The following is a 520411-nucleotide window of genomic DNA, read 5'->3' on the forward strand; positions in this document are numbered from 1 at the left end:
AAACAGACGGAGACAGAGACACTGTAAAAAGCAGTTTACATTTATTCACAGCATTGCAGACAGGCTTTGCAATCTGGATTTGCCACTTCAGTGTTGACTGTTTTCAGGCTATTATTTGGCTGACAGGTGAACCATCACCCCAGTCTCAAGTTATGTGAAATCTGCAGCAGGTTTTCTTTAAAGGGCCCCTCTGTCTTTGGCTGAATCCGTCCTTCCTTTAGTTCTGACCAGTCTGCTCAAATGGAGGGACTGTTGGGATCTTGGTCACCTCCCTGGTTACTCAGTTCTTCTGGATGGCCGACTGTAGGAACTGCCCTGGTGGTTCCAAAATTCTACAATTTCACATTTTTTAAGGCCACTGAATATGTTCATTTTGGCTTCAGGGAATGTTGATAAACACCACTGCCAGATGTATAGGTAATAAAAATACCTTCTGGATGCAGGTTTACAGTACTTCTGTGATGCATTAACACTCCTGTTACTGGTTTTCTTGGTTAGTTACTTGGCACAAATGTAAAAAAAAAGAAAAAAGAACTTATTTGATAAAACAATGTTACAAATGTGCTCAACATTTAACAGCTGAGGTGGGTCTGTGTCTGTAACCTGCCGCTAGGTGGCGACAGACTAAAAGCTTCATTCCTACCTGGAGACGTGGTTAATTGACTTTGTCCATCCCAGAGGAGGGAAACTATCCTCCTGCAGCTCCCAGCACCGACTGGTCCCCCGGTCATTAGCAGCGAGTCCATGTGGAGGAAACTACTATGAGAGAGTAGCTAGTATGCACCGACAATTAACGTAAATGGCGCTTGTCAAAAGGAAATTATATCAGCGTCTGCTGTTCTTTGTCGTTTTTCTTCCAATCTCAGGTAAGCAGCTTCTCCACTGATATTTAGTGAACGAGTGAAACTACTAACTAGCTGAGGTGGGAGCTTGCTCTCTCCTCCTAACGGGACTTAACGAAATAGCATTAAACACCACTCGACAAACATTTGGCCACACTTCACTTTCCAGCAAAGCCTCATTAACCTGTTTTAGTGTTTACATTTGCTAATTCGTTGACTTGAATATGCGCTATAAACATTAATAAGATTGACTGTGCGTCACTTTGAAACTTTTTTTTTTTTTTTACAGTGGTACTCGTCAGTCATAACGTTTGACATATATCCAGTTTATTAGGTACACCAAGCTAAAAGTACTGCAGTAGATCCAGTACTTGTGGAGGTGATATTGTACACCCTTACCAAAAATAAGTTAATTTTATTAGGGAAACTTAAATCGAGTTCAAGTATATATTTTATAAGTATATTTTATGTAGTATACTAATATCAATGTACTAGTATCCTATTTTAAGACCTCTTTGGGCTAAATTGGCCAACTTTTAGTTTATAAAAGTATAGTTTCAAGTATACCTTAATTATAAGAGAAATAAACCTTTAGTACACAAGGAGTTCATATCTAAATTTAATTTTGTACTGCAATTCTGTGTATGGAACTTATTGGTACTAATTATATGCTTCTAGCCTGCTTTTTAGTGTATGAAAATGTACTTTGAAGTACACTTCAGATAAACTTCTATACATACACTGTTAGTTTACTTGTCACATAACACTCATCCCCTTTTTAGGTTATAAAAGTACTTTAAGTATACTTGTTTAAGATTCTATAAGAGTAGTCAACTTTGAGCTCACAACTAATTTATCCCTAAGTTGGCCTTTGCAATGCAACTATAATATAACAAGTACTGACCTGGACAGCCCATTTATCAGTGATGACAGGATAAATAACAGAAACACCTCTCTGAATCCTGCAGTACAGTTCAGCAGCCTCTAAAATGATCACACAGCTGAATCAACAGCTCTGAAACAAACTGAAGGAGGATTTATTACAGGACCGTTGGATTAGACAGCAGTAGTTTTAGCTTGGTGTCCCCAGTAAGCTGATAACTGAGTGTATAGATAGGGTGAACAGGTTGCTGCTATAAGCAAATATTTTTCAGCAGTGGTTTCACTCATCACTTCACTTTAGGTACCAGTGACTGCTGTAACTTCTGCAGTAACTACGGTTGTTGTGCTCTTATCCACAGCTAAAGAGACCCTATTAATCATATTAAAAGTGCTGATATCTGAACATTGTATAGGTATATTTGATGTCTAGCGGGCCAAATGATGCTTGAACTTACTAATTAGAGCAGATTAAACAAATAAATTGACAGTATTTATATTGTACATTATTACAAAGTATTTAGCAACACTGTAAGCTGGTGATTTTCTAACCATATCCAATCACAGATTTCAGATCAGCAGTGTGCCAGTCCAACAACACAATTTACTGCTACAAAATCAATACATATACCAGAGCTGGTGATGGAGATACATCAGTTAAGACAGCTATATATTGTGGACAGGCTTTATGACTAGTCCCTTCTTATAATTTGGGAGAAATGATTTGTATATTGCTGTTATTGCTTCGAATTGGAAGTGAAAAGCCAGCAATCCTCTGTTGATATATTGAATTGTAGCCATTTAGGAATGATGCTGTGTCGCTTTTCAGTCCACAAAGATCACACCAAACATTTTGTAAAGTTAATGCTGAGAGTTTGGTAATAGGTTTCTGTGTAGGCTAAAAGGAAAAAATGGGATCAGCTGTTTCACCTTCAGCTGGTGACTTCATTAGCCTTTAACTGGATTAACACATATTGGAAAGACTTAAAGAAGATACAGGTTACTGTACATCACCGTGGCTCCCCTGTTGGCATGCCACTCAAATGTGATACCTAACCCAAGCATATTTTAATCTGTGTCACACTTTTATCTCTCTGTGAACACCAATAAAACCCGACTCAAGAATATTGAGCCTCTAGTAAATCAAATTGCTGACCGATTTAAAATTCACATTTGAAATCACTTTAACCCAGCAGGTTGCCTAATGTGTTAATGCTTTAAATTCTTGGCTCCTGACATTGCCTTTCTCCTCTGCCCCTGACAGCAGCACCCGTCCTGACAGCCGCTTTCATTTCTCATGTGCTTTTCTCAATCTTTTTTTCCCTCTTTCTGCAGGTATTTTATGCTTTAGCGAGCTATTTTTCATCAAGGAACCCCATGATGTCACTGTTATGCGGAAAGAAGCTGTTGTTTTGGACTGTCAGGCACATGGAGAAGCACCGATTGATGTCAGATGGCTCAAGAATGGAGTTAAAGTGGTGGAGAATGAACGGGTGTACCTGCTCTCCAATGGCTCCCTTTATATTTCAGAGGTGGAGAGCAGAAGAGGAGACAAATCAGATGAAGGGTTTTATCAGTGCCTTGCTCAGAACAAGTATGGAGCAATCCTGAGCCAGAAAGCCCGTCTTACAATCGCAAGTGAGTATGATGCTGGAATTACATTGGGAAGATTAACAGTGGGGAGATCATGTGATGTGATGGTCGAAGTCAGATGTATCATGTTCTTGTTGTTTGCTTCCATCGAATTGAAACAATCACTTAATGAGATTCAAAGATTCCAAATAGATTAACACATTATTGTTTATTTTATGTTTGACATATATTTGGATTTTTGATGCTCAGTGTTGCATTCAAGGTAATGTTGGTGATATCAGGAAGACTGACAAAGTCTTCAAAGAGTCCAAAAAAAATTGTTTGGAAGGGGAAAATGCTCATTGGTGTGAAGGAGCAGGAGATTTGAAAGGTCAGGAGTGGTCCAGGATACCGGCTCTCCAGTGCTAAAGAGCGGATGACCCCTATTCACAGGCCAGGGCTTTCAGGTTATTGCACACTGATCGCTTGAGGAATTGTTCTTTTGGAATGCTTTCTCTTCCAGTGCTGGGCAAGTTCACCTCGTATTTTAAGGGGGGAGCAGAGAAGCTTCAGGCAGTCGGTCTTTTGGGACCTTAGATCCCCTCCTCCCACCTACAGGCCATGCATCTTGTTGTGTCACTTTTGCATAATGTGTGTTAACCCTTTTACCCCTGCCTGCAACTCTTTCCCCCCTGTATCATATCATGAATTTTTAACATCCGATGCAGGACGCTGGAATTAAATGTTATATTACATTTAATGACATGGAAACAGCTGTTCCAGATGTCTTGGCCTGGGATTAATTCCATAGAAAATTGTTTAACTTTGAAGTCCATTCGTGCTCCAATGTGATGCTGATGTTCCAAAAATCCAAGTAGTGGTGAAAGTTAGTTATTTTTGAGTTCCTGATGATAAACTCTGATGTTTGCTGTTTTTAAACTTTAGAAATAATAAAAATGAACTTTGACTTTACAAAACTTTATGGACAAATGGACTGTCATTTGTCTGATTTACACAACAACTGTAGAGTTTCTCAAGCAAGTTTACATGAATTATTTGTAAGCTGCACTTTACTCAGTGCTCTGTGGTAGAGATCCCAGTTGTAACTCAGACATTTCTTTTAGGTAAAAAGTACATAGAGTTTTTTGACTTTGAGTTTGGAATTGAGTAGTTGAGACGTGATAAAGCCTGCCAGTGAGCTTCACTAGTTTGTTTTAAAATGGCACTTAGATCAGCTTGAGGCTCTATCTGGAAGCTCATAAAATTTGCACATACCTGAGAAATGCTCTGTTGAAGGACACAGAGACAACAGTGGGGGTTGTTGTGAGTGGTGTGCACACACACACATACGCACACACACACATGTGAATTGCCATTTCCCAGTACCATGGTCTTACCCTGAGTGTCTAAATGACCAAACTTTATTGCAGGCCTTACTAGGTCAGCAGGGGCTGGAGGCTTTGCACACAATTGTTTTCTGCCTCCCTACTCTGGCCAAAGAGTAAAAAGCTTTTCAGTCTGATCGTTTTTGTCCACATCCCCCCCACATGCTCACTAAAGAAAAGGGTTTCTTTGGAGGCAATTGTTTGTCCTGATATCAGTGAACAGAACTACTGGACCTGTTCCCCACAGCAAGACTAATTACATTAACTGTAAAAGTTAAAATAGGGGATTGATTCTAAGTTTACATTTTTATTGAAACGTCAGGGTGGCAAACCTCATTAAACAGCATGACTCTGATGTGTGACTTGCCTATTGCAGGGAAGTTTGCTCAGAGAGTTTAGCAGTGTATGGTCATTTGTCTTTTTGTGTTTTAACTGGAGAAAGACTGTCCATGAAATTGTGGTGGTTATTTGTATTTGTTTGTATTTGTTTGATCCAAGTGTTGCTGTGCCGTGAGAGCTTTTACATGTTAATTCATGAGTTACACAATGAATAGTGTAACATATAGGGAGCCTCAGTACGTCCTTTCTATAGATGTAGAGCAATGTCTCTATCTGTCTTGCTGTCATCTCCTTCTGCTCATTGTATAAGATGTGACTACTGGGGAGTGCATAAATGTTGAAGGTGTGGACCTGCTAATTCTTTGAGGAGTATGATAAAGATGGAGGATAATGTTCAAGATTGGGTTGCTAAAGCACAAAGGTGATTTGGCCTTGATGAAAAGAAGTGTGACACAGGAGCCTTATCATGTGACTTTGGTCAACAGATGTTAGATTGATGGGGATTTCAATAACTGACTCAGTTTTGGTGGTGTACAATGGGTACTGTCACATGGTGAACATTTCTGAGATGTGAAGTTGTATTTATGTATTGCAGTCCAGGTAGTGTCAGACGTTTTCATAGTTTGACAAAATCACAGACAGGTTACAATGGTAGTGCCTTGCTATATGGTACAGTGCAAGATGAAAACTAGATCATTTCGACCAAACAGGGACAATTCCTGGGACAGTTGAAACTGACTGAAGACATTTGTTAAACCAATGTTAGAAACTAAATGTTTGGGCCTGTGTTGGTTGATAGCCAACCACTGGTTTTCAGCCAACTGTGTTATATAACATTATGTGTCATGTTGTGTCATATTCCCACTGATGGAATGGGTTGCATTTTTGATTAGTGTACTGATATTTAACTTGGCATTATCTGCAATACACAAACATAATATTATTGTAAGGTTCAGGTTTATGTTGTTGCTGCTTGATGAATGAAATCAATGTAGTCAGGGGCTGGTTTTGTGGTAACTAATTTAGCAGATTTTTGCTGCTGATATCGAGTACTGATTCAATACAAGTGCTGTCTTTTTCACAAATACTAAATTCTTATGCGTTACTATGGGGAAATCAGTTGTTATGTAGATGCCTTGACACTAAAGTGAGGTTGTGACTCACAATGGCAGTGAATGTATCTGACAGCAATAATGGAAAATGAGGCAAAGATGATGACAACCCAAAACTATAAAAGGTTTTTGCTCCAACCTTAACTTTTAAGATAAGATAAGAAAACCTTTATTTGTCCTGCAGTGGGGAAACTGCGTTGTTGCAATAGTAAGTACAGTACACAGCAGAGTGCCAGAAGTAGCAAGATGTGAGATAAGTAAGAAATTCAAAATCTTAAAAAATACTAAGTGGAATAAAACTGTAAGTGTGTAGATATGTGCTTATGGGTATGTACAGTATATGGACATCTATGGATAAATAAATAAATACCAGATAAAGTGACTACAGTATATAGCATTGATGGTGATTCACCTTATAATACAGTATTGTACATGATTACAGGAGATGGATGACAAATGTACAGTTAGTAGTGATCATTGTAGAGTCTGACAGCAGCCATTGTAGAGTCTGACAGCAGCAGGAAGGAAAGACCTGCAGAATCTCCTTCACACAGTGAGGGTGGATCAGTCTGTCACTGAAGCTGCTCTCCGGGGCAGACAGGGCGTACTGCAGGGGTGAGACTCATGGTCCAGCATAGATGTTAGTTTAGCCAGGACCCTTCTGTCCCCCACCTCCCTCACTGTCCAGAGGACAGCCCAGGACAGAGTTGGACTTCTTGATGACTTTGTCCAGCTTCTTCCTTTCCCTCTCCCTCTTTTAACTGTGTGGAAACAATGCCTGCAAGACTGTAGCAGTTTATTGCAGAAGTATATTTTTTTATTATAATATTTTTTATTATAATAATTTTTATATTATAATATAAACCTTCCTACTATGTCTCAAATAAGTGCCAGTGCATTATAATGGCAATTAAAGCACAATTTTGCTGAGCTTGTTTCTTGGTCTTTGTATGACCAAGGGTCATACTCACAAATACAGATGTCACTGTGGAATATTTGAATCATAGTGGTTATCATTTATTTATTTCTGTTAAAAGCAGAGAGCAGAACACGCTTTAAGCCATGTACTGCATGGGTGTGTCCATTGGCAGCCAGGCCAGGACCACAGCCGTATAAAGTTGCTAAGGAATTCATCTGACTGTCATCAGCTTGGCACAATTAGAAACCCCAATAAGACCAAAGCAAACTTCGCCCATGGTGAGCAGTGATGGGACTGAATGAAATTCCCTTAAGTGAGACAACTCAGACCTGGGAATCTTGTTTTTCTCCTCCACTGGGCACAAAAGGTTACCATGGTTCCCCCTGAACGGCAGGCCCAGAGGTCAAAGGTTTCCTTAAATTGTTCAATAGATGGAGGTTGGCCAGATAGAGCACTGAACTTAAATCTGTCCTACAATAATGTTGCATGCTTTTATCTGATGTCTGATTTTTGTTCTCCCAAGTATGTTTCTTTTCTTTTTTAGGTGTTGTATTATAGCACAAATTGATTTGGCTATTCACTAAAATCTTATTTTCATTATGAGCAATGACACAGGGTAAAACTGTTGTTAACAGCAGAATGTAGGTATTTACACAGGATTCCTTAACTCCATTAGCTGATAAACAATGAAGCCACTGTCTATGCTGAGTGCAGGGCTGCTGTTGAATGATTGGAAAACTTTGAGGAAGAGATAAGGGATTGGAGGAGGGGATGAGTGCTCCTTCAAAACACCGCTCCCCCACCACCCGGACGGTGTTTTAAGAGGTCACGCTGCTCATGGGAATAGTTCTTTGTTTAGCCAGGACAGTGGTCACTTGACTATCCTGCAGCCTGTGTGGACCAGCAGCACATCTGCCAACCAGCTAGTGATTGATTTGTTGGGCTTTTCAGCTTCGCATTCTTCTCCTTCCTGCTTATCAGATGTCTTTTTTCCCCATAGCCTTTTTTTAATCTTCAGTGTTTAAAGTTGTAAAGGACCCATCACTCATTAAACAGCTGTTTTTTTCTGTAAGATTTGTAGTCATACTCAGTGTGAAATAATTTTGGTGCATCCATATAGTTAACACTCCATTTCATAGGAATAGGACCAATGAGAAAAGTACATGTAGAACATCTGAGGGTTGTCTCAGTGCAGGTTTTACATGGGCATCCTGATACTAAAGGTCATTAGTTTAGCATGCACCCTGCAGGGCCAGGAAGATGATCAATTTTAATGTCTCCCCTGAAAGATTGGACCCTGGGGGTTGGGTAGGTTGTGGGGGATTCATTGCCATTTATGTAGCTGAGTGTGAACACAAACTGCTTCTGTCATCCACAAATTTTGGTATTTTTGGTTAAGGTGAAGAGTTAAATGGACTTTAAAAGTTATTCACAGAAATTTTGATACCAAAAGCATCCATCACAGTCAAACACTTGATCATAAAAAGAAGTCAGCAGGTTTAACACTAATAGCTCACAAGATGCAGATAAAATATGTTACGCGGTGTTGTGTTGAGAAACTGACCACAGTAACCAGAGGAGGGCTGAACTAATTCCTGGTATTTGTAAGGGAACCTTTGTTTGGGCCTGACCTGTCCGCTGACCTTCAGTTTGTTGATTTGCTGGCATCGGCAGGCCCATCTGTTACAAGTTGAAGGGAGGCAAATACAGCTTTACTCTTCAGGTTAAGTTTTGACCATAGGGAGCACATACTCTAATAAATCACAGAGGCATATGGCCAGACTCATATCTGTATATTTTCACTGTTAAATTTGGACAACTCTGAACATTGCTCTGACTTTAAGCCTAGCATGCAGTTAGTTTTAATATTGGAATTCAATATAGCACATCATCTGTGCAATAAAAGTATGCTGATTGAGAGAGAAAGAAGAAGACTCCTGTGCTGAGGCAACTTTAAATTCATACAATTGTGATCAATTATATCTTTTGTGTAAACCAACTACTAGAAGCAACGCGACTATGCCATTGATCCAACATAAAAGGACAGGCTCCAAAACCAGATTTTAACATTGCAGCTAAAGAAGGATGTGGGTAGTTTGCAGTGCTGGTTTCAGGTGGTCAGGCAGGACTCTGTCTGAGTTTGGTGCTTGCCAGGATTTGTGGAGGTCAGAGGTGAGAGGTGACATTGCTGGGGAGGGCAGATGGTTGGAACTGTTTCTACATGCTTTTGGGGAACAGGCGGAGCTATCTGTTCTGTGTTTAATTTGGCCAAAATGCTATCGCAAACAAGACCAAGGATTTTATATTTATATGGTTTGCTTTAGTAAAGAAAATTATTTAATAACACTCATAGATGGCTGAAAGAGCACATTCATCTAATTAAACAATCACACAAGCTTGATGTGTTTGCCTTGATAATAGCATCTGCACATTAGATGCCCCTTGGCAAACATCATCACTCAAAGGAGAAGGTTAGCCTCTTATTTTAAGCTGAGCGCTCTCTGGCCAATGCTCCACAAACCCTATCAGTTATAGATTTTCAACTTGTTTAATGGTTTGTCGATAAGCAATCATTATCATGCTGTTTGTCAATCCAGCATCATGTCTCTGTGTGGAACAGCAAAGAAATGAGGCAGAGGATCAGCACAGCTCATTCTCATGCCCTACAGTCATATCACCTCAACACAGTAATGGCATTTTTTTTTTAAATTCTGCACTTAGGCGATGACAGTGAAGGTGGCAGAGGGTTGATGCCTCTTCCTACTTTACTTTTCATTAAATGTGTCGATGGTGAAAAGATCTGATTCTGAGCCATTTGTCTTGTGTTTTTAAGCACATAGTTGGCAACATCCATGCATTTAATGAGCAATCACAAAAGGATTCTAATTGCTTATCAAAGCAATGGCATGGCATTCGATTCATTCTTCTGTCAAGTCCCTCATATGTCAAGTCCCCCATGATGATACTATGATGTTATAAAATTAATATATTCTAATAAATAACACACTTACGTTATATCTTCAAGTTATATCCAATCCTAGTTAATATTCATACTTTTATCTCACTGACTGAATCCATCATCCCTTCCTTGGCCAAACAAGATGCTCCTTCCTGTACAAATGTCAGTTTGATTTAGAGGCATGTCTCTGTCAGTTGTGAAAAAACCTAATTCACTGAGTGTTTATTTTATTTTGGCAGTCGGAGCTCTATCACTGTTTAGTACCAGAATACTGGTCAGCACTACTTACAGTCATCCATTGTGGCCCCTCATAGGCATGGACTGTATGGTAGTGTAGGGATTTCCTGTGGACTTCTCTGGAAAGCAAAGGTTACTGTTGTATGATGTTGTGTGTCTCAGGGGCAATGTTCATATCCAAATTTTTGCAAATAATTTGGTACAATGTCTACCTACGATTGTGGGTTGCATGCTGCATTTTCAGAAGATTGTGGCAGAATAGAATTTTGCAGTTTCGGCAGTTTGTTGTTCACACGGAATACATGACATACATGGTTTTAACCTGATGCCTGGCTTCATGTCTCTTTCTTATTAGCTGAGTGCCGATGGCTTGTAGTAGAAGCCATGGGGTATCTGCATGGAGGTTAAAGAGCACCACTGTGTGTTTGTTTATCCATTTCTTAAGAGGTGATAGTTCCAGCCTGACAACAGGGAGCAGTTTTGCATCTTAAAAATAACTTTTGAGAAGTAATAGAATAGGTTGAATGGAGTAACACAGACTTTATCTTACTGGGCCTTACAGTTTATTAATTAGTCTTGCTTAACTGTGAATTATTTAAATTGATATTTAGGGCAATTGCATACTGTGATGCTTAGTGTTTTTGTTAATCTCAATATTTGCTCTCTATCAGAACAGCAGTACAATTGATTTTTTTAAACAATTTATTGACCTTAGGCCTCTGCTACTTTTTGAGCACAGAGGGGGATGGAACAGCAGTGGGTGACCTTAATGGCTTTTAGGATTTTTATGACACAGGAGGAACCACTGTCAGAGAGCATTTGTTAACAAACAGGGCTAAAACAACTTAAATCATTATAAAATGCATACACTTCTTTTGGCTGTTTGGTTCACAGTAAAGGGCCTTATTGTAATTCAGGTAGGGCCTCATTTGTTTGCTGCTCAGCTGGTCGCCGACATCAGCCCAGTTTCAGGGAAACCCTATCCCCGCAGGACATAGCTGTTCCACTCCAGTCTTCACTTGTAGGACTCAGCAGGTCTGTAGCTTCAGGTAACAGACATCTTTGTTTTCTGACATCCACTGGATTTGACTGAGGTGTCTGAAATACACAACTATATAACTAGATGTATGTTAGGAAAGGAGCGAAGTCATTCATCAATATCATCTGTAAAAAGATATGAACTGTAAGAATCCTCGTTTACATTTACATGCTAACTGGTGAGTTTATTTCTAACCCAGACTTTGTGGGCAGTTTTTGTCAAAACAAAGTTTGAGACAACAAATAAGGAAAAACAAAAAAAGAAATACAACACCGGCATAGCTACAGAACAAAAAAAAACACCTCAAGGGAAAGGAGTTTCTTTGAAATTATCTTAAAAAGAGTACACGTGACGGATGAAAACATGAATAGGTATGAAACATAATAAATTATATATGTTATATATAATTCACTGTACATCTGGGCCAGAACTCCCCTTATTGCCTTCTGACAAATGTTCAAGTTAGTAGTAGTTTTCTGAAGCAGTTAAGTGTTGCTAAGTTCAAATTAACCATTCATTACTTACTGAATGAGGTAATAACCCACGAGTCCCAAGATGTCAATCGTCTATTTACTGGAATTTAATGTGAGACAATATGTACTTTCCCATTCTGACACACTGTATCAAAAGGTTGAAGATTGTAGAAATGTTAAGAAACAACTTGGAAATTAATTTGGTATTTATTATTCAGACCAGAGAAATCACTGTTAAATCCAATCACTTTTTTACATGCAAAAAAACTCTTGTTTCTTGTGTATTGCTATAGGCATCTCCTCTTTTGCAATCCAGCCAACATCCATAGTGGTGACTGAAGGTTCAGTTGCCAGGTTTTACTGCAAAATCAGTGCTCTCCCTCCTCCCATCATCACTTGGGAGTTCAATCGGGTCACATTACCCCTCACCACTGAAAGGTATGCACTGTTGTTTTCAGTTTTACTTCATGGTACAGCAGTTGTTTAGGAATCTGCTCACAAAATCTGTAGCCACTCTTAGCCATGATCAGTTATTAGAAATATTTAATATGTAATTGCTCTGTATTGTAAAGGTGTATTGTATATAGACATGATACCTGTCTATATCTATCGATAGATCTATTGATAGACTTTATGAATCACTCAGGGGGATTAATATATTTGAATTCAACTAATCTTTTAGCAAAAGTAATCATTTCTGTGTTTATCTTTCATCTAGAATCACAGTCCTACCCAGTGGTGTTCTACAGATCCACGGGGTGCAGCGGGTAGATGCTGGAAATTACCGCTGCATCGCCACCAACATTGCCAGCCGCCGCCGTAGCATGGAGGCCACCCTCACTGTCACCCCAGGTATGGCACCCAGCTCTGTATATTGCAAATATATTGTTTAATCAGCATCAAACAGTTTAGTGGTGAAACAACAATCACAAAGGAGAAACAGTGTTTGCTGTAGATCTTTGTGCAAGAATACTGCAATATGATTGTTTGGTAACTGGTTTTGTATCTTTCAAGCACGTGTAGACTGCTCAGTATTTTGCTAAATTTATTACTACTATTTAATTGCAAAAGCACAGATTTTTTCACTTGAATCTACATCATATCACACTACATGCACTAAAGCTGTCTTCCTCCCCTTCTTCCTTGCTCTCTCTGCAGCTCTCAGTCCCCAACTTCCCCAGAGGCCGCGCATCATTGCTGGGCCGCAGAACATTTCAGTGTCCCTACACCAGAGTGCCATCCTGGAGTGCATGGCCACAGGCAATCCCAAACCCATCATCTCCTGGAGCCGAGCGGACAGCATGTCTATTGATGTTTATAACACCAAGGTGTTAGGAAATGGAAACCTCATTATCACAGACATTAAGCCCCAGCATGGAGGAGTTTATATGTGCAGAGCCACCACTCCTGGCACGCGAAACTATACTGTCGCCTCTGCCAATGTCACTGTGTTAGGTAAAATACAAATTAGTATGCAGTAGTTTGATTGTATATATTTGGATTTTGTATCAGTAATTAATAGTTCAAAACTTAACACCTATGTTCTTCTACTAAAGCACCACCCTCTTTTGTTGAGTGGCCAGAGAGCCTGACCCGTCCACGTGCTGGCACCGCCCGCTTTGTGTGCCAAGCTGAAGGAGTTCCAACGCCTCGAATCACTTGGCTCAAGAACGGAGAGAAAGTTCACTCTAATGGTCGTATCAAGATGTACAACAGGTATTTTTGTTTTCATGTAAATGATAATTCCTGTGATCCTGTTATTTTGTTTCCAGCACATCAGATGTATTGGCTTTATATCCACAGGAGCCCTAACTCCTTCAACCATTAAATATTTAACAGTACTTGTTGACTAATCCAGTACAATTTAAATAAATAATGTCCCTATGACAGAAAGGAAAACTGAATAATTTACAGCAGTGCAAAGTGGGTTTTAGTTGTTTTCACTATAATCAGCTCTTGCTCCTTATTCAACTGTCAGCACTTGTTAAAGATAAGTATAGAAGCTGTACACCTGCATCTGTGAATCTGGATTCTTTATCTGTATGTGTGTGTGTTGTGTGTGTCTTTCCCACAGCAAACTTGTTATTAACCAGATCATCCCAGAGGATGATGCCATCTATCAGTGCCAGGCAGAGAATGAGCAGGGATCGGTCCTCTCCATGGCAAGGCTCATTGTGGTGATGTCTGAGGACCGGCCGAGTGTGCCCAGAAATATCCGAGCTGACACAGTGTCCAGCTCCGCCATCCTTCTGGCTTGGGAGAGGCCATTGTATAACTCAGATAAAGTTATTGCTTACTCAGTGCACTACATGAAGGCTGAAGGTAAGTGGCATGTGAACAAACAAGCGTACAAGCAAGAAAATTTCGTCATTGGTCTTTTTGTCTCTCAGGAACAATGTTATCCTAATTACAAGGAAATGTTAATGTCATTAAGACATTTTATGTATAAGACCTTTGTAGCCTCAGGAAGTAGCAGTTTAGGAACTTAAATTGTACCTCTGTCCTTTAAACTTGTTTTGTGAATGCTACATTGGCAAAGGCACAGGCCAAAAAAGGAGCACTTACTCAAAATGAAGTAGAACAAAGGTTTTTTCTTGACAAACAGGAGTAGTCGTCTATACACCACAGTCCTGTGGAGTTTCAAGATATAGTGTCCCTTCCTTTTGGCTGATAAAAAACAGAATGCAGACAAAACTATTCGCAAACAGTCATTCACAATAGTGTAGTGTGGCAGTGGAAAAGCTTTCCTGGGAACTCTTGTTGTTGACAATAAGACACAACGTACCATTTGAGAAAAAAACCTCAGCTTGTTCATTCAAGCACAGCACTTAATTATAATGCCACTGACTTCTATTGTGGAGGTGACATGTACAGAATTCAACCAGAAGAAAAAAGGAACACCTGCTAGAATTTGTTGGGGATAAGCAGGTCAAAATAAAAAGAACAAGTTGAACGAATTCTCCCTGTTTTATTGTTGAATAACTGGCATCTCTCAAGGATTTAGTGCACTTGATTTAGATTCAGTGGCACAGTTGCCTTGGACCCGCTCACAGAGAATGACTGTTCATTGACATTGACTGAGTATCAGTATGCCCTGCACCTGAGGTTGTATACAGCGAGGCTTGGCATTAAATTGAGGCTCCAGTGAAAGGAGGAACTAATTATCCTGTGTGATGGAGTGCCTAAAAGTATGTATTCTGTGAGGACAGTGGGAGGGTGTGAATTGGACAGGAAAGCAGACTTTATTAAACTTTTCAGGGAGGCTTACTGAGTCATTCATAGTGTGTAGAATGCTTTTTTGTTTATTTCTTAGTGCCTTATTTACTGGGTCAGAAATCAGACCAGGTAGTTTTTTTCCACCATAAAAACATCTTTTGTATGACTTTTCTAGCCTGTGCTAATTAAAGAAGTATTACACTGGAAAAACTAGATAAATATTAGTTAGTAAAATGGTTGCAGGAACTTTAAATTGTAGCTGCATAATCATAGACACAAAATTTTATGTGACTCTTGGTGACTGAATAAAAATACCACCAGGTGAATTTGAACATAACAACAGTACTGTATATGTATTGTTCTATCATTTTTTTCTTATTCAATTATAAAAGTTCAAAAATAGATTCAAAAATAAAAAACCTTTGTTTTAGAGCATCAAAAGATTTAAGATTTAAAAGATTTAACATAATTTCTCTTTTTTGGACTGGGTTCTGGATAGGATTTTGTTCTCCTGCTTTCTATATTGTTATGTTGCAAAACCTGCAGTATTCTTCAAATATGTGCTAATTTGTCTCAGTTAATGTGTAAACTTGAAATATATGAAAAAATCCTTATTCCCGGACAGCACAGATTACTTTTTTAGGAAAAAAAAGCAGCTTTCATCTTGTACTGCTTTAGTACTGCTAACCTAATTTCCATTAGTATGAAATGATTATTTCATCACGCTTTGCAATGTTTTAGGATTAAACAATGAGGAATATCAAGTCGTCATTGGAAACGATACAACTCGCTACATTATTGATGACCTGGAGCCTGCTTGCAACTATACCTTTTATGTTGTTGCCTACATGCCCATGGGAGCCAGTCGTATGTCGGACCACGTGTTCCAGAGCACGCTCGAGGATGGTGAGGCATATACTGTACCATCTGATGATCATAAACAATAAATTCAATCCCACAGTCAATAAAAAAATCCAGAACATGCAAACAATGGTGTTATTATTACCCAATGGGACACAGAGAATGTTTATAAGTTTGTGTGTCCACAGTTCCCCTCCGTGCTCCTGAGCTCAGCCTCACCAGCCGCAGTCCCACAGACATCCAGGTGTCTTGGCAGCCTCTCCCAGACAAGCTGAGTCGTGGCCGAGTCTCAGCCTATCGTTTGTCCTATCGCACAAGTGATGAGACGGCAGTCTCTCAGATAGAGCTACCTGGAGAGAAGACCCAGTATCTCCTGGAAAACCTGCAGCCAGACACCATCTACCTTCTGCGTATTGCCGCTGCCACAAGTGTAGGGTGGGGTGAGCAGTCTGCATGGACATCTCATCGCACTCCAAAAGCATCCAGTGCTCGAGGTATGATATTAGAAAGTGTTTTGTCTTCCTAATGTTTGTGAAATAGCACCATGCAACCACAAAAATTGAGTCAGAATTTTGTGGTGTTTCAGTTTTGTGGTGTTTTTGTGGTGTTTCAAAACTTCCAAAGAAGTTATATTATTACAGATTTGAATTAAAGGACTGATAGAGAAGGTATTGTGTTTGTTCCCCTGTAACCTTTGCCCTACACTGTCAGTACTATTGGAAAGGCTTCAGTCACTTCAGTCATAAAGGGAGTGACTCAGGCCTCTGGGTGGGAAAGAGTATGTTTAGGGCTACATCAGTAGCTTTAAGGTGGGGGAGGGGAGGATTTGTTTTTCCTGCCCATCTCTTGTCTTGGGTACACCTCAATTTGTACATCACGTTTCCCTCACTTCTGTCTGTGTTTTTATAGAAATGAGCTGTTATTTCTTATGCCCCATTGTTTGTAATAATAATTGATTCTGTCATTTGTCCAAATCAGTAAAGAGGAGTAATCAAAATGAGGGAATTGGAAAATAAATTTAAACGTGAGTCCTCTTCTGGTAAACTTCACCCCCCTCATTACTTAAAAGAAAAATGTGTGGAATCGTTCAGTTGTTTTTTTTGTCAGCACAAGTCTGAAAAGTCTGTTTGTAAAGACTATATCCTTGTTTTCATCTTGCACTGTAATTCTATTTTCTATATAATGCATGTTTTTCTGAATCTTTACAGTTCCTCTGGCTCCTGAGCTGCGTTTGGAGCCTTTAAACTGCACCACTATTGTGGCACGCTGGCAGTTGGCAGCCAGAAACTCAGCTGGTGTGCAAGGCTACAGACTATTCTATCATGAGGAGAGCCAACCTGAGAGTGCCCCAGTTCGGCTGCGTGCGTTGGATAATACACACACCATTGGAGGCCTTGGTGAGCTTAGTTTCAGATCATCTTGATGTCTTAACATTTAATTAACTCGCTTTTGCTTTAAGGTACATGCTCTTGTCAAAACTGGCCTTGCATTAAGAAGGTGAAGAACAGTAGAATGACAGAAATTTTCGTTATCTATTTGCTTTATTGGTATGATTTAATGGCCTTACAAGCATAAGTGATTGCATTTAATATATTTTAAAGTTAATGACTATAGTGGGCCACTAAAAACGACTTGGTCCCATGTTGAAATCTATAAGGACGAGCAAAAGGAGAAAAATAAAAAATAAAAAATAACTTTTCAGGGTTACAAAATCTTTGTGGAAGTTTTTGATCAAGAACAGCAACTAGTGAAGCTGATCTATTAATTGGCTTAAGTCTTTTCCTGTGTCAGGCTGAGGTTCATCAGGCGTGGAACACACAGGCACTTCCATGACCTGCCAACCTCTGTGAGGGATTTTGGTGTGTGTCTTTTCAGCAGCTGCTGGATGGTGTTTGGGGTATATCAAAGATCTCATGGCCTTTAGGTCAGATTCATTTTGGCTTTTTTGTTTGAGAAAGGAAAGGGCTCAGGCCGATGCAAAGGACAACTGACCATCTGTGGCCAGAGGAGGTCAACCAGGTGGTCAGCAGCTGACTTGTAAATCATGAAGCTCTGTGCTGGAACGGGATCAGAAAGAAAGAGAGAAAGACGAGAAGCACTATAAATTACTATAAGTGTTAACTCTAACTTCTGCAGGCATTTAGGTAGATACTTGGTTCACTGCTTAGAACATGATTACTATTAATGCTAGTGCTGCATTACACCTATTATGAAATCTGCAACAACCTTTGCTGTTTCTACTGATAGTACTGACATGAATAATAATCCACACTAATAAATTTCATATTACAGTAAGTATTGAACTACTTTAGGTAAACAAAGTTATACCTGGAATGATGGTTTAATGATAACTTCAGATGGTGGTCAGAAAAATATTCCATTATAATTTGGTTTGTTGGTGATTTATGCATTTAAACATTTTCACATCATTTGATGTCAGAATGATTCTATTGGTGTGCATTTTTTATTGCTCTTTGTTGCTTAATCAGATGCTCTGTGTATTGAATAAATGTTGTGGGAGGGAGAAGAAGACAAATATTAAGCCAATCAGTAACAGCAACATCAAAAAGTTTTAGCTGAACAAAAATCTTAATCTTTTTGTTCCTGTTTTATAATGGAGCTTTGCAGGGCAATGTTTTGAAGAGAGGGAAGCTGTTTTGTGGAGGCTGATTTATTATGTGTTTTATGACTGCTTTGGGTAGTGTTGCTGGAGGAGCTTAGACATCAAAGACTTTCATTGTGTTTGGCTTTGAGAGCCACAAAGATAGTTTATTAGCCAAGACCTAAAGGAAATGCAGCCTCTCACCAACTGAGCTGTAGGCCAAACAATGAGCATGCCATAGTGAGCTCACTATCTTACAGTTCCGAGATTCCTTTGTCATGAATTAGCTAGTAGCACTGTGCACAAGGTGAGGTGTAAAGTGAAGCATCTGGCCTCCTGTGTGGCACCACATCCTGCTATGCTGTGAGGAATCTGACTAAATGGCTTTCAAGTGTTTTACCAATTGTCCCTTCCTTTTTCAGGACATTACTTTTTCTGTTATTACAGCTGCACCATTAAGCAAAAGCAATGCAAATCTTTTGATACTGCACAAGGCAGGTTTAAAACACATAAGGAAACGGGTGTCTTTGACGGTGTTCAATCAATTGAACTATTTATGTATGAATTTTGTGTCCTCTAAACTACCAAACAGAATTTTGATTTTTCTCTCTAGGTGATCGGTACGAATTAAATCTGATCGTACTGTAAATGACATTTCCTATAATCGCTGTGCTGTTGTACACAGCAGTCATTGCTTTTTATGCCAATGACATTGATTTTTGAACTCTCAGGTGTGGCAGTGCTGGATGCTGCTCTGCATACAGCTGCAGAAGGCTGTAAAATTATCACTTATGACAGTCCAGGTGAATGAAAGCACATCCTGAGAGACAGGAATGTGTTTGAGAGGCTCCAGTTGGGTATAAATGACACAGTGATGTGACCTTTCCTCACATGTGTATTCTCTCCATGGCCTATGAGAAGAATATGTAGTCACATTTGGGGTTTACATGCCTGTCATACCTGTTGGCACCAGGCAGCTCTGTATGCACAGCTGAAGATGAATCTCATAGCTGCAAGCTATTGTGCATCCTCTTCACTTCTTTATCCTAACACAAGGCAATGACTGTTTTTATAATGTAATTTTTGTACTTAATTTATATGTGTTGTGTGTTTTTTGTGTTAGTAAATCAGAAGAAGGGGGCAGGGGAGAGAGAGATGATGATGATAGATGTTGGTGTCAGGGTTCATGTGGGAGTTGACATTTATGGCCCCTGTTCAGTCCTGGGGGCCCTTTCGAAGGGCAGAACAAAACCTCAGGGGCCTATAGGATCTGCAGTTGTGGCTGTAAAAAAAAGGGGGGGGGGGGGGGGGGGACCAAAAATGGCTAAAATATGGCCTTTAATACAAACAGCATAATTTATGGGACTCAGGTCATGTGAGATTTATCTCAGTGGGAAGGACAGGAATGTGTCTTCACCCAAGGATATATTCTTAGAATTGCGGCAATCTAAGAATATAATGTGTAGTAAGGCAGCTACATTGATATTTTCTATCTCAAGCTGTGTACAGTGCTATATCAGTTTGTGTTGAAAAAATTAGTTAAATAAATCAATTAAAAGTAAAAGTAAGAGGGAAACAATTTTGATAGTCAATTAATAATTTCAGTCTTTCAATTCACAAAACTGTTTAATGTTCCCAGCTTCTTAAATGTGAGGATTTGCTGCTTCTCTGTATCTTCTATCACTGTAAATTTAATATTGTTTAGTTTGAAATATAATATATAATATTAATTTTAGCTCTAAGAAATTGTGATAGACAAAGATTTGATGATTGTGGATTAATGGGAAAAAAACAGTTAATACATACAGAAGAGCATAACTTGTTTTAGTGTCTAACAACTTTGTCAGTTGCCATGGAGAGTTATTGGGTGCCCGTTTAAGTAGGTGATGTCACAACATCGTAGTTGTTTCTCATTTTGCTGTTGTTGATGCATCAGTATACAAAAATTACTGAGTTTGATTACATTATGTTTTTGAGATCGTCAGGTTTCTCCTCCACTTTAGGTAAAACCCAAACCTATCTGCTGAGTTTTCTCTTATTGGGATGCAGTGCCACCACCTATTAATTGGCTTTTATTTTGACTTTTGTTGTTTCCTCTGCTTAACCCTCCCCCTTCAGAGAGGGCCCTATAAGCCCTCCGTTTTGCAGGATTTAGCTTGCCCAGATTCCATGTCAAAGGTCATGGCCCAGATGTCACAGCTTCCCCCCTCTCAGAGCTCCTCTCGCATAATTACGGCAGGCCCATTGTATTGTGGGGCTGGGTAGAGGTGCATACTACATTCCTGCTCCTCTTTAGAGGTGGCCTGAGGCTTAACAAACTGTGCAGAAACTCTAGATACTAAGGTGGATGTTGTAGAGAAATTATAAATGTTTATTTATGTATTGTATCAAGACAGAAATATAAAAAAAGGTTACCTCTTTTAATGCTGACCGTTCTCCAAACATGAATCTACTTTCCACAAAGATTTCATACAGAAACTGAGGATATTTTTTCAATGTTTTTCTTTTGTTCTTTATTGACCATCAAAGAGCTGTTTAGTTGTAGGTGGTGAGAATCCCTATGCAAAAAGAGGCTCATCTCATATTCCCATGACCCCAGATTCTTTCAAAGTTTTATCTTGGCCTGACCTGCTGGCCCTGGTCTGGCTCCAGTAAAACTCCTCAGGGAAGTATGGGGGTTCAAGGAGCTTGACTCCACCCCCTCCAAAACCTCTTCAAACTCTATGGGCACAAATTCAGCTCCTGTGGTCTCCCTCTTCTTTTGACCCTCAGACATCAATAAAATTTATGTAATTGTACTTGAGCTACAAATTTCTGTGTTTTTATTACCTTTATGTGTGCAAGAAGTTGCACATCTATAGTCCTGCATTTTGGCAATGAACAGATAATATTCACTGATTTGTAAGAAACACACTAATGGATGATGGTACCATTCTCAGATGTCTAACAGGGACTAACCTTCAGATCAGAAAATACATTATATGTTACATGTTAAAAATACATGCACAAAAATTATTTTAATCTGGGAAGTGTGGCTCTCACTAAAATGTGACCTAGCATTTGAGAAACACTAGAGTTGACTGATATGACTCACAATATCAATAGTGTGTGCAACATTTAAAAGGGACCCTGATCATTATTCTAGGGGTAAAAGGAACATTTGGTCAGATGGCTTTTGTTCAGGAAATGGTCTTCAGGGTCACTTAGGCCTGCAACTGCTGTTGGCGGTCAGTGATGCCTGTCCCAGGGGAGTTTGTCCGTAGATTTAACCCCCAGATTCTGCACCTCAATGGGAGTGGCCACTGACCACTGACCAGCAGGGGCTTCTTATTTGCAGTCCAAAAGGTTGGGATGACAAGGTGATGGATAGTGGACCTCTTCTGTTCTGCTGCCCAGAGTGCTGCAGAAACTGACCAAGTGAGCATCTGTCGTACTTCCTCACCTCTCGTTCCCACCACACCATCAAACCAGAAAATCTGAGTGACCCCACACCCACACAGTCATCTGGCACAGGGTTCGGCCTATGTTGAATTAATACATTGATTGCAGAGTGATGGTGAACATCACTATAAATGTTCCAGATCTGAGACTCCAGCTAGACTTGTGTGTTTTTCTGCAAGATGTGAGGGTGTTTTTCATGCCTAATGTGATTTATTTATACATTCATTTTCTTCAGACCCAAGGAAGAAGTACCACGTTAAACTTCTGGCTTATAATTTTGTTGGAGATGGCTACCAGGCAGACCAGACAGTCAGCACTCCTGGATGTGTTTGTATGTCGCACAATAATTAAAATATATTTTTTTTACCGTGCCTGTAGCTAATATTTACTATAAATCAAAGTGGGGAAAAGTAACATACATCTCAATGCATCTCTCAGCTGTTCGAGATCGTTTGGTGCCCCCGCCACCTCCTCCACACAATGTCTACGCCAAAACCAACAGTTCGACTGGCGTATTCCTGCACTGGGGCCGACCAGCCTTCACCTCCAGCCATGCAGTTAACTACACCGTTCGCTGCAACCCAGTAGGCCTGCAGAATGCCTCACTGGTGCTCTATCTTCAGACGTAAGAAGTTCTTCATAATACAACTTTTATTCAAAACAACCTTAATTTGTTATTGTGCCCACTTGAGGGCAGAGTACCACAACAGGGTGAACATGTCTGACAGCATGAGAGAATCACATCACCTGTACTAGCTGGAGAAAGTTTCCAGGTCACTGACCTAAAACCTAAACGTAAAAAGTGCATTTTAGCAGCATTCAGCATGTAACATCTCTAAAACTGCAACATCTATAAATGTCAGCAAATTGCACTGAAAAAAAAATGTTTTGAGTGAACTGGTCCTTTAAGCATGTGCTATATCTTTACTCCACAGGAGTGAGCAGAGCCTCCTGGTGCCGGATCTCGAACCTAATACCAAGTATGAATTTGCCATTCGACTTCACATTGATCAGCTGTCCAGCCCCTGGAGCCCTGTTATCTACCAGAGCACTTTTCCTGAATGTGAGCACAAAAACAGTGCAGTTATTGTATATACACTGTATGAAGTGTGCTGTCTTTTTGATTTGTATCCTGTTGTAGTGTTCATGATATTTTTGTTTGATCTTTTGTTTTTTTGTTTTTTTTTTTCATTCATCTACACAGCTCCCACGCTGCCCCCTTCCAACGTGAAAGTGACTCTGATTGAGGAGAACACAGCGCTAGTTTCATGGAAACCTCCAGATGACCCCAACGTAGCTGTGACACATTACACGATCCTGTATGCCTCCAGAAAGGCCTGGATTGCAGGGGAATGGCAAGTGCTGCAAAGAGAAGGTAATGAGTTAAAAGAGACACACAGAGAAGATGGGACACACAATGACTTTCTCCTGTCCCAGACAAATGGTCAATTGGAAATCAGTAACTCATTTCATCCTCTAGCCCGTGTCTCTGTTCATTGTGATCGCTGAATTGTGCCAGCTCACTGCTTCTGTATTGCATGGTTTAATGTGATTAAAACAAAGACTTTTGATTTACTGACATAAAGACCATTTTGGCCCATATCTATACTATATAGAAATATCTGTCCACATCTAGCCTAGTGACGCACACATGTAAATAAAATTATAATTTTGAAGATTCCCATCAAACTGCCACATTGCTGAATTCATTTTGTTCTCTCTTTCAAATGGTTATTAATCTGTGCATTTGTTCCAGTTGTAGACGAAAAAATGACGGATAATGCCCCTTTAAATTCTAATTCTCAGTGTGAATAAGAAAAAAGAGGCGTAGGTTTCTATAGTTAGCATGTTTTTTGTACTCTATTTCTGTTGAATTACATTTATTGATTGAGTTTCCATTATGGAAGAACTTGTACTTGTGTAATGTTTCACACTTTCTAGTTGCTCTATAGTTTCCTTAATGATAGTTAGACATAACTGCATCTATCAGCATCCATAAGAGTTGTTTTTGCATGAGATCTCTAATCACCTTGTTAAAATACCAGTAAATAAGGTTAAACAGATGAAACCAGTGCAGTTAAATATTAGAGTTAAATCTCATCACCAGGGAGCATCACCATGGCACTGCTGGAGAACTTGAAGCCTGGTCAGGTTTACTTGGTGAAAGTTTCTGCATCCAACAACATGGGTGATGGACCGTTTTCTCACATAGTGGAGTTGACAATACGAGCAGATCTCACCTCTGCTCACGATTCTGGCCTCTCCCGTGACTCCACACATGCCACAGGTCAGTTACACAAAAGACCTTTGAATTGCTTGTTAATCTTAAATAACATGGTCACAAGGTATACAATAATCTGATGGCCTTGCCTTTATGTTTCAAGCCTTTTCTGATGGCTTCTACCACTTAGACCAGAAGTCAATGACAGGGATCACTGTGGGAGTCTGCATCGCTCTCATCTGCATCATCATCTGCGCTTTCATCATTGTCTGCAGGGGCAAAAACAGGTGCTTAGTCAAAACACAGTGACGACAGCACTCATTGTTGTCCAGTATCCCCAGGTTCCTTGGCTATTCTCTGTCTACTGTGATAACGTTTGTAATAACGTAACAGTAATAATAGTGTTTGTTTCCTTCCAGGAAATTTTCAGCTGTTAAAACTGGCAGAGAAGGCGTGAACACAACTGTCTCAGCCACAGCACATCTGGGCTCTGAGAGAAGAGCTGAGAATGCTGATGTGACCGTACAAATGATGGGTCACAGCCATTTCATTGATGCCAAGGTACTTAAGAAAAATTGTAGAATTTAAATGCCAAACAAGTGACATAGCATGTAGCAAAGTAAAGCCACTGAAATTTGTATCATCTTCAATCATAATCATTTACAGTCAGGACCAGATATGACATGTATGTTTTCATAATTAAAAACATGTTTCTTTTCTAGGGTGGAACAAACCTCATCATCAATTCTCTCGGTCCTGTTCAGCCCAGCACTGAGAAGAAAAAGAATTGGTTTTCCTTCAACAATAATGGGAAAAAGGATGACAAACTAGTTCAGGTAAGGTTTAGAAAGTTGAGCCCTCCTTGAAGTTTATAGATGATTCAGTGTGTTGCTTAATCCTACGTTGAGGCCCAGGCTGCATATAAATGCGACTTTAACCATTTATGGCCTGAACTTGAACAGGACCATTTGTTTGTTGGATATCGTACCTAGACCTAAGCATTGCATGACTCAATTTGCTTCTACTCATTTGGTAGTTATAAATCCACTCTATCTAAGAACCTTGAAGGAAGTCAGGAGCACACAGAGGTTGTAAAAATCTAAATGCAGCTTCCAGGGCCAATAAGACTATAAGCCTTACAGTCTAACTGGAAGAACACTTTCTCTGTGCTGTAGAATATGAGACATGACACTTCGTCCTACCAGCCAGGCACCACAGTGCTGACATACAAGGAGGATTTCTCCATTTCTCCAGACCAACCCACCACCCTGCAGGCCCTGCTCAGGCGTGACACGGAGGGATCTTCTAACAGCGAGGAAAGCCACGCGACCAGTGACTCAGGTCGCTACTCTCACGATGAGATGGAGATGACCAACCTGTCATCCGGTCCCTGCAGCCGCCCACCATCTCTAACAGTGGACAGTGGGGGCTCCAGCTGCATCAGCCCAGCTGAAGAGTCGAGCAAGCTTTCAGAGGAAAGTCAGGCTGGTCTGAAGTTAGTGGAGTCCAAAGAGAACGGCTGCAGTCATCATGAAGCCCAGAGCAGTTCTCAGGCTGAACTTCCTCTCTAAGTCTGTGGGCATGTGTGTGTGTGCGCGCGCGCGCACTGTGTGTGTGTGTGTGTGTGCGTGCCTGTGTGTGTGTGTGGAGGCAGAGGTATACTTGCAAAAAACTCAGTACCGAAGTTGAACTCTTATATCACTGAGGGCACAGGAGAAGAAGGAGCAGTTGGACCTTCAGACACATACTCTTATTAACTCTCTGGTAGAGTGTTTGATGAAACAGATGAAAAACACCACTCTGCTAAATATGACACTAAAACAGATAAAAACAGGTAGCCTGTCTCTGTCCAAAAGAAAAAGAGAGAGAAAAGAAGATCTAGCAGAATCTCTAAAGCTCACAAATTATTGTGTTATGTCTTGTTTGAGCTATACAAAAAGCTGAAGTGTAAAAACAAGTCGTTTTACATCAGTTTTCTAGGCTATCTTAAGTTTCTCTTTTAAATGAACAAAGATGAGGGTGGTGGCAATATTCCCATCTGACTCTTGCCAGGAAAACAAATAAGAGTGTTTACCAAAATGTTAAACAAGCCAAGATACGGACACATTTGCTTAAAATTCATCCACATCAACCTGCTGAGGTTATTTTCTGTTGCAAGTACACTTCAGGCCTGAATGTCAGTGTGTGTGTGAGCCAACGAATGCCTTTTGCATTATAACATGTTGGCAGGGAGGGTCATTTGATTTCTCTTATTTTCTCTTTCTTTCAAGTCTTTTTTAAATTCTTCTTTATTTTATGTGTATGTTTTTGAAACAAAATCTCACCCACCATGAATGTTTAAAAAAGATTGTCAAAAATGTGAAAAAGTGATATTTCTGGAATTATTTAAGAGTTTATCACTGGAGCTAAAGAGAAGCGCAAGTCTTTTTTGCTTAGCTACCTCAGTTTACCTCTGGGTAAACTTTCCACTGTATATTTAATAACTACTTATACCTATGTTATGTGATGGGCTGCTTCAGCTCCGTTACAGTTGATACTTCCTGATGACTTTTTTTTTCTTATTGTCATCCTATTCTGTCTTTCTGTCTTGCTTCATTCTGATTTAGTGGATGGCAAGGGCACTGCAGCTTCCTCCTTTCACACCACCCGTTGTGTGGACTGAAGGATCTAAAACACACACACAGTTTATTTGTCTCCTCAGGTGTTGCTGAGGTACTGAGCCAGTATTAATAATATTTGTTCTTCATTTTGTCCATAATTAAGTAATGGTGCAAATGAAATAATGAATGTCTGCCTTGTTTTGTATGTCAGTGCGCAGCTGTCCTTGCTCTTCCTGTTTTATACTACCTCATTTAAGAATTTATTTGATTGTCTCATTCTTTTCCCAAACTCAGGGAACAAGGTTTAGTACATTTGAAAAGTCATGTAGTGTTACATGGTGAATGACAGGGTATCTTCTCAGTACTAAACTGTGGTAGAGTGTAATTGCCGACTAGAGTATGATATGAATGTATCTCTGACATTGTGTGCCAGTAGCTCAGGTGTTTGTGCTGCCCTCCCCACAGATGGAAACCCCTGTGTAGTTTCTCCTCAGGTCCAAAAATGTCCGCGTTTGCGGCACTTTTGTTTATTGACTTCTTCCTTTTTTATTTGTGCAAAGATTTCACACCAAAGTGCTTGCAGTTGCATGTCAGTAAAGAAAAGCTTCATAATTTGGCCTTAATATGGGAAGCATCCCTCAGATGCTGAAACCAAAGCTTAATCTTACTGAAGGAGAGGATGCAACACATGAAGGTGATTGTTGGAAAAGCAATGGAAGTGTTTAATCAGAGATGAAAGTGAAGAATTGAATGAACCAGAAAATGTTTTACTTCGGAAAAATCTATATTTTTGTTAGATGATACGTACTACTGAGTACACGTTGTAGTTACTTCCAAGTAGTGTTTGCTTTGCTGTAGAGTCTATAAAGATTAGCACTTGTCTGCCAAGTAGTTTTGTATTATCGGCCAATGTGCAGCGGTGACTGTGGCGCTATTACCCAAAGAGATGTTTGCTACCTGAGTTTATTTTAGTCCCTCAACTCAATCTCTGGCAGAAGGTTACTGAGGAATGTGAAATAATCAAAACACATTAGACCAAAGATGAAAAGCAACTAATGGAGATTAGTTGACATGCTGTTCCTCAAACAAAGCCTTGCACATTAGTGGCCTTGCCTGTGACAAAAAAAAACTATAGAGTGTTGCGGGTTCAAACTCTGAGGAAGTGCCAGCAGAATTTACAGGCACTTAAAGACGATGGAGTGACAATTACAAATCAGTTTTATGCACACGAACCAAATGATCCTGTCTTATCCTCTCCTGACTTCCTCAAAAAACTGTTGGAAACGCATTGTAGGTGAAAATACTAAGAGATAAATATATTATATTGAGTAGTAGTATGTGTTACAACAGTGCAGCCATGCGAATGTGCATCTGCTGATTTTTATTCCTGTGAACAGGTGACAAATGATTCACAAAATGATTTAAACCTTTGTATTTGATAGATTACAAACATGTGAAGGTATTTTTAAACAAGAAATATATTTTTTGCAATCATTTTATGAAAGGGCCTCACAAATGGAAATTATTATAGTTTTATTATTTTATGGCATGAGAGATTTCACAAAGGTCCGTGGATGTACATATGTGTTCATGTTGCTGTATTTTTAATCAGAGGATTGTACAGAGGATTCAATCATAGGACATTTGTGGGATTAAAAGTGACACAATCAGTTTAACTTTCTTTTTAAAAGCAAACAATATAAACCAAAGATTTTTCTGAAAGTCACCGTTGCATATTGGCAAGAGATCAGTTTAAAAGCTTTTTATCTTTATGTGAAATATTGTCTTTTTCATTGCCTTCATACCCCTTTTCTAACTGTATAAAGTGTTGTACTATGAAAAATCAGGATAAAACTTTACAGTTTCTTAATCATTTATTTGCCTAAAATTACCATTACCTATTTTTGATCTGTTGTCTTTCAAGATAAAATGGACAGAGTGGAGTCATGTTTATCCTGCTTTTGTAAAGTATAAGAAGGATGCACATTTCCATTTTAACTTGAACCCTGTATTCATATAGCGTATCTTGCATTATTGTAACAGATCAGAGCAACAGCATTAAGCATGTTGTACTAAACAGATATACAGATTCTGAATTGGGTCTTTTGTAGTTCATACAGATACATAAGTGCTACCTCAGGTTTTTTATATGTCATATTCTCATGATAGGAGTCGATCCAAACACTTGGGTTGTTATTGTCTGTGAGTAAGGTCCATATAGCAGAGCCAAGATGTTGTCCTGCTGTCTTTCATCTCACGAACAGTGTAGTGTTGGAATTGCATTCTGGTTTGTGCATGTTTGTTTAAAACACAAGAGTCTGGTCTACACATGAACTGACTCACGCTTTGTTCTTCCGTTTTCAGAAATGTTGTGCTTAAATAATGTGTGGTGGAGCACGGTGGGTCATTTACAGTCAAACTCAGGGCGACCCACTGCTGCTGCTCCTCACAGAGAAAAGCAGGTGTTATGTATGGAAAACTGAATGTACCTTTTTGTAATTATTATGTTTTCTGATATTATATGTTAATGTTTTGTTATATTTTGTCAGTTTGTCTTTGCAAAGTTAGTTGTAAGTTGGTTTTTGCCAAAAATGTTTAGTTAGGAGATTTTAGACAATGTTTAATTATGAAAAAGTCTGATTCTCTGTTTAAATAAAAGTACCACAATTACAAATGTCTGCAGTTGTTTTTACAAGGCATGTTGTTAAGTTGTTCTGGTTAAAACACAAAACATAGAAGTTATGGATAGATATAATATATATATATATATATATATTGTGCAAGCGCTTTTTATAGTGGCTGATCCTCACCAACCAGTCCAGCCACATATCTGGTGAATGCTTTCCATTCATCAGAACAAAAAATCAGTAGACACTGAAACAATAAACACGTGTTTTCTGATGAACACTTCGACATTTCAGCATCTGCATTTTACTCTGCATCGAGGCTGCTTTGTCACGCTTCCTTGTTTATGTTTTTCCTGCCACAACGTTTGTTTCCACACGGTTTGCGCCACCTTCCCCGAGCCTGTTTTGGCCATCGCGCTGACTTATGGGAAATGAAGTTTTACCAGTTGACGAGAAGATATTGCGCAGGGGCTGCAGCTCGGCAATTCCAAACTACATTTCCCGTTAGAGTTAGTTGACAGTGTTGTTAACAGATAACCTGGGCTTGGACATACTGCAATAACCGCGGAGCTGCCTGCAAACAGCTTTCCTGTTGGACATAATCACCGGTGAGTTAAGTCATTTTCCTTCATTTTTAGAAACCAGGGATGCTACATGGCTCACAGGGTACGGTGTCGGCACGGCACCAATGGTGTGCTGCGGGGCGACGTTAATATCCAGCCTGGTAACTTGGTTGACTAGCTGCGAAATAAACGCAAAATGTCGTGATTTGTCGCTAACAGGAGAAACAGTTGTCAGCCACGGATGTCACCTGTATGTCTGAGGCAGGTAAAGTGCTGTCTGTCGGACTGTCAGGCCGCAGGAGCTGGCATCATCTGTTGGCTGTCACTGTCACCGCTGGAGGGCGTCGTTGTAACTGTTAGTGTTTGTAAACATTTATTATTTACATGGCCAAGACGAGGTATCAGTCTCAATGATGAGCAGTTAGAGACCAGTAATGGGGCCGGGACTGTAGTTACATGGACTATATATCTTCTCAAGTGTTGACAGTGAAGGGTACTTAACATTTCTGCAGTAAGACTGCCAGGGATCATGTTGGCTGATGCTTGGGTCTTCATCGACAGAGTTAATAATCAGGTACAGCATTAGTTTCCTTGATGCAAATGTCAGCGTCATCAGGGATCAGTGATCATGGATTAAAAAATTCTGCCATGACAATATACTCAATATATCAATACCCATAATATCAAAAGCGTATGTCTGTTTTCATCACTGCTAATGCACTTTTATCAAAAATCCCCAACTGATCAGTATATTAAATTTTACATTCAGTTGTAATAGTGATGTATATTGTCATACTGAAAGTACAGTTTTTGAGAATTCTGTCCATTTGATACTACATCTAATCCACTACATTATATACCAAACATCAAAACGCTTGATCCTATTATTTGAAGCTTCAGCCCTATAATGTAATCAGGCTGCCTGTTTTATAATATGCACACATCTTTTTTTATACTATGCAAACACTTGGAAATTTAACTGGAATTATGTTATCGAATTTAATAGCTTGATACATTGATTTCCAGTAATAAAAGAATTATGTTTAAACCAATGATTAAACTGATGATCTGTTGTGTGTATAATGTACAGAACTGTATGCTTGTGCATTTTGGTCTTTAGGTTTTTCAGCACGATAAATCTCCATCACCAGTGTTTAATTTCTCTGTTAGAAATGTCGGAGACGTCCAGTGATGCAGAGTCATCCTGTGGCTGGACCATCATTGAGGTATAAAAATCATCTTTCCATTTTCTTAACCCTACATTTTTCAAGTTATCAGTCTTGCCATGAAGGTTTGTGTGTTTTTTCAGGTGACTGCAAGGAGAGAAGAGGTTGTTACTACTGAAAATGTTTTTAGATATTTCTAATTAGGATTTATGTCTGCATAGTTCAACATCACTTTTCAGAAAAAGAATAAACTGAAGCAACTTGTTTGCAAAAATACACTTGTGTTAGAAAAATCCAAGCTTGGTTTAGGAATAAGATTTGTTTTGCTGGAGTTGTGCAATTAGACTAGTTTTGCTTATACATTTTTATAGTTGCAAAATGTTTCTTTTTTTATGGAATTTAAAGATATTTTTAGCTGCATGTATTCGATGAGTTAATAAGTGACTGAGATTCCAGTTTAGACTGGCAGTGCATTTTGGATGTAAATAACTTTTACTAAGGTTTGATCACTTACCAACAGTGATTTTTTTTTTTTAACCATATACATGTGTGAAACCTACACACTGAAGGTCTTACATCATTCTGGCCAGTTTATGTTTGTTCGCTCACAATAGAGAATGTCTTTTTTTTTTCTGTGTTCAATGTAGTATTTATGTTAGAATAAGGGCATTGTAAATTGCTAACTGTGTTATGAGAATTGTCATTTTGTAGACAGATTTATGTAAAGGGTGTAACCAGGCATGTCATTGTTGAGGAAACCCAGGTTTTCTGTGCAAATCACCAAGACATGTAAATGTATGGATGTGAACTCTGTATGAACTCTGAAGTTAACCTATGTTTCAACTTTCCCCTGTTGTGTAAAGTGAGACGGTGCCTGGAACCCATGTAACCACCTCCAGATATAAATTAAAGTGTTCTGAGCGGGCTCGGGGCTGCAGCCGGAGATAAGCAACAAGTTTGCATCTCCTAACAGTCACGAGCTCAACCTAGAACAAAGAAAAGAAAGTCTCTGTTTAAATGTTTGATTAGAACCAACATTTATTGGTGTTTCCGCCCGGTTTCCAATACAGCATCAACGGTGAAGAGGAGGACGAGGACGCTGGAAAACTGCGCGCAGTCGGTCCCATAGGGGACCGAGGAAAATCCACCCTCGTGAATTCGACGGGAGGTCGGTGTCTACTCGCCTGAAAAGATCCTCTTCACTTCTGCTGCTTGACGGAGGCCGGACAAGAGACGTTTCTGCAGAAATAGGTGAGCTGCGTTGACTTCTATGTCTGGGACATAGCAGTGTCTGGGACACTAGAAAGCAGCTGCAGAGTTCGTCAGGGACGAAACCTATGTCAGGGACATAGCAGTGTCAGGGACACTAGAAAGCAGCTGTAAGTTCGTCAGGGACGAAACCTATGTCAGGGACATAGTAGTGTCAGGGACACTTGAAAAGTAAAAGCGCTATTCGTCAGGGACGAAAAGAAAGTATCAGGGATACTGAAACACGTGTGAGTGAATGAGAGCGTGTGAGTGAATGAGAGCGTGTGATTGATGGTAGTTGACGGACTATTGTCGGCTGAATAGAGCAGTGTCACTACCTATTAAAACTGTGTATTTTGTTGGGCACAAGTAAAAATTGAGAAGTTGAGTGTGGTGGACGGCTGTATCCGCAGGTAATTAGTACCTGTAGAAGCTTGATACAGTGGACGATCCCCGCGCTGTTGTGACTGATCGTTTGCTTGTGCCAAAGTTGCAACTATGGGAAAGGGGAACAGTAAACCCCAATTAATGGGGGATCCTAAATTTATGAACACTTATTCTCCCGGATCAGCGAGATATTTAGGAGAATGGAAGAAAAAGTATGAGTTTCCTGGAAAGTTGGAAACCTGCGCATGCGATAAATTGGTAACTCAGTTAAAAGCAGAAATGGCCATAGTAGAACCTAAGAAAATTGATAAATTTAAATTGCAGCTCATTGAGGCAGTAAAGTGGCAAGAGCAAGCTGAGAAGAGAAGGCAGAAGAGAAGAGATAAAAAGTCCCTCATAGCAGCCCTCCAAGAGGACCCAGCTGATTTTGTAGGGCGTCCACAAGCGTTAATTCAACAAGAAGAAGCAGCGGCTGCGGCTGCTACGGCTGCTGCAGCGGCTGCCGCACCTGTGACGGGGGCAGCGAGGACAGCTGCGGCCCCGCCTCCTACGGCTGGACTTGCTCTAATCAGTCCTAGCCACACTAGATCAGGAAATCTGTATGGTCCTTTAAGTGATGAGGTCCAAGGACTGGCAGAGGCTATGTCAAAATTAAGTCCGTTTAGGGACCTCCAGGGTGATGGGTCAAGGATGGGGCCCCGTCCTGATCCGCCGCCCTGGCCACCATTGACTGACCCAGCCAGCATCTTTCCAGCCATAGAGGTGCCTAACCCTCATTTTGGAGTAGGGAATGATAATAGGCCCCTTCTCCTGGTAAGGAGACCGTGGTCTTGTAAGGAGCTAGAGGATGCAGTAAAAGGGCTAGGGGACCCCTTCGCTAATGTTCGTCAATGGATTGTAAATCTGCAACAACTTAGACAAACTTACAATTTGGACGGGCAGGAGATTGACTCAGTGTGCAGGAAAGCTTTAGGACACAGATATGGAGGAGTGAGGGGAGGATATACAGGGCGGACTCCAGGGGGGGAGGTTTTGGCCCCCGGAGACCCAGTCTTAGACAACCAAGTTGCATTACTGACAGATAGAGTAAAAAATGCATTTGTTAAACCTCCTGATTACCAAGCTATTGCCCAATGTAAACAGAAAGAAGGTGAGGATGTGCAGGACTATAGAGGACGGCTAGAGGAAGTGTTTAAAGCAAACAGTGGTTTGGATCCCTCTGACACTGTCGCTTCCCCCTATCAGCAACAACTGAAACAGGCCTTGCTGAGTGGGTTTCTTCCGTCCATCACCCACCACATCCGAAAGCTAAATATTAATACACCCACAGATGGAGTGACTCGAATAATGAATTATGCACAGCATGCCCAAGACTTACAGAAACATAAATCAGAACAACAATCAAAAGCTGCAGTGTTTGCACTACTGGATGTCATGAGTGACAGGGGAGGAGGAGGTCCTTCACAGTACAGCAGGAGAGGATTCAGAGGAAGAGGCAGAGGTAGAGGGAGCTCAGGAAGAGGTTCTGGAAATAGGAAATGGAAGGATGATGTATGCTATAATTGCGGTAGACCAGGACACTTTGCCCGTGATTGTGATGAGCAGAACCAGAGCTCAGGGAGAGATGAAGGCAGACGATCAGAAGAGTATAGGAGACCAGGACCCTTTAACCCCCAAGCATGACTAGGCCCTATTGTAGATGAAATGCTGGACCTTGAAGAAATTGTAGACACTTATTATAATTCAGAAGGGAATAAGGTAATGCCCATTAGAATGCTAAAAATTAATGGAGTAAAAATAAAGTTTTTGTGTGACACAGGAGCAGACAGAACAGTCTTGAGGGATAAAGTTCCTGGCGTGACAAGAGGTGATAAAAATATTTTTGTAAAATCAGCAAATGGACAGGTCACCCCTTGCAGTTTCTCCCAAAGTTTTGTGATTGAGGATGAGGCATCTGGCTTTCAGGAAAAGGTAATGGCAGTTTTGTGTCCTAACTGTCCTGTGAATTTATTGGGCAGAGATCTGTTGAGCAAATTAAAAATATCTCTAGTACCTACTACAAACGGGATGGCAGCCATAGGCCCGGGGGAGGAGATCCCCTCTTATGTAGTGCTGAAACAAGGGGCGCCACATTACTGGTGGTCCCTAGATCTGCCCATGCCTGACCCTGGGCGCACAGGAGAGCAGCTCCTGCGCCTGCTGCCTGATCCTCAACCACCACACTCAGAAAGCCTCTCCCCAGAGCAGATGCATGTCACCCTCTATTATAAACACACCCCAGGTCCAGATTTTGACTATGTACGGAAGTTTGAGAAGTTAGGGCCACAGAGAATAACACTTAAGACCCTTTATACTGATAGGAAAGGAAAGGCAGTCTGCTCTGTTAGTCTTCCTCCAGAAGCTAAGCGCCTCTTGATGGGATGGACACCTAATCCTCACTTGTCAGTGTCTCAGACGAATGACATGCACTGGGAGGAGTTAAAGCAGTTTTTGAATAAAGCTGAGAGTATTTGTGATTGGCATGAAGACGAAGGAGGCTGGTTTAGTAATAGTGTGGGAAGCTGTTTTTACAAAAACTTAAATTGGGTTGTAACGGCCACTCCCCGTGCTCACATGGGGGAGGATGACCGAGAATGAGTGTTACTTCTGGAGGAGTTAGATCCGTGTTTGGCTGAGGTGCCTGACAGTTTCTGGTCTCGAAGCAAAACTGATGTAGGCCTAATGACTACAGCTCCAGAAGTTATTATTAAGGCCAAATCTGATTATAGACCTAGGATAAAGCAGTATCCCCTTAAACCAGACGCCCTTCAGGGAATCAGGCCTGTGGTACAAGAGATGCTTGATGCAGGGATCCTGGTGAGGGCACCAGAGGCTCAGTGTAACACCCCTATATTCCCAGTGAAAAAAGCTGATGGGAGGAGTTGGAGGATGATTCAAGACTTAAGGGAAGTAAATAAAGCAGTTGAAAGTAGGGCCCCGTGTGTCCCAGATCCTCACACTTTGCTGAACCATATAAAACCTGAAATGAAGTGGTTCACGGTTGTGGATCTTAGTAATGCTTTTTTCTCTATCCCAGTACATCCAGACTCACAGGGATGGTTTGGGTTCACCTTTGAGGGAAAGAAACTCACCTACACCAGGTTGCCACAGGGTTATGTTGATAGCCCCACTATATTTGTATCAGAATTGGAAAATTGCTTATCTACATTCCATGTGCCTTCACATAGCCGAATTTTGACCTATGTGGATGATATCTTAATTACATCAGACACTCAGCAGCATAACAAAGACACGACGATAGCACTGTTCAAACATTTAGAAAGAACAGGTAACAGAGCATCTCCAAAAAAGCTACAGTGGGCTACTTCTGAAGTTGTATTCCTGGGTCATAAACTAACACCAGAAGGCAGAGCCCTGACTGAATCCAGAAAAGCAGCGGCGCAGGGACAGTTTGGAAAATGTAACCTTTACCTCATGGACGAAGTGAAACAGCCTATAGATCATGAAGTACTTTCAGACATGCAGAAAAGAGCTCCACCGGCTGAACAGCAACTCTGGCTCAAAGGAGGAGCCATAATTGAGCAAGATCTTTTTAAGATTAAAGACAAACTTTGCCTACCTAGAAGTCTCTATCGTACGGCAGCTATTTTGACGCATGGGCCTTGCCATGTGTCAACAGGAGGGATGGTATATGCAGTGGAAAAGTATTTTCATGCACCAGGTTTTAATAACTACTCAAAAAATTTTTGTAAATCCTGTTTGACTTGCTGTAAGCATAACCCACAGGGAAATCTCAGACCAAAGAGAGGGAGATTCCCCAATCCGGACTATCCATTCCAAGTTATTCACATGGATTTCATAGAGTTGTCACAATGTCAGACATACAAGTATTGTCTTGTTCTGATAGATGCATACTCTAAGTGGGTTGAGATTGTGCCCAGCAAAAGTGCTGATGCACTAACAGTGGCCAAAGCACTGTGTAAAAGTATAATCCCGGATCATGGAATCCCACAGCGAGTCTACAGTGATAATGGTCCACATTTTGTAAATGAAGTAGTTACGCAGATGTCTAAACATCTGGGTTTTGAGTTGAAAAACCACTGTTCATACCATCCCCAAAGTGCAGGCCTGGTAGAAAGAACTAATGGCACTATAAAGATGAGACTGAGGAAAACTATGGAGCAAACGGGAAGGACATGGGTGGAATGTCTCCCCCTGGTGAAAATGTATATGAGGGTCACGCCAACAGACAGAGGCCTGACCCCATTTGAAATCCTTTATGGAAGATCTTTTACACTTCCCATTTGTGACAATGTGTGTGAAAAACCTCAAGGAGAAACTACTCTAGCTGAATGGATGAGCAAGATGTTGCAAACTAGAGAAGTCATGAGTGCAAATAATCTGCCAAGAGATGTTTTGTCTCCACAGGTGCAGAGAGTCAAACCTGGTGACCAAGTCCTGATAAAGGTCATCAAGAGGAAGACCTGGTCCACTCCCAAGTGGGAGGGGCCCTACACAGTGATCCTGACCACTCCCACTGCAGTGAAGATTCAGGAGAGACCTACGTGGATTCACCAGAGCCACTGCAAGATACTACAGCCACTAGGAGCCGAGTAAGGTGGAAGTCGGCCGGTATCAAAACCCTTGGCTGCTGAAGAGACCATCTGATCCTTACTCCCAGCTATGGCTCTCCATCGGCTGATTCTGTGTCTAGGGACACTAAGTATTGTCTGTTATGCAAGCACAGACTGTAAATATTTACAAGACTGTAAATACCACTTGCTCCCAACAAAGGGGTTTCCAATTTGGCATACAGCTACAAAAACTACGGATCAGGACCTACCAAGTATCCTCTTGCAGACATGCTACAGGTTGTGTAAATACTGATTATGTGTGAACTGTTTGTGCTCTGATAGAGGACCAGAGGTGGTCGCCCAGGAGCCTGGGGGCCGGTTGGGAATTTTTCCTTTACAGAAGGTTTTCGCCCAACCCCTCACAGAGCCTTGCTTCTCCAAATCTTGTTTAGTCATAATGACGAGTTTCCAGAAAATCCTACAAGGAAGATGGAAAACTCTGATACTATGGTGAAAATGACAAACAGGAGGGAAATGTTAGAATAAGGGCATTGTAAATTGCTAACTGTGTTATGAGAATTGTCATTTTGTAGACAGATTTATGTAAAGGGTGTAACCAGGCATGTCATTGTTGAGGAAACCCAGGTTTTCTGTGCAAATCACCAAGACATGTAAATGTATGGATGTGAACTCTGTATGAACTCTGAAGTTAACCTATGTTTCAACTTTCCCCTGTTGTGTAAAGTGAGACGGTGCCTGGAACCCATGTAACCACCTCCAGATATAAATTAAAGTGTTCTGAGCGGGCTCGGGGCTGCAGCCGGAGATAAGCAACAAGTTTGCATCTCCTAACAGTCACGAGCTCAACCTAGAACAAAGAAAAGAAAGTCTCTGTTTAAATGTTTGATTAGAACCAACAATTTATTTTTCTGTTTTGTAGCTGCACAGCATCTCTCACAGACGAGTCTTTTTTGTCCTTATTTGTCGAGATGTTAATCTGAACTGAACATCATGGAGAGTTTGTGATATTTGCTTATTGTGTGTATAGGGTTCAGATATTGAGACTTTAGGATCAGAGGCTCCAGTGGAATATGGAGCCGAGCTGTTAGAGCACCCTCCACTGGAGGAAGTAGAGCTGCAGAACAAGCAAGCCTCTGCATCTGGTGGTAAGAAACCTCAAATTATCAGTTAACAGTGGTGGGTTCATTATAACTTAATGATGGTAATTAATGTGATGTTATAAAATCAAATGGATTTAGGGAGAATTGACAAAACCAGGAGAGAATGGTTTTAGCTGGGATTTTTTCTACTTTTTAAAACATCTGGTATTTTACATTTGCACTGGATTTTAACATTTTACCCTGTTTTATTGTGTCCGTTGTGCTGTTTATGCTTTATTAATTAAATTGCAACTGTTGCAATTGTTTTGTAGCAAAAATACCCAGCATTTAGTGTTGTTGGTTTCATATTGATTATATTTCAGCTGGGCGTATTGAAGAGAAGGGTGCTGATTCACTTGATGACACACTGGGAGAACCAACTGTAGTTGAGACACTGTACGCCTCGAAGGTGAGAAGAGAAAATAACTTGCTGGGGCCTGTTGTGTGAACAGCCAGTTTGTTGCTGCTCTAAACTGTACCAAACATCTTCAATCGTCTGCAGGCCGGGGACAGTGCTGTAGGGAAAGATGTGAGCATGTTGTCCTCCAGTGATCACTCGGACATCGTTACTCTGGGAGACTTGAAGGACGACGAGCACCCAGAGGTCGGGCAGGAGGCAGCCGCCAGCGAGGAGTCCTACCTTGGCATGTCGTGCAGCAGCCAGTATGCTTTCACTCCTGCAGAGACTGGTATGACTGCAGAACCACACACACTGACATATTGACCTACACTGATGTTTACTTTAGCAGGCTGATTTTATCTCAACCCACAGTCAACACAGAGAAACTTGACACATGAACAAAAAAACTTTTCTTTCTCTGCCCTGTTTTCTGCCTTGCCAAAGCAGGGTTGATGTTGAGTCACTGGAAACTTCCACAGAGTCTGGTGAACTTAGGCTACCATCTGAGAAGTCAGCTCACTGGAGGCCGCTCTTTTCCAGGTGGCAGATGTGAAACTGGAGTGAATCTAATAGGGTGTTAAGCTTCTTCAGCAATGCAAAGAACTAATCCTAATTAGTTGCTGACGAACATGGCCACTGTTCAAACATTTGAGTCAACTGGGCTTGTTATAAAGCATGTTCAAAAACATTCATAATGCTGGGTCAAGAATTTGCAAGTGTTTCTCAGCTGAATCAGCTAGTTTTAGTAGTATTTGTCACCTGCATGATTAACTTCGCTGCATGTTTTCTGAGTTATTTTTGTGTGCACTGTTGAAAAACCCTAAATCTTGTTTACATCATCTAACCACTCTAACTATTTTGCTGTAGTTTTCCCAGTGCAGCAGCCTGCAGTGACAAACTCAAGCAGCAGTGAGGATGAGGCAGGAAGAAGCTCCAGTACTGTCATACGGAGACGAAGGTTGAGGAAGAATACCACAAGCGCCATGGCGGAGCCTGAGGAGGAGGAGGAGGCTCGGGAGTCTGGTCCGAGTGATGGAGAGGTGGAAGAGAAGGAAGTCAATCAAGAGAAGAAGCAGGAGGTTCAGGCTGACGTTACACCTGCTGCTGCTCCAGATTTCCCAACACAAGGCCAGAGCAGCAGCGTCCTCAACAGGTGTATCCTGCTCGCTCTCATCATAGCCATGAGCATGGGCTTTGGTCACTTCTATGGTAAGACATTTGCTGCAGAATAAGAGCAGTTTACTGATGTTATACTGAAAATACGGTATACGACAAAAACGACTACAGCCATATGCAGGCTCCTAAATGTCTCAAAATTCTACCATTTGACAGGAATTCTATTATGTTGAAATGAAGGATATTTGATTTTATGTCTAATTTAAAATAACATTGACTACATGGGAAAATATGGGCCATCAAAGTACAATTTGCAATTAGTCAATGCCAATACTATAAAATGAACTGATTGAAACTGTTTTGAAGGAGGTTTGAAATTTTTAAACAACTAAAAAACAAAAGGAACAGGTTCACTATAATGAGGGGTGCACTGATTTGTGTTGCAGATGGTTCTTAAATTTGAACTTTCATTCTATTTTAATAAATAAAACATTTCTGTCTTTCAAATTAAGTGACCTTATCTTTCGTGCGCTTTGGCTAAAAACAACCAAAATTCTACTGAATGGAAAGAATTTGCAATTACTTTACATTTTAGTGATAATTGTACAGTTACTTTACACTCTCCATATAGTACAATTGGATGTACATATTTCTCATTGCCATAGGATTTACAATATCTTTGTCCTGTTTGACTCAGCCTGGGTTGTTAAGATTTGATGTTGTTCTTGTTTCTGTCTGTAGTGCAGTGGCTTCCTGTTAGAGTTAACTGACACAGATTTTCGTAAGAGTTGGACTCGGTCTCTCATTGCAACATTAGAAACGTAGTTTGTGTGAGTATATGTGTTCCTCCCTGACCCGAGTTTCTTTTTGCATGGTTATAAACCTTAGGTACATTCCAGATTCAAGAAAGACGGAAAACTTCAGAGAAAATCAGAGTCAATGAGCTTGATGCCATGAGGGATCTACTTCAACTGCACGTTAGAGACCAGCCGATCAGGTGTCCGCACTAAGTTCGGATATGGTAATCCTGGGGGAGCCCGGGACCACCAGGTCGTCTAAGGAGGGGTGCACCCAGCCCAGGTCGGAAACGGAGCAGGTCAGAGCCCCCGTGCCGCTCAGTAGTGGGATCGCGCCTGTAAATAGACGCTGTAGTGCAGCCTGAGTGATACAGCAGGACCCGGTCTCTTTATACGGGTCAACAAACAACCGACACGACGCTCACGGTCAAACTTTATGTGGGGACACAATACAACAGCTTCACGTCTGTTGGTCCCACAGCGCCTCCACCTGGACCAGAGGAGCAATGACCATCAGTGACACCAGTCAATGCAACAGCACAGACTCAGTAAAGTCCCAGGGGTTTTCTCCACAGCACTGAGTGAACCTGGTCCAGAGGAGAACTGTTCATAATAACCCAACACTTTTCTCCCTACAGATTCTGGAAAATATCTGTATCCTGAACCTCCACCTATAGTCTCAGCCAGCAAAATCCAGCCTCATCCTCCACCTGCCCTTTCAGGCAAATAGCTGAAAAACATTCATCAGCTCCAGAAGTAGCCTCCACCTTCTGCTCCTGCCAGACATATTATGCCTCAGCCTCCACCTACAGCTCCCACCAGTCAGCAGTGATCCCAGCCTTCACCTGCTGCCTCTTCTAGCCACCTCCATCCCCAGGCACCACCTTCAGATTCCAGCTCCATCCACTGCCCTCAGGTAAAAATAAGCTTTGAGGTGATGGAGGATAAAAGTGTCTCAGCTGATACATTCAAGGCCCATTTCTGTTTTAATGTGCATCATATTCTTCTTCTCACAGGTATTTCCATGTGCTGCATGATGGACCAACACACATCCATCAGCATCAACCTGCATCATCTGGAAACTGGGACAGTGATGCTGAACTTCATCCATCACAAAGAGCTCTTCTTCCTCCCACTAGGCTTTGGACTCCAGATAGTAACCAGTGTGATGTAGAGTAGTAAGACATATTTGTAGTGTTTCACTGTCTGACCGTGCAGTTGGAGTTAATCTGATGTTTTAATGCATTGAAGAAATCAAGCCTGTCCAAGTGTTTAAATGAAAACCAGGATGTTCTACATCAGTGTGGAGGTGAACAGGAAACATGGGGACCATCAACAACTGGGCTCTAAAATGTCCACTATTTATTTGAATTGAGCTTTGCTGATGTCTGGTGTTTTAACACATATTGTTTGTGGTTTTCTCCAGGACCTGTTGGACTTCAAAGACTTCCAGATCTTCCAGGAGCTGATCAGGGCCCACAAGGGCAGTTTCTTCTAGAAGATCAGTACATCAGAGATGTTCATTCCTCCTCTCCATCCTCCATGTTCACCAACGACCGCTGCTCCTCTCCCAGACTGACAGCTCCTCTTCACATGGGCCCTTTCTCTCAGCTGCAGCCACACAGATATTTCCTTCTCTCCTCCAAACTAGAAGCTTCTTCATGCTGAGCTCTCGCCCCTAAAATACACCTGAGAAGTAGATTTGACAAAGCGAACATTGAAATGCACCAGTGAACCATGTGCTGCTTATTTATGGCAAACCTTGGAAAAATATATGAGAAAACATGGAACAGTTTAGAAAAAGTGAAATTTCCTGCATTAAGTTCATAGAATTATGAAACTGTCATGGTTTAACAACAGAGTTGTCAGATATAGTGCAGATTGTGTATCATTGCTTCTTATAGTTCTTCTCTTTGTGTTTTCTAAGAAGCAATAATGAAAATGTCCTGATTTAAGAAGATTCTTTCTTTTTGTCAGTGTATTTATCAGAGCATCCCCACAAAAAAGACGATTATTCAAGTGTACTTTGTTTGTACATGTCAGAGATAAACTAAACAAAATTATACTCAAGTATACTTGGCTTATACTGTCAGGTATACAGATAAAATTGAAATGCATTCAGCCTGTGCTTTTCCTTATATTCAGGTGTACTTGGCTTGTACAACAGTGTATCTGGACTATACTTGTACTTCATTTTTTGATATAGATATATCCTTAGTATAATGAAGTTTGAGTTTTGGAAGAAGCCATAATAAAAATGTCCTGACTTCAAAAGTCTTTGTGTTGTTGTGAGTGTATTTAACAGTGCAGCTCAGTTTGAGCCATAGTGGATGGAAACTTCTATTCAACATAACAGCAGGTTCAAAAACCCTAAAGCTGTGAGTTGGAGCAGCTGATCAGACTGAAGGAAACAGGAGTGAGAAGATGTTAGTGCAGCTTGGTGTGGACACAAACACAGTCCTGAGTCAAACACACACAGGAAATAAAGCAGAGGCTGAATCTGATCAACACCTAAGAAGGTCTGAATCCTGAAAATCTTCAAAGGGCTTTTTAAAGCTCATCAGTGTGATGCTGCAGTAACAGCTGTGACACCTGACACAGGTTGAACCCTGATGGATTTACATGACACTTCAGCTTCATCGCTGTTTCTCTATTTCTGTGAAAACCTTCAGAAACCAGCTGTTTGTTGGTGACACCGACCCACCTCCACCTGGACTAGAGGACCAGAGACCCTCGGTCACGCCTGATGACGTCACGTGCGTGACCCTCACAGCCGCTATGAATGAAGACAGCTCCCGCCGGGTGCGGTGGCGCGCGCCTGTAATCCAAGCTACGGGAGGCTGAGGCTGGAGGAGCAGGTCAGAGCCCCCGTGCCGCTCAGTATTGGGATCGCGCCTGTAAATAGACGCTGTAGTGCAGCCTGAGTGATACAGCGGGACCCGGTCTCTTTATACGGGTCAACAAACAACCGACACGACGCTCACGGTCAAACTTTATGTGGGGACACGATACAACAGCTTCATGTTTGTTGGTCCCACAGCGCCTCCACCTGGACCAGAGGAGCAATGACCATCAGTGACACCAGTCAATGCAACAGCACAGACTCAGAAAAGTCCCAGGGGTTTTCTCCACAGCACTGAGTGAACCTGGTCCAGAGGAGAACTGTTCATAATAACCCAACACTTTTCTCTTGGTTTTATTGTCCATAGAAATCAAATCTGTCCACAAAAGGCCAATTCTCTGCAAAAAAGTACTTTACACGAAAAAAAAAGATTCCTCTTCATCACTTCAGAATGAAGAAACGAGTCCACTGTCACAACAAACATCCATGTGTGTATGTAGACAAGCTGGATATCAGTGTGCAAGCAAAAAGACACATTAATATTTGTTTCTGATGGAGTCAGCACATCAATTTGCTCATGTTCTCTCACAAGAGACTTTATAGGGCAGTTTCATTATTTGTCCACACAGCCAGGTCTCCTGGACTAACACAGAGCATTTGATGTAGATGATGGTTTTAACTAGAGTGAAGCTTGAACTGCGATAAAACAGATCCGACTATAAACGAACTGCACACATGCAGCTTTTATGGAGCTGTGTTCTGCCTGTTTGATAAGATAATGACCAAACAGGCAAATTATTATTGCGACAAATGAAATTTCTATCTGATCATTCAGACAAACATGTTATTGATAATCATTTGTTCAGTTGCGTTTAGATCCGCACTGATGCAGCAGGTTGAAATGATTCATATGCGTCGCCTATAGGTGCTGTGCCACGTGCGTAAAATGCGCACGGCGCCTCTCTCAGTGCGGAGACGCACACACTGTATCAGTCCAGCTGCTGTGTGATGCTGCCAGAGTTTGGCAAACACAAAGGAAAGAAAACTTCATAGAAACAGTCGCAGGAAACAAACGGACAACGCTCAGTGTGTGAAAGACAGTGTCGCTAATTCTCATTAATGTCGTTGTTTTCTGACCAGTTATTTAAATGGACAGAGGCGGATCATTGTAGAGCAAAGCGGAAGAGCCTAAACTGAACATATATGACCTGTGCTGTGGGAGTTTTGGAGAAGTGTTGGTGTGTGTGTGTCCGCGCCTCCTTCACTTAAAGCCTCCAAATTGGCTTTTGCGCGCTCTGTGATGTTTATGGACCAGTGTCTGTGCTGGAAGAACATCTGGGGTCTTGTCTGCGGAAACAACCTTTAAAACCAATAAAGTCCAAACTTTGAATCCTGGACTAGTTTTCTCTTCGTGTCTGACACGGTGACGTTTGTTTGGTGAAAATAAACCTGAACGCTGGAAACTCTGACGCAGATACAGTGAAAATGGAAAATACCCGACGACCAGTCTGTAACAGATGAGCTGCAGTTTAGCTGCTCTATGAAAACACTGTCAAAACTCGTAGCCTGTGAATCCAGATGTTCACACGAAGACTGACACCAACTTTCTAGCAGAGAATATGACCGAGGACGCAGCCACATCTGTAATTTGAACCATTTCATTTCTTCTTTTCCAGCCGATCATTCAGACACATCAGGTGTATAATTGTCGCTGAGCCATGAAAACAGAATCCGCTGGTCCAGTATAATATGAGGAGGAAGTGTGAGTGAGGACCAGTCAGATCTGTAACTATATGGAGCTGATCTCAGCTCTGGGCTGACTGGATCCAACTTTAATCCCAGATGTGTCTGGAAACACACATGTGACAAAATGGAGGTCAAGGATTCCACGGTTGCTATGGTTTGGCTCCAGGTGCGTCATTTTGATAAGAACATCAGTTAAACAAAAACAAAAGCTCAGACGGTCAAGAAAAGTTTTCACCACTTTCACTCGACGATTTCTGCCAAACTCCCTCTTGTCCTGAGGACTTCTTCCGTCCTGACAAGGACTAAACCCTCCCAGAAAGTGACCAAAGCGACACAACTGACTTCCATCATGGAAAACGTGAGACTGAAGCCTTTGAAAGTCTGAGGTGTTTTCTGTGTTTTACCGTGGACACTGGGAGAACAGCCCCAGTGTTCACTGATATAAACAGGCGCAGAAACAGACTGACGAGCCAAACACGCATAAAAGCATGAACTCTGTTTTTAGATCTGTGATCAAATGGTTTCTGTCAGCAGCAGTCATACATAGTGTATAGACCTACAACATATTGGGATTGCAAGTGTGGTAATAAGTACAACAGTGAAGTACTTGAAGTTAGTAGTCTCTGTCATTCTCAGCAGGTATTTGAGATTAGATTTCCATACAGTATATGGCAACACAGTGGGAATAAGCAACACAACATAACAACAGGGGACATGATAAAGGTCCTAAGGTGGACCTGCTTTATTACCTGACCATGAGGACCAGTCCTGAGGAGGCTCCTGTGTCCACATCTCCTTTAAAAACCTGCAGTTTCAGTGTTTTCTGACATGTAGTCAAGTCTTACACTGATGAGTTAGTCAGGCTGCTGCTCTCCAAGAGGCCAGATAATATTTCAGCTTAGAAACACTGCAGGCTGCACTGATGACCATTTTCTCCTGTGAGATTTCAAACCATGATACTGAGGAAGACCTTCATCCTGTCGTGTTGCTGATGTCTCCCAGGTGCTGGACTCGCAGCCAAAGCATCAACGGGCTGCTGCTGCTGCCGCTGCTGTCGCTGCTGCTGCCACTGCTGCTGACGCTGCTGCTGCCGCTGCTGCTGCCTTCCGTTCCTGGAAGAGGAAGAGGACCTCAGGGGCCCATCCTTCCAAACCTTCTGCTTCACACCCAGAGGTGCTGGACTCGCAGCTAAAGCGTCAACGGGCTGCTGCTGCTGTCGCTGCTGCCGCCACTGCTACTGCCGCCGCTGCTGTTGGCGAGGCTGCTGCTGCCTTCCGTCCCCGGAAGAGGAAGAGGACCTCAGGGGCCCATCCTTCCAAACATTCTGCTTCACACCCAGAGGTGCTGGACTCGCAGCTAAAGCATCAACGGGCTGCTGTTGCTGTCGCTGCTGCCGCCACTGCTACTGCCGCCGCTGCTGTTGCCGCCGCTGCTGCTGCCTTCCGTCCCCGGAAGAGGAAGAGGACCTCAGGGGCCCGTCCTTCCAAACCTTCTGCTTCACACCCAGAGGTGCTGGACTCGCAGCTAAAGCATCTACGGGCTGCTGTTGCTGTCGCTGACGCCGCCGCTGCTACTGCCACCGCTGCTGTTGCGGCCGCTGCTGCTGCCTTCCGTCCCCGGAAGAGGAAGAGGACCTCAGGGGCCCGTCCTTCCAAACCTTCTGCTTCACACACAGAGTTTCCCACCCCTCAGCCCTCCCGCCCAGCTGCTGACATTCCTCAGTCCACCATCCCACCTGAGCTGCCACCGGTCTTCAACGTGGCCCCTGCTCCACTGCAGCACGACGGCCCTTTGAAGATCCACAACCGCTCAGTGGAAGAGTACCAGCAGCTCTACCATGAGGTGGTCGATGACCCGCTGAAGTAAGTTGGTGTTAAACATCACATCACGTTCTTACAAACACACCAAAATCTGTCTGGTTGTCCATGAAGAAGCATTTTTATCCGCTGGATCTTTCTGTCTCTTCTGCTCCTCACAGGTACAAGGACGGCCGTGTGGAGGTGGACGTGTCCTACGGGGTTGGAGTCTACCCTCCCCTTCATGATGCGGACACTATGGGAGACCCAAATCCCAGGAAGTCCCTGAGAAAAAGAGCAAAGAAACTGAAGTGAAGAAGTTTCTAACAGCTCAAACAGACTCTACCTGTAAATAATATTGGAGACTGAAGTCAATAGGTCACATGACTCAGCACAGACTTAGAGCAACAGACACCACTGCCAGATCACCCCCCACCTGTTCAAACCAGCTAAAGCTCCACATTCATCCTCCACCTAAAACCTCTGCCAGCCACTTTCTGCTGCCTCCAACATCCACCTGCAAACCAAACCTTCACCTTAAACCTCTGTCGACCTCCACCTACAGCCTCTGTCAGAAATCTGCATTTTCCTCCTCCACCTGCAGATACAGTCAGACACATGTAGTCTGACCAGCCACATGATGCTTCTGCCAGAAGTTGCTGCCTCCACCTGCACATTCTGGCAGATTCCCAAGCCTCCAACTACAACCTCTGCCAGTAACCTGCCATTTCCACCTCCACCTGCAGGTCCTGGCAAACTCAGTCTGACCATCCACCTGAAGCCTCTGCCAGAAACCTGTAGTAGCTGCCTCCACCTACAGATTCTGGCAGAGAGCTACTGCCTAAACCTCAACTTGTGTCTTCTGCCAGCAACATGCAGTTTGGACCTCCACCTGCATGTTCTGGCAAACTGAATCTGACCATCCACCTGACGCCTCTACCAGAAACCTGTAGTAGCTGCCTCCACCTACAGATTCTGGCAGAGAGCTACTGCCTAAACCTCAACTTATGTCTCCTGCAAGAAACATGCAGTTTGGACCTCCACCTGCATGTTCTGGCAAACTGAATCTGACCATCCACCTGAAGCCTCTACCAGAAACCTGTAGTAGCTGCCTCCACCTACAGATTCTGGCAGAGAGCTACTGCCTAAACCTCAACTTATGTCTCCTGCAAGAAACATGCAGTTTGGACCTCCACCTGCATGTTCTGGCAAACTGAATCTGACCATCCACCTGAAGCCTCTACCAGAAACCTGTAGTAGCTGCCTCCACCTACAGATTCTGGCAGAGAGCTACTGCCTAAACCTCAACTTATGCCTCCTGCAAGAAACATGCATTTTACATTCAAGGCCCATTTCTGTTTTAATGTGCATCATATTCTTCTTCTCACAGGTATTTCCATGTGCTCCACCTCCGGATTCTAACAAACTCTACTAAGCTGTGATTACACCTACATACACTGCCAGAAACTTGTAGTTGCTGCCTCCACCTACAGATTCTGGCAAATATCTGTATCCTGAACCTCCACCTATAGTCTCAGCCAGCAAAATCCAGCCTCATCCTCCACCTGCCCTTTCAGGCAAATAGCTGAAAAACATTCATCAGCTCCAGAAGTAGCCTCCACCTTCTGCTCCTGCCAGACATATTATGCCTCAGCCTCCACCTACAGCTCCCACCAGTCAGCAGTGATCCCAGCCTTCACCTGCTGCCTCTTCTAGCCACCTCCATCCCCAGGCACCACCTTCAGATTCCAGCTCCATCCACTGCCCTCAGATAAAAATAAGCTTTGAGGTGATGGAGGATAAAAGGGTCTCAGCTGATACATTCAAGGCCCATTTCTGTTTTAATGTCCATCATATTCTTCTTCTCACAGGTATTTCCATGTGCTGCATGATGGACCAACACACATCCATCAGCATCAACCTGCATCATCTGGAAACTGGGACAGTGATGCTGAACTTCATCCATCACAAAGAGCTCTTCTTCCTCCCACTAGGCTTTGGACTCCAGATAGTAACCAGTGTGATGTAGAGTAGTAAGACATATTTGTAGTGTTTCACTGTCTGACCGTGCAGTTGGAGTTAATCTGATGTTTTAATGCATTGAAGAAATCAAGCCTGTCCAAGTGTTTAAATGAAAACCAGGATGTTCTACATCAGTGTGGAGGTGAACAGGAAACATGGGGACCATCAACAACTGGGCTCTAAAAATGTCCACTATTTATTTGAATTGAGCTTTGCTGATGTCTGGTGTTTTAACACATATTGTTTGTGGTTTTCTCCAGGACCTGTTGGACTTCAAAGACTTCCAGATCTTCCAGGAGCTGATCAGGGCCCACAAGGGCAGTTTCTTCTAGAAGATCAGTACATCAGAGATGTTCATTCCTCCTCTCCATCCTCCATGTTCACCAACGACCGCTGCTCCTCTCCCAGACTGACAGCTCCTCTTCACATGGGCCCTTTCTCTCAGCTGCAGCCACACAGATATTTCCTTCTCTCCTCCAAACTAGAAGCTTCTTCATGCTGAGCTCTCGCCCCTAAAATACACCTGAGAAGTAGATTTGACAAAGCGAACATTGAAATGCACCAGTGAACCATGTGCTGCTTATTTATGGCAAACCTTGGAAAAATATATGAGAAAACATGGAACAGTTTAGAAAAAGTGAAATTTCCTGCATTAAGTTCATAGAATTATGAAACTGTCATGGTTTAACAACAGAGTTGTCAGATATAGTGCAGATTGTGTATCATTGCTTCTTATAGTTCTTCTCTTTGTGTTTTCTAAGAAGCAATAATGAAAATGTCCTGATTTAAGAAGATTCTTTCTTTTTGTCAGTGTATTTATCAGAGCATCCCCACAAAAAAGACGATTATTCAAGTGTACTTTGTTTGTACATGTCAGAGATAAACTAAACAAAATTATACTCAAGTATACTTGGCTTATACTGTCAGGTATACAGATAAAATTGAAATGCATTCAGCCTGTGCTTTTCCTTATATTCAGGTGTACTTGGCTTGTACAACAGTGTATCTGGACTATACTTGTACTTCATTTTTTGATATAGATATATCCTTAGTATAATGAAGTTTGAGTTTTGGAAGAAGCCATAATAAAAATGTCCTGACTTCAAAAGTCTTTGTGTTGTTGTGAGTGTATTTAACAGTGCAGCTCAGTTTGAGCCATAGTGGATGGAAACTTCTATTCAACATAACAGCAGGTTCAAAAACCCTAAAGCTGTGAGTTGGAGCAGCTGATCAGACTGAAGGAAACAGGAGTGAGAAGATGTTAGTGCAGCTTGGTGTGGACACAAACACAGTCCTGAGTCAAACACACACAGGAAATAAAGCAGAGGCTGAATCTGATCAACACCTAAGAAGGTCTGAATCCTGAAAAGCTTCAAAGGGCTTTTTAAAGCTCATCAGTGTGATGCTGCAGTAACAGCTGTGACACCTGACACAGGTTGAACCCTGATGGATTTACATGACACTTCAGCTTCATCGCTGTTTCTCTATTTCTGTGAAAACCTTCAGAAACCAGCTGTTTGTTGGTGACACCGACCCACCTCCACCTGGACTAGAGGACCAGAGACCCTCGGTCACGCCTGATGACGTCACGTGCGTGACCCTCACAGCCGCTATGAACGAAGACAGCTCCCGCCGGGTGCGGTGGCGCGCGCCTGTAATCCAAGCTACGGGAGGCTGAGGCTGGAGGATCGTTTGACCTTCAGATCAAAAAATACATTATATGTTATATGTACAAAAATTACATGTACAAAAATTATTTTAATCTGGAAAGTGTTGTGGCTCTCACTAAAATGTGACCTAGCATTTGAGAAACACTAGAGTTGACTGATATGACTCACAATATCAATAGTGTGTGCAACATTTAAAAGGGACCCTGATCATTATTCTAGGGGTAAAAGGAACATTTGGTCAGATGGCTTTTGTTCAGGAAATGGTCTTCAGGGTCACTTAGGCCTGCAACTGCTGTTGGCGGTCAGTGATGCCTGTCCCAGGGGAGTTTGTCCGTCGATTTAACCCCCAGATTCTGCACCTCAATGGGAGTGGCCACTGACCACTGACCAGCAGGGGCTTCTTATTTGCAGTCCAAAAGGTTGGGAAGACAAGGTGATGGATAGTGGACCTCTTCTGTTCTGCTGCCCAGAGTGCTGCAGAAACTGACCAAGTGAGCATCTGTCGTACTTCCTCACCTCTCGTTCCCACCACACCATCAAACCAGAAAATCTGAGTGACCCCACACCCACACAGTCATCTGGCACAGGGTTCGGCCTATGTTGAATTAATACATTGACTGCAGAGTGATGGTGAACATCACTATAAATGTTTCTTAAGTCTAGATCTGAGACTCCAGCTAGACTTGTGTGTTTTTCTGCAAGATGTGAGGGTGTTTTTCATGTGTTTCTAATGTGATTTATTTATACATTCATTTTCTTCAGACCCAAGGAAGAAGTACCACGTTAAACTTCTGGCTTATAATTTTGTTGGAGATGGCTACCAGGCAGACCAGACAGTCAGCACTCCTGGATGTGTTTGTATGTCGCACAATAATTAAAATATTTTTTTTTTACCGTGCCTGTAGCTAATATTTACTATAAATCAAAGTGGGGAAAAGTAACATACATCTCAATGCATCTCTCAGCTGTTCGAGATCGTTTGGTGCCCCCGCCACCTCCTCCACACAATGTCTACGCCAAAACCAACAGTTCGACTGGCGTATTCCTGCACTGGGGCCGACCAGCCTTCACCTCCAGCCATGCAGTTAACTACACCGTTCGCTGCAACCCAGTAGGCCTGCAGAATGCCTCACTGGTGCTCTATCTTCAGACGTAAGAAGTTCTTCATAATACAACTTTTATTCAAAACAGCCTTAATTTGTTATTGTGCCCACTTGAGGGCAGAGTACCACAACAGGGTGAACATGTCTGACATGTTATGGCCTTAGAAAGGTGCAATGATCACCTAGTGAACGAAGGTATTGGTTAGTCGACATATAAATTTAAGGAGACTGTTTCTTGCTTTCCTGTTTGGTTAAGTGAAATCAGATGTGTAAGATATGTAACTGAGTGTGACCTTCTGCTTGTTTGCTTCTTGATCATAGTATAGTCCTAATCATAACAGCATGTTATCATATTAACACTTATTTGATATTTTTGTTATTTAATATTTTTAGCAACACTTGATCAGTATAGCATGAGAGAATCACATCACCTGTACTAGCTGGAGAAAGTTTCCCGGTCACTGACCTAAAACCTAAACCTAAAAAGTGCATTTTAGCAGCATTCAGCATGTAACATCTCTAAAACTGCAACATCTATAAATGTCAGCAAACTGCACTGAAAAAAAATGTTTTGAGTGAACTGGTCCTTTAAGCATGTGCTATACCTTTACTCCACAGGAGTGAGCAGAGCCTCCTGGTGCAGGATCTAGAACCTAATACCTGTTACGGTTCTGCCAGGAGTTTCCCCTGGCAATCACCACAATCCGTCTCACCTGTTCCCTAGTCTCTCACCTGCACCTCGTCTGCACTCTCCCTCCAGTATATATGGACTTCCCTCACTCCTACTCTCTGTCTGATCTCAGTTACATTTCCATGGACGCATCATTACTGTTTTCCTGATTCCTGTGGCTTCTGTACCTACTTGAATAAAGATATTCATTATGTACCTCGTTCCTGTATCTGAGGGCGTTCGTAACAGAAGATCAGACCAACACCGAACAAACCGGAGGAGATCTCCGGACTCTGTCCCGAAGCCAGAATCTCCCTGGTCCTCTCCTCAGCCGTGTTCCCGGCCGTCGTCGCAGCCATCTCAGCCACAGCTCCGCCGGAGGGCCCCTCAGCCTCTAACCCCAGCTGAGGCACGTGCCATCTGGCAGGAACTTAAGGCAAGACCGTGGAGCCTGAAGGCGCCGTGTGGCGACACACCCGTCCTCCCTTCTTCCCGCTTTCTGGTGTATCCCGAGGAGCCGATGTATCCCGAGGAGCCGATGTATCCCGAGGAGCCGATGTATCCCGAGGAGCCGAGGTATCCCGCCTGACCGGTTTCTCGACCTTCTCGAGGGCCCTGAGTATCCCCAGGACTCGGAGTTTCCCGAGGACCCGGGATTTCAGCTGTATCACTCAGAGATAAGGGATCTCCTCTATTACTCTGACGGTGAGTGCCTTGATGATGAGGACTGGGACACCTTTTGGACAGACCTCCTCATCGGGAATTCCCATCTAAACCCCTACTGTGGTACCCGTTTGGCAAGGAGGTCTGGAGGTCAACCACGGAAAAGATCGTCATGCCTGTCTTCCTTGTCACGCCACTCTCCTTCGCCACAGCACTTGGTGTCCCCACAGCCACCTAACCTGCCGTCTCGACGACAGCGACGGAGTCGCCGCCTTCTGAGGGGACCAGCCCAAGAGTTCCCAGCGCCTCCGGAGTCCCCGAGGCCATCCCAGCATCAGCTTCCCGAGCCGCCTCGCCGATCGCCGCCTCCAGTGCCGCCTCCAGTGCCGCCTCGCCGATCACCGCCTCCAGTGCCGGTCCCCGAGCAGCCGATCCCCGAGCTGCTACCATGGCGCGAACCTCCGGATCCGCTCGAGTGTCCAGAGTTATTTCTGCCGGATTTTCCGGAGCTTCCACCACCACCAGCGGAGTTCCCCGAGCCGTCCACCATGGACTCACCCCTTCCCACTAATCTCCCGGACCCGCTCATTCCCTCAGTGCTCACGAAGCCTCCGCTGGCCCCAGAGCCGGAGCCAGAGCCTCCTCAGCGGCCCGAGCCAGAGAGTCTCCAGCTGTCCGCGCCAGGGATTCTCCAGTTTCTCCAGCAGTCCGCGCCAGGGATTCTCCAGCTTCTCCAGCAGTCCGCGCCAGAGCTCGAGCTTCTCCAGCAGTCCGCGTCAGAGATTCCCCAGCTTCGCCAGCAGTCCGCGCCAGAGACTCTCCCACTTTTCCAGCAATCCGCGCCAGAGACTCTCCAGCTTCTCCAGCAGTCCGCGCCAGAGCTCGAGCTTCTCCAGCAGTCCGCGTCAGAGATTCCCCAGCTTCTCCAGCAGCCCGCGCCAGAGATTCTCCCACTTTTCCAGCAGTCCGCGCCAGAGCTCGAGCTTCTCCAGCAGTCGATGCCAGAGTCTCTCCAGCAGCCAAAACCGCCGCCAGAGCCAGAGCTTCCTCAGCCGCCAGAGCCAGAGCTTCCTCAGCCGCCAGAGCCAGAGCTTCCTCAGCCGCCAGAGCCAGAGCTTCCTCAGCCGCCAGAGCCAGAGCTTCCTCAGCCGCCAGAGCCAGAGCTTCCTCAGCCGCCAGAGCCAGAGCTTCCTCAGCCGCCAGAGCCAGAGCTTCCTCAGCCGCCAGAGCCAGAGCTTCCTCAGCCGCCAGAGCCAGAGCTTCCTCAGCCGCCAGAGCCAGAGCTTCCTCAGCCGCCAGAGCCAGAGCTTCCTCAGCCGCCAGAGCCAGAGCTTCCTCAGCCGCCAGAGCCAGAGCTTCCTCAGCCGCCAGAGCCAGAGCTTCCTCAGCCGCCAGAGCCAGAGCTTCCTCAGCCGCCAGAGCCAGAGCTTCCTCAGCCGCCAGAGCCAGAGCTTCCTCAGCGCCAGAGCCAGAGCTTCCTCAGCCGCCAGAGCCAGAGCTTCCTCAGCCGCCAGAGCCAGAGCTTCCTCAGCCGCCAGAGCCAGAGCTTCCTCAGCCGCCAGAGCCAGAGCTTCCTCAGCCGCCAGAGCCAGAGCTTCCTCAGCCGCCAGAGCCAGAGCTTCCTCAGCCGCCAGAGCCAGAGCTTCCTCAGCCGCCAGAGCCAGAGCTTCCTCAGCCGCCAGAGCCAGAGCTTCCTCAGCCGCCAGAGCCAGAGCTTCCTCAGCCGCCAGAGCCAGAGCTTCCTCAGCCGCCAGAGCCAGAGCTTCCTCAGCCGCCAGAGCCAGAGCTTCCTCAGCCGCCAGAGCCAGAGCTTCCTCAGCCGCCAGAGCCAGAGCTTCCTCAGCCGCCAGAGCCAGAGCTTCCTCAGCCGCCAGAGCCAGAGCTTCCTCAGCCGCCAGAGCCAGAGCTTCCTCAGCCGCCAGAGCCAGAGCTTCCTCAGCCGCCAGAGCCAGAGCTTCCTCAGCCGCCAGAGCCAGAGCTTCCTCAGCCGCCAGAGCCAGAGCTTCCTCAGCCGCCAGAGCCAGAGCTTCCTCAGCCGCCAGAGCCAGAGCTTCCTCAGCCGCCAGAGCCAGAGCTTCCTCAGCCGCCAGAGCCAGAGCTTCCTCAGCCGCCAGAGCCAGAGCTTCCTCAGCCGCCAGAGCCAGAGCTTCCTCAGCCGCAGAGCCAGAGCTTCCTCAGCCGCCAGAGCCAGAGCTTCCTCAGCCGCCAGAGCCAGAGCTTCCTCAGCCGCCAGAGCCAGAGCTTCCTCAGCCGCCAGAGCCAGAGCTTCCTCAGCCGCCAGAGCCAGAGCTTCCTCAGCCGCCAGAGCCAGAGCTTCCTCAGCCGCCAGAGCCAGAGCTTCCTCAGCCGCCAGAGCCAGAGCTTCCTCAGCCGCCAGAGCCAGAGCTTCCTCAGCCGCCAGAGCCAGAGCTTCCTCAGCCGCCAGAGCCAGAGCTTCCTCAGCCGCCAGAGCCAGAGCTTCCTCAAGCCGCCAGAGCCAGAGCTTCCTCAGCCGCCAGAGCCAGAGCTTCCTCAGCCGCCAGAGCCAGAGCTTCCTCAGCCGCCAGAGCCAGAGCGCTCCTCAGCCGCCAGAGCCAGAGCTTTCCTCAGCCGCCAGAGCACAGAGCTTCCTCAGCCGCCAGAGCCAGAGCTTCCTCAAGCCGCCAGATCCAGAGCTCCTCAAGGCGCCCGAGCAGAGCTTCCTCAGCGCCAGACGCCAGAGCTTCCTCAGCCGCCAGAGCCAGAGCTCCTCAGCCGCAGAGCCAGAGCTTCCTCAGCCGCCAGAGCCAGAGCTTCCTCAGCCGCCAGCAGAGCAAGCAGCTTCCTCAGCCGCCAGAGCCAGAGTTCCTCAGCCGCACAGAGCCAGAGCTTCCTCAGACGCCAGAGCCCAGGAGCTTCCTCAGCCGCCAGAGCCAGAGCTTCCTCAGCCGCCAGAGCCAGAGCTTCCTCAGCCGCCAGAGCCAGAGCTTCCGCCAGAGCCAGAGCTTCCTCAGCCGCCAGAGCCAGAGCTTCCTCAGCCGCCAGAGCCAGAGCTTCCTCAGCCGCCAGAGCCAGAGCTTCCTCAGCCGCCAGAGCCAGAGCTTCCTCAGCCGCCAGAGCCAGAGCTTCCTCAGCCGCCAGAGCCAGAGCTTCCTCAGCCGCCAGAGCCAGAGCTTCCTCAGCCGCCAGAGCCAGAGCTTCCTCAGCCGCCAGAGCCAGAGCTTCCTCAGCCGCCAGAGCCAGAGCTTCCTCAGCCGCCAGAGCCAGAGCTTCCTCAGCCGCCAGAGCCAGAGCTTCCTCAGCCGCCAGAGCCAGAGCTTCCTCAGCCGCCAGAGCCAGAGCTTCCTCAGCCGCCAGAGCCAGAGCTTCCTCAGCCGCCAGAGCCAGAGCTTCCTCAGCCGCCAGAGCCAGAGCTTCCTCAGCCGCCAGAGCCAGAGCTTCCTCAGCCGCCAGAGCCAGAGCTTCCTCAGCGCCAGAGCCAGAGCTTCCTCAGCCGCCAGAGCCAGAGCTTCCTCAGCCGCCAGAGCCAGAGCTTCCTCAGCCGCCAGAGCCAGAGCTTCTCAGCCGCCAGAGCCAGAGCTTCCTCAGCCGCCAGAGCCAGAGCCAGAGCTTCCTCAGCCGCCAGAGCCAGAGCCAGAGCTTCCTCAGCCGCCAGAGCCAGAGCCAGAGCTTCCTCCTGCGGTCCGAGCCCGAGTCCCTCCAGCGTTCCCAGAGCCTCCCCCAGCGTTCCCAGAGCCTCCCCCAGCGTTCCCAGAGCCTCCCCCAGCGTTCCCAGAGCCTCCCCCAGCGTTCCCAGAGCCTCCCCCAGCGTTCCCAGAGCCTCCCCCAGCGTTCCCAGAGCCTCCCCCAGCGTTCCCAGAGCCTCCCCCAGCGTTCCCAGCCTCCCCCAGCGTTCCCAGAGCCTCCCCCAGCGTTCCCAGAGCCTCCCCCAGCGTTCCCAGAGCCTCCCCCAGCGTTCCCAGAGCCTCCCCCAGCGTTCCCAGAGCCTCCCCCAGCGTTCCCAGAGCCTCCCGAGTCGCCGCCGAGTCTCAGGTCGCCGCCCTGGAGGCAGAAACCTGAGATCCCCCAGTCACCGTTGCCACGACCGCCATCAGAGTTCCCCGAGCGGTCGCCGTTGCCGACAGTGCCCCCGGAGCCGCCGCCACCGCAGCTGCCACTGCTGCTGCCGCGGTCCCCTGAACCACCACCTCCGGAGCTGCAACTGCCTCTGCAGCCGATGCGGTCCGAGCCAGAGTCCCTCCTGCAGTCCGAGCCCGAGTTCCTTCAGCCGCCAGAGCCTCCAGCGTTCCCAGAGTCTTCTCCAGCATTCCCAGAGCCTCCCGAGTCGCCGCCGAGTCTCAGGTCGCCGCCCTGGAGGCAGAAACCTGAGATCCCCCAGTCACCGTTGCCACGACTGCTATCAGAGTTCCCCGAGCGGTCGCCGTTGCCGGCAGTGCCCCCGGAGCCGCCGCCACCGCAGCTACCACTGCTGCTGCCGCGGTCCCCTGAACCGCCGCCACCGCAGCTGCCACTGCCGCGGTCCCCTGAACCGCCGCCACCGCAGTTGCCACGGTCCCCAGAACCACCGCCACCGTGGCTGCTGCCTCGCCACAGTCTCCAGTCTCCTCTGTCCCCGGTTCCCGGTTCCCGGTCTCCTCTGTCCCCGGTCTCCTCTGTCCCCGGTTCCCGGTCTCCTCTGTCCCCGGTTCCCGGTCTCCTCTGTCCCCGGTTCCCGGTCTCCTCTGTCCCCGGTTCCCGGTCTCCTCTGTCCCCGGTTCCCGGTTCCCGGTCTCCCCAGTCCCCGGTTCCCGGTTCCCGGTCTCCCCAGTCCCCGGTTCCCGGTTCCCGGTCTCCCCAGTCCCCGGTTCCCGGTTCCCGGTCTCCCCAGTCCCGGTTCCCGGTCCCGGTCTCCCCAGTCCCCGGTTCCCGGTTCCCGGTCTCCCCAGTCCCCGGTTCCCGGTTCCCGGTCTCCCCAGTCCCCGGTTCCCGGTTCCCGGTCTCCCCAGTCCCCGGTTCCCGGTTCCCGGTCTCCCCAGTTCCCAGTCCCCGGTCTCCTCTGTCCCCAGTTCCCAGTCCCCTGTCTCCATGGTCCCCTGTCCTCAGGAGGGGGGTTCGGCCCCCAGGAGTTGGCCGTGGAGAGGGGGGTACTGTTACGGTTCTGCCAGGAGTTTCCCCTGGCAATCACCACAATCCGTCTCACCTGTTCCCTAGTCTCTAACCTGCACCTCGTCTGCACTCTCCCTCCAGTATATATGGACTTCCCTCACTCCTACTCTGTCTGATCTCAGTTACATTTCCATGGACGCATCATTCCTGTTTTCCTGATTCCTGTGGCTTCTGTACCTACTTGAATAAAGATATTCATTATGTACCTCGTTCCTGTATCTGAGGGCGTTCATAACAATACCAAGTATGAATTTGCCATTCGACTTCACATTGATCAGCTGTCCAGCCCCTGAAGCCCTGTTATCTACCAGAGCACTTTTCCTGAATGTGAGCACAAAAACAGTGCAGTTATATTGTATATACTGTATGAAGTGTGCTGTCTTTTTGATAGGAAAATATATATTATTTTTTCAGTTAATTTTACAGGTTAAAGTTGAAAAGACATTTGTATCCTGTTGTAGTGTTCATGATATTTTTGTTTGATCTTTTTTTTTTTTTTTTTTTTTTTTTTTTTCATTCATCTACACAGCTCCCACGCTGCCCCCTTCCAACGTGAAAGTGACTCTGATTGAGGAGAACACAGCGCTAGTTTCATGGAAACCTCCAGATGACCCCAACGTAGCTGTGACACATTACACGATCCTGTATGCCTCCAGAAAGGCCTGGATTGCAGGGGAATGGCAAGTGCTGCAAAGAGAAGGTAATGAGTTAAAAGAGACACACAGAGAAGATGGGACACACAATGCCTTTCTCCTGTCCCAGACAAATGGTCAATTGGAAATCAGTAACTCATTTCATCCTCTAGCCCATGTCTCTGTTCATTGTGATCGCTGAATTGTGCCAGCTCACTGCTTCTGTCTTGCATGTAGAAGAGCAGTTTGGAGGTTTAATGTGATTAAAACAAAGACTTTTGATTTACTGACATAAAGACCATTTTGGGCCATATCTATACTATATAGAAATATCTGTCCACATCTAGCCTAGTGACGCACATATGTAAATAGAATTATAATTTTGAAGATTCCCATCAAACTGCCACATTGCTGAATTCATTTTGTTCTCTCTTTCAAATGGTTATTAATCTGTGCATTTGTTCCAGTTGTAGATGAAAAAATGACGGATAATGCCCCTTTAAATTCTAATTCTGTGTGAATAAGAAAAAAGAAGCGTAGGTTTCTATAGTTAGCATGTTTTTTGTACTCTATTTCTGTTGAATTACATTTATTGATTGAGTTTCCATTATGGAAGAACTTGTACTTGTGTAATGTTTCACACTTTCTAGTTGCTCTATAGTTTCCTTAATGATGGTTAGACATAACTGCATCTATCAGCATCCATAAGAGTTGTTTTTGCATGAGATCTCTAATCACCTTGTTAAAATACCAGTAAATAAGGTTAAACAGATGAAACCAGTGCAGTTAAATCTCATCACCAGGGAGCATCACCATGGCACTGCTGGAGAACTTGAAGCCTGGTCAGGTTTACTTGGTGAAAGTTTCTGCATCCAACAGCATGGGTGATGGACCGTTTTCTCACATAGTGGAGTTGACAATACAAGCAGATCTCACCTCTGATCACGATTCTGGCCTCTCCCGTGACTCCACACATGCCACAGGTCAGGACCTTTGAATTGCTTGTTAACCTTAAATAACATGGTCACAAGGTATACAATAATCTGATGGCCTTGCCTTTATGTTTCAAGCCTTTTCTGATGGCTTCTACCACTTAGACCAGAAGTCAATGACAGGGATCACTGTGGGAGTCTGCATCGCTCTCATCTGCATCATCATCTGCGCTTTCATCATTGTCTGCAGGGGCAAAAACAGGTGCTTAGTCAAAACACAGTGACGACAGCACTCATTGTTGTCCAGTATCCCCAGGTTCCTTGGCTTCATAATTTGGCCTTAATATGGGAAGCATCCCTCAGATGCTGAAACCAAAGCTTAATCTTACTTGAAGGAGAGGATGCAACACATGAAGATGATTGTTGGAAAAGCAATGGAAGTGTTTAATCAGAGATGAAAGTGAAGAATTGAATGAACCAGAAAATGTTTTACTTCGGAAAAATCTATATTTTTGTTAGATGATACGTACTACTGAGTACACGTTGTAGTTACTTCCAAGTAGTGTTTGCTTTGCTGTAGAGTCTATAAAGATTAGCACTTGTCTGCCAAGTAGTTTTGTATTATCGGCCAATGTGCAGCGGTGACTGTGGCGCTATTACCCAAAGAGATGTTTGCTACCTGAGTTTATTTTAGTCCCTCAACTCAATCTCTGGCAGAAGGTTACTGAGGAATGTGAAATAATCAAAACACATTAGACCAAAGATGAAAAGCAACTAATGGAGATTAGTTGACATGCTGTTCCTCAAACAAAACCTTGCACATTAGTGGCCTTGCCTGTGACAAAAAAAAACTATAGAGTGTTGCGGGTTCAAACTCTGAGGAAGTGCCAGCAGAATTTACAGGCACTTAAAGACGATGGAGTGACAATTACAAATCAGTTTTATGCACACGAACCAAATGATCCTGTCTTATCCTCTCCTGACTTCCTCAAAAAACTGTTGGAAACGCATTGTAGGTGAAAATACTAAGAGATAAATATATTATATTGAGTAGTAGTATGTGTTACAACAGTGCAGCCATGCGAATGTGCATCTGCTGATTTTTATTCCTGTGAACAGGTGACAAATGATTCACAAAATGATTTAAACCTTTGTATTTGATAGATTACAAACATGTGAAGGTATTTTTAAACAAGAAATATATTTTTTGCAATCATTTTATGAAAGGGCCTCACAAATGGAAATTATTATAGTTTTATTATTTTATGGCATGAGAGATTTCACAAAGGTCCGTAGATGTACATATGTGTTCATGTTGCTGTATTTTTAGTCAGAGGACTGTGCAGAGGATTCAATCATAGGACATTTGTGGGATTAAAAGTGACACAATCAGTTTAAGTTTCTTTTTAAAAGCAAACAATATAAATCAAAGATTTTTCTGAAAGTCACCGTTGCATATTGGCAAGAGATCAGTTTAAAAGCTTTTTATCTTTATGTGAAATATTGTCTTTTTCATTGCCTTCATACCCCTTTTCTAACTGTATAAAGTGTTGTACTATGAAAAATCAGGATAAAACTTTAGTTTCTTAATCATTTATTTGCCTAAAATTACCGTTACCTATTTTTGATCTGTTGTCTTTCAAGATAAAATGGACAGAGTGGAGTCATGTTTATCCTGCTTTTGTAAAGTATAAGAAGGATGCACATTTCCATTTTAACTTGAACCCTGTATTCATATAGCGTATCTTGCATTATTGTAACAGATCAGAGCAACAGCATTAAGCATGTTGTACTAAACAGATTCTGAATTGGGTCTTTTGTAGTTCATACAGATACATAAGTGCTACCTCAGGTTTTTTATATGTCATATTCTCATGATAGGAGTCGATCCAAACACTTGGGTTGTTATTGTCTGTGAGTAAGGTCCATATAGCAGAGCCAAGATGTTGTCCTGCTGTCTTTCATCTCACGAACAGTGTAGTGTTGGAATTGCATTCTGGTTTGTGCATGTTTGTTTAAAACACAAGAGTCTGGTCTACACATGAACTGACTCACGCTTTGTTCTTCCGTTTTCAGAAATGTTGTGCTTAAATAATGTGTGGTGGAGCACGGTGGGTCATTTACAGTCAAACTCAGGGCGACCCACTGCTGCTGCTCCTCACAGAGAAAAGCAGGTGTTATGTATGGAAAACTGAATGTACCTTTTTGTAATTATGTTTTCTGATATTATATGTTAATGTTTTGTTATATTTTGTCAGTTTGTCTTTGCAAAGTTAGTTGTAAGTTGGTTTTTGCCAAAAATGTTTAGTTAGGAGATTTTAGACAATGTTTAATTATGAAAAAGTCTGATTCTCTGTTTAAATAAAAGTACCACAATTACAAATGTCTGCAGTTGTTTTTACAAGGCATGTTGTTAAGTTGTTCTGGTTAAAACACAAAACATAGAAGTTATGGATAGATATAAAATATATATATATATTCTAGCGTGTACTTATGTTCCACCACTGCTTCAATTTCAGGTTACAGTGCAATGTAGTTTTTGCTCTATATTTATTTAACCGCCGAAGTTCTCCACTGCCTCCGTTATAGTTTCTATAATTTACAAACAATAGCATAACCTTGGCAACAAGATCTTCTACTGGTAATATATGTTTTATAGGTTAACATCAGAAAATGAACTAAACTGAAATTATAGGTGAGTTTGGGTAGAACCAAGCACTATATGAGCTTAAAAATAGGAAACACCAAACGGTGATTACAGCATGTTCCAAAGTTAGTACTTAATAAGCACCCACTCTTTCTCTCAAGTGTTTCATGTGTCAAGCGTTACACGGAAAAAGAAATGCATAGCTGATGTCTACAGGTTTACATAATAAGCCATTGTGCAAGCGCTATTTATAGTGGCTGATCCTCACCAACCAGTCCAGCCACATATATGGTGAATGCTTTCCATTCATCAGAACAAAAAATCAGTAGACACTGAAACAATAAACACGTGTTTTCTGATGAACACTTCGACATTTCAGCATCAACTCATGCTGTTTAAAAGCTGCGGCACAGAACGAAACAATTTTTTGACTTTGTTTTTGTTGTATTTCTGTGCTTTTTACTCTGCATCGAGGCTGCTTTGTCACGCTTCCTTGTTTATGTTTTTCCTGCCACAACGTTTGTTTCCACACGGTTTGCGCCACCTTCCCCGAGCCTGTTTTGGCCATCGCGCTGACTTATGGGAAATGAAGTTTTACCAGTTGACGAGAAGATATTGCGCAGCGGCTGCAGCTCGGCAATTCCAAACTACATTTCCCGTTAGAGTTAGTTGACAGTGTTGTTAACAGATAACCTGGGCTTGGACATACTGCAATAACCGCGGAGCTGCCTGCAAACAGCTGTCCTGTTGGACATAAACACCGGTGAGTTAAGTCATTTTCCTTCATTTTTAGAAACCAGGGATGCTACATGGCTCACAGGGGACGGTGTCGGCACGGCACCAATGGTGTGCTGCGGGGCGACGTTAATATCCAGCCTGGTAACTTGGTTGACTAGCTGCGAAATAAACGCAAAATGTCGTGATTTGTCGCTAACAGGAGAAACAGTTGTCAGCCACGGATGTCACCTGTATGTCTGAGGCAGGTAAAGTGCTGTCTGTCGGACTGTCAGGCCGCAGGAGCTGGCATCATCTGTTGGCTGTCACTGTCACCGCTGGAGGGCGTCGTTGTAACTGTTAGTGTTTGTAAACATTTATTATTTACATGGCCAAGACGAGGTATCAGTCTCAATGATGAGCAGTTAGAGACCAGTAATGGGGCCGGGACTGTAGTTACATGGACTATATATCTTCTCAAGTGTTGACAGTGAAGGGTACTTAACATTTCTGCAGTAAGACTGCCAGGGATCATGTTGGCTGATGCTTGGGTCTTCATCGACAGAGTTAATAATCAGGTACAGCATTAGTTTCCTTGATGCAAATGTCAGCGTCATCAGGGATCAGTGATCATGGATTAAAAAATTCTGCCATGACAATATACTCAATATATCAATACCCATAATATCAAAAGCGTATGTCTGTTTTCATCACTGCTAATGCACTTTTATCAAAAATCCCCAACTGATCAGTATATTAAATTTTACATTCAGTTGTAATAGTGATGTATATTGTCATACTGAAAGTACAGTTTTTGAGAATTCTGTCCATTTGAGACTACATCTAATCCACTACATTATATACCAAACATCAAAACGCTTGATCCTATTATTTGAAGCTTCAGCCCTATAATGTAATCAGGCTGCCTGTTTTATAATATGCACACATCTTTTTTTATACTATGCAAACACTTGGAAATTTAACTGGAATTATGTTATCGAATTTAATAGCTTGATACATTGATTTCCAGTAATAAAAGAATTATGTTTAAACCAATGATTAAACTGATGATCTGTTGTGTATAATGTACAGAACTGTATGCTTGTGCATTTTGGTCTTTAGGTTTTTCAGCACGATAAATCTCCATCACCAGTGTTTAATTTCTCTGTTAGAAATGTCGGAGACGTCCAGTGATGCAGAGTCATCCTGTGGCTGGACCATCATTGAGGTATAAAAATCATCTTTCCATTTTCTTAACCCTACATTTTTCAAGTTATCAGTCTTGCCATGAAGGTTTGTGTGTTTTTTCAGGTGACTGCAAGGAGAGAAGAGGTTGTTACTACTGAAAATGTTTTTAGATATTTCTAATTAGGATTTATGTCTGCATAGTTCAACATCACTTTTCAGAAAAAGAATAAACTGAAGCAACTTGTTTGCAAAAATACACTTGTGTTAGAAAAATCCAAGCTTGGTTTAGGAATAAGATTTGTTTTGCTGGAGTTGTGCAATTAGACTAGTTTTGCTTATACATTTTTATAGTTGCAAAATGTTTCTTTTTTATGGAATTTAAAGATATTTTTAGCTGCATGTATTCGATGAGTTAATAAGTGACTGAGATTCCAGTTTAGACTGGCAGTGCATTTTGGATGTAAATAACTTTTACTAAGGTTTGATCACTTACCAACAGTGATTTTTTTTTTTTAACCATATACATGTGTGAAACCTACACACTGAAGGTCTTACATCATTCTGGCCAGTTTATGTTTGTTCGCTCACAATAGAGAATGTCTTTTTTTTTTTTCTGTGTTCAATGTAGTATTTATTTTTCTGTTTTGTAGCTGCACAGCATCTCTCACAGACGAGTCTTTTCTGTCCTTATTTGTCGAGATGTTAATCTGAACTGAACATCATGGGGAGTTTGTGATATTTGCTTATTGTGTGTATAGGGTTCAGATATTGAGACTTTAGGATCAGAGGCTCCAGTGGAATATGGAGCCGAGCTGTTAGAGCGCCCTCCACTGGAGGAAGTAGAGCTGCAGAACAAGCAAGCCTCTGCATCTGGTGGTAAGAAACATCAAATTATCAGTTAACAGTGGTGGGTTCATTATAACTTAATGATGGTAATTAATGTGATGTTATAAAATCAAATGGATTTAGGGAGAATTGACAAAACCAGGAGAGAATGGTTTTAGCTGGGATTTTTTCTACTTTTTAAAACATCTGGTATTTTACATTTGCACTGGATTTTAACATTTTACCCTGTTTTATTGTGTCCGTTGTGCTGTTTATGCTTTATTAATTAAATTGCAACTGTTGCAATTGTTTTGTAGCAAAAATACCCAGCATTTAGTGTTGTTGGTTTCATATTGATTATATTTCAGCTGGGCGTATTGAAGAGAAGGGTGCTGATTCACTTGATGACACACTGGGAGAACCAACTGTAGTTGAGACACTGTACGCCTCGAAGGTGAGAAGAGAAAATAACTTGCTGGGGCCTGTTGTGTGAACAGCCAGTTTGTTGCTGCTCTAAACTGTACCAAACATCTTCAATCGTCTGCAGGCCGGGGACAGTGCTGTAGGGAAAGATGTGAGCATGTTGTCCTCCAGTGATCACTCGGACATCGTTACTCTGGGAGACTTGAAGGACGACGAGCACCCAGAGGTCGGGCAGGAGGCAGCCGCCAGCGAGGAGTCCTACCTTGGCATGTCGTGCAGCAGCCAGTATGCTTTCACTCCTGCAGAGACTGGTATGACTGCAGAACCACACACACTGACATATTGACCTACACTGATGTTTACTTTAGCAGGCTGATTTTATCTCAACCCACAGTCAACACAGAGAAACTTGACACGTGAACAAAAAAACTTTTCTTTCTCTGCCCTGTTTTCTGCCTTGCCAAAGCAGGGTTGATGTTGAGTCACTGGAAACTTCCACAGAGTCTGGTGAACTTAGGCTACCATCTGAGAAGTCAGCTCACTGGAGGCCGCTCTTTTCCAGGTGGCAGATGTGAAACTGGAGTGAATCTAATAGGGTGTTAAGCTTCTTCAGCAATGCAAAGAACTAATCCTAATTAGTTGCTGACAAACATGGCCACTGTTCGAACATTTGAGTCAGCTGGGCTTGTTTTAAAGCATGTTCAAAAACATTCATAATGCTGGGTCAAGAATTTGAAAGTGTTTCTCAGCTGAATCAGCTAGTTTTAGTAGTATTTGTCACCTGCATGATTAATTTCGCTGCATGTTTTCTGAGTTATTTTTGTGTGCACTGTTGAAAAACCCTAAATCTTGTTTACATCATCTAACCACTCTAACTATTTTGATGTAGTTTTCCCAGTGCAGCAGCCTGCAGTGACAAACTCAAGCAGTAGTGAGGATGAGGCAGGAAGAAGCTCCAGTACTGTCATACGGAGACGAAGGTTGAGGAAGAATACCACAAGCGCCATGGCGGAGCCTGAGGAGGAGGAGGAGGCTCGGGAGTCTGGTCCGAGTGATGGAGAGGTGAAAGAGAAGGAAGAGAATCAAGAGAAGAAGCAGGAGGTTCAGGCTGACGTTACACCTGCTGCTGCTCCAGATTTCCCAACACAAGGCCAGAGCAGCAGCGTCCTCAACAGGTGTATCCTGCTCGCTCTCATCATAGCCATGAGCATGGGCTTTGGTCACTTCTATGGTAAGACATTTGCTGCAGAATAAGAGCAGTTTACTGATGTTATACTGAAAATACGGTATACAACAAAAACGACTACAGCCATATGCAGGCTCCTAAATGTCTCAAAATTCTACCATTTGACAGGAATTCTATTATGTTGAAATGAAGGATATTTGATTTTATGTCTAATTTAAAATAACATTGACTACATGGGAAAATATGGGCCATCAAAGTACAATTTGCAATTAGTCAATGCCAATACTATAAAATGAACCGATTGAAACTGTTTTGAAGGAGGTTTGAAATTTTTAAACAACTAAAAAACAAAAGGAACAGGTTCACTATAATGAGGGGTGCACTGATTTGTGTTGCAGATGGTTCTTAAATTTGAACTTTTATTCTATTTTAATAAATAAAACATTTCTGTCTTTCAAATTAAGTGACCTTATCTTTCGTGCGCTTTGGCTAAAAACAACCAAAATTCTACTAAATGGAAAGAATTTGCAATTACTTTACATTTTAGTGATAATTGTACAGTTACTTTACACTCTCCATATAGTACAATTGGATGTACATATTTCTCATTGCCATAGGATTTACAATATCTTTGTCCTGTTTGACTCAGCCTGGGTTGTTAAGATTTGATGTTGTTCTTGTTTCTGTCTGTAGTGCAGTGGCTTCCTGTTAGAGTTAACTGACACAGATTTTCGTAAGAGTTGGACTCGGTCTCTCATTGCAACATTAGAAACGTAGTTTGTGTGAGTATATGTGTTCCTCCCTGACCCGAGTTTCTTTTTGCATGGTTATAAACCTTAGGTACAATCCAGATTCAAGAAAGACAGAAAACTTCAGAGAAAATCAGAGTAATTGAGCTTGATGCCATGAGGGATCTACTTCAACTGCACGTTAGAGACCAGCCTCTTACAAAACAGGTCAGTGACAACACAGGTCACAATTTAAGCAGTAACAATTTAATTTTCAGCAGATCGATTGTGACAGTTATCCTGAACTGAGTTTGTACCTTGCTTTGACTGTCACACTTTAGTACTTATTTATTTTACTTTATTCTTTAATGCTTGTTCATCCAAAAAGACAACAGTGATCTTTGATTTCACTGCAGATCAGGACAAGTGTTTCATAGTTAAGCAGTGAATGTGAGTGTTAAAATAATTATTTTGTTTTGTTATTCACCTGTTCGCCAATCATGACCTATATAACCATGATCATAATGAACTTTAACCTGTTTTTTTTCTGTTCAGGTGAGAGACTTTGGCCTGGATGACCTGGATGAACAAAAGGTTGTTTCATTGCTCACAGGGGTGATTGAGAAAATAAAGGAGGAGAACCATGAGCTCAACATCAAACAGGCACAGATTGAGGTAACTCGGAAGTCCACGTACTGCTTTGTACCATAATATTACCAGCCATAAACTCTTTTCATGTTTATTCTTACATTTTATTTTGCAAATGCTCAGTGAACTTAACCCTGTAAAGCCCAAGCCATTAAATAATTGACAGAAAATTCAAATTCTTTGAAACTGGAGCCTTTATTGCTCATTCAGAACAAAAAAAAAAAAATGCAAATATTAATTTCTGTACATGAGTTTCAATTTGTATCATATGTGATACAATGCAATTTTTTAGTAATTTTGAGGGCTCAAAAACTCATGTATCATATATGATATATTTGGCGTTATAGGGTTAATGAACATTGTAATTGTCCTTGGTAATCATGACCCACATAAGGCAGAAAAAGCAATAACCTTCTCTTTTGCTCTTTTCCCATTAAGGTGCAGAGAGCTGACCTGGAAATGTTGCTGAAACAGAAAACTGAGGAGAGGGCCAACATCATGTCTCAGCAGCAGAAGCTGACTGCAGAAAACCAGCTGCTGAAAAGCTCTCTGGAACACGAAGAAAAGTCTTTGTCCACTTTACAGGAGGAGCTGAGGAACCTTCGCTCTAAGATTAGCGATCTGGAGGTGATGGGAGCTGGAGCCGACTCCCTGCTGTTAGAAAACCAAAGGCTAAAAGATCAGCTGGAGGAGGAGAGGCAGCTGATCAAAAGCTTCCAGAGCCAGAGGGAAGACTTGATGGCTGAAGCACAGACGGCGAAGAAGAAGCTCGACAAGGAGAGGAAGGCCACAGATGAACTGAGGAGAGAGCTGAATCGTCTGAGAAGTCGCATCCCTGGAGCTGGAAGAGAGGCTGGTTCAGAGGCAGCAGAGCTACAGTCACGTGTGACAGAGCTGGAAAAGAAACTGAACTTTGAGCAACAGCGCTCCGACCTGTGGGAGAGACTGTATGTGGAAACCAAAGAAACACGAGCCAAAGGAGACACTGAGTCCAAAGTTAAAAAACCAACAGAAGGTATGGCAGGAAAAGTAAAGGAGACATTTGATGCTGTGAAGAACTCCACCAAGGAGTTTGTCCACCACCACAAAGAACAGATTAAGAAGGCAAAGGAGGCTGTAAAAGAGAACCTGAGGAAGTTTTCAGATTCTGTCAAATCAACTTTCCGTCACTTCAAGGATTCAGCTTCGACTTTCATCAACAAGGCCAGAGGGTTTTATAGTAAGAGATTTGATGAGAAGAAAGTAAAAGGCTCATGGCAGCACAGAGCCTACAACTCTCATCACAGGCACTCGCACAGGTATGGCGACTCCTTCCAGAGCGACCACAACACCAGAAAATCAGGGGATAAAGTTCATGAAGATCGAGGTCAAAACAGCCACAAAGCCAATGTGAAAGGATGCTCTGGGGTTTTTGACTGTGCCTATCAGGAGTCGATGAGTCTCTTTAACAAAGCCATGGAACCGATTAGAGCGGATGAATTTTACCAGCTGTTACAGAGCTACCTGCAGCGGGAGGTCGACCATTTCCACCACTGGAAAGAGCTTGAGATGTTCATCAACAACTTCTTCCACAATGGAGTGTTCATCCATGACCAGATGCTGTTCACAGACTTTGTCAGTGGTGTGGAAGATTACCTGACAGACATGCACGAGTATCAAGACCTTGATGACAATGTGTTTGGGGATCTTGATGACTATGTCTACAGACACTTCTTTGGAGAGGCTTACATAAAAAGCTATGGCCCAAGGTACGTCTCCTAAATGATGCTCATGTTTCCCCTAAAGTCCTTTCCATAAGTCTGTGTAGGGACATTTTTACTAAGGAACTTAGATAAGAGTGTAGCCCATAACCTCTGAAAAATGTCCAAGAGCCTTCCTTGGAACCAAACATACCGGACGACTGTGTGGAATTGGTACAGTCAACTGATCAATTCCAATGATGTTCTACCATAGGCATTTAGAGAAATTGATGTTTTCCCTATTTTTCCATTGATCTGTATGACATTACATTTTATGAATAAGCTCATATGTCTAGAGTTACTGTTTGTGTCAGTGAATGTGAAATATTATGACAAGACAGCTGAGGCATCTCACTTTTGTTGCAAGCTTTTTACTAATACCTAAGTTAGAGTCGTCCAGACAATTATTAGAGCTTTTGTATCTGTCAAAGCGCACTTTGAAGGCAGACTGTGAACACGTTTTAATGTATGTATAATGTATGTTTTGTGATTGAATCACACAGTGGGCCATTTGAAAGACCTGACACAGATTCAAAGGAGTCGCGGTCAAAGCATCAACAGCGTAAGCAGCAGAGAGCCAGATCTCGACCACACAGTGAACGCAAATGGAGCAGATCAGGAAGAAACGCCGACAGACACATGGCTGACGTCAAAATAGAACTCGGTCCGATGCCGTTTGATCCCAAATACTGAAAATACGTCAACTGGTTTCATATATTCTAGTTCCTCATTCTATGCTGGGTTGTATTTAGATGCAGAATCGTATTTTTGTAAGTTTGCACAAGTAAGTAAGTAAGTAAGTTTGTTGAAGTTTGAATGCTACTGAATGTCCTTGCGCTGGTTTGCGTTTTGTGAAGTAATCATTATGCTTGAATGAAGATGTGGCATATCTGCACATTTGTAACATAAGAGATGAGTTCATTTAACATTTTACAAATGTTAAACTGAAACAGTAAATTATTGACCTGAAGAAGACTTCCTGCTGAAACACCACTGCTTCTCATCAACGACAGCACTTATGTTTGAAAATATTCAAATTAGTGAGCAGAAAATGCTAATTGCAAACCCAGCTAAAACATGAAAACAGATGACATGTTAGGATGTTCTGGTGTGTGGCCATGTAGTTGTTTTAATTTGCTGCTACAAAGAGGTTTGTATGATTTGGCTGTAATTTGCTTTCAGAGTTAAAATGCTGTTTTCTAACATTCCACTTCAAGTTTTAACTGGACCTGGCAGTTTTGTTTTTACTTTTACGAGCTGAAAAAAGAAGTTCACACCAAATTTAATGAATCTTTTACACAATGCACCTGTTTTATATTCTACACACATGATAACCCATGTTTAAAATCACTAGATTGGAGATTAAAATTCCAGTAGCAAATCATATGACACTGTCAATGATAAAACAAAAATTGCCATTGTTCCAGTGTTTGTCAGTGCCTTCCATAAATAAAGATGTTTCCGCCAACTCTTCCCTCAGGAAAATGAGTATGAAATATCTCTGCTGTCCTCACAAAGTTATTCCCTTGCAGAAACACGGAGATCTCCTACAACAGAAAAAATGTAGAAGCTAAGGAAATTGTCAAATTTCCACAAACATGCAGAAATATAATTTGTGAATATCTTACTTTTTCCAAAACATCAAAGAGAACCAGGTGGGTGGGCAGGGAGGATTTGTATGGAAACGAAGTCCTGAGCCAGACTAGAGGGTCACTGTAGAATCTGTCTGCTTCGTCAATGTCACCTCTGTCTCCGAGGTCTGGAGGACACTCGAGAAACCTCATCTTTAGCGGGCAGTGGACATGGCTGCAAGGACAGAGTACCATCAGCTGCTGTATGTAACCGATAATTTCTCAAATACAACATACAATACAAATAATGAAAAGTTACCCATGTCAACTTGATTTGCATTTTAAGGGAGGCTGCACCTAATGACATTTTTATAGCTGATGTCACATAAGTATTCACACAATAATAATAGAAGATGAAGACAAAAGATAGAGAATGTACAGTATTTAGTCCCAGTAATATGAGTGATCCTTTAATAACTTCTATAAAAAAGCAACAAAGCAGTAACCCCCTTTCAATATCAAAGTACTGCAGTTAAACATCTTAGAGATGGACAACATATTCATCTTTTGTATTTTGGCCATAAGCAGTAAACATCAGTGCACTGAACACTCATGGACAAACGTAAGACTGGGACAGACTGGTCCACACATTTTCAACAAAGATAAAACTCACAAATTAGATCTATCGTGCAGCACATTGCCATGAGGATAGTTGGTGTGGGGGTGGAGGATACAGAGGATAGGGTTAAATGGAGGCAGATGATTCGCTGTGGCGACCCCTGAGGGGAGCAGCCGAAAGGAAAAGAAAATGTGCAGCACATTGCCTGCAGACTGTGTGTACCTGTAGTAGGGTGTTGAGTGGCAGGGCATGAGGAAGAGCACATCTGGCTGTGGGTGGCTGGAGATGCTGCTGATGCCACAAAGTGTCTGAACATGGCTCATGACATCCAGAGTGCCTCGCTGGTGGATCAGGCCTGTGTACAGAGCTCCAGCTAAGTTGGTCACTATCAACAGGAATGCTGCAGCTCGACGCCACACTTTCAAATTAGCCAGCGATGTTCCTGTTACAGCCATGAAACACACACAAACCCAGGCATGATTATAACACATATCTGACTGCTATGCGGAAAACACAGTTCACATGTGGAATCAGGAACTTACCACAGAAGACCATACAGAAAGGCAGCACAGGATAGATGAATCTGAACTCCTTGTGAGGAAGCAAACTAAAGGAAAGACAAAGCATGTCAACATTGTCTGCTGAGCACAAAACACCATGACCACTCTGGACTAGTAACTGCTGACTTTAAGGTCCCTGTATGTGTAAACGGTTGCCTGTGTACATGTGTCAGGCCTGTCACAGGGTGCACCCTGCCTCTCTCTCACTGTCAGATGGGACCAGCCCCCTGTGCTGCTTAAAGCTGAGCTGTCTGTGTGAGGAAAGTCTCATTGGAAAGTCGGTCAAACTACTCTGATGAGACAGAAAACTGCAAAAAGATATGTGGAACAAAAATAATACTGATTCATCTTTTCAAATCCATGTAATTCTTATGCATTATCAAACATTTTACCTGTAAACTGTGATGGTCCAGATGACTGCTGCCAACAGGAGTTTGTGTCTTTTGAAGGTCAGGGTGCATCCATGAAGAAAGAAGGGAAGATGAGGACCGATCACGACGGCAAAGCCCTGACTGAAGTACCAGTGCCAGGGGTGGGACCCATAGAAGTCCGCCACACCGTGGAAGACGTTAAACTTCAGGAAATTGAACTGCACCATGGTCCACTGGAAAAGAGAGAATTGTTAACATGTGACTCAATGCGCAGTAGTTACTGGATGTGGTTTAGGTGTTTTACCTTTCCATAGAATAGACAGTCAATCACTGTTGAAATCACCACAGCCAAAGTCCTGGAAATGAGAGAAAACATGATTACACAACAGAAAGAAGAGTAAAAAACAACGTTTATGTGGACGTGAGATTAAAAGTACGAACCCAATAGGAATGTAGTCATGAGTGATGAGTCTCAGTTTGTTTTCTGCCTGCCAGAAATGATATGTCAGCAGAGGAAACCACACAATCAGGGCGGTCGGACGAACAACAACAGCCAAGGCAACCAGGGCCAAATATTTTTTGCTAGGGGGAGAAAAGACAACATGAAAATGTGCCTGCAAGGGATTTACTTTAAAGAGTAAAAAAAAAAAAAGACAAAGATGATCTGAGACCTGCAGTGTGATTTGGACCCAGGAAGGGGAAAGTAAAAAAGAGCCAGCGAGGTGATGGTGGTCTCCATGCTGTTGCTCAGAGTCCTGGTGCAGCAGTACCATGTGAACCACGAGCACAGGTGGCAAAAGAACTGCAGACCAGAAGAAGATGAATGAAAAGAAATGAGAAGTGCCTCCACAGATCTAACTCATGCACCCCCTGACGTTCCTCTGCGTATGTTTTTAATGGCACTGTAGCAGCAAAATCTGGATGTTTCAACCATTTCTTCAGTAATGTAGCTATTTAGCAATTTTAACTACTCCAACTATTTTTACTGTTTATGAGCTTTCCATGTACCTCGTGACAACAGTACACCCCTGACTGCTTTTGAATCATTGCTGTCTGTGACAAGAAGACTGAGACAGCTGCCTACACATGAGCCTGTTTTTAAGTAAACTGCAGTAAATGACATGTTACACGTGCAACGCTGTTACCGTCCATTTTGCAACATCATGACTTTCCAGCATTCGGATGAGGAAGAAGAATTTTACATCAGCAAACGCAGCCAGGAGCGCTTGAGTTATTCGTGGAAGCCATATCTGTGGAGCCAGGCAGACCAGGATCAATGAAACATCACAACCGCAGGAAATTCATTTGGTCAAAGACATGCAGATAAAAGCAGTGAAATATATGAATTTACCAGCAGGTGGACTGAGTCATAGTTTATGAAGTACAATATCTTGTATATCAATGCAAAGAAGAGTGGGTAGGAGAATCCTCTTATTCCTTCTTTCCACTCCCAGGTCAGATACCCATAGGTCACACTGTTAAGGCTGTAACGGCACAATAATAATAACACCAAGCTGCTGGTTTCAGCTTCAGAAATTCAAGAAAGTTTCTTATTCTTCCATATTATAAACTTAATTATAGCATTCTCAGCCTAAATAAATGCCCAGAGCCAAACACCAAAATTACTAACAAAACAGCATAATCACAGAACTGTGCCTATAAATAAAACATTGCAAGAAAAAACAACCAGCCAAAGGCAGCAAATAGTTTTGTGCTTCTGCACAGTCTCACATAGTGTAGGATCCATCAAAGCTGAAACTGCCTTTTCTTCATTAGTAAACCAGATTTTCGATGTGGAGGCAAAGCAGGAAATTTCTACATGGCTTGCAGGGCCCCCCAACGTTTTTCAGTGTACCAGTTGGTTTTTGACAACATCATCACAGTAGACCCGGGGAATTTGGAGCACTAGTGCACAATAACCACTTGCATTATAACATTATCATTCATTCATTTATTCATTATCTATACCCGCTTATTCCTATTTAGCGTCACAGGGATCTGCTGGAGCCCATCCTAGCCTCTCTGGGTGAAAGGCAGAGGTACACCCTCGACAGGTCACCAGTCCATCACAGGGTAAAACATTATCACTTAAACTAAATTAAATAACTTCCCTAAAGCCAATAGTTTTTGTGGGTTTCTAAAAAAAAACAAACAATGAAACTGCCATTTATAATCTTTGGTGTGCACTGGACTTGATGGGAACAGGGGCCCAACACCACTTTTCTGTACTGGGGTCCTCTGAGAATAAATCCAACCATGCAGATGCACCCTCATTGTCTGCTGTTATTAATATTAATAAAACACAACATCATATTCAAACACAACAATAATTTGTTCTTCCCAAAAAGGATATTTGAAGACCATATGATGGGAAACCTCCAGAGACTGCCAGTACTCATCAGGGACAAAGCTGGTCTGAACCAGAAAACAGTTGACCAGTCTGAACACCACAGAAAACAGAACCACCCTGGCTCTCAGCACACCTGCAAGGAATTCACTTCATTGTAGTGTTTTATTTTCATCACCACAGCACCCAGGGAAACAGCTGACAGGAGCTGCTCCTTTGGTCGCCGTCATCATAATGTGTGTCTAACCAGTGGTGAAGAAGTACTCAGATCCTTAACCTAAGCAATTATTATTATTATTATTATGGTATTATCACTACAATGTGCTCAAAGTACTTATTCTGCAGAAAATAATGCCTGTGAGTAAACTAAATTATTATATATTGTTGGGTGATTAATACTATTGATTAATCTGTATTTAATTGATCAGGACAGAGATAATATGAATCATGTTTACACTAGTTTCCAAACTTTGTTTTTGCTGCCAGAGAGTCCAGAAAAATAATCAAGGAGCTCTTGAAAATTAACTGGATTTATGAAAAGACAAAAGTTCTTCAGGCACTCTGAAATGGATAGGCCTAATTACAGAAATCATTATGATTATAGTTCATCATCTAATTTAATAAATGGCTGAGAGTTTGCATTTTAGGCTCATCACACTATAACTAGAGCTGGAGGGAAAGTGGCATGAAATTGAAATACTCAAAGTTTGACTTAAGTGTTGTGTTGAAGGAAATGTGTTTATTTAAAAAAAAAAAAAAACCCACCGCTGTTAAGGGGACACTCATCTTCCTTCGAGTACAGCTGGGATTTTCTTTTCCTCAGTTTCACATCGTCCACTTTGTGCCCAAACTTCAGGCGTGCTCGTAGGGTCTCCATCTGGACATGTTGTCTCTGGCCTGTCTGCTCCACCCGCTGCCAGCACAGCTCACCTGTCAGGCTGTCAGACAGGTGACAGGTAAATCAGTGAACTGACGTCATCTATTCACTGTTGATGAAACGGTGAAAGTGAACAACCTGCACCGCTTATTTAACCGACTGTGTTTAACTTTTATAATTCCAAATAAACTACAGGGAATTCATATGAACTTCTGGTAAAAACAGGACGAGCTGTGGTGTCCGGATTTAACCGCGCTTCCGCAATCGGACATACTTCCGGTGAAACATTATTTCAAGACTTCAAAATAAACGTTCGACACTATAAACTATTCTCAGAAATATTTATAAAATATATCAAAGTATGCAGCTCTCTATGACCATGGGGGAAATATAGGAAATGTAAAAAACGAAGGAAATATACGAAAACTGTTTTATTAGATTATATACGGGCTATAAATAAATCTGTACAGACATATTAAAACTTTATCTGAAATTTCCTTTTGATTTTGAAAAGAACAAAGAATTTGAGATAGTGCACTTTAATGGAGAAATAATTTTACGTAACACCTAAACCAAAGAGTAGGAGTGGACTTACCTATTGTCATGGAAAATATTAAAAAGACTGTGAATGTATGTATTGTGACTTTTAATCAAATATAAAAAATCAAAAATATGAGACAAAACGACTTATATTTACCAGCAATAATAATAATCAAATCACAATCACAATTTTGACTGTAACACGTTGACTGTAACCTGTTGGTGAATATTTTTAACGTAGTCCTCTATCACGTAGGGGGAACTGTATTGCCGCACCCTCCGCTAGGTGGCGACCTGTAGCTTGCTACTGCCAGAATTAACAGTAGAAGAAGAGTGCTACCTCGCTGTATATAAGTGTCCTCCTGGTGTCCGGAAGGTTTTAACTTGTGTTTTTCCCTCCTTGTATGTCTGTGTTTTCTGATTATATACACTTCGAACAAGCCACTGTCACGGTGAGTTATTGAGTTATAAACGCTACAGAGTATTGCTTCCAAACAAGGTACAATCTCATGTTAGGGGTTTATTTAGTCGAGCGTTTAGGAAACTGTACGTCTAGCAGACTGTGCTCATATATTCTGTCTGGACTTTTCAAAATAAAACTAAACAACTGAATTCTCAGTAAAAATAGTTGGAGAGCTTTTGTACAATGATTTATATAACTAATGAAAACATAATATTTTAGTGTTTAGTTTTTTATAATTACTATTTTTCTAACAGTCATACCAGGATCACACTGTGAGAGAGTAATATGTAACAATAGGAAATGTGCTTCGCATTGTTTTATTTTAAATATTTTGAAACGTAAGCAAAAATACTGCTTTGGATATGATTGCAAAACTGACATTGGACCAGCACTGCCAGAGTCACTAGCAGCATCCATGCAGCAAGTTAAAAATGTTGTAACCTTCAGCAAAACATGATAACAAATGATGAACTAAATGACAAGAAAAAAAGAGTTTGATTTTAAAGTGTTATGAATAACATCATGGTATTTTCTTTCAGGATCATCTTGTGTTGACAGGTTGGGATTCCTTATTACTAGAATTCATGCTTCGACGAAGAATACCTTTCACACAGATGGCTCTTGCCACAATGCTCGGAGTTGCTGGTGGTGTTTATATCTATAGACCCTATTTTGAGCAGGTGCCAAGAACTTCACAACAGAAAAAGCAGGATGATCCAAAGAAACCAAATGAAACAGAGTGAGCATAATTCATCACTCCCAGGAAATTCTTCAGACAAAAGCCAGAACTACATTAGAGGCTGCTGGATGTTCAGAGGTGGACACCAAACTACAGACAAGACCAGTATGGATACCTTTATTCTTTACTGGGTTTGAGTTTAAATGTACAGAATAAAATATTTTTAAAAAACGCAATTTCTGAATTGGCCTGTTTTAAAATTATGCATTTCCTGTATCATGAGTTTCAGTATACGTTAGACACATGAGCTGAAATAGCAAAATTTGTTTAGCTCTGAAAATATATAATAAATATGCATATAATAACACTGTATATGCATATATGTTATCAAACTGTCAAGACCCTGTACTGACCCCTAGAGACTGGGACACCTGGATGTATTTCAGACGAGGGGTCTTTTGCCAGATTCTCAAATCCTTTTCCCAACAGGGATTAACACTTATACAAAAGAAAAGGTCTCTGGTTCACTTAATCCTGAAAATAGTTTATTTTTTGCTTCAGACCCTGAAATTAATTTCTGTGAATTGTGATGCCATGCAGTAATTATGTTTTATTCAGTGCGACTTAAAGCCTTTTCAAATAGCACAGGTGAAAAAGTATTAATATCCTTTGCTGAAGTAAACAGACCAGTACAGGAATGTAGAAATACCCAAACCCAAAACAGTGCTTTACCTGTCATTACTATCACTGTTTACTATATTGGAATTCTTTATCTGACACGTTTAGGTGCAAAGCAACTAACTTTAATAAACAAAATGTTTCTAAGTGATCAAAAGTATAAGTAAGTTGTCATATAAAACAAGTGTATAGGTCTTATACATTGTTATATTACATTAATAGTGTGAGTATATTTTTCTGTTTTTGCTGCTATGGGTTTGCTGGGTTGTGAGAACTACTGTGGTAGGAAATAAAAAGGTTGCAGTACATGTAGATGGTTTATGTCTTTTTTGTGTGAAATATTGTTATACAATTATTCAAATGAAACATTTAGGTGTGAAAGTGTTAAAATGACCAAACTCCAAAGTAATACTAAAAGATTGATCAACTAATCAGATGTTATGGGTATCTGATTAGAGCAACAATTTATACTAGAATGTATATCAGCATATTTCATTTCACTGGTTTGATAAGTAAAATTTTAAAGCTCAAATCTGTCTTTCAACAAGGAGCCCATTGAACAGTTTTTATTTTTCTGTAGCCAAATTATTCCTGCTGTTCATTCTGGACTTCCTGGTGTGATTTCCAGATAAGTGACCAGTTTATCTGAAGCCAGTATAAGGCAAGAGGATATCTTACACTTTCAGTCTTTTTAGTACCAATTCTCCTATTGTGGTGCTTTTCATCTACTCCAGCTCAACAAGGAAACACGATTAAATTTCACTGAGAAAAAAGAAATAATCGGAAAAAACAACCAAATGCAGCCTTTGAATCACTGGTAGCTGCATGTCCCATGTAGTGTAATAAAGAGTACACACTTCTCTTTTTTAATGTAGTAGTCTAAAGGTATGAAGTAGTATGAAATAGAAATAGTTTACTTTAGTAAAAAAAAAAAAAAAAAAAAGAAGAAGTACCTCAAAGTACTTGGGTGTGCAGCGGCAGGGCTGCAGCAGGGGGCGAGGGTGCTTCTGCGCCGGGCGGTGAGGTTGTTCTCGGGGGAGGAGCTTCTCATCACCCACGGAAAGTAAAGTTGCTGCTCCCTACAGTTAGATGAAGCTCATCTTGTGTCAACTCATGGCCCAGAGGAGACGAGGAAAGTAAAGTCCTCATTTATTCGTCTTCATTAAAGTCCTCAGCGGTGTTTTGCAGCTACCTTTCTAAGCCCAAGCACACTGCGCAGCAGAAGCGCCCCGGGGGCCGGTGAGTAGCTTCTTGGTCTGTTTTCAGGAAATGTCAGTCGAAGAAACCAGCCTGTAGCATCTGTCAGGGCTTAGCTGCAAAAACCGTACTCCTCACTTTACTTCACCCCGAGCAGTGGCCGCTGGGAAACTGTTTTCCACCTGTCTTACCCTCCTCTCGGGCTCTACACGGTTCTTTGTGATTCGGGTGACTGCTATTTACCTCAACCTTAACGCATGTTTGCTCCAAAATGCACGATGCGATACAAGTTTAGCCTATTAAGTTAAAAAAAAAGTGGTTGTTTCTTGTCCGAGACGTCACCTGACCCCCGGTAGCAGCCCCATGAAGACCTGCTGAGGGTCATTAGAGTTTCTGCTTGTTCTAGTGAGTCGATGTTTGTTTGTGTCATCGTGGGAATAGGTTTCATTTGCCCACTGCGACCTCCTGCTGCTGCTGGGCTTCACTACAGACAGGCCCAGGGAGTCAACAGCTGTGGCAGGCTGAGGTTTTCTGGATGGTTGTGTTCATATCTGCTCATTTAAATTTATTACGAGGCTCACATCCTTATAGTGTCACCCAGAGTAGTAAACCGGTATGTGCCAATCCGGATGTTCCTAAGGAGCTGCCCAGGGTGGGTCTTCCCCTTCTCCCTGACAAAGTGATTAAAGCAGCTTTTTGTTTGCTGGTCTGCATGGGTGGTAGGACTGTGCACTGTATGTCTGGCTAACATTTTCTACCAGGTCCAGTCCCACTGCAGGGGCAACATGTCAACAGATATCAATCAAGGTACAGCTCATAGTTCCTCCACTTCTGCTTTATTTATAACAGGAAAAACTCACTGAGATTAAAAAACAAAATCTCTTTTTTTTTTAGAATCATTCTGGCCAAGATAGGTAACACCAGCAGCAGGGTACGGATACCGGATACCAGAATATGCCACAAAATTATAATTTAAACAACTGCACCGTTTTAAATAATAATTCCAGTACAAGTCCTTGCACATGTCATATTAGAAAAATGATACTCAAACTAGTCAAAGAGTCATCAACAATCATGAAAATTCATCAGACCAATCCTGCTGCTACTGATTCAGGCGGTCTCTCACGCTGTAACCCTGTGTCTCCATAGAATGCGTCTCCAAAATGAAATTTGTAGAACTGACGTTGTAAATAGTTAGTAATGAGTTTGTGATCGGTTATTTTAAACTGCACTATCTAACCACACTGTGTGTTTACTGAAATGATAAAGGCCTTAGACTCAAGATTTTAACTCACAACTCCTCTACACTGTGGGATTGGGTAACAGTACAGCTACTGAAGGCCCCAGGCATTTCAATTTATGTTCTTTAGTTGTGCATACAGTACTACCAAACTGGTTACGGTTAATTAGATTACGAGAAAATAGCTGCTTGTTTTTGTGTGTTGTATTTGAGGAGATACTGGCCTTAAGAATTGGTTAGATGTGACTCATCCAATAAGATTTTTCATAATATTTTTAAAAATTCACTCTTTTTCTTATAAGTACTAATTTTATCCAGTCACACCAGACCTAGTGTGTGATGGCTTTTACTTATTTCTAAATGTCAGGTCTTTGTTTGTACACAACACCAACAATCACACTGCTGGAACTGTGAGAGTTACAAGATTTAAAGAAGCTGAATGTGATGTGTGCGTACAAATAGTAGGAAGATGTGCTCAGTAAAGATGCTGGATTTCATATTGAATCAAATTCTTAACTCTCTAGTGTCTAATATAAGAGCTTTTGCAATAGGTGAGATACATCTGTCAATCCCACAGTGATATTTTAACTTCTTCATGCCACCCTGTCACAGTTTTTGGAAAATCATCCTTCCCCATAGCTGCTGTTTTTGTCCCAGATGAAAAAGCTTATTGTTATTGACACTCACAACTCCTCTACACAATGGGACCGTGGGATGTAAATGCTGATGTGAAGCCCCTTTCCACTGACGAGGACTACTAGTTTATGTGATGCCTCAGTTTTGTAATATGGCTATTTGTTGTCTGTTTACAGCCCACAGAAAAGATGAGACTGACCATTGTCTTTTTTTTCTTACCCACAAATTACTTTTAAGTTGCACAATTTCTAAAGTTATAATTCAAATATAAAAAATTTTACATGTTAAAATGCCAACAGGCAGACCACGTAGACACAGGAGTTAATTAATAGTGTAGAATTAGATTTTTAGGACTTGATATCTCAGAGGGGAGCTCTTTCCAACCTTTAGTGCTTTAGTGAAGTATCTCTTTTATCTCTCTGACAAAACCATCATCATTAGGTGTAATTTGGATAGCCTACATCCATTAGACGAGGCCAGGTAAAGCCATTGTTGTTTCTGAAAGGTTCCTGTTATGCAGTAGTGAGGACAAAATATCTTACTGAATGCTTACTGCACTTAGTGTTTTCTCGCCTGACGCAACATCACACTGTGACATCAGAGCCTGCTTCCTTTTCAACAGCTGTTATAGGACTGGGATGTACAATACAAGTAGGAAATGGTCTTACAATTTTAGATTTATCACGGCATTCTGTATTATTAAAGATTTACTCTATTTTCTTTGCAGCACTCAGTAGCAAAAGATAATATCGATTCTTGTTTTCAAACGGGGCTCAATAGGGACTTGATTGACCTGATAATAGTCTGCAAAAAATTGCTGACACAATCTTCTTCTCCGGCAGTGTGGTTTGCATGACTTTTACGTCTGTGACCTGTTTTTTCTGCAACAGAAATTATGTATTGACTCAAGGTTTGTGTCAGGGTGTTATTAAAGCATTAAAATGTGTCACATTATGACTTGTGAAAGCATAAAGGCATGTTTTTTCCCAGTGACCCACCATGCACTGGACTAGTCAACTTGAAAGTTATTAAGTCATAATTCTTAATGTAGCTTTAATTACACTTGATTGCCATTTTATTGGATACAAATAGTTGAAGCTAATGCATTCTTATGCAACTGTCTTTGACAACTCTGTAAAACAGTTTCAGCAAAAACTGATGATTACAACCTTTATGAAGGGAGGTTTGTGGCAGGACTCTTGTAAGAGACCACATTAGTATTGGTGAGGTGTGCCTACAAAACTTCAAGTTTTTGATCTTTAAGCTAATTGGCTGTCTTCCTCACATGTGACCTTAAAGAAATTCATGTTTGGGTGTGTGGAACATAGATTTCTTTCACCAGCATGAAACAAAATTGGTAAACCTGTTAAACCTTTTAATTGATTAATTAATAATTTAATTTAAAATCTTATTATGACTAAACCAGAATAAGGTAAATAGTATCAAACAGATGGAAAAGTCGAAGGCTTGTGATACAGTCTTCAAGAGGCTTACTCTTCCTCAGGTCCACAAGTTGAAATGTGCACTCATAGTTCATAGTTCTGGGGTTTAATAGTCTTTGGTTAGTGCTTGTAGCAGCCATTTCCATCAGAACACATTTGTCTCGGATCTTGATTTTGCATGGGACCCTAAGCTGCTTATGGCTCCATACGAAAGCTCACTTGGGGTAATAGCAAAGGAATGTAAGACTTGTCTGAATACTGTTGTAACCAATGATCATGTGATACCTCAGCTCTTCTCTGGACTGTTTTCACAATAATTAGTCAGCTATTACAAATCAGACTCTTACATCCAGTGTGTAACATAGTGTACCTCTGTTTCACATTTCACATAAGAAAATATGGAGCCTCCATCAACATTTTACTCCTTAAATAAATTCAATTCAGCCTTTATTCCAAAATGTATAATCAAGTTTGCTACTCTGTAAAGAGAAATGACAACTACTTTCAGACTGTATGGATGGTAAGACCATGAAAACCGGTTTTGTTCTCTGTTTTGTTGTATGTCAGTAACTGGAGAGAGACAGAGGAATTTAAATTCATCCTCTCACTGTGCTAACAAAATGAAACAGCTCTTAAGTTACTCACATCAACTTGCAGTGTCATCAACTGCACTGATCTATATCTGAAGGTCTTGCATAATGATCGGGATTTGTGATTTAAGAACTTAAAGAGAACGTTGCATTGCAGAAAAGTAAACGCTGAAAGGACAAATAATTAATGTCTTTTAATGTTTCTGGGTGAGAAGATTGTGAATAGTGGTTGAAATTAATGACTATTCTTATTATCAATTAATCTGGTAATTTTTTGATTAATCAGTGTTTATAAAACATTTGTAAAATTTTCAGAAAGTGTTTCTGAGCTGATGGTGTTTTGTTTTATTCCAAGAATCTCCAAATATTCGGTTCATGAATATTCATGTGACCAAGAAGAGCAGCTATTCTAATTTATTTATTTGGTATTTTAACTGTTTTTACTTATGGAATCATCTAAATGATTAGTTGCCACTTACTCTTTTGTCGATCAGCTCTAATTGCGAGCTCTTCCTGTGCTCTGTGTTATGGGCTTGATGTACCAATGTGATAGGCTCAGTGTAGCAGTGTGGTTATTTAAATCTTAACGCTGGCAGCTTAAGTATATAGTCTAAATTTTTGTCTTATAAATATACATCAGAATACTGATAAAGACAAACATGTTGTACTGTTTCTTTTAAAGCTGTTCTCCACTGACCTGCACCAGAGTGAGGACAAAACTTATGTCTAGTCAATAATGCAGTTTTATGTTAATTGTGTGCTGTTAAGTCAGCCAGTTGGACTGGAAAGACACAGCCCAAAGACACAGCCTAAATCCATGGAAGATTAGTGGCAAGTTCTCCAAGACACTTGGAACAGTCTCTCTGCCAGAGTGTGGTTTTTCTACTTAAAGCACTCTGTATAGTGTTAGTTGATAAATAAAAATCTGTCTGGGGCATTATTTTTGAAAACCGTCTCACTTCACTTTTACTGCCTAAAATGTTGTACAGTAAAATGTGCAGTAGTGTAACAGTACCCAGCTTTAACATGGCCAGAGGTGTCATGAACCAGAATGAAAACAGAAATTAGAGCCCCAGTAAATTTAGCACTGTCTGAAGTCTCTTCCTATTTACTGCACGATATGCTCTATCAAACCTAATTTTATGTAAGTGTCCAAATTTTGAAATGAATGAAATACAGAGTGCCTTCAAAACATGTCCACATTGGAATAGAAAAAATACTTAGCATAAAGCAGTTACACTATATCGTGGCAAGATTTCCCCAAACAACATGACAATGATTCCTAAGTGTTTAACTGTGTCTGTTATTTGGAGAATGAATTAGGGAGTGATGGTGGATATAGACTTGCTTGTGTGCTGGTAAATAGTGACTCTCTAGAAAACATTTATGTACCACACTAGTATTTTTTCCTCTTATACAGACAATCTAAAAGGGGTTGGGGTTGTTTCACATTTTTCTTGCTCTCAGGAATCACATGGATTTTATATTTTGTTGCCTAATCTTTGAGTGTGTAGATGATACCTAGACTAAGAATGTTGGTTTAGGTGCATTTTGTTGCCACCATTGACATGGTCCTCTGTAATTGCCTTATTTTTGTTCTCTTTAGGATTTAAAAAAATACCTCTGAGATGTATTGTTTTGCCAAATGAGTGTGATTGTTGCTTGACCGAGTGATTTTTGTTTGTGCATTGCAGAAATTAAGGACTCACTATGTCTGATGGGGACTATGATTATCTCATCAAATTCCTAGCCCTTGGTGACTCTGGCGTGGGAAAAACAAGCTTCCTATACCAATACACAGATGGCAAATTTAACTCCAAGTTCATCACTACAGTTGGGATCGACTTCAGAGAAAAAAGAGTGGTAAGCTCAATGAATTTCCAACCACTTAACACACTTCTGTCAAGGCAGAACCCGAGTTTCCTGGATTTCCTACAATCACTGCTTCAGTTAAAGCACACCGGGGGTTTTAGCCATCTCTTTTCACATGTAAGAATTACTCTTGCTACAAGCATTAATGGGTGCCTAATTAGGGGCTTAAATACATTCCTACACCATTAAGTAATATTCCTGTAACAAAAGACTACAAGATGAATGTTGCAACACAAATCTGAATAATGACTAGTGCTGGTGAGCAGTAGGCAGCACCCTCCTTAAGAATAAACACTTCATACCATTGGCAAACAGCTGGGTAGTGTTCATATTTATTCAGTGTTCACCCTTTGATATCTTGCCTTGTGCATGAATAACCATCTGACATTCAGTCAATTATATTAAAATACAGAATGTCTATCATCATCTTCATTATAATTAAAATAATCATAATCACTGTGTCTGAGTATACCTCTTTCTTTCACCCAAAGAGAGCTGGGATAGGCTCCAGTAGATCCCAGTGACCCTAGTTAGGAATAAGCGGGTATAGATGATGGATGGATGGATAATCACTATGTTTTATTATTATGTTCCATGAATTGTCATAAAAAAATAAAAATGCAGTGAGTGAGCACTGTATGAGGCAAAAATAAAAAATAAACGTTTTAAGCATTGTGATAAGCAAAGCTGTATTAGCTACAAAATGTTCACATGTAGAGTAGATTAAGCATTACAAATAGTTGTACTGGATAAAGCACAATATGTGATCATAGTATAAAAAAGAAGCACCACACTGTGCTATGACTGAGGTAATATCAAAAGTTTAATGATGGATTTACTAGTAATGGTATGGATTTGTGTGCTGTAGTAGCAGCATTATGGACCTGGGACGCTCTTAAAACTTCAAATTGTTTAATGCTGCTTTTAATTTACTTAATTACATACATAGCTGTCAGTGCTGGTTAAGGAAAGGTGTTTTATCTTGGACCATGAGAGGTGCTGCACTGTTAAAGAATTCAAAGGAAAAATACGAATTTAATCTGAAAGAATGAATTGTGCTGTACAATAAAATTAACTGGGCTCTTTTAAATGTTGCTTCAGTAACACAGACATGTCTCCATTTTTGGAAACAGCCATCATTAATGTTATCATAAATCACCAGATTTTTGCCACTAGTCTTTTATAACAAGTTCATTTTATGTGTGATTTAAATATGATTTCAATAACAAGCCATCTTGTTAAAACCTTGAAAACATAGAGTAGCTGGTTGAGTGTGGCCGAGTCATTCTTGTTTTGTATTTTCTGGTGGAGGACAATATGCTGCTACACTACACAAATATTTTCTTTTAAACCATCAGTAATAACAAGCTTTTGATTGTGATGAGGACAGGTTTTGTTTTATAGCATCCAGTTAATTTGGCCTCACATGTCTCTGTTTGACTCAGGTATACAACTCAACAGGTCCAGATGGATCTAGTAGAGGACAGAAGATCCACATGCAGCTGTGGGACACTGCAGGACAGGAGAGGTACAAGAAGTACTTCTACTTGCACTTACTCACCTTCCTCAGACCAAGACATGACTTAGATTTGAAAGATTAAAATCTTGGCCCTGTGATAGACTGGTGACCTATCCAGGGTGTACCCCTGCCTTTCACCCAAGGGGTGGGATAGGCTCCAGCTGATCCACGTGACCCTAATTAGGAATAAGCACGTATAGCTAATGTATGAATGATTATATATCTTCTGAAGTGTCAGGGTTTTTTTTTTTTCTGGATTATTTCAGATTTCGGAGTTTGACAACTGCATTCTTCAGAGATGCAATGGGTTTCCTTCTCCTGTTTGACCTCACAAACGAGCAAAGCTTCCTCAACGTTAGAAACTGGATGAGTATGTCTTCTGATATATCAAAGAAAATGTACATCTAAATGTTCATTAACACTGACTTTACATATAAGTATAAGTAATAATAATTTAGACATGTAGAAGCCTACTGGCAAAATATTGTGATTAAACATGTCATCTTCCAATTATGAAGAAGTCTTTTATTGTGGCCTGAGCTGCTGCTACAGCTACGTTCAAATTTCTTATTTCAAGTGAATATAATGTATTCATGATTGTACTGAATGCATATTTCAGGTCAGTTACAGATTCATGCATACTGTGAAAATCCAGACATTGTTCTGTGTGGCAACAAGTGTGACTTGGCAGAACAGAGAGCAATCAGTGAAGAACAGGCACGAGAGCTGGCCGAGAAGTACGGGTATGTCTCAGTTTTAATCCATTTGTACATGAACCTCTCCCTCGCACGTTTGTCAAGAAGGCAGTGGCTGCTTTGTTTGCCAAAGTCTTGTGTGGGAGAATGTCACACTAAACTGGTCCTCCTTGAAAAGCAAATATTTGTCCATGTGTATAATTTCCTGCTGTAGCTTTAGTAGACACACCTTTACGAAAAATACAGATATTGTAGTGAATACTAACTTTACAGCTTTCAAGAGAAGCATTAACCTCGGTGTAAACTGTTTAGTGTTGCACCATGAGTCTGTATGATAACCTGAACCCCGCATGAAGATTCTTATTTAATTTCATTTTGGGTATCAGAACTTTATCAACTGAAGTTTAGTTTGAATTTCAGTGTGTTGATACACACAGAACTCACATTTTCAGATTTATGTTTTTAAGTTTAAAGAGTTAAGATGACAATATGAAGAGAACATAACCAACGAGAAACCGATCCAGTTAGCAAGGCTTGTCTGAGTTTTCTCTGTGCCGTAGGGCTCCACTGTTGTACAGAAATGATTAAAAACATAAGAAGGAGCCACTCCATACATCTTCCCAGTGCTGTAAAAACTCCCCAGCACCAAAGATGTATTCATCCACAGCTGAAAGTAGTCCCCAGCAAAAGCACTCTTTATTACTGTTTGAGCAGTGTTTTCAAAAATGTCATAAATCCAATCTACTTTATATCAATGAGGGCATAGCAGAAACACCTCTCTGTATAATGCAGTACATTTTAAACCACACCACAAGCTACATCCTCTAAACACAGTCATGGATTTGAATCAACAGTTTCAGCAGAGGCTGAACATTATCACCTCTATGATGAGAAGATTTATTACAGGACTGGGGTTATATTTTTATCACCTTTTTAAAATGTATGCCTACTGTGGTAATAAATGGCTTTGAGGAAATACAGCCAGTATAACTCCAGCTTTCTCCTTTAGGTTCTTTTTATGTAGCTGGTAGTCTGTGATTCTTTATAACAGATACTTTCTTTCTTGCAGAGTACCATACTTTGAAACAAGTGCTGCAAATGGGCAGAATGTCAGCCAAGCTGTGGACGTCCTACTGGATCTTATCATGAAGAGGATGGAACGATGTGTTGACAAGTCCTGGATCCCCGATGGGACGGTCCGAGCTAATGGGCCTGTCAACCCAGAGAACTCGGAGACCTCAGACAGGAGCAAATGTGCATGTTAGAATGATGATCTATGATTTAGTTACAAAACCTGTGTCAATAAGAGTGGTCTGAAAATAGAAGGATGTCCAAGTTTGATGTTTCACAAAGTGAAACTGTATATTGTATTTTCTGTGTTAGATAGATCTTTGCCACAAAACCTATGCATATTTTTATTGACATGCTGTATCATTTGTCAGAACTTGTGTAAAAGTGCCTTTTGAATGTGGATGTTTTCGTTAAGATTAATATCACAGCTCTTTGGAAATAGTCCATTCTGGTTCGGAGTATGGGATATTTATTTTTTGCTTAAATGTCCAACTTTGCTCATCAGTTAAATATGCAGATCATGTTTTCAAGTATTAATTTTGTGTTTTTCATTGCAGTATAAGTGGGCTACCGTGCCAGATGTGCTATAAGTATACTGTTACTATCTGTTTTCTGTAAGGTTAGTCTAGGTTTACACTGCAAGTAACTCAAGAAGGATGTCACCAATATTTTTCTCTCCACAGCCACATGAATGTTGACTGTGGTACCAGCAAACACTGTTTGCTGATAGAGCGATATTGACTGGTTGTATGTCTGTACCTTAGGTAACCAGTTAAGTGCTACTGATGCTCTACTGAACATCCAGCTGCATATGGGAATATCAACACTGCCACAGCCAGAAAAATATAAATCACACTGAATATCACATGTAGGTTAGATAGATGATTAATACTCATGTATTTAATTTTTAAAAGCAATGTTTGTGTACGTTTGCCTACAAATGCAAAAATAAACTCACTTAATGTATTACAAAGCAATGTAAATGCAAAGTAGTCCATTTTATAGAAGCTTTTTGCATTTTTTTCTCTGGATAAAACATGTTACCAGTGTCTTTTAAACTAAAATACCACTTTTGGGTAAATTTGCCCTAAGCCTGTGCTTGAGATTTAAAGAATGATTAATGCTTCCACTACCTTCCAGTCACATGGAAACTCAAATATTGTCCATAATTACAAAAACTGAAGACCCATCTTCAGTCTAAGCTCAGATTTTGTCAACATTCATTTACAGCTAAGTCACCTGTATGTCTCATTTTTGTTATTATTCATTATTATAACATTGACTACAGTCTGAATTATACAAAATATAGTTATACCTGACCTTTGAGATGATCATAATTGATTTTCTATATTAGGGGTTTGGTTTTATTGTGTTTTATTGCAGAGGTATTGTATCTTTTAATGTCATTTGAAATTGTTTTCACTTTTAACACATGAAACTTTCATGAACAGTTTCTTTATGCCACACAGCAAATGCAATATTTTTAATATGTTTACATCATTATGTACTCATTAAATGTAACATTATCTGGGTGGCTTATTGCCTCAACTAAATTGATTTCTGATAGGAAACCTCTATTCCACCACAGTAAAAAGAGCTGCTGGGTGCCTGGTGGTTGCTCCATTTGTGTTGCCTAACACTCAGTACATTATTGGATAGAAAGTGTTTGCCTCAGGTATTGATATGACCATGTTAACTAGGCAATATATGGTAGATTGTTGAATGTATTACAGGCCTGTAATTTCGATCTGCATTACACTATTTTTTCCTCTGTAAGATTAAATGTGATGTATTAGTTAACACACAAGTATATTTACCCCTCCCTGTTCTAATCTACAGATTTGAAAATCAACAAATATTTAAATAAAAATATTTCATATTGTCAATTGTGCCAAAGTTTCATGTGTAAAATATGTCCAAAAATAAACAGTTTATTTACGTATTCCTTGAAGTAGTATCTTATTTTACAGTCAGTTGTGAGTTGGTATCAGGTAGTATTTAAATACAGTTACTTGTTATGTGTGCCATAATACTGAATATTTGTGTTTCACCTTTACCAGAGCCTAAATTTAAAAGGCACTGATTTATGCAATAATATGTAGTTACAAATTTTTACAGGTTAAATATTAGAATTTAAGGCAATGCCATGCATTACTTTGATATCTCTGTAGCAGGGGTGGCAATTAAGATCCTCAAGGGCCACTATCCTATTTGTTTTCCAATTATCCCTGTCCTACCCACTGCTACTTACCTGGACCAGGTTCAGTCAGTCAGAAGCTGGGGGATACTAATTCACTTTGTCTTTCCCCACTCTACCATCATTTGAGATGGTATCTTCCAGCTTCTGATTGACTGAAGACACCTGATCCAGGTAATCAGCAGTGAGTAGGCCAAAGATGGTAGGAAAAGTTGGAAAACAAGCAGAACATTCCACCAGTAGTGGAATGAAACTAGGGACATTTACTACAATACTGTGCTTAGGCAGAGTTTTAAGGTAATTGTACTCTACTGAATTTGCACATTCATAGTAATACAACAGATAGTCACCTAATAAAGTGATATATTTTTATAGATTAAAATTAGTCCCATCTCTACCAGCAACTAGATTAATGACAAAAATACTGATGCATTAGTAATTACAGTAATCTGAGCAACTCTTCCACCAGTGTCCCTCAGATGGATGGCTCACAGAACAGTATTGGCACTGTTAAAAAAACAGAATCCATTATGAATTCAGATGATATTACCGGTTTATTTATTTTATTTATTTATTATTAAGGATAACACCTTGAGATGAACCGTATCTTTTTTGAGGGGGTCCAAGACCATAGAAGTGACATAATACACAAGAACCACATATAGAAATGTTACATACAGTCACATACACAAAACATATACATCTTCCTTAACACATCCTTAATTTCCTGGGAACAGATGAAAGGGCAGCCTCATAGATTGAAGACAGGTTATGTCTGAGCCCTCCACCCCTGTTACGGCAGGGTTTTTCCACTTGAATATGTATGGCTTCTCTGACTCCTCTCTCAAACCAACTAGCTTCTCTGTCCAAAATATGTACATCATTGTCTTCAAATAAGTGTCCTGTTTCCTTTAATTAGAGGTGCACAGCTGATTGTGGTCCTGAGTAACTGCTCCTCCTGTGCTGGGCCATCCTCCTGTTAAGTGGTTGTTTGGTTTCTCCAAAGTAGAGTTCTGAGCACAATGCATAATATTCCCAGGAAATTAAGGAACACATCAAATGCCTGCCAGGGAGGACACGCTCTGCACCCAGTTGGTGAGTCAGAGAGGTCACATGAGTCTCACCTGTGCTCATTTCTATTGTTCACCTAACAAGCCTATTCTGGCCAGGTGTGATGTGAGGCCAACGCAGGAGTGTGGGTTTATCAGCTCTCACCCCATTTACATAGTTCACCTAATGAGTCTATTTGGGCTAGGGGTGGAATGAAACCAACCTGAAGGACAAATTTGAGATTCCATACCAGCTTTTCCTTAGGTTGATGAAGCTACTTGGATGAGTAGTGAAACGTTTTGTCCTAAAAACTAGAAGTCCAGTTGCCATGACTCAGTCTCTAGATAACTTCACCCTGGATGACTGAGAATCTTGACAGACACTCCTATCTCTAACTCTATTACTTTTCCTATTATATTGCTCCCAGTTGTATTGAGTTAATCTACAATATGTACATATTGTGTGAACTGTTGTGACAAGCACACTGAGAATCACTGTATAGAGTCAAATACCTTGTGTGTACGACATACACTACCAGTCAAAAGTTTGGACACACTTTACCATTGAATTGAATGAGAAAGTATGTCCAAACCTTTGACTGGTACTACACTTGGAAATAAACCTGATTCCAATGAGCAATGAACTTGATTGCAGCTGCGCTAAACCCCTGCAGGGGGCAGCACCTCCACTGCACAGCTCTAGTGACGGCAGTGTTTAGGCGGTGAAGAAGTTCTGGTAAACAAACAGTCTGCCCGGAGGAGGAGCGTTTTCTTAGGAAGGTAGCTGAGAATTTGATTTGTCTTCACGGCTTTTATAATCAATCACAGAAATATTTTATCCAGCTGCTAGTTTAAGTGGGAAGCCAGGGCTCACACCCAGTATCAAGACGATCCTGCAGCCTGAAGTTCACCAGTTAGATTTTTTTCTTGGTAAAACTTTAGCCTCAGTTTGAGCTAACGCTCGCTGACGTTAAGTGGTGTGGGCATTGTATTAATCTTCTCACCGGAAAGTGACTTGCTCATTGAAATGATGTGAGATGAAAAGACGCACACACGAGCTTCAGCTCTAAGGGCGTTTGGTAGCTGTAGAGTTAAAAAGCTTTTACTTGTCGTGTTGCTGCTACAGGCTAATTGTAGCTAACATTAGCATTGGTTCACTGACATAAGGGGAAACTAGCGTGAAGCTTCAGATTGATTTTCATAATTAACGCGTTGTTTTTCTTAACAGCATAGACCATTAATGACTGAGCATGGTTAGGTTATTACAGATAAGAGTTCTGCGTTAATTGTATCAAACCACAACCAGAACATTTATCTTTAAGGCAACAGACATTTTTTACGTTGTACAGCAGGCTAAAAGCTGATTAGTGATATAGTAGAGGAATGTAACGAAGTACTGTTATAAGTAGTTTACTTTATTATGCTCACTTTATGCTGTATTGTGCTTCCACCTCATTAAATATTACTTTGTTTAGTTAAGAAGTTACACATTACCTGACATATTTATTAAGTAAGATTTTTGCATAGAAAACACAGGAAGAGCTTTTGAAATCTGGTGCTCTGTTGAAGGTGATACTGTTAACTTAAACTGACAAAGACTTTTAAGGAAAAATGCATTTCATGATTTCAGCTTCTCAAATGCTCAATTTTTTTCCCCCTTTTCTGTTTCTGAATCCGTGGTTTGTACAGGCCCAGTTCCAAAAAAGTTGTGTAAAATCTACATAAAAAACAATGCAATGTTTTGCAAATCTCATAAACCCATATTTTATTTGCAATAGAACATAGAAAACATATCAAATGTTTCAACTGAGTGAGTTCACCATTTTAAGAAAAAAATTAGATAATTTTGAAATTGCTGGCAGCAACACGCCTCAAAAAGGTTGGGACAGCCCCATGTTTACCACGCTGTAGCATCCCTTCTTCTTTTAACAAGTCTGTAAACGTCTGGGAACTGAGCAAACCATTCGCTGGAGTTTTGGAAAAGGAGTGTTGACCCGTTCTTCCCTGATATAGTATTCTAGCTGCCCAACAGGCCTGGGTCTTCTGTGTGAACTGTCTTTTTCATGGAAGGCCTTGAATATTTCAACAGGACAATTCTAAACCACATACTGCATCTATGACAACAGTATGGCTTCGAGGTAGAAGAGTCCGGGTGCTGAACTGGCTTGCCTGCAGCACAGACCTTTCATTGAAAATATTTGGTGCATCTTCAGATAAAGAACAGCTGTTGGGCAGCTAGAATCCTATATCAGGCAAGAATGGGACAACATTCCTTCTCCAAAACTAAACTAAAATAAAATATGGATTTATGAGATTTGCAGATCACTGCATTCTGTTTTAATGTAGATTTTACACATCTCAAATTTCTTGGAACTGAGTTCTGGGCATTTCTTGCTAACCGTTTTTTTTACAAAACAATAATTGAGAACCCCACTAGGAGATGAATTTATAAAATAAAATAAAACTATGAATTATCTCTATCACAACAAATGGCAACAGTAAAAATTCTGCTTAAACATTAATATATGGGCAATGGAAAGGTAATATATATTTATACAGTAGTCATGGGCAGTTTTTCTGCTGAGTATTTATATTTATAATCCTTTTAAGTGTGCTTTGCTGATAATCGTTACATTAAGTAACATCACTTTCACTTGTAATGGAGTGTTTTTAAATGGGGATATTAGTTTTTTAACTTAAGTAAAACAGGGCTCCAAACTGCGACTAAAATGGTTGCATTTGCGACCATATATATTTATTTGCGAGTGAAATTTCTGCCAAGGTCGCCTTTGGCGACAATACAAATTTACTCGCTTCGATTGTAAAATTTGCATCCTACGTGCATGTTTTCTAACCAGTGGCCTGTCGCTTCATTTGTTTTGTTAACGTCATGAAATGAGATAGTTTGTGTAAAAGTTTCACTGAGTGAAAGCTTCAATCAACTAACACCGTGCCGAAAGACATTTCAAAATGGCCTGGATTCAGGAGTTTTCTTGGCTGAGGTATGATCATGAGACTAAAAATGTTTTGTGACTTTTGTTCAAGACGGGACGAAAAAGAATGGAAGGAGTTAACTGATTTTTTTGTTTGGAGCCCTGTAAAATATATGGGTACTTACACTTTTAAGTCTTCCAAAGTGATGTCATATTTTGGTTGTGAATATTAAATTTACAAAGTGAGTCTAGACAATAATGTTGACCAATCTGGGTAAAGTACATAGTGTTAATTACAATTTTAACAGATTGATCCAAATATTGTATAACAAATCATCACTTTGCAATAAAGGCTAGTTGTGCATTAGTCTGCTGAAAACTGCAGGTTTATATGCCTGCTATACACATGATCATCCCCACAGAGACACTTCTTGTCATTGAATAGCAGATAGCAGAATAATAATGCCTGTACCTATTTACTCTTGCAGGATGCCTTTTCATTTCTGCTGCCAGTGTGGCACAAAGCTACAGCCTGATTTCAAATTTTGCCCTTCATGTGGGGAGAAGCTTCCCTATCCTGTCGATGAAAGTGGGCCTATGAGCTCAGGCAGTTCTTTAAATCTCTCTCCGACCAAAAAGGAAGAAGCAACGACATCCACATTTAAAACAAGCCTTGCATCAAGCACAAGCAGTGAGTCCAGTCCACAGATAGTAGGGATATATACATTTGCCATATTTTTTAAGAGTTACTTGTGGATATCATATGTAAATTCTTTTTCTATAGCTCCTGCATGCATCACCTCAAGTCTAGTGCCAGCTCGTTCTGCGCTGCGAAAGACTCGTAACTCCCTTCGCCTGGACAAAGAAGTTAGTTTCAACATTAAAGATGTCACTTCACCCATAGTACCATCCACTAATCCTATCACAGACGACAAGATTGAAGGTAATGGTGTTGAAGCAGTTTGGTCTAAAGTATTGATTTTTGTTTTCTAAGATGTAAATGAGTTTGCGTGTTTTCCCTGTTCTTGTGCGTGTTTTCAGTGGCTACTCTGTTTTCCTCCCACAGTCCAAAATCATGTATGTCAGGCTGATTGGTGATGCTAAATTGCCCATAGGAGTCAGTGTGAGTGTGTGTCATTATATGTGTTTGTATATATGTGGCCCTGTGATGGACTTGTGACCTGTCCAGGGTGTACCCCTGCCTTTCATTCAAAGAGAGCTGGGATAGGTTCTAGCAGATTTTCGTGATCCTAATTAGGAAAAAGCTGTATAGATAATAGATAGATAACGTAAGAGAAGAACTGAGACATGCAGTAGCTTGGACAGACCAACAAAGTGCCTGTGTGCTATCTAAACCTGTACATATTAGAAGATAGCAAAACATCTAGCTCACCTACACTTTCTGGCCAAACATCACGTATACTGATGAGTTAAATAGCAGTTATATATATATATATATGAATATAGTGTAGTTTAGAAAAAAGTCAGATGATGCCTTGAATTCATGACAACAAGAATGCTTGTTTTGTTTTGACAGATAATGGCATTGGATTCCAAGTATCTCTACCAAAGCAGCACGCTGTCACTTTCAAACTGGATGCAGAGGTACAGCCATCTTTAAAAGCTTCCTATTCTCCAGCCACAAAATTCCCTCGGCTTGGTGAGTTGAGACGTTCATGCAGTGCCAAATGAAAGCTACAGCATCTTTCTTCTTGGCTGTCATATCATATAGTAACTGTTTTTGATCTATATTGATTGTGGCTGGATTGATAAATAGTCAAGGGAAAGGCCAAACTTACCAGACCTGCTATAAAGAAGGAAGATGTGGGAAAGAGGATGACTGATAAAGTCGGTGAGAAAACAGCGGGTTCAGCAGTAGATGGCTCTCCTGTGGCTGTCCTCACTCCAGTTTCCTCACCAATCTCCAAGTCTCCATTAAAAGGTGAGCTGATGTTATGCACATATTCCACCATGTGTGGGTGAAATTCACCAGGTTCCATTTCCCATAAGAGGTTATGTAGATTAATGTGTTTACACTTATATTGACACATTTATCACTTAAGTATATATCTTAAAGAGAATTATATACACCTGCTAATATACATGCCATAAAAGAAGTCAGAAATTTTATCCTTACAGCTCATAATGTGTGTATGAGGTTCAGCTGAAGATAAATTCTTAAATAAATCCTCACCTTTTCTTCCAGCACACAGAAATAATTGTTATGCAACCTTTCTAAATCAGTGATGTCTTATTGAGATATAGTTATTTACCACTTTGCTTTAAACTCCCACTATCTATGTTTACATAGTTTGCACACTGGAACTCTGATGGGACTCAGGATGTCAGTTCAAACCACAACAGTCAGATTGTATTTAATTTGACTTATTTTTCTATCCTAATTAATTGGAAATGTTTTTCTGAATCTACAGCGGCAGGGAAAAGCAAGGCCAAGAAGGCAAAGCATGTGCCTGCTGTGGTGCCGCTGCAGGAAGGTGAGGAGGTGACAGACACAACGGGCAAGAAGTGGAAACTGGTGAAACTGCTCAGTCAGGGCTTGACAGATGTCATCTACGAAGGTATTAAAACAAATTTGATTACAATGAATAACAAATGCAGTTTAGATTAAATGTACCCTTCAGTAATTAGACAGTGAATATTTGTCAAGCTTTTCGATGATCAGTTAAAAGAAAAACTGTTATGTAAACTCTAGCATTTGTAATATAGCAAAAGTAAATTAATGGTTTTAGTGGTAACTCTTCAAACACTTCTTAATTTGCAGAATTTAGGATAAGTTCTAGTTAACTTCAGTAAAGCAGTTTTTATACTAGCAGTACTCAAGTAGTACTCAAAGAGATGGCTAAGCTAGTTTGGTAAATAGAGCTACAGAGCTATCTCCTAAAAAATAAAAATTAGTAGAAAAAAAGCCTGTTATAATTAAAAAACGTTTGTTCTTTTCAGTTTTGCAAACAGCTTCTCGAGGCATTTCCAAGGAATCAGATCACATCCTCAAACTGGTCAGTGCTGCCTAACACTTAAATGTAATTACACTTCAAGGTTTTTTTTTTTTGAATAATCCATTTATAAGTGATGGATTATTATTACAGCAAGTCACTTCTGCAGTTTCCCTGAGTGAGGTCAATAAAGTTTATCTTACGTTTCCTCCTCTTAGGGAGCGAAAGATGGACGAATCTTCAATGAGCAGAACTTTTTGCAGAGAGCTGCTAAACCTGCATGTGGTGAGGGTTTAATGTGTTAAGCACCTCCAAGTCAATAGTCCTTTTAGTTCTCTGAAAACACATGTAATGTCACTGATTAAAGAGTGATGCAGCTATTCCTAGACTCTAAACTCCCCCTTCTCACAGAGATCACTTACATGTAGATGATTGGCTAATGATGATGTCACACTGCAGTAAAAGTTGAATATAGTTCAAATTTTTTCCGCATGACTTATTTTGGTGCAGACCCCTGTGGTGCCGGTCTCCCGCACTTATCCCTTTCAAATGAATGACTCTGTAAATGTCCGTGTGAACCTGGTCTAACAGCTATAGTTTGAAGTACAGCTAGACAGTAAAAAGGGCTCATATATGAAATAGTTACACAGTAATGTATAAAACGTAAAAAGTATTGTGTAAAAACATGTTATTGTTGTTTATTTTGTGTGTATGAGGAAAGCAGAACTTTGCAGACATTGCACTTATTGTCATCATCATCTTCATCGGTTGGCACAAGTTAAATCTTTAACCCCCTGCAGTTCTTATTTTTCAGCAGTGTAATTTATACATGCACCACACATAACTGTTCCAGTCTAGATAACTGTCCAGTTGTCTTTCTTCAGTGGACAAGTGGATTAAACAATCCAAGATGGATTTTCTGGGCATTCCTTCTTGTGCTGGCTTTGGTCTTCATGCAGATTCCTACAGGTGTGAAAAATGTCTAATCTGTTTAGTTTTGTATATGAGAGTGTTTTCTCACCATGGGCTTTTGATATATGTTGTTCTTTTCTCTAACAGGTTTCTAATTTTCCCCAACATGGGCCAGTCCCTCCGGTCAGTCATTGAGATAAAAAACGAGTTTCTGTCTGAGAAATCTGTTCTTCAGCTCACCTGCAGAATAGTGAGTGTCCTCACTTCATCTGTGAACTTGTTTTTTTGGGTGCTGGGTTGGTCCCTCAGAAATACATGATCCAGAACTGATTCCACCTTTCTTAATAAACTTTCTCCTCACAGTTAGATGTTCTGCAGTATATCCATTCAAACGAGTATGTCCATGCTGATATTAATACAGAAAACATCTACATCAAAGCAGGACAGAAATCCCAGGTGAGAGATATTCTGAAGTACATACCCTAAGTGACTGAAATTGTATTTTATGCTGACCAAACTTGGCATGTATGTGGTTAGGTATATCTTGTAGGATACTGTCATGCCTTCAGGTACTGTCCAGGAGGCCAGCACGTTGAGTACCGTGAAGCCAGCAGGACACCACACGAGGGCACCATAGAGTTCATCAGCCTGGATGCACATAAAGGAGCAGGTGTGTCACTTCTGTGGTTCACTGACTCCTCCCACAGTCATTTCATGATTATTTCATCATGTAAAACTGATTCTGTTTCTGTGTTATTGTAAACCAACACTGCCAGATCTATATTCTGCAGTCCTCCCACACGACATCTGTCTTCAGAGCTGTTAGGCTTCACATAATAAGACTGATTAGATTTTTTTCTTTTGAAGCTGACTGTCACTGTAAAAAAAAAAAAAAAAAAAAAAAGCAAGGTGAAATGTACATTTGATGACTGTTTTGTCGTGATTATGTACCTGGGTCAATCTGGGAAAGAAAGCAGATGTTGTCATCTGTGCGTGTGTGTGTTTTGTCCTTTCAGCTCCATCTCGACGCAGTGACTTGCAGTCTCTGGGTTACTGCATGCTGCGATGGCACACAGGGCAGCTGCCGTGGACTGACCTCACTCAGCCAGACCAAGTAGCCTCCCAGAAACAGAGGTGAGTAGTCCACACATCCTTTGAAACAGAGTAAAAACTACTGAATGAAGTCTTCTTTGCAGCTAACATTAACCAGGATTGTTGAATCCGTGTGAATTACTCAAAGAAGCTTTCTTTGTAGATACATTGAGGATGTTCCTGCACTGTTGAGTTACTGCTTTGGAAAGAACAGAGTTTCCAGTGAGTTCACATTTTTGTATATAACATATAACAAGTTTGTTACCTGCTGTCTCCTCATAGCATATTGTGTGTGTGTGTGTGTGTGTGTGTGTGTGCGTGTGTGTGTGTGTGTGTGTGTGCGCGCGCGTGCGTGTGTGTGTGTGTGTCGTAATGTAGGGGCGTTCCAAACATACCTGACTGCAGTGATGGCTCTGCAGTACTCAGAGCAGCCTGACTACTCAGCGCTGAAGGCTGGGCTCATTGCAGCTTTACTGCAGTTGGGGGGGACACTGGAGCAGCCTCTGGGCGTTTAGGTAAGGACACACAACTGCAACTCAGAAACAAGTATGTACACACCAGGCTATACCTGCTCAACAGCATGTTATGGGTTTTATAACACAGGGTTTTGACACTTTTAAGTATGAGAAAACTTAATTACTAAATATATTTCTTATTTTAAAATGGTCTTTCACTCTGAATAGGTAGTTGAGCTCAGTGCTGGCATCTAAAGCTTTTAAGCGGTGACACATTGGTTTGGTTAAAAATTATTTGAAAAGCAGAATTAGATATATTCTTTGATTTGTTTAATTTGATATTTACAGATGCACCTACTGCTGCAGCTCATTTTTAATACTGGTTTCGGTTACTGATAGATTGATGAACATAATAAAGTAATTGAAATTTTTGTGGGATCTACAAAATTCTGATGTCCAGGGACTTTTTGGTCTGTAGCTAATTGTAACAAGCTTTTCCTTTTTTTTTTTTTTAAAGAAATTATTGGTAGGAGAGGCTGAAAACAGTGATACTCAACAGTAGAGACAGTTAACCAAAATAACCTTATCACACAGATTAATCCAAGCATTGATACCAAAATCACTGTGCTTCGTCACACTCAACCTAGTCTGAAGTCTTTGATTCATTGTTAATTGGAGCATCCTTTGGAAATAATTTTCACTGCAATTAAAATATACATAAAATGTTTCCTTTTGTAACCCAGAAATGTGCAGAGGAGTTTGCACTCATTGTCAAACTGTAAGCAGTGTCTGCAGTCTACCTTTCAAACCATATGCTCTTCTCCCTTTTGGATTTTGGTAGTTGGAAATGAACTACAATAGGAACATGGAACCTAAAACACTGTTCTGGGTGATAATATTCAAATACCTTTGCTTTATGTTTTATTTTCAGATAAATTGAACAATAAGAAGACAACTGGAGGTTTTTATTTTCTAATGTGTTTTAGATGTGATGTTTTATTGCACATATGTGACAGTGCAGATGAATACATTTTCATTGGGGACAACATTTCAAGCACTCATTGTTAATTCTTAACAATGCAACATGAATGGGAGAGGAAAGTTCGCAGATGCACAGTTTTTGAGTGATATTGACACTGTTATTTAAATGAACCACAGTGTTTTAAATTTTTTTTTTTTTCTAGTTTTGGGTATTTTAACCAGCCACTTGTCACTATAACTGTTATTCTAACAAATTATTTTTAATGAAAGGGAAAAGTGGAATTTATAGTGCAAAGTGATTTTTACATCTTTTCACTTTTCACTTATTTTAAACTATTTAAACTCAATTCTTCAAATCAGTCAACACAGAGTTGTGTGTTAAAAACTTCATAACGCTTCTTTGTATATAGGCAGTTAATCAGCCTGAATAAAATGAGAACATCTCAGTGCTTTAGGTTCCTTTTAATACTGAGTTATTAAGAACCTGTATCAATTTTTGCTCATTCTCAAAAATAAATACTTCTTTAGGAAACAGTGACTTTGCACTCTTGTGATGTTTGCAGAGTATACCAGAGGCCTCATTGCAGCTCATATGTACACACGAATCAGTACAACAGACATGTTAATGTTAAAGAAACCTTTATAAAGTTTAAACATTTCTGAACATAAAACATTTTAACATTTCAAGACATATACAATTCTTTATATGAAACCGTAAATAACTCTTATTGTGCACTCTCTTAAAGGAATTCAGAAAATAAACACTAATCTTTTGCCTGATCGCTCCTGTTGTGGCATTTAAAACCTTACATTTGTCACTTGAGGCACTTTCTGAATGACAAGGCTTTTGTAAAACAATGTAAAGCACAATGCAACAAGATTATAGCGCCCCTGTGAGGCAGCTTTTGTACACAGCTACAAACCCAATGGCTTCCTTGCACTGGAGCCTAGCTTACACACTTAAAACAGTTTAGTTGCTTTTTATACAGACATGCTGGCAGTGTGAGGCAGCAACACATGCATGTTTAAATATAGTTTTACACTGCTGATTGTTTTCATGTTTGGACCAAAATGAGATTTGTAGAGAAGCTTCTATACTTCAAGTGTTTATACTCGATAAAAATCTTCAGACAAACATCACATGGTTATGAAGTCTTTCCTCTTATGATAACAGTGAAGGAGCTCTGGGACTGCACACTGATTTAACACTGACCCACAAATACAGATTTTTGTAATGCAACTTGGTAAGTGATTGTGTGAAGATTGAAGAACTGCATCAATTTGCACTTACAAAACAATTTCTAAATGATAAGATTACTTCAAAATGCACTGCAATAAAGCCAAAAACAATGCAGCTTTTAGCGGTTCCTGAAATGTTTACATTTTGGACACTGAGTTTTCACATGACAGGAACAGTTTATGAAGGTGTAAACTTTTGTGATGTCCCACTGTAACCCAGGCAACACGATAGTAGGTGTTGGGAAAGGAGGAGAGGGATTTTCAGTCATAACTGAGGAGCAAAAACCAGAGGTTTAACGTTCCTGGTAAGAACAAGGCAAATACGTGCGCAAGCTCCACTAGAACGGAAGAGCTTGTTTGTCTGAGCAGTAAGTGGAACATCCTCAAGGCGTTCAGTCGCACAAAGTAAGAGCGAGATGGCATGAGTAGATCAGAAGGGGGGAATGATTTTGCTATGGTTCCACTGTGTCATTAGAAAACAGCTGTGGCAAATGACTCGGACTGGAGGGATGTGCCTCTTGATCATCTGATGCGTCTTCTCCTGAAAGTTTGAAAACAGGGCAGATTAACAAACCTCTCATGCCTGCACAGCTTCCACCTCTGTTTACAAAGTCCTCTCACCATGTTCTCCGTCTCCCTTTTCCTCACTGGGCTCCTCCTTATCCCCAGGCATTTCCATCTGACCCAAATCTTGCACGTCCTCCACGCACGACTCCTTTTGAAAACAATATTTCTGGGTTGATATAAAAACAGCTGAAATCACCACGGCTTTAACAAGGGTTTGACAGACACACTGTTTACCTGTGATTCAGAGAAACGATCTTCATCGGAGTTCCTAAACCCTTCTGGAGCTTCCATAAGGAAGCCAAGACCATCTGCCACCTCCTCCTCGTCACTGCTGAGTGAGACAAAAAGTAAACTGTCAACAGGATACATGCAGGGTCACATGCACACACATTCATTAAAACCTATGAAAAGGCACTTTTATATTGGAAGACCATCCTATTTCACAAAGCATCATCTTGTTCCACCTCTCCAACTCTTCTTCACTACATTATGCTTATAAATATTCAAACGGAAGGTGCTGGTGTTATAGCTTCACCATTTCAACAAATGTCTATAAAACCATTTTTTACACATTCAGCCTAACACATGGAATCTTTGCAATTTCCACAAATATTCAATTATAAAATGTTTGCGATACTGTCCTTATTTGTACATGAAGTATTCTCACATAAACTAAACTAAATTTCCACAAGAATGTAAAATAGAGTTCTGCTGATTTTAAACCATGTTTAGCTGCACAGTCTGAGTTTGTAATGTGACCCACTGCTTGGTCATTATGTTGCACTCGTGATATCAGTTTTCATAATTAAGACTTTCGGACTAAACGGTCTTCACATCAACTTCCAGTTCTTAAAGTAAGAACCGAGCTGGGAAAATATGCTGCTCCCTCTGCCTGGAATAGTTTACAAATTAGTCTGAAATTAAAGGAGCTGGTCTCATCAAATACATTCAAAGAAAGATTGCATAACTTGTTAATTGGAAATTATGGCCGTAGATGTTTTTAAGTAAAGGATGCTTTTGGAACACTGCCATGTATGTTTTATTGTGATGTTTTAGTTACATGTTTTGCGCTGTTTTATTGTATGGATGAATGATTAAAATGTCATTTGTAACTGATCTCTGTAATGCTGCTCTGTTGGCCGGGACACTTTTGCAAAAGAGATTTTTTTATCTCAATGAGTTATTTCCTGGTTAAATAAGCTGGTTAAATTACAATAAAATAAATTAATTTTGACCGGACAACTTTTATCCATTCCAATGTTTGACATGGAACTAATAACTTACTTACTAAGATGGAAACATCAATTAATCTTATTGTTATTGTTTTGTTTTAACGAATGACAGTTGAAATGAACTTGAAATGAAATGAAATGCTTCATCATTTAGGACTGGAACACTGACCTTCCTCCAGAGTAGAAATTCTCTTCATTCTTTTGTTCCTCCTCTGTCGTTTCATCCTCTGTTTTGTTTTGGCCCTCTTCATGTTGCCCATCCTCCGTTTCTTTTTCACCATCCTCCTGCTGATCAGCTTCATCTTCTTCCTCATCTTCATCAAGGTCAGAGCAGTTGAGAAAGTCAAAACTTTCAAGAGCTGTCTCGACTTCTTGAGTGAAACTAGACGAAGTAGGAAAAGGAACCTATGGAAAAACAAATGCAAGTGTTAAAAATATCACTATAGAGACAGACTTCACAAAAACCTCTTACAAACCTATTTTTGAGCTCACCATCGGAGTGTCCTTTGGTTGTTTTAACTCCTGGACAGACTGGTGTGGAACACTGTGTTTATCTGATCCTTCTACCTGGTGTCTCCCTCCGGCTTCAGCGCTGCGCCCCGTTTCAGCTTCAGTCTGCTCGGCCTGCACTGATGAGTCCACACACGGATCAGCCTTTGCCTCCTCTGCTGAAACACACACTAGTGGGTTGCCACTTTTGGACACTGTCTCTCCCAGCGACACAGGAGGTACCGAGGTGACATCAGGGCATGAGCAACTCAGCTCTGCTGAGGTTTCAGAGAGGTCGGCTGATTTGACAGATGCTCTGTCAGTCACAGTACAGTCCGGGCTATTCTGCAGATGGCCGTTAGGCACCGCATCCGTCTGAGAGAAAACCTCCCCGGCTTCTGTCTCATCCTCCTCTTGGTTGGAAGAGAGCGAAGGTGTTGATGCGCTGGACTTGTGCGGAGTGAACGACAACTGACTGGTGAGAGTGGTTTGCAGCATGTTGGACGCCGTCAACCTCTGAGCGTGATGAGCCAGTGCCGGACTGGAGGAGTCATCGGAGGATTCAGAGGAGTTGGACCAGACTGTGCCATTCTCCATTTCTCCCTGTCGCTTCAGTAGAGACTAGAAAAGAACAAATACACTGATGAGAAGTGTCACCTATGACTATTATCATGTGCAGGATATGATCACAGGTTTTGTATTTAATTATTGTGTTTTACACACAAAGATTTGCCTAGTTTATACAATATTAATGAATATTCATTTTTTGCTTCTGCACACACGACAACATAATGTTAATATACTCACTTATAGCTTTGGTAACTTATTCATTATTAATCAATCAGTGGGTGTTAGTAATCCTACAAATTAAAATACATTAAAAAGTCTGTTTTACGGTATATAACCCAAATTAAAATTAACAAACCACTCAAACTAATACTGGCTTTTTTGGTATCAAAGCTTCTGATATTGATTTGTCAAATAACAACATAAAAATCAATATAATTTGATTTATTTTGTAAATCCAGCAACGCTGTGACAAAGATGTGATGCATTTGTGCTCAGAGGGAATATAAATAAGTATTACTGGACATGCCAACCTTTTATACACAACAACAGAAGCAAATTTTTCACTGTGTTATAAGTATGTTTGAGTACTCCTTTATGTAATTGTATGTCCTTATCTGTCCTTTAGTTAGGATTCAAATTAGACATGATCAGGCATTTTCTGTTAGCACCCTGGATTTGATTGGAAATGAATAATTAGTTATGCTTACAAAAATAAAATAATATTTCACTTCGGTCTATAGACTACAACTAGAGCTACATCCCAACACACCGACTGTACTGAGGTGAATCGGGGGGGTGTACGGCTGAATTCACAGTGTAAGGACGCCATCCTGTCTGTGACGACATCATGGAACGCCTCCACCAGTGAGCGGCTCTGTCTGGGCCCGCTGCGAGGCACGCTCTTCAGCAGGGTGAGGAGGAGAGGAGGGATATATTGGAGCACTACTCAACCACTATTAAACAGCTACAAGGACCACAGCTCTGTTCATACATACTGCTGCTGTCACACAGCCAACTTCTGCTGTCATTCATTCTCCTTGCATCGGGCACGCCACTCCCACAGCCACATGTCCTAACACACAGTCCTCTGTTAATATCCTCACACACATCAGTGCTACCGCTACAGACAAAGCAGTGGGGGAGCAGCTGAAATACAACAAGCCAACGAGATGACAGTAACAATGGTCATCAGTGAGAAAAATGGCAAATAAACAACATAAACATGTACTCAACAAAGCCCGTTACAAAGTCATTACACATACTGACCGCAGGAGCTGGTTTCACAAATAAATTTTAGACTGTAGTGTTTGGTCTAATGCAAGTTAGGCAGTTTTTGTAGAGTTCTTCCAGTAAAATGTAACTGCTGGAGTGAATGGAGCTGAGCTTATGTGGTTTGCAGAGTTAGTCGTGTTTTTAGAACAAAGTCTCAGTGTATTCACAATATAAAGCAAAAATATAACGAGTGATAGTTGGATATAAGTCATGCAGTAGAGTGTGTGTGAAATTGCTTAGATGTTTTAAAGTAACTCACATAAAACACCTGCTCCCGCATAGACGGCGTGTCCGGAGGACTCTGATTGGACAACAGTCGTTTAGAAACTGTACTGGTGCATGATGTCTGGTCATCCTTATCAAATGGACTAAAAGAGGAAAAAACAGGATGAAGAGTATGAGATAAGGCAAAAAGCCCATTGAACAGACAAGATCAAATTGTACAACTGCACGAAAGAAAGGTGCTGAGGCCAGGAGAGGTGTGTGGTGCGGCCGAAGTACCTCCAGGTGACCTCCAAGTTCAGCTTCACCGTCCCCAGGTCGTTGATATCCACAGCGAGTGTCTGTGGCAGTGGGCAGAAGAGGTCCAGCATTTCACAGGACACGCTGCCCACCACTACGTGATTGGCCAGGCTCTTCAGCTCTGTCACCTTGACAACCAAAACAGACAAAGAAGTGAGGATCGGCAGGAACCATGGGAATTCAACAAGGATGAAAATTAGCTGAAGCTTTTGAAAACATGGAGCATTTCTGATGAAAATGGAGCACGGAATAAAATGCCATTGTGTCCCACATGAACAATGAATTGATCCTATTAGAAAATATTCCCTGTGTCATAAACCATAATCAAATGATCATTTTCTGTATCTGGATAATAATAATGTGGCCTTAAAAATGTACATTTTGCATTTGAACAAATGGACTTGATGCAAGATGTTAGAGACCACACAATGTAGCACGCATACAAGCCTTATTCTTTAAAAGCTGATGTCAGTACCTTTATTGACAGCAGTTCTGTGATGAGAGGCAGGAAAATATACTCTTCGCTGTCCCATATCTGCTTGTTGCTTACTTCCACACGGCCCCGTAGCCTCCAGCGTTGCCGCCCATAACGCATTAGGACCTAATGGGCCCAAAAACAGCTCATGTGACAAATGAGCAGAGACTCAGTCAGAATCAGTCTGTTTGCTAGAATTTGCATTTCTTACCTCATACTGGTCACCAGCACACAGCCGTGCAAAGCCAGCAAGACCTGAAAGATCAGACATCCCCCGAAAAATGAGAACTGGGCTAAGAGAGGAAATAGGAAGTCACATGAGTGTAGAGAGTTACTCACCCTTCATCTTGATATGAAATTCTCCCATCTGGCTTTCCAATTCATTCTCCAGTGAGCACATGTGCTACAGACAAAGAGTAAAGGGTTTAAATAGTATACCAATACAATTAGATAATTCACTGATTTCTCATACAAGAAAAAAATTATTTATAAGAGCAACAATTTACAAAATGCAGTGTTTTTATCTTCTCAGACCTGACCCGTTGCTGCATTTCTTTTTTTCTTGCTTAAAAGATATTATACTGAATAGCTTCTGTTTCTGACAAGACACAGATCTAAAGACGTCACCTTGGACTGGGCAAATATAATGTTAATTTTACATATTAATTTATAAATGACTTGGTAATAAAAATTAGCATTAGCTGCATTCCAAATATAGTATCATTATTATATTACAACATCAATACTGTCTCGTGTCTGTGTTCAATAAAATACTAAAACAAGCAGAGCACAGAGGACCACACCCAGTGCACATGCTGACACAGTCAGTCAGACACGGTGACCCGACGTGACGCTGTCACTTGCCTCTGTACATTCCCTGTAGCCCTTGTTGGCTTCACTCAGACTCTCTCTGGCCTCCTTGCTGCCAGTGGCGGAGTTAAAGGCCGCCACCATCTTACTTGCTCCATCGCGCAATCGCCGCTGTATACAATAAGCATCATACAGCTCCTCAACCTGGAAAAACAAATACACTGGTCTAGACTAATGCATATGTTGTTACATTTCCACGGCAGAGAATGACAATGAATAAATTCACAAATTTGTTTTTTATTGTTCTTATTTTATTTCATTTTTTAAAAAAATCTGAATTTTATCTAACAACTAAAGAAGCATTGATTTTTTTTTTTTTTTTTGGCTATGTGGAATCAGTGGAACAAACTGTAAACAGGGCACTGGCACAAAATCAATGCCTTAAGTTGTTAGCACACACTTAGCAGTTTCCTCTTTACACATGCAACAGACAAAAAAAAATGCAAGATTTATTTGGAGTTTTTGTTATGTCCATCTATTAATTCCAATATTCATTCTTCTTTCAGCTCTGTGTTGATATCTACCAATTTTTGAGGACAATGACTGTTCACAAGCTAATCGCTGACTGTATGTATATGTTTTTATTCAGCTCTTTTACTAAAACAGCAACACTGGGAGCAAACAACAGTCCAGAACATCAAAACAATGAACTAAAAGGTGCTAAAGCTCAGCAGAGCTCAGGGTAACAGCAGAGTCTGCTGATGACTCAGTCACTATAGCAACTCATTTCACATCACACATGGTCAAATTCATTGGTAATATATAAACATATAAGAAAGAGCTGTTTTAAATAGAAAAAAAAACTATGAATCTATTAATTTCAGATATTTCATACACACCTTGCTAAGGTGGAATTCCAAACGACGCATGAACCTCTCGATGGCTTTCACTTGCTATGAGAAACAAACCATTATCTAATTAGACAAGCTAATTAGAAACTGCATTCAACCTGTCTACAGTTTCAATCTCTGTATACCAAAGCAGTAAACGAAACTCACCTTATCCAACTCATACAAAGACCCCTACAAATCAAAACAAAACAAAACACAAGAATCAAAACATTTAGCATCACAAAACATCAAATTAACATCCTGACTAAGGACTGTAGACGACAGCCTGGTACTGAATGATCCTCAATACTGGTGTGACTGGTTTGAGTGTGAGCTCTCACCAAACGACCGTTCCTCTTGTTTTCTCTTATCTGCTGACCCAGACTGTCCAGCTCTAGCTGGTGGACCTGCAGGTACGACCTAACAACAAAAGCCCGTCACTGTTACTTCTTGACTTTAAGACCCAAAATGAGTCGTCTACCTGCATTTACAGTGATATTCCTCCTGGCAGCCAGTCAGTGTAACTGATGCAAACAGAGGCTGAGAGATGTGTTTACTCACTGTAAGCCTCTGCGTAAGGCAGCGTACACTTCATCCAGCCGCTCGGGCTGTGGAGTTTTTGTGGGTGGCAGTTTGGTGGAGCCTGTGAACATCCTGCTTCCTTACAAGGCACGTTTCTCTTGGATCAAACAGTGCTGGGGCTGGCAGAGGGTGAGACAGAGATACAGCAGAGGATCATTTCTGATAAGGCCTTCATGGTCATTACATTAAAGTACTTTCAGAAGGGAAACAGAGAGTAGCGCTCACCTGCTGTATGGAGAGATACCGTCACTACTGTAGCATGCTTGAAGAGCTGAATGTGGCACTGTGGCTTTAACAAACCAAATGACATGTCCTGTAATTACACATAAATTAGACAGAGATGAAAATGTTCCGCTTCATGCCACACTGTACCTAATAGTCCATGTGACTATCAACAAGCTCGCTAAATACAAAAACTCAGTGGAAAGAACAATGGAGAAAAAAAAAAGAGGACAGAAACCAGTCTCACTTCCTCGGTCTGGCCACAGTACTCTGCTGAAAGTCTGAGACAGTGAGTGACATGCATACAGTGGCCACCACCGACAACAGGAGGGAGTACAGTCTGCTTCTCTTCCCCTTCCTTCCCTGTTTCTCTGCCCCCCTCCGCTTCCAACACCAGAGTACAGGAAGTCTCATGGCTGACTCTACACAGGAAATTCAGCTCAGAAGTTTGGCCTAAGAACATAAAACCATCCTTCCACTGTGTGTGAGAGTGTAAAAATGGACCCTTTCTCTGCTTGCAGCAAAGCTATTAAACAAGTAGATTAGTGTAATTCCACAGCACGGGGTAACTATAGGAGGAGATTGTTGTGCATGAGCTAATCTAGCGCAAAAAGAGGGTTACAGATTTCAACCAAAGTAAACGAGTCAAGCAAGAGTGAAATCTATATTACCACATGGGATCGGTGAATGAGGTGGTGACATCTGTTCTGTGTTGTCTTACACTCAACTCACAAACAGGAGAGGGATTAGTGTCTTATTATATATATATCTTATATATAGTTAGGATCAAGTATTCCACCTGTTGGAGTTGCTGAGATGGAAAACACACAGATTGTGGTTTTGATGACTAAATCCTTATTAGAAACAACACTGCTGACATGAGAATAAGCTGTATACGCCCTGCTGCTTTCTAGTTTCTCCTGCCACGCAGTGAGGACATGGGCTTGGGGCACACCAGGCCAGAGGTCCAGTTAAACCACTAATCTTATCTGCATACTGGGAGGATTAACTGGAGTTGGTCTGGGTTAGAAACTGGTTAAAAAAAAAAAAAAAAAAGTGCTACATCAGAGAGTCTTTACAGAAACAACACACAACAACCTCCTGCCAACCTACCGTGCAGCATCCAGACCTGCACCTTGAGGTGGGCACAGCTATGAAAATGCAATGTCATCATGATAACACACACGCACAACGAGATGCACAGATCTGACGCACTCCCACCGTGCAGTCAGGCTCATGGTGATACTGATATGTGTGTCGATCATCTGTTTTCCTGTTTTTATCCCTTTCCTTACATTAGAGATCATTAGCCACATTTACCCCCTCCATGTTGTGAACAAAGAGGACACTGTTCCAAATCACCTCACAAGACTGGAGTTTTGGTTAAAAAAAAAAAAAAAAAAAGCCTTTCATGCTTTCATGAGCACATGTAGCCTCGATCAGGGAGTAGTTTGGGCCTCCAACAATCTCAGAATCATTTTTATTCACTGCTTATTATTGACAAAAGCATAATCTAGTATGTAAACTGATGCATTCAACTTATATTTTCTTGACATACTGATTTTTAATGAATCCATTGATTGTTTAGTCTATGAAAAGTCACAAGAAGTAAAATACGTCCATCTCAATCAATAAAAACAAATGACTAAGACATTACAGAAACTGGAATAAGAGAATCTTTGGACTGTTTCCTTGAGAGACTAATTGATTAGTTTCCACATTAAAACAGTACAATGACAAGATGGAGCTGCTGAGCTCGAAGCTGATTCAGTTTGAACAATTCCCAAAAGTCTTCAGTGTCAGTGTGAAGTAAGGGAAATGGAGTTGTGTAGTGTAAGTAAAGCTGACATTTTCTTGCTTTTTCACTAAATGACTAAAGATAATCATACCTCAAAAGCTAATAGCTCATCCAGTAATTTCAGCCCAGATATTTTTCGCCCCAAGTAATGAAACAATTGGATTCAGAGAGAGAGAGAAGCAGTGAGGATATAACCCACCATGGAGCTCTCACACCGTTAGACAAGTGCTCATCGATACTTCGTGGGTCTTTGTGGGTGTTGGAGGAGGAAGAGGAGGAGGATGAAGCGGTAGTGGTGTTACAACAAAATGCAACCACCTCTCGTCCAGATTACTGGATTAGCCTGACCCCGCAGTAGCAGGCCACTGAGTCGGATAAACACGCTCACACAGCCGTGCTCTGTGCTGCAAGTAAGGATGGACATCAACCAGAAAACTTGTGAAACCCCACCGAGCCAGATTGTGTATTCCGTAGATATCCCACCCCAAAACCCGGAGCTCATCACAGGCCACGAAAAGTCCACTCCCGTCCAGACCAGGACCCCCAAGGCCCTCTTCCCTCAAAGTACTGACCAACCAACTCACAACAAACATCAAAAACAGCTGGGCAACCCGGGGACCGAGTCAATCAGAGCCAGCTGGCGGATATAATGTCGACAACATCACGGGAAAACAACTTCACATCGGACGGACTCATGCCCATGTAGAGAAAAATATAACAGGATTCTTGTTGCGTGACCTTGACGATAAAGCAGCAGCTCCTACCTCTGTTTAAATGTCCAACAACCCGGAGAAAATGTCCCGAGCCCCATTTCCCAGCGATGCTGCACACAGTTAGCAGAGGTTTACAGTTATTCTGGGCGCTGTCCTTCTCCTGGATTTCGCAGTTTTTTGTGTCCACAGTCAAAACAGCAGCAGGCACCAATAACAACTTCCGACGGACTGTTTTCATCATAAAAGCTCCAAGTGTGACGCTCATCGTGCACGAATGAATTAAATAGAAATAACAGTTTTAAAATAAATAAATAAATAAAAACCATTGTGGCATTTTGCACTGGCTCCTCACAAAAACATTAGAGTTATATAGTGAATACTTAAAGCCAGCAATGTAGCAGATTCTGCTCATCAACCCAGTGGAGTAAAAATAAGCAGAACATTTAATTAACTACTGTATTTAAGAACAAATTCAAGGTACTTGTACTCCAAGGAATTTAAGAACAAAAGATTATACTTTTACTCCATTCAATTTATTTGCATTAATACAGATTATTTTAAAAATGAACATATTACATACCTAGAACATGAAGAGCCTATAAAACCACTCAACAGCCTGACAGTACAATAATAACTGAAACAATTAACAATTAGGAGAAAATTAATTGGCAACTGATGATCTGATAATAATAATTAATTTTCAATGTAAAAATGTAATTCCAACTATTAGTTGGACAAACTTAGCATTGTAAAGGTGAGTTATTGTGATGGGAGTTTTTCATCCTTTTCTGAAATGTTACAAGCCAAACAATCAGTTGATAATCAAAAATTACGAGGAGACAAATTCATAATAAAAATAATAATTACTTGCAGCCCTATATAAAATAGTTTAAAACTAGGTTGCACCTAAGCCAGCCACAACAGTTAAGATTGCTTAAAAATTAATGTATGAGTAATAATCATCTAATGATAGCGTGTGCAATAACCAGTCCATTATTCTGCATTGAGCATCTTGTACTTTACTAGTATTTTATTTTTATTTTACTGATAATAATGTATTTTACTAGAGTAACGTTTTCAATAGACGAATATTATTATACAGTTGTACAATTACTGTTTAAAAAAACACTTTCACGTGAACACAAATTTAAAGCACTGCTTTTACTTTGAAGTGTCGCCCCTTCAGCCGGAAATCGTGTTTCGGGTAGTTGCTGTGGCAACAGCGATGTCCCTCAGTCCGTGGCTGTTTGCTCCGTCGTTGCTTTGTGCTGTGCTGGCGACACCGCTGTGAACCAAGCCAGCGGAAAAACAGACATGATGGAAGGAGGAAAAGTGCCGGTGTCTCCCACAGCCTCTATAGTCACCTCAAGGTGACCCAGTAAAGCACATAGGTCCCCATCTGAGCCATTAAATCAATCAGGTGGCCCCAGCTCTGAGGGCCGTTAGTCCAAATTGGACCAAACCGGGGAGGGAGCGGCGATGAACGGAAACATGTGGCGCTTTCCCTCCTGGTGTCCTACAAAACAGGACGTTTCATTTGGCAAAACCAACCTGCAAGCCGACCGAAACATTTAACTAGCTAATTATATAACCTACAAGAGAAGGGAAGGTAGTTAACTTCTAACGCTAAGAGCTGGCAGAGTATCACAGTCAGCGGCAGTTTGGTGCTAATAGAAATCTGAAGGCACCGTCACTTTGACACATTGGTAGTAACGCTAAGTTCTTCCATTTGGCTTTGGCTGTCACGTTACAGCGAGTTGTACAGCTCATGGATGAGGAAGAGGTTTCCAAACCCCCGAACAAGCCACAGTCAACATTTCTGTCGTCAGGGTGCACAAACATGGGAAATGCTCTGTTACACAAGACTGACGGGGGGAACTGCAAGTAGCGTTAGCTTCATTTCAACATTACATCAAAATCTCAGGCCAAAAATTAAATAAAAATAAAAAATAAAGCAAAACAAACAAACAAAACCAATTACATTCATTTAATCACAAACCTAAGGTAGTGCCTACTTTTCACTCCACTACACTTGCTGCTTTATTAACTACCCACAAAAGTGAATGGATTTAGAGCTGAAACGGTTAATCAATTGACAGCTGTTTTGATAAATCATTTTTCATGTCCTTTTGATTCGAGTAACATTGGGCTGTAGGGTTCAATGTAGGGTTTTACTTGTAGTAGAGTATTTTTAATAGTGTGGTATTAGAACTTTTACTGAAATAAATGTTTTGAGTGCTTCCTTAACGAATGGCTATGTGCTCTAGAAACCGATTAGAAGATGCAGTGTAAACTTAATACTTTGATTCTCCAATCATGTTTTATTACCGATACTTTTACAGTCAGAAACCAGTAATTGGGCATTCATGTAAGTGTGAGGCTGCTGTGTCCAATGCCTCACTGTTAATACAATTGAAATTAAGATTTTGCAAACCAGCAATTTATAATTTTAGGCTAATAATCCACCTACACTCTTACCACTGTTTACTGATATTGTTGATACAAATAAAAGCATTAGACAAACTGGAAAACCTAAGAAACATAGGAAGGTGTACTGGAATCCTAGTAAATGCATTTTTAATTGATTACATGCTTTTCCCACATGGAAATTCATGTTACATGATTAATATATCAGTACCATGCCATTTACTATTACTTAATTTGTAAGAGCCCCATTAAATCTACTAACATTTATTATTTTATAAAATCCATTATATAAGAATATATTGCCAAAGCTGCACCTGACTTATGATTACCCACTAAAAATGGTTTAGTCAAATCCCAGTTAAAGGTGAATGGATAAATAGAAAGCAGGACATCTGAATATCAGCGCAAATACAGCAACTCACAGACATACAAATGAGTCAGGATCGTAAATAAATCCTCCATTTAATAAAATATAGTTGCAAGCGAAATACATACATTTGTGTTAGCGCACAGTTGTTTCTTAGTTAACTTTAATAAACACTCAGGCCAACATTGTTTTGCTTTAACTATACTACTAACCTGTTAACCGCTCAGCCACATTGACTTACTGTGGCTGTGGTTGAAGTTATTACAGAAATCTGAAACACCAGTCGCAATGTCTAATTTTTTATTGGTTGTACAGTCATACATCTGTTCTCATCTGCCACACTGTTAAAATGACATTCAAGCTGCTACGTAGCATTGCATTGCCAATGGTACAAAAAAAGAATACATCAACCCAACGTGGAATGGCTACACATGGGAGTAAAACAGACAACGTTCTTTCCTTGCACTGATCAGTGACAATGTTTAGTACAGAAGCATCATCTAGGGTTGTTACAGTAGCAACAAAGGAGTATAAGATAAGCAGTCTATTAAGCTTTTAAAAATAAGGTTTTAAAAGGGGGTTTTACTGACCACAGAAAAAGAAACCATAACATAAAAGCACTCAACAGATTTCATTTATCTTGAAGTGGCTGTGATTAACGGCAGTATCATCTTTGTGAAAGTTGCCTCTTTGTTTCAGCAATTAAATTTACCTGATAGTTAAGCTGCTCTTCAAAAGGGTCAAATCTCAACTTTCATCTCTTTTTCTGAGAGCAGTTTATTTGTTCAACATGAGAGGTACAAGGCTCTTCAGAAAGCATACAGAATGATGTCAAGTAGATCAAGCAAGGTCCACAATATGGCTAAACTACTATCTACATACAACTGTAACCCAGCGGCACACAGGTGTATAACTTAGTAACAGCTCTATAACAAAACCAAAGGGCCTAGAAAGTTAAGAAAATCTTTTCTATAACACCATGCACACAATTTGATTTAGGGAAAAACACTTTTTTTTTTTCGCAGAAATGAAGCCAGTAGATTTTTTGATTCAGATAAATATAGCTGTTTTTTTGCCACATAATAGATTTTCTAAACACAGATGGCAACAATTTAAAAAAAAAAAAAAAAAAAAAAAGGAAAAAAAAAAAAAGAGACTGCTTTCAATTACAGCCACCTTGAACTTCTATGTACTGCAATGTTCTTTTTTGGTAGGTAAATCCTTATTTAAAAATCTGTTTCACTCATCCAAGTCTATTACATGATTAAAAATCAAATTTTAAATTAAAGAGTGATGTTTGTTTCTGTGGAGGATGCAAGTGTTTGTAATCCTAATTGCCAATAATTAAAAATGTCGCTGTGATCAAGGGTCTGGACATGTTTACAGGTCCCCCCCCCCCATCACCGGTCCATCATGCTGAGGATCATCTCAGGGGTCAGGTCTCCATTAGGTGGGGCTCCGGACAGTTGCACCTCCTGTGCTGTTCCCTCGTCCTGGGACAGAGCCTCCATCTGAATGGCCGACTTTCCTGCACCGACCACCACCTCCTCGTGCTCATCGTGCTCAGCCCCGACCTCCTTCTTCACGATGATATCATCCACCTCTCCAGTGGCCTCATCCTCCACTCGGATGATAGCAGCCGCTGTTAAGACAGTTTGAGGTCAGATTGTAGTGCTGTAAGATTTAAAATATACATCTCCAGGCACTTATAATGGTTTAAAGGGAAACATATGCTTTGATATTTCAGATTTCACTTTGGTGGCTCAAACATTGCCAAAAGATGCTCATACGTTTGACACTTACTGTCTGGTTTGCTCTTTGGTGGACGTCCACGTTTCCTCTTGACTGGTGGCTCCACAGGGGCTGGGACAGGGACAACTGGTGGGGCCTGTTCCACCTCAATGTCAGTTAGCAGCTCGTCCTCCTCCTCTCCCTCGTCCAGTTCAGCCTCTACATAGAAAGAGGACAGACGATGAGATTAAATTAATACATTTATATCAATATATAAAATAAAATATAAACTGACAATACGCTACTTCAAGACTTCAATATATTTTTGATTTGAAGGCCTTTTTTCTTATATTGTTACTGGTCAGATACCTGCATACTAAAACCTGTCTCCACACTGGCTTTCATTAAAACATGGAGCATTACATGTGCCCAAAATTATATTTCTAAAATATCAGGACTGCTAAATAGTTTGAGCTAAATAAATAAATAAATAAAAATTATTTATTAAAATTATAAAATTATTTTTGTTGTGCAATTGAGGACAATATACAGACTATATGCCATCTTTGCAGCATATTAAATGCACGCCAACTTACTAAGAATTTGTGTAAGCAATACCTGTGTCGTCGTCATCATCGTCATCATCATCCCTCTTGGCCTGCATCTTCCTTTTCCTGCCACGACGACCCTTTTTGGATACAGGAGTTCCATTTTCCTCGCTGAGAACTTCGCCTGTGCAGTTTTCAGCATGACGCAACATGGTGTTCTGTAGACCCCAAAACATAACACCATCACTGTCACAAATCCTTAACATAAACAGGTGCTAAAATGTAGGAGCTTTGTCCTACCCTGCGGGTGAACGTCTTGCTACACTTGCTGCAGACAAAGGCAGTGGGGACAAAGTTGGGATCATGGTAGCGCTTGAAATGCATGTCCAGAAGCTGCTTCTGCCGGAATGTTTTATCACACTGGCTGCAGGCAAATGGCTTCTCCCCAGTGTGTGTACGCTTGTGCATTATCATGTGGCGTTCCTGCGAGGGTAACAGATCAAAGAATTTTATAACATCTCGTTATAAAATTCATGATGAACAATGCAGGTAGTGCATGTTCCATTTAAACAAACCTGTCTGCAGCAGTAGTCACACTGGTCGCATTTGAAGCGTTTCTCATTTTTGTGAGTCTTCTGGTGTTGGATGAGAGCATAGCGCTCATGAAACACAGCATCACAGTAACGACACTTCTTTCCTGTCTCAATAAATGAGTGCTGCTTCCGCAAGTGAACACCTAGAACAGAAACAACAAAGACGTGAGATTCATTCAAACAAATGTTAACACAGGTCGGTTGTATGGACAAAGGCTGCTCTAAACCCCCAAAATTCTAAGGCCAGCAAATTGAAAGGAGCTAAAGTAACATGATTTCTCATATAACCAGGGTTCATATATTTCACATTAGAGAGAACCACGAATATCAAAAAGCGGGTATGATGAGACTATTCAGGTTTGGTTTGTGTGATTAAAGCCCTTTGTGACAATGTAGTTTGGTTACATACAACTTACCAAGGTCACTCTTGCGTGCAATGACAGTATCACAGTGTGGGCAGTGGAACTTGGCCACATTCTCTGTGTGTTTCTGCAGAATGTGCATCTTCATGGTGCCACTCTGTGTGAAACGAGCATGGCAGATGTAGCACTCATAGGGCTTCTCACCTGCAAATCGAGAGAGAATATAGGGTGAGGTACGCTGCTCAATCAGAAGGTAAACTGTTTTCTGACCACTAGAAGAGCTACGTATCTTACCTGAATGTGTCCGCATGTGCCTCTTCAGCTTGTAGGTGTCTCTGCTGGCATAGCTGCACAGACTGCATTGGAACGGTCGCTCCCCAGTATGAGAGCGGATGTGCCTTTTCAACTTGCTCACCTGAGAAAAGAAACAAAGGTTTAAATAAGAACCTACCACAGGCAAAAAGAGGAACAAATTACATAGGTACCAAACAGATGACTTGCCTCCACACTGGAATAATCACACATGGAGCACTTGAAGGGCTTCTCATGTGTGTGTTTGTACCGGCGATGACGCACCAACTCTCCGCTGGTGACAAATGCCATGTCACAATCTGTACATTTATGTGGCCTAGTGCCTAAGAAAAACGAAAGAAGATTAGAATGAAACTGAGATGGCCCTAAAATACCCTTTGATATATATTAAAAAAACAAACAAACAAACAAAAAAACCTTTAACTCCTCAACCAATCTACTTGAATTATTACAAACTAAAGCAAAATGATTTCCATTATCAGCATAATGAAGACTGAATGTCAGTTTTGAGGTTACCTGTATGTGTGTTAAGGTGATTTCTCAGCAGTGTGACAGTCCTGAAAGCCCTTCCACACAAATGACACTTGTGAGGTCTCTCGTCTGTGTGGCTCTTCATGTGCCGGTCCAGATTGGAGCGTCTTGGACAGGTGTAGCTGCACAGCTCACACTGGAAAGTCTTCTTTACACCTGGACATATCAAGGTGAGGCCGATGGTTAATTTAAAGGACAACTTTCTGGGACAGTAAACAGAAACAGCACAACTACTCTTTTTGAATTTACATTATTTAAAAAAAAAAAAAAAAAAAAGAAAGAAAGTAAACCTGACCTTTTTTCTTGATCTTGGTGGGCTTTGGTGGCTTCATGTTTCCCACAACCTTCTCAGCATTGACTTCTGAAAGCAGCCCCTCCTGCTGCTCTTCTTCAAAGTCATAGACAGAAACATCCATGTCACGGTCACCCTCTGCATAGCGCAGGCGGCTCTTCTTCCCCTTCTTTCCTTTACGAACAGTGGTGATGGGCTGGTAGTCTGGATCTTTGGCCCAGTCTGCATCTTCTTGCTGAAGTTCAGATGGTTCTACTTCTGCTGCCTCTTCTTGCTCCTCTTCATCCTCCTCTCCCCTTGTCCCCTGAAGCTCCTCATGGGCTGCCTGGAGCTCTTCCTGTTCTACAGTCTCTACTTCACCATTGGCTCCCACTTTTACCACCTAACAGAAAACATGACACGTTCCTTTTAATGCGACCATTCTTAACAAGGAGGAGAACATAACTAAAAAGTACTGATCTTACAGAGATAAAGGGAGGTTTCTCACCTGGAAGCCCTCAGGCAAGGGAAGAGTGTGACAGATAACTGGCTCTGCATCCTTGTTAGCTGTTGATGCATCGACGTAGGTGGCCTGGAGTCCCTCTACATTTGTTGTTGTCACTGGCACTTGCACCAGCTGAAGCTGACCCAGGCCTAATGCAGCACCTGCTTGCTCTTCCATATTCACCACCTGCAAAGAAATAAGAACCTTCTCAATTTGCTTAAATCACTAAAACATTACACACCAAGGCCAAATGTGGACAATCCAACATTAATGTAAGCTGTGCTCTGTACAAACCTGGAGGGTGATGATCTGACCCTCATCTCCACCAGTAACAGTTACTGTGCCGCCACCCTCCAACACCTCTGTCTTCATTTGTAGCAGAGTTGGATCAAGAGCATTCATCACCATCATCTCCATGTTACCAGCCACCTCTCCCTGTTGAGCTATTGCTGCACCTTGAATCAAAGCCTCTCCACCCTCTGTGAGGACCTTTCCATCGGGTGCCAGGGCAGCAGCCTGGGCAGTCTCCATGGAAACAACCTCACCCTCCATGGCAATGGGGCAATTGGTACTCTTAATGAAGACAAAAAAATATATTTGTCAATGAAAAAGACAGCAAATGTGATATCATTTTAAAAACACACAGACAAACATGGCCAAAAATGGATTGTGGTGCTAACGTTCACTCTTGCTTTACCCGATTTATGAGGACCATGATCAAAAAGTAGGTAGGATTAAAATATACAGGTTTGGTTTGTGTGAAGAACTATTTTCTATAAAAATCAACATAAACTGTGACAGCTGTCTGCTGTGAATGGAACATCCTGAGTAGCAGGGCATTATGTGGTCAAAAGCTGTGAGCTCAAACAAAACCCCCCTTTCACCTCTGCTGAGATGGTTCTAATCTTATTTAAAAACCTCAGCCAATAGAAGTCCATCTCCATCAGAGGCAAATAGATTTTGTCATTTTGAGAACTGTGCATTTTCTGGCAATACTTTTTAGGGACTTAAGTTTACTACACGTCAGAGGGAAATATTGTACTTTTTACTGCAGTATATGTATACAGAATAGCCCATTTCAGGATAACGTAATATAAGGATTACATTTGCTGGCAAAAGTGATGTTGAGTTTAGGTGCTTTATATTGTCAGATCTATGTAGGATTTTACTAATAAAATCTCGATTATGTTTCGCCGATCTAATAAAAATATTTATTAATCATTCCTCCTGATATTTTATATTGATAATCTGAAGTAACCATGAACTAAAATCGTCAAATAAATTAAATGTTAGGGGAGTTCATTAAGTCCCTCCGAGGTGTGGTGTAGTAACGTTAGCTATAAGTGTAATCTAAAGTTTCGAAACAAGGACTTAACATTGTTTAAAGTACTTCAAATTGTAACGTTGCAGGACTTGAGTAAATCACTTTCCATCCCTGTTACCATGCACAATACCACTGTGATGTTGTGCAAAAGCGAGGTAAACTTTTAAAAAAGAGACAGTTGACTTCTTCCTGTGCTGACAACTGCTGGGCTTCATGTTTGCCAAATATCAGAAATCCCAATCAGCCGATCAATCACTCTGCGCCTCAGAGTCTTCGATCGCCTACTTTTAAAAGGCTCACTTTGCACCATGAGGCGACCTGTTCGCCTTGTACTAGCTCAGATGCTAAAAGGATAAAACTACTTAAACATGAAGTCGCATTAGTTAGTTGGAGAAGTCGGGAGACTCGAGTACGTCTGAAAACAGGAAACAAAGGGCTCGATAAGATGGACGTCAGGCCTGAACAAAGTTAAAACAGAAATACTGATAAATGCAACCATCCCCGTGCAGATACCACCAAATATCAGCCGAAAGTCACTAAAAGGCTAAACTGAAACACGGAGTTACGGTTTATAGACAGATTTAGTGCATTTTGGATAACGATAGAGGGAGACAAACACCCCCCGCCAACCGCCTGCCCGGTAAGCCCTACCGTGACACCTAGAGGCGGACGACGGCTCCTACAAAAACGTTTCCGTGCTTTCCTCTAAAGCGACGACTTTACTCACCCCAAGCTGCTTCCTTTCCCCGTTATGTTCACTTGAAACCTCGGCGCCTGCGGTCGAGCTCCTCAATCCCGCTGCGAACGGCCCTGCGCGCTGTGTGTCGGCTAATAATTTCTCCCGCTTTACCACAGAGGGCCTAACACAAAATGGCGGCCCATAAGAGATGCCGCGGCTGCGCAGACGCAGCACCCAGGGGAGAAAAGGGGAGTGGTGGAGCCGTGGGTGCTGGGCGCCACATTTGAATTCAGCCGAGGGCGTGGTGACCAGAACATGGAGACGGCGAGGTCGAAGATGATGGTCAAGGCAAAAGTATAGAGTATGAGTTTTCTGATGAGAAGGGCAGACCGCTTTAGCTTGGACCTGTGGAGTCCAGCAGCTGTTAAAGTGAGATTCATACACGAAACATTTTGACATTTAAAGTAGTTCTTATAATCGACCACGGGAGGGCAGTGTGGGCCTTAAATCAAATAGCGGTATATAAAGTACATTCACGCCAGTAATTGCACAATGTTGAAGTACTATATGCTTTAAAACTCTACTACATTTAAGAGGGAAGTGATGTACTACATTTATCTGACAGTCAATAGACCTGCAAAGTATTTCCAAATAATTTAATATACCAATAATAAAAAAGAAGAGGCTTCGTTTTTTTCTTTCCTCTACCATTAATCATCTCACACCCTCTAGGATGACTTCTTCAATCACAGGTGACATTTTTCTGCAGTACTATTACTTTAATGACATTTTGACTTTATCTTCAGTGAAGGATAAAGGCTGTATTTTACATTGCATTAGTACTTTTACTTACATTAAATATATAAATACATGGAAAATTGTGATTGCACTAGGCCTGAACATGACCGCAAAAAAACAGTTTAAATCTGATCAGTGATAGTAATGGTGATACTTTTATTGTGTAAGTCAGAGGAATGTGTTATGATTTATAAGAATGCATTACTAATAAACAATTCCTCCCTATTATTTTCAACTCCACCAAACTTGACATATCTCTTAACTACTTTGTTTCTGCATTTCCACACAAGACAGTGTTTGATAAGTAAGTAACAAATGTTCATTATGTGAATTCTCTGAAGTAAAGAGGCAATCATTACACACATACACACAGCAGCAGGGACACAAATGTAGCAGCACTAGGATAAATGTTCTAATACGTGATCTAACATATGCTGAATTAAATTTTTGTTTCTTTGTATTGTTCCTATTGACAGTAGTAATACTTAAGACATTTTGAAGTGTGGTTGTGAGCCTCACCCAGCCCACCCCTCACCTGTTCTCCCAGAAACTGCTCATCAGCTGAAATTGTAATCTCATCAGATCTTAAAATTGTGTTGTGCTTTGTCAGTAAATTAGTCTATTACACAAAATTTAGACGAATAGCCAAAGTCAAATGAACATGAAAGACACAGCCAAGCTTCAAAACCTGCCTCAGTTTGATTCAACTTGACAAATGTGTTTTGTTTTTTTTTCAATATGTTTGGTTTCAGGTTACAGTGCCCTACCATAGATCTGCTACAGCTGTGCTCTAGTACTGAAATACCTGATGTGATGGTACACCATGTGGACAACCTGGGGTTCATAACTGGAAAACAATTTCTTTCTGTGTTATGTTGGGTTGAGAACTAACTGCTCAGAAAGAACCAGCCTTACAACTTTTCCTTGAAATATGCAAATATTTTCAGAAACAGTTAATGAGACTATTATTAGTCACAAATTGATATTGACTGATATCAGGCCTTCTCTAATCTGCTAATGTAAATGATATATAATTATATCAGTGTTTACAACAGAAACTAAAGTGCCTGACTAAACATCGAATATTGAAACCAAGCAACAGAAATCCCATGAAACCTGCCACACATGCCGTCATGGGAATTAGTAGTATAATTAAGAAACTTAGACACAGGTGCTTGTGGGTGTGTACCTTTTATGGTTTTTGAGCAATTCTTACAGCTCATTATCAATGTCTCTAACAAGCCTCTCAGGACTATTCAGGAGAGTTTCCTCTAGTGCTGCTGAGACATCTCTAACATTTACTAGAATACTGATGTTTGGATTTGTACACTTGTAGTGATAAAACAATCTACTAGGTCAGTCTAACACTTCCAGCATTTCAGGGCATCTTTTCCGCATATAAAATAAATAATTTATTTATTACATAACCAGTAGACCATTTTGTTCTTATCAGCTATTTCAATTGCAGTGGATTCATATATATGCACTTGGTCTTCGTGCTAAGATGCATTTATAAAACAAATGTCACTGGGGTATCTTTGCTCCTCTCTCTCTCTGCCTTATCTTATTTTATCACCATCTTTTTCTTGTGGTTTTTCTATTAGATGGGAGGGGGCAGAGAAAGGCGAGGCTCTGTTGTCAGATATGTCTGTGTAGCCGGCCTGGCACCTCCCACCTCAGAGGAGGCATTACATACTGCTGGTGCTGCTGCTCTTAGCAACGGTGCCTCAGCAACAGAGCCACGGTAACAGAGCTCCACGGCAACAGCGTGCCGTGTCTCCCCAATGGAGCTGCCATTGGGTGGACCAGCGCTCAGGCACTACACCCAGAGCAGACCAAGACCTCACCGTCAAAAACTGAACTACCGTCCCAGCAGACCGCAGGTACTGTGACAGAGGAACAGAGAGGTTTTGTGAAAATGGAGTGTGTGGGAAAGGTGGTGTGTGGAGAGAAAATGGAAGGGAGGGAGAGATCTAATAGGGCACATAGGGGATAGGCAGGGGGAAGGGAGGGATGGAAGGGGAGTGCTGTGTAAAAGATGCTTGGTCCCTGCTTGAAAAAGGCACTTCCATTGTACTGGTCACCAGCTGTTTGAAGAACCCACAGTTGCTTTTTTTTTCTGTGAGAAAGGCATGACGACTGTGTATCAGAGCGTGAGGTAGTTTGGTCTGAATGTATTTTTTGGGTGTCACTAAAAAGGCTAGTGCTGTTTTCTGTTTTCATCATTGTGTCAAAATGTACAGTGTGTGTGATCATCTCCATTTTCCATTGAGCTGATCATGTTGTCACAGAGTTATTAGGCTGTAGGCACATAGTCACTCCCTAGGAGACAAATGGCCGGGGAGACAAAATTCAAGCAATTCCCCTGACAGGATATCATGTAACAGTGACTTCTGCTAAATTTGTGTACTGCAGTCAACCTCCTGGCTTTTATTGCAACTTGGGGGCACAGATGTTAATATGATCAGGATGATGCAACAACTGTGTAGCTGCAATTTTGATATCACATTACCTACATTGGCAAAAATGAGTTATCTTGCTCTCGTTCTGCATGTAAAATCCAGTGACGCCCCCCCATTGTACGTTACTGAGCAACTGACTCCCAAGAGGCTGGTTTGTAGCATGGCTGGATGAGAGATTTAAACCAAAATACATGTATAGAGGCAGACGATGCACTAGTGCCAATGTGTGGGTTTTTCAGAGGTGAGGGTTATGTAATGTAAAGTTACATATGATGGAAGTTGCTCTTCAGCTTCAGTTTGTTTGATCATCGCTGTAAAAATCTGTGTTTTCTGTGTATCTGTGTGGTAATTAGGAGACAATAATTGAGAGTGAAAATGAAGTCCTTGAGCTCATGGGGCGAGTGGATGAAGGAGTTGAAGAGTTCTTTACTAAGAGAGTACTTCCAACTGATACACTGTGAGTACCACAGCTGCCAAATTAGCTCCTTTATAGTTCCTTGATATTTCACTAAAGTAAATACTAATAATACTGCTTTGAAACAAATTATACCGTACAACTGAATGCACCTAGATCTGATATAAAGTTTATATTTTATGTAGAAAAAAACAAGATGAGGAATCTATCACAGTGCAGGAAGTGGCTCCTGCCACCTCTGTCCCTTGTCCACCCCCGACAAAAACACTCAGGAGGAAGCTTGGTGATTTCTTTACACTCAAAAAGAGACGAGGTTTGAAATCAGAGACAAGCCATGAGGGGCGCCCCAAAAAGGCTTCCATTGCTGATCTCATTCGCCCGCTCAGGGAGGTTGCCAGAGCTGAGAAAGATAAAGATAAGGATCGAGTAAAGGAACATGACAAGGAAAATGAAAAGGAGAAAGTGAAAGAACATCCTTGCGATGTCACTGGAGAGTCAGCTGTTCAGGAGACACCTGTTTCTGGTGCTCCACCACTGAGGGGTGAAGCGGTGCCTCCCCGCAGAGCCCTCAGAGAGGGGAAGTCCCAGTCTCTCATCTTGCTGTCTGGATCAGCAGCAGGGACTACTAATGCCAGAAACAATTCAAAGGTGAGTGTTAATTTAGTTTAAAATCATACATACATTTAGATAAGTGGGTACATTTTAAAAAGCACTCATTACTGTGTTGATTTCAGAAACAGTTTGAAGGCCAACATAGCTTTGAACAGAAGCTTCATCTCATGCTTCAACGTATTGGAGTTTCTAAACCCCAGCCAGGAGAGACACAGGTGTGTGTGAATGTGCGTCTAAATTTAAATAGGTATACAGTGTGAATCTTCAAAAGTGTTAAATTACCTCATTTATATTTGTAGAATCAGGAGGGAGAGATGAAAAAAGCAGAATCTGAAGGTATGTGGCTTTATCAGTTTTGTTTGTTAATCTCATCTCTGCCCCGGCTTAGTGTTAATAAAGCAAAATTAATCTTAAAAGTTGATGATTTGATGATTTGTAGCCTAAGAAAAAACTTTGACATGGATCAATTCACTGTTAAATAGATTTACTATCTCAGACCTGGTGCTGATAAGACAAGCCTGCGTATTTAACTGTTCTCCATCTATTATAAGGACGTAATCATTTCATTCCTCTTGTCAAAAAAAGATTTAAACGATCTTTGTGTCTCAGGTACTATCATTGACAGTAAACCCGAGCCACCCACTACTTTCTCAAAACCTCGAACAATGTCGGCATCATCAGGTAACAGAAACACAGATTCACTCTCTCATAAATATATTACATGATAAAAAAAACATTCACATTCATTGTTTTTCTTCAGATACAAGGCATCAAATTCGCCCAAGTGTGTCAGCGCATGAGTCAGCTGGGAAACCTGCTTTGCTTCCAAAGCCAGTTATCAAGCCAGGTCCACTCCCAACAACATCTGGCCGCAACACACCTGAGAATGAGCTAGCCCAAATACAGGAAGGCGAGACAAACACACCTGCTAAACTCAGTCCAGCTGCAGCTCCATCTCCTCCTGCTGCTCCTGCCCTCACTGCTACCACCGCTCCTACAATCTCTAACTCAATCCCTGACTTAGTCAGTTTTACAGTTTCCCTTTCAAGTACTGTGACTCCACCTGACTCAGATATATGCACTGACTCTGTTAACTCCACTGCAGCAGCTTCAACACCCACAAATCTTATAGAGCTTGACAGCAAAACACCTTTCCCTGAAGTTAGTGTTACTACTTCTGAACTAACCACATCTACCTTTCCAACAACCCTTACAAACACCATCACCCCCACAGACACCCCCCTCACCGCTGTCTCAGTTACTTCCACTTCCTCTGAGGTCATTACTCCGAGCCTTTCTGTCACTTCCACAACAACAACTACGCCTTCCATTACTGCCTCAGAAACTGTTTTTACTCCCAGCAATGAAAGTATGGTTTCCACAACATCAACAAATCTGTCAGCTTTTCTCTCAGTTGATGTTGGTCCTGCTTCTGGTGGTGATGCAGCTATTTCCATCACCACCACCACTTCTTCACCCTCCACCAGCGAATCAAATATGCCATCAGGCTTGTCTACTACCACCAATTCAGTTACTGAAACTAGTGATGATTCCACTTCAGTCACCTACACCAGCTTGGTAATTACATCTCCACCTTATACTCTCCCAACTGACACGATTACAGTGATGGTTTCACCTGAAGCCCCCATTACCACTTCCTCCACCCTGAGCTCTGCTGTCTTTCCTTCCACCACCACCACCACCACTGCAAACCCAACTTCCACTGCCTGCATGAAGTCTGATCCACCCACCCCTAGCCCCATTGAAAGCTCTGTTCCCTCCACTTCTTCCAGTGAAACGACCCCCACACACACAACCTCCACCGCCACCAGTTTAAACCGTGCAGATACCACTCCCACCAGCAGTTCAGCAATGGCAGCTGCAATTAGCTCCCCACTTACAACTGACTCAGATCCGTGTTATGTGAACAGTGTCAGCACAACCCCAACTATCCCTGGCCTCCACATTATTGATAAATCAAGTGCTGCTTCTCAGCATCTGACCAGTCCACCGTCATCTAATGATAGTCCAGGCCAAGATAGTGATTTGCAGATGTGTCCTGAAGAAATATCCAGTGTAGAGCCTATAGAAAAGGGCACAGGTAAGTTTAAAATTTGGTGAGTATGTCATGTTAGCATGCATGCATGTATTTCTTTTATTTAACATGTATGTGAATAAATGCTGATCTTGTCATTTCCTCTCTTTCAACAGCTGAGAAAGTGGTTGAAATAAATCAAAAAAGCAAGTTAACTGAAACGGCTAAGAAGAAAGAAGCTGTTGATGGTGGGAAGAAACGCGAGAATGAAAATGAGAAACCAACACTGGTAAGCAGTGAAGTGACAAAAAAAGAAATGCAGGAAGAAAGTGCAAAACCCCAAGACATGAAAGAAGGAGAGCAGTGCAGTGATGAAGGAATGATTGGGGGTCAACAACAAGAAGAAACTAAGTCAATGAGTGAGAAGTGATTACAAAAATAATGAAATGGCTAAATATGGGACCAACTACTGTGACAGGGGCAGGAGACGCCACAGTAAAGGGAAAACGGGGGCATGATCCATGGCACTTCCTACAGGGACCACCACATTACAGCAGCACACCACAAAGGGTGGGCCACTGGACCAAAGAACTGAGATCCCCTTGGTGTGATGTAATCAACAAATCCAGCAGTGTCTTTGTCCTTTTTTAACTTATGTTTGAATTTTTTGCATTGCACGTATGATTATGTACCATAAGACTACTACTGTGGTAAATGACACCATGTTTACAATAGATGGCTAAGAGACATAGTTATAAATATTAAATGGATTATTGAAATGATTGAGTCATTTCCTTCTGTTCTTTTTTATTGTGTCACTATATTATTTCTAGAAAATTAGTGTTTTTTGACTAAAGATATGTTGGCCCGAGGTACACTTGTTAGCTTTTTCTGGAGTTCAGTCTTCCTCAGTGTGCACATAGAAAACAAAGGTGGTTTTATATCAATAAAGAAATCATCTCAAGGCCCTTAACATAAGAAACAACTGGTCCAAGTCTGTAATCACAGTGTTTCTCCTACCATAACAGGTGAGGAGTAAAAGAATATTCACAGAATGTTTTAAATTTTTAAAACAAAATTTGTTCTAGAAATCTATCATGGAATGTGCTAAGCCTCGAGTTTACAAATATATTTGATTATGAATGAATGATGACTTTTTATATGCTATATAATCAAGCTTCTTGATGCAGACAGGCAGGAACCCTGGGAATAAAGTGGAAGGTCTTCTGGAAATGCAAACAATGTGTGCACAAAGAACTTTCTTCCAGAAGTGCCTAATGAACAAAATCACAAACAGAAAATTATTTCGACAGGGTAAGCTAGTTTTTGTTGCACTAAAACTAAGCCTTGATATTTATTTGGAGGTGTTTATGCCTTTTGATTGGATTGTGTATAAATTGATTTCTTCTGTATCAGACCTAGCAGCCCAATCACTGCAGTCCGGCATGGATTAATGAAGGGTTATTACAATATAACTGATGCTCTGCATGCCTGTCAAATTAGAATATTACGTTTTTATTTGAGACGGACATTATAATATTTTAAGAAGCTGTGGCTGTTATGTAATAAGCCTGCTTGGTTGTCTCAGTGAGGTGAATAGCTTTAATTCTGACATATGTGGCTCAGCAATTAGATTCAACATCAGCATTGTTTAAAGGGGGGCCCCCATTTTTTTTTTTTTTTCTTTTTAAAATTTCTTTCAGTGCTTAATCTGTTTGTGCAGGATTACCATTGCAACAACAGACCATTAATGCAGTACTGTGCAGAAGCCTGTCTGGCAGCAACTCTGACTCTTCTTGGGCAAGTCTCTACAGACTTTGCACAACTGGATTTGGGCGGTTTATTTATACGTCCTGGCAGATCCTCTCAAACTCTCCCAGACTGTATGGGTAGTGTATGAAGTGCCATCATCACTTAAGTCTGGACTTTGGCTGCATCACTCAACAAGTCAGAGACTTGTCCTGAAGCCACAACAGTGTTGTCCTGGTTGTTTGTTTCAGGGTATTATCTTGCTGACAGATGAGCCATCACCCCAGTCCCAGGTCATGTGAAATCTGGAGCAGCTTTTCTTTAAAGGCCCCTCTGTATTTGGTTCCATTCATCCTTCCCAATTTCCCTTGAGTTCTGACCAGTCTTCCTGTCCCTGCTGCTGAGAGATCCCCATAGCATGATGCTGCCTCCACCATGCTCTACTGTGGGGATGGTATTAGCAGGTGATGAGCAGAGCCTGGTGCTCACCAAACACGGTCCTGTTTCTCCCCAAACAGCTCAGTTTTTCCTCATCGCATCCATTTTTTTTTTACTTCATGCTCCAAGAGTCCTTTAAATGTTGTTTGGGAAGCACCATGCAAGTTGTCATCTGCTTTTAACTCAACATGGCTTCCTTCTAACCACTCTGCAACAAAGACCTGATTAATGCAGAGCTGCATAGATGGTTGTAATTCCAGCAGTTTCTGGAATACAGGTAGAGTGTTTTGGGGTTATTGAGTGTAGCGCTATGTAAAAATAAAATTCAAGGCCTGCAGAAAGCAAGAAGCCTGACATCCGGACCAGTAGGAGTCGCTGACGCGGACACCGCACTAACTTCACCCGGAAGAGGAGGAGGCCCGAGGGGAACGACGGTAAAGAAAGTGTTGTGGACCGTCCGCAGACGTCTTGAACATTTCTTTCGGTATTTAGAGAATCCAGTGAGGTGGAAGCCAGTTAGCAGCTGAGGTGCATATACAGTAGGCTTAGGTCTCGTCGTGCACACCTTAGACATGTCGGTCGTGCCTCCCAGTCGCTCGTCCACCGGCTGGCCGCGCGGTGGTGCCGTTCAGTTCGGGAACAAATACATCAGCGGGCCCGCTAAGCCGCTCACCCTGGAGAGGACCATCAACCTGTGAGTTCCTGGGACCAGACCACACATAGTACACATGTAGCGGCGGGAGTCTGGGCTTGTACCCGTCATTAACATAGACCGAGCACCGAAAATAAAACCCTATAAGCCTTTGTAAGGCTGGGCTAGCTCGGTTAGCTCATTGTTGTGGCTTCCTGCTGAACAGACGAGCTCCGATCATTTAAGCATGTCTTCACAACCTTTAGTTTATTAATCCCTTAATCTGCTGATTAGGGTTTCCATTAGGCTGGTAATAATCTAATAGTTGTCTCTAAAATGACAGAGCATAACTTAAAAAATAAAATAGTTTTAAAAAGCCAGTCAGTCCTACAGATCATTTCAGTCAACATACTTTGATTAATGGCAGGTTTGCAGTAGAATATCATGTATCCATCTGGTCCTCTAGAGAGATCCTGTGTCAAAATCAAACTTCAGGACCTTTAAGAGTTTTTATATTATGGTTTGTTTGTGCTTCCACTTTTTCTTGTGAATTAACACAAAAAGTCATGGGTACTGTATTGTAGGTAGGTGTTGTTCTGTCCTAGACATACTGTGAGGCTGCAACTAAAACTTACTTTCATTTAAATTAAATCCGACAGTAGTTTTCTTCTTTAAAAATCATTATTCATTGTATGAAATGTCAATGTTTATTATCTTTGGTTTCTGGGGGTCACAAGGTAGTCAACAACAAATGTATTTTTTGTGGAGGACGTTAATCTGATGGTGTCTGTGATGTGGTCATCCTTGGCCTGTGGTTGCCTTTCAAGAATATAAGTCCAAGTAGGGTTGTGAAATTTGAGAAGAACATCATGCAGGATGTTGTAGACATTCTTCAAACTGCAAAGCTGTTCAGCTTTTTTAACCATGGACAGCAAAGGAAACCAATAAATACTCACATTTTTGAAGAAGAGAGCTTGTAAATTGCAGAATTTAGAGTTGGTGTGATTTTTGTTGAAATTTGGAATGCACTCTTTAATATAAAAAGATTAAATATAAGACTTTATTATATTAATTATCCAAAATCTATGTCTCTCATTTAAAGATAAAGTTGATGTGGATATGCACAAAATGTCTTTGCAAATGTTCCAACATTATTCTCTGCCCCTCATTATTTAAAGGTTAATTTATTATTCAGCTGCACTTTTTATTGCATGTAAAAAATCCAGTGATCTCAACCACTTAGTTGCATGTATTTTTTGCTTCAGATATCCTCTCACCAACTACACGTTTGGCACCAAGGAGCCTCTATATGAGAAGGACAGTTCAGTGGCAGCCCGGTTCCAGCGGATGCGGGAGGAGTTTGATAAAATGGGAATGCGGAGGACAGTGGAGGGTGTCCTCATTGTCCACGAACACAGGCTGCCTCATGTGTTACTTCTGCAGCTGGGCACCACTTTCTTCAAACTGTGAGTGGTTCATTTTCAGAGGCCTCTGAATGAACCAGTAAAATAATAAATTTGTTTTGTTTCTTTTTTTTTTTTTAATTTTACTGACAGTTTGCTTCTGTCCTTCAGGCCTGGTGGAGAGCTGAGTCCAGGAGAAGATGAAGTGGAGGGTCTGAAACGCCTGATGACTGAGGTGGCTACATCACAGCACAGATTAGGCATCTTTTTGCTGTGATGATTGTAGAGTTTACAGATATTAACTTCTGTTTGGATGGTAGATCCTCGGGCGGCAGGATGGGGTGAAGCAGGATTGGGTGATTGATGACTGTATCGGCAACTGGTGGCGCCCCAACTTTGAACCTCCACAGGTTAGTACACACAAATGACTGGTATAAGGAGAGGTTTTGAGGATTTAATGACCTGTGGAACAGTTTCATGAATATTGATATTTCAGATATTGTTATTGAAACCTGTTTAGTGTTAACAGATCAGTGCAGAATTTTTTTTTAGCATCTATTGTCCCTACATATGGAAGTCGGTGGGGTTTGAACACTTCCACAAACCATTGTATTGTCCAAAATGTGTAGCTTTTTATGAATTGGAGTGAATTAGAAATTTATACAAGGTTTTCAGACTTGGTTGATATATGTGGATCATAATGTGAACTGATCGGAGGTTGTTGCATTGTAGTACCCCTATATCCCAGCTCACATCACCAAGCCTAAGGAGCATAAGAAGCTGTTCCTGGTTCAGCTGCAGGAGAAAGGTCAGTGCATCACAACGTAACTATGAAATGACTTTAGCATTAAAGTAACACAGCAATTAAAAAAAAAACAACAACCTGTAATTAATGTTTTACAGCGCTGTTTGCTGTCCCAAAAAACTATAAACTAGTGGCAGCACCATTGTTTGAACTATACGACAATGCTCCTGGATATGGACCAATTATTTCCAGTCTACCACAGCTACTGAGCAGGTATTGTTTCTGTCTTTTGATCATTGTGTAAACAGTCTAAAATGAATTGGAAATGCCCCCCCCCCCCCTTTTTTTTCTTTTGTTTAAAGAGTGGCTACATTAAACAAGGGGAAGCACGTGATTGTTCGTAGTTAGTAGCAGCTTTAGCTGTGTGAAGCTGAAATGGTAAAAGACAACAAATGCCATGCCCTGAATCTTTAATTTAATAACGATCATAATTTCTTTTCATAGGTTCAACTTTATCTACAACTGACTAGAGTGATCAGGAGTGCATCTGGCTGTCTCTGTGAGTGCAGCCCTGTCTGTGTGAAGCTTGAGGATGAGAAACAACGTGGTGAAAATGATTCCCATTTCTGACTCAAATTTTACAAAAAGCTTGTTTTGTCAGGTATATTGACAGTCACAGGGGTGTTTATACTGTTGTTAGACGAAAATCAAAATGTCTTTTTTTTTTTTTTTTTTTTTTTAATCTTGAGAAACTGCTTGTTTTGTAGTATGCAAGTCTGTATTCCATTGTGTTCAGAATCTGATTTTATGTCCTCTCAGAGGAGGCCAGTGTTTGATTAAACAAACTGCAACATTGCGTTTCCTGTTTTAACCTGTAATAATGCTGTGTTTTTTTTCTTTTTAATAAAGCAGTTCTTTGAGTATGTTTTATAAATTTCAGAAGAGTAGCTGATTGATATTTAAGTTTTAAGTAAATCTGAATCTCTATGGGGCATGATTTGGGTTATTTCAATTAGTTTACCTATCTCTTAATAGAAGAGATGAATTGTTTTACATTTTTTCAACAAAAACTATCAATGTTAAAAATGTTATTTTGGATAAACAAGTATTTATTGTGCATATAGACATATGGAAATCTCAAATCTCTGATGTTTTATATGGCTACATGCTTTTTTCTACAGTACAGATGTACATTTGAAAAAAGAAAAGCGGATACGTAAAGGCAGAGATACTGTCCTAATCAAATATCCAATGAAGCAGCCCAAAGCACTTAAGGTGTGCTGACTCTTTCAGGGTGGACACTGTGACAGGCACCTGATTCACCCGAAAACTGCAGACTCAACAAGATTAGATCAGCAAGTCTCTCAGTGGGCCTGAGGCTACAGCTTTACCATGAGACAACTGGGTCTTGGGGAAAGACTGTAGAAAGAATTCAGGACTGATCAGACACCTCCTTGATTGTATTACATTACACCAGGGGTCTCCAACCCTGGTCCCCGAGCACCATTGCCTAAAAGGACAAACTAGAATAAAATGTCTTCAAAGTTGCATTTGATAATTAGGAACTTGGGGAAAATAATGCAGTTTTGGGGAATTCCACATCACAAAATCAATAATATCCTGATATAAATTGTGCAAACATGTCAGCTGTAAACCGGGTGGTATAATAATACACAAACAAATGATCTGGACTCCACATATCTGTTGGCTTTTTCTTCTTCTTAAATAACTACCTCTGTCAGAAACATTAACAATGCTACTATCGGGTTTCCAGTGACAATGCGCTTGATCTGTGCTGGGCCACTAACCAGTTCGCCTGTGATGACGTCACTCACCCGCGACGCTCAGGTCGTGTCATACGCGTTACTACAGTGAGGGTGGTCAAATGTCTTTCTGAACTCTCTGTTTATAGCGGTTGTTTTCTACAATGGCCTCTAAAAGACGAGAGGGAGAGCCCAACCCAACAGAAAAGAAGAAGAAGAAGAAGAACTGCGAAGAAACAGCGGAATTTAGTTCCTGTGTAGGAGACGAACGGGTGAAGAGCGCAGTGAAGGAAGCATGGAGCCGGAGTACTCGCTGCAGCCAGGGTTAGTCTACTGTTAGCGCACAGATAGAGTTAGTGTTAGTGCACAGAGAGGGTTAGCGCACGCCAGGGATAGCGGAACAGTCAGAGTTAGTTTTAGCGCAGTGCCAGGGTATTCATTTGTTTTTGTTTGTTATTTTGTTTTGCATGTAAATACATGCATACATGAATACTGGCTGAGCTCACTACTGTTATTCTTGTGCAGGGGATCTGGAACTGGACTGCCACCCTTTCCCTCACTGCATTATCAAGAACTTCCTCAGCAATGAGACCTTTGTAGAAAACCTCCAGAGGGAACTGCTGGGCCTCAACTTTCACGAGAAGTCAAACGATCTCTACAAATTTAAACAGGTAACTAACAAATTAACGTCGCTGTTTTATTCCAGTGGCTCTGTGTTGTTTTCCCATTGTCTTTATTTTGTTATTGTGTCCATACAGTCCGGTGACTTGAAGAAGAGAACAGAGCCACACATTGCAGGACTGAGGTAACAAAAATCTTTAATTCATGTGTGTACAGTACTACTGTGTGTTGTAGTGTTTTTTTCCTTGGAGTTATTGGGTTAGTGTGGGTAATGGCTGGTGTCCTGATAATTTGAGCTTTCTTATACCAAGAAACCAACAGTTAATCTCTTCTTCTCTTAAGAGATGGCAGAAAGACCTTCCTTGCTTTAAAGTGGTTATAATCGATATTATTACAACCCATAAAGTGACAGTAAAGTGAAAACAACTCACAGTAACTGCTCTGCACCAAAAATCAGACACAGTTTTAGAGGCTACCTGGTGAATGCAGTAGGGCATTTAGCAGATAAAGACTCTCGTACTTCCTTGAGGAGTTGGTGAAGGCCAGAATTTACAGTGGATATTTACTGCACATTCACCAGGTGCCCAGACACATGGCTCCAAAATGATGATAATGTTGCTTCATAATTATTAGATGTATAATTAAGGAACTAATAAGTTTTATATAGTTTGATAATATGTCAATGTTGTGTTCATAACTTATTTCTTCACCACCCAAGTGGCCAAAGAATAGTTTATTGCAGGTTTGAAGCTAGGTTATGTTATTGGCATGTCATTAGATTTTGACTTTGTTACTGTTTTTCCTGTTGGATAAGAGGAGATGCATTACTGTTGAGCACATTTAGTAATCAAAATAAGCAACCTTACTTTAATTTAAACTAAACAAAAACAACCATAACATAGATTTTTTTTTTTTTATGGGAGCCCAATTTCTTTCTAGAAACTCATAGAGGTAATTCAGTAATAATTTTTGTAATTCTCATTCAGTTAAACTGGAAATGAAAATAAGATGTTTTACAATAGGCAGCACAGGAATCAAATGACATGTTGCTCAGTGGGTTGTGAGACATTTTGGGGTTTATTTATCAACTCCACCAGGTGGAGCCAGAGATTACATCTGCCACCTCTTTAGTATATTTCCTTCATGTATTGTTGATTGTTAACATTAGCATGGGTGCTGGGACTGTGCAGCAAACGTAATGGAAAATGTATTCAGCTGTAGCTAATTACAACAGGTGAGCACAGGACCATGAACATTAATCTGCGTTAGAGTGGAAAGACTGTTTGCTCTTCAGTCTGGTTACAGTGAAGGAGCTGGGCGGGGAACACAAGATGTAAGTTAATACACCAGGGTAAATGAAAAAAACAAATGACTTGAAACAATTTTGTAGAATTATGGAGTTGTCCAAGCTGCCCATTTTGAGCTGGGTGTCAAGTCTGAATCTAAGAAAACACCTCTGAGACTCACTTGTTTCCTAGAGAGCAAAATAATGTATGAACATTTCTTTTAATTAGAAATAATGTGCAATGTTTTTTTCATTCTGAATATGAAGATCCATTTTTACAGTGCAGAATCTGACATGTTATTTCTTCCAAATACTTATTTGTGATTATACAGTGCTATATGTGCTGAAAAAATACAGTGCTGGAGAATAAATACCATAATTGAATTCACAATAACGGCCTCCTGTTGTGGTCATTTATTATTTATGTCAAAACAAAATGTCATGGTAGGCTTTCAGGCAGTCCAACAGTCTGTAAGGTGAGGCTTGCAGAATTTCTCATATTATACAAATGCCCAGCTTTATTGTTATTATACAATATACAATGTATACATATTATACATTACGTAAGTAAATTGACATTTTTTTGACAATGTATTTCTTCCACAATGCAGGATTTCACAGTAAAATTTAGCATACATCTTTTTGTCACTGTCAGGGCAGCACTGTTTGGGCGTTTTCGCTCCTGGCTTAGCGAGGTGTTGGGGGTTGAACTAGAGCCTACGGTGGATATTTCTTGTGCCAGATATGAATACACAGGTGAGTTCAGTATTAAAACTATAGCAGAAAGGCAGTTATATTTTTAGGTTGTTTTGGTCGCTCTCAAAAATTCTGATCTCCTGTAATTGTTTCCCTGTTAAACATGTCTCATTCGGTCATGTGTTCAGATGTTCTGTTGTGTCATGATGATGAATTGGAGGGAAGGCGTGTTGCTTTCATTCTGTATCTTGTGCCTCCGTGGCTGAGCAGTGATGGGGGAACCCTCGACCTTTACGCAACAGACAGTGAGTATCTCTCTTTACGTCAGTATTTCTGTGGTTTTTAAGGTCTGATGTTTTGCGTTTGTCATTTTTGTCTTCAGGTAATTTTCAACCACAGAGTATAGTGAAGTCGCTCGTACCCTCTTGGAACACACTCGTCCTCTTTGAGGTTTCTCCAGTCTCCTTCCACCAAGTAAGAACAAGAATCTGCATGTCTTAAAAAGTCTTAAATCTGATTGATATATTTCTTTCCAAAAAAAAAAAGGTGCTAGAAAATTTCACTTACAAAAGTCATATTTCCTCAAACCTCCAGTGTTAAATTACCTTACATTAAATGTAAAATAAATTGACACCATTGCACATTGTTAAATAATTCTAAGCCTTTCCATAATACTTAGATATTTCTTATTCTTTGGTCAGTATGAAGATATGTTTTAAATTCCATTGTATGTGACAGAACCCTTGTAAAAGAGTCTAACATGTGTTACACAGGTATCAGAAGTTCTGTCCCAGGATAAATGTCGTCTCTCTCTTGGTGGCTGGTTTCATGGACCATCTTTGGAGCGTCCTCCTCGCCTCATAGAGCCCCCCATTCCAAGGAGTCCACATTTACCGAGAGATGTGAGTTTGGTCAAAAGTGTGTAAAGTCATCTTACTGTCTACATACGGTAGATATAGGCTAAATATTAGGAGATGCATTTATAGTTTTTTGCCAGAGATTATGTCTGTACATTAGAGGCCTTTACACACCCAATTCAAAACATAACAGTGAGAAACCTACCTGAACACAATGTGTAGAAATACACTTTCAAAAAAGGGAGACCTGATCTGAGAGGGACATGAGCACAGCCAGATCCTATCTAAATACAGCCAATTATAATTAGACATGATCCAAAATGTTAACCAAAGGTAACAAAAGTCATCTACTGACCCCTTTCAAGATCATTAATTATTTGTATAATCTACAGAAAAACAAGTGTGACAGATGACATATTGTGGTTTTATACTGCAGGCATTATATGTGCTGTTTGAGTTACCCATTTATTGGCTCCTACTCCATATTCATTGGATGGACATGCAAGCATACAAATAAGTATGTTCCAAATTGTCAGACTGCTCCTTTGAAGTACAGCCTATAATCCTGCGCATGTCTGTTGTGTTTGCTTTCATAACAGGAGACCCTTCTTCTGGAGTGGGTCAATCCGATGTACCTGGACATTTCCTATCAAGAACAGATTCAGGAGGAGTTTGAGGACAGCTCTGAAATTCAGCTCAAAGATTTTCTTAAGGTAAAGTAACATCTTATTGGTTTTTTCTGCCTTGATTGTATCTGCAAATTCTTGTGGACTGATTTTGTGTTTGTCCTAAGGAGGAGAAGTTCAGGGAAGTAAATGAAGCACTGCGACTTACTCAGATCCAGTGGACAAGAAGAGGTCCGCCCAATAAGAGGTGTGTTTAGATTTGACTTGTTGTCATGCTATACTTTCCTTCTGTGTTTTAGACCATACTGTACTTAAGACTACGCTTTATCTGTGTGGACTCAGATACTATGAAGTGGCTTCTCTGGAAACCCTGCCTCAGTGTGTGAGTGCATGTTGGGAGCTGCTTTGTTCAGAGGCTTTCTTCCTGCTTCTCTCCAACTTCACTGGGCTTCGATTGCACTACCTATGTCCTGCTGATGATGCTGATGATGCTGATGATGCTGATGATGCTGATGATGCTGATGATGCTGATGATGCTGATGATGCTGATGATGCTGATGATGCTGATGATGCTGATGATGCTGATGATGCTGATGAGAAAAAAGAAAAAGAGGGGAACAAGGAGTCAGAGGGTGTACAGGATGGAGAAGCCACAGGGTCTTCAACCCAGTCACCACCAGCAAATAGAAGCAGAGCAAAAGGTGTGTGACAGCCTGAGTTGATTTCTTCAGTCACAGATCAACATAGCTGTGTTTGTGTGTTTTCACATTTGTGTATCCTTTAGAGTTAAGCACACCTGTATGTGGTGGTGAACTGCGTCAATGGTCTCATGGCAGCTACACCCTGCTGAACGATGCAGACGCAGCACGGGCAGAGTACGCTCTGGATCTTGTTTTACCTTTTGGCTGCGCAGGTGAGTACAAACAGACACACAGACACACGCGGTAAGAATATGTCAGTCAAGATGTTAATTGTCTTTCATAGACTGGCAGTCAGAGTTTGGGGGCTTCACGTGTTATGTTGCCAATGAAGAGGATGAGGAGGTGAGTACTGATTACAGTATAAAGTACAGCTGTTCATGTGTGTGCAACACTTCAATCATCATCACTTTGTTTTCATTTTGCCCACAGCTTCTGACAGTGTATCCAGAGGACAACTCCCTCGCCCTCGTCTACAGAGACAAAGAAACCCTCAAATTTGTCAAACATGTCAACCACAAGAGCACCTCTGATTCAGCTGGCACTTATACCTGCAGAACATTTTATGACTTTTCTTTTGTGTACTATGAATAAATATGGATTTCTGACATTTTTGTTTAAGCTTGAGTACATGTTAAGTTTTAGCCTGAAAATGGCCTATGCAGCGTTTTGATTGTTGGACCAGCACCAGCTGTTGGAAAACTTAAACAGAAAAGGGTGAAGTCGGGAAAGTTTGAATAGATATTAAACATTTATAAATAGATGTAAATGGACGCTTTTGGTTAAATCAGCACTACTTTTTTTTTTGGAGCTCTGTCTCAAATGTGATGTCATAAATCAGAAATGAATACAGTCTTTGTAATGCTTGTCTTCAGTGATTAAGAATTACCGTTTTTCTGCTTTACCATGGTCAGTACTAGAAAGTGTAGTCAGAGACCATCCAATAACGAAACATTTGAACTACTCCTTGTGGTCCAGTTTTTAATTAGAACGTGAATTATTTGCTTCACATAAGTTACTTTGCATGTAGGAAAAAACTGTAGATCTTTTACTCTAAAATCATTAAGTATGAGCCAGAAATGACATTAATACAAGTGTAGATCTTGACCAGCCAAAGAAAGATTTAGATGGTTTACTGCCAACATGGAATGTATGAATTCTTTTTGATAAGGCCTTAAAACTGGATTTTTAACTCAGGGATCTCCAAAAGACTGTTTTTTAGGATTTAGCATTAACACAAATTTTCAGTGTAATGCAGGGGTCTCCAAACCGAGTCCTTGTGTGCTACTGTCCTGCAGGTTTTCCAACTATCCCTGTCCTTCTAGTTTCTGATTGGCTGAACGCACCTGATCAACGTAATAAGCTGTGGGTAGGGCAGGGATATTTGTAAACAAGCAGGACAGTAGCGCTCAAGGACCAGGGTTGGAGACCCTTAGTGTACCCCACCTCTCACCCAGCATCAGCTGGGATTGGCTCCAGCCCTCTGTAAACCCTGAATTAGGCTAAGACACTAGAGAGAAGATGGATGGATGTTCAGTCTATAAAATGTTAATAGGTAAAAAAAAAAAAGTGTCCGAAATTATTTCAAAGGCTGAGTGTGTTCATGACATTTTGGTAAGCCTAAAGTTGCTGAATTTAACATTACAGAAACTCATTCACACTTGAGAATTTTGAGATTTCTTTCTTTATTTCTTTGGTTTATAATGCCAAAAGAATGTATGAGTTATCAAAATTATTGCCAATTAATTTGACATGCATTCAAATTGGTTGACTATTCATTTCATATAACAATAATTTATTCTGGTTGGGGTGTCAGTGTCTCAACAACAAATAATTGCTTAGGGGAGGAAGTTAACCAGGCCATCTACTTTGCATGTTTTCAGATTGTCTGATTCTCCACAGCTGGCGACAATGACAGGAACAGCTGGTGATATATATATATACAGCTACAGCAGGGACTAACCTACAGGCCAACCACAGGAAATCATGGGGCTTCCTTAAATTACAGTTTGGTCACTAGACCGAGCAGTGTGTCTTCTCACCTTTTCCGGTTTGAACTCTTGGAGAGAAACGTGTGCGATATAACGACGTTTTTTTCCCTTTCACTTTGCTGCTCTTTCTATGAATTTCTACATAAATGAAAAAAAACATTTCCTTCCTGTCATGATTCCCCTTCGGCGGCATGTTGATTGTTTTCACCAATCAGAGTGCGACTTGATTTCTGCTCAGCCAATGGGAGGACAGGATATTCTTTGTGCGTCAGTGGGTGTGACCCGTCAGCAGGAAGCGTCACCTAACAATACAGCCAAGTTTTTGGGTAAGTTTGTACCGACTTTAAGCAAAATTCACTTTACACACAACCATAACAACAGAAAATTAGAAACGACAGTGTCTTTAGCTGGTCAATAAACACAGTCGCATCGTGGCCAACGTTTTATGTCAGTTGTGTCTACTGTACGGGAGGTGTAAGGGCACGAAAAGTCACAAAACACATAACTCCCTGTAAAAAGTCAGCTATTTAACACAACTTTAATTTGGGGTTTATTAAACTGTGTCTGCCTCACGAGTCAGGCTGTGATGCTGCTGCTGATATTATTGAGAGAACAGTCACACCTGTTGCACGTAATGAGGTGAAATTAATGATTTATGTCATTTTTCAAGCTAAATGTGTGTAGTCAATGAGAATATCTTTTCTATGATACTAAATTTTAAATCTTTGGGTGTTTTGCTTATCGCTCCGACAAAAGAAGCAGACTGGATAAGTTAATATGCTATTTTCAATATTTTGTAACATGTGACTTGTGACTGTGTTGGGAAGTTATAGATATATTGATAAATCTGATCATATATATTGACCATTTCATTGTAGCTTTAAATGTAATCTCTAATCCAGTAATGCTACCATTTCCAAGTTTTCCATGTTAATTATTTAACATAAAAAAGCAGTTTGATATAACACAACATTGCAACAAATGAACAATATAAACGAAATCACTTAAGGTGTTAAAACAAAAATTTGATGCATGATCCCATTCAGGAGAGAGGATAGAAACCCTAACGTAATTTAGATTCTTTCTAAAGTTACTGTCTTGTTGGAGGGAAAGCACTTTTCTTTGTTCTCTGCAGCTCAGCAAAAAATAAAATAAATGTGTGACAAATTCAAAGTGAATTTTAAACTAAAAATACTGTAACTTTGGTCAGTAGTGGTTTGACTTGTGTATCACCTACTACAGTGGCTTCATATTGTCTTTGTGGAATTTGTCGGTGACCCCTCACAAGCTGGAACTACCACATTTTGACCATATTGCTTTTTTGCTGATCATTTTCCGATGAACTGAGTAACCTTATTATTTCAGCACACTACAACAAATTGTTGTAATTCATTACTTTTTCTGCCAATTTAAATAAGAAAAACAAATGCTTCCTGCCTCTAGTTGGTCAAACCACACTGTAATGTTAACATGACTTTAAGGAACATATCTTTTTGTGACCAGAGTGGGCTGGCTTATTACACCAACCAGTATTTCTTTCTGTGTATTGGATTGGAAAAATGTGACCTCGCCTTTAAGGCCGTACACACCTTTGCTACACATGTGTTTTCGCTTATTCTGCTTGGTTAGACCTCATATACTGTGCAGCCTGTGCTTGAGTGACATCTCCCTCACCCTCCTGTTGCAGGTTACTACAAACTTATACCTGCATCATGCAATGAGTTTGGTGATGTCTGTAATTCTCAGAATAGCTTCATTCAGCTTTAAGCCTGAGTGCCATGTTTATGCCTTGGAAGCATTCACATTACAGAACAGCGCAGGACATCCGTATGATTAAAGACATGGTTTTGTTAGGGTTACAGATACTGTGTACTGACAGTGTGACACTCTGGTCAGCATGAGACATGCATATTTCTAAAGCTGTTAAGCATTTTATGTTGTATATTCCAGTACACACATGTTGTATGCAGGGCCTATGTATTTAGTACAAATATGGACAGGTTAAAAAACAACAAGTTTGACCTGTTTTGTTTCATAACTGGGGGCTTCAGATGTTTACTGTAAACACAAGTGCAACTTGTTGTTAACATGTTTTGATTTATTTAACAAGATAGCTCTATGTTCACCTCCCGCTGAATTATAACATATGGCTGAAGTTAAACAATAAGGCTAAGTGTCATAAAATGCTCTGCAGTCTGTTTATTCAAGAGCTGATTAACTGATTAGTCCATTAATAGAAGATGAAACACCTCCAACTCAGATAATAGATTTATTTATAGATTTAGATTTAGAAGTAATTTATAAGTCATGAATATAGAAGATTAGCATTGAATTTTTATATTTCATATTATTGCAAATTTATTATTTTTAAAATGTGCGCTGCTGGGTGTACAAAATGTGCAAGTTAAGCACGGCACCTTGGGCTGAGGGAAACTGTGACTGGCATCATCAAAAAACAATCAACAGATGAATTAATAGTGGTTATTGGTAGCCCTGCAATTAATCAGATTGGACCATGTGTTGCTTTTCATTACTTAAAGCCATCATCTGTGGGTCTGTTTACATTGGGAGCTATAAAACATTACACACAATACAAAACACGTAGAACTACAATCATGTTGCATCATCAAAGAGGTTTAAATTACTAATTTGTGGAAGCATTTTCCTGTGAAAATCAATTATTTTTTCCAACTAAATGTCAGATTTGCTGTCCAGGGAATACTAGAGGTTGCCTTTTGGCAGCAAAATAAAAAATGATATATTTTAAGCTCCTGATGATCACTTAATCCTGATACAGCTGGAGAATTAATCTCACACTATACTTTCAGAGCACTGGTAGATAGGATAGCATATAATTACATCCTGGCTAAATTGAGAGTCCTGGAGTCCCAGTAGCTCAAGCTTATTTTGTATTAGTGAAATTTGAGGACATGCATATAACTGAACTCAGGGGACGGCCGTGCACAGTGCTCCACATCCTGAACATGAAGACAACACCAAGAGAGAGCAAGCGGGCGTCAGTGGTTCATTAAGGATACAGGAGTTACGGGGCGGGGCTGAGCTGGGGGAGGGGAAGACTATGTTTAAACTTGTTTCTTGATCTAATGAGGGTTTCAAAAGGAGGTTGGGTAAAAAAAAAAAAGGCTAAGGTGAAGCCACAACAGCTAGGAACAGTCAGGACTGACGTGGTTTTAATTTCAGAAATAAACATATTTTGGCTGTCACTGGTCCTAGATTTCAGTCCAGAGCAACGGAGAGTGTGGAAAAGAAGTGAAGAGATGTGTGCAAGCAGGTTGGAACGGGTGGAGGAAAGTGTCAGGTGTGATGTGTGACAAAAGAGTGTCAGCAAGAATGAAAGGAAAGGTGGACAAGACAGTGGTGAGGCCAGCAGTGTTGTATGGTTTAGAGACAGTGGCACTGAGAAAAGACAAGAGGCAGAGCTGGAGGTAGCAGAGCTGAAGATGTTGAGGTTCTCTCTGGGAGTGACGAGGATGGATAGGATCAGGAATGAGTACATCAGAGGGACAGCTCATGTTAGATGTTTTGGAGAAAAAGCCAGGGAAGCCAGATTGAGATGGTTTGGACATGTTCAGAGCAGGGACAGTGAATACATTGGTAAAACGATGCTGAGGTTAGAGCTGCCAGGAAGGAGGCCTAGAGGAAGACCAAAGAGGAGGTTCTTGGATGTAGTGAAGGAGGACATGAGGATAATTTACATGTTCGTACCTTAAAGCAGGCATCACGAAGGCTGGAAAGGAAGTGGCGTTCCACAAACTTAGAGGAAATTTTTCTAGCCTGGAAAAACAGTCTACTAACATATAAAAAAGCTCTCCGTAAAGCCAGAACTGCATACTATTCATCACTAATAGAGGAAAATAAGAACAATCCCAGGTTTCTTTTCAGCACTGTAGCCAGGCTGACAAAAAGTCACAGCTCCGTTGAGCCCAGTGTTCCCTTAGCTCTCAGCAGTGATGAATTTATGAGTTTCTTTACAAATAAAATCACAACTATTAGAGATAAAATTCAGCAGATGCTTCCTATACCTGCAATAAATGAATCTTTTACTACAGTAGCTCTTGAATCATCTGTAGGACCTCAGTTATGTTTAGACTGCTTCTCTCCTATAGATCTCTCTGAATTTACATCAGTAGTTGCTTCATCGAAATCATCAACGTGTCTCTTGGACCCCATCCCGACTAGACTGCTTAAAGGCACCCTGCCATTAATGAACTCATCTTTATTGGACTTGGTAAATTTATCTCTAGTATCAGGCTACGTACCACAGGCCTTTAAGACTGCAGTAATCAAACCTTTACTCAAAAAGCCTAGTCTTGATCCAGGTGTCTTGGCTAATTATAGACCAATATCCAACCTGCCATTTATTTCTAAAATCCTAGAAAAAGCTGTTGCTAAGCAGCTATCAGACCACTTACACAGGAATGAACTATTTGAAGATTTCCAATCAGGATTTAGAGCACATCATAGTACAGAAACAGCACTGTTGAAAGTTACCAACGATCTTCTCTTAGCCTCAGATAATGGACTTGTTTCGATACTTGTCCTCCTAGACCTTAGTGCAGCATTCGACACCATTGACCACAACATCTTATTACAGAGACTGGAGCATGTGATTGGTATCAGAGGAACAGCGTTAAAGTGGTTCCAATCCTATTTATCGGACAGATTCCAGTTTGTTCATGTCCATGATGAACCTTCCACACGAACAAAAGTTAGTTATGGAGTTCCACAAGGTTCTGTGCTAGGACCGATTCTGTTCACCCTGTACATGCTTCCTTTAGGATATATCATTAGGAAGCACTCTATTAATTACCACTGCTATGCGGATGACACTCAGTTATATCTATCTATTAAACCTGTTAACACAAACCAGTTAACCAGACTTCAAGCCTGTCTAACTGACATAAAGGCTTGGATGACCAGTAACTTTTTACTTTTAAACTCGGAGAAAACAGAAGTCATTATATTTGGGCCTAAAAATCTCAGAAATAACTTTTCTAAAATTATAGCTACTCTAGATGGCATAGCCCTGGCCTCCAGCACTACTGTAAAAAACCTTGGAGTTATTTTTGACCAGGACATGTCCTTTAACTCACACATAAAACAAATTTCTAGAACTGCATTCTTTCACCTGCGCAACATTTCCAAAATTAGGAACATCCTGTCTCAAAATGATGCAGAAAAACTAGTCCATGCGTTTGTTTCCTCAAGGCTAGATTACTGTAACTCATTACTATCTGGATGTCCTAATATCTTAATAAAAAGCCTCCAATTAATCCAGAATGCCGCAGCCAGAGTCCTGACAGGAACTAGCAAGAGAGATCATATTTCTCCTATATTGGCTTCTCTTCATTGGCTCCCTGTAAAATATAGAATAGAATTTAAAATCCTTCTTCTCACATACAAATCCCTTCATAATCAAGCTCCTTCATACCTTAAAGACCTCATAGTACCATATTATCCCAATAGACCACTTCGCTCTCAGAGTGCAGGCCTACTTGTGGTTCCCAGAGTTCTCAAAAGCAGAATGGGAGGCAGAGCCTTTAGCTATCAAGCTCCTCTCCTGTGGAACCAGCTCTCAGCCTGGGTTCAGGAGGCAGACACTCTCTGTACTTTTAAGGCTAGACTTAAAACCTTCCTCTTTGACAAAGCATATAGTTAGGGCTGGCTTCAGGCAACCCTGAACCATCCCTTAGTTAGTTATGCTGCTATAGGCCTAGACTGCCCGAGGACCATCGGTGCACTGAGCTCCCCTACCCCCCCCCCCCCCCCCCCCCCCCTTCTCTCCCACCTCATGTATATTCCACCATTGAATGTTACTAACCTTGTGCTCTCTCTCTCCCCTAGTTTGTGCTCTCTCCCTCCCTCTCTCTCTCTCTCTCTCTGTACCTTCTGCAGGTGTCCCTGGTCCTGGAGCTGTTTATCGCTGATGTGCAGTTACTGGCCCCACCAACTTGCAGTGTCTATTTGTTGTTTATTGTTGCTGTTCTTTTCTCTCTGCTCTATCCACTCACCCCAACCGGTCGAGGCAGATGGCCGCCCAAACTGAGCCCGGTTCTGCTGGAGGTTTTTTTCTTCCGTTAAAGGGAGTTTTTTCCTCTCCACTGTCGCCAAGTGCTTGCTCATAAGGGAATTGTTGGGTTTTTAGTTTTAGTTTTTGTAAAGTGCCTTGAGATGATTTGTATTGTGATTTGGCGCTATACAAATAAAATTGAATTGAAATTGAATTGAATAGATGATTCGCTGTGGCGACCCCTGAAGGGAGCAGCCGAAAGGAAAAGAAGACTGGTCCTTGATTTAGTGAGGCTCAGTGATTTATGGTAGTGGTCAACGTCATGGGTTTTTCTATGGCTGATATCGATTTTTAGAAATCAGTGCAGCTGATGGCCAATTTTTGAATGTTGGGTTTCTTTGGGTGCTGAAGTCAGGTAATGTCAATTTGACCTTACTGTCTGACCTGAAGCTTCTTTAAAAAACAACATATATTCATGTATGGACGAACAGATTTCCACTTAGTGAAGCTTTGCTCAATGCTTCACCTCACTGTCTATAAATGTACTGTAAATGTATTTTCTTGTATAATTGCACAGCGAATATGTGTAAGTTGTCATGAAAATGGTACAGACATAATGGTTTGCTGATTAGCAGTGTGCTCATATTGAAGTATGCACTTTATTGCTGTTTTACCTAAAAAATAATAAAGGTAATCAGTTAGCTCATTATCTGGCAAGTGTGCAGCTAATTCAGCAAACCCTAATAATTATAAGAAGAAGAATGACCAAACTCAATATTCACAGAAACTGTAATCCAGAGCTATCTTCTTCTTCTATTTTGCTTTTACATCTGTGGCGGTCTATAGCAGCAACACTGGGCTGCCTTCAAATGCTCCTGCCTTTTAATCAGCTTAATGTGCTCAGCCATTGGCCAATGCTGAATATGTTTAAAATGGAAAAAATCAGCTGTTTGAATGATCGGTCGACCTCTAGTTTATGGTGGAAGGCTCTGGATCTGTATCTTTTGCCTCAGATCAAAGAAAAGAAAAATAAGTATTAAATATTTGAAATATTATACCATTTAAACATCAACTGTATTGAAATTATTTTGGTTCTACTGAAAATTAATGTTCTAATGAAAGTTGTGATGCACACTGAATATTATTTGCTATTCTGGTAGCAATGATTGCAGGTTATTTTTTCCTTCCAAATTGGTGTGATTGTAGTATTGTTTTTGTCCTTACATTGTAACATTCTTAAAGTTTTGTTATAATGGGAAAAAAACAAGCAGTCACTTATCTTGAAGTCAGTTCTTTTGGTCCCGCCCCCTTTACAGAGGATAAATGGGACAGGACTATAGTACAGCAATACAGATATTACTAATATAAGAAAAAAAAAGTTAATTTGTCAGTCAACTACACATTTATAGAGGAAATCCATAGGCATGAGTGTTTTGGTGAAAAAGTAATCTGACTTTTGAATGGAGAGAAATGAACTGGAACCTTGACAGACCTGGTGGCAGAAATGTGGGGCAATCTAGACATAAAATGAAAATTATCCTAAAGGGAATGAATCATGCACTTGACAATCACAGAGGACAGTAACGTCTTTATCAACAAAACTCCCAGTGTTACAAGAGGTTATATGGTGACTACTTTTAACCTGTATGAACATTTTCTTCAGGTGTACACAGTTCTTTATACAGTAAACACAGAATGTGTTGTAAATCAATGACATAAATGAGTGTTGTTATGTATGATGTTGTGAAGTAGTAGAAACAATGTGGAGTTTATTCTTATAGGATATTTTACAGAAATGTGTGTGTGTGTGTGTGTGTCTCTGTGGCTTTAACGCATCTCTCTATACTCATAGTTCCTCTCGTGTCTTATCCTTGTTGTTGCATGCTCACTGCTGAAACGGTGCAATGTTTTTCAATTTGTGTTCAGAGGATGGCAGACAAGACTGTGGATCGTGGGCCATGGACAGGATGTGCTGTCATTTTTCTGCGCTCGATTTGTCCTGGTGTAAACCTGCTCTCTCTCTACAAAGACCAACAGGGAAAATTCATAATTTTCAAAGTCATCAAGCTGACACTTATAGGTGAGCACCAACTCTTGGATCTGTTAGTTAGATCTGTGTCTCTAGAATACAAATTAAACACATTCATGTCACTGATCAATATTTTCCATGTTCAGATTCTGTAGGAGGTCTCGGTGGGTATGAGATTCTAAAGGTGCATGATGCTGATCCCTTCCTGGGAGTGGAGGTGAAGTTTGTGGATGTGGCAGCATGTCAGCAGTTCCTGGAGAGCTACAGCTCTGGAGCGGTGCGTCAGTCTCTCTCCCAGCATGCCTGCCGGCTTCTTGCTCTGTCCCAAGAGTTTACAGTGGAAACCCAGCTCAAAGCCAGCACACACACCCTGGACTGCTGTCTGGACAAGTTGGAACTTTGCCTACAACACATCCACCTTTCACAGGTATGCTCAGTTTGTCTTTGTTCATTCTTCTTCTCCTGTACAACCTGATTTTGAATTCATGATAGATGATTTTTTTGTTGGGGAGTGGAGTTTGCTTTGCTCTCACCAATTAGTTGGAAGTGACTGTGTCCATCCTTCCAGTGCCATTTTTAGTTCTCATACAAGCAGTGGTAGTGTTTTCTACAAGCAGTTAATCTAATGTTTTTCACACCCATCAAGCAAATATGTTGGTTTGTAAGCTACAACACATTGTTCAGCTGTGTTGCCATTTTCCCGTTAGTACGTTTCATGAAAAGGGCCAGTTTATGGCCATCCAAATAAGGATGACTGTTCTTAATTCTGCCTCTTAAGCTGTGGAAACAGTCTTCAGTGAGCACAACACAAGAGCTATTTGAACTGCTTACAAATCTGAGATGTGGGCTGTGATTCAGAAGCACCAGGCTGGTTCATCTCTTTGGTAACACTTTATGTTTATGGGGCTGATATTATCAAGCTAATTTCCTGGAAACTCACCTCATAATTTGCTAAAAAATATGCTGGTATTTAGCTGTAGGATGTTATGAGAATTTCATGACGGTTCCACAAAATTTGATTTTAATTATAAGGGAAATGGAGAAAGTGTTGTTTACTATATTTATTAATTACTTACTTATTAAGAAAAAGCAGACCAAAATAAAAAAAACAACAACACACAGCTATGCTGCATTTACCATCTAATAATAACTGGTGTGTTTCCCTGAATGCAACAGAGGAAACAAAAGCGCTTACAGAGAAGCTGATCAGTCAAAGACACAGGAAAACAGCAGAGGTTTCAGTTTAGATTAGAAAGTGGAAAGTAGAAGTTGGGGCATTTTTAAGGTAATCAGGAAGTTGGCTCCATCTGTGAGTAGCTCAAAGCAGCTTCACCTTGTTTGGTTGTGACTCAAGGCTTTACTGGCCGACTGCTCCCTAAGGATCTCAGAGCCATGCTCGGTTTATATTCTTCAAGGAGATCAGAGATGTATTTTGGACCTATATCAATGAGTGATTTATAATACATATATACATATATATATACAATACAATATATACATTTTATTTCTACAGAATGATCTAAAAGAAAAGGCATGTTAATTTCTTCGAGTGTAAGTCTGTATATATACAGACAGTGACCTACATGTTCAGTTTGAGTTATTTCATTTTGTGTCAGCCGGAGCGCCTTCGGGATGAGGAGATCGATAGCCTGGAGCAGCAACTGCAGAATCAGGCTCTTGGCTCCACACCGCAGTCGACCACCATCACACAGGAAGTGTCTCCTGTGCCCAGCAACTGCTTCAAGTTTCAAAACAGAGTGTTTGGTGAGTCACAACAACTTTTTACTTTTGAATCTTGTGTAGCTTGCTTTTCACAGACTGCTGTATACTGTAGCCAAAGGAAGGTACAACCAGAAACCATACAGTTTTATGCTTTAGGGCACACTACATCACTTACAGTCCCTAAGTTTTTAAACAAATTAAATCCTTCGCTTGATCTCAACACAGTATTACAGTGAAATTGCAAAGACAGGACACTTTCTTGGGTATTAGTGAACATTAGGATGCATTTATTCATGTTTTACACAACAGTGTTTTGACACCTCTTTCATGTTGCTGCCATTGTGCCCTCCTCATAGCTGTTTGTCTGGTATCTCTCTAATCTAGGCTTTCATAAACCGCTGGTCAGTCTATGTGAAGAGATTAGTGCGAGTACACAGTGTATTTGGTTTGTCTTGTTTTGGATTTGTCGACCTTACTGAAGTGTTAAATTAAAGCACTAACTGATGAGGTCATAAGATGTCGTGAATTAGATTTTCGTGCAGTAATTAGTTTATTTAAGATTTTTAAAGATTTCAATTCTACTTCCTCAGATATATTAATGTGTCTGGGCACAGTCTTGCTTTTAAATTGAAATTAAGGAAAATTAATCTGATACTGGGCAAGACAGGTTTGAAATACAAAAACACACTAATGAATTTATTACATATTGACTTCTGTCCATTTACTCATTCAGCTGGTGCATGACAAATTCACATTATGCAATTAACATGCATTCCCAGGTGGCACAAATCATTTATTTAATAGCAGCCAAGCATCAATTACCACAAGTGTTAACTTTTAATAGTGTAATGTGAGCAGTTTTTTGGTAGCAACTGTTTTAAACCTCAAGCTATCAAACTGCTAACTCCCTCTGTATTGTGAATACAATTAGACATAAAATCTACTTTGGAACGATGCTGAAACAAAACAGAACTGCCCAGCAGCTGAAATGAAATAACAATACTCACATTAAATTTTTCTCCTGAGATTTGTAAATTGATGCTGGTGGTTTTGATGACAAGGGAAAGTGGGGAAGTGATATGTATTAAAATTTCTAAGCTGATTTTATTTTAAACAGCAAAGAACAAGCAGAGACCTTGGCCACACCACAAAGCCTGATTGTTCAGTCATGCAAAAACTTGTTAAAAACTTAAGTTGCACTAATAAGTATTTTGATATTGGCAGTTAATCAAATGATGATTTAACATGAAGGGGGCTCAGCTGAAAACCTCTAATACTGTATATCCATTTAACACTTACCTCCTCAGCACCAAACAGCAGACAAACAAAGTTAGTGAATAGCTGGTGAACACAGTGGGGCATTTAACAGCTAAAAAGACAAATGATTCCCACAAAAATTAAAAAAGGAGAGTGATTATTGATCATTTGTCAGGTGAAGAGAAACCTGACTTTCCCAAGTGGAAAAAAAAAATTTAATGTTGTTTTAATACCTACAAGACATTATATTTGATGGAAACCAATGCTGAGTAAAGGCTCTTAATGATAATATATAATGAGTCTAATGCATAAATATCCTGTTGATGTTAACAGCAAGTCTTTGTTGACTTGTTGTCTGTTTACATATACACTCACTTATTGGTTTATTAGGTACACCAAGCTAAAAGCAATGTCTACTCCAACAGTGCTGTAATAAATCCTTCTTCCTGAAGAAGAAAATGTTCAGTTTGTTTCAGAGCTGTTGATTCAGCTGTGTGATCATTTTGGAGGCTGTTAAACTGTGCTGCAGTATTCAGAGAGGTGTTTCTGTTATCTATCCTGTCATTACTGATAAATGGGCTGTACAAAATAACAGAAACATAATATAAACTATGGTCTCCAAAATGACCATAAAGAGGAATCCACAGTTCTTTAAACTGAACAGGATAAGGTTCATGAAGGACATGGTTTCCACAGGTTTTTCAAAAATCTAAAATCCTATCAACTGAATTTTAGATCTTAAATGACTTAAAATGTGTTAAATATGATTTTGGTAGGTCACATTAATTATTGATATGTTTACATTAAGTTACTTTTTTTAAATTTATCTTCTACAGTGTCACATTAAGTTCAGTCTCAAAAAAGTCTTAAATTTAACAGAATGAAACATGCAGAAACCCTGGAAGGAGGATTTATCACAGGACTGTTGTATTGGTAGTTTTAAGTTGTGTACTCAATAAACTACCAACTGAGTCATATGTTACAGTTGATAACAATTAAGTACAGTTTACATGAATATTTTCTTCCTTCATCCTTTGGCCTGGCAGAGGACCGAATGTTGACAGCGGCCGATGTTCAGAGCTTTTCTAACGGAGTGGGGCGTCAGTGGAAACATGTAGGGAGAGCCCTGGGGAAGAGCTGCAGGGCTTTGAAGGGTCCAGCCATAGACAACCTGGCATATGAGTATGAGAGGGAAGGGCTGTATGAGCAAGCCTATCAGCTGCTTAGCCGCTTCATCCAGGCGGAGGGGAGAGCAGCCAAGCTGAGCCGGCTGGTCAAAGCACTGGAGGACTGCAAACTCACCAGCCTGGCAGAAAATATTCTGGACATACAGACACGAGAGTAACAGTTTTTGTTTTTGATTGACATCTGTTACCTTCACTGTTGAAATCATTCTGTGTGTTTCTGAACAGGCTGTGTGATTTATATCTTGATTTTCTTCAGTTATTAGTATTGTTGATAATTATTTTCATTTATATAAAATTATCACTGTTCAAAAATATTCTGTAATTAGTTTAATATGCTGTTTAAATTGTTTTCATCATGTACCTTTTTTATTTTTTTCTACAAATGGCTACATAAAAATTAAATGGTTGTTTAAAAAAAAGTCTTGTTTGTGTTTGATGCATTAGTGTAATTAAAACTGAAAGCATAATTTTGTCTCTCAGGTATAATTTAGTATTAATCCTCCCTGCCTCTTTAACACCACTCCCTGTCAGTCACACACACGTGCACATACTCATATGATTAAACTGCTGGTTACAGGTGCTGTCTGAATGTGTGTAGATGCCTGCTTGTATCACGTTGTGAGAGCTTCCGTGTGGAGAGATGGAGATTGCAGCTGATGTGAGGTGTGTGGAGGTTTTATCTGAACCTAGCTGTCAATGTGGAAATTCACTGATGGATGGAGCATGTGCAGGTTGAGCTTCTATGGCTCCTTATGGCTAGTATCAAACAGAATACGCTGTAAAAGTCCAACCCTCAGTCTTACTCCACTTAACCAGGCAAGTAATGTGTCCAGATGTGATGTGAGGATTAGAAGCTTTTATAATACTCGCAAACATTTATTACTGTTGTTATACCACAACCCCCAACACACACAGTTAAATTATAAAGACATTACTGGTTACTTATGAGGTATTGCACAGAAAACATATAGACTTTTTGTAAAATATATTGTATTAGTACATATTCAACTTCCCATAAGTATATAAAAGTCTGTAAAATCAACTCTACCAACTCTACAACAAATGCTTATGTTTATATATTGGAAATAACAAGCAACTAATTCAGTATTAATACTAGACCTTTTTTGGGGGGAATTTTTTTACTTTTTAACAGCCTACATACAAATTTGTTTTTTTACTTTATAGTACTCCATGGCATTTCAGGAAGAAATGTAGCTACTTTTTACTCAACTACATTTATTTGACAGCTGAAGTTACTTGTTACTTATATATTTATAACACATGTTCACTTTTACTTAGGAAGACTGAACATTGTTTATTTTTCAGCAATTATCTATACACGCATATTCCTATTTAGGGTCACAGGGATCTGCTGGAGCCAATCCCAGCTCTCTTCAGGTGAAAGGCAGGGGTACACCCTAGACAGGTCACCAGTCCATCACAGAGTCACATTGAGACAAACAACCTCACACACTCACACCCACTCCTATGGGCAATTGAGAGTCACCAATCAACCTGACATACATGTTTTTGGACTGTGGGAGGAAACCTGGGGGCCCGGAGAAAACCCACACAAGCACAGGGAGAACATGCAAACTCCACACAGAAAGGCCCCCGCTGGGTTTCGAAACCAGGAACCTTCTTGCTGTGAGGCAACAATGCTGACCACTCATCCAACATGCTGCCCTTATTTTTAATATATGTAATTTGTAAAAAGTTGTTTTACTGGTAGTGGAATAACAGAGAACATTTAAGTGATATGTTTAAGTCTGATTTTGAGAGTAATTTTGCTACTTTATCTTCTACTACAGTACATTTCAGAGGTGAATATTGTGCTAAAATGTAAGATAACATTTACCATGAAAATCAGTCTTTTAAATATTGAAACTAACACGAGAATAATCTATCACAGGTCGTGATTAAACCACGCCTCCTCTGACGCCACACAGATCGAGGTGAGTCTCGCGCAGACAGCAACGCTCCCTCCTCTCGCGCCCCTCCCGTCTGCCCGCGTGAACAGATACGGTGAAACTGCTCGCGCTCGCTGTCTTCACCATCCTCATCACCAGCGCCGCCCTGTAGAGAGAGAGAGAGCTTGACACCCCCACCCTCCCCACCTAACAACCCCAACCCCGCAGGCTCAACGACCCCACCCCCCAACACCCCCTGAGAGAGGGGACGGAGCGAGCGACACTCTCGGAGTCACGGAGGAAAGACAGTTTCTGCGTCCTGGCTACGTTTTGCCCTCAGTCCGGGCCTAATGCTGTAGCAGACCGCGCAGGAGAACCGAGCGAGCGACAACGCACTGATTGAGAGTCGGTGAGGGACAGGGCGGACCGGAGAGACGACGGGATTGTTCATTCGCCTGGAAACATGGGATGTACACTGAGCGCCGAGGAGCGCGCAGCTCTGGACCGGAGCAAAGCCATCGAGAAAAACCTGAAAGAGGACGGGATGGTCGCCGCCAAGGACGTCAAACTGCTTCTGCTCGGTAAGAGAAGAGCCTCCCCGGCCGCGGGGCTGCTGCGCGTCGGTTTGCTTGTAGTAGGACTGCATGGGGCGGAGGTGCTCTCCGTGGTACTGATTTCACTGCCGGCTCTCACTCTGCCTTCCGTTTCTCCACAGGCGGCGGAGAGTCCGGCAAAAGCACCATCGTCAAACAGATGAAGTAAGTGCCTTTTTTTGCTTATTTTAACACTCCCCGACACAGCCAGAGTGAAAGGCCCGAGATTGCGCCTCCCCTCTCTGTGCTACGGCAGGTCGAGCCGCCATGTTTCGAGAGGCCGGAGCCCTGGAGGAGTGCCGGTGACTCGAGCACCTCCTGCAGACCGACAGTGAGGCTGCGGAGGCGGCACCGGCGCCTCCCAGGGTGCTGTTCACCGCCTGGGTGCTGAAATGTAGTTAAGGAGGGTTTTACTTGACTGCAGGCAGGGTGCGACTGGGGAGATGTGGGTGTTGTTTCAGTGTGTGTGTGTGTGTGTGTGTGTGTGTGTGTGTGTGTGTGTGTGTGTGTGTGTGTGTGTGTGAATTACAGTGAGGTCACTGCAGCTCCATTAGTGAATACCTCTGCTTTTAATCTTAATGGCTTTAAGTGCCCGATATCGCCGGGAGTACTTTGCCTATAAAGCGGATTTACGCAGAAATATGGCTTCTAAAACCGCATCTAAACCTCCTCCTAAGCTAAATCACTCTATGATGTTTTAAATCGCCGTTGTTTTCTCTAAACCTCTTAGTTAAGTTTCTAGATATTTCACTCCGCAAAAGGCACTGTCCTCTCTATGTTTTGTCCTGTCAGACATCTCTCCCAGTCTTTGTGGGTGCTGTGTCTCTGCCTCCATCCTGCACAGCGCATCCCAGCCTGCACAGCAATGACTGCGCCCTCCTTTCCTCCTCCTTCCTCTTTCCTTCACCTCATTACCCTCCCCATGGACTCTGGTTGTCCCTAACTCACCGCTCTGCCCTGAACTGGAGACACTGGGCCAAATAGTGTTTACAAACGCTTTTCAGGGTTTGTTTTAGCAGGGGCAGCAGCAGATGGATGCGTTTTACTACTCACTGTGGGCCATAAAGCTCAGATATTGGAGGGTAAATTTAGCATGCTCTGCTGTGATTTGTCCACTTGTCATCATCATCATCACACTCAGAGTTTCTTTATATTATCTGATCCAGGCCTGGCTGTTATGTGAGAAACTATACATGATCAGGTTTTACTGCATTGTGGGTGTGAAGAAAAGAGCCTGGGAAGCCACTAGCAGCAACTTTACAATTTAAAAAAAAACCTAAATTTGAGAAAATGTGGAGTAGGTTCAGGGCAGATTATATGATTTAAAGAAGAAGGTGCTTTATTGATGTGTGATGTAGTAGATCTGCAGCTGCAGAAATTCAAGTCTACTTTTACACTTTTTTTGTTTTTAGATGCTGTGATGAGTCAGTTATGTTTTCATCAACTCTACATACTGTATATATAGATCGGAAAATTAGCTCATTGAATTAAAAATTAATCATTCTGATAATTTTTTTACTAGTTTAATGTTGGAGTGTTAGTGGGAAAAACATTTGAAGACTTCATATTAGGATATGGAAAATTAAAACAGATATTTGTCAATTTGTCTGCTACTTTATAGTCAATAATAAGCAAATGAATCAATATTAAAATTATTGCACACCTAAATTATTTATATCCTTTGCTGTGTTAAAGTGCATGTCTAATGTCTGCTCACTAAAGGTTAATGTTTTATTTCATAAGACAGTTTTATATGTTAGTGGATGTGGGGCTTGGCCAGGTGTCTATCATACCTTATTTGTTTTTCTCATCAAACATCGACTTCTAAGCACAAAGGAGTCAAGATAAGTTGCTGAAGTTTAAATGTGGTCTTCAGGCCAGTTTCAGGAAGATAGTGTATATGAGGCCATGGTGAATGTGTGCTGGTGTTTAAGTGTGTCCTACTAAATGTAACAGCACAGTGCTGTGTAGTGTGATTGATTAGTGCTTTGATTGATTCCACTTCACTGCCCATCATAAATTATAAATGGCTTAAATATCACATTACTGTCCAAGCACAGATCGCAGACCGAGTGTGTGATCAAACATACTGACACTTTTAAGGATGTATTTCAGCAACAAGGGGGAGATGATTGGAAGACATGTGTTGTGTTTGATGCCAACTGACAATCTGTCAAAACACATAGCCCTTTATTTTGAATAGGCAATTCTTTGCAGGAGCATATGGACATGTGACATCTTCTGTTTAGTCCATGCTTGTGTCTGTATGCTAATATCTGTGTGCGCATGCAGGATTATCCATGAAGATGGCTTTTCTGGGGATGACGTGAAGCAGTATAAGCCTGTGGTCTACAGCAACACCATCCAGAGCTTGGCAGCCATCCTCCGAGCCATGGACTCACTGGGCATTGAGTTTGGAGACAAGGATAGAAAAGTTAGTCTTACTTTCCCTCTCCAGCTGAATTGTTCACCTACAGACAGCCTAGAAACTGAGATTTTATTTATGCATCTTGAAATTTATGGCTCAAATGTTATAGGGCTAAAGTAGGACTGTCATTTTGGTCTGGCTTTTTAAGAACTCAATCATGGCAATGTTTGGCTTATTAATTACTTTGCACTACTGCTTTACAGAAAACCACTGTGGATTAAAGATTTTGAATATCAAAAATCCCACAATACCAGTACAACTGGGGATCAAAAATAAATATACAGGTGTAACTTTCCTCTCCCCCTGAGCTTGTGAAAATCTATTTGTCCAGGCTGATGCTAAGCTGGTTTGTGATGTGGTCAGTCGTATGGAGGACACCGAGCCATACTCTGCTGAACTTCTCAGTGCGATGAAACGTTTATGGGCTGATGCTGGGACTCAGGAGTGTTTCAACCGTGCCCGGGAATACCAGCTTAATGATTCTGCAAAATAGTGAGTACAACAAAAGGACCATAAGAAGCCCTATTTGCAAAAGTCTTCTAATCCACAGTCTTCCTCCCTTCTGTCTTCAGTTATCTGGACAGTCTAGATCGGATCGGGGCAGCAGACTACCAGCCCACAGAGCAGGATATCCTGAGAACCCGAGTGAAGACCACGGGTATTGTCGAAACCCACTTCACCTTCAAAAACCTCCATTTCAGGTAGTGAGCACATAGTCACTGCAGCATTGTAGCTCATGTCGATTTGGCCTTTGTTGTTGACATTTTGTCTTAGATTAAGTTTCGGGGACTGTAGCTCTGTGTCTGAGCAGACATCTTGCACTTTCTCCAGGCTGTTTGACGTGGGAGGTCAGAGGTCAGAGAGGAAAAAGTGGATCCACTGCTTTGAAGATGTGACAGCCATTATCTTCTGTGTGGCTCTGAGTGGATACGACCAGGTGCTCCATGAAGATGAAACAACTGTAAGTGTGACTTTTCTTCATACATGCATAATTCCTGAGTTGCACAATTCATAACAGGGCTCTGACTGAGGTTAGAGACTAATACTGGGGTGTCTTTGTGGCCTAGCGGTTAACGTACATGTTATGTAAGGGCTGGCGACCCTCACTTGCCCATCACAGGCAAAATGCCAAAACACATGAATAATTACAGGCTGATGACCCTGAATCCATATATGAAAAACTTGCAGGATACACATGTAACTCTCTCCACACAAGACACACTCTGCTCCAAGTTCAAAAAAGGACAGTGACACTACCATTATTATATTAAATAAACTGAAAAATCATCTATTTATTTAATTATTTTAAAAGGATTACTTTATTACTTTTTTTGGTATAAAATGTGTGTGTCCAATTTATGTCAGCCTGGTGGTTAGGTTATTAGGAAAATCACAAAAAAAATTTTAATTTTTATAATCCTAACAAATCTTCAATAAAATACAACCTTTCACAGATTACCCTTTAACAGATACCATGTGGTATTCTGTCAGTAATACATCAGGCAAATAGTCAGACCATACATTGGCTGCTGTTGTTAACTGCTTTATTTAGTTGTTACAGCGGCTTTTTCTTGTAACCCAATATGCTTGAGTTCTCTCCACAGTGGAACACTAACCTCATATTTACTATTGCACCAGAACCGCATGCACGAGTCACTTATGCTCTTCGACTCCATCTGTAACAACAAGTTCTTCATTGACACCTCCATCATCCTCTTCCTTAACAAGAAGGATCTGTTTGCTGAGAAGATTAAGAAGTCACCACTGACGATCTGTTTTCCAGAATACACAGGTGAGTCCATTTTATTCATTTTCATTCTTAGCCTGGAGCAAAGTGACATGAACATTAGGCCTTCATGCTCTCTGGTTTTTTCTCTCTCTGTTTGCTCCACCTGCCCACAGGTGCTAACACTTACGACGATGCTACTGCATATATTCAGGTTCAGTTTGAGAGTAAGAACCGCTCTCCCAATAAGGAGATCTACTGTCACCTGACCTGTGCTACAGACACAGGAAACATCCAGGTAGTGTTTGATGCCGTCACTGACATCATTATTGCAAACAACCTTCGAGGGTGTGGCTTATACTGAGGCCTGACCAAGCACAGAGGTTGTCATGGAGTATATGAGGTGTTAATAATGATAATTTTGATGATACTTAAACACATAAATATGTAATTCTACACGTCCAAATGGACCCAAAGAGCTGCCGTCAGACACCACACTGGATTATTGCCATGATTTGTTCCCTTTCTTTTGCTTTGATTCCAGCATACAACCCAGGTTTTGTCTTATGTGTTTTAGAGCTGAATGTTTCATGTTTTGGTGATGTCTGTCTCAACTAGGCCAGAAGCGGCAGCACCAGAGGTTTATTCAGCTCAAGCCTTGTTTTTGCAAAACCAACCCAAGAAATGCATCATAAGGCGTGTATAATGTCATTTTTAACCACAAGTTGAAATATTGTCTCAGTATTTATGGGACATTTTTATGTGTAAGTCTCAAGACATTTATATCTGTGCTGAATACAGCCTCTGGTGCCCTGTTTGAAGGGCTGCTGAGTGTATGGAGGTGGACATGATGAAGATGATGTTGGGGAGGTACTGTACTTGTGGCTGAGGGTCATGTTTGGAAGCAAGGAGCCTATTTTAACTCTCAGAAGGGACAAAGCTTCCCTCTCGTTCTGAACCATACATGACTGCGTAGCCTGCAGGTCTGTTCCACTCTGTTTTCTCTTTTACTTCCAAACATAATGAAAGAGAGGATCCTTCTGTTCAGTGTGGCTGCAATTTGCCATTGGCCTCTTGCAGCGTGAGGAAATGATTATCCGCCAATGATAATGCAAAGAAATAAAAAAAGTCATAATGGTGCCAACCATCTGAGATCAGCAGATAGGGCATTAGGATCAGAAATTAAAGCTCATACTATCAACTAATATTATTTAGGTATCAGATATAACATTCATTATCATCTAACAATTTATTTATTTAAACCCCATTTCCTACATGCCTCCTCCTACCTCCTGAAATCCCGTGCCACATTTATTTCTTCTCATGAAAACCTGTGGTACACCAATACCTGTCTACGCTTCAGAGGGTGGAAAGCAGCCCTCCAATGACACCATGTTCTCTGTGTGAAGCTTTACCCTTCGATGTGAATCTGTGTAGAAATAGAAGACTGCACGAGGAGAACAATATCATTTGAGGCAGCCTCTGTCTGGGGGGGGGGGGGGGGGGGGGGCGGGGTCTTCTCTCCCTCTTCTCTCCAGATCAGTAAACAGGGAACCATTATCCCCACCTGTCATGTTTCTCTTTTCACAGAGAAAAAGTACAGCTCTCCATTTTCACCTGTGCCCCCAGAAATTCATCTTCCCATGCCTGTATACGCTTTACCTATCACATATCAGTCCTCATATCCTCCTTTTTCACCTTAAAAGCACCGTACTGTATATATATATATGATTATACCGATTTTTTTTTTTACTGTGAATGTTTTTGTGCTGCACCCCATCCTATTTGGTAGTTTCTTGGTTGCTCTCATGTGGAATGTTTGTGCTGAGCCAATCGAATGTTGTGTTTACATTAAAGCCACACTTTTCCTAACTATCCCTGTGTGCGTGGTCTGACTACACTGACTAAGGTAAGAGGGGTTCATAACATGCTGTACAACTGCAGTGCTCTCAGCAAAAGTTTAATCTGTGCTGAGAATTAAGGTTAGACCAGGAAATTAGGTTGAAAATAATGAGAGTGGACCATTCTTAATGCTTTGTTGTCTGATGGACACAGCTTTGCATTTAGTGTCAGACATATGTATAAAAAGATTGGGAACAGGTATTGCACAGCGATTGGGCAGCTTTGTGAAATGTGGTGGATGGCAGGGATCAGGAGTGTTGCACAGCGGCTCTCAATTTATTAGGTTAAAAGTGTTCCGATCATCGCAGGCAAGGAGCTATTCATATATTGAATGACTAGGCTGGATCAGCTGTCTGACCTGCTTCTGTCAGTTTAATGGGTATGATGTTCATTACTGCTCTGTTTCACCGACAGCCGCAGAGCTCCTCAGTCCCAGTGTGTCCTCGATTCTCAGAGCCAGTCACAGTTTAAAAGTTTAATATAATTACACACTTACATTATTAATTATACATTTAGGAGAACATTCTCATATTTTACAGTCATTCATATCAAATTTCCTCCATGTAACTGTCAAAACTGAGCTGTAGCTCTGACACAGACTGACATCAGCCGGGTGTGGAGCAGAGTTATGAGTGAAATCTCCTGGAAAAGCAATGAGAATTTTTGTTTCTGACAAAATAACAAAAATCCACAGCCAGCCCATGCCCTGCCCACATCCATTTACAGGAACATGGATTAAAACGGGATTGTGCAGAGCTCTTTAGTGAAATGCATCACAAGATGGGTAGTGCATGGCAGTCACTGGCAACCAGCACAATGGTTCATGGGTTACAATCTCAGCCTCTTGATATCTTCACTTCTGAAGTCAATACGCAGCGCCAGAACCTGACGCACCTCTGCTGGGGTCAGCCGCCATGTCAGAGGGCCTGAATTAGGGCCCCAGTAATCCAAGATCTCTGTTACCTGCAATACAAAAAGGTATTCAGATTATGTAAAAACATGCAAAACTACAAGTACTTCTAATTTTGTATACTGTTCTCTGTTACATTCTTGTACTATTATTATTGATGCACTAATGAATAATTATTGTTTTATGTTTGCAATCTATTGATTTTTTGGGATGATTTTATAACAAAAGTTCCAGACTCAATTTATAATGTGGAGCAGCTATAGAACCCAGTGCTACAGGGATAATACAAATTATTATGTTGTGAAGTAGCTAGTGACTAAAGCTTCAAAGTACGTTTTTTTGGTGGATATGTAGTGGAGCAGAAATATAAAGTAGTATAAAAGGAAAATACTCAATGTAAGAACAAGTACCTGAAATTATACTTGTAAATGTATAGCCATCTTTTCGGCAGGTTTACGCGGTAGAGTAAATATAAATTTTGAAACTAAATGTGCTTATTTACATTCCAACACTGGTGTAAAGTACCACAAATTTTAAGATAAAAAACACATAAAATGAGCTTTTATACTGATGTATATTCTGTGTAAATTACCCGCTCCAGGTTGAGGATGGTAGCCATTTGTGTGAGACGAGCAAACTTATCTCGGATGGTCCAGGTGGTCACAGTGGTGAGGTACGCCACAAGAGACCGAAGCTCTTTATCGAACTGCAGGCCTCCAAGCTACAACAAATAAGCATTGTGTAAAACAGCAAAAATGTGAATACACTATGTGTGGTGCAATATTCACTTCAAGTATTTTGTTCTGTTGTACAAAGGATGAGAATTTATTTAGATGTACAAAAAAACACACAGCTCAAACTAGGAAGATCATAACATGCCAAAGAAGGCACCCCGCCCTACAGACCTTTTGGATTCATTAATTAATCATTACTGGAGGTTTTTCATCGTGTGTAAGTAATGTGATTTGATGCACAGTTAGCTTGGTGCCACCGTGTGGCTGAGCTCAGATCCTCACCCTGCTGAAGGAGCATTTGAGAACTGTCTTCTCCATTTCAATGGATATGAGGCTGGTCATCAGGCTGGTCAGAGTGTCATAGATGACAGGAGAGAGGGCCGTCTGAAGTGACAAGAGAAATATGATTAGAAAGGGTTAGAAATGGCAAGGAAGAGTGCAAGCATTCAGGAAACATAACAGTGATAGCTATGTGGTGCAGTTACTTTAAACTCTGCCATGAGTTGCTCCAAGTTAACGATGAGCTGCTGCACCCAGGGGTCATTAGCTTCGTAATCATTGAACTCCTCCTGTGAGGAAATCAGTGGTTACAGCGACATGTTTAATGACCTCTGGCTTAGTTTTGTGCAGTATTCTGACATTACCTCCTCTATGTTGTGGGAGATGGACAGGAAGCTGCTGATCCATGGTTTGACCTGAGGCTTTATGGCTGTTGTGTTTAACTCAGTCAGACCTTCCTGGAGACAAAATAACATCAGAGCTCATGTAATGTCTACAACTGCATGGACACTCTTACTTTACAGGTACACAAGCAGACCTGAGTGACACACATTTACAACAAACATGTCTATGATTACTATAAAAATATATATATGTTTGCGTGTGTCCGTCTCTGCTTCTATGGACAAAATTTTGTTTGATACCATCATTGTGAGGACATTTTGGCTGGTCCTAGCAACTTCAAAAGGCATTTTTGGGTTAAGGGTTAAGGTCACAGGTTTAGATTAAGGTAATGGACTAGGGAATACATCAGTTAGTGTCCTCACAGCTATAGAAAACACCGCGTGTCTCAAACCTGTAGGAGATCCTTGAACTTTGTGGATGTGTTGACGAGGTCAGACAGGCAGCTTTCAATCTTGGCTTGTTCACCAGAGCCACCCCCCTGACTGAATAACTTGGAGCAGTCATTCTGTAAGAGAACAAAAATTCACAGTGGTGAGGAAAACAATAAATGAAAAAATAAATAGATGAGAGGCAGAGCATTGGTACAAATGTACAGTAAAAATTACCTCAAGATTCCTCTTTAATGTTGTGATATTCTCACTACACACCTCCACATTATTCAGGGTCACCTGAGATACAAAGTAAAAAGTGGGTTAATAAACTCTTAGAGACAGTTTGGTTTGTCTAAAATCTGTTTTCTGCCTCATGCTTCAAGTGAACTGATTATCAGTAGCCCTTCAACCTCATTATTTATCCCAGTAATAAATTCTCTACCTGACTGCTTTGCAGTCACCTTTTTAAGTTTTACAGTGACTAACACAGTTTCCTGCTGGCATGATTTGCAGTTCCACACTACTTTTCTCCTAATTCTACAAGTCCCATTTCCGCCACTAATTTAATGCTATCTCTTAAATATGCGTCTGTTGCACTTACTGTTGAATTTATGTTAGAACATCATGACATCATCACTATTTCTGATTGTATACTAAGTTGCACATTCCTAAAAGCATTTGTATTTGTGTATCGGATAATAAACCATTACTCACTCTTAGTTATTCACATAAACTAGCACAGTAACCTCAAAACCTACATTCTGACTCCCCAAAGAAGTGGCCTAAGGCTTTTCTGGCATCATCTGAACTAGTACTGGGCTTAGTCCACCTGACATATAATACTGCTTCTCTTCCTCATCTGAAAAAACCCCCCGAACAAACAAAAAAAAAAAAAAACACTAAATGTTTCTGTTACAGTCATAACATTATGACCACCTGGCTAATACTATGTACACAGGAGTCGGTGTAAAGGTTGGCACTGTCACTCTGCCGCTCACTGTGCACCTTCCACAGTGATACTGTCAGAGTGTACTATTCACTGAAAAACAGATGTAAAAGTACTAAAACTGTGGTCATGAAATAAAATTAGAGATCATTTCGTAGATGAATTCTCCAGCCCCCACTCCGGTTGTGATATCACTACAACAGCTGCTGAGTGTTTGTCCAACTTACCACAGTTCTCATTTTCAACAAAGATTCAAGCAAAATGGAAGTTTTTCAAAAGGATTAATGAAATTAAAACATTGAATCTACACTAGGTCAACCTTGTCATCAATGAGCATTAGGCGCCCATGACCCTGTCACAGGTCACTGTTGGTCCTTCCTTAGTCAACTTTTGGTCTGCATTAACCACTGCAGACCTGGAACATCCAACAAGATCAGATTTTGGGATCCAGTCATCCAGCCATCATTGTTTGGTCCATGTCAAAGTCACACATCATTTAAAAATTAAAGCTCCTCTAATTCCTTACATTAAAGGAGGTTATTCATCCCTTTTATTTCTTATTGACCGACTGTCGCTCTCTTTAAACAGGCCTTAAGCAAAGACCTGAACACTGAAGCAAGGTTTCTCTCTGGGACCCAAAGAAGAGCTCAACACATATTTTAGATGTCATATTACTTCAACATGAAAAGCAGATATCAAAACCTACTCTCAATTTTGTACTTTAAACCAGAAAATACATCCATCCATTATCTATACCCGCTCATTCCTTAACCAGGGTCTCGGGGATCTTCTGGAGCCTATCCCGGCTCTCTTTCAGGTGAAAGGCAGGGGTACACCCTGGACAGGTCACCAGTCCATCACAGGGCCACACAGAGACACGCAAAGACAAACAACCACACACACTCACTCCTATGGGCAATTTAGAGTCACCAATCAACCTGACATGCATTATTTTATATTATATTTTGGACTGTGGGAGGAAACCAGAGTACCTGGAGTAAACCCCCACAAGCACAGGGAGAACATGCAAACTCCACACAGAAATATCCCACGACACTCTTGCTGTGAGGTTACAGTGCTAACCACTCAGCCACCATGCTGCCCTAAACCAGAGGGTTTATTATGTTTGTTATTTATAAAACTGTTTTTAAGATACTGCATTAAGACAATGTGGTGGATGAACAAATTAATTTTATAACTTAAAAGCAAAGTGGGTATATGCACGTGTATTTGTGTGTGGAACAGTCTGTCAATCTTACCAGAAATGCAGCCTTTGCGTTTTCAGTGCTTTCGATGCCCAGTGTGTTGAACTTGCCCTGCTGTAAGCTGCTCTGCATCAGACTGACTGCACTGCTGACGCCACGTTGGATGTCCTGAAGCGTCGTAGCTGGGAAGCCCTGCCTCAACTTATTGTACAACACCTCCCTGATGGGTGCAGAGAGACAGACAGTGCATGAGGAGACACATGCATACATGAGACGTGGGGAAAAAACAGCACTGAGCTAAACCAACTGGAAAGCTAAAGAGTGAGCACCTGAAGTCAGAATCCAGCACAGAGTTAGCATGGTTGATCATTGCACACAGGCAGTCGATGCTGGAGCTGGATAAAGCTCTACTAATGCACTTCTTCACAATGTAGAAACAGTCATCCACCATGCTGGAAGTCAGCTGACCCTTTTCATATGTATCCATAGCAACAGCCTGGAGAGGAAAATCAATTTTATTATTAAAGTATGATATATAAATAATTCATCTGCTGTGGGAAACACAATATTAATTTGATTTTGCTAAATGTTTAACATTTGGGTTTAATACATAACAAAAATAGACTATTATCAGTGTTAAATTCGGATTTTAAAAAGGTCCGCGCAGTTACTTCACTGTTACAACTGGTTTGAACTAAATATATCTTTGGCAGATCAGATCAATCTGAACTTGGAATACATTGAACAATATATTTGTATTTTAGAATAACAGATTTCCACTCATTCTTCATACTTGATAAATCCTGGGGCATACATTAGCCACAATGCAACTTCACTGCCAACAGGTCTACGGAGATTCAGGTGTGTTTTAAATAAAGGCTAATTTAAAGTGAGGATATTAACTAGGTTTCCTGCTGCTCCCTCAAGAGCCACAAAAGGTTTATGAAATTTTTGCACATATACAGTAGAACCGCCTAGAACTTGAAAACAGACTCTGTGTGAGGTCAGTGAAGATATATTGTTAAATATAGTTTATTAGATAAACCTAAGGCAATCTAATACAACTGACTTCAAATAATCCTTAACGGATAAAAGAGAAGTTCAGCAAAATGAATAACACTTGAAAATACAGCCTCCAAAATGATCACACAGTTGGATCAACAGCTCTCTAAAACACACTGAACAGTTTCACTTTCAGGAAAGAGGATTATTGCAGGACAGTTTTAGCTGAGTTTTAGCTTGGTGTACCTAATAAACTGCCAACTGAGAGCACATATACCAAACTCTAAAAATAATACTGCACAAAACAGAGCTTTACCTTGTTGACAGACTCCCTCATGTAGTACTCTTCCATTGGAATGTAATATCCAATCAGCTCCTGCATCATTGTGCTCAGCAAGCAGTGTTTCAGCAGCTTCTCCACATTCTGCTGATGCTCTGAGTTTTCAGAAATACAAGCAAAAAAGATATATATATTCAACACCACATCTAAATGAGGAATTCTGTATACATAGTCACATGTTAATGTAAACCTACCCTGTGTGATGCTCTGAATATCTCCAACTTCAAAGTCGGCCATAATGCGACGACGTAAAAAGCGCAGGTAGAGCTCGGCACGTGCGTTCATCAGGGTTACCTCTGCCAGTACAGGGTCCAGCTCCCTGCTCATGGACAGAGGTCTCAAAAAAAAAAAAACCCAAAACACCACAGAGACACACACACACAAAGATAGCAATGCAGGGTGTTGCTGAGAAAAACATGCATACCTGGGCTCAATCCTTTCCCCGGGTATGCTCTTCATCATGCTGCTCTGCACAACCTGGAACTACAGGACAGAGTCAAGGTCACAGTGGGCATGGGCACGCCCCAAAAACAACAATGTGGTGCAGCCGTTGTAGTTCAAACCTTGCTTCGGTATCCTCTCTGTTGGCTGAATTTGTCAACTATTTTCTTGGCCTGTCGATCGCACTCCTGCTGCAGGTGAGTGATGAGTGTGTACAGATGGCCTGGACCATAATAGGTCTCAACTATAGGCTGATGAGTCTCAACGACACGAGCGATACCTTTAAACATACGCCAAGATATCAGCAGGGTCCAGTCCAAGAACAATATATGAAGAGAGGCACATGAAGAGTATCTTACCTTCAAGCAACAGTGTTAGAGTATCTGCAAATATCAGCTGTGCTCTTTTCTCACTCAGGTCCCCTCCTGTAGCTAAAAGCAGGTTCTCCGCAGCTTTGGAGGCAAGCTGTGTGAGCAAGTGTGAAATATACACTGTAAAAAATGACTGACACTGTACAATCAAAACAGGCCCGAAAACACAAAACCCCCTTCATAGAAAAAAAGAGACCATTTTACCTCTTAGTAGAATTACAACCCTGTGATATAACCAAAACAACTCACAGAGCATCAGGTTGACTCTACTGACCTGACTGCAGAGATAGTGACCAAACCGGGCGAGGCCCTGCTGGTGCAGACCCAGAAGAGGGAAGATCTTGAAAAACCTTTCCACCTGTGCCAGGTCGACTGCTGCTACAGCTTCATCAAGTTTCTCAGCAACAATGACCTTCAGTTTCTGCTCTGCCTCCTGCAGCATGACCAGACTGGCGTCCACAGCACTGCCTACACAGACATGACACATTAGGATTGTTACAGTGTCTATGAAGTGATGACAACCCTTTGCGAGCCTAGGCATATATTCTTTAGTTGCTATATGTTTCTTGCTTACAGTATAGTGAAAAATCCAGTAAACAGTCCTACATTTTAAATATTTTAGTCAGGCAGAAAAATAACAGAAAAGTGTTTGCAGCTTTTTAATTTGCTTGGTCCATTTTATTTCTATGAAACACTACATTCTTGTCAAGATGTGAGACAAATCAAGGACACAGAAAAGCAAACAAGACAGCAGTGCCTACTGAGAAAAGCACTATGACAGAAAGGTAGGGGTCTCGTACTTTCTTCACCCTGCCTGCTCAGCTCAATAACTGACTGGTCTAGAGAAAGGTATCGGTGGATGTGGGCAGCAGCCTGTTCATAATCTTCGTTTCGCAGAGCTGTCTGCACACCATCTGTGCAGAACTTCAGATCGAGGATATCATCAGCACGCTGGATGACATTATACAACCGGGTCTACAGAAAAAACACACACATAAGACATGTGATCTATAAAAATATATATAATTTTTGACACTCTGTCCCAGAGGTGTTTGCTGCACTCTAAGTGTGGTTTCTGGTGTTATGAGGGAATGCACCTTTTAAACATTTCTGGGACTGTGGAAGCATCAGTGCTTTGCAGAGATTTTGCATGTTTGCATTGGATTGCATTAGATTATAGAGGTGTTTCTCACTGTTTGGCATTTGTCAAATATTAGGTACACAGCAAAAGCTAATGCTACCTAATACAATAGTCCTACAATAAATCCAGCCTCCATGAAACGGATAATGTTCAATGTTTGTTGAAACCGTTTTGGAGAGGATTTAACTGAAGTTATTTATATCAACGGAGACAGACTAAGTATTAGAAAGGACTGTGGATAGTGAAACTGCTTAAGCATTTTTACTCTTTTACAGCTTTGACAGTGTATCTGTGGTAGACCTAATAAGTGTGTGCATTTACCTTTGCCAGGTCTAGCTGTCTGACTTTGCGGCTGACGTTTTCAGCCAGACTGCATGTAAATGTGATCATGCCCGACAGCTGACTGGCATCTCCTCCAATTAACTGTAAGTTGGGCCTATAGAGCAAAGAGATCACACAATACTGTTTACTGATGAACACTGTGATGGTTTAAGCAAAGATGTGATAATCTTTAATAAAAAAACAAAAAAACACTAATCTGTAGAGACTGTACCCCATCCTCTGCAATGCCAACATCTTTGTGTGAATGGTCCCCTCCTGTCCCACCAATCTGTCCAGCTCAGCTTCCACTTCCTTCTGTTTCAGAACAAAAAACATGTGATAACCAACAGAAACATTTATTGTTTTTAGATTTTAGCATCTTATATACAATACCCATACACTGTAGCACACTATACACGTTTCTTTACTCAGTATCCCCCTGCATTTGTTTTCTATCAAAAAACATAAATAATGTAAAGTAAAGCAAACACATTTGATAGTTATCTATGACTAAAAGACAGGTAAAAATAGTTGGACCATTAGCCTAAAATTTTAGGCTGAAGGATTATTAATTTTAATCTAGCTTTTTGTAGTTTGTAGCAGTTTTTGTTTCTCTTTCAAAAGTGGAGTGTTCTCCACAAAGTCCAGTTTCTATTATTCTACTGACATCTAAAATATAATGTTTAACAGTCACTACTGTGTCACATGACCCAAAGATTTACACGGGTTTTCCACAGCCCATGAGAACACATGGGCACTGTGGGATCAATAAAGAATTATCTTATTAATAAGAGCTGAGCTGAGGTAGGCTCTACCCATACTTTATTTGATCTCAACGGCTCTACACAGGGAGATGTCACAGCGATGGCAGCAGTAATAGAAGACAACCAGCTGGGGAGACAAGCTGGTTCAGCTCCTAAGCACCGGCCAACTCGGCAGCACCCACAGGTACTGTACAGAGCTGGGGTGGGACCATTGACGGTGTATAGGGAGGACAGGTGTTGTCAGGTTTAGTGGGCCCTAAAAACTGGCTGCTGCCATCTGTGTTCCGCACATCAGTGAAAATGGTCAACTAACCTGCTAAGACAAGCCAGTATGAGTTCTGTGGATGTTCATGTAGTCGTTTGTATTAAAGTTGGTTTAACCTACTGAAGTTTGTTTCCCTCGGGAGTGCTCTGTGACAGCAGTGACCCGGATGTTTACGTGGAAGACAGAGATAGTTAAGAAGAATACGTATCGCAAAGTGCGCTTTACGGTCTTTTATACAAACCTCCTCCTCGCAGAGCTGCTGGTAAACTCGCTCCAGATCCTCCAGCTCCGTCAAGGCCGAGATAGTCTCCATACTCACAGAGGACACCGAGCCAGAGTCGCATCTTTTCGCCGCCAAGTGACCGCTGTCAGCCATCTTCCGCCACCGGAACAGGACTGAATAGGTCCGGTAGCTTGGTCCTGGGTTTAGACTGCCTGCAGCACGTTTTCGTAGGATAACGTACAAAACACACTACCTCTGTGTCTGTGGGTGAAGTTATCCTCAAGAATAACCCTAACGTTATTCTTGGCCACCTGTAACATAAACCCACACATTGTCATTTGTTGTTGGTGGGGTTCGCACCACCTGAGAAGTCATACGCGGGGTATGAAAAACCCACAATATACGCATGCGTTGTAGAGTTGTACTGGTAGGTTAACAGTTTCTTCAAGTTTGCCTTTAAACCACAGGCTGTGAAGAAATATATCAGTGTCTTTAGTGCACCTCAGAGAACCTCTATGACTCTGGTGCACCTGTATGATCCTTCCACTGCAGCCCAGCAGGGGAGACAAAAAGTAAACTATGGACTAGCTAACTATGAAACCTCTGCCACAATACCAATACACTGGAGGCCAACAAAATTATATATTTGTTAATCGATGCATCAGACTTGGGACCTGGAGAACTGAAACAGGAGAAGCACACTAATTTAATAAAGAACAATGTGTGAAAATATTACCTTTACAATATTCTGTTCACATCAGATGTGGTCCTGTCCAGTGGTTTTGTAGAAACAATGACCTGCATGTGTTTGTGTGTATATATGATAGGACAAATTTATGAGAACAATTTGTGTATTTACCTTGATCATGTGCAGATGACAGGAGGAGCATCAAGAAATACATTTTGATGTTTTTGATGCAAGAGAGATGTCAGGACATCTGCTGTAATACAACCCAAATTAATTGGAGCTTACATTTTGTACATCTTTGTGTGTTTGAATTGGTTCTGACATCATCTACCAAAACCACTGAGTCCTGTTGTCTTGCTGTAATACGATCAGGAGGGTTACTGTCCTTTGGTAAACAAGAGAATTCTCGCTGATGCTCTTCCTTTTTCTTCTGTAGCGCTGCGTTTACCTCCTGTAGCTCTTGTCTGTGCCTACTTAAGTCCCTGGCTTCCTCCCGCTGTGATTGCCTGAATGACTCTATTTTCTCCCTCTTTGCAGCTGCCTCTCTGGCAGTCACTGCACGCAGCTTCTCAAGCAGTTGACTCTGATGCTCCATAGTGTGAGCCTCCTCTGTCTGTGCTCTCCTCAGAGCTTCAATCAGTTCCTGCTCTCTCTTCAGGAAACGCTTCACTCCTTCAGATGCTTTTGAAACTTTCAACTTTTCAAGAAGAAAAACAAAAAGCCACATTTAGTCTTATGTTATTACATTACCCATGACTCAGGGACTACAGCATGAAAAAATATGTTATGAAACTTGATATTCATTTAAAATGCAGTGGATTTGTCAGCTCAATTCACATTAGGTTATTATGAATAAAACCTGATTCTGATGGTTACTAAGATACTAAACTGCTTTCTTAAAGTCACTGCAAAAACCAGGTGACAACACAAAAGTACCAGAGGGATACTGTTATATGTTGAAACTGTAACTGTGATGTTGCAAACATGGCAGATATTTTACTCATTCTTCGATCAGCCAGTTCCTGTTTTAAATGGAAATCTGACTGATTTTACTTAACTTTGGCTTTAGGTAACATTTAAACTTTGCCTTATTTTGATACATGTAAAGTTAGAATTTGCACTAAATATGTTTATAATTCCTTAAAGGTGTAAAATCATGTTTTTACTGCTAAAACTCAGATAATGTATCTAATGCAATGCAACTTTAAAAGTGACTGAAAATATTTCTTCCACTATAATAAGAGGAAAACAATCATGTGGGGCTGCAACTTATGATTAACCACAGGTCATTATACTGATATAAATAACTGGCTTGGCTGTGACCTATATATAAAATACTACAATTTATTTGATTAGTTTAATTTTCAACAAGCTGATCATTGTTAATGTAAATTCCATTTAGAGTAATCATCTTGCAAGTAATGTAATATTCGATAATAGACCTATACATTCAGCCACGACTGCAGAAACACATTGGAGGCAGTTGAGTGTAGAGAGACAAAGCAGTCTTGCTTTCCTTCATTAACAATGGCTGAAGTACATTTAAACATTGACATCAATAGGCCCTTTTTACATTAAAGCAAAGATAACATTAGTAATAATATATATTTTACAGCTGCAGATGTCATCTACATTAGTGTAGACTGAAATAGTGCAGTCTGAGAACGGTAATCTGAATCTGTAATATAACTGGACTGTGGACTCAGAGTCCACTTTTATCTCTGACTGATAACTGACAACCACATATTTATTCTCTAACATAATAACACAAACGTAATCCTTCAGATAACTACCTACAGACTCAGTGCAGGAGCAGATGACTAAATGCAGGGGGAGATGACGTAGTGCAGGTGGAGATGACTTAGTGCAGGTAACAGCTAAAATTCAATTATCTGCCCCATTCATAAGAGAAAATATATTTGGCATCAGCTTGAATGAACAGAGAAGGGACATGGTAGTACGGTGGCCGAGAAGGGCAAACGCGCTGCAAAACAAAAACGCTGCAAAAGAGAAACGCTGCAAAACAGAAACGCTGCAAAAGAGAAACGCTGCAAAACAAAAACGCTGCAAAAGAGAAATGCTGCAAAACAAAAACGCTGCAAAAGAGAAACGCTGCAAAACAAAAACGCTGCAAAAGAGAAACGCTGCAAAACAAAAACGCTGCAAAACAGAAACGCTGCAAAACAGAAACGCTGCAAAAGAGAAACGCTGCAAAACAAAAACGCTGCAAAAGAGAAACGCTGCAAAACAAAAACGCTGCAAAACAGAAACGCTGCAAAAGAGAGAACACAACGGAAGTGCGCCAGGCCGATAGGGGGACCCCGAACTGAGGGGTGCAATGAACAAAGAACTTTTACAGAGGCGAGAGAGACACATGTAGTGACATAAGTCACGTCTCATTTTGGAGTCTGCGTAATGACGCAGGTTATAGTGTTGAATTGCAAAAGAATTGAATGAGCGACCTCTGATGATTGTTCTCATGTGCTAATATGTGCTAACAATGTTCTGTTATATTTGTTTACTTGATCAAAATGTCATACAACGTGGGGGGGTTGGGAGATCTGAAGGTGCGTTTTCCATTTGTTACTTAACACTTGGCCGTCATCTTTTACAACATTGTACTTTTATAATACTGTAAAACATGACGGCCAAGTGTTTAAAAAATAATAAATGTAAAACGTACTCTAATGCCCGCTAAATTCACAGCCAGCAGACGTTCTTTTGTCACTTTGCTTTAAGTTTTTAGTCAGAACAGGTAACAGGTAACAGGCTACTGTTTCAGCCGTAGCCACGCTAAGTAGGGATGGGAATATCGACTCTCTGGAATCGATACTTCCATACTTTGGAGTCGATACTTTCTTAAGTATCGCTCGATACCACTCCTAATAAAAAACGTGCAATTAGTTTTCACTTCTGAGAGTTTTGGATGTGTGAAAACCAGCCCAAGCGTATTTTAAATGGTCTTCCGTATCACATGATTATGGCAGCCAATCAGATGTCAGAGCTTTCCAGAGCCAGTCATGCACTGCAGAAGGAAGTATTACTCTCTCCACTCTGCAGCGTGGAGGGACCTCCTCCGTCTGTGCTGACAGGCACGGCAGCATGAAGAGAGATAGAAAAAGAAGCATTGTGTGGTGCTATTTTTCACCCACTACGAGGGGAAATGCTATTTATTTATTATCATTTTATTATTAGCATTTAAACAAGTATTTATGTTCATGAGCATTATTCATGTTGCCATTGCAATAAAGATATTAATCAACACTGTGCAATAATGATTTTCCTTTAAGGTGCAGAAGGTATCGGTATCGTCAATACTGACCCTGTAGTTACTTGGTATCGGATCGATACCAAATTCTGTGGTATCGCCCATCAGTAACGCTAACTCCCCTCACCGAACAGCTCTCTCTCACCCTCCCTCTCTTCCCTCCACACACACTTCTTCCCTCCTCCCTGACCCATCTCCCTCTAGTTCACCCTACCGACTCCCCAAAGAACACCCTGAACAAGACAACAACCTATAGTCATTACAGCACCTTCAGATCTCCCACCCTGCAACACCCCCCCCCCCCGCCACGTCTCCCGACGTTGTATGACATTTTGATCAAGTAAACAAATGTAACAGAACATTGTTAGCACATATTAGCACATGAGAACAATCATCAGAGGTCGCTCATTCAATTCTTTTGCAATTCAACACTATAACCTGCGTCATTACACAGCCTCCAAAATGAGACGTGACTTATGTCACTACATGTGTCTCTCTCGCCTCTGTAAAAGTTCTTTGTTCATTGCACCCCTCAGTTCGGGGTCCCCCTATCGGCCTGGCGCACTTCCGTTGTGTTCTCTCTTTTGCAGCGTTTCTGTTTTGCAGCGTTTCTGTTTTGCAGCGTTTCTGTTTTGCAGCGTTTCTCTTTTGCAGCGTTTCTCTTTTGCAGCGTTTCTGTTTTGCAGCGTTTCTGTTTTGCAGCGTTTTTGTTTTGCAGCGTTTCTCTTTTGCAGCGTTTTTGTTTTGCAGCGTTTCTCTTTTGCAGCGTTTCTGTTTTGCAGCGTTTCTCTTTTGCAGCGTTTCTGTTTTGCAGCGTTTCTGTTTTGCAGCGTTTCTCTTTTGCAGCGTTTCTCTTTTGCAGCGTTTCTGTTTTGCAGCGCGTTTGCCCTTGTCGGCCACCGTATGGTAGCCTATTAAACAATCTCTAGCAAAGTTTTTTTTATCCGTACATCAAACAGAGGAAAAAAGAACCCTGTGGACAATTATTGAAACCAATGAAGAAAAAAAATAAGCTAATTCTGTCCCATTATAAGGATTTGGGAATATTTCACAACCAGTAGTGCCTTCTTGGTATGCATATATATATGTATTTTACCTTTTTTTAAAAAATGTTTCAGTGTTAATTTTAGTAATTTTGTTATCTCAATGTAATCTTTTTATTTTTATTTTTACTTTTCTTTTTTCTCTTCATTCTCTTGACTGATAACTTTTGTTTTTTTTCTAAAGATGTGCGCCTTTTTCTAAAATTTATTTTTGCTGTTCATTTTATGCCATTGTAATTTCTCTTTTGCTGTGGTGTTTTATGAAATTTAATTTTTTGTGATGTGTTTTGCACTTTAGGGCCACCGTAAATAAATGCTAAAATGTCATAATACTGTGTTATCCAAAATGGAGTTCTGACTAGTTGAAATTCTATCAAAGTTATCTTTGTCTTGACTTTTGTTTATAATTACAGCCCTATTCACTGGCAGTCTTTCAGCTGTTTGGTTTGTTACAACCCCCGGAGATGTATTTATGACACAGCACATTTGGCTACATTACATTGTGTATTTGTATTCCAAAATACATCATCTGGGGAAAAGTTATTTCTGTTTGTGCTGTTAGAAATAATAGAGATGTTTTTCAAAAGCAGGAAGGTTGGAAGAGTATTTACATCTGTGGGTATAAAATTTCATATATTTGATTGGCAAAGGAAACCAAACAAGACATAAGCAAAGGCTGTATTATGTTAACTTGGCTAATCTTAGAATGCCCTCTAACTTAAAGACCAGGGCCCATATTCACAAAGCTTCTTAGAATCCACTAGAATCCACTCAGAGAGCTCCTATCTTAGCCCAAAAAGTCCTAGCTGGGAGTCTTAGACTAAAAGTGATTTAGGAAACTTCTCAGAGCAACTCTGAGTAAGGAAAGTACAAAAACCTTTATCTCAGTGAGAAGGTGTTGTTGACCCTGTTGCTTGGGATGATGCGACATTTCAAGGACTGTGATTGGTTGATCAAAAACAATCTGTAAAGGTCTTAAAATGCGCTCTTTGTGAAAATAGAATAAATGATAAAGGAATGGACAGTGAAATCATAAAATGTTTGTATTAAGAAATCATGAATACAGACTACTTTATGCAAAGTTTCTGTAGGCTAAATATCTTAAAGTTAATTAAAACAGACAAATGTTGACAATGTGTTTTTCATGCAGTAGTTAATATATTTAAGTGATTACATTTATTTACCATAGTGACTTTATTACTTGTAATCCACTTCAGATTGATGGGTGCAAAACGGCTCACCTTTTGCCAATTTACATGATTGCAGGACAGTCTGTTTAAATTGTACTTTTGGATGGCATGTAGCCAACAATCCAAGAGAGATGGAAGGAAAAACAAGAAAACCAAATTGGACAGAAGAGACTGGGAAACCTGAAGATTTCTGTGTCACTGTCATCAGGCTGTGAAAGCGTTTCAATAGTCAAAGTCTGTGCAATCACTCTGCAGATGGAAGGTTGTGACAGACACAAGTCATCACTACTCCACTGTTGCATTTTTCCAGTTGCCAAATACCTCAATGTTGTAATCTCTTTCATTTCTGGCATTATGGCATTACTACGTTGGGTGGGAGATGTGAGCGCATCTCTAATAAGTTCGACCACAAACATTATCCCATCGTGATGCAATATGTAGAGTTTAATTAACTGACTAAAGTTCCCCTGGAGAAGAGCATGTGTAGATTTGAATCTTGCCAGTAATAACTAAATATATAACACTTTACCTTTAACCCTGTTACACACACAAGACGTAGCCTGAAGTAATTATTGACAGAGAAGACCTGTTTTTTTTATTTTCATAATGAATAGACCTGATGCTTTTGAGAAGATTTGAATTGATAGAAAAGTTCATAGCATGAGGATTTTGGGCACCAAACTTTAAAAATGGAGTAATATTATCAGCTAATCGCAGACATGAACAGTAAGGAACACATATGCGTAAAAGGTTAACAGGCTGCTACCTCGGTCTTATACACTGCCTGTACAAAACATTAGATTATGTTAAAAATGTAAAAATTGCCTGAACAATTGCTGCATTGTTCATCTTGATAAAAAACAGCATTATCTTTTCAAAAGATACTAAACTGTTGTCTGTGGTTTCAGTAGAAAAGAATTACCAAGTAATTAGTGGTAGTTTTTTTTTTTTTTTTACATGATTAATAAACTCAATCTGACCAAAGACTGTAAATTAACACAGCTGTATTTATTAAAGGAAATATCTGTCACGCAGATGAACAGTACATTTTCCTGCCTTAAATGCAACACATTGTGCTCAAAAGGCCATATCATCAATTAAAATAAAACAAAAGCTAAACAAGACAAATATTACAGCTTTAAACACAAATTCACAGGCTGAAAACACAAACTGAACAGAATAACCAATAGGAAACTTCCTCCACACCATGACAAATAAATTACAAAAAATCTTCCTTATGCAGACAAAAGTTAAAATCATTTTTGCAGTGCGTTGGCTGGTACAAGCATTACACTGCATGTTAAATGTGGCTTTTTATCAGTGCAAAAACATAATTATCTTGAAAGTTGGTAAGAATGCATTTTAATAGTGGTATGTCTGGGAGCATCCTGCAGGTAAATGTGTCCTATTTTATAAAGACACATTATGTAAACTTCAGCGTTTTTATAAAGCACTATTGGGATAGCGTGAGGTAAACATGGAGCAGATCCTGCATGGCTCTAAGGTGACAGACCAAATGAATGAAACCACTGCACTGCTTCTTTATTCAATATTATTCAGGATATTCAGCACAACTGAGATGCAGTAAGTGAATTCAACAGCCTGTCTCTCTTGGTCTGAGCATGTAAAGAGTGGCACACATTTACACTCTTGCGCACGTCATATCCAGTGGTTCTACTCAACGAAAAGATCAGTAAGGTTTCAGGATGACTGGTTTAAAAGGGGTGGAAGGGTGATGACACCACTCTCTGGATTTCAATATCCATAATATTGTCAAATGCATAGGCTGCATGAAACAATATCTTGATTCATTCAATATTTGATACATGTAAACCAACCTTTCATTACACACATCTTAAATGCAGGCTTTGTATCTAAAACTTAATTGTTTAACAAATACAAGGTCACTCAGCTGTCATTTTAAGGAAAAAGCTGTTTCTGCTTTTAAACACATTTCTCCACTTAAAATCTGGCTATGTGTTCGCTCGACAGGTGGCTGTTAAAAGCTGGTAGTTTCTTTCTCAACTCAGTTTCAGTGGTTACATGGATTAACACTGGTGACAGATTTTCAACAGTGGCAAACAGGCACCAAGCATCAAGCATGAATTCCTCAGGCATAAAACACTCTGTTCTTTCGTATGTCCTGTTTATTCCACTCAACATTCACCCTAAATATCACTAAAAATACAGCATCTGTATTGGATTTCCTTATAGCTTCTAAAATGTGTGTATTTATTAGTACATACACTTTTTTGATTATGACTGAAAATACTGTTCTTAGCACCACAGAAGTGGATTGAAGGTTTTGACTTATTTCCCCACCATGAAAATTTGTCGCTGTTGTAACAGTCATTAATTCCTGCTCACTAAAGCTGCATTTTCAGTGAAGCATGAAACCATTAACTTTTTACAGCTTCTCTTCTAGCTTACAATATGCGTGTGAAGACATTAAAAATGAAATATGACTTTAAGAATGTTTTTGAGGGACAATGCTACAAATTAAACTTATTGAGTTCTCTACAGTATATAGCTTATTTTACCCAATCCCTGGTTTCCAATATATGCCACCTTTTCAACTGTCACAATTTGTTTATCTAAGTTTCAAAAATGTAAAAAATTAAATAATAATAATAAAAAAAAAAACTCTACACAGCTCCATTATTCTGAATTTACAGAGGCTGAGCTCCAATGGAGATTTATTTAAACTCTTCCTAGTCATTTTTTTTTTTTTTTTTTTTTTTTTAAATTTGTTAGTCAAATCGTCTTACGCTTTGATATTCACATTCCTTTCAGAATAAGGTGCTACTGGTGTTGGGAATACATTAACACCAAACTATTTTGATTCAAACATATTACCATCTAAATGTTGTGCACAGCAGAAATTCAAATGTTGTCTTAATTGGACTGTAAACCTACAGTAAACTTTTGCCCTCATACAGTCTCACGCTGATTATTTAGAAATTGCCACTGTAAAAAAAAAAACCTGCAATTCTCAAAAACCGATCATGACCCAAAACTAAGCACTCGGCTGCTAGAAGAAAGTATGTGCTGATGTTTAGTCAGCTACATCATAGAGTGTGACAACCACTTAAAAAATACTTCAGCCACTGCTCTGATAAGTCCGCCTAAACAAAGAAAGAATAAACAATGTTCTGGCATACATATGGAAGAGCTGTGCTCTTGTCCATCTACAAGGATAAAGTACTTTGTTGAACTATATTTCTACATCAATATGTTTTTTGCTTCTTTATTATTTTCTTTATTTTTTAAGTATCAGCCAATTTTGCTCTTGGGCAATATTTGTTGTAGGTGTGGTCACATAAATCAACCTTATTAAGCAGGAAATTTACAGCCACAACTCCATAACTTCAGGCTCCAGAGGGAACAAGGACTGTGTATCCATATTGAAATGGTACCTGTAACACACGTCACAGGGTACAGGTAGATTTTGATATTCTACTTAATACTTTACAAAAACTGACTAAATAAAGACTAATAATATTCTCTTGTAACAATCTGAATAATGGAGCTGTGGTTGACAAATTTAGTGTATGAACAAAATGACTGTGACAATACATACATCCACAATACAGTTAGGTTCTGGCAACCAAAATATTCTGTTCAAGATGTGACAGAATGTGAAAAAGCAAAGTAGTCATGTGTTGTAAACTGCCAAAGCAGCTGAATTAAAGGAAAAACATTCAGAACCCAGTTTTGTCAGACATGTAGTATTTGCACTGGGTGTATAAATATATTTAATTCTTATTTCTCTGCAGAGCCTCACACAGGTTCAGGTTCGGATCTGGCTCTTGACTCATGATCTCAACACATTCCCATTCTCCACTACAACTAGACCGTTTCACTGCCTCCACCACGGTCTGCACATACAGACCATCCTCAAATGTTGGTGCCATGGCAACAGGTTCTCGCGCCCATGACCTACGCTCCTCGTGGGCCTGAAAAGACTGTCTCAGTGCCTTTACCATGGCGCTCAGCCCCCGCAGATGAGGAAGCGGCATGTCTCTCACCTCTGGTCCCACCCACCCACTGTCATCTAGCAACAATTCCTCACCTTTACCCCCATTGCGTTGACCATACAGTTCAGTGCCCCTGGCGACCAATCTCCCAGCGGATCCAACAACCATAACCTCTTGCACAAATGATCCTGGCATGTTGAAGTTCAGGGTCACAGTGCAGCACACACCGGAACCAGAACCAGGTCCACCCATCAACATTTGAAAGAAACAAAAGTCATCACTGGTGACACGGCGGATGCCTCGGATCAAACCGTTTTGTTGCACAAAGGTCCGCAGTAAGCCGTGAACGCGATAGGCCCGAGAACCAGTTAGATAACTTAAAAGGTCAATGATGGCAGAGCCAACAGTGTGCAGCCCACCTCCTCCCATAAGCTCCTCACAGGTCCAACCGTATGACTGTTCCAAGAGGCTTGGCCCGTAGACTCGGACATCACACACCTGCATTTCACCAACATATCCCTCCACTAGCAGCTGGTGCATTGCAACAAAAGCTGGCATGAAGCGCAGGGTATTACCCATGATGCTGAGCAGCTGTGGGTAGTATCTGGCTGCAGTTACCATCTTGAATAAGTCCACAGCAGTTGCAGCTTTCTCACACACAACATTCTTACCTATACCTGCAGAGAAACAGAGAAGGACGGGGCTTATTATTATTCGAGTAAGACTGAATTCAAATATTTTCAAAGTCAATTAGAAATCAAGAATTTTAAATTTCAAAGATATCATCATGCATATAAAACCCTTATGATTTTCTGTTTGCTAAACAGCTGATTTTATCCCTTGAAATATTATTTTATGCTGCAGATTAGGGGATGAGCATCATGTTCACTCTGCAATTATTACTAAAGGTAAAAAAGTTTTACATTGTATTTTTGCTTTACGTACACTTAGTTTCTAAACTCGACTTGTATGAACAACTTATAATGTAACACAATGCAGTTCTACAATATCTAAAACTAACAAATAGGTTTACTGCAATGTTGATGTATTAAAGAGCACTTGTTTTAGCAAAGTGTACCTGTTAAAGTGCTTGTGTACATTGTGGAGTTGATGGGCATAAATCGTATTATTGGTTGGACTTAAAAAGTCAACATTCTCCTGCAATCTCATGTGATAGCAGAGGCTGTGTGTAGTTTTTAAATATGGATATCAGCAGCCTTCACTATCCCTTGGAATTAGTGTTGTGGTTAAATTCTTTGGTGTGGTCACACTCAGGAAGTTGCAACTAAAACAGGAAGCTGCAGTCAACACTCAGGAATTCCATGATATACAGCAAGTCAGCTTTATAGGTCTACTCACCTCTGATAGGATAGCAGGTTGGTCGTGTTTGCAACAATGTGCTCCTAACAGATGTAGACGTTTTTGTCATATTATGTTTTGGGCTTTTCCAATCAAACTACTCTGTTCCCTGTGGTCATGGCTATTATCACCACTAACTCACCAAGTCTAGAGTAAATCCTGAGAAATACGGTAGAGGAGAATGTGACGGTTTGCAGCATAAGCATCTTCTGTGGTGTATTCTCACTACAGCAAAAAAAAAAAAATTCAAATCTCGTCCGTAGTCTACCTGCCACGCCCAGGTCACACTCTGTACACTGCCTGTATGACTCTAAAACAGTGTAAATGGAAACTACAATGTAAGACCTGAACCTAGCGTTTAGGAAGAACACTGATGTTCCCCTAAAAAAAATCTTAAAAGAAAACTGCTGTTTTTCAATAATTCTTTTTTATAGCAGTTCTGTATGACTACATGCATGTACACAACAAAAATGTGAAGTGCAAAAGTGCAAATAATACATCTTAAATACACCCATAGCTACTAGTAAAAGTGTTCGTGTGTGTGTTATGACCTCTTACCCAGTGCTTTGACAGCAATCTGCCTTGTCATTGAGGGTGGAATATAAATGCAAACAAGGTCGACATCTTGGTGCAACAGAACGTCATCAGATCGGCTGGTGTGAAATGGGATGCCCAGCTCCTTTGCCAAGCAGCATGCTTCCTCTTCGCTTCGGCCCCAGAGTGCATGAACCTCAAAGCCTTCAGCTTTCAACAATGGGACCAGCACTCGTGCTGTGCTGCCCGTGCCAAATACTCCAACTCCTGGCAACATGACAGTGCCACTGTGACTTTATGTGAGAACCATGGTCAGGGACACGGCCATCTCAAGAGCCTAGACTCCGCTTGTCTGTCAAAGCCGTTACTATTGTCTGAAATACCTAGGAGAAAATAAAGGAATACATTATTAAAAGCTGAGTGACAACAATATCCTGGGTTGAAATAATTACTGCTTCCATAAAGCACTTTTCCAGGGAAAAAAAAGACATAATTACATTCATTTCTAACCCTGACTGACGGAGGTTTAGACCAGTTTTTCCTTATCTGTCTGACACCTACTTACATTGTCATGTTACGTGGTTAACATGCCATTCCTCTGATGTTCCACACCCACTAAAAGTCAACATCTCTGTAGCCAGTACAAAATCAGTGTATGACACAAAAGTATTCAGACACAACATAAAAATTTATAAAATTAAATAATATTCATCCAGTGCTACCCAATTCAATAGCTTAGCTCACCTGACGCCCTTCCACCCCTTCACATTCCTTTGGTCATGTCCTAATCTTAAACTGTCACAGGCCTGTAACTGTGTGGATATCAATCACCACTGTTAAACTACAGTTGGCCTGTGTGTTGGGACCAGCGGCCCTCTGTATTAGCTAAGTCTGCAACTAATGGGATTGATCAAGTAATTATTTTTGACAGCAAAAGCGTCCAATGTTTTTGTTTCTTCTGTCTGCTCAAGGATTTGGAGCCTTACGACTTTAAACCGGATATCCATTTTTGGGCTGCTTGATAAAACAAAACACTTGTTAGTATTGCGAAGATTTGTCTGCCGAAAAAGACGTGATGTTGATGACTGCGACTGGCAGCAACTGACAGTGCCTCATGTCTCCCTGCAGACATGTCAGTACATAGCTACTGATAAAGGCGTCCGCGTGTGTGCCTGCGCACCTGCATTACCCGTGTAACCCCTGAAGAAACACAACCTCCATTTTCTCTGCAGCACCTCAAATATCCTGAGCAAACATACGGTTAGCACGCTGACAGCCGTCAGTCACAGACACCAGACACCACACACAACCTCCTCGCTGCGTTATTGTCCGCTGGTCAAATAAGAAAGTTACCTGGAACAATCGCTATCAAGATCACCAGTAATTGGTGATCATTTAACGATACCATAAATGTTGGTAAAGCGTCTCCTAGTTTAACTAAGACAGGTGCAGTGTTAGCGTTATCTTCCGCGGACAACTGGGTTCGCACGCACTACGCTAGCTAGACTCGGCAGCTAGCATGTTCGGCTAACCTTAGTCGGCCAGACACCCGTAAAACAGCTCAAAAACTGTCAGCAGCCGTGGAAACTTAACAGAGTTAGCATCTAAAGTTCATCTGTGTAAAGATGTTCAAACGCGGCATGAAAAAGACGCCATAGGGAAGTGTAACTTCCTCTACCTGCTGTGTTCAGTCAGACATCTACGAAGCCGGGCGCTGCCCAGTTGCTAATGGTAACTCCAGAAGCACTGTGGGAAGACCCAGAGACGTTAAAGAGGCCGGAGATGTACCGCCAGAGGAGGGTTACGGAAGGAAAACAAACAATAGCTATACTGGCAAATATGGCCTTGGTCCACGTACTTACACATGTTTATCTGCAGATGACAGCTGAATAATAAAAAGAAAAAATAAAAAAAAGAAAAAGAACCAATATTTAGGCCTATAATGACACACACACACAAACACATGCAAAAAGAACAGACACACATGAGATGGTACAAAATGAGTCTACAGACTCAAAACGACTAACAAAAAAACCCGAATCTAAACTAAAAAGTACTACAAAGTGAATGGTATTATCTATTGATGAAATTCACTCTTTAATAGTGGCCAAGGTTGAGTTTTTCCATCAGTTATTCAGTAAAAAATTAATATAGATGAGACCACAACCTCTTATCACAACTACACTATCAAACTAATACAGTAATTCTGTGTATTTCCAACCCCTTGTTTAAAAAATCTTTCCCCTCTTTTTTGACTTTTTTTCTATTTGTGGTAGACACTGTTCGGAAATAAACACATATTAAGGAATTTCTGTTTTTACTGATACAATACTTGGTGTCAACGTTAAGCAATATTGGCATCATGAGCCATAAAAATGTTGGTGACATTTGATTAATTGTAGCATTTACATTATATGTATTACTATCAAAAAACACATTCATACATTGATGTTTGGCTGCAGTTTGCGATTAAAAAAAAGTTTGCATAATGATCAGTCAAACACGTACATGAGTGCCATACGTGATGCTGCTGACTTTGATGGACATTTTTCATCCTCAAACCCCAAAACACTCATTATTAGTTTGATATAAACTTTGTAATATAATTTTACACTTACACTAAATTCACACCAGGGGAAACAATCAATGTGAACAGGATGAATAATTACAACAAGCTAAACGTGTTTTCATATCGTCACCTTTTAACGAAAGACTTTAAAAATGTATGAACCTGTCTTATAACTCAACTTTCTTTCTGTATAAATGTTCCCAAAACAGACTTCTATTTTCTGTAGTATAAAGAAATGTTTTTTAAAACTTTCAAGCCTTTTGCAACTGAAGCTAGAGGTGTGTCTGCTAGTGTACAGAGAAGTGTTTGATCACTAAAGGTGGTGTAATGGTGGTTTGGGGATCACAGAAAAAATTGCAGGAACAGATATTCATGGAGATATGCATGGCTGCATGATGTGCTGTTACAGATGGCAAGACTGACAAAGCTGTGGAAGGAGACCATTCAAAACTGAACTGTATTCAAATTAAACAGGAGTTATTATTTCCTTTCAAACCTAATGACACTGTCATGATGAATTTTATTCTCCATGGATTCATAACAGTTTTTGTCATATCAGCTCTTTTAGCAAATCTTTATAATTCTGCTTTATTCTTTACAGAAAAATTGCCAAAATCCAGATAGGAAAGAAGGACAATCCAAGACTTGTTCATAGGTTTGTCTGTAATGTGAGGATGAGAACATTTAACAACTTAAGGCAATTATTTCACAGAACTTGGTTGCATGCAATTGTTGGCTGAAAAAGGGCACTTGAAACCTATATTGATAATGGTTTGTAAAATGTTTTAAGAAAAACGTCAAACATTTCATCGTTACAGTCCTATACTGTTTAGTAGGACAAAACATAACATGATTTTCTATATGGATGATGCACATGATGACCCAGTGTCGGGTTAAACTAATATGTAGGTGTTTTCTGTGAACAGTTCCTACATAACTGCACTATTTGAAAGTATACTGAATTAATTACATAGTTCTAACTTTTTTGCTCTTTTGCTTTTATATGTGCATTACCAGAAGATGCACATAAAACAGCAGTGTTTTGTAATCCCATATAGAATGAGCAAGATGTTTGGCTTGGCCAAGAAATATAAATTCTGTATAAATCATGGAATAATCGATTGTGTGGTATTAGTACTTCTAATTCTACTTGACCTGAACATTGTGGACAGCATTTGGCTTCTGTCTAGTGTGTGTATTACCACCCTCTGTCCAGCAGGGGCGCTAAACTACCAACGGACTTGCACACGAAGCGAAAGGCATCATGGGACTTTTAGTTCTCAGTGAAGGACGGTTTGCTTGATAACACCGCGAAGAAAAAAATACAAGACATTTGCCGCCGAAAATGAATGCTCAGTCTCGGATTCTGCATAATCACAAGCTCTGTATGCTCTGAGTCCGGACAAACTCAGGTAGATTTGCTCGTCGGAAGAACAGGGGCTCACTTTTGGTGAAAAATAAACAGGAAGTCGTTAGCGTTGTGGGACGTGTAGTTCCGCTCGGAGGCCGCGGAGCTTGATAACAACGCACAGAATAAAGAAACAACAATAAAATAACACAAACTTCACCAAAACAGCGTGATTCTATCCTCCGCGTTGAAGTAAACATGCCCGGGTTCACCTGTTGTGTTCCTGGCTGCTACAACAACTCGCACCGGGACCGGGACCTGCGCTTCTACACGTTTCCTAAGGACAGCACGCTGAGGGAGCTGTGGCTGAGGAACATCTCCCGGGCAGGGGTCAGCGGCTGCTTCAGCACCTTTCAGCCCACCACAGGACACCGAGTCTGCAGCGTTCATTTCGCCGGCGGGAGGAAAACCTACAGTATCCGAGTACCGTCCCTCTTCCCCCTGCGGGGGGTGAACGAGCGTAGGAGTCGGCGGGGCAGAGGGAGGAAAGTGTCCGCGGCGGTTCCTGCCACCGGTGCTGCAGCCACCTCCGGGATTGTCATCGCCAGCGTGCTGGGAAGCACGGCAGAGGGAGCCGAGGCCATTGCGGGCGGCGAGGCCAGCGACGACAGCATCACCGTGGTTCAGATAGGCCAGAACGGGGAGTACCTGGGCACGGCGCGGCTGCCCGCCCAGTCAGAGGGGACTTGTTTCAGTGCGCCGATCGCCAGCACAGACGAGCTCAACCCCGACGGCTCATCGGTCGAAGCCGCGTCCACCGCGCACCAGCCGGCCGTGCAGTACGTCAGTGTGACCAGCAGCCCGCTGGACCACTCGTACTCGCTGACCACCGGCACCACGTCGGCCGAGCTGCTGCGGAAACTGAACGAGCAGCGGGACATCATCGCACTTATGGAGGTGAAGATGAAGGAAATGAAGGCGACCATCCGCCAGCTGCGGGTGGCCGAGGCCAAGCTGCAGGAGGAGGTGCGGGAACGGGACCGGCTGCTGTACGGCAACTCGGTGGCTTTTAGCGTCCGGAAGAAAATCTGATGGGTAAACATCACCGGAGACGCCCCGTACAGAGACTCTACTACCGGAGCTGACGCCAAGGGTTTTGAAGAAGGCAGATCCAGCCCTATTTTGTATAAAACTATGAGCGATGACAAGTAAAGCTGGTTTTTCGTAGGCCTGATGTAAATAGTTGGCTGGCTAGTTTATGTAGCTGATAGTAATAACCTCATTGCTAATCACTTAGAAACATGCACAGTCCACTAGTGGCCTGCAGCCCAACCAAGGTCAATAACACCAATAAAACCGGTTTTACTCATTCAACGGAGAAGTATCCAGTAATTCGCACAGGCATACAAGTTAGGCCTGCTTTCATATTTATAAACGGACTAATGGGTAAATACCCAAAACTTCCCAGTTGCATATAAAACTTTTCTCATCACATTTCTCTGACAAAGTTTGTAATTCCCTCCGTTTGAGTTGAAATTAAGAGGCTGTTGCAAGAAACCCCTCACACATTATCCTAGAGGTAAAGTTTGCCAAGATGAAGTATCAACAGGACCTTACCATAAACACTACTCTTGGTGCACTTACAGTGTTAGTCAAATAAAGCTCTACCATCAATTAATCTGAGTTGCCTTGTCAAAGTACCCTGAGGTCTTTTCCTTTGGTTTTGCTGAAGACATTTGTACAACAGAAAGGGACCATAAGGAATTCCTTCAAACTATAATGGGCACTCAAAAGATCAAATCTTAAGGGATGTTTCTTGAAGACATTCATTAAGTTACATTTCTGTAACAGTTTTTTTTTTTCTCTTGGGAAATACATTTTCTTAAGATACCTTATGCAACTTGAACGTGTATGTTTGTTTTCAGGAGGTTCTGTGAAACAAACAGCACCAGCTTGTTTCTGTGTGATTTGTGAATTGTATGTGCCTGTTGATGGTCAGATCTGTCCTTTTCACAAGTGTTTTATGAACACGTTACATTACATTTCAGACTTTTGAAATGGTTCTGACAGATGTGCTCTGCTCTCAGTTTGAAGTAAATGTGATTTTGAAATAGTGCTGATTCATGCTGAATATTTTCTGATGCCAACAAATATGTTGTGATTTTGTCCAGTGTCACTGTAACAACACAGAAGCAGACTGTGTCAAGAGATCCTGGACTTTATTTTTTACCTTGGCTCACACTGTCAAATAAACTCCAAGCAGAGGTTACAAAGGAGTTGTCAACATTAAGAAAGCTAAAATGTGCGAAGGAAAAGAATAGCTGTAAAGGAAACGACTTACTTAAATTCAGTTTGCGATTGAATTTGTTAGTCTAATGTAACCCTGCACACTCTTTCAAATATCTGAAGCAGAAAAAATGAAGTCTTATTTTCCCGTCTTCAGGATCTGCTTCAGGGCTGACAGCAGATGATCTAAGATTGCAATTGGAAAATGAGCCCTGTAAAATAGGTTTGCAACAAGATGTGGGGGGGGGGATTACTTTTAAATAAAAATAAACCAATGACCTGAACAGTGCCTAGAGAGAGAATAATAATTATGATAATGCATAGGCAGGATAGATATCCTATAGAGAAGCCACCAGAGCAGTTAAAAAGTTTATAAAATACAAATCAAATGTTTATCATTTTAAAGGCTAAATGATAAAGATGTGATGGAAACAAAACATGAATTCAAACCTCAATGCTGAATACTGCTGTGGTGTTTTATACACCTGCTCAGTGACATGAGCAGGTGCTTAAAGCATCACTTAATGTACTGTATGTCAGCAAGAACAAGCTGTCACCTTCAGAATGACAAAGATGTGTATTATAGTTTCAGTGTGTCCCCATGCGAAGTATGAAGGATTATCAGCTGTTTACAGTGCCTATAAAACGTATTCACCCTCTTGGATGTTTTACCCTTTTATTGATTTATAAATCAATTATGGTCAATATAATTTGGCTTTTTTGACAGTAAAATTATAAAGAAAAACCTCTTTAATATCAAAGTGAAAACAGGTTTCTATAAAGTAATGTGAAAAATATGTAATAGGTGATTGCATAAATATTCACCCCCTTCCAGTCAGTAGATGCATCTTTGGCTGCAATCACAGTGTGATAGGTCTCAGTCGGGCTTGCACATCTGGACACTTCAATTTTACTCCATTGTTCTTTGCAAAACTGCTCAAGCCCTCTTGAAAGTCTGGCCACAGATTCTCTATTGGATTGAGGTTGGGGCTTTGACTCGGCCACTTCAGAACATTCACCTTGTTGATTTTAAACTTTTTCTGTGTAGCTTATGCTGTATGCTTTAAGTCAATGTCTTGCTGGAAAATAAATCTTCTCCCAAGATGTAATTCTCTTGCAAACTGAATAAGATTATCCTCCAAGATTTTCCACATGCCTTTTGGCGAACTCTTCTCGAGATGTAATATGAGTTTTTTTCAACAGTAGCTTTCTCTTTCCCACTCTCCTATAAAGGTTTGACTTTATGGGAGAGTTGACTGGTGAAGAACCTGGGCAACAGCTGTTGTATGGAGAGTCTCTCTCATCTCAGCTGCTGAAGCTTGTATCTCCTTCAGAGTAGTCATATGGTGCTGGCCTCTCACTGGTCTCCTTGCACGGTCACTCCAACTTAGATGTGCCATATTCCTTCCATTTCTTGATGATGGATTTAACTGAACTCTAGGGGATGTGCAGAACCTTGGAAATTCCCTGACTTTTACTTTCCAATAACCTTTTCTCTGAGTTCCTTGAAGTGTTTCTTTGTCTTCATGATGTAATGGTAGACACGAAAACTAATTAATCAGTGACTGGACCTTCCAGACACAGCTGTGTTTATACTACAATCACTTGAGACACATTCACTGCAGTCAGGTGATCCCACTTACACTGATGGAGACTACTAGCACCAATTGGCTGGACCTCTGTTGAATGAAGTCAAGTCATTTCAAAGCCGGTGAATATTTATGCAATCACTTATTTAACATTACATATTTTTATTTAATTGTAAAAGTCTGTTTTTACTTTGACATTAAAAAGGGTTTTTTAAAATTATTACTTTTGGCCAAAACGCCATATTATAGATAGATACTTTATTCATCCCATTCAATTCAGATTGTCCTGCAGCTCTTATATTAACTTTAACATAGAGATTTCACTATAAAATATAAAATTTGAGATATAATTAACAGATAAAGGCACTCAGTTAATAACATATAGCATAAATAGCATAACTAACATATCAACAATTACCATTAAACTGTCTAATGGCTGTGGGGACAAAGGATCTCCACAACCTCTCAGTTATGCAGCGCAGTGAGATGAGCCTCCCACTGCAGCTGCTACTCTGTTTAGTCAGCATATCATAGAGGGGGTGTTTATTATTGTTCAATATAGAAAGCAGCTTCCTCCACATCTGCTGCTCCTAGCACAGAACTGGCCTTTTTCACCAGTTTGTCCAGGCGCCTAAAGTCTCTGTCTGTAATGTCACTCCCCCAACAGACAGCAGCATAGGACAGTGTACTTTGACATGACAGTGTGGTAGAACATGCACAGCATGTCACTGCAGACACTGTATGAACCGAGTCGTCTCAAGAAGAAGAGGCGGCTCTGCCATTTTCTGTACACTACATACACATTGGCAGACCACTCCAGTTTTTTGTCCAGTACCACCCTCAGGTACTTGAACGTCTGTACAGTCTCTATCTCCTGTCCATCAGTGCAGCCTGGTATGGTGCTTTTGATCTCCAAAAACCCACCACCAGCTCCTTAGTCTTGGTGGTGTTCAGAAGATAGTTCTTTTTGCTCCAGTCAGTGAAGGCCTCCACTAGGTTCCTGTACTCCTCCTCCCATCCACCATGCACAAAGTCTGATGCGTGGACCGTAAACAGAAAGGAGCAAGAACAGTCCCCTGTGGAGCCCAGTGCTGCATTCCAGTGTCCCAGAAACACATCTCCCAGCCTGCCATACTACGGTCTGGAGGTAGCAGAGCTGAAGATGTTGAGGTTCTCTCTGGGAGTGACGAGGATGGATAGGATCAGGAATGAGGACATCAGAGGGACAGCTCATGTTAGATGTTTTGGAGAAAAAGCCAAGGAAGCCAGATTGAAATGGTTTGGACATGTTCAGAGCAGGGACAGTAAATACATTGGTAAAAGGATGCTGAGGTTAGAGCTGCCAGGAAGGAGGCCTAGAGGAAGACCAAAGAGGAGGTTCTTGGATGTGGTGAAGGAGGACATGAGGATAGTTGGTGTGGGTGAGGAGGATACAGAGGATAGGGTTAAATGGAGACAGATGATTCGCTGTGGCGACCCCTGAAGGGAGCAGCCGAAAGGAAAAGAAGAAGATTGACCATGATGGATTTATAAAGTCAATAAAAAGGTTAAACATCCAAGAGGGTGAATACTTTTTATACACACTGTATATGTTTGACTTTTTCACAGTAAAAACAAACAAAATGTGTTTTTTTGATTGGTGCAGTCAAATGTTGCAGTATGGCTTTCATGCTCTAGATGGCGTGGGGTTAAAGCTTGAAGCTTTACCTCCTGTCTAGATGGCCTAATTTGTTTTATTTGTCTGATTATTTCTTGGTAGCTTTGACAGTCATTTGCTTCATTGTTACAGATATTAAAGCACTGAAATATTGAATGTGAATCTCATTAGAGTGTAATGGGGACCTTTAGGTAAAATGCATAATTTTAAACGTCGTAAGAATGTGTTAAAGAGAAAGAGAGAGAGATGGATGAATAGATAGATAGCATTGAACAGAGCTACGATCCACATCCTAATCTCATCTTGATTTATTTATTTATTTTTTTAAACTCCCAACAGTGTTGCATAATGCTTTAATCCAGCACTGTCAATCAAACTTACACAAGTCCATCTTCCTTTTCTGTGGCTGCTGCTGTTTAAAACATGTCATCTTTACATTCAGGCCAAACAGCATGTCAGATTGTCTCATCCTTTGAGAGCATTTATGTAATGTGCATCAAGTAAAACACTGTAAGTGCAACTAATGCTTAGTACCATATATACAGTACAATGACAGTAAAAATGTAATATCTGCACCTGGAAAAAAAGGTTGTCATTATATTAAAGCTCACCACAGGTTTAATTTTCCAACGGCTTAATTTATCCTTTGAACTGATATTTGTGGATATAATACAATGCATTTGCAGTGTTTTTTGTATAGCCATTTCCATGTAGGTAACCTTTAAGAATAAAAATATATATTTTTATTTTTTTTAAATAAATTTAAAAAGTAATGTAGAAGAACATATTTCCATTTTTCAAATCAAATTTTAAAATGTATTTAGTGCCGAATAAATAAACAGTACTAAAGAGCATAATAGTGCCTACAAAAATCGGCATGTGCCATTGTCTTGAACCATATGCCTGTTTCTGAAGGTATAGTACATTTAGTTCAATGAAATTAAATCTGACAATTTAAAGGAGAGGGGAGGAGGTGTGCACTGAAATGTGCAGAAACAAATACACACGCTTGCATGTGAGCTGAAGAGGATTATATGTACTGAGTGACCTGGAAGCATTAATATTTAGGGGTATTTTAGTGAAAATGTGACTGTTTGCAGCAAGGCTGAGAGGTGCACAATGTCAGAAGTTTCTCAGTATATTTGTCCCTACAGCCTGATTCAGTATAATACAGCTAGAACAAACTGTTTATAATATATATAGTATATATATATAGTTTTTGCGCAGAAAAACTGCACCATAGTTTAAGAAAATGTAAGTGAAAATTTGTATGCATGTGTAATTTCTTAGTGAGAGGACATCCTGACACACACCAACAGAAATGTAATTCCTTCATCTATTCATTATCTATACTGCTTAATCCTGTCAAAGGAAGCACCGGGGCCAGAGCCAATCCCAGCTCTTGCTGGACAGATCGCCAGTCTACTACAGAGAACCACTCCCACCTGCAGCCAGTTTAGAATCAACAATCTGCCTAACTGGCATGTGTTTAGACTGTGGGAGTCACTGGACAAAACCAGACACAGGGAGAACTCCACACAGAAAAGCCACAAGGTTCCTGGTGTTAAAAACCAAGAGCCTTGTGTGGATACTTGAAGAATAATACTGTAACCACTCTTCTGGGAAGACTTAACACCAAATTGTTTGAAACCTGATTTTTTTTAGGCAAGGCCTCACTGTTGGAGTTCCTATTTCATCCCATAGGTGTTAGATGGCGTTAAAATCAGGGGTCTGTGCAGGTTGGTCAACTTTTTCCACACCACACTCTGAAAACTGCTACAGACCTTTGTCTGTGCTTTATTATATTGAAACATGAAAGGACTAAACTGTTTATTAAACCAAACTATTGTCTAAAATGTAAGGATATTCTGTTGCATTGGGGCATTCGTCAAACACTGAAACATCCCCAGAATAGCCCCCAGTAGCACATCAAAAGTACACAGCCCTTTGCATCAACAAGAAAAATCACAAAAGCTGAAATAGCTCTGAAAATCAGTGAAAAAACTTTAACATACAGTATTCATAAAGCTTGTGCACATCTGTAAAGGTAATAAGATAAAAAAACAACACATTTGCTGAGCTTACAGAAATTTTCAGAAAGGCTCACAGTAACATAGTAACTCCTGTGATGTACTGATTTGTGGCAGCAGCAGCTTCAGATTATTCTGTATTTAATGATTGTTTTAAGATGCAGATTAACAATGGGTTACAATTCCTCCTGTGTCAGTATACAGATGTGAACCAGGACTTAGACTAATGCATACAGTGTGAGCCATCTGGGATTATAGCAAAAGATCTGGAGCCTGAAAGGGACAGAATGGGGATGTAATTGAGGAGCTCAAATAAGGCAGGTTGCGATTGAAAGAGATGGTTTACAATCAACCATCTTTGAGCATTTTTATTCTAAAACTGTTTATCACAACACAGTGCTCTTCAGTAACTCCTCCTGACCCACATAGGGGCAGATCTTTCTCACATGGGCTGCTTCTATTCTCAGAGGGTGCTCCGCATCTATGCTGGACTCCCAGGTGAACTTGATTCTTTTATCCTCGCTGGGACATCACCCATCTGTTTGCATGAAAAAGAATTCTCCTGACACCTCTGGTAATCTTTCACTCTACTGTCATTTGGTAATAACTCATTGTTTAATAGTAAAACCAGATTGTAGCGACAGATAGATGTTTTGGGTGTGCAATCACCATTATTTTATTGGTATTTCAAATAAATGTTCTAAATACTAAAGACCGGAAATGAGAATGCTGTAATCCAGTGTGCTGTGTTGTGATGCTGTCATTGGTTTGCAGTTTCCAAGCTCTCTGTGGCTCTTGCCTTGTGCCCTCCCCAGTGCGCACACACACACACACACACACACATACACACACACATACACAACATCCTCTTACTCTCTGGGATGCATTGGTCCTGTCCGCTGTTAATCTAGCTGGGTTGTGTCATTTCTGTACTTTTGCAATCTGATGAATTCCCAACGGATGGCAGGACACATCACATTTTAAAGCGGCTATTTTATACTTCTGAATTGACAGCAAAAGGGAGTTTTGAATCAGAGCTCCTGGTTCAGAGGTGGGACTCAGCTCAACTGGACTCTGCTGAGCCAAACAATGAAGTCCCACGCAGGCACTGCGACTATGCTTCTGCTCATCAATCTCTGCCTCAGTAAGGATGCAATTTTACTCTCCAGATGTTTACTGAGCATGCTGTATGTGTGTGTGTGAGACTATGTGCAATTAGGTCTTTTAGAAAAAAGTTTATAAGTGCTCAGTTTGCTCCTACCTGGCCAAATGTGTGCTCTGGTACTGATGGTGGCTTACAGATTTTTATCATGTGTCCGTATCTGTACATAAATCTTGTCTTTAAACTAAACTCAGGGAGAAACTCAGGTTGATCAGAGGAATTTTGGCAGCTTTGTCAGAAAAAAGCTCAAAGTGATTAAGTAATAAAGATGGCTGACAGAATATTTCATTCAGCATGTTCTGAAACTGAGGAGGGAAAGGTTTTACAAATGCACTTACGTTAATGAAATGCTTAATGTTCCCTCATGCTCTGATTGTGTCTCTCATCTCCTCCTCTCTTTTCTGTGTGTGTGTTGTGTGTGTACGTTCAGTGTGTGTAACATCATGTATTTGAGTGTAAATTGTAGAAGCTATAATATTTGACAGTACTTGAGGCTGAAAACAGTCTGAATGAAACATGCAAAAACTTTATTGAAATTTCACAGTGACAAATACTTTATGTTTTGCAGACAATACCATAATGAAGGAATGCCAGTAGAATTATTAATAAATTATTTTGATGTATATCTATTATCTGTGATACATAGACAAAAAGGAGGCAAATACAGGACTAAGCAATCAAAGAAAACAGGCATTAACAATATTTAGCCATTATTAAACTGTAAAAAATAGAAGAGTTACACATAACTAGTGAAGGAAAAGCAAACCATAAATTTAGTATAAATTTAGCTTATGTATAAATAAATTGAAAATAACAAAGGTAATTGCAGAAAAGTGTATTCATTAAATTAATTTTGAGATCACCTGTGATGGACTGGTGACGTGTCCAGGGTGTACCCCTGCCTTTCACCCAAAGACAGCTGGGATAGGCTCCAGCAGATCCCTGTGACCCTAAATAGGAATAAGCGGGTATAGATAATGGATGGGTGGATGGATGGATTTTGAAATCATATTTCAGATAGATTAGGCAAGGTTGCTGACACTGACGTTGCATTTTCTGAGATGTCCTAAGAGCCAACAACAGAGCAAATAAGCGCTCTCACTTAAGCACAATGTATACCTGTGTACAGGTTAATGTACACATGTACTATTTCAAGTCAGGGGTTAAATATTTCTGTTAAACCACGTATCACACCTTTTTAGGAATATTTCAGTGAAAACCAGGCTCAGAGGGATGTGTTATGTGGGAGCTGGTCAGTCAGACTCAGACAGCTTATACCTGGTTTTATAGTCCTAAACTGAATTTGGCTCTGAGGATGATTAAATTCCTCCAGATGAATAGAATACAACATATTTGTGAATTTGTTTTATCCATCTAAGCACTGAATTGATCATATTGTGTTTTACTCTGAAATCAAATCCAAATACACACATACTATGTTATCGGCTTATTATTCACATATACCAGTTTTGACAAAACTATCTTTCTCTTTTCTCTCCACTAGGCTTGGTACCTGTGTGTTTTGGAGCAGCAATTCCTGTTTCATGTGGTTCTATCTACAAGAGTTTTGCTCAGTGTTTAGTCACACTTGGGGACAGTTTGGTGGAAACAACCAAAGACCAGGACACACAAGACATTGATGCCATCTGCAGGTGTGTGTCTGCCTGAAACCTTTCAGGCATTCCTTTAGTCCTTTCTTTGGCTTAAAGTACAGATCAGTGGACCTAATACAGGTCTTTAAGGAACACCTTTACCATCTGCAACCACATACTGAACTCTACCAGAGATATGATATGATTAGAGGCAGTTGTAAACAAACATTTTAAAACCTACAGAGAAAATCAGTGATTCTAGGATTTTGAAAATACAGGACATCTTGAATAAATGTAGAGAGCTGTTAAGGTCACAAGTGTCACCACCCTTTTGCAATGGAAGCAAACTTCCATATTAAGGGGATCTTTGCCAGAGATAAAAGCTGATTTCAAAATATGTACAAGTGATGAATTCCCAAAGGATGACAGGGCACACCACATTTTAAAGCAGCTACTTCATACTCCTGCCTCAGCAAGGCACATGATCTGTAGATGATCATGATAAGATATTTATCACTGCATCATAATTGTATGTAATGAATTCACTAATGGTAATCGATGAATGTTAATGTGGTAACACAGTAAACAGTGACACTTTATACTTTCTAAGCATTGGCATGTTAGCATTGTAACTGTAAGCTAAATGAATCTCAGGCTAACAGAGACTTAACAAGACAGGAACCTTTTTGTTCTGTTTTGCTGTAATCACAATGAATGTGTGTTCAAACCAACCTGCAGACAATTATGATCCGAATATGCAGTTGTGCAGTTACAGAATCTTTAAACTCATTGTTTTGGGTTTATGGTCTGCAAGATTATTGGTTTGGTTCAGAGTCTCTGGTCTCCTTGGCATCACATCCAGATTACTGCACCAATATGAGGGATTAAACCTCCGAAGGTCTGCAAAAACACAGTTTTTAGGAGTGTTAATTATGCTTAAACTTCTGCTCTGTTTTATGTAACATTTACACACAATTAGTTTACTCTCCTAGTGAACGATATGCTACAGGTATTAATTTATTCATCTTCTGCTGATATTGCTTCCTTTTCTGGTTCCTTGAAGGACCTGGAATGCTTTCCATGTTTGTGCCAATTCAGCTTTGGCCGGCTGTCCTGGAGAGGCAGCAGCTGTCTGGGAGTCTCTAAGACAAGAGTCGAGGAAGATGCAGTTTTCTGGAAACCTCTATGACATGTGTGCCAGCCGCACCACCCTCCCACCCAGTACTGTACCTGCCCCTCAGAGCCCCCCTACCTCTGACCAGACCAACCAGGAAACACTGAAAGGGGAAACTTACAAGCTCAGCCCCACCCTCACCACACTGTGGTTTCCTGTATGTAGCATGCTACTAGTTCTGTTCAAGAGTTAGCTGGCAGTCAGTCAGTATGATGACTGCCAGTTGATCCAAAAATACAACATTTTGTACATCATGCTCATCATGACTGAATGTTAATCCTTAATTCAGGATTTTATTAACTGGTTTTTGGTTCGGTGTTTTTAGATGTCTTAAACACATCAGATTATTACTGATATAATTTTACAGGCCTTGCACTGGTGAAAAATAAGTTGCATTCATTAAAACAAATATTTAAATGATATATACCAGTTTAACTCTAACTTAGTCATGGACTGCATATATCCTGTGCAAATGCTAAATTAAACAAATGTTCTGCACTACAGCATTATTACAGTGCTGTATAGTGTAAAGCAGCATTTTTGTGCAATATGTGGCTAAAATCTATCACTTGTGTAAAATTGTCATTTTGTGCGACTCCTTTCATTGGTTTTAGGTTTGGTTTAAGTTTCACTTGAGTCAGTTTAATAATGTAATGCGTCTCCTGTGTGGCAGTATATATCAACCATGGCACAATATAAAAAGTATACAAAAGTTTAAAATGCAAATGACAACATGTAGCTTCTAAGTACAGCGGCCAGTGGCTTGAAGAAGGAGCAGGGTCCCTTACTACATTAACAGTCACTGCAATTTTATTTGACGCAGTATAACTTTTATTTGATAATAAGCAACATCAGCTTTGCCATCACGCACTGTATTTTATTCACTGGTTTTCAACAATTTATTTACTGTATTATTTTCTAGTTTTGTTTTTGGTTAAATGCAATATTTTTCACAGTATTATAGAGTGGAACACTGATTTTTAACCCAACAAAAATTAAAGGTGTTATGGTGAGTTAAAGTGAATTATTGTTAAAGCGTTTTGGTGTCGGTGTTGTGCGTATGTGTCTGTGTGCAGTCTTAATGCTCTTAAAGTCTTTCATAACAGTAGAGCCATGAGTATTAATCTGTCTTTATTCATCCACAGTGTAGCAGGTTGCACCTTTAAACCCTTCAAAACAGACTTAGTGCCCTCAGAGCATTAGGGATAAACAGTGGTGGGAAGTGAATGATGATTGGTTGTGTTGCCATGTCAGCAATGTTATGATATGTGACATGATGTGAACAGGTATGACCACACAAACTCTGAGGTGAAAACTTCACTATTCCAGCATGCTGGATTTAAGAAGTTATTGTAGAGGTCGCTGAAGCCTTGTGTGGACATTGTGCTTTATATTCTGCTTCTACTTAAAGATTCATGAGTTACATTCATTAAATACAAGGTCACCACCTCACTGCCTTTGTAAGGTTCTCATTGTTCTCAGTTTCAGAGGCTGATTTGAATAGTGCTGTTTCACATACTTGCCAGCTCTAGTCTTATACACTTTTTTTCCTGCTGCAGTATGCACTTCTGATCTGAAATCAGTCAAAGTGCATGTCAAAAGTCAGACACACAACATGTTTAAATGCCAGATTATAACCCTGATTTGGCTACGATGTCTAATTTTCGATAGTGTGCATGGTCTGCACAAAACATGGCAGGTCACCATGTTCAGAGTGAGTGATTCAAATCTGTTACCATCCGACTGAGCCTCGGTCAGAGATTTGAGATTATATTGGTCAGGTTTGATTTTTAAACACGAGAACTAAAAAATATTTAAAAAAATATTTCCCATCATAAAAAAATATAGTTTATGCTTTAAAGACACATTAACTAAAAACAGCTAACTAACAGTAAATAATGACTGACTTAGTCACAGGTATATTATAGTAATTCAAACATATTACAACAAAATTAACACAAAAATTAACCAATTACAATAATAATCTGTCAGATTATCAGGTTAAACAAATTTATAGGAAAATTTATTAAAATTATTAGTTTGTAATGTTTGAATATTATGAATATATGTATTTGAACTGCCACAAAGCAAATAGATGTAGGCCTACATTTCATTAAAAACTGTCCACTGTCGCTCTGGATCTTTTGATTTTGTAATATGTCATGACACACATCTTCTTGATTTTACTCCACAGTTTTACATAAGTAAATTTCAATGAAAAATAATGAGGGCTTGTTTCAACAAAAGTGAAATCCCAAAACATGAAAAACAAAACAGCACAGTTCTGGAGGATCAGCTACAAAGTCTTGTCCCCAGTACACCTTGGTAATCTCTCTTTGTCCTGTATTTCACTTGAGAAAATCTACATCCCCATGAAATCTTTTCGCCCAGCTGTTGAAATGCATAAAACTTAGCAATGGCTTTTTTTTTTTTTTTTCTTACCTTATCCCCTCTAAAAATCGGTGAGATGGAAATCGTGCGATTTCACCAATGCTCTGCTCTCCATAACAGATGGTTTATAGCATAAAACATTATGTGGGGTAGGTTGTACCATACCACACATTATTTTATTATGAATGTTCAATCATTCCTCTGGAAACTTGTAAATAGAGGAAATAAACAAAAGCCCCTTGATAGACAGTTTATCTGTCCAGGGTGTACTTCACCTTCCGCCCATGTAGTGTCAGCTGGATTGGCTCTAGCCAGCTCAATCACCTAATCTTTTCTTGTAACTTAATTCCACTTGTCTAGTCTTCTATTATTCTGACCATTTTAGAATTTATAAGAGTTTTTCTTCTCACTCAGCTTATTTGTCATCACTTTTCTGCTGGTACCACGTTTGTAACAAAGAGAAATGTCTGTTTAAAGGGAGAAATAAATCTACCCTGGTCCTACAGCTGTATATTAGAACTTCAGCAGTACTGGCCTGACTCTTCAGTGATAGGCCCATATAGCGAGACAAACTTAAAGGGATAAAGGCAGAGCGCACACAAGCACACACACTCACTTTAGTGTCACATTTTCCACCTCAGAGTGAAATATTTAAGGGACAAAAACTCCAGAGACCACGTGTGGACGCGTGGGTGCAGGTACATATATTAGCGCGGTTTGACGCTCACCAAGTTTTTTTGCAACAGGATGAACCCAACAGCTGGACTACTTGGGAAAACTTGCATTTACTCTGATTCTTCATAGAAAAGATCTTGAAGCTTCTCATCTCGTTGTTGCGAGTTGGTCCAGGGTCATGGAGGAGTTGGCCCGGGAGAGCATCAGCCTGCTGGCCCGGTCTGCGTCTCATGCGGACCCGCCGCGGCTCGGCCCGTTCGGCGCGGTGTTCATCATGTTGAAGTCTGCGCTGGGAGCCGGGTTGCTCAGCTTCCCTTGGGCTTTTCAGAAGGCGGGGGGAGTGATCACTGCCATCAGTGTGGAGCTGGTGAGTACAGGATGGCACAGTAGTGACTCCTCTTGTTAGTATGGCTACATCATTTAGAAATGGGATGTGCATGACTAGTCTACAATATTTTCAACAAATTCTAGTTTTATTGACCCTTAACATTAAATATCTGACTGTTCTGAGGTTTGTGTGGATTGTCTGGCAGTTAGCCTGTAAACTGTGTATACACAGGTTATAGACTTTGCACCCCATGTCTCCCTTGGGTGTGAAAGAGGCACATCTTTTCACAGGGGAGCTCTAATGAAGCTTCCAGTTAGATGAGGACCTGAACTTTCATTGAGCTACATCTAATGAATGTGTGGGTACATAACCACAGACGCTTTACAAGAATGGGCTCAGGGGTCAAAAAGGTCGGCTGTCCCTAAGCGTTGGTTCCCATCAAATCTCCATGAGTTTTTTGTTCTCAGTTTTTTTGTTTCCCCTATAAACATACAGCAGCACATGGTGCATGGGTTTGGATTGAGCTGAAACAATTAGCTGATTAATCAATCAGGATTTAATAGGCAACTTATTTTATTAACTGATTAACTTCTTAGTGATTTTTTGCAGACATAAAAACAAACAATGCACTATCGATGAATGAAACTTAGTTGTAAGTTGTATGTTTCTGAGTCATGAGTGTAGGCGTGTGTTTTCCATTATTAGCCTGTCAGTTTGTGAATAGTGATTAAGCTGAGATCCTCTCTACATTGCCCTTGCAGGTATCCCTTATATTCCTCATCAGTGGTTTGGTTATCCTTGGCTACACATCATCGGTGAGCAGACAGACAACCTACCAGGATGTGGTGAGGGAGGTGTGTGGACAGGCTGTGGGTCAGCTCTGTGAAGTCTGCTTCTGCTTCAACCTCTTCATGGTATGTGTGGCCTTCTTGGTGGTGGTGCAGGACCAGCTGGACAAATGTGAGTCAAGCCATACTGTTTTTTTTTAATGATGTAATGTGTGAAATTACTTTCAACAGATCAACAACATTTCAACTTTCAGCAATATTCATGTTGTTCAGACTTCTTTTTTTATTTATCTTCTCTCTGTGCAAAAAAAAAAAAACCCATCTCAAATCACATTTTGGGCACTTAAACACTTTTCCTCCTTATTCATGCAAGTAACGTATTATTTAAAACTGCTCATTCATTAACAGACAACAGTAAAAAAAAAAGCCTTGTGCCTGTCAAAATCCTCAGAGGGTACATGGTAGCACCTCATCTGCTTTTAATATTAAAAAGTGTCAGTATAGGTGTGAACCTTTTGGAGTAGTAGAACCTGGTTTTCTGTTATAACTGCTCATAAAGTGCAATCTGATTGTCAATTAAATCACAGCTATGGACAAGCACAGTATGCTTGAGCTAATAACAGCACTAACCTCAAACTAGCTCTTCCAGTAGCTCAGACCTCAGAAGTACTGCAGCTCAGACATATTCTTGGTTTTTCTGGTGTGAACAACTCTCTAGAGGTCATTTCACATCATCTTTATTGAATTAGGGTCTGGGATCTGACTGGACCACTCCAATATCATCTAATTTTTAGAGTCATTGTCCTGCCGCATCACCCAGCTTGTACTGACCTTCAGCTGGCAGACAGCTACACATTATCCTGTAGGATAACTTAATAAACTCAGGAATTCACCCTTTCCTATGATGATGGCAGCTGTCCAGGCCCAGAGGCAGCAGAACAGCCTCACATCATCATGCTCCTTCCATAATCCTTCACCTTTGGGATGATGGTCTTACATTGGTATGCAGTGCCTTTTCACACCATCAAACCTCACCCTCCAAACAGTGGTCTCCTCTGTGATGTCTTGCATGGACAACATGTTTCATTTTCTGTGCTGTCCAGAATACACTTAACATTTTCATAATGTATTTGCTATGGATTACTATGTGTTTCTTAATTATTGTGACTTAAATAAGGACCTGACCTGTTTAAGACAAATCTATACAGAAATGCAGGTAATTCCAAAAGGTTCACTTTTTCTTACTATTTGTATCCATTGATATACACATCTGTGTTAACAGAACATTAGTGTATTCATACCACTCAGCATTCGTTTCTATTGTTTAAATGTTGTCATGTTATCAAGGTACCATACTGAGTTTGTGATCAATTTAGTAGCCATTTCCCATATCAAAAAAATTAATCTCCTTCAGACCATAAATCATACGCACTTTAATTTTCATTCTAGCCAGTATTAGGATAAACATGTGACTGGGGGCACTAACACAACCCATTTTCATTTCTCCTTCTTTGTTTTGTCAATTTGAAACGCCTCAAATCCTTTTAATGTTTTTGTTCTGTTCTGATTTTAAACAGAGCATTTGATTGGATTTACAAACACACACCCCTAGCTAAAAAAAACAAACAAAAACAAACTAAAACCAAAAAACACCAAAAAATAAAGGTCAGAAATGTGAGATGTTTTGTTTTCTTTATTTTTTTATGTTCATCCACCGCATCAAAGCATCCATATTTCATAGGATCTCGTAGGATTTGGTGAGTTTTGTTATCTGTTCCTGTACATTCATGCCTTCCTGTTACAGAAAATAAATAATGCTCATTTCCTTTTCTTTCAGTGTGTATTTCATTATATGTGGTGGTGACTGGGTCGAGTGAGGGAGAAATGCCATATCACTGGTACACTGACCAAAGATTTGCCCTCTTCATCATGTGCCTCGTCATCATCCTACCACTGTCCATCCCAAAAGAAATCGGCATCCAGAAATACACAAGGTACATGGTGCTTACCTGTGGTCCGAATGACTTCCAGCTGAGCAAACGTTTTTATGTATCTGAACTGTTTTTGTCCTCCTGTTAGTGTGCTGGGGACGCTGGCTGCAACATACCTCTGTGTGGCAGTGATTGTCAAATATTTCCTGATGGCGAGCCACACAGTCATTATAACTCCAGAGCACAGTCATGGGTCAGTATTGCTGTTTTTATTGTCACAGGCTCCTCATATTCTGCAGCTGTTGCATCGTTTTCATCAGTAAATGTCTGTGTGTGTTCTGTGTCTTTCAGCGTAAGTTTGTGGACATCAATGTTCAGTGTTGTGCCGACCATCTGCTTTGGCTTCCAGGTCAGATTGTCTTCAGGCACATAATAGGCTGAATACATAATATTTTTGCTGCTACAGTGATTTAATATTGAGTTAATGTTATTTTTAAATGTGTGTAATCAAATCTGGGATCACAAACAACTTACAATAACAGACAACCAAAAACATGTGGATATTTTTTTTCTTTTCAAAAAAAAAATTTAAATACCAAATCATCAATTGGAGCTATTATTTTTTCTAGAGCACTTTGAATTGTCCTGCAGGGAACAGGAGAATGGCAGAAAACCAAACCAGTTAACAATGAACTGGAAAAGTAATTTTTATAATTTTCATGGGATCAGACATATTTAATCTACTGTCAGAAAATTTCCAGTACTTACAAATTTGTGAATACCACAACACTGACAAACTAAAAGAAAATCTTAAAGATTACTTACCAGCTTTTCTGAAGTTGTTAACTGTATCTCATGTTCCTCCATTATATGTTGTTCATGGAGCTTTGTTTGCCTGAATCACTATTATCAATCTGTACATAACTGACTCGTCTTCGGAATGTTGTAAGCAGTTCTTATATGGATACTTAGGAAAGCAAATATTTGATTTATGGGGAATTTTAATGATTTTTTCCCCCCATATATTCAAAGGCAAGACTGGCAGGTTGGGATTTGAATGGCACGCGATCACAGGTTAAGATAATGTTGAATAGTGATCATGGCCTGGCTTGGCTCTGTTAGTGGATATGTAGGGGATAAGTAGGACAAAAGGAGAAAATACTGCAGCTAAAAGTATGCAAAGATGAATGGTGTTGTGTCTGTATTTATACAAGAAATTACAGTCCACTGTCAGCAAATAAAATCAAAAGTGTTCATTTTTGAATAATAAGGAAACATCCTCTTTAATCCTCCTCTATGTCTGTGCGTGTTTGCAGTGCCATGAAGCCTGTATAGCGATCTACAGCAGCATGGAAAACCAGAAGCTGTCCCACTGGGTGTTCATTGCTGTGGTCTCTATGTTTTTCTGTCTGCTGATCTACACACTCACTGGTGAGTTTGCATCTAAAAAGTAACAAAACCTCACTTGACAGTAGCATTTCATATCCACTTGCTTCTTCTCAGGTGTGTACGGCTTCCTGACGTTTGGGCAAGATGTTGCCTCAGATATTTTGATGTCATATCCAGGAAATGATGTGGTAATGATAATTTCCAGACTACTTTTTGGAATCTCAATTATCACCATCTATCCTATTATACTTCTTTTGGGAAGGTAAGCGACACCAGAGCTGAGCTATTTTGTATCACGTGTGTTTTAACACTTAAAATGTTCTCTCTGTGCACGGAACAGGTCTGTAATCCTGAACCTCATGTTACGAGTTCAAAGGCAGCATCGGGGAACTGTCACTCAGTCCTTTGAGAGTCGCTGCAGAGTTGTTCTCACTGTGATCTGGATCGCCATTACTCTTCTCATTGCCATGTTCGTCCCTGACATGGGAAAGGTCATCAGTGTCATTGGAGGAATCAGCTCCTTTTTCATATTCATTTTTCCTGGTATGAAAACAACCATAACATAAGCATCTGTGTTTGTGGTGACATGATTGCATGGGCATGGTATTGTATTTCATATTTACAATATACTGTCTCTTTTTTACCTTGTCAGTCATTTTAAGTTACTTTAAACTGCATTAGCTAAAAAATACAATACAATTTTATTCATTTAATTAGTTATAAACAGAATTTCTGTCAATCCATTGATTGACTCATTTCAGCTCAAAATTGAACAACCTCATGAAAATAGAGTTTGATTGATGTTTGATAATGAAGGCAATTTGGTGTGTGTTTGTGTATTACAGGTCTGTGCTTAGTGTTCATAATGCAAACTGAAAATGTGACTCCAAGAGTGAGGTGAGTGTGAAGGAAGCTGTGATTTGGGTTACAACTGTTTTATCAGCTGTGTTTTATCAGCTTAGAAATGTGTTTGCTGATATTTTTGGTCAAGATCATACCACATTTCAATATCACTTTATGCAGAAAACCAAGAAATTGCTAACAGTGTCATTACTTTTCTTGCATAATGTATTATAATTTGTGAAGCTCAGGGAAAAAAACAACAAACGGAACAAATGTGGGCACACAAGAGCTAATTCAAGTTAAATGAGCAAATAACAAATAATAAAAAAGGGGAAAAAGGCACACAGGATACATAAAATATCAAAAATATAACATGTATGAAGTGCTGCTTTTCATAATGAGAAGCATAGGAATTTAATAAGGTGTAATCAAGGGGAAAATAGATGCATTTTACAACTATATTTCCAACACATTTCCGTATTTAGAAATTCAGGGTTGTTCTTCAAGGACATGAGTAGCTTTAATTTCAAAAACTGATTTGATGTATTGTCTTAGTTTAGGAGCATGGTAAGAATGATAAGCAATGAAGAGTACTTATAATGATAACTCTAAGTATTAATAATAATCACATTGTTTGTATTCATTCCAGGGTGAGTTTAACAGTCTGGGGAGTCATAACCATTGTAGTTGGAGCCTTCGTCTTTGGACAGAGTACCACTATCGCTGTCATCCAGATTTTTTACTCATTCTGATTAGGTAGCCATTGTCACTACTATCTGCTGCAGCTGCCTCACTGTGACACTCAACTTTTTTCTTCTTCCTGTTTAGTTGTACATGTACATTTAGTCATCTATGTATTTGATATAAAATATATTTAGTATGTATAATATAATATTTCCATTGGTGTGAAATATTGGATTTGACACTTTTAACAATTATATTAAGCCACACAAACAGTGATACACATATACAACCCTGATATACACATTTAATTAATATATATGTATACAAATATTTCTGTTTGAATATGTTTCTTGACTATACTAGTGTTATATGCACAATATGTTGCCACGTTGGTGTGTTATTATTTTTGGTTGCACATCACTGCCAGGGGGCAGTATTGTACCATTGGGGGATTATTTATATATTTGCTTAGATATCCACTCATATATGTGAAACTGCATATTGGCAAAACAGATAAGAAAGGAAAAACTGTTTTTCTGGTGTCTATTATTCTCTAAGTGATAATTCTGAGATGACAGAGCCCTATCTAACTAAACCACACAGTGTCCAATACAAACTGATGGATTTACTGTCTTTGAAATGCATCTACGGGGTGGAGAAATGAGTGAAGATTTTTTTCACAGACCTCCACATACAACACCCTCAGTCACTGAAGCCTTAATGGAGCAGAGTGTATGGCTGAGGTAGGCTCACTATCAGTGCTTATTGACTTCAGGCTTAAAAAAGAGTTATGGCATACTGCCTGTGAGCATGCACATGCTCTTACATAGTCGTGTGAGTAATGATTTACAATAAATCTAGAAAATGACTGCCACATCTGTGCCTTCAGATATCTACTCAAAATTACCAGATCAGCCATGCTAACTTTGCAGAAATTAAGGCCACTTATCTGTCTTTGTACACAAAAAATGACTCAGAACTCCATCCAGCCATCATCTATACCTGTTCATTCCTATTTAGTGTCACAGGGATGTGCTGGAGCCTATCCCAGCTCTCTTTGGGTGAAAGGCACCCTGGACAGGTCATCAGTCCATCACAGGGCCACAAAGAGACAAACAACCACACACACTCACACCTTTGGGCAATTTAGAGTCACTAATCAACCTGGCATACATGTTTTTGGACTGTGGGAGGAAACCAGAGTACCTGGAGAAAACCCAACACAAACATTGGGAGAACATGCAAACTCCACACAGAAAGGCCCTTGGTGGGTTGTGAACCCATGCCCTTCTTGCTGTGAGGCAACAGTGCTAACCACTAATCCACCGTGCTGCCCATGACTCAGAACTTCATTCAGAAATAGACCATCTAGAAACACAACAGCTTCTTATCAGCAGTCCAGTTATGTAATCGTTTTTTTCATCTCAAGCGTTAATGTCCTTAAGGCAAAACCTCTAACTGTGAGACTCTACTTGTGTTTAGCCCATGGGATTATTTGAAAGGGCTGACCAAATGACTAAATCCACTAAATGCTGCCAAAAAAAAAAAAAAAAAAACAGCCCAAAACCTCCTGCTGCACTGCCTGTAAAATGGTCAGAAGTTTGTGAAGGCAACTTGGTAATCCTGGAAACACAGCTAGCAAGATTTTAGCTCTTAAGTTCTCTATTTAACCCAATTAAGACTTTTCTGCCTTCAAGAATGGAAGAATGTCTGTCCTGTCTCAGTATCTCAGAGTTATCTATACAACAGGCGTTGTTTTATTTCACACCAGGGAAGAAAAAAGACTGACAATAAGACGTGTGTTTGATGGTCTGTGCAGAGGGACCTATCTGCTGACGAAAATGGCAGATTGTGGACTGTTAACCTCAGCCAGATGTTGCCAAATGTTTCCAGGATCAGGGTTAACATCAGCCCTCAATGCTAACCCTAAACCTACCTGTAACACTAAATCTAGTCAGAGGATCACCAAAATTTATTCTCTTGATACAGATTCCATCAAGTAATTATTGTATCTCAGTGTGGGCCAGAAATTGCCAGCTCTAATGCGAAAATCATCCATTAACCTCTGCATTACATTATCTTTTCATTGTCTGAAAATCTTCATTGTCTGAAAAATCATTTCCATTCCTCATTATTATGCTGTCCCCTGTAGCTACTTTGTTGTTAAATGATTATTTGTAATGCCGGCTTCTTGCTGTGCTAATTAATGAAATAGCAAGTTGCTTTAAACGTTTAATTGTTCCTGATAAGAGAGTCAGGCCTGAATGAAAACAGATGGCTGCATGGTGTTTCTGTTACTGTGTATGTGTGTGGGTTGCTCCTAATTAATTTGCAGATAACTGACAGTTTTATGACAGTCTGTCACTTTCTCTGTAAAAAAAAAAGTAGGGTGTTTCTGTATAGCTGCTGCAACTGCCAGCACATATATGTGTATGACCTTGTTTTGTATGCATAAAGGTTAAAACCAAGAGACTAGGATCATCATGATGGAGATAACATGTGTCTATCAATCTGCTGCTCTACTTTTATTGAAGTGGTCACAGCAGATCTTTTCCCTCCATAGCTGAACTCTCCAGGATAATGGCTGCAGTGTGTTCGGGTGAAGGAGAGGCCTCTGTCATTTTTTATGAGTTCAGTGATTCAGGTTAACATCGAATCCTATGTGTGATACTAAAAATGCAGTAATGTTTTTCCTTTATCGCACAGCCTTTAAATCTTGTAACGGTGTCTCTGCTGTACTACAACATTCAATTTTTTTATACCCAAAATCTGCTACAGGAATAAGCCATAAGAATAAAATAACAGATTAAACTGCATGCCGACTACAAATCTTTTGATAGTTTATTACTTTAAACAACTTTCGTTTGTTTCTTTCTTAACCTCTCATCTCATTGATTGATTAGCAGAGTTTATGTTTTATGCAACAAAATTAAGTTGAAATTGAAATTGGTGTCTTTCTGTGTAATATCTTTCTACTGAAGACATCTTGTCACACCTGCAGAGGGCATGACTACACAGTTTACACAACTTATTGTTTATTTGTCTAAAACTGGAAATATTCACGTTTGTTGACCATGTCCATGATTGTTTTCAATATGTCCATTTGTGATGTTTTGTCATAAATCCTAATGCTGTGTTTTAATTAGTAGAATAGTCTCTTAATTCAGCAGAAGTAGTATCCAATCCAAAAAGGAGGAGGTTTACATTAACCTCTCCTGGGATCATGTAGTGAGTCATCATAGCAGGATCATTTTATATTACATCCATCACTAATGGCCTAAAACACAACCACAGTGCTGAGCAGTAAACAGCCACATTGGTTAATCGTTTATCATGTAGCTGTTGGTGAATCCTGAATCCAGTATGACTAAAGAAAGTTAGCAGAATATTTAGTGCAAAAATAATACGCGTTTCACCATTTATCACTAAGTACACTAAGTACTGCAAGTTAAGTAAGGGCTCCCCTTCCCTGTGTGATTTACTACTGGTTACAAATAGTGTAGCAGAAGTAGTTTGTATTGCATTGCACAGTGGACAGATGGCCTCTTTCTGCTAACACAGCCTCCACTGACTATCTCACTGCTCTGCATTTGTGAGGCACACCCTGATTGCTGCAATGCATCCATGCTTGCACGCATTACTGTGTATGTCCACTTGCCAGATCTTTATGCCACTAAGTAAGGCTTGAACTTTGCTGTAATTCTTTTCTGCTATGTTTGTGCTATGCATTCTGTTGTTGGAAATTCATAAAACACATACAGCCAGTTTGAAGGACATATTTCTGTTGCAATTTTGAATGAGTATCCCTGTTTGCTCCCAAGTCATGGTTGGTTAGAGTGAAGACCAGTATAGGCTGAATGCTGGAAGGACCTTCAGAGTAGCTGCCCTTTAGGGATAATAGTTATCGCTCTTTCCATTTGCAGTGCAGACTTCATTTTTTCACACACATGACCTTTAAAAGCCCAGACTTTTTAATATCAATTGTGATATATGGGCTATGATGTTGAATTTGATTTGAATACTGTTAAACTCAGTGGAGCTTTCCTTGTCCCCTATGGGCCTATTTTTATTTTTGTTTTTTTAATATCCTTCTGCACATCTTCAAAATAAAATTCCCTTAAATATTTGTAATTAATCTGTTCTAACAAACTAATTTACCAATTTACCTATCTATTTTATCATTTATCGGTAGAGCTGTACAGATACAATAGATTTAACCTTGTGAGCTATTATTATTTTTTTTATGCAAGGTTTATTTGAGTTAGCTTTTTACTGAGTTAGCATTTCCATTTTCACTATGCACGTATGCCACTAGAAGCAGCAACCTGCTCTTAAATTATTGCTAGTTGATACAAAAAAAGAACAGAGACACACAATAATACAAAGCATGACTTTTATTGAGCAGTAATGAATATTTATTGTAAAGTAGTTGTAATGTCACTAATATATTAAACATGCTTAAAAGTACCATCTTATTTCTTTGGGACACCACAGAAAACACAGCTAATTATAAACTGCAGCACAATACTGAAACATAATGAGGTGATTTGAACAATAAACAGGGTTGTGGTGGTTTCTCTCTATGCAAAGCATGCATAACAATCATAAAGTACATATACAGTGGTGTGAAAAAGTGTTGGCCCCCTTGCCCCCTTCCTGATTCCTTTTTTTTGCATGTTTGTCACACTTTAATGTTTCAGATCATCAAACAAATTGAAATATTAGTCAAAGATAACACAGTAAACACACCATGGACTTTTTAAATGAAGATTTTTATTATTAAGGGAAAACAAAATCCAAAACTACATGGCCCTGTGTGAAAACGTGTTTGCCCCCCCACCTGTAAAACATAACTGTGGTTTATCACACCTGAGTTCAATTCCTCTAGCTACACCCAGGCCTGATTACTGCCACACCTGTACAATCAAGAAATCACTTAAATAGGACCTGCCTGACAAAGTAAAGTAGACCAAAAGATCCTCAAAAGCTAGATATCATGCCGAGATCCAAAGAAATTCAAAAACAAATGAGAAAGAAAGTAATTGAGATCTATCAGTCTGGAAAAGGTTATAAAGCCATTTCTAAAGCTTTGGGACTCCAGCGAACCACAGCGAGAGCCATTATCTACAAATGGCGAAAACATGGAACAGTAGAGAACCTTCCCAGGAGTGGCCGGCCAACCAGAATTACCCTAAGAGTGCAGCAACGACTCTTTCAAGAGGTCACAAAAGACCCCACAACATCCAAAGAACTGCAGGCCTCATTTGTCTCAGTTAAGTTTACTGTTCATGACTCCACCATAAGAAAGAGACTGGGCAAAAATGGTCTGCATGGCAGAGTTCCAAGACAAAAACCACTGGATATGAATAAGATGAAAACCACAAAACATCTTGATGATTCCCAAGACTTTTGGGAAAATACTCTGTGGACTGACGAGACAAAAGTTGAACTTTTTCGAAGGTGTGTGTCCCATTATGTCTGGCATAAAAGTAACACCACATTTCAGAAAAAGAACATCATACCAACAGTAAAATATGGTGGTGGTAGTGTGATGGTCTGGGGCTGTTTTGCTGCTTCAGGACCTGGAAGACTTGCTGTGATAGATGGAACCATAAATTCTGCTGTCTACCAAAAAAATCCTGAAGGAGAATGTCCGGCCATCTGTTCATGACTTCAAGCTGAAGCGAACTTGGGTTCTGCAGCAGGACAATGATCCAAAACACACCAGCAAGTTCATCTCTGAACGGCAGAAGAAAAACAAAATGAAGACTTTGGAGTGGCCTAGTCAAAGTCCTGACCTGAATCCGATTGAGATGCTGTGGCATGACCTTAAAAAGGCAGTTCATGCTCGAAAACCCTCCAATGTGGCTGAATTACAACAATTCTGCAAAGGGCCAAAATTCCTCCACAGCACTGTAACAGACTCATTGCATGTTATCGCAAACGCTTGATTGCAGTTGTTGCTGCTAAGGGTGGTCCATGTAATTTTGGATTTTGTTTTCCCTTAATAATAAAAACCTTCATTTAAAAACTGCATGATGTGTTTACTTGTGTTATCTTTGACTAATATTTAAATTTGTTTGATCTGAAACATTAAAGTGTAACAAACAAATAAGAAATCAGGAAGGGGGCCAACACTTTTTCACACCACTGTAGAAGCCAGAAATGTAGCCACAAGATCCATTTAGGACTGGCACATCTAACTTTCAGAGCCAAGATACCATATAATGAAATTTTATGCTAAGAGTGAAGAAAAATTAGTTATCCATCAGAACACAATGCTTCAGGAATATTATTCATATTTTTTGTTTCCAGACTATCAGTCTTTAAAACTCTCAACTGCATGTCCAAAGTAAGCCACATTCTTGGACTGATTACTTTCCTCTACCTGAAACAGGTTGAGAAACTGCATTTGGAAGATACCATAGGAACATTAAGATATAAATGGAACAATGCCTCTACACTGAACACATTAATATTACAGTAGGTGTCACCGTTATAGCAGTAAATCAGATGACAAAATGTTTACACCCACCATTTTTAGAAATCCTAATTGCTTCTGGAAACCCCAAAGGCCCATTATTTATGAATGAGACTCCCTCTGTGAGTGTCCTCTTTTACTTAGTCACATATTTCTTGTTAAAACCTGAATTACCATTGCATGGGCAGTATGTAAAGCCCATTTAATCATGGCATCGAAACACACTGTTTCAACTGCCTGTTTTCATCAGAGGACACTCCAGAGAGTGCTAACAATTATATAACATGATGACACAGATTAGTTCATCATAAATAATCTGGATGGAAAGAAAGAAAATCCAGCAGAATCAGAATGAGAACCATCTTTACTGGCCAAGGATTTTGATTCTGGCTCATTAAACACTCTATGTGCAAGAATTAAATAAAGTTAAACTTTTAAGAAAGGAAAGTAGGAAATTTAAAATAAAGAAGGAAAAAATAAGAATTATATTTTTATTTATACAGTATATACAATGTGTGAACCACTGCAGTAGGAGTACAAGGATTTAACTGTAAAGGTACATATGTGCAAATATGCATACAGTATTATTGCATACAGTATTATTATTTCATGACAGTGACAGTCTGTGGGGAAGAAACTGCCTCTCTGCCAGGTGATGTAGGCATACAGTGCTCTGTAGCGCCTACCAGAGGGGAGGAGTCTGTTGTTGTTGTTGTAGTCTGTTCCTGTCTAGTGTGGTGTCTATTCCAAACCAGACTGTGATCGAAGTGCAGAAGACAGACTGTATGATGGTGGTGTAGAAGGTGACCAGCAGTTCTTGTGGCAGGTTAAACTTCCTGAGCTGCCACACAAAGAACATTCTTTGTTGGGCCTTCATCCAGATGTGGTCTATGTGGGAGGTCTATTTCAAGTCCGGGGACATTGTGGATCCCAGAAACCTGAAGTTTTCCACATTTGACATGGTGGTGTTGAAGATGATGAGAGGGGAGGGAGTCAGGGGGCAGCTCCAAAAATCCAACATCATCTCCACAGTCTTGAGCGGGTTCAGCTGCAGATGGTTCTCACTGCACCAGTGGACCAGCTGTTCCCATTCCCGCCTGTATGCAGACTCATCACCGCCCCAGCCTCACCTGCTGTCTCGTGTCAATCACGAAACTGGTGATCCACTTATAGGTGGAGGCAGGCAATGTGAGTTTTTGACATCTTCTCATAAAAAATGAGGGAAGTGAAATCATAATTGTTTCAATTGACAAAACATCCCATGAAAATCCAAAACCAACAGTTTCTTATTTGTAAATACAATGTATGGTTTGTGGCATTCAGCCTAACGCTTCAAAGTTTCATTGTTTGTTGAAGTTTGAACTCTGTACTTTCTACTTTTATTTTTCAAGTAAAACAGTTCCTAAAACACTGCATGTTGTAGTCACTGGCAAATATTACTCAAACAAGACAGGGCAGAACATTTGTTTCAGACAGTTTTTATACACTGCACATATTTGTGATTGACTGAAAAATCCTCAGCCTATTATGCCACCTATGCAATGCTGTATCTTATTAAGGCTGTACTTTTGCTTCTTATAGTTAAGGTACAGAGGAGACTAAGACCATACTTGATAACACGATTATGAACTTCAGCTGCTATCTTTGAGAATGCAGATGTTATTTTACATATATGAACATAAAAAAATAATGTAAAGTGAATATCCAAGCCTAATAATGATAATTATTATATATTATTTAATGGCCTTGCACATTAAACCCCATTGCTTTAACTTAAATGAAAAAGAATACAGTGACATGTTCCTTTAAAAGAGACCCCGCCCACTCGTTTATGCGTGTGGTTCTGAGTCACGTGACTCGCGGTCGTTTCCGGACAGCAGCCGTAGTCTGGTGAGTTTCTGTTGATGCTTTGAGAGACTTCGTGTTTGATTTATCGGCAGACAGATCCATACAGTGAACACTAGGACAGGGAAACCCACTAGAAAACCCCTAACTAGCACTGCGGGTCCCTAAATTTCCTCACTGTCTGTTTTAGGTGACACGACTGGGCCTTGAACACCGCGCTGTAGGAAGCGTCGTATTCAGCTTCAGCTGATAAAGTTTTGTGTCACAGTAGTTTCTGTTGTCAATAAAAGTGTAGAAAGATAGAGAAAAGCTGCACATTCTCATGTTTAAGAATATAGCTTGTACAAATGCGCCTATAATTAGCTACTTTTATTTCTTACTTTTTAAATACTAAAGACTATCTTTTTTCTCTTGACCGGTCAATTAATCCACTGATGATCCACTAATTAATCCCTCTCAACTCCCTGGGGATTAATAAAGCTAATCTTTATTATCAGAGGAGAGGCGAAGCCAAGGTTCATGTGTTGAAGTTCTAAGTGACAACAAAACCACCTAGTGGCCCAGTGAAATTACCACAGGAACTGGTATGCTCAGTTTATGTGCAGAAATAGACGTTGAAACAGTGTATCCCAGTGTTGTGAATGTAGTTCAAGGTAAGGTAAAATGGCTGGCAGCCCAATCCTTTGCTTTATGTCAGCTGACACACAAAATGTCTGCAGTGTGGAAATATTATATATACTTATACTGTATGTAAAATACTAAATTCTATCTCCATTATGTTTTAAAGACATTTGAAAATTTGTGACACATCACTACCAATTGTAAAATCAGATACATAAGGACAAGCCCAATGCACAACAGACTGCTGAGAATGTAGGAACCATACTGAACTCTGTATTTGGAGTTTTCAGCCAGAGGTGATGAGCAAAGGAAGTGTGCTACAGTAGGTTGCTCTGCATCCAAAACACCTCAGTATATCCTTCCACAAGGAATGGCTAACATTCATTTTTGGAGACAGTATTCCTTCCAATTTCTTTTTGTGTTTCAACTAAATGAAAGTGCTGCGCTAAAGCTTAGCTAGTTGCTTCAGGTTATGTTTGAAAGAAGTTATTCTTATATTATCAGGAATCTTAAATACGATTTGTCACCTATATATTAAACTGAATGTACCAGCTACTAAAAAAAGGGCATTTCCTATGTAGCTGTCAAAATGCACATGTGAATGTATTTCTGTGTCTCTGTAGACATAGGAAGTGGAGAACCATCCCAACATACAGTGCTGTGCAAAAGTTTTAGGCAAGTTTTAGATTCTTATCATACATCATCAGTTTTCTGATTGTCAGCCCACTGTGAAGGACAACATGTCCATAAAAACCTTCTAGAGTTCACTAATAAGCATTTTCAGAGGTGAGAAGAACCTGGAGTCCTGCAGCAGATGGTCTGACCCCCAAAGAGCCCAGATATGGGCAGTGTGGAGTCAGTCTGGGAGACAGAAACACTGGGAAAGCCTGAATCTACAGATGAACTGTTGCAGCTTCTCCAAGGTGCTGAAAGGTATAGGTCAAAGCAAAGAGAACTGCTGCTGATTTCAGGGCAAAGGGGAGTGCTGCAAATACTGATCAGAATTTGGTGTTTTTCCATTCACTGTATTTGGTATGAAGTTAATTCATAAATGAAAACACAATTTCTGTAATTTATACTTAAAAGCATCCCTGTGTATTTTAAATGTCTAAAATTTTTGCACAGTACTGTATTTACCAAGGTACAGCCAAGGCTACGGAGGTTCTTCACACCGGACATCTGTGATGATACACGCAGACCTAATTAATTACACTCAATTTAAACAACAACTCTGACTGTATTTAATCACCTCTTTAAATCCCTTTATGGATGAAACTGTTTGCTTGCAGGTTTGTGTTAGCAGCACCAGTACAGTTTACAAATACAATACAGACCAGATGACTTTCATACAATCATTAGTGGTTATCAGAGTGGTTTATGAGGAATAATTGAAGAATGTGCTGTATATTACTGAGTTACTGCAGACTGCTTAAGAAATGACCCAGGAAGATGTTTTCCTTCCATATTAGTATCTAAATCATGAGCAGAGGAGTACTTGTAGGATAAATATGATACTGTTTTTATGTCATGAATTATTAAATTGTTCAATAATCACTTGAATTGTTAAATGGCACAACATGTAGTCTGATTAAAAATCAAACTTTTTATAATGCACCTTGTCTATAGGTTAATGCATTTTTATGCTACTTTACAGATTACTGGCAAGAAGATAAATCTGACAATAAAATAGATTAAAATATGTAAAATAACAAAATATGAGTAAATAAAACATTTTAAAACATGAATACAATAAATTAAATGCATAACCTGAATAAATAATGCCCATAAAATATTCTAGTCAAAAGCCAGGCTAAAATGGTAGGTCTTAGGTCTGTGCTTAAAAATAGCAACACTTTCAGCAGCTCTTAGATTCAACAGCTCAGAGCATAAAAACTAAAAGCAGCCTCACCAAAAGTTTTTGTCCTGCACTTTGGAACATCTAAATGACTTAAAACGTGAGAGTACCTAAAAGGCAATATTGCTCATACATCCAAAGCATGTCAGACAAGCAGGGTGCTGTAGGAGCATGAAGTATATTTTTAAATTAATACAGAAACTAATAGAAACTAACAAATGTTCTAAAACTGGTGCAATGTGTTTTCTTCTTCTGGCCCTGGCCAGTAGTCAGGCTGCACAGTTCTACATAAACTGTAAGTTTTTTGAGAATAGTAGATAGGAGACTACGTCCCCTTTCTGACACGTTTTAGTAATATTTTTAGATGATAAACATTTGGTAGACAGGACAGTACAAGTTCAGTTCTGAGTCAAAGATGACACAGAACTTTTAGGCCTGTTTTATCAGGGTAAATTTTGGGCATAGTTTCTTTTTTGAAATATTTAAACCTTTAAAATTTACATCTCAACCTGGCACTGACATTGATATCCAAAATGCATCAGTTGGTGCAGTGTCATCAGTAGACACAGTCACACAAAGTTGAGAGTCATCAGCATAGCACTGCTGTATCTCCTGATAACTCCCACAAGGGGTAACATATATACTGTTGATTAAAAAAAAAAGAAGACATTCCTAAAATTGATCCTTGAGGAACTCCAAAGGTTATTTTCAAGTGCTTGGACAATCTCTTGCTACAAAGAACTTTTTGCTGGAGTGATACAAAGAAAACCAATAATAAATAGTCCCAGACAATCTGGTGTACACCTTTATTCTGTTTAAAAGAATTGTGTGTTTTTTGCCATCTCGAGTTAACATAATGTAATCCTTGGAATAAGCCTTGTGCAAGTGTGCATTCAGTAATGATTTTTTTTTTTAAACAGAAGCTGCATCTGCTCATGCAGTCATGTATTGTAAGCAGGTCATGAAAACAGTGCACAGTTTGGTGGATTTTTTTTCAGTGCATATCTAAGTTCTTATGTTTTTGTACAACAGGTGTGGAGGATGGACTCAGGCAATGGGACCAAGAGGAAAGCTGGAAAGCCTCAGTCAATTAACAACATGATGGCATGTGATCCTGAAATACAGACTGAGATTAAAAATCTTTTTAGCAAAGTTAGAACCTATGTGAAACCTTTGAGTGGCGAGTGGCATATCCCTGACCCTAATGTTGCTCTGAGACACCCAGCAGAGGAGCACTGTGAGCTGCAGGCCTTAAAAGTGACACTGAATGCAGTAAAGAACCAGCTCAGTGACAAGAATGTCCAGGTCTGGCACCAGCACACCAACTCCACCAATCGAGCTGGGAAAGTAATTGCTGCCGTACGTTCTGCTGCCAATGCGGAGATCTGCACTCAGGCGTGGTGCAAGTTCTATGAGATCCTGGGAACCTTTAATCCTTTTCCACAGGAGGCTCTTCAAAATGGAGAGCTAAACACAGTCCACCTGTGTGAAGCTCCAGGGGCCTTTATAACTGCACTGAATCACTATATCAAAACCAGAAAGTCCACCCGCTACTGTGATTGGAGTTGGGCTGCCAACACTCTCAACCCATACCATGAGGCTAACGGGGGGAGCACAACCATTGCAGATGATCGGTTAATTGCAAACACGCTGCCCTGGTGGTTCTTTGGCTCAGATAACACAGGAAACATCATGGTCCAGAAACACCTGTTGGAGCTCCAGGTTTTTGTGTCTAATATGCAAAGAGTTGATATAGTGACGGCAGATGGTAGTTTTGACTGTCAGGAGAACCCAGATGAGCAGGAGGCACTGGTGGCATCACTGCATTACTGTGAGGTTACAGCCGCACTACTGCTCCTGAACCCTGGTGGCTCCTTTGTGCTGAAAATGTTCACATTGTATGAACACTCCTCCGTCTGCTTGCTTTACCTATTGAATTGCTGTTTTCGCTCTGTCAGTGTCTTCAAACCTGCTACCAGCAAGGCAGGCAACTCTGAAGTTTATGTTGTGTGTTTGAACTATGACAGTAAGGAAGCTGTACGGCCACTTCTTTCAAAACTGATTCGGAATTATGGACCACATATGGCTAACCAAGAGGCACTTTTCCCAAATGCACTTATCCCAGAGTCATTTCTGAAACAGCATGAAGAAGTGTGTGTCTATTTCCACACACTACAGGTGGAGACGATCACAGAAAATTTGAAACTGTTTGAAGAAATAAACACAGAGCAGAGGCAGCGGCTGGAGCACATCAGGGACTGTACGGCTCAAGAATATCTGCAGCGCTTCCAGGTATGATGTCTGTATGAAACAGGTCAAAGTTTAAAAACAACAACAGGCAAAGTTCACCTACGGATCCATTCAGTAACTGTCCTGCTGTTACAATTATAAGCTGTAGCCTTAAACTCTCAAATGTCAGATGATGCTTAACGAGTTATCTAAATTCATTCCTGATTCAACATTGCATTTCAAGTCTTTATAATTCAAACGCAAACATATTCCCAGTGGGACATATGGCCGAAAGAAGGATTTTGTGAGTTTGGAAATTTGTGCCTGAACTGAACACTTAACCAGGCCACACAACCTAGGCCCAAAGAAAATGTTAGGCAGGCCCATGATTCAGGAATAGTCCCTCGTAATTGGTGCACCGTCTCCAGATTGTTATAAGGCCATATAGTGTTTTTTAGTTTTGCTCTCTTTGCTCTTTTAATCACTGCACCAAAAAATAGCTGATTAAAAACATAATAATTAATATGTTATACCCACTGGTTGGTTCATTACAGAGCACATGTATTAATTTATTTTTTTCTGTGACAGCAGTGTACAAAGAAGCCCACAAGTATGAATTAAAAATGTGAAATTTATAACATGATGAAACAAATGTTACGTCAATAATTCGTTGTGGTTGTATGGCATGCACTTCAACACTACGTTTATTATATATGTATTATATATAGTTATAAATGTTTTAATTGTTAGGATTGTGTATTCTGATATGCACTTCTTTGTGCTCATTTCAAATCCAGCAGTATTCTCAGGTTTCATTGTGGCTGACAGTAACTTTGCCTTGCAGTTTAAATTTGAACTTGTTTCTGGGTGTAGGTGAGCTTCCTTCCTCGGAGCCGATGGATCTCTCGTAACATGGTGAGTCCTGCCTGCTGCAGTGTGGCAACAACCCGACCTCTGGGACAGAAGAAGCAAACAGGCTCCTTCAACGAGAGAAGGGAACTGCAAACCCTGAGCTGGAGAGAGCGTATTGAGCGGGGCTGTCATGGTGCCTGGGTACAGAGACACTGCACTGAGGCTGGTGGGACAGGTTGTGTGCTGGAAGGACTTTTGTCAAAGTGTCATGTGGAATCATGGTATGTTATCATCGGCGCTGCACTGCCTGCAGTCAGAAACTCTCCGTTCTGTGACGGAGGACTGTTAAACCACTTGAATGAAGCCCTGATTGAGACAGTTGTAGACTGGAATTCTGTACCCTCCTGTGGCTCCTGCCCTGTGGTTTGCACAGCCTCCATCTTGTCAGATGTTACAAGTACTTTCACCTTAAAAGGCGACAGTGATGGGAACAAAAAGAAGAGACATTGTCTGGTGTTTGGCAGTCGCTCAGTATGGGGTGCCTGTGAGAGCCAATTTGGAGATTTGGTTTTAACATTTTCTGCTGAGCCTTCATTTCCTCAAAAAGGGTGCATCATGCTGCACGACGGGGAGCCGCTGTACCAGCAGCAGCTCTTAGGTTGTGTTGTGTTCTCCCTGCAGACTCTGACCTCTGGGGATGCCCTGCTGCTGCCTGTGTTTGCTGCCCTCACTCGCATCACAGCAGCCATTGTGCTCTGCCTGCATGTGTGTTTTCGGTCAGTCACATTCCGGTGTCCGCCCCCCTTGGGCGTTGTGGGGTCAGTGCTTTTGTGTGTTGACTTCTGCCCTGAAGCTGCTGGGCGAATACTCCCTTTTCTTACCAACGTCCATAATCACATGAGTCAGTTGTTAAGAGCTGAGGATGGCCTGAGTAAAACTCAATCAGACAGACAGGTGCTGCAGTTTGTTCCCATGGAGGAACTGCTCACTGGGGGACTGACTGAGTTCCTGTGGACCATGAACTCTGAAATCATTCATCGGAAGCTGCATCTGCTCATGCAGTCATAGTGCAGTTTAGTGAACTGTTATGTTCACTAAACTGTATGTTTTCAGAAACTCTTTCATTATTATATACTAGTCTGTTTTGTTGAAGCAGTAGATTACTCAATTCCATGAGCTTCCTGCAGTTAGTTACTGAATCATTTTTGTAGTACTCATTGATTTAACATTGCGCTCCTACAGAATTATTAGTTTTTGTTTCATTGTACATACATCTGTATTGCCCACAATGCAACTTGACTATTAGCAGTTTGGTCAGAGATTCTTGGTTATTATTCCAGTAGCAGCTAATGTAATCTTGAGCTGCTAGTCTGCAACGGGGACGAGGAGTCCATCTGATATTGCACTATACACCTTGAGGTTTATTTTCATGTTAGTCTTCAGACTCGACCAAATGTGACAGTTTATCAGATTTTGAAAAATTCCCTGTGGAGCCACAGACTTTAGTTTTTCACATAAGCAGTTAACACACTTAACTATTATTAATTGTTAACTAGCTGTTAACTATTATTTATTAAGGTTCAGGAGTCTTCAGTCAGTGTAAGGACACTGAATATGCTGTACTTAATACTTCTGGGACGTGTAATGTTTGTGTTGGCAGAGATTTAAAGGACATTTGGATAATAAAGCAAACATAAAAATAATGGGGTATGTGGCACAACAATTAGAGCCAGTCGTTATATTGGCATGTTACATGATAAAGGCCAATTTTAGCTTATTGCAGAAAAGTTGGTTTCAGTTTAAAAACCGAACAGAATTACATTAATGCTATAAATACAGATAAGTGCCAAAAGGTTGCATTACAGATAAGATAAAGATGTTTTGAGGCCATGTGGGAAAAAACATAATCTTCAGTGTTGTTCACCAGAAAGTACTGACAAGTTTATGAATTTATAAAAGGCCCAGTACATATTTGACATAAGTCACAGTTAATTTTGGCCTAGCTTTAGTCAGTATTAAATATTTTTTTGTTGTTTATCATAAAGAAAGACTTTAATCAGTTCATTAGGACATGTGTAGTCCTTATTGTTTTTGGAGAGGTGTTACATCATTTGTTACAAGGTAGACATTTATCACTTCATGTAGATTTTGTTTTGTAGAGTTTGACCAGTAATGAAGTTTTGAGGCAGATGTTTTCAGTTAAAAAAAAAAAAAATCAAATAGCAGCATATTATTATGTATGTGTGTATATAGAGAGATTGGTTATTAGTAAGTTAGTACATCTGAAATTGAAGTCAGGGATATTAGGATATATCTGTGGTAAGCTGCGGTAAAATACAGCCAGTATCTGCCATATCAATGTATCAACCTGATGTTGACCAAGTTCAGCCTTCATTACAGCAATGAGGTTCAAAAACATTTTAGTTGTTTCAGTTCAAACAAAATGAAAGTGTGCTACTGATCCAGTCAGTGACAACCTGCAGGCAAGAGCAGTGCTGTTTGATATAAACTTGCAATGCATGAAAACTAATTACTTTCAGCACCTGATCACCAGAACTGAACTGTGACTAATTACACTGAGGATTTTAGGGAAAATGAATAAACAACACTCTAAGCACCAAACCTTCTGTCATTTGGCGGGTTTGTGAGTTTACCCTGAAGTGCCTGTTGTCTTCAACAACATGGTATTTTATCCCAGTATGTTATCTTTTAGCCATCAGGCAGTGTGCAGCAAACTCATTGTTTACCTGTTAATTTCTCTCTTTTCTGTCCAGCAAGAAATCCTAATATTCTCATGTAAGAAAATTTTCTCAGTGCACTAATATATTTTATATTGCATGATTTACAACTATGAAGCTGGGCTTTGTTTTTGTTTTTTTGTTAGTTTTAAAATAACTATAATTTAAGTATGGAGTTTATTTTCTTAAATAATAAAAATGTGTGCTGACAAATGACAAGAAGTCTTAAGTTTTCTGTTCACTGAGAAACCTTAAATGTTATAACATCTTCTAACCTTGTGAAATGAGGACATCTGCATACTGGTTGAATCTAATGGAGACAGCCTGGTGTCCCTAAAAGTCTGATTGCTAGAATATTTTTGAAACCATGCAGAAAAGATGAAACTGCCTTTTCTGAAACAATGTTCTGGAATCAAATTTAGGAGCAATATGAAATGTTTCCATTTAGTTCATGGTTGAATTTCGATAACTCATAATCAAATATGACGAGAAAGTGGTTTGCCTACAGTATGATATAGTATTTATATTTTATATTATAATGGAAAATACCTTGAGAATGGTTACTGCTGGGAGCTGGTAATGCTCACTCCCCACCAGAAAATAAGAGAGGTGGATGAAAACTGGAGTGACAACTTTGCTATTCTTAGATCCCTAACAGATGCACTTAACATACAGGTTCAATGCAGAAAACATTTATTTATCCATTACTGTTTTCAAACAATTTCTCATCACTGATGGCAAAAATCTTTTTCAAACCTTTGTAAAATGTTTAGCCTGAGAAAAGACATGATGGTCATCTTTTTAAATTAGTAGGTGCACATTGTCAGATGTTATTTATTTATTATTTGCTTTTAGATTGGAATAGATGACACTGTATTCTTATTGTAATGTACTATTTGGCACTCAGTGTGTGAGTATGTCATTATGAATGGGACTGTTGTTTCTGGCCATTGAGTTTTGAAGGCAGTAGATTCAAGGCCTTCAAACCTGGTAGCAATTCACAATGTTCAAGACTGACTTTGGACTGAGCCTCTCAGTGCTTGCCAATCATTATGGCACAAGACATTATCAGCACATTATCATGTGCTGAACATCTATTAATGTCCAATGACTGTTGTAATTGTCAAAGAAACTGTGCTATCCCTGTCTGTTATCAAAGCACTACTTCCTGTTTGTTACTGGTAGAGTATCATCCACACCTTTAACACCTGCTAATGAAAAACTGGCTAGATCATATCTGAAACAAATTTATATTATTCATCAATCCATCCATTGTCTACTACTCATCCTGGCACATCCAGGGTCGTAGCGGGGTTGGAGCCAATCCCAGCTGACAATTGAGTGAGAGGTCAGGTACACCCTGAAGAGCTTGCCGGTCCATCACAGGAAAATCTATATTATAAACTATCATTATTTGCTGTGTCTAACACTAAGACAATATTATCAATATTCTCTGTTAAACTATCATGGCAGAGCTTGTGAACTAAAAACTAGTTGCAGCAAAGACATATGGCAATATTTGATAAGTGTTCAATAAGAAGCACTTTGGGACAAGTATGTTTTACCTTTGTTCATTTACGCATCTGGGTTTTAAGGTGGAATGACAGGTTGTTTTTGTTTTGTTTTTCTTACTCTTTGGGCCGATTCCTGATATCAGTTATTTTGGGCCAACCCCTAAATCTCCCTACCACAGAAAGGGCAACCAAGGTCACTTGTTAGTCTAATATACCTCCAGAGTTCTTGCTCTTGTTACATGACGTGGATTACAGTTACAAACAGGATCAGAAAACAAATCAGAAAATCATATTCCACTAATCTCTCTCTCCCTCCGTTTGCTTGACCCCAGCGCCAAAAAAGACTCATACAAACAATTTACAATATATACAAATTAATGCAAATCAAATGTGTTTGTTTATTTTTTAGTGAAGAAACTCTCATTATGGAACTACAAGAAAGGGATAAACTTGGAAGGGGTTTTGTTTCCTACAGATGAAGATGCTTCATCACAGGAGTTCAGTCATTTTAAGAGAAGCGTCTTGATTGTTAGACTCGCTTTGCAATCTCTGAACTGCAATCACTAATCTGTGACAGAAATAAAAAGGGAGTACACTCTGAGTATAACAAAATTATGTTTTATGTTTTATTCAGTTGGTCCTTTTAGGGATTTAGGCCTAACAATTAAATTTACAAGGATTCTATCAGGTCAAACTAGATGAAGTGTTGCTTTCTTTGAAATCAAGTGTTCATGCAGTCCAAATAACATTAGTCTAGTCCAAATCTCAATGTGATCTCATTTTGAGACATGAGTATGTGAATGAAATAAAAAGTAATACAAGACCAAATTGTTTTAATCTTTAGTTTATGATGAAATATCTGCAAAGTTAACCTTCACCAGTGCCATTGTCATGTCTTCAACAGTGAATAGGAATACCATCTGAAAAGTAAATACATATGGGCTTTTTAAGGTTTGGCTGATTTTGAAATAGTGCAACATGAATCTTTATACAGGATGAATGTGGAGGATGACAGGTTGTGTTTCACTAAATGAGGAGGAGCACAGTAGGAATAAACACACCACTTAGCAATCACAGTGAACATCTGCTCTCTGTCACTGAGACACTGTAGCGATGCAAACCAGCCTCACTCTCTCCTCACACAGCTGTTGTCTGACAACAAACCCTCTTTGTCTCTCTCATAGATGAAAAATGGATCATCTAAAAATAACAGCGATCAATTTTTGAAACTGTTAAAGACATAGGAGCTATGTCACATCTGGCATAGTAGCAATAGACAATATTTTTACAGTATAAACAGGAATGTGAACAGAAACAACATTTTAATTTGTGCTAACAGCCCTGTAAAGCAGCTTGTAAAGTTGCTGTATGGCTAAAGGCTTTTTACATTTTACTGCCAAAGTAAATCTGAACCCCGTCATACAGTTACTGATAATGATGAAGCTCAACTCTTTTCTGCAGCATTCATGGAAAAGTAAAAGGAACAAAATATCAAGATGAAAATAGAACTGTGAAGATGTAATTCAACCAAACTATGAAGAGCTGAGTTCAAATAAATTGCCCTGAGAGATATAAATATGCTTGCTTATAAAATACCAATTAACTACTGCAGTTAATGTTTGAAAAAAAATCCATACATTTCTTATTTTAATCAGCAAGAATAATTAACAGAAGATACACAACTGGGAAATCTGGGAGAGGAAGGAAACAATGAATCAAACTTCTGGTTGTGTGTTAAAACAATGGTTTAAGTGCTACATCATATTGTAGAAATGGCTTAGGCTCTCTGTATGGAAAAATGAAACTCACCGGAGTACAAAAGAGCAATCATAAATCTTTTAGCGTGGCAGGGGTTTTTGATTCACAAACAACCACAACCAATTAACCTCTGACACCTGGCCTAAATTGGAATGTCAGTCTGGGAAATATTGTGGTTTAATTCCTGCTCTGCTTTTATAGATCAAATAGTAAATCATATTAGATAGGCTCAGATTTATTGTCCAAGTACTTTGATCTTTGGGTTAGTCTTCTTAAAATGCTAATCAGTTTAACTCTTCTGCTTTTCTTCAGCTGTTCAGAGAGGAACTGAAGTAATGAACTGGGACTCACTGCCTCTGCTGTACATGTGTCTTATGTCTGATAGCACATAGGAAGCTACCTTTACTTTGACAAATAAATCAGTTTAACGTTTTTGTCAGTCAGTTATTTAATGGTGTGATTCTTGGTAATTCAAATGTAGACTCATTCTTCTTCTTTTCCTTTCAGCTGCTCCCTTCAGGGGTCGCCACAGCGAATCATCTGTCTCCATTTAACCCTATCCTCTGTATCCTCCTCACCCACACCAACTATCCTCATGTCCTCCTTCACTACATCTAAGAACCTCCTCTTTGGGCTTCCTCTAGGCCTCCTTCCTGGCAGCTCTAACCTCAGCATCCTTTTACCAATGTATTCACTGTCCCTGCTCTGAACATGTCCAAACCATCTCAATCTGGCTTCCCTGGCCTTTTTCTCCAAAACATCTAACATGAGCTGTCCCTCTGATGTCCTCATTCCTGATCCTATCCATCCTCGTCACTCCCAGAGAGAACCTCAACATCTTCAGCTCTGCTACCTCCAGCTCTGCCTCCTGTCTTTTTCTCAGTGCCACTGTCTCTAAACCATACAACATTGCTGGTCTCACCACTGTCTTGTCCACCTTTCCTTTCATTCTTACTGACACTCTTTTGTCACACATCACACCTGACACTTTCCTCCACCCGTTCCAACCTGCTTGCACACGTCTCTTCACTTCTTTTCCACACTCTCCGTTGCTCTGGACTGTTGACCCTAGGTACTTAAAATCCTCCACCTTCTTCACCTCTACTCCCTGTAACCTCACTGTTCTACTTGAGTCCCTCTCATTTACACACATCCCTGTCCTTGATCACCCTAATCTGCTGCATATCCTTCCCATCTCTGTCTCTCTGCCTCGCCAACTTGTACAAATCCACCTCTCCCTCCTTAGTGTCCAACCTATCATACAAATTCTCATACGCCCTTTGGCCTTTGCCACCTCTACCTTCACTTTATGCTGCATCTCCCTGTACCCCCATCTGTCCTCTTCTGTCCTCAGTGTCCCACTTCTTCTTAGCTAACCTTTTCCTCTTATCACACTCCTGAACTTCCTCATTCCACCACCAAGTCCCTTATCTGCTTTCCTCTTTCCAGATGACACACCAAGTACCCTGCTACCTGTCTCCCTGATCACTTTAGCTGTAGCTGTCTAGTCATCTGGAAGAACCTCCTGACCTCCCAGAGCCTGTTTCAGCTCCTCCCTGAAAGCCACACAACACTTCCTTTTTCAACTTCCACCACTTGGTCATCTGCTCTGCCCTTGTCCTCTTCATCTTCTTCACCACCAGAGTCATCCTACACACCAACATCCTATGCTGTCTGGCTACACTCTCCCCAACCACTACTTTGCAGTCACTGATCTCTTTCAGGTTGTAACGTCTGCACAAGATGTAATCAACTTGTGTGCTCCTGCCTCCACTCTTATATGCTCCTCCCTTTTCTGGAAAAATGTGTTCACTACAGCCATTCCCATTCTTTTTGAGAAGTCTACCACCATCTGTCCTTCTGCATTCCTGTCCTGTATACCATACTTACCCATCACTTCCTCGTCACCTCTGTTTCCCTCACCAACATGTCCGTTGAAGTCTGGATACCCTGAATCACCTCATCCATCTCCCTCCAGAATTTCTCCTTCTCTTCTAACTCACATCCTACCTGTGGGGCATTAACCACGGACAACATTCAACATCACACCTTCAACTTCCAACTTCAGACTCATCACCCATTCTGACACTCTCTTCACCTCCAGAACATTCCTAGCAAAATCCTCCTTCAGGATAACTCCTACTCCATTCCTCTTTTCATCCACACCATCATAAAACAGCTTGAACCCTGCTCCTAATCTATAGGCCTTGCTACCTTTCCACCTGGTCTCCTGAACGCACAAGATAGCCACCTTTCTTCTCTCCATCATACCAGCCAACTCTCTAGTTTTCCCTGACAAAATCCCTACTCTGTCCTACACTCCTGCCCTTCCTCTTCTCTCTCTGCCCATGAACACACCTTCCTCCTCTCCTTCTTTGACCAACAGTAGTCCAATTTCCACTGGCAACCTGTAGGTCAACAGCACCAGTGGCGGTCGTTGTTAACCCGGGCCGCAACCAATCAAGTATGGAAGTCATATTTGTGATTCGCATGTTTGGCTTAAATTTTACGTCGGATGCCCTCCCTGACACAACCCTCTGCATTTACCCGGACTTGGCAACGGCACATGAAGACACTGGATTTTGCCCCCTGTGGTTGCATTCAAATGTGGAGTCATTGTGTTTTGATTATAGCCCTAATCCACAAAATCTCCTTGCACAGCAAACCATTGTCAAAAAGTGTTTAACATGACAATGTTCACAATCAGATTTTCTTTGCAGATGCCTGCAAGAACACAATATGTAAAAACTGTTATTTGAGGAAGGATTTAGTGTTTAACAAGTGTTTTATTTCATGTTTCTGTGCAGTATAATTTCTATATGGTAGACTGGACAGGGACAAAAATGATTAAACTGCTTCAACACACACACAGCTGGGTCACTGTCACAAAACAGAAACCATTCATTTGAAAAGATTGTTGACATTGACAATGACCTTTCATGAGCATAGCATATTTACCTGAGCTAAAGTTACTAAAACACTTCAGAGTCATTTCAGATCATTTATGCAGACCATTTCATATGACAGTTGTTGAAATTTTTAAAATGTATTTTTAAAAAAGTATTTTTTTTCAAATTTTTCATCATTATATAGATTTTAATTAAAAATCATAAATATTATACTTCTACAATTTATAATTTATGATACTACACAAGTGATAACCATATATACTGTATATATGAAACATTCACAGATCCAGATAACACCCTTAACACATTTACCTCCTATATGATCCCTTGTGGAAATAAAAACATACTGCACATCCCCTGTGGCTAGAGACCTACATTATTGGTGTTAATAATTTAGCAGCCATGGGTAATAATAAAAGTTCACAGTGATTTATTTCACAGTGAGGAATGCTGAATCCCAGAACTCCTATAAAATCCAGCTTGGTGTTTTCATGGCGCGAAGAGCTACACATATACAATCATATACTCTCATATACAATCAACATTTTTGCTTGTTATGTCCTAGATTTAGAGTTATCAAAACAAACTTTATTAATAAATGCAAATTTTTTACATTTACAGTGTCATTATAAAGAAGGTGAAATTTCTATTAATGTCACAAAATGTGCTGGTTCACAGAATACAGTGTAATATCACAACATAATGACAAATGACAAAATACATTGTGAAAGTCAGTGCCAAACATGAGCAATTTCAGATTTTATGTAGGCTGACCATATAATACGATGGTATATTCTTCTGGACAGTTGGATAAAAGACATATATTAAAGGTGTTTTTTTATATGGAAGACATGAAATGCAGCCCAGGGTGATGTGAGCTGCTCTGGGTCACACACAATCACTTGTATGAGAATGAATACGAATGTTGTGCAAATTCATGAAGCAATGTTTGTGTGTAACAAGGTGGAGATGAATGCCTCTTAGTAGGTTTATGGTTATTCATACTGAAAAACCTTGTATTGGATACCGGAAAAATTATGAAAGAATAGAATTTGAATAATGCCACAGTATTTTTATTCCTTGTTTCCTTGTCTTTTATTACTAAAATTTGACTTTGCAATGCACAATGATAGACAGATACTTAGCAAGCTTGAATCATATAGAAGTAAGGTAATGGATGTCTTAAAGAAATATTTCCTTTGAGATCTACAACCTAAATGTCAATTATTTTCTGCTGACAGTACATGTGTGTCTGCATGTTTTTCTGTAATGGTAGAAGAGTCTAAAATATTAATCTGGTATGGTTAAACCCGACTGGCCTCTGCTCAAAGCCAACAGCTTGCACTTTGAGCTTGCTGTGTTATTTTCTGTCCGAAATGAAAATATGATGGAGCCAAAGCTTTAAATGTACAGCTGCCAAAACAGTAAGTGTGTGAAGCTGTTGCATGTTTGTTGCATCACACATGTTTTCCCACTGTTTGGCAGCTTGATTTGGTCCCATATGGCCTGCAATGGGTTTAGTTTAATTTGATTAATTTGTTTCATTGCTTGTAATCACAGGGACTGATTTCACTGGGCATTGTTTCTCCTCTACAGTTTGTTAGAAAAATCCTAATAAATTGCTGAGACTTTAACTGTTTGTCAGTGTTTAATATACATTAGGTTCTTGCCCTCTGTCTCTTCCAGTCTGTCTCATTGTCTCTCACTCTTTGCTTGACAAAACATCAATAAATCTGCTCATCTGTTGAATTGAATCGACTCAATAAAAGAGTTTTCCTGAATGGAGTATAGGGGCAGAGAGCACAAATCAGGCCCCAGGGACTCTTGTTGTTGGCTTTCAATATGTGCACATGTAACTGGGTTATAAGTGATTTAATGTTATAATTACACAAAATAATGTTCAACTTCAAGCATAACATACTTGGGTATTAAGACCTCCAATCCGCTAGGGATCGCACTTGAGTTGAATGTTTGTTCTTCTTCGGTTAAAAGCTAAGCTGTATTGATCTAACTCTCTGCAAAGTGAATGTGTATTTCCAAACATGTCAAACTATTCCTTTCAATGTGTGTGTATGAACATTTTTTCTCAGCCTTACTGAAAAAAACTCTCTGCTCACCAGCACAGCCTTTTTTGACTTAAACCTCCTCATCAAGGCATTCACATTATTTTTTTCTCTTGTAGATCCATGAAAATATAGCCTCACAGGTTCACTATTGCATCATGAAGACAAATAATCTCTTGTCTCAGGTGACATTATTACTCATGGTGGAGTTGATTTTACAGTTGGGATATATACTCTCAGGATGCATAGCATCTTCATTGTTCCCAGGGAACCACATCATCCGTCCTGCATAAGTCAGGCACAGAGACACCTTTTTCCTGCTCGGCATTCTACAAACCAAAAAAACAAAACAAAACAGCTATCATGTAAAAGGAGCTTTCGAGAATAACAGCAGCCTCATCTGTGAAATGCCATATGGTGATGTGTGTGCCACATTGTGAGTTCAGCTAGCTCAGCAAGAGGCCCTTGTGGTGAGATTGTGTATGTTATTTGCTTCATGCACAGAACAACATCTTAAGGTGCTTATCTGTACCAGTGTGCTACAGAGCTACACAAATACACTGAAACTTACACTCTGCCTTGTCTGTTTTCAGCATAGCTTTTTTGACTTTTAGCAGGTCCAGCAGTTTCTATCTGACGCTCACACTATAGTTCCATGTTCCACAATGTGCAGCTGATAAAAATGGCTGATTACTGCGATGACGTACACTGTCACTCTAATTTACACAAATCATATTCTGCTACTTCGACTGCTGCTCAACCGTAATAACGCCAGAGCAAAAGCCTCTGGCAGTAACCCACAAAGCCTAATTTAATCTAGATGCACACTTCCTCACAAATAATCCTACACTGTGGTATTTATTCCTGCCAACATAGATGCTGTTGTCTCAGTGGTGTTGCATCAGTGAGGAAGACTTCTGGTGTCCTTCATTATCAGTGGTCTATTTCAACTGTTAATCATTAACTGCATGATGACAAGCTACAGAAGTAAGGCTAAGGTTTGGTAGTGAAGAAGCACACATAAACATGCCTGTCTTGAGTGGCTGTGTAGCTGATGACCGGACATGACAGCATCCTGGCTCACTGTATTGTCTACAGAGGCCTGACCACTTAGAAAAGTGATTGTCTGCTAAATTGTGTCCTGGTGGTTGTTGAGTAGTTGGATTATTATAAAATTTTGTGATTTCCTGACTTTTCCTCCAGCGCCTCCATGAGATTATGAGAAAAAAATATCTCAACCACTATACCTGTCCATCATCTATAACACTTAGCATTTTAGACTATAAAAACACTATCCAGTTGGTGGAATGGATTATGTGTTTAAAATTTATTAGATCCAAAACACAGCATGGTGGTTTGTAATACTCACAGACAGGATTCACAACTATGGAAGGTTATGAAGGTTGGTTCACAGTAGCAATACAGTGTCCATGTATGTACATGATTGGCTGGATGAGATCACAGTGAACTACGGAAAACATCTAACCAAATCCATTTTTTCTACACAATGAAGGGCTCACACAGTGTGAATGTCAGTGTGAATGCAGCCTAAGGGGCGCACAGGAAACCAAGTTTAAACCTTTTCTGAAAGACTTCATAAATCCAGAGTGAAATGCCAGCTGTCATAGAGATGGGGGGAGCTGTGGTACTGTTAAATATAGGCATAACAGCACACATCTCAGCCTGTACTGGAAGGTATTTGGACTCAGCCTTGTTTCCAAAGCTATCCAACAAACCAACAAGAAATTCTAATAAATCTGTTTGTGTGGCAGTGTAGTGTGTTGGGTTATCTCCTGAGATTTTTTGAGTGAAGGGATATTTTCTTTCTTTCCTTCAATGAACCTGCCAGAGTCTTTAGATTTCTGATTATTACTAGCAAGGGATATGTTGGGTTTTTTGTTTTTGTAAAGTGCCTTGAGATGATTTGTATTGTGATTGGGCGCTATACAAATAAAATTGAATTGAATTGAATTGATTCAACTCCTTCACCTCCAAATTCTCCAGCCATGTCCTGCAGCCCCTCGATTCACAGTCCCCTCTGCCTTCCCTGCAACTGTACATCTCACTTCAACTCCTAGTTAATGGTCACCTTATTCGGCCGTAATTCTGCCTGACTTGTTACTCTCCTTAAATCTTGTCAGTTCTGCATTTGCAGCAAAAAAAAAAAGAAAGAAAGAAAAACCCTCTGTATCCAGCTGTCAACTATGTCAATAAACCAAGCCACATCTGGAGGTCTGCAAACTGGGGCTGGGTCAAAGCTCAGTTGATCTTAGCAGAGAGCAATGCCAGTAAATATTTCAGGAGAATAAATGAGTAATAAGAGGTAGCATGTTGTATTACCATCCCTCTGACCTCTCTTATTTGTAAACACATATCTCTAATCTCTACTACTTTCTGCATATCAGGCGTATGTAATGTGCCAGATGATTGTGTTCTGTTGGTTGATCAGAAATCAGACTGAGGAAAAGAGACAGAGCCATACCCACATGACGAAGCTTAAGCAGTGCATGCCAATATCAGTGGGGCAGCTGCTGTCCTGTGTTTAGCTACAAAAACACCACACAAACAAACACACACACACACACACGCACACACACTAGTAGTGTTTTGACTTGTATTTCAGAGATTTATTTTGTGAAACATCATTTCTTATTTTATAAAACTGGTTTGTAAATTAAACTTTACATCATCATCATCATCATCATAATCAGTGATTCTTGTTAGCTATAAGTATTGGCAATTATCAGCAACTGACTTTTTTCATTGGATAAGGAGAAATGAGCAAGAGGCTGCATGTTGGCAGAGGCAAAGGTTGTGCTGCTGCATTTGATACATTTGTGTTATTTAGAAGACACTAATGTTTAATTTAATAGGTTTCTGCCTTTGCATTATTCTCAAACACAAAAGGTTTCTTAACAGATACACACAACACAGCATCACCAAAGTCAAACCATTCACATTATTTCTGCCTTGCACTTACGATTTGAAAGAAAAAAATTAATGTTGGCTCTTTAAACAAAGTTCATTCCTTTGGATTAATGTCAGTGTCTGTAAGGAAAGGACCAGGACGCCTATCCTTGGAGGCTGTATTACAGCATGACAGAACAACTTTAAGTTTCAGAAACAATGGAAACATAAGCTTTTCTTCAGTAGATGCAAAATGGATGCAAGAATGGGTAACTGTGACACATTTACACAGACGAGAAACGGTTGAAACTTTCAGTCTCTTTCCTTTGGAAAAAGTAATGGTGACCAGTGACTTTCACTGTGTCGAGCAGGACAAATGTGGTGAAACAGCAGCTAACACTGGCAGTACCAATCATCCATAACACAGGCCATTAACCTACAGATTGAACCTGCAGACACTAGTTTATCTGTTTTTAAATGAGATATGTCTGTACTCTGTCTTTTAATAGGTTATCACTTTAATATATTCTAAACGTTTTATTATGCATAAACAAAAGCAGGATTTGTGTACTTAATCCTGCATAGTCATGAGCAACACCAAAAATGTTTCACCTATCCATCCATTCTCTAAACTGCTGAAATCAATCCCAGCTGACACTGGGTGAGATGTGGGGTACACCCTGGGCAGATCACCAGTCAATCACAGGGCTGACACATGTGGAGACATACAAACACTCACATTCACACGTACGGGGCACATTAGAGTCACCAGTTAACCTCAGCACAACCTGCATGTCTTTGTACTGTGAAAAAAAAAACAAACATAGTACCTGGAGAAAACCCACATTAAGCTATTTTATCTAAATTTGTATCTAAAATTGTATAATACAGCAGTAACAGGACTACGTAATTATCCACAATCTGCAATCCAAAAATGTGCAAAGACTGGCATGTAAAGTCAACACCACAGCCTTGCTATGGACTGGTTTAAATTCATTCTCTATATGCACCTGCCTTTGTTTACATGTGTATCACATGTCTGCTCGGTGTAGGTGTTTGTAACTACATTTCACTTTGAAAGGTGATTAGAAGTCCATTAACATCTTTTTCCCCTTATCCATGATTATTGTCACATCCCACACCTCGCCATTTACAGTGGGAGTTCATATAAATATAAATATATCCCCCTCCACTCGGTTTGTTTCCCCTCTCTGTGAACACACAGAGAAATAAAACAGAGACGACACAGCTCTGCAGGGAGAAGATAAAGTGTCTTCTTCTGCATCCTCTCCATCTAATCCCCCCACTGCCCCTCCTTCCACCACAGCATCCATCCATCACAGCAGCTTGTGGGGACCAAACTGTAGTGGTGGATGCACCACAGTAGCAGGGGATGATGCAAAAAAGATAACATACTGCTCATTTGCAAAAGGCTGTCCATGATTTAGTATCCATGCAACAGCACTTCCGCTGCTGGAGTCAGCCTTTGACTGGCCAAGGAGACTGAGTGTCCCTCTGACCTCAACAGAGCAGGAAGAATGATGTAGAGTGTGAAAGGTTGCAGGAGGAAGGGAATGAAAGTAAAACAGAAGAATGGATAAGGGGTGTGGTCTCATCTGTAAGTGAAGTCAGATAGGTATAGAATCAGACAGCAGATAGCTGAATGAGTGTTTGGGGGAAAATGTGGTCTTTAACTGGCGCAGGACCTGCATGTCACTGTGCATTTTTATTGTTTTGAGTTCCTCCTCCTTCCACCTCTTAGACTGGATATTTAATCTATTCAGGCTTTATTAGCATAAGTTACAGTACAGAGGATGGAAAGAGACAAGACCAGGGAGCCAGCAGAGGGCCCCTCTGCAGGGTAAACCGTCCACTGTGATTCTCTCCACTTGGGAGCAGCAGGAGTGGATGATGTGTAATGACGGTGCCATCAACAAATGACAGGAGAGATAGGAGAACGGTTCATTGTAACGCATATGCGCAGCCCAGGACAGCATTCCTCCCCCTCCTCCTCCTCCTCTAGTAATCTGCCTCCATCTGTAGCTGCCTGCAGCCTCTTTGCCGTGGAGGCGCCTCCGTGTGGCGGGCAGGAGAAGCGCGGGCGCCGCGGGGGGTTTAAAAGCGCCGACTGAGGAGAAGCTGCCACAGTACCAAGGAGCTCTACACCGGGAAAAGTTTACCTCCAACTATTACAGTCGACCTAACGCAGGGAGAAACAGCAGAGATGGCTACTGAAGCGCCGCAGCTGTCGCACCTGCACCTGGCTGAGCTCACCGCAGCGCAGTTCATCGACATCTGGAAACATTTTGACGCAGACGGTCAGTGAAGAGAGCGAGTTTAATACGTCCATAAAGTAGGATTTATTAAATGATTCAAATCGAATTGTAATAATTGTAATTGAAACGTCTAATAAAAATTACGTGTTTAATTTTCTTTTTTACAACTTAGCTTTCAGTTAGAATTAAGTATTTTCTGTTTTCCAAGATTCCCCAGAAGCGCCTGTTTGCTAATGAAATCAGCAACATAAAAATATTACAAGTTTGATATAGCCTGTATTCACTGGAACGCATCTGAAAAGAAGTCCAGCTACATATAAAATACCTGTAATTTCAGTTTACCTGAATTTTTAAAAATACTTCGTGGGTGTGTGCGTGTGTGTGTTGTGAGAGTTTAGTGCTCTCATATGTGTCCTCTAACATCCTGGGAGTGTTACATTTGCTGTGGTGCCAGAGGATCCAATGTTTTCAGATCATATGCTGAGAGAAATGAAGTAAGACTCTGGCAGAGGTAAGTTCTAGAGAAGGGGCTAGAAACGGAGTGAGAGAGGGATGAGAATGAGACTAGGAGAGACAGCAGGGGCGTGGATAAAGGGAGGAAAGGGGGGAGCACAGAAGTGAGAGAATGAAAATGTAAGAGAGGAGACTGGAGTTTGCTGGGAGGAGCTTCTGACTCCCTAGAGCTTACTGGAAATAAACTGGAGGGATGGATGGATGTGTGTGTGCCTGTCTTTCTATGGATGATTGGACACTTTTTTAGTTGGAAATCATCCTTGAAGGATATTGGTACTATATGTGGTGAGGACCTTTTGAAAGGTTACGGTTATAATCAGGTTTTGTCAGGATCTGTGTTTTGAGTTCCTGTTTTGTGCTTTTATTTTGTAGGTTCCTTTAGGATTTGTTTTTTTTTCTGTCTTTTTCCACTTTACTTTGACCCAATTAGTTGATTGTTTTCACCTGTGCCTCGTTTGTGTTCTTCCCTTCATGTACCTCTGTTCAGTCTCAGTTCTTTGCCAGGTCATTTGTTTGCCTACCATTGTCTGCCCAATATGTGTTTGTTCTGCCTTTACTGCCAGATCTGCTGTCCTTGCCTTTTGTTCTCCTGGGTTTAAGTTAAGTTATCTGCCTCTGTTTGTATATGTTTTTCACCATGTCTCGTCTTCTTGTTTTGCTCCCTGGTGTTCATGTTTAGTCCCCTTTGTTCATGGCTCGTCTCCCTAGTGTTCATGTTTGCCTCGTTCATGTCTTAGTCTTGTCATGTGTCTCCTGCTTTGTCCCTTTAGTCTGTGTGCTTGTTTCCCTGGAGTCTGGTGTGTCCCCGAGGTGTGTGTGACCCCAGACCTATGACCCTTGCTTGTTTGTTTGTGTGAGTCTGGTGTGTCCCCGAGGTGTGTGTGACCCCAGACCTATGACCCTTGCTTGTTTGTTTGTGTGAGTCTGGTGTGTCCCCGAGGTGTGTGTGACCCCAGACCTATGACCCTTGCTTGTTTGTTTTGTGTGAGTCTGGTGTGTCCCTGAGGTGTGAGTGACCCCAGACCTTCGACCCTTGTCCGTTTGTGTGGAGTCTGGTGTGTCCCCGAGGTGTGTGTGACCCAGACGTTTGCCCCCCTGAATTTGTTCCCTTGTAGTCTGATGTGTTCCCTGAATATGTGTGATTTTGACCCTCCTGTCTCGTCCCCTTGACTCGTGTTGTCTTGACCCTTGGCCTATGTACCCATGTCCCTTTAGTTTCCTGTGTTCATGTTTTGGCTTTCTTTGAGTTCTGTTCTAAATAAAGTTTCGTTTTGAACTTGATGTACCAGAGTGGGCGTAATCCTTGGTCCGACTTCTGACCCCCCCAGCACCAACCCTGACAGGTTTAGGTGAGGGTTAGGGTTGGGCATTTAATTGTGATGGTTAAGGTTAGGGATTTGTATCAGTGAAATTCCTTATAAGACAAGCATGAGTTGAGGTTGAGACAGGTGTGTGTTGAAGGGTTCTTATATTAAAGGGTCTTCCTCTCTGTCATCACCAAGTGCTTGCTCTCGAGGGATTTATTGAATTTTTATGTGAAGATGCTGATGATTTTATTGTGATTTGGTGCTATACAAATACATCAAATTGAACAGATTTGAACTGAGGTGTGTGTACTGGTAGTAAAAAAGTAAAAGCACTCATTGAACAGGCAGACGGACATGTTATTGTTATATTATATGATAATGTCTTTCTATTATTACTGATGAATTGAAAGTAAAAGCAGCCAGTTAATCCTGCAGTTGGTTATTAAGAACTGAAACCACTAATCCATTACATGTTTGGATTTTTTACTGTTGGTCAGACCAGTAGTAGAGTAGCTGTACCAATCTCTGTATACAGTCGCACTCTAGCCACCCATCCCTGGCAGCCAAGCTGCAGAGGAGCATTGTCATCGTTCTGCTCAGTATGAGCCCCTCCTGTTTTAGTGGTTTTTATGTTACATATTCATCTGAAGGATTCTTTTCTGAAGCCATTCACAAATAGTCCTGACCTCTGTTGTTAAACCCTTTTTAAAACCCTGTCCAAAAAAACTTACAATTTATTTTCATCTAAATGCACAGGATGACCATATAGAACTATCACCCAAATCTTTCACAAAGCAGCCTCATTGCCAACAATCGATGTTGGTTTGTTTCCTTAACCCTTAAGTGGATTTCATGCCTATATCCAAACTCTAACCTTGACCGTGGTCCTGATAAAACAGTGCCCACCCTGCTGATGGGGGCACCAAATCAGAAAACATCTGTGGATCTTTTTGAAAGTTGATGGAAATTGAGCTAGTTGCAGACTTTTAGTCTGAAGGCCAAATTGATTATTCAGATTTAGGCTGTTAGACTATTCAGGGATGGCAGAGTTTTATAAACCACTTATCTTAAAACAGCTCAAATTTAAAATTTAACAGCTCAAAATTGAAATGTAACATCATCTAATGCCATCATTAATACAGAAATCACTGTGCTGTACCTCACAGTATTTAGTTACTGCTTGGTTCATCAGATCTGGACAGTAACTCAATTGGTTAAAAGACCAGTCATTTATACTTGTGCAGTCAATCGGTCTTACAAAAAATGACTGGTTCAGGAGAATAGAGCCTTGTACCACATGATAGACAGAATCTTATTCAACTTAAACACACAAGCAAACACAGATTTTTCTGACCACTCACTGTGAAACTGTCACTTTTTCATGGTGGGTTGTTGTTGGCTAACGTAGCATTGTGGCAGCAACCAGAGATGCTCACAAGTCATTTTTGGAAGTCAAGTCTCAAGTCTCTGGTCACAACTGCAAGTCAAGTCTCAAGTCTTTGGTCACAAGTTCAAGTCAAGTCTCAGGTCTTTGGTCAGAAGTTCAAGTCAAGTCTCAAGTCTTCGGTCACAGCTGCAAATGAAGTCTCAAGTCTCTGGTCACAACTGCAAGTCAAGTCTCAAGTCTTGTCACAGCTGCAAGTCAAGTCTCACGTCTTTGGTCACAAGATCAAGTCAAGTCTCAGGTCTTTGGTCACAAGTTCAAGTCAAGTCTGAAGTCTCTGGTCACAGCTGCAAGTGAAGTCTCAAGTCTCTGGTCGCAATGAACAATGCTTATAGCATGCTGTACAGACTGCAAAGCTCTACAAATCTAGTAACAAGCTAACATTAGATAGCCAGTGTTGAGCTAAACCAAGTGTCGACTGACTAATCTGTCCGGGTGCGTTTTGAGGTGCCTGATGAAATTAGATGTGGCCAGTCCAGCGTCTTTATTTTTACACTATACTCTTTGCATGTTGCTGTTCCTTTGTTTAGGCTTTGTATGAAGTTATAATAACCTGATTTGATAACAAAGTGGATCGTACTTACCAGGACATTGGACATGTTTACGACACTAATTCAATTTACTGCAGTTTCAAGTTAAGCATCAAGTTACTGTGCGACTTAAGTGCGACACGAGTCTAAGTCGCAGACTCTAGTCCCTATCTTTGGCAGCAACAGGCTGTTTTCTTGAGTACAGCTACAGAGCATCAGTGACTGGCTGAACTTCCATTTTGGCTGCAGTCCATTTTCAAAGGAAAAGTATATTTAAAGAATAAAGCATGTTTTTGTCTTACAATTATATGAATAAATTCAACTTATTCAACTGAAGAGTGATATTGCAGCATGTAGTGCAGCTTGTGGGGCATGTTGCCGTGGTCTGTTTGGCTCTTTTTTGTAGTTTCAGTCGTTATGAGTTAGGCAGATACCTATTGTTTTCAAAGTATCACTGAGCAATCAGCATTTGATCTGTAAAATGTACTGAGAGAGAGGGGGCTGCATCTGCTCAGTGTAGTGTGCAGTGGTGTGCTCCATGTGGCAGCTGAGGTTTGTATTGCAACTAAACTCTGGCAGCGAGTACCAGTGTACTGAAAACACAGTTACTTATATTTATTACAAGTCATGGGATTTGAATACACTCATTCTTCATAGATTATTTGTGTTTTGCCCATTGTATGTAATCACCTGTTTCAGTTAAGTATTAGATTGTGTAACAGAAAAACTCACTACTAGATTAGACTGGTTATGTCATTTGTCAGGTGAGAAGGTTAGTTAAGAACTTAATTTAGACAATGAATTGAAGTCTAGATTTCTGTTGAGGTAAACAACATACCAATTGTAGGTCCTTCAGTACAAACTGGGACTTGAGAGTAAAGATTTGTTCTTCATCCAGTTATCTGATCATTAGTTACCTGCATAGTAGAAAATTGATATCAGAGATCTCAAACACATTCAGATTCACAAACACACAAATATTTCCTTTAGCTGAATATGTGTCTTGGTCTAAGGTGCTACTCAGCTCTGTGCTGACACTGTTATGCGCAATAAGTATCTAGTCCTCTTCTTGCATGCATACTTGATATGCCTAAACCCCACTCTGCAGACCCAGCTGTAACAAGCCAACCAAGCATGGAGGATGCTGCACTCAGTAACTTTACTGTCACTGTGTGTAATGTTGAGTGAATGTTACTGAGCCCTCCATGGCCGCAAGGTAGAAAAATATTTCTGTTGGAGCGTTGTTAAATTTATATGAATTTTAGTGAAGATATGATAATATGTCTTGAACACACATGTTTTATCTGCGTTGACCTAGGGATGTCATTGTCTGTCCCGCAGTTGGTCCATCACCTGACTCAGCTGCTACTGGATGCATTGATAAGGAATTTAATATACATATTCATGTCCCCTAAAGACTATAATAACTTTAGTGATCATTACATATAGCACCTCATCAGGTCAGATATTACTAATTAGTTACTAAGTTAGTACTACAAAGTAGTTACTTTGTAGTAGACTTTCCTGACTCTCAGTTCATTCTTAAGTTGCTTTTGCCTGCAGCTATTTCTGCAGTGAGTTTTTGATGTCTCATCTTGAAAATCAGTGCTGTGTTACATACTTTCTGCGTTTGGTATTTTAAAAATCACTTCACTAAAAAAATGTTTGTGCACAGAGCAATGGCTAATAGTCAGGTGTTTCATTCTCTCATCTATGTTGCTCACTAATATCATTTTGTGCTGAAAAACACCTGCAGCCCTGTTATTTAAGATAAGATGAAATAAGATAAGATAATATAATTTGATATAATTTGTCCCACACTGTGGAAATTTGCATCGTCACTGCAGCAAGTAAAGCTCAAGATAAAAAAATAAGAGCAAAATAGAAATATACATATATATATATATATACATAGTTCATATATTTTTTAATGAAAATATCTTATATCATTTTTGTGTATATATAAAATTCACCAAACAGTTAAAACTACTATCAATAGAACCATCGTGGGCATGTTAGCATGCTGATACTAGCATGTAGCTCTTTGATTATTAATGACAGTAAATGTGTCCAGACTTTTTGTCCACTTTTTTTCTCATGCTAATCTAATAATAACTCAGTGATGCTAAGGAAGACTAAGTGGTTGATATTTGAATGATTAAAGTGAAACTGAACTATAAATGAATAACAGTTTATGTTGATGTTTTGCTGTGTCGTGTTTCCACATCCAGAGCTTTATGCTCCAAAGCACAGATGGTGACATGGAGCACCTATCAAAGGCAGTGTGCAAATGATGCTGGACAGGGAGCAGGGAGGAAGAAGGGGGCAGGGAGGGAGAAAATGATAGGAAAGGAAAGAAGATGAGAGGATAAGAGATTAAGAGATGGCATTGCAGACTGAATCTCTGTGTTTGGTTCTGTACATCCATGTTTTAATCTGAATTGAAATAATTTTATTAACATATTTTTGTGCACTCAAAGGCACAATCCCTCAACCCCCTGCTTGAACTGTAGGCAGATGGACTCATTCTTATGATTAAAAAGAGAATGCTGAATGTCCTAGGCTATATCTTACCCCTTGACTTGCAGGCAAACCAGTGGAATATATTATTGCATTAAATTATCCCTGGACATGTGACTGTCATAAGAAGTACAAATCCAGACACAGGGACAGAATGCCCCAATAAGCATCAATCTGACTGCCCGCTTTCATCCTCTTAGGCAAGAAAACACTCATTATACTGCTTACACTCCAACTGCACTGGACCCTTGTGGTGTTTTTCTTTCTACTGCAGCATAATCACTGAATTTCCACAATCTTTGCCACAGATAAATGCCAATTTGGCATGACATCTGAATGTGAATTCAAAACATAATCTGTAGACCTGAGCTTGTTGTGTCCGCCATGCCTTCAGTGCATCAAAGTGAGCTTTCAATTAAAAGTTTTCAGTTGTGTAGAGATGATACAACATGTTTCCTAGTCTTCCAGAGCCATAGACTTCACTTAGGGCATGGATATTGATGACTCAGAATTGTATAAATAACTTCAATCTTCAATCACAAACATCTAGAAACTGGACTACAGGCTATAGCACTTGAAGTTTAGTTACTGTTCCAAAATTTAAAGACCCCCAGTGACTTTTAATCTTTCATCAGCATCTTAGTCTTTAATTCAACTTTTAAACAGTCAACAAAGCTTCAGGCGACTTAAAAGTTTCATAACATCATTTGTGCCAAACTAATTTATCTCCTCTGTTGCTCCACAGGAAACGGTTACATCGAGGGAAAGGAGCTGGAGAACTTTTTTAAAGAGCTGGAAACTGCGAGACGAGGAGCAGGCGCAGTGAGCATAAGCACATCACTAAACCCTTTTGAAAAAAGTGTTGGTTATAGGTGATGAGTGAATACAAAGTAATATGTCACATGTTGTCTTGAGTATATATTTAAATGAAAGCCTGCATTCTGTTTGATTTGTCATGGCAGGATCCTTCACACGCTGTGTTCAAAGAAAAGATGAAGGAGTTCATGGCCAATTTTGACAAGAATGCCGATGGCAGAATTGAGTTGTCAGAGGTGAGAAAAAAAGAAACACTGCTACCCCTGAAGCATTGAACAGTAACCTATTGGTTAAGATGCATACAGCACATCCACAACTTTCTATGGTCAACTCTAGCCTTTGGTACATATCATCCCTCTTTCTCTTTCTCTGTTTTTCTTGTCTGTCTGCTCATTAATAAAGTCAATATAGTAACAGTTAAAGCTTATATTTGTAATGTTTCCTTTTTTATTGGTATAGATTTGAATAATTGACATAATTATACATCTCTATATCTTCCACTCTGCAGTTGGCTCAAATTCTGCCCACAGAGGAAAACTTCCTGCTCTGTTTCAGAGAGTTTGTGGGATCCAGTGCTGAGTTCATGGCAGTAAGTGTGTATTATGTACTCATGATACAGTGTAACTAAATATATTAGATATATATATATAGCAGATCTGTCAAGCTCTCAACCCTCACCCAACCTGATTTAGTTCAATGATGATAAAGAATTTGGATTTGAATAAGTCCTATTCTTCGTCCTTTTCTGTTAGAGATCTATATTTTGCAAAGTTGTCAAACCAATAAACGTCACTGTGAATGGTCAGATTTGCCCACAAAAATGTTTCAGTCTAATAGTGCCATTGCTATTCAGTTCGTCCAGTGGGAGGTGTTCATCTATGATTGCTTTTGGTTCCCTGCCAAGTTAAGATGCATGTTTTGTGTGGAAACAGTTCAATTAGGGTGCAAAATGTTCATTTAGGGCCTGGATACTCAGATATATGAGAATGCTACATATCGTAATGGAAAGTGCATTATGCCTGACATTTAAATGTTTAAACTCATTTATGTAAGTTCTCTCCAGGTGTTTTGATGACTAGTTGGAATCAAAAATTTGAAATTTATTCAAATTAAAGTTCATATTATCCCTAAATTTGCATTGTAAGTTGCTAACATTTACTGTGGTTAGTGCACAGTTACTACAGTATATTTAAAGGCACACTGTATGTAAAATTCAGTTTTAAATAACTTTTAGATAACTTTAGAGAAGGCAGATCATTTAAATATAACATATTGTATTGACTATCTTTTATATCTATCTAATACTATTGTATTGACAACAAAACAACACAATATCCGGATGCCTGAAGGATCACAGCCTGTCTAATTTGGTTGCATAATGTTGAAAAATTAGAGAGAAAACATGGAGCCAACAAACCTCTGGTCCACTGTGGTTGAATGTAACCCACACATCTGGACACTCTGGTGTACTCTGGTTGGGGAGGGTTTTCAGTGGTGTAATGTTCAGGCTGCACTGCGTTTAAGCTATTCTCAGAAAGCCATACATTATGAATGGACCGCAGCTTTCTGGAGGGGGGTAGGAATCCATCTTTGATAAGGGCTAAGACAAATTCTATATTTAAGCAATTTCAGATCATGTCCTTGCTGCCACTGGTTTTATTGTTGTCGTCTTCAACTGAAAAGTCAAGTTTGTATTTTTCACTTGTGAAGTATTCTGAAAGCTTCTGCAACAATATAAATCTTCTCCCACAGGCCTGGAGAAAGTATGACACTGACCGTAGTGGATACATTGAGGCAAATGAACTGAAGGTAAAGCACAATAGTCCCCAAGTTTGCAATAAAGCCTTGCTGCTCTGAGAGAAATGCAGCACTGTCTGCAAAATACAGCCTTTAGGCATAATAATTACAGTGGGTACAATATATGACGCTGATATTTGAGGCATTTTTAAAAATTGTTTTGGTTTGTTATTCATAAGTGTTTGTTATTTTCATAATTTGTAAGCATACAGTATCCTTTCAAAACAAAAGAGACAGTAGTTAACAAGCAATTGAAATATGTACAAATAATGAATATCTAAGTAATAATTATTGTAGACAAACCAGACCTTAGCTTCTGTGTTGCACTAGTTGAATAATGCCTTGACTGAGGGAGCTTCTGTCAACCTGCACATGTATGTTACACTTTTTTTGCAAATACTCCACGTTTTAACCCATGAGTGCTGTACACGGACTCATTCATTCATTTTCACCCTTACTGTTAACTTCCCTTCACAGATGATAAGATAAGATAAGATGAACTTCACTTGTGCGGTGCATGACTATCACAGTTTTCTCGCTCTCCAGGGGTTCCTGTCTGACCTGCTGAAGAAGGCTAACAGAAAGTATGATGACAAGAAGCTCAATGAGTACACACAAACGATTGTGAGTATCGATTTTTTGGACTTACTTGCAACCATTTCTTTCATATCGTCTAACATAATACTGTTGGGGGATTTCAATATCCGCATGCACAGTACAACAAGTTCACTTACAAAAGATTTCATATCCTGTTTGGACAGTTTTGGTTTGCAGCAGTATTCAGACTCTCCCACACGCTCCAAAGGACATATTCTGGACCTCATCTGTTGTACTGGTGTCGCCCCATTGTACTGTACAGGACATTCACTGATCATAGACCAGTTTCATTCAGCATTACCCTCCCGTCATACAAAAATAATCTGACCCGCTGTATCACCTTCAGAAATATTAAGAACATTGATTTATCAACGCTTGCATTAATAATCTCCCCACCATAGATACGTCAACTTCCACAAAGGACCTGGTATCTCATTATGACAACGGATGTTCTTTATTATTTATCTCCTACCTCTCAGCAATATTTTCAGGAAATATAACATTCAATTCCACTACTACGTGGATGACACCCAGCTCAATTTCTCCTCCAAGCCTACTACTACATCCCTTTTAGATTGTTTAAATGTAATCAAGGTTTAGTTGACACACAATTTTCTCAAATTTAATAACAATAAAATTTTTCCCTATTGGTACCAAATCTACAATCTCTAAATTTAACAGCTTCTCATTATCTATTGATAACTCTATTGTCAGACCCTCCCCACAGGTCAAGAGTCTGGGTGTCATCCTCGACAGCACTCTCTCCTTTACAGCACATGTAAACAACATCACCTGATCTACCTATCTTCATCTCTGCAGTATCCACCGCCTTAGTCCTTCACTCACCCCCCACAGCAATGTCATACTAGTCAATGCTCTTGAAACATCTCGTCTTGATTATTGCAACTCCCTTCTCTATGGTCTATCTCACAAATCTCTCCAATAAACTCCAACTCGTCCAGAACTCAGCCGCCCGCATCATATCCACTAGATCCAACACATAACACCTGTCCTTAAGAAGCCTCTTGAGGGTCCTGTAAGAGGCCTATAAATAAAATGTTATTATTTTTATGCAGAGAATGTGTTTTTTTCTTCACTGTGCTTCCGCAAACTCAGAATTGGAACTGCATGACTATATTATTTGTTTTTTATATAAGCATTACAGTAATGCCTACATTTGTACTTACAACCCATAAGTTGAGAATATGCACCTCTAATACTGTTACAGAATAATTGTTGAAATATGTTGTATTAAATATACAATATGCTGTAATTTTTAAATAAAACTTTAACTCCAGCTGCTCAGTAATTCTAAGAATTAAGATGAAATTTGGCCAGTTTGAGTGTAACGTTATCTATACTTAACATCATCAACAGCCTTCATTTAAAATGTTTGGCTAATATCTATTGTTACTGACATAAGGCTTGAATTTTGATACTGTGAACATCCTACACCTCACCTGTAGTGCTGACACATCACTGTTCTGACCACCACTTACAGTAACTGCTGCAATTTAAACTCCTGACATGTAATACATTTGCCTATGTACAGTACATGATGACATTTATTTACAGAGTCCAGATAAATTCCATGTTAATCTTCTTGCTGTGCAGCTAAGGATGTTTGATCTCAATGGAGATGGCAAGCTAGGCCTGTCTGAGATGGCAAGGTGAGTGCAACTTTTGTTTATTTCTCTGTCCATTTTAAAATGTTTTTCAAATTATGCTGATGAGATAAGATTTTTTTTGTGTTTTATTGTAGACTCTTGCCAGTCCAGGAAAATTTCCTGCTGAAGTTTGAGGTGAGATATTCACAAACACACTTATTTCCTTAAAAGTAAAAGCAGACATCATTTTATTCACTGGATATTTGGAAAAGTAGGCCACAATTCCACATTATTAGTTTCTACAGGAAGATTATTTGTCATCAAAATAAGAATGGACATGTGGGACACTGACACAGATTAATGTTTACTTACATTAAGTACTTCAGGATTTAAATTTTAGCTGTTTTTCAAAACATACTGCTATGATGTATGTAGGGGCTGCTTCAATCTTCCATCAAACTGACTTGATAAATGAAAAAGTTAAATTCAAATCTTTTCAATCTAAAATTTTTTTTTTTTTTCACAGTTTCATATATATTATTGCCGAAAAACATTTTTGGGATATCACATAGCTGCTATCTGTACCATTTTGATGCCTCAAAATACAACATTTGTAGCACAATGTTAGTCTACACTGCCACATGCAATTTGTCACGTATGTTCCCATACGTGTATGCTGGCTTGTGAGAGGAGATCAACAGTTCTCTTCTGACAGAGGATTATTCTGTGTGATCAGGATTAACTCAACTCTAGTCCCAGTTATCATAATCTGCATGGATTAATATCAGTTCTGGATCTGGTGGGGCTTTTACTGCTCTCTAGAAACACACATCAGTTTCTAACAGTCTTTACTATTGTCTCTCTTTTACACAGGGCATCAGGCTCACAGTCAAAGAGTTTGACTCCCTCTTCACCCTCTATGATAAGGTGAAAACTGCGTATTTCTCTGTCTTTGCTGCAGTATCCATCCATCTTTGCATCCATTTTCTATACTACCTATCCTGGAACATTCAGGGTCATGGAGGGAGGGTACAGGGGACTGGAGCCCATCCCAGGTGACCTTGGGCAAGATGTGCAGTACACCCTGGACAGATCACCAGTCTATCACAAGGCTGACACACAGAGACAAACAAACACACATTCACAGCTGCAGGCCAACAGTTGTCTTTGACTGTATGTCATTTGACTGTGGTAGGAAAGTGGAGAACCTGGAGAAAACCCACACAGACGTGGGGAGAATATGCAAACTCAACATAGAAAGACCCCTGATTTAAGTAGGATTTGAACCCAGAACCTTCTTGTTCATAGAGTATTTGTATTATTTAATGTGTGTGTCTTTCTCTAGGTCACAATGTGTAAACCTGGGTGTATAACCATTCTAGTGCTTCTCTGGGGTTGTTCTTGAGTTAAAGGGGGCATATGATGGAAAACTGACTTTTTTCACATAGATTTGTGTGTTTGCTGTGCCTAGCACACCCAGTGTTGTTCTTGTACGCCGACCTAGTCAGAAACTGATTTGTAATTGATAGCAAATCATAGCATGATAATCTGGCTATAATAAGATGTCAGTGTTGTAAGGATTAAACCAGCTAAATATCAGCATCTTAGCACTGTCACTGAGCTTGTGTTTGCATGCTGAAGTTAGCATTTAGCACACAGCTGGCATGGGTAGTGGTCTTGTTTTTATATTCTGTACTTGCAGGAAAATCTGTTAGATCTGTATAATTCAGACTAAATTTGTTGTCTCTTTCACCAGGATGGTAATGGGTACATTGATGAGCAGGAGCTGGATGCTTTACTGAAGGACCTCTGTGACAAGAACAAAATGGTAATGAATAGTTAGCATATTGATTGCTCAGTTCATGTTACTTTTCTACTTGCCAAATATAGAGCTAAGACTCAACAGCTGTATACAGCACATGGACCCTGCATTTTAGACAACTTGAGTCCACTGACTGTGACTTTTCTACTGATAACCCTCTGTATGTTGGCAGGATGTGGATTCAGAGGGACAGGAGGAGTACAAGAAAAGCATCATGGCTTTATCTGATGGTGGGAAACTGTACCGCACTGAGCTGGAGATCGTCCTCTGCCGAGACTCCCTGCTGTGACCTCCCTGCCTGGGACCACGTCATACTCCTTCATTGCTTCCCCCTTTCCTTCCTCCTGATGTAACCTGATGCATGTTTGATCCTTAAACTCACTACACCACTTAAAGTGAAAACAAAAGTGCTCCTGAAAGCACCAAATCGCCGCCCATACTGTTTTAGCTTTATGGCCCTCTGAGGGCTATTTAAAATTTTTATTTTACATGCAGGTCCATAGTGTGACAACTATGGCAAAAGGTAGACTAATATATGCATAGGTATTTATTTGACTTTCCATTTTTAATATGCATTTGTATTTTTACATTAATTTAATATCTATCTTCCTCTCCCTCTGAACTTAAAATATTTCTTTTCAGTAGGGTCTGTTCTTTTCTTTTATTTATTTCTATTTAATTTGATATGATCTTTGATGAGACTTGTACTGTTCTATTAAAGATACCGAGAGAATAAATAAATATAACATGACAACTTTGGTCCAATTATTCACTTAAATTATATTTTCATGAACATGAAGTTACACCACAGTTAAACCTCAGGTATCAGAGCTGTCATTTCAGCTGTGTCACTGCTGCTGCTGTGAAAGCTTTGTTTAGTGTTTTCTCTGAGCGACATGTAAAAAAAACTTATTTTACCCCTGACTGTTGTGTGGTTCCTGTGAAGAATACAAGAAGTGAATGTTTTCTCTAGAGTGCTTCCCTTTCTAATCTCCTGGAAACATGATGTGAGATGTAGAAAAAGCTTGTGCTGCTCCATTTTTAATAGCAGGCAGTCAACAAAGCATGTGGAGCACTTTGAGATGAAGGGTGCAGAATAGAACAAGATGAGAGAGCAGAGCCAACAAAAATAAGACACAGTGTTTGGTTCAGTCTTGTCTACATGTTTTCCAAATGTGACATAACAGCAGCAAAAATACAGCACAGCAAAACTTAAATGTAAAATTGAAATGTGTCTTTCTCAGTCGGATGTCTGTGCCAGAGCCGCCACACCTCACCAGACAAAACATATTTTCCTGTAGTACTAGTTATATTTGCCTAAATAATATCTGTACAAGAGTATATGTTCACAATAGATTTTCTAAGCATTATTTAACATCATTAGTTGAAATAACCAAAGGTAGTTCTTTGTTTTTTTTGTCCCAGTTTTCTTTCCTGTTTCTTTCTGAAGGTAAATACACACCCCCATATTTCAGCATTATGGAACAGTCGACCTTCCATCAATTAATCATCAACTCTTTCATCTTTAATTAGACACACTATCTTTAAAGCACAATCCTTCACACGCACCATGATTGCAGACACACGCACACAAACGCACACACACTCAAAAACAATACACCACTTAGCTCTTTATAGCAAATGTTCAGTTTAATATGTGGGTGCACATGCAGACAGGAATACACAAGGGCACTCGGTGAAATACAGCGCTGTAGTGAAAGCTGTTAACTGCTGACAACAAGGAAAATGACAATTATATCCGCTCTGATTCCTTCACACACTCTGTCCCACTCAGTGAGAGGAATGAGACATGGAAGCAGACAGATGAGATTCCCTCTGTTATTTACCCTCAGTACAGCTGGACACACATGCACGCACGCGCGCGCGCACACACACACACACACGCACACATACACACAAACAGTTTAATCATTTCTTGATACAGTGTTAATTAATTTAAAAGCAGACATTATGTTTCCCAGATATCAGGCAATTTATAACAATAATGGGGCTTACTCATGTTACTGTAGTTTCATCTGCACTGAAACCATTTATCATTGTTTTATTATTTAACTATAGAAAGTGCATAAACAAATTTTCAGCATCAATTGTACATCCACATTAAATGTGAATCCAGTTTTTATGTGATTATAGTTTTTAATGTTGCTCTTTAGCACCATTAAAAACCATTGATTTAGATTTGTGACTGGGTATGTCATAGATAATAATAATGAGTGATTTGTGTGTCTCCAAATAAAACAACATTTAAACAACCAACACAAAGTCACATTTGCATGTTGAAATAAACATTTTTACACACTCCTGTATGTATGCCTGTAGACCACACATGTGGTTTCACTTATTCTGACTCAGTACACCTCTGCTCAGGTTGAGCAGTTTTACTGGAAAAATGCTAGGAACATAAGTATTGTCAAGTGGTCTTTTTCAGTGAATACATTTTTATAGCTGGAAAAACACAAATAATCAACTAAATGATGACTAATTTGCATTTAGCTGGTTTGGGGCCAGGGTGCTAGTGCGTTCTGGTTGTCACACAGTTGTGGGTTACTGGAACACTTGAGAGTTGTCATTAATGTTAAGAGCAAGCTGTGCTTTCCCCACTACAACTGGTCAAAATGTCTACTGTGAAAAAAAATCTGTCCAGAGAAAATCTTTAATCAGCAGAAAGTGAAAACACAAAACCTCTAAAGTCAGACTATTTATGATCATAGCCCTCTCATTGCAAAAACAATTTCTAAGGGTATTCACTTTAACTAGAACTTGACCCTGTGCCATTATGTTGAACTGGTAATTCCTGTTAATTCACGCATACATGCACCAAATATTCTCTACAAGTACAATCAAATACAAGTACAATCACATGCAACACTAGACAGCGGATATTTAAGGCTACACAGAAGTATAACCATACACATATGACTTATGAAAAAACAAAGGTTAAAACATTAATATAAAATACACCACAGACACTGTTGAAACTACATTGTACTTTCCATCATCACTGTCCCACATATTTTTACCAATAGCATGGGTGAATGTCTAACATGATTTTTGTGGGCAATATGCATATTTGCACCACACGCTAGCAGTCCAACATGCAAGCCAGGAACATGTCCTGTTCTGTCTCTGTTAGTGTGCCAGTGAGTTGCAGGAAAATGTTTCATGGACTTCCAGGCTTTGCTGTATGATGCTCTTCCAGGCTGTTGTTCCTTCTACATATACTGAAAGAACATTTGCTGTTCTTGTTCACATTTTGCAGTAACTACTTAGCCAAAAGCACACATAGACAATGATGTTTCAAACACAGGGAGACAGCAGTGAGTTAGCTGAAGGAATGATGCAAAAAAAAAAAAAAGAACAATTGATTCCAGTGTATTTTAAACTTTTCATTCTCCATATCCTTTGTTAAGAAAAATCAGCAGTTTGGCATAAAGAAACAGTGAGTGATGGATTTTGGGCTTTCTGAAGTGAAATTAAGGAAGGATTGCCATCTGGTGTGTTGTTGGAGGTAACTGTGCTTGGGCAATCAGAAACAGTAAATAAATGACACTTTTCATTTTCTATTCAATGCTTTTTCTCCAGTGGGGAAGGTAGAATTTAGTAATTCGTTTTCAGTGCTTTGTAATAGAATGACTTTAGATTCTCACATAGATAATAAAAGCTGCAGGCAATCATCACTGCAACTACAAAACTTTCCAGAATGATACTGGTGAGGCCTATTAGCAGATACTAACATACAGAGATCACTTTTAGGAGCAGCTGCAGTTTAAAAGATGATGCAGTGTCTCTTATGTGAAGTTGCCCTCAAGTGGACAAATTAAGTAACTGCAGAATGTCACTGGTGGGGAATGACATCCTTTCCGCAATCAGGTATCCCTTAAAAAGTAACCATCATTACTGTCACTGTCAGACTTACTGTTTAAAAACACAGGGACAATGTACAAAACTCATGTGTATTCACTCATTGATCTTAAAAGCAATTCGTGATTATGAACGACACCTCTATCGAAACCAGCACTACTGTGAAAAACCTTGGAGTTATTTTTAACCAAGATATGTTCTTTAACTCACACATAAAACAAATTTCTAGAACTGCCTTCTTTCACTTGTGCAATATTGCCAAAATTAGGAACGTCCTGTCTCAAAATGACCCAAAAAAACTAGCCCAGTCAGCTGTTATTTCAAGGCTAGAACGCATTATCATCAAGATGTCCTAATAACTCAGAAAAAAGCCTCCAGTTAGCAAGAGAGATCATGTTTCTCCTACATTAGCTTCTTGTTAGAGAAATTGACAAAATGTTCATCCTCAAATAACCAAATCATATGATCACCTTGCTTTAGCATAATCGAAACATTGCTAAGTGGTGCCCATTGTGCAAAAACTTTTTCCTTGAAACCAGAACAGCTTGTTTTAGCTTCCACTTGTTGATACAGACACTTGGCATTATAACTCATATGTCAGGTAGCTGAGAATTGTCTCCTCTTTCTGTACACATGAACTTGTTTGCATCATGTTGCAAAATGATATACTTGGCTTTGACCAGGCAGTGACATATGCTGTACAAGGGTGTTGTATGACCATTACTCCTTGTAAGTAAAACTCCTTTGTAACTGACCGAAGTTCGTCCTCTGAGTCTATTTGTTAAAAGAATTTACCTAACACTTCACTTCACTGTCTCCCTGTAAAATCCAGAATAGAATTAACAGAATAATACACATTAACACAAATAATAGAATAATAGAAATCCTTCTCCTCACATACAAATCCCTTCATGATAAACCTTTATACCTTAAAGACCTCATAGTACCATATCATCTCAATAGGGCACTTTGCTGTCAGAGTGCAGGTCTACTTGTGGTTCCCAGAGTTTCCAGAAGTAGAATGGGAGGCAGAGACTTTAGCTATCAAGCTCCTTTAGCTATCAAGCTCCTCTCCTGTGGAACCAGCTCCTGGTCTGGATTTAGGAGGCAGACACTCTCACAAAGCTTATAGTTAGGTCTAGAGCCCGAATGATATGGGTTTTTTGGGGCTGATTACGATCCCGATATTATGAATTAAAGAAAAATCCGATATCGATATATCAGCCGATATTATTTATGTCTATATTATAGTACAGTACCAGTCAAAACTTTGGATACACTTGCAGAGGCAATGGCATTTCAATTTGTGTGTACAAACTTTTGATTGGTACTGTATATAGAATACATAAAACATAAACAGAAAATAAATACATAAACAATATATACACATAAATGCATTTTAAATGCACATTAAAAATCTTAATTAAAAAATGTTAATATCGGCCGCATATTTGTGATACCGATATATTGGTATAGCGATAGGTTCACATCGGCTGATAAAATCGGCAAAACGCTATATTGGTCAGGCTCTAGTTAGGTCTGGCTCAGGTAAGCCTGAACCATCCCTTAGTTATGCTGCTATAGGCCTAGATTGCCTGAGGACTCTCCTCCCCTCCCCTCACATGTGTATGCCACCATTGAATGTCACTAACTTCGTACCTTCTCTCTCCCATAGTTTGTGCTTTCTGTCTCTCTGTCCTCTCTCCCTTTGTACCTTCTGCATGTGTCTCTGGTCCTGGAGCTGAATATTGCTGATGTGTAGTTACTGGACCCAACCAACCTGCAGTGTCTATTTGTTGTTTATTGTTGCTGTTTTTCCCCAACCAGTCGAGGCAGGTGGCTGCCCAAACTGAGCCTGGTTCTGCTGGAGGTGTCTTCTGCTAATGGGAGTTTTTCCTCTCCAATGTCGCCAAGTGCTGCTCATAAGGGATTTGTTGGGTTTTGTTTTTGTTTTTAAAAAAGTGCCTTGAGATGATTGTATTGCGATTTGATTTTATACAAATAAAACTGAATTGAATGCAAAAACAGGTACTCCTGGTACAGGTATTCCTTTACACTTTAAATAAATTTATCCTCAGGTAGAACAGTTGATCTCTGTGATGAACTGGCAACCTGTGACCCTAATTAGGAGTAAGTGGGTATAGGTAATGGATGGATAGAACCGTTGATCTATAAAGTAAAAAATAAATTAGTGGAATTATGCGTGCTGTTGTCTGCTCCACAACACATCAGTGACTGTAAAGACTGATTAAAGACTTTAAACCCAATTAATGAATATTCAATTGAATTCATTTTTGAATTCATTTTAAACCCCAACATTACCTGCAGACCATTAAATACTGCACTAATAAGAAGGCTGTTAAAAATGCATTTTATTTATTTATTTTCAACCGTTGTTTTTTCGGTGATTCCTAATAAAGAGTTGTGAAAAAGAAAAAAAAAATCAGGTCTGCTTCCTGTGTCCGCACTACGTCACTGACGTCAGCGCGTACTAGGAGCGCATTAGCGTGGTCTCGTGTGCCCTTCACATTGATCCACATCCTTCCTGCCTGGTCCGGATCGCAGTCATGGCCCTGCTGAAGTCAAACAAGGTGATCTCCTGTCTCGGGAACATTTCTCCGTCCCTGGGAGTTTGGACCACCCGCAGCAGGTAAACGACATTATACGCTCTAGGTCATCGGACTTAGGCGTTGAGATGAAGCTGTCCTGGTAATTTAGCAGCGTGTTGTCACGTTGTTTTTTTTTTAGCTAGCTAGCCTGGTCAGTAAACAAGCCAGTTAAGGGTTGGCGTCTCGGTTCTGACTGACGCCTCACAGCTTTGTGCTTATTTAGCTCGGTTCTATTATCTGGCGTGCTAAAAGTGACAGGAGTCGAATGGTTTCAATAGGTTCCGGTACGCTGTTCCCGTTAACCTGATGGTGTCAAGGGTTAGGACTGTAACTTCACAGGTCGGTTAGCACCTGTTACTGAGGTGGCCTTAGGCTGACCCGGTGCTGCCTACAAAGACCAGATGGCTTTAGGCTGACCAGGGACAGTGAAGCACGTTGTGATGTGTCAGTGCTCAGTTCCCTTGATGTGTAGGAGACAGTTACTGCCCAGCAGGGTTGGTTCGCTATAAAAAACTAGTTGATAACATTTTGGTGTTTAGAATTGCGGTGTTTTTTTATTTTAAAAGCTACTTTCTGAAGGATCTACACGACCGCCATGCCCTCAGTTGTCAAATCCCACGCACAGTTTGAGCTGAACGAGTTGTCGTTGCTGTCGTCTTCCCCCTTTGATTGCTGATTGGCTCACATCTTCCGCCTTTGATCGCTGATTGGCTATCACCTTCCGCCTTTGATCGCTGATTGGCTATCACCTTCCGCCTTTGATCGCTGATTGGCTATCACCTTCCGCCTTTGATCGCTGATTGGCTATCACCTTCCGCCTTTGATCGCTGATTGGCTATCACCTTCCGCCTTTGATCGCTGATTGGCTATCACCTTCCGCCTTTGATCGCTGATTGGCTATCATCTTCCACCATTGATCGCTGCTTATAACATTTCTAACGGTGTGACTATGACTAGTACAAGTGTTCTTTTGCTGTGTACTTAGAATAAAAACTATACTATAACAGGTGCATTTTTATTTGTATGAAGTATTTAAAATGTAGTTTCTGTAAATCAGCCCATACTTTTTTCTTCTTTCACTTTTCTACACTGGTGTAAGGTGAGATTTCGTTTTGAAAGCTGTGCTATACAATTTCTGTCTGTGTGTTTACAATCTGCTTTTGCTTCATGTTCCTGCACAGGGGAAAGGGACACCTTTATTCTGTCCTGCTGCAAACATGGTCTTTGGGCTATTGATTACTGATAACTTGTTAGAGCCTGTGTTTATATAAAACCAGTTACTCTGTTCCAAGGTCCTGTGTGCGGGCACCAGAGGGAGAGTGAGACTTGAATCCCAATGGTTCCTCTTTATATATAGTATGATGTAGTGTTAAATTAAACTGCATTGTCAAATAATTACCATTTCTATTTTGTTGACTTACTACCATCACATATACAGCAATTTGTTGCTATTAAATGAATATATTTTCAGTTTTTGCCCATCAATCTACACTAAAAATAAAAACAAAAGTCAATCTCTCATTTACAAAAGTATTATTGAAGCAGACTATCTGGCAGACTATTCTACTTTGTAGAAGTATGGCAGCAGCATTGCGAATTTCTGTAGTCTTCTACAGGCTTCGTGCCAGGTCCTGTCAAGCTTTGTCCACTGAATGGGACATGAATGAGAGAGACACTTAGTTGTGCAGGCTATTTGCTTTAGTTTTTGATTTTGTAAATAAAGATTTCTAAAAACATGTTTTCACTGTGTTAAGAGTTACTGAGCATAGCCTGTCAGGGGAAAAAAAATAACATTTTATTCATTTAAAATTAAATCTACAACATAGTAAAGGGTAAAAATCAAACATGCCTGAATACTTTCTGAAACCAGTGTACATAGTGTTAAATACGTCTTCTCCGAGGTTGATACTTTATATTTCACTGGACTTGTGCAGACATGTGAGAATGAGTTATTTAATCAAATGTATATAGCATTTGTCCCTGTATATCACAGGATCACTAGTGAGGTGTAATAACATCAAACACATTTACGATGCAGACTACGCCCTCAAAGGTGGTTCACATCTCTTGACCTTTACAAAGCATTCAGTACTAAATTTAGCTGCTAAGATTGGAGGGTTTACAAAGTAGAAGAAACTTGAGACGATATGAGAGCAGCAGTCATTGAAGCAGATGTGATACAATGTATCAAATACAAAAGATTACAGGGACATTATTACATTAGTAGCACTCCATCATGACACAGTCATCAGATATCCAGTAGCAATGCAGCCAAGGAGCTAATTTTATAGGCCTTTCACACACAAATGTCGTCTAGTAATCTGCTAAACTTTAGTTTTAGTTTTCATATAATAAAAAAGTAGAAATGTATCATGTTTAAGATAATCACTACATCCGTCTTGGTGTGTTGGAGTTAAAACAATTCACTTTATTACATATATACATATCCTCCAAGTTTAAAATGTTTCTACTTTATAATGCAGAATGTTCATCCTGCACAGATGACTGTGTTTAAGTGCCACATGAGACAGCTTTGTTCTTTAGGTTTTTACTGATCCCTCCGCCTTCCACCTAATTTAGATTTTTGTTAAAATTTGCTATTTATTTTAGATATAGGTCTGTTACAATAAAGAGGAAATGTTTGGTTTGTTGGCTCATTTATTAGGACTAGAATCCTAATAAATACCCTAACTCTAAGTGGCAGAAATGCTGCTGCTGAGGTTACTGTAGACAGGCTCCAGCTGTCACTGTTGCTATCCTCCTCTGTGCTGTGGTTATTATGAGTCTGGCTGTGACACATTTGTTTAGACTCCATAACCACCGACATCATAACAACAACTAATGAAATAAATCATTTAAGAAGATGCAATGTTTTTTTTTTGTTTGTAATTTTTCACATTTATCCACTTTAAAGCACCATATTGAGTAGTAATTATATGAGTCAATGGAGGAACAGTATTGGAAACAGTGAATTTAGACCCAGATTAACTCATGTTTGTGGACTCTTGTGAACCTTCTAAATTAAGTATAACACTTGTCTTATTAAACTTGTGTGGACTGACCATGTGTCATTCACATGGGCAGTGGGGTAACCTCAGGTCACAGGAGGACCTGTGCTTGAGCATTAGATCAGCAGCATCTTACAGAAGCATGGCTAACATGGCTGTAACATTAGTGCAACCAGTGTTACATAAAACCATGAAACCTTAAAGCACAGCACACTTCATGACCTTGCACGAATGCGTTAGTATTACTCTTGGCGGGACCTGAAACATTTTTAAGTTCAGCGCACACAGGTGAGCTCTTGACTCTCTTCAACTGGTTTGATGTCTTTGCAGCTCATGGTGGGGTGGAGTGCAGATGGGTCCCCCCGATCCCATCCTGGGGGTGACTGAGGCCTTCAAGAAGGACACCAACCCCAAGAAGATGAACCTAGGAGTAGGAGCCTATAGAGATGATCAAGGCAAACCCTTTGTGCTCAGCTGCGTTCGCAAGGTATAACTGCTTCCATGCCCTTCAGTAAATACTCTGCTACAGCATTCATTCTCATGTCACTAGATGTTGGTCAGTATAGGTTTTTCTATGGCCAAAGCTAGTACCGATCTTTAGAAATAAGGGCAGCCAAAGGCTGATTATATGATGCCTATTTTATTTATTTATTTTTGCTGATATTTTCTTTTACTGTGTTTTGGTACTCATCCCTGCCTGTAAGCTATAGTTGATTGAAGGCTCACTATCAGTAATCTTACAGTTCCAAAGTAGCCTGAGATATACATATTTTCTGTCTAATTTCATATAATTAAATGAAATTTCATTTAATTCAATTTCATTTAATTAATTTAATATTTTAAATATGGGGCTTTGAAAAATAAGAATTTAAGCTGTGCTGTTTTCTCCCATTACATTCTTTTTTTTTTTTTTCACTCTTATCTTCCAAAAGTTAGTTAACCTTCACCTGGCAACATTGACTCAGGTCTGGTAAGGTAATAGGGCAGTGTCACAGATGTCTGACAACACTAGGCTGTCCAAACATTCACCTGCCCATTAATCAGTTAATATCCTCAGCCATCGGTAAATGCTGATGCTTTTAAAAATTGGGCCGAATGATTGATCAACTTCTGCATGTCACACATACTAAGTGGTTTGCTCTACATTTCCTGTGATTAGGAAAACCATGTGGAACATCAGTATCTCTGAACATTTAAACATGAACATTTAAACATTTAGTGTATTCTGAAGTGTTTCTGTTCAGACGTTGAAGCACTGACGAAGTGCTGTTGTGGTACACAAGTTCTACTTTACAATACATGCATTGCACCATGTTGTCATCTTTTTTAAGTTTGAAATGATCCCAAACTTTGGACATTTTCTGCCTTTTATGCATAGTTTAGCTCTGACATGTGTTGCACGACAGTGATTACGGTCCGTGTGGAACAATGATCACTAGGTGGAGCAGGTCCGATAACTCAAGTAATTGTAATCAAACAAATACCTGAGGCAAAGAATTTGCTTAGAGGATTTTTGGAATCGAGTTCCTCAATTTACTCGAGTAATCGGTGCAGCCCTAATTAGGAGAATGTCTTCCTTATCACTGTGACCAAGTGTGTGTATTTATTGAGTCTTACAAATTGCTAAGTAATCCCATGGATGTTTTATTTATACAGGAGGGAATGTCAGTCAAGGAAATTCCATAAGTTGTGTTTTATAATTTTGGATTTTCACATCTTTCTAGGCAGAAGCTATGATTGCAGCCAAACAGCTGGATAAGGAATACCTTCCCATTGGTGGTCTGGGAGAGTTTACCAAGGCCTGTGCTCAGCTGGCTCTTGGTCCTGATAACGAGGTCCTGAAGAGTGGCAGGGTAAGTTGGCCACATAAAGTTCAGATCCGTTCTGACAGTTTTAGGTCCCAGTCATTGCAGCCCATCCTTTCTCCCAACAGAGCATCACTGTTCAGTCCATCTCTGGAACTGGATCTCTGCGCATTGGAGCCAACTTTTTGGTGAGGTCCTCTTCTGTTGGTCAGCCAGCACAAACTAAAAATTTAGTGTAGGGTAGTTACCTCACCAGGTCTTTCCTTTGTTACAGTCCCGTTTCCATGGAGGTCCACGTGATGTGTACTTGCCCAAGCCCTCCTGGGGAAACCACACACCCATCTTCAGAGACGCTGGCATGCAGCTCAAAGCATACCGATACTACGACCCCTCCACCTGTGGCTTTGACTTCAAAGGAGCTCTTGAGGACATCTCTGTAAGACATTAATAGGAAAGGCGTGTGTGAAAATGTACTTTTGTGAAATTTTGAGATTTGAAGTATTGACCATTATTTGCGTCAGTCAGGAAGAACTTTATATATATTATATATGAAGGGACTTGGTTGACACCTGATCATGTTAATCATATTTTGACCTTCAGTGAAAACAGTTCCAACAGTTCCCCCTTTCAACTAACTGTGCTGTTTTATACATGGTGTTGAAGATTCACTAATCAAACCTTTTATATGTGGCAGAAAATCCCAGAGCAGAGTGTGATCTTGTTGCATGCTTGTGCCCACAACCCCACCGGCGTGGACCCCAGGCCTGAGCAGTGGAAGGAGATTGCTGACATTGTGAAGGTGAATGTGCATACCTTCAAGACAGCCACAATGGATAAGCACTGCACTTTAGCGAGTTGTTATCACTTGAAATATCATTAACTGGGTGTCTGCGCCTCTCTGCTGTCTCCTTCCCCTTTCCTTCTCACCTTACAGAAAAGGAACCTGCTCGTGTTCTTTGACATGGCCTATCAGGGCTTCGCCAGCGGAGACATCGACCGTGATGCCTGGGCTGTGCGTTACTTCATCGAAAATGGCCACAACATCGTGCTGTCCCAGTCCTTCGCCAAGAACATGGGACTCTATGGTCAGCCAGTCCTCTTAAAATATGACATGCAGACAAACATTCATTCATCCATCCATGATCTACTGCTTTCCTTCTAGGGTCACATGGTGCTGACACATTTAAAACATTTGATTGAAAGCTCGTGGAGTGGGGTCCACTCAGGATATGTGACTGGTGGTGACAGATTGCATGAAGTTTAGTTTGTGTTGTATCACAATCTGGTGGTAAAACGTTGGTGGTGAACCATAATTTATACAAATAAGTATTTAGACTTCTAAAACCCTGAATATAACTGTACATAATGCGACATATAAAGTACGTTCCACATGGCACAGCTTTGTATGTGCTGTTAGTTGTCTTTCTAATAAACAGGAATAAGTCTGGTGAGACTGGTTTGCTTCTTCACCAAAACCGGTTTTTACACGGCGATATCTCATATTATAAGACAGTGAGCTATGACTCGAGTATAAAAATTATCCCTTCTAGAGAAAGTAATAAATCTTTGTTTCACATTTTGTGTCGCACCTCAAGCCTAATTTATAATGTTCTAATTTCAGGCGAACGTGTGGGAGGCTTCACTGTGGTGTGTAACGATGCAGATGAGGCAAAGAGAGTGGAGTCTCAACTTAAAATCCTCATCAGGCCCATGTACTCCAACCCACCAGTGAACGGTGCCAGAATTGCAACAACCATCCTCAATACACCAGAGCTGCGCTCACTGTGGTACAGGCTTAGAAATGCACACTTGCACATCTTGTACATCACTGGAACTAAATGCGTCATTTGGATATTTGTAAAACCTGTTCAGATCCCCATGTCTCCATATAAGCTGGTTATGATATATACTGAAATGTATTTTCTGTTTAATCTTGCAATCATTCCAGGCTGGAGGAGGTCCATGGTATGGCTAATCGCATCATTAAGATGAGAGAGCAGCTGGTGGCTGGCCTGAAAAAAGAGGGCTCCAGCCACAGCTGGCAGCATGTTATCGACCAGATTGGAATGTTCTGCTTCACAGGCCTCAAACCTGAACAGGTAATAAGAGAACAACAGAGAAATATGTTATTGTATTTTGTGGACTATAAGTCACACTTTTTTTTACTCTTCTGGCTTGTCCTGCGCTTTTATATAGCAAAATTACTTATATGTGTATATTTGCAGTCATTTGGACGTTAGATGACACTCTTTGCACTCTTGACTCAATTGAAGATCATATTGTACCGCCAAAAAAAGTAAAAACGTTTATGTTCACACTAAACTACTGTAACACAAGTGAAAATGCTGCCAAAAAGAAAGAGCTATACTGCAGACCTCAAAGTGCAGGTAATAAAGTATGCAGCTGAAACAAAGTTTGGAGTGAGTGTCTGCAGTTAGGCAACCTGGGAGAGAATGTTGTTTCATCCATCTCTCAGTAAATTACAGTAAAGGTTTTACAAACTGAGTTGAATACTAAAATAAATTTTGATAAATGATTCATGGATCAAGTATGTGGCCGCACTGGAGTGCAAGTGCCCGATAGTGTCCAATCTCGGAAGCTAAGCAGGGCCGTGCCTGGTAAGTACTTAGATGGGAAACCAACTTGGAAGACCAGGGGCCGGTGAGGTTGTGTCAGGAAGGGCATCTGGTGTAAAACTAGTGCCAAATTGATCATGCAGACAAATTGGGCTGCTGTGGTGACCCCAAATGGGAGAAGCCTAAAGGAGAAAAAAAAAATTATGGAATAAAGCACAACTAAGCTGCACAATGGAATAATCAAAATTTAGTCTTTCCAGTGCTGCATTGGATATGGTTGACCACAGTGTATTGGTACATGGACTTGAAGGTTGAATTGACACAGTGCTACACTGGTATAAATTATATTTGAAGGACAAGGACTATTTCTTGTGAATCTATAATTGCAGTACATATCTGAGCATACCAAAATGAGGAAGAGTTTGCCAAGGTTTCATTTTTGAGCCTCTTCTGTTTAATGTGTACATCCACCCAGTAGCTCAGATGATGGTCAACAAAATATCTTACTGTAATTCTAGAGAAGGATTTGCACTGGCTTTAGAATCACGCTGTTATAGCGTCTTTACATTCTCATCTGCAGCTGATTCAGAAAACTGTTGATGTATTGAGAACAAATGTCTCTGGGACTGTTTGTTGTGCCTGCTAATTAATTTTTTTCTGTAGGTTGAGCGCTTGACGAAGGAGTTTTCAGTGTACATGACCAAGGACGGCAGAATTTCCATGGCAGGTGTCTCCTCTGGGAACGTGGGCTACCTGGCACAAGGAATCCACGCTGTCACCAAGTAGAGTGGATCCTGTTGAGAGCGACACAATCAAAGCTGCAAATTTAAAGATGAGCTCAATGAGTCATTTTCTCTCTGTCTGCTCCATTCCATCGTTAGAAAAGAGCTCAATACTTAGTTAGACATTTCCTTGATTTGGTTTCATCATGAGTTCAACTTTGTCCCAGTTGGAATGATTGTTGCTGTTGGACAGTTTCACTAAACAGGCACCCCTGACAAATTGTATAAAGCATCTTTTCTCCTTGTACTGAGCTGATGCATCATCTTCTATTATTTATTATGTGGAATCAACTGTTGGCCATACATTAGTGTCCTCCTGAATGTGCACCGTGTAATCTGCTGTGCACTATGAAACATCAAGAAATCGAGATTGGGGCAATGTTGGGCTGTGCATTCATTTTATGTGAAAGTTGAGATCTCTGAAAATGTGACTTTATTTTCTTAATAGCACTTAAACTGTATGGCACCAAGTTTCGCTAGGTTTTTATTGTTCGGCTTAACTGTATAAAGTAGCATTTGTCAGTGAGGTCATTCATGGATGCAGGTCTGTATGTTGTTCCTGAACTAATCAAATATCTGTAATTTAGTCCCTTTATTATCTTTGGATTTTGCTCATCTATATTCTATGTATTTACTACTTGCAAGTAGGATTTTTGAATCTTTTTTCACTCTAGGCTCTTGCAGGGCAGCAGTCCCCTTTAAGCCAACATGCACACAAGCCAAAAAGAGCTGAACATCATTGAGAAGTGATCACTTCATGTAATATGAACTTGACTGAAAAGTTATTTTGCCATTGTCCCAAATCAAATGCCCAATTTTCTTGTGATAAAGGCTTTGTATATTATCTCAGTAGTGGTTAATAAAAAAAAAAATAGAATGGGGTACCTGTTTGGGGTAAACACTGGTGTTGCATACACTGTTCATTCTGTCAGGTGTCGAGTATGAATCTTCGAAAAATGAAATGCAGATGGCAGTTAGGAATGTGGAGAATGTGGTCTACTCATACTTCTGAAACTTATTGCACTTTGCCTCTATGTCAAGGAATAATGGATGAATTTTACTGAAACAACAAATCCTCCAACAATAAATCATCAGAATGATGACCTGTTCTCATGTGTTATAATTTTACCCCTTGTAGTTGACCCACTTTTACGTTTTATATGGGCCTTGCATTCAAAAGTATTCACACCTTTATTTTTTTTAAGTCTTTTTCAGTTTTGCTATGTTGCAACCTGATAGAATTGTTTATTCATTTTTTTCTCATTAATCTACGTTTGGTATCACATGACAAAACGAAAACAGAATTTTAGGAATGTTCATAAATTTGCACTGTACGTTCTTGCTCGTTCCAATACATGGTTTATATTATATCCCAATAACACAGTGTTCAGAATACTGTCTGCAAGGAGATTTTTTTTTAATGCTCATTTCATCTTACTGTGTAAAGTGTTATTTTTGTCATTGATAGTTTTTTCACTAGCATTGGGCTGGGGTCCATCAGACATTCAACTAATTGTATCAAACTCTGAAATCTCATTTAAGATTTCCCCTGTAAAATAACCAGTTGTTCCTACTTCTTTCTTTTCCAAGGGAAACAAGTTTTATTGCAATACAGTTATATGACATCTTCAGTTACAAGTATATATTTTGCAGTCAATTTGTGGACAGAAAAAAAGAGCTTATGAGATATGCTTTGTTATAAGCTAATCCATCCATCCATCCATCCATCCATTTTCTATACTTGCATATTCCTTAATCAGGGTCACAGGGATGTGCTGGAGCTTATCCCAGCTCTCTTTCAGGTGGAATGCAGGGGTACACCCTGGACAGGTCACCAGTCCATCACAGGGCCACATAGAGACACACACAAACAAACAACCACACACACTCACTCCTAAGTGCAATTTAGAGAAAATTAGTTATCTGGATCCAAGAAGAAAGATGCATGCATGTTTTTGGACTGTGGGAGGAATCCAGAATACCTGGAGTAAACCCACAGAGAGAACATGCAAACTCCACGCAGAAAGGCCAGGTTGCGAACCACTCCTGATGTTGAAGACTGTTTGATTTTTGTTTGTGTTGCAGTCTGGAGGCAATTAACTGTGAATGCATCATTCAGGATGATTATGATGGGGTTTCTCACTATTTTCACAAATCAAACAATCAACACTGAAAGTCTATAAGGTATTTCTCTGCTTAGAAGACGTGACGTTTGTGCAAAAACCTGGCACAAACCTGAGAAAACTACCATACCCAGAATTCAAAGCAAGCAGGAGAACGCCCAGAAATGCGGTCACGTGATGGAGTGTCACATGCACAGCTGCTGTGTACGGGTTGTCAAACATAGGCGGCTTGGTCATTCCCTGCGGTGGATGGTGTTTAACAATAACAAGGTAACGTTACTGGAGCTAATTTATCGATATTTCAGCAGCAACGACTTCACAGAAAATATACAGGAGCAGCCGTAAAGTTTAAATGAACTGAGTGTATTATCAGTTCAGCTAGGTCTAAGGTTTGCTAGCTGCTGTAGGACACAGCCGCAAACGGCTTGACTGCATTGACAGGTGTGATAATGAAATCCTATGTAAAAGTGTGGTATCTAAGTAGTATTCAGCGCAGGGGGCTGACCGTGGGTCCGTGTTGAACTGGGGTAATCTTATCATCACCGGCTCCTTGTCCTCATTAACGTTAGTTTTGCTTTTCTTCCTAAGATCACCAGTTAACCATTGTCATACTTTCGTTATCAGGCTGCTTCAGACAACACACATTAAATAGAGTGACAGGGTCGTGTTTTTGCACATATCAGTCAGGACGAGCAAGTGTTGGATTTGCTGACTTTGAGCCTGTATGTCTGTTTTACAGGTCTCTGGTCATGTTTGTGTGAAGGTATGTACACTGACCTGGGTTGAATAGAGAGAACTCAGTTTGTATTACAGGTTTTTGTACTCAGCATTTCATATGTAAAGTCTGATGCCGATAATCAGTTCAGGTTATATTTGAGGACAGCGCTTCATTAAGTATCAGGTTTTGTATCTCAATGTAAAAAAAAAAAGTATCTTCTCAGGAATGAGGGTTTCATGAAAATAGAATCTATGCTTTAACCAAAACAACTGCTATGTTTCTTTTGTATTAATTTTCAGTTGTTTTTTTTTTCTAAATAAACTTCTAATTTTAAACAGTATTTGGTCACAGGATTGATCACTGAGTGGCTCCTGCGTCACACTGTCCCTGGTGATGAAAATCTACTTTCTCCTGACTGTTGTGGGACCGAAGACACTGGACACACATTTTCATCTGCAGCTGAATAGATCAGACTTTATGATCTTCTTTCTTCTTGGATCCAGATAACTGACAAATTTTCTGCAGTGCGTGAAGCTTCAGGGACCGAGCTACAACCCGTCGACTCATGGCGATCAACTCTGATGTTGAAGACTGGCGTGGAGTCGGCAGCAATGACTCTGGAGAAAGGGTGTGGCTTTTACAGAGTCCCAGCGTGGATTCTGTCCAGCACCTTGAGACGGACAGGAGGAGCGGAGGCGTGTCGTGTATGGGAGCAGTGTTCATTGTGGTGAATGCAGCACTGGGAGCAGGTCTTCTCAATTTCCCTGCAGCATTCAACATGGCAGGAGGAGTAACTGCAGGAGTGATGCTTCAAATGGTAAGGACATCTCAAGACAGAAATCTCCCCTTTACACAACCTCCCTTTGAACGAGACAGGTCTTCAGGGCTAAAAGCCTCTGCTGAGATGTGATGAATCGGGCTGCAACTTTTTAGTTTCAATTCATTTGACCAATCCTTTCAAGATCATCATTGCTGTCTAAAAAAAAGAGGTGATGTTACTCACTAAATCTGACCACCAGCCAATGCACAATGTAATACAGCTTGATAGAAAGAGACTGACAACTTTTGAAATGGATGTTCTTGAAAACATGAAATATGTCCAAATAAGCAACAAGTTGAAGTATGGTGGGCAAAACAAAACATACTTCTTTATAGTGAGCATTAGACTACACAGATCTTACGTTCAGGATTGTGTGTGTGTGTGTGTGTGTGTGTGGTTTGATCAGTGCACTGAAGTATCTCACTTCAGGCCGGGACAAATAGAAATACAGAAATCTCTCATGTTATATAATCTATACTGTAACCTCAACTGAAGCAGAAAGTTGTTATTATGTAGGACTCCATCGGTATGTTGGCAGTTGAACCGGAAAGATAAATACTGAAGTTATTGTCTGATTTTCTAAATTACAACATATACTTGCCCTTAAAACAGTTCTATGTTACATTCAACTTTTATGTTGTAATAGAAACTATAATGGGGAACTATAATACAACGGTTCTTGTTTCTTTGTGTTTCAGTTTATGCTGATCTTCATAATAAGTGGGCTGGTGATTCTCGGATACTGCTCCCAGGTACGTGCCGCTTCACTCTGACTCCTGAAAGTCTTTGTTTTCACCTCTTACTGTTTCACTTTGTTTCTTTCATTTCTCCAGCATCCACTGCAGCCTTTGTAATCTCAGAGCTTTACTCTTACTTCCAACATTTTTCCCTCAAACTTAATGGAACAGTGTTCTTACCATCTTTATTCTGTGGTTGTATTCCCTGTCAAATGCAGAGCTTTGCACTGCAGCTCAGACTTTCACTTCCTGGATGACTCAGACTTAGGCTTGAATGCACAGGGTGATTATGATGGGGTGTCAGTCCATCCATGTTAGTCATTTGAAGAATTTTTACACACTGACCCACCCACCTTAATTTACAGATGATATTTGTTCAGAGCCAGACAAATGTGAAGAGCATTGCTTTTAAATACAGACATATCCAGCTCTAGGATGAACTTTGTCTTTAATCATTTAAGCGTTACTGACTTCATGCGAATGATTGACTGACTGCACTCATCCTGTAGCTCTAAAACTAGTTCTTTCTCTATGGCCATACCTTGACAAAAGATGTTTACAGTCAACAGTGAGGCTTCTGCTGCACGTTCACTTACTGTTTGGATGCTATTCACTACAGAGGTCCCTCTTTATAATTTGAAAAATGGTAAGAAGTGTGTGTTCAGCTGGTGTACATATAAATCAGTTTTAAGCTGCTGGATTAAAGGAAATTGCCAGAGGACAAATACAGCAATGAATTTGACCCTTTCTTTTGACTGACCAGTTATCTACTACCTGATTTGGACAGTTGATTTAAATTCATGCTGTGTTAGAACTGCATCAAAATCTTACGTCACATGAGCTATATCAGCAGAAGCATGTTTCATTTCCTGCAGTGCTTGCTCATAAGAGATTTTTTTGGGTTTTTTTTTTTTTTTTTTTTTTTTTTTGTAAAGTGCCTTGAGATGATTTGTATTGTGATTTGGCGCTATACAAATAAATTGAATTGAACTGAATTTTCACAGTTGTAATCAAAGGAAAATTAAATGACTACTCTAGACACATGACTGACAAAATAAAAGCACTGTCTCTTATACCTTCTTCTACTTTTTAAAAGAAATTGGTACTCTGGTTTTCAGAAGTGCAGTATTTGTTAAATAGCAAATAAATGAATAATAATAATAATCTATTCCAACACCTTCATTGCTGAGTCCATCTGTCTGGTTTCTTCAGGTCAGTAATGAAAACACCTATCAGGAGGTTGTTCGAACTACGTGTGGAAAAGTCACAGGAGTCCTATGTGAAGTCGCCATTGCTGTCTACACCTTTGGCACTTGCATTGCTTTCTTTATTGTCATTGGAGACCAGCTGGATCGCTGTAAGTATCCTCCCAGCCAGCCTGTTTGATGCAGTTTCTGAGAGCTAGACATAATTGTCATTTTCTATATTGTTTGGTCACCTTTATGGACTTTTTAGTCCACCTACACAGTCATTTTGTGCTCTGCTTTTAGCTGTATGATTGTTTGTTTAGAACAGAGGAAAATGTCAAGAACTAGTAGTGTAACCATTTAACCCATCATATCAGTAACAAGGGCAAAGAGCATCAGCAATGACACCATGCTGCTTTTTGCTCAGTCAGTCTGTTCCTCATGTGATCTGCACTGCACTGAGACGCTGACGCTGTAGAAATCCTGCTCCTGTCTGCTTTTGGAAATAAACTGTGGCCTTCCACACAGGTCTTTTGAAATGGATGAATTAATGGAGTGCTTATGACTGGAATTTGATTTTAATCTTCTCCAACAAACTGCCTCCCTTTCTGCTCTCTTAAAGGTTTCTGTCATTCCTGTTTTTGTTGCAGTGATAGAAGCAGTGGCTCACGACACAGATGGAACAGTCAGCGGCCACTGGTACACGAACCGCAAATTTACCATCTTCGTTACTGCAGTGTTTGTTATTCTTCCTCTCTCCATCCCCAAAGAGATTGGCTTTCAGAAATATGCCAGGTATAAAATATTTATCAAGTCAGTTGACTCGCTCAGCTTATTTCCTCTCTGAGGATTAAAATCTTATGTTTTCTTAACTTGGAGTTGCTGTTTTGCATTGCAGCGCGCTCAGTGTGATGGGGACCTGGTACGTTACCATTGTGGTCATTATAAAATACATCTGGCCAGATAAGGTGACACCGGGCTATGTTCCCACCAGGTGAGCCCTGCACACCCTTCATGACGCTGCCAATACTTTGTACAACACTTCAGTAATTTTGTACACCAACTCACTCGAGCAGAAATATTCTCATCTTGCTTTGCCGAGTTGCTCAATCACTGTGCTTGTTACAGTTCTTCTTCCTGGACTGCAGTTTTCAATGCAATGCCCACCATATGCTTTGGTTTCCAGGTATTTCCTCATTTGAGAACATAAAGTAAAACACTTCTCCTATGGTCTGAGTTTAACAGTGCTGAGTTCTTTTTGTCTTATGCACTTCCTCCTGATCTTCCTACAGTGTCACGTCAGCTGTGTGCCAGTGTTCAACAGCATGAGGAGGAAAGCAATTAGACCTTGGGGCCTTGTAGTCACTCTCAGCATGATAATCTGCCTATTTGTTTACACAGGAACAGGTATGGTCAGTGTGCACTTTTAGTGTATACCCAGACATGTACTGTACACGATAACCTGTTGAAAAAATTATCATCTACAGGAAAGAGTGCTTTATACTGTAGGTATTTTCATTTTCATAACATTGTACATGATAAATTGTCTTATATGGTCAAAGATACATGCTACAGATCTCTTTCTGCAAGTTTTTGCTTCTCCTGTGTCAGGATCGTTCCTCATCGTAATGGATCTTAAAGTTTCTGTGTTACAATTTAGTTTACATTATCCACATATTATGTAGTGCTGTTGCAAATAACCTGGCTTGTCAATATTTGAAATAATTCAAATTGTAAATTGTGTTTGATCAGGTGTCTGTGGCTTCCTCACATTTGGCTCCAGTGTCAGTCAAGATGTGCTGATGTCATACCCTCCTGACGATATTGCTGTGGCCATTGCCCGTGCTTTTATTGTCATCTGCGTGGTCACCTCTTATCCCATTTTACACTTCTGTGGCAGGTAATGTCTTAGCAGCCAAAATATAATGCTTGTGTTTTTCCTTAGCCTGACCAACATTGGTTTAGCTTTTAGAATCTGAACTGTGTATTTAAAAAAAAAAAAAAAAAAAAAAAAAAAAAAGATTTGTCTTAATTTTTAAGAAGTATTTTTTCAGTGGTGATTGTGTGTCTTAACAGGGCAGTCGTAGAAGGACTTTGGCTGCGTTTTCAAGGTGAGCAGGTGGAGGTGTGTGTACGTCGAGAAAAAAGGAGGAGGATCCTGCAGACCCTGGTGTGGTGTGCCGTCACCCTCGTGCTGGCACTCTTCATCCCTGATATTGGTCGTGTGATCTCATTAATCGGAGGATTGGCAGCCTGCTTCATCTTCATCTTCCCAGGTTGCACTGTGCTCATTGTGTTCACTGTTTTATATTTCTCTGCAGGCCATATTTGAATGTCACATTATATAATAACCATGTATCTCCTACTTAATAGGTTTGTGTCTGATGCAAGCCAAACTATCAGAGACAGACAGTCGATCTGCCAGGTGAGACTGCTTATTGATAGATATTTGTTTCATCACAATTCTTCTACACTTATATATATTATGTGACACAGCCTTTTTGTCATTACCATTTTGATTTCACAGCCATAAGGTGTGTGTATCTAAGCCACTCTAAGTTGTGCCTCTTATATATCACCATACACATGAGCTATGTGCTCTTAAATAACGTGCAGTCTTATCAAAGCTTGTTTGTTCGATATTTAATATAATACACTAAGGCTGAATATTAAATAAATATAAAGCTTTGGGTGTTTTCTTTTCACATTAGACATTTGTGTCAATATAAAAAATGTTTAATACAGGTTGAAGTACATTTCCTTGGTCCTCTCTTTTACAGCTGGCATGGATTGGTGATCTTCGGTGTTTTCATGGTTACAATTGGAGCTTTCATCTTTGGCCTCACGACGACCAACTCCATCTATCAAGACATCGTAAGCTGAAAGAGACTGTTTTTTTTTTAATCAGTAGTGTCCTCAGTTTTGAAGACCGAGGGGGTGCTTAGTCCTGTGCTGCTATTCCGAACTATGGGATTAGATGGAGGAGCATCTCATGATACCCATTTAAAAGAAAAAAAAATCAGGACCTCTGTGGCATCCTGGCTTTCTGCTTAGTCAGGGAGTGGAGATGCCACTCAATACCAAGTGACTTCAGACACTTTGCTCATTTTATTTTCTGTGAAGTGTATGTTATATGTTTTTAACTTTGACTGTAATCATTCCAGAGGGAAAAGTATATGGGTATTCATGTCCTGTTTACAAGAGCTGAAGGACCTTGTAGAAAAAGGTCTTACAATCAAACAGATTTTTTATGATGTTTACCAATTTCTTTATCTTAACTTGCATGTAAGGCATGTTTCTAAACACAGAAATGGATACGCTGTGATTTTAAGCTCCAGACTCTGTCTTTAAGCTGCTGTTAGTTTATCCACTAATTATGAATTTTATCTGTTCTCCAATGGGAAATTAAACAGGTTCGCTCACACGCTGATGGAATCATGAGAAAGATATTAAGTGTTTTTAATCTGGTTGTGTTCACTTATAACTTAAAATGAACTGAAAATATGAGATTTTCAATTTTTGGACAAGGCCACAAAATCATTACAGTTAAAAATAGATTTAGGAAGGAATTTGAGTTATACGGCTTTTTGTTCTTTTTTTTTTTTTAAAAGACATTTTATAAAGTTGGAAGTAGTGAAATTATGATTTTATACACTGGCAATAATGTTAAATAATTTGCTACAAGTTTGTATAGAGTACAAGCCAATATCATGTAAGCCTGCAGGTCTTTAAACATTGAAAACCACAGGGTTGTGTTTCCACGGCACAAATCTGCAGTGTGTGCAAGATGAGTCGTTCCTTCACATTCAGGATAAGAAAACTTCAACTCTTTCAGCTCAACTCTTGACTCTTCTGGGGGTTTGAACACAACATGGTCTTTGAATGTATGGAAAATGATGTAACCTAAAGAGAATTCAGTTTGCACATATTAGAAATACTGAGGTTGGATTTACTTGAATCAGGCACCACTGCAGACAGTTACAACTACAAAAAGAGTTACAAAAATGTTTTTGTTCCTTTTTGACTCAAAACAATACTCATCACTACTTATCACTAGAGGTTGTGGACTTAGAACATTTATCAAGAAATTGAGAGAAAAGAGATGCAGTCCAGATAAAACTTTCTGTCAGCAATACAAAAGCTTTAACATTTCTTGGAATCATTTTTTTTTATTACAGATTGCTTTTATGTTTTGGTGTTTAAGCATTTGTGTTACCCTTTTAGTGCTGCAGACAACAATTCATCTGATTATATGAGTGGCTGTCATCTGCATTTATGGTTTCTGTCACTGATTTACAGTTACCAGGCTGGAAAGGAGGCATTTGGTAATAGTCATGTGTCTCTGCTGTCCTGAACAGAGCAATGACCTGTAAACATGACATTGATGGCAGAAATATTTTAGGGATTTACTTACAGTATAATAGATTTAGTACAATCAAGGCATGCAAATGAATCTGACAATCCATGTGTCACTGGCAGTTTAATAAAAAGACAAAATGACAAGTGAAGTTGCATTTTTCCAACAAGACAATACAAGCCACTATCGTTTTACTTACATTTTGCTGACAGTCATTGATTCCGCAATAACATACCCTGCTTTACATGGGTGCTGAAGAGAACAGCTTTATTTGATCATTTAAGTATTAAGTACCTGGGCGATGACTGTTCACTACATTGGAGTCGTAATGAAAGAGTTAAGCGCTCACTTTTTAAGAGGAGTTTTCACATCCATAGTGGTTGAACAATGTAGGATGTTTAGCATTGTGCTTAGGACTGTGATGTTTTACAAGGCAACAAGTAGCCAGACAGTTATTGCTGTATATTAACAATCATTTTCAGGTTTAATTTGTTTTACTAAAAGGGTTGTGTATAAAAGGAGTGTACTTCTGACATTCCAGTGAATATATAAACATCTTCAAAGTTCTAAATTTCACTTGAATTGTTGCAGTTCAAAGACAATGCAATGGAGAGCCAACACCAATTGTGCCATTAACGAAAAGCTCACAATGCAGGTGTGATACAAAGCACAAGTGCCTTAACGGTCCTTTTCCCACCTAAACTGATCTTCCCTGAGAAAAATGTTATATTTGTGACAGGTGATAAGTGCAGGTGTGTTACTTTTCCATCATGGCTCAGTAGGTGTCATTTGTTATGAAAGACTGGAACATATGGAAAGCTGGACCTGGAGCCCATTGAGGAACCATGTGACCGGCACCCTGAAACACAGGACAGTGCTACTGTATTTCACTGTAAGGACACTACATCACCAACCTGACACAGGACACTGAACTACACATTGGTACTTACCTTGACTGTGAGGAAAGTGATGTTTCCAAACTGTTGGTAGAAACCAGCAATCTGATCTTCATGAAGCCAAGACTGATACTCAGTGGTCTCCTGAGAACAACATTTATTAACAGTATGAAGAGGTGTACCTGGTTATGTTTAGTGGAAAAAAAAAAACTTGCTGAAGACAAAATTATAATAAATTGTACCAGTGAATCTAAGCTAACAGGATGGCCAGCATCTTGCCTAGTCCGTTGGAGGTTAGTAACTCAAATATATGGTGAATTTTTCATCTGTAAATTGGAACCATCATTTATTTTTCACCAGTGACCCAAAATACACCTCCCTGCTATGTGACGGGCAATTTGACCAAGGAGGAGAGGGATGGCATCATGGTGACCTGGCTTCCACAACCACTTGATCTAAACTCAAGATGGTTTGTGAAGAGTTTAGATCACAGACGGAAGCAAAAATAAGTGCAACATATGTGGGAACTTGTTAAGGACTGATGAAATAACGTTCCAGTTTATTCTCTCTCTCTCTCTCTCTGTACCTTCTGCAGGTGTCCCTGGTCCTGGAGCTGTATATTGCTGATGTGCAGTTACTGGCCCCACCAACCTGCAGTGTAATTTGTTGTTTATTGTTGCTGTTCTTTTCTCTCTCCTCTATCCACTCACCCCAACTGGTCGAGGCAGATGGCCGCCCAAACTGAACCTGGTTCTGCTGGAGTTTTTTTCTTCCGTTAAAAGGGAGTTTTTCCTCTCCACTGTCACCAAGTCTTTGCTCATAAGGGATTTGTTGGGTTTTTTGTAAAGTGCCTTGAGATGATTTGTATTGTGATTTGGCGCTATACAAATAAAATTGAATTGAACTGAATTATCTAAAGGTTGAGTCATGGCAAATGGACTTTCAGTTTTTAAGTCCAAAAATTTCACTACCCATCCAGGCGGCTTCATTAGTCTGGACTGGAATCTCCAATATATCTCCCAGGTTGGTTTCACTCCACCCCTAGAACCATAGGCTCACTAGTTGAGCTATGTAAATCAGGTGAGAGTCATTAGATCCATGCCCCTGAGTTGGTTTGACTTCACACCTGGCCTGAATAGGCTCGTTAGGTGAACTAAAGGAGTGAGCTCAGGTGAGGGTCATTAGGATCTAATAGTGGGCTCATGTAAAGACAGCCCTCAAAACCTGTGGCTACCCTAAGTGGGCTTTCAACAAGGCAACAATCTCTCTCTCACGATGCTGCAAAGTACCAGGAGAAACTGTGTGCAGGTCAAACCAGAGAACTGCTGGTTTAGGGGCAAAGGGAAGTGCTGCAAATAATGATTAGATTTAGGTTTGGTTCCCTTTGCTGCACTTTGTAAATTAATAAAAGCATCCCCTGTGTATCTTAGTTTCTTTCACATAGAAAATAATCCCAACAAAGAAAACTTATGGATGAGAAGATGCGTCCAAACTTTTTACTGGCCCTGTATATGTTTTTAAAATCTTTCCTAAAATTCCAGTTCCCACCTTCAGGCCGAGATCCTCCACAAACCACTGGTCTCCCAGGAAGTTGCAAGCCATGTCTGTGTCTCCGTTGTAGACGAGAACCCGCAGGCCCACAGAGAGCAGCTTCAGATACACATCCTTCACTGTCTGGTATAGAGAGGTGTACTGGTCTCCAACATCATCACTGCAATGAAGAAATAGAGTTCATTATCATCATGACCTCTTGTCATCATGAAACCACGCATATTTACATTTCATCACACATATTATAAATATATTGCACTACAATGTTTGCACCTTACTGACCACACATCTATACTGGCCAGTGCTTATTTTTGCTTTTGTCGCATACATTGTCTAATGCAAATATGCACTGGTCCACTTTTAACAGATATATGTAGTCTGAATTTTTTGTATTGTTTTATGTAGCACTCTGGTTCCTGGAGGAATGTTGTTTTGTTTCACTATGCACTGTATCCACTGTACATGGTTGAAATGACGACAAAAGCTACTTGACTTGACCTGGCATATTAGTAGAATCCACAGTTTAAAATTGAACTCTGAATTCTACTCTTTTTTTTTTTGGATGACATAATGTGAACACTCATTTTTAGTATAATATATACAATATACATTTTTAAACACTTCCATCCATCCATTATTTATACCCGCTTATTCCTAACTAGGGACACGGGGATCTACTGGAGCCTATTCCAGCTCTCTTTGGGTGAAAGGCAGGGGTATACCCCGGACAGGTCACCAGTTTTAGATTAGTTTGTTTTATATTCAGATTATCAAATGCAGTAATAGTTTAGCAATTAGACTTTAATTTTTGCACACTTCATTGTGTTGTAGGGTTCCAATTTTTGAATATACACAGGATTTTTAATTGTATAATACAGTGTTACATAAAACTGCATAGTAAAGTAATTGGAACCTCATGTATATTATTTTATTGCCTTATAAGCATATTCCCAAATACACAGCGGCTTCACAAAATAGAGACCTTCAATTTTGCACACTGTTGCAGAGTTCATTTAAAATGCCAAATTGCCATTTTTGCCAATGAATCTATAATCGGCATTACATAAGTGACATGGTTTTAAGTTTATTTTTAATTAAGAGCAATCTTTGACTGTCCTTGGTCTGCAAGCTTTGTGCACTTTTGCACCAGTGTACAAAAAGTGAAGCAATCTGAACTTTCTGAAATGACTGTATGTGTTAACCACGCTCATTAATACTTGATGCATGTAGTGTATTGATCACTGATGTCTTAATCATCTATTCACATTCATTAGTTTACTGTAACATACCTGCAGATGTCCCATGATGGCAGAGTATCTGGAATGTGTAAAGCTTTCCTCACATCCCCCCTGTTCAGCCAGTTTATCTGAGCTGTACTGTTAAGGCAGGGAGGGGTTTCACCCACAGCCACAAAGGACCCCAGTTCATCTAAAAACTGTGGGAAGATGTTTATCATTAAAACTAAAAGACGGTAAGAAAAAAAAAAAGGCACAGGTTCATGGGCAGCACTCCCCTACAGAGGGAAGCTCTCACCTTGTGGGTGTGTGCGTGACTCCTGTAATTCCTAAACAGAAGAGTCATGATCCTCTTGTAGCCTTTGTGGGAACTTCTGAGACCCTCACAATTCAAGTAAAGGGCATACTCATTCAGTCCGCTGTTATACACAATATTAAAGGCTATATTCACCTAAAGGGGGATAAGGACATGTAAAATTTGAAAGAGTATGCAGAAATTCCCAGTTAAATACTGTAGACATAGTGCACACATACTTTCTTCTTGCAGGCCTCTGAGCTGGAGTTGTAAAAGTTACAGATTCCCTTGTCACAGCAATTAATGTTCAGATCAGACCACAACCTGCACAGAAATCACAGCTTTAAAATGACCTCTCTGCATCAACTATGTGTAACTTTAACCTTCACCGTCAATCACCTCCAAACATAAAAATGCGACACTCCAGCTGCTTTCTGTTACAATAACTAATAGAACAACCACAAATATTCATATTTTTAAAATTTATCTTTCCAGAATTTGTGCAGTCCTTACCGTTTTAGTATACTTTTTTTGGTGATCATATTAAAAAGCACAACCAAAAAATGTTTAATGAAATTAACTTATATTTATTTAAATGAAAAGTCACAAAAATTATATTTAACTGATTGGACAGTTACATTTTCAGCCCTCAGAAACCATGTTTGTACACCAGCAGAGGGCAGCATAAGAGACTATGCATGTGTGCAGGGAAACACTATTAAAGTATGACTTTGTTTTTGTACATACAATATTTACTCATAGTAAAGCAAACAAGCTTCCTCTAGGAAGTGCCACTTACTGTTTTCCAAAGAGGCCGTGGTAGTAACCAAAGTAGATCAAGCTTTGGTCATTAAGAGCATAGCTGCTGAGTCCATTTCCCACTGCAAACCCCTAAAAACATGGCAATGTAATAAACATTTGGTAGGGTAGAAAATCAGAAAAAACATGAGACTGAAGTACTGTATTTTCCAGACTATGGCACTCTCAACTCAACTGATGATAAAACTGTACCACCCAAAAAAGTAAAAACATTTATATTAATGCTAAACTATAACTCCTACTGTAACACAAGTGAAAATGCTGCCCAAAAGAAAGAGCTATACTGCAGATTTCACACTGCAGGTAATAAAATATGCAGCTGAAAAAGTTTGGAGTGAGTACTGGCATTTAGGCAACGTAAGAGAGGAGGAAGACACGCAGCTTCATCTTCTCCTTGATGTTGGTGGAGTTGTTTAACTTTACTTGATATGGATGAATGAATTTGGTAATGCACGTCTGCTTGTTGTTATGCCTAGTTTACATTCTTCATAGGCTAATTGAGACTATAATTAGAAATGTGACTTATACACTGAAGCAACTTCTACATGTTTTTTTTCTGATCAACAAAGCTGTTTTTGCTAAAAGCGACTTATACTCTGGTGTGACTTAAAGCCTGGAAAATACTGTGTATACAATGTTTAGACAATACAATGTGTTTGAAGCACTTCACCTTGAAGTTGATTTTTGCAGATCCTGTTGCCACGCGTAAGCTGAGAGTTGGTGCATAAATTCCACCATAACTTTCTCCAAAGATGAAGAACTCATTCTGAGTGAAATTTGGGAACTTGGCAAAGAAACTCTGCAAGGCTCTGTAATTATCCTCAGCTACCTAATGGAAGAATATTTGAATTTCTTAAAAATACAGTCTGACTATTTCTAAGCAATTCATTTAACTCACTTAACTTACCTGGTCATCATCAGTTGCATATTTGTGGTCGTCAGAGTAGGAATATCCTACTCCTGCAGGAGATTCTATATACAGCATATTGGCAATCTTGTTCCAACTGAATGGGTTCTCATACAGTGTGGCCCCATCATCATTCACCTGAAAAAGAAAGCCAACAATTCCTTTTTGGAGCCATCTCATTTCAGTGTGCAGATGCAGTAATGCACATGGAGAGCATGCTCACGTGAAAAGGGCCATTCTCTGACAGGAATCCATCCAGTGAGCTGCAGCCTGGGCCTCCATTCAGCCAGAGCACCAAAGGGTCTTTGACTGGGTCCCTCTGGGAAGTCACAAACCTATAGGAGATCAGGACCACGGTTACATATGCCATACGGCACAATACAGTTACGTACAAAAGCTAAGCCATTCATGGGCAAATTACATTTTTTTTTCCTTTTCTAACTGAAAAGTAGTAAACACAACCTCTGCCTAAAACAAATGTTACAGATAAGCCGTTCTTTAACGTTAATGCACCACTACCTCTTATTTCCTGCACTTATGGCAGAAAATAGTAATTGTGCCATGTGTACAAGTTCCACCACCCTCTAAGTCAGTATTCATAACACAGCCTTTTGTAGCAGCTAAGAGACTTTCTATTCTTGATTTGAATTTTCACACACACACTTCCTATTGGTCGCATCAACCCCCGAGATATTTTTACTGTCTACAACACACTGCAGGTATTAGACCCTCTCCCTATGGAGATTTAATAGACTCATTCTCACATTAAAATAATGCAACAGTTGGTATTTTCCAGTGATTACACACTAATGATGATATAGTTATAAATACTACATTTCAGTGAATAGATCATTATGTAAGTGTCAAAAAACAGATTATTATCATTATTTTGCTGTCACGGCTCACAGCCTAAGAATGAATAACATTTCAGTTCATACCAAACTAGTACTCATTGGCCCCTGACTGAGGAAGAGAAAGCTGCAGAAACCAGTCCAACACATTTCCCTATCCTGTAGGTAACAATTTCTATTTTCAGTAGTGCAATAAGTACATTTATTCAAGCACCGTACTAAAAATACTGCTCTTTTTACTCCATTAAATGTATTTGTGAGCTGTAGCACATTGCCCGTTACGTCGTTGCGTTGGCTTTACTTAGTTAAAGGGAAATCAATTCTTCCACCACAGAGTCTTACCAATAATGGAGAAACTTCCCGGGCCGAGCCTGGAGGTACCCCGACCACTGTCGATAGTTGGGTTTGAACATCATACCTGGCAGGTGCGCCACTTCGTCGGGAGCATACTGAGCCCAGGAGCCGAGAGGACACAGGGCCAACAAACACAGCAGCAAACCTTCGACGAACATCGTTGACTTCTTCCTCACTTCCAACAAAAGACGCCACACGACTCCTCCGATCTGCCCGGGAGACAAACCAGAGTCCAAATCAGCACAACTTCCTCAGGCTCCAATGTCTTTAGCAGCAGCTCCGCGTTCACGCGGACCAGTACGTCATGTGACTGCTGTGAAAGCCACGTGACCAGCGTCTGACTCTACCCGGAAGTGCTAAACGACAACAATTATATCCTTGTGTGGAAGCAGGAGTGAGGTGTTTTATGTAGGTTTACAGTGTCGCTATAGGTAGCTATATAAAACCCGCAAACTGAGCTTTTTAAACTGAACAACTGGTGTATAAACAGACTCAGTAATCAAACAATATAATGGCCAAAAGTTTTGAGAATGACACTGCTGACTCAGTTTTTATGGTGGCAGTTTGCTTATACTCCAGAATGTTATGAAGAGTGATCAGATGAATTTCAATTAATTGCAAAGTCCGTCTTTGCTATGAAAATGAGAGTGTTGATGAGGACAAAGCTGGTCACTGTCATGATTGAGTTAGAATAAGAGACTAAAAGCTTTAAAAGGAGGGTGGTGCTTGAAATCATTGTTCTTCCTATGTTAACCATGGTTACCTGCAACGAAACACATGCAGTCATCATTGCGTTGCACAAAACGGGGCTGCAAAGGCAAAAACATTGCTGCTAGAAAGTTTGCATATTAATCAACCATTTATCAGATTATCAAGAACGTCAAAGAGAGACGTTCAATTGTTGTGAAGAAGGCTACGGAGCACCTAAGAAAGCCCAGCAAGTTGATTCAGCTGCAGTACTGGGGCACCACCAATGCAGAGCTTACTCAGGAGTGGCAGCAGGCAGGTGTGAGTGCATCTGAATGCACAGTGAGATGAAGGCTTTTGGGGGATAGTGTCAAGAAGGGCAGCAAAGAAGCCACTTGTCTCTAGGAAAAACATCAGAGACAGACTGATATTCTGCCAAAGGTAAAGGGACTGCTGAGGACTGGGATAAAGTCTTTACCTTGGATGAATCCCATTTCTGATTGTTAGGGGCATCCAGAATAAGGCTTGTCCAGAGAAGAAAAGGTGAGCACTACCATCAGTGTCATGACAACAGTAAAGCATCCTGAGACCATTCATGTGTGGGGTTGCTTCTCAACCAAGGGAGTGGGCTCACTCACAATTTTGCCTAAGAACACAGCCATAAATAAAGAATGGTACCAAAACATCGTCCGAGTGAAACTTTTCCCAACCATCTGAGAACAGTTTTGGTGACAAACAATGCCTTTTCCAGCATGATGGAGCACCTTGCCATAAGGCAAAAGTGATAACTAAGTAGCTCGGGGAACAAAACATTGAAATTTTGGGTCCATGGTCCATGATCCTCAAGGGGTGGATGGACAAACGAAAACCCACAAATTCTGACAAACTCAAAGCATTCATTATGCAAAAATGGGCTGCCATCAGTCAGGATGTGGCCCAGAAGTTGATTGACAGCATATCAGGGCAAATTGCAGAGGTCTTGGAAAAAGAAGGGTCAACACTGCAAATATTGACTCTTCGCATAAACTTAATGTCACTCCACCCCTCAGTCCCTGACAGGAGACTCTATCAGAAAACATTGTCCAGGAAAAAGTGGCAAAAACTGAAGAAATACCTGATAGGCCCTATATTCACCCATAGCTTTCAATTTCAACACCATACAGCTGGGAACTAGCCCAGAAAGTGTGGCCTCAGCAAATGTATATTTGATCTTCTAACTACTTTTATCATTTTAACAACTAATATCACCTGTGTCAGAATTGAGAGCAGAAATTCAAAACTCTGCAGCCCAAGAACTGACTAGGTCTGGGATTAGAAAACACATCACACCTCTTTTAATCTGTTCCATGTGAGTTTTTGCATTAAAAAACTTCTAAATTGTTCCTTTTGTTTTAAGTGGGTAAAATATCCCAACTGTAGAACAAAGTCTCATATTAATAAACACCATCAGTATGATCAAATCAGCAATGAGGAAAATGTTAGAAGGCACAGAGTAGAAGAGGTGATTATTGTGAAGCAGGAAGTAGCAAAGATCAGTAAAGATGAAGTGAGGAAGGCGTTGAAGAGGATGAAGAGTGGAAAGGCAGTTGGTCCTGATGACATACTGTACCTGTGGAGGTATGGAAGTGTTTAGGAGAGGTGGCAGTAGAGTTTTTGACTGGGCTACTTAACAAGATCTTGGAGAGTGAGAGGATGCCTGAGGAATGGAGGAGAAGTGTACTGGTGCCCATCTTTAAGAACAAGGGAGACCTGCAGAGTTGTGGAAACTACAGAGGAATAAAGCTGATGAGTCACACGATGAAAAAAAGACAGGAGGCAGAGCTATAGGTAGCAGAGCTGAAGATATTAAGATTCTCTCTGGGAGTGACGAGGATGGATAGGATCAGGAATGAGCACATCAGAGGGACAGCTCATGTTAGATGTTTTGGAAAAAAAGCCAGTGAAGGAGGACATGAGGATAGTTGGTGTGGGTGTGGAAGATACAGAGGCTTAAATGGAGGCAGATGATTCGCTGTGGCGACCCCTGAAGGGAGCAGCCGAAAGGAAAAGTCAAATCAGCACAAATATAACTACAGTAAAGTTTGCAGGGATACCAGGTTATTAGATTTAAATTTTATGTCTAACCGCATGGTACCTGGTGAAATGAGAATCATTCCAAACAAAGGTTTGCTGTGAGGGTCCATTAAGACCATTAAAAATTGTTAGAATTATCAAAACTTTAAGACTTGATAAAAAAATTTTCAGTGAGAGGACTGCTGATTGCCTCCCTGTAGTTATTCCACCATAGAGAAAAGGTTTGCTTTCTGGCATTCTGGGTTTAATTTAATCTGCTACTTCAATAGAAACAAGACTCAGTTCATAGGATGAAAGGAGGGGCGAAGGTGGACGCCTTAATAACGCAATAGCCAATGTATGTATATCTTTCAGGGGGACACCTGTATTATTGCACTGGGAAAGGCTTTTATTGTGGTTTGGCAAACGTTTGGACTTTTATTGTGAAAGCAGATCTGTACATACGAGTACCGGAAAAATAGGCGCCTGTGTCCAAAACAGTGCAGGGCGAACTATCAGCGCAGTTGGTCCGGAGGCATAACGTTAATTGATGGCTTAATATTGGAAATAGACTGTGCTTGTTTAGGCTTGTTTTGCGAGTTGAAATACTGCTGGCTATCGTCGTCAGCACTGCTAGTATTAGCATTGACGTCGTTAGCAACTCGGGACCACAGGTCTCGTCAACAACAAGGTAACAATAAGTAGCGTCATGTCACTTGTCCCAACGTGTACAGTTGTTTGTGAGGTTAACTATGTAGACATTCTGTTTGTGTGAATGGTGCGGACCTTTTTGGAACAACCAAAAGTTATGCAGTGTCTAAATTAAACACTTCACATAAACACTAACGTTAGCTAGCCATTTTCGAAAAGTTAGCTACACAAAATGTTAGCGTTTCCGGTACTTTTCACAATAAACACGATCTAGTGAAAAATATGTGGTGGAAGTAGAGACGAAAAGCAAACTTGCCCGGTGCAACAGAAGGTCCTTAGTTCATTTGTTGTCCTTTCCCGTCCAGCGGCATGGATCCTGAAGGCAGTCCACACAGTGAAGACGGAGAGGCCGCCATGCCAGGCCATAATCCCCAGTGCCAGAGGAGTGTGAGGAGCCTTCATGTGCTCACCATCAAGTTTGTCAGGTTACTCCAGGAAGCTGAAGACGGTGTACTGGACCTCAAAGACGTAAGTGGGCTCAGACAGTCAAGCACACATGCACTAAAGACTGAAGACCCCTACTATCATGTTAAACACTGATCCCATCACTGGATAGGCAATGTATAGTGAGCAACAGATGAGATGATAGTAGTTAGGGGTCTCTAATCCCACTCCAAATCAAATGGGTGAGTGCTTTAATCAGGATCCTTAGGTTTTCACCAATTAGTTGATTGATTAACTAAAAAATCTGCAACTATCTTAGACATTTTTTGTTTTCCTTTATTGTGTATCAATGTAAATTGGATATTGCTGTGTTTTCAGCGGCTGCTTGCATAAAATGAGACTTCCAAAGATTTAATTTTGCCAGTGAAATGTTAAAACCAATGTTTATCACTTATTTATGATATTGTGTAGACAAATCAGGTCACTAATTTATTAGTAAATATATCATATGTGTGTTCATAATGTTAATAATCGCTTCTTGAGGCCCTAAAAATTTGAATACAATTTTTAAAAAAAGGGTTTTTCATCGTTGATCCTGGAACATACTGAAAGTTGAAAAACTTAAAATGGAGATATATCTGTTTAAAGAATTGCAGCCCTTATTCTTTTATATTTCATGCTGAAGTTCAATAAAAACCTAAAAACTGCATTATATAGCTGTTGTTTGGAGCAGCTACAATAGGTCCAGTTTTTCTTTTATCTCTCAGAACAATTAAAAAGTAAGTTTTTACTATGGATACTGCTTGTAAGTGATCTTTGACTGTTTGGTATAGTTTGCTAGCTCAACTCACAGCTTACGCAAACATTTTCTAGGATGAGGCTATTGAGACTGTGGTGGGTGACTGGGTGTTTTATCTTCTTTCAGGCTGTCAGAGCCCTGGCTGTCCAACAGAAAAGGCGAATCTACGACATCACAAATGTGCTGGAGGGCGTTGGTCTGATTGTGAAACTATCCAAGAGCCTTGTAAAGTGGATGTAAGTTATTCACCTTTCCTTGTCTGCATGCATTTGAATACGCATATGTGTCAAAGCGTGTAGCGCAAACCATGTTTTATAATATAGTAAATATGCTTTTCCTAAATTAGGGGCACAATGCCAGGAGGAAATGCATGTGAGTTAACCAACAGACTAACAGAGTTAAAGTCTGAGCTGGAGGACTTGGAGCAGAAGGAACTGATACTGGACCAACAGAGATGCTGGATCGAACAGAGCATCAGGAACACAACAGAAGACTGCAGCAAATATTCTTTTTAAGGCTGTTTAATCTTGAATGCAACTTGATGTGTTCTATGTACAAAATAATATAATAATCTAAAAGCATTTACAAAATAATAGAAAATCAAGCAAAAATATAAGTATCAGTTAAAAATAAGGTGCTGTTGTGTTATCATCTGTCATGCATCAATTCTTGACATCTCTCTTCAAACTATCACAATGTTTCCAGTTGAACCTTAACTCAAATCAACTCTGACCTATGTGAAACATGAAGACATCTGCAACTGCTTCTGTGGTAATGTATAATCTCTCCTATCTTTCAGTGATTACTTTTGGGTACATTTTAGTGTCAGCATGTTTTTGATACAGTTGAAAGTCCATGCGGAGTGGCAGTGAATGGATATAATTTTATTCTACGGCAGAAATGTTTCCTTCCTCTACTTTTAGACAAATACAAAAGCAAAAATATATATTTATCATTTCTGCTACTGTTGAGCTCAAGTGATTATTGTATCCGAAGGAAAAATCAAACATTTAAGATTAAAACCCATTAGTGATATTCAAAATTTTCAATGTAACTGTTTAACAAATAAAGTAAAGCAACTTAAGGTATTTTTCTAGTGAAATCCAAGTTAAAACTGTTAATACAGCTACAAAAGATACAGCATCAGTAAATGTGTTACATGCCAATAGATTACAGCACCAGATCAGCTGTTTTGGTGTTTCACTGGACTTTCAAAGTTGGCTAATATTAACACAACTGGACAAATTCTGGTTTATAAGATCATGATGACATATCCATCACAACAGCTGACACTGTTGCAGTTTATTTAGTATTGGGCCAAAAAGAATTGCTAACATTTTTTTTTAAAGCTTAAAATCAAATAAAACGATTGCTTTTTGATTTTTCCCTGTGTCATTTCCACAGGTCACACACTTTTAGCTGTACGAGCACCATCTGGCACACAGCTAGATGTTCCAATTCCCAAAGCTGTAAGTCCTGGATCACTGCAACCTGATGTAGTTTCTTATTTTGTGCTAGTTTTAGTTCACAAGGGAACATTTAATCTTCCATCTTCCAGGTCCTGAACAGCCCAACGAAGTACCAGATCTATATGAAAAGCATCAGAGGGCCCATAGATGTCTTACTTCTTAACAAACACAGTCTCAACTCTGCTCATGTTGTACTACCAGTCCCACCGCCAGAAGAAATTTTACAGAATGCCAAGTTAGCAATGTCTTCTTCAGCTGAGACGGCGAGCAGCACTGCACATTGTCAGGCATCAGCTAATACCAAGCATATTCCTACAGCCGTGGATGATATGCAGCCTCTTCATGCATCGTCATGCAACATGGAGCCAAACAGACCAGAAGCATCTAAATGTGAGTATTTTAGTTTGTGTAATTTCTGAACTGTATTTTTGTTGACATTGGATGTTGGTATTTTGTTACTGAAAGAGTAATTTCACAAGTCACTTTAACTTGACTTCACTTTTTACATAATGAGGTTATACACCACAGATGGTCCTGGCTTTGTTAAACACCTGCTTGGCAGTTATGTTCTCGCCTCTCATGCATGTTTATTTCAATGAGAAGGTTTTTTACATTAATTCTTTAAAATCTCTTCCGCAGTTCCGGATTTATCAAAGGAACTAAAGGACCTACTAGACCCAACTAAAGGTAGAATTTTGCTGCTGTGGTTCTGATTTATTTTGCAAGTAAGTTGTCTTTTTAATTGTTTACTAATGAATAATTAAGCCTTCCTTTCCTCATTTTTGTAGAAATAATGAACACAGCTATAATCACACAACTTATGGCTTCTAAAGGTAAGTGCACTTTATTTCCAGAGACATTACGTTCATATCTATAATATATTGGCATCTATAGAATATCGGTTAATAAAGTTTACCTCTGCTACTCAGTTTTTCCTCCACTCCTTCGTCTGTCTCCACCTCCGTCTGAACATGAATACGTCTGTAATCTGGATGAGAGTGAAGGCCTCTGTGACATCTATGACATCCCCATGCTGAATGTTTGACTTTAAACTCCTGTGTTAGGACTACAAAAGTGAATATTTCACTTAGTATGTACATAGTAATCTGTTTTTAAAGAGTTATTTGATTAAAGCAAATAATAAATGAATGACTTCCAGTTTTGTGTCCATCTCATTCATATACCAAGAGGCAAAACAAGTAAAATAGCTTACAGTAAAATACAGTTCAATACAAGACTGAGACTGAAGCCTCAGTTAAATCCATACCTCTTTGACAGTGTTTACAATAAGATATCACAGTATCTACTAATGAATGGGAAAGTGGAATAAATAGGATTACCTGTTGCTCTGATCTGAACACTGCAACAGTGTATACTGGGTTTCTTGTGTCACCATGCAGCCACTTTGATTATTTAACCCTGTACTGCTAATTTCAACCCAATAACACCCTAATTTGCTGGGTTTTATTCTGTTGGTAGAATCTATTAAATCTTTGAGTTCAATGACTGGGCAACAGGTGTCACTGTGCACTTACTTTATTACTCTGGCTACAGCATGTCCATGTACCTCCTTGAGGGCACATTTAGGAATAAACAGTTTTAAAGCTAAAAGATGCCATAACCAAAGCCAGTAACAGTACTGACCCAGACAAACTGAAATTGTCTCGTTTTCTCAATATTCACTGTGAATGTCAGCAGCAGCAACATTTCTGCAGGTTAACTGCAAACAAACTGACATGTCCAGAGGCTGTCTGAACAAATGCAATGGGAAAACCAGTAAAGGAAACCTGTGATACAGGAGTTGTGATGCATATTTAAATTGCTAAAATTGCTAGATGAGGATGTGTCTATTTAGCATTGTAAAAAAAAATAACAAATGTCTGAAAATATGATTATGAGCAAGAAAATGTGATCAGGACATCCATACTTCTGACACAGCTCTTTGACTTTCAGACAAAGAATGTTAAATAACAGTCACTTCATAAAGAGTCTCCTGACCACCAGGGCACTTGGGCCCATGGTTGTGTATCTGATTGTAATCCAGCAATGCATGAAGAAAGGCGGAGATTTTTAGAGTACAGTACAGCTTTTATTTGGCTCTTCTAGTTTTTGAAAATAAAACCTCTCCCTCTTTATCAGTAAAAATATTTTACATTTTTGCACACAGAAGGTATTTTACACTTAACCTTATCCATAGAAGCACTTATTTGTATGGTTACTTTTGCCTTCCTTTTTGCCGTGTATCACATTCAGTCAGAAAAGGTATTTGGGGGTTATCCATGAAGTGGGTGGTGTGGTTTTGTGAATGCATTCTTGCTTGTTAAAATAATATTACTAGGTACTCTGTGCTGTAGACAGAAACAAAATTGATTCTTTATTTACATACATTGCACAAAGAAATGACAAACCATATGACTTTGGTTATTAAAAACAGGCCGGTTTGATGCCAGATAATAACTGCAATAAACCTCATATAATCCCACAGTGGTGCCAGGTAATTTTGTTCTCTCCGTTCTCTCTCTGCACCATCAAACTGTAACTTGTGTGTTAAAGGTTGTTCATAACTTTTTTTTTTTTAATTTCTTTTTTTTGGTGTGTTGTTAATTGTTTGTGAAGTACAATGTTCATATTCTGTCACAAAAAATATTTTAAATAAGAAAACAAAAGAGACAAAACAAGGTATAATGTCCATATAAGTAAGATTAATTGTAAAGAGGAAGAACAGACGGATAAGTAGGAATTATTGTACTGTGTGCTGCAGACTACACATTGTTCCAGTGATGTGTTAAGGTTAGGGGAGCAGAGGAGAGGAGAGCAAAGGAGAGGAGAAAGGACCTTGGTGCATGATGGGAACCTTGTGGAATTCCATAACTAGGTTTTGTGTGCATGGAAGGTTAATCAATAACATGAAAAAAATAGAAATGAAAGATAAGATTTAAGCCAACTCATTTGCTTTCCTTTAATCCAAATCATGTTTCAGTCTCTGTAATAAAATGTTGACATCACTGATGTCAAAGCAGGTCTGCAGCTTTGACTTTGCCTCTTCAACCCATCAGGAAATAACATCACACTGGCTCCCGCAAATATTTAATTCTAACTGACATTTAAAAGATTTTAATACCATCATGAATAAAACGGAAAAAAAATCTCATTTTCATTCCAGAAAATGAAGGCAAAGACCAAGTTGGGTTAATTCAAGTTTTTATGGTTTTGTACCATAAAGTTAAGTATTTGAATCTCAACACCTAATTTCACCAGCTGATTTCCCCACTGTCATCACTGAGTTTCCAGCAGAGAGAGTAGGAACGTATAGGGTGGATCCAGTTTCTCATTAAATATTCCTGTGGTGAATTGAGCCCTGTTGCAGTGAGTGATTGCTGTTCCCCGTGGTATCAATAATACAGGAGGAAGTTATTGTCCCTGTGCAGGCTGCAGTGTCATACAGTTAAAGCAAGTGAAGGGAGGGGGTGGTCCTTTCATTTAGCTGTCTAGGGTTTCAAGGGCCGCAGACAGTGGTCTGACTCTGAGGAGCCTGTTGTTGTGCCTATGCAAAGGACTCAATTGTAAGTCTGCTTGACTGAGGGATAAATGTGTCTAAACAGTGACAGCCTCCATAGTCCTGCTTGCCCAGCCCAGTCAGTAAGAGTACACCCCCAACCAACCCAGACTCACAAGATGAGTCCCAGTTGAGAGACAGCTCAATAGGGAATTAGTCAGCGGGAGACATTGGACAGTTAGTGAATGGGATAGATATCCTGGGTGTGATGAACATGATCCAGATTTTCACCTTGTTTAAGGATCTAGCTGAGTGCTGTGACCTTCCTGTAGCCTCATTAAGGTCCAAAATAATGAACTTGGAAAACAAAAACCATATCTTTTACATTTGATTATAATCTGTGGCCTAAAGACACTGTCGCCGTTGTTCTGTTGCTGTTTTTTCTGGGTTTATACTGGAGCATTATCACACTTCATATTTTTTTCTGTGCACTGTTGTATAAAAGTCAACTAACACACTGTAGGATGACAAGATAATTCATGAAATATGAAGCCAATCAACAACTTAGACCCCAGCTTGTTGATTGGCTCTCAGAGTAAATGCTCCAAACAGCTAAAAGAACAGAGAGCTACAGGACAGTGGTGGGAGGGGTGCAGATGGTGGAGAAAGTCAGAGTGACGGTGAAACAGAGAGTGCCGCTCTGAAAGAGCTTCAAGTGGGTTCACTTCACTGAATTGGACATGCAGGCAAATGCATAAGAAGAAAGGCGTGGATGGACTGTAACTGTTGGTGAGTCATGAAACTGTATTTTCCTCGAAGCTTTATTACTGTGAGTGAGTATAGACATTAAAATTTAGAAATATATTTCTATTACAAACAGATGTATTCTTTCCTATTTTGTGTCAAAGTGAGCTGTGTATTTAAATAGTTTGTTTTATATTCATTGCATTTCTTGGGGTACTCTTTTCAGCATCACATATTGACTTTTTTTTGGCTTTTAAAAGTAAATGACAATAACAGTGGTTGTTTTAGCAACCCTGCAGTGAAAGCAGTAAGGCGATGTGGCAGCCATTCATTAAGGTTTAATATCCCCTCTCCCCTGTGATACTTTACTCTTTGAGTCCATCCCATCACTGAAAAAAACCATCAATTTAAACACAGGAATTTGCAAAATCAATAGAAAAAACAGCCCAAAGAGAAAGATGTGACACCACTGTGTCACTGTGCACACTGGCATGAGATGAAGATGGCAGAAAAAGGGCCAGGAATGGTCACTCTTAGATTCACAAGCATCATAGTTTTTGCTGTTTTACTCGGACAAGGATCCCCTGAGAAGACAGGTGAGTGTGCCACCAAAACATGTTATTAAATACAGTACAATTTGTATATTTTGTTACATGTGTTTTTTATATGAGGCTACCTCAAACTGTCTGTAATGGGATTCTTTCAGGGGGTGGTAAAGATGAGCAGAGAGGTTCCATTCTTAAGGAAATCATTTCAAAATGGAGTAAAGGAGGGGGATGGATCTCTCAGAAAACTCCTCCAGAAACAAACAAGGACTGGTCTGTGCACCCATGGGTGAGGAATATTGTGGGAAGCCTAAAAACATTTGGTCTTCTTCCCAGCAAGAACATGCCTTCACTAAATGAGCCAATTGACAGACACCGTCTTTCTGGCTTCCTCTATAACATCTCTCTTTACCTCCAAGAGATGGGTGCTGAGCTGGAAGAGGCACCGGCACAACTAGAAGAGGAGCAGCTGTGGGAGAAGGTGCTGCATTTCTTTCTACAGTCTGAAGGCAGTGCTACACTGAACCAGTGGAATGGCCGGGTGCCTCCGCGACCCAGCGTCAAAGTGCAGGACTGGTTTTTGTCCCTAAGGGGCAGCCCTCACTGGGACTGGCTCCTGGGGTTGCTGCAGAGTTTGATCACGCTATCAGAGCGTCAAGCCCACAAGCCCCTCTTATCTTTCTTATCTCAGAACTGGAGGACAGTGAGCGCAGTGCTAGACGCTGCACTGCAGGCTCTAGTCAGTCTGACCTATGGCCAAGCCAGTGCAGGCCTGCAGGGCTTCATCTGTGCTTTAAAGGGCCGTAGTGACTGTGCTTTCAGCATTAACTGGCTTCAGCAGCTGCTGCATTTTCTTGAAACACGCAACTGGAAGCCTGTGGTCAGTTTACATCCAGCTGGGGAAGGTGCTGAACACAGTAAGGGCTCAAGTGCATTTGGACGTTTAAAGCCCTTCAGCTTGCTTCCTGAGGCCATGAGGCAGAATGGGTTGTTTGAAAATGCATCTCTGGTAGATGGTGAGGCCACAGAGGGAGAACTGGCCTCAATGCAGAGTTTACTGCTACAGGCATTATCACGTTCAGGTGGAGGAGACAGAGGAGGCCACTTGGCACAGAAAAATTTAGCTCTTGTGCAGAGTTTGGATGGGCTGAGGAGGGGCCTCCTGCAAAGAGTGGGCAGCTCTGTTTACGGTAACCTGAGGAAGAAAGTGTCACGAGTTACCATGGCACTGCTTGATGATGTCAGCAGCCTGGTGGACGTGCCACAGTCCAGCGCTCAGGGCCAATGCTCAGTTGGTGAGTTTGTGGAGCTGTTGGCCTCATATGGTTATTTCACAGTTATAAAAGAACAATCTTGAACATCAGACAAAAAGCTAATATGACTGCCACCTCACAAGACAAAAACCTGCTGGCTTTACCCCACAACATTAAACATCATTTAGTGTTGTCAGTCACAAAAAGGTTACTGACATTGACACCAACAATCTGATAAAAAAAAAAAGATTTAGGTAGAACATAATCCAATTATAACTGTGTCTTTCGCTCACACTCATATTTAAATACTTTATTTTGAAGGATGATTATGAGAAAAACAATCATTCTACAAGTGTGTGTAATTATAACAACAGACTCATTTATACATATTGTATGTAAGAATCAATTAATTAGCTTGACTGAGACCTGGATAAAGGTTCATTAGTTTGGCCCTGGTTTAACCTGAAAGATACAGGAGGGACCATGACAGTGACTGACACAGCTTTAAAATCCTTATAATCATCCTGGTTACTGAAAGCATCCATTGTAAGCTTGGCTAATCTCTTTATCCGCTCATTGATGTCAGTAACATTATATCTTGGGTGCCTTGTTAACGGAGCTGTGCTGTTACATCAGGCCTAGTTGTGTATTGTGGTTGCTACCATTTTCTTTTTCCACCACTCATTCACTTTGATTTTTGATTAATTCTTTTTTATTTATTTATTTATCTCGTTTTTATTTGTCTTTTTGAAGGTGACCTGAGACAGCTGATCTTATGGTAAGAATCTTTACAAATATTTACATTTTATATGTTTGACAGTAAATAGGATAAAAAAATTAACATTTTCATTTGTCCATGCATATGCAGGGGGATAAGACATAATGTGACTTGGAACACACAGGCATTGGGTGTTAGCTCTGAAGGTCTCCCAAGCTCACTCCCATTCTTGTCTTGTCCTTCCACGTCTGAAGGGGATGAACTGAGATCACAACAAACATCAGTATCTCCTAAAGCTGGCCCTTCTTCACAAACAATCTCAAAACAAAAGAGACTTCATGAGCTCTCTACGGCACCTCACCGCTCCCAGCTCAACCAGCCGCAAACACGGAGAACAAGCGAGAGCAATGACCAACAGAAGGAGATGGCATATGCCACGTCTACAGAAATCCTGGAGGCAGCGTGTAATGAATCTATCCCAGGCTTGACAGGTGTCTCCAACTTCACTGTGTTCCTCTACTGTAAACTGTTTGAAGAGGAGAACGGGTCAGTTAATTCCACGGTCGCTCAGTTGGGGCTCGATCTACATACCACATGCTCTGACGCAGCTTGGTACCTGTCTGCGGCTGAGGAGGATTTTCTTTGGGTCCATGTCTGCAGTGAGTTCTTTGCCCATGAATTCAACAACACTGTGTGTGCAAACTCCTCTTTCTGGCTGCAGAGAGCACATCAGGTAATAGATATTTTTTTTTGAAGAGTGAGCGTTTTTATCACTGTTTAGTACTGTTTTTAGTCACAATTCCTTCTCATTTGTGTTTTACCATTTTCAGGCCGCAGTGACAAAGAACTATAATTTTTTTAACCAGACAAGTATAGATGACCTGTGTGTACAGCTGTCAGGTGAGGCGACAGGAAGTCCGGGCCTTGACGAGAACTGTCTGGCTCAATTGGGCAACAGCTCACTCAGTGCCCAGGCTTTTAGACACTGCTTCCTTCCCAACAACTCAGTCCTGATCTCATCTTTGTGTGGGACAGAGTCACCTGAATCACACAGATCCTTGTCAGAGGGCAGCTGGGCAACAGCATACTGCTCTAAAATACTCAACTTCTCCCAAGTTGACACCACTCAGTGGGCTTGTCAGTACAGGTCATGGGCTGCTCACGATTTCACCAACACCACCCTCATAGAGCTCTGTGGGCAGGCACATGGGTTGCAAGAGTACATCTGTCTAAACGCCACTCTCTACAATCAGCTGTCCACATCCATGCCTCAGTTCGCTGAGTTCTGTGCTGATCTTCAGGCTGAGCTGGACAGCAGGAAGTGCTTCCTGCAGAGGATTTTTGACATGCTACCAGCACCGTATCAGCTTGACACATCACAGCTGTGTATGGACCCAGCACCGCTGCTGGTGGACATCCTTCACAAGCTGAGTGTGTGTGAGGTCGAGGGAGGGGAGCATGAAAGATTTTTAGCGGCACTAGGATATGTGTTGCGAGTCCTGGACTTCATGGTGGGCCTCTCTTCAGGTCTGGATGAGGGGGAAAGAGAGGCGAGACAAGGTTTGGGTCAAGCCATCCTCCTCTCCAGCCTCCTCGACAACACATCTTGGGCCACACTGCACCCAGAGGCCTCCACAAGCATCCTTCACACTGTGGGAGTCTTTCTGCGCAGAGAGCAGAACGCCAGTCTGAAAGAGGACCTGTTGAGCTGCTTCAGTGTAAGCCAGCTGACTGACACATTCACACACAAACACGCTAACACACAGAGAGTAAAGAGTGAATAGCTTGTTTCTGCCTTCACATCAGCCCATTCTGTGGGATCTCATCCAACGGAATGACAACTCGTCTGCTCTAAGGGTTCTGCTGCAGGTACTGACTGCAGCTAAACTACATTTTATATTTCACAACAGATCAGCTCTCTGAGCTTTATATTTTTGATTACCTCAACAGGAATACCTCCAGATGCCAATAGACAGCATCCGCACTCTAGTTATGTCTGCTGAAAAAGATGCAGTTAAGAGATTTCTTTCCCATGTGCATCAAAGTTGGGACCAGCTACAAGTTGAAACCAGCCAGGTTTGTTCCAAAAATCCCAACGAAAGAACAAATGCACTATTTCTGATCCTTTTATTGGGCTAATTGCACAGACAAAAGCCCTTATCCATTATTACAATATACAGTTCTTTTGGCTGCAGTTCTTTTGTGCTGTATTTATTTTACTTGAATCTATGTCACAAACCATGCACAGTTGAAGTGGGTCAAATTGATTACACTTCAGTTTCTGCTCTGCTCTTTTGTTTTCTCTGTCAGGCCTCTCAAAAGGAGTTGCAGGCTATGGAAACAATGACTGCTGCTTTCATCCATAAGTTCCCCAGAGTGACCCCAGAACTGTTTGTGGACCTGTCTCAGTTCATTCCCTTCATGTCTGTCTCTGACATCATGAGCTTCCCCGCCTCCCTGATAGTCAACGACAGCGTGTGAGTTACTAATCCAAGAAACATTCAGTGTGATAAATCTTCCTGTATGGTGATGCTAACACAATTTAGTCTTTAGGTTGACAGCAATTCGTGACCACAGCTCAGGGATGAAGTCACTCCAGAAAAAAGCCTTTGTAAAAAGACTCCTGCAGTCAAGTGTGGTGGGTGATGTTCCGACATGGCCATCGTACTTCCTCAGTTCCATCCTCCCACTTCTACCCTACCTCCCTGTCAGTCATTTTCAACAGCTGACATCGCAACAGGTTAGAGGGCATTTCACATATTCAAAGTTCTTTACATAGCTGCCTTATCTCTTTTTTCGATGTTAATTATCTCAGGCATGGCTTTTTGATTGGTGACCTTATGAATTAATTACAAATGGAAAGATATAGTGAAATAAATGTATGAAGACATATGTGTTTTCATACATGGCACCTGGATTATATGATATGCTATTATTTGTGAATTATTCGCTATGGCCTTCACACTTAAATGGGATATTGTTTTAAACGTTATATCTCCATCATCAGACACCAAACCCTCACTGAGGCACTCATTGTCACCTTTCTGTATACAATAGGTGAACTATGCTTTAGTTTGTTTTAATCTCTTGTCTCCTTTAGCTTACTCCGCTGGTAGAGTTTCTGGGGAGAAATGGCAGTCTGGATGGTGTAAGGGGGCGCCATGTGCTCCGAACTCTCTTCAGCAAGAAGAAGAATCTGACCAGTGATGATATACTGAGGTAGTGCTGAGATCCTAGAGGCAGAAAAACATGTTGCTGTATAACATCACAGTGGGTAAAATCTTTAAGATAGATTCAGAGTTCTTCAGTACTGCACTGGGTATTGTTTTGTATGTGGACATGAATCATATTCTATTTTTACAAAGCACTGAAAAGCATTCGATCACACGGGTCCTGTAAACATGACCCTTTGGGTGCCCAGAGTGATTTTTTCTTGAAATTTGTCAGTTGATGACTCTGGTTTTCATTAGCTATGATTAGTTCTGATTTACCAGGGAGGGAATTAACATCTAATCACTATTTATGCTACAGATCTCATTTATGGGTCATCTTTATTGTTTTAATGGTATTTTTCTGCTCTAATAAGTCGTTATTTTCTAAATGAAGCACTTTGTAACTGAATCTCATACAACAGGCATTGTATATATGTTTGAAGTTTATTTTTGATTTGATTATCAGTACAGGTGAAGAATAATGTTTTTTGCAGATTAGGAGTTCTTGCATGTTATCTGGATCCAGCAGACCTGAGTTCATATCTCCAGGACACAATTGTGTGGCAGCAGGTGGCTCAGTGCATGTCCAAGGGGTTCGTCAGTGCCAGTGGCAGGGTGAGGCACATTTTCTTATTGACATCTACTGTATGTAAGAACACCATTACTTTCTTTGGAGTGGTGTTCCACATAATTTTGGACTAACACTGTCCATCCGTGTCTCATGGGTAGATGTCCACTTGGTTGATACCAGCAGTTCAGACGCTGAATGTCAGCAGCATGGCTCCTTCAGAGCTGTCTGAGCTCATTGGACTGCTGCCCCAGTTGGGAGCTCCCTTCCTGCTGTCACTCCCCTCACAACAACTCCTGGAAGTCCTCTCACAGCCCGGATTGCACACGTATTCTCCAGCACAGGTCAGCAGGGTATTTACTTTTGTCACACTTGTCATTCTGCCTATGACAGGCAGCAGACAGGTGAGAGTAAATGTATTAATTTACATTGCATTTCCAGGAAAGTTTCCAAAGTCAGAAAACAAAATGTCAAGCGAAGTCATTAGACTTTGATGCTAAATAAACAGCCTTGACTATAATATGTGCTGCAGGGATTTTTGTCACAATCTTACAATTAATTAGTTTCCAATTTTCTAAAGAATAGAAGAAACTTGTGACCTTTACTTGAAATACTGTACTGGAGCTGTCTTAAAATGTCAACACTGATGTATTTTATATTCATGCTTGTTAATATTTTTGTACTCCCTCCAGGCTTTTCAAATGTTATCCAAGATTTCAAAAGACACAAACGTAAGCAGACATTTTCAAAACATCTCTGCTGAATTTCAACCAACGCTGCTCTCATCACCGTGTTTCTCCATCCCTGCCAGCTCACCATGGAAAAACTGTGCAGACTGAAGCCGTTACACTCTGGTCTCTCCCCTGCTGTGCTCAGGGACCTCCAGTGGCCTGAGCTCAATGAGGATACACACTGTCAATGCTGGAGAACATTTCTAACAGAGCTGAAGCCTGGCCATAGAGCCATGCTGTACAGTGCAGTGCAAGAGGTGACGCCTCTCTCTTCCTTCCTTTTCATTTCTTATATCTTTTCACCCCTTTTTCAATTTGCTATGACTCTTTATTGCCACACTTTGAGTAAAAACACAGAGCTGGGGAAGTTTTGGCCGTTGATGCGATTCAACATCTTCAGCCTTCTCACTCCTATTGATTGTGTAAGAAGCTTAAAACTGGAAAAAGTCACATTAAAAAATAACTGTGGTCTAAGCAAAATGAATCCTGATAATCTGTTTCTGAGGGGTTTCCAGAAAATCTTTATTTGATCCCCATGTGGCCTTGTCATTGCTAAAGGGTCTTTAAAGGCTTGTGGGTTTCAATTTACAGTGTTTTATGTATGTCAACAGGTTCTACACAGAGGCTTGCAGAATACCTCTCAGCAGGTAAACTGTCTTTTACCATTCATTCCTCTGAGGACGCTGATAGAGGCTATGAGTGAAGAAACAATCCTGAGAGAGATTAACCTGTACAGGGACATACACTGGTCGCCACAGCAGGTGCACACTTTGCTTTAATCTATTTGTGTGTGCTGTTTAACATGGCATTGATATGACAACAATAGATTCCTAGTTCTCTGACTAGAGAGGAAAATGTTACAAGCCTCAGTCTTTGCTCCCATTAATCTGTAACTCATTGGATATGCTTCAGATGAGGCTTTCAGGATATTAATACTCCATACGCATCAGCTGCCATCAAGCTAATTAGTTTGGATGTAGTACAATGGTGTGGAGGAGTGTAGCATAAATTAATAATGGCTACCTTAAAGGGATTTTGTCACAGCCAAGAGTGTATTAGTCTGCTTTCACCACCTGTTTTCAGCTTAACAAGACGAGTCAAATCAATGAAGACTGTCTTTTTCACTTACGCTACACTAAAATATACTGTGATGACGCATATTAAACTACAGATATTCTGTTTAAAAACTATACAATTTAAGGTTTCAGTGGTCTTTGTTCTGAGGACACTGCATACATATGTATTTTATCTAATGTGGTACAGTTCCAGTGTTGCATTCCACGTCCACTCTGTTTTTTCACAAAATGAGAGAAGCAGTCAATACATCTTTAAAGTAACATTTCAAGCCCCTACTGAAAAAGTTGGCTCAGAGACTTTTTCTTTCTGTATAGGCTCAGGTTCTGTTCAAAAAGATCCATGACTTTAAAAACATCACCAGCAAGTCAGTGAGGTAAGTAAGACCTACTACACCAAAATATCAGTGCCTGTCATTTTGATCAATAATTAATTTTTTGCACATGACATTAACAACTCAAAACAAATACACTTTTTCAAGTCAAATATTCAATAAACAATTTAATTTAAAACTTCTGCTTTACTTGTAGGGCTCTGGGTCATATTGCCAGTGGAATGAGCTGTGACTTTTTGAAGCTTTGGACCAATGATACAGATTTTGCAGAGTTGCTTCAGTTTGTTAGTGAGCTGCCTGGAGGCATGAGACCTGCTCTGGTGAGGAACATCCATCACGCTCTTTATTCCAGACTTTGATGCACAGCCATGATCATTAGACCAATTTGCTAATGCATATGCATAAGATGAATATTTCTATAGCAGATTAAAATACTCAAATCAAATTTTTGATTTCTGCCTGTGTTACCAGCGGAAATGTATTGTAGAGGAACTGAGGAAACAACCTGAACTTGATCTTAGTGTTTTGCGCTCTGGGTTTGCTGCAACATTGCCGTTAAGTATTTTCTTGTTAAGCATGTATTTTATTCTTTGCATAAATATTTAGAAGTTTATTCAGAGATGGATGTTTACCCCTCTGTTCTGTTGTTGTCCAGAGTGACGATGACAGAGAACCTCTCCAATGCATCCTTCAGAGCTATCCTGGACCACATCCATGCTCACTTTGCTGACTTCCTCAGACTGCCACATTACAAACGGATGAATTTAGCAGATAAGGCTTTGACTGAGCTGGTAAAACACTAAATACTGCATTGCCTGATGTTTAGAAGTTTTAGATTAAAAAATATGACTCATTTATTTAATTTGTGATAACACATTAATGAAGCAGAAAGAACAAACCACATTTATTGGTCCATGTATTTTAAACAAACAGACACACACACATTGACACAGATGGAGAAGGAGATTCAGAACATAACCTGCCTCATCCTCTCAACAGCTTTTCACACAAGTGAAGTCATATCACTGTTTAATCATTGTAATCCAGACCCGCTGTGTGTATGTGATGCTTGGCAGGGCTCTTCTGGGACTGAGGGTGGGATTGATGGCACCATGTTGGATGCGTTGGGGCCTTTACTGCCTTTCTTGGATCGGGATAATTTGGCTTTGGTGGACCGAGGAGCTTTGGCTCTGCGGCTGGAGGAAATGAGAAGTTTCTGCTTTCCTAAAGAGGCTCTACGAGATATTAGTGTCCTTCTCACTCAGAAAGACCTGCTTGGGTAAATGAACACATCTAATGGAAAAAACACATACAAAAACTGAATATGAACATGTGTCAATATTATGCCAAGGGTTTTTTTCAGGCCTGGGGTCATAGTGGTATAGCATGGCTAATTATCACAAGTGAATATTTAATGTTGTCTTTTCCTTTTGGAAATAATGATTTACAAGTTCTTGCAAACAAAAACAACAGTTGGTGTGGAGTAGTAGAATAAAACTAAAAGAGTAAAGTAAATTTAAATTACATCAAATTCCATCATTATACCTTCAGTGAGTCTTAGCTTATTTAAAACAGCAGTGGTGGAAAGATATGTGCATTTTTTTTTGCCAGGGAGCCTTCCAAATGGCAAGTTGGGGATGTTGAACATTTGGGAAGGCTGGTGTTTTCTCTTCCGACAAAACAGATTAACACCATCCCACTGGTAAGCACTCAAAAGCAAAATCCCATGTAATTAATTTCATTTCTGTTTTTTTAAGATTTGTTCTGGCAAATATAAATATATGTGCTACCCCTGTGCAGACAGTGTTGAATAAAGACACAGTGGAGCAGGTCCTGGTGGGTCAGAGGCGCTGGGAGGACAGCATAGTGGGTGGTGTCTGTACTACTCAGTGTATGGACCAACATCGCCAGAGACAGCAGGCTCAGAGTCTCATTCGAGGGATTGTCAAAGCACGAAGCAGGAGGGCAAAAAGTTAAAGAAATATTTCCTATAACTTTTAGTGTTGTTTTTATTTGTAATGTCTGTGTTTTATCTACACAAAAGATAAGGCTATAATCTGAAACTTACTGTTATTAATGTACCACATCACCATTTGTGCGCTACACAGTAGATAAATGTCAATGTGATTTGTGAAATTCTGTGATGGATGTTTTGTTGTTACCCTTGCACTGAATTCAAGTGCGTCTCTTCGAGCAGTGCCAGTACCAACGTGTGCAGACATCAGAGGGACATTTCCCTCAGCTTGGACACCCCCTCAGCTCAATCGCATGTTGCAAGAGGATCTGAAACAGTGTGTGGAAGTATTTGGTCAGGACACTTTACTGAACTCTGAGCAGCGCCGGACAGTGTGGGTGAAACTCAGGCAGGTCAGTAAAACTCTGCTTACACAAATGTCAGTAAGTGGCTGATTGTTTCTAACACTGTGAAACGCAGACAGCTGAGCAAAGCATGGGTAGTGGTTTGATACCAACATCATCTGTGGTTGAACCATGTTCCTCCTCATTCAATCCAGTCCTTTAGTCCAGTGAGAGAACTAAGAGCTGAGCAGGTGCTGGCTCTGGGCTCAGTGGTGACTGAAATGGGAGAAAGAGAGCTTCAGAGTACAAATCTTACAGACTTGGGTGTGTTGGCACATCTGGGGACACTGACAGAGTGGAGGCCCAAAAAGGTAAACGTCTGAATTGATTTTTCTTTCTGATGTAATTATAAATGTAATGACTTCTGTGTAAATGATGTAAGTTTCAAGTTCAGAAATCTAACATGTCCATGAATGTGTGGTGAATGTAATCGTTTCTCTTTTCAGATGAGAGCAGTAATTTTAGGTGTGATGTTGAAACGTAAAGTAAAAGTGGAACAGTTAACAGCCGTGGATCTGGCAACTTTTGGCCATCTGATCTGTGGTCTGTACCCCTCAGAGATCAAAAAACTGAACCCATACAACCTCAGGTCAGTCAAACACTTTATGTGGTTTCCCACATCCCAATATTAATATCACGCTTTAACACCCTCAAAAAAGTCTGAGACCTAGGATTTTAAAGTTATTTTCAAAGTGTCATTAATCAACTGATAGAGCTTGAAAGTGGCCTAATCGTTTGTTTCTATATTGCAAACACATTATCCCATATCTGACAGTGTATGTCAAAGACAGGCAAATGTCAATCAACTAAAAAGGAATATGAATAAAGATGGACATATACAGTAAAAAGAGGTGACAAATGCTGCTAATTTGTCATTTGTAAAGGCATTCTTTTGTGTGACTTTCCAGAATGACTGTCTTCTTCTGCAGAAAAGTTAATTAATCATATCCACTTGCTAACAAATGCTAACTAACAGGTGGCTGGTGCAACATTTCATAGCAGCACAAACCTGGTGAAAACATTTTGCATACCCTCAGAGGAAGTATAATGTTCCTAATCTTTTTCCTCACCCTGCAGTATGGCTGTCCCGTTCCTGCGGGAGATGTCCCTGCCATGCACAGAAAAGCAGATGGAGGCTTTGACAAAGTGTTTGTCCAGACAGGAGGCCTTCGGTCCAGTTAGTGGTTGGGGACCAGAAATTTTCACTGAAATTGGGACATTGGCAGGTACAGTAGAACATAATATCCCTGGGGGTATAAACTGTTCTCTGATGAACATTGTTTTTATTGGTTTTTTTTCAAAGTGTGAGGAGGGAGGGAGAATGACATGACAGCTTCTGGATGGATAGGTATAATTAAAAATATCCCTTGGGGTACTGACTCGAAAGTGAAACAAGAAAAGTTTCAAAAAATGTTTCTGCAATTTCATATGAGAAACTTTAATTGTCTCACTACAGTGTTTGTCTCTTTGTTCAGTGGGCCTAGAAGACATAGTGCTGTCAGCTCTGACACAAAAACAAGTGGAGGGAGTCACCCCTGAAGCCATCGCCCTGATGTTACCAAAAAAGATGGCAGTGAGTTTCATCAGTTTAATATCAATACTTATGGATGTCTGTGTATAAATGGAATAAGTGGACATTTAGACACAATGTATTTAACCTATATAGTACTGTTAGCAAGGACACTGTAGTTTTTTTGATATGCCATAGATTTCTTTTAAAAGAAAACCAAATTATGAGTTAAAAATAGTCTTTAACTACTCTTCATTATAATTTTCAGGATCTATAAATATGCTTTTCATTCCAAAAGTTAAAGTGCATGTGCATCAAAAGTGTCAAGTTGCCAAATCATATTTTTTTAAACTGCAAATTTAACCACAAATGGCTCCAAACTAGATGTGTTGTCCCAAAGTAATTTTTGTACAAACATGCCCTGCACTCAAGTTTAAGCTGAGCACAGAGAAAGTTTCTGCCTTCAGCAGATGAATGTAAATGTACAAGCATAAAACTGGACAGCGAAGCTCAAACATCCAAGCAACAAAACAAAGTAGATTTCTGAGTGGAGATGGACTTTAAAGAAACTTACTTGCAGAACACAGTGTCATATTACATCTTAGATATTACAGCCTGAAAATACAGAAAAAGGATTGTTGCATTATTGATAACTGGCTCAAAGAGTATATGGATGTATATTAGCGATGGATTAAGAAACCTGTGCACTCTAACAAAATCATACTGGACAAAGTGAAGTTTGGAGACATACTGTATACAGTAAAGACATTCATAAGCAGTTATGAGACAGAACATGCAGTAACACACTGGTGATGCTGTTTCCAAATGACAGTGTCCCATTATTTGTGTTGGGGGCTTGTCTTACAGGTGGTGTTCAGTGCGGTTCAGTTGTCGTGGCTGAGTGCGGAGCAGGGGTGGGCCGTCACTGAGGAGCAGTGGGCTGAGCTGGACACTGACCAGAGGCATGCTGTTGGACTAGCTCGATATGAAGGAGACGTCCTGTTGGAGCTGAGAGGTATGTCTTTAGTAAAATGATGGTGATAAAATCTCCTAAGGAACTCCTTTATAATTAATCTGTTACTGTTTTTGTATCACTTTGACAAAGCACCCACAGTTTTAATTATGGCAGTACTTGTTTCTACCAAACAACCAATTAGATTTTTATGTTGTGTTTATAAGATGATGATAAACACTCTGTTGCTTTGCCTCCACAGGGAGAAACAGTGCTCCAGCAGCCCTGAACACAGACAGCCTCACTATATGCTGCCTGGCTCTGTGCCTCTTGTTATGGCAACTAATTTAAAATGCTGGAACAAATTTAATCGCCTTTTGGCTTCCCCTGGCATCATCATATTTGTACTTTAAATAAATATATTGAACTGTTCAATTTCTTGTGTGTGTTAATCCTTTAATTTACATTGCTCTGATTGTGCTTGGCTGTACATATTTAATCTTTATGTGATCTATCAATTTATGTAGATCAGTGTAGGTAACTTAATACACTTTTGTTAGGACAGTCAGGGGATGCAATGTAATGAATTGTTTTTCTTGGATTAGTAAGCAACTGCCCCAAGAGTCATATGTTCACTGCCTGTCAATTGGTTTTTAGTTATTTTTATTCAATAACACATTTAAGGAGCTGAGCCATCAAAGACAATATATTAGGGCAGGTTTCGGAAGAAACCAGAGTACCTCGAGAAAACCTACACAAGCATGGGAAGAATATGCAAACTTCACACAGAAAAGCCCCTGCTGGGCTTCAAACCAGGAACCTTCTTGCTGTGAGGCAACAGTGCTAACCACCAATCTACCGTGCTGCCCTATGCAGAATTCATTGTGGAGAAATGACAAGAAATGGAAATGACAAATGGAATGACATGCAATAAAGATCCCCAGTTGAACAGAAAACCTCCAGGGCATCCCACATGTTGCATATTTCAATTAAATGAGCACAAACTACATGACATATAGAAAACATGGAACCTGGTAGTCTTGCTAAGGGCAAAAGGTGGAGCTGTAATGTAAAATTTTCTGAAAACATTTGAGCACAACTGGACAAATAAAACTTGCTAATTTTTGAAGTGAAATGAAAAAAATGTAACTTAGCAAATACATATAAAACATGAATTTCAAATTTAAATGCACTTTACTTAATTAACTTACAAAATTTGAAAAAATCCAAAAGTACTTGGAGTAAGCGGTAGCAACCCTCAATTTGCCTACTGTGAAGCATGTGAGTAGGTTGTGTTACGACCAGTGGCACAGGAAACACTGCATAGGTATTCCACTAAATGTTACAAATTATAGACACAAATGTTACACAATCAGTCAAGAATGTGAAACTGAAAGGTTTCTGGCTTTTACAAGTCAATGATCCAAAGCAAACCTAAAAAAACACCATTTACTACTTTAAGAACTTAAGCTGAAGGTTTTCAAACTTTTCCCACAGTCCTCTGACTAGAACGTCACTGATGAACTGTGGGTTCATCTGCAAAAGGCTGTGTGTAAGACAGCCTAAAAATATAAGCTGAAGTAATGTGCAGGAAGACTCATGGAGGGCTACAGAAAGCATCTGCAAGCTGCCAAAGGAGGTGCTACTATGCTGACTTAGCCAGGTGCCCAGACTGTTGCACATCCACAATTAATTAATTTTAATTAATTATATTAATGAAGTTCTTTGGGCAGCATGGTGGCTTGGCTGTTGCCTCACAACAAGAAGATCCCTGGTTCAAAACCTGGCAAATGGAGTTTGCATGTTCTCCCTGTGAATATCACTGTGCATGGGTTTTCTCTAGGTACTCTGGTTTCCTCCCACAGTCCAAAAACATGTATATCAGGTTGATTGTTGACTCTAAATTGCTAACAGGAGTGAGTGTGAGTGTCTGAGGTTGTTCATCTCTATGTGGCCCTGTGATGTACTGGGGACCTGTCCAGGGTGTACCCCTGCCTTTCAGCCAGAGAGAGCTGGGATAGGCTCAGGCAGATGCCCGTGACCCTAAATAGGAATAAGCTGGAATAGATAATTGATGGAAGGGTGAACTTCTTTCCAATTCAAAATCAAAATATGTAACTGGCCCAAGGGGTGTCAAACCATTTGTATTAAGCTATATAGTCTGTGTTGTGTGTGGGAGGAAATGTGTGGCGCTCACATGGGAGCCAAAGCAAATTTTTTCTCAGGTCTACTAAACATGACAATCTGAACCGAAGAAAGCAGGTCTGTAAATTGTGTCTGCACCAGCAACAATTTCTTGGCTGGCAGCCAGCTTTACACTGGAGATGTATTATGTGTTTTTCACAATAATATATTCCCTATCTGCAAAAACAATCAGTTGGTAGTTTAATTACATAATCCCAAAACTAAGGCCATCTAATACAACAGCCCTACGATAAATCCTGATTCATGACGGGGATAACGTTCAGCTTTTGTTAAATACCTATAATAACAGGAACACCTTTCTATATGGAGGGGAGTTCAATGGGAGCACAACATAGCACCCAAAATAATCATGCAGATGAATGAGCACCTTGCTAAAACATCTTAAACAAACCAAGCTTTAGATGTAAATAGCTTGTTGGCCTAATATTTTCACAACAAATTAATCGACCCTCTATTTCTTACAATGTCAGTAGATATTTATTATTTCTTTTTCCATCTTTTCATGTCATTTTATTATTTTTGTTTAGAAAATGTTATATCATTGGTCATTATTAGTATTATATTATATATTGACTTGTTTATCTGGCACAAATTGGTGAAAGTAAAAGTGACTTATGTGGCCAAGTATGGGGACCCAGACTCGGAATTTGTGCTCTGCATTTAACCTATTCCAAAGTTTCACAGCAATGAACACACACACGCCAGTGCTGCCGCGCATGGGGAGCAGTTCAGGGTCCGGTGCCTCGCTCGAGGGTCTCACCTCAGTCATGGTATTGAAGGTGGACAGGGCGCTGGCTATTCACTCCATGCCACCGACAATTCCTGCCAGACCTGAGACCCGAACCTGCAATTTTCAGGTATCCATTAGCCCATGACTGCCTAGATACCAATAGCCTCACAGTGGTATTGAAGAGCTGGGGTTGTGTTTGGTGTGTTATGGGTGATAGAAGGTAATGATATTTTAATGACTGTATTTTCAGAATCCATGTTTCTATGTGCTTTGACAAAAAAAAAAAAGTGAGAAACTAATAAGAAAGGTAGCAATCATAATTTCCCAGAGCCTAAATTGATGATTTAGGTTTATTGGCCAACTATGTCAGACTCTGGGGGGTGTTCTCAATATGTGTGTTCTCAAAATGTGCATTAATCAGAGGGGTGTTTAGCCTAGCTTCAGTGATACAAATAAGGTGGACGAAATAATAGAAACAGGCATTCAGGTTTTTTTTCCCTTATTTGTGATTTGTCTGTAAGTGTACCTAATAAACTGCCACCTCGGGGTACATACAGTAGCTTGTTTCGCCACAGCCTGACTTTGCGTCGGGAGCTACGCGACCTGTGCCCAGCAGGTGGCGGTGTAGCAGCGCTGCTGCTCGGTGAGTAGGTGTTGGTCTAACGTCTCCACTTTGTCCACGGCCGTGACGTATTTCCTGGGGCTTGTACGGACCACGCAGCGGTACACCAGAGGGGTATCATGACTATTTATAACCAGCCATTCTCTGTTATCAGTTTTTCAGTCCCTTCACCGTGCCGTCGTCGGTTGTAACGCCGCGGTGTGACACAACAACCAGCCGGGTCGAGCAGGATGTAAAAGGAAGCTGGTAAGTTGAGCCGTTTGCAAGTTTCCCGTTTGATCCTGCTTGTATTTTTGTTCGTTTGGGCTGCGTTGCGGGTAAGTTTACCGTGCTCTGGGCTCCGGTACCTCACCACAGGACGGGACAGCACTGTGTTGTCCTGTTGTTGTCGGCTGCTGTCAATCTGTGTGTATCGGTTCGAAAGGGGGGCTCCCTCTCTCTCACACAACACCCCGAGCTGACGTCGACTGCGCCGCGTCCGGTTTCTGTGGTTGTTCCTGCGGTGTCGGGAAAAACTCTGCTGGTCCTCATCTACCACACTGCTCGGGTTGGAGCGAGTAGTAAAATGTGAGGAAGCGAGACTCTGAAATGCTCTTCAGGGGTGGATAAGAGGGCAGGAAAAGGGGAGGCACCTGTGTGACAACCTACCCCTGTGTCAAGTTTGCGTTTATTACGGTTTCGGACATATTTGCGAAGCGGACGAGTCATCATCGGATCCGCTACAGTCGCGGCTCCGTGCCAAGGTATGACTACGTGTTGTTAACCTGCGAGGTGAGTCCATCGACCACAGCCATACTCCTGTCAGCTGGTCCATGTAAACTGCTTAACTTCAGCTTAGGAAGAGTTTGTCGCTATAGGCCTGAGCGAGAGAAGTTTTCTTCCTCCGTGAGTAGCACTGCAGTTAATCTTCACTGCTCTGTTTCTAAAGACCAGAACGTGTTGCTGCTCTCACATGCAGCTTATGGGAAACTTTTGCTTTACTTTAAAATAGTACACTCTCGGATAGGTCAGCGATTATGGAGACTGTGGCATGTAGATTCATTAGCATTAAACTCTGACACTAGACTTAATCAATACGCGTCTGCAGAAATGTAAATAATACCATTCAGGACATGGCTATCAGTTGTTTACAGGCTGTTGTTGCACTGAAGTGTCGTTGCCAACCTCTCTGACTGACGTTTTGGATTCTGGATTTGGTTCTTTTACTCTTTATCTGACGTTTTTTGGGAGGTTTAAGCTCAGGTAAGGTGGACAGATGTTGTATTGAGATATTATGAGAGCTGACCTGCTTGTGTTGTTTGTGCTCATATAGACCTGTAATTTTAGCTCTCTGGTGAAGCCATATTGAGCTGCTGATAATTATGGACAAACACAAAAACAAGGTTTTTAAGCCGCTTGCATGCAGTTACATGTACCGAATGGAAACAGGATCTAAAATATACCATGCATACAGCATGAAAACATTTTTGTGTCTTTTACGTGGAATTAGAATTTCTTTGCCATAAATGAATTTTTAAATTAGTGGGATTTACGTATAATTATTAGTGGAAAAGTGATCTTAAAAAAGGGGCAAACCTGGGTAGTAGAAAATGTTCCGAAAGTCTTTGGTTAATGCATTAATGCTGCCATACAGTAGGAAGTCTGAAGTAGTTAGATAATGTTGCTTGGATAAAGCCGATGTACAGGGAGGAGCAGGGAAAACAGATCAGACAAGTTTTGTGATTGTTTGCAGATGCTTAGAGTTAATCTATTAAACCGTAACAGATTTTATAAGAAAATTGCTGTTAAAAAATTAGAGCTAACTTATAAAGATGATACAAAAGCACACTTAACACTCTGTCAACAAGTATGCTATTGATGTGATGGGACATGAAGATATGCTTTTATAACATTAAATCAGGAGGTATATGTTTGCTTAAAAAGCTAAATAGTGAAAGCACACACCCAAAGATTGAAGTGTCATTGAAGTGACAAGCCTTTATTCAGGAGGGCAAACAGTGGTGTGAAGTGAAGTGAAGAAAGTTTAGCTACTTTTCCATATCCTGAACAGAGACTTTTATACACAGTTGTGCTAGAATCTGGATTTAAACAGTTTTTTCTCCACAGAGGGGTGTGTTGCCACGATTGTTTTTTTTTTTTTTTTTTGGCTTTACTTTGAACTCCTGTAGACTTCCAACACAGGACCCAAAACTTTTGCAGTGCCACTGTTTTTATGTGTTTTAATTAATATCACCTAGTACACAATTCAAAAGCAGACCGGATAAAGGGTCTTAAGTAGAAATGTTTGATGTAAAGAGTTCTTTAAATGTCATGTGTATGTTTAGGGTGTGACATCCAGAATTTTGCAATAACATCAAGAAAGAGACTTCTACAAATAAGGATACTCTGCCGTTCTGTTCTCCTGTCTAATTATAACAGCCTTTTTAAAAGCATTAAAATATAGATCTAATACCCACGGTGTAACATCTAAAATGCCCAAAGCAGTGTTCTGGACCGAGTCCAGCTGAAATCTAACAAATTATTTGTAGCCTATATTGTTATTCTGAACCAGAGTTCAAGTCATTATTTAAGAACTCAGGTGGTTTGTCAGCTGGTCCAGTAATGTCTTGCACTCTTTTGCAGCAAATACAGTGATTTATTTTTATTTTTTAACTATTGTTTATGGCAATTTAACCTAACATTATCAATGTTATTGTCATTTCATCATTTCACCACACATACGCACACACACACACACACACACACACACACACACCTTATTTCGCAAGAGATACTGTTTTTCGTGCGTATCACAGAGTAAGAAACAGGATTAATTACAAGTTGTTTGAGTGTGAGCAAAGCTTGGGCTAAATGCATATGACTGCACATGAGTACATTTTTAGCTCATTAAAATCTAAATAATAAACTGATGAGGTGTAAACTGTTTCCTTTTTAAAATGTCCTGATGAGTTCGGTAATGGGACTGGTATTATCCTTTGGGTTTAATGATACTTGGCTAATTATAATTTGCCGTAGTTTTTTTCCAGTTATAACCTCTGTTATCACAGTTGAACATATGGTATCATTCACTGTGGTAACACTAAAGACCACTCACAGTGCGATGCTTGGCTTCTTTTTTGTCTCTCACTAATAGTGAAGAAGTTCTACTCTTCTTATGCCATGGTGTGTGGTTCTCACAGTGACATTAAGAAAACTGAGTGGTTGAGCACCCACATGAGGTCATAGGCGTTTGTACTTAAAGGCATATAGTGTCTCCAAATCAAACAAAGCTTTGGAAATGGCCACACTCTGTTTACTTGTTCTTGTGCATCAAAAGGACAGAGGACAAAGTCGAGTAAGTTATACCACCATGTCTTTCTCCAGATTATGCCATCTTTCTTGCCAGTTTATTTTCATTGTATGATGTATTTTAACATTTGGATTAATTTAAACTTGCTAAGTCCTTTGGCAGATATTGGGTTAAATAATGTTAAGCTGTCACTTTTGAGCCTTTCAGACTAATGGGAAGTTCTGACAGGTAGCAATTGTTTGTTGATTTTAGTAGAAACTGAACTGGTAATTTTAAAAATGGATGCCTGTGGATCTTTACTATATAGTTTAATGTTTATAAGATATGTTTGTAAAATAGGGTAAACGGAGAAGCATGGAAGAACTGAAAGGCAGTGCAGACATTTGGTTGCAAACAGTTCTGCTTTGTGACCACTACCATTGCAACATTAGCAATGCAGGTATTCATGAAATGAAACTGCTGCTGAAATGCTTGGCATGGATTAGCGGCTGGTTGTGTCAGCTCACAGCCATGGTGACATGTGAGGGGGCTAAACACTAATGATGTCGTTAACTGTGCTGTAGCTTCTCATCATACTGAAACAAGTCAGTCCCAGCCTCTAAGATGCTCATTTGTCACCTTTCTTAAAAAACTTCTCAGGATGTTGCTTGTGGAAAGTAAACTGCTGAGCAAGTCTTTTCCGCCGTTTTGAACATTTTCCATTTTCATATGTTCCCCACATGGACCTCTTTTTAAATTATAATTCTTGATAAAAATTATACAATATGTATATGCATATATACAGTGGGTACGGAAAGTATTCAGACCCCTTTAAAATTTTCACTCTTTGTGTCATTGCAGCCATTGTCCAAAATCAAAAAAGTTCATTTTATTTCTCATTAATGTACACTCAGCACCCCATCTTGACAGAAAAAACCAGAAATGTAGAAATTTTTGCAAATTTATTAAAAGAGAAAAACTGAAATATCACATGGTCATAAGTATTCAGACCCTGTGCTCAGTATTGAGTAGAAGCACCCTTTTGAGCTAGTACAGCCATGAGTCTTCTTGGGAATGATGCAACAAGTTTTTCACACCTGGATTTGGGGATCCTCTGCCATTCTTCCTTGCAGATCCTCTCCAGTTCTGTCAGGTTGGAGGATGGTGAACATTGGTGGACAGCTATTTTCAGGTCTCTCCAGAGATGATCAATTGGGTTTAGGTCAGGACTCTGGCTGGGCCAGTCAAGAACGGTCACAGAGTTGTTCCGAAGCCACTCCTTTGTTATTTTAGCTGTGTGCTTAGGGTCATTGTCCTGTTGAAAGGTGAACCTTCGGCCCAGTCTGAGGTCCTGAGCACTCTGGAAGAGGTTTTCTTCCAGGATATCTCTGTACTTGGCCGCATTCATCTTTCCTTCAATTGCAACCAGTCGTCCTGTCCCTGCAGCTGAAAAACACCCCCACAACATGATGCTCCCACCACCATGTTTCACTTTAGGGATTGTATTGGGCAGGTGATGAGCAGTGCCTGGTTTTCTCCACACATACCGCTTAGAATTAACACCAAAAAGTTCAATCTTGGTCTCATCAGACCAGAGAATCTTATTTCTCATAGTCTGGGAGTCCTTCATGTGTTTTTTGGCAAACTCTATGGGGGCTTTCATGTGTCTTGCACTGAGGAGAGGCTTCCGTCGGGCCACTCTGCCATAAAGCCCCGACTGGTGGAGGGCTGCAGTGATAGTTGACTTTGTGGAACTTTCTCCCATCGCCCTACTGCATCTCTGGAGCTCAGCCACAGTGATCTTTGGGTTCTTCTTTACCTCTCTCACCAAGGCTCTTCTCCCACGATTGCTCAGTTTGGCTGGACGGCCAGATCTAGGAAGAGTTCTGGTCGTCCCAAACTTTTTCCATTTGAGGATTATGGAGGCCACTGTGCTCTTAGGAACCTTGAGTGCTGCAGAAATTCTTTTGTAACCTTGGCCAGATCTGTGCCTTGCCACAGTTCTGTCTCTGAGCTCCTTGGGCAGTTCCTTCGACCTCATGATTCTCATTTGCTCTGACATGCACTGTGAGCTGTAAGGTCTTATATAGACAGGTGTGTTCCTTTCCTAATCAAGTCCAATCAGTTTAATTAAACACAGCTGGACTCCAATGAAGGAGCAGAACTATCTCAAGGAGGATCAGAAGAAATGGACAGCATGTGAGTTAAATATGAGTGTCACTGCAAAGGGTCTGAATACTTATGACCATGTGATATTTCAGTTTTTCTTTTTTAATAAATTTGCAAAAATGTCTACATTTCAGTTTTTTTTCTGTCAAGATGGGGTGCTGAGTGTACATTAATGAGAAATAAAATGAACTTTTTTGATTTTGGCAAATGGCTGCAATGACACAAAGAGTGAAAAATTTAAAGGGGTCTGAATACTTTCTGTACCCACTGTAAATAAATAATATGGACTGAAGGTGTAGGCTGAAGCAGTAGATTATAATACATACTTGTTTTATGTAATATACTTGGTTAATATTTGTACAAAGGCAAAAAAAAAAAAAGCAAACGCAAAAACAAATGTTCCGAATATGTCATACATAACAGTAATGATACCTCAGTTACATATTTGTTCACCACCTTGTTTTTAAATACTATATTTAAATATTATATATTTTTTGATTTGTATAGTTATGTAGGTGATTCCACAACTACTTCATACATTTTCCCCTTTATAGGGAAATGTCTGTTTTTTTTTTTTAATGTATGTCCTTATCTTTTTTTTTTCTCTCAGCTCATAATCGCTCACTTTAATTTGAAACAAACTCTGAATACACTTAGGAAGTAAATTATTTTGTGCTTTGTACATTATCTGCACATTTATAAGATTAACATGAATGATTTTAAGTCATGATAACCTTGATTTTATTTAATATTGCTATAATTTTAGATTTTTACAGTATTTATGTTTGGTTTCCAGGATAATTTGTGATTAAATATAAGTCCCAAAAATGTATTCATCCACTCTTTCTGTTTCAGCCTCACTTATTTTGATTTTAGCTTGATGGCTAGTTTTCCTATTTACAAATATCATAAACTTTGCCTTACTTAAAGTGATAACATCAGATAAAAGACCATTTTTAACACTTTCAATTTAGTTATCACTGTGTACAGAATTGGTTCCAAACTTCTCCCAGAATAGTGTTAGCATCATTAGCAAATAAAACTAATTTTAATAATTTAAACACTTTGTATACTGCATAAACAGTTGAGTTCCTAACACTTAACCTTGTGGAACCCCACATGTTAAATCTTTAGATTTAACATTATTTATTTGGACATATATCACTATGCACATTAGTATTTTTAACTAATGCCACATCAATTTCAGTGCACTCAGTGTACATTTTAATTTTTAATTGTAGGGCAGACCAAGCTATTTAAATTCTGATTTGAATTGTCACTGAGCAGACATGTTTTTTTTTTGTTTTTTTTTTTTAACTTCAGGTGTGTTTCTCCACATGCAGTAGCTGTATTTGTTAATCTGAAATTGTTGTCTGTGGCCAACAAAGAAATTGCCCCACCATGTTTGCTGTTACATTACATAATATGGTACACTGTGGCTCTTTTAACAATGTCTTCAAAAGAAGTGAGATGTAACCAGCCAGATGGGGAAACTGAAATTTTAATTTTACAGCGCAACTGTAATTCTTCATAGAAGCCATTTAAACTAAATTAATAAATGACTGATGGTAATGACTAAAATGTTACTTATTCAAAGTACTTGAATTAATAACCATTTTATCAAAGTTTTGTTTAAAAGAATACATTGTTTTACTTATATACTGATTGAGTGTGCACAGAAGTCTAACCCTACCCCAATAAACATGAATCTTAAGTGTACATATAACGTAAATACCCATGAATGTGTAATTAGATTCAATTAAGTATAAATCCTTATGTGACATGAAATTATTTAGTAATGTCCCCAAAAGTGTCCTTCAGCTAAATGAATACATCTGAAAATCAACACTTAATTAGAATAATTAAATCGGTGAGCAGGTGTTCTATTGGAAATGTTTGTGCATTTGTGTGTTATGGTCCTACATTAAATACCTGCAATCTGTGCTAATGTAACAACACTATTAAACCTAGGAACCTAGTGTATTTTTGAATTAAACTTCCTCATGATAAACGGGGTGCCAGTGTTACTTGCCAAATGGCTGCAGAGTAGATACAATTAAAGTACATTAGCTAAATCACTTACCTGTTGCTAAATGGGCACAGGTATAACTTGAACTGTCACACTTTCTCTAAGCTCTGAACCAGCCAAACAGTGCTGACATTGGTTAAAGTTTAAACTGTACTTACACGCAGTTGCTACTTTAGAAATGTGTAAATTTCACTAGATGTTTATCATTGAGTTAAGAGCAGGCTGGTATTGTTCTGGACTACATAAATTATATTATAGTGACTAAGTTGCCTTGTTATTGATGATAAAATCTAGGTAAATGATGTATAATCAAAACTAAATTTGAGTTTGTACTTCATACAGGAATGTAGTGTAAACAACTAAGCTTGTCTTAACTTAATGTAAATATGTGAGTTTGGTTCATTTCACATTAATTACACTTAGATTTTTGTGTTTTATTTTCAGACTCCTCCATAACATGAGTTTTTCTGACTTGATGTCTTTTGACTCGAGATGATGAGTGGAATGATAGAACTGCCGAGAGCTCACTCTACTCATTAAATAAATTTTAAGCTAGGAGACTCTTCAGAACTGTTTTCAGTTTGAGGAATACATTCATGGTAGAATATTTTTGTGTCAATAATATATGTTAAATTAGATCATGGTTGTTTCTTTGTATATTAAGAAAATCAGTCCAAATCATGACAAAGGTTAGCTTTGAATTCCATCACTACCATTTTATACGTAGTCTCCAGGCAGTATTGTCCTCCAAAATGGCTTTATCAGCTGCAGCTCTACAGTTCTTTGAGTAAACTGACAAATATATAAGAAAAGCTTATCTGTCTGTAATTACTGCCTGTGTGACTAAACTGTTCAGTTAATCTCTTGTTAAAACAACTTTTAACTAACTATTCAACCAAACATGAGTTAAATCATGTTTTCAAGACAGCCAGGGAACTAATATTTCTAAGTTGAGGCAGCTTGAAATGATTTAATGTTGAAATGACACTGAAATAGTCATCTCATGCTTTTTTAATGTAAATGCCTTGGTAACAGTATACAAAAATGGGCACAGTAGAATGGCCCAGCCACACCTAAACAAGCCATTCATGCCTCACAACAAACTACAAAAGTTTGGGGAGGTTTGGATTGAGGCATGAAACACATTGATGTCAAAATGTCTCATTTTGTCCACTGGATGGTTAACCCTGGAGATGGGGTAATTATAGGAATTCTGTTACACCGGCTAAATGACTAGAGAAGCCCAGAGTAGACTTGTATCAGGAGAACAGATGTGGCCCCACATGGTAGGAAGCACAGCAAAAGAAGCACTGTATTCAGAGCAGTTGAGTCAACCTGGCGTTACAATAGAGTTAGCACTTTGGATAATGGTTTTGACAGATCACAGATGCAGCTGACCCTCCTGGCTCAGAGCAACAGTTTAGAGGCTAAGTTGTAGCAGCAAACAATTTCCCCAAGAGCTGATATCTGTGTCTCTGGTCACCCTGGCTGCTGTTGCTCTATGTTTATATTTTCTTATGACTTGGTGATAACATATCATTCAGCATGGTACAAAGAAATACCCACACACAAAATGTATGCTGTGCTTTAATAATTTTGTCTTTGACACTTAAAGGGTGTTATGTCCTGTTCTGTCCTTGGCTGCTGCCATTCAGTGTGAGTGAGTGGTTGTTTCACCTCGAAGTGAGATTGACACTGTTGTGATCCCTCAGCATCTAGGGCGTAGTTGAGCTTTCCAACCACAGTTCTCCACCTCTGCTGCCAATCCAGTATACCTAAGCATTTTCCTTTCGAAAGCTTCATCTACCATGTCCTCCCACGTAGTGCAAGCGCCAAAATTTGCTGTTATGTCTGACCACAACATCAGGTCTAGCCTTGACTTCTTGCTTGCTGCTTCGTGTGGGATTATCATATGCCTGTACTTGTATGCCTGCTCAGAACTGCTGTCTGGTTGCCTGTTCTTCTTTATAACAAAAACAGACTATAATATTTATAGTGTGACAGCATCTTTATTCGTTTTCTTCTTTTAGTTTCTGGTTCCACTGAACAGCCAAGAACTATCTGCAAATGGAGGAACAAAACCTCAAATTTGGACCAAATGTTTTGTTGTTTGGCCTAATGTGAATAGTTTCCCGATGAATCCTGACCATTCTAGATTGTACAGACTTCTTTAGTTTAACAGTTTTATGTTCATGGTGGATCACAAGGAATGATTCGCTGGTGAAATCATCATTATTTTTATACTTTAAAGATATGTAAACCTACTTTTTTTTTTTCTTCTTTCTTTCTTTTTTTTTTTTTTCTTCACCTGCCAGGTGAGCCGTGACTGTCCACTTCTTTGTGTCCCAGTGCATCTGCATGTACCGTGGACAGTCCTGGCCTGTCGGAGAGGCGCTGTGCTCAGAGACTGTGCTGCACTAGGAGAACCCATGGCTTCTGGCCCTCCATCTCTCTCTATAGGCCACAGAGTTAGGCTACTGGAGCTGCTGCTTGGGCCTCTGTTGGTCTTGCTGATTTCTGGGCTGGGACCAGTACTGGGTCAGAAGGTCTACACCAACACATGGGCTGTCCACATACCTGGAGGTCAGGAGGAAGCTGATCAAATTGCCAGTAAATATGGTTTCATCAACCATGGACATGTAAGTAAAAAATTTAAAATTTGAGCTAAAGGTGATTCAAGGGTCATATGTTAAAATAAAACCAACTACATTTTGCCTATGCAAATATAGGCTCATTGGCCTCCTGAAAGGTTGCATATAAAGAGGAGAGCTTGCTGCTTTTACACGCAATATGTCCAGCTGTGTGTTAAATTTCTGATAAATTGTTAATTTCTGTTTTTTTTAATCAATATCACAATGTGCTTACTTAGATTTATGAATTACAAGTATGTTTATTGATTATGATTATTATTTGAAAGTTAATTTTGCTGGAGTTTTCTGTTGTTCCAGCTGTCATTGTGCAGACTGCAGTATAAGAGTAAAGCTTCTTCTTCTCCCCATGTTTCTTTTTGTTTTCCACTTTCAACCTTCCAAACACAAAACTATAGAAATATATTTATCATTCTAAATGTTATTTCGCTGATTAGTCAGTTAGAAAACCTGCTGAGAAAATTGATATTTAGCCTTGCGTGACCATTGTGTGTGATATTGGATAGCGAATGGGCATTCAGGTTTGTAAAGTGAACAAAGGGAGTTTGAGGTTAGGCAAGTTTTTGTGTGAACTTTGAACTTTAGTTGAGCTATGGTTATGCACTAAAACCTGTATGATAATATAATGCCCATACTCAAGGCAAATCAGTTTATTTCTTTTTAAGACCTCTGTTGAGATCTGTTGAAAAAAATGATTAATCATTAGAATTTCAGCATAAGATATTAGGTATGAGAATAGTTTTATGCTGAATAGTTCTTTTTTTTTTTTTCTTAAAGTGAAACACAAGGCCTAATAGACAGAAAACAAGTAGATCTTTGCAAAGATGTTTGCACTGGTCTAACCACTTTTCCAGGGATCAGTGCTTGTTTGCACCATATGGTCTTAAGAGTTCATGACCAGGAATGTTATTTGTGCTCTGAATCACAGCATGCAGACTAATGAGTAATCCAACACACCTAAATCCTTTAACTACGTGTCAGCCATGGACAACAGGGAATCCAGACGAAGCGATTATACCCATTTACTCACGAAAACTGTCCTGGAGAGGAGCTGTGTATTTTGGCTTGTCTCATAAACGGGTTATAAACCATTTTATGACATTTTGAGGTAGAGAAAATGGACTATTGCGTCTGGCGGGAGGTAAATTGACAATTCTAGTTTTGACACAGCATCTAAGATGGAAACTTTGCAGAGCTGGAGCATGTCTAATGAAGCAAGTTTAATAAAGGTAGCTCAATAAATGCTGAGTAAAGTGTTTAGCACTCTCAAATCTGGAACATGGGCTGAAGTGAAACCAGATGTTCAGGTATTCATTCAAAGCAGTCATTCTTCTTATTAAACCTACTTCTTGAGATAGATATCATTTTTTCTGTATGTTTCTGTGCACGAGAAAAAGTGGGTTAGAAAAACCCATGTAGGAGCAAAAATGTTGAAGTCTGATCTGACCTTAGAGGTGTTCTTTGGAAATAACAATGGAATACCTCTGAGCACTGTTATGTACAGGGTTTCTGAGGGTCTAAAATCCAATTATTTTAATTTTAAGTTGGTCTTAAAATTACAGACCGTGTTTAGTTTAATTTTTTTTAACATTAAATTGACATTGCATAACATCACATCAACTTAACTGTGTACCTGTGTTTTTGGGAAAATATTTAGGCAACACAGTAGTACTGTCTATGGTACATTGGTTCCATTGTGTAGTTTTTTTTTTCTCATCAGTTTGTATTTGTCACTCTGTAACAATGCTGCAGTGGAACCCAATTACACTTGCAAATTTTGCCATCCAGTCAGAACTTAATGGAAAACATTCAGCTTCCACGCTGTGGTATATGATATAATGTATTGTAGCGTGTCTTTCACAAGCGACTGTTTCCGATACTTTCATCTCCCTAATATGGGGAAGAGTGCATTTATTGAGGCTTGGACAGAAAACGGCACATTTAGAGCTTGTTTGAAGCATTCAAACACAACAAATTCATAGCCCATGTGAAATTAGGAACTTTCGGTATGAAAGCACTGGAGTTGCATGAGAAATCAGGAAAACACAAAACCACAGTTAAGCCTCCAGCAAACACCTGCCATCAAAAAGTATTGTTGTCCTGTATTATCAGTGGGAGTCTTGCCCAGCCTGAGTGCTACCCACTTTGTGCCCGACTCCTGCCACGCCAGTAAGTGATCTCCAGACAATAACTTGATCTATACCAACACTAAAAACAGAGTTACTGTGTCTAAGTATTTTATTTATTCACTTTAATACTCAAATGATTTCATATCCTTCATGTTTTTTTTTAAACAGTAAATGTGAAACAGAATCCGAGTTGCAATAATAGTGATCTGATAAAGGTCTTAAAAAAGTCCACTATGAATTTAATGCCTTTTTTGTTTTAAATTGAACTTTGAACAGAAATCCTGTACCTGTGCTGTAATGTGTGTATATTTGGCTGTTGGCACCAAATTAGAAAGTCAGTTTGAAGTATCAAACAGAAATTGATGAGACATTTATTTGTCGGCAAAGAGAGCAACCATTTTGTGCATGTGCATTATTCCTGCACTGCAGGAGGCTCCTGTAGTGTGGGAATGAAAGATGAATAAGCCATGATCAAAAACCTGAACCTGCTTGTCCTGCCTTGACCTGACAACATGACATTGCCATTATAAACGTTAGAGTAAATGATATAGAACAATCTCTGTTCATTATCATTAAAAGATGAGCTATAACCACAAGTGATGACTAAAATGAAGATGCTGTCATGATCTGCACCACCCCTGATGGCATAGCAGCACTGTTGATTGATTAAAATGAAGCTATTACTTTAGAGCTGGGAACAAACAAATCTGTTAAGCTGTTTTTTGCCTACAGCCTATAGGAAATGAAAGTTCCTTTGTGAACATTCTGTGGCCATGGATGGTATTTTTATTTTGCCTTCTTGCATTCTGCCTGTACTATGACATCCATAAACACTCCCCTCTTTTGTAGACATGCTTTTGTAGACATATTTTTGTAGACACAATAATTGAGAAGGGCAAATCTAAAACATTGCTTGTCTTACAACATGCGTGTTTCCAGTTAGTGAGCGTTTCCCGAATGCTTCACTTCATTATCCTTAAATGTACTGTACTTTTCTTGTGTAATTCAATCAGAAAAATGGTATGCGACTTAGCAGTGGTTAGCTAATTAGCCGTTTTCATGTTAATGTATGTAATTTAGCCATGTGAAGCAAAGTTAATATTACGTTTAATGTAAACTTAAAACAGTTTTCTATTTGTTAGGGAAGAATTGCAATGCATTATAATACAGCGCATTATTTCATACCACTTTCACTTAAAATAATAAAGTGCATCAGTTACGTTAGCCCGTTACTTGGCAGTTGTGCAACATTTCAACTTATGTGTGGTTTTAATCTCCACCATGAAATCCACAGCTACCTTCTTCTTCTATGTTTATTTTAATGTGAAGTGGATTACAAAACAAGTTTGGAAAGTTAAAATGTTGACAAAAACTGATGTTAGTTGCTAACCTGTTAATTTACCTTTCTCCTTAATATGTTCAGCCATCAGCCGATGCTAATTATGTTAAAAATGCAAATAATCGGTCGACCACTGGTTGCTATTGCTACTAATTATACCCTATGACTGAATCTGCAGGAAATTATTTTTTTTGATTAATTGTTGGGTTTATAAAATGTCACCATTTAAAAAAAAAAAAAAAAAAAAAAAATCCTTTCAGAATTTCCCTGAGCACATGATGCAAAGATGGCTTAAAGTATGTTTTTTTTTTTTTTTTTTTTGTCTGTCCAACAGATAGTATTGACCAAAGCAAAGCTAATCATACTACATAACTGGTAAAAAATGGTAAATGTGGCATTTTTATATGAAAGATGACCAGGGAGTTAATCAGTTAACAAAACAGTTTAATTTGTAAAACAAATTATCATCATAATCACTTGAATTGAGTATAGTTGTTCTCAATATATAGGCTGATTATTTTTCTTGATATTTAGATGTTACATACAAGACTACAGGAGTGGTTTGAGCTCATCAGTTACATTTACAGTTGAAGTCTGCTGCTGTCTAATGGCCACCAATTGTTTAGTGTGCTTCTGCTCAGCTCTGAACTTGCTTTTGTTTAATTTGGCATGTTAAATCAGTGGCAGCTTTTCAGACATCTCCCATACTCCCAGATTGCTTTCTAATCAAATGAGATGATGAGTGATCAAATGAGATAAACTTTATTCATCACCAAAGGGAAATTCAAGTTGGTAAATTAGTAGGTCACTAGTGAGAGTAGTCAGTAGTCATCTGCTATTGGCTAAGGTGTTGTAGAGCCTGATGGCAGTAGGGATGAAGGATCTCCTGTGTCGTTCAGTCCTGCAGTGCAGTAAGGCGAGTCGTCCACTGCAGCTGCTTCTCTGGTCCATCAGGATGTTGGGAGGGGGATAGTTTTTGCCTTTATTATAGACAACTGTAGGGACCCCTGCAGGGGAAGACATGCAGCACAAAGGACACCTATTTCGAAGAGTCAAACCAGCATCACAAAATTCATGGTTGGGCGCACTAACCACTACACCATGTGCAGCCCCCATCTCTACCAGAGATGCAGTTCACCAACCTGATGAACCGTGGCCTGTCTGCCAGGTAATCTGTGATCCAGGAAACAAAGGAGGCATCCACCCCCATTCCTTTAAGCTTGTCTTTTATGACGTGACTGTTAACTTAGATTTACTGGGCCATGGAGATGGTGCACATCACAGTGAGAAGGCTGAAATGATATATCATCCAGCCTTAATCACGAACTGTCTGGTCAGCTGGCTGGCTCATGTGATGCATTTGTTTTTACTCCCCTCTTCACTCATAATAGTTTAACTTCTTCAAGGCTGATTTGGTGAGTTAAGTGGAAAAGTCCTTTGTATTCTGTCCCTCTTTCTGTTAGGTCTAATCAGTCGAAGTGGGGTGGTGTGTGGACAGTGGGTTGGCTGTTTGTTTATGATATTATGTACGTTTTTGTTGTCTAGAAGCAACATATCATGTTGTAAACCTGATGCAGTAAGAGCACCACCTGTCTCAGCTAAATTACCCCCTTTATGCCTAAATTACCCCCTCTATGCATTATCCTTTATAACAGTTGTCATATGAGTTTAAAAGTTCTCACTTCCTGCCATTAGTAAGGAGGTGCAGTTGATGATGCCTTTGAGGAATGTTAATATTAATGTACCATAAATAAGCAGGACCCTGGCTTAAAAGTAAAAGGTTGTGGTCTGCAAATGGAATTCTCTGTTCCACTTCTAGAATATAGAGCAATTTTAGAAAAAGAGGAATAATTAAAACTAAATTGAAGTAATAAAAAATGGCTGACTCGCCCAGTGATAAATGAGTTTTAACTGCCACCTTGCGTGGCATGGATATTTTACTTTTTAAAGACCCTTTCTTGCCACATCATCAGACTTGCACTGGGGTTCTTTAAAAGGGAGCTTGAAATTTTGTGCTGTCTGATTTGATTGCACCCCCATTACCTCTGCTGATGTTTTAAAAAAAAAATAGTAAAATGGCATTACAAGGATTGCTATCAGTAGAAAGAGGTAATTTTAAAAAGGAGGACTGGCCTAAATTACATAAATATTAAGAATCATTATAGTGTAATTTGCAAATGGGATCAAATGGCCAAAAGATCAAAGGCTTAATTTAAAAATGTATCAGTTGTGTTCACTACTTCCACAAAGTGCCCTTTTTCATTTGATCTGTGAAGCTTGACTGCTGGTTAAACTACTGCAGTAGATAGATTTCTTTTTAGAATGTTTTTTTGGTCATTTGTGTTTTGAACATTGTGCCTTTTGTGTTTGCGGCCTGAGGCGTTCACAATCTAATCTATCTTGTATGCAGCTCATGAAAGTTCCCTTTACTGATGATGAGATTTAGTCTCCCTATTTAACGTGCTCTTTGAAATGTTGCACGTCCGCTTTCAGCCTGTACATTGTGCTGAGTTATTGACTGTCTTGGATTAGCAGCATTAATTTTCTTGTTGAAAGGCAAGCTATTAAATTACCATCATTGCATAAAGATGGACCTGCAGCATGAGATTCATAACTTTTACCTTGTACTTCAATTGTTCAGTTTTTAAACATAATAAAGGGAAAAATTACCTGCACAGAGCTTGTGTCATGTGGACGTATTGTATCTGCACCATTTCCAAGTCTTATTGTCTCCTGCTCTCCTGGAATAATAAACAGACTACCGGTGTCTGTTCATATGCTAAATAAATCACTTATTTTTCTTTAGTAGTTTTTCAAAACCAGAGAAGGAACAAAAAATGTGGGGGTAAGAAAACTAACTCATCAATTCCTATGCATTTCATGTAGAAATTCAGCATTTTTCAGAAGTGTGTCACTTCCCTTCTTGTGAACAGTGATTAATGTTACTGTTGGTGGATAAAAATGGTTACGTTCATACGGCTGGTCTGCTTTGAGACCAGATGCCTTCGGCTTGTTCTACAGGGCTTTGCATGTAAAGGGGGATTGTTTTTGGCATACTGTGCTCTCATTGTACTCCATGGCACCATCTTGGCCCTATTTCTGCCATATCTTTCTCCTTTCTGATGTGGGTAAATTATTTAATAATCAGTTCAGCACAACATTAAAGAAAAAAATTTGATACTAACTGTAGCTCATATGAGGTACATGAAGTGAAGTCATGACACAACACTGCAGTTAAAGACTAGATCTTGTAAGAAGTTTTTTGTGTTTTAATCTAGTCCACATTTTCTTTTAATTCAAATGAAATGGTAGAGAGATGCGTTTGTAATCTTCTTATATTTGGTTGTTTGGTTCTTATTTATAATATTTTTAGCCTACTTTAAATTAAAACTCTTTCCTCATAGCACCTTCCCATATTAAAAATCATAATACCTTTTACTATTTGTACTGTATTTACATTAGAGAAAATCTTGAGGGGGAACCTGCTAAGTTAAGGTGTTAATCAGGCAGAGAGATTCACCATTCACTTCACTTGGCTGTTGCAGTTAGTTATCCCATTAGGCAGACTTCCTTCTGTATTTAGAGAACCAACCTTTCCACCTCAGCTGTGAACTTTGTGAAATTTAAAGTTTCTTTTTCTGGATCTCTCCATTGCTTTTAATCATCCAAGGTCTATTATATTTAATGGAAAGACGTCTTGGGCAGCAGCATGTAAAGATTTCCATGGCTTAACCCTAAGTATGTATATTGGATTGGATAATTGTTTGGCTACAACAAATTGAAGCTTTTTTAAGTAATCTGCTGACACATAAGAAGCAAAAAGAAATGTCCAAATATATGTGTATTAAGACCAAGTTCAACCGCCTCATGGTTGCTGACAGGAGTTTAAGTATTTTTGCAGGATCTTACTGTGAAGTAGGGTATTATTCATCATTTAAAATATCCCCTTGTTTAATTAAGAAAATACAACATGCATTGTTGTTTGATTTTTCTGACTCACATTGGGCACAATGTTTCAGTATTTGCTTAGTTTACTATTGTAGTTTGTATGTAGAACAGGAATACTAGTGCACTTCTGTGACTTTAAATCGTTCATCTTTTGTTAAACATGGTGCTATATCACATTGATTTCATACATTATTTTTACATTATACTAAAAGTAATCATGTCATGCATTTACAAACACGGTTATCTAATCTCTGCTCTTGCTGTCTTGTTATGAACGTGTGTGGCAAAAATTGGTAAATGCTTAGTCACGATCACATGGACTTTTTATTGTTAAAACTGCAACACCTCACTGTAGACGCTCTGCTAAACTGTTGTTTCTGTGCTCCCTGATAAGGGCTAAATTATTTCTGACCTGTCTCTTAGCTGAAACTCCACTGAACGGTACAGCCATGGAGAATTAGAAAACATGAGAAATGCGATGGAAGATGGGGAATGGGGGAAGTTAGGAAGTCTGTAATTGGACTCTGAAGCAGTTAACAGTGAGGAAATAGAGGGGTTGAAGAAAATGGCTGGACAATCATCAGAGAGGATATGATAAATAGATAGATAGATAATAGGAAAAGAAGCTGTATGCATTATTTGCACAGTTCCATACAGGTGTTTACATTTTTATGCATTTCCACTAAGCACGACATCTGCCAGAAACGAGACTTATCAGCACCTTCAGAGTCCTATTAGAATTCAATCCACGTCTTGTGTTTTTCACCTAACTGTAGTTCACCAACATGATGCCCACATGCACTAGATCTGATGGGGCAGAACTGTGTGAAATAAACTTTGAAAATGTCACACAAGCTGGCATATTAGTCTAGCAGTTGTAGTAATAAGGTTTTCTTAACAAAAATGTGTCTGGTTTTCCAGTGTCTCATGGAAATGGAGAGGGCCTTTTAAGAATTAATTAATATTGAGAAGGTTGCTTCTAATAATGCAACATTTTATGTTTTTAAGGTGAAAACAAAGATGTTTTATTATTTATTAATAGGATTAACATTCATTTCCATTTTAATACTGTAGTACAGAATATGGGAGATAATGTGGAAGAACTTCTGTGTGAGCCTTTTACAAATTAATTTTCTTCTTTCTTTTCAAATATGCCATCTCCATTGATCTACAGTACACATTTGAAACAAACGTGGAGCTCAATAGCATCACTGTTACTATTCATTCTTGATGTGTTACTATACCCTGAGGGCCTTTCCAGGGGTTTTGAGTCAAACATGTGGCTCAGACACACCAACTATATAGATTGTCATGTCTAAATATTTTATTAGGCTTAAGCATGTTTTGTAAGCTGGTATACTTGTGCAATAGCTTCATTAATCTTTAACACAGCGCTCTGGGTACGGTGGCTCTGGCCTACTTTAGCCAATGAGAACTGATGGCTCTAACAGAGTGTGCAGCCCTATACAGTCAGTGTAGCTTGGCACTACTTTGAAGTGCACTAATCATAATGCCGCAAACACAGTTGAGGTAGAACAAGTTGGATTTGATCTCTTGTTTTGTATGGAGCCATTAAGATGCCAGGCTTTTCATCCCGAGGAATGTATTATTTTTCATCTTAGGGTTGTTGATCTGCAGCTGGGCACTGCATCTCTGCACTGTCTTTAGTCGCGCAGCCTTTGAGAGAGCATCTCTTTCTTCCATGCTCTGGTCTCTCTCTCTCACTAAAGAGACCCAGATCTCACTTCATATAAGTCCAGCTGCTCTTCTTTGAAAGTTAATGAACTGCAGAGATCGACTTATATTGCGTGCTCTGTTGGAGACCTCTTTGTTAGGAAGGAGGAGTTTGGACATACCTCAAATTTAATCCTCAACCATTCTAACCACAAAACAGTGCAATTGATACAGTGTATTGTAATAATTTCATTGATCTAAAATGTAATTATTGTTAGACTGCACCTCATGAAAAATGAAACATTTGCATTAATCATGCTTTCAATTGTTCATGGCAAATTTTAAAATATCAACAAATTGACAGCAAAGAGAAAGTGATTTCAAAGTAATTATTTTCCTGTGAAATCTGTCAGCAAACCCACATGCTGTGTTCACATACCACAAGACATTGGAATGCAATTTAAAGAGGAAATCTTTGTAAATAAAAAGATGACACTGCATTTCAGAAATCTAATAACCACAGAAGGTGAACTCGAATTGCTTGTATGTTGACGCGTAGGACAGTAGAGGTTACTGTGGTGGCATCTTATAAGACAAGCTTGTATGAATATTATTCAGTAGCAGAATACTTTTTAGCAAAACAAAAAAAAAAGAAAAATAGAGAGAGATAAATGAGTTGTGAGCACTGAACTTTGGTCTGTCTTTCCCCATCAGTAGCTGCTTCATGGAACAAAATACAATCACACCTACACACTTCTTACAGCTGCAAAACAAACTGGGAATCCAGAGAACCTGTACTTCACACCTTTAAACTTTTTATTTTTATACACAGAATATGTTATCTCAGAATGTGGGGAAAAGCTTCCAATCTGATGTTAATTGTTTTTTTTTTGTTTTGTTTTTTTTTTAGTTTTCTTATGTCCCTGAATGTTCTAGATGTTATAAAGGATGTTTTTTTGTATTTTACTAACACTAATTAAAAAATGTAAGTGCACATAGGGTTGTAATTTAAGTCACTATATGTGCAGACATTCTCTCTCTCATTGGCTTCACCCACAAACGTTGGGAAACAATGTACTGGAGTCTGGGTCTGGGTTGGAGATATTAACAGCCTGAAAGAGATAGCTCAGTGTGATTTGTTGTCTTAGAGATGTTTGGCAGTTCTTAAATTATACTTCAACCTCAGATCACATTTTGTAACCCTGCATGGTTTCCTTAGCTAAGGTTTTTAATCAAAAGAACACTGCATCAGGTCAAACCAATAATTGCTGTCTTGTCAAGAACCTGCATTTGTTGTGACACACAGTAATAGTAGGAGAGGCAAACCTCCTTAGATGACAAAAACAGCATGAGTTAGTGTTTCTGGAAACATCCTGAGGATTACATCAATGCATGAACAGACCACTGGCTTCACTCTTTTCACCAAAAACATTATTCTGCAGTCAAAGATGGAAAAAAATAACAAGCTGATTAGCAAGAGGCATTTCCAGCCTAGAGCAAAGGAATGAGCACCCATGTTGCCAGGGGTCCTAAGAGCTGCCGCAGCAAAGGCCCGACACCACTCAGTCATTAGTCTTCTCTCCCACAGAGGAGCAATGGGGGCTGGGATGGAGCAGAACCACACACAGGTCACAGGGGCTGTAACAAGAGCCAGATGTGCTGAGGGGACCTGAAAATACATAGACAGGCCCCTCTCTCCAGCTTTTAAATCTGAAAATGCTCACATCTACATGCACATGCAAACACAAGGTTGAAGTATTTGAAGAATGTCAGTACTTAGAACCTTTGAAAATAGCCTTTTTGTTTTGTTCAATTGTAATAATAATAATAATTCAAATAATAATCAGTAGTAGCTGCTATTTTTTGTTCATGTGTTTCTGCTCAGTTTTTTTTTTTTTTTTGGTTAACTTTAACACTTAAAACTGCCTCTTGTAAATAAAGTATCTATATACTAAATCTGTTATGTATTTTATACTTAATTAAAAAGATCAATTGTGAAAATTGATTAGTTGCAGCCATAAAGTATTTTAACTTTCAGAAAAGGCAGAAGGACTTTACTGTGTGAATTAAAGTTTCAGTCTCAGCAGGAGCATGCCTTCCTAAGAGCTTCTCCAAAACTTAAACTCTTGCTTTATTTGCACTGTAAGTTACTATCTTGTTGGCTACCTAAATATGCTTGATTAAATGTTAACATATTTAACAAACTGAAATCAAATTCAAGTTTGTTTAACAAGATGTATTGTTTAATTAGAAGTATAACCTGAAATGTGCCAGCAGTATATTGATATAAACAACTTTTTAAAGCAGCTTTCTCATGTCCTGGTGGTCTGCATATCACTTCTACAAGTTCAGTGTCCTGGTTGAATTCTGACCTTTTTTACGTGTCCAACTCACAAACTCTCTCTTCCTTTTCCTGTCAGTTTGCTTTTACTCTGCTTTTGTACAAACAAAAAATGGCAGTGTGTGAGCTAGGAAACGCACATAAACATTCCTATTATTACTTTGTGTGTTAAACAGAATTCCCACATGCTGCTGTCTTAATGTCCTTGGTTAGGATGCTGTATGCTTGTAAGATAAACTATGAAGTTCAAGAAGTAACGTTTTAAGGTAATATCTTTAGGGCAAAAAAAGAACACGTCACTTTAAGGTAGGAGGCCAGTTAATGGGCCCGTTAACAGTGCTCTTTTCCAACTGCTCCAGTGGTCATGAGATGAGACTGTGGTTTTACTGGGCTGCTTTACCAGTGTTAATGCGCTTATGCTTTTGAAAAAAAGGCATTCTTTCTACATTAACTTACACTGGATTTTTTTTATGTTACAATATAATACACTATTCCTGCACTTGTTTTTGTTATTAAACAAAATCAAATTTAATATGATGCATTTCAGGTCTAACAGCCTGCGCTGTTGTCTTGTGGAAGGACTTGGACTTTCCTGTTGAACATAAGGAGAAAGTGTGTCCAAACTTTTGACTGGTTGCGTGTTTTGACGTGTGCGTGTTTTGACTCATGTCATGTCAAAAAGAACAGGATGCTCCTGTGTAACCAGGCCTGTATGACCCACACTCCCTCTCTCACACACACACACACACACACAAGCTGACCTGGGGGGCTGAATAGTCATTTGCAGTGCAATTTAAAAAGGGTAAAGGCTTAGATCAGATAAGTCTTCTAAAATGAAAACAATGAGGTGAATGCTTTAAATCCTGTAACTAGCCTAATGGAGGCAGCAGTGTGGGAGGAATGCAGCATTTGGGTGGAGGTTTTTTTTTTTTTTTTTTTTTTTTTTAAATGATGGCTGCAAATGATATGTTTTTTTTTTTTTTTTTTTTCTCCTCTGTAACAGGAGTCCTTCTGAGTTATAACAGATCTGCAGGTTAGGGCTGTTTGGTTGTGCTGCAGTGTAGCAGGGTAGCTGGATTTAGATTTCAGATCAGGTGTCGTTATCACCTATACTGTAAGTTTAGCTATGCAGGACCATCAGGGGTGGAAATACAGGTTTTTGTTTGAGAGCATTTTGGTTTTGTGTTTCTGGAGGATCAGATTTTAACTAATGTGACAATTACACTGTGTCCTTGGTCGACATACATAATGTACAGTTAACAAACACATGCACTGTAATTTTGTGTGCTTGGCAGTTGCTGTGTTTCTGAATTAGAATCTACAGAATGATTGCTTTTCTCATCAGTTGTAGCCTTTTCTGCTTTAGTCTGAATGACCTGAAGATGCCTGTACTGTTTCTTTTATTCCGGCTGCCGCTGTTTTGTCAAAATGCTGTTTGGCACAAAGTGGCTGATAAAAACATCAAGCTAACGAACATCTCTCTGTCCCTTGCTCTCATGCTTTTTGTTGCACCATAAATTAATTTTTTAGAGGTTTTCAGCGCTTTCATGCACCAGGCTGTTCCTCCTCACAGCACTGCACACTGAGTTAGATGCCTTTGTTTTTGAATGTTTCCAGTAATGTTTTGGTAACCTGCCAACTTGGCAGAAATGGTTTCTAAATGTGCTAGAGATAGAGTTCATTTTTTTCTGATATCCATTTGACAAAGGATTGTTTGTTCTTCCAGGATGTCATAAAATCTGTTTTATTGATGTGACACCCTTGTCAGGTCTGTGTTCTTCAGTTTCCACAGAAACCTTTCAACCTGCATAGTTTGAGCTCGACAACCGAATGAGGCAACCTCTAAAACACAGGATTTCTTTATAGGTTATCTAGCCATGTTGCAAAGGAAGTGGAATTTGTCACATCTGTGTACAGTATCAGTTGTTGGTGTGTGTGTTGTAGTGTTCATGAAAAATTTATTGCTGATGTAAGCTATGCATCAATGCATAACAGTTCTTCCTGCCCTCGTCCCACTTCATCAGATGATTGTGAAATTTAATTCTTGGATGCCTGCTTGAAGACAGAACTCATCTTCTTTATTGTTTCTGATGATTTTGCTGACAGAAGCCATGCTGACTGACTTGGATGCCTTTATATAGTTGTTTTTTTTTTTTTTCTTAAATGGTGGATGTTTGGTGCCAGTGGGTTGTTATACATGTTTTTTGCTTTTTGGCTACTGGGATTTTGTTTAGTTGGGCTAAAAAAAGATTAATTGGTATGTTATTTACAGAAGGACAATATCACAATCTTAATTTTTTTATTTTATTTTTTTGATATTATGGTTTTGCATTCAGTTATCATTTTCATTGTTGATCTGTTCATCTTTGTTTATTTAAAATGCTTCCACAGTTTCTCTGAACCCAAGATGATGTGCTTCTTCTCACTAACCAGCAGCAAAATTCCAAAGAACAATTAAATTTAAACTAATATAAACCAGGATAAGTTGTCAGTCCACTTGGTAAGGTGAAGCAACAAATGTTGGCAACTTAAGCCAGTGATCAGTTAGTCATCAGCACTGGAGAATTTCTCAAGCAATTAAGCACATTGTTTTTTGTTTTTTTTTAATCTAGACAACAGAAATGGATGTAAGGAAACACCATATGACTATAGCACCACAAACTGAAAGTTCATTTATTTGACTGACAAATGAATATTTGTTTCACTTTGTGTTTTTTTTTTGTGCTAGTGAAAGAAAGAGCTGTGAATAAGTAACCCTGAGTAATTTTAGTGAATTGTGGATGGTGTTCCTACTGAACCTTCTTTAGAACAGAGAAGCTCTTCTCCTACATTTGTGTTGATTCATTTGGATGTGTCTCCCCATTGTAGGAAAAACTGAGCATTATTGCTCTGCATTGTAACTACAGCAAAGCCCATATGCCAAAATGTAAATCTTAATATGTTTACATACACTACCATTCAAATGTGTACACATACTTTCGCATTCAATGAATGGATGCCCCGACTTTTAACTGATAGTGTACATATAGTCCACTACCACAGATGTTATGGGCTCCGCAGTGAAGTGGGTTATCACTTCCCCAAAATGTCCCGATTTTTGCCATATTTACTACAGTATACAGGAAACCAACTGCACAGGAAACATTGAAGAGGCTGTTTTGTGAGAAGTGTCCATCTGTTTGGATCCGTTCCTCTGGAGGCTGCCTCAGCTCTCGGAATGTTACCAATATTTTGGACAGGATACTGTGGTGGCTATAGTTGGTGAGCCTCAGTGACTCGTTCTCATTCTCAGGGCAGCAGTCCAGACAGCTTCAGCTCTTATTCCCCTCAGTAGGCCCAGTCGCACGCTGCCTTGGTGGCACAGTGGAGATTCTCTGGCTTCCTGAGAGTCTAGTAGCGCCATTCCTTGTCTTTTCAATACACAAAGTAAACCAGGAGAACTGCAATTATGGTACATTGGAAATAGCTGATTCCCGTGCTCAGCTTAGCTCTGATGGTGCTTTCCCAACAAGTGGGTTCGGTGTTTAGTCCACAGAAAACAGTCTGCCTCCCACTGCTCTCCAGACCTATAATACTAGATGTTTATGAAAGAACCTCTCTCTGTCTCCCTCTTTCTTTCTCCCTCCACACATACAACACAGTCTGGAACCTATGTTAATCTTTTTTTGGCACCACATCAACTCCTTTTACTGTTTTGGAACTGTTCCATTTTCAGCTTACAGTAATCTCAGAGACTGGTGCAACTGGTGGGACTTGTTTCTTTAGGTTAAAGGAAACTTTGCTTTGCTTTTTGCATAGTCACAGTTGCACATTGAAATTCTAGGGAACCATGAACTAATATGTGCCTCACAGTTGGCCTGCCTACTTCATTTCACACATTTTATACAGATAATACAGTTAACAACAAATCCAATATCGTAAGATATATATTATCAGTATTTTTCTATATACTGAGGGGCTGTGAATCAAATGTGGGTTGAAAGTTGAAGGTGCCATGTAGTCAAATAAATATTATGCTGTCCAGTGAATGAAAGACTCTAGGACTGAGTTTCGTGTTGATAGTGTTGTCAGACTTGAGGAAATGTCTGCGGTCAGCCTTCCTGTTATTGTCCCAGCAGCAGTGAGGTTTGGGCAACCAGAGAGCTGAATCTAGCAGTTGTGGCAGTCAGCTGGACATAGTGGGTGTGTTCAGAGCTTCACACTGGAATGGACTCTTTAAGAGAAAGGAATGTTCCCCACTAGTGTGACCTGAAATGCCACTACAAGACCCACACACATCAAGGAATAGGGTGCATAAGGGGGACAAATAATGGAACATAAGGTTATGTCAAGATCAAGTAGGTTCAAATGACTGATGATATTCTGGGTAGTCAGCTGACTACTTAACAAGGAAATGTGTCATATTTGTTTTCCCCTTCTTTCTTATGTTTTATGGTATGCATTTCTGAAGGTGTCACTAAGGTCGGCATGGCCATGGCAAGATGGCACATGACAAGTTTCATGGATCACGTTTGTTCTTTTACTTTGTGATGTAGAGTGATGGTGGTTACATCTGGATAACTTTTGTTTCACCTTGTCCCATTACTGAATTGGATGATACAGCTGTCTGCATCTTGTATTGATTCAGTGACAATCAAACTCCCTCTAGGAAAGTTAAACTATCCAGAAGATGAATTGGTGGTGCTGTAAGGACACTACTAGTAGCTAGGCATTGTGCTATGTGCAGCTTGAATGTTTTCACTCTCTCCTGCTGTGAGTGTGATTGAGGTGGAGGTGGGGATAGAGAATAGCTTGGTGTCTGTACTTGGAGGACGTGGAGAACATCCTGTTTCTGTGAGGACCCAGCCATACAATAGCATCAGCCGTGCTGTGCTGTTTAATGGCCATCTTTATCAGTGTCCTATTTAAACCTGTGCCAAAACACACTTGAGAATTTTCTAATTGTGTTTATTGTGAGATCTTTTGCCCTTCAAGGTTTGTTTGACATCTCTCAGCCACCATATGTTCACTGAAGCAAAAAAACCTGAGCATAGAGGATGGGAAAAGTTAGTACAGCTTTTTTGCTTGTTGGGGCATGGTGATTGTGGGGTAGGTTCACTGTGACAGTATACTGTATAAAACAGTCCAAACAGCTGTGAATATTAAAATCTGTGCATTATAAGTTGTCATATTAGGGGACACTATAAATCCTTTATGTGTTAAGTTTTATAATTATATCCCTCCAAAACTACAGACTCTAATGAATGTTGGACTGAAAATACAAATTTCTGACATATCAAAGTTCAAAGGTGAACACTTTGCTTGCATTTTGAGGGACTCTGTGGTCTGACATTGAATTTAGTCAATTGAATGAGATGGATACGGTGCTTATAATTGCGTTTGGTTATCCATCTTGCACGCACAGCTCTCTCCACTCATGTTTTGTTACTTAAACTGTATTGATGTAGGACTTGAATGTGATGTTCTGTGCCAAGATCAGATATAAAATGCAAGGCAATACACTGCTTAATGTCCATACACGCTCCACTCTCTGGAACAAGTGCCTGATTGATATTATTTTTATGCTGGACCCAGCGCAGCTTTGTTTGACAGGGAGCTGAAATAAAGGCAGCCATGTCATACGAGTTTAATGTTCCTTGACACAGCAGTGACTGCTTTTCATTTTCACAATGTAGATGAGACCCAAGTCATTTTGTGCCGTGTTGATGTCTACTATGAATATTCTGCATTGGAGCTGCACACAACATATCTTCCCACGATTACTAAATTATTTGGTTGGAAGTGCTCATTTGTTCATACTGCCTAGGGAAGACGAAATTATGAATAATTTTGTTGATTGACATTTACCCACATAAATAAACAAATCAATTTCAGATTAAGATGAGTTAAGTGTTATGATGTTCACAGCAGTTGTGGCTGCAGCTGGACTTGGTTTGGAGCATGAGTTTTATGTTGATTTGCTTTCATAAGATTAGAAAGCGGTAGGGCTAGAAACAATGTGATGAACCACTGAAAGCCCGGTTCAGTTTCTCTGAAATATTACTTTCATCAAACTCAGTGCTTGCTGTTGACACTAGTTTACTCTGCTTAATTGTAAGTAAGAGTACCACACTGATTAAAATTTGCTCATTATTCTCACAACATTACCTGTGCAACACATCATGCAGCACTGATTTGAGCTGCAAGGACAAACTGTGCCTTATGTTGTCTGTTAGCCAATTTGCTTCATTATTGCATGCATTTTGCACATAGTAACTTAAAAGATCAATGTGCAGTTTTCTTGCAAACAACGTTTCTGTTTTGCATTTACTTCTCACGAAGTATAAATTGTGCATCCTTGAGGTCTTATAAGTGTTGAGTGTGTTTTTGTCTTAATGAAACCTTTATACAGTTCTTCACTGCCTATGCTGTTGCACTGCTGCGTTTGTTAACATGTTTCTAGAATAGTGATTAGTGAAAATCAGAATACTGTAAACTGTTTAGCAGGGCTGTATACTGTTTATTCTCTGTGTGTGCACACAATAACAAACTTAAAAAGGACATGTAAAACCATTCTTCCATCATGCAAAGCAAAAGCATCTGTGTTCCTCTTTCACAAAACTGTGATGTGAAGTTTTTTTGGGGGTCTGCAACCTGTTGCAACCAGAATAACACCAATGCCCCAAAATGCCACACCAGCTGTGATTGCTGTTCTTTCTTAAAATGTTACCGTGTCCAGAAAATATTCTACAAATGTCTTATCAGATCCAGGCAGCCATTATGTGCTACATAAGACCTGGGTGTAGCATGCTTTTCCTGTAATACTTGACTAATGACTGATATTCAAGGAAATGATCCTTTACTTACAGGATGTCTTTTTTTTTTTTTTTTTTTTTTTTTATCGAAAGTGCTGTCAGAAATGGAATGGCCCGTGGTTGTTTCCTGTTACCATTCACAGTTGTGATGCCGTTCATTTGAGGGAAACTTTGATCTCAGTGCAGAGTTTAAAAAAGTGATCCCTGCCAGGTAGTTTGACAATGGGTGTGCCTTTTAATGTAAGTTTACGTACCCCTAAAGGTCTGTCTCTTTGGTGGCAACATTACACTAAATACCTTCAATACAGCTTAGTGTATTTTAACACTTTTATGAGCAGTCACAGGATCGTGTTTTGATAACTTTTGCTGCACATTTAGCTGTGAAATTGATGTTGAAACTGATTTCATCCGGATGAGGGTAAGGTATATGTGTGGTGGTCTATAAGACGTGAGGTAAATGTTATTGGATTAAATTCACCATTCACTGGCAACAGGATTTTGTCCAAATTAAGAGTTTTGTGATAACATTGTAAAAGCTTGTTGTCTTTCCTCAAGCAAGACAGTGGCAGCACAGATAACTCAAGAGTGATGAGACCATCAGTCATTCAGCTAGAAGGATGTGCTAAACTACTTTTCCATAATCACTAAGTTGAGATGTGCAGTGCATACCATATCAAACCTACATCATTTATGTTTGGTTGGTATCATTTTCTGAAAAGACTTAATGCTAAGGCACTATAAAAAGATATAGGGCATAAGAAAATTTGTTTTGGGTTCTTGTGGATAAACTACCTCTAGAGAGACAGGCTGTAAAATTGATGTTTTTTTTTTTTTTTTGTTTTGTTTTGTTTTTTGTTTTTTTTGCTAAACCAAATATTGAGGACTATCTCCTGCCCTCTTACAAGACACCACATTGTCAAAACAGAACCCTGACTCATCTCCATGGAAACAGCAGTAACAAACAGTTGAGGATGGCTTCTGCTCTTCCATCTGTGCGACGGATCTTGTTTTCTGATCTGTATTTGTTTTACTCCACTTCACTTAGAATGCAGAGACGAGGAGTACGATGAATGGGAGGCTTTTCGACAAGTGAGGGGGATCATACACGGTTGTGTGTACCTCTGGGTAACAATAGAACAACGTTGTGGATCAATTTTATGCGCTGTGTGCAACAGGACACACTGGAATAATGGAGTAATGTGAAAAAGTTGCTTTAAAATCAGTATGTGTGGAAAGAGTGAACTTGACAAATTCATACACCCCCAGTCAAATGTATTTTTTGACTATGGGTTTGACCCCCAGAACTCAACAAAATATGTCAATGAAATACAAAAACAAACATAGTAGGGAAAGGTTGTCTTTACTGAAGACACTTTTCATTAAATGGAGAAATGTTTCACCTACTAATATAAGCCTTATGTCCTATATAGATTTTTCTCAAAATTGGTGCTGGTCTGCACCTTAGGGAGGCTCTTATGACAGTCCATTAAATTCAAGTATAGAGGACTTAAATACCTGTGGTGGGTGCAGAGACAAAAGTGGCCAGTCCTCTGTGGAGGGACATGACAATGATGGAAATCCTTAAGATGGAGAGTGCAGCTTCCTTAAATGGCACCACTAGTCCTTCATTGAGGTTGAAAGAACTGGTTAGGACACTGCTCCTGGACAGAAATACCAATCAGTGCTCTAAGAGTAAAGAGGGGAGATAAAATTAGATGCCAGAGTTTAATCTTATTAGGTCCTGTCCCACAGACAGGCACCTTTTTGCACTGTCTTCATTTTCTCTCTCTTGCTCTCTCTTTTTCACCCCTCCTCTCCTCCCTTTGTACTTGTGTGTGTGTGTGTGTGTGTGTGTGGGGGGGGGGTCTGTGTGTATAAGGGAATTTGAGGAAAAATGCAACAGGTTATTAATGAGATGTCATTGGTAGTGACAGCTCTCACAGTTACGTGTGTCCTTACACCCTCAGCATTTACAGCCCAAGTGCTCCTTTTGCAGTTTTAACACACCGTTAACTTTATAGAAGAAGATTCAGATTCAGCTGTCAAACGTATTGTCAAGGACATTACCCCTGTGTGTACCTTCAAAAACTGACTTTAAACATCTCTTTCACCACACTTGAAAGCTCTGCAGCAATCAATTTTTAAAGTAAAAAATTAGACATCTGGCAATAAAAATTTTTAGATCAGTCAATTCAGTCACATAATCTGTGGCTGTGCTTATATTTGGGAATCACTGTTGCATTAATATCACTGTCCATGTTTATTCACACACTACACAGCATGCCTTTCCTGACTGTTTATATAATGGTGTTCATTATGGCACTCCTGTCAGGAGGCTAAACTGCACACTACCTCTGTTAAAACAGACAATATAAATACGTAATTCTCGTAATTTAGATGTAATGGTACTATATATGTAGTGTCTGTAAATATTCTGGCTGATTGTTTTGGTACTTGGAACTTTAAGATTATCCTCCAAAATCTTGATATTCCAATTTTCCCTATAACTGCTGTCCCCGAGATCACTATCCCTAATTCTTTAAAAAAAAAAGTTTAAATTCTAATTTATTAAACAATCAAAGCATATTTTTGGCTTCCATGACTCATTTGGTAAATTTGTCTGTTAAGCAGAGTATTTTCCCTTCTTGCCGTAAATTTGGGATTATTTCTGCAATTTTTAAATCTGGTAACTCATTAAATGTTGTGAATTACAGACCAGTTTTGCCAGTTGTATTGAAGGGAAGTGAAAAAGTAGTACTAGATCAGTTCGTGAACTTTTTTGAGGTCCACCATAATTTGTCTTGTACACATTTTGATTTCCAGAGACACCATTCAACAGAAAGTTAGCCAAATATTGAATACGGGTGGCATAGTTGGTGTGGTATTTATAGATCTCTGCAAACCATTTGACACTGTTGATAATAATAATAATGCTCTTCTTTCTATGATTTAATCTTTTAATCTCTTGTAATACATTAAAATGGATCAAATCTTATTTGACAGTGCATAAACAATGTACTTGGGTTCAGTCAAAAATATCGCCATTGACACTTGTCCTACTAGTGTTCCACAGAGGTCTATTTTGAGCCATTATTGTTTAGGTTGTATTTGAATAACTTTCCAGAGGTTGTTCGAATGTACAATCAGAAATGTATGCTGATGACATTATGATTTATTTGCATGATAAGCTGTCTGTCACATCTAAAATTGCAGACTGGCTTTCCCACTGCTTACTTTAAATGTTGAGAAAAACAGCCTGCATGTTTTTTTAACATTAAAACCAAGAATGGTGCCTTACCTGTAGGGCTGCTCAATTATGGAAGAAAATCATAATCACGATTATTTTGGTCATTATTGAAATCACGGTTATTTTACACGATTACTCATTGACTTTGGAAATATGTTGCATTTATTGAACAAACCAACGAATTCTCCATAAAACATATAGAAAAAACAACCTATTTTAAAATTTTATTAAAACAATGAAGATTGAAGTGGAGAAATGAACAATGCTACTGTGAGTGCAGTCAGAATTAAATAAAACACTGAAAAACTGTCTGTAGCACAAATATGGATAAATAATGTGTTTTTGACTGGGTGAATATGAAAATCTACTGAAACAGGTGCTGTGGATGACTCATATTTGCTTGTTGGACATCAAAACCTTTAGCAGCTGAATTTCAAGATTCAGGAAGCACTTGAAAACCACTTGGAAGTCTACATTCAAAACTGGATGCAGTCAGATCCCCCCCGAATAAACATGATGAATATCAAGACCAGTTGAATCATTCTTCAAAAGTCTCATCAGTGACGGTTTTAACCTAACTACCCTTTTACAAAGTCACCTGTCTATTGATTGGACCCCTACCAATTTATATATGATAGTACAGGAATTTTCTCTTTTACCTTCAGTGGAGACATTGTCAGTTATACTGGATGAAGCAGGGGCCTTTAAATTGAAGACATCAATTGTGGATGTCTTTGTTTGAAGACATAAAAGTAATTAAGAATAAAAAAACAAAATTATTCAAGCCCATTAGTTTAGAAGTGGATTACCTCTTGAAGACCATGAAGACATTTAACTGCTGAAACAAAGTTACCCCAGGCTTTACCTGGGAGGAAAGTGAGTGGATTTTAATTTGAAACGTGGAGGACATCACACTGATCCCAATATTTTTTACTTGATTACAGCAGTGCATTTAATAGTTATCTCACTGCACCATTGGCATTTACTGTATACCTGCAAGTTAAGTAGCAGTAAAAATGTCAGGATTTATGTAAACTGCACCGCTGCGCCAGTGTCTCACCAGGTAAACATCATGCTTCCCAAACATTTTGCAGGCTCCTTTTCACCAACATAGGCAGCATAGCAAGAAACATAAGCTCAGTTTGATCAAGTATGACTGATAATTTAGCAGTACTGCAGAGATGTACCACAATCCCTCACCACACCTCGGAACACACACACTTTCTCAGTTGTCTCCTTTAAGGGATCACATCTCTGCTTTGAGAGGTTGCTTTCAAAAACACTTAACAGAACGACTTGGTTAGAAAAGCTGTCACCACAGCACCTGCTGGTTATAACTCAGCTCATGTGGAGCTAATTGTTTAAGATGACAGGAACTCCACCCTGAGCCTAAAGTTCACATCTCAGAGGGGGTTAGGTTAAGGCCTGGTTGAGAAGTGAGAGTATTGATTCATAGAGGTCATGGCTCTTCTTTGCTTTTGCCACATTATTTTCTTTTGTGAAGAATGCATATGAATATAAAGAACATTTTTCAATGAAATAGCTTAAGGGGTGAAATCTATAACCATGACAGAATATCTATGACGCAGCTTAGCAGGTCACTGGCTGAGTTCTCTTCCTATAACAGCAGGAAACAATAAAGCTTGATGTGCGTCTGCTTCTCAATTTTATTGACTTGTCTGAAATTGTTTATGATAGCCTGTTCAAGTCTGTGCAACTGAGGCTTTGGTTTTGATCTAGGGCCTACACAGCTGCGTATGTGTGCTGTCTTGTGCTTATCTGATTTTTACAGTCATAGCACTATAAAGACTGCTGTGGAGTTAGAGTTAGTCATCTGAGGACAGCTCTGATCGACCCCTGAGCTAACAGCCCTGCAGCAGCTCTGCCAGCATGCTGTACACTCATCCACTCCATAAAGTCGGGGCATCGTTGTGTCCCTCATTTGCTAAAGCAGATACCCAAGAAGGATGAAGCATACATTAGGCTCATGTTTGCGTGTTTATATTTATTAGTAATAAGAAATAAGCATCTGTTGTTGTATGTGAAAGCTAAGTCATGGTAACTGGATTACTAGTAGTTAAGGCAAATTTTTTCACCACTCATCCAAGTAGCTTTTTTTAGTCTAAAGGGAAGTTGGTTTGGAGATCTCAACTTTACCTTACAAGCTGGTTTCCATCCACCCCTAGCCTGAATAGGTTTGATAGGTGGACTATGTAAATGGGGCAAGAGTTGATCACTTCACACCTGGCCTGAATAGGCTTCCCAGGTGAACAATGGAAGTAAGCACAGATGACAATTGTTAAGATCTAAGGGTCGACTCATGTGACCCCTCTGATCCACATACTTGTTGGAAAGTGTGTCCTTCCTGAAGGACATGTGAAGAGATCTTTAACTTCGTTTAGAAATGTTGTATCTCAGCTCCCCTTCTCTGTTAAGAGTTTTTCCATTCGAGCATGTATGGCTTCTCTGACCCCTCTCAGAAACCATCTGTCCTCTGTCCAAAATATGTATGTCGTCTTCAAATGAGTGTCGTTTTTCCTTTAAATGTAGGAAAAAGGGTGCTGGTGAATTTGGTCCAGAGGAGTTGATCTTCCTGTGCCGAGCCATTCTCCTGTTAAGTTGTTGTTTGTAGTGTATGCCATCCCAAAGATCATTTGAAACACCAGCTACATCGGGAATGACCAGGTTTTTCCTCTCTGGATCAGAAGTCTCAGCTTGTTAACTTGTCTTTCTACCTGATGTGGATGCTACCTTATTGAATGCCTACTTAGGGTAGCTGAAGTTCTTTGGGCTGTCTAAGACAGCCACTTAGGCCACACTAAGTGGGTAGCCTAAGTTGTCCACATAACCTCACCTGGAATCTGAGAACCTATGAATCTTCAGACATCTGTTCTTGTGTTACATTGTGAGCTCAGCAGTGTATTTAACATCTCTCTCAGTACAACATTGACATTTACTGTATATACCTATGGGTTTAGTAGTAAAAATATCAGGAAGCCTGTGAACTTTAAAACTGCGCCAGTGTCTCAGCTGGTAAACATCATGCTTCCCAAACATTATGCAGACACCCTTTCACCAGCAAACAAGAAACATTAAATATGACTGATAGTCTAGCAGCACTGCAAAGATTTGCCACGATCCCTCACCATACCTCACAACACTTACCCTCTGTCATCTCACCATCACAACCCTTCAGACAAAATGCGGAATAATGCCTGTATATGAAAAACAAACTTTCTTACAATGCGTATATAAATCCGTCTTGGGTTATTTATTCTGGTATTTTCTGTGTTGCGATCTAGAGGTTACATTTATTTCTTCTGATAGTACTTGAAACCTGTATTTAGTATCCTGAACAGTGAGGAGGTTTAGGTTTAGAAACTCACTAAGAAAGCAGCAGGAAAAAAGTGCAAAGAAAAACAAAATCTGTGACAGTGGCCATTACTTAAGAGTTGTTAAGTTTCCTGTCAATTTCTAAGTGCTCATCTTGTGACTTATGATACCTACAAGATTTGAAGCATTCAAGATATAAGAAGCGAAAATTAAGTTTCAAAATTCTGAAGTCTCTATTCATAAAAAAGTGAAGAGAGAGAAGACAAGTAGACAAAAACTGTTTTTTTTTTTTTTCTTAATGCGAGATAAGAGCAAGGTCATTTGCAAGGAAAGGATGTAGTGAAGGGTTTTGCCTCAAGATAAAGGTCCTCAGGTTTTGCAAAAAAACAGTCTTTACCTGAAGGGTCGATTATTTCATTGGAGAGCCAAGACAGTGCAGAAATTGGCCTGGGTGATAACATGGTTGCAGAAGTATTAAATAGTGCATAGAATCATTGCAGAAAAGGTTATAAAAGATGCATTTAAAACTTTTTAGAATTGTTTGGTGATAATCACATGATTCTTCATAATCTCCAGAAGAGATAAGCATTGCTTTTGTGCAGTGTAACCCACAGTTGGCCGCTAAAGTTTCAACTAGGTTGATTCAGTTCTGTGCCTAAGGGACAGAAAGATGGGATAAAGAAACTAAGATTTCACAATGACCACTAATGATATCAGCATTATGACCATTTATAAATGCAGAATGGTCTTTCTTAGTTCTACTTTCTGCTTAAATGTTTCACCATCCAATTTAATCCTCTTGTTTTGTCAACAATATTAAATGTACTAATCTAACATTTTCCGAATAATCAACGTAAACGGTAGACTGTGCCAAGGATCATAATCTTGTATTTACTGTATAAACAGAGTAAGGAATGGGGCCAGTAGCTTGTTGGGAATTGACTTCGTGTTGATAAATAGATAGGTAGATTTTGCCTTATAAGGTTTCATAGACTTAATAGTTTATTCTCATATACTTTGGATGTATTTAGACACATTTTCTGCACACTAGCCATCACTTCACCTACATCTGTGTATGCCTGCTGCGTAAAGGCTAACAATGTTATTTTACCTGATGTTATAATAAAGTACATGCATAATAACATAGCTGCCAGATAAAACTGAAAGAATGAGTAAGTTCATACAGAGTGACTATTGAAGGGCAAATAATGAAGGGAGGAAACAAAGAGTAGAGAACATGTAATGAGTAAATGTAGTCTGACAGATAGGAAGACCAGCTGTGCAAACCCATTTTCAGGTGTGTGGGGGCAGTTCAGTCAGTTTTGCCCTGCTTGAAAAGAAACTGCTGGTTATGTCCAGCTGCCACTGTGGCGGTCCTGTTCGTTCACCACACTGAGTAATTAGACTCCAGCCTCATTATATAAACAACTTGCTGAACTATTTTAGGAGTCTGTATCGCTCGTGCCTGCTTAAGTCTCATTTTCTCAATTTATCTCAACTCGCTGATGCACAAATGAAATATGGTAATGCCCCATATCCCTGATGCCACTAAAGGTAATGCCATTAAATGTAAAAACTGAAAGGAAGTATGGTTTTATAGATTTGTCCGCAATTTAAGTGCAATAATGACCTCCTCCTTCAGTGGAATTTTCGAAATCCACAGGCTTTGTCTTTGACATTCATGTCTACATATGGAAAACAGTTTCATATCGTTTAGTTGCAGCCCCCAAACCTCTTTCCCAATTTGTCTCCAGACATTGTTGGGCTCTTTGTAAAGCATAATTATGTCAACAGTCACTGGAGATGAGACACCAGACCTTTTGATAAGTGCTTTCCCACAAGGTAAATTTGGCAGACGGAGTGGGAGCAAACATGCAAACAAACCAGCAGACAGTAATTTTCCACTGTCTGTTACCGTGCATTTTAATGAGGGTGACGGATTAATGCTTCACTTTAGTAATAGGGCACCTGCAGAGCTCCAGTTAAGCCTGTTCTGCTCTATCAGTGCCCAGCTTATCACATTGGTAATGGTCACTCACAAGGCCGTCTGTTTCCACATCATTTTTCCCTCTAAATGCCTTTGTTGTAAATGGCCTTTTTCCCTGTGGAAAGTTGTGAACCCCCACAGAAACAGTGCTGTCTCGAGATTAAATGGTTGAAAACATAATCTCTTAAGTGTTGTTGCTGATTGCTGAATGATAATTGAGCTGTAGGGTAGACATTTAGCAGGGCTGAAATGGCCTTCATTTTGGTGAAAGGGAGAGTAAGTGTGTGTATGCATAAGTTGAGCATAAGACTTGAGCTGTTTTTAATGTGAGGAGCCTTTATGTGTGTGTGTGTGCGCGTGTGCGCGTGTGCGTGTGTACACCTGTATTTGTCTAAATGTAAATGTCTTTTTGGTCTGAGAAAATCTCTGTCCAGTCTGAAGTTACTTTGTTGTGACATGTGCTTATAGGGTAAATATTTTTATCCTTTTTAAAATCTAATGACGGGCTACATTCTGGAAGTGCCGACCTGTATAAACTTGTCTATGAATGATGCTAGGTGCTATGTGAATAAAGCTTGATTTCGAATTATACACGTATATATGACTTGACCTTAAATATCTGAATATTAGGCTATACCTTATCACTTTGTGATATAGAAAACATTCTTTAGAATTTTTCAGAATTCTTTTTAAATTAATTATTATAGCCAACTTCCCTATCACATAGTGATTTCCTACATTATCTCATATTAAATTGATGAATTATCAGATATTTTTGAGAACTTGCCATATTAATCAGATAGCTATACTTAAAGGTGAACACTGCAATTAGCAGGAGCAAAGAGAAAGTAATTTTCTAGTTGACAAAAAGTTAAAAGTAGCAATAAGATTCATAAAATCCCAGTATGTGTTGGGCCTGTTTCACAATCTGCACAATGTAGGTAGGCAAAGATAGATACCTGGACAGAAATTCAGGATGTATTTCCTCAATGTAATTTTTTACCATGTGTTTAAAAAGAAGTAAACTATTTAATTGTAAAAAACATTCTTAAAGTCTTTTAAGATTCCTCTGAGAGCTCCTAACTTGGCCTAAAAATTTGTAGCCTGGGGGTCTCAACTTTTGTATATTTTACCCTGATCACACACATTTAATCTATTTAAAAGTAACCGGGAAAAAAATGGACATGCTGTTTATAGTCCGTACTGAAAGCAACATGAACGATGATGTTGTGGTAACTCTTTTTATTTGCGTACACCTCTTTTCTCTTTTCAATTACTCCGACAACACTGGGGAAGTTCAAATATGCCTTTTTGTGTGAATATCCAGTGGACACAAAAGGCCGAGCTACTCTTTGCACAAGGAATATTTATGAATATGGCCCCTGATGTTTATCAGCTGTTATATGACTTATATGAAAGCACTTGCTTGCTGTCCCAGAAATATCCTTAACTAACATTATGGGTCTGTGTGAGCATGTCTAATTGACATTACCTCACATTGACAAAGAAAGCAATGGATGAACTGAGTATTGGTACTTTGTTTCTAAGTTTTCACTGGTGTTAGCATTATTTAGAGTTGCTTAATGGACCCTGCCACTCTACATCCATGCCTTTGATCAGTGTCCCACCTCCTAGGCTCTTATCTGGATTTAAACAATGAACCCACAACCTGCTCTTGTTGTTCTCTTGCTTAGAAAAGGGACTGTTGGCTCAGCTGATGCCGTTGGATATAAGCGATTTATGCCCCTTTTAATGGTTTTACACGCTCCCTAACAAAGACACAAATTCCCAGACTTGTGTTTGTGTTTTCACCTCTGAGCTGAATATCACCGTAACATGCATCTTCTCTCTTGGTTATTGCCTCCCTATTGTCCACAGGCTTTGGGTGCAGGGGCCTTTTGTATTAGCCTGGCTGGAATCACCCTCTTTATTGTGATTAAATAGGAGCAGAGAAGGTTGGGAGACTGATCTTTACCTCTTCAGCAGTGAAGGAATGGTGCATTAAACACTGCAGTATCTTAGTTCTACATCACCCTTTGCTGGAGGACAAAGTGTCACTGTCACATTACAAAATTGTGTATAAGTTTTTTATTTTGCTTTTTTTTTTTTTTTTGCTTAGCTCACATCATATATGTTTGTTCTGCCCATAATTTAGTTTAATTTTGCATATCTCAACTCTGCGTGCAGTGCTGATTTTCTTTATGGCTGTCAGTTTAATGACATTTCCCCATTTTCTCCTTAGTGAAATCATTAATTAACAATTCTGAGCATATGGGGCCATTAACACCACCTGAGTACTTTGATAGATGTTTCAGTGGTTGGTTGGTAAATAGTTTTTAACAGTAAATGAAAAATAGTCTTTTGGGCTCACAAGTTTCAAATTTTTTCATTATCAACATTATATATTTTTTTATTTATTATTATACAATCTTAACATCCACTACATGTTAAATTTACAGTAATATAAAGCGAGCATATCTTTACTTTGGAGAGACAAAAACTGATTGTTCATACTTGATAAAATTTTATCAGTGGGTTATCCCAGTTTGACAGTTTATTTGCAAATTGTTGTATCACTTATGGCGATTCACCGCACTAAGTTGTCTTCCTTGTGAAACGCTCTCCTATCATATGGAGTGCCTATATTTGGTTAAACAGCATACACTCCAAAGTGTGTCATTGCTCAAAATTAATGACTTTGATTACAAGTGGTAATTAGTGTACTGAGTACAGTCTATTATTGGTCATGTTTCCTACAGGGAAATATGTTAGTCAGTCTGGTGGAATCTGGAGTTAGTTAAATAGGCTTCTCTAACTGTGGGAACACTTTTTAATGGTAAATGGAGCCAATTGGTTCACTAGGGATATGTTAAAGTTATAAGAACTGAGCAGAAGCTACAGAGACAAAAACAGTGTAAAAAAAAAAAAAAAAAAAGGGTTATACACATTGTTTAACCTACACTGTCAAACAAAGCGATACTTCTAAATACTGTATATTTTGATGCTGCTTTTGGTCTGTCAGTGCCACGGTAGGGCACTTTGGTTAACATTGCTTTGCTTTCAATAAAATATTAAATATGGCAATAAATCAATAATGACTTGTGTATGTATGACTTTATTGTGATGTATAATAATTTATAATTGTTTTAATGATAAAATGTTTTGATCAGGCCAGTGATCCCACTGGCTGTGTTGGTGTAAAGGTAAATATTCTTATATACAGTACATGTTTCTATGAGGTCATGTCAGGTAGGCTGAATTGGATAGGTCTTCATTTTTATTGCTGCTGCTGAATGTTAGTACTGAATGCATCTTTTTAATGGGCTAGATGTTGTTTGTTCATGCAGTTGTGTTTCCCACATTTTGGGTTGAGACTGCTATTCTGGAGAATCTCCATAGATGAACGATTCTCTAGTTTTTATGGTTTAATGGTAGTAGTAGTGGTAGTAGTGGTAGTAGTGGTAGTAGTGGTAGTAGTGGTAGTAGTAGTAGTAGTTTCATACTTTATTGAAGCTCTTATCAGATGCAGAAGTATATTTGGATTACAGAGATATTTAAATGAACTTTTCTGATAACAGATTTTATCTTTTTGTGTTTTTAGGTATTTGGTGATTATTATCACTTCCGGCATCGTAGAGTGGTGAAACGATCACTGTCGGACCACAGGGGGACACAAGTCCGTCTAGAAAGAGATCCTAAGGTAAGAAGTTTACTTCTGGGTCTTCAGACTATGTTATGGGGAAAAAGCATGTGAGTTGTGGGGTTTTAAGCAAGCCAGAGCAGTAATTACTACATCCTTTGTTCAGTTTTTGGTGTCAATCATTTCTTGCTCACTTCTTACTGTTTGAAACCCTCAGTTTACTACGCTTAGCTTTGAGTCCATACAGTATGTAATCCTTCTGCAAGTCATTTATACAATGCTTCATAACTCTTGATTAAAATATTATATAATGATATTAAATAATATATTATTATTATGATCATGTGCCTATCGATTAAAGTTTAGAGTTAGGTTTTTAATATGACAGAGTTAAACATGATCTCTTTAATTAGGAGAACTATATGAAAGTCAACAGAACAAGGAAAATGACTAATGCTTCTTGCAATAAAACACTGGTCCTACGAGGAGGTATATATGTGTAAGTTTGTGTCGCATATGAAGGACGTCAGTTTCGCAGCACTGTGCTGTGACGACCCTGCCCACCTTTAGGTGGTACTCAACTGTAATGGAAAATGGCCAAAACCGAGTCAAGTCTAATTAGAGCCAAGTAGTGCTAAAACTGTATAATGGAAAAGTGGCATAAGAAACAGAGTCGGAACAAAGAGGGTAAGATAAAAGCCACAGGGCAAAGAATCAAACTCTTAGCCCTCATTTATCACCTTTTTGTAATGGACGTGTCAAATGAGACATAACAGCCACATTGGGTGTTTTTCCTTTTACCTGAGTGTTTGAAGGTGAGCTGGTGCTCCCCCATGGACACTCCCCAGATGCATACACTCCTGTAAAACTAGTTCCTCCCCCTTGACTGATCTAAATTGAAATTTCACGTGTGTATTTTCTGAGTGTAGGCCAAGAGAGTTTGAGGTTAGTTTGAAAATGAATCTGTGTCCTGCCCATTGGGAAGGACATATGTTGGAATTAACATTTGTGGCTGTGGGAATTCAAAGACTTGTGTAGCTGTGAAAGAGGATACTTTTTGAAGAAGTTTGTATCAGAAAAGCATTGGACCTTTAGAAATACTTTTATAAAAAATTACTTAAACTATGAAACAGTGGTTATCATCTTTACTTCATTGGTCTCCTATAATATTTTGTATAATCTTCCTCATTGTTGCGTGTAATAACTGTGAACAAAAGCGTGTTAATGTATTATGTCCAGAGAATGTGGACTGAATTCAGACAGCCTCTCTTCATCCTTAGCACAATCAAAAGTTTATTGTAAATGTAAAATTCAGTTGACGGTGGTCCTTCAAAGCAGCTGTGCACCTGTTAAACGTTGCTGGAACAGAGAGAAAAAAAGCCAGAGCAGCTTTTCTTGCATTGTCTGCTGACACTTACAGTCATTATTAATTGGAACTGCTGGCTGCTATTAATTTGTTTGTCATCTTCAATGCTGTCAGCATCTGGAGTACCTTTTAAATGAGTAATGTGCTTAATGTGCTTTTCACAACTGGCATATCCAGAGCACAATGGCTTACAGTGAAAAACTGATTTGAAATGACTGTCTTTATACAGCGATCAGCCATAACATTATGACCACCTGCCTAATACTGTGCACACAGGAGTCTGTGTGGCAGTTGGTTGGCACTGTCACTCTGCAGTGACATTTAAACATTAAAACATTTCAACATTAAAACATTGAATCTATACTAGGTCAACCTTGTCATCAATGAGCATTAGGCGCCCATGACCCTGTCACAGGTCACTATTGGTCCTTCCTTAGTCAACTCTTGGTCTACATTAACCACTGCAGACCTGGAACATCCAACAAGATCAGATTTTGGGATCCAGTCATCCAGCCATCATTGTTTGGTCCATGTCAAAGTCACACATCAACTTCAGGGACTGAATGTTCACTTGCTAATATACACCACGCACTGATAGATGCCAACTGTAAGGAGACAATCACTTTTATTCAATTTACTTTCACTTTAGTGGCCATAATAGTATGGCAAATCAGTGTATATCAGCTAGTGATCAGTTTACTCCAGGCTGACTCACCAGGTTGACTTAGGCTCCTCTGCTCTGTAGGTGAGTTGTCTTCGGTTTCTTTGTCTCGCCCTTGATCTGAGCTCCTTCCTGTGGTCTCTCTTCTTCCTGTAATGATGCAGCCTACCAGCACAAGAGAATTGTGAGATAAGCTTTTACTCTGTTCCCTACTACTCTGCTTTTTCAAAAAGACCGCCTCTTCTTCCTTCTTTCTCTGCAGTCTCTGGAAATTATATATCAACGTTTACATCTAAATTCTGTTGAATCTATTTAGTAAATGGATAGTTTAAAGGACAATTATAGCAATTTAGATACATCTTCATAAATCTGTATAAGTGCAACTGAAGAAGCATTATAGACATCAAAGCTCATCTGCTACCTTAGAAAAGGTATTGAAACCTGCCTTAAGGTAAGCTGGGCCATGCTGCTACAATGGAACAACTTCTGCTGTGGTTGTTTACGTCCATGTTAGAAATGGTCCAGCTCCCTCTTTGGGATTTCCTTTAACACTGTGGGTCCATTTCCTGTTGTTGAATTCCTTTTTTCCCACAGCACCTCAGAGAAAATGGAGCGTTACTGCTACAGAGCTTCATGTTGGTTAGGTCCGGTCCACTTGTCAGTACCTGCGTGCAATTATATTTTGTTAGATTTTTTTAAAAATGTATTCAATCAAGTTAGCTTTGGGACTAGTGCAGCAGCTTGCAATATTTTTTAAACCATCCTGGTTTATGTGTAGAGACTTCTATCAACATCAATACATTTCTGTAACTGTGCTGAAATTAAAAACCTGATCAAAGCTAATTTTGATTCATATTTTTATTAGCAGCACAGCTTTTTTTTTAAAAGCATTCGAAAAATATTTCTAAAAGGAGGAATGTTGAATCCTAGGGAGACTCTCCGCATATAGTAAAAGGCTCGGCAAACTCTCTTTTGAAGAGTGTCTGATTACTGTCAGGAGCACCTGGCCGTCTGCCAGATCTCAGACCAGCTAATACCACCCGTTTTAATAGGTTCTACTGAAGATTTAAAGCATGGGTCTGTCTGAACCTCCATGCTTTCTATTTTTATTCTGTTGTTGCTTTGTTTGTTTTTTGGTTAGTTAAAAAGCAGAGAAATAATAAGACCCTCAGACAGAACAAAGCAATCAGTAGCTCCAGAAACGTTGAACTCAACTATCATTTGTTTGACTCTGGCTGAGCCTTTTATTGCCTATTTCATTACTATAGCAAGAATAGTAGCAGCTGTATCATAAAAAAACGCTTTAGCATAAACATAAATGACTACTGATGTGTACTATAATTGGTTTTATGTTACTTTATAGTATTGGTGCTTTATATTTTGGCCTCCATTTAGCCTCCGAGGGTGGATGCTCTGTTTGTATAATGAAGAAGGACAAAGCAGTAGGTGGGCCAAATGAGTTGGGTGGGGAATCTATTTGTTGGACAGATAGGACCCTCCACCAAAACATGAACTGAGCAGTCTGTTTTGAACATTAGTTCTGCACTGCATTGGTCTGGACGTCTGAGATAGACGCCATCTTCCATTTTCTGAGCTCATTTATAATGAAAATGTATTTTGCCAACTTCTGGAGCTCTGTGTTCTGTCACAGACTATTAAAGAATTTCAAAAGACTCTTCACATGGAAATAGCAAACTCGAAAATGGAAATGTTTATTGTCACACTCCTGCCAAAAGTAGAAAATCTGTTCAGTATGAATTATTAGTGTGGTGGTACAAGTATGACTTCTATTGTTTACAACATTTAGAACATTTCAATGGAAATAAAGACTAATCCAAGTTCAGGATTTTATTTTATTTTTTTGTATTATATACTTATAATATACATGCTATATTGAGGATGATTTCTTGCCACAAGTGGAGAAGTAAAAGTGCTGAGATAAGTCACTACCTATATACAACCTCCAGGAAATATTTTTTTCTGGCATTGATTAAACTGTGCATTCTAATCTCTGTCACTAGTTCATGAACCCACCCAGACCACTAATCTGTGGTATTATCTTGTATTAATTGGTGGAAAATTACCTCTTTGCTGTGTTTTGATTAATTCTTCCAGTAACTGTGCATGACATTAAGATGACTGGCTGAAAATTGTACTATTGTACTGACACTAATATGCATGCTTGCAGGAAGGAGCTATTTTTGAGAGCTGTGACTCAGGAGTCACATTATTACAGTACTCTGACCAGCACATTAAAGCCTGGCCCAATGTTTTGACCTACAGTAAGTTGCATGCGTGTTTGTAGCTTCTGTAATTGTTGTTATCACATAAGAACAGATTTTTGTGATTACTATGACTGTCAAGAGTCATGAGGGAAAGATCTTGTGTTTTGATTGAATTTTAAGAATGTACTGTAGTATTAAATGTACTCAGACTTTGTGCCAGTTGTGCCAGTCTTTCTTGTTAGAACTAGTAACATTTTCCTTACCTTTTGTACATAGCTCAAGTGTGAACAGATTATGTCCCATTGTCAGAAAGTGTATGCACAAGATTACAGTGCTCTTAAATATGATAGTTATGTGTGCTGTGTAAAACAATACCAAGGGAATTAAGTCACAATACACTTTACAGTGATAATGAGATGATTTAGGGAGCAGATTTGATGCAGTTCAAGGTACAACAGTCAATCGCAATAAACAGTCTGTTTCCTTGTACGTTTTACATAATTTCCTGTATTGCACAAACATTACACCTTTTTTTTTTAAGTTCCTGTCATGTTTGGACAGCATTGGCATGGAAATTTACCACTAAAGGGCCTACTTTACGTAAGTGTGAAAACAAGATTTCATGTGTGATTGAAAAGCAGATCAGGAATGGAAGAGGGGAAATCACATACGCCACCTTCTGAAAATTTCCAATCTCTGACTGAAAATCACATGGGCAAGTGTAATGAATTTGAATTTGGTTCTCACAAATAATTATTTGTCTATGTCACTATACAAATCTGTAACTGTAGTCAATACTGTCATCTTTTTTTAAAATAAAAGTAATAAAGCCTCACTGGAGGAGGCACTACAGCATCTCCCTTTCTGTCTCTCAAGTGTCCTTTCAATTCTCTACTGTCCCAACTAATTAAACATACCAATAATGCTGTGTAGGACAAATCTTAATGCATGTAATAGTCCCCTAAAAGTTTGGCTCAAGATACATTTATTTATATGATAAAGATACAGTGCATTTGAGAGGCTGCTTTGCTGACATTCATATTTGTTTGATATCAATTGATTCATGTCTATGAGAAGTGATATTTGTTTTGTTTTTTTTTGTCTTATTTTTATCTAGATCTTGTTGTACTGCACAATACACAACTATAATGTTGTTAGTTTTGGCTAAATAAGTATAATGACCAGTATTTTATATACTGATTTGCCGTGCCCGCTTAATGAATGTTTTTGACCAAATTTTTCAGTGTTGTCTACAAGACCAGAGTAAAACCAGAGCAAAATACAGAGGCAGTAGGACACAAATTCAGATGTGGAAGATAAGGGTTATTTCCTTCTTCCAAAAGTCCCCAGGCTAACAACATCAGAACAAAGAAAAAGTTTATAATGCTGATGTGTTTTTTAAAAACATATTCTTAATTTATATTCTGTTTATATACAGTAAGGAAACTGTCAGATTCACAGTGGTGTGCAAGTGGTTTGCTGTTTTGTTTTATTAATTTCTCTATGATTATCTTTGGGGTACAAATACAGACAGCTTAATAGCGATTTCCTCACAACTTTCAGAAAACTATTCGTGACCTATCCAAGTGTGTTTGTTAGCAATAATTCTATAACTTAATGTGTCAGAAACAGTGTGAAAAAGCAGTTGGCCAGTTTTGCAAGTGCTGTAAGCTGCCACAGCCGCACCTCACATGGCTGACCTAATCTTCCCACTAAGAATCGGATGAATCCTGGCAGAAATGTCTCCTCCACTTAGACAGATTGTGCTTCGCATGAGTGAAGGGAGTGACACTAAATATGCACAAACCTCTCTGCTCCTTGAAGTGAAATTATTCCATTATGCCGTTTATACTATGGTAGCATTGAACTGGCATCGCTTCAGTGTAGCAGCTAATGTGACCTTCATTACTTCTTTCCTCGTTTCCTTTCATGTCTCTAGTGATCTGTGGAGACAGAGAGGGAGGTGTGCTGTGATTTGGTTGTCCTTCACATCAGGTGCTCTGTCCTTGCAGCAATCAGTTATCTGTCTTTCTGCCCTGACATATATATTTTTTAATCTTCTTGTCTACCCAGGCATTTTGCTGTACAACAAGCACAATTCTGCGGAGGGAGTAAGATGCAGGCTTATTTTCACTGTATGCATTCTGCTTCTGTCAACACTTTCTGCAGCAACTCGAACGTTATGAATGCCTTGCTGCAGACCGGGATACTGCTGCGTTGTCTGACTTGTACTGAGTTTGTACCTTTTTGTTGTATTGCTAGTGTGCGTATATGTTTAGGTGCATCCTTAAGCATAATGAATCCTGGTGCATCCAATTTTACACCAGTACAGAAATTTTAATTAGCCTTGGGATGCTGTAGAATTCATCAGCGAGTCTCATTAGTCAGGAGTCCACGATACCCCTGTGTCTCTACTCTCACTCTAGCTGTCCTCATCCCGCTGAGAACTGGGATCTCTATTAATTCATTTGACATGCTGACCCCCAAGGGCAGCACATAATTATTTCTTGTTCTCTTTTCTTTGAATGTGACAGTGACTGGAATTCTCTGCAGCTGGCTTATTTTTCTTTGTATCACCTTAGCTTTTTTTTTTCTTCTTTGTGTCCCTCTACATTTTGTTTAGGTGACCTGGGCAGAGCAACAGGTGTCAAAACAGAGGAAAAAGAGGGATGTCTTTGTAGAACCATCAGATCCCAAGTTCAGAGATCAGTGGTATCTGGTGAGTACATACAGAAACCTCATTGTTTAAGAGTATGTTATGACTGATTTGTGTGTCTGTGGAACATAATTTGGCGCAGCACATCGCTTGAGCCTTTTATCCCCCCACAGTCAATATGGGTAATTAAATCTGGAGCTGCGATGTTTCTGTTAGGTCAAAAGACAAGCATGTATAAATTCAGTGTACCATCTGTGTATGTCTTGTCTGAAGTCTGAGTGACTTCACCTAAAGGATTCTGCTTTAACAGTAGCATACACACACAGAATATCTTTGAATTCTGAATTGCATCTTTTTGGAAAATGATCTACGTTGGTCTACGTTAGTCCATAGACAGTCCTGCAGCAGAGAGAGACAATGAGAGAGAGGTGATTCATCTCAAAACACTCTAGTTTTCAGATGATTGATTTTCACATTTGACTTGAAGAATGTCACTGATACATTCCCCTGTTAAAAGCAGCAGTAACAACCTCTGAGATTTTCTGTTCAGCTCTACTCTTCCTTCAATTACTGTGAGGGTGCTTGAGGTGGAAGAAGATTCAGGGTGATGCAAAAGACTTGCATCACCAGTTGTTCAAAATGTCTGTGCTCTAACAGACTCTGCTCCCCAGTGTGTTGTAGTAGTTGATGGCACTTTGACAGCAGATAAAAGCCTACTGCCTGGTTGTATCTGTGTTACTAGGTGTAATATGTTCTGTTATACGTTGACAGCTGTTGATAGATTAACTGATAGTAAAAGTAGTCAGTGATACATATGGAATTGGGTAAGTTTTATGAAAAATGTGAAAGCATGTCTTTTATGAATGATATTTTCATTAACTAATCTACCAGTTAAAACTATAAAAATGTATATAGATTTCATTTTATAAGTTTGTAGGCACCCCGTGAGTTTATGAAAGTATATTAAACACCAGAAGACATGAACATTGGAGCAACAGCTTTGCAAATGCTTAGATCCTTTCCCACTAATGGGATCAACTGTGTTTTGACCAGAATATAAATGTCAACATGGGTAAAAATAACATGTGAAGGTGTTACTCTAACATTTAATCAATCACCAACCAGTATTATCTTGTATTACTAAATGCATTCTATATTTTTTTTAAAAAAAAGGTCACTTTTACATGTTTACATAGAGGTTTAAAGACATAGTAAAGGTTGTCAGTTTGTCTCTCTTGGTATGTCTCTCATTAAAATTGAACCTGGCTGCATGTGTCTTTTTGGCAGGGGAACCATTATAGAAAAATGTTAATGATCAGCATCCGCTGTTACAATTACTATTTTTCTAATATTTATGAAATTGTTTACAGATTTTTCTCCACTGGTAAATCGTGGGCAAGCCCCAAAGCAGAGATCTCAAACTGAACATATGTGTAAGATGTCAGTCTGGAGATGGAAGGCTGCCATTAAGGAAGAAGGGAAATCACATGATGAGCAATATTCAAAATGAATGCTTGTTCATGCCTCTGAGATTTGTTATTCACTCAGCATGTCAGCCACAAAATCCCTTTTCAATCTGAATCAGCATTGCAGATCACAACTTTTAGCTTTAATTGATTTTCTTCTTTGTGGTTTAAATGTCAATGACGTTACAAGGTTGAGGAGCAAACCTCATCCTGTGTGATAGACTGCATTTACAAGCTTCAGAAACCTGTGGTGGTTGGATCATCAGTTATATTTAACTGACAGTCCACTTTATAAAGAAGATCTTTGAACTAGATGAAAGTCAGACATGGCTTTTTACCAAAGGTCAAGTTGAATGTCAAAAGCATATCAAAAAGCATACAGAATGATTACTGTGAGCCATCATCCAGTTCAACAGTGCTTTGCTTTGCTTGGTATTAATAATAAATGAAATAAGTGCAAGCATGAGACTGATGCTTTCAGCATAGGAATACTCTTTGCTACCTTGCAATTCAAAGCACAAAACCTTACAATGCTGCATTGCTTTTATTGAGAAACTTTAGCTTTTCCTTAAGAAAGAGTGACTTAAATTCAGCAAAGCAGTGCCATAGTCCTGGATGCTTCAGTCAGAAGCTCAGTCATCTAAATGCCTTAAATGATTGCATTTCATGTTTGTAAGAGTAAGCCCTTCCAGATTTAGTTAAAAGCACATTTATGTCAGCACTAAGGTGTCTCTCAGATAATTAGACTAAATCTAAGTTATTTGCTTTCTCCATCCTCAGTACAACAGCAACCACCGTGACTTGAATGCCAAAGATGCCTGGCGGCTGGGCTACACAGGTAAAGGGGTAGTGGTGTCCATTCTGGATGATGGAATAGAGAAGAACCATCCTGACCTGATGCAGAACTACGTGAGTATATCTCCCAAAAGAGCTGAAGGTGTTTAAATGGAGAATCTGTGTTGCCGCAGTTGCAAACAGAATGATAAGAACAGAACAGAACAGAGCAGATTTTGAATTAAAGATAATGTTTCCTTCTGCAGAAACAGAATGTCCAAAAGATTGTAAGACTTATTTCCATGTAAACAGATTGAGGTTTTTAACTCTGTCGGCTTAACCTACTCAGCCTGGCTACATCTTTGTTTTTACAACGTTGGACACAAGATGTTTGTAACAATATACACACACTATACATCCACATAACCAGCAGAAAGTCCGCTAAAAGCTCAACAAAACCAATTTTAGGAAAACAAAACACAGTTCAAACATTTAGCAGTTACATATCAAAAATAAGCTAAAGGTGCAAGACCTAAAAAATGTTGTGAACAATTTCATAAACCTCATATTTTAAATTAAATATAAAAATTAATTATTTAAAAATGTCATAAAATTTCATGCTGATGCGACAAACACTGCACCATTTGAAAGCTAACACGAAGCAAATTCCAACACTACAAGTCCTATTTCTCTACCATTAAAACTCACTGAAAAGACCAGCCAAAGAACTGCAGAAATAAATGTCACCTTATGGACATTTTTTTATGATTTCGAATTTTGTCTTACCTATTTTCTGATCATAAGTTGTTTTTATATATAATCGAAGCTTAAAAATGGCCCAAGTTTTAACAGGTTTAAAAAAATACTTGAATGTACCAAATTGATTTAAATCTCAAAACTATGAGAGTGCTGTTTCTGTATCTGATTCTAACAGCCAATCTGTTTTAAAGGACCCAGATGCAAGCTACGATGTGAACGATGGCGACCCAGATCCTCAACCCCGATACACGCAGCTTAATGACAACAGGTAGAAATCTGCACAGATAATTTTAATTTCTACTGTTTGTCTTTTGGACTAGCCTGGAACCACCCTGACATGTTCAGGATAAAATTGAACTTGTTCCTCAATAACTGATACCTGGCAGCTGACATGTAAAAGGCCTATGGCTATTTCTCAGTCACTGTTGAGTCTAAGGCCATCATTTATTGGAACAAATCCAGTGAAAGGTCATAGCCTGTGGGTTTGTTTTGTTCAAAAGAGTTAAAATTTTTGCCCTTTGTCTTTTATTTTACAAAAATGGGCAGTTTCTTCTTAATATGATTCCTGCCCACAGTTTAGAGTGAGAATTTGTTTTGGCTTCTTAAATCACATAGGTGCCACAAGGGCATTTCTACAGCCTGGTTAAGTAGAGTAAATCTACACTAGGATTAAGATGGTGTGTGTCGAAAATAGCTTTATTGGAGTAGCCTCTGCTGATGGCATTAGGAGTTGTTTACCACCACAGTGATGTCTTGCGGAGAATTGATTGAATTAATTTCATCAGCATGAATGAAAAAGAGCAAATCTCTTGGCTCTGGAGGGCCCCTGTTCATCCTTCTTCATTGCCATTGCCTGCCCCCATTCTGGCTTTTAATTTCTTATTTGCTGTAATCTGCTTCTTCTGGGCCACTGGCCTGAGAGCCTTTTTTTATCTCGAGGCTCACTGTGATTACTGGTGATAGGCAGAGAAGATTATAGCAAGAACAGTTGGAAATCAAACATTTCCAACTGAGAGAAGAGCCTGGGGCGAGAACTATGAAAATAGATGCCAGTGGGTTACAATCTGATCTACAGAAAGTCCTAAAGATATTCTAACACTGTAAAGGTTTTGTCAAACATATAGGAGGCGGAGGCTGATTATAGAAGGTGTGTAACTGTTTTCATAGTAAAAATTGTGTTTACTTGTTAGGCCAGAAATACACAGTCATCAGAAGTTGCAAACAATGTGCTGCTGGTTCCTTATTCAGCCCAGTTGAGTGGTTTTAAGATTCTGTGCCATTGCTTGAAACTGTTTTCACCAACAAAACATACACACATCAAGAAAACTCTGAATGGTGGAATATCATGTGGAAGAATGTGGGAGAACATCCCTCCGGTGCAACTTCACAGATCCACAATCTGTGCCAAGTCATGCTTAAGCTCTTCTGGCGGCTCATAGTGGCCCAGAGCCCAGCTAAGACACTTATTATTGATGTTTCCTTCATTTTGGCTATACCTCTTTCCAGCCCTCACTTACCTCAGCCCTTATCTCTTGCCACCCAGTTCTTCATGTCTTCCCTGTGGCAGGACCAAATAAGAGAGAGCATATTTCTGTGTGTATGTGTGTTTCCCTTACTTTACAGTGGGTTAGTGCAGATGCATGTGTAAACAACTGTGGGCGGGTATGAAACCACGTAAGTTTGTGCAAGACTGTAAGTGTCTGTTCCTTGCAGAAAGCCCAATTCTGTTCACCTCCATAAAGCTGGCTTTCTTTCCCAGCATACGGGCACCAGTGAGGAGGGTTGAGGAGCAATGTGACCATTCACCCTCATGTTTATTTAAGGCAGTGTGTGATCTAGATGTTTATTTTTCCAGGGTTTCTTCTGACTTGTATCAGGACAGTTTCCAAATATGCGATTCTGGATTAAACCTGGCTAAATGGGCACATGGACTTTTGAAGAAATACACAGCTTCTATGAGCTTAGGGGAAGCTAACATAATTTGAACTATTGGAGCCCCATGCATATTTTTCTTTGAAGATGATGCACAGTGAAACAAACTACAAAAAACAGTTGACAATAGAAGGGGCTGCACATATAAATTCAATGCACAGCGATGGATGAAAGGACCTAGTTAGCATTACTGCAAACAGTAGGCTGATTAATTTTTACCAGACATTACATTAATCTCTCACTGTTAATTCATATTCATCTTTATTGTGCTCCATAAACATCACCAGACCTTTTGTCCTGCAGGCCAGCTCATTAGTAAACTGGCAGAACCATTAACAGACTTAAGAATGAGCAGAGCAGAACAGTTGTTCTGATTTACCTTTGAGGTTCAATGCAGCCTGGAGTCTAATGAACAACAAACGCCACTATCCACAGCCTTGAGAGCCTCAATGATTTTTTTTAAAAGTAATTAAGCTAATGCAAGACAGAAAAACTAAGTGAATGAAAGATGTGTTGTGCCAGACTATGAATGCGGGTGAAGACTGGGACTTCGAAGATAAAAAAAGATCAATGCAGTGTTGAATAAGTATATACAGTATTTCACAAAATCAATGCAGTACTAGACCTTATGTTCAGAAATAGAGCTCTCGATTGAGTTTATGTACAGTTTTACTGAAATCCATTAGATATGAATTTAAATTAAATATTTCATTAAATTTCAAATGTCTATATCCAAAGCCATAATAATTCAGTAACTGTATGATCTTCCTGTTTTTAAATTTTTTTTTAACTGTATCTTATCATCTAATTTATATGTATCAAAAATAGCCAAATTTAGAACTTCATGTTTTACATATCTGGCATATTTGAAAACTTGTATCATCAGTAGCATGTCTTTATAAATTAAGCCAAGAGAAAGCTTCTGTGGTTTCTTTTTTTAATGTACAATTGCCCAACACAGGGTGATTTTCCATCTTTATAGTTGCACTATACCCAAAGACCCAGTTTAGATGTATCTGTATAACAATAGCATATTTCTTTGGTAAGTGTTCAGAGAGAGGCAGTTTCCATTTTGCACAGTGTTAAATGTGGTTCACACAGTGCTTCTGCCAGCTGTATAGGAATGAATGCTGATCATGCTGTCGACCCTGGGCCTGCAGCCAACTGTAGTTGCTGTAACCTGAGATAGTCTCCCATGCTTAGAATCTGCCATGTGGCTTGTTCTTGCTGTAATCAGAACGAAACTTCCCTGAAATCGGTCTTTGTTCACCATAATCTCCTGTTATCTCTGCTACATACAACGTGGGAACCCAGAGTTATTGCGCAATGCATCAGACACAAAAGGTGTTTTGAAGTTTCTTTGAACAATAAACAACCTTTTGTGAGAGTTTTAATTCAAGTTTCTGTTGAGAAGCATTGGTGAAGGTATGAAAGTGTTTTAAATGAAAAGCACATACTGTAACTGCTGTTATAAAAATATTCAGATGAAAACTTTTCCTGTAAGCAGTGCAGATATGTAGTCTTTACATGGACAGTTTGCATCACATTGAGAGTGTGGGAGGCACTCACTCACTCTGTTGCTTCAGTTGTTATGTTTCAACCTACTAGAAGCTCATCTAAGTTGAACTGGTGGTACATCTAGGCATGAGGAAAATAGATTTGTTAATTAAAAGGACAATGTTCTGATTCATTTGATAAATTAAGAACTTTTTCTAAGACTCTGTTGCTTTAAATAATTATATTTATATACACTATACCACCATAGCAAGCAAATGTGAATAGGCTTTCCACCAACGTCCAAACTACATCTAACATGAGTAAAATCTATTGGGGGAAAAAAATTAAGTCCAGCAAGTAAATTTTTGTTTTAAAATAGTTGCGTAATCATCACATGAAAACAAAATCAAATAAAAATTACTAATTAAATTTCTTATAAATCATAAAATGTCTATTGTTGCATAGTGTGCCACAATATCTGAGTACCTAAAATCGTTTTTACAGCTTGATTGTTTTGATTCAGGCAGGCTAGTTGTTAAGCAAGGCACTGAAAATGTTTATAGCATTAGAATGGATAGCAGTTGAGAGCTGAGACTTTTGTTATGTGGTAAAAGAAGTGAGAGACTCTCACTTTGTCAAGCAATCTATCAAGCAGAAATTACAGCACTGATAATTAATCTGTGTGACTTGTTAACAACTGATTGAACAATGCTATACTTGTAGTGAAAGATAGCTCTTTGTTCCTGTAGACAATGTGTGGAAGTGGGTTCTCTGGAGCGCTTCATGTGGTGATCTCCTGCACTGTGCTAGCGACTCTTTATAGCCTCCTTTCTAAACCATGGGTCTTTAAGTTGAATCCAGGTTTGGTTTCATGTGATGTCAGCCTTTTCCCATCAGATCAGTAGAAATGTGCACATTCAGATATAATTCATTTTAAGAGCAACCTGATTAGATATGGAATAATTTTGCATTTGCAAAATTGTGCCATAAACTATTGAAATCTTTCCTTTGGGTGCCATATCTGTTATATTACAAATGAATAGTAACCAGTTTAATGATGTGTTGTATTGGCACAGGGCTGTGAATAATGGCTTTCAAAGGTTAGAGCAGATTCAAGATTTTATTTTATTTAGTATGAAGCACTAAACTAATTGTCATATGTATTTTTTAGACAGTGACTTCACTGCATTCTGTGCTGGTGGTGGGATGCCTTCAAGGTTTTTATCATGTTTTAGTACCATTTTATTTGCCAAACCCGACCTGCCGTGATTTAATTTGCACAGACTGTTTGTGCTCACAACCTGCAAACTGATAATTGAATGAAAATGTCTGTAGGCCTATTTTGAATAAATAGAAAGAAGCAAGCTGCTTTCATGAGCATAATTCATGAAAGTGCTTGACCCAGAGTTGCACCCATTCTTCACATTCTTATTGACCCAAGCTATGAGTTGAAGCAGCATGTTATCACACCACAAAACCAGATTATGCAAATACTTCTTGCAAAATCAGGTTCCGAAATCAAGCGCATCATTTCTGTGACAACATTTGTAGCAATGCATCAGTCTTCTATCTAAATGACTGTGATGAATGTGTCAAAGGAAGCTTTGGGAAAAGGCTCACTTGAACAGTGAATGTATAGGCCTGTGCATGCCTGGCATCTCACTGCAGACACCTGATCTGTTCCTTATCAGATGCATCACAAACACAGATGCAGGACATAAGACTCCAATGTCAACAGAATAACACTTTCAGAAATTTGAGATATAGTTTCTTGGGAAATTGTCCAGATGACACAGGTGTGTATGTGTGCGTGTTTACTTTTGTCTATAAAGATGTTTTTATTATCCAGAAGTCCTTAGCAGTGGAGCTGGCTCCTCTTTCTCCACCTAATTAATGTCCTGTGACATTAGAAACATGGTACTAAAGTGGACTCCACCCTCTAAGCTCATTACTGTATCTACAGAAATCTCTGAGGAGTGACAGATGAATTACAATATTCAGACCTTATTTAATTTTACTTGTCTTTAATAAAAAGAGTAATCTTAACGATTATTAGAATTAGCTATATACAAAACAAGTTATGGCTTTTGTGGTATCTTGACATCTTTATTGAGAACAGTTTAAAATGCATTTCAGGTAACATATTTTATGTAATTAAGACTTTGGGTAATGCTTATTAACAACTGGTAATGGTCATGTCGGCAGGCTACCGTCAGACTAAACGTGTGTATCCTGACAACAGACATAGCCTTGTCTATTGTATAAAGGGAGGATGTTAACTGGCGATGCAGTGTTTGTCCTTTGGTTGGATACCCAGTGTCTTAATTGAAGCCTGTTGGCGTACATGTTTCTTCAGTAGTGAATGTTCGCTATTTTCTGTTGTTTCCTGATGCCGCACAGTGTTGCCCAGGCTCCAGCATTCCTGTCTGGGAATGGCTGCTATCCAGGGGGGATTGTGCTGTGGTTTGAAGGGCATTAAAAGTGCATATCCATCTGGCAGACCAGGGGAATGTACCTGACTGGAATGTGATGATCAGCTCCTCTGTAGCGGCTTCTTGGATCTCTACATTGCTCTGCCTGGAGCTAGACTGTACCACAGAGGCTCAGGTTTAATGAAAGAGCCATTGTAAAAATGGCACATCTAATTCACAATTTCCTCCCATGTGTGATGGTAGTATGTCATCTTATTTTTCTTTTCCTTTGACTTTATTCAGACCCCTTAGGCATTCCAAGGTTACTAATGCTTTAAGGCTATAGATAATGTATGGTAGCTACTTTTTGACTTTGCTCTTTTTGGACAAATAGGAATTCAGATTTGTCTAAAGGAGTCAAAGCCAAGAACCTTCTTTATGAGTTTGTTTTGTCTCAGTCTAGAGCTGAAAAACATTACTAGATTGAATACATTCTTCTACAAGCAACCTTGTTTGACAAGTTCACTACTTGGGGGTGTGTATATATACACATATGTCGTGCCATTACGTGAATAACATTCAAAAGGAATTTGTTGTTTCCTTCAGCATGTCTTTCACATTCTCATTCTTCCTCCTCTCCAGGCATGGAACACGATGTGCAGGGGAAGTGGCAGCAGTAGCCAACAATGGGATTTGTGGAGTTGGTGTGGCTTACAATGCCAAGATTGGAGGTAAAGTCAACTACACAACAATGATTGATTTAATCTCATAGGGACATTTCATTGCAGTTATTTTTTGACTGCCAGAATAGCTGAAATACATTTTCTGCAGCACCACTCTTATTTTCAATACGTTTCCCAAGCACAGCATGACACTGAATTTATTTATTTATTTATTTTTTGAGCGTCACCACAGCTATGATGTTGGATTACCACTGTAGTGTAATTCTGTTGGTTTTGCATGGAGTGACAGTATAGAAAAGGTGCAGTCACATGCTGTTTCTGTAATAGTACAATGCTTTAGATTTTATGGAACATCAAACTTACTGCACCACTGTCTCAGCATGTATTAAAATGACTCACTTCTAATATTTTGCCCCCTCACATATTGACTGTAAATTCATGGGAACAAAACTTTATAAACACCTTCCAGTATAACTAGGCACAAAAACACTACCAGAAGCCAAAACAAGTCATAGTTGAATTAACACCTTTCTGACATTGTGTCCACAAAAACTCAACATAACATCCTTCATAACAGTAGAGTTTATTGCAGAGCTGTTATGCTGGATTGCATAACGTTGCACAGATGTTTGTAGTCAAGTGCTAACTCACTCTCTTTAGCGACATCTGGTTGTGCCAGTAGTGACTCTTAATAGTGAGTGTGACGAGTGAGAAAAAGAGACATAAGGGGTCCTTAGAGTTTACCTGTATTACTACAAGCTTAAAAAGTTGACTAATTTGGTAGGTCTCGTTGCCACCCTGCCGTGATGTCAGCCCACGGTGCACTTGATCAACACCTGCTTGATAGTAGATTGTGTCACTCTGGCCAATTAAATTTCATCACCCAGTCTCTTACACTTATGTGGAGGCTGAGTGTTAGAGTTTCATGTTTCCGTCTTAAATAAAAGTAAGTAAGAATGTAACTCCACTGAGATTAACTGAAAAAAGTTTTTATGTGCCTTTCTGTTTAATTAATGTCACTTACTGGTTTACCTGTTCTTGCTCTCTCGCCTTCTCTTATTTTCCATCTTGTACCAAAACAACATACTATCTATAAATTCTGTGTAATTTCTTTTCCTTTACGATGAACTTCTAATATTCTACCTTCTTATATTATAAACACTTTGTCAGTGAGTGTAAAGTTCTGCTGTCAAGATGTAAACACGTTCTTCAAATGGGACGTGCATTCAGATAAAAAAAAAATCATCTTATTATTAGAGGTCAGAGTTTGCTGTACTGTCAATCAAACAATCAAATTTTATCAAACATGATAAAATTAGCAGTTTAGTTTCAGGTTGGCAATTTGTTAAAGGCAGACAGACAGTAGAATTTGCTTATCTGTGAGAAGATACAAAAGATGTGGCAAAACATTGTGGAATATTAGTTGTGTACTCTAAAAAGGGTTTATACCCTGATGACTTGTTTGGTACTGTCTACAGAGTGGGAACAGTTTTTGTAGTTCCTGTTCCGAGTTTTTGTAAGAAGCTTCTAATTTTTTAAAAAGAGAAAAAACAATGTTGATTTGTATAAATTTTATTATTTCCTGATGATTGGTAATTGTTTTTTTTTCTGTGTTCTAAAATTGACGCCAAATTGAATCTTCTTTTAGGCTTACAGTCAGCTGTTGATATTTTCACACATTGCTAGCACATGCACATTTTGTATAATGATTATTTCTTGATGTTGATGTGCTGAGATGTGTTGTACTTTCTTTCTGAGGTGGCCTCTGGAGATCTTAACATGATGATCTGTCTTTTAACCCCCAGAGCTCGTTTATCTCAGTGCATGCTCTATTTTAACTTTATGCTTATCTCAACAGTCTCCTGCTTATTTCCATCTGTCACAAATAGTCAGAATAGTGCCACAACTCTTTATTATCATTCCAGATGGCAAGCAGGAATATAGCACATGGCATTCAGTTTTTTTCTAATATAACAAGTGGGCTGTGTGTGGTCATGTAGGTGGAGCAGGAGGCAGCTGGTGTTGTGAAAAAAAAAAAAAGCCTACACGTTCTTTTATCCACACTTAAGGCTCTTTTCTCTCAGTGGAATAAGAAACTAGAACTAAAACAAAGTTCAGAACCTATTGCAATTATAATAAGCTTGGGTTTGCACAAAAAATTAGAGTTGCTTTCTAAAAAGTATATTTCAAAATAAACATCTTATTCAGGACTCAAACTTTCATTATGAGTTGTTGAATCTTCTCCAGCGCAAGAAGCAATGACATGAAATTGATGCATACACTTCACAGAAATATGACGGAATCCAGAATGTGCAAGTCTTACAATTCTTAAAATTACATTCTTACAATGTCTAAACAAGTGGAAGCCAGACAGACAGACAAACAGAAACCTACTTGGCCATTTTAAATCCAGAACAACCAGGCAAGTATATTCACTTTGGTAGCCAGGGGGTATATACTGGGAAGGCGGAGTCAGAGGGAGCAGTACAGAAGCCTCCATGACTCCTCTGCACAACATTAACTGCTTCTATACCACTTGCACAAATGAAATTCATTACTCAGCCAGGAGACTTGCCCTGTGAAGTATTTCCATGGCGGCTCATAACAGACGTGGGCTGGATTAGATGTTTAAATATTCATACATTTACCTGGGATAAAGGCAATACCCCTTTTAAACCAAAAACAGAAAAAGAGCCACTAGCCTCAAAGCACAAGAAATGAAACACTTGTTAATTGCAGTTGTCGGTTCAGAGCTGCCATCTGTGTGGTTCACCACCTCAAACTGAGTCTTGTCAGAAATGTTATGTTTACCTTTTTACTTACTTTTTGCTGCTGCTGTTTGTTTTACTAAACCAACTGTTAATATTAAAAAGGAATAATTCATTGATTTGGTACTATATTTCTTGAGTTGGATGAGACAGTTGATACCATTGTCGTTCATTAAGTATGATGCTACGATTTTATATTTTGTTGCATGAATTAAATAAAATGACGTGTGTTAATTGGAGAGTATTAGAGGTGCTTGTTGGAAGTCAAACTGCCAGCCTTTTGCTAAGCTAAAGTAACTTCCTCTTCTGTAAGCAAGTTTCCCCAAAACAGGTCATTTAAAATGGGTTCGTATTATTTTTACTTTCGTGTTTTGTAAAATGACTGCTGCAACCTGAACCAAGAAACTTCCTCCTTTATCTTACAGAGACAACATTGGTCAAACTTAGTACCAAGTATTAAACCAACACATTTGTCACATTTGTTAAAAAGTCATCAAATTATAAGTTGAGTTGCAGTGCAGTGTACAAGTAGTAACTCATCACCTCTGCACATAGCTTTTAATATTTGTATATTAATAATATACATATTAATATTTAATATACTCTCCTACACACAAAAAATGGATTGTACTGGTGTATGATCAGTCTTAGCTGAAGGTTTGGGATTGGTAGATTTAAAAAATTTTTTTTTTTTTTTTTTTTTTTGGACAGGGACTGGAGATACTTGAGTCTCCTCTGCCCTCTCACAGAAGTGCAGGCTGCCATGGAAACACTAGCAGCTCAGTGCCTGTTTGAGGCTTTTGGAGAACTTCAAAGAGCCAGTGCTTGGTTACTTTAACCCATATAGCACAGCATGGAGTAACATGACCTGCAATGCATCAAAGGGGGGAATTATTTTGTTTTTAAGGTGTCTTTGATTCCTCACCTCTCTGTGTGAAGGAATCCCGCTCACAATGAGAGTTCTGTTGCAAGAAAACATGCTGAACTTAAAGCTGATTGAGACAGCTTGGGATAATCCGTCCATTATCTATACCTGTTTATTCCTATTTAGGGTCACAGGGATTTGCTGGAGCCTATCCCACCTCTCTTTGGGTGAAAGGCAGGGATACACCCTGGACAGGTCGCCAGTCCATCGCAGGGCCAATACCCTCCTGCATTATTTGTGTTGTATCTCTGACACAGTGATTTATCTGCAACCATTTTAAATGTGTGTACATTTTAAATGGGCCTTTGTTGAAGCCTGCCATTGGCTGAGTTGCTCATTTCTCTTTTAAAATAAATGTCAGTGTAATTCAGTTTACACTCAGACAGTTGCACCAATTTTGTCCAGTCATGTAGAGGAAAATAACTAATGCTTCTTTCATTGTTTTATTTGAATTTACACTCAGTCTGCTTCACACTTGAGGAGGCAGTGCACCCACAATGCAACTGATCTTGTTCCGTTTCTGCTTTTTCCAACCAGATCATGTGCCAAGCAAATCAATAGAGATTGCGTTTCATTTACATGGTGGAGTCTGTAATAACTTCACAGTAGAAACACAAATAATGAATACCAGCAGCAATTGCTGCACCACGGTATACGCTGTACTGTACAAATACAAGGTTGTAAATATGCAAATTAGACATCTCTGCAGCATTGCTTTGACCCTACACATGTCAAACAGGAGTACACAGCCAGCTAAAACTATAAAACTACAATAACAAGAACTACAGAACTGAGCTAGAGGAACAGGATCCTGTAAGAATGTCATCATCTATGCTAGTCTGACTACAAAGTTTGTGTTGTTCACAGTATTCAGCATGACCATTACATGCTGATCTGCATGATCTCATTACAAAGTACTAAGAAAACCTATCCTTTTTGTCCTCTGTGTACATTTGCATTTGGAAACGTGGATGCAGGTGTGCGCATGCTGGACGGTGAGGTGACTGACATGGTGGAGGCCCAGTCTCTCAGTCTGAATCCCCAACACGTTGACATCTATAGTGCTAGCTGGGGCCCAGAAGATGATGGCAAAACTGTTGATGGACCTGCCAAACTTGCCAAAGAGGCTTTCCTGCGTGGAGTTACAGAGGTGTGTATGTGACTGTGAAGGACACACACAGTTGATTGAAAAGAGAATAGGCTCTAAAAGCTAGCAGGGAGCAAAATCTTGGCAAGTGAATAAAAGCATTGTTGAAAGAAACTTTAAAAAGTTCATATTTTTAAAAATATGCTTTGTTAGTTTTAGGGCTCTTCTTAAATTGCCAGCTCTCTTAGTCAGTCAGCATGTGCATCTCTTCAAGTGTGAATTAACTGGTTTAAAAAAAAAAATGTTTTTAAAAATTCCTGTCACACAGTTACTGGAGCTTTAAATTACTTGACATCCATTTCTAATCAAAAGCTTCCAAACACACACCCCAACCACAGAGATTTTAGGGGAAGGTAATTTCAAAAACTAGTCCATCAGCATCTAATAACACAGCACTCTGTATTAACCAAAAGGGACCACACTGTCATGTAATCAAACTGTTATTCATAGCAGTACTTGTCAGATATCTAAAAAGTCAACAGTTTAATAAGCATTCAGATCACACCCCAAGCTCCCACGTCTGCATTACATGAATAAACACCATCCAGCTAACACTGACTCTTGTTATAGAGTAGTACAATTCAAGGCATGTGCCATAAAGCTGATTGGAGCCGCTGACACTGACTACTAAGATAATTGCCACAGTGACAGCACTGTCAGATGGTGATGTGGGTGGTGCATAGCTGGGTTGATCAATGCACAGAGTGCCACTCAATACAATAAAGCGGCTCTTCGGTGAAAATTATTGCACTTCAAAGACTGAGAGGTTGGATGATTTATTACAATAAGCCGTTGTCATATATTGTATTGCTTGCTGTCATGCGATATTTAGCTCTTTTTAATTTACTGAATGACCACCCTGGCCTCTGTGATGTACGCTGGGTTTTAATGGGCTCTTTTTGAAATGAGCCCTGAAATGAATTTGCCCTGCTATAATTAGGATTCCTATTAAGACTGAATGCGATTTTGTTCTTTTCTGGATAGTGGTGGTCCGAGGCATGAATGAAAGAAAGGTTCTGTGCTTGTCTCTTTTTTCTCTATTTTCCTGAATGTACTGTATGTTCTGCAGGGTCGTGGTGGTTTGGGCTCGATCTTTGTGTGGGCTTCTGGCAATGGAGGGAGGGAGAAGGACAGCTGTAATTGTGATGGCTACACCAACAGCATCTATACCCTGTCCATCAGCAGCTCCACGCAGAACGGCAATGTTCCCTGGTACAGCGAAGCTTGCTCCTCCACCCTCGCCACCACGTACAGTTCAGGAAACCTTAATGAGAAACAGATAGTGAGTTGTGATTGTTTCCAACATCTTTCTGTCTTTCTCTGCCTGTTGTTGTTTCCTGTACTCAAACTGTTGGCCTTCTGCTTTAATGTCTATTTTAAAATAGGAAAACTGTTTACTTTTTAAAGTAAAGTTTAGTTTACAAAATAAAAACATCTAACGAAATGTGTTCCTATAACAATACATTAGTTTCACAACAATTTGATTTTATATCAAGAGATTAAATGCCAAGCTATTGATAACATTATTGACTGAGAGAAAGAGTCAATTCCTGTAATTAATTTCAACTTAAGTCGTTTATCAGAGAAATATAACAAAAATAAATATAACCTTTTTAAAATAATTTTCTGGCATATTATTAATTGAATATTTTGGACAGTTTACCTGGCAAAAGAAAAAATTCATGTCACATTCAACAATTGGAAGTGCTCGAAGGTCACGGGCATCCAGTATTGGCCTTGTCCCTTGCGCACAGAGATTTCCCCAGATTCTGAGAATCTTTTGTTGATATTACGTACTGTAGATGATGATATATTTAAAGTCTTTGCAATTTTACATTATGGAACATTATTCTGAAATTGTATGACAATTTGTAGACACAGCTTTTCACAGATTGGTGAACCTCGGCCCATCTTTACTTCTGAGAGACTGACTCTAAGATGCTCTTTTTATACGCAGTCAAAAGCTTTTAAATCCTTGTTAGTACCGCTTACATTTCCAGCCTTTTGTTGCCTCTGTCCCAACTTTTTTGAGACGTGTTGCTGCCATCTGTTTCAAAATTACCGTTTTTTTTTTTTTTTTGTTTTTTTTTTCTCAAAATGGTACATTTTCTCATTTTAAACATTTGATGTGTTTTCTATATTCTATTGTGAATAAAATATGGGTTTATGAGATTTGAAAATTATTGCATTCTGTCTTTATGTAGATTTTACACAGCGTCTCAACTTTTATGGAATTGGGGTTGTAGTATGCTATTAAAACTTACTTATATTGTTATAATATACTTGACTGCAGTCCGTGAAGCTTTTGAAGTATTTAGATCTTCAGCTTTAATCCGCAATAGCATGATTATTCGTCTTCATTGTTTTCTGCTTTTCTTCCCTCTTCTTCTTCCCCATTTATTCAGTCTTGGGCCATTAAAATTATGGATGGTGAATGACTGAAACACCATCTGGCAATCTGTTGCTGCTTAACATTCTTGTCACAAGCACAAAATCACACACGCACTCTTTCTTTTTCTAACATACAGTCAAGCTGCAGGACCAACTGGACAGACAGCTTATGACATCTCCATGACATGGAGCTGGTCCCTTTATACTTCAGTGCTCTACTCATTTAATTGTACTGTCACTCCTAAGTCTGGGAATGAAGGAATTGTGTAGAAGAGAGATGGTGGTCTCTCTGAGGTTGTGCAGGAGCAAAAGAATATATTAATATCTTAATAATTTTTTTTTTTTTTTTCCCACACTTATGTTAGCCTTCTTTTTACTTTAAAGCACGTAGTATGGTAAACTCCTGAATGCATAAGTGGGACATCAAAGTTCTGCCAAAGTACATTGGTAAGCAGGTTAAACAGATGTATTTGTCCTAACTACTTGTTTGTCATTCTTATTTGGTTATGTAGATTGTCCTTTATTTTGGGATTATTTCAGTGGGTGCCTATGGGCTTTATATGATGCAGTATTTTGTAAGATTTATCTAACCTGAATTGGATTTTATAGGCACTCCATGTAGCCATCTTGCACTGTATTCATGCAGAAATTGACACTTTGGAGCTTCCAGTACACAGCCTGAAGAAGTTCACTCTTCAAAGAGTCTTCCTTAGGACACCTCACTGGTATTTGAATGGAGGAAGGGCAGAAGTTATTACTTCCTTGTGTGATCTTTCCAGCAGATATGGGGATTCATACTGAGGACTTTTCTGTTAAGTTACTTAACATCAGGAAATATCTGTGTTTGGATTAATAAAAGCAGTATTGTTTTTATCCTCCTTAGGTGACTACAGACCTCAAGTCAAAATGCACAGACTCACACACGGGCACCTCTGCCTCTGCCCCGCTGGCTGCTGGGATCATCGCTCTAGCCCTTGAGGCCAAGTGAGTGCTTATCAGTCTTAAACCTCACAGTTTGCTTCAGCCGAATGGCCTCATTCTAACCTTCCCTATCTGCATATTTCCCTGATGTTTGTGGATTAAAATCAACAAATGTCAAGTTAAGAGTTATAAGTATAGTTTCCACAGAACAAAATCATGGCTAGCTAGACCGCAGTAATTTTTCTAGAGAAAAACTGGTCATTGTTGGAACCGGCAAGTACAGTGAAATATTCAGAAAAATTAAGCTGTTTGAATTAATGCTCTATTGTTAACAGTTTGTAACGTGTAGTAATTTCCTAACTGCAAATTACTACAGTAATTTAGTTTCAAAAAGTAGATTTTTTTTTTTTTGGTATAGATTGATTGTACATTTTACATTATTGTACTGCATCAGGTCTTAACTGCCAGTGCTGTGTGGTTATGCATTCTGCTTGATTATCCCATTTTATAAATTACTTTTTAACCCCTCTTACTGATGGATTTCAACTGTGCATTTACAAATGGCACAATCTGATGCAAGCACTAATCATTCTTATCCAGTCACGCAGGACTAATGGAGGGACAAACATGAACGTCAGAACAGTTCTGAGAATGAGTAATTAGTCTAGTCTGAGGTGATAGGAAAGGACTGCAATTAGAAAAGGATTTGAAGAGAAAGTTAATAAATAAAAAGCCTTATTTTATTGAATCCACAATAAGAGTTATGATTCTGAAGTTAAAGCCTAAATGTAGTTAATAACAGCAGAGATGTAAACCCAGCTGCAACCTTTTTTTGTATGCTTGTCCCGTTCAAACTAACATGGCTGTAGGCAGAATAATCACTTAACACTTTTTCAGATGTTCTCTTTACAAGATATTTTGCCAAAGGGCAGAGTTAAGACATATGTTGACTGAAGATTTACTATAATTCAGGAAAGAATGTGACTTGTACTTCATTGTATTCTGTATTTAATCAGCTGTCCACCTGCAGATTATGACTGTAGGATGTATTTTCAGGGGCATCTCTTTGATCCTTAAGTGCCTCAACTGGATGTTGCGGCACTGATCAAAACGTATGTGTGTGTGTGCCTCTGTTTATATCTCTGTGGCTGTGTGTCTTGTGTGTGTGCTTGTGCATTCACATGTTCCAGTAAAAACCTAACCTGGAGGGACATGCAACATCTGGTTGTACGAACTTCTCACCCTGCCCACCTACTCACCAACGACTGGAGAACCAATGGGGTTGGGCGCAAAGGTAAAGCATTCCAAGTTCTCTTTTGCCCTCGAGTTTGTAGATATCGTTGAGTCTCATTATGATGATATGCATCTACTAAACTAAATTGTCATTAGTGATGCAAGGCACTGGAATTGGACGGCAAGGTTGTGTGAGAGGTTTAAATAGGATACACACTGTGTAGCTAATCTATAAAGTTGGAGCTGGAAGTGTAAGGATGCTGCTCATAGCAGGCCAGCATTCATCTCTCTGCTTCTTCTTTTCTCTCTTGGTCTCTGCAGTTAGTCATGCATATGGATATGGTCTACTTGATGCCAGTGCAATTGTAGCACTGGCAAAGACGTGGACCAATGTGGGGCCACAGCGGAAATGTGTGATCACCATGGTTGGTGAGCCAAAGTTAGTACACTACACGTATGCACACACAAACACACACACGCACATGCATGTTTTGTGAACTACAAATACAGCTGTCATCCTCAAAAAATCTAGTTAATATGAATTACTGATAACTAGTCATTTGTTCAGATTAATTTGAATGTATCCCATGAAGCCTAATCCTGGACTAGAATGAGGAGGGGGGGGGGGTGTAGTAAAAACAGCTTTTTAAAGTGTTTAAAAGGGAAGGGTTTGAAACTCTACATGAAAGACCCTGCTGATGTGCATTGTAGGAAATATAATAGTGATTGGCACTTGACCCATACTCAGATTATCACTTTGTGAAACATAAAACATCAACTTCTATTAAAGCATAAAACATGATGTGTAGTCAAGAATCAACAAACCAGTTGCAATTAGGAAGGTAGGTCGAAAATGAAGAAATAACAATCAAATATTCCATTACAAGAAATAGCAGTACAAATATATTTTATTGTTCATTATCATAAACTCAGCCTGTGATTAAGCAGCATGAAGAGATGTGCCTGAGTATTTAAGATGCAGTGAGTAATAAGAGAAATTGACATTCAACCAGTCCATATCAGAACGTAGGTGTACCACTGAGCTGTCATGCATTGCTGCTGTGACATTATATGTCTTCATCTTGGTGATTGGTGCCTGTTAAAATGCTGCGTCTGTGTATGTGCATGTTTCTGTGTGTGTGTGTGTGTGTGTGTGCGCATTGGTGCAGGGACGTCACTCTGCTTGAGAGGGAGCATTTAAAAGAGAAACAATAATTTGTCAATTTTTGTGTTGCTTTTGGTGTTAAGACTTGGTGTATTTCTCCTCAGCCATTTTATTCATTCTTTTCCCAGTGTCACAATCTAAACACATTCTGACGGTTCCTCTTCATTATGCACCCCCTGTCACTTCTCTCTCTGGGTTTGAGGTTTCTCTCTCCTTTACTGCAGCTATGAGATGCTCAGAGCAGATGGTTCGAGCGTCTGGGAACTGCAGTCAAGGCAGGTTATACAAATTACATTTTAGGTGTTTAGCTGACTCACTTATCTGGAGTGACTCAAAATAAGTGAGCAGGTAGGGGCTGAGCGTCTTTCTCATTGTCAATTACATCCAGTGATTACCTTTAATTCAGTCATGATAGTAATCATAAAAACTTTTAGGAATAAATTCATGTATAAGCTTTCATGAGCTGCTGTAGTAATATCATCAATGTTATGACCACATTTAAATAAAGTTTGAAAATTAACTTGAGTTTGAGGAATAATGAATGATATTTTAAATGATTGTTTATGAATTTTAGAGGTTTGCAGTTGTGGGTTGAATTTTAGCAATGGGGTTAGCCGTGTTTACATTTGGAAAACGGATTGTGCCTTAGAATGTCATGTGATTTCTTGTTTTCAGTTGAACATTCTTGTTTGCTTGTGAACATTGAATTTGACAGGTATGTACATGTGTGCATTCTTTGTGCTTAAATAGTATTTACCACATTTGGTACCTCATTACCTCCAGGGCTGCAGACTTATGTTATTGAAAGTTCAGTGAACAGATGTATGACATGAGCTCAAAGCTTTTCAAAAGAATTTATGATTCTTAAACATCCTCTTGTTTTACTAATGAACTCTGTCAAATACATGGCAATTATTACGTTTTGGCTGGTTCCCAGAATTCTTTATGGTGGTTGTAAAAGGCAGTATGCACACTGACTTAAAAAACATATTTGAAATGCCACAGTGTTGTTTGCTATAAACATATTTAATTTAAAGATATAAATTATTTTAAATCCAGTAAGTAATCATTAGGTCATTGGTAAAGTGTCTGTAATGAATTGGGCTGATCTGCTGTGAGATAGTAAGAGCCAGGGAAAAACAAATTCTAACAGAGGGCATCTAAAAGTTTGAATAATACTGGTCTTGTCTGTGTAGATTCTCAGTTGTCCAGGGGAAGTTAGACTGATGAAGCCACTTGGATGGGTGGCAAATCGTTTCACCTTTAAAGAACTGAAAGTCCAGTTGCCATAACTCAACCTCTAAATACTGGTCTTGTGGCTTGGCTTGTATGGTATTTTGGTGACCTACTGAACTAAGATATCTTGTTATTCTATGGGAATCTTTTCATTTTCAGCTATAGTGTTTACCATCATCACAACAAGGTTATTTCTACCTGTAGTTTTTAATATTAACATCCAAAGTTGCCATCTTTCTTTATCAGTTCAGGTCTGCTACAATGCCACAAACTTTAATTTTCCATCCATCTATCCATTTTCTATACCCGCTTACGCCTTAACCAGGGTCACGGGGATCTGCTGGAGCCTACTTTCTTTTTTGTGCCACATTGGTCAATTGGTGATGATCAATCAACTTCAGTAACCATTTGTGTAGATTTAGTTGTTGAAGTGGTGCATTGCTGTCAGTTTGCATAATAATATTAATAGTCAGGTCAATTTATATAGCACTTTTAATCATCATTAAGCACATTTAAACATCAGATATTGACTAAAGGAAACATTAGATTAAACAAGACATAAATAAGAAGACATACAAAAATAAAGTATAGAATATCTGAATAAAAACAAAAGGTTATAGAAAAAAGATAGGTCTTAAGATGGGCTTTAAAATGGTCAAACCACAGAGGACATGTAATACCTAGTTCCACCCTATTTCACAATTTCAGTCCAGCGGTGGAAAATGAGCGCTCACCTTTTGAATTTACCTGGGTGCGTGAAATGGAAAGCAGTAATTGGCCAACAGACCTGGGGGCTATGGGCGGAGAATTGGGGATGAGGAGTTTAAAAATGTAACCTTGCAACAAACCACGTATTAAGAACAAATAAAGGAATCTCAAAATCGATGAGTAATAATGTGGGCAGTCACTGTAGGGCTTGGCAGCCAGTAAAGTGCTATAAATTAACCTTCAAAAGTGTTCTCATATGAGGCTGCTTTAAAGGTCACATGTGTTTATGTAGTCTAATGCATCATGAAAATTTGAGTTAGACCTGAAGGGACTGTGTCTTAAAACATTCTGGTAGTTTAGTGATCAAACTGCATCCTGTCTATAATTTGGGTTTCTTCCCCCTCCTCAGTATTGTGGATGCTTGTAATCTCCTAAGAGGATTTGAGGCGAGGGGAGTAAAAAGAAATGGGTACTTTACTTCCACAGAGGACACTGACACTACAGGTTGTGAGACACTAATCCTGTTCAAGGCCACAAACCCTTCACACTTCACAGGGTTGCTCACTGGCTAGGAGCAAAATATCACATGAACACAATTATCTGGAGCAAACACCAGTTTATCCAGAGCTCAGAACACAAAGTAATGATCTCAGCAGCACACAACCTATGACTATCGCAAGCCATTGTCTTAATGTGTCTTTTTTAAATAGAATTTCTAATGTTTGACAGAAACATTGGCAGCCATTTACTGATCAACAAGAGTGTGGATGCCTGCGTTGGTACAGACAGTCACGTGACCTCATTAGAGCACGTCCAGGCGCAACTCTCGCTCTCCTACAACCGGAGGGGAAACCTAGCTATCCACCTCATTAGTCCTGCTGGCACCCGCTCCACACTTCTCCATCCCAGGTACAAACACTGCACATGCACACAGATGTACAACACAAGTTGGTAAACACAAAGTGTTTACACTCCTGTTTGCTGTATCCTGCAGGCCTCATGATTACTCATCAGAGGGTTTTAATGACTGGGCATTCATGACCACCCACTCCTGGGACGAGAACCCCACCGGAGTGTGGACACTGGAGATTGAAAACGTGGCTGGTGCCAGTGACTATGGTAAAGCATCTTCGGTGTTTATAAGATATATTCAAGAAGTAAACATTTTGGTGGATTCACTTATGTTTCCAGATTCGTATACGCAATCTGATGCTGTCCGAGCAGATCTGTGGCAATTAATAATTATTTTCATTATTGATTAATCTGTCAGTAACTTTTCCAGTTAATTGATTGACTTGTCAGTAAATTTAACTCCAGTCAAACATTATCATATCACTTGTCTAACCAGCAGTCCAGCATCTGAAGGTTAGAAATTTTTAATGATGATGATTTTAATGATTTTGAGTAAAGAAAAGTAGCAAATCTTCATAATTGGCAAGCTGAATCCTAGAACAATTTTGGTGTTTTTGCATAAAAAACAACTTAAATTATTAATAAGAAAGGACTTTTTACTTGCCTGATTCTTTATTTCTTGTTTAAGAGACAAACCACCTGCTGTAACAACCTTAAAAAGTGAAAGAGGGTGGTATGACATGTACCAAAAGAATTAAACCCAGAAATGCTGCAGTGGTATGTGTCTTAACCACTAGGTGACCAGGGCGGCATAAAATTAACTTATTTGAATGTATTAATCTGCTAGGGTGAGTTGAGAGTTCAGTGGCAGGAGATTAGCAATCAAGTGCCTCCTGTGTCCAAAATGTCTGTGCCTTTGTACTATTTATGGGAGTTGTGAAGCAGACTCTCTAGCTCTGCAACAGTCTGTTTTTATAGCAGCGAGCATGATATCACAGCAGAGTGAATACTTCACCTTTTTATGTTCGTCCTTGAATTATCTACCAATAACTGTCTGCAACTGGACATATAGCTCTACCCACAACACATTATCTAGAAGGCAAGAAAACCTCAGAAAACGGATCTAGAGAAATGCCTCACAACTCCCATCTGCGTAAGGAACGATTGACTAAAGTAGAACCTCTCACAAGGCCCCTCACTTGAATGATTCTTGAGAGATGTGCAATTTATAACAACCTTATTAAACACAGAGTGAAATCATACCGCCTTGAAATTGCAGCTCATTTCAATGACTCATTTTGTGTCACAAAAATCCACAAGCCTACAATGAGAGAGGATATATTTACAGAATCACACTAGGGAGTGCTGGAGTCATATTGTTTGTGACATGCCTATCTTTATTCATGGTTATTTTCAGTCTTTTATCTTTTGTCTCTATCTCTCCACTCAGGCACCCTGACCCAGTTCATTCTGGTGCTGTATGGCACTGGCTCAGCATCTTCTAGCTCCTCTGACAAGCCTCAGCCTGGTAACGGCAGCTGTAAGACCCTGGACCTGAGGCAGATCTGCATTGGTAAGACTAGTCTCCAGTTTACTCCTCACAGGGAGTTTCTGTCACAGCAGATGATTAGGGATGTGCACTTACTGAGTCAAGTTCAGTTGTGACGAGCAGAGTAGCCTGGATAGTGTGAGGTGAAGGAGATATTATCCCATGTGTGTTTAGCTGCATCTATTTGCATTGTGTTGGCAGACTTATTTGAAAGTCACACTGCTGTCTTATTAAACTCTTCCAGTGAACTTCATATCTTGGTTCTCTTTAGTATTAATATCAATTTTAAATGGACATCTAACTTCTGATGAGAGCAAATTAAATTTTACTCCATGTCCTTTTTAATAATCTCATTTAATTTAATGGCGTCCATGCTGCCGTCGTTTACCTGCTTCAAATACTGCTACAGTCAAGCTCTAAAGATTCCACCAACTGAACACCACTATGGTGTGAAGTCCACCACATAATGTCTGAAGCAGTGACAGTCTGACCTCTGCTGGCTGCCAAAGGTATTAACATAGTCCTCATATAGCGAATTGAAATAGAATTTAATTATCATATATTTAATTATTGTAGTATATATACATTTTATACTGTCTTGTGGCTCACAACTATAGTTTTCTGTTTTAAAACCATGTGATAGGACCATACACTAAATCAGGTTTCCTCCTGCTGGCTCCCACTCCTGTTTTCAGCCCTGGTACCTCCAACACCCACAGACTGTTAATTGCTATTATAGGCAATGGTCTGCATCTAGACCTGCTGCATAAGGAAATGGGTCTTTTAACTTAAACATGCTGCACTCAGCATTTAAATTTCAACCAAATTTATTAAACAAAAGCACTAACAAAAACACAAAATTACCTTGAAAAAACAATGTAAGATACAACATGCTCTCTTATGTTTACTAAGCTCTCTGTCTAGCCAGAAATCCTGGTTCTCTTTTTTGAGGTTGTTTGAGTCATATGAAGAGGTACAAGGTGTCTGCAGCTGGTATTTTCAAGTTGTCTTTCTGTGTTACAGAGTGCTATGCCGGCTACTACCTCTATCAGCAGAGCTGTGTGAAAAAATGTCCAGAAGGCTTCTCGGTGGGCTCCCAGCCCCTTAACTACACAGTAGGAAACTCTATATCACCAGCTTCCGTCCCAGCCTGTCTGCCCTGCCCACCACCCTGCCTGACCTGCAGTAGCCTCAGCCCTCGGGCCTGCCTGTCCTGCCCCCCTCATAGCTCCCTTGACTTAATCTCTGGCACCTGCCTGCACCTCAACCAGTACATGCGTGAGTCTCCTGGCAGCTTCATGGTGGGTTCAGGAAACCCAGGATCGCAGCTCCAGCTCAACTCCCAGCTGCCCATCACCATTGCCGTGCTCAGCTGCATGGCTATAATCGCCACCTTCGCTGGCATCTTCTTGCTGCTGCAGCTGCGCTCAGGCGCGCTCATCAAGTTGCCCTCTCTGGAGGCTGGCTCCAGTCTCGGCGGCAGCTTCAGTCTTGGGGGAAATAGGGTGGTGTCGTACCGTGGCATCCCGACAGTGTGGGGGGATGACGGGATGAATACAGACTCCGAAAACGAAGAGTTTGACGTCCAAAATGAGAGGACTGCCTTTATCAAAACACAAAGTGCTCTTTAATGCCTCTCCCACATCCCTCATTCTGTGATGCTTTTAACAATCCTCTCACCCCCATTTGTCTGATAATTCAGGCCTGTGGTAACTGTCCTGTCCTCACAGTCTTTTCTGGTTTTATCTCTCATCCTCTTTTTCCTTTTCTCTTGGTTTTCATCTGAGTCCTGCTTTGGGATCTTGTCTTCCCCTCTGCTGTGGGAGACCTGATAGGAAGCTGCTGTCGGGATGGCCCAAGCTCTGTTTTATTCACACTTGGGCGCATTTCTATTAAACTGGCTCTCTCCCTCCTTTTGCCCTCAATCACTAACAGTGTCTGTCTGTGCAGAGTCCATTTTCCCCTCCAGTTCCTTTTTGTTACAGTAAACAAATTATTATTATTATTTGCTTTCTTCCTCTTCTTTTTCTTGTTCCATCAGTCTCAGTGCAGTAGCCAGATGAGATTGTCCAATGTGAGTAGAAATGTTTGCGTATGACTGTGTGTCTGAATGGCTGTGTTGTTCTGATTGTGAGCATGTAAATCTGATGAACAGTGTAGTGCCCTTTTTGAGAGAAGCAAAAGCTGGACCTGTCACATTTAGTACTTTAACAAAAAAGTAATAACAGAAAATTGCATTTTGAGGCCCAAAATTTGATTCAGAAACATCAAAACATGTGTTGTTTAGTGGCATCAATGTCCAAAATCTGTTCAGAAAAGCACCACTTATTTGTAGTGATTCACATTTTTTAAGTGCATTTGAAAACTCAAAAGTATAATAGTTGACAAGAAAATGTCCAGACTTTAATGGTATAATTATGTGTCCCCAGTAACAGAAACAAAACAGACTGTCCAAAAGCTTTTTGGATATGTCATCTCTGTCATGTTTCTTTTCATGAAAGATGACAGTAATTGTATTTATTTTGAACAGAATCCATTATTGAATCAGTCATTTTTCTATGTGTACAGTTATTAGGGCTTTAGTTCTGTTGTACACACTATCTGGATCTCTCAGCTCTGGCAGAGCAAGCTGAGTCACACAACTAGCAAAGCTTGCTCAACCCTTTTTTTTTTTTTTTTGGGAATGCAGGATGGACCAGATGTATTCTGGTTTGGAAACTATAAATTCACCTGCACTCATAACCTCCAACCATCACATGAAGGATCAAAAAATAAGATAAATTAAAAGCCACACAGAGAGACAGGCTACTCAATCAACCCTGAGGCACAATCCCTTCCAAGGGTATTTCATTTCGGCGTGTGATGTGCTCACATCACAGGACTTGGTGAGAGGCTGTCGAGGTGCTGAACAATATGTGACTGGAGTCAGGTGTGGTGTTACCTATGATTGATTTCTTGACAGAGCAGTAATGACATATTGAGGCTTGCCCTTTTGTCAGAGTACATTAGCACTACCAAACACACATTACACACCTCATAATGACTGTCTGTTTATTTGTGTGTTTGGGTGTGTGTGTGTATGAAGATCAGAAATGTTAAACGTCCCTCTGACGTGAAGCTTTGCATTCCTCCTTCACCTCACAGTCTCTGAGCTCATCTGCAGATCTTGAATATTGTTTAGAAATCCTGCGTTGAGACTCCACATCTCATCAGCGCCTCTGCACTTACCCTCTGGTCTTCATCTGATCTGAATTTCAGATTATCTCTTCAGCATACTTCCCAATTAATTATATTCTGAATGTGACTGCAGCAAACTATTTATTCTGAGAGATTTTAATCATACCTTTAGGGAAATTTGTTTTAAAGTGATTTTTCTTCCAGACTGGGTATCATCTAAAATACGCACCTCATGATTTAATCCAATGTAGCCATTTTGAATCAATTGATCATTTTTTCTATGTTAAACTTTTTTTTTTTTTTTTTTTCATTTTCAGTACAGAAATAGTAGAGCTTGCTGAGAGAGGTTGTCATGGCGATGACATGCATATGAGACTGCAGCTGCTCAACCTTTTATCTACCTCTCCTATTATTCAGCAAGGTTTTATATGCCGTTGGAGGAGCTGTTAAATGATTATAGAGGTCAAATTATATGTAGGCCAGATCAGAAATGTTTCTCGGGATAGATGTAGGAGACTAGGTATGTAAGTGAAATTTGTGTTTTAGAAGAGAAACAAGCAATTGCAATTCAGAAACTATAATGCTGCTGTGTAAATCGTAGTCCCCTGAAGCTCCTATCTCTCCTAAAATGTATTGCCTTTAGGATCAGCATTCATAGGCAGTCACAACTTGGCTTTAAAACCTGTTATTGAAAATAAAATAGGTAGAAGGATTGGTTACATATCTTGTTGGCCAGTTTTTATGTGCTAAATCAAATAATTGGATTCCTTAACCTCTCATACACAGTTTGTATCCGACTGGTTTCATCTGCAGTCAAGATGTTCTTAAGTTTCTGTCACTGACAAACAGTTTCCTTGTTTTGAAGCACACAAATCTATTTTAATTTAACCTCTTGCAGGTATTATTCATAAATGTGCACAGTTGAATGTGATTTTGATCACAAATGTGTGCTCAGAGAGAAAACAAAATTAGCAGAAAAAAAAAAGAGTTTCAGAGAAATATCTGGAAAAAATACAAAACCTGCCCATGCTGAAGGATTGAGGAAGATTGGTATGTATCATGTCTAACACTGCGCTGTGCCAGGATGCCTAATTCATCTCAGATGTCTGGTGCAGGTGTAGCGCATTTGGCTTATCACTGCGGTTTTTAGCTGGGAAGTACTAAACTGGGTTGTAAACCAACCAGAGAATGTGTATTTAGAGAAAATACCCTTAAAGGGAACAAAGCTAATGTGGCTACAGAAAATCGAGTGCGTGCTGCATGGTGTTGCATTAGTGCCTACTGCCATTTAGGCTTTGATTAGCACCAGTTTAAGGAGGGTGCTAATTTAAAAATGTAATAACTACAGCCTCAGACTTGAGCCACAAAATGTTATTGACTTCCCAGGTTGGTGTAAAGCGTGCAAACAACAGATAATGGACTAATGCGGCACAGAAATTACTTTCATGAACTATTTTCCTAAACTCTGAATGATCAGCGTTGGCGTTTATAAAAGTCTGTAATGTCAGACCTTTACCAATTTGGATGGATAATTGATAGACCAGTGAGCATTTTATGTTCTGCATTTGCTCTTAGAAAATGTTGATGTTTCAGCCAGAAAGAAAAAAGTTTCTCCTGAAGTGTAGCATTTTGGGGTGTTCATCCCAGTTTTGTGGCCCCTCGTGTGCACACATAAAATGATTTATTCATCTTAGCTAGATATTGCATTCACTACAGCTTGATAAAGTCAGAAAACTTTAAACTGATGAACTTGGAGTTCTGTGCTTTCAAGTGTTTAACATTTTAAGAAAATCATGAATGCAGGCAGCATTAAGTAGCTAGTGCTTCCAAAGCACGGGGAGCTGCTGAAAACCATTAGCAGCCAACTCACTCCGTTCACTGCAAGAATGTGATGGAAACTACACATTAAAAAAAAAGAAGAGGTTTTCTAATTGTGGCAGGATGCGGCTCCTAATTATAAGGCAACCACTTCACTGGCACTGAAGTGTGAAGCCTTTAAAATGTAGAAAGTAAAAGGAATGTTACAAAAAAAATATTGCAAATTGTCTCCTTCTATTACTAAGAAATAACTCCTTCATAGGCACAATAGAGGCCTTTTATGTATACCGCTGATTTATTTCACGTGGCACTCAGTGTTGCTTCAGCCCTGCCTTAGGATGTAGTCTGAAGTGATCGATGTGAAGTCAGATGGAGTTAAAAGGAGCAATATGTTTGGCATAACCAAAGACAATCATTTTAATGCTGTCTGTTTAGCGTTAAGACATGTTGCTTTCAGGTTGTCATAGTCCATCGAGCACTTCACTTGTGTTCGAAATGATTTGTTGATACCATTCTGTCATCTCTGCCTTTTTGAAGATCTGCAGCACCACCCTATGTGTTCAGCAGCTGTGGAGGGAGGAAGTAGAATGTATCTCATCTCCATTAATTTAAGGGCTGAATCAGATCTGCGTGTGTGCACATGCTTGTTCAAGTATAAATGAAACACTTTGTGATGGGGCGGGGGCGGGCAGGGGGTGGCAGTTAGTGGAGCAGCCTCAGATGACTGTGGGCCTCCTGCTGCCTCCTCATGAGGTTTCTGGCCTGTGGCTGCACACAGTACCTTAAATATTTGTGATCTATGAATAATGTACAAGAATGACTATCTTATGTGGGACATAACTCTAAAATAAGGCCTATTTTTGTACTATATGAATGGTTCAGTGTAATTTTCTTGTAATTTAAAGATTGTTTTGCTTTGGTTTTTCTCCTTTTTATTTAATTGATGTCAAATATAGATTCTACTAAAATAAAGATCTATGCAAATTTGAATGTGTCTTTATTCACTTTAAGTAAATATGACTTCATGTTTACCCATTAAGATAAGATGGTGAAGATGGCTAATATTGATATGGTAGCATCATCACTGTAAGCACCACTGTGCCTAAGTACCATCTCTGAGACATTAGCATGCGCTGTAAGTGCTCACATAATCAATAGAAGGCAGTGGTATTCCAATCATTGGAAGCAGGATGACAAAGTGGCAGAAAATGGAAATGCTGAAGTATAAATACCCCAAAAAATTGAATTAGAAATTCTTTAGTAAATGTAAGGTGATGTGTTGTAATGTGGAGCGCTGAAGCTAAAGCATGTCTATCACCTCTAACAAATGGTAATAGAGCTGTCAAACCTGGGGTGCAAGACATTTTCCAACAGGAACTATGATGTCCAGTCAAAGGTGGCAAAGCATTTGGAATAACTGAATATTCTGGATATGAATCTGTCATAAAATGAAACTCCATGTATCAAAATATGCTTTTCAGTGTGGTTTGAAATCTGGGCCCGCATGATTTTACTAATGTGGGACAGTTATTTATTTGTGTGTTTACTGAGGAAACATGCATTTAAGCACATGCAGTGTGTGATTCCATTATTCCGTTATTTCTGTTATTGGAAAGCATCTTCTTTGTTGTAATGGTAAATTTTTGGTTGTTTATGGGAACATTGTAAATTACAGTGCCTATAAAAAGTATTCACCCCTTTGGATGTTTTACCCATTTATTGATTTCAATCATGGTTAATCCAATTTGGCTTTTTTGACAAAAAAATAAATTACAAAAAAAACTTGTTAACGTCACAGTGAAAACAAATTTTCTGCAAAGTAATGTCAATTGCATAAAAATATGTAATGTGAAATAAGTGGACACATCACCCCCTTCAAGTCAGTATTTAGGAGATGCACCTTCGGCTTCAACCACAGCACTGAGTCTGTGTGGAGAGGTCTCAATCAGACTTGCACATCTGGACACTTCAATTTTACTCCATTGTTCTTTGCAAAACTGCTCAAGCTGTCAGGTTGCATGGGGGTCAGGCGTGCAAAGCCTTTTGTAAGTCCAGCCACAAATTCTCTTTTGGATTGAGGTTGGGGCTTTGACTTGGCCACTCCAGAACATTCACCTTGTTGTCTTTAAAACTTTTCTGTGTAGCTTTCGTTGTATGCTCTGGAAAATAAATCTTCTCCCAAGCCATACTTCTTTTGCAAACTGAATAAGATTATCCTCCAGGATATTATTTTGCTGCATTCATTTTACTCTCTACCTTTACAAGCCTTCCAGGACTGATTAAGAGGGCTTATTCGTGGGTTGCTGCTGAGATGCTAGTCAGGGAATTATCAACCCTGGCAGGGTGAACTGGTAAAGGGTGTCTGATGTTGCAAGACCCGAAACACCCGATGACCCCAAGGATACGTCACTGATGATGCATCACACTGCATTCTAGGATATGTTTCCTGCATACCTATAGGCACTGTACATTAGGCTCCAGTAATTGGGGCCATCAGTGGGTGAACCCTGTTGGATGCATTTTGTTTGTGTGTGTGAGAGAGAGAGAGCAGGAGGGAAACCCTGTGTAATTTGCACCTTGTTTCTAAGCTGCTGGTGAAAATTACAAGGTTAAACCAACCAGTGTTGAAACAACAAATTTCAGTCACGCAGGTATATTCATAGCATATATAAAAAGGACTTCTGTGACTTCTAATAAATCATTTTACAATTTGGATTTGTCATAAAAAATTTGCTGTGAGAGATTATGGGCTATTTGTTTGACATACTCTAATTCATCCTCTTAGTTACTTTCTATACCTGCAAGTGCAGTTTAAGAAAATTTTTACTCGCATAAATGCCATTAAAGTGACAGCTCATAAAACAATCAACTTTAACACTGACATTTAGACTTCTGAAAATGCCTTATTGCATTTGTTCTCAGCCGCCTCTAACCATAGTGTATGGCTTGCAAACCTTTTCTACTCTAGATACTGCATCTAAATACAGAAGCAGATGTTTCCTGTGCGGTCTCTAAGAATTGTCAGAGCTGTGCTGCTTTGAATTCTGTATTTGTGTTCCTTCACCTCTGCAGCCTGTATAATGAGGGTCTTTGACAGTGTGTGGCTGATGTAATTAAGTGACTTTACAGCAGAGAAGTTGCACTGGGCACGAGCAATGACATGAAACAGGTTTCACGCTGAAGTGTGAAAAAAAACAATGAATGGTGTTTTTTATTTTATGCAAAAGCAGTTTTGCAGCCTTTCCAGTTTAAATAACACCCACTGCACTGAGCGAAGCTTCAGGATACTGGCCAGTACTAAAAGTTAAATAGCACTGGGCAACATTTTATGTGCAGTAGCATATTAGTTTCTGTAGTAAACCTGCACCTGTTTTTATCAGACTTTCAGATCCTTGTGGAGAAACACTAAAGCCACACTGCTCCAATAATCTGCTCACCAGGTCTTCAATTATGATATCAAAATATTAAAGACTGCTTTATTATTACTGTTACACATATGTCTTAGTAGCATTTTACTGTTTTAATTGGGTGATGGTGAGCCATATTTAAATTACTTTACAATGTAGATTTCTGGGTAGTTTAATCTATAACATATTTTATAAGGTCATCTATTTATGTATCTACAGTATGTATTTATGTACTTTTTATTAGCAGTAAAATAAAATTATTTAAGTAAATCATTTTTCTCTGAAATAAAGTACAACACGTAAAAGAGAAATATTCAAGTAAAATACAAGTATCGCAAAATAGCAACAGATTCATTGTTATAGTCCTAATTAACATGCAGGTGAGACGTGTTTCCAGGTTAGTATTTCCCAGCAGCATTCATCCTTCCCCCAGTGTGACTTCCTCATTTTCTTTTTAACTAATTTACAGGAACCTGTCCTTCCACCCAAAAGAGAGCTGGGATAGGCTCCAGCAGATCCCTGTGACCCTGGTTAAGGAATAAGCAGGTATAGATGATGGATGGATGGACAGACACATTTACAGGAATAGTCAGTTTTAATGATGATAGCATAGACCATTTGTGTCTTGCTATTGTGTTATTGCACATTTACTTGCATAACCACTTTCAAATAGACACAAGGAAGTGCTGCCTCACAGGAACTTCTTTTTTTTTTTTTTTTTTTTCATAGGGAAGTGAAACGCTGCTATGGTCACAAAGAAATAACTACGCTGGGTCATTAGCAGCTCACCACTTTGTGTCTGCCCCACTTATGAGAACACAAAGGTGTAGTAGGATTTATTGCTGACTGCAAGTCCTTGGCACAGGCGAGTGTTTAGATATTCAGAGATGGGTTTTGGGGAGGACCTGAGGTGTCCACAGGCACATGCAGCAGTAATGCGGCTGCTGGACTCAGAGCTTAACCTGATGGAGGTCACAAAGAAGTGGATGAGTCAGCGGGCTAAGAGTGAGCGAGAGTTCTCTGTGCAGCTGCACCACATGGCTGCCATGGCAGAGAAACTGGAGCGACCGCAGCCCGGTGCTGGACTGGACTACATCAGCCAGCTGAACAAGGTGAGTTGTTAGAGATCCACTGATCACCAGTCACTAAGAAAGCCACTGCACAATGCACAATGTGTGTGATTACTATTTATTTGAAATACATTTTCATAAATATGGCAAAGTTAAAAATGGCTGAATAACTTACCACCAGTGTTAACCATATCCAAGATGAATTTAGGCTGCCCATTGAAATAGATTTGCTACCACCCAAAAAGACTGGTAGAGTACTCCCCAAGCAGATCACCAGTGTATCACAAGGCTGACATGTAGAGACAAGCACAATCACTGACAACCTCCAGCTTATAGACTTGGACTGTGGGAGGAATACTATGTACATAGAGAAAACACTCACAGACATGGGGAGAACAGGCAAACTCCATATAGAATATCAGGGAAAAATCAGAGGTTAGCTAGTGAATTTAATGTTGTTTTGTTGTCTATACAAATGAGCGTCTTTTTAGAGTTTTAAAAACACAAACAAATCCTGGAATAAAACATATGGAATAAAACATATTCTAAATAACTCTCCAGTGACTATCAAGGAATCACTGAGTGGATTTGGGTGCAATGTACAAAATACCCTGATGTAAATAACACAAAAGTAAATCTTGCTTAATTTCTCTTCTTCCCATCTCTTATAATTTAAATGTTTTTATATGCATAAATTAGATGTCTGATCATTATCTCTATATAGAATTTGTAAGATTTCAAAGATGAGCATCATGACTAGTAAAATGTTTCACATTGCTGTAGTGCTGCCTATATGTTTTGCTATTGGTACACACACATCTTTATTGCAGTTGCCCAATTCAAAACCCGATGCAATCAGAAAAGAATGAATTTCTTTGTGTTACCAAGAAATTTCTGAACCTCCACCTTTAGGAGTTATGAGTGTAAATGTAAAGTGTTAAAAACAACACTAAATACCACTAGTTTATTTCAGGTGCATGGTCTGACTTTCATCTGATTCTTGACAGAAATGCAGATTAAAACATGTGGGGGACACTGTGACCCTGTGCATGTGCCCTCCAGTAAAATCTTAATTTTCTCTTGTTTGAATGACCTGTGTCTCTGACCTTTGCCCTCCGTCTATCAGTCGTGGGGGGTGCTGGTCTGTCAGACAGATTGTCTTAGTCAGCTGATGAAGAAGCGCTCTGATGATCTGCTGGACGGTCCCATCAGCAAACTGACGCTGCTCATTAGAGACAAACAGCAGCTTCGAAAAACCTACGCGGAGCAGTGGAACCTGCTGAGGCAGGAACTCACCAAGGTGTGACTAACACACACATAAACAAACCCAATCACACAGCTATATACAACAACTATCATGCCCAAAGACAACTATTTACAATCGGAAATATGACTGTGATAAGACCACTCGCTGCTGAAGTCATGGCTGTAGGTTTGGTCTCAACACTAGTAGTGACACAACCCCTGTCCTACACCGGTGTTTGAGGGAATGTGACAATAAAATGATGATGCCTCACTCCAAACTATAATTCAAACCTCACGTGAAAGCCTGCTCTACTTTTTAGCCTGCTGCTTTACATTTAATTTTCATTGTGTTTCTAGAATGTAAATTTAAATTTGATGTATCGATTTTAATATTTACTCTTGTCTGCAATGAGACTGATAGTCTACAGATAATTAAAAAAAACAGGTTTAGCTTGCTAGTTCACATTAGTTAACCTAGTTAACATGAGCTGACCTTCTATACACTTAACAATTTCTATTTTGTTCCCCTTTAATTTCTTTTTGATTTTTCTATCTATTTACTGTTGACTTACAACAAGAGCCACTGTACTGGGGTCAGATTCCTTGTGTGTCCAACATACTCGGCAATAAAACTGGTTCTGGTTAATTTCCACAGTGTAAAAACCGGTGATGTTAGGTAGGTTACTAGAGGTTACTTTAAAAGCTATTTGTTGCTTCTCTCTAGGATATAGTCTTAAACATGCAAATGAGCACTACAGCAGCTTCTCTATAAACAGACAGCAGTCAAATGAAATGAGGTTCAATAGACTGGAAAGAGGGTGTGCAAATGCATTTTGATGCTTCCTCAAACCGGTGTCTGCACCATGCTGTTTTTATTATCCAATTACATCAGGCAAATGATATGTTCATTTTCAGTGATCCATATTGGCTTTCAGTTTGGATGTCTGGCAGGCAGTTTGTTTATTTTCATCTTACACTGCCATGCAGACAAAGCTCAGGTCGCTTTGATTGGGTGTACATTCCTGTGTGCTATGCATTAGTTGGGTTATATTTTGTGATTGCAGCTAAACAACAATGATGCTATCAGTTGGAGTTTTGAAGTATTTCTGCCAGCAGCAAACAAAAGTTCGATCATTTCCTCATATATTTTGGGTTTCTCTGCAGTGAATGGCTTCTGTCCACTTCCTATGTTATACAGGTATCACATTTAGTAAAGCAGCTACTAACCACACACAGATCATGTGAATCACCCCTGTAGTTGCTATATGTTTCCCTTGTTTTAGTGTGCTGTAAAAGATGCTGCTATGTGTCTGTGTGCTACTTCAGGTGACGCAGACAGAGGTGGAGAGGCTGAAGAGCAGCTACAGACAGGCAGGGAGAGATGCAGCTCAGGCTAAGAGGAAGTACCAGGAGGCCATTAAAGGTGGGGATTCCTTACTTCTCTGAACAGAGTTTCAAACTTATGGTACAGTCTGGCTACTTTTGTTTTGATTTTACAATGAGGAAATGTTTTTTTTTTTAATCTGATTTGAGAGTCTAAAGAGAAATCACATTTGTACTGTAATTAACTACAGTGTAAATCCTACTTCAATCATCACACAGTGTACTGCGGTCCCCTCCCTCTATGTGTCTGTGCAGATAAAGAGCGTGACAAAGCAAAAGAGCGTTATATAAAGGCTATACTGAAACTACATGAGCTGCACAATGATTACGTCCTTACTGTGCGAGCTGCTCAGGTTTACCATCAGCACCACTACAATCAGATCCAGCCCGCCCTGCTCAGCGCACTGCAGACACTGCAGCAGGAAATGGTGCTCATACTGTAAGAGGACATGTACTATACTACTGAGTGTGTGTGCATGTGTGTGTGTGTGTGTGTGTGTGTTTTATTTCAATATAATGCAGTTGTATGTCTGCACTGACACTTAATTTACAGTTGTTGTCATCTGCACTGTAAAGCTGCCTTGATAGATATTTCATTTACATCATAGCACAGTGCTTTAATTACAGGTTGTATAGTTCTCCATTACTACCACTTTTATCATTTTCTTACAAACTACAACAATTTTCTAACATTTTATTTTCTATTATATGCAAAATCAGCTTGCATAAACTTTAAACTTGCAGGCAGCACATTTAGTTGTATTTATATTCCATCAACCTTTGTTTGTGTATAATATTTGCCATCTGCCATTTGAGCAGTAACTCTTTCGACAGCTTTTCCTCATTCTGTGTATTATGGAAACTTGAATATCCAAGTTTGGAAAGTTGCCTGCTCAAAACAGGTGGGCTATATTCTAAGGAAATCATATCTTGTTGAAGAAGAGACAGTGAAATGGAGAATTAGAATTGTGTATTTGACAGCCACCTTTCATATTTCACAACCTGTTTTAACACAAGGTTTCCAAAGAGACCACTCTTTAAACTTTTACGCTACAGTAACAAGCAATAATAGCACAAATTCGACAAAAAGTTCAAATGAAATGTTTACCTTTAAGGATGGCTTGCCTCAGGCAAGTGTCTCAAAGTAGCTTTTTATAGCACTGGATGCAGTTCAATGATGTTCTTAAAATCATTGAGCAGGCCAACATCTGTCAGTCACATGTAACTCTGTTCTCACGTGCCCTTCCTGACCTCTAAACCAGAAAGGAGATACTGCAGGAGTACTTCGACATTTCCACTCTCCTGCATCACGAAGTGGTGCGGATCCACAGGGAGATGTCTTCTGCTCTAGTGGCCATCGATCCCCACAGAGAGTATGAGAGCTTCATCCACCAGAACAGGTAGACAGAGGCAAATCATTCCCTCAGCATGTCCACTATTCAATCATGGCAGCCCACCCACTGGAGCAATGATGCCATTAACTCTGTGTATGTGTGTGTGTGTGTGTGTGTGTGTGTGTGCGTGTGTGTGTGTGTGTGTGTGTGTGTCAGGTCTGTGGGGGAGATTCCTGCTTGTGCAGAGTTTGATTGTAGTCTTCTGGAGGACACTGAGCGACTGAACCCCAGAGAGATTGAACTCAACGACCTCACGCTTGAAACAATCCAACACAAGTGAGAATAAATAACACAATCTTATCCAGATGACTAAACTCTACTTTCTTTTTTTAAAGTCTCGACTACCTCATCTTTTTTATCTCTCAGTCTCTCTGATGGTTTTCCATTCCCCTCATTATTTCTCCATCTCCTGCTCCCAGATTGACTATGCTAGAGGAGGAGTTGTTGGACCTGGCTCGGTCTCTGGGCTCCCAGCAGTCATCGGTTGAACAACTAGAGTTGGAGCTGGAGGCAGAGAAGGACGGTGTCAGAAAGGGCCAGAGGTGAGCGGGTCACAGACATGAGTCAGAATCAATACTGTGTTGGTGTTGTATTCAGAGATTACTGAACAAAGTTCAAAATAAGAACACAAAGCCTTTGGTAGCTGTGAAAACAAATGCCTCTGTGGGCAATCCTTGCCTTTGGGAGATTTCAGTGGGCAACAGCTAATAACCAGTGTGGTCTCAGGGGGCAGTAAGCACTTTATGAATTATAATACAGAGATATGGCCAGAGCTCAACTCCCTAATTTGTCTTGGTTGATGAGGCTGTGTGAAGGTGTTGAATGTTTACTGTCCTATGGGTGCAGTAGAGTCATTAAAAAGCTCTTGGAGGACAATTGGAAGCAATAAGTTAATTTGCAAAAGTTGATAACATTTAAAGGCAGCTGGAGAGCACATATGGTGGTGGTGTTACTTAGGTGAGTGGAGGTTATGTTGCCCTTTGGTCTGAATTTTGAAGAAACATTTTGTTAACCAACAGTGACAAGCTGCTGGGCTAATTTATATATATATATATAAACATTATTTCATACAGAATGTATGGAGGACGTAATATGCAGCCAATATCCCTGGTTAAATAGGTATAGACATAATGTGAAATAATGTAATAGGTTCGAGAGCTGATGACAGTGTGCACTGTTCCGCATGCTCTGTACTTAACGGAACGTGGAGGAAATAGGGAACATACACAACAAACCCTTCAACCTAAATGACAATACACAGTAGGTTGTTTGTCGCTCTCACACAGCATCTCCCGAACTGGCTTCAATACTGGTGGCAAGAGATAAGCCACATGAATGTTTAAAATCTCTGGTGAAAAATAAGAAAAGGAAAAGAACTGCAGTCCTTTTGTTACTGTCCACTGTTTCGTCAACTACTCAGTTATCCACCTGGTCGTCCTCCCTATGTGAACTATGCAATATTTCTTATGTCCTGTCATCATTGCTGTCGCAACAAAATAACATTTACTTTCAAGAGAAAAGACTATCTAGTGGCCAACTAGATAGTCTTTTCTCTTGAAAGTAAATGTTATTTTGTTGCGTTTACTTAAAGTACATGATTGTGTCACATGTATACTAGAGGTTGCTTACAATACAACTTAACTATGACTCGTAACAAGCTGTTTGCTCAAATGACCTATCGGGTAGGACGGTCTCTACACACACCATGCACAGTTTCTAGGGTGGTTGGACATGCCTTACCTTGATTCCCCCTAACAGTTCAGTCCAGCAATGCACTGGCCTTCTCTGTTCAGCCTTGTGTTAATTAGGACCTCTACAGTCCCTCTTTTCACTTTTTGTTGTTTTATTAACTACATCAAGCGTTTATGTTGCTCACACCAAAAAGGTCTGACACACATATAATTTACCTTTGCAGAATTCACAGTTGTGCTCTGCTTTGTCCAGGGTCTACCAGTTCAGCAAGAGACATGCACTGGAGGAGTGCCGGCAGCAGGTCGCTCTGTCTCAGGGCACGAGAGCCAAGCTGGAAATTCAGAGACTTATTCTGAAGGAGAAACTGGACAAGCTGGGCTCCACAGAACCTCCCTCTGCTCTGATGCTAGACCAAGACACCCCGTCACTTAGCCCCAACACAATCAATGTATGTTCTCGCTTCCAGGGCACAACTTTTTCTTATTTTTTTAGCTCCTAATGTAATTAGCTCTATTAGTCAGCCAGGTGTGAAAAATAGGTGGTGTTGCATGGAAACTCAGGAAACAAGACATGGTGTCAGGAAGAAAAATATCACTGACTGCTGAAACTATGGTTTGTATGAATAAGGAAGAGGTCAAATTTTGTATAAACCAACTGAACCAGCCTTTCTTTTTCTACTTCTTCTCACACAGTGTTTGTACCTGACCTTGTTTTCCGAGATGACTTTTAAACAAAAAAATATGTGAAAGCTTTCTGGGTATGTTGTACTTAGCGTAATCAGTGAACAGTGGCCTTCAAAGTTGTTGCATCTCACATCTCTGTTTGGATTTTGTTTTGCACGTTGCTTTTCATTTTTTTTCTTGACAACAGCAAGTCCTCAGATCTAAATGTGATCATGTCAGGTCTTCTCTGTTTCTGTCTGCTGATATGCACTAATAAACAGGGCTTTCCCTTCTCCTCTTTCAGCATGACTGGTTCAAAGCATATAAAAAAAGAAGTTTATTCATAACCCATTATATAACCCAGTTGCACCCAGGAGCATGTCAAGTATTCCAAGTCAAAAGCCTCTAGGTTACAGTAATATCTGGTGTTACTAGTGTTAAAATTTATGTCAAATTTCTATTTGTGCAATAGTTTGGTATTATGATGATGATGATGATGATGATGATGATGATGATGATGATTATTGGTATAAGTATTATTCCTGCTAAACATGCGTATGTCACTGTGGCTTTAGACACAAAGTCACCAAAGCTGTGACTCAAAAATGACTGATGTGTGAAAGCAGTCATGAAATTTGTTTTCTACTGCAGCATTCCTGAAGCAAATTAACCTTTTTGATTAATTAGTTAACCTATAATCAGTGCCCTGCCAAATAAACATAACAACATACAATCATTTGCAAGTGCAAGCTTTGACAGTAATAGTAGAGAGATAAAAGAGGAGAAGGGACTTACAGATTTTTTTTTTATTATACAATTAAACTGACTGGCACAATGTGCTCTGGATCTTTTTTTCAGGACCAGAGCCAAAATTCTTCCAAATTCCTAATTGATGGGATCAAAAATAATCTGAGTGGACTGTTTAAACACAAATGGGAGGTAGGTACAACAATTATAATGAAGACACAATAAACACACATCAAGCACAAATAGTTTGATGTAGGGAGTGTATAGCATCACAGTTTGCACAATATCTAAGTGTGTTGACACTGTAGCAGGAAGAGTTGTTTCAATTGGACACTTCCTCACTCCTACACCTCCCTGCACTGCAGTGCATGTTGTGTGCACTCAAATCTCTTACCACACAACAAACAATTCATCATGTTGTGATGAAAGTGCCAAGAGCGTCAAGGTGTATCCTCTGTACTGCTGAGCTTACTCAGGCACATGATCGTTCTTTGGGGTCTCATGTTCCCGAAGACCCCATGGGACTTATTGAGGTCAGCTTTGTCGGTCGAGTTACTACTTTTGAAATTCGTCCTGACCTAAAACTAAGTTTACTTCCCGGCTAGTCAGCAGCCAGTTCACATTTTATCATTACTGACAGCCAATAGCAAAGCGTGCCATAAGCCAGCTGTCCTGCACGCAGACCCTCAGCAGCAAAAGGTCTTATGCAGTCATTCCATTTGTAATCTATCAAAAAAAGAAAAATGACTGTGTGCATGTGATATGGGTGGGTGAGTGTGAGTGTGTGTGGTTGTTCATCTCTATGTGGCCCTGTGCTGGACTGGTGAGCTGTCCAGGGTGTACCCCTAACCTTTCACATAAAGAGAGCTAGCAAAGGCTCCAGCAGATCCCTTTGACCCTAATTAGGAATAGATGTATTGGACGTATTTTAAGTGCAAACTACCTCCTCCTTTATAACTCTAAACTCTGTGGTACCCTGGAAGGATGAAGGATGGTGTGGTTAGACTTTAAAATACTTCAGACACTTCTTTGAAGTAGCTCCATATAATCTCTACAGAATTACTCTAAAGTCTATCTTCTGTCACTTTATATTGTTTCCTCATTCACACCACATTAAAAGATTCTTCTTTTCTCTCTCCTCCTGCCTTTAGTTGCCTCCAGCTCTCACACCAGTGCAGGAGGTGAATCGTCCTCTTGAACAGCAGGACTGGTACCACGGAGCCATTCCCAGATTGGAGGTCCTGGAGCTGCTGAAGAGTGATGGAGAGTTCTTGGTGAGGAAGAGTCAGGAGAAACAAGGTTATGTGCTCTCTGTGCAATGGGATGGATCCTGCAAGCATTTCCTCATTCAGAACATAGATGTAAGTAAATCAGCTTAATGAAACAAAACACTTTGTTAGAGAACAAAACTGGTGAAATTCATTTCACTTTATTTGTGTGCTTGTCTGTGCCATGTCATATATTCTGTATGTGCAAGTTTTGAGTTAAGGCTACTGCTCAAAAAATAGATGTGTTCCTACTGGTTCCTTCCTGTTTTGTTTGTATAAAGAGGAAGTTATGACAGCATGTTTTATCATGGTGTTATTTTTGGCAAATTAAACTGTAGTTTAAATGTTTAGAACTGACACAATGTAGATGCAATTAATTTGTGAGGAAAGCACTTGTATCTTACTACCCAAGGATCCCCCTGTGACAGCACTTCTATTGGTGCCCCCTCCCCTGCCCTGGGCCCCCCAGTTGCATTCACACCCTCTGCAGACTCTTCATTGTCCATTCCATCCCCAGCTTCACCAATGGGATTTCCAAATCACTTCAAAATCTTGGTGAAATCAGGAATTAAAATGGTAAGCTTGGCAAGGTCATGGGTACTATCATCAACACTGTTGAAGTCATCCCCACTGCAATCACCACCCCCTTTGCCACCAAGAAGCATGACCCCTGTCGCTCTATCCACCCAAACTCCACCAGCTCTACCACCTTGGCCAACACCCACAGCTGTCCTTCCTCAGAGCAACTCTGTTAAACCCCCCTGGCCTGTTAAACCCCCCCCCAGCCTGCTCTCAGACCAAAGACCCGGACTAGCAACAATGCCGCTATCGGCGACTAGGACACCAAGGGCCTCTGCTGTTCCAGGACTTTTAGTCATAATAAGCCACTTATCAGAAGTGATACCATTTAGCCCAGGGAGAAAGCACATTCCACTAGTGCTATAGCTTCAGTCAAAAGTTGTAGAGTGGATAAGACAATGACAGTTAGCCTGTCCAATCAAGGAAATTGGATTAAAATCCCTTGCAAACAGGTAGTTACAGGTCCTATTCAGACAGATTTAAAACTTGCAGTGCTCAATGTGAGATGTTCATTTAACAAACATAATGAACTAACATGTTCAATCAATAATTTTAATTTCCTCTTATGATCTTGATTTTATGTTTTTAACAGATACACACATTTCACATTTCTGTCTCTAAGACGAGAAAACAAAAAGGGCGTTGGTGTCTAAACCTTTTTTAGGGATAACAAGCTTTCATTTGGGGAGCTTTCATCATTCTAAAATTATCACCCTCTATACTCTACATAATCATTTACAAGCCACTCCAGTGTTATCAAAATTTTATTGATGATTTTACTGAGATGCTTTCAGTTTTCTTCACAGACTTTGCCTTTTTAGTCATTACAGGTGATTTTAATGTACACATGGATAATACCTGTGACAGAAATGCTAAAGAACCTCCTGCTGTCCTTGAAACCTACGGCCTTAGTCAACATGTTAGTGAGCCGACCCATACCAGAGGTCACACTCTGGACGTAGTCATCAATACTGGTGTTAAGATTTCAAATGTCACTGTGATAAATGCGACTTTGTCTGATCATTTTTGTGTCTTTTTTGATTTGATGCAGCTGCACCTATATTTGTTCAGAAAAGACAAGTTTTCTAGTTTTCAAGTTTTCTAAATGTCATCAATGTGATTGCTCCTGTTAAAGATAAAGTGATCAGGAACAGGCATAAGGCGATGTGGAGTAATGATGACTCGGTCAGGACACAGAAAAGGGCGTGCCGAAAGGCTGAATGAAAATGGCATAAATCAAAGCTTCAAGTTCATTATCATGCATATAAACAAATGTGTGTTTTCAATGAAGCATTTTTTAGTATTTTTTTAGTATTTTAAGTATTTTTCTGAAATCATCAGCAACAGCAGTAATAGATTAACAAATCCTGTCTCCATTGCCAGAACTAATTTCCACATCTAATGGCAAAGTTCAGGGTACTAAACATACAATAAACTGCACATGACAGATAACAATTGTGCAGCCATCCAGGAGACACTTGTTAGAACTGACACACTTTATACCTGTCAATGGTAAAACAGTTGAAGAGACCATCGGCAGTCTGAGTTCATCCACCTGTTGCCTTGATGGCTTATCCACTAGATTTTTGAAATCAGTACTAAGCAGTTTGTTACCACAACTCACTCATTTAGTTAATGACTCATTAGAGTCTGGCATATTTCCAAGGGCCTTGACAATTGCTGTCATCAAGCTTCTCCTGAAGAAGAGCAGTCTTGATGCCACAGTACTGAACAACTATCGGTCCATATCCAGCCTGCCGTTGGTAAAGTCCTTGAAAAAGTTGTACACCAACAACTTACCAACTTTCTCCTGCTAAACAACTGCTTTGATAATTTTCAGTCAGGTTTTAGGCCCCATCACAGCACTGAGACTGCACTCAATACTGACGCTGGCAGAGTCTCTGTCTTAGTACTGTTGGATCTGAGTACTGCTTTTGGCACAGTGGACCAGGTGATCCTGTTTACAAAAGTTAGGACTGGATAGGCATCCATGGTAATGCCCTTGAGTGGTTTAAGTCCTGTTTTTAAGACAAGAATTACTTTGAATATCAAGACCAAATGGACTTGATATGTAGGGTCCCTCAGGGATCTATCTTGGGACCCCTTTTGTTAATATGCACCAATAATGTGTCCTACCATAACTATGCACATTAAACTCATAGACTTAGAGTCTGGACTAAGCTTTTCTTTTTAGCTCTGCATATGATAACTGAAACAGTTTTATCTGCACTCATTCTCTTTTAATTTAATTTGAAGTAATTTTTTTTATTTAAAATCAATATTTTTATTTCATATTTTATTTTAATTCTTGCCTTGTACTTTTAACTTGTCTTTCATTTATGTAAAGCATTTTGAATTACTCTGTGTGTACTCTGTGGTATACACATAAACTTGCCTTGCATTGCCTCCATTTAAAGATATATTTTTATGATATGATTTCATTTTTTTGTTTATTTTGTGATGTTTTTCTCCTGCCTGAGAGTTTACATGTCAGTTCATTTCTCAAAATGCTTTGCTGTGTGTGAGCAGAATATGTACCGTCTGGATGGAGAAGGCTTCTACAGTGTCCCACAGCTGATCCATCATCTACTGTCCTCACAACAACACGTCACCAAGAGGTCTGACATAGTGTTGAAAAAACCTGTGCTGAAGGTACTGCTGCCACACAATCACATGGACAGTCTCCAAAAAGGCCCACTCATTCGCCTTTTTTGTCAATTTTAACATCCTGTTTATCTAAGTACTTTCAATAGGTTTTTCACTTTTTACTTCTGTAGTACCTTTCATACATATTTATCCAATGTATTCAGTGTTATACATATGATTGACATTAAGAATAAAAAGTAGTAAGACAGAAAGATGATGAGTGATAAGACAGAACTGAAAACTGAGACTAATGCACACATCAAAATTAATAATCTGTTGTCACATATGTACACATATGCAAATGTATATTTATGTCAACTGATCTTTTATTCATTTTATTTCCTCTCTATCCTTGTGAAGTTCCAAGTTTAAAGCAAGTCTGCTACTGAATTTTATAGTGCAGTTTTTACTCCTGTAGGACAAGTGGGTCCTGGAACATGATGATATTATCTTGGGACAGCTCATTGGACGGGTAAGTGAGCAACAGCAATATTGTTTTTAGCCATTGCTTTTTATTGCACCTATTAACACCATTAGCCAAACGTATATTGTGTTATCTGTATCTTTCTCTGAGGTTGTTATAGGCATGGAGTTTTTCAGTTCCGGTTTATGGACTTTTGTTTTGTGTCTGCTTCCGTTTTCTCCGATGTTGATCATAAGTAGCTTTGTCTTAATTAGTTTGATTAGTTTCACCTGTATTAGATTAGTCCTTGGTTCTGAATTTATTTATATCCTGTTTTTTCCTTTGTTGAGTGTCGGAGTATTGCGTTACATGCCTTACGTTCAAGGAAGAGAAGGTTTTTGTTTTACGCTGAGTGGCGTTTTTGTTTCTCCCTGCCTGCCCGTCGAGTTGTGGAGATTTTGTATGTTTGCCCGAACCTGGTAAATCCAGGCAAAATAAAGAAGTTGTCCTGCATTTGGGTCCTACCTCTGCTCCTTCATCACCACCACTTCGTAACAGAGATATAATGTTGCAAACATATTTTCCTCAAACTTAAGTGTCAAGTTTGGTTTACAAGCTATATATAACCATTCATATTGTTATTAATGTTATTATTCACACTAGCTCAATTTTTTTCATTGTAAGAAAACACTTTATTACTGGTTTTAGTCAAACTGCTCTGAAAGACCTAATCACCAGTATAAAAGATAGGGTCATATTTTTTCTGCCTTAAAATGAAGGCGCTCCTGGCTACAAATAAATATTCTCTTAGTGAAGTCACTTCAGTGAAAGTGATGTGAAATTTAACGGTCCTGTTTTTGTTTCATCCATAATGTTCTGAATTAGTTAAATAAAGAGATTATCTTCCATAGTTCCTCTATTTTAGTGCAAAATTACTCTGTGTTACTAACTCTGTTATGCCTCAGTAACTTTGTGTTTCCTAACTTAGGAAACACAACGAGGGAATTCTGAAACTAACAATGAGCAAATGTGGGAATAAGCCACTCAGCTTGTTTAACTCAAAGTTCTGAAGTTTCATATTAACTTCAGCTGAATTTTTGAAAGCCATTTTACACTGGGGAAGGACTGTAGATGTTGTCCTCCATCACTTATATTGATATTGCTTTGGGAGGGACTCTCTTTATGACCAGGCTGTCCATATTGGAGGAGGAACTATACTGTAGGAACAACAACAACAGCCAGTAAAATTTATATACATGCTTATTTCCCATTACAACTGCAGTCATAAAATTATGCACATATGGTAACAGTTCATCAAGGAAATTGGTAACTTTGGAGAGAAGCAGGTGTTAAATTGTCATAACTTGAATTATTTGATGCTGGATTAAATACACAGTATACTCATATCCTAAGCTACTAAAAAAGAATTTGTACCTCACAGGGAAACTTTGGAGAGGTGTACAGTGGTCGGTTGCGCGCTGATTACACTCCTGTCGCGGTGAAATCCTGTAAAGAAAACCTTGGCCCAGAGCACAAGAGCAAGTTCCTGATGGAAGCTAGGTAAGTGAATACACAAACACACGCATGCACATGTTTGTTCTGCTACCTTTGTGAGGACACCGACTGACGTACTCTATTTCCTAGGCCGGAATCCTCAAAATAATGCCCTCACAAAGATAGTACAGAAGTTAACATTTGTCCACACAAACATAGAAGGTCATGCACACATATACACACTCCTCTCATGTGCCATCTAGGATCCTGAAGCAGTATGACCATCCTAACATTGTGAAGCTGATAGGTGTGTGCACACAGAAACATCCCATCTATATCATCATGGAACTCGTTCAAGGTAAATATGATCCTCTAAGACACCACCTTAATGTCTCTCAACTTGTTCACCCAGCAATTTCACGATTTATTGTACCATTATTGCATCCTCACTTTGTTCTTCCATCATCACTCCGTGTGTGTGTGTGTGTGTGTGTGTGTGTGTGTGTGTGTGCGTGTGTGTGTGTGTGTGTCTGCACATTTCATAAGGTGGGGATTTTCTCTCCTTCCTGCGGCATGAGGGTCACAGTCTGAAGCCTAGGATGTTGGTCAAAATGACAGAAAATGTAGCAGCTGGCATGGAGTACTTGGAGAGTAAGAAGTGTATCCACAGGTCAGTCAGTCAGTGTTTGTACAGCCTCCTTTGTAGAAATATATAACTCACTGTTCTCCTCACTAAACAGGTATGATTAAACAGACTGTGACCTCATATAAAAGTCAAGGAGTTAATCATTTATACAATATGGTTTTGCAGCTCGATATGACCCGTGGTGAAAAGTTACTAAGTAGACTACAGTGGTGTGAAAAAGTGTTGCTTTCTTATTTCTATATATGCATGTTTGTCACACTTTAATGTTTGAGATCATCAAACAAATTAAAATATTAGTCAAAAATAACACAAGTAAAAACATCATGCAGTTGTTAAATGAAGGTTTTTATTATTAAGGGAAAACAAAATCCAAAATTACATGGCCCTGTGTGAAAATGTGTTTGCCCCCTAAACCTAATAACTGGTTGGGCCACCCTTAGCAGCAACAACTGCCATCAAGCGTTTGCGATAACTTGCAATGAGTCTGTTACAGCGCTGTGGAGGAATTTTGGCCCACTCATCTTTGCAGAATTGTTGTAATTCAGCCACATTGGAGGGTTTTTGAGCATGAACCGCTTTTTAAGGTCATGCCACAACATCTCAATCGGATTCAGGTCAGGACTTTGACTAGGCCACTCCAAAGTCTTCATTTTGTTTTTCTTCAGCCATTCAGAGGTGGACTTGCTGGTATGTTTTGGATCATTGTCCTGCTGCAGAACCCAAGTTCGCTTCAGCTTGAGGTCACGAACAGATGGCCGGACATTCTCCTTCAGGATTTTTTAGTAGACAGCAGAATTCAAGGTTCCATTTATCACAGCAAGTCTTCCAGGTCCTGAAGCAGCAAAACAGCCCCAGACCATCACACTACCACCACCATATTTTACTGTTGGTATGATGTTCTTTTTCTGAAATGAGGTGTTACTTTTACGCCAGACGTAATGGGACACACACCTTCCAAAAAGTTCAACTTTTGTCTCTTTTGTCAATGGTAAACCTTTTCAGTCCACAGAGTATTTTCCCAAAAGTCTTGGGGATCATCAAGATGTTTTCTGGCAAAACTCAGATGAGTCTATATGTTCTTTTTGCTCAGCAGCAGTTTTCGTCTCGGAACTCTGCCATGCAGACCATTTTTGCACAGTCTCTTTCTCATGGTGGAGTCATGAACAGTGACCTTAACTGAGGCAAGTGAGGCCTGCAGTTCTTTGGATGTTGTTGTGGGGTCTTTTGTGACCTCTTGGATGAGTCGTTGCTGTGCTGTTGGGGTAATTTTGGTCGGCCAGAACCTTCCTGGGAAGGTTCTCCACTCCATATGTTTTCGCCATTTGAAGATAATGGCTCTCACTGTGGTTCGCTGCAGTCCCAAAGCTTTAGAAACGGCTTTATAACCTTTTCCAGACTGATAGATCTCAATTACTTTCTTTCTCATTTCTTTTTGAATTTCTTTGGATCTCAGCATGATGTCTAGCTTTTGAGGGTCTTTTGGTCTACTTCACTTTGTCAGGCAGGTCCTATTTAAGTGATTTCTTGATTGCGAACAGGTGTGGCAGTAATCAGGCCTGGGTGTGGCTAGAGGAATTGAACTCAGGTGTGATAAACCACAGTTATGTTTTAATAGGGGGGCAAACACTTTTTCACACAGGGCCATGTATTTTGTATTTTGTTTTCCCTTAATAATAAAAACTTTCATTTAAAAACTGAATGATGTGTTTACTTGTTATCTTTGACTAATATTTAAATTAGTTCAGTGATCTGAAACATTAAAGTGTGACAAACATGCAAAAAAATAAGAAATCAGGAAGGGGGCCAACACTTTTTCACACCACTGTATATTTACTTGCAAGTACTGTATCTAAGTACAATTTAGAGGTGCTTGTACTTTACTTGAGTAATTCATTATATGTTATCCCATGTTTTGGAGGTATATATTGTGCTCAACTACAGGTTTTATTTACCAGTTGCAAGTTTAATAAATAAATCAATAAATAAATCCACAACAGAATAAATATACATTATTGTAGATTTAACTATATATAAATTATATTCTATAATATATATATATATATATATATATATATATATATATATATATATATATAAAAATATTAGTCTCACCTTTACCAGTTATATCCAAACATGTTTTTGGACTGAGGGAGAAAACCGGAGTACCCGGAGAAAATGCACGCAACAATGGGGGGAACATGCAAATTCCTGCCAGGTTTCAAACTAGGAACCTTCTTGCAGTGAAGCAACAGTGCTAACCACCAAGCCACTGTGGTGCCCAAATTAATGAATCATAATCCAGTAATATATATTCAAAATATTAATACATAACTGCTACTGCTAATACTTTTCTATTAAATGTCAAGTAAAATTTGAAATGCGGGACTCTCAACAGAAGTTTTCACTGGATTTGCTGTAGATCAAGTTTTAGGTTATAATGATCACCATGTACACCTGCATAAATATAACTGGATGTTAGTAGTCAGCTACCATGAAACCATGCAGCTAATTACGGAATAAATGTTAGTCAGCTAATGCAAATACAGTTTTGATACCTGTCTGAACTAACATAATATTCCATAATGAAAATACACAGTATTTTAGGTTCTCAATAATTAATAATGGCATACATAGTGCACCACAAATACACCATATGAGACATAGCAAAAGTATGAGTAACACAACCAACACTAAATAATCCCAAAGAAGCAGCCAAAATTTATTCAAACTGTGTGAATTTAACAGAGGAAAAGATAAAACAGCGGTGTGTTCAAATGATGTTTCTAGTGAAAACAAATTGTCTGCATATTAAAACATCTGTTTAGTTTCCACAATAACAAGGGTGGTACAAGCAGCAGGCAGAGTGATCATCGAGCTTTTATGATGGGCCTAAACAGTAAAAAAACATTAACTTTCCAGACATTCATCTCAACTACCTGTTAACCACACTGCAAATAAGGGTTTTAAGTTTCCTTATATAACCTAGACATGAGGCCCTTGGACAGGAAGTGTGAAACATGTTATTACACCTGTGACATATTGCACTTCAGTGAAAAAAGCAGAACAACCGTGAAAACCTACGACATATTGTGTTACATTCATTTGGTTGACTCATTTGCCTGAAATAAGCAGTGGGTGTGCTTGGGGTTTGTGTTCTTTCATTTGTTTTTAGAGTAGTGTGTAGTTTTGAGGTGTAGTCTTTATAACTGATACAATGCAGCCACATCTCTACACTATTGTCACTTTACGCATTGCTAATTTCTCTACGTATTGTAAGCAGCTTTGATGCATAAAAGCTCAAAGTGCTTTACATAATTTGTATTAAAAACATATTTTAAATATTCAAACAAACAAAATAAAACTGTGGCATAAACAATGTTTAAATACAGGTCATTAAAATGAACAGAGAAATTCCAAAATTGCATTTTACATAATAAAATATTATCCCACAGTTTTAGTTTCTTGCAAGTGTGGGTCTAACAAGAAAAGGCTGTGTCGCTATATTTCTTTGTCCTACCTGTTGGTAGATTTAATGTTATAGTTTTCAGTGATCTAAGGGAGTGTATAAGGAGAAGCACTCAGCTTTATATAGATGTATTAAACCATTCAGAGTCTTGTGCACTCCTGTTCACTGGTAATAAGATTTTAAAATTTGTTGTAAAAGAAACAACGCAGGGATGCAATAATGGGTGTGTGTGCTCTTTGTCTTTTCATGAGTCAAGAATAAACTGGTCTGACAGCACCCTCACTGTAGCCACAGCCACAAAGTCAAAAGACTGTTAATCTCAAATATGCAAGAACTGATTATGAAGATCATAAATAGTCTACTAACAAAAACCTAGCATGTAAGAAAAATAGGAAACAGTTGAGATCCAAAAACTAACGTGATATAAACTACGTATATAGCTGAAAATAAAATAAATAGCTGAATGTGTTTTTGTGAATATACTGTAAAAGCAACCTGAGAAGGGAACTGTTTTGTGTTTTGTTTTTGTCAAGTGGGAGCAACTGGGGATATTGAGTTACGACATCAATGTTGTTGCTTCTCTAGAAGAGAAGACATGAGGTTGTGACACCCGGGTCATTTGAGGGGCGCGGTATGATTTGCCCAGCGGGGATGGATCCAAGTGAGCTGCTGGTACACTAGCTGCACAGCTTGTAATGCTGCATGTCTAAATGGCTCACATGCAACAGCAGAGGAATGACAAGGACTCTTATTCTGTCACTGCTTTTACTGCTGTCTGCTGTCACACCATTTTTTTCCACGATGTTTTTGTGTCTCTGCTATATCCATTTTTCATCAGCATCTCTATATATTCCTCTTACATATTTTTTCCCCTGTTTTTTAAGGGACCTGGCAGCGAGAAACTGTTTGGTTGCAGAGCACAATGTGGTGAAGATTAGTGACTTTGGGATGTCCCGTCAGCAGGCTGATGGTGTGTACTCTGCAGAAGGAGGCCTCAGACAGATCCCGGTCAAATGGACCGCTCCTGAAGCCCTGAACTATGGTAAGCCACAACTGCTTCTGCCCTGCAGTCTCAGCCAGAAACCCGTCCTGTTCTTTTCTGCCAGTAGTAAATTAAAATCTGACTGTGCCTATGCCTATGCTGCCCCCTTCTGGTGCTTTTAGGTCGTTATACCACAGAGAGTGATGTTTGGAGCTTTGGTGTTTTACTGTGGGAGACCTTCTCCTTGGGAATGACACCATACACGAGCATGACCAACCAGCAGACACGAGATGAGGTGGAGAAAGGTAAATACTTATTCGGTGTTTGTATCCAGATGCCAATGAGAAACATTTCTGCTCCTACATTGTGATCAATTCAGGTACTAATGCCTTTTTCTAAATTCAGTGTTTGAGAAAATGTGTACAGCATACTATGATTATCTCAACACCTGCTGTGACTGTCTGGTATGTTTCAGGATACCGTATGCCTGCTCCCCACAGCTGCCCTGTGGAAATTGCCAGGATTTTGAACAGCTGCTGGCATTACGATCCCAGAAACAGACCCTCTTTCAAGAAACTTCGGGCTGATCTCAGTGCCATATACAACAAAATTACATAATAGAAGCCTTCTCATTGGATATGTAGTTTTTTCTGACTAGTTGAAGAGCCTGAAAGAAAAAAAAGGCTTATTTGAGCTTTTTGTGAAAGATGTCAACCTAAAGGTTCAATGTGTAAGATTTAGAGTGATTTATTAGTAGAAATTGAATATAGTATTTATAAACTTGTATCATTTTACGCATTGCACATTAAAGCTATTAAAATGAATATTTTTATTTATTTATTTTATTTAACCAGGTAAGTAAATTGAGAAGCAGATCTCATTTATAATGACCACCTGGCCAAGAGGCAGCATAAAGAGTAGGCAGTACAAAAAAGAGTTTACATTTACAGCATATACTCATTCATCAAGGATCATACACTTCACAACAAAAATACAAGGTGCAAAGATCTTGGACTATTGTTTGTAGTGAATTTTTAAAAGCAGAGATTGAACTGAATGAGCTGAGTTTTAGTGATCGTTGTAATTGATGCCAGTCTCTTGAAGTGGCAAACTGCAAGGAGAAGTGACCAAAAGAGGCCTGTACTTTAGGGATGACCAAATGAATGAATTAGAAATATGGATATTTATAACAGTGTTTTACCAACATGTGTCATGATCCGTCTTTTGTGTTTCCTGTTTGTACTTTTATTTTGCCTTTGTTTTTTCGCATCTGGATTTCCTCTTGGATTTTTGTTCATGGACTGCTTTTCTGTTAAGTAGCCATTTTCCTTTGTGTTTGTGTTTTCCAAGTTCTTCACCATGTCTTGTGTTCTTGTTTAGTTCCCCCGTGTTCACATTTAGTCCCCTGTGTTCATGTTTGCCTTGTTACCTGTGTTCATGTTTTTCTGTGGTCTGGTGTGTCACCTAATGTGTGTGTGACCCAGACCTTCCCGCTTCGTTCCCTGTATCCATGTTCTTGTTTCCCTGTGGTCTGGTGAGTCCCCCGAATGTGTGTGTGACCCAGACCCTCATGCTTTGTTCCCTATGTCCATGTTCATGTTTCCCTGTTAGTCTGGTGTGTTTGACTCCCCTGCCTTGTCCCTGAAGTTTTGTTCCCCGTAGGCCTGTGTGACCCCAGTGTGTATGTGTGTCCCAGTTCCCATGTTCTATCCCCTTAATTCATGTGTCTTATCCCTTAGTTCAGTTCCCTGTCTTTTAGTTTCCAGTTTTGACCCTTTCCCTGCCTAGCCCTGTATCTGTGCTCCTTGCTTAAAATAAAGTCCTTGTTTGCACCTTGAAGTACCAGAGTGGGCGCAATCATTGGTCCAAACTTTAATTATAACCCTGGTTTATGACAACATGGGCTTTATAAATGAACAGAAACCAGTTTGTCTGTCTGTGGGAGTGGAGTGAGGGCCAGTTCACCAAAGAATACAGGCTGCAATGGTAAGTGTTAAAGGGATCTCCAGTCAAAAAATGGATTGCAGCATAGTAAACATCTAGTTTGTGAAGGAGGGTTTTTGAAGCAGACCTATAGACTACATTGCCATAATCTAAAATGGGAAAAACTGTCATTTTGACCAGTAGTTGTTTATCAAAGTGGGTTAGTGAAGATTTATTATGGTAAAGGAAACCTTTTCTGGATTTAACTTTTGTCAGCAAAGCATTGATTCAAATGAGTGAGTTGTCTAGCCAGATACCAAGCTACTTGTAGGAATTAACATCAGTCACATAACCATTCATGGAGGAAATTTTTATAGCACACTGAATTTGTGGGGAAGAGCACTGAGAGAGCGTTATAAAATAACCTCCAGCAGGTATGCACGTTTCTAACCCAACTGTCAAACAGATTCCTTGAGAGTGGCATGATGGCCTGATGCTCTCTAGTATGACCTTTGCCCAAAGGTCAGTAAGCATTCACCAGAGAACACCAGAATTGGCACCACTACCAGTTCCCTTCACAGATGACAGCAGGTTCACACTGAGCATATGTGACAGGTGTGAAACTGTCTGGAGACGCCATGCCAAATGTCATGCATAACCAGTTTGGTGGTGGGTCAGTGAGGGTCTGTGGAGCCATATCCTTGGCCAACAGGCCACACAGACCACCATTGGTTGGTGAATCAGAGAGGTCACGAGTCAACCTTAGATCCTAACAACCCTCACCTGTGCTCACTTCTATTGTTCACCTAATGAGCCTGTTCAAGCCAGGTGTGAAGTGAAGCCAACTCAGCATTGCAGGTCTAACAACTCTCACCCCATTTGCATAGTTCACCTAATGAGTCCATTTGGGCTAGAGGTGGAATGAAACCAACCTGAAGGACAAAGTTGAGATTCCATACCAGCTTTTCCTTAGGCTGATTAAGCTACTTGGATGAGTAGTGAAACGTTTCATCCCAAAAGCTAGAAGTCCAGTTGCCATGACTCAATCTCTAGATAACTTCACATGGATGACTGAGCATCTTCACAGACATGAGTGATGAAACTGATGCAACTTGGATGAGCCTGTGAGGATAAATTTTTCACTTTGATATCAGTATGATTGTGTGACCCTCTATGGGTTGATAAATTTCCATTTACTGTTTTTGTCATTTTGTTCTGAACAAATACAACACACATTAGCAAAACATTAGCATTCAACTTGAATAATTTAAGATCCCCTAAATTCTTTGAGCAGTGTATATGTATCCATTTGAATACCGGAACAAAAAAGCACATTTACCCTCATTGCTATGAACTGGGAACCGTATTTTATTTTCTTTTTTTGTGTGTGTATACGTCTAATTATATCTTTGTGCATTTTGTGCATTTTGAGCATTTTTCTGTCAAAGTGAGAACATTTTTTGGGTCATCATGTTTTTTCAGACTTCCGTTTGAGAGTTAATATTTGGTTTTAGGGTTAGGGTTAGAATTAGATTTTGTTTTTGTTTTTTTGTCTGAGTGTTCTCACAAATACAGAAATACAAGTATATGTGTGTGTAAACCAGCTCCTATTGTCCCTCTAAGTTTACCAAGGTGGTGTATGTACTGTATATAAAAAGCTGTCTACACAGTGAAGAAAGGCCTCCTTTTGTTCCTTCATGTAGCCAGTCTAGCAACAATACCAAGTGATAGTTATACATAATAATAATAATATATAATGATAATAGCAGTTTGTTAAATCCCAGTGCAGCAACATGTCAGTAATATTTGCACTTCTCAGTGGCACATGATCACATGAACTGGCTGCTCTAAATGTTTTTAACAGTAAGTGTCACTAGTGAACACTGTTAACTGAGCCTTCCACTCAAATCTTTCAGAGTTATTGTCTGCAATCTTTAGTGCTTCAGGGACTGTGACTCTGTTGGCTTATAATGCCACTGAGACACTGCTGTCTGGCCCTGCAAATTCTTGTACCAGGGGATTATTGTAATTGTTCTTGAAATATATAGGTATATTCTCTGTCCTTCAAGCCTCGTTATGGATTAAAATCAGGCATTTTTACCTGCTGTAAGCCTACACCCATTAGTGATTAATCCTACAAGAGAACATGGAATTCTTATTGTGGTGGTTACTCAACTTAGGTCTACTGACAACTTTGGCAAAGCACTAGCAAAACAAGTTGTCTGACTGCCAAGTGTTAATTTAAAGTCAATGTATCAAAGCAGAAATTTCAGTGAAAATCCAAAATGTTCACATGACCTAGTTAAAGTGATGTACCAAACATGCATCCAGTAAAGTCTTAATGAGGACCTATCACTTTTTCTGTGAGCAGCATGGAGGTGTGGCAGCTGTCCATCAGCACCCATCTGACTGAAGGTATGACTGTCATGTGCAATTAATTTTTCTGCGCTTCTTAAAATGACATCTTGATCATTTTGGAATTAAAACCACCCTGCTGGTTAAGCAGGTTTTGTAAGCTGTCGCATGAGTGACTCATGAGGTTGATACATGCAGTTGTCTTTATTTCACTCCAAGGTAACAAATGAAATTTAGGCCAATGCCTACAGGGTAGATAGCTCTGTGCACCTGAAAAACTTTTCTGTTTATGTGGTTCCTGCTCTAATTGTTTTTTCTAATTAACTCTTTTCAAAATCCCTTTAAGACCTAAGGCTAAAAGTGACCATCTGAGCATGACTTTCTTTTGGTGTAAAATAGTGAAACATTGTGCTATCATGAAGCTTTCTATTTTTATTGCTTATTTAGCTTTATTATGTAGTGTAATAGATGAAACTGTGTTAAAACATATGGAAAAAAGGAAATAAAACATTCTAGTTTTTACTATAATAATATTTGCAGATCCAACACAGATTCAAGCAATTTAAAATTAGAAAGTTTCAGTTTCAAGTCTAGGGAAGTGTTTGCTCTCTTTAGTTTTATTGCTTTTCCCTCCTTATATACATTTGTTTGTAGTGTCATGTTCTTATCCAGCTGCACACACAGATGCACATCCCTTTTTTTCATTTTACTCTCATAGTGTTTTCCTATTTTGCTTTTTTCCAAATAATGTCATGTATTACACAAAAACTGGGCTCACAAATGCAGACACAAGGTGCCCCGATGTGCCCCGTTTTATTTGTAATAAGAAGTTAACAAAAAAAGTGACAGTGAATACAAGTCCCAACACAAAACTGCTAACTCTCTGTCTAAACAAACATAGGAAAAGCTCTCAACATAATGTAAAACAAAGGTATAATCTAGAAGTGCAGATTAAAAAGTGGCATGGCAGGTAAGAACAGAAACAATCCAACAAAGGAGACAACAAGAATGGTACAACAAACAACTTTGACAGCACTACAGCAACTAAGAGAATCTGGCAAGGGGCAAAGAAACAAGGTAACAGGCCAACTAATTACATGCAGGTGAACACAATTACGAAAATGAGAAATGTAGCAAAGGAACATGAACTAAGGTAACACAGGAAATAATGTCAAAATAAGAGTCCCCAATAGGCAGTCCATAAGAACTAACCAAAATATCACTCCCCCTGTCTCTTGAATTTCCCTTCTCACGGATTAATATCTTATCTCATCTCATATCATATCATCTCTGCTATGACGTTCATGTCATTAGCTGCCCAAAACAAATCGAATAAAATAAATAAATAAATCATGGATGCCCAAAATCAATCTATAACTAGTAGTAGTTTCAGGCACAAGTTAATTTTTTTTAATAGCTGTCTCATATGGCTCAGTATTATGGTAATGTAAGCAGCCTGCAAAACTGTGTCAACACCGATGCATTAGAAAAGTAATTAATTACAATATAATTCTGATTTTAGATTGTGACCATAACGCTTTATTTTACCTGCATGTGCAATTTTAGTTGCACCTCTAAAGGTGTGAAATATCTGATATCTATTTTGCAAATGTAATGTTGATAAGGGACATGAAAGACCTTTGTAGGAGGTCTTTATTTTGTAAAAGAAATGTTCATCAGTTGCAACATGCAACACTGAATCAAGGTTGAAGACTTATTTAGTCAATTCCCAAGTCTCTGTTTCCAATTTACTATATCTATTTGATAATCATTTTCTCTTTTTGGACTGTATCTAGTGAACAAACTAACAAGGGTTTACAGTGAGTTAATACAGTCTCCCTCTGAGCTGCCACACACTTAACTTTTCCATCCATCCATCCATTTTCCATACCCGCGTTTTCCTGAATCAGGGTCACGGGGATCTGCTGGAGCCTATCCCAGCTCTCTCTTGGGTGGAAGGCAGGGGTACACCCTGGACAGGTCACCAGTCCATCGCAGGGCCACATATGGACACACAAAGACAAACAACCACACACACTCACACCTACGGGAAATTTAGATTCACCAATCAACCTAACACGCATGTTTTTGATCTGTGGGAGGAAACCGGAGTACCCAGAGTAAACCCACGCAAGCACAGGAGAACATGCAAACTCCACACAGAAAGGGTTGGTTGCGAACCCACGACCTTCTTGCTGTGAGGCAACAGTGCTTACCACTCAGCCACCATGCTGCCACCATGCTAACTTTTCAATTGTTGAAATAAAGGAAATAAATACCATCCATCCATTATCTATACCCATATGCCTAACCAGGGTCATGGAGATCTGCTGTAACCTATCCCAGCTCTCTTTGGGTGAAAGGTTATGTTTAGACTGCTTCTCTATAGCTATACTAATTTAAATTCCGCTGCATTACTGATGTTTACATTCTGTTGTATTTATGCTGCACCTTATATTGTATACTTAACATGTTCACACCCCATGCCATTCTAACATTTTATCCATCTCACCTATTGTGCAATACTGTATTTAACACTCTCTCTTCATATTCAACTATTGTGCAATATTGTATTTAATACTCTATTCATATTTCAACTATTGCATTTTGTTTTTTTATGTATATGCAAATTCACTTGTCAATTACTGTGCAATAATTTATTATATTCATACTATTCATCTACTTACTGCCACCTCCTCCAGTTCCCAGTACAGTTGCGGTACACGTGCCTCATGCACAACTGGAGTTTCGTGTGCCGGATCCCCCGCCCTACAACAGAGAGCCAGATAAGTGTTGAGGTTTTTTATTAATGTGCACAAACGTTTTTAAATCATGACTTGTGGCATACTCCTCAGACGAGCATAAGTTAATGTTTTTATTTGGACTACTAAGAGATAAGGCTTTAGCTTGGGCGCAAGCCATTTTTTCTTCAAGACCATTAGAGGACTTTTAAGTTCAAGGAGTTTATTATTTTTGGTGTTTTTTTTTTTTTTTTTTTAAAGTGTTTGATTTCCCCGATCACACTGGGGCGGCAGTAAACCGGCTTCTGGCTCTCCGCCAGGGGTCCAAGAGTGTTTTGGACTATGCCATGGAGTTTCAGATATTCGCGGCTGAAGCAGCATGGGGGGACAGGGAGTTAAGGGGACTTTTTATTAATGGACTCAGCCCTAATTTAAAGGACCAGCTGGTATGCAGAGAGGAGGAACCCTCTCTGCATGCACTTGTCCCCCTTTCAATCAGACTAGATAACTGCCTTTGAGAGCAGAGGAGGGAGAGAGCTGAGGAGGCTGCTTCCCATGGGTCTGGGTCGCCAGTACAAAGATCCCAGGGTACAAAGATCCCTTTCAACCTCGACTCTTCCTATTCCCTGTGACCCAGAGGTACCCATGCAGCTGGGACAAACCAGATTGGCACCGGAGGAACGGCGTCGACGGGAATGTCAGGGCTGTTGCCTGTACTGCGGAAAGCGGAACCATGCCATCTTGACCTGTCCTGTCTGCCCCGTCCGTCCCAAACAGCTAAAAGACACGGCTCGCCAGTAAACCTGGGGATACTGGTGAGCCAGATGTTGAACAGGACACGTTCCACCCTCCTACAACTCCCAGCTGTCATCCAAAGAACTTCCCCTCTCGGTTCTTAATGACTCTGGAGCCGACGACAATTTCCTAGATATAGAGATAGCCTGCCGTCTACCGATAAGGAGAAAGCGGTATCGCTCCCTCCCCACCGACCATATGACTGTGCCATTGATTTCCTGCCTGGAGCATGCTTACCATTATGCAGATTATACAATCTGTCACGCCCGTAAAGGGAGTCAATGGAGAGTTATATTAAGGAGTCGCTAGCCTCAGGTATTATCTTACCCTCCTCTTCTCCGGTGGGTTCCGGTTTCCTTTTTTCCTGAGGCCATGTATAGATTACCGGGGCATAAACATCATTTCCATAAAGAATCACTATCTATTGCCCTTATTATCCTCCGCCTTTGAAACCCTACAGGAGGCTAGGGTTTTCACCAAATTAGACCTGCGAAACGCCTACCACTTAGTTCAGATCCGATAAGGAGACAAGTGGAAAACGGCATTCAAAACCCCCTTGGGCCACTTCAAGTATTTGGTCATGCGCTTTGGTTTGTCTAACACCCCTGCCGTCTTTCAGGCCCTAATAAACAACATCTTAAGAGACTTCCTCCACCAATTCATCTTCATCTACCTGGACGATATTCTAATCTATTCTCACAACCTGGACGAACACACCACTCATATATGCCAAGTTCTCCAGAGGTTGCTAGAGAATAGGTTGTTTGTTAAGGTAGAAAAATGCGACTTCCATTGCCAACAAATATCCTTTCTAGGAACAGAGTGGAAGGGGGAGTGACAGTGACACAGCACTTTAAGCAGCACAGTACAGGAAAAGCTGAGAAAACTTCACCTCACAAAACAGAGGATTACAGAAAAACTATAAGACCTATCGAAATAATTCACTAACAGAGCCAGGAGGCTTCAACGAAGAAACTGATCCATTTATTGTGAAGATATACCAAAAAATGAAGGATATCTGGCAAGTTAGAAACAGCCTTCATTTGTGTTTTCCACCAGAACTCCTAGACCTCTTTTATAATGGGAGTGAATGAGAGATTGAGCAGTCACTCTGTGGTTTTGGCCACCTGGTGTAAAAACCGTAGGTCCTATCAAAATGAGAATAGCATTACATGAAAGAAGGCAAAAATCTTTACTACTTTCATATATAAATTGTTTATAAAGCTGAAATTTGACACGAGAAGAAAACAGACAAAGACATTTTTCAGAAGCTACAGTGTGTGATGTCACTGATGTCATCATCCATTCTAGCTCTGAACATTCCGCTCCGAAAGACACCAATGTAAAATTCAGAAAAGGGCTAAAAACATAAAACATAAACTGCGATTAATGAAAAACCGTATCAGACATCAAAAAGCTGAATACAAGAATAATAGCTTAATGCCTGTAGACCCGTTTAAAAGTTGAATAGTGTTTCTAGCTGAAAGTATGCTGACACAGTTAAAGCTAAAATAGGACAAAGTTGAAGGGGATTTGAACATTTTCTCCATTCATTTCAATTGACAAAAAATTTGAAGCTGAATATCTTAAAAAATATGAAAGATATCAAAAGCAGAAATGTCCTTAAAAAGCTGAACATTTTGACATTTGAATGGTTTTTCTAGCTGAAACTATGCGGAAGAGTTAGTGACCGAAAAACGTATGGAAGAATAATAATAAAGATTTGGATAACAATAGTGTGCATGCTGAACCAGCTTTACTTTCACTTGCCGTTAGTTCAATGAAGTTAAACATCACATGATCAAATGATCAATTTGTGGATGTGCAGCATGTGGGACTGATTCACCTCTTCCTATTCTCTTGCCTGCCTTGTGTTATAATAGGATTGATAAAACTGCAAAAAGTGCATAGGTTGTGAAACCTTTTGTGAACCATGATTGTTATACTGGATCAAACATGAAACATTCCCCCCTTTTTGACACATGGATGAAGTTTGTGTTAAAAGCAAAAGAAAGAAAAAAGTATTTAGGCAAACAGGATTTTCCATCAGGTTATTTCTAATAGCATCTGTGTGGATGTAATGATATTTCTTACCATTGACCAGTTTAGGCTATTTTTAAATCTCAGCTCAGCACCCCTGAAAGATAAAGTGATTATCACCATGGTTTTGTGAAGTCGTGTAGTCCTAAAACCTTAGATTATGCAGACTTGCTTTTTAGAGATGGAAGAAAAAATGTTACGTTCAAATGGACCAATAAAATAAATGAGATTACGTGCAGGAGTCTGACGTGTCACTGATTGGTGAGCATCTGAACAACTGCAGTGTTCAAAATTCAAATTGTCATTCTGCACTCGTAACTTTGACCTAACTTGATGATAGCCCATCAACAGTAGCCTACATAGACAGTGTATTGAAATATTGTAAAAACAAACTGAGAACCCTTCGAAATGTCTTTTCTCCCCTACAAATATACTTATGTTTATTTGTTTATTTTTTACAAGAAAACAGACAGCTTCAGGTAAGGCAGCCTATAATAACATAACCCCAGTGCATTGAGCAGCAATGATGAGTTCTCTGTTGGGTAACCTTTGCTTTTAGGATGACAGCACAAAGAGAGGAGGATGGAGCGAGAGAAAAGGAGAGATGAAGATGAAAATGCAGATAGATGGTCAGGAACATGTAATTACTAATACCATAAGCACCCTATTTGCCCCCCCCCCCATTTAATTCATATATAGGCCTACTTTGTTTGCTTTATTTATTTAAATCAGGGGTCTCAAACTCCAGTCCTTGAGGGCCACTGTTCTGTTTCTTTTCCAACTATCCCTGCCCTTGCACTTTCTGATTGGTTGAACACACATAATCCAGGTAATCAGCAGTGGGTAAGGCAGGGTGTTACAACCCTTTTTGTCTAGGGGATATTTTTAGGGAAGAACACAGTGACCAGGTGGTAAAAGGTCGGCCGATTTTTATTTACAAACTAAAGCAAGGCCAAGGAACTTAAGTACAACAACGAAAAACAGATTCTGGTATGGGCACAGCCAGGTACTTCAAAGAAAACGTTTAACAAAAACACTCAGGCTCAAAGGCATTCTAAAATGAACTAATATTTCCAGATCTATTTTAGAAAATCAATGCAAATACTAATAACTAAACAACTCTAGTTTTAACAAGAACAAAAGTAATCGAACCGACAAGCGGTATACAAAACACTATATTGACAACCAGGTTTTTGAGGCAAAAAGTCACAACACCGAGGTGAACTGACCATGGGCAAGGCACAGCTCACCCCGAGTGACGGAAATCCTGGGCCTTAAATGCATGGATTGTTGAGGTGTAGTCAGCTGATTGGAGGGAGACTGGTGAAGGGGAACCAATCAGGCGAGGAGGCGCGGTCCATGGAGGTGTTCTGCAGCTGCTTTCCGGCATCTTCCTCTATTGTTGGTCACCCGTCCACAGCTCCACCCAGCGGACGGAGGTTAGAAGGTGTGGGTGAGGATATCCCAGGCATCCTTTCACTGGTGTTCTCAGTCAAATATAATGTTACAATAACACACACGGGGGGGGGGGGCGAAAAACCAAACGGCCCATGGCCGTAACACAGGGATAGTTGGAAAACAAGCAGGACAATGGACCTCAAGGACTGGGGGTTTGGATTTAAAGAGTTGATTTAAAGAGTATTTTCTAGTTGTTTACAATATGTTTATATGTGATTATCAATGCAAAGGAGGAGGATGGAGAATGGAGGACAAAAAGTGAGAGCAAGACCTGGAAGAACCAGGTGTAACACCACCCAGAGACTAAAACATACAAAACACAGCAGATTTATATTGGCAGATAAAAAAGCAACATGTCATAATCTTTCCACATGATTTTGCAACAATATTTATGTCATACAACCATTTGTCTGGTTAGCTGTCTGTGCGAAATGTCTAGTCAAGTCAACCCTAAAACAGCTGTAGACTTTACAGATACCTTTAAGTCAACAAAAGCCTGTGTTGCTTCTGATATGCTTCCTTGTCATGTGGTTGTAATCCCTCTGCATAGGCAGCATGCAAAGGTGTTTCTAAAAATGCATAAGTGCTTGCTCATAAGGGATTTGCTGACTTTCTATGTAAAGTGCCTTGAGATGATTGTGTTGTGATTTGGCACTATACAAATACACTGAATTGAAATTGATTTGAATTTGGAATAAATGCTCTACAGTCGGAGTAAATACCCCAAAAGAAAAGGAAAGTATTGCATAATGGCAGGTTTTAGAATATTCTGAATTGTTTCAGTGTGCCTTGGTGAGAGGGATTTTCACTCTGCTGTGATTACATAACCTGAAAAGATAACGTGCTGTTGAACATTTACAATTTAGACAGACTGCTTTTGTGTCCTTATGCAGCAAGATATGTTAATAGTGTTACTGCGTCTTTTTCATGTTTTCCTTTTGTTGGATCGCAGATCATTAAACCAACATACTGTAAAGGTGCTGTTCTCTGTGTGAGCTGAAGTGGTTCTAAGATTATAGATTGTAAGAAACTCACAGTAGCCTGGAGTATATCAAAGAAGAATGAGACATGAACATGTGACTCTTGCTACTGTAAATGATGCAAACCAAAACTGACTAGGTAGATAGATTAGAACACTAGAAAATGTGCTTGAAAGATAAACATCTGTTAAGTTATTTATCCTCCGGAGGAACTTGGAACAAAATAATCAAATAATGTATAGATTATGAACATTTGGAGATTGTGGCTGTACTGGAACATATTACTGCTTGTAGATTCTAAATGAAACATTGTTCAGTAGATTTTTTTTTTTTATAAGAATTTTATTAATTGAAAAAAAAAATTTGATGTGCGCACTGGAGAATCATCACATAACTGCTGTTTTACCAAATAATTCAAACACTGCAGTGATTTCCTTCCCGTTTTAATGGATATTGTTGTTGACAAGGACTGTAATTAAATTTTGAGGTGATTACCATTGGTTTTGCTTTTTATTATTATTGTTGTTGTCCAATATCGCATTTATCTTAAGCAGCAAATGTGGTACCAGTTCTTTTTGGAACGCACAGTTACAGAAAAAACTTTCTTATAATCATCCAGTTGAAGGCAATGGAACACAGACATGTCTTTTGTAGGTTGTCAGTCAATAGAATCTTTGCATGCATTTGAAAAAGGGCTTGAATCCACCCATCTGTCAGTGTCATTTTTGAGAATGACATCTTAGGAGCTGATGTAAAAGCAGTAAATATCTGATTCTTTGTTAGTTGAACTAATTGTATTTTTGATTTAAATAGATCTGATAACCTGACATTCTTTTTTCACCTTTGTGTCATTGTTTTTCATAAAGTGCCCATAAAAATGTGTGATGTGCAGGGTAGCAAATCATGCAGTAAGTGCTGTGTGTGTACTGTCTAGCCTCCTCCAAGAGTAGCTCACTTATGTCAGTTTCCACTAATAAGCATACAGCAGCTGATCAGGGTCACAAAACGTGAGACTCACTGTCAGATTAATCAGTTTTAACCATTTTAATGCCTTTAGAAGATGGAATTTAGTCCAATACCATAGTACATTAAATTTTGTCCCCATAAATTTATTTATTTATTTACCGATTACACAACATTACATTTAAATGGAGTAGTAAAGTGTTTTTTGATGCCCCGACATAGTTAACATGATTGCCCCTAACTTTTGGAGAGATTAGAAATTCCCTACTCTTGGCACAAGATGGTTGGCTCATCAGTGAGCTTCTCACCAGAGTCTGTCAGGTGAGGCAGATGAGTCATGGCTTTGATATTCAATTCAGTTGAATTTCAATTAAGTTTTATTTGTATAGCGCCAAATCACAATTCAATCATCTCAAGGCACTTTACAAAAAAGAAAAAAAACCCAGCAATTCCCTTATGAGCAAGCATGTGGCGACAGCGGAGAGGAAAAACTCCCTTTAATGGAAGAAACCTCCAGCAGAACCGAGCTCAGTTTGGGCGGCCATCTGCCTCGACCGGTTGGGGTGAGTGGATAGAGGAGAGAGAAAAGAACAGCAACAATAAACAACAAATAGACACTGCAGGTTGGTGAAGCCAGTAACTGCACATCAGCGATATACAGCTCCAGGACCAGGGACACCTGCAGAAGGTATAGAGAGAGGGAGAACAGAGAGAGAGGGAGAGAGCACAAAGTTAGTGACATTCAATGGTGGAATATACATGGGAGAGGGGAGTAGAGGAGGAGAGGGGAAGGGAGGGTAGGGTTAGGGTAGGGGAGTGCACCGATGGAAAGTCCTCAGGCAGTCTAGGCCTATAGCAGCATAACTAAGGGATGGTTCAGGGTTACCTGAAGCCAGCCCTAACTATAAGCGTTGTCAAAAAGTAAGGTTTTAAGTCTAGCCTTAAAAGTACAGAGAGTGTCTGCCTCCTGAACCCAGACTGGGAGCTGGTTCCACAGGAGAGGAGCTTGATAGCTAAAGGCTCTGCCTCTCATTCTACTTTTGGAAATCAGCCTCTGACTGCAGAGAGAAAGCAGCTGTGCTCTCTGAGGACCTGCTGCCTCCACCATGGAGAGGTGGTGAGTGGTGTGGCCACTGGTACAGATGGAAACTAGGGAAAACTTTCTGACCCCAGAAATGTTTGTTGTGCTGTTCATCTGGTTGATGTCCAGTTTCTCTTATGTCAGGGATGATGGAGGTCATGATATAGTGGAGTCAGCCTGGTAGAGGTGACGCTGGAGGGGCTGCTGCTACTGCTGCTGTTCTGGTGCACTGTTCCTTTTGAAAGTACAAGGTCCCTCTCTGTAAGATGTGATCATCACCGCAAATCCAGGTTGCTTACACTACAACTGTCATTTAATAAGCAGTGTCAAAACAGCAGTGAACTTGTGGGACTTCTCACTGTAAGTCTTTAAGGAAAATCCTGTCCTTTACCTTTACCTTTTGTCTTTACCTTTGTGTTCCCTGAAAACTCTGTGCAAACAGCTCTGCACCAGTGCGGTGATAAACATCTGTGAGCAGTGAGACTGTTTCTTTCTCTTGTTTAAAGGACCTATAGTCCTTTAAAAACACACCTTGCTACTGCTGCAGCGGTACACGTGCTTTTAAGATTTTAGCTTACTCTGCCCTGACTTGTCTTGGGGACTTTCACTTCTATTTTTTTAGGACCTTTTTTTATTTCCATTTTCTTCTTCTTTATTTTTCTTGTATTTTTTAAGTATATTTTTCACATTACTCCTGCTCCCATGTGATTGCTATGCTAGTTTCCCCCAAGAAATGCTATAGAATAGAAATTGGTAAAGAATATAAATGTGTGTGTCAGATTCTCACTGTTGAGGTTTTCAGTGGAGTTGGTCGGGGATGTTGAACAGTCAGTCCCCTCTATCTCTAAAGTTACAAGGTAACAAGAGAATCCAAATAGCCAAGGAAAATCACTTCTGACACCAAATTGCTGTGGAAATTTTGAATTTCAAATGTCTTTTAGGTATTTTATTGTCTTTGCAAAGAGGTCACTGTCATGACCTGTCATGTGCTAAAGCAAACTGCCAGAGAGTGACAGAAACAAAGGTCAAAATGAGATTTTTACAGTCTAATCCTATGGATGGAGCCAGTCTTTGTCCATGGCAAGGAACTGATTGAGTCTGGGCATTCTAGATAGAAATGTAAAACAATAGAGGTGCCATAACAACAATTTGTGCTAAGGATATCTCCATAAAGTTCATAAAACAGATTTATCACTGCAGCAGTCACATGGGTTTACCTGTTTTGTGTGTCACCTGTGTGGCTGTCAGGAGCACATGATCTTGGCTGACACCTCCAGACCATGTTACGTTTGACAACTTGGAGTTGTGTGGTAACTGTGCGATCATGTGAAAGACAAAGATGCCGTTTGACAATGTAAAACTTTGGTTTATTCTGCAGATCTTATCGCTGCAGATGAGGGTTATCTGAGTGTCAGATCACCTTCAGGAGTGTGCAGTAGTTTTCTGTTAAGAAACAGACTGTCTGACGCGTGTATATCTGTGGTATCTGACAATGTGCACTGTTATGTACAGTAAATATTCTTGTTATTCACACTCCCTTTTCTAGTTCCCTCAGACAGATCAAATGAAAATGCAAACATGGTTGACATTTTATTGTTTTCATACAAGATGTTTTAAAAAAGCAATTAGTTTATTAGGTCTGTCATTTTCACACAATGGGCCATTCATAAAGCTGTCCTAGATTGCAACTTAACATAATTGTACCTGTAATTATAACTGAGGAGAGATGCAAAGTGACCTCAGGGAAAACAGGTTTTCAGTCATATGAGAAAAAAAGCAAATATTTGATGTGCTTTAAGGAATAAGAGTTTCCTAAACACTATCCAAAGTGGTCTGTAGCTGATGTGCAAAAATGTTTGGGACGAAGGGACAAAGTGTGCACCATCCATCCATTCATTTATTATCTATACCCGCTTATTCCTAACCAGGGTCACGGGATCTGCTGGAACCTAACGTGTGCATGTAATACACAAAAATAAATGCTAAACAATATGGTTGGACCTCTCTCTGATTTATAAACTTAGATGTGATGCAGCAGTTACAAAAGTTTTAAAGACAATGTCTAAGCATAGACACAAAAAATCAACAAGCTTTGTTGTGTGAATAGCTGCAGTGCACTGATGTGCATCCTACTTACATGAAGATTGACAGACGCTCATGATATCGCCAGTGGTATCATTCCAAAGCTCTGTGTGGCAGAGGTGGAGCATGCCACACCATGTGATGAGAACATTGCTGAAATGTTTTTACAAGATAAGATCTGATACCTCCATACTATCGCTCTGTCACATGTTTAACCACACTGAAACACTATCCTTTCTGCATGCATTATGATTAACAGTGATTAACAGCTCACTGACTATTTGTTATTTCATTAGCTACTCATGCCAAGTGTCATTAAAAGTTCTTTTTATATTTTAAAATATTGTTTTGGAGAAACGTGTTTTCTGCAATACCAACTTCTTCTAGTTCCTCATTTGAAAATTCCTCTAAAAAGAGAATATTTTGCCTTAGGGCACTTCAGCAGGCCAATTCTTCTTTGAGCGTCATAGCAGACAAAACATGTCTCAAGATAAATCTAAGGTGCTTTAACACACAAATTTTCACCTGCAAAGTTATGGTTTCCTTTAGACTTGTCTTACGTTTTACACATTTGTTCTTCTACTCTAAAAACCATTCAGTCTTTGATTGAAATTATGGGAAATGTGTAAGAGTGAGACGTGGATTGTAGCTTCATTATAAGGGCTCACAAATCAAAAAATTGAAAACCACGGGTTGGATGGGTATCCTGTATCTGCAACACTGACATATTGAACTCTACCAGTTCAACACCTGATACAATTTGATTATTCTTTATAAAAAAACAAAACATCTTTATCTTTTGTGGAAGACCATTGTACAATCCACATGAATATTCCTTGACTGTGTACCACAGTGCACTTCACTTTATCACACTAATTTGAGAAAGTGAGGTAGGTGTCATGAATTGACAGGACAGCATTGCATTGTATATTATTTAGCTATAAGGCTCACAAATGCTGGCTCATTACCGGTACATACAGTACCTCTTTTCACTAGTCCCATACAGTACTTCCTAGGGCAGGCTGTAGAGTATTTTAACTGTTGTATTCCTAATCACAACTGTTGAAAGCTGTACCACAACCACATGTTCAGAACTGGGTTCAGGTACTATAGAGCCTGTCATTAAAATATTTAATTTAAAAGATTACACTCTAAAGTATTTGCAATTTTACATGTGATTTCATGTTTTAATCTGATATATACACCATACGTGTGTGTATAGTTTCTAGTCTACTCATGATTGAAGTGTATTTCCTGTACAAACAACTCTTAAAAAGCTTGAAATCTCACTGGTCTACCAGAATATAAATATAGGATATAAAACAGTTTTAAAAGTAACTTACTCAATCTGGTGGTTCATTGCTTTGATTTTAATTGCTTACTTCAGGTGAGATATGTTATTTAGCTATGTCATGTGTCATTACTGTGCAGCTAAGAGACTTAGGGCAAGTCAGCACAAGTTAATACAGTCCAAACATCATTAAAAAAAACACAACGCTACAACTAAACACAAAGGCATGAAAAACATTTCCCACAAAGGTACCTGTGAGAGTCATGCCTTGGATATTAAAATGAAAATGTATTATTCTCATGAAATCACACTTTTTGTCTAATGTACCTTAGAACAATTGGTTTTATATTGGTGTGTACGTCTTTGTTGGCCCATTGTTTGTCTTGCAAACCTGCAGTGACACATCCCAACATTACAATGAGCCATCATCCATCTATTATGTTACTCACAGTTTGAGTATTGAGCACATCCAGCATTAGCAAGTAGGATGATCTTGTTAGTGATATGTAATGTGTTACATAATGAATAAAAAACGGTGAATGTGTTGAAGAAGGAAAATTGATATCATCTGGAATGTTCTTTTGGTCACAATGACACAACCCAACATATGAGCCTAAAACTGGATTTTCCTCTGTTAGATAATCACTGAGATGAAGAAAAAAAAAACAAAAAAAAGCAGAAGGTGCACATGATTTCCAAGAGATGGACCAATCAGAAGTGGACATGTTTGCAATGAGCAAAAAACATTTCCTGACAACTTCATACAGATTTTCTTGGGTCGTCCTGATATATATTTTACATATCTGACTGATATTACACCCCTTGCCCTCGGGGAGTGGTGTCTCTGTGACCGAGCTGGAATGACAAGTGTGCTCTCGCAGAAACAAAAACCCTTCCCAGCACAGGTTCAAAGTAACAGGTGCAGCAAGCGATTATCTCAACTGAGCGTCACAGGTGCTGGTTTTTGCAGCTGAATGTTTGTTACACCATTGTTACACTAGACCATACATGGTTGCTTGGCGCATGCGATCGTGTTTTTAAATAATGGCTAGGAGTTGCCACATCACAAAACCATAAAGCCATAAATCCAAATGTACCCTATACCTGCTGTGGTTACTTTATTTCTTGGAGGGATGTTAGCAGGCAAGGAGTGGTTTCCGGCAGTACCAACCATTCAGGCACCGTGTCCCAACCCCCTGAGTGAGTGTAGATTTGCGACATACCTCTCCAACCGGAGTCGTTGGATCGGATTTAGCCCCTAATACATAATTTATTATTATATAATTTGGGGGGGGGGGGACAGACGCATAAGAAGATATGCACACGCAGACGCATAAGAAGATATGCACACAAAAGGCTGTAAGGAAAGACACGAAACGATTCCCATTTAATACATCACAAGCATCATAGTTATGGGGGGATAATTAATGTTGGAAAAAAGAAGTCAAAACAGAGAAAAATGTGATAGTGCACATACGATAACAAAAATATGAATTTGGTAAGATGTGACAGAGAGAACAACTAAGCAGGTTTGACAGGGGAATAAAAACATGCCACAAAATTAAAGTAGCGTGCATTGCAGTAAAGAGAGGCGAAAGACCGGAGGCTGGAAAATAATTATTCTACCACTGTTGAGAAATAGGGGCAACAAAAAAAAAAAAAAAAAAAACCCAAAAAAACAAGCCAGATGCACTTAGAGGAAAACTGGAAATTCGACTAAGACCAGCAGTCGCTAGAGTGAGAACTGAACTGGAAAAAAAGAACACAACTGGTGAGCAGCGTAAAAACCGAATTTCACATAACACAAAAAATCTTTTTTGTGGAGTACAGTAGAACCTACCAATCCACGCCCACCTTTCTCAAAAAAAAAAAAAAAAAACAAACAACAAAACAGACTAGCCTTCGGTGATTCAGGTGATCTTCATTTAACCCCTAATATTTGCAGTAGAAACGCCCATGACCTCTCCAGAATCTCATAAATACCCGCTGACACACTGTTGGCAGTCACAGCAGAGCGAAGGCCTGACCCTCGACTCAGAGCATCAGAGCATCATCAGCACAGTCATCACCATGGGGAACTGTTGCGACCGGCCAAAGGACACCTATATACGCGTTAGTCTGCCGGCTGTCTGCTTCGTCTGGCAGATTGCTATGGTTGTGCTGTTTGGAGTTTTCATTCGGTATAATGAGGAGTCGGATGCACATTGGCCCGAGTACAAAAAGAAGCAGAACATCACCAGCGACGCTGAAAATGACTTCTACTACAGATATCCCAGTAAGTACCAGAGCAGCCTGTTAGAAATCCACATCGCAGAATGGGCTCTGTAGGTACAAGTGGGTCTTTTATTTCACAACACGCTGTCGGGTGTTGGTTACCGACACACATTGTGAGATGACAAATGTGCGATTGTGAATTTATAAACTTTTGTGTGTGTGTGTGTGTGTGTGTGTGTGTGTATGTGTGAATCAACAAATTAAATATATTTCTCACAGCTGCAAAAATTCAGAAAGACTTTTTTCATTTTCCTGTTTTACCACTTATCATATCCCAAAAATTGAAATGTCAGGAGTTATTAAAACACAAGCAGAGTTTTTTTTTTGTTTTATGTTTTATTTTATATTTTTTTAGGCTTATTCGAGGGAGCCCTCTCTAAGATCAAATGTCATTATTTTCTTTAAGACACTGTTCATTTGGTATATTAGAGTCACCATGGTCGGACTCGTAATGCAGGATCGTTGGGGTTGATCGCAGGGTTTGAGCGCCAGTTGCACCATTGCCGGTAACAGACTCGGATGAAAAAGGAGTGTTGTGCGTCGGGCTTGTAACCCGTCTGCGTAAAAACAAAACTATCACTTTAACAGAGTATTTTTAGTTTAATTTTTGAATTGTTTTATATTATTTTATATTTTTCTGGTTGTGCATGTGACAATCCAGCAGCACATTATATAGCCCCCTGTGCATTATAACCTCATCTAGCCTAGATTTATCTTCTACAATAATAAAATAATCCTGTAATAAGCATTACATCTTAATATTCTAGCATAAATGACAATTCTGTGATAAGAAACTTTCTGTCAACATTTTAAAGACTTTAAATTAAATAATTCAAAACAGGGATTTTTGTTGAAGCCTGATTTGTTTTTAACTGTTTATTCATGACGCAGATATGACAGACTGCATGCCATCTGAGTTAACGAATACTTTTCTCGTCTGTGCAGGCTTCCAGGATGTCCACGTCATGATTTTTGTCGGATTTGGCTTCCTCATGACCTTCCTGAAACGCTACAGCTTCGGCGGCGTGGGCTTCAACTTCCTGATTGCCGCATTTGGTTTGCAGTGGGCTCTCCTCATGCAGGGCTGGTTCCACTCCCTGGACTACAACACCGGAAAAATCTACATCGGAATCGAGAAGTTAGTCTCTTCAAATGTTTGCATAACAAATTCTGCAGTGATGTAGGTAGGGATGCACATGTGTTTAGTGGATCATCTTAGTTGGTTTTCAAATCATGTTACCAAAACCTATTGACATGCATCTCTGAGTTTTGGAGGTTCCGAGGTTTTGGAGCAGTGGACCATTTTGCCTGGTGCAGCCTTGCTTTACTCCTCACAGGGATGTGTGCACTGTTTGTTGCTGTTAAAGTTTCCACTAATTTGAACATTGTTCTTGTCCTTATCCCCCATAGTCTAATCAACGCAGACTTCTGCTGTGCTGGTTGTCTGATTGCCTACGGTGCCCTCCTGGGAAAAGTAAGCCCTGTCCAGTTGCTGGTTGTCACCTTATTTGGGATCACGCTGTTTGCTGTGGAGGAGTATATCATTCTCAACCTGCTCCATGTGAGTCTCTCCCAGCTTAATCATTCCTTAAAGAATTTGAACAATTAATTGTCCAAGGAGTGAGGTTTTTTTCTCAAACATTGCACTTCACAGTTTGAGTTTTGTGCCATTACGTTCATGTGTCTACATCGGTGAACTGTTAATGTTTCCACAGTGCAGAGATGCTGGTGGTTCCATGGTCATCCACGCCTTTGGGGGGTACTATGGTTTAGCCATCTCCTGGGTCCTCTACCGACAAAACCTAAACCAAAGCAAACACCTCCAAGGATCCGTCTACCACTCTGATGTGTTTGCCATGATTGGTGAGTGACTGGGAAGTTGTATTTTACTTCAGCACTTTTTTAAGATCACATGTCAGTATTTTCTTTAGGACGATGTTCAACTGGCATGTTAGTCTCCATCACCAGACTAGCTTGTTTGATTGGAAAAATCTAATTATGGCTTAATAACTCTGTGTCACTTCACAGGCACGCTCTTCCTGTGGATGTTCTGGCCAAGTTTCAACTCTGCCATAGCGAATCACGGTGACGGACAGCACAGAGCAGCCATAAACACTTATGTCGCCCTCGCTTCTTCTGTTCTCACCGCTGTGGCTGTCTCCAGCTTGTCTCATCGGACAGGAAAACTGGACATGGTAATACAATATCACTGAAAAGCACAGAAACAAAGCATACATTAGCTCATGACAGTTAATAACTCTGTAACATCTGTGTATTTCTCATGACTAAAATGCTTTATCACCTGACAGGTGCACATCCAGAACGCCACCCTGGCAGGCGGTGTTGCTATGGGAGCATCAGCAGAATTCATGATCACTCCTTATGGCGCACTCATTGTGGGTTTTTGCTGTGGCATCATCTCCACCTTTGGGTTTGTGGTTGTCACGGTGAGCCATCTCCTAAATCTGGAAGTCTGTGCTATGGTGCTGTCACTGTAAAAACAAAAACAAAAACAAATACAAGAAGAATAAGAAGGCGAGTCAAAGTGAAACCAGTTGTTGGTAATCTGCCAGGAAAATAACCGGGTTATTGGTGCATTGTTTTAAGCTGGCTTGTTGATTGGACTAGTTTTAACACATAATGTAGTGTGGAAACAGTCCAGTGAAATGAAGCCAGATCTTCATACAAACCTCAAGATGTTAGTAAATGGGTGTAGCTGACTCCAAACTTTGACACCCGTTGTCATTAGGAATTATGCCTGTTTTTTTAAATGGTTGTGTTTGTAATAAGACACTTCAAATTTAAAAAGAGCTAAATGGTTAGATAGATAGAAATCAACGTTGTGATTCTTGGAATTCAGACTTAACAACAACTGAAGAATTTTATATTCTTTAATTAGAGGCAAAAATGACACACTAGTGTGTTCAACAATTGATGTATGTCTTTTTCCCCTCTCATTCTCAGCCCTTCTTGGAGAGAAAATTAAAGCTCCAAGATACATGTGGTATTCACAACCTTCACGCCGTTCCAGGGATGCTTGGTGGCTTCATATCTGCCATTGTTGCAGCAGCGGCCACTGAGTCTGTCTATAGCAAAGAAGGGTAAGTAACTAACACAAATACAATAAGTGAGCACTTTCATGGTGGGTGGCATAGTGAATGAAAGCAGTAAACTGCTGACCACAAACCAGGTATCAGGCTTTGTCTACTTATGCATAAGCACTGTGACTGCTTACATTCACAAGTACATGTGCAGCTTCTACTTAATTTCTATGGAAGTTTACATTCTGAGGCCTTGTATGAAAACATGGATTAAAGTTAGTTTTTTTTCTGCCTAGGTTGGTCAGCACATTGGGCCTTGAAGGCAAATTTGCAAACAGATCTCCAGGTACACAGGGAGGCTACCAGGCTGCTGGCACATGTGTGGCAATTGCATTTGGACTGGTTGGAGGAGCAATTGTTGGTGAGTTTGAAAAATGTGTTGTATTGCTGTCAGACTCAGGAAAACAATTTGTGTCCTTATATATTGGTGACAGGAACAGGGAATGGTTGGATCATAGCAAAAAACATGAAGTCATTTGAAACTGAGGTGAGGAATCTTGCTTAATTGTTCATGTTCTATTTAAAGGTTTCATCCTGAAAATACCAATCTGGGGAGATCCTGCTGATGACAACTGCTTTGATGATGAGGTTTACTGGGAGGTGAGGGAGCCTTTCTACCACTAGATGGTGTTCTAGTTCTTTAACTGAAAAGGGAAATACTGCAACGTGAAGTGACTGTTTGCCAGTTTGAGTTTCTGGCTGTAATTGTATCCTGCTTGCTGGTTTCAGGTGCCTGAGGATGAGGAAACCATCCATCCTGTCTTGGAGTACAACAACCACATGACACACAAGCAGCAAGACATGTGAGCTCCCTCATAGCTACACACCCTCATTTACTCCTCCCTCATATCCCTTTCTCATTAACCATGAACTTCTTTTTTGTTTGACAGAACGGAGTCTAACTTCACTCTGGAGCAAAGTTAAAGCAGCACAGTGAGAGATGGACCCCACCACATCACTTGAAACTTGTTACAGCTGTGAAACCACCCTCATTTATGAAGGAGATGCCCTCAAAAATGGGTAATTCTACAAGAAAGGAGCTATATCTTTCACCAGCACAACTTATGTTTGTTGAGTATCTTTGTCTATCACAAAAAGCTTAAAGTAAAGACATTGCTACACAAAATAGTAACCAATAAGCTCAATAGAAAACTAATTCAGATCAAACAAATCTTTCTCTTTAGACTGTATTTCTGTTCTCAGTCATTTTGGGGAGGGAACAGCTATAACTTGCAGATGGTTGAGTGGAAAATGGCAGGTATTGAATCCAAACAGTATGATGAGATGTCAACACCTTATGTTTTCTGTTTTATGTTCTATGAGATTATAAAGCTCAGATGAATTGAAAAGTATTTTTACACATATGAAAATGTTACTATTTACATTACTTGTAAATCCAACTTTTTGAAGAACTAAACAAAACTGAATTTTTCATGTAATTCTTTAATATTGTCATTTATGTTTTTTTTTTTTTCAATTAGGAGTAGGAATAAAGGAATCAAAGGCAAGAATCATGCCATTAGGCACTTATTGAATTGTATATGGTTTCTTGGTTATTTCTTTCAAATTTGTAACTGTAAACTTTGCATTTGTTTGTATAATGTACTGATTCTTAAGATGGAAGTGTTGAGTAACTACACAATGATACCATTTCCAGCAGTTTTGTAGCTGTAGTGTTAAATGTTTTCTCTAATACACTTATATGTCATTGTATGAGACAATCTGCTTGTTGTATGATTGGAGTATTATACACTGAGATGCCCAGGTTTATATTTGAAATATAAGAAATTAAACAAAGTTTTATTATTGATTTTAGGAAGAAAAGGTTACTTTTATTGCTCATATCATACCTAATGCTTAACTAAATAAATACTAAGTTACCTCAAATAAGCAGCTTAAGTGACAACCACCTCTTTTAAATCAATCCCTGGGCTATTTATGATATTTCCTGAGTCAATGATAGGATAAACACTCCTCGTTCTTTTGTGAGTTTCTCTGCCCAAAAACATGTATGTCAGGTTGATTGGTGATTCTAAATTGCCCATATTCAGCGCAGTTTCACACCAAATGAAACCTTAATTCATGTGACTCTGACCCTTACTATGACTGAGGCATCAGGACAAGCTTTGACTCCCTCCAGTTAGCAAAAATGTTCAAAATAAAGGTTAAAATATCTTCATATCTACAACAGCAGTGCCCAGCTCCAGTATGACTTGAATCAAAGTGTGAGTCTGGAAAGTAAAGGTGAGCTAAACGAGGAACCACTGGATATCCAGTGGATGTCCATGTTGTTCAGGGTGTGCTTATTGCCTTCAGGGCTCCAGTCTCCCTGCTCCCTTTATTGTGATGGTAATAAGGCCTGAACAGGCCAGTCAATAGGGTCATTTCCTGGCCAATCACTGTGACATTAGTGAACTCTAAATAGACTGAGTGGACATGTGCTTTGTGCTGCTCTTGTCAGGTTGGCTGGGTGACAGGCGCTTTATTGAGTAAAGAGGTCTCTAAAAGACCTGATGGGGTTAAACAAGTTGTCAGTGAGGTTATCTGTTTAAACAGTGCTGGGGTCAAATATCTCAGCGTCTATGGTGTCATAATTATATACTTGTACCTTACGTTTCTATGGGAATTTCTTTATTTCCTATAGATTTGTTTTATTGATGGATTTGATAACAGAAAGTATTTACCTACTCCAGAACCTCAGGTGCAAAAAGGCTTTTACTCTCTGTACATAAGATCACCATTCAAAATATATACTGTGTTGTATATGTGGCATTCATGTAGACTATTTATAATGACACACAATAATGAGCTAGCTTGCATGTTTTAATTTGTGGACAGTTTACAATGTTGAGATTTAAAAATTAGAAGTTCAAACACAGAATGTCATGTGTTATGATATTTATTGCAACTAAACTAAAAATCACTTAAACATTGGCAGACAGAAATGATAGCAAATCCCACCGCAACCCTCAATAATCTGAGGTGTTGTTCATTATGTATCACTTTTTCAAATGTGATTAGATTTTCTTTAGGACACTAAAGTCTCTGTTTGAATATATTTAATTTGAACATATTGTAAAATAGTCAAAGAGAAGAGTTTTCTGTGCATCCATCGCAAAACTAAATCATGTACTTTTCAGCAAAGCAAAGGGGGTAAAAAGACAGGGGGACATTGTCCTTTAATAAGAGTCAAAGTATGTTCACCAAAATACTAGATTTGATTTTGCACTTCAAATTGATCAGTGTGCTCCAGTCTCCACAAATTTCCCCAAGAAGTTGCAGACAAAAAACATGTTGGGTTTACTCAAACCCAGTCTTTTTTGAAATTGTTTTTTTAAAAAAGAGCATTTTGAGATGTTGTTAGAGGACTGGATCTAGGAGTTTAGTGATAGAACCACTGCAATAGAAGTTTTTCTCTTGTAGAAAGGCCTTGCTAGGACCTGATGCCAGAAGAGAGTGGCTGCAGCTCCTCTTGTGAATCATATGATCCTGGGGAGAGTGTTTGTGAAACCACTTGGTCTGCTATTGTCCTCCTGGGACTGGCCTCCTCTAAAAAGCTAGAGAAAGCCTGTAATCAGATTAAAGGTTGCTGAGAAGGGGAGGAGGGATTTTTGAGGAATAGCAACGAGGTCATGGAAGTTCTCTAATCAGTACCTGCCATTGAAGTGTAGAAGAGGGGCTAAATAACACAGCAGGAGGGGAGGAGAGAGCCAAGCTGGAGGGACAAATTGGCCCGTTGTTGAAGGAGGATAATGGGACAATGAGGGAGGGGACTATAATCAGTGAGTATAGAGTGGGAGAGAATAGGTGCAATGGGAAAAGGAGGAAACTGAGGAACTCCAAAGGCAGTGTCCTTGTCCCATCCTGCCCTGGCAATTATATCACCTTTGTGAGCTGATTGGCGCAGGCTGCAGAGTCCATCTGGGCGTAAGATGGTCATAACAATCTACATTTTCTCACTGTCCTCAACAAGCAGTCTCACTGGGCCACTGAGCAACATATCAGGGGCAATAAATAAAACTCATCAGCACACATGTGAAAAGATCATGGCCTTCTAGACATCCACAATACCTAATTGACACATGACAGTAACAATCATTGATCACATCCCCATCTGTTCTTTCTCATTATGTTATCTTATTTGAAAATGAGAAACACAAGGATGAAGATGTTTTGAACTTGATGCGAAGGTTTTCTGGAGAGATATCCCTGTAATCTAACCATCACAATGAACTTCCTCACTGTCCAGAGCTTATAATGCTGATGTCAAATTGCAAGACACTGTCTTCTGAGCTCCACCAATCTCTCCATATGATCCTTTCTGCCATTGTGAATACTGATCAAACATCCATTGCCTGAACACCAGGCATCACCAAAGGCCAATCACTTCTTTTTTATCCAGTTGACAAGAGTCTATTTGTTGGGGTCAAAGAAGAAAATCTCAGGGGGGAAGACCTCTTCAGCCAGCACTGGTGAGGAGGAAAACCAGAGAAATCATTATTCATAGGCTTTGTGCTTTGATTCAGGCACAAAGGCCAATGGTTCCCTGCTTAGACTGAAAGACATAGAAATCAGAGCCGCTCTAAAACACGTACAAGGGATCCAAACTGAATGGTTTAGATAATTAGGAGCTCCACCTGCCCCAGAACCCTCATTAGTGCATGAGTTAGTATTTGATTATTATGACAAAAAATAAATAATTTTTCCCGCTCATTGTTGCCTATTGCCAACATTTGCATACAATTTAACATGTAATCATTATTATTTTAACATTTTTTGATACTCTTTCTTTGTATAATGGTTCACATACAGAACATGAACAACCACTTATTTTTGTGGCTGCAGAAGAGCCTTCCATTACTGAGAATTTTCTGTTTGCAGCATTGAGGAGTGGCTGGGTGGAGTCATGGTTAGCACTGTTGTCACACAGCAAGAATGTTCCTAGTTTAAATTCACCTGTAGTCTTTTCATTTGGAGTTGGCATTTTCTTTCCCGTGTCTGCATGTGTTCTCTCTGGGTACTCCCACAGTCCAAACACAATCAGGTTAGAGTAACTGGTGACTCTAAATTGTCAGTGTGAATGGTTAGAGTTCTGTGTCAGCCTTGTGCCTGTCACCCAGTGTCAGTTGTTTCTGGCTCCAGCACCCCCAGTATCCTGTATTCTTTACAGGATAAGCAGTATGAATGGACAGATGGATGATTGCATTTCTATATAGCACATTTTATATGATCATTAATCCTACATGACAGGAACAGGTTAAGTACCTTTATGTACTGTTAAGAAAATCCTTATATTTAATAGTAAAATAAAGAAAGGAAGAGGAGGAGAAACAGAAATGAAAGACAGTAAAATGTGAAGACAAAGCTGTTAGAGACAGAACATAAGAAGCAAGATACAAAATTGCTCATAGAAAGAGGAGTTTTACTTACATGTGATAAAGTACAATAAAGCTTGTTTTAGTTTGTGTTGAGCTCCTCGGTCAAACAGGATTTAACTGTAGCTTCAGTCTCTAAGCGATTAGTTTCTGTCCCTCATGCTTAATTTCTCTTCTGTTATCGTTCCACTGAATGAAGCATGTTTCACTTCAAAGTTCACTGCTGTCTCATAATAACAATCCCCAAATCAACATCTGAACATTTCTTTTCAACAGAAAGTGAAATGTTCAACAGAATTGCTAATACATGCTTCCTTTGTATTTATCTCTTTTGGATTTAATTTCACCAGAGAATTAATAGACAGACAATCAGGGATTAAAAGTATCAGATGAATTTGACACAGGTATATTGTCTTCTGGACACAGACCTTCTTATTATTATGCTGCTGTTGGTATCTCATAGCAGGCTGGTTGCCAGGCAAGACTATGTAGCAGAAAGTGCATGTGTTGAGTACTATAAAACTCAGCAACATAGACCTCTGTCCGTGGCAATTTGTGTTATCAGGCTGCCTGTGCTTGTGGCATGTCAGTAATTTTATGTCAATGTGTGCTTTTGGGATTTTGAGAACACATACAGAGATGCATGGGTAGACAAACACACACACACAAACACGCACACAAAACTGTGTTTTCATTCTTTGTGGGAATTACATTGGCTCACATTAATTTCCTGGAGACTTACCCTCACCTTAATCATAAGTACCACCTGCCTTACCCTCACTCTCATCTTAACCTTAACCTAACCCTAACCGTTTACTAGCCTCACACTAAGTCATCCCCATTAAATTATGTGATTTCATCAGCACCAGGTCCCCATCATGTGCGTGCGTAATATCAGGTGTGCACACACACACAAACACTCAACATATGCATAAATAGTTTATGTTACAAATTTTCATAATCCATCAATCCATCCATCCATTATCTCTAGACCCGCTTATTCCTAATTAGGGTCGCAGGGATCTGCTGGAGCCTATCCTAGCTTTCTTTGGGTGAAAGGCAGGGGTACACCCTGGACAGGTCACCAGTCCATCATAGTGCCACACATAGAGACAGACAACACACACGCTCACACTCACTCCTTTGAGCAATTTAGAGTCACTAATCAACCTGACATACATGTTTTTGGTCTGTGGGAGGAAACCAGAGAACCCACTCAAGCACGGGAAGAACATGCAAACTCCACACAGAAAGGTCCCTGATGGGTTTCAAACCAGGAACCTTCTTGCTGTGAGGCAACAGTGCTAACCACCAAGCCACCATGATGCATACATATTTTCATAATTTTTATAAAAAAAATTAACATGGATTTTAGTGAGTAAAAAAATTGTTTTTCACCTTTAAGGAGATGCTAAGGGTCCCTGAACTTACTGCCTCTGCCCAACCAAGAATAATTTTACTGTGTAGAATATAGTCTATAAAGCCACTTAACTTGTTAAAATACAACAGTGGGATGCTTTGTTGTAGAAGAAGAATGTTTTTTGCCCCCCCCCCCCAAAAAAACAAAAACAAAATCAAAACAAAAATTAAGCAATATCCTCTCAATTCATTCTGACTTTTTTTTTTTTGAAAAGGCCAGGTTTATGACTATAATCAAAAAGTTTTGGTTTTGTTTTGAGTACATTATTTTTGAGATTGTTATATATTGTGGATATATCGCAACTGTATGCCATGTTTTAGCTAAGAGTGCTCCGTAATTCTTGCCAGTGTCTTGCCAGAAACCATTACCTCCAGCTAAGTTAATGCAGATGAGACACAGTGACAGAGAGGGGGCAGTAATCTCACACTCTACACTGTGACAAATGCAAACGAAGGAGGGAAAGTCATGGAAAAAATGGAGGGAAAGAGAGGGACACGAAAGGAGGGGAGAGGAATGATTCTCTTGGGAAGGGAGGGTGTTTGGGTGAAAAGCAACAGCATATGTATTGTAGGGGCCCTGACTCGCCACCCTGGAGAGCTCCCTGTTCCCACGGTTTCCTCAACAAACAAACGCACCCTCCCACACACACCACACACCACTATGCACCCGCACGCAGTGGTGATGTCATTAATTAACATCAAAATGAGCATGACAGCAAGCAAGTGTGCGTGTGTCTGTCAAAGTGGCTTTGTGTGTGTGTGTGTGTGTGTGTGTGTGTGTCTGTGTGTGTGAGGGAGAGAGAGGGAGATCTAGGGAACGAGAAAGAAAGAGACCATTGTCCATTCTGAAATAAAGAAATCTCCACTGAAGCATTGTAAATGGAAAAGGCAGAAAAATGGACCAAATTCGGGGATCTTTGAGTGAGAGTTGGGCTGTCACATCTCATCAGTGCCTGACAAAACCTGATGTGCACACATTGCCCTGCCCGGCTGCAGAGACACACTGTGGCCCTGTGATTGTGTGCTCTCCAGCCTTTTCCCTCCCAGACTCAGCGTTTTATGTACGCTCTTTATATATGTTTGTGTATGTGTGTGTTTATGTCAATGAGACGCAAAAATAAAAATGGTCACTTTCAGTTCTTTTTTGTAATAAGCCTGTAGTGTCTAGGCTTCGATTTTTACTGCATTTTACAACATAATGCTAGATTTGGATCACATTGGATTGCATGCCAGTTAGAAAAAACTGTAAACATCAACCTTGCAGTGTTAACTATAATTAAGCTCTCTCTTTTTTTTCCTTTTTTTTTTTTTTTTTTTGCTTGGATTTGCTTGCTTTCTTAGGTTTCTATTTGACAATTTTGGCAGCAAATGTGGCAAATCCAACAATTATTACCAAAAGTATATATACACATATACTGCACATAATACACACTTTATTCTAATATTATTCTGATATGAGCACTGCACAGTATTTCTACATACTCAAATGCTTCTTTGCACTAAGTCTCTAAATTACCAATATTTTGTCTCAGTGCTTTTCTCAGATGTTTTGCCACTTTCTTAATGTAACCTATTTACCAATGCTATTTCATTGTATTTTTGCATTTAAAATGACAACTAAACTTGATTTTGAATAATGTCAATCTGATTTATCAGATCATGCAAGGTCTCGTGTGAACCCAGTTAAGAAATCTTCTAACAGCAGTGAGCTAACATCCTCAAAACCATGCTGATATTTTTTAATTGGTACAACAAAGGGTGATGGGAATGTAATTAATGTGGTGCTAGAGGAAAAGTCAGAATATCACCAAACTTATTAGGATAAATTCTCAGGAAACCATGAATGTCTGCACAAAATTTTATGACAATCCAACAAATATTCAAAACATGAATACTTGTGGCCTAAAGCATAGAGATGACTTCCTGTCCTGTTTTTTAGGCTTGGCTGAAACACAGCAGAGACGTGGTTTGGTTGTTAAGACGGACAATCAGTGAATGGGGCAATTGAGTGTTTTAGGCATAAAACATAGCTGTTCAAAGTCTCAGACTGCAGCTAAACACCCTGTTGTTGAAATAAAGTTAAAGTTGCTGAATGCATCTGATATTTTCTCTAAATTAAAATAATATAACATAAAATTAATAAATGAAATTATAATCTTCTTCTTTTTCTTTCAGCTGCTCCCTTCAGGGGTCACAGTGAATCACCTGCCTCCATTTAACCCTATTCTCTGTATCCTCCTCACCCACACCAACTATCCTCATGTTCTCTTTCACTACATCCAAGAACCTCCTCTTTGGTCTTCCTCTAGGCCTTGTTCCTGGCAGCTCTAACATCAAGCATCCTTTTACCAATGTATTCACTGTCCCTGCTCTGAACATGTCCATACCATCTCAATCTGGCTTCCCTGGCTTTTTCTCCAAAACATCTAACATGAGCTGTCCCTCTGATGTACTCATTCCTGATCCTATCCATCCTCATTACTCCACCCGTTCCAACCTGCTTGCACACATCTCTTCACTTCTTTTCCACACTCTCAGTTGCTCTGGACTGTTGACCCTAGGTACTTAAAATCCTCCACCTTCTTCACCTCTACTTCCTGTAACCTCACTGTTCTACTTGAGTCCCTCTCATTTACACATATGAGTAAATGAAATTATAATCAATAATTAATAAATTGATCTAAAGATGGGTGTCAGTACATGGGTGTGTTTTTTGTGTGTCTGCTGTGTGAATCAGCTTTGTGTCCTTCATGTTTTGTTTTTTTTTTTTTGTTTTTGGCACGGCATGGGTCATTGTATGGACCTTCATTAGAGATCATTAAGGTTTTTTGCAGTGTGGGCCTCACTAAGCTCTGGTTGTGCGGTGAACCAGGCTGGGGACTGAGATTATTGTTGAATGTGCAGCCATGAATGCATGGGATTCCAGCTCATCAAGGTTTGCACAGATAATTACTACTATTTGATGTCAACTATCTGCAAAGAAACCGTGTTAATTAGAGGCTTTGACTGGGATGTGAAGGAAAGAGAAACAAATGTGTGCTTTGTTGTCTTGGTTGGATCTCTCCTCTCAGTGGTTTATGGATCTGCAGAGCTCAAACTTTTCTTGTGTGCTAAACCTTGATGAGGTCCTTGTCTCAGCACCAGTCCCATCAATGCCTTTGGGAAAATATCCATATGTACCCCATCCTCCTAGCTCCTTGGTCATCCTAGAGACCTGAAACAATGCACATTGAGGATGCTGAAAATATTTTGAGTAATATATCACTCAGCCATCAGTTGCTAGTATGGTTAGCACCTTTAGATGCATTATCTGATTTTTGAAAAGGATGAAACAAAACTTTATACAAGTAAAATTAAAAAAACATAAAATGACAAAATGCAAGACTGTGCTTTTGTATGCTCTTTTTGATGATTTGCATCACAGAGCCGAGCATCTGTTTTTCTCAGTGATAAGGCTTTGGCAGTCTTTCAATAACCCCCAAGCTTGAAGTTATTCCCTAAGCTGCTTTTCACATATTAGCCAAATGAAACAAAAGGTGTTTAGCATATCATCACTGGCAACATTAAGGAAGCAGATGAAAACATAATTTTAAGTAATGCAGCTGAAGAAATGGTCACTTGTGTTCACATATTCAGCACATCCAGCTCGTCTGTGTGCTTATGTGTGTGTATGTGAATTAAGGTAGGAGGGCAATAAAAGAAGTTAAAGTGAGGGAGCACACTGTGCTTTATTTCCAGCAGGTGGTGCCACAGTGACAGTGAGGCAGGATGGCCCCCTACGATGTAATACACATTCATTAAAGCCCAGTTTCTTTACTTTCTTTTTAGTGTACTTGCATAGCACAGTGTAAGTGCATTTTCTTTTCTCGGTTTCTGCAATGCTCAGAAACACATTTGTGGTTTACGGTATACTACACTATTTACTGATTATCATCTGGAGTCAGTCTCACTTCCTCATTCAGACTTTACAGCTCCAGCATCATTGCTAATGAACAAAATTGGCTCACTCTAATTTTTGGTGCTGTTGTCAATGTGTCCAAACTGGACTACAAAACCTCACATCAGAGTAGATTATTTTATAGTGATGGATCAGCCACAGTGTCAAGTACTTACACTATAACTCCAATAACCAGAAAAAAATTAGTTAATTCACATTTTACTAGTTAGTAAAATGTTATTATGTTTTAATGCTGATTACATGAATATGCTAGCTGGTGTTTTCATCTGTACCTAGATATAAAAAGGGGATACATTCAGACTCTACTATGTTGTATCATTTAAAATGATCTATGTTCAGTATTTTTAAATTAGAACATTCACCATTGTAACAGTAAGTGAAAACAAAGCTGTTTGTTTCTTCAGTGGCTTTCATTTTTTTATCGGAAATTAAGCTTTAATGAGAACCAGGCATCCACTAGCATTTTAAGGCAATGATTTCATTAAATATTTCAGTAAATGATGAATCAATTAAATGCAGATTTTCTTTACAACCAATCAGCAAAGATGTGGCTCATGCACTGACTCGCATTCTCCAGTTTTACCAAGGGCACTGAACAGAAGGGAACATATTTTGTCTGCAAAATATACGTATGTAAAGAAATCTTAAAAATATATTCAGCCATTTTCTTGCTTTTATTCTTGGATGTGAAAGAAGCTTTTCCCAAACACAATCTGTAATCTCATTGCTTTCCTTTTCCTTTTTGGACCTGCAGATCATATCCAGTCTCAAAACCTGCCAGTCTTACCAATAGCATTAATGATTTATTTTTTGCATTAGTCTTTCATTACAGTAGCTGTTTGATGCTAAAGGTGCTGAGCTTTCTGCAAATTATATAGTAGATTGATGCTACTGTATTAGCTAAAATACCTCTCTCCACCCATTATCTACCACTTATCCTGGTATTGTGCATCCAGGGTTGCAGGGGCCTGGAGTCAATTCCAGCTGACAGTGGGTTGGAGGCGGGGTACACCCTAAACAGATCACCAGTCCATCACAGGGCTTGACACATGGAGATAGACAAACACTCATGCTCACATTCGCACCTACGGGGAATTTATTGTCAAAATGTGGTTGCCAAACCTAGAAATGTTAACACCTACATACCTGTTTAAATCTTGTATCGCCGTATCACACTGTGATATTCAGCTCTCCTGCTTCAGTAACTCAGTATGGCGCAGCACAGGTGCCATAATGAGAGGTGAAGAGTTGAGGATCACAAACCTGTTACAGTCCTCACAGGGCTGGTAAAGAGTGGTTTGTCTGATGTGATGTACTTCCTGCAATCCATCCATCCATCATCTCTCCCCACTTATTCCTAACCAGAGTCACAGGGATCTGCCAGAGCCTATCCTAGCTCTCTTTGGGTGAAAGGCATTCTCTGCAAGAATGTTTGTCCATTTTATAGTATAAAGTTGCCAAAGACCCAGAATACAAAAAACGAAAACGATACAGTTGCCTATTAAAACGCTTACAGCTATAATTAACTGACTGCCAAAAAAGTTGCAGCCAAAATGTAGTCTCTAAACTCATTTCTGTCACTTCTTTCCTTAAAATTTTTGTTTGCCTATAAGTTTGCAATAATATTAATAACTGATCATTTTATGATTTGCAGACATAAATGACCCACATCAGCACTTGCAACTAATTTTCATGCTATATAAATGAACTTATGTTACCAGAAATAAATATGTTCACTGTCTCATTGCACACTCCACAGGGGCCACTTTGATGCACTGATGCAGTCTAAATCGATTCCACCATGTTGTCTATAGGCTAGCTATCCTTGATGAGATTTTTCCTTTTTCTTCTAAATCAAAAGACTGAATAATAATAAGAAACCCCTTTTCTAATTGTATGGAATTGAAGCTCATTTAGCTGCTGAAAAGGAACTTGTATAACCACATCAGACCCTTAAATTTGCAATATAAGGAGTAATGCTGATGAGGTGAGAAGCAGAGAATGCCTAAAACAAACTGTACAGAGGCTCCAGCAAAACAGCCAGAGGCTTAAGATATATTAAATTACCATGATTGGGGCTTAAGGCATGGTTAAAGCCTGTTTGAGAGGCTGGGGAGCCTCAGTGCAAGGCTATTCATGTCTCTGGAGCTGGGTCAATAGGTTGGGGAAGTTCACAGGACCTGAGTCTTTTCTTATGCAAAAACAGAGTACAAGATCTAAAGCTCACTGGGCTGGAAGATATAAATAACTTCACAATCATCTGCAGCCCTTCACAGACACAGACCTGGTCTACAGCTTTCTACTTCCTATTCATGAGGTAGAGCAACGATGACTGAGTTCGTTCTGAACGTCCTACTACAAAATATACATGATGATGTTATTGATTACCCCATTTTGGCACTTTCAGATGACAGCTCTGATAAACAAATGAGGGTTAAATTCAGTCCTGTCTCATGGAAAATATTGCCTATACTTCAGATTTTTGGAGTGCAGTAGTGTTCAAAATGGGATGCCATGATAAGTACTAGATTATTTACGTATAATAGCAGCACATAAAAGGGCGCTTTGTTCACTGCAGCACCGCCTTGAAATTAATTTCTAGGCTTTGGTGACTAACGCGACCTCCAATGACTCTTAACACAATAGACAACATCTATCTCTATCTGATGACAAGTAGAAAATTTAAGCAGCATTAATGAATGAATACACACTGAGTGTCGTGAGAGACAGCACCTGCTGCCAGCAGCTCATGAGCTCCTCTGGTCATCTGACAGTTTCATGCATCACTCACACTATATATATAACAGTGCCAGCAGGGAAGGTGTTATTATTTTCCCCTCAAGTGTTTTTACAGATTATTTTTAACATCTCACATTTATGAAATGAGATGAAACACTTCACTGGTTGGGCATGGTGTTGTCTTTAAGCTGAAATTAAAGCAGCACAAAGTCATTCTTGAAAAATCTTGCACAAATGCATGCATCTATAAATAAAAATATATATATGTATATTGTATATATGTTACAAGGGTAAAAGTACCTGTTGTTGCACCAGCCGCCACTGCTCTTGGAAGACTGGCTTCTTTCTGGCTACAGGGATTTGCTCCCATTCACACACAAGAAGATTAGCAAGGTCAAGTTCTTGAACACCACGCCATTAAAAAACACCACAGCAGCTACTGTACAAAGGTACTGTCTGAAAGGTCTTTATGCTGCAAAATGAAGATTTTCATTGAGTGGACCTAAAAGGTGAAACCATGCATAATAGCCAAAGATGAGACTGTAGGCTATAGCCATATAATATGTATGATGCAACCACAGAGGATGGCACTGACTCAGATATGTTCCTAATATATTAAATGTGACATAATCAAAATGAAAGCTCTATGTGGAAATGTCCCCACATTTGTTTCTTCAAGTTTATAAGGTTTCAAGGAATTTCGATGGTGTATGCTGGCATTGTGATCACTTGACCTTTGACTCTTCTCTAAGATGCAGGGGACACACAGGGGACATCACCTTCCCCACAATACAACTTTTTCTTTCTTTCTTTGTATTCTAGGACACACTGAAATGAGACATCCTTCTGTTAGGGAGGATGAATGTGAAACGAAATTTTTACAAATTCACACATTTATTCCAAATTAAAACACTTAGCCTGCTTATTACACCATCATTTACACATAGACTTGTGTGCCTTAACCAGCATTTTTTTAAATCCATAATTACAAACAAAGCACAGAGGCGATGAGAGCATTTTGAATGAAAATCCTTCAGGGACAATTGGAGAGGTGGCTGGTTTCTGTAGACATCCATGCGCTGGGAGCTGCGCTTTCATCGAGCTGTCATTTAACAACAAAAATATAACGCCACAGCGTCGCTTAACAGACTATATTGAAATGTCTGGTTTTACACGCTCCTACAAAACAAACATCGCCTTTGTACAAACCTGTAAACCTGTTAAAATACAATGCAGCTTACCGAAATAAACGAAGGTTCATAAAGGTGACAGCCGACAGAAAATGACGCGGCAGGCGAGCACGCACGCGTCTGTGGGCTTGTGCCGGGTCAGTCCGTGTCCCAGGAGAGCCAGAGGTCACGGCTCCCTCTGTCCAGCAGCAGACTGACACTCTTGACACTTATTTCCAGCACAGCAGCACGGACAGGCTGCGTGGTACGGCCACGCGCGTGTGTGAGTCTGATTTATGTTACTGAACAGCAACTCTCAGCTGCTGCACAACTGTGGGGTTACCGCCTGAGAGGTCAGACTATTGGATGACATGAGAGAAATAAACAGATCACACGAGAGGACTCCTTGTTATTTTAACCCAGAGGATTTGTCGAGACAGGGACTCCCTTTGCCTGAACTCAGTAGGTTAAACCTTTTAGTAACCATTGCAGGCCTATAGATAGATGCAGCCACTTTATTACCTTGTTAAACCTAAATTTTCCTTAGCAGGCTATGGAACAATGCATTTTAGTCAGACTTTATTTTCTCTCAAGTGCCACCTACTGACCTGTGGTAATGCTTCATTTGTGTCTTTTCTTGGATATTATAGGAAACAATAAATGAAATGTATGAATCCAGTCAAAAGATGTTTCCTGAATTTCCCTCAGTGATGTGGTTAATTTATTAAGCTTGTGATAAACTAGTGCAGGTCTGTGTATGGGATCTTTAAAAGCTCTACGATCCCACTTTTTGTTTCCCCTAAAGGCTCACAACATGTTGCATTTGTTTTGAGTGCACTGCCTCTGTCCAAGGTGCTGACAGGGCCCTGCCTTCAGGAAGTGGTTCTGCAGCATGAATAACCACACAAACATCACATTCCCGCAAGTTATTTTACTGAAAGAACAAAAACATCATTCATGCTTGATATGTCAATCTCAAATGCCATAATGCCATAAGAATGAATAACAACAACCTTTCAATATTTTGTTTTCAGCCTTCAAAAAAAGCATCTGCTTATTAATACAATCACAAATAATTGACTACAAGGAAAAGATTAACATTACTGAACAGCCAAGTGTTATTGTTTAAAAGATATAATGCTCAAATACAAGTATACATGAAGAAATATTTTGTAAACTATTTTTGAAATCATTTTAAAAGCGAAACATCTGGCAGCAGACTAATTTTGTTTCATGAACTGTGGTTAAAAATGCATTCAGTTACACTTAACATGCAGGAGAGAACATCTTCATTTTGCCTAATTGTACAGGAACAAAATCCCATGTACTGGCTGATGAATCCATGTAATTAACACACTGACACAAGCTCTGAAGATCCTCCACAACCGCATTATTCCAGTATTTTTCTGAAAAAAAAGGGAGAAAATCTAAGTAACATTATAAATCACACTCAGGATTAGAAAATTCTTTGTGTGGAAATATTGTTAGATGAAAGGATGTCAAGTGGACTACTCTGAACATTTACACTGTTCTTTTAGAGGCTGCGGCATCTCAGCAGATGTAAGTCAAATGAAGCTCAATAAGAGATCAGGCTGAGCTCAGCCCTGCAGCCATGCCACTGCCAGATCCACCAAATTATACATAAAGAGGATCCTGGACAATTTAATCCCACCGGGAGACATGGTAAGACCCTTTCTTCGCCAATTTTCACTCTCCCTTATTCAAACCTCCTCTTTCTTCCTGCAGCTCCATAATGCAGGATCGTGCTTTCTTTTTTCTTCATGTTCCCTTATATCTTTTCTCAGTGTGGTTGCCACCCCGAGCCCCTTGGACAGCGTGCAGTTTATGCAAATTATCAGCCTTTCAAGCTCCAAGTTGAATGAGACCTCAGCAAAATCTCTTTTTTTTTTCTCCACACCAAGACACACACACACTGAGTGTGACTCAGTTTGAAAATGCCCTCAGGCATCTTCACCATCATCATTCTTTTTACTTTAGTTTTCGTTGTTTTACATCAAATTCTTTACTTGATTACACAACACACATGTAGCATAGGCAAAGAGAAAAGGAAGCTGGTAAAGTGTGTGTGTATGTGTTTTTGTACTTGTACAGCTTAACCTTGTGAGGATCAGTTTTAGCTTTATATAGGACCTCTTTGGGACACGCTTACACCCCTTTAAAACCATTGTTTGAGGTTTAGGAGTTGGTTAGGGTTTGGGTATAGGATGGGGTTAAGTAGTTAGTTGTGATTTTAAGGTTAGGTTAAGGGGTTGGGAAATGCATAATGTCACTGAGTGTCCTCACAAAGATATCTGCATAAAGGTATGTGTGTTAGGGAGGAAGGTGGCTGGAAGTGTCACTGAAGAGTGAGGTTAAGTGGTGGATGGATGGACACAAGTTAGGGGAAAGCGGGAGGAGGTTGAGAGGGGCGTGCAGGGTGCGTGTTCGTGAGGATGATGAATGTGAAATTCCTGGTGTTCCCAGGGTCTGGGTGGTGTTTGAAAGGCCTTGGGGGGTGGGGGCTGTAGGGAAGGGGGTGCCTGTGCCCAGCTGTTGGGGGGGAACCAGAGTCTCTCTCTCTCTGACAGGCTGTCCTTTTCACCAGCACATAGCTGAGCCGTCCAGCCTGCTGCCATAACAACGCCACAGCTCCTCTGTCATAGCAATGCCATGCAGCCACAGCGAGACAGGGTGGGAGGAGGATGAGGAGGAGGGGATTTCACAAAAGTGAATGAAGAGTCGAGACATTACTACCCCTGTGAACTTGAACTTGACTGACTTGTCTGAATGGCTGGCGGGGGAGAATGGAAATTTATTCCTTAGATTTTGTTCTGTGATTTAGTTCCTGACATAGTTTTCTAAAATGTTTTGAATGTTAAACTCGGCTGTGCAAACAAATCTTTGTCTTGATTTGTATCTTGTTTAGGACAATTTAAAGTAAGATTAAGTATGAATAATACTAGAATGTGAAAAATCAACTGAGGTTTAATTTTTTTTATTCAATAATAATTCAGAAATAAAAATGAAATAGACTTTTGCAACGTTAAAATAAATGCTGACATACTGTTTATTAATACATAATAAGCTGTTGCTACAACCTCTACTGCTGCTACTACTAATAATAATAGAGGAATAACAATAAGAATTATTCAGAATTAGTTTTTAAATTTCTTTGTGATTGACTCACACAATATCTAAAGTGAATCGCAGTGGCTCTTTGGACACAGCAGAGATGAAGCATGTGAGAAGCTGCAGCTCACTAATGTGGTATATTTTTTCCACATGCAGTAGTTATCCCTGTCTATCTGCCTCAGGATCGGTGTGATGTGCTTGTTTGCACCAGCCTAAAGCCAATGAATGGTGACCAGTCCGACATCAGGGGTCTTAGCTGCTCAGACTCACTACACCATGGGAAAAAAGGAGCTGTGAAAGGTCCCCTGTTGCTGTTACAAAGCCAAGAACAAGCCATAGCAGGATAATCGTATTTATCCTCAGATTAGGGATCGCAGCTGTGGTACCCATTTGGGGGAGAGGGGGGAGGGGGAGTCGCAGGGACGTAAAACATACAACATCCTACCTTCAGGAGCAGGAGAAATCACATTGTTCCTGTTCTACACAGGTATTGAGAGTTCAGATTGCCTTGATTGGACCAGGAAGCCAAGCAATCATTCCTGTATACTGTATAATGATATCTTCATTTGGGTGAGAACATGGTCTCACAATATAAAACAAACTGACTGTTACAATGGATGATTCACCACTAGTCCTCTCTCACCAGACAAGCACCTAGACAGAGCATATCAGGCTCTGATCATTGCATTGTATTTGAATATCCTTCTCTACTATTGCCTGCGTCTGACACATGGCAACAGGGACATATCATCTCCCTCACAAAAACACACAGACACATGTGCCCACTCTCTCTCACAGTCTTCCCACTCTCTTAGAAACCGAACTCACGTGCTGCAGGTTTATACGCACTTATATCTTATTCTTCTGATAAACATGTTTATACATTTCTGTATTGAGTTATAGCCATTTTTTTAAAAAGTAAAACCTCTTAATTTTATATTCTGCATCTGTTTATCTTCTGCATTGAGCAGACATATTTAGGAAAGTCCATAGCAAATACTAGCTTTTACTTAGATTATTTTTCGATGATTTTCTAATATTTAAGCAAATCATTTAATTTATTCTAGTGCGCTTCATAGCTGAATTCATAGCCACAGTTGTTCTTGTTTAATCCTACTGTTATTCCATTGACAAGAGGAAATTCACATAGATCCAAGTTCAACTATATAGATTAAAGCTATGTTTGTGTTATATATTATTTATATTTTTGGCTCATGCATAGGTTCAATATTGAATCAAATTTGTTATTGGTTTTCTTATTTTAAATGAGAAAATTGAGAGGATTGGACAAGTGTGGTATGTGTGGGTGGGAGGTTGCATCTCTGCAAAGAGGAGAGTTGTTCAGCTTTGGCAGAGGACTGTGCCCTATTGAGTGGCCTCTAGCAATATGAATCAAGGAGGATACACATTTGACACAATGGCCACATTCTTTTTCATTAACATTAGCTCTGGCAGGAGACCACACACTCATACACGCCAATACACTCACTGTGAGAGAGTGACTCGCAGACATAAAGCAGCAGGAGGACAAAAGGCCAACTTTTCCAGGAGACGCTCTTATGGCTGCAGTGCTAATACAGGCATCTGCCACTGTCTGGTCTGGAGCATCAGGGTTTACTGCAGCAACCTCTCACATAAACAATGTTGGGGAAAAGAGGTGACAGACCTTTGTCAAGAGCTCCTTTCACAAAGCAGCCATTGTGGAGTGAAGCCAGGATCAGAATGATAATGTGGGCTCTGGCTACTGTTTACCAACAGGTCTCCTGCAGCTGCAGTGGACAGCACCAACCTGCAGCCTCTGAGAGGGTGGCACTGTGTTTGTGCACCAGGGGGGAAACAATGCTTGCTCTTTACATGTATACAGATGCATAACAGGTGTAGGTCACTTTGTTTGTCCATTCATGTAAAATCTGACTAAAAACCAAACGCTAGTTATTCCTCAAGAGTCATTCACAGGACTTTCTTAATTATGGAAGAAATGATTTACAATTCACCACAGTCTAATTACACAGTGGCCATGAGTCATTGTGTATCGAGTCGTAGGATGCCAGAAGATGAAGAGAATGAGGAGGTAAAATGATGCTAATTTCTCAACAATTTCTCAAAAAAAAAAAAAAAAAATGCTGTTACACTGGCCTTCCAGATGTTTTATTGTTTTCAGGTTTAAGTTGCCTTTTGTGGGTTTTAATTACACAGAGACAAAATATATATTCAAATCTACAAATCAAACTGAGTCACACACACACAAACATTCAAATCCCAGAAATGAAACACGTTGTTAATAAGCCATCAGGGCTGATTTACACATGTGCTCTGCATTGTATGAGCTCATACTATCGCCCAGCTTCACACGTGGCCCCTCCTCCAGGCTGCTTGTCTAATTACTGGCTGCTTTCTAATAAAGGAACAGTTCCCCCTTTTTCCCCCAGCCATGTTGCTTACTATTAAACCAATACTTGTCTTTTTGATGATTAAAAACAACATCCTTTAACAACTCTTTGTTACATAAAACACAACTGAAAGCATTAATAGTCAGAATTTAAGAGTTCACAGTCTGCAATTAAAAACTTACTTATAGAGGGGAGCCTGCAGTATTTTGTTACTCAGCATATTCAATTGGACTCTATTAAAGTCAGTGATAGAGGAGACAGTGAATTTAAATCCTGGCAGTCCTGGCAGTGTGGAGAAGGCTTTAAAATGTTCTTTATTCAGTTAACAAATGAAACAGTAGTGTTGGAGGATTTGGACTCATCACTACTGGATTTCTAAAACCCAGTATTATGGCCACAGATTAAATGTTTTTTTTATGTGTAAAACTAGATAATTTTCATTCTTGTGATGTGAATGCAAACCTCTAAGCACCATCCTGTTTTTAAAGCTAGACCTATATCACCTTCAGGTTAGGTTGCAGTTGAAGATTAATACATGAAAATGTATTATAAAAATATTTAATGCCAATAGCATTTAACCACAAGTGATCAGAAAATAAAACCGTCCATTTTCTCCATCCATAATTGAATATAGACTTGCAGACAGCAGAGGATGGAGGGACACACCGGTGCTGCTGCGCCTTTAAATACTCTCTCTGCTCCCCTCGTTTCTATGCAATTATGTTAATATGCAGAGCTTGTCTGTGTCCTATTCATTACCGGCTGGAGTTGCATGATTGTTTCCTTTATTTTCCACCTTTGTGAGGGTACTCTTTGTTTGTTTTTTCCTTCTTTTTTTGGCAGGCCACAGCGATGGCCTTGTGGAGAGACCAACAGAGAGAGAACGCCAATGTGGAATAAAGACTTTCTGCAAGGAGCGTTGATGTTTGCAGCCTTTTTTTTTTTTTTTTTTTTTTTGTATGAGGGTTAGTCTTTTAGTTCAGCACTGCGGATAAAGCAGACCTGCCGACAAGTAAGTACCCGGTTTTCTCCAGACTATTGGCTAAAATGCAAAAAATGCAAAATAACGCAGGTTGCTTCGTTTTTCATGATACAAATTTAATTGTACAAAAGTATCAGCCCGTTAATGGAGCTCAGGTTTCTGTGTCTGACATTAATCTCTCTGTTCAACAACATCTCGACAGGAAACAGAGGGTCGTCGCCGGAGGAAGGACTTAGGAAATTTGCAGACCGGACTGGTTTTTAATGTGGACACATCAGATAGCGCAGTGTTAGTAAAGGGGAAAATGATAAAGGCGTTTGAAGCGGTTGAAATGCAAATGTTTGAGGGCAATAACAAAAAGTTAATTTTGTATTTTTCTCTACTATGAATGTTTATTAATTAGCTTTTGAGGTATGGCCTTTGAAGGTCACTCACAAGGCCTCCATCGCCAGTCCTATGTCTGTGCCCTGATGTTGCTATAATTCATATTTATTGATAACATGACGAGCATGTCTCCTTTACCTCTGTTATAATCACCTCCATCCCTTTTTATAAAGACTGGTTTGACTAATGATTCTGGTTTTTTCATCTTTTTTGTTCACGGAAGAAACTCATGTAGCTGCAGCTCTAAAACAATAAACAATAATTAAGGCAATAACTAACCGGAGGTGGTGGTCCATAAGATTTTACCTACAATCCTGTTAAAAAAAAAAAAATTAAAAAAAAAAAGCAGTTCACAGGAAGAAATCCCATAATATTAATTATCACTACTATATTTAGATATACATATGTATTCAATTATTATTATTCAAATGCAAACGTGATGCTTTCGGTAAATGCAAGTTAACAATAGCCTATAACAATATTTAATTGGGAGATGATGTGATTTTAGAGGAACAAATGAACACAAACAATATGCAGAAAAATTTTAGGTCAAAAAAGTCTTCTTTATTGATTAATTCCTTTTAACTGTGTTTTTCCATTATTAATGCTCTTTGTGTTTGCTTTTTTTAATTTGAGTGTGGGGGAGCACAAGCGAACGTGGTCACAGTGGGTCTCACAGGCAATTTTTAAGTTTCTTACTTATAATGTCAAGAGTTTTTAAAAAAATCTCAGGGCTTACAAGTGAATGTGTCTGTTAGGCTACTTTTTTGCTGCCAGATTTACAATTACAAGCTACAATTACTAAAACTTGTAGGATCTGAATCAGAGTTGTCATTGAAAAGCTAATTTTTAGGTACTTATAGCCACCTAACATGTCTGTTCAACAACACTTACTGTAGTACAATTTGACTTTTTACCTGATGACTACACCCCTACTCATAACATTAGTGGTAGCTCAGAGATGTCAAGTGTACAGGAATGTACCCACAGCTTTAGCAACAGCATTAATAATAACAATATTATTATAATCAAGTGTCATGAGTTGTCTAACACTGAGTCACAGAATTGTCCATTCGCTGTTCAGCTACAGTTGCAGTTATATGTATGACTCACTGATTGACCTTTAAAAGGCCTCAAGTGTTGTGACCTCACTAATTAGCTACATCTCTAGTTAGTGAGATCAGATCAGAGAGAAGACTTAAGACAGCGCTGATTAGGGTGTTATAGACAGCTAACGATGGACCAATTAATGGCGCCCTGCTATGTGCCAACACAACCATTTTAGAGGCAGTAGGGAGACTCTGTCAAGATGGCTTCCATATAGAAAACATGATATTCTGGTAACGAGGAAGTATGAGCCTTAACAGTCCTACATATTTTCCATTATATGGCAAAGGGGCAATATATACTGAGGAGAACATTTAATTGTTTATTTGCATTTGTAAAATATATATATAATCATATATTGGAATTATATATTGGAAATGTGTACCTGCATGTATGCTGAAGAATGTCTGATATTAAATTTAGAAATTGGTAGCAGCCTAAATAAAATGCCTTTCGTATGATTAGAAAAAGAAAAAATATTGTGATAATAAAAATTATTCATACCAGCAAAGATGTATCTGTGCCTTTTGCTTGTGAGAGACAAGATCACACTTCGTGTTTATAGATTCACAGTTTTAACCAGTTAATGAAATTTCTAAAGTGCAAAATAATTTCTAATAAACCTAAATGTATTTCAACTTTTGTTTAGTGAAACATTATGATTAGTGTTATTTCTTTAAGAGCAATAGTTCCAGGTTCTGATGTTTAAAATCTACAGCCTGCTTGCTTCCAAAATTAGGCATATTTTACAGCATGGAGTCATATATATTATGAATATACGGCGCATATAATATTGTATCACTTTCAGCATCATTGCTAGCAAAAGAATAGAGATACCTGTTATGATATAATGGGTTGAATGTAGAAATGTAAGATTTAATAACATTTTGCAAATGAAAAGCTTCATTTATGTTTCAGGTTTTAAGGGAAGAAAAATAGATTCACATTATACCATCTTAAGCAGAAGGAAAACAATGAAAAATCCATAACACAATTTGTCCTATGCCAGTGTTTTCACATTAAAATACAATGTCCCAAAATCCAAATTCTATTAACCGTGATGAAAGATTAAGAGAAGAAGCTAATCCTTATAAATGAGAGGCTTGAACTGGGAAACGTTTTACAATTTATGGTCAGAAAATAAATAAGCAAAATGATAAGCAATTATTTGTAAAATACAAATAATTGCTGGTAATATTTCTGTGCATCAACTAACCAACAAATCAATTAGCCTAATTGTTGCAGCTCTAGCTGTGACAAAAGGTTAAATTCACTGACACATTAAGCTTAACAAAACTATTTAGTTTGTCAAAACCTACCTCAAAACATGTCATATCCACTTGTATGTGTGTTTTTGTTTCACCTCATTAAGGCTTGAGGTTGAGGATCTGGAGGTCATTCCTACTTTCGGTTATCTAGCTTTATGATGGATGATTAACACTCATACAGCTAGATAACCAAAGAAAGGAACAGGCTCCGTTGTTTGTTACAAGAGCAGAAGGTAAGTCTGAAGCTTCCTGGGAACAAAGAAAATGATGGAGTTAATGCTCGTGGTATAACAGGCTTTATTAAAAATGCAAGCCCTTTAACTGGCAACTTCAATAAACTGAAATATTTCCACCTTAAAAGTGCACATACATAACCTTCCCAAAACCAATCAAATATAAATCATTTTATTATTAATTTAAACCATTTTTGTGGCGTAGAAACCTAAAATTTACTAAGTATTTCGGCACTCAGATTTAATGTGTATGTGGCCTAGTTGTATCAAATTCCAATTCTGAAAAAATACAGTAGGCTATGTGAAAAAAGTTAGGGTAATAATGTTCAGGATGTGACAGTTACTATTACATTTTGTCATGTAAAGTGCCGTTTATTAATTATCACATATAACATGCAGTCTAGCCTCCTACTCATTTCCACTACACTCTCAAATATTTCACATAGAACTCCCCCTGCTTTAACATTTTAATCAGCTCCACATGATGCCTTTTCATCAAAGGCCAGCCTCTGAAGCTTTTGCTCAGGAACAACTACCTTAAAAATAACTATAGGGAGTAAACTGCAAATCTTTGGGATCTGGACACTGTAAGGGGGAATGGAGGCCCATGTGTTTATGCCTTGTTATAATTTACTGAAGACTGCATATATACAGAACCATTTTCATCAGGATTTTCTGTTAATTTTACAACTCTACAATGCTGCATTACTATTATTCATGTTATCATAATCCTCTCATTGGCTTAGTGAACCCCGAACCTTCAAATACATATTACTGTACTTAGAAAATCAGATAATAATGCCACATACTTGACATTTTCTGTATTTTTAATAACTCAAAATAACCTCATGATGAACTCACGCTTCTCTTTGACAGTACGTCTGACGTCATTCGTTTTAATTAGGAAATAGATAGACTGACAAGGCATGCGTCACTTTCTTTGTAGATCAACGAGAAAACTGAAAATGTGAGTATGAATGCAGTTATTTATAAATCAAGAGATTCATAAGACAGCAGGCTCGAGAGGGCGTCTACACTGTGTTCACTGTCCATTTCAGACAAGCAGGACACACTAATAAAGCCCCGAACTATAGAGGTGTGAAGTTCCCTTATTTTGGAGGGTGAGTGTGGGCTCTGGATAAACCAGAACAGGCCTGCCTATGGTTTCATTGTCACAATAAATACCGTTGTCCATTTGGAAAAAAGTACACAGTTTGTAGATTTACACAGAAATTTGCTTGTTTAATGGGCGACTTAAAATAGACATGAGTAATTGCCCTAATTGAAGCCCTAGACCTGTATATGAGACGGCTAAATGAATGTACTCTGTGTGCATCATCCTGTTCCTAAAATATGTTTAATATTAAGCCACGTGTATCTGCAGACTGAGAATGAGATGCATTGATTAAAACATGCCTGAACAGGTCTGATCTGTGGGAACTAATTAAAGACCGCTGAATCCAAAACACTCACTTTGCATCGTGCCGGACGACTCCTGCATTAACGGAGACTGAAAATCATCCACATGTGGGTAATAGGACGGTCGGAGGAGCATCATTCAGTCTCCAGATGTGCGGGACACGAGTTTCCGTGCAGCCAAACAGGTGACCGCGTGGATCAGATCGATATATCCCCCTCACCATCTGCCGAGGATGGGTGTCCACGACGGTCTGCGGGTGTGAGATCCTTGTTCAGTTGTGTGTTTGTATCCGAGATCCAGAGGTTCCCTGGTTCGTGCTGAGATGTGTGATGCTCCGCCACACAAACGAGCCTTTTATCCTCTGGGTGTAAATGTGCGTTCTCCAGCGGTGCGCGGTCCTGAGGCTGCGCTGTGTCCCCTGTGGGAGCTTCCAGTTGTCTCTTCTCACCTCCTCTCTGCTTTTTTTCCCCCTAAATGCTTCCTCCTCTGACGTCGCATCGACGGCAAGTTGCTGATAACCAATCACACCGGCTATGGTCTCTGTGTGTGTATGGCTGGGGGGTGCGGTGGTAACGCACACGTATAAATATTATAGTCAATTGTTGATCAAATATTCAGATTTAACACTGCCTGTGTGAACTAAGAACTGTAAAAACAATAAATCAACAGCAAACACAAAACATGACGACCATCACCTAAACCCAAAGAAAATGAAAGATGTTCTGTATAATTAAATTTATATGCGCAGTATATTATACTCAGTATATTATTAGATGTTTGGTTTATCCCTTTAATTCCAAGGACTGCATGGTATTGTTAGGAAGGAAATCGTACAATAGTTATTAAATTCTCTGCTGCACTTCCATCCTCTTTTTGTTGTGCTTTACTGGAAGTTTGTTATGCATTTGTCATCTTTATACTTATGTAAAACAATGAAGTGAGTCAGCCTGACATATACGCCTTACATGGCTTGAGTGTATTATTAAAATGTGGTGTGGGATCTTCTGTAACCTAATGCCTAAAAAGGCACTACAAAGAATATGAGAATGTCTGACTTTGGCGCCGCTCAGTGATAGGAAGAAGAAAGACACTATAGCAAACAGCAAAGTTCAGAGCCTATCCCAGCTCTCTTTGGGTGAAACACAGTGGTACACATCAAGGGGCCACAGAAAGAGAAACATCCACAAACACTCACATTCACTCCTCTGGGGAATTTGGAGTTACCACTCAACCTGACATATATGTTTTTGGACTGTGGGAGGAAACCAGAGTACCCAGAGAAAACCCACACTAGCACAGGGAGAACATGCAAACTCCACACAGCATAGGTTGCGAACACAGGCCTTTCTTGCTGAGACAACAGTGCTAACCACTCAACCACTGTGCTGCCCTGCTTTATATTTTGCAAAATAGTATTTGTGCAATAACACTTCAACATAATTATGTGGTCTGAGTTTTCACGAGGCAGAAATTTTGCAGAGAATACAAGTTTCAGCTCAAAAATATTAAGACTCATCTTTAACCCTGAGCATATATCGCCCTCTAGTGCACATATAGTGTCCACATTTTCTCTACGAAGAAAAAAAAAACAGTGATTACAAATCACAACTCTTACATATATGACAGAAATGAAAACACAGATTTTTGAAGGACACAAAAGCAATTTAATATACAATATTGGCAAAAAGACTTGATTACAGAGCAAGAGGACCTCATTTTGTTAGGACAGAAATGTTTGAGTGGTAAGGCTATGCACATCAATTACTGTATGAAATGAAAATATAAGCTTAACCTTAATAAAAGTGCTTTGTATAAAAATCAGTGGGTTTCCATGTTTATTATAAAACCATGATATACAAAAATTGGAATACAAAAACTAAAAATGGATAAAATCATAAAACTTTTCAGAAACCACAGTATAAAATGTATGCGAATGGTCTTATGTAACGCAGTGCATGTATTTTCAGACAGGATTCTTCCGTACATCAATTAATGCATTGTTTGAAGTCAGTGGTCCTATGTTGAGGCTGGGGCGACGTGACTCTCTGCGAGATTTAACCACTGGCAATGATGTCTGCCCACCCCAGGACCCCATACTAGTTTGAACTACACGCTTAACAGGAGCATCCCCAGCTGCTCGAAGCCACAACTCTTCCATGACAGCAGCTTCCTCTGTGGGGAGAGAAGAACGTCTCCACGTGGAGGGCAGAGGGGCATTTACCAGCTCACGCATTTCATCTCTGGACCTGGGAAGCTTGTCAGGTAGCCCTGCCCCCCTCCCTCCTGGGCTGTCCTCAGGGCAGCGGGCCAGCTTCTCCACGCTGCCAACGCCTGTTGGTTTACCATCAGATGCCACACCTGAAAAACAACAGACGTCAAGAGAACAGGTAGACTTGCCTGACAAGATTATTTATAACAGAGTGCTATTATCTCAGGTTACTCTGATTCTACTGACTATCAAAACAAACGTCAAAATAAAGACCTGAGGATACAAGATGATCAAACAGTCACAGTCAGACTACTGTTCTTACAATTATCTGTCAGTAAGGGACTGCATGAAGTAGTAGCAGTGAGAGAAGAGCCATGAAACTAAACTGAAAACTGAAGGGAGGTCAAGATTGAGATTTCCTAATCTAATCAGAATCATATGAACTAAAAAAAGTAAAACTACATGCAGCACATCTTCACCTATTCTCAACAACCATTAAGATCAAATATATATTCATAACTACACTGTACAACATAGTATTTGCACAAGAAAAGACAAAACGTAAGGCTCTGGTCATGTTTATGATTTAAAGGTATAGACATTTTGATATTGGAAAGGTGATGGACTATTAAACTAAAGCCACAAAGATTTGTTGATTAATTAATCAAGCAACAGCCACAAGAACAATGTGCCACAGTTCTGATAAATGATTATCTTGGATGGACATTTTTAAAATCTCCATTTTACAGGCTGAACAATTAGCTCTTTAACTGAGACAGTAATGGAAAAATGAAGGAATAGTGAAAATAATCAGTCGCAGTAGATAGTACTGCATAAAAAAGCAGAGGGCAATTCAAATTTGACCCTGCATATTCAAGGAGAGATTATTGCACCTATGCTGCTCTGTGTAAAAAGCATCAAGCTGGCATGGGGTGCTGAGTGTTGGGTGGCTGGGGGTGGAAGAGTGTCCCATTTTGACTCTGTTTCACCTCTGCAACCATCAGGGGATTTGAAAAAAAAAATTGCAACTAATATGCTGCTGTTAAACATGATCCACGACAGAAATCATTAATACACATACACAACTTTATCTGTCTTAGTCATGTTTTAATTGTGCAGAAAATGATTTGCCCTACTTTCTTCAGCCCTTGTTGGTTTACTGGTATTCTGCATATCTCAGACACTTTATACAGTACATCACGTTGGACGTCATCTTAAATTCCACTCCCTCTAATACTGGTTGCTGGTATTCATATAATAAGAACGTGGGATGGTATTATGCTGGTTTTTATAAAGTTCAATGTAAGCAGGTAAGGCTGCCACAAAAAGAGTGAGCTGATTGGCAATAAAAACAACTTTCTGCAAAGACCCGAGAGAGCTGAAAGATTAAAAAAACATGTATAAAATCTGTCAAGTGGATTTGCCTGAGGGTTTGTAGAAAGATATTTCCATTCAAGTCATTTTATATGGAAAGAAGTGTTCAGTTCAATTCAGGCTTTATGTAGGACTACAGCTAATCCCAGCTGACACTGGGGAGAACATGCAAACGCCACACAGAAAGACCCCAGGGTTGAACCCAGAACCCTTTTGCAGTGCTAACTACCACTGTGCCGTCCTTTAGCTTTTTTATTTATTTGTTTTTTTATGTGTAACTCTAACTCGAAAATTCAAGAAATTAAAATGAACTTTAGTCGTTCATGTTAATTTGCTCTTAGCAATATGCAAACTATTTAGTTGTAGCTATGTGGAGAAAATTCATCAACTAGGACTCTTACACACACGACCAAACACTTTCCTGGTCATATATACTCACCAACTACTTTATAAGATACACATGTTCAACTGCTTGTTAAAGCAAATATGTAATCATCCAATTACATGGCAGCAACTAAAATGCACTTAGGCATGTAGGTATGTGAAGACAATCTACTAAAGAAAGGTGATTTAAGGGACTTTAAACGTGGCATGTTGCGACAATAAGAAAATATCCAGTGAGAGGCAGTTCTCGGCACACAAATGCCCTGTTGATGCCAGAGGAGAATGGCCAGACTGGTTAGAGCTGATAGAAAGAGTCAGAATTTGGTGAACGCAACATGAAATCATGGATCCATCCTGCCTTGTAACAACGGTTCAGGCAGGATGGGGGATATTTTCTTGGCACACGTTGGACCCCTTAATACCAACTGAGCTGTGTTTAATTGCCTTAGCCTGCCTGAGTGTTGTTGCTGACCATGTCCATCCCTTCATGCCCACAGTGTACCCATCTTCTCATGGCTACTTCCAGAAGGATATTGCACCATGTCACAAAGCTCAAATCATCTCAAACTGGTTTCTTGAATTCTGTACTCAAATGGCCTTCACAGTCACCAGGTCTCAATTTAATAGAGGGAGGTAATTAGGATCTGGTGGTAAGGGAAATTTGCATTATGTATGTGCAACCAATAAATCTGCAGATACTGTGTGATACTATTATGTCAATATGTACCAAAATCGCTAAGGAATGTTTCCATTTCCTTGTTGAATCTATGCCATGAAGAAATAAAGCAGTTCTGAAGTAGAAAGTGAGTCCTACCAAGTTGGACCTAATAAAGTGGCTCATGAGTGTCTGTCAAAATCCAAATTTGATCTAACAACACATTACCTCTAGCATGCTCCTTTGGCTGATTAACTGAACCACAAAGCTCCCTCAGCTTGTTGCTTAGTTCCAGATTTGCAGCCTTGTAGTGGTTAAGCTCCTTGCTGAGGTTATGGATCCATGCCTCATATTGTCGCTGCCGTCCTGCCAAGCCCTCATCTATTTGCTCTGTGGAGGTGAAAAAATACACACAAGGTCATTCAATTCAAATTCAATAAAATTTGATGACTGTTTATAGAAATAATCGGATGAAAAATATGAAAATGTAGAAGATATATAGAAAAAATATTTGTATTTATTATTATAACAATAATAGTAATAACATCCCATGCACTATATTTATTTCCATTAGTTTTTAAACACCAAACCTAAGTGCAAAAATGCACCATGTTCTAAAGAATTTCTTTAAAGAAATTACTTTAGTAAAAGGTCCATGTGTGAAACACACCTCGACACTGCTGCAGTAAGAGCTGAATGCTCCTTTCATGTTCCTTCTGCTGTTGTGTGAGTCGACGATCTGTGTCAAGTTGTGTGCGATTGAGAGCGTTCTCCAGCCACTGCACCAGCCTCTGTTGTTCATCTAGTTGCATTTCCAGCTCAGCCAAGGCAAGCTGTAGCTTACGTTCTTCCTCACGCAGAGAAACCACCTACAGAAGACATGTACATTAACATTCTGCAATGTACATGCAAAAAAAACAATCAAGATCAGGTAAATCAACAACGATAAGGTAAATCATAGCACACCTTGTCAAAGTACTTGCACAGCAGAGCTCTGGTCTCAGAGGCAGACAGGTAACTGAGCTTAGCCATGAGGTTCATCTCCCACTGGGAGAGCATACTGGCAGAAGCCCTCAGCTGTCTCTGTCTTTGAGTAATGGCCTCGTTCTTGTACTCGATAGCTGCATCCAGAGCCTCAATCGCCTCATCCAACTGGAATAGTGTTCGCTCCTCCTGATTACAACAGATAAGACTTAATGACCACAGAAGTAATATTAGAGTTTCCAGTGAGAAGTGAGAGCTAATTGCTGCCACAGTGCCACATTCTTGATTGTTAGAATTCCTGAAGAGCTCAGTATGTGTTTGCAGCACAGTAATCTCTTGCTTAATAAGTATTTTTATCCTACTCTGCTCAACCAACTGAGCCCTAGAGCAATCACTAACCTCAGGTGAGAGCAGGTTACCCTGCCGCAGCTTATCGTCCAATTCAGCACGCTGTTTAAGCAGTGAATCTTTCTCTTGACGAAGGTTGGAGATCTCTTGGCGGATCTGCTGGGAGTCTTGAGCGCTGCTGCTGCGAAGGAGGCCATTCCTCTCACTCAGCTCTCGCTCTAGTGATTCAATACGCCCGGTAAGGGTCACCAAATCTTTACTCAGAGCCTGGAGGAAAGACGAGCATAAATTTACAGCACCTTTCAAGTGCCTGTAGCACCAAACTGATTTGTGTGTGTTTGTTAATACCTGACTGGAGCGGAGCCTTTTGGTTTCTAATCCACTGCGTTCCTGCAGCAGGGCTTCTTTTTTGGCAAGGATTTCTTCTCTTTTGGTCAGCTCTCCTTCCAGATCTTCCAGTCCTCTCCTCTGTTCCAATACGCGCTCCATTTCCTCATCCAGCCAGCGTTTCTGTTCCTCAATCTTCTGCTCATACAAAGTCATGGACACAGGAAAGTAAAAACATAGGCAGTCAAAACCAGAAGGTAACAGTCAAACCTAAAATCATTATCCACTGAAGTACAGTATGATACATGTTAAAACAATTCACAGGGAAATACTGCATTTTAAACCAATTTTTCCCGCACCTGTTGCTCTTCTAATGAGATGACTGAGCCATTACTGCCGCTGCGTCGCTGCCTTTGGAAAGCAGCAATCTCCTCTGTCTTTATCCTCAGGATCTTTTGCTGCTGCTCATTCTTTATCTCGAGTTCCTGTAGGGGTAACAGGAAAAAACACAAAGAGGAACTACAGGGTAAGTGCAGAACAAAACTCTATTAAAAGTAAATAAATGTATATACCAAAACTTCTTCTTTTCCTTTCGGCTGCTCCCTTCAGGGGTCGCCGCAGTGAATCATCTGCCTCCATTTAACCCTATCCTCTGTATCTTCCACACCCAGACCAACTATCCTCATGTCCTCCTTTATTACATAAATGTATATACCAAAACATTTCCTTTAAAATCGCTGCCACATATTTAACCTTTTATGTACAGTGATAATAAGACATTATTACTAAACTCTGTGTAAAAGTCTGGACATCCTTCTACTGATAAAAGCTAATTGATACCTACTAAGGCTACACAATGAAAGCACTTCCAGCTTCAAATTTCCAGTCTGAAATGTCACTAAGCAATGGCACCTAAGGGAGTTAAGACAAGACCTGGAAGATCAAAACAATTTTAAGATGAACTGTGTGCCTGCTCTTCTAAGTGGCACCTTGACTCTGTGAGTCCTTCGTTGCATCTCAGTCTCCAGACGTCGTTTCTGCTGACTTTCTTGACGCAGCCTCCTTTGCAACTGCTCCTGCTGCTGCCTCATAGACTGGACACTGCGCTCCAGCTCTAACACACGACGTTCACTCTGTGCAGGCAGGTTAGCCAGACGTACAGTATCCCTCTGACGTTGACTCAGAACCTATGCGTATAAATGTAAAAATGGAAAATCAAGTCTTTTGTGGTGTTAATTATATATCACAGACAGTCATCAAATGAGAATAAAGCTTTAACATCTTTAACATCTAACAGCTGCACAAAAATAACCCTTCAGATGCCACACAATTCAAATAAATCACTCAATTTACAGCTGTCTATTGTGTGTTTTATAATGCATGAATGCAGGGATATGACAGTCAAACCTGAACTTTGCTCTGTGCAGCAGCTATCTTCCTGCGACACTCCTGTGCTCTGGTCTTGTCTGTTGCACTTATCTCTCTCTCTTGCCTCTCCAGCTCCTGCAGCTGCCGATGAGCCTCCTGTAGTTCCTGTCGAGCCTGCACAGCTTCACTCTCCAGAGCTGTGATCTTATGGCTGTACTCCCTGTTCAGTGCCTGAGCATCCTTACCTAAAAAAATATATAAACTGATTTACAAAAACAAAGAAGAGAACCTTGATTTGGAAAAGCAGCTAAGGAAGGGAGCTGAGAGTGCTACCTGTTTTGACCAGCTCTTTGATTAGCTCTTCCTTCATGCGGATGGTGACAGACAGCTCTCTGATCTTCTGCTGTGCCTGAAGAAGTCCCCACTCTGAGACTCCTTCAAAACTTTTCAGACTTTCCCGTACAGATGTCTCCCCAGAGCTAGAGTTGGCTAAACAGTCATTTAAAAAACACAAAAGGTCAGTAGGGTGGTTTGTTTTTGTAGAATCATTTTGTGAATGCGTAAAGAACATTTGATGAATTATTTCATCATTAAATAATACAAAAAATCCAGCAAATCTTTCTATTGGTTTCCCGATCACTGCTCCATTCAAACTTGATTTAAACATGCAGGGATGTCTGATGCTTCTAGACTTACATGCTTTTCTGGTTAAACAGGGGTGCTGGTCTGGCTCAGACATCAGAGATACAGGCCCTCTACCATACGTGGCTAGTCCTCCTGACAGCATGTCCCTTTTTGTCCAGGTCAGGTTCACCTGTCTGCAAGAATCATGGACATTAAATAATATACACTTGTACAGGTCCAATGACAAAACACTAGCTATAAGTGACTGGCCTGTAAAGTGTGCTTCATCTATTTTGGTCACTTTCAATTTAAATACAGTAAGCTGCAAGCCACATACTTGTGTCTCTCCTGGCTGAGGTTGGAATGACTGCTCTCTTCTTCTGTGTCGGGCATTTCTGCTCCTCCATGGACCTCCTGCTCTTCACAGCGGTTATCATCCTGATCGCCGCAAGGCCCATTACCAAGGTAGGCCACTGGGCTGACCTGTAGCAAACACACAAACACATAACTACAATCAAAAGAGCTAAGGCATATTTTGGTAACTGTTTAAAAATCAATTGGATTTGTATAAAGACAATATATGATGAAATTAACTTTTACCACTGGTAAACCTTTCAAAATGCTGATATAAGCACTATCAACCTTGAGATAGGATTACACTGTAATTATTGCTTTTTTGTTGAAGTCTAAAAAACACCATGTACTGAAAAACAAGCTCTGTTGTTTGGTTACCTGTCTGTGTGTGCCTCCATTCTGACTGTGCTGCATGGAGCCCATGGGGGCGGTGTGAGGCCGTGATCTCAAGTTAAGGGCCAAGCCCATCAGCCCTGGCGCAGACAGCTGACACTGCAGCTCTGCTATCAGGTCCTGCTGCTCCTGCAGTTTATCGCTCTGAGACAGAAAGAAAAAAATAAAATAAGAAACTAATAATCCAAGGCTAATATTAAAATATAATTGTAGGATCATCTTATAGCAGTTTTCCATCAAGCTGAATGTCTGTACAATGCCATGCTGTGACCAATCCTGATCACAGCCACATGATAGAACAAGATGGAACAAGAGAAATCTTTAGTCCTTAAATCTTTGCCCACAGCAACCATTACAAAAAACTTAACTTAAGCTTGCATAACCTAATCTAATAGGTTCTAAGGTTCATATGAATGTGGCAGAACAGAAAAGCAATATTAGAAATAAAATGCACCTCACCTGCTGCTTGTATTGCTCCATAGCATCCTCCAGAGCTGCTAAAAAGTCTGTGTTTTCTCTCTCCAACCTCTGGATCTGTGCTTGAAGTTGGGCAGTAGTATCCTCTTTTTCACTATCCTTCTCAGTTTCATGCTCATGGCTCCACCTCTCCTCTGCAGTCTCTGAATCCTGGACAATAAACCCCATTTATAGTCGCATCAGTACTGCATACCTACATTCCTAAAAATTGACTTAATTCATTTTTAAATATTTCTATGAGAGAGTGAAACAGACATACCTGGCTTCGTACAGAAGGTCGTCCCCTCCTCAATGCAACACTGTCCTCAGTGGAGCTGTTCTCGATACCACTGTCTGGTCCTGAGGCAGTGGTCAGTCCGCTCCGTTCCTCTTCCACTGAGCACAACCACTCCTTCACTCTCAAACTCTGTTCTGCAGTCAGAGCACCTTCAGTCTGCAGCTCCCGCATTAACCTGTGGTATGTCAGCAACATAAGAAGTAAACATAGCAACGCTAAACCTTAATGAACCTAAGCAATGCTAAACCTATGAAAAATTAAGCCCAAAACATGTCTAATTCAAGTGTGAGTCACAAACTGGTGTCCTGAGAGATTTTCAGTTTATAAAATATTCATACTGTAGGTTTACATAATTTCCATTCAACCCCACTGTTGTCCAAAAACAATGTAATTTATCAAGTACAAAGGCAAAATTATCTATCCAGGTATGAAATCTTCCTAGAATATATCTGCTATCAAGACATAAATAAAATAGCATTTGGGTGTTTATTTTTGTTTTAACTGGAGTCAATTGAGGCATAAACTATTACTTTATTCACAGATATTTTGTAATCTGGGTGTAATGTGTAGTATAAGGTTTATTCTAACATTTGCATTAATTTGGCTCACACAAAATTAGGACTCCTTGGTTAAGGTTGTCATTCTATATTAACAGACAAAATTTGTTGTGTTCATATCTTAAAAACTTTAATTTTGTTTCTATATTTACTGAAATTTGCTTGGTGCACCAGTGACTAGTGAATTATATATGAGTATAAATTCATCTCAATGTTTGAGCAAATAGAGTATACATACTAAGATATCTATGCAATATATATATATATATATTATGTAAAGAATTTTGGTTAAACAGTGATGCACCCTCACAGCACAGACAGTAATGCAGACAACATTTAACTTGCTCAATAAATGTTTTAACCTATAAGCAGTGTCTGTGCAAGTCCTATAGTGGGCACTCTGGGCTTGCAGTCTGCTGATCTCTCCATCTCCAAGTCGAGGCCTCCTGTTTGGATCAGCGTGAGCAATGATGCGGGTCTCTGAACGTTGGCGATTTTCAAGGGCCCTACGAAGAGCTTTGATTTGTTGTTCCAGACCTTCTACACGATCTGGCTCACGCTTGTAGTTTACAGTAGCCCGGTTCTGAATGTTTCTGGCCCTTGTGGCATAGTTTAGTGTATTCAAACTTTCATCAAAGTCTGAGGAAGATGGGCTGACACAGGCAATCATCAGTGTTTTTGAATTTCCTCCCAAAGAGTCTTTTAGGATCCTAGGTAAAACAAGGACCAGATAAATTAAACCAAAACTGTTAATTTCTGCAGAATGGCATATTCTATCATAAACATATAAAAATATACCTTGTGATTTTAGAATCTCTGTATGGTATGTGTGAGCCTTTCCTCTTGGGATCCCCCAGTGCACCAATAACATTTCCAAGGGCCAGGAGACCGCTGTTAATCTGAATGCTCTCCTTTAGTCTCTCACCAGTGTTCCCAGTCCTTAAAATGCGCTCTGATCCTGCCAGGTCAACAAAGTGGAATTTGGAAGACAACATTTGTGATTCAGTGCTTGTAGTAGTCCCATAACGTGAACTTCCTCGTCGCTTGTCCATGTACACAGTAAAAATTGTGTGAGACCGACTGGAGTTTGGATTCATCTGGGTTGCGCCAGTGTGTCTGGCTGTGTTTCCTGACTCTAGTAAACTCAGCACCTCATCAAGACCCTCCACTTCACACTCCTTTATGCCACACAAAACTATAGAGACACAGAGACAAACATATAAAATGCAGATAAAAATATACATACAAACATACCAAACATATCATAACCACAAAAACATGCTTAGAGGCTGCCTATTCCATACCAATGTTGCCTTTATCCTCCCGGATATGGATGTCCTTGCTGGCAGTTTCCACCTCCAGTAAGTCCTTAAACTCCTCTTTGTAGACCTCCAGATAGGAGACTCGGACAGAGAAGTCTGTGAGGTCATTTTCATCTAGTAGCTTAAAGACATCTGCAACAGCTCTAGGGATGATACCTTGCTCCTCATCTCTAAAGGAACCTAAAGCAATTAAAACACACACAATTGCATGAAACTAGCTTAATACAAGATAAACATGGCTGATAATAACTGAAGTGGCAAGAAAAGACAAATAACTTACAAATATTAGCTTCTCCAATGGTGTAAGTCTTGCCTGAGCCTGTCTGCCCATAAGCAAAGACTGTTGCATTGAAACCTTGGAAGAAGGCATCTATGAGTGGCTGGACAGACAGAGAATAAACCTCCTCCTGACAGCAGGTTTCTTCAAATAGGAAATCACAGAGGAAATGTCGGTCATGGCCCAGAGTAACCCGATGCAGTTCAGTGTCCACGGTGATACAGCTCTCATGGCAGTGTAGCAGCTCCTTGGGCAGCAGGGGACGCACTCGCACAGCTACTTGCACTGCAGAATAATCCCCTCTGCCTTGGCCGCTGGGCACTTTGGGAGACATTTCTGCTATGCTGCCGCCTTCTGTTATGTGTTGATCATCACCGGGCCACTACATCTCCTGTAGTAAAGGATTCCAAATTAATTAAAATTCATCTGTCGCAAAAGGCTTTTGTAAACATCTCATTTCATATGGCTGAAGAAAAAATAAGGTCATCAGTGAAGATGTGATTAATTACATGATGCAACAACCAAACAACAGCTTATACACTTAGTTTTTGCCATCTTCTATGACTATTTCAATTTAGGCTACAGTTGGAGAGAGTGATATGGACAAGATGCAGTATCACAAAATGTTTACTTTCATAACTCAGTATGAATATATATTCTGAAGTTCTTACTATTCTGCAACTGGAAAACTGATAATATTTAAAATAATCAAAGAGGAAGAATTGACTTTGGCTTAACTATTAAATGCCTGACATATTTAGCTACTTCATCTCACTGACCTTCATAAAGCAAAACCCTGCTAGCTAATTTGTAACTATGCCAACAGTGAAACAATAACCACAGAAAAAAGATGAAACAGATACCTCTGAATAAACAATGAGGACATTGGGAATCTGCCAAATGACAAATTCATAAGATCTTACAGTACACCAATGTGCTGCTTTCTTTAGTACATTATGACAAACTTAAAACTTTGGATTAATGGCCCTTTTTTCAAAGTTATGTTGTTAAATGGGAATGACGCTAGTAAAATTAATTTTTTTTACTATTTTCAGCCATTTTAGAAAAGAGAACTTCAGTCTATGATTAAAATAACTGGCAGAGTAAATAATGATGGAAACATTAGTTCCTGTCATACCTGGGACAAATATATTATTTTGTGTTTTGATACTATTTATCATACATGCCACGGAAGTGATACAATACTTTACTGCACAGACAATATGTGCAATATGCTCAAACTTTATAATGAAATGGCTTCATTGATGAGGGCGAAGTACAAACATGAATTTGCCAAATCTGACAAATATTTTGAGTTAACATCAGCACCTACAATAATAATAATATTATTCCATTATTATGTTCCAGTAACAGTGCAAAATCTAAAACTATTAGAAAAACCTTTTAAAAATGTTAGAATAACACAAAGCAAAGCAGCATATTTCATCAAAGCTGAAATATTATTTTTATATAATTTTTACATGACAGAAGGTCTTGTTTTTTTTCCAGCTGTACCTCTATCTGTCGTTTGGTAGTTAATTCTTTAATAAAGCATCAACTTATAAACTCTATATATGTTTTGTGTACAAAAATCTTAACCCTAGTAGTGTTAGATCCAGCTGTCAAATCAGTGCAGTGCCGCTGTAACAAGAAAACTATTTCCTTATTAAATGAATGGAGATGAAAAACAAGGCGACAGGAAAACTGAAGTAACTTAAAGTAAAAGTACTTTAAACTGTACTTGTGTAACGCTCACGTTACAATACTTAAATAGTTAGATGTACCTGGTCAACGTTAACTTTCCTCAAACTTTCCCTGTTGTTTAGGAACAGATGGGTTATCTCTTGGTCACTTTGCTGCATTTTGTCACGTAGAAAGCTCTAAAGTCACGGTACTGCAGCCTACAGTCTGTCCATGTTAGCAAGGTAACCTTAGCTAGCCACCGTTACCTCCGTCAAACAAAGCAGCTGGTTGTTAAATATAATGCTGTCACCGGCGAGAAAAAAAAAAGCCCAAACACCGGATTTTTCTAGGCCAACTAACTACAGCAAGAAACTCCCCATATTTGAGTCGCTAAAGTTAGTTGGGTCGCCAACTTTAGCGTTGGCGTGAGCTAAGCTAAAGCTAAAGTTAGCCCGTTAGCCAGCAGCCAAACAGCAAAACCAGAGCATGAGAGGATGAAGCTGGATGAGGCTTTCTGGAGCCAGCACGACACTTTCCTGCACAAGTGGCGCATGACAAAACCTCTGCCGTGACTGTGTGAGTTCTCACATACACTGGCAGCGAACATAACTTACTTTTATTGTGGCAGAAGTTAGCTACACCATGGGCTCGGGATAACGCTGGGGGTGTTTTTCTTCAGAATGGAAGTAGGGGGACATTCAGGGGAGGAGCCCGAAAGTTTGGGCTTCAGACTTGGATTTGGTTTCTGTAAAGCATCGTGGCTGAGAGGCAAAATCACTACCTTACCAGTCACACAGAGCACCTTAGCGTTTTATTGCAACACATGGGATTTAAAAGTCAAATCTTCGTTTGTAGCACTGTAATTGACTTCAGTTTGCCTGTGCCTATTCTGCATGTTCTTTCTTACTTTGGATCCAAAGTGAAATAAACAAAAAACAAAAAGATATTCATGTTATGTAACTTTAATCTTATACATATTATTTCTGCTGTTTATGTTGACAGTAACTCCTGTCAAACAACTCACATGTTTTAGGCAATGACACACTGAGGTCAACAGTTTCCTGTGGAGGATATATTCATGGTATTAAAGTTTATTATAGTGAGCAAATACGCTGTGGGGATATTACCTAATTTATGAAACATAACATATAGATGAATGTAAAAGTAGTAAATCATAGTATTGGTAAATCGTAGTAAGTCCTACAGTATATAGTATCACAATAATCTGTGATATATAGATAGTTTGTCTGGATCTAATCCTTACATGTATAAATTCATTATGAACATTTTTGGCAGTAGTCAGCTGTTAAATGTTAAAGATGTATGTGTTTGATTTTGTGGCAGAAAAAAATCAGCTGTGATTTCAGTGAAAAGAACTTTAATTTTCATATTAGGAACATTCATGCATGGAGATCTCTGCAGGTAAAGCTTGTTGTCTTCATTATTTTTAAAATAATGGCAGAATTGTAGTGGTCATAAACATTGGGAGTATTAATGAATTTTAGCCTCACAATAAGTCATACTGCTCAGTTGGCTTCCAAACAGCAGCCTCTGCATATGTTTTCACATTACATTGCTGCTGTGATCTTACTGAATAGTAGGCTACATTTTAAATATTAAGGCAGACTGTGACTTGTTGTCTGACTAATGTGTTCACAACAACAAAATCACTAGTCTTCCAAAGTATTCAAAACATTAGCATTGACATCAGCTCTGCTTTCAAAACAGGTCCATCCCCTGAAATAGAGGAAAAAAGGAAAACTGTTAGCAAAATGTTAATCACCATCATGATTGAATTTTATCTTTTTTTGATAACACAAACCACATACACAGAGTGTCAAATTGATCCAGCAAAAGAGTCACTCAGCCCGTGCAAACTATGTGTTGTCCAAATTAATAATGTCACAAGGCTATATAATCCAAAACTGAGTTTTTAGAGAGCCTGTAATTCTGTTTTCATTTTCAACTCTGTTGCTTGGCTGGACATGTTTTTGCTTAGTTTTAGATGCAGATTGCTGCGTGTGCTTATGCTGATAGTTAAGCTTAGCTCAGTCTCAGTCCTGCTAAGCTCCCTGCAAACATATTTGGCTTTAGTGGCTTATCGTAGTATGGATTTTTAAAAGCACAGAGAATATCTAAGTCAATGAAGCAACTAATTAAGGAAGTATGGTATGTGGAGAGGGAGAATGGCAGGCGATGACATCCAATACTGCGGTGCTGAAATCCACATGGTCTGGACAAACCCTGTAAGCAAGCTTTACAGTGGGATTAGTTCTCCATTAGTATGATAGAATTGAAAAGTTCTGTCAAAAACAGCTGAAATAGTTTTTGTAAATGAATGAATAGCCTTGACAAACAGTTGGATAACCATAGCATATCACCAGTTCTTCTATTAAATAAGAAGTAATGATTATTTTAAACCTCTCTCACTCATGCATACATCTGCATGCTCACTCACCTCTTTGTTACAGTTCACATTCCAGCATCTGTTTGTATCCTGTGTGCACACATTCCTGGATATCAGATTTTCTCACCTGCACCTGTGGGTCTTGTCTAGTCAAGTATCTGTCTGTAACCTACAGGCTGAGCAGCCTGGAGTTGTGTCCTTTATAGAGCAGCTCAGCCACATGGGGGACACCATCATCCTGATGTCACAAGCTTAGAGCTCTAAACACTAAATACATATACTATGTTAGATCGCTACATTATTGCTGTATATATAAATTGATCCTAAAATATGGTCACATCCTTATTAAAGTTACAATACAGAACAAATACTATGTAATTTAAATAATAACACACAAAAATGCATTGTCCATATTGTCCATTGTCTTGTCCATAATTAATGGTTATCAAATAATGGTGTATGGTGTTAATTGGAGTTAGGAACTAGCAAACTAGTCCTGTTAATTTTAATAAGGTGTGGGTTAGAACTGCTGTGACTTAAACAAAACATTTTTGGTTTGCTATTCACATATGCATCACTGCATGCCAACATCAAAACATCATATCAACAGTAAGAGCCTCTGGACCTGGACAGTCGACGGTGGGAAATACAGATGTTGTTGTATGATGACCTGAGGAAATCTGAAGATGTCCAGATGTCCTAAGAATCTCGCTGAGCTAAAGCAGTGCTGTAAGAAAGAATGATCCAAAATTCCTCCTGAATGTTATTCAGGTCTGATCTGCAGGTACTGGTAGCACTAGATTAAAGGTTGTGGCAGCCAGAGCAGGTTCAACTAAATCTAAGGGTTCGTTAACTTTTCCTACCAACATTGAGGAAGGTTTATTGTGGTGTGTCATAAATATTCTAAAGATTATAATAGTTTTTCTCTTGTTAGCACATTGTGTCATAGATTAAGATGAGATCATGTTTTATGACCAGTTAAAGCACAAAAGCAATTAACTCCACAGGTTTCATATATCTTGCTGCTATCTTTGTTGGAAAAAATGTCTATATAGTATTGACAATAGTTCTATGTAGGATAACACTTTCAGTCGCATACCCTTTGTGTAACCATAATTTAGCACTTCAAGGGTTAAATCTGTCCATTATTGCTGCTTAACTGCAGCTGGATGAAGGTTTGTTGTTCTTACTGATCAGTGCCTATATGTTTATTGTATGGATTCAGTTTTCGTGAACTAGTCATCACATGATTTTGTTCAAACACACATTGATTAAACCTTGTTGTTTGTCATGATTGTTTTATACTAGAGTGTAAATCCTTACAACCCTCACTGGAAAGAAGAACTTCACAAAAGTTCTCACCCAACTATTGATTTGCCCATAGCAATCATCACCCCAAGTTTGCCTTGTGGTTAGGCATGTTCTGACACAAAACCTTGTGTACAGCTCACACTTGGTCTAGGATTGAGTGCCATAATACACAGTGATGTTACACATTGTTAATGTGAAAGGCTGGAAATGAAAGCCAAGCTTTCAATAGTTCCTGGTTGGATATGTCCAACATAAAATGCTGTTAATCAATCAGGCTTCATGTGGTGTATCTTAATATCATTAACAGGGCTACATTTAAACAGACTCAACTCTCTAGTCATGAGGGCTGTGATGTGATCTTTCATCAAAAGTAAAGTCAATTATTTAGTATGCATTGGACAGTTTCTTACACTTTACAATCTGTGTAATATGATAAAAGAACAATGATGTTAAGATAAAACATATTTGAAAATATAAAGCATTTCATCAATAAAGGCAGTCCAGTGCAGACAATTTATATCAATCATTAAGCATAAAACAATGCAACTACAGGGTCAATCCAGTGTCTTCATATGTCGGTCCCAAGTCTAGGTAAATGCAGAGGGTTGTGTCAGGAAGGGCATCCAATGTAAAATTTAAGTCAAATCAAACATGCGAATCAACAATATGACTTCCATATCGGATCAGTCGCGGCCCGGGTTAACGGTGCCACTGGTGTTGTTGACCTACAGGGTGCCAGTGGAAATTGGACTGCTGTTACTCGAAGAAGGAGAGGAGGAAGGCGTGTTCGTGGGCAAAGAGAGAAGAGGAAGGGCAGGAGTGCAGGAAGTAGCAAAGATCAGTAAGGATGAAGTGAGTAAGGTGTTGAAGAGGATGAAGAGTGGAAAGGCAGTTGGTCCTGACGACATACCTGTCGAGGTATGGAAGTGTTTAGGAGAGGTGGCAGTAGAGTTTTTGACTGGGCTACTTAACAAGATCTTGGAGAGTGAGAGGATGCCTGAGGAATGGAGGAGAAGTGTACTGGTGCCCATTTTTAAGAACAAAGGAGACGTGCAGAGTTGTGGAAACTACACAGGAATAAAGCTGATGAGTCACAGAATGAAGTTATGGGAAAGGGTAGTGGAGGCTAGGCTATTTCTGAGAAATGAGCTTTTGTGAGCAGCAGTATTGTTTCATGCCAAGAAAGAGCACCACAGATGCAATATTTGTTTTGAGAATGCTGATGGAGAAGTACAGAGAAGTACAGAGAAGGCCAGAAGGAGCTGCATTGTGTCTTTGTAGATTTGGAAAAAGTGTATGACAGGGTGCCGAGTGAGGAGCTGTTTCGTATGAGGAAGTCTGGAGTGGCAGAGAAGTATGTTCGAGTGGTGCAGGACATGTATGAGAGCTGTAAGACAGTGGTGAGGTGTGCTGTAGGGGTGACAGAGGAGTTCAAGGTGGAGGTGGGACTGCACCAAGGATCGGCTTTGAGCCCCTTCTTTTTTGCTGTGGTGATGGACAGGCTGACAGATGAGGTTAGACAGGAATCTCCGTGGAGCATGAGGTTTGCAGATGACATTGTCATCTGTAGTGAGAGCAGAGAGCAGGTGGAGGAAAGAGATGGAGGTTTGCTCTGGAAAGGAGAGAGATGAAGGTTAGCCGCAGTAAAACAGAGTACATGTGTGTAAATGAGAGGGACTCAAGTAGAATGGTGAGGTTACAGGGAGTAGAGGTGAAGAAGGTGGAGGATTTTAAGTACCTAGGGTCAACAGTCCAGAGCAACGGAGAGTGTGAAAAAGAAGTGAAGAGACGTGTGCAAACAGGTTGGAACGGGTGGAGGAAAGTGTCAGGTGTGATGTGTGACAAAAGGGTGTCAGCAAGAATGAAAGGAAAGGTGGACAAGACAGTGGTGAGACCAGCAATGTTGTATGGTTTAGAGACAGTGGCACTGAGAAAAAGACAGGAGGCAGAGCTGGAGGTAGCAGAGCTGAAGATGTTGAGGTTCTCTCTGGGAGTGACGAGGATGGATAGGATCAGGAATGAGGACATCAGAGGGACAGCTCATGTTAGATCTTTTGGAGAAAAAGCCAAGGAAGCCAGATTGAGATGGTTTGGACATGTTCAGAGCAGGGACAGTGAATACATTGGTAAAAGGATGCTGAGGTTAGAGCTGCCAGGAAGGAGGCCTAGAGGAAGACCAAAGAGGAGGTTTTTGGATGTAGTGAAGGAGGACATGAGGATAGTTGGTGTAGGTGTGGAGGATACAGAGGATAGGGTTAAATGGAGGCAGCTGAACGGAGCAGCTGAAAGGAAAATAAAAAAGTAAGCATTTTGTAAAACCATAGAGAAAGATCAAAGGTTTCTTATTTGTAATTATGAACAGGGAACATCAAAATTGGTTAAAAGATAATGAAACAATACAGAATGAGCCAACTTATATTGCATTTATTGTGAACTTAACTGATCAATCCTCTAAACATACAACCATAGTTTTGTGTTTTCTTTTAATTTCCCTTCATAGCAGACATTTTGATTTGAATGAGCATGTGTTTCTAAAATTTGTGTCTCTATTCTACTCAAGAATCCTAGTAAGCCATGAACGTCGAGTGAATGAGCATACAAAGCAACACAAACCTGAAATGTAGAAAATAAAATAGTTTTTTTTAACCTATTAGAAACCTATTTTTTTCTAATAGGTTTCAATGGTACTGTAGATAAGCAGTTCTTTGAGATGCCTTTTTTACTGCTTGGCTGTGATATTAAAAACAATTCAGCATTTGGCACGAACGATACAAAAGCAGGAAGTGAGCCAATGTCTTATCATTTCATTGATCATATTTTTCTCACAAGTTCTAAATGTCTCTGTATAGATGTATCTAGAAACAGGCCTCCTCCACTCTCCTTTGTAACTCTTTCTCTTAAAAACAAACTTCTGTAGTTCTGCGGGTTTATAAAATTATATTCTATAGTTGATTTCATTCATTTATAGTGTCTGGTGTTTAGACTCATAAATTTAGGTTTTTTTGTTTCTCCTACATGAGGCATCTTTGGTCTACCTTCATTCTGGCAATTCTAAGGGATTTACTCCTAAATGTCGTTGTGATTTAATGAGGTTGGCTTTAGCTGGATAATATTATCTGAGTCATATTTTTGTTTGAAGATGCAGTAACACTAATTTTTGATCTGCAGTTTTTCATCTTTCAAGCTTTAAGATCTTGGTTAAAAATCAACTAAATTATGGGCCTAAATTACATTTGTGCCCAGTGTCCTTTTTTGTTAGTCTAGTTATCCTAATTTTACCAATCATAATATAAAATTTTTATCCATCCATCTATTCACCTGTCACCCTGGACAGGTCACCAGTCCATCACAGATCCTAGTTCATGTTTTCACTTTTTTCAGACTGAGTGTGCAGCATGCCTGATCTATGATCAGCAGAGGGCAGTGTTACATCATAGAAAATTAATTTTTTTTTTTTAAGTGACGCACTGAAGACACATTTATGACAATAGCCTTACTTATTAAAGCCATACCCAAATCAGCCTATTACAATCTGACCAGGCTCAGAGACTTAATGTCCACACATAATCAAACTGCTTCAACTTGTACAAAAAGCGAGTGTTGATAAGAAGAAGGCAAACTGAATATATTACTTTGGTTCTTAGAACTTTGCACTGGTTGCCTGTCTCTTTTAGAATTGATAGCAAGATCATATTGTTTAAAGAACTGCATGATCTTGGGCTTTCTTATCTAAGAGACTTATTAGTACACACAGTTTGAGATCACAGGACCATAATTTGCTAATTGACCCAAAGACCACTATGGAGCAATGGGAAGCTGACTTTAGCTATTATTTAACTGAACTAAAGTCTACTGATGACAACCTTTAAAGGTAAACTTAAATTGTTCCTGTTTTCTCAGGCTTTTAAATAATGCTCCTGATTGAGTGCTGATTTTTACTATTGATAATCATTTTACATTTGCTTGCTTTTCTTTTATTGACACTACTGTTTTTTTTTATGCAATGAATTTTTAATTCATTTTGTTTTAAATTGTCTAATTTTATCGTTAAGCACCTTGAATTGTCTTTAACAGGATAAGAGTTCTATATAAATAAATTTGATGTAATCAAATTTATTTATTTTAAAAAATCAATAAAAAGAGCAGAGACATAAAGAGAGCATCAGTGTGCCATTAGTGGATAACCTGTCAGTTTAAACCTAATTTAGCTTAACTCATAAGCTTAGTACTGCTTCCTTGACCACTGTTTGTTATCCCCTCTCCCTCTCTCCTCTGTGAACTGTCTGCACTCCCCAGAGTGTCAGCAGACAGAGTAACTCTCTCCTTTGTTCCATTAAACTTCAGATGAGACCAAAGTAAGTACCAGAGATAACCCAAGGTGGCGAGAGGGCTGGTTTCTTATGGGTATACCACACAACCAGACTGAGATTTGTATATAGATTTTACTCCCATACACACTGCCAGCACTTGTTAGGTAAGGGTTTTTTATCTCCACATTGAAGAGAGCTATAGAGAAAAGGTGGTTGAACTGGAAGAGTGGGGAGAGAAAGAAGTGAAAGTGGATGCAACATGATAACTTAGAGAAGTGAAGGAAAAGAGAGGACAGTGAGTTGAACAAAATATCAGACTCCACACCATTTGCTCTCAAAGGCTGATGTTCTCACAGCCCTATATTTGTTTAAGTGGCTGCTGTTCACCAGGCTGGACCTTGCTTAAACAATGCAGAGGTGAAACACAAAGGATGAGCTGTAGATGAGTGAATGGAGGTTTTATTTTGGTGCTGGAATGGGAGCTATGGGGGCCCAGGAGTAGAAAGGGAGGAGCCAGTCGGGTGAACTTTTAGTAGTGAATCATCACCTCTTTTGGATCCCTTAGGGACAAGCACAAGGACACCCTTCTATTAAACTCACCTTATGTTCACTCTTTCATTAAAACAGGAGAGAGAGAGAGGGATGGAGCAAAGAACAGTCAGACGTCTATCTTGTGTGGTAATAAAGACAGCAGTTTTTAATTCAGCCCACACCCCTCAGCCAATGACTGACTGGCTAGCGTGAATCGCCTTCTATTCAGCCATCTCCATTCAACCTTCTCCATTCAACCATCAGTCTGTCTGCCTCCCTATCTCTATAAATCTTTTTTCTTCACTCAGCGTGGAATCTTGTTTTAGGATCCTGTGACTAAAGCCCCCTCCTCCTGTGGTGTCACCAGTGAGTTTCAGCCATAGTACTGTGGATCCCCCACTGCAACAAAAGACATCGTGTTTGTCTCCAGTGAACCTATACTTTGACTCACTGTCAATAGATGCACTTTTGTGTGTGTGTGTGTGTGTGTGTGTGTGTGTGTGTGTGTTTTTAGAAAGCTGTTAAGCTGTTTAATGCCAAGAAATAGTTGATGCAGCACAGAAGTAACAAACAAAAACAACAAACTCCACAATTTTGCCAGCTACATGCCTCCTTATTAAAAGAAAATGATTGATATACATCACTTTCAAGGTGCATATGGCACGTGCATTTTGCTCTGCATACTTGTTTTGCAAATTTAAACATTAAAGTTATTCATGCAGTGTAGGAACACAGTGGATCTTTTCAGCTGCCTGCTTTTGGCTGTCTGTCTACTGAACAGCACTGCTCTGTATTGCAAGAACTGAAGTATTTCCCAAACAACCACAGCCCACATATATCACTGCTTATACCTATACTTGCTGTAAATGACTGCTCCTATGGCATATTTCAGCAAGTAAACAGCAACATTCAACCTCTACCAAACCATTCTTTCAGTATTTTATTCATATGGAAATACAAGACAATACTTTTTATGGTTTGCAGGGTGTGTTAATGGTTGTACTTGGGGCAAGAAAATTATATGATAGATGGCAGATGATAAATAAAACATAATCCCACAAAATCTTTGTACATCATGATTACATATCCAGTATATATATATAACAATGTCAGCATTGCAGACTCACAATTACAAAGCACTTTCTTTCACAGTGATCTGTCCACATATTGTCTGCATCAGCTTGTCCTTCAGCAGACTGCTTGTTTATTGTTTGCTAAATCATATCTTCCACTTTTAATCTCTTCTACTCTTAATCCTATCTTTGTGCAATAAATGTTTTATTTAAACAATGAAATACTGGTCAAGGCACTCAAACATACATCAATCAATTTTAGATTTCCATAGCTTACTACCCATCACCCTGAGAACCCCATAATATAAAACATTTATTCCAAGCAACTGTACAAAACAGGGTGTGTTCTGCCATCAGCTAAGAGTCAGTAAGTTGGGTCATACTTATTTTACTACCATTTTGAGACCTGGTTGCAGCAGCTCATTTAGCAACAGCACAAGTTATATTGCATATCCATGACTGTCATGAAAACCAAACCAGACATTTATCATACTTTAAATTCTAAGCCAGTTTCCACCTTATCCTTCTCTTCCTAGAACTCATACTGAGAAACAAACATGGTGACTTTGGTTATGTACTTCCCCAGGTGGACTCGCCTCTCTAGCTCGCTCATCTCCACCTCTGCCTCGAGAGTGGCAGGGCCCTGCACAGGGCTCACCAGCATCAGCTGACCTGTTAGACGGTCTGAACGCTGGACTGTGAAGTGGCGGCGAGCCTGCCTCCCCCCCAGCAGAGAGAACCTGAGCGTGTCACCCATCTGACGCAACGCTGACACCCTGAACATGACGCGAGGAGCTGACAGGTTAGAAACCACAGCCAAATAATGGTAGGAAAAGGAATTTGGGGCCTGAGAACATGCCTTGTTGTCCACTGGACAGGGGTTACGTTCGCAACGCCTAGAACAAAGAAAAACAAGTTAAAACTGAGCAAGATGTAGCTGAAAGAGTTCATCCAAGTATGAGAATGATGTTTAACTCTTTTATATAAAGTAGTTCTTCTGTCAGGACTTATGTATTTGCTATTGCTCATCTCAAATGAAAAGCCACTCTTATTTATAGAATAAGAGAATAGAATAGGAATAAGAATAAGAATGAACTTGACTGTGAAAAAATGAATAAGGATAATTCTTACATAGGTGACGTCTTGACATATGTAGCATTAGGAATTTTGGGGCAGTCCACACGGACACATTGGAACCCCCCATATGTGTTAATGCACATCTGGTCATTTGTGCAGTTGTTTTGTCTAGTGGCACACTCATCAATGTCTGTGAGGAAAAATCAACATTTACAAAAGTACAAAAATACCCCCATTTGGGATATTGTTCATACTGTATGAGCATTAAATACTCAGTTATTGTGAACAGATTTTGACAACAGGCGTTTTTGATGTGTTATTGTTCTGAGTTTGATCAAAAATAATATCTATACAGAAACAATTTTATGGAATATGTTTGCAGTAACAAGGTGTGCACCTCTACAACTGCGTCCGTCTTGGGTCACATCGTATCCCACTGGACAGGAACAGCGGTAGCCTCCAGCAGTGTTAACACAGGCATGCAAACACAGTCTCCCAGCCTGGCCATTATGGAATAGCTCACATTCATCTATATCTAAGGAGAACAAGACACAGCATTCTTTATGGAAGCATAAACGTGTATATCTGTTTTAGTTATGGAACAGGTATTAGTTGTACCAGTGCACGTGTTGCTGTCTCTGCCAGAGATGGTGTATCCCGGCTCACAGGTGCAGTGGGTGGTGCCCTGCACTATAGTGCAACGTGATGGTCGGACAAAGGGTCCCGTGGTGGCAGCTGGCAAGGTAGATGCAGCAGCAGCAGTAGAGGCGGCAGAGGTGTTTGTCATGGTGACAAAGACTGAATGAAAAAGATGGGAAAGAGGAAAAGTAAGCAGTTGTTGACATCCTTTTATTTCCTGCAATAATATTTTCAGTGCAGCAGCTCTGTATCTATATATCTGTATTCATTCTTGCAGTTATTAATGGACAATGTGTGACAGACATCACTGTCAATGACAATTTCCAGTGAAGAGGAGAGTGAACTGTATCAATGAACAATATGGATCTTATCAGTCAAGGCAATATTAAGCGCCAGTGTAGGCTATGTTGCTATGGCATGACCAAAAAGTCACCTTTATTGAGTGAAATAAATTATTTAGATTTTCAATCCAAAATGTAAATACTCTCAATATCTCAGTTCACATTATGAGATGAAAATGGCTCAGTACACTCCGTATTTGTGAGTCTAAAGTCATGATTGTGACCGTAATTGTACTTTGCCCTGAAGGGTATATAGTTCAGACAAGTGTCAGTGTTCATGCTGTGCACTGAGCCACACCAACTAATGGTATATGGAAATATTAAATAATAGAAACAAACATAGAGTGTCACAAACATTATCTGCCACTCAACCTATCTTGGACTTAATGCTTGTATTCAATAAAACTCACTGCTATATGTATATGGAATATGTAATACTGGCTTGTATTAGCAAGCCAGCCTAGTAGTCAGTATAATCTCCTTTAGCAGAATGGGAGGATTTTGATACTAGCCTTTAATAGTATGATCTGCCTTGTCTGTTCATGCTTATTTGTTGTCATATTATTAAAGGGTATAATGACTTTTTGCACAATCTGAGATGTCTGAAGTTTTAGTTGTTATCTAAATGTGGTGAGAAAGCTACACCTCTATGATGTGTGTGGTCTGGATATGCTGTATATTACAACCTACATGTTGGCACAGGGCTCTGACAGGTAGCGCCAGCCCAGCCTTTGGCACAGACACAAGAGAACTGGTTCACCTCATCCATACACGTCCCACCATTCAGACATGGAGATGACGCACACTCATTGATGTCTGAGGAAAGACAGAAAGGGTGATATGAGGGAACAGGGATGCTATGTTTGAACCCTGGTGGGGATTCAAGGATGTTGTAGGCAACTGAATATTTTTGATGGTTAGATGGTTAAACACTACATGACAACATGGCATATGTATTGTACATGATATAGAGTCAATAATGTAAAACAGAATCAGATCAGTTAACATCAGGGCCAGCCAAAGTTTGAAAAAACTCTGTCAGAGGACATTGAATTGGAATATCACATATCACAGCATTCAATAAGCTCTCTGAACAACAACCAAAGTCCATAAAGAGGTAATATGATCATGGGTCACTTTTGAAATTTATCTCAACAGAGACACATTGTAATATGCATGATGCACAGAAAAGAGAAATACCAACAGAGCAAGAGAGGGGCAGATTACAAAGGCGATGATGAAAGCATTGTGAAACTGATCAGAGAGACAGATAACAGAATGAGTGATGACCAGGATCAAGAAGAGAACAGACATTGGTGGGAAGATGATGAGGAGGAGGCAGTGAGGAAAGTGGCCATCCCAGTGATGCCAGGTAGGACAAGATCTGTGCTGGATCCTCACCTCGGCAGGTAGGCTGCTGGCCACTCCAGATTAGGTTTTCCTGACAAATCCTGCTCTCTGATCCCACCAGTTCATAGCCGGGGTCGCACAGAAAGTGAACCTCATGGCCAATGCTGTGTGACTTGCCAAGTTTCCTTCCATTGACGGGTGCATCCAGTTTCATGCAGGTGCCTGTTGGAAAAATGGAAGGTGATTAAAAAAGCAGCGTGACAGATACTTTAACATTTTGATAAATCAATCTCTCTAAAGGTTTTGCTTACTGTTGATGGCTTTTGATGCCTGCCTCCCTGCATTGCTCTGCAGTAGGTTTATTTTCTTCTTCAGGTTGCGCAGACTCTGCAAATAGGAGGCTTCATGGGCTGAGAGAAGTTTTTGGACTTGTTTCAGGGAGCCTTGTATTTCCTGTCTACTGGGACAGTCCTGGAACAAACAGAGACCAATTAATATCATGAAACTGCTGATTACTATTTCACCACTTCTAAGCCAATTTATATTTCACTGACAAGCTCATCTGTGGCATCATCATCATGGCAAAATCTGTTAGTTTATCAAATATGGAAATGTAGTTTTTTTCTACTGTGCTACATAATTGCAGTAAGCTGTGATTTATGTTAATACTACGTTCTTCTTAGCCTGTGGAGCTCTTGGCTGTATTGCACTATACAGTATATAGTGTTACTACATGTATATTGCACAATACAGAGCACTCATAATTTGTTTTAAAACGTCATATTAGTTTTTAAGGAATGTTTAATTTATGAATAAAGAAAAGCTACACTTTTGGCTCCTGTAAACTAAAAACAAATATTTGTCAAGATGTAAAAGAGACCACAGAGCCCCCAGGCTGGTGTGGAAACCTGAGAACATTCATGCATTCATGCCAAAACACTTTTATAACCAAAAGAACTAAAAAAAAATGAAATACTTAAAACACCTTTAACTTTAGCTGAGCCCAATATATAACCTTACAAAAGGTTATATATTGTGATCACACAATAACCTTAGTTGCTGTATCCTTAGTTAACCTTAGTCACTGTGTTGCACAGTTATAGGGGAATGGTTTAATTAAATGTATGTTAAAAAAAATGTAATCATGTTTGTAACCAAAACAGAGTCCACTGCAGTGGTGCTGCTGAAGGACTCCAATCTGTGCAGGACAGAGGTCGTGCTGTTGATGCAAAGCAGTACATGCAGTAGAGCTCACCGTATGTTTGGCAAGCATCTGCAAGCTGCTCCACTCAAAACATGATACTGTAGGTCAGTCATAAATGCAAAGCCAGACTCTGAAGGTAACCAGTTTACTTGTGATGTGGTTTTGGGTGTGACGCTGTGTGGAGCTTTAAAATTGTCATTTATTAAGTTATGTAATGGACATGTACCTGTATCATTTTAGGAAAGGGGGAAATAGCAAAAGCAAATTGACTTGCATTATGGGTAATCACTTGCGGTCTATAATGTGGTGGATTAGGGTTTAGGGGTCAGTCAGTTAGGTGTAAACACCCTCAGCATTATGATCACCTGTGTTACAGTCTTCTTTTCTATTGGTTTAAAGGGTCAGGGAGAAGCACCAGCTTTTCTATCTGTCTCTTGGCCGTCATTACTTTCCTTCATTCAGCAGTGTTATTCTCTGCCTTCTGTCCTCCCATTCATGTTTTCAGACAACCAATTAGTGTTTTTCGTCCAGCAGAAGTTATGTAAGAAAGTCAATATTTGCTGAAAACACCTTTCTGATTTGGACAGAACTGGAATTTGGAATGACTTCAGTCCGGGGTTTGGGGGCTGGTGTTTATAGAATGGTTGTCAAAGGCGTCTTTCTGCCTGTGCTAGTCGACATTTCACATGGATTCATTTTAACTGCAGGGTGATGTTACCACGATATGCAGGAGGCATATAATCATGGAGTTCAAGATTACAGAAAAGAATTTCTATTAAATCTGAAAGTTGAAAAATTGTTTAATGCTTTTAAACTTTGAAACACTGACCTGAAACTTTTAGAAACATACACTAAAATTCACACATAGAATACATATAGACATACAGTACAATATACATGCGGAAGACGTAAACCATTACATTCCTTTGGACATTTATGTTGACACTGTCTCAGTAATACGCAGAAAAATAAATACACGCACAGCTGCTATAATGTCATTCACAGACAGATGCAACTTTCCAGAAAGGTTTAGCAGATTTGCAGTAAAGTGCAGCATAGTTATATTATGTATATAGTTTTCATGAACTGGATCTACAGCCTTGTTTCTAAATCCTACATGCAAAGTTAGATTCACTCAACATTTTCTCGGTAAAAAATGTTCTTTGATATCAAGCAAGGGCACGCACAGTAGGACCTGTTGTTTACTTCAGAAGAGAGAGAGGTTTTTTTAGATTTGAGCAGTTTTTGCCTTTCAGTCAATCAATTCAGTGGATATAATAGAGCAATCTTCGTAAGCATGTGTCAAGGATTTAATCTCCTTTGACTTAAATTATGTTTTATAAGCCAAAAAATCCTGCTATGACTCAAATCTGTACATTTACTCCTTGGTCAATAACACTTTGTTGTACATACCTGTCCAAAAGTAGGATGAAACGGACAGAAACACAGCAGGATAATGACAATTGCAGCTGATACAGACATGTTTCCATGAACACAAAGCTAATATGCAGTCGATGATCGATCCCTCAGTGTGTTAAAAGTTGTAGGCACTGTAAACCTTCAGTGGGCAGCCCTCAGCATATGCAGGGGCTTCAGGTGAAAGACAGACCACAGCTGACAGTGGAAAAAACGGCTGCAGTGAAACTCTGACGAATGCTGGGTTTACACTTCAGGAGCCAATCAGGAAAAGATACTTTGCAAATAACATGACCATATTATTATCACTTTACTTAATTTGGAGTGCACTTCCTGTCTGATTTAAGTATTATTGTTTACCTTTTTACAGATAAATAGAAGAAAACTTCTCCAGATCAAAATAAAAGCATGACAAAAAACATAAAGTCTAAAACTTACTTTCTCTTCATTTTCCATTTCTCTTACTGTTCTTTACAACAGTAACATTCACAGTATATCTCATTAAATCAGGAAAAAATAATCAAATAAAATATAAACACATAAAATATTGTAACAGTGGCAACTGCCTGGTTTTCTGTATTGTCATACAACTAGTGCTGAGTTTCAGCTGACAGTCGCCCCCCTGACATTTTCCTGTAAGGTACTGCGATTTGGGAATTCATTTTCCCTTCGATGGCAATTAGTCCAGGCCCAGAGGAATCCATGCACACATGCGCCATGATTTGGTAGACTCATGAACACTGTTGTCCAGAGAGTAATGACGAGGCTGAAACTAACTGGTTTGAACTCAAGCAGGAAGGTGCTCACAGTGGTTCCTTTGGTTGTTGGTGTTACCTGAGAAATCATCTTAGTGGGTGGCTGTGACTTACTGAGCCCAGAACAGAGTGTATGCTCAGCTGTCATTTGGCTCAGTGGGGTCAGACAGTTTCTTCCTGGTGCAGCAAAATCAAAGAGATAAAAAAATAACTGGGCATCCTGGAACCTGAATCTTCATTCAGCCCACAGGCGATAGAAATGAGTGTGAGCCTACTGTTTTGTGCAACAGTCATCTCCAGACACTGAATCATCCCACAGTGTGGATCATGATTCATGCTTCCAACACTGGATCCATAAAAAAACATGTCACTATGTCCAAACAGACACCCAGACAGCTCCATCCTGTACCTCTGCACATTCAGATGTGTCTGCTCTATAAATATATATATATATATATATATATATATATATATATATATATATATATATATATATATATATATATATATGTATGTGTGTGTGTATGTATGTATATATATATATATATATATATATATATATATATATACAGAATAACAGAAGACCTGTTCAAGATTAAACAGCCAACAATAAACAGTAACTAAAATTTGCTTCACTCTGACCTGCTACATAATCAAGGATATTACAGCATTAGAAATAGAGAAATAATTACTCAAGGCACAAGAACTTACACTATCGTAGTTTATTTACATTTTGAATGCAAGACTTTAACTTTTAATATAATGTAGTATTGCTTTCGCCAAGCTGTAGTGCAACAAATTAAAAAATGAATGAATATATATATATATATATATATATATATATATATATATATATATATATATGTGTGTATGTATATCACATTATATACATAATAAAAACAATTCCCTGTCGTGTAACTGTCCTTGCGAGCATTGTGAATTGTCTTTGAATAGAGACGTGCTTTGCGCTGCTGACCGAGGTGAAAGCTGTCGAGCTGGTGAACAGAGGGAGGAGAGGAGGAGGGAGGCAGGCAGGCCACTTATGTTGGAGACACTTCAGGAATTCACGATGGAGTCCGTAACAGCTTGTCGGTGTTTGGATCTGCTTTTCGTTTTGCCTCTCCTGCTTCCATTTATCTGCGCTAATCGGATTATCACGGACGCACCGGGTCTCCACATATCCCCCACAACAGGTAACCGCATTTCACGTTGTGCGTCAGGTGCCCACGAGGGACAGCACTGGACCATGTGGTGCAGGATGAACTTCATGCATAGGATAGCATTTTTTCTTGGATTAAATTTAATTTTTAGCCTATGTGACTGGACAGAGACCCATAAAGAAATGTGTTTTATAAGTAGATTTCCATCCTTATGTTGGCAATCCACTGGCAATCCTTTAAGCTGCAGACTCAAGAGGGTTTTGATAGTTTGCCAAATCCCACTGGCAAAACACCAACAAACCAACGGCTCTGTCAGTGGCTGGTGTGCTACAGAACTGTGGCATCAGCTTAACAAAGGACCATCTTGATGTTATTTTGCCAAACTCACACCTAAATTATTATTCCAGGGGAGCTGAAGCCCTTCTCCTTAACTTTTTGGTGAAATGCACTGAGATGAAATTATTAAGTGAGTTTGATGCCTAGTAGGTCAACTAAAAGTCAAAGACAAAAGTGTTTTTATCTACTATATGTCATCAAATTAATGATTCATTTGGCATGACCTCCAAAATTAAAAATAGATTCAAAGTGAAAGGGAAATTAAATTATAAAATGTTGCCTAAAGTAACCTGAGTTTGTACAATGGTATGTGTGATGTACATTAACAGATCATTTAGTGTGACAGACTCTTATCAGCCGATGCTCCAACTTCACAGATCTTCTCTGAGATACACTCAAACATCCTGCCAGCACATTTGCATTGTGTTGCCATGGCGATGACAGTAGAGGTACTGTATATTAAATGAGCGTTTCTGTTTTCTTTCAGGGCTTGGAGTGAAGAAGCACTTGCAGATTGTTTCCCAGCACAACAGACTGCGCAGCCGTGTCAAACCCATGGCAGCTAACATGCAAAAAATGGTTTGTGGCACCTATTGTCTGGTTCTTCTGTGTGTTTTGAATTGAGTAAATGTTTTCACCTAAATGTGAGTTTAAGGCAGCTTAATATGATCTTTTTATTAGAAACTGGAGGTGGCACTGTCCACACTGCTATTACTCACATAGTATAGTATAGTCTGCCTATGCAGCACATAAGAATGATTGCCTTTTTACATATAGACTCTCCTTCCACTAGTAGAAACTATTTGCTTGCATGTCCAAATTAACCAATATGCTTTTGAGTTGGAGCAAGCATGCAGCTGTCACTTCTTAGACCAGAAATTATTCCTTTAAAAAAATTTAATCACTAAACGACATTCATAACAAAGGTTTTTAGCTGAGCTGTCTTCCTCTGTGATGTAAAATAATACTGCTAGTGCACCATTTGTTCTGCTCTGATAATGAGGCCAGTTAGACCAAAATCTGTTTGTTGTGACCAGATTTGTATGATGGTCACACAGTGAAATGACACAAAAAAATACATTTTAGATGGATAACAATAAAACTAAGCAACATTCTGTGCACAAAATCATTTTCTTGGCAGAGTGGTGAACAGAAAAAGGCTCATGGCAGTATGTTGCTGAATGTGCAGCACCTGTTAATATTAATTTTGACTTTCTAATCCCAATTTCTGCAAAACAATCTAGTGAAATCCTCTCCCTATCTTATTTCATCTATTGCTTCACTGTACAGTGCTTATCTCCACAACTGTCTTGTCTACATATGATTATGACTAAGAGGTAATGATGGATTATGAAACTCACAATGCACTAGATACCCTCTGGGCCTAATATGAGATTTGTGTCAGGGCAAATTGTCACATTGTCACAGATTACTTCCTCAAAGCCACTCTTACAGACAGAGCCCCTTTCTTTGACCGCTCTTCAGACTCTGAGAACTGTTCTCAACTGATAAGGCAGTAATGAGAAAAAAGAGGATGTATATAATCATTCAGCTTTCACAACTCTGGTATTACAGGTAATTTCCCTGTGAAAACCCTCAGAGGAAGCTTTGCCAGGCTGAAGAGGAATATTAAAGAGTTTTACTGATAAACGTTAAAAGGCTCAAGGCTCTGGCTGTGTTTGTGAATATCTGAATAAGGATTTCTTTTCATACAGAAACGAAGCAGTAAGCATGGCAGTGAGATTTTGTTGAAGTGATTATAATATAGTCCTTTAGGCTTTACTTTCAGGGTGAGATAAAATACCAATATTTTAGGAATAAATGATGCTCCTCCTGTTCTCAGCCAATGCCCTGTCTGCAGATTTTCTTTGTGTTCTTGAAGCTAAGAAGTATTATAAGGTCACATCAGCGCTCTCAGAGGAAGAAACTGAAGTTATTTACTTTTGATATGTAAATTAGGACCTCAGTTTGTGAGATTTTATCTTATTAATCTCTCAGAACTTCCCAGAGCTAAGAACTAAAAAAAGTAGATTTGTAAAATATGTACCTTGTTAATTTATTTAGTGCCATAATATAGAAGTTGTGGATGGAGTCATAAAGAAACACAAAACAGAATACAAACACATACATCTTCCATGCTCTTAGTAAGACATTCAAATCCCACAGTTGCTATAACATGAATGAAATGTCTTAAATGAAATGTTGAACTGTTGACTTTAGCTGCCTGACATCACACGATGATCAAACTCTACACTATACAGTCACACTTTTTATCCCTATCTAACAAGTTCTAACTGAACAAAATATTTAGATATTTTTAAGAGATTTATTTTTGTTCCTTTTTAAATATGTGCATAGACAATGACCAGAAAGATGAAAATAGCCAGCCAATAGCAACAGGAAACTGAAGCTTTTCTTAGAACAAAGCAACCTGTCAGAGTGTGGAAACTGCTTCATGTTAATGGAAAAGAAAGTCTAATCTATCAGAACACCTAAAACTTGACCTAAGGGGGCACTCTAGTGCTTTTTTATTGCACCATAAATTTGTGATATTTACAAGAGACAAATTAAAAATCCTCGTCCTAGTCCAGAAACACTGGACCCTACATTGTCTATAATGCAACTAGTAGTGTTATGCCGTTTACTCCTCCGTGATAAATACCCATTCCTTTAAACACCATGCCTCCAGATTATAGCACACGCTTCCTGTTACATGGTCTCTAAGCCCCAGCAGAGATAACAGTAATGACATCAGTAGGGTATCATCCAGTCTTAATCCACATCTTCAAGAACAATATGACTTCTATTTCGGATTTACGGTCCAGACCCAAGGTTAACAGAGGCCCCAAAATATTTTGATTTATAAATGAATTGATGATGAAACATTTTCACTTTTTAATATTTAATGTAAATACAAATTAATTTCATATAGAGCAATTATCCACTGCCTTTATATGTACCCGTTTTCAAAAAGAGATTAATAGGTTTGGAATATCTATTGGACATCTGCTAGATTTGTGGGCTTCTGTGAAACATGAGGCAGATGACAGATGACCTGTGTCAATTTAATTAGAATATTAATGGGCAAATCTGACAGTACATGATAGATGTAATCGGGACACAAACTGACAAAAAGAAAATGAATTGGGATTTGTTGGATACCAGCACAGAAGACTACAGAGAAGGAGTGGAAAAGCCTACATTTTAAATGAATTAAAACACACACACAAAGAGAAAAGCTTAAGCTCACACAGTACACAGTAACATAGCATTAACCTCTGTTGATAAGTGTGCTGGTCAGCAGTTGACCTTCCCTTAATCCATCTAAGATAGGCTACAGCCAAAGAAAAGTAATGTAGAAGTGTTACTAAATAATGCAATTGTCCTTATCCATAGGAGTGGAATGAGAAGTTGGCCTTAGTTGCAAAAGAGAAGGCTGCCTCCTGTCACACAGACCCCTCCCCTAAACACTCCTCAACTTTCAGTCACATTGGCTGGAACATACATCTTTCTCCATATGGTGTCACTTCATATTCTGATGTCATTGATGGCTGGTTTGAGGAGGGAAAAGATTTTCTCTACATGAGTGGGAAATGCAAAGAGAATGCCACCTGCCAGCACTACACACAGGTATTCACAAGTAAATACTAGGTGCACAAATGTTTACATGAAAACCTACATTTACAGACACTTATATTCACATTTTTACTTCCTTCTTAAAAGTGCTGATCTAGTGCATCTAACCCTGGTGTTGTTGTGTAGCTAGTATGGGCCACTTCAAGTCATGTGGGCTGTGCCACTCAGCTGTGTCTGAGAGAAGGAGACTTCCAGGAGATGTTCGTCTGTGCATATTACCCTGGGTAACAATTACACACTTTTCTCCCAAAAATGAAAACGTGAAAGCCATTGAACATTAAGATGTTTTTAACCCAACTGCTACTACTTGAGTTAGTCAAGCATTTGTATTGCTGCAGGGGTAACTGGGAGGTGAATGGTTGGATGGTGATTCCTTATAGGTCGGGACTGTATTGTTCTCTCTGCACTTCTTCCATGTCTGGTTGTTTGAGGCTGTGGGACCATGTAGGTGGATTATGTGGTAAGACAGTTTATATATACAGCACATATATACAGTATAGATTGCTGCAGAAGCAAATTTTGCTGTTATTGGAGACTGGGTGATGTTTTTGATTTAAAATAAATCATTAGCACATTCCACTAGAATTAGCCATTAAAACCTTGAACTATAAATGCTTGTCATATCATTTTTAAAGGAGGTCTGCATTCACTAGACTGCAAGTGAAGGACTGAAAGACTTTTAATTTTGTGCTACGATGACTACTATCATCAATGTCATGTTTAACTATAGCAAAGAAAATGAAGTCCAGTTTCACAAGGATGACAGATGTGCACGTTATACTTCTCGTGAAAAATTGCTGAATGTTTCTATCTTCTAGTTTTATGCTCTGCTGCTGATCATTTGAAATTAAGTATTCTTTAAGAATTCTGTATTTTCCTATAACTTGGACTACAGCTCTGCTGCAGGGTGTTCGTGTTGTGAGCTTTCTTTTTTTATCAGAGATTCCAAGGAACCCATGTCGTATGAGCTGTGGTCAGCATGGCCAGCTTAATACCTCATCCTGCAAATGCAACTGTGACCAGGGCTTCACCGGACGCTTCTGCCAGGGTACCAGTCACTATTATCAAGTGTAGCTGGACAAGATCATATACAAATTCAGATCAGGCTTCATTATACTTTCTGTATCTTAATGTTTTAATATTAAACAGGCAGATTTCACAGTAAGTTTCTGATTTTCAGTACAGTGCAGTGTGCAATGTGTACATGGCCGTTTCAAAGAAGAAGAATGCTCTTGCCTGTGTGATGTTGGCTATGGTGGTGCTGAGTGTGCAGGTGAATGTTCTTTCCTATATGCTTTTTCATATACCTCTGAAATGTGTACTGTATAAACTGAAAAAATGAATTGGGTTCCTGCTACATTCTGCATTTGTCTTGATGGATGCTAAATCTGTTGACATGTTGAAAATGTAATGAAAGCCCCAGGATAGTGAGTGGTTGATGGGATGCCAAAGACCATTAATAGGGTTATACAATTCATAACATATATCAAGTATAAGAGGTACAGTTGTACACCTGGAATTAATGGTTTAAATTGTTCTGTTTCTATGCATTCATATCTTTTGGCTCACAAAGTAACAAAATTCAGCCCTGAAAATATTTCTGTGAATTTCATCTAAATTTACAACAGTAAAGCTACAGTAAAGTAACGTGTGTATTAATTGAACCTGAGTCTTCATGGATAACCATTAGTGTTATTAATTATGTTCAGCATATTTTGGCGTCTTGTGTCCCAACAGAGAAATTGCAGTTCCCCTTCCATAGCTGTGATGCTATTATAGATGGAGATTGCTTCATGGTATCTTCTGAAGCTGACAGCTACTATGGAGCCAAAAGTCACTGTCAGGTAAGAACCAGGTGTGCGTTGCCTACTGAGATAGTGAGAGAAGTCCTATAGCCCTAGTGTATCCTATACTAAATCATCAAAAACTGTCATTCTTTTCTCAGCATGGCATTTTTCTGTTTAAACTACCAGGACAGAGGGGGTATTCTAGCTCAGATACACAATCAGAAGGTTCAGGACATCCTGGCTTTTTATCTCAGTCAGCTGGAGACCAGCAATGAGGTCACCAATACCGACTTTGAAACACGAAACTTCTGGATTGGTACAATATTTCATTTTGTTCATCTAAATAAATGCTGAAATATCATAATGTTCTCTAACACAGAACAGCGCTATGAGATTAGGTTGCAGACTGTGCTGTCATTTTGACCAGATGTACTACCAGGTGGAGATGCTGCACAGATAAAATAGCAATGTTTTTGCTCCACAGGTTTGACGTATAAGCCTCTGAAAGACTCATTTCGCTGGGACACAGGAGAGATTCCTAGATTCAGCAGCTTTGCCTTTGGGCAACCTGACAACCAAGGGTAAGAGACACATTTACTAGCAGATATTATCTACGGCAGAATACATCATAAACAGACGGCTGAGTGCAATAGAGCTAAACAAACAAACAAATACCTAACACATACTGAATGAAACAGCAAATGTATTTCTCTGTTGGAGCTTCAGGCTTTTTTAAAATCTGTATTATGTCTGTAATTCATGGAAATTTCATATCAAATAATATAATTTGTTTTCATCTCTGAAATTAAATTCAGCTTTGAAATTGCATTGAACATGACATTATCCACGAAAACAATTTTAGAAATGGAATGAACAGGAAGGAGGTTGATGTGAGCTGATCTGCATTGTCTTCTCCTGACCACTAGATGTCTCTCTTTTTCTCTTTGTCACACTATCTATCTATCTATCTATCTATCTATCTATCTATCTATCTATCTATCTATCTATCTATCTATCTATCTATCTATCTATCTATCTATCTATCTATCTATCTATCTATCTATCTATCTATCTAATCTATGACTTATTTTTTAAATGTATGTTAAAATTTCTAACCAGACTGGCACCTGCCTTTTGAAGCCCTGTGTGTACAGTTACTTATTTTGTCTGTATCTCTGTTCAGTTTTGGAAACTGCATTGAGCTCCAGGCATCAAGTGCTTTCAACTGGAATGACCAACGCTGTAAAACACGCAATCGATACATTTGCCAGTATGGTAAGGCTTCTTCTGGGAGAGGTTGGGTCAAAGTGTGGGTGGGACACACACTCAGACATACTGTACTGTTCTGATCACCTACTGTGACTGGTAGGTAGGTATTCAGAGAAGTTAAGACTTACCATTTTGGCCCAAAACCAAACCAAAATAGGTGATCACTGATAGTAATGGTCTTCTTTTTTCACATTTGCATACATGGTTGACTTCTTTAACTGCATCAACATGTCTGTAGCTGATTTATGTGGCAGACTGGCCTGTCCTTTCAAATATTCCCACAAACCTGACATCCTCTTGTCTGTCCATTACCAATTGCTTTGATGCAGAAAACCACCAGGATCTTGAGTTTCATGACGAAACAGAGCTGTCTCTCCCAAGGCCCCATGGCCCTCCGATCAGCTATTAAAACAGAATTCAGTGCAGGGCATGTGTGTGAGCTGTTTTATGACAAAAAAGTAGTCGACATATTCTTTGTATGATTTGTGGTGAGGTTGGTTATGGGACATTTTGGGGAATAGAAGAAGCCTATCCTCCAATATGGTTGAATGTGTTTGTGAAGCAACTTCTGCAGCTTGTTTAATATCAGGCCATTTTTTTACCGCTGTGGGTCAGAAAATACACTCACTGAAGAATCAGAGCATAGGCATGACTTATTATACCTATTAGCAAACAACTGTCTGCCCATGTGGGATGTGTAGCATCATCCCACATGGACATGATCTTTCCTTTCCATTTAATATTTGTACTTTATACTGGTCTTTAGAAATATTACTGTCATCTATATCTCTGTTAATGATAATCAGTGCAAGGCGAAGTGTGTACATTAATGATGTGAACACATACACATTTAAGCATTGCATTCAGTGCAAATCCTTGGCAGTCAGTGCTCACCATCAAGAGCCTTTGAACGATCAATGCATGTCAACTTCTCAAAGGTACACAGTGTTTAGCCACTGATCGTGAAGAATGACATGGCAGCAGATGTTCAGTTTTGTCCACTTGAGTGTGTCTTTGCAAGTGGCTAGTGTGTAATGGGTATTGATCACTCATAGCTGAATGCGTGATCTGCTCCGAATGGGGTCAGATGAAATGTTTACAGCCTCGTTTTTGGAGCCCTCGAAATGTTTCCCTTGTTGTCATTTGGGCGTGTGTAAAACAACGCTAGAAGATCACAATCAAGAGAGGGCTTGAGGGTTGGATTATATTAGCAGTAGTTCAACTATAAAAATACCTAAGTTATTATAAAACCTAGTGGTATATATTTGTGAATATTCTTCAGTCAATCCTTTTTTCATTCTTTTGTTTTTGAGAGGAAGGGTGGAATATATAAATTCAGCTCATTGTGAGCATGCAGAGCCCTTCATCCCATTGGAGTAATTCCTAGCTTTCATTACTCTGTTGTATTAATTGGTAATGGAATGATAAGTGGATATCATACAGCCTGAGGCACACACTAGGTTGTGCTTCCTCTGATGAATGTCTGTGCATGTGTGCACTGTGCTTGGCATTACTCACACTATGGGGACTAAAATCTGTTTACACACCCACACTGTGGTCCTTGCCTTTCTCAGGCAAGGGTTAAGTTGAGACCAGGTTAAGGGTTTGGGTAAGGAAAGTAATGTTTACATTGGGCTTACCTATTTAAAATGTAAAGTGCCAACATATGCATTTGAATGAATCAACAGTCTGCTTTGTCATGTTACACATTATAACCAGCTTCTTTACATTCACATTTTAGTAGAATTCATGAATGTCATAGTTACTGGGGGTTTATGACACAAACCAAGTTTCTGACACCTCACTATTTGTTCCTTGTTTACAGTGTTTGTGTTTATTGTGGTTCAATTTTGTATTGTTTCCATAATTTGTGTGTTTTTATGTGTATTTCACAGCCGCAGAGCACATTGCCCATTGGGAAGATGGCGATACGTTACATGTTGGTTGGTACATATGGTAGTGTTGTTGGCATATGGTTTATCCATTCTTGTACCTGGATCATGTTTGAATGTTTAATGCAAATGTTTTCTTATTAAACAGCTGTGTGTAAGCTTAGAGAGCCATTGTTTATGCTTTGTATTTATCAAATGAGTGAGCAGCTTCATTTCAAATGAAAAGGTTGCCAGTTGATTCTCATACATACATGATTCTCTGTTCTCTGGTATCTCTTACATTTTAATGTGACCTGGCCTACTATCATCAAGGATGCTTCACTTCGCTTAATGCTACTTGGAAGAGTTAAACAAAAGAGAATGCTTCTTACACTTAGGAGGGCCATATTAAGCAACAAATGATTGACCCACTCATATGTGCACTCATATATGTAATCAAATATGTGGATTATTAGTAATAGTAATAGGGCCAGCATGGCGATGCAGTGGTTAGCACTGTTGCCTCACAGCAAGAAGGTTCTAGGTTCAGCCCTGTAGTCTTTCTGTATGGAGTTTGCATGTTCTCGATGTGTCTCTGGGGGCTCCAGGTATTCCAGTTTCTTCCCACACTCCAAAGACATACAGGTTGGGGTTAGGTCAATTGGTGGCTCTAAATTACCCATAGGTGTGAATGTGAGTGTGAGTGTTTATATGTCTCTATATGTCAGTCCTGTGATAGAATGGTGATCTGTCCAGGGTGTACCTCAACTCTCATGCAGTGTCAGCTAGTCCACTATGACCCTGGATATTCCAGCGTAAGTGGTAAAGAAAATGGATGGATGGATAGTAGTAGTAATTTGTCACTAAATGTAGGATTTGTTTTCAGTTTTTTTTAGAGCAGACAATTCTAAAGCACAGATTATGCAAAAGATGAATAATGAAAGGAACTATACATAATTTCTATTTTATGTTGTTAGCAATTTAAGCCAAGAGGGTGGGGGCCCGTATCCCTGTCCACCACTTTAGTTCAGATTAAAATATCAACTAAGATTGCCATGAAATTTTGTACAAAGCTATATGATTTCTCGAGCATGAATCCTGACTGACTTTGGTGATTCCATGACTTTTTGTTTAGTGAGACCAAGAAGTTGACAATCTCCCTTTTCCACCACCATGAGGGTGCATACTCTTAGGGTTATTTAGCACACTCAACCTGAGTCACTTTCAGAAACAACAAAAGTTGAATGCACTTTAGGCCATCTATGGTATGACCTAGAAAATACTCCTTTAACCCTTAAATACTAATGTAACTCAAAAAAGCCTAGAAAATGTAAAAATCAGAATGAAAGGAGCAGTTATTACAGGAAATGTTAATTAAAATATATTATACAGCTTTAGTTTTAATGTGACCTGATTTCTCTTTGATTCCTTCTAATTTAAATTTTGGAAGCTAACAGCATACATCAAAACTTTAAGATTATTTACAGACTTCAGTTGCGCAAGTAAGGATATGGCATCAGTTTAAGCATTGGGTCTTGTATTCTATTTTAAAATGGGCTTAGAAAGGAAAAGTTGGGTGACCAAAGCACATATAAAAGCAAAAGTACAAACATTAAGAACAAACACAAAAATACATACAAGAGTGAAAGCACAAACATTATGGGGGACATGCTCTTTCACTCTTGTATAAACTTTCGTATTTGCGTCATTTCTCTTACTGTTTGTGCTTTCTCTCATATATACTTTGTCCTTAAGGACCAGTGTTGTAAGTACATGGTGACTGATCTTAAAAAAACAGATATGATTGCAGATTTTTTAAATCAAAAAACATATCTTTGGAATTAAAAACCTGGCCCAGGTAATTAAGGAAAACTTTAGAAGGAAAATTCTGGTTGGAAGACAGACTGAATATATGTGAATGTGCTGAAGGTTTTAGTAATGCCTCTATCAAGATTATGAAACCTTGTTCCTCATGTGGTTTACTATGTCAGAAACACATACTTACCAATGAAATTCCTGGGACGCATCAGGTATGTTGAGGATGACCTGAGTCTAAGGGTAAATCCAACCTATAGGGAGAGTCACCTGACCTATGTCAGAATAACACATGTCAAATCAACAGATTCCTCAAAGCATTTATATGTTTTGTGTGCAGGTTTCTGATTTGCACTGACTCATGACTCTGGCTCAGCCAGCAACAAAACTGGATCTGTCCGCGCATACAGGCCACAAGTCAATAATCAGAGAGTACAGGGGAGGAGGTTATAACAGTAAAATGTTCATAAAATCCATCCATCCATTTTCTATACTTGCTTATTCCTTAACCAGGGTCACGGGGATCTGCTGGAGCCTATCCCAGCTCTCTTTCGGATGGAAGGCAGGGGTACACCCTGGACAGGTCTGTTCATAAAATGAAAACGTTTTATATACTCTCATAGCCTATGTGCTTCTTTTTAAAAGTATATATACGCATATACATATATTGGTATATATATGAGAGAAAGTGGAAGTATTTGACTACAGAGTGGTAACTACATGAATCTCCTGCCAGGATTCAAACCTGACACTTCCAAATTACAGGAGAGTGTTAATGTTATACAACACAGGAATGACCTTGTGTGTGTGCGTGCGTGTGTGCATGTGTATGTGTGTGTGTGTGTGTGTGTGTGGTTTAAATGTGGATCAGGCCAGTAAGTGTTTTGTGGCAGCTCTGAGGTCCAACACCATGCTGCTTCTCTGTTCAGCATGAACAGAGCGAGATACTGCTGGATTGTAGATGATAAAGCACTCAGAGGGATAAAGTGTGCAGATAATGGGGTCAGACCAATGTGCAGAGCAGCACTGAAACAGTGCAAATGGACAAAACAGAGATGACATTACAGGGTTAAAGAGCTGGAAGCAAAAGGAGCAAACCAACATCCTAATTGTCTTTCAGCTCCACTGAATTTCCACTTTACTCAACACATTTTATACTTTCCTTCTGCAAGCTTAGTATATAGAACCTCAGCATAGTGTATAATGTGAATCCCTCCTCAAGTATGTCTCTAGCTCACACTGGATTCACAGCCTGATCCTCACCTGGAATTTGGCCATGTACCGTGAGTAGAAAAAACACATGGTGATCAGGACTGTTCACTTGCTGTCTGTCAAAGCAGGGTCCCACAGGATCTACTGTCAGCTTAAATTAAACAGTATGACATTTCTCAAAATACATTAAATCATTTTGTTGCTGCATGTTACAAGAACAGATTAATACCACTCTTGTGTTGCCTTGTATTTACAATTGCCTGGATGTTTAAGTGTTATTTTCCCTTAATATGTACTGGATGCAGGCATCTAACAATATAGAATCTGAAACTTTCCGGTATGAGGTTTTGTGCACGTTTCAGGTCAAAAGACTGCATGGCACACTAACATCATTGGTATCCAGTGGAAATGAAACAATAATGTCCTGGACAGCAGTGGATGTTCTTCCTCTGTCAGCTCAAGAAGTTCAACCTGGCCCAGGAGCTGCTGGTACAGTTCTGAAGGGGAATCTGTTCTCTGCTCATCCATCACTGTGTGGTTTGGTTCAGTAACAACAAAACAGGAACAGACTCCAACAAACAGTTTGGGGTGCAGGAAGAACAGTTGATGCCAGTCTGCATCTATCGTCTCCCCTCTGGACAGCTCTACATGCCATCACTTAGGAACAGATAATACATGTACGTCAGTAAACACCCAGTACAATGTCAGTGCAATATCTATAAATCCATGCAATAACTGCACATACTGTGCAACAACTGTAAACTGTAAATAGACAATACTCAACTGGAAGCTCTTCATCTTTATCACCACTTGTCTGTGTTTGTATTTTTCTACTATTATTTACTTATTTTCTTTTTAATTCTTTTCTATTTTGTGTACATACTGTTATGACAAGGCACATTGTGAGGCACAGAGTCAGACTCCTTGTATGTGTAGACATCCTGTACCTAGCGATAAATCTGATTCTGATTCTGGACTGCTAACAGCTAAGGGTTAACCCTTAGATATAACCAGTCAAGCTGTTTGATCGTGTCTCCTGGCTCCAGCTTCATAGTGAACAGTCATATGAATGGAAAATCTTCTTATCTGACTCTTGGCAAGAAAGCAAATAGTTCTCAAAATGTCATACAGCCCCCAGGGATGTTAACATCATGTCTGTTTTCTCTCTACCTGACATATAATCCTTGCCATCTTGTTTCAAAAGGTTATTGATGCTATATGATGTTTTTGATATTTGCATGAAAAATTCAAAATCCAACACATCTGTGGTTTTACCATTCCAACAAATGAATGACATCCTAGACACTTGGTGCATCATATTCAAAATATTATTATGTTTTTAAATCACAATTGTTAATTTACTGTGTTGGAACACTAAAAGACATTTAGTGGCCATTAGGTGGTTCAGTGCAGTCCCATGTTGAGGAAAACAGCATAAAGATATACTATAATAATGCTTAGTCACACAGTGTGTCACCATGTGCTGTCTAATAAACTTTTTTTTGCTGATGTGTTTGTTTATTCCTGTGACAGCCTCTCCTGGCACAGTATGAATCCTGAATGTGCTTGTGTGGCTGGGAGTGGGTACTATAAGTGTGAATCTCCACCTTAGATGCGGTGCTTGCGTAGTTTCCTGCTGGTCTCATGGTACTCCCTGATAAGCTGGTGCTGCAGAGGGTTTCAAAATGGTGCTGGTGGCAGTGGAATTAGTTTCCATTGTCATGATAATGACAGCGATACTCTTGTCCCGTCCAACTCAGACCAGCCATTGTATGAAGACAGGAATGCAATTTCTCCTGCAGCGGCAACTGACAATCCTCTGTGAGAGTGAAAGGTCCCTAAATGACTCTCCATTCAGGCGAGGCTGAGGGGCCAACAGCCAATTAAAGTAGGAGCAGTTGAACAGTGCCATCCCAAAGACCTGAGTCTGTCTCTAAACAAACATTAAGCAATACACATACACACACACACACACAAACACACGTACACATACCCATTAGTGGCTCTATCTTCCTTTTTACGAAGAACATTTACTGGATTCTTCCGGGGGCACCAGCAGTTTGTACTAAATAACTCAAGAGGATCATTCAGCACAATATGTAGACAGATTCAGGAACATGAGTTACTGATTTGAATGTGCTGTAATATTGGAGTTGACCAGAATTTCTGAACTTTCCTACTGCATGCACTGTGGTTAAATTCCTTGCTGTAGTTTATGGAATTAGACAGTTTCCTGTGGGAGTTTATCTGGAAGCTAAGGCAGAGTTATGCTGGAAGGTACAACGTTTCGAAAGAGTTCACACTACTGAAGTGTAAGTAAAATGGCTGTGTGACATAAGCTCTGGGGCCTTTGAGCTGAGAGTAAGTATACTGGGCCAGACATGTTTGTCTTTTAGTAACACAACAATTAATCACTCATCTCTGCAAGCCTGAAAATGTATTGTCATAAATGTAAACATGCATTTAAAATAAATACACATTCTATGTTTTTCTTCATTTTGTTTGTAATGCTGGCAGCATTATTGGGGCTATAAATGTGCAATCAGGTGACTTATTTTGATATTAATCAATCTTATTTTTTAATGTGATTTCAAGTTAGTAGGGCACCCTACTAACTTAAACTATCTATCATTTATATATTGCCACCTGTCATATGAAATTACTGGCAAGTCCAATCTACAAATATCAGCTAGAGTGCATACCATTGCCTGCCCAAAACTCTATCCATTTTAGTTTAACAGTATTAGTTTTGTTAGAAAATGCTATCACTTGCTAGCACATACTATATAAATATACATTTATTCTTTTGAGGATTCTAGCACCTCTTTGTGTTTCTTTGACCTGTTATCTGTTTATTTGAATCTGCCATCATGCAGATTTATGAATCACTTGCAACAACAATATTTTGCAATACTAACTCTTTTCCCTCCTCACATAGAGAAGAAAGCAGTTTATTCCATACTTTTGTTAATGAATCCCATGAAAAATCCAAAACCATAACTGAACTGATCCTAGTTAACTATTAGCTGTGCAGCCAAAGCCTGACACAGCATATTCCTCTGTGCCACAGTGCTCCATTGCCATCAAAAAACTATCAAAAATGAATCATTGGGCCACACTGTTGTACTGGCTAAGCTTACAATGAACATGGCCATTGCAGTTAATGTTAAATCTACCCTATAAACACTTGTCCTGCAACCATAAATATGACGTCTGCAGCGGAAAACAGTCTAAAACAAATGCACTGCATATTTATTCTTGAATAATCTAAAAACTACAGGTGTACAAGAGTTGAAATTCCAAAATGATATAGATCTACACCAGCCTTATCTTCTATTTTCTATTCATATAAGACTGGCTCCTTTTATTTAAGACTATGACTTATGAGCTTATATTTTTTATTAGAAAAAAAAATCAGTTCTGTATCATTAACTGGCTCATCAATTTGAATTACCTGTCAATCATGGCGGTAAAGCCAGACTCACATAACATCACTGAGTGGTGGAACACAATGTTACGTCCTGACATTTTCAGTCTGCTGATGTCACAGCACAGCCATTGACAAGGACTCTATGAAGATAGATAGATAGATAGATAGATAGATAGATAGATAGATAGATAGATAGATAGATAGATAGATAGATAGATAGATAGATAGATAGATAGATAGATAGATAGATAGATAGATAGATAGATAGATAGATACTTTATTCTTCCCCAATTGGAGAAATTCAGATTGTCCTGTAGCTCTTAAAATAAGTTTAACAGAGATTCCACCATAAAATATAAAATAAAATATGACATATAATTAACTTAATAATAATAATTAAATAGAGCTAGTGGGCACGAGTTCAGCACATTGGCTAACACCAGGATTAACATGCATGTTAAAGTAGAAACAGGCACCAAGTACAAAATATCTATGCATTAGATTACAAGATGGGCATTTAGATGAAAGCTGTCATCAGAGAGCAGGGTTATTTTTTATTGTAAGCTCTTATGTTTAAGCATTCTGTGATAGTCATTGAAGGCTGCAATCAGACTCCAATTATACCTCTTTACATCTCAATGAGGAAATCCAGCTGCACTGTAGGATCTGATGATACAGGAGGAGGACTAACCATGTATGTTTATGAGGAGAGGTAGATGATACCTACAGACAGAATTACAGGGTGATTCATAATTATCTGAAGAAATCAAGTAAGGACTGCACTAAGTACTTGCTTATGTCTCCACCTGCTCATTTCCTCTGTTTACTGGAAGTGGGGCAGTGTTTTCATCTCTGCTGTGCCCCTTATAGTGGTTTGTGAGTATCTGCAGTGGCATTTCTCCTCTGATGCTGGATTGAAAGCAAATGGCATGATGGCATTCAAGAGCCTGTGCTGTGTGGGTAAGATTGCATTATGATTATGAATTCTATTTAATTATTTGTCCAAGCCATTTGTTGTTCTCTAACTTGTTTTCTAGCTCTAACAAATTTAAATGGACAAAGGCAAGTGTTGGTTTATAGGAAAAAACACAAAACATACTTATCAGAATTTCAGATATGAACTCAGTTTAATTTTACATCAAACCAATATTCAGTCTAGTCAGAAGACTGCTGTGATTATTCTGCTCTTCCTCAATCAACATTAAACCATTATTTCTCCATCCTTTATCTACATGATGCTTTCTTTCTCTCTCTGTCTCTCTCTCTCCCTCTGTCTCTGCTGCATTTATTGTCTTTTTCATTTTCTCTTTTCAATGCAGTCAGTATTGAGCGGCCCACAGCATTTGGATGCAAGATGAACTTTGATAAGAGTTAATGAGAACGCAGCATTGTGCAGGCAAAGAATGGTTCGGGCTGCACTCGAGAGCCTCCTCACCAGGAAATGGACCGTAAAAAGAGGCGATGCCACCCACTCCTTTGGAGGAGCAGAAGATAGGAGAGGAGAGAAGCAGAAAGGAGAATAAAACAAGAGATTAGGAGATCACAGGAAAGAGAGAAGGCTAATAAAAGAGACCAGGGAAAGACAAAAAAGAAATATGTGAAAGAAAGAGAACACAAGGAAAAAAAAATATAATTAAATTTATAATTAAGGCACCAAAATGTGGACCAGTAGAACGAGGCCAGGGTGCCAACATAAGGACAGATGAATACTGGATTTTATTTAACCCAACTTTTATTTAACCCAACAAGTGTATCATGCTTAGTGGACTGTAGCTTTGATACAAAACCAAAAAAGTAATTTTAAATAGCATTGATTTAAATGTGTTTTCAGTCTTCCACTCAGTAGCGATTTAACACGGAAAACATAATTTTGCTGAGATGCATAGGTTTTTAACTCACCTTGCTCCAGCTGTGCCCCAGGATGTGTTGGTCCACAGTGACATCACTGCTGACTATTGTTATGGTTAGTCACACTCAGCAGAAGCAGATCTGAGCACGGTGAAACATTGAGCATTGGTGAAACATATTTAATTATTGCAAAATCTGCTGGGTTGAGACAGTTGAGAATAAAATAATTTAAAAAACATGCATTACCCCAATAAATTAACAATCTCCAGCCCAGTTCAACTAAGTAGACACTGATAACCACAACGGCTCAAATAATGTAGTTTTCCATTTATTCTCCATTTATTTCCATTTATTCTCCAGCCACCTGCTCCACCATTGTTTCCCTACTAGACACAAGCGAGCAAAATAATGCTGGTTAACTAGAATGCCCATTTTGACACTGAGCACAACACTGTCCCCACTTTCTTTGGTTTGTTTGGGCTCTACTTTACACTGTGTAGTTTACTCTTAGTTAAAGACTTAAACAGTCTTGCTGTTTCTATTTTTCTAATACTTTTAGTTTAGTTTATTATTTTAAGGGCACATCTTATAGCTGGCTGAATAAGATAAAGGATTCATGGTTCACAGTTCAGTGCTTAAAATGCTCTGAGAAAAGTAATAAAATGAATTTATTATCAGGATCCACAGCCTAATAAAACAAGCCTGCCCTCTGCTGCTGAGCTTAAACAGGAACTCAGTCGCAGTGATACTTCACTAGTAGTTATGTTTTTTGTGGTGAAATTTTATAAATCAGCTGTGGTGCAAGTAGAACTTTTCCCATTGAAGTCTGGCTTAGCGGTGCAGCAGATTCTCCACAGAACAATAATCTGTTAGAGAAATATTTAAGACTGCAGCCAAAATCACTGGTTAAACCCAGCTGGCCCTTTCCTCAATCTATACAATTCTCACCTCAATAAACTCTCACCTAGATTCTCTCTTTTAGGTAGCAGCTTCTGGGAAAATATTTCAACAACTTTGTTCAGAATGTATTGATTTTAGAGAAACCCATTCCTCAAAGCTATTCAACTTAGATAAATCACAGACAATTTATGTTGTGGGCTTTAACCTGTTTTTTTAAATCTATTTTCTATTATGCACACATCTTATTTAGAATGTTTTTAACACTATAATTTCATTTTCTTTCAGGGTTTGATGATTGATGTATTCATGATATCATATTTTGGTGTTTTGTATTGAGCACCTAGAGCTCAAGAAACATGCTTGTAATGTTATTAATTATATTGTCACTATAATTCCAATAAACACAGCTCCATCAATCTTACTTTGAGATTTAAATACACATCTCTTTATACTTTTAAATGTAATAGTTTTTCTAAGAGCAAATGCTGGTTGAAAAAAGAAAAAAGTGCATGAGCAGATGGTATAAGAGGGACTGAGGAAGAACAACAAAAGGAATAAGAGTAAAATTTTGATATCATGGTGGATAATAAATCTGAAGAGGAATGACCTAAGAGGACTATCAGAATTTGTAATATCTGTATCTTCAGTAGTGTGCAAAAGTTTTAGGTACTAAAAATACACAGGGGATGTGTTTAATACAAGTTACATACATACATTTTTAGTTATCAATTAACTTACAAATAAGTTAACTAATTAACTTGCAATAAAGGGAACCAAACCTAAATCTAATCAATATTTGCAGCACTCCCCTTTGCCCTTAAACCAGCAGTTCTCTGTTTTGTCCTGCATACAGTTTCTCCTGGTACTTTGCAGCATCTTGAGAGAAGCTGCTGCAGTTCTTCTGTAGATACAGGCTGTCCCAGTGTTTTCTGTCTCTTCATTTGATCCCAGACTGACTCCACACTGCTGAGATCAAAGCTCTGTGGGGGTCAGACCATCTGCTGCAGGACTTCTGGTTTTTCTTGCCTCTGAAAATAGTTCTTCATGAACTGTAGTTTATCTATAGTCTATATACATATATATGCCTAACTGAAGGCAGGACAGTCCTGATCCTGAACCACCCCCAAAAGGGAGCAGTCCTATCCAACTACCACCCGATAACCTGCCTCTGCACAACATGGAAGCTCCTGTCAGGCATCATAGTGGCTAAGCTGAGTAAGCCCATGGCTCAATACATGAGCGGGGCCCAGAAAGGAATGGATAAGGACACCAGGGGAGCAAAACATCAACTACTGGTAAATAAAGCAGTAACTCGAGATTGTAAGACCAAACAGACCAATCTGTGCACCGCCTGGATTGACTACAAGAAAGCCTACGACTCAATGCCTCACACAAGAATCCTGGAATGCTTGGCGCTATACAACCTCAATAAAACTCTAAGAACCTTCATAAGGAACTCAATGGGACTGTGGAAAACACTGCTGTTCTGCATAGGCCTGAACCCCCTCAACCAGATCATCACTAAGACTGGCTTTGGATTCCGACTACGAAATGGAGCAACCATCAGCCACCTCCTGTACATGGATGACATCAAGCTGTACGCCAGGAGTGAGCGAGACATCGACTCACTGATCCACACCACCAGGATATACAGCAACATGTATGTCATTTGGACTGGACAAGTGTGGTCGAATGATAACAAAGAGAGGGAAGGTTGTCAGGACTGAAGGAGTTGAACTTCCAGAAGGCAGCATAACGGATGTTGAGGGAAGCTACAAGTACCTTGGAATCCCACAGGCAAATGGGAACCAAGAAGAAGTCACAAGGAAAGCCGCCACAACCAAATACCTACAGAGAGTAAGACAAGTCCTAAGAAGTCAGATAAATGGGAAGAACAAGGTCCAAGCCATCAACACCTACGCCCTGCCGGTCATCAGATACCCCGCTGGCATAATAAGCTGGCCAAAAGAGGACACAGAAGCCACTGATGTCAAGACAAGGAAGCTCTTCACAATGCATGGAGGGTTTCATCCCAAATCCAGCACCCTGAGACTGTACACTAAAACGAAGGAAGGAGGCAGAGGACTGTTGAGCGTCAGAGCCACCATTCGAGATGAAACAGCAAAGATCCATGAGTACATCAAGAAAATGGCCCCGAGTGATGGAGTACTTAGTAAATATCTCAGGCAACAGAAGCCCAGTGCAGAGGAAGAGGAGCAAGAACCATCACAGCAGGACAAACCCCTGCATGGTATGTACCACCGACAGATAGAAGAAGTGGCTGATATCGAAAAGTCCTACCACTGGCTGGAAAAATCTGGACTGAAAGGCAGCACAGAGGCACTACTTGTAGCAGCACAAGAACAGGCCCTGAGCAGAAGAGGCTCAATAGAGGCTGGGGTCTACCACACCAGGCAGGACACCAGGTGCAGGCTGTGCAAAGATGCCCCTGAGACAATCCAGCACATAACAGCAGGCTGTAAGATGCTAGCAGGCAAGGCATACATGGAACCCCATAACCAAGTGGCTGGCATAGTGTACAGGAACATCTGTGCCGAGTATGGGCTGGAGGTCCCAAGGTCAAAATGGGACATACCTCCAAAGGTGGTGGAGAATGACCGAGCTAAGATCCTGTGGGACTTCCAGATACAGACTGTCAAACAGGTGATGGCTAACCAACCAGACATAATAGTGGTGGACAAACAACAGAAGAAAGCTGTAGTGATAGATGTAGCAATCCCAAGTGATAGCAACATGAGAAAGAAGGAACATGAGAAGTTTGAAAAATACCAGGGGCTGAAAGAAGAACTAGAAAAGATGTGGAAGGTGAAGGCAACAGTGGTCCCCATGGTAAACTGCACCCTTGCGGCTGTGACCCACAGACTGGGATAGTGGCTCCAACTGTTCCCAGGCACAACATTAGAACTCTCAGTTCAGAAGAGCGCAGTGCTAGTAATGGCTATGATACTGCTAAGAACCCTCAAACTCTCAGGCCTCTGGTGGAGGACCCGAGATTGAGGAAGACACACACACACCACCTGTAGGGGCGAGAAGGGAAATTTTATATATATATATATATATATTCTGTGTATATATCTAATGTGTATCTATAAACTATATACAAGAGAAGAGGAGAAGAAGAGAAAAGCGATCAGGGGCACGAATGAGTGGAACATCTTGAGAAAGCTACTGATAAATGAATAAAGAAAGAGTTGAAAGAGAAGAGGGCTTCTTGAGGATGTCATATCTTAATTGAAAATGACAGCTTCAATTAAAAATGTAATCATTCTGTCCGTTTTCTAATTAAAAGCGAAACGACTGATAGTTTTGACTCATTAACTTCAAAGAGGGATGCAGGCTGACAGAGTGGGGGAAGTGTATGGTTTGCTGAATGCAGAAGGGGTGCGCAGATGAGAAGCAGAACTGATGCGTTTAGTGAGGATAATCTGCTACAATGGCTTTCTGAGAGAGAGTGGCAGGGCTCTTGGTCAGGAATGGTTAAATGATATCGACCAGGAAGCACTGAGTTAATATTCTGTATTGTCATGAAGGTTGTTAAGTCAGAATGCTCACAGTAGTGAAAGAAGTGAATTATTTTTATAAAAAGACCAGCCTCTCATTACTGCTTTTGTGACCAAGACAACCAACACTGATGCCAATATTTGTCTCTTTACAAGCCAAGACAGCACACATGCACACACAGACACTTAATCTGATGCCTATAACGTGAAACACATATGATCATAACATCAGGAAGGAGGTTATTTAAGGAGCAACCCACTTGTTGACACAGTTGTTCACTGGTGTGTGGAGAATTGTCCTTTTGGGTTAACAAACAACATTTTTTATCTTTAATACTTGAAAACTTAATTTTATAATTTTTATAATTTTATTTTGTTACAAGTGCACCTTTTATTTGGGAAAGCTACTTCCTAAGCCAGTAGTTGTTCCCATGCCTCTGTGGAGTAGCTGTTAGAGGAGGGGTGGCCTTCACTTTCTGTAGCTCCTCACCCAGATTTCATATTGTTCACCTCACAAGCTCATTTCTCTAACCACCAGAGTCCTGTACAGATGCATTTATTTTCATCAGCATTCTGAATATTTGTTATGCATGAATTGGCAGCATATGACACTGCACAATGTTCACTTTCTTAGGCCTACACAGCATATAAAATCTTAACATGATCACAAACTATTTCCATCTGACCTGAAAATTGAACAATGTGGGTAATCATTCAAAACAGAGTGGAGACATACTGGGGCATTAGACCATTAACTTGCATAATGTTGATGAGTTAAGTGGAAAACAAGGCTTAAGTGACCTTCACGTTCCTTGAATCACATAGTTTTACAGAGAGAAAGATGAGACAAACCACGAGAGAAGCCAAAATAACTATAATATTCAGTAATTACAGGATAAGGTCTGTAGTAGGTCAGAGAAAATCAACAGTAACTGAATGCTGAAACAGTCATCAATTCATCTATTTGTTCTGGTTACAGCACAAGTGTGATGAGTGGAGCACCATCTGAACTGCAGCTGACATCAGTTTTAGTTTAATTTAACTTTTCTTTTAAGAAGAGAAAGATTGCTTTTCTCAAAGTTATGTATGTTTTAAGTGGCAATAAAAGTTAGAAATCAATCATTATTCTGTTCATATAACTGGCCCCACCTCCCACAGCTGCTGCTGCACAATAATACTCGTTTCTGTGACAGGAAAGTCTGCATTCATGAGGGTAAATATCTTATGAACATGTCATCTAATGTTTTTAATCAACAGTTTTCATGTTTCCCCTATAGGGTTTTGCGGTTCGGTTTTCATGTGTTTCTCTCTTCTCTGCTTTCTGTCACACTCTCTGGCTGACGCAGAAATGTCAGGATTTTTTTTTTTTTTTCGTCACAGCTGGGCAGTCCGAGTGAACAAGGCTATCCCTGACACAGATAGATGGGGCGGTGAAGGATGATGAATGGGGCTGTTTGCGTATGCTGCTCAGTTTAGCCACAATCTCCACTGTGTCTTTGTCACTGCAGGAGACAAGGGAAGAGGCACTAACGCAACTCTGAGTTTTACACTGTATCCCTGAGCATAATTGAATCCTCCTGCTAATTACTCATCAGACACTGGCCAGTATAAGCTGGAATATTCTCTGAGGAACCCGCCCTGCTCCTCGTCGAGCCAGTTTTCTTTGTTCAATACATCACAAGTCTGGAAACTGCACACGGTCAGTGTGTGTGTTCTGTGTCCGAGAGCTGCTCCAGGGGGAGACAGCCTCATCCAAAACTGAGATCAAACTGGACAGACAACACTGTTATCTCACATTCAAATTACCAGCATTAAAACCAAGTCCTCACAACAAAGACCTAGTCTAATGCCATGTTTTACAGCACTGTAAAATTTTCTTCTTTTCAGTCAAAGAACAAAAAAGAGTTGACTCAGATTATAGATTTGTCTCGATTACATCCAATTTACAAAACTTGTATTCCTTTTGAGTTAAAAAAATGACTCACAAGCTTTCACAGTAACGTATATCCATGCACATACTGGCTGACAAAAAAACAGAGTGGTCCTAAAGAATAGTTTTTATTGAATGAGAGAGTGTGTTAAGTCTGATGGCTGAGGGCCAGCAGCAAACCAGAGTGAATGAGGTGCCAGTTAGAGGCTTTTGAAATGTGTGGCTGGCCGCAGGCCTCTTATCATCAGCCCGTCCACTTCACAGTTACCCAATGCTTGAAAAAGGGAAAATTTCTCCACCTGTGCACTGTCACACTGATGGACCTCTGCCAGATTTATTCACCACTGATCACACATACAGACACAGAAACACAGCAATGAAAACACAGGCATCCAGACTCACACAAATACAGACACACCAGCTCAGACCTGGATTACAGCTCTCTGTCCAATTGAGTTTGCAGGTCCAGTAGCAGAACATAATGAGGTTTTCACACAGAAGGACTTCAGCTACAGAGAGAGGGGGGAAGGACGGTTTGGGGCGGGGAGTCACTGGGTGTGACACAGAGAAAGAAGGGGAAGGAAAGAGAAAAGGCACTCGCTGATAATGTATGAGCTGTCTGCAGTACTCTGGGTGGAGAAAAGAGTGCAGTGACGCATTTAAAAAGAAGATTATCATGTCAAGATACAGTAATACCTCGCTGAACACTGATTTTCATTGGGTGTTGGTGCTCTACTCCATCTGTCTGGGTGTGAACACTCAGACTGGCTAACCAGAAGAGAAAGGTGTATGTGGGACATGTCGTCTCAAACACTGACCAAGCTGATTTAAAACAAGAACAATCAACTGTTTCATACAGATACACTATTTCTCAGAATTTACCTTAATATGCTACTGTTTTCCCCTAACTTCAACACAATTACAACTAATATTTTGTAAATAAGTATGCCAGATATTAATGTGGCAAGAATGAGACAATGTCATAAAAGGGTGATTAACCTTCAGAAAATATGCCGCTCTATTTTGTTTTTATGGAGGTTTTTAGCTGACTGTTTAGCTGGCCCTAACTTTAGTGCTATTTAGTTTTGACTCATCAATAATGTTCAGGCCATAGCCAACAAAAAGCTCTAATCACCCCCTTTACTGAAACACACATCTATCACACATACCTTTTTTCTGTTTAACAACTTTTATATATTTTGTATTGTACATACTGTATGTGGAATAAAATGAAGAAAAGAATTTCAGCTTCAGACCAGATTATAAAATGGCACAATAGCATGATGCTGGTGAATATGCCAGACTGAAAGATGTGTTTCATTTAAAAACAAGCAGGAGGCCAACAGGTCCAGAAGTGATGTGGTAGCTGGAAAAAAAATTAAAAACTCAAATTAACATGCAATATGTCAACAGTTCCACCAGATTTCATGTTGTTAATATTATTCTGCCTCTTACCGTATATATGTAAAGTACTGAAATTTAATTTTAAATTGTTACTGTACAGCAATGAATTATGCATTGCAAAGGCATTACAGCAATAAACTCCAATATATGAGCATGTGCAAGATTCTAATAGGGGTTTTTAATGACAAGACAGAGTCAGGAAGATCCCTGAGGTCAGGATGACTGCAGCTGATGCTGCGAATTAAAAAAATAACAAAAACAATATAATGGAAGAGAAGGTAGTGAGGAAGAAAAGCGTATTTCCCCTCAGGAAACATTTTGCCACCCTTTTACACTTTTAATTCACAGGAATTAGATAAGTCAGACTATTAAATAAGAAAAAAACATCTATATGAAATAATCAGCAGTAAATATGGAAAATCATAAAGCAGAAAAATCCTTTTCCTTCTGATCTCCCAGTCATAATTCAGTGGGAATCTGGATGCCAGAATAATTTTTTTTGAGTAATATTTTGATATTTCCATTTTTTTGGTGTTGTTTTTCATACCACAATGTAAATTAGAAAATCCATAATAAAATGTACTATTGTATTGGAGTTTATGGTCAAAAATAGCCCTCTGCTATGGTTTGAAGGTGTAAGAAGCCCAAACTAAGCTCTACACTGTTTGTATCTTAGTTTTTAGATTAACTAATGTTGATGAGAATTCAGTTGTAACTTGGCTTTAAATGGCTCTTCTGACTAGAGCAGAAGGTGGTGGGTTCAGTATGAATGAGAGAAGGTACACAGGGATCTTATTTGTTGAATAACAAAAATGCTACCTGTGTTTTCGACCCTTATGTTTCCATGCAGGAACATTTTTCACGTGTTTAGAGGGCCTACGCCTGATGAGTGGAACAGAATTGTTTTCTGTCATTATTATCATTTCTCATGCCTTTGTGTGAGTTAATCAACTGTATATAGCCCACAGCATATATGCTCTTCTATATGGTAATTTGGATAAGTACACCAGATAATCCAGTCATTATTTTCTCATCAATATCTCTGTAGTCTCATAGTTCCAATATAAATGCAACAAAAAGCATTACTTCTTTATTTGACATACACTAGGGAACATTAAAGATGTAGCTAATAGTAGCATCAATAACCTTTTGTGAAATAACAGAACACACATCATTTTCAACTTTGATATGAATCTTTAATCTGAATATTTTTTTAATCATTTACATGTATTGTATTTAGCTCCAAACCTGCAAGTGTATCTTAATGTAAATATATTTTCAGCTAGACTTGTTATGTCAGCTTGCTTTTGTTTCATTTTTCCTTATTATTATATTGTTATATTCAGTCTGTATTTCCCTGTACTTTTAAACTCATTCCAACCATTTCCTGAGCTTGCAGGCTAATTTTCTCTCTCATTGCCTCTGCTCTCCCCTTCAGGTCTTTCTGTTTAGGTGAGTCAGTCCATTGGGCTGTATTAAGTCAGGTTCTGCTCCACTACCTCTTTCCCTCCCTACTGTCCATCTCTCATCCCCCTCATCTCTGTGCTCTTTTTAATTCCCCTGACAATGAACCTGAATGCACTTACCTGGAAAGACTGGATGATTCTGCTATAAACAAACAAAATTGGAGGAGAAGAAAGTTACAACTGCTGCAAACATTTCTTTTGGTGTGTTCTTGCCACATATTAAGAACTGCCTATCCAACCTTAACAGTCTTCAAGGAACAGTGTTGTGCTGTGCTGCAATTTTAGTGTTTTAGAGTTTTCACAGTCTGAACTTTAGGTCATGTTCTTTCATCTGGCTCAGGTTTAATATACAAAATGTCTTACAATGACTCTGCATGTGAAATACTTTCTGGTTTTGTAGTACAGTGAGACTTACCATATACTTAGGTTTACCAGAATCAGTGATCGGAAATAACTGGCATGAATTGGGCCTCATCTTAGAACTTACCTTACTCATTCAGTCAGACTTAAAATCATTAAAAAGCATGCTGCTATATTTATTCTCATTTTCCTGTACTATACATTAAATATCATAATAAAGAGAAATCGTGACAAAATATATACAGTACCTCAGCAATTACAAGTGAGCAGAGAAGGCTGCACCCACACAAAGCAGTGGCAGTGCTGAGTTTGTGTGAATGTGTTTGAAAGGACTTCACATGTACTATACAGTACATTCAGAAAGTATTCAGAAGACCTTCACTTTTTCAGTTTTGTTGTGTTGCAGCCTGATACTACAACTGTTCAAATTCATTATTTTCTCATTAATCTACACTTAGTACCACATAATGAAAAAATGAAAACTGAATTTAAGAAATGTCTGTGAATGTATTAAAAAAAAACTGAAATATCACGTTTACATATATTCAGACCCTTTACTCAGTGCTTAGTTGAAGCACTTTTGGCAGCAATTACAGCCTGGAGTCTTTTAGGTTATGACGCAACAAAGTTTGCACACCTGGATTGGTGGACTTTCTGCTATTCTTCTTTGTAAATCCTTAAATTAAGCTCGGTCAGGTTGGATGGGGACTGTCAGTGGACAGCCATTTTCAAGTCTATCCAGAGCTGTTTGACAAGGTTCAAGGAAGGGCTCTGGCTGGGCCACTCTGTGTTAGGGTTATGTTTTGTTATGTTCGAAGTTGAACCTTAGGCCCAGTCTCAGGTCCTAAGCACTGGAGAACAGGTTTTCATTGAAGATATCTCTCCACTTTGCTCCATTCAGCTTTCTCTTAACCCTGACCAGGCTCCCAGTCCATGCTGCAGAAAAACACCCCCACAGCATGATGCTGCCACCACCATGATTCACTGTTGGGATGGTATTGGGCAGCTGATGAGAGAAAATTTAAAATTGAGGCCAAGGAATCAATCTTTCATCAGACCAAAGAATCTTGTTCCTCACAGTCTATAAATCCTTCAGGTGCTTTTTTGCAAACTCCAAGTGGGCTTTCATGTGTTTTGCACTTATGTGGCTTCCATCTAGCCACATAAAGCCCAGATCGGTGGAGGGCTGCAGTGATGATTGTCCATCTGGAACTTTGTCCCATCTCCACACAAGATCTCTGGAGCTGAGTCAGAGTGACCATCAGGTTCTTGGTCACCTCTCTTACTAAGGCCCTTCTCCCACGATTGCTCAGTTTGGCTGGGCGACCAGTTCTTTGAACAGTCCTAGTTGTGCCAGACTTCTTCCAGTTGAGTATTATGGAGGCCACTGTGCTCCTGGGAACCTTCAATGCAGCAGAATTTTTTTTTGTAGCCTTCTCCAGCTCTGTGCCTCAACAACAATCCTGTCTCTGAGCTCGGCAGGTTGTTCCTTTGACCTCATGGCTTGGTTTTTGCTCTGATATGCATTGCCAGCTGTGAGACCTTCTATAGAGAGGTGTGACCCTTTCCAATCATGTCCAATCCATTTAATTTACCACAGGTGGACTTCAGTAAAGGTGTAGAGATGCCTAAAGCTCAAGAGAAATGGAAAGCACCCAAGCTAATTTTCACATGTTGTTGAGAAAAGATCTGAATACTGATATAAATGTGATATTTCAGTTTTCCTTTTTAATACATTTACATCATTTCTAAAATGCAGTTTTCATTTTGTCATTATGTGGTACTGAGCCTAGATCATTAAGAAAAAAAATAATTTAAACAATGTAATTAATTAATTAAACAATTAATTTAAACAAAACAGGCTGCGATATAAAAAAAAATTAAAAATGAAGGGGGACTGAACATTTTCTGAATGCACTGTATCATTGTCTTTTGATGGAAAAACCTAGTTTTAGTAAGCACAAATGTTGTTTTGAGTTCGCATTTTGATTTTATTTATTCACAGAGTAGTTTTGTTCACTTGTGAAAATGTAAAAAAATGATTGCTGATTGTAACAAAGCTCTTTGGATTTTATAATAAAACAAAAGTACCTAATTTCATGTTATAGATTTATAACTAAGTGCTTTTGTGCTTCATAGATTGATGAACCAGGGCAAATTCAGCTCCTTGTCATACCACTGAGAGCAGTTATCCTAGGGTTAACGGCTTAATAACACAATTGTGCCTGGGTTAAGTGTAGTGTGAAAAGAGGTAATAATCTTTTTAGAGTTGACTAAGATTAAGGTTTGGCTTACAGCCAGACTTACTCTGTGTTGGTTGTTAAAGAAGTTAATTAAACCCACATGAAAGCCTCTCCTCAGGAGCCAGAAAGATTAAATATCCTCAGGTGTATTCTCTCTCCGACTACCGCACAACAAAACTGGAACGATTAGAAAGCACACTCAGTGATTCTGCTGGGTGTGTTTTCAGATGTGGTATTAATTATAACCAAAATCCCTCTGATGGAAATAATGTTGCAAGATGTAGTAATAATTATTTATTGGTGAGGTGTTTGAAGCTTCAGTTTCTAAGTGTGAAGAGTGAAGATTAAGTCACTGTTTATCTGAGCAATTTCAGCTTATGGTTCCCTATTAGTTCATCACTTTCTGTTTGTCATTTTAATCACATGGAGGAAAAGACTTCTTTCCTCATAATTCATATATGATTGTCTTCAGTGTGTACATTATTCCCTGATTCCTTAATTTCTTCATTACAA

General features: G+C 39.7%; 32 protein-coding genes across 58 annotated transcripts; 24 read left to right on the forward strand and 8 right to left on the reverse strand.

The window, feature by feature from the left end:
- The first annotated feature begins 799 nt into the window (after nt 1-799).
- On the forward strand, nt 800-25668 carry prtga (protogenin homolog a (Gallus gallus)). Its single transcript, XM_026320175.1, has 19 exons — nt 800-866; nt 3057-3359; nt 12050-12194; nt 12475-12608; nt 12915-13211; nt 13313-13472; nt 13831-14078; nt 15714-15878; nt 16022-16327; nt 17042-17230; nt 22112-22207; nt 22315-22501; nt 22812-22939; nt 23081-23251; nt 23984-24163; nt 24261-24384; nt 24517-24658; nt 24820-24933; nt 25273-25668. The coding sequence occupies exons 1-19, from the start codon at nt 800-802 to the stop codon at nt 25666-25668; spliced, it is 3552 nt and encodes a 1183-aa protein (XP_026175960.1).
- Nucleotides 25669-29806: 4138 nt separating this feature from the next.
- On the forward strand, nt 29807-42792 carry LOC113137790 (cell cycle progression protein 1-like). 3 transcript variants are annotated; one of them, XM_026319612.1, is made up of 9 exons: nt 29807-29932; nt 31058-31113; nt 38311-38428; nt 38746-38831; nt 38925-39111; nt 39690-40031; nt 40827-41651; nt 41752-42044; nt 42162-42792. In XM_026319612.1, exons 2-7 carry the CDS (start codon nt 31060-31062, stop codon nt 40946-40948), a joined length of 909 nt encoding a protein of 302 aa, XP_026175397.1. In that variant the 5' UTR covers nt 29807-29932; nt 31058-31059; the 3' UTR covers nt 40949-41651; nt 41752-42044; nt 42162-42792. The 3 variants fall into 3 exon arrangements, with proteins under 3 accessions (XP_026175397.1, XP_026175395.1, XP_026175396.1); XM_026319610.1 differs by having other exon boundaries at nt 29822-29932; nt 31008-31113; XM_026319611.1 differs by having other exon boundaries at nt 29822-29932; nt 31008-31113; nt 41752-41913; nt 42162-42789.
- Nucleotides 42793-63222: 20430 nt separating this feature from the next.
- On the forward strand, nt 63223-71500 carry ccpg1 (cell cycle progression 1). Of its 3 annotated transcripts, none has more exons than XM_026319971.2 (11): nt 63223-63324; nt 64448-64503; nt 65222-65339; nt 65657-65742; nt 65836-66022; nt 66181-66273; nt 66601-66942; nt 67738-67853; nt 68181-68300; nt 68712-70021; nt 70516-71500. In XM_026319971.2, the coding sequence occupies exons 2-11, from the start codon at nt 64450-64452 to the stop codon at nt 70703-70705; spliced, it is 2616 nt and encodes an 871-aa protein (XP_026175756.1). In that variant the 5' UTR covers nt 63223-63324; nt 64448-64449; the 3' UTR covers nt 70706-71500. The 3 variants fall into 3 exon arrangements, with proteins under 3 accessions (XP_026175756.1, XP_026175758.1, XP_026175757.1); XM_026319972.2 differs by having other exon boundaries at nt 63233-63324; nt 64398-64503; XM_026319973.2 differs by lacking the exon at nt 66181-66273.
- On the reverse strand, nt 71279-76621 carry pigb (phosphatidylinositol glycan anchor biosynthesis, class B). The gene is made up of 12 exons (XM_026319974.2): nt 76246-76621; nt 75487-75616; nt 74485-74602; nt 74279-74383; nt 73805-73935; nt 73575-73715; nt 73438-73489; nt 73155-73366; nt 72745-72809; nt 72425-72644; nt 71641-71818; nt 71279-71559 (listed from the first exon to the last, which is right to left on the reverse strand). The coding sequence occupies exons 1-12, from the start codon at nt 76355-76357 to the stop codon at nt 71446-71448; spliced, it is 1578 nt and encodes a 525-aa protein (XP_026175759.1). The 5' UTR covers nt 76358-76621; the 3' UTR covers nt 71279-71445.
- A 601-nt stretch (nt 76622-77222) lies between these two features.
- pigbos1 (PIGB opposite strand 1) lies at nt 77223-79025 on the forward strand. The gene is made up of 2 exons (XM_026320157.1): nt 77223-77349; nt 77900-79025. The coding sequence occupies exons 1-2, from the start codon at nt 77302-77304 to the stop codon at nt 78101-78103; spliced, it is 252 nt and encodes an 83-aa protein (XP_026175942.1). The 5' UTR covers nt 77223-77301; the 3' UTR covers nt 78104-79025.
- A 716-nt stretch (nt 79026-79741) lies between these two features.
- Nucleotides 79742-90921, forward strand: rab27a (RAB27A, member RAS oncogene family). Its single transcript, XM_026320343.2, has 6 exons — nt 79742-79956; nt 85517-85685; nt 87140-87222; nt 87480-87583; nt 87833-87956; nt 88978-90921. Exons 2-6 carry the CDS (start codon nt 85533-85535, stop codon nt 89171-89173), a joined length of 660 nt encoding a protein of 219 aa, XP_026176128.1. The 5' UTR covers nt 79742-79956; nt 85517-85532; the 3' UTR covers nt 89174-90921.
- Nucleotides 90922-92933: 2012 nt separating this feature from the next.
- vrk3 (VRK serine/threonine kinase 3) lies at nt 92934-102325 on the forward strand. 5 transcript variants are annotated; one of them, XM_026319886.1, is made up of 16 exons: nt 92934-93005; nt 95647-95849; nt 95943-96101; nt 96696-96818; nt 96936-97100; nt 97591-97737; nt 98120-98175; nt 98331-98397; nt 98997-99081; nt 99172-99274; nt 99388-99480; nt 99562-99694; nt 100041-100158; nt 100280-100338; nt 100495-100631; nt 101503-102325. In XM_026319886.1, exons 2-15 carry the CDS (start codon nt 95648-95650, stop codon nt 100629-100631), a joined length of 1647 nt encoding a protein of 548 aa, XP_026175671.1. In that variant the 5' UTR covers nt 92934-93005; nt 95647; the 3' UTR covers nt 101503-102325. The 5 variants fall into 5 exon arrangements, with proteins under 5 accessions (XP_026175671.1, XP_026175672.1, XP_026175670.1 ...); XM_026319887.2 differs by lacking the exon at nt 92934-93005 and adding an exon at nt 93036-93155; XM_026319885.2 differs by lacking the exon at nt 92934-93005 and adding an exon at nt 93042-93257.
- On the reverse strand, nt 102175-113140 carry LOC113137907 (rho family-interacting cell polarization regulator 1-like). Of its 2 annotated transcripts, none has more exons than XM_026319883.1 (17): nt 112985-113140; nt 110426-110513; nt 110180-110319; nt 109960-110038; nt 109787-109810; nt 109628-109681; nt 108783-108932; nt 108258-108321; nt 108130-108173; nt 107919-108044; nt 107423-107571; nt 107181-107289; nt 105083-105700; nt 104760-104995; nt 103593-103686; nt 103413-103506; nt 102175-103332 (listed from the first exon to the last, which is right to left on the reverse strand). In XM_026319883.1, the coding sequence occupies exons 3-17, from the start codon at nt 110269-110271 to the stop codon at nt 103244-103246; spliced, it is 2022 nt and encodes a 673-aa protein (XP_026175668.1). In that variant the 5' UTR covers nt 110272-110319; nt 110426-110513; nt 112985-113140; the 3' UTR covers nt 102175-103243. The 2 variants fall into 2 exon arrangements, with proteins under 2 accessions (XP_026175668.1, XP_026175666.1); XM_026319881.1 differs by having other exon boundaries at nt 103593-103689.
- A 2665-nt stretch (nt 113141-115805) lies between these two features.
- Nucleotides 115806-122789, reverse strand: LOC113138071 (transcriptional repressor CTCF). Its single transcript, XM_026320201.1, has 13 exons — nt 122632-122789; nt 120875-121153; nt 120584-120766; nt 120100-120478; nt 119790-119960; nt 119463-119596; nt 119256-119376; nt 119016-119165; nt 118582-118742; nt 118307-118489; nt 118077-118224; nt 117531-117677; nt 115806-117369 (listed from the first exon to the last, which is right to left on the reverse strand). The coding sequence occupies exons 2-13, from the start codon at nt 121130-121132 to the stop codon at nt 117128-117130; spliced, it is 2277 nt and encodes a 758-aa protein (XP_026175986.1). The 5' UTR covers nt 121133-121153; nt 122632-122789; the 3' UTR covers nt 115806-117127.
- Nucleotides 122790-125143: 2354 nt separating this feature from the next.
- Nucleotides 125144-129632, forward strand: LOC113138068 (uncharacterized protein PB18E9.04c-like). Its single transcript, XM_026320198.1, has 8 exons — nt 125144-125264; nt 126197-126300; nt 126444-126906; nt 126993-127085; nt 127170-127206; nt 127480-127551; nt 127631-128971; nt 129082-129632. The coding sequence occupies exons 1-8, from the start codon at nt 125166-125168 to the stop codon at nt 129333-129335; spliced, it is 2463 nt and encodes an 820-aa protein (XP_026175983.1). The 5' UTR covers nt 125144-125165; the 3' UTR covers nt 129336-129632.
- Nucleotides 129633-131507: 1875 nt separating this feature from the next.
- On the forward strand, nt 131508-134796 carry nudt21 (nudix hydrolase 21). Its single transcript, XM_026320032.1, has 7 exons — nt 131508-131786; nt 132989-133189; nt 133298-133361; nt 133447-133536; nt 133859-133934; nt 134030-134144; nt 134376-134796. Exons 1-7 carry the CDS (start codon nt 131665-131667, stop codon nt 134395-134397), a joined length of 690 nt encoding a protein of 229 aa, XP_026175817.1. The 5' UTR covers nt 131508-131664; the 3' UTR covers nt 134398-134796.
- Nucleotides 134797-135717: 921 nt separating this feature from the next.
- Nucleotides 135718-141027, forward strand: ogfod1 (2-oxoglutarate and iron-dependent oxygenase domain containing 1). The gene is made up of 13 exons (XM_026320619.1): nt 135718-135958; nt 136160-136305; nt 136393-136439; nt 138196-138296; nt 138425-138541; nt 138619-138710; nt 139010-139138; nt 139693-139806; nt 139887-139966; nt 140062-140420; nt 140504-140632; nt 140704-140762; nt 140850-141027. Exons 1-13 carry the CDS (start codon nt 135799-135801, stop codon nt 141009-141011), a joined length of 1695 nt encoding a protein of 564 aa, XP_026176404.1. The 5' UTR covers nt 135718-135798; the 3' UTR covers nt 141012-141027.
- A 1652-nt stretch (nt 141028-142679) lies between these two features.
- Nucleotides 142680-154986, forward strand: tradd (tnfrsf1a-associated via death domain). Its single transcript, XM_026320310.2, has 5 exons — nt 142680-142734; nt 150366-150519; nt 150615-150895; nt 152085-152232; nt 154494-154986. The coding sequence occupies exons 2-5, from the start codon at nt 150369-150371 to the stop codon at nt 154790-154792; spliced, it is 879 nt and encodes a 292-aa protein (XP_026176095.1). The 5' UTR covers nt 142680-142734; nt 150366-150368; the 3' UTR covers nt 154793-154986.
- A 1827-nt stretch (nt 154987-156813) lies between these two features.
- gnao1b (guanine nucleotide binding protein (G protein), alpha activating activity polypeptide O, b) lies at nt 156814-162726 on the forward strand. The gene is made up of 8 exons (XM_026320271.1): nt 156814-157125; nt 157260-157302; nt 159430-159571; nt 159897-160057; nt 160138-160266; nt 160397-160526; nt 161204-161357; nt 161468-162726. The coding sequence occupies exons 1-8, from the start codon at nt 157008-157010 to the stop codon at nt 161653-161655; spliced, it is 1065 nt and encodes a 354-aa protein (XP_026176056.1). The 5' UTR covers nt 156814-157007; the 3' UTR covers nt 161656-162726.
- Nucleotides 162727-163653: 927 nt separating this feature from the next.
- Nucleotides 163654-173912, reverse strand: cog4 (component of oligomeric golgi complex 4). Of its 2 annotated transcripts, none has more exons than XM_026320496.2 (20): nt 173771-173912; nt 172930-173222; nt 171892-171971; nt 171660-171774; nt 170998-171172; nt 170472-170665; nt 170186-170291; nt 169949-170106; nt 169810-169868; nt 169580-169704; nt 169362-169480; nt 168373-168539; nt 168098-168263; nt 166127-166189; nt 165913-166026; nt 165482-165574; nt 165323-165406; nt 165120-165221; nt 164696-164824; nt 163654-164156 (listed from the first exon to the last, which is right to left on the reverse strand). In XM_026320496.2, the coding sequence occupies exons 2-20, from the start codon at nt 173062-173064 to the stop codon at nt 164022-164024; spliced, it is 2319 nt and encodes a 772-aa protein (XP_026176281.1). In that variant the 5' UTR covers nt 173065-173222; nt 173771-173912; the 3' UTR covers nt 163654-164021. The 2 variants fall into 2 exon arrangements, with proteins under 2 accessions (XP_026176281.1, XP_026176280.1); XM_026320495.2 differs by having other exon boundaries at nt 171892-171974; nt 173771-173908.
- A 6175-nt stretch (nt 173913-180087) lies between these two features.
- On the reverse strand, nt 180088-187813 carry gfod2 (glucose-fructose oxidoreductase domain containing 2). Of its 5 annotated transcripts, XM_026319827.1 has the most exons (4): nt 185715-186642; nt 185536-185601; nt 184995-185353; nt 180088-183754 (listed from the first exon to the last, which is right to left on the reverse strand). In XM_026319827.1, the coding sequence occupies exons 3-4, from the start codon at nt 185245-185247 to the stop codon at nt 182856-182858; spliced, it is 1152 nt and encodes a 383-aa protein (XP_026175612.1). In that variant the 5' UTR covers nt 185248-185353; nt 185536-185601; nt 185715-186642; the 3' UTR covers nt 180088-182855. The 5 variants fall into 5 exon arrangements, with proteins under 5 accessions (XP_026175612.1, XP_026175609.1, XP_026175610.1 ...); XM_026319824.1 differs by lacking the exons at nt 185536-185601; nt 185715-186642 and adding an exon at nt 186649-187813; XM_026319825.1 differs by lacking the exon at nt 185536-185601.
- Nucleotides 187814-188793: 980 nt separating this feature from the next.
- On the forward strand, nt 188794-192275 carry thap11 (THAP domain containing 11). The gene has a single exon (XM_026319830.2). The coding sequence runs from the start codon at nt 189146-189148 to the stop codon at nt 189977-189979; it is 834 nt and encodes a 277-aa protein (XP_026175615.1). The 5' UTR covers nt 188794-189145; the 3' UTR covers nt 189980-192275.
- Nucleotides 192276-197538: 5263 nt separating this feature from the next.
- On the forward strand, nt 197539-200570 carry nrn1lb (neuritin 1-like b). The gene is made up of 3 exons (XM_026320339.1): nt 197539-197593; nt 199116-199263; nt 200267-200570. Exons 1-3 carry the CDS (start codon nt 197539-197541, stop codon nt 200568-200570), a joined length of 507 nt encoding a protein of 168 aa, XP_026176124.1.
- A 3051-nt stretch (nt 200571-203621) lies between these two features.
- On the forward strand, nt 203622-209474 carry slc38a8b (solute carrier family 38 member 8b). Its single transcript, XM_026320289.1, has 10 exons — nt 203622-203810; nt 204533-204731; nt 206397-206553; nt 206639-206743; nt 206842-206899; nt 207807-207921; nt 207994-208141; nt 208220-208422; nt 208725-208776; nt 209372-209474. Exons 1-10 carry the CDS (start codon nt 203622-203624, stop codon nt 209472-209474), a joined length of 1329 nt encoding a protein of 442 aa, XP_026176074.1.
- An 8266-nt stretch (nt 209475-217740) lies between these two features.
- Nucleotides 217741-226246, forward strand: cmtr2 (cap methyltransferase 2). Its single transcript, XM_026320420.2, has 3 exons — nt 217741-217777; nt 221241-222500; nt 223311-226246. Exons 2-3 carry the CDS (start codon nt 221250-221252, stop codon nt 224355-224357), a joined length of 2298 nt encoding a protein of 765 aa, XP_026176205.1. The 5' UTR covers nt 217741-217777; nt 221241-221249; the 3' UTR covers nt 224358-226246.
- A 13105-nt stretch (nt 226247-239351) lies between these two features.
- LOC113138076 (calretinin) lies at nt 239352-252696 on the forward strand. 2 transcript variants are annotated; one of them, XM_026320207.1, is made up of 11 exons: nt 239352-239496; nt 246514-246590; nt 246731-246820; nt 247093-247173; nt 248337-248393; nt 248928-249005; nt 250593-250648; nt 250741-250780; nt 251459-251512; nt 252342-252413; nt 252580-252696. In XM_026320207.1, exons 1-11 carry the CDS (start codon nt 239403-239405, stop codon nt 252694-252696), a joined length of 816 nt encoding a protein of 271 aa, XP_026175992.1. In that variant the 5' UTR covers nt 239352-239402. The 2 variants fall into 2 exon arrangements, with proteins under 2 accessions (XP_026175992.1, XP_026175993.1); XM_026320208.1 differs by having other exon boundaries at nt 252601-252696.
- Nucleotides 252697-258781: 6085 nt separating this feature from the next.
- got2b (glutamic-oxaloacetic transaminase 2b, mitochondrial) lies at nt 258782-267950 on the forward strand. The gene is made up of 10 exons (XM_026320322.1): nt 258782-258939; nt 262237-262393; nt 263631-263759; nt 263840-263899; nt 263986-264147; nt 264406-264510; nt 264646-264796; nt 265333-265498; nt 265660-265810; nt 266951-267950. The coding sequence occupies exons 1-10, from the start codon at nt 258857-258859 to the stop codon at nt 267071-267073; spliced, it is 1287 nt and encodes a 428-aa protein (XP_026176107.1). The 5' UTR covers nt 258782-258856; the 3' UTR covers nt 267074-267950.
- Nucleotides 267951-269380: 1430 nt separating this feature from the next.
- On the forward strand, nt 269381-277157 carry slc38a7 (solute carrier family 38 member 7). Of its 6 annotated transcripts, none has more exons than XM_026320044.2 (13): nt 269389-269462; nt 269932-269955; nt 270262-270727; nt 271429-271482; nt 272680-272824; nt 273305-273449; nt 273553-273648; nt 273783-273840; nt 273947-274061; nt 274407-274554; nt 274731-274930; nt 275028-275079; nt 275435-277157. In XM_026320044.2, exons 3-13 carry the CDS (start codon nt 270476-270478, stop codon nt 275535-275537), a joined length of 1368 nt encoding a protein of 455 aa, XP_026175829.1. In that variant the 5' UTR covers nt 269389-269462; nt 269932-269955; nt 270262-270475; the 3' UTR covers nt 275538-277157. The 6 variants fall into 6 exon arrangements, with proteins under 6 accessions (XP_026175826.1, XP_026175829.1, XP_026175828.1 ...); XM_026320043.2 differs by having other exon boundaries at nt 269391-269462; nt 270249-270727; XM_026320041.2 differs by lacking the exon at nt 269932-269955 and having other exon boundaries at nt 269381-269462.
- On the reverse strand, nt 277118-284229 carry LOC113137979 (lysosomal protective protein). Its single transcript, XM_026320040.2, has 11 exons — nt 283908-284229; nt 282938-283049; nt 282715-282852; nt 282478-282636; nt 281788-281879; nt 281228-281312; nt 280992-281144; nt 280748-280893; nt 279456-279618; nt 277962-278051; nt 277118-277870 (listed from the first exon to the last, which is right to left on the reverse strand). Exons 1-11 carry the CDS (start codon nt 284075-284077, stop codon nt 277787-277789), a joined length of 1392 nt encoding a protein of 463 aa, XP_026175825.1. The 5' UTR covers nt 284078-284229; the 3' UTR covers nt 277118-277786.
- Nucleotides 284230-287090: 2861 nt separating this feature from the next.
- LOC113137978 (transcription factor E2F4-like) lies at nt 287091-291179 on the forward strand. Its single transcript, XM_026320038.2, has 10 exons — nt 287091-287349; nt 287675-287837; nt 288679-288788; nt 288899-289054; nt 289280-289323; nt 289957-290021; nt 290111-290411; nt 290661-290708; nt 290810-290854; nt 290951-291179. The coding sequence occupies exons 2-10, from the start codon at nt 287679-287681 to the stop codon at nt 291064-291066; spliced, it is 1044 nt and encodes a 347-aa protein (XP_026175823.1). The 5' UTR covers nt 287091-287349; nt 287675-287678; the 3' UTR covers nt 291067-291179.
- Nucleotides 291180-294757: 3578 nt separating this feature from the next.
- On the forward strand, nt 294758-307904 carry LOC113138061 (stereocilin). Its single transcript, XM_026320190.2, has 29 exons — nt 294758-294857; nt 294968-296101; nt 296813-296837; nt 296928-297510; nt 297608-298495; nt 298584-298646; nt 298728-298853; nt 299088-299254; nt 299331-299517; nt 299878-299996; nt 300484-300604; nt 300719-300901; nt 301250-301288; nt 301369-301545; nt 301900-302049; nt 302680-302738; nt 302893-303016; nt 303168-303250; nt 303352-303487; nt 303773-303975; nt 304308-304398; nt 304497-304668; nt 304894-305063; nt 305210-305365; nt 305501-305643; nt 306132-306280; nt 306530-306627; nt 307432-307579; nt 307779-307904. Exons 1-29 carry the CDS (start codon nt 294758-294760, stop codon nt 307865-307867), a joined length of 5883 nt encoding a protein of 1960 aa, XP_026175975.1. The 3' UTR covers nt 307868-307904.
- A 3219-nt stretch (nt 307905-311123) lies between these two features.
- On the forward strand, nt 311124-388929 carry furina (furin (paired basic amino acid cleaving enzyme) a). Of its 7 annotated transcripts, none has more exons than XR_003296431.2 (17): nt 311124-311319; nt 320855-321178; nt 351581-351679; nt 358495-358590; nt 360774-360902; nt 361718-361794; nt 368009-368097; nt 372720-372892; nt 373959-374171; nt 376164-376264; nt 377392-377495; nt 377756-377873; nt 381273-381452; nt 381538-381662; nt 382846-382968; nt 383968-386244; nt 386439-388929. XR_003296431.2 is itself a non-coding variant. In XM_026320488.2 (16 exons), exons 2-16 carry the CDS (start codon nt 320969-320971, stop codon nt 384573-384575), a joined length of 2445 nt encoding a protein of 814 aa, XP_026176273.1. In that variant the 5' UTR covers nt 311124-311319; nt 320855-320968; the 3' UTR covers nt 384576-388929. The 7 variants fall into 7 exon arrangements, 5 of the variants coding, with proteins under 5 accessions (XP_026176273.1, XP_026176274.1, XP_026176276.1 ...); XR_003296432.2 differs by having other exon boundaries at nt 383968-385018; nt 386089-388929; XM_026320488.2 differs by having other exon boundaries at nt 383968-388929.
- A 3304-nt stretch (nt 388930-392233) lies between these two features.
- On the forward strand, nt 392234-411847 carry fes (FES proto-oncogene, tyrosine kinase). Its single transcript, XM_026320588.1, has 18 exons — nt 392234-392458; nt 393543-393716; nt 394988-395084; nt 395300-395483; nt 396307-396444; nt 396595-396714; nt 396858-396980; nt 398383-398578; nt 399651-399731; nt 400691-400900; nt 403916-404038; nt 404451-404504; nt 405877-405995; nt 406193-406287; nt 406476-406599; nt 410926-411083; nt 411206-411328; nt 411499-411847. Exons 1-18 carry the CDS (start codon nt 392234-392236, stop codon nt 411639-411641), a joined length of 2487 nt encoding a protein of 828 aa, XP_026176373.1. The 3' UTR covers nt 411642-411847.
- Nucleotides 411848-430758: 18911 nt separating this feature from the next.
- On the forward strand, nt 430759-435514 carry rhcga (Rh family, C glycoprotein a). Its single transcript, XM_026319880.1, has 11 exons — nt 430759-431007; nt 431952-432144; nt 432417-432567; nt 432722-432869; nt 433035-433201; nt 433316-433453; nt 433971-434107; nt 434344-434468; nt 434634-434707; nt 434837-434910; nt 434998-435514. Exons 1-11 carry the CDS (start codon nt 430803-430805, stop codon nt 435029-435031), a joined length of 1446 nt encoding a protein of 481 aa, XP_026175665.1. The 5' UTR covers nt 430759-430802; the 3' UTR covers nt 435032-435514.
- Nucleotides 435515-461379: 25865 nt separating this feature from the next.
- Nucleotides 461380-473999, reverse strand: kif7 (kinesin family member 7). The gene is made up of 20 exons (XM_026320279.1): nt 473911-473999; nt 471617-472004; nt 471319-471516; nt 470813-471209; nt 470377-470724; nt 469440-469632; nt 469163-469330; nt 468689-468847; nt 468294-468439; nt 468029-468150; nt 467666-467821; nt 467372-467577; nt 466954-467151; nt 466324-466449; nt 465986-466162; nt 465689-465904; nt 465272-465478; nt 464976-465174; nt 464534-464695; nt 461380-462041 (listed from the first exon to the last, which is right to left on the reverse strand). Exons 2-20 carry the CDS (start codon nt 471945-471947, stop codon nt 461647-461649), a joined length of 4104 nt encoding a protein of 1367 aa, XP_026176064.1. The 5' UTR covers nt 471948-472004; nt 473911-473999; the 3' UTR covers nt 461380-461646.
- A 9461-nt stretch (nt 474000-483460) lies between these two features.
- LOC113138110 (fibulin-7-like) lies at nt 483461-489021 on the reverse strand. The gene is made up of 8 exons (XM_026320264.1): nt 488953-489021; nt 486647-486806; nt 486387-486557; nt 485676-485801; nt 484624-484803; nt 484403-484540; nt 484060-484195; nt 483461-483824 (listed from the first exon to the last, which is right to left on the reverse strand). Exons 1-8 carry the CDS (start codon nt 489019-489021, stop codon nt 483461-483463), a joined length of 1344 nt encoding a protein of 447 aa, XP_026176049.1.
- Nucleotides 489022-490779: 1758 nt separating this feature from the next.
- Nucleotides 490780-499858, forward strand: LOC113138273 (C-type lectin domain family 18 member A-like). Its single transcript, XM_026320594.1, has 12 exons — nt 490780-490903; nt 491694-491785; nt 494603-494836; nt 494969-495066; nt 495181-495302; nt 495783-495890; nt 496023-496115; nt 496580-496686; nt 496816-496945; nt 497114-497210; nt 497813-497904; nt 499794-499858. Exons 1-12 carry the CDS (start codon nt 490780-490782, stop codon nt 499856-499858), a joined length of 1362 nt encoding a protein of 453 aa, XP_026176379.1.
- Nucleotides 499859-520411: the final 20553 nt, after the last annotated feature.

This window comes from Mastacembelus armatus, chromosome 3 (assembly GCF_900324485.2).
Source record: "Mastacembelus armatus chromosome 3, fMasArm1.2, whole genome shotgun sequence".
Lineage (NCBI taxonomy): Eukaryota > Metazoa > Chordata > Actinopteri > Synbranchiformes > Mastacembelidae > Mastacembelus > Mastacembelus armatus.

What these genes read in the sequence shown, in the direction of transcription:
- prtga (XM_026320175.1), top strand. Translation starts at nt 800, where the DNA reads ATGGCGCTTGTCAAAAGGAAATTATATCAGCGTCTGCTGTTCTTTGTC. An exon ending in AGCCCGTCTTACAATCGCAA is followed by an intron (nt 3,360 to 12,049) that starts GTGAGTATGATG and finishes GTATTGCTATAG; the next exon opens with GCATCTCCTCTTTTGCAATC. An exon ending in TTACCCCTCACCACTGAAAG is followed by an intron (nt 12,195 to 12,474) that starts GTATGCACTGTT and finishes TCTTTCATCTAG; the next exon opens with AATCACAGTCCTACCCAGTG.
- LOC113137790 (XM_026319612.1), top strand. Translation starts at nt 31,060, where the DNA reads ATGTCGGAGACGTCCAGTGATGCAGAGTCATCCTGTGGCTGGACCATC. An exon ending in GCAAGCCTCTGCATCTGGTG is followed by an intron (nt 38,429 to 38,745) that starts GTAAGAAACCTC and finishes ATTATATTTCAG; the next exon opens with CTGGGCGTATTGAAGAGAAG. An exon ending in TTTCACTCCTGCAGAGACTG is followed by an intron (nt 39,112 to 39,689) that starts GTATGACTGCAG and finishes ATTTTGCTGTAG; the next exon opens with TTTTCCCAGTGCAGCAGCCT.
- ccpg1 (XM_026319971.2), top strand. Translation starts at nt 64,450, where the DNA reads ATGTCGGAGACGTCCAGTGATGCAGAGTCATCCTGTGGCTGGACCATC. An exon ending in GGGCTTTGGTCACTTCTATG is followed by an intron (nt 66,943 to 67,737) that starts GTAAGACATTTG and finishes TATAAACCTTAG; the next exon opens with GTACAATCCAGATTCAAGAA. An exon ending in TCAAACAGGCACAGATTGAG is followed by an intron (nt 68,301 to 68,711) that starts GTAACTCGGAAG and finishes TTTCCCATTAAG; the next exon opens with GTGCAGAGAGCTGACCTGGA.
- pigb (XM_026319974.2), bottom strand. Translation starts at nt 76,357, where the DNA reads ATGGAGACCCTACGAGCACGCCTGAAGTTTGGGCACAAAGTGGACGAT. An exon ending in ATGACTCAGTCCACCTGCTG is followed by an intron (nt 74,384 to 74,484) that starts GTAAATTCATAT and finishes CTGGCTCCACAG; the next exon opens with ATATGGCTTCCACGAATAAC. An exon ending in GGGTCCAAATCACACTGCAG is followed by an intron (nt 73,716 to 73,804) that starts GTCTCAGATCAT and finishes TTCTCCCCCTAG; the next exon opens with CAAAAAATATTTGGCCCTGG.
- pigbos1 (XM_026320157.1), top strand. Translation starts at nt 77,302, where the DNA reads ATGTCTGTGTTTTCTGATTATATACACTTCGAACAAGCCACTGTCACG. An exon ending in TCGAACAAGCCACTGTCACG is followed by an intron (nt 77,350 to 77,899) that starts GTGAGTTATTGA and finishes ATTTTCTTTCAG; the next exon opens with GATCATCTTGTGTTGACAGG.
- rab27a (XM_026320343.2), top strand. Translation starts at nt 85,533, where the DNA reads ATGTCTGATGGGGACTATGATTATCTCATCAAATTCCTAGCCCTTGGT. An exon ending in GACACTGCAGGACAGGAGAG is followed by an intron (nt 87,223 to 87,479) that starts GTACAAGAAGTA and finishes GGATTATTTCAG; the next exon opens with ATTTCGGAGTTTGACAACTG. An exon ending in GAGCTGGCCGAGAAGTACGG is followed by an intron (nt 87,957 to 88,977) that starts GTATGTCTCAGT and finishes TCTTTCTTGCAG; the next exon opens with AGTACCATACTTTGAAACAA.
- vrk3 (XM_026319884.2), top strand. Translation starts at nt 95,196, where the DNA reads ATGGCCTGGATTCAGGAGTTTTCTTGGCTGAG. An exon ending in CAGATCACATCCTCAAACTG is followed by an intron (nt 98,176 to 98,330) that starts GTCAGTGCTGCC and finishes TCCTCCTCTTAG; the next exon opens with GGAGCGAAAGATGGACGAAT. An exon ending in AGCTGCTAAACCTGCATGTG is followed by an intron (nt 98,398 to 98,996) that starts GTGAGGGTTTAA and finishes GTCTTTCTTCAG; the next exon opens with TGGACAAGTGGATTAAACAA.
- LOC113137907 (XM_026319881.1), bottom strand. Translation starts at nt 110,271, where the DNA reads ATGTTCACAGGCTCCACCAAACTGCCACCCACAAAAACTCCACAGCCC. An exon ending in ATTTCATATCAAGATGAAGG is followed by an intron (nt 108,174 to 108,257) that starts GTGAGTAACTCT and finishes CTGATCTTTCAG; the next exon opens with GTCTTGCTGGCTTTGCACGG. An exon ending in ATCGTTTCTCTGAATCACAG is followed by an intron (nt 103,507 to 103,592) that starts GTAAACAGTGTG and finishes TGTTTTCAAAAG; the next exon opens with GAGTCGTGCGTGGAGGACGT.
- LOC113138071 (XM_026320201.1), bottom strand. Translation starts at nt 121,132, where the DNA reads ATGGAGGGTGAGGTTGTTTCCATGGAGACTGCCCAGGCTGCTGCCCTG. An exon ending in GTCAGATCATCACCCTCCAG is followed by an intron (nt 120,767 to 120,874) that starts GTTTGTACAGAG and finishes ATTTCTTTGCAG; the next exon opens with GTGGTGAATATGGAAGAGCA. An exon ending in GCAAGACGTTCACCCGCAGG is followed by an intron (nt 118,225 to 118,306) that starts GTAGGACAAAGC and finishes TGGGGTCTACAG; the next exon opens with AACACCATGTTGCGTCATGC.
- LOC113138068 (XM_026320198.1), top strand. Translation starts at nt 125,166, where the DNA reads ATGGAGCTGCCATTGGGTGGACCAGCGCTCAGGCACTACACCCAGAGC. An exon ending in ACCGTCCCAGCAGACCGCAG is followed by an intron (nt 125,265 to 126,196) that starts GTACTGTGACAG and finishes TGTGGTAATTAG; the next exon opens with GAGACAATAATTGAGAGTGA. An exon ending in GTACTTCCAACTGATACACT is followed by an intron (nt 126,301 to 126,443) that starts GTGAGTACCACA and finishes TATTTTATGTAG; the next exon opens with AAAAAAACAAGATGAGGAAT.
- nudt21 (XM_026320032.1), top strand. Translation starts at nt 131,665, where the DNA reads ATGTCGGTCGTGCCTCCCAGTCGCTCGTCCACCGGCTGGCCGCGCGGT. An exon ending in CTGGAGAGGACCATCAACCT is followed by an intron (nt 131,787 to 132,988) that starts GTGAGTTCCTGG and finishes TTTTTGCTTCAG; the next exon opens with ATATCCTCTCACCAACTACA. An exon ending in GGCACCACTTTCTTCAAACT is followed by an intron (nt 133,190 to 133,297) that starts GTGAGTGGTTCA and finishes TCTGTCCTTCAG; the next exon opens with GCCTGGTGGAGAGCTGAGTC.
- ogfod1 (XM_026320619.1), top strand. Translation starts at nt 135,799, where the DNA reads ATGGCCTCTAAAAGACGAGAGGGAGAGCCCAACCCAACAGAAAAGAAG. An exon ending in AAATAGAAGCAGAGCAAAAG is followed by an intron (nt 140,421 to 140,503) that starts GTGTGTGACAGC and finishes TGTATCCTTTAG; the next exon opens with AGTTAAGCACACCTGTATGT. An exon ending in TTTACCTTTTGGCTGCGCAG is followed by an intron (nt 140,633 to 140,703) that starts GTGAGTACAAAC and finishes TGTCTTTCATAG; the next exon opens with ACTGGCAGTCAGAGTTTGGG.
- tradd (XM_026320310.2), top strand. Translation starts at nt 150,369, where the DNA reads ATGGCAGACAAGACTGTGGATCGTGGGCCATGGACAGGATGTGCTGTC. An exon ending in CATCAAGCTGACACTTATAG is followed by an intron (nt 150,520 to 150,614) that starts GTGAGCACCAAC and finishes TTCCATGTTCAG; the next exon opens with ATTCTGTAGGAGGTCTCGGT. An exon ending in AACACATCCACCTTTCACAG is followed by an intron (nt 150,896 to 152,084) that starts GTATGCTCAGTT and finishes ATTTTGTGTCAG; the next exon opens with CCGGAGCGCCTTCGGGATGA.
- gnao1b (XM_026320271.1), top strand. Translation starts at nt 157,008, where the DNA reads ATGGGATGTACACTGAGCGCCGAGGAGCGCGCAGCTCTGGACCGGAGC. An exon ending in TTCAAAAACCTCCATTTCAG is followed by an intron (nt 160,267 to 160,396) that starts GTAGTGAGCACA and finishes CACTTTCTCCAG; the next exon opens with GCTGTTTGACGTGGGAGGTC. An exon ending in TCCATGAAGATGAAACAACT is followed by an intron (nt 160,527 to 161,203) that starts GTAAGTGTGACT and finishes CTATTGCACCAG; the next exon opens with AACCGCATGCACGAGTCACT.
- cog4 (XM_026320495.2), bottom strand. Translation starts at nt 173,064, where the DNA reads ATGGCTGACAGCGGTCACTTGGCGGCGAAAAGATGCGACTCTGGCTCG. An exon ending in TTGGCATTGCAGAGGATGGG is followed by an intron (nt 171,775 to 171,891) that starts GTACAGTCTCTA and finishes TTTGCTCTATAG; the next exon opens with GCCCAACTTACAGTTAATTG. An exon ending in GAGCAGGCAGGGTGAAGAAA is followed by an intron (nt 170,666 to 170,997) that starts GTACGAGACCCC and finishes ATGTCTGTGTAG; the next exon opens with GCAGTGCTGTGGACGCCAGT.
- gfod2 (XM_026319824.1), bottom strand. Translation starts at nt 185,247, where the DNA reads ATGTTGCCAGGAGTTGGAGTATTTGGCACGGGCAGCACAGCACGAGTG. An exon ending in GATTGCTGTCAAAGCACTGG is followed by an intron (nt 183,755 to 184,994) that starts GTAAGAGGTCAT and finishes GTTTCTCTGCAG; the next exon opens with GTATAGGTAAGAATGTTGTG.
- thap11 (XM_026319830.2), top strand. Translation starts at nt 189,146, where the DNA reads ATGCCCGGGTTCACCTGTTGTGTTCCTGGCTGCTACAACAACTCGCAC.
- nrn1lb (XM_026320339.1), top strand. Translation starts at nt 197,539, where the DNA reads ATGAAGTCCCACGCAGGCACTGCGACTATGCTTCTGCTCATCAATCTC. An exon ending in GCTCATCAATCTCTGCCTCA is followed by an intron (nt 197,594 to 199,115) that starts GTAAGGATGCAA and finishes TCTCTCCACTAG; the next exon opens with GCTTGGTACCTGTGTGTTTT. An exon ending in GACATTGATGCCATCTGCAG is followed by an intron (nt 199,264 to 200,266) that starts GTGTGTGTCTGC and finishes GGTTCCTTGAAG; the next exon opens with GACCTGGAATGCTTTCCATG.
- slc38a8b (XM_026320289.1), top strand. Translation starts at nt 203,622, where the DNA reads ATGGAGGAGTTGGCCCGGGAGAGCATCAGCCTGCTGGCCCGGTCTGCG. An exon ending in GCAGGACCAGCTGGACAAAT is followed by an intron (nt 204,732 to 206,396) that starts GTGAGTCAAGCC and finishes CTTTTCTTTCAG; the next exon opens with TGTGTATTTCATTATATGTG. An exon ending in GGCATCCAGAAATACACAAG is followed by an intron (nt 206,554 to 206,638) that starts GTACATGGTGCT and finishes TCCTCCTGTTAG; the next exon opens with TGTGCTGGGGACGCTGGCTG.
- cmtr2 (XM_026320420.2), top strand. Translation starts at nt 221,250, where the DNA reads ATGGACTCAGGCAATGGGACCAAGAGGAAAGCTGGAAAGCCTCAGTCA. An exon ending in AATATCTGCAGCGCTTCCAG is followed by an intron (nt 222,501 to 223,310) that starts GTATGATGTCTG and finishes TTCTGGGTGTAG; the next exon opens with GTGAGCTTCCTTCCTCGGAG.
- LOC113138076 (XM_026320207.1), top strand. Translation starts at nt 239,403, where the DNA reads ATGGCTACTGAAGCGCCGCAGCTGTCGCACCTGCACCTGGCTGAGCTC. An exon ending in GCAGAATTGAGTTGTCAGAG is followed by an intron (nt 246,821 to 247,092) that starts GTGAGAAAAAAA and finishes TCCACTCTGCAG; the next exon opens with TTGGCTCAAATTCTGCCCAC. An exon ending in TCTTCACCCTCTATGATAAG is followed by an intron (nt 251,513 to 252,341) that starts GTGAAAACTGCG and finishes CTCTTTCACCAG; the next exon opens with GATGGTAATGGGTACATTGA.
- got2b (XM_026320322.1), top strand. Translation starts at nt 258,857, where the DNA reads ATGGCCCTGCTGAAGTCAAACAAGGTGATCTCCTGTCTCGGGAACATT. An exon ending in GTTTGGACCACCCGCAGCAG is followed by an intron (nt 258,940 to 262,236) that starts GTAAACGACATT and finishes ATGTCTTTGCAG; the next exon opens with CTCATGGTGGGGTGGAGTGC. An exon ending in AGGTCCTGAAGAGTGGCAGG is followed by an intron (nt 263,760 to 263,839) that starts GTAAGTTGGCCA and finishes TTCTCCCAACAG; the next exon opens with AGCATCACTGTTCAGTCCAT.
- slc38a7 (XM_026320041.2), top strand. Translation starts at nt 270,476, where the DNA reads ATGGCGATCAACTCTGATGTTGAAGACTGGCGTGGAGTCGGCAGCAAT. An exon ending in CCATATGCTTTGGTTTCCAG is followed by an intron (nt 273,841 to 273,946) that starts GTATTTCCTCAT and finishes ATCTTCCTACAG; the next exon opens with TGTCACGTCAGCTGTGTGCC. An exon ending in ATTTTACACTTCTGTGGCAG is followed by an intron (nt 274,555 to 274,730) that starts GTAATGTCTTAG and finishes GTGTCTTAACAG; the next exon opens with GGCAGTCGTAGAAGGACTTT.
- LOC113137979 (XM_026320040.2), bottom strand. Translation starts at nt 284,077, where the DNA reads ATGTTCGTCGAAGGTTTGCTGCTGTGTTTGTTGGCCCTGTGTCCTCTC. An exon ending in CAGAGGCCTGCAAGAAGAAA is followed by an intron (nt 281,145 to 281,227) that starts GTATGTGTGCAC and finishes ATCCCCCTTTAG; the next exon opens with GTGAATATAGCCTTTAATAT. An exon ending in GTCACGCACACACCCACAAG is followed by an intron (nt 280,894 to 280,991) that starts GTGAGAGCTTCC and finishes ATCTTCCCACAG; the next exon opens with TTTTTAGATGAACTGGGGTC.
- LOC113137978 (XM_026320038.2), top strand. Translation starts at nt 287,679, where the DNA reads ATGGATCCTGAAGGCAGTCCACACAGTGAAGACGGAGAGGCCGCCATG. An exon ending in AAGAGCCTTGTAAAGTGGAT is followed by an intron (nt 288,789 to 288,898) that starts GTAAGTTATTCA and finishes TTCCTAAATTAG; the next exon opens with GGGCACAATGCCAGGAGGAA. An exon ending in ATGTTCCAATTCCCAAAGCT is followed by an intron (nt 290,022 to 290,110) that starts GTAAGTCCTGGA and finishes TCCATCTTCCAG; the next exon opens with GTCCTGAACAGCCCAACGAA.
- LOC113138061 (XM_026320190.2), top strand. Translation starts at nt 294,758, where the DNA reads ATGAAGATGGCAGAAAAAGGGCCAGGAATGGTCACTCTTAGATTCACA. An exon ending in ACACGTATTCTCCAGCACAG is followed by an intron (nt 300,902 to 301,249) that starts GTCAGCAGGGTA and finishes TACTCCCTCCAG; the next exon opens with GCTTTTCAAATGTTATCCAA. An exon ending in ACGAAGCAGGAGGGCAAAAA is followed by an intron (nt 304,669 to 304,893) that starts GTTAAAGAAATA and finishes CTCTTCGAGCAG; the next exon opens with TGCCAGTACCAACGTGTGCA.
- furina (XM_026320488.2), top strand. Translation starts at nt 320,969, where the DNA reads ATGGCTTCTGGCCCTCCATCTCTCTCTATAGGCCACAGAGTTAGGCTA. An exon ending in TCCTGCGTGGAGTTACAGAG is followed by an intron (nt 372,893 to 373,958) that starts GTGTGTATGTGA and finishes TATGTTCTGCAG; the next exon opens with GGTCGTGGTGGTTTGGGCTC. An exon ending in ACCATGGTTGGTGAGCCAAA is followed by an intron (nt 377,874 to 381,272) that starts GTTAGTACACTA and finishes AATGTTTGACAG; the next exon opens with AAACATTGGCAGCCATTTAC.
- fes (XM_026320588.1), top strand. Translation starts at nt 392,234, where the DNA reads ATGGGTTTTGGGGAGGACCTGAGGTGTCCACAGGCACATGCAGCAGTA. An exon ending in GGTGTCAGAAAGGGCCAGAG is followed by an intron (nt 396,981 to 398,382) that starts GTGAGCGGGTCA and finishes TGCTTTGTCCAG; the next exon opens with GGTCTACCAGTTCAGCAAGA. An exon ending in AGTAAGAAGTGTATCCACAG is followed by an intron (nt 406,600 to 410,925) that starts GTCAGTCAGTCA and finishes CTGTTTTTTAAG; the next exon opens with GGACCTGGCAGCGAGAAACT.
- rhcga (XM_026319880.1), top strand. Translation starts at nt 430,803, where the DNA reads ATGGGGAACTGTTGCGACCGGCCAAAGGACACCTATATACGCGTTAGT. An exon ending in GGACAGGAAAACTGGACATG is followed by an intron (nt 433,202 to 433,315) that starts GTAATACAATAT and finishes ATCACCTGACAG; the next exon opens with GTGCACATCCAGAACGCCAC. An exon ending in ATGATGAGGTTTACTGGGAG is followed by an intron (nt 434,708 to 434,836) that starts GTGAGGGAGCCT and finishes TGCTGGTTTCAG; the next exon opens with GTGCCTGAGGATGAGGAAAC.
- kif7 (XM_026320279.1), bottom strand. Translation starts at nt 471,947, where the DNA reads ATGTCTCCCAAAGTGCCCAGCGGCCAAGGCAGAGGGGATTATTCTGCA. An exon ending in CATTGGAGAAGCTAATATTT is followed by an intron (nt 471,517 to 471,616) that starts GTAAGTTATTTG and finishes TAATTGCTTTAG; the next exon opens with GTTCCTTTAGAGATGAGGAG. An exon ending in CTTACTGCAGCAGTGTCGAG is followed by an intron (nt 464,696 to 464,975) that starts GTGTGTTTCACA and finishes TCACCTCCACAG; the next exon opens with AGCAAATAGATGAGGGCTTG.
- LOC113138110 (XM_026320264.1), bottom strand. Translation starts at nt 489,021, where the DNA reads ATGTCTGTATCAGCTGCAATTGTCATTATCCTGCTGTGTTTCTGTCCG. An exon ending in GGCATCAAAAGCCATCAACA is followed by an intron (nt 486,558 to 486,646) that starts GTAAGCAAAACC and finishes TTTTTCCAACAG; the next exon opens with GCACCTGCATGAAACTGGAT. An exon ending in AGACGGACGCAGTTGTAGAG is followed by an intron (nt 484,196 to 484,402) that starts GTGCACACCTTG and finishes TTTTCCTCACAG; the next exon opens with ACATTGATGAGTGTGCCACT.
- LOC113138273 (XM_026320594.1), top strand. Translation starts at nt 490,780, where the DNA reads ATGGAGTCCGTAACAGCTTGTCGGTGTTTGGATCTGCTTTTCGTTTTG. An exon ending in CCACATATCCCCCACAACAG is followed by an intron (nt 490,904 to 491,693) that starts GTAACCGCATTT and finishes GTTTTCTTTCAG; the next exon opens with GGCTTGGAGTGAAGAAGCAC. An exon ending in CACCGGACGCTTCTGCCAGG is followed by an intron (nt 495,891 to 496,022) that starts GTACCAGTCACT and finishes TCTGATTTTCAG; the next exon opens with TACAGTGCAGTGTGCAATGT.